Source organism: Carcharhinus amblyrhynchos, chromosome 12 (genome assembly GCF_965287045.1).
Source record: "Carcharhinus amblyrhynchos chromosome 12, sCarAmb.v2.hapA, whole genome shotgun sequence".
NCBI lineage: Eukaryota > Metazoa > Chordata > Chondrichthyes > Carcharhiniformes > Carcharhinidae > Carcharhinus > Carcharhinus amblyrhynchos.
The window spans coordinates 50,869,005-51,377,563 of NC_137335.1; the positions used below are offsets into that span (position 1 = coordinate 50,869,005).

The following is a 508,559-nucleotide window of genomic DNA, read 5'->3' on the forward strand; positions in this document are numbered from 1 at the left end:
AAATCTTTTTTTCTCTCTATATGTGTACAATGAAAGGATATTGTCTCCAAAGCCAAAGTTGCCAATTGCTGAGGGAAAGGCGGGAGGCGCGCGGCTGGCGGGGGGTGCCACGTGACTCTTCCCCCCCCCCCCCCCGGGCCGCGCGCCCATTGGCTGCAGGAAGGATACTTTTTGAAGGCGGGCGCCAAGTCGCTCCCCATTGGCCGGCGGCGATTGGCTGGGCGGCGGGACGGGTGACGTCACAAAGGGTATGACGCGCGTTCTTCCTGTTTCCTTCCTCGCGTCTTGAAGTGTATCTTCAGCGGCTGGGCGCACAATTAACCATCAGAGAGAGAAGAGAGCGGCGCCCAAAGCCCTGCCTCCTGGAGGACTCCACTCTCCTCAGCAGCCTCCTCTCTCTCTCTCTCTCTCACACACACACACACACACACACTCTCACCCTCTCCTTACTGCAAGCAGCACAGCTTTCCCTCCTCCTTCCTCCTCGCTGGCTCCTACTAATACTGCACAGTAAGTAACCTTGTTTCCCCCCTCCCCTCCTCCTTTTACTTACCTTTCTCTGCGCCCTTCAGAAACTTTAAACGCTTTTAGTTCCTGTACCTTTCTGAAGGAGATTTCTTTTGTGTGTGTATTCAAATCTTTTTTTTTAGGAAGGGTTGGAGGGTTAGAGAAGAGGGATAAGAGAAAAGTGTTTCTTTAACCCCCCAAACACATTTTTTGTTGTTTTGTACACAATGCCCTGCTTGTTTTCCAAATATTGTATTGTACTCTTTTGTCCCATCATCTGCTGCCTCTTTGTCTTTTGTCAAGTGTATCCTAGGTATTTGGTGTCTCGTCGGGCAACGGATTTGCTTGTAATTTGCATGGATACTTCCTTTCTTTCCCCCCTCCTCCTCCCCCTCTCCAGACCTGGTGCAGATGTGTTAGTTTCGGTTTGCTTTTTTTGGGATATTATTTATTTTGCAAATGAGCTATTGTGCTGTTGGATTCGCTGTTGCTAGTGTTCACCGCCTGTTTTTTTTTATTAAAACTTTGGGGCAGTGATTAAATTAAGGCGTTTCAAAGTGCACGGAGGGTCAAACTGGTTCCAGTCTTCTCTCTTCTCCCACAGTCCTCCCCCCCCCCCCCCACCCCGGCTGTATTGATGGTCAGATAGGGACAAAGAATTGTCGTCACAAGGTGTCCTTTGTCAACATCCCACCCCCTCCCCTTGTACCCATTTCCAATTCTGCTGTTAATATTCACCGAATCGCAATGTGTTCGTCTTGCTCGGTGTGCGATCCTAGCAATAATGTAGGGAACTCCGGCGCTGCTCTCAATGTGTTACGCGTGGAGGTGTGCTGTCAGATCGAATAGACGGGTTCGCGTTGACAAGGAGTGATTAACAGCAAAGCAACACTGCAACCGCTGCGTTCGAACAGTCGGAGAAAATAGTATTTGCGGGAAGGACGCATTTTGATTTAAGGCGAGCGCGTTTTGTAGCTGACTTCACTCCGAGTCAGGGAACAGAAGTGGCCTTAAGTGTGATCAACTTTTAGAAGGTGGATTCTGCAGTATCGTCAATCTGGGAAAACGCAGTGTTGTGGCCTGATCAAATGAAGTGTGTCTCCCTCCCCCCCCCCCCTCTAAAAAAGACAATAGTTCTTGTTAATTCTGTAAACTGATCCAAAAAGGAACTGTCTGCTAACTTGTCACCTCCTCGTATTTGCGTACTGCCCGCCTTCAATTTGAGGCTGGAAGAGATCTGGATTATTTTCTGCTCGCCTGCGACCTCTTTAGAATTGCCTTTAATTGTTTACAGACAATTCAAAGAGGCTGGCATCCCTGCTAGTCTTGTACATTGTTCCCAATATTGATGTTTATCCAGCCAGCTGCTGGGTGCCCCGTAACTCAGACATACACAGCGACGGAAGGATCGCTTTAGTAATGTTTTGGTGAAGTGCGCCCCCCCCCCACCCCCTCCGTCCCCTCCCCCTCCCCCCGGCTGAAAGTGAGCTGGTAAGCACTTAAACAGGGATTGTTTTGAAAAGGGGAAGGTTGCTGCTGGTGAAAGGTGTTTGAATGGTGTTGGTTTCAGGCAGAAACTGCGCATGGGCACTATCAGACAGGTGCGTTGTGTCAAACCGGCAGGTGCAGTTTCATGTTAGGTGGGAGCAGCAACGTTAACTGTCCTTTATATATTTATATACGAGTTGAGTCTGCGATCAAATCTTAAGCAAACTCACATTAAGATCCCGGCCGCCGCTAGTAAGCCTTAAAGACTATTTATTGCCTTTCGTCGGTTGAATGTCTTTGCATTTTTTAAACAAAATAAGACACTGTATGATGAAACAGTTAGCAAGTCTACACGTTCAACCGATCTTTTGACGAAACGCCCGTTTAAATGCATTGGGATGTTCTGTCAATTGTGCTGTGCATAAACCGGGTCAGGTAACCACAAGTCTCCAGAAACAGGTTTTATTGCTTTTCAACTGCCACACAAAAAAAGCCCACAGAGAACTTCAGGAAAATTTGTTGACTGTAAATATTTTGAAGATACATTGGTTCTCTTGAAATGGTTCGAAGTAGCAGCTGTGTTGTAACAATAGAGTTCTAGGTAACCGCATTTTTTTCCACATCAATCCGCCTGCATAAAGTGTAGCTTTAATTTGTTTAAATGTTCTGTTGTATCAGCTAGACTTTTCACCGTTCTTTAAAGTGAATGGCATTTATTTAATCCTTCACATATTTATAGCCTCTGTATACACCAGCAAAAGCAGAACTGGATTGTTATTGGCATAGATGAGGAACCCATATTTATAGTGGCCGTAAAGTTTTCACAAATGTAATGCTGTGAAACGTCTGTGATTATTTAAATTAATTCCCCAGGCATAGCATCTTTAGCACAGAATTGTATATCCTTGGTTAGATATCTTGCTGTTTGTTACAAGGCAGGTGTGCGGGATATTGTGTATGTACTTAGTTCAGCTTTCCAGAGGAAAACTGAAAGGGCAGCACATCCTTGCTGTCACAGGTTTAGCTTCAATAAGTCTGTTTTGATTTAGGAAGTTTCAGTGGAAAGGTCTTGTGAATAATTGGATACCTAAAGTGTCCAGTTATTAACACTATCCCTTTCGTAGGTCTCAGAAAATTATCAAACTGGGAATGTGTTCATATCTTTAACCCAAAACCACACTTTTAGGAAGTGCTTATATGTTCCCATGATTAAATTGAGACTTTGTGGACTCAAAAGTTAGTGTTGCCATACTTCAATTTTTTTCCAGCCACAAACCATCTTGTTAATCAACTTACAACCTGAAACAGTTGTATTTTTCCCCTCCAGGATAAAGCTAAATAAACAACTGTGTTTTGTCAGAACAGAGGCTTAAACACATTGCTGATTTATTAAATTTTATTCCTTTAATCTATAAGTGAATATGACCAAAGTAGTGAAATTCTGTGCTTGCTTTATGTAAACACTTTATTCCCAAGGAATAGAATTGTTGAGGATGCATCTTCTTCCAGGGACTAATGAGCTAAAGACAGTGCATCAATTTTTATTTGTCTACCAAGAGAATAATTAAAAGCCATTCATGTTTAAATGCATGCAACACATCAGCTCAGTGCTGCTCCTACCAGATCATCCGCTGCCCCTACTCAATGACTTTTTTTTTAAGAAAAGGGGTTGTTTAATACTTCAGGAGAACAAGTTGAATATTTCTGTATTGGCCCATCTGAAATATTTAAGATTTAAAATTAATTCTGCACCTTTAACTACTAAAGAAATTATGTTCTTCTAGAGAATTGATGGAATCTGAAAATTGTTCTGAAGTAATTTTTTTTGTTAAGGTCTTTAAAACTTAATTTTAAGGTCCACTGGAAAGGAGTCCATTTAAGCAATGCGGCGTATTACTGTTTGTGATACGGTAACATTGGAAACATGCGTAGCTGGTTAAATGGTTAATAGTTTCAGCCGTCAGCAACTTTCACCAGATGCAAATTAACCAGCAGTGGTAAGTTCTGATGGCTGTTTTCTATAATTATGTACAATAGACTGAGGAGACAGAAATTGCAAGATGATGTGTAATTTTTCTCAACGGTAAGTGTGCTGATTTTTTTAAAAGTCTTGATATAGGCCTGTTACAAATGTATTTTGCACTGAAAACAAACAGTTGCTTAGGTAGACTGTGATTCTCACAGTTGTGGTCTTGGGGAACATGTAGATGTTTTTACAGGTGAACTGAAGGGGATGGGAGCAATTCCAAAATGTCCGCATGCTGCCTTTGGCAAGCAGCTATGCTATTGTGGAGATGTCATCTGTTCAGCTGATGTAAAAGTTTCACATAAGAGAAATCTAGCATGAAAAATATATTTTGATTTGCTGTTTACATAGGTTATAAACCTAAACCCTATATTCAATAGAACCAGTACTTGAAACTTCCATGGGGTTATTTTTGTGCTTGTTAACCAGGCATGGATTGTATCTAGATTGTCTTTGTGAGAAATACTGCAAAAATATTAGCTGTATTGCTGTTCTTGGGAATTCAGGGGCTCTGACATAAAAGACATTCGTTCCCTTCCTTTCCCACGCTTTTGTTTGACATTTTCTTGCTTTGTTGCTGAACATTTTATATCATTTTCTGAAGAGATTTGTGGACGCATTGGAATTCTCACCTATTTGATGTCCAAAAATTATTTCAGTTAATTATAAAGCAAATAAATATCTTTGATCAATAGATAAGTTTTTTGTATATATCTTTTATTCAGCTATGTCCTTTAATAAGATAAATATTGCCATAAGATTTGCAAATTGATGTAAATGTTTAGTCATGCTATTGTCACTTCTGTTTTTTTTTGTAGGGCATGAAACAGGAAGCTATATCTTACTACCCCAGTGATAGATAACCTTTCACCAGCAGTTACCTATATATAGGTTTACAAAAGAATGGATGTATGGCCTAAACCTATATTTAGGTTTGTTCTGCTGTCTTTCATGTTGTGCAGTCAGTAATGCCATATCATCTTGGCATTCTAGGAATGAAGTGTGGAAGGAATAGATGTAATTTAGCAATTTCATTCGCTGAGAATCCATTGAAAAGAAATGTTAAATCTGAACAAAATAAAGTTAAATTTTACATTGTCAATAAACTATCTTTTTCAATGAAAGATGGAAATGGATGTGATAAATGAAACCTGTAACAGCACTGAGTTATGATATAATAGACCAATGTTTTTGTAATCAGACCTATTTATTTGATTGGAATTTTTTAATAATTTGAGGTCTCGTTCAACCAAATACAATAACCTACTGATTAATTTCTTCCCTCAAGATAAAGGGAATCATTTGAGATATTTGTACAGGTGCATCATGTTACTGGTACTTAAGCAATTTTTTTTGCTTTTGGATATCTTAATCCATCTTAAAGTATTAGAGCAGAAATGTTTAAAAATGTTTCATTTCAAATGGAATTCACAGTGAATTGCAATAAATGTGATATGCCATATATCCCATTACCAGCACATTTCTACTTTATGCAGAATTGAGGTCAGGAAATTTGGAGAAATTAAAGAAAATGATTCATCACGTCCTTTTGTTCTATTGGCTAGGGTCCCGGGATTCTCGAACTGTGCCCAGCTGACAAGCTTTTGAAGATGGCACAATAACAGTCCAGTGATGCCTGACCATGACAGCATAGCCCTCTTAACTAGACATACGAAAAGACGCAGGGTCGATATTGGAGTGAAGAGAACTGTAGGGACAACTACGGTGTTTACTAAAGCGAAAGTGAAGCTATTCAGTGCCATGAATCCCCACGGTTCAGATCAGGACATTGAGTGCTCAGTGGTTCAACATACAGATGGGGACAAATCAAATGTGCTCCGCAAGCTGTTGAAGAGGGCAAACTCGTATGAAGATGCCATGATGCCTTTTCCTGGAGCTACCATCATTTCCCAACTGTTAAAAAATAATGCCACCAAGAATGGAAGCTCAGAGCTCAATTTGCAAGCCAGTGGTCTTTCTAGCGCAGGCTCAGAAGCAAACCAGGAGGATGCCTGTAGCAATTCTTCAAGGGAAAGTGCCCAAGAATGTGTGTCGCCATTTAGCAGACCAAGCATGAGCCAGTTTGATGTTGATCGGCTTTGCGATGAGCATCTGCGCGCTAAACGTGCCCGGGTTGAGAACATAATTCGTGGCATGAGTCATTCACCAAATGTGGCATTGCGAGGTGGAGATAATGACCGAGATGGGGTGCAGCAGCCTGTGAGTCCCAGAGACAGCTACAGGGAAAACAAACGTAAGCAGAAGCTTCCCCAACAACAGCAACAGAGTTTTCAACAATTGGTTACAGCCCGGAAAGAGCAAAAGAGAGAAGAACGACGCCAACTGAAGCAACAGCTGGAAGATATGCAGAAGCAACTGCGGCAGCTCCAGGAAAAATTCTACCAAATATACGATAGTACAGATTCTGAGAATGATGAAGACGGCAACCTATCTGAAGACAGCATGCAGTCAGAAACTGCTGATACTAGGGCACATGACAGGTCTGACAATGAGATGTCGGATCTCGATCCAGGACACTTCCTTGATCGGGCTCGTGCTCTTATTAGGGAACAAGAAATGGCGGCAGAAAATGAAAAATTAAAGAGGGATGGTCACTCAAGAAAAAACCAAGGCCCATCCAACTTGCATGCTGAAGGAAAACAGCTAGCTGACACTCTTAAACAGGAACTTAATTCCACCATGTCACAAGTAGTGGACTCTGTAGTCAAAATGTTCTCTAAGTCGTCCCACCAGCTTCCTCAGGTCTTCCCACCTATCCAGATTCCACAGGCACGATTTGCTGTGAATGGAGAGAACCACAACTTCCATACTACTAATCAGCGGCTCCAGTGCTTTGGTGATGTCATCATTTCCAATCCGTTGAACACTTTTGCCAACATGCATGTATCCAATTCTTCAGACCAGACAGAAGCACTGCCTCTAGTGGTACGCAAAAACTCATCGGAGCAGTCTGCCTCCACCCCTTCTCTAGGTGGCCACCACAGCTCTCTTCATCAGTCCCCACTATCAGCTGCGGCAGGATTTTCATCCCCCGCATTCCGCCACCCACTGCCTCTCCCTCTTATGGCCTATTCCTTTCAGAGCTCTCTAGGTAATGCTTCCAGCACAGTTTCTGGGAAAGATAGGTCATCTCCTGAGTCCTTGGACTTGACCAGGGAAACTGCCTGCCTGCGGACCAAAGTGTCATCACACCACATGAACCATCGTCCGTGCTCACCGATGCATCCATCCAACACAGCTGAAGGTCTCTCTTTGTCTCTCATTAAATCTGAGTGTGGTGACTTGCAGGATATGGCAGACATTTCACCATATTCTGGAAATACGATATCCTTTTCTGATAAGGTCTTCAGTGTTTAATATAGGTGTATGCAGTTAGAGTACAATTTTTTTTCACCTAATTAGTGTCATTGGTATCCCATCAGAAAAATGAGTTGAACTTTCAGCAGGCAATCTCCATCTCCTGGGGCATTCATTTTATGCACCATCATTACCTGCTTTTGCATAACCCAAACATGTTAGAAGATGCAACAAGTGCATCACCCCCACCCTCCAATGTTCTGCAAGTTCAGTGCAGCTGCCTGCTATGCATGATTAACCTCTGTTCAGCTGTACACAGAAATCTTTTGTTCTTGTATATACAAAGCAAATGATTTTAAAAGCTTGTGAGCACAATCAGAGTGGGCTCAGCTAAACTGAACTTCTTTCACAAGAATTACTTGCTTTTTTCTATATTTTAGGTAAACGAGTATACTATTTCTTTTTAGCAGAATTTTTGTAATAATAAAAATGATGCTGGATTATCTGCCGCCAATTGCCCTCTGTCAAAGTGCCAGTTCTCTGTATGGCTTTTCATTTTTCCTTTATCATATCACTTGGTCAAAGTAATAGAGCTTCTATTTTTATTCTTAAGTTTTGTTGACAGGAGTCAGTAACATACTGTGTTTTTTGTCTGTGGCACGCTGTGATATTTTGTGAATAGCTAGTTGCATATTTTACAGTAGCAAAAATGTCTATTTAAGATTGTTATGCTGAACTATATATGATAGATTTTGGATGTAACTTGGTGTTAATTAATGGTCTCCTCCTTTCTTTATTGCTCTAGCCCATCAGTTACCTGCCAATGTTGTAGGAATTAGGAGGTGATTTCCCTATTTAGGTAATTTAGAGAGAACATAAGAACATAAGAAATAGGAGCAGGAGTAGGCCATCTAGCCCTTCGAGCCTGCCCCGCCATTCAATAAGATCATGGCTGATCTGTCGCTGCTCAGTTCCACTTTCCCGCCCTCTCCCCATAACCCTTAATCCCCTCTCTTATCAAAAACCCATCAACCCGCGTCTTAAAAATATTTAGCGAGGCGGCCTCCACCACTTCAATGGGCAGAGAATTCCAGAGATTCACCACCCTTTGAGTGAAGAAGTTCCTCCTCAACTCCGTTCTAAACCGCCCCCCTTTTATCTTGAGGCTGTGCCCCCTAGTCCTACTGTCTTTTTTGAGCGGGAAGAGTCTCTCCACCTCTATCCTATCCATCCCATTCATCATCTTATACGTCTCAATGAGATCTCCCCTCATTCTTCTAAACTCTAACGAGTACAAGCCCAGTTTATTCAGCCTCTCCTCATAGCTCAACCCCCTCAACTCCGGTATCAGCCTAGTAAACCTCCTCTGCACTCCCTCCAAGGCCAAAATATCTTTGCGCAGGTGCGGCGCCCAAAACTGCACACACTACTCCAGCTGCGGCCTCACCAATGCCCTATACAGCTGCAGCAAGACCTCCCTACTTTTATATTCAATCCCCCTCGCTATGAAGGCCAGCATCCCATTCGCCTTCCTGACCACCTGCTGCACCTGCAAGCTGGGTTTTTGCGACTCATGCACAAGGACCCCGAGGTCCCTCTGCACCGTCGCCTGCTGCAGTTTTTCGCCCCGTAAGTAATAGTCCTTCCTACCATTCTTCCTACCAAAGTGGACCACCTCACACTTGCCAACATTAAATTCCATTTGCCATTTCCTGGCCCATTCGCCCAGCCTATCTAGATCCTTCTGCAGACTCTCCACACCCTCCGCACAATTTGCCGTTCCCCCAATCTTGGTGTCATCAGCAAATTTCGACACCCTACACTCGGTTCCCTCCTCCAGATCATCTATATAAATGGTAAAAAGCTGAGGCCCCAGCACCGACCCCTGGGGCACTCCACTAGTCACCATCCGCCAATCCGAATAGCACCCGTTGACCCCCACTCTCTGCCTCCTATTTGACAACCAATCCTCTATCCACGCTAACACCCTACCCCCAACTCCATGTCCCTCGACCTTCTGCAATAACCTCTTGTGAGGTACTTTGTCAAACGCCTTCTGAAAATCTAGAAAGACCACATTCACCGGCTCTCCTCTATCCACCGCCCTAGACACATCCTCATAGAACTCCAGTAAATTTGTCAGACAAATTTGACAGACAGAGTGCCCAACTATGTTTCCTTCCTATAATAGTTGCATTGTCTTCTTGTATAACAAGCAAATATTGGGAACAGCTTACAAAAGCAAAATACCTTGGATGCTGGAAACCTGAAATAAAACAGAAAATTATGGAAATACTCAGCAGATCAAGCAGCGTTTGTGAAGAGAAAAACAGTTAGAATTTCAGGTCTTTGCTCTTTCACCAATTGACCTGAAATGCAAACTTTTATTTTTCTCCTTGAGATGCTGCCTAACCTGCTGAGCGTTTCCCATATTTTCTGTTTTCATTAATGGTAACCCCCTTCTTTGTTAACAATATGGCTCAGTCCTTTTAATGAAACAGAAGAAAAGAATGCAAACCTGGAACAAAGATGTACATTCTAGACAGCTATGTCAGACTATATCCCATAAAACAAATTTACATTTTATTGTTAGTTATGTTTATTTATTGGGCATAAATTTTATTCCAATGATTAAAGGCAGCTGTTGAGTTATTCCCAAGATTTCAGGCGTTATCTTTCATCTCACGAACACACTCTGCATCTTAAGAAAATAGCCTTGAATACAGAAGGATACAGAATTTGCATATAACAAATTGGAATAGTGCTACAGCATCATGCAGGCGAAGATAGCTGAACTTGCAGGCCGGGATTTTACAGCCTCACCCGCCCCAGAATCGAGGCAGGCAAGGCTCGCAGAATGGCATTCTCTGTTGGCCTTGGGCAGGCGAGGCAGTAAAATTCCGGCAACAATCTCCATGGAATTATTGCAGAATATGATTAAGAAATAGAAATTTGAGTTATGGCAAGTAACAAAACAGGATGGGCAGAAAAGAATAGATTTGCAATGGTGTTCTAATGAAGTTTGATAATTGCTGCAGTGCCAGTGTATTTAATTGAGGGCAATCTAGTAACTAAGATTAAACTTGAAATGAGACAAACGAAAACAAACCCAGATTTAGAAATTATACCTGCGACATAGCAATTATCTTTTTTGATCACAAAATTTTGCAGTGCTAATTTCCTGGTAGCAAGAATCATAATAAACATACTTGTAGTAACATTTGTAAAGCATATACAGCTTTAGATTTTTTAAAGAAACTCTATGTCAAACAAAGTGTGAATTAAAATGTCTTTAACTTCCTATACTGAATTGAAAGTGGTAATTGGTATTCTAGTTGCACCGCTGCAGTCTTTGATCTAACTGTATAGTTCCATATTGTACTCCACTGACATAACGACTCATCTGCCTCTCAGGTAATACTACATATTTGCCTTGTAAAAACTCTGTATGCAGACTACACACAAACTCATGTGGTGTTTGAATACTGCTTTAGGTTCAGCTGCAGCACAGTACTGCTCTGATCTTTTATTTTCCTGAGCAGATGTCTTTCATTAATTTATGGATTTATCATCTTTTCTTTTTTTACACCTGGCAGCTGGCTCAAGTTTCAGCAGTTATTGTCTATTTTGCATCTCATGTAGAATTGAATGTCATCTGTCTTAACAAAGCTGAAGCTGAAAGAATGAGGTGAGCCACATGAGCTGCTGGGACAGAGCTGTACGTTTTCTTACCTCCTTAATATTTATTTGTGCTCATTTCTTCTGGCCTTGAATGGGCTGTGCTTGCATTCTGTGCAGCTGTATGTTTACCAAATCTATTCCAACATGAGTCATTGTGCGTGTGTAAGTATCCTAGAAACAGCTAGCGCTTTCTTGGGAGAACAGTTGCTTTCAACGTAAGCTTAAAAGGGAAATTAGCCAATTGGTCAGTCCTGGTTTAGAATATTTTAAGAAGCTGTGGCATCTTTCAGCTGTACTTCAAATTTAGGATAATATTTGTGGTTATTGTTGTTTCAAAATGCATGTTACCTAACAACATTGTTTGAATGATGCGCTTGATTTTAACAATGTATTAATGATAGGACTTTTAACAACTGCTAATAAAAGATGCTACAATAGTATTTCCTTGCATCCAGCTTAGTATAATTGGAGAAAAATGCATAAATACAAATTTACGAAATGGTTAAAAGATGAACCTACTGATTTTTGTCGTGTTTCATTTTATAAACCAAAGTATTTTATATTCAACCTTTTGTGTTTTTAAAAATCTACTAAGTAAATTGGAATTAATGCATGTAAGTAATATTTCAGTGATCATTCATGCTTTAATTTTCAATGCTTTATATTTTCTCAATTTTTCCTGTTTCCACCTTTCCTTCCTAAATGTAATGATTAATACTGAGGTACTGTGTTGTAGGCACTGACAACCATTCAGTAACTGACCTTTCCTCTTGTGGAAGCTTAGTGCATATTGGCAGGTTGCTTAACAATCATGAGAAGGAATTATTGTAGAACACAACTTGTCTTCACTGACTAGTCATGCACGTACATTCTAGCAAGAGTCATTGTGAAGTAATAAAGAGGGGGGGCAGCTATTTGGTTTGTTTACTCCTTCTTAGCCTAGAACACAGAAAATAAAGATAAATTGTATTTAAGTGGAACTTTTCATGACCATGTGCATTCCCAAAGTGCTTTATAGCCTACGGAGCACTTTTTCAGTGTAGTCACGTTGTAATGTAGGAAATGCAGCTGCCAATTTGTGCACAGCAACTTCCCACAAACAATAAAATGATAATAACCAGATAAACTGTTTATTGCTGATGGGGGATAACTTCCTTGCTCTTCAAAGTAATGCCATGAAATCTTATGTTCACCTGAACACGCAGATGAGGCCTCTGCAGTGCTTCACCTGAAATTCCAACATCTGCTTTGGCAAAGACCAGTTAAGTTTAGGAGACACTTAGGATTAAATGAGGCCTCCCTACTCCCAAACCTCAACTGTAAGGCTCAGCACCAGACTTGAGCACGTTTGCTGACAGAGTCATTGAGAGATTTCACTTGGTGCAGTTGGGTTTAGTCTTTGAATTCTTACAATAAGATATGTAAGGTGATCTTGCCGATTCACATAATCTGATGTAGCCAGCTGGTGTGAGCTTAATACAGTATTAAGACATGCTTAATGTTAAAGTGTTGGACGCATGTTGTGCAGCTTTCTGCTGCATTATTTTAGACAATATATAAATTATGGTATATGTAGACATCCTGTAGAAATAAGCACCAAGTATGCATAAAAGAAAAAGCTCCTCTCTACCAGAAGTGATAATTGGAACACATTTTTCCACTCCAGATTTAATTACTGAAATAAAATATTTTGTAAACATTTGTGGCAAAGTAAATATTAAATTATGGAGTGGGGCAATGCTTGCAAGTGCTTATAATTAGAGTTGTCAGGATTTATTAATACAGCCGTAGACTGATTGACTTCAGTTTTTATTTTCTCCCTCTTGTGTCCCATTAAAACAAAAGACTTTAAAATTCAAATGACTGTGCTGTGAGGTGATTGCATCCTCCCAGCAGTGCTCCCAGGAAATGCAGGTTGAAAAAGGATCTAAAATTGTGTTCCTAGTTCTTCAACTGCACTTTCAGCAAGCCCAGCTGCCCGGCATGAATGAGTATCCACAGAATACTCTTTAAATTATTTGGTGCTCATTGACCACATTAATGAAAAATTAGCGCACACAATACTTGCTATTATTCAGATTTTCCTATGATTCACTTTCTAAATGACTGTAAAAGTGAGAAACAGCAATATAATAGATATTTTAAGAATAGCAGAAAATTACACTCGGGGATACATTGTTGCAAGAGGACACTGGAATGGGGAAAGGGGATACACGTCCATTGTAAGAACTTGCAAACAACTTAGTAAGAACTCTGTTCAGAAATGTTGCTGCCTTTTATTTAATCTTGTCTTGCGAAGTACTTTTCATTGTAATTTTCCTTATCTATGGCAAGAAGATATAAATGTATTTCCCCTTTGCATCATAGTTACACAAATTAGTCAGTACCTTCTAGGGGATAATGATTTTCAAAGGATAGAAAATAAGCACATCTACCTAAAGCAGGGCTTCCCAAACTGGGGTCACGAGATGAGATTTCGGGATGCGAGCTGCAAGGCAACAATTGCTGGTGTGAAGCTTGAACTGATTCCTGACAGCTGCGAGGTCCCTTTTTAAATGTGTGTTTTATTGGTGATCGTGGCCTAATTGACTGCTCTTTGAGGTTCTATTTGCCATTGCATAAAAGCCATGATTAAATAGATTTTTTTTTGGATAAACCTTTCCTCTTCATGAACTATCCCCTCCTCACCTAGCCTCCTGTTCCATCCCCACCCCCTGACAAAGAACCAAAGCCACCCTTTAGGCTTCCCTCCAAATTCCACTCAACAACTGAAGGTCCATCTACCAGCTCTCATACCTGCCAAATCTCTGTTAACCTCTCCCCTCCTTTTCCTCTCCCTCTCTTTACTACTGTGCCACATGACACATCAAAATGGGATTACATGAGGAAAAGATTTAGAAGCCATGGTTTAATTTAAAGGGTAAGGAATATAAAACTTAATCGCATGTTGAATATTTTCTAATACTGAATAAACCTGCACAGTACTTAGCTTTATTCAAGCATAACCTATAGATAAGACTATTTAAATTAATGATTCTTATTTAGGAGAGTTGAATAATAGTGCAGTCTCTTCTTTCAGGTATTATCCTTTTAGAAGCTCAAATAAAATAAGTATGATTGTAACCGGTTTTGATATATTCTGCATCGTCCATAAAAACTGAATGTCAAGTTTTTCAAAGCACACTTTGATTTGTCACACTAACATGATATCTGCTGAATAAGCATGCATATAAGAACTAAATTCTTATAAAAATAATTGGATAAAATTTCTTCCTTATTCTTTGTTATTTTGATGTTTTTATGCAAATTCTTTTGTGTAATTATTGTCTTCCCTTGGGGCTTTCCATCATCCGTCAGTTAAAACATTCCATCCTCCCATCAATATAAAACTTTCCAACAATGGACAGTAGTAGAGCAGGATAGGTCAGTGATTGCAAACAAGCAAATGTTGACCATCTCTGAATGTCACACTGTCAGTCATTTTAAAAATTCAGAGGATTGCACATATAAGAAATAAGCGGTTTGCCTGCTACCTTGATTATTTTCTTTTGCTAAGGATGATAGCATTTAGACCCCATGAATCTAAGTTACAAGTTTTTGGGATGCACAGATGTTTGACATTTGTCGTGTATTTTAAGCACAACATATTGCTGTTGAGGTAAATTGAATCGCTTTATTATGCCAAACTCTGGGTGTGTGGCGCAAGAGAAAACCCACAGGAATGGTTTTTGGTGAGATGCCAAAGTTTGTGGGTGGGAGCAAAAATCGTGTTGGAAGACTATGAAAGCGGGAGATGGAGACTCAAAGGAACATTCCCTAGAATAGAATTAGCGTAAGGCAATGACTGGGACACTGGCACTGAGAAGGGGCGACAAATACCTGGATTGTGCCAAGGACTCTTGGGGCCTTTGGGAGCACTCCTACTCTTTGCCCATAAGGATTTCAAGGGTAAGTGATTTTTCTACACTTGTATCTGTTTCTTCTTGCTGCTCCATTCTTCCTTCTAGTGTTCTGCAGTCAGGGTGTCTGACCCCATGTAGACATCCCTAGTTCAGAAGTTATAAAGCAGTTGTGAAAACCCTCATTGCCCATTCAGGATGCAGAGGGTGAGTGATTTTTCTAAATGTATCTGCTGCCTTGCCACCCCATCCACGCCACCTTCTAGTGCTGGGGGAGGGTGCTGTATCATTGTTGTTTGCAGTGGGGAATTTATGCAACAGCTTGAGAACTTGGCACTCAACCCACCATCTTACTATACCCTTGCTTGCACCATTCCTATCAGGATGTGGGGAGGGGTTGAAATGAATTTGATTATCTTCAGCATTGTTTCTCATCCAACAAGGTCCTGATACTCTTGATGCCACATTGGTATTTCTTCTTTTGATATTTCTGAACTTGGTGACATAGTGCACAAAAAAGTGTTTAGCATTATTTAAAGACTGATTTAATGGGGATCTTCACATGAAACTATTTGCAGGCACCTAATCTGTTGTATTTTGTGGTTTTCAGCAGTATCAGGCTTGGGTGTAAATGGTGCTTTGAAATAGCTGAATTTTGTAATAAATTTTGCCAAAATATAATGTTGAATTTCTAGAAACTTTGGAGGTTTGCACCGTATCTCTATCGAAAATCGATTATGCCACTTAACTCCATGCAGAGTAAATTTGATTGAGATTGTTTTATTTCAAACTAGTGCATTATAAAGCCTCAAATGGTATTTCCCATGATGGAAGTTGCTGACGTACAATTTGCCTAATTTATTTCGGCTTGGACCAAGTTAGTTAGTAAATATTCCTATACAATCAAATAACATTTAAATATTAAATTTATCATTAGATTAATCATTATGGAACTTCACTATCAAAATGATATGCTTGCATGAATTTACTATTTATAAACCAAATTTATTTGTCTCAAAATTTGATATGGCATAAATATAAATGAACTATTCTTACTTAACAAATAGGGGTGGGTAATAAATACTGCTTTGCCAGTGTTACATCCTCAGAACAAAATTTTAAATTGTGCCAGGAAAGTATTGCAGTAATTGCATGTTTCTTTGCAAAGAAGCAAGATCAAGCCTGAACTTAAAAATATTCCTTTCCTTATAATCAAATTTTCAAAATGAACAACTGCAATTTTCATAAATTATTCATGATTTCATATTTGAACAGTAACTTTATTTTTTTATGATGACCTTTACAGCAATAATGCTCCTTAAAGCACCTGAACCATAATATGATGTAAAGTGTGTCCTCCTGAATCAATCAATACACAATGAGTTACTTGATGAAAACCAAAATATTTATTGAAAGTTACTCCATGGTTTGCAGATTATTAGTAATTTCTCACGTGTTTTAATTTTGGCATTTAATAGCAGTAAGCACATTGCCTTGGAATATATTTAAATAATGTTTTACAATGTCATTATCCTGAATCATGTGAAATCCATAAGTATTGTTTTCAGTTTTTGAGACATCTACTGAGGCTTGGATTTCTTTTCGGAATAAAAGTACAGTAGTTTTCTTAACCTGGTTATTGTCTTTTAAATTTTCATTATTTGCATCTTCAAGGGGCTTTCAACATGATGGATCCAATATAATCTTGTTTGCCAAAGTGCCTCTGGCACAACAGATGCAAGCCTGTAAGATTGCTTTGTGTAACTCATAATCTTGTGGGATTTCACCATTTTGGCAAATCTGAAATAGTCATTTCCACGTTAATGATGTTGAAGTTATTTTCCACCAGTAGAGATTTATGAGCTTCTGTTTTACCAGTTACTGACTTTTTGTTTTGGATGCGCTATATTTGATCTTAAAAAAATCTGTGTAACCTGATAACATCAATAGGGCATTGGATTCACTACCAAAAGGTCAGACATTATGCCCTGAAACTTCTTGCAATAATGGGTATCCACTAGTTTACCAACAGATCAAAGAAGGACCCTATTCAGATTTTTGTTCAGTCAGGTGAATTGACCAAGAATATCATTGGCATAAGTGAAGATCCTTCAACTGAAAAAGTTGCACTCTTCCAAACCAAAGGGAATAGTAAAAGACACAATGTAATTCTAAATGAATTAATGTGCTTCTACAAAGTGCACTATATATAAACAATTATTTGATTCTTCCAACCGTGTTCTAAATCTGAGTATGTTCTGAAATTGATAATTTCATAATTTTTGGAGATATTAAAATAGACTTAGCAATATTCTGTAACAGATCTGGCCTACACGGATCAACTTTCCACTGAATCTCCAAGTTTATAGTAAAATTTTAAAATTATATCAATAGTTTAACACTTGTATCTTTACAAACTAATATTTGTCAGTTGGCTTGTATCCTAGTCTCTTTTGTTTCTATGGTTTTGCTTCAGTCATCTGGACTGAGCACAGCAGAAATCACAAGTAGGTTTTAATTTATGAATTTCAACTGAAATTGATGAATAGATTGTAAGAGAGAGCAGTCATAAGCACAAATCTTAAGTTGATATAGTTCAGAATCTCCAAAGTAAAATCCCATGAGGTCAATAATTTTTCACATGAAAATGTCTACTGTTGTGACACTTAGCTCACACTTCTGTAAACATTTTTGAGGGTCTTGTTTATTTCTGGTTTTTCTGTTATACTGTGCAATGCAAGCAGGCATTGATTCTTTTAATACTCTGCATTTCATGTGCCATTGCAGAACAGCTTGCTGCACTTCCTTTCATTTGCCATCGTTATTTCACTTATGCATTATGACAGATGGCAGTGGAGAGTGTAATGCTCTTTTAGTCTTCCCTATCAGTCTAATGGAGGTCACAGAAGGTTTTTCAACTCTTTCCCTCTTGGTACAAGAAGCATGTCAATCATGAGTTATCAACTCTGCCATCATTAAGCTTTGGAAACACAAAGGACCAGCTTGATCGAGTTGCTAAAGAGTTTGTTCACTCTGATAAGATCTCCTTTACAATAGCTTCACCGTTGAAATAAATTTGTAGATCCTTTTATAATAACTTGCGTAGCTTTGGAAGTTAGCAGCATTTTTGCTCTTAAACATACTCTTCCAAAAAAAAACACTCTTTGGAATAACTTCTGGAAAGGGCCCCTTAATTAACCTTTCAGGGTCCAGATTGATTTGCTCCACATGTATCTTCATTTCTGATGAATTATAAAGCCATTAATTTGTGGAGGAAATGGTAGGCGATCTGCAGCACAGATGTGTCAACACCATACTAACGCACAAAACACAAAAGAGTGCCAAGGAAGCTGAATGAAAATCAGAATTGCTAGATTGTTACACTTAGCCTCACATTAAACTTTCTCCTGGGAACTATTTTAGGAAGCTTCTGTCTACAGAGCTAAAGGGTAATAATATTTGCAGATAAATAGGATTCTTTATCATTGTAAGAGAGAATTTATTGATCAGCTATCCCCTGGGGACTTTTTGACAGTCAGAAAATGAACCTTTGATACATCTTGGTTCAGTACCCTTGTGCAGGTCAGATATCTCCAGATCTACCCAGTGACCTCTCTTTGTAAGGTTCCTAGGCATACAATGTTCTCTGCTATGAGTCAAGATGTTTAATTTTTAACTTTATAATAATACCCTTTTTGTTTTGTGAATTTTTTTGCATTTTGAACTTTCTTGTTAAATTTTAATTCAGATTGTGAATTATTCTGTTACAACATATTCGTTGTTTTCATGTTGTGTTGGAGCTGATGAATAGCTTTATTTGTGGATTAATGACAATTTATGGCTCTTGATTGTAAACATTCTTATATTCATCATTACAATTCATTGCGTGGTACAATATTACTCTCTACGTAATACTGAAGAAACACATTTCTTAAAAGCATTTTTTTTCAAATAAGCAAACTTTTATTGGATAAACCTAATGTTGAATGAATGCATATCATCAGATGATTGAATATCAGCAGCTCATGTTCATTTTGGTTTGTTCACTCATTTGCCTAGTCATTAAGGGGTTGTTCTGAAAGCTCTATCCTCTCCAAATAGCCTTGTTTCTGTAATTGCTTTGTATATTTTCCTTGACAAACAGCATCTCACATACAGGAAGGACTGTCACCTAATCACCTGAAAAAGGCCAAGTTGATGTTCTTCTACACCCGGTACCCTAGTTCCAACATGCTGAAGATGTTCTTCTCTGATGTGAAGGTAAGCAAGCGAAGACGAGTTGTGGCCTCTTTCTTGCCTCAGCCATTGCAACAAAAAAAACAATGGTGGTTATTGTTTTCTATTTACTACTTAATTTGTTTTTGGTGTAGCATAGACTGAGCATAAGGAGGATGAATAAACTGACAGATTCAGGCCACATTATTCAAATGAGGATGTGAAGGCTGTCTAGTTGCAGCTGCACCCTCCCTCTGTTAATACATTTAACCCTAATTTGTACTTTTACTTACATGGTTTGAATAGTTTGTCTTTTCCCCACAAAGCCTTTTAAGATTGTTATAAAAACTTAAGATTATTTCATGTACATAAATGCATTAACGTTTTAACAAAAACATTCTAAAGCAGCTTGTATTATTGCTTTTGGTAGTTGTGCTTATCATATTAGCAAAGGCTTTCCACATCAGAGTTCAAATTTGCTTTTGTTGCTTGTCATTGCAAGCAAATCATACAGTCCAGTGAGGTATCTTTTTACTTTAAGAAATATCAGCGAAAATATTATAGTCCTAGGAAGGTGCCTGGATGGTATTAGTTCAGGTAATGGGTTTGTTTGTCTCTCCATCTGAAGTAAAGCTTCCTTCTGATTTTAAAATGTTGCAAAGTTAACAGAAACAATATTGAATTATTACAATAATTCCTGGGCACTTGCTGGCTGCTTTGTCAGCGTTCTGCTGCTGTCAGTATTTTCCAATCGCTAAATATATTGTAGGATGCAAATTGATATATGTGGTAATGACTCTCTCGTTTGCATATAGCTTTTTAAAATTAGGAAAAAACAGTTTTTTGTTTTCCTAGTTAAGCTAGAACTGTCAGGTAGGAGCAATATCCTAATTTTAAAAAACACAGCTTGACTTGTAGAATTGCAGATCAATCTGCTAACGTTTTGAGATCTGCAGAGCATTTCTGCATCAAAATGCAATGTGCCCAAGATGATAATTATAAATGCTTTATTCTTAACAATCATAAAATCCCTACAGTGCAGAAGGAGCCCATTCGACCCATCAAATCTGCACTGACGACAATCCCACCCAGGCCTATTCCCATAAACCCACATATTTAGTGTGCTAACCTCCCTGACACTTCGGTCAATTTAGCATGATCAATCAACCTAACCCGCACACCTTTTGGATTGCAAGAGGAAACCAGAACACCCGGAGGAAACCCGTACAGATATGGGGAGGATGTGCAAACTCCATACAGACAGTGACCTGAGGCCAGAATTGAACCCAGGTCCCTGGCGTTGAGGCAGCAGTGCTAACCACCCTGCTAACAATGAGAATTTGCAAATGATTACTAACAGTTACGTCACCTTATTTCTGGGGGTTCCTTATTTAGGAGAAAAAAATTCTTATTATGTTTTTCCAGATGTCCCATACTTTGAAAATTGCCAAACTGTTATCAAATGATTAATATCAAGATTTATGGAGGAAATAATTGTTACTACCCGTGTTGGCTATTAATGCAAATAAATATTTTCTGGCAGCACAATTGTTGGTCAGTTTAAATATCGTGGGTTTTTATTATCTTCCTCGTCCAGAAAATTTGTAGTAATGACTAAGTTCTTGTTCAATTTTAAGATATACACAGCACGTTGAGGAATAAATTTTCCTTCCCTGAACAATTAAGTGCTAATTGATCTAAAGGGTGTCCCTTTTTGACAGTTTGCCCACAAGGGCTCCCTAAACAATCAGATTAAATGGATAGGTTAGGTTAAACAATGCACATGCAGTAGATCAGCATCACACATGTACTCCAGAAAACAGGATTACCTGTGGGATTAACTGGAACGAAAGTACTTGCATTTACGTAGTGCCTTTCGCACCGTCGGGGAAATCCCAAAGCACATTGTAGCCAATCAATGTACTTTTGAAGAGACATTGCCAATAATCCAGCACTACTTTTTACTGCATCGCAGTGTTAGTCAAGATTGTGCTCAAGTCCTAGGAAAGGGCTTTAGCCCACAGCCTGCTGACTCAGAGGCGATAGTGCTACAACTGAGCCAATCTGACTTTTTACATGCAGACCCTGTCATGTCCCTGTAATCACTCATGTACTGCCTTGTCCATTTCTGCATGCTAAAGAAAGGAACATGATTCTCAAATTTTCAGCCAATCTCAAGTTGGATTGTTCAGCAGGTAGCATGTTTACTCTCCTATTTTTTTTTAGTGGTTTGATCTGCTGGTCTTGCCTGACGGTGAGAACATTTTAGTGCAGTTGCCAATACAGGTGGAATGGATATTAGTCCATTTAGGTTGAACTAAGTAATTCAGGTGGTGGAATTGCAGCTCTGTACTTTTTCTTTGTAAACAAAATAATTTCTGCTCATTTAGGGAATTGAAATTGTGCTCCAATTTGCCATTGGCAGCTACTCCAAGCAAAACAGTTCATCTAGTTCATACTTTGCCACTACACCTGAAACCTTTTCATTTCTAGAGTCATAGTCATAGAGGTTAACAGCATGGAAACAGGCTCTTCAGCCCAACTTGTCTGTGCTGCCCTTTTAAACCCCTCTAATCCCAATTGCCCGCATTTGGCCCATATCCCTCTAAATACATCTTACCCATGTAACTATCTAAATGGTTTTTAAAAGACAAAATTGTACCAGCCATTACTCCTACCTCTGGCAGCTTGTTCCAGACACTCACCACCCTCTATGTGGAAAAAAAAAATTGCCCCTCTGGACACTTTATATTTCTCCCTCTCACCTTAAACCGATGCCCACTAGTTTTAGACTCCCTTACTTTTGGGGAAAGATATTGACTATCTAGCTGATCTGTGCCCCTCATTATTTTATAGACCTCTACAAGATCACTCCTCAGCCTCCTACGCTTCAGAGAAAAAAGTTCCAATCTATCCAGCGTTGCCTTATAACTCAACCCATCAAGTCCCGGTAGCATCCTTCTGCATTCTTTTCAGTTTAATAATATCCTTTCTATAATAGGGTGACCAGAACTGTACACAGTATTCCAAGCGTGGCCTTACCAATGTCTTGCTCAATTTCAACAAGACGTCCCAACTCCTGTATTCAATGTTCTGATCGGTGAAACCAAGCATGCCAAATGCCGCCTTCACCACTGTCCACTGTGACTCCACTTTCAAGGAGCTATGAACATGTAACCGTAGAACACTTTGTTCTGTAATTCTCCCCAGTGCCCTACCATTAACTGAATAAGTCCTGCCCTGGTACAGTGTAATCACCTGCATCACCTCACATTTGTCTAAATTAAACTCCAACTGCCATTCGTCAGCCCACTGGTCCAATTAATCAAGATCCCATTGCAATTGGAGATAACTTTCTTCACTGTCCTCTTCTATAAGCTTTAGTTGTTAATGATAGAATATGACTAGTAAAGCGATTACATACTTTACTATTGGCAAGCCTATATTTTATGATAAATATTGCACTTGGGGATTTGCAAGATCAAGCCTTAAATTCCATATACTGACTTGTAGCCTTATTTACAATTTCAAACTTTTTTAGTGCATCTGTTCACGGGCATTGCTGGCTAGACCAGCATTTATTGCCCATTCCTAATTGCCCTTGAGTAGGTAGTGGTGAGCTGCCTTCTTCAGCCACTACAAGTGTAGATTCACCCACAGTGATGTTAGGGAGGGAATTCCAGGATTTTGAGCCAACAATAGTGAAGGAACGGAATATTTCAAAGTCAAGATGGTTAATGGCTTGGAGGAAGTTGCCTGTGTTCCTGTTCCTGGGCGGCATAGTGGTAAGCACTGCTGCGTCACAGCTCCAGGGGGCTGGGTTTGATTCCCAGCTTGGGTTACTGTCTGTGGAGTTTGCGCATTCTTCCCTTGTCAGTGTGGGTTTTTGTCGGGTACCTGGTTTCCTCCCACAGTCCAGAGTTGTGCGGGTTGTATTGGCCATGCTCAATTGCACCTTAGTGTCATGGGATGCGTAGTTTAGAGGGATTGGCGGGGTAAATGTGTGCAACTATGGGGATATTCCTGGGTGAGATTGTTGTCAGTTCAGACCCAATAGGCTGAATGGCCACGTTCTGCACTGTTGGGTTTCTATGATTCGACACCTACTTCTCTTGTCCTTCTAGATGGTCAGGGTTGCAGGTTTGAAAGGTGCTTTTAAGAGATTTGCTGAGTTGTTACATTGCATCTTGTATCTGGTACATACTGCTGCCACTATGGTCTGTGGTGGAGGGAGAAGTTGTTGAAGATGGTGGATGGGGTGTCAGTCAAGCGAGCTGCTTTGTCCTGGATGGTGCCAAGCTTCTTGAATGTTGTTGGAGCTGCACTCGTCCAGTCAAGAGTATTCCATTCCATCACACTTCTGACTTGTGCCTTCTAGATGATGAACAGACTTTGGGAAGTCATTAGGTGAGTTACACTCCCAACGTCTGACCTGCTATGGTAACCACATATTTGGCTGGTTCTGTTCACTTTCTGGTCGATGATAACCCTCCAGCATGTTGTTAATGGGGTGATGGGTGTTGAGGAGGGTGGTGAATAGAGTCATAGAGGTTTACATAAGAACATAAGAAATAGGAGCAGGAGTAGGCCATCCAGCCCTTCGAGCCTGCCCCGCCATTCAATAAGATCATGGCTGATCTGTCGCTGCTCAGTTCCACTTTCCCGCCCTCTCCCCATAACCCTTAATCCCCTCTCCTATCAAAAACCCATCAACCCGCGTCTTAAAAATATTTAGCGAGGCAGCCTCCACCACTTCAACGGGCAGAGAATTCCAGAGATTCACCACCCTTTGAGTGAAGAAGTTCCTCCTCAACTCCGTTCTAAACCGCCCCCCTTTTATCTTGAGGCTGTGCCCCCTAGTCCTATTGTCTTTTTTGAGCGGGAAGAGTCTTTCCACCTCTATCCTATCCATCCCATTCATCATCTTATACGTCTCAATGAGATCTCCTCTCATTCTTCTAAACTCTAACGAGTACAAGCCTAGTTTATTCAGCCTCTCCTCATAGCTCAACCCCCTCAACTCCGGTATCAGCCTAGTAAACCTCCTCTGCGCTCCCTCCAAGGCCAAAATATCTTTACGCAGGTGCGGCGCCCAAAAATGCACACAGTACTCCAGTTGCGGCCTCACCAATGCCCTATACAGCTGCAGCAAGACCTCCCTACTTTTATATTCAATCCCCTTCGCTATGAAGGCCAGCATCCCATTCGCCTTCCTGACCACCTGCTGCACCTGCAAGCTGGGTTTTTGCGACTCATGCACAAGGACCCCGAGGTCCCTCTACACCGTCGCCTGCTGCAGTTTTTCGCCCCATAAGTAATAGTCCTTCCTACCATTATTCCTACCAAAGTGGACCACCTCACACTTGCCAACATTAAATTCCATTTGCCATTTCCTGGCCCATTCGCCCAGCCTATCTAGATCCTTCTGTAGACTCTCCACACTCTCCGCACAATTTGCCGTTCCCCCAATCTTGGTGTCATCAGCAAATTTCGACACTCTACACTCGGTTCCCTCCTCCAGATCATCTATATAAATGGTAAAAAGCTGAGGCCCCAGCACCGACCCCTGGAAATACCTCATGGAAATAGGCCCTTCGGCACAACTCATCCACGCTGCCCTTTTTTTTTTAAACCCAATTGCCCGCATTTGGCCTATATCCATCTATACCCATCTCACCCATGTAATTGTCAAAACACATTTTAAAAGACAAAACTGTACCTGCCTCTACTACTATCTCTGGCAGCTTGTTCCAGACACTCATCACCCTCTATGTGAAAAAAATTGCCCCCCTGGACCCTTTTGTATCTCTCCTCTCTCACCTTAAACCAATGCCTTCTAGTTTTAGACTTCCCTACCTTTGGGAAAAGATATTGACTATGCCCTGGTTCAGTAATGTTAATGCCATTGAATGGCAAAGAGGACATTATTAAGTCCTTGCGTGTTGGAGATGGTTGTTGTCTGGCACTCCTATGGCACACGTACTGCTTTTCACTTACCAGCCCAACTTGAATGTTGTTTGGCACTTGCTGCGTAGTGGCACAGATTGCCAAATTAAAGCATTACCTTAATTTCAGTTTGTCAACTTAAGTTGAAATGTTTGTGCTTTCAACTGAACAATGACGATGCTGCTCAATGTTCTGCCTTTAGATTGATGCCATTGTTAACTTCAATACAGTTGAACTAATGGTGACTAGAAATTCACCAACGTATGTTGGTAACATTCTTCCATTCTCTTTATATGACTTGCAAAGTAGTTTAACCATTATTTATACCATTTTTTTCTAGAAATTAAGAAAATTCTAGCCCAAAAAATCCATGGGGGTGCTGAATCTCGAGTCCCAAAGATAGGTGGGTGGGTTGATATCATGATGGAAATCTGGAACAGTGAACCCACCCACATCCAGTTTTAATGAAGTGGGGTAACAAGGGGTCTATGACCCACATGCTTGTGGGGAATGAGTTGCTCATTTAAATATAATGAGGCTGGATGCCTTCATTTAAACATTCATTCTATTTTTCACCGCAGGAAGGGTGGTTTCCTGGGCCCCTGGGAATTCAGCAGTTTGAAGGAAGTGAGGGGTCCACGTGCCTTTTATAGTACTGTTTGTGAGCCAGAAAGAGTAGAAGTGTTTCCTTCCAGGCCCAACAAGGTAACTCTTTAGAATTACCGCTCCACCCTCCCCCAACATTCTCTCAATTTCTCTCACTTCCAGAATATGGCTTCCTATGCTTCTAACTTTGACCCTGTGAAGCAAGCTTCCAGGCTGAAAGATCTCCAGTTTGCCATCAGTAGGTGGAAACCCTTCTTAAAAGAATCCCCACTATTAAATTCTTCAGTACATTTACAAAATGCACTTCACCAGATTTCCCAACTGCAAAATAGCCTTCCTGCACAGAATTTGCCTCCTACTCCAAACCGGAAATGTGCAGGAAGGTTTGTTTTTCCCCTGTTACTGGGGAAAGCTCTGTACGCAGGTGACAAGAAGGTTATTTGGTTTTGCCATTGAAGGAAGCATTCCATGATCCCAATCCTAATGCCAAGATAAGTTCTGAGTCAGCAACCTGGAGTTGATGGCAGGATCCTGGAAGTGATTTTTTGAGGTGACCAATTATGCAGGAGTCTCATGCAATGAAAGACAGTGGGAAGTCTCCTGAGGCTGGTGAGCCAGCACGAGACCTTCAGCCCCACCACCAGGGGTATAACTGCTGTTGTAGCTCAGAGAAAGAGTAGGCAGCTCAGTCTTGATGTGTAAATACAAAGAGGGCACAGCTGCAAAGCTGTTATCATGGAAGGGCAAGCTCACCATTGAACAGCAAGTAGCTCCATCTATGGCCCTCTGCCTTTAGCAGATGCGGGGTAATGGGGGTGGGTGGTCTTGCCTTGCACTATGGCCCTTGGTCTGACACAGGGAGGTCTCCTCTATCCCTCAACCATGTTTTGGCCTCATGCTGATGAGAAAATTCCAGTCTACATCAGTAGAGTGGCCTTCACACTCCCGATCCAAGCTGAGCCAGAGACTGGAATATGCCAGCCTGGTGTTTGATGCATGAAGTTGTAGCCATTGCCCACATCTGGTTCTGCAGTTCAGTCCTGTTGATGGGCTGGTTTTACCAAAACAGCAAAATCAAGTTACTTCTACCAGTGGCTATATCCTATTAAAACAAAACCATTTCAAATGTTTTTATAATGATGGAAGGTGATGTCCCTTTCTTCTTTACTGCGCTACCTGTTCACTGCTGCTCCCCCTAAAAAGACAAATAAGAACATCTGTTTTCTTTTTGTACTTTTGACAGGCACTCTTGAGACCCATGGAAGTGCGATGCACTAAGTTCACTTCATTTATATTCTGTGTGCACCATCAGTGGTGACGGGCACACGGGACTGCCAGCAATGGAACATTATTAATATAAAAGTGCCTTTTGATTGCATGGTTTAAGGTCCATTAAATGTGCCTGAGGTCATTTTTTATTGAAAACAACTTTTTTTCTGTTATAAAATGCAACCAAGGCCTATATATGGAAGCTTTTGATGATGTTTTGTCCTTTTTATCAGCTGGTGGAAAATGGGTTCCAAGATTCACGGGAAAAGTTATTATTTATGAATACTGTATAATGTACCATGCTTCTGTTACTGCACATTTAGTAACACTACAGAATATTAATGGTAATTCTAAAAGTAAAATTTTGCCAAAACATATTTTTTAAAAGAAAGAACATAAAAGTGGAGCAAAGCATTGTTTTCAATAGTTATATTTAAACACGTTTAGTAATAATTGAAATTGACCTGATACATCAAAGCAATTTTGATAAAAGGTAGACATAATTCCAGAAAACTAACATTTGCATCTTGTAGTGAATTCTGAGCACAAATATGATGCACCTAAATAACCGACGGGTCTTGCACAATAGACGTAGTTGCAAAATGTGTTTCCTCAGTTTTTTTTAAAAATTGCATTTTTGCTTTATTTTTCACTCAGCCATTTATTCATCTCTTTCCTCTTCCTCTTAAACTTGATTCAAACTGGCTTTATCTTCGGATGTAGTAATATACAGTATGATTGGGGGTGAAAGTTTACATCCATGGCCTGAGTGGTATTTATTCATCAGTTAATATGCTTGATATGATCATCATATTGTGCAATATGTTGCACAGAAATTGACAAAGCAGATCATTTTTTAATGATAAGTAAACTTATTACACTCGGATCCCAACAGTTTTAAGGTTCAAAGGTCTTGTGTTTTAATTAATGACGTTATGCCATTACACCAGTATTTGATGTAATGCCAAAATTTCTTTCAGTCATGTTAATGTCAGAGGTTTTACTACAGGACAACTATTAAAGTAGCCCATAAGCTTTCTAGCTGTATGGAAACTTTGTCAGTTGTTGCATTTTAACATGGTTTACTGCACCCAATTATTCTTGGACTAGCTGAAGATCACCTCAAATAAAAAGAAAATTCTGAGTTTTAACAGCTGTGTATCTAATATTAAATGACTTTGTTCTACTAGCACAGGTGCTTTTATGGTGTCTGTGCTTTGCTAATGGCTAACAATGCACACAATAATATATTGAACATTCTGCAAAATGACTTTTTAAGACCATAATTGTAGAAGAGAGGAAATATGATTAATGTAGTGCTTGAAGAGCCACTGACATTTTGTTTTAGGATGCATCATGCAGACTGAGAACAAGGTTCTCATCTATTTTTTTTTAAAAAGAATTTACTTTTTTCTTTTCTGTCGACTGCTTCCCTGCTCAACCCTGTCAACTTGAGCCAATCATTGCCTGGCTAGATTAAGGTGTCAAATCGATTTTGTTTTATGTGTCTTTTGACTGTGTTCGCTGAATATTTAGGAAGTTTCTTCGACAAACACTGGGATTGTCCCATGTCCCATGGGAAGTATTAATCCATCATAGGGACAACCAGGCTACAGAAAGAAGAGGTCTTCTCTTGTGCTATTCACTTGTTTGTGATGCACCAGTAAAGACCTTAAAGATCAAGATTATTATGTTTGTTTAAAAAAAACTGTAATTCAGGAACTGTTGATGTTTGATAAGCAAAAAGTGACACAAGTCTTAAATGCTGAGCCCTCGTGTTTGAGTGGCTCTGTTGTTGTGGCCAGTACATCTCTGGTATTTCAATTCTGCAACAATAGATTTTAAATCTCCCTTTATACCCTTCTGCCAAACACTGTCATGTGGACTTACTTTTTTTTTGTAGTCCCATTAGGTCAGCTACAGGCCATTCTAGAAAAAAATACCCTTTCTTTTTCTCTATTCTTGTATGTAGGAGACAATGTCTTGTAACAATACTGAAGCTTAATCTCCATGTCAAAGCAATTTTCATTCCCGGGTGCGCAGGCTGCTATCGTTTTGTTATGTTTTGTTTCTTATACTAAAAGAATTAAAAAGGAACAGTAGTCGTCATGGGGCCTGTAGTTCTTATCTCAGTGTCTGGAAATTTGGACAGTGTATTTTGCTGCAGAGATAACATGGAAAGAACTCTGAGTTCAGCAAATAGTAATGGGTTTAAGTTCTATTGAAATCAGCAGCAAATCAGATAACGGGGTCCTTCAGTTGTCTTTTTAATCAGGTCCCCGCAAGGCTGAATGGAGACAGAGCAGACACACAGAGTGAAAATATAATTCTTGGATAGGTTAAGTACATGTTTGAACTCTTGCAGTCAGAGTGATTTGATGATGACTTAATCATTTTCTGGTCAATTATCTGTGAGGACCCTTGCAACTGGAAGGCAATTATAATGCAAGCTGGCCTTTGGGAGCCGCAACAGCCTCCACTCCTGTTTCCGTGTTCCTTAGCCTTCACTGCCATGAATTTTCATTCACTTCATTATCTTAAATTCACTGGAATAGAAACAACTTTCTGCATTGTAATTACACACCCATTAGCTGTCAGCTTGATAGAAGCAGGCAGCCCTCTTCATGGCCAGAGCAAATGCTTGATAAGTGCTCACTGTGATTTTTGATTAATGCACACCCTTTGCTGTAAAGGGGAAAAAATGATAGATGTATCAGGCTTTCTCATGTACAGGCGGTTTAAATTTATTGGTTTTAACTTGACTAATAAAGATTTAGCTGACCTTGTGCACATATGACCCTGTTGGAGACAAGGACAACATTTGTTGTAGTCAAGTGGTCCCCATAAAAGTTCAGGGTCAGCAAGCTACCACGTCTCAAACCAGCCACCACGAGCAATCTAGCTTCCAAATAGCTTGACAATAGATATGTCTGGAAGACTGTCTATGACCTTAACAGCCTTTATGAAGAGGGAGGGGATAGAAGAACTAGCCTGAAATCATCCTCTTTGGTCACTTCAGTTCCCAGCTGTGGTTAGTGCAGACTATAATTCTGAAGCCTTGAACTTTGACTTTTCCATGAGGTCAGGATGTGTTGGTGGGCGGGAGGAGGGTGGCAGGGCAAAAAAAAAGTTGAAGATTATTAGCTAGCCAACATTTGCCAGGCTTTTCCTGTGCAATTGATATACTTTTTTAAAAAAAAATAATGTTTTGAACATTTTGGTTTGCAGAATAAATGAGATAGAACATAGTCTGGCGCTAAATTTACATGGGCAGTTTGCCCAGCACTTAGTGGGATTGTACCTCGAGTGCAAGAGTGTTGGCATGGGGCCAGCAAGTCTTCATCAGTATGGGTGCATTTTTGTTGTCTGTCAGCATGGGGATGCGGTGTTGGAGTAGCCCCAGCGCACTCTACCCTGCTATTGTGAAGTTACTTTCGTGTACCTTAGCCCCCTTTTATAAAGATACAGATAGTTAAACAAAAAATAAACATTCTGTTAGGGACCCAGGTCAATTCTCTAGCTTAAGCCCCAATAGCACTTGTGTTCTTATGAAAGCCAGTGTGCTTCATCTCACTGAACAGAATCATAGAAGTTTACAGCATACAAACAGACCCTTCAGCCCAACTTGTCCATGCTGCCCAGTTTTTACCATTCAGCTAGTCCTAATTGCCTGTGTTTTACCCATATCCTTCTGTACAAATCTTGCCCCATATAACTGTCTAAATGCTTTTTAAAAAAACAAAATTGTACTTATCTCTACTACTACCTTTGGCAGTTTGTTCCAGACACACACTACCTTCTGTGGAAAAAAATTGCCCTCTGGACCCTTCTGTATCTTTCCCCCATGCCCACTAGTTTTACACTCCCCTACCCTTGGGAAAAGATGTAGACTACTTGATCTATGCCCCTCATTGTTTTAGACTACTATAATCATCACTAAACCTCTTACGCTCAAAGAAAAAGTCCTAGTCTATCCAGCCTCTCCTTATAATTCAAACCATCAAGTCCCAGTAGCATCCTAGTAAATCTTTTCTGCACTCTTTCTAGTTTAATAATATCCATTCTATAATAGGGTGACCAGAACTGTACATGGTTTTCGAAGTGTGGCCTTGCTAAAGTTTTACACAACTTCAACAAGATGACTCAACTCCTGTATTCAGTGTTCTGATCAATGAAACCAAGACTGCCGAATGCTGCCTTCACCACCCTGTTTGACTGTTACTCCACTTTCAAAGAGCTATGAACCTGTACCTCTAGATCTTTGTTCTATAACTCTCCCCAAGGCCCTGCCATTAACTGAGTAATCCTGCCCTGGTTCAGTCTACCAAAATGCGTTACCTCTCAAAATCAACTCCATCTGCCATTCATCAGCCCATTGGCCCAATTGATCAAAATCCCATTGCAATTCTAGTTAAGCTTCTTCAGTGTCCACTGCGCCACGAATCTTGGTGGTCATCTGCAAACTTACTAACTATACCTCCTAAATTCCTATTCAAGTGGTTAATATAAATGACAAATAATAGTGGACCCAGCACAGAGCCCTGAGGCACACCGCTGGTCACAGGCCTCCACTTTGAAAACCAACCTTCTGTAACCACCCTCTGTCTTCTGTCATCAAGCCAATTTTGTATTCATTTGGCTACGTCACCCTGGATCCCATGATGATCAACCTTTGGCAAGCACCGCATGGTAGGTTGTTGCATATGTCCATGTAGACAACTTTAACTGCACTGCCCTCATCTACCTTCTTGGCTACCTTTTCAAAAAACTCAATCAAATTTATGAGACACAATCTTCCACACAAAGCCATGCTGACTGCCCCTAATCAATCTTTACCCCTCTAAATGCCTGTAGATCCTGACTCAGAATACCTTCTAACAATTTATCCACTACAGACGTTAGGCTCACTGGCCTGTAGTTCCCAGGCTTTTCCCTGCAGTCCTTCTTAAACAAAGGCACAACATTTGCCCCCCTCCAAAAATCAGGCACCTCACCTGTGGCTGTCGATGGTTCAAATATTTTCCTCCCTAGCCTCCAACAATATCCTGGGATATATTTCATCTATCTTGAAAATCTTAGCAGGTCTGGCAGCATCTGTAAGGAGAGAAAAGAGCTGACAAAGGGTCATCTGGACCTGAAACATCAGCTGTTTTGTCTCCTTACAACTCTTGCCAGATCTGCTGAGATTTTCCAGCATTTTCTTTTTTGGTTTCAGATTCCAGCATCTGCAGTACTTTGCTTTTTGCCTTCATCTACTTCAATGTGCTTTAAGACTTCCAGTACCACCACTTCTGTAATATATACACTCTTTATTTCCCCAAGTTCCTTAATATACATGCCTTTCTCAACAGTAAATACTGATGAGAAACATTAACTTATGATCTCGCCCATCTTTTGTGGATCTGCACATAGATGACCTTGTTGATCCTTAAGAGGTTATGTTCTTTCCCTAGTTACTCTTTTGCCCTTTATGTGCTTGTAGAAGCTCTTTGGATTCTCCTTTTCCTTATTTGCCGTAGCAATCTTGTGTCCCCTCTTTACCGTCCTGATTTCTCTCTTAACTCTACTCCGACGCCCTCTTTATTCTTCAAAGGAACCAATTGGGTGGCACAGTGGTTAGCACTGCTGCCTCACAGCATAAGGGATTCGGGTTCAATTTCTGCCATTGTCTGTGTGGAATGTGATCTTTTGCTTAAAGGAGGAGAGAGGGAGGGGAAATACTGAAGTAGTTGTTTGAGGTTTAAATGTCCCTTGAAAACGTACTGTCCTCAGACCTAATGTTGGGTCTGACTGAGGTTGGTGAAGCAAAGACTTTGTGTGACTCTTAACATGGAGGACCATGTTTAAGGCATTTGAAGATTCCACCCAAGTCATGGCCCTGTATTAAATCCTGGGTCCTAACCATTTTCTGAAGGCTTCTGTTGTACTTCTGCTGAAGATAAAAGGCAATGTAAATTTGGGTTCATATCTTAATGGGCTAAAAGGCCTTTTACAGTGCTGCAATGAGTGTGTGATTTAAAACATATGTTCATGTTTGACCATATAATTTAACCAAAAAAGATTTTCTCAAAAAATGCATGCTACTCGGTGCACTGGTAAATAGAGGTGCAAAATTAAGCTATTGGGAATATTTAGATTAAATGTTATATTAAATTAAGATTGTCAAAGCATATATTTAGCAATAACATTTGGCCAAACATCCTTCTTCAGCTGCAATTATTTTGTGATCATGACAATAAGAATATTATTGAATATTGATATCTGTAAATTGCTTTAGTTTGTTCGTATTATGTTTCCCCCTGAATGGTAGCCTGCATCATGCACCAATCAAAGGGTGAACAGGCAATCGACTTCCAGGCTTTTCCCCATGTAGGCCAGATGGAGGAGGTGCATAAAAACACCCTGGCGAGATAATACCCTGTGTCCCATCCTTCTGGGGATGCACCTGGTCCCATCTCCATGCTTCATGGTGTTGTTTTTTCTCCTGAACAGATGTTTGGGAAAGGGAAAATAGAATACACAAATATAGGATCTTTTTATCATTCAACCTAAACTATTTTATAAGATCACAAAATGTGATAAATCTGGAAAATATTGAAATTTGTCACAGCTACTTGGGCTAATCTTGCTACGATTAAGCAGTTGTCAGTTCTTGCACTGTTGGTTTCTGTATGATATGCATGCAAACTTGGGAGAATAAATATGTCTGCAATTTGTTTTTAAATGTACTTCAATGATGGATTCAATTCATAGATTAAATAAGATTTCAGTTGAGCATCAAATCAATTGAATGATCTCTAATGATTTAGTTTGTTTTTGCAGTGACCTATTTATTGAACTAACCATGTAGACAGTGAGACAAAACTGCTTCATTAGGAATTCTGAACAAGACACCGTTCTGATTTTACAAAATATCCCAAATGGATATATTGCATACATTTTTAAATAACGTCACTTAAGGTGGTTTTTAAAAAAAAACCTTTCTGAACATATTTGATTTCATTTAGAATTTTAGTGACCAAAGTGTATTGTGAGATTGACATTTTAAACTGCTCATCCTGTTATGTTTTCCTATTGACAGTTTAATAGGTGCATCACCTCGCAGCTTATCAAGTGGTTCAGCAATTTCCGAGAATTTTACTACATACAGATGGAGAAGTTCGCTCGTCAGTCCATTAATGATGGAGTAACAAGCACCGAGGAGTTAACTGTCTCCCGTGACTCTGAACTCTTCAGAGCCTTGAATATGCACTACAACAAAGCAAACGATTTTGAGGTACAGACTAATTTGTTTCTTTTTTAAAGTGGCTGATCAGGAGCAATTGTGAAGGCTGATTTTTTTTGTGTTTTAATTGTATTTGTGAATATACCTTAGCCTCATGGAACTAATTTGTCTGTCTTTGTAGAAAAAGAGTAGGATCATGAGCCCAGGACTTTGTTTTAATGCTTATAGATTGACAAGTATGTGTTGTAAGTAATTGTTGATGGAAGCTTACTCATTATGATATTGAATGCGAAAGAAATGCATCCTAATAATTTGTGCCGGCTAAAATAATTTTGGTTTGCCAAGCAAAAGGAATTAAAATCATAGCTTGAGGTCCTAATGTTGCAATTTTACAGATCTTGCTTTGTTGTCTGCTAATTTTGTGTTTTGACCTTGGGTGTTCTCAGCAGTTAGTCTTTGATGTCAGTGAAATTTAAATTCCACTGTGTCACAAAACTCTTGGTATGATGCAATCTGCTTTATAGAGGTCACCCAGAAGAAGCCACCATAAAATATTTAAACAGAGGTACTGACCACTGTCACAGGAAAGAAGGAAGTAGAACTGAGTTTTTAAAAAATTGTAAAATATTGACCAATATTTTACAATAGTCTTTCTCCATTCACATACATTTTCTAAGTTATCCCATAGACCATAATGGTTGATATAAAGTTAGGTAGTGAAGTAGGTTTTACTCACTTCATTCTGTATTTGGTTTTTTGGGAAAAATGTGCTTTAGGAAGGAAGTAAAAGGGTATATTGCCACTAGAGGATGAGAATTAACTTCCATACAGCTGAGTGTGAAATGTTTAGAAGAGATATGGAAAGTTTTTTTTGAAAGGGGAAATTTAGCTCTTACAGATCCAATTCAGCTTGGATAGAAATGTTGGCATACAAGAGAGAAAGAAAGTAATAATTTGGAATTATTGTGGGCAACCAGGACGCCAAGAGGACATTGGCTTATTTCAACAAATAAAAACTGGATCAGGAAAAGAAGAGAGAGATGGTTATGAGGGATTGTATCTGACTTAAAGTAGAATAGGGAGGGAAATATCTTAAATGTCAATTTGAGGACTCAGTGTAGGTCTGTCATTTGATCTTGTTTAAGTCGAGAACTAGGAATTTATATACTTTAATATTAGATTTAATGAGCTAGAGATGGTGAAAAACATCTAAGGTAAAGAAAGTAACATTAAATTTGATGATGTGGCGCACTTAGGAGTAAGTGAATCAATAAAATGCAGTAAAGTTAATTTTAAGGTCAAAATGGTTAGGATGAACTAAGGGAAAGAGTAGTCTGTTCCCAATTAAAAATTAAATGTTATGTGCATTCTGTAATGAAAAAGAATTCTATCTTATAAGAAGTAAGAGGTTGTTGCTGAAATTTAAGCCTAGAGTTTAAATTTCAGCAACCAGCTAGCCTGTATCCATTTTGGTTTTAATCTGTAATTGGGATATTAGCAATATCGATGATGCAGTATTTTGTCGCCCATCTTAAATTACCCTGAGGGCATTGAGTTGACCACAGATTGTGGGATTGGAGTCCGTAGGTGGCCAAACCACATTAGGGTGGCAGATTTTCTTCCTCAAAATACATTAGTGAGCTAGTTGAGTTTTGAGATCAAGAATTTATGGTGTTAATGCACACATTATCAGATTTATTTAACTCAAGTTAGCAGTTTTTCATGTTGGGCTTCTTGAGTTGTAGTACATAACTATCAGCCTATTGCCTTGGTAACAGCTGCACAACCAAATTGATGGTTAGCAGCAGGAAAATGGACAGATGTTGGAATTCTACTTTAACAGCTATCTTGTGTTCTGGTGGATTTTTGATTGCCCATGGAAAGTGCCCGTTCATTTTTGGATGCACAAATTAAACATGAATTATTGTGATATACAAGCCATTTTCTATTTTGTCTAAGTTCATTCATATTCCTACCAATGCAGATTAGGATCTACAGTTATTAGCCACCAAAGAAGGAAAGTTCTACGTTCACTACTAACAGCTACTTTTCACTTGCCATCTGTATCATTTAACATTTGTTTATTTATTAATGTCAAAAGTAGGCTCACATTATTAACACTGCAATGAAGTTACTGTGAAAATCTCCTAGTCACCACACTCCAGTGTCTATTCGGGTACACTGAGGGAGAATTTAGCCTGGCCAGACCACCTAACCAGCACATCATTTGGAGTGTGGGAGGAAACCAGAGCACCCGAAGGAAACCCACACAGACACAGGGAATGTGCAGACTCTGCATAGACAGTGATCCAAGCTGGGAATCGAACCATGGTCCTTGGCACTGCAAAGCAGCAGTGCTAACCGCTGTGCCATACGATTTACTATTTAATGCTCTCCTAGTTGGTTGTTTTTCCCCTCCTTCTCCCCTCAACCCCCATTTCTAATCAGAGGGAAAAAAGATATGCAACAGCATGCGACCAGGCTAGTGAGGCTATTCTGCTTAAACTCCACACGTCAAAGTAGAATTATACCAATGGTCATTAAGGTTGCCATGTTACTGTTTAATTTCCATGTCACTCAGCACAGCTTTAACATTAGCTAAACAGCTATGTACAATTGCATTAGACAACAGATTCATCATTCTTGTTGATTGGTGCAGGCTCAAGGGGCTGAATGGCCTACTTCTCCTATTTTGTATGTTCATATGGATTCATTATTCCCTAAATATATCTACTCTATTGACAGCCAGTCAGAAAATGACAAAGCAGCAATTTTACAAAATGATCAGCTTCCCTCCTGTCCAAAGGGACAGATATCAATTGTCTTTTGCTCAAGACCTTTACTGACATTAACAAGAACTGATTTTCTTAACAAGTAGTTTGGGATGGGCAGCCCAGCATAATACTTTTGCTTCCCTGGAATTGTGACAATTCCTTCATATTAAAGCTTTCTTTGACCTTTTAAAGCACAATGCTGCATAACTGCTGGGAGATCAAGGTTATCCTCTGCACCCCTGGTTAATGGTGCATGTACTGTCCCAGGACACCAGATGAGAACCACTTTAATGAGATTCATTCATTACTATCATTGAGCACATCACCAGCATGTTGAAGGTGCACTACGAGTGTTTGAATCAATCTATAAAGGAGATTCAAAATTGATATGGAGGAGAAAGAGGAAGGGGACTGGGAGGAGTATGGAGATGAAGGAGTTATGGCTGAAATTTCTGTATTTTGTTTTGGAATCCAATCATAATCCCAGAAATAGATGACCTGTTGGTTTGACATCTATAAGCAGAAAAATGTTGAACGTAAATCTGACTTGGTAGGGTTTACAATGTTTGTTTGCCACCAGATTCCCTCTGCATCCTTCAGCGCAAAAATTTGGGCTACGTTAATGATATCTTAAATTAAGTACAGAAAGAGCAATGGAGAGGGGAGGAATATTGAAATGAGAGGGGGAAAAAGAGAAAGGAAGGAAAGTGTTTTTAAAAAAGGCTTGCATTTAAAAAAAAATTAAAACCTGAAGGAATGAGAGTCCACATACATGATAGTTAATGTTCATTGTTAGACGGATTATTTGGCAAAAATTAGCATTTATCATATCTTCAAAAAGATACTTGCGTTTGTCATATCAAGACTTTTTTTATGTACTTCAAACCATTCTTCTTTTAATAGGCAAATTTCTACAAAAATGGAGGCTAAGGGTGAGAAGTTATTTTCATAAAGCTAACAGTGGAGTAGTGTAACTAGTACTGCAACTTTTGGGCATTCGCATTTAACTTCTCATCTGTTCCCAACCTGAAGTGACTACCATTTTCCCAATGATAACAGTGAGCACCATTTAGCCCAGCAAATTCTCACCTGATCGATTTAGAAGGAGCAGCTAATGGGGAAAAAAAACACTGCACCCATGAATTTATGAATAGCAGATGACTCTTATTACTGAAGGATGGCATACAACTTGTGGAAAAATGTAGTGTGGTGGATGTTATTTTGTTTGATGTTCAGTCTGAAAGTATCCTTAACATCAAACTTGTGGCTAAACAGAGAGCTTTTGAAATGGAGGGTGTTTCTAAATGGTTACTAATAGGAGATAAATAATTACTTCAGTCAATGGCAGAATTTCAAATTGGCCAGCCATGGGTAATGGAATACCACACAGATCAGTCAGGAACAGCCAGATCTCTGATTTTTGTTAGTCTCTGTCTTAATCTCAATTGTCCTTCTCTTTGTACCCTTAGATTGGCAGCCAAAATTAAATGTATGGAAAATAAAGTTACTATTGGGTTGAAAAATATCTAAGCATGACCTAAAAAATAAAAGTTGTGGTGGTCTTGTTGTTCAGCAGCCTGTCCCCCAGGTCTCCCACCCACCATATGGTCAGCAAGGGCTCGAAGGCCACATTAGCTTTTCTGTGTGCCTTCGCATTGAGGATATCCAGCAAATAAAAGAACAGGAGCCAGAAAGCCTTAAGTGATTCAGTTTACTCCCTCCCTCAACACATTTCAATGGTGGTGTCTGTCCTGTGCATTCTGCATACTCGGGGTATGTCAACCCACCACTTGCCACTACAGAAAGTTCCAGAAATCCAAAAATAGCATATTTTTTAAAAAAAAACAGAAAACCAATAATCTGAGTTTGGCTCCTTTCCCTGAATCTTGTGTCAATGGAATGTTCAGTTCCCCCCAGTGTAAGGAAAATTAGCCCTCGTAAAGATGAAATTTGGTGTCATTGTACTTATAAAAGTATTATGTAGAATCACTTGTCACTGCATGTGTCCTTGAGTTTGGAAGTCCTCTTGTGTCTGAACCATATCAGAAGTACTTGGCCTTCATCTTAATGCATGCTTGCACATTCTCCAGCTTCAAAGCTGATATTGGAGATGCACTCGGATACTTGGAGATTTTTCTTTTGATTTGCAGTGATTAGAAGAATCTTCACAATCCATTACCAAACATGTATGGTGGGGGTCGAAGAGAAAAATATATTGAATTATTCTTAGAACTGCCATAGGAAGAAAATCTATTGCTGACTAAGTGCAGTACAAAGTAACAGCAGAACCAAATGAAAATGTTTCATTGATTTCTACAAGCAATGTTTGATACGCAACTATCACTCCATGAAATAGACAAGTAAATGCAGTTGTTTTTTTCCAATAAATGCTCGTCTCTTTTTGAGAGTAATGAACCTAATTGAATTGAAATAAATTACTCATGTAAATGACACTTGGAACATAGAACAGTACAGCACAGTACAGGCCTTTCAGCCCTTGATGTTGTGCCAAGCTATGTCCAAACCCAATATCAAGTTATCCCACTTCCTATCATTCTCGTGTGTTCCATGTACCTATCCAAAAACCACTCAAGTTCCTAAAGTGTCTGACTCCACTATCACAGCAGGCAGTGCATTCCACATCCCAACCACTCTGAGTAAAGAAACTACCTCTGACATCCCTCTTATATCTCCCACCATTAACCTTTCTAGTTATGCCCCCGAGTAGAAGCCACATTCACTTGGTGGGAATATTTTGAATATTCGATTCAGTGAACCTTGTATTCAAATATCTTACGTAAATGATGTTAATTCATTACACAAGTCACCCCATAGTGTAGTCGCATGCTGTATTGCCAGATTTGAGTTTTTGACAGTGGGATAATATATCAATTTGGAGCACCAATTCCAGAGACACAGGTTGGTGCACAGACACCAACTAACAATCTCCTTATTCCCCATAGGAAGCAAGGGAAATTTGGGCATATTAATCCATGAGCTGCTGTTCCATGCCATTTCAGCTAATAATAGCTATCCTACTTGACCGACCTTCTTTGTTGCCTATAGGGGGCTGCTTGGGGTGAATGTGGGGGTGGGCACATGGAGAAATTTTGAAAATCAAGGGTGAACATCATCTAGCAAAGCCTCAGGATTATGAAAACCACTCTGTTCCTGCATGCATGCTTTCTTGGAAAATGAGAGAGCACGCGAATTGCAGATAGCCTCACATTTCCAGTATTTAGAGTTGATATCTAACAATTTGACTTATGCCGTGCCAATAATTGCCATGAAGTACCAAGTCAGCACCCCTCTTGCACTGTCATGGTGGTTGTGAAGCTACTTGCAAACACATGTATAACCAGGTTTGAGATTGTTGCATGCTGTGCGTACTGTTGGTGCAAAGTGATTCCAAGGAAGTCAGTCCAGGATACATGGTCAATACCCGGACTACTATTTAAAAAGTGCATCATTGTAGTTAACAGGCAGCACTTGATTTGTGCTAGTAAGTAAGTGGAAACATTGATGTGCATAGGATCCTGAAGAATTGTACTGGGATTTTTCTCCTTTTGAGAAGAGAAAGTTGAGAAGATTTGATCGAGGTGTTTGAGAGGGCTGGACAGAATTGTATTAAACTGGAGTTGGACAGGGCTACTCTACAAAACACGCGAATGTGCATTTTGCCTTGTGTTTACAATCGAGTCATCTGAATGCAGCACCACAATTGGAGTATCCTGCAAATAAAGCACCCAAACCCCCAAATAACTCCATACAAATATTAGAATGCAACTTTTCTGTTTGCCTTATACAACCTAGCACGTTTTCCACTTGTCGATGGTCTTCATTATTGTCTGAAATCTTCAACCTTTACTTTTCAGTCTTAATGGAATTGGACTTGAATTTTCACTTCTCAGTCGGGAACTCACTGCAAAAGCACCTTGGGAGAAAATGCCTCAAATAGTCTGATTTTTATTTGGGGGGTTGCGGGGTGGGAGGTGGGGGACACTTGTTAACGAGAATTGTGCATACTGCTATGGGAGTAATTCAAAGGCACCCACTGGGACTGCCAGGTTCAGAGGCGGCCTGCGTGAAAGGCCAGGATCCGCACTTCAGCATTTGTCACAGCTGTAAAAAAAAATCACAGAATAGTTCCCCTTCCCAACACTCCCCATGCCATCTCACCCACCCCATAGTCCCTTATACCATTCATATTAATCTATGCCCCTCTACCAAACCATCATGACCTCTTGTATCCCAGTGTCCTTCCATGCCCTTCTGTGGCCTCTATGCTAACTTGGTGCAACTCATACAATCCATGCCACAGCACCCTTTGCCTTTTATACCCTCAAGACAACTTGCTCATTATTCACAATTGGCAGACCTCAAAACCCATGTGGAGATGAAACAAATTTAATTTCTATTAAATATCTATTGATGACTCCACTATCTTAAAAAAAACTCAGTAATTGATAAGCCATTCATAACATTTAAATTAATTGAACTATTAAATCTCTTAAAACAAGCATTTGTATTCATACCCTGTATAACCACTTTGAACTGACAAACATCTCACTATGATAGATTGTGGAATCAGTCATGTAGAATAAATCCTATAATGAGACCTCGGGCTTATGCCAACAGAGTGAAAGGCTGTATGTGTTTTTAAAATGACAGACATCTTTTACATTTAAAAGGCAGGATATTGAAATACCTTGATAATTCCCAGGGAATTTAAATGCCTTGCCAGTTTGATAGGTCCATTGTGTTTACTTGCTTTTTACGCATGTTCGTTTCTACGTTTAACAATTCCAAAGAATGCCTGATAGCTCTCAAAGATGTCTCTGCACCCCTCCAAAAGGATATCCTACTCCCCAAAGAACTCTAATACGTTTAAATCTTCTCTTGAAACATGTAATGCCCACAAATCATGATTTGGACAACCAGTAATGAAAATTGGATCTGTTTGGCACCTGCACTTTTACACATATCTCCATGAACCGCAGATGTGCAAACTACAACCTGCTCCTGTTCCACCACGGTGAAAATCGCGGGTGGATTTCTGGCACCGTTTTGACTAAGCTGGAGATCCTTTCTGTCATTGCAAAATATTTGACTCTTGGAGTTCAGCAAGTAAATTGCAGAGGTGCTGGCCATAATCTTCAAATCCTAGTAGATTAGGAAATTGCAAATGCTACACCCTGGTTCACAAAAGGTACAACCATAAAGTAGGCAGCTACAGCCAGTTAGTTTAACCTCCAGTGGGAAAGTTTATACAAAAAGTAATCTCAGCAAAAAGAACAGTCACTTTGGACAAGGGTGGATTAAGGAAACACAGAATGGATTTGTTAAAGGCTACTCATGCTTAACTAACTTGACTGATTTTTTTTTTACATATACAACAGGGAATTGAAGATTTTGCTTCTGATGCAATGTATATGGACTTGAAATAGGTGTTTGATGAAGTGTCACATCCTTGCCAGCAACGTCAAAGCCCACAGAATAAAAAAGGACAGTGATGGCATGAATATAAAATCGGTTAAAGCGCAGTGACATAGTTGTTTTTTGGAACTGGAGGAACGTATGCAATGGTGAGGGAAGTACAAAATTGCTGCTTTTCTGATCTATTTTAACGACCTAATTTTGGGTGTAAGAATAACACTAGACTTGGAAGTATTGTAAACTGTGAGGACAGTGATATACTTCCGGACAACGTAGGATGGTGGAATGGGTGGACTCTTGGCAGGTGATATATAATGCAAAGAAGTGTGAAATGATAATTTTGGTAGGGAGAATGAGGAAAGGCAACATAAATGAAAGGATAGAATTCTCAAGGGGATAAAGGAACAGAGACATCTGGTTGCAAACACACAAATCATTGAAAGTGACAAAATAGGTTGAGAAAGTGGTTAACAACAGGATATGGGATCCTTGGCTTTGTAAATAGGGTATAGAGTTCAAAACTAGGGAACTCTGAGGGGTTTTGATAAAACATTGGTTTGGCAACAAGTGGAATATTATGTCCAACTCTGGACAATAGGTTTTAGAAAGGTTTTTATGAAAATATTTTCAGCAATTAGGAACTGTTACATGGATAGATTGGAGAAGCTGGGGTTATTCTCCTTTTGAGAGGAGGTTTGATAAGAGGTGTTCGTGATGTCAATGGGAACAATTTCCCTCCTAAAGACGAGTCAAGAATGAGAGGATGGAGATCTGAATTGATTATTGAAATAACCCATTTTTATACAGCAAATGATTGCAACCTGGAATGCACTGCCTGAGATTTTGATGGAGTCTGATTCAGTCATGTTCTTTGGAAGTGATTTGAATAAACACATGATGAGACAATTTGTAGGGTTACAAGGAAAGGACAGGGGAGTGGCATAGCTAAATTGCTCTTGCAGACAGTCAGCAGATACTTGACAGACCAATGGCAGTAAATACTCCATGAATCAAACTTTGGTGGTAGGTTGTTCAATTTTAAATAATCAATAGGATTCCCTTCATGACCTCACTGTTTGGAGAAGTGGAAGTCTTATGATCCAGGTCTTCCAGTTACCAGCCTACCACTGACTTATTTCGTTTGTTCAGTTAGCATTTATGCTGGAACCTTTGCAGTTTCTGATGCTGCTTCGGCAAGGTTATAGTGACAAACAAAACTGGGAGACAAGTGAAGGAAACCCCCTTTTTTATCATGAATTAAAGATATGCCCCATTAAGAATTGTCTTCAGTTCTTCGACTTGCAAAGTTTTAAATGGATTTGTCACTCCTAACACTGCACAGCCTCTCTCTCACCAATAATGCTCACCCATCACAATGCTTACCCCGCTTCCCCCTCCCCATCCCTCTCAATGCTTATCCTCATCTCCAATAGTGCTCACCCTCCCTCACCCTTCCACTCCCTGATGATGACTCTTCTGACATCAACTGTTTAGGAGCCAGGGAAACTGAATATTGGCTTGACATGCTAGCTGGTTTATTTAGTTACACCTGCTCCAAAAAGCTCTAAGTAAATCTTTGTAAAAAGCAATGCAAGTCTAGGGCAAACAGCCCAAGCCACCATTGTTCTGACCATCTCATCCACTGTCATAGTCTATCAATTCAGACAGGATAAAACTGACAACTTGATGATTATACATCCTGCAGATGTGTGCTTCAGGACTTTCTTAGGGTTCTCAGGCACATCAGCAACTTCGGTTGAGTCATTTGCTGCTCCACATCCTGGAAGACTCAGGCCATCATGCTAAACCAGCTTCCTTCTGAGTTACTGTAGAATTTGACTTTATACAAGGAAGTTTATAGCTACTGTCCTTTTAAGAGGTGTTCTACTATGTAATATAGCTGTAAAAATGCTCATTCACCAATTTAGAGAAAACACAAGTTAAAACTATACTGGCAGCCTTGTGGCTACAGTCAGCACCCAAGATGCTGAGTACAGAATCTGAGCTGACCGCCCCCCCCCCACACACACACACACACACACACACACACACACACACACACAGACTGCTTCTTGATTGATTCTCTGCATCACATGACCCCATTCTCTGCAAGCTAATCATTTCAAGAACAGAACCGGCTGTAAAATGCCCAATTCTTTCAATTGCTTCAATTCACTATCCACTTTCTCTTGTAAAACATAGTACTGAGCTCACCCTAAAGAACTGAGGTGTGATCCTGTAGATCTTCACTTGTAGGCCTTTTTACTTTGCCTAATTCATCCTTGAAGACACTCATTTTTTTTCATCAATTCAAGCAGTCCTCCTCATATTTGGAAAATCTCCAGACCAATTTAACTTGATTTCCTTAAACCAACCACAGTCGAGAATTCTTGGTTCATCACCTGTCACTATGATCACTGGGAATTGGGCAGACTGTTGCCATAGCTTACAGGTACCATTGCAGTGCTTATTATTTTTATTGCTTCTCCAGTATAATTTGTTAACTTGGCTGCGGTACTCTTCAAATCCAATGGCTGGACTTCTCAAGTATATGTATGCTCACCTATCACAGTAACTGATGCCTCCGTTTTGACTTACATCTTAAGTGATTATCCATTTATTGAGAACATTACAGTAATAGACGCTATCTTGCCCAATTTTATACTGAACAGTGAGTGAATATTTAAATAGATGGTGACTATTTAATCAGCCATTCAGTAGACTTGACTTGACTCTACATCTGTGTTGTAAGTGGCCTCTCCTATGACAAAAAACACTCAGCTTCCTTATACCTGCAGGATTCAGGGTAGTGGTTACCTCCGTATCGGCAACATTCTGCTTCAAACTTTTCTGATTGCCTGTTCTAAATCATCTTGTTGTATTTGTGGCTGAATTCATTTCCTGCCTCATGGCTACTACTTTGGTTCTGGCACAACTGCTGATTGCATGTTCTCACCCTAATTGGTGAACAGTGCCATTTTGTGCATTCTTCCTCTTGTGCGCCCTTTTCAGCACTTTCCATAGTCTGTACTATCTCCATTGCTCATGTAAAATTTATATCAACCACCAAGTAATCTCCATTGAATCACCTCATTATTCACCCCACAGACAAATCTGTCCCATAACACATTCAACACAGCTTCAAGTTCACAATACTCCAATATCTATTTCAATTTAGTGATATAAGTCGCAATTGTTTCACCTGGGACTCTCCCCTTGAATTAAACTTGAATCGCTGGAGTACAACTGGTTTAGGTTGGAAATATGATTTTACCAATTCACAGTCTATTCATTCAAACTCCTACAACTTTTTTTTAAGAGTTTTCCAATTGAAATCATTGTGGGCAGCACAGTGGCTAGCAATGCTGTAAAAGGGTCACTGGCTTGGGTCACTGTGGAGTCTGCACATTCTCCCTGTGTCTATGTTGGTTTCCTCTGGGTGCTTCAGTTTCCTCCCACAGTCTGAAAGACATGGTTAAGTGCATTGGCCATGCTAAATTCTCTTTCAATGTATCCAAACAGGTGCCAAAGTGTGGCGACGAGGGAGACTTTCACAGTAACTTCATTGCAGTGTTAATGTGAGCCTACTTGTAATACTAATAAATAAACTTCGATTTTTCTATTTTACAGCCATTATTGCTGTCAACCTTTCAACACAGAAGGGGATAGACAACAGTTGCCAAGCTAACTGATTCAGTGCACTCTCAATAAGAACATAAGAAATAGGAGCAGGAGTAGGCCAACTAGCCCTTCGAGCCTGCCCCGCCATTCAATAAGATCATGGCTGATCTGTCTTGGCTCAGTTCCACATTCCCGCCCTCTCCCCATAACCCTTAATCCCCTCTCTTATCAAAAACCCATCAACCCGCATCTTAAAAATATTTAGCGAGGTAGCCTTCACCACTTCAACGGGCAGAGAATTCCAGAGATTCACCACCCTTTGAGTGAAGAAGTTCCTCCTCAACTCCGTTCTAAACCTCCCCCCCTTTATCTTGAGGCTGTGCCCCCTAGTCCTACTATCCTTTCTGAGCGGGAAGAGTCTCTCCACCTCTATCCTATCCATCCCATTCATCATCTTATACGTCTCAATGAGATCTCCCCTCATTCTTCTAAACTCTAACGAGTACAAGCCTAATTTATTCAGCCTCTCCTCATAGCTCAACCCCCTCAACTCCGGCATCAGTCTAGTAAACCTCTTCTGCACTCCCTCCAAGGCCAAAATATCCTTGCGTAAGTACGGCGCCCAAAATGGCACACAGTACTCCAGCTGCGGCCTCACCAATGCCCTATACAGCCGCAGCAAGACCTCCCTACTTTTATATTCAATCCCCCTCGCTATGAAGGCCAGCATCCCATTCGCCTTCCTGACCACCTGCTGCACCTGCAAGCTGGGTTTTTGCGACTCATGCACAAGGACCCCGAGGTCCCTCTGCACCGTCGCCTGCTGCAGTTTTTCTCCACATAAGTAATAATTCTTCCTACCATTATTCCTACCAAAGTGGACCACCTCGCACTTGCCAACATTAAATTCCATTTGCCATTTCCTGGCCCATTCACCCAGCCTATCTAGATCCTTCTGTAGACTCTCCCCACCCTCCGCACAATTTGCCTTTCCACCAATTTTGGTGTCATCAGCAAATTTCGACACCCTACACTCGGTTCCCTCCTCCAGATCATCTATATAAATGGTAAAAAGCTGAGGCCCCAGCACCGACCCCTGGGGCACTCCACTAGTCACCATCTGCCAATCTGAATAGCACCCATTGACCCCCACTTTCTGCCTCCAATTTGACAACCAGTCCTCTATCCACACTAACACCCTACCCCCAACTCCATGCCCCCTGACCTTCTGCAATAACCTCTTGTGAGGTACCTTGTCAAACGCCTTCTGAAAATCAAGAAAGACCACATCCACCGGCTCTCCTCTATCCACCGCCCTAGACACATCCTCATAGAACTCCAGTAAATTTGTCAGACACGACTTCCCTTTAACGAAACCGTGCTGCGTCTGCTCTATCAAGCAGTTCCCCTCAAGATGCCTCGCTATTTCCTCCTTGATGATGGATTCTAACGTTTTACCTACCACAGACGTTAAACTAACCGGCCTATAATTCCCTGCCTTTTGCCTGGCACCCTTCTTAAACAACGGCGTAACATTAGCCGTTTTCCAATCTTCCGGCACTTCCCCGGAATCCAGCGACGTCTGGAAAATAACCACCAAGGCATCCACTATCACCTCCGCCATTTCTTTCAGGACCCTCGGATGCATTCCATCCGGTCCTGGGGACTTGTCCACAATCAGCCCCTCCAGTCTGTCGAGCACCACCTCTCTAGTAACAGTAATGTCATCGAGACCCTCCAGTCCTACCACCTTTCCATCTCTAATATCCGGCAAATTATTCACGTCCTCCTCCGTGAAGACCGAAACAAAAAAGTTATTCAAGACCTCAGCCATAAAATTGTCTATTCTTGTTTATAATGCAAGGTACATTTCAGTGCACGTTACACAGGTGGATAGTGGTTTGAATAAGCATTCCCACCCGCTAGCAAACATTTAATATTCTGACACTTGGATCCATACTGTGAAGCTCACCAAGGGGTGAGGGTGATTGGGGTTGAGAAATGACTGCTCACCCATAAATCCAAGCCAACATTATACAATTAAAATAGAGAAAGGAGAAATACCGGGATCAAGGTTTCAAGGATTGGACATCAACCCGTTGGCTGAAATTTTCTTTTCCAACCCCTGGCATTGGCAGGATTTTACCAGTCCTGCCAGTGAAAATTGAGACTTAAATGGCCTCCATGCCATTTCTAGCCCTCGGTACTGGAAAATTGCCATGGCAATTTTCGCATTATATGATGAGACCCATGCTTGTTTTCAGTAGAGTTTTAGCTATTAGCCAAATGCCAGAGACAATGAGCTGGTAAGTTCTGTGCTCTCACCCACTTCCAGCTGAAAATGGGGATGAAAATCAGGGTTGGGCTCTTATTGCAGAGCAGGAAAGTAGTAGTTAAACTTCAGTTTTATGAAGTTACCTAAATTGTTAGATGAAAATTACAACCTTGAAATTGCCCCCATACACTAAAATGTTTAAATGTGTGGATTTTATGTGTACATATGTAAAGTATTTTACATAAAATAACTGGGGTAATTGAATTTAATATTTTATGTTGGTACTGGCATTTTTAGGGATATTTAGTCTATTACCTGCTTCCGTTGAAAAATCATGTTTGTGATCTCACTGCAAGCTTATCGAGTGATAATCAATATTTAGCAGGATGATGTAGCAGTTTGCATATACAGTATGACCACGCTTTCACCACAAACTAGTAACTCTATTCTGAAAGTGCTTCCTTTGCATTTCTATGAATAAGTATAATACGTACATCAAATATTCGCAACAGTTTGGATTGTAGCATTTACTAGATTCTACCATCTCTCATTTGATCTGCTCGGATGTCAAGATGAAATGAAATTTCATTCATCCTCTGATGGCTGATCCACAAAGTCATGATGATATCCAAGTCCATAACCTACCTGTTCTAAGAAGGAGAAAGCAAGCGTGCCTTTAAAATTTTCAAAGGTTTTTCAGTATTGCATGTTCAGAAAGCATGGGAATGTATTTCATGGGAACTCCTTTCATAAAAATGTTTTGCTTAAAAGTACCCCTCACCTAAATTAACTTCTGTTTATTGTAAACTCTTGAGGTTTGTGCCCATGACTGTTTAACCAGTTATAACGTTTTTTTTCTTGTTTATCTTAGACGCATTTTACAAGTGGCAGTATTCCTTTGTTTGTAATTTTAATATTTTATTTTTCCTTTCAACTTATCTTTGCTATGTGCTGCTCACATAATATCATCCCAGTTCTGAAGATCAATTTTTGTTCTTTTCACAGAAATTGCCTGAACATGAACATCTCTAGCATTTTCTGTTTGTCAGATTTCCAGCTTCTGCAGCTTTTTGTTGCTTTTTGTTCGCATGATTTCTAGATTTTACTCCTGTTTTACAGTTCTAAAAATCTCCAAAGCTAGAATGTCACAGAAGAGCAAAGGAATATCTTATTCTTACCAAAATCAATCAGTTTTTAAAACATTGGCTGGAATATTACCACGTTCATGTCTGCAGGATTTCCCCATCCCACTGCAGTGAATGGAGATTTGGCTGGTCTGTAACCTCACTGCAGCGGGAGAGCGTGGTGTGAACGCCCAGTAAGAAAGTGCCCAATAGTCAGAATTCTGAATTCTTTTTGGAAAATATAATCCTGAGATGGTTAGAAAGACTAGCGTTTTCTCCATTTTTGTGCTCAGTTATACCTGTAATCTGGGTGTAAACCTTTCCCGTGTGTGAATTATATCTTAACTATAACACAGCCAAGTCTCCTATGTCTATCTGTCAGCCTATTATCCCAGTAGGTTGCCATCTCCAATCCTTAAATATGAGTATTGCCCAAATGCACATGTTTTGGGTTGAGTGAAATCTCTCAGTAGACACATGGGAAAACAATTTTTCTGCTCCTAATTTTTGCAAATGTTATAAACATCTTTCCTTTTGAAAATATTGAGCAGAACCCAAAATGCTCTATTTTCTGCTTGTTTTAAAAACTATTTATTTTTATGGTGTAAGAATGTCACATAAAATTAAAGCTTCCCTGATTGCATGTTCTTATGCATACTGTGACCTGAATGAACAATGTTTTACATGAGTTAAAATCTAAATTTTTAAGATGTCTTTAGTCTAGTTTGATATAAATTCTTACTGATTTTATGCCCATTTCCATTTGGGCATATTCTAATGAGACTGGGAAGATTTTTGAATGCAACATTGGGTGCATTTTTGGGTTTAACTTCCAGATTACATCTAGGGAGAAAATTAGGTATCACAGTCACTAAACCTTCAGATTCAGCAACATTGAATGCATTGACAGTTGATGCTGGCATGAACAACTGCTGCCAGCAGAAAATAGAATAAAGTTCCACTTAAAATTAAAACTGTATATATTTTAAAAAGTGATTACAGGGCTGTAATCTAATCTAGGGATTCAGATGCCTGTTATAAACCACTCAGGTTTTGTTCTCGCAGTTTATGATGCCATGTCAAGCCTTCGATCAAATTACTGCTTTGTAATCATTGCCAGGTATCCATTATTATCCATAAAAAGAAGTGACTCTTATAGAGTTGTCTGGTTTGTGTAATTTATTCATGCAATATTCTTCAATTTTAAAAAGATGTTAGAAAGGATTTTTGTTTTGAAACAAGGGAAGAGTAAGAAAAGCTAGGTTTTGGATATTGCCATTGTTGGCAGGCACAGAAGGACTCAATGGAAATACACAGTTTACACTTAATTTTCCAAGGTCAGCATAGTACAGGCATGGATGCAGCTTGTATACTAATGATTGAAGTAAGGAATTATGTAAGTAAAATTTAAAGGATTATGTCCATGAAAGGACAGGAAGAAAAGTTTTTAAACTTTTGAGAAGCTTGTAAAAGGCATTAAGATCCTTCAACAGCCTTTATCAAGACAGGAAACTAAGAAGAATAAGCAAATGTGAAAGAAAATACAACCCAAGCACCTGACCCTTTATTTAGTGTCTGCTTTTAAAGCGTTTCAGTAAATGATTGCAAGAAGGGCTGCCCACTGTGTTACTCCATGGCATTGTTTCCATTTCAACACACCTACTTGTATTTAGCCCTGTGCTAATGGAAAGCACAGGTGTCCAAGTAGTAGATGATACAATCCTGCGTCTGCCCTTCCAACCCATAAGTTGCCAGGTGGATATATTGAGATCTACAGAAAGGTGGGCATCGTGGTGGATGTGGCAAGTCGGGCTTTACAGGCTCCTGGCATACCTCCTTCTATGCAGTGCTGCTGAAAGTATGACATGCTATGATTCGGGTGTGTTCAACGTTGCAATTTGTGCATTTATCACATAGCTCAATGTTATCACTTTCTGCTGCCTGGTTTCTTTTGGAAAGAGGAACCTCCACCTGGACTTAACATCTACCAAAGTGAGATATTTTCACTATATCTACAGGCACAAGTACCCTCCTCTCTGCAGATTTTCCTCTTCCAAATGCATCAGATAGGAATTCCCATTGCCAGTAATGATGCTGATAAGAGGAGTTTAGTTATAATGCCTAAAATGAATGGGACCATTAATCGTTCCATGATTTCCAGTATATTTAATGCTGCAAAGCAAACCCAGATTGCATTTTAGATGCACGTTCCTTGCATCTGGCAACCTGCAACATCAGAATGGTGGTAAATGCTGTGCATCCACAAAATCCAAGGTAGTAATTGGCCGGTTTAATATTTCCACCGGCTGGTGTACTGCCTGTCAGAAATTGTGCGACTACAAGATTGACATGTTTGAGAGACTGGGACTGTAACCCACCCAATTTCTACTGCAACAATTGCAATTTGCAATTGCAAGTTCAGCCTATAAATTCTATTTATTCAAACTCTTCCCTCCCATGCAATATCAGCCTATTGTAATTTGAACAACTGAAAAATATTTTGTTTCCACTAAGCTACAAGGCAGGTAGTTCCAAAGATTTACTTCTATGAACTAGTTCCTCTTGATATATATTTATAAAAATTTAAATTTATTTAAGAGGAAAATGCAGTTCAATGTTTAACTCCCACTTCCTTATTCTATCTGAAAGTAAGTAACAAATGTATCTTATCAACCATATGATCATTTTGGATCTTTAACTCTGTGCATCAGTCATTTTAGAACTTTGTTACATATGTGTCTTAGAGCTGTTTCATTCACTGCGATGGTAATAATCATGCATATTGTATTTCACCACACAAAGGTGAGCAGTTACATTTGATTCCAATACCTATTCAATGTGCTGCTCACCACTCGCACCCCTTCCCACCCCTTACCCAACCACACTAAAGGCAATATAAAGAGCCAGTCTGGAGCTCGGCACTTGTGTGTAAAAGGTGAGGCTAAAACCTTCTTACCTACAGCCAGAAGTACCAAGTGGCTGATGTACCTTGGCTTCTTCATTAGGTCCCCACCATCACAGGAGTAAATCTCTAGCCATGCAGCAACACCACTTGTAAGTTCCCTTCTCAAGACACTCGCCCTCCTGACTTGGAAATGTTGCTGTTCCTTCACTGGGTCAAAATTCTAGAACTTGCTCCCCAATAGCACTGTGGGTGTACCCACACCACAGGGACTGCAGTGGTTCAAGAAGACAGCTTACCACAACCTTCTCAAGGGTGATTAGGGATGGCCAGTAGATGATGAACTGGCCAGTAGATGATGAACTAGCCAGCAGTGCCTCACCACATATTTTTTAAAAAAAGCACTTTACTCATTGATACTCAATGTAGGTTCTTCCAGGACCACTCGACTTCAGGACTTATTAGAGCCTTGGTGCAGATACAGAATTAGACAACAGAAATATAGAATGGTTACAGCACAGAAGGAGGCCTTTTGGCTATCATGTCTGTGCAGGCCTTCTGAAAGAGTAAAAGATCTAAAGCTGCTTCCCTGCTTTTTCCTTGTAGCCCTAAAGTTTTTTTTCCCCCTTTTCTGATAAATTCCCTTTTGAAAGAATTATCCCAATTTCTCCAACCAATCCACATAAATGAAATTCTTCATCCCTGCAACCATTCTGTAGAATTTTTTTCTACATCCTCTCTGATGCCTTTACATCATTCCCACAGTGTGATGCTCAACTTGATGCAGCACTCCAGTTGGGCCCAACCAGTGTTTTTATACAAGTTTATCATGACTTACTTGCCTTTGTACTCTATGCCTCTTAATAAAGGCCAGGATGATCTATATCTTTAACTGCTCTCTCAACTTATCTTGCCACCTTCAATATATACACGTATTTATAGGTTCCTCTACTCCTGAACCTCCTTTAGAATTGTACCCTTTATTTTATATTGTCTCTATGTTCCTTTTATCAAGATGAATCACTTCAGACTTTCTGCATTAAGTTTCATCTTCCAAATGTGCACCCATTTCACCAATCTGATTATGTCTTTTTTAAAGTTCGATACAATCCTCATCATGATTCACCACGCTTCCAAATTTTGTATCATCTGCATGTTTTGAAATTGTGCTCTTTATATCAGGAGCTATGTCACAATATCAGGAAGGACAAAACAGCTAAATTTCAGAGGCGATGAGAGTGTGACTGCGCTTGACATCGAAGCAGCAATTGACTAAATGTAGCAAAATTGAAATCTGAGAATCAGCTCTCCATTGGCTGGAGCCATACTTCACATATAGGAGGATGGTTGTGGAAACCAATTATCTCAGTCCCAGAATCTCGCTGCAGGAGTTCCTCATGGCAATGTTCTAGTAGCTTTATCAATAACGATCCCTCAAGAACTGAAAATATTTGTTGATAGTTATGCAGTTTTCAGCTCCATTCATATTGCCTCAGATAATGAAAGCAGTCTGTGCCTGCATGCCGCAAGTAAAGCTTGGACTAGTGAGTGTCCAGTAGCATTCATGTCACAACTGCCAGGCACTGACCATCTCCATCAAGGAAAAATCTTCATACCTCCCTGGTCATTCAATGGACAGGCCTCTTATAATCAAAATCCTGGGAATTGCCAATTTATTCATTCGTAGGTTATGGGCATCGCTGGCTGGCCAGCATTTATTGCCCATCCTTTGAACAGAGTGGCTTGCTAGGCCATTTTAGAGGGCAGTTGAGTCAACCATATTGCTGTGGCTTTGATGTCACATGTAGGCCAGACCAGGTAAGGACAGCAGATTTCCTCCCCTAAAGGATATTAGTGAATCAGATGGGATTTTCTGATAGTCGACAATGGTTTCATGGTCAATTCCAGATATTTTTTACTAAATTCACATTCCGCAACCTGCCGTGGTGGATTCAAACCCAGGTCTCCAGAACATTAGTTCAGTTTCTGGATTAATAGTCTAGTGATAATGCCACAAGGCCATCGCCTCCCCCTAATCCTTAACCAGATAGCCAGAGTGGCGACACAGACAGGCCAGAAAGTGGGTATTTTATGGCAAGTGACTCATTTCATTAGTCCATAAAGCCTTTCCACCATCTAAAAGCCACAAGCCAAGAAAGCGATGGAATACTCTCCACTTACTAGAAACTCAACGCAACCCAAGATAAAGCAGCCCACTTGATTGGCATTTCAACCAACATGCAAAATGTTTATTCCCTCCTAAACTGCCCATTGTAAATGCAGAGTGTACCATCTACAAAATGACAATACCTCCAAACCTGCAGTTTCCACTACCCAGGAAGCTCAAGGACAGCAGGTGTGTGGGAATAATAGAATGTGCAAGTCACCCTCCAGGTCACATACCATGCTGACTTGGAACCATATTGATGGTCTTTCATTTCTTTTGGATCAAAACAGTGAAACTCCCTCCCTAACAGCACTGAGTATCCCTTCATGTAACAAACTGTAGTGGTTCAAGAAGTGAGCTCTTTGAGGCAGTTAGGAATGGACATTAAATGCTTGTTTTGCCAGCAATGCATACATCTAAGAATGAATAACAAAAAAAAATTCTCCTTAAATGAAGGAATCTTTGTAAGCAAAGGAAATTTGAGTGCATGCAAGGAGTTAAATGTCACAGAAGTCAGGATCCTGGCATCATCCAGGTTTCAGTCAGGTGGATTTGAAGTTGAACAAGGAAGGCAGTTAAATATTCAAATCTGTAACTGAGTGCTGTTTTAACCAAGCCTCCTGGCTTTAATATTCAGCTCATTTATTTACGAGTTGTCAGCAACTTGCCAGGATCAACCATGCAGATGTAAAACGGGGCGTACTACTTTTGGTGAAACTCAGCTGGGAAGCCTTCGAACGGTGAAAATCTGAAGAGCTGCAGCCATGTCCAGGTGAAAAAGGGTTGCTCATGCTTACCTTCTCGGAGTACTTTCACAGCTCCATAGGTGATTGCCAATTTCTTGAAAGACCTTTTTGGTTGTCTTGCACTTTACTCAATTTCAGCTGCACTATCCTGCTGCTAATCTGCATCATCGTTTATTTGGCTCTATCTTGCATCTCTTATGTCAGTAGCAGCACCAGCTGTCTTTGCCTCAGCTACATGTCTTTCCACAGGGCAGAGGGGATGGAAATAGAGAACAGGCTCCTATGAGGCAAGACCTCAACATAGGATCTACCAGCAAAGGATCAACTGTATCAAAGTGTCTGAACCTCAGTGTCTCAGGCAGTTCAGGCTTCCACAGCATGTCATTGATGATATTTACACCTCCTGGAATAAGACCATCTTTCCAGTGGGCCTGGTTGAGTGTCCATCAAGGTGCCTGTTACTTGCTGCCATCTGTATAAGATCATTCACTGCATTCCTCCATATCTCTTAGCCGAACTCCAGCTAAGAGACCCAGGGAGCAGCCTTCCCAAATCTGATCTCCATTCCTGCCTTTGCTGCAGGTGAGCCATTCTAGCTCTGGCTGTGGTCCCTTTAATTACGAATTCTTGCTCTCTCAGATCTGGCTAATGCCCCAGCTCTGGTAAAGAGCCAAGGCAAAGCCCATTGATGATTCTGGCGCATTTCTGATCTGCCGGTTTTCCGGTGCTGGCAGCAATGGTTGAAAAATCAGGCCACTTTGTGCCTGGTGGAGCAGAGGAGAGCAAATGGCCCAGTATGATGTGAATGTTTTTAGGACCATTCACAACTCCATTTGCTAATTCAGATATTGGACCATGGAGTTCTTCAAATAGAAAAGACACTCTAGCCTTTTCTTCACCTTGTGTCTTGGGTGCACTTTATTTCAGACAAAATGCAGCTTTATAATTGAATGAGTGAACTGCTGCTTGCAATGGGTTATGCTGGATTGCTACCGTCCATAAATGAAATATGTGGGAAATCGGAAATATAAATGACTTATTTATTCTTGCTCATATGTTTGCTTGTTATTAAACAGGAGATGTTTGGTCAGTCTTCTGTTTGAAAAGCCTTTAAAGTTTAGGATAATTGACACTTTTATTGTGCTGCAGTAAAAAATAGTTTTTTAGAAACTAAGTGGAAAGATATCAATTAAAAACTTTTTTAAAGCTTTTCTTGTCGCAATAGGATTCATACATTTGCAGTGAATAGTGCATGAATAGTCACCAAAGCCATAGCTTGGTATGGTGACATAAGGGTTCCATATATTACCATATGTCTGTGGGGCATACCTTAGCATGGGGATCAATAGGAGCCATAGTGTATAGGCGTTGGGTGTAGCTTGGCAAGAGGAGGCATAGGGAATGTGTGGGGGATATATCTTGGCATAGAGTGTATGAGACGCCATGGGTGGGTGGATAGAGGACATGGTGTGACATAGATGGTGGTATGGGAGTGTGAGAGGACTGGAAAACATTTCTGTTTTTATTATAAATGGGACAAGTTCCACAGCACCAGAGCAGGCCTTTTGAACAACCTGCCTCAGCATCCGAACTTGTTTGCAGGTCGACTGCCTGTCTGCACACCCACTTGCCCCTGTCCTAGAGAATGAAATTCCCTTCTTTGCAAGAACTTTCTTCTGAGGTAGCTAGGCAAAGCTGGGAATATTCCCTTCCCCTGCTACCTGGCCCTGAAAATCCAGTGACTTGAGATGCTTAGTGGCCCTGCATTGACAGTAATTTGCATTGTGGTGCTTGTGGCCTTAAGGAACAACTGCTTCCAAATGTTATGAATCAACAGCCTCCCTGACGTCCATTGGCAACGTTTCAACTGTGTGCCACTTTGCCATGTATTACTGTAGCAATGCAGCTCTATCACCAGGTACCAGAGAAAAACAGTAGTGAATTAATCTCATTTAGCTTGCAAAACCATCTTGTACATCATGATCTTCTCCATATTATTTTGACATCTTTTAATATTAAGTACTTCCCTAATTGGCGAAGCAGCATTGATGTCTGGTTGCAGAGGGTAAAAAAGACATGTACATGTGACCAACCCTAATACAACCACAGGGGCCAGCAATCTCTGGAGCTGTAGTTGTTCTTGGAATGGTTTTAAGAAAGTTTATGTATTATTCACAAGTAGGCTTACATTAACACTGTAATGAAGTTACTGTGAAAATCCCCTAGATGCCACATTTCAGCGCCTGTTTAGGTACTCAGAGAGAATTTAGCATGGCCAATGCGTGCACTCTGTATTTCTTCAGCAAGTTCGTTCCTTCCACATTACCTGACCCTAGTTATGATTTGCTTTACCACATGTCTTCAGTTGGAAATTTGGCCACACAAATTTCTCTTACCACTGAGGAAATTCTCTTGTGCATTGAGCTGTGGTCTTTGTGACATAACTCCACTGCTGATGTTTCCAGGTGCTCAGTGGAGACGCAACAAAAACTTGCTTCCTGGTGTCTAATGCTGGTGGTATGTAACTAGGCACTGGGTTCTTTTGGACTGTCCAGCCATCTTGTGATGTAGTCTGTAAGGGACAATTGTATTTTTTTGCCTCTTTAATAGCTGACCCATTAATACCTCAAAAATATTGCAAGTGGAAAATAGCATATTGAGCTTTATTGTTGCTGCTACCCCTACCACCACTATACCTTTCTTTACTAATAGTTAGTGCCTCAGTTTTTATGTTTCCTAATCCATATGCACTGTGTATATACCTGCTGGTTCCCTTCTGTAGATACTTTGCCATTTTGATGTTGAGTGGTTTTCCAGCCTCTTGTCAAATGAATCCACCATTCTCCAGATATGAGAACCCATCTCCGATATTTGCTACCCACTGCTGTCCTAGTCTGAGAATTTTGTGCACAAGCCTAAGAGTAGCAAGATTTGACATAAACAATTCCTTCTTGCAATTCATAACCTCTCCTCCATCCAGACATATGAAGTACAATGTTTCATCACTTCTGACGTCTTACTTGGTGCAACCTCATTAACATTTCTTCTGTATGTTTGTAACATTCTGTGTGGATGTATCTTTACATAAACCTTCCCTTGTGCATCTATTTCTCCTGCTCCAACATGACAATAATGTTGATCTGTGTGCTGCTCTATAAACACCTTTTCCAAATCTCCAGCCAGAAAGAGGACGCAGTGACATGCTACTGTATTGATCACTTTCCTGAATATTATATGAAAGCAGGATAAATTCCATCCTCCACCTAAGGTGATTCTGCATCTCTACATTCACCTAACATCTAGGCCCAGATATTCACTCCCAAGGTGGGTGCAGGGTTGGGAAAATTCCTGGAATTGCACATCCACTTCAGAAAAAACAACCCTAAATTGCTGGATTTTAATTCCAGTGGTCCAATGTGTGCTAGAGTTGGGCTCATTGCTCTCCAGAAGCAGTCTGGAAGTAGGAACAGGGGCAGCTGAGTGTTGTGGTGAATTGCTTAAAATGCCACCTTAGTGTTGTGGAACTTGGTCCCTATTATTTAAAAATGTGGTAAGGCCCTCCAGACCTCTCACCCCCCTCACCCACTCTCCATGACATCACTATGTCCACACATGCCCACCGTGACAACTCATGCCTCCACCAAGATCACTCATACTCTCCATGCCAGCCTATGCCCCTCTACTGACCCCATGCTAATTCATGCCAATCCAGGACCTCACCCTTTGCACTTAGTTTCCATATCAATCCACCCAGTATCCAATGTGAAGTGACCTCGGAGGCCGTGCTGAGATAAAATAAAGTTCTAAGCATTGATTACAGACTTTATAGAAAATAAATTCCAATTCATTATAATTAAATCCCTCCCAGTACTTAATTCCTTATAAAAGCAATCATTGTATTCATAGCCCCACATCAAAGACAGCTAATCCTTTAGTAACCTCTTGGAGCTGTCAGTCAAACGGTGATCTTGGAAGGCCCCACCGTGATAGGTTGTGGAAGCAATCAAGCAGTAATAATACTATAGTTAATGCTTTCAGGCTGTTAACAAACAGCTGTCGAAATTGAAAATGTCATCTTTTATAAAAACTCTTGAGATAAAGCAAGCTGTTTCTCTTCAAAATTTAAAGAGCAGGGAATTTAAATAACTTGACAGTTTGGTAGTTCCACAGACCTTAGCCCACTTTTATGCACATTCACATCTGCTCTTAAAAATCATAAATCTCTCTCTCTGCAGAAAACTGACCTCACTCCAGCAAGAAATTAGCTCTATCTGAACTCAGCGCCAAGTTCAAATGACCCTGTTGAGTTTGGGGTTCCTATAAGTGTCAATTGCATCTCGTCCCCTTTCCCACCTCTTCAGCAAAAATAGATCTGCTAGAAATGAGGTGATACTTCCAGATCTAGGGACTCAGTGCCATATTGGTTGAGGTTAAGTCTACATGAAAATTTGGCTCTAGACTTTTGCTGAAATAGTTTTTATGCGACTTTTGTTCTTTCTTTTTGTTGACAACTATTATCTTGCACTGCAAAGCCAGAGGTTTAGATCTGTTAAAATTAAAAGTGATTAGGTATCTCATTAGCTGCTTCAGAAGCATGGAAAACCCATATTACTAGTGCCATGAGCTGTGATTGCCTATCCTTTGTTACTAGTTGGACTTGACACTTAGAGTAATTTTGTTTGCTGATCCTTTCGTCACAGCAAAAGTATTTTATGTCTGTTTTTAATAAATTGAGGAACATCTCTTTATTAATAGCCATTCTGCATTTTACTGCCAGAAGAAGCATAAGAGAGAAACTTCCAAATTTCAGTTGCTGCTGCCAGGAATAAACTAGCTATAATGATCTGGTAATAAAAGACTATACACATTCTCCAAAGCTGTTAATGACTAATAAAGGTGGAAAACATCCAAATTGAAACTGGCTTTGTATCTATATATGTTAAATTAAAAATGTTACATTCACACGCATATCCTGTTAACTCAACTTGGCCTGAAAATTGGGCTGCATAAAGCGTCAAGTTTTCAGGTGCCGTGAAGCCTCCAGTCCACAAAATGCAGGCAGGAAGCAGGCACACATTTTCGGCCATTTTAGATAAACTTAATAAAGAGACATCCTTGACCAAAGCTTAACACTTGCTTGAGGGTCGCACTGCGGGACTGTTTAACATCTGAAGCAGCTCCTCACCTCCCCCCACCATCCCAGCAATATGGCAGACTGCGCTCAGAAACCAGCCTTGCAAATGCCTGCAACGAATATGTGTGGCTGGGCTGGTGATTGCACATTAAAACAACATTTCTCCTCCTTTCCAACCACAAGGTCCCCAACATCTAGGCTCCCTGTGCCCAGGATTCTCAGCCCTCAAGCCTAAATGTTGTGGGTTGCTATTGCTTCCTTCTGCACATCCAGGCTGTGAGTTGTCCCAACTAACGATCAGTCACCCTTCCTCCCCCTCCCAACCCTGACGTGCATTATCTCTACCCCTTGAGTCTATGGTCTTTCTCTGAGAACATAAAATAACTGTGGTCCACAACCACACTTTCAATAATCCAGTCTTCCTCAACTTGCCTTCTTGGACTCCTCCCACAGAGCTGTTCCTATTCGAATGAGGTCCAAGGTCCAATACCTGAAGTTGCTCGGACCTCTTCCATGCATGTGCAGGTAAGTACCTGTTTCAATGGAATGCCCAAAATGAATTCTGTGAAATGTCTCCGCTCTTGATGCCTTGTCACTTTTTACTGTTATAAGTTGCTGGTTCACGTTTCTAGTGGACTTAGTACAGGTGAAAGTTATCCCCATATTTTCAGTATATATATTTGAAATGGAAGAACATAAAATATTACTGTGAAGGGAGAAAGAAACAGGATTAGAGTAGATAGAATAGAACTGGCACGTACATGGGTATGATAGCCTAATTAGTTTCTTTCTATCCTATAATTTCTATGAATCATAACAGTGTTATGGAACACCAACAGATGTCCATGGTTTATGTAACCACAGTGCATCTCCTCTTCTATCCTCGCAATGAAGTGAAAAATGTACAGGACTCCAAACAGGAACCAGGATTTAGTGATCTTTGTCTCTGGCGAGGCCTGGGCTTTTCACTCCCCAGTTGTTTAGGGTGCATCTCTGCCAGACAGGACGTCTGTCCACACATTTGATTTTCAGCCTCAATGACAATTTGCATACTGGAGGCAGTTTCTCTAGTTTCTGCCAGAGGATAGATTTCTTGCACAGGAGGCCTTGAATATTTTTAGGAAAACCTTTTTGATCCCTGTCTTGGGTCCACTGCACGCACAACTCAAGTCACAAGCTGTGGCTGCCAGGAAAATATTTCATCTCCCTTCCATCAATCGTTTAGTGCCAACGGCCTGGATCAAACAGGGTAGACCTTTCCTCCAGCAGCATTGGAAATGGTGAGAACCATAAATGGTGTTGATGTTCCCATCATTTGCATAGAGTTTACATAAACTTGCCTACACATGCATCACTATATTCTCTGGCAGTGAGATTAGTCTTCCAGAAAAGTAGTGGAGCTATGACAGGGTATGCTCCTGATCACCTTTCCCTCCTATTGCCCCAGGTGTGCCGGTAAAAATAACCAGCAGTGGAAAGCCAATGCCACTTTGTAAACAAAACCCATGCTATGGGCTGAGTTTAGCTTCACTGTGCAGCTTCTGACTGAAGGAGCTGATCTGTTGGGAAGTAAATTGACAAGTAAGGCAAATAGTGGCTCCTGTCTCTGTGAGAATGCAATGTGTTGTGCAGTGTCCCACATCTGTAGCACTGCTTTGTCATTTCCATCTTGGGTTGCAGATCTGGAGGTGAGGCATCCTAAACTGGAAGAGGAGAAAAACCTCCTCGGAATGCAAAGTGCATGTCAGGGTGCAATCCCTTTAAGAACCAGCAGTGTTATTGTCTGAATTATCTTTACTTCTCACAGGCAAGTCAGTTTGAGATTTTCCCAAGGTGAAAGTTTTACAATTGGTGACCTCATGTTCCTCCTTCTGACTTGCATGCAAACTGGTTGCAGAGACCAAGGAAAAGAGGTAAAACAAGAAAGAGGAAGTGAAAAGTGGAGAGAGAGAGAAATGTAAATGAGCACATAGTGTAATAAAAAGAGGGGGAGGACTTGGAAACTGGGTGTGCAATGAGTTCAAAATGTGCAGAACATTTGGAGGTTGGATACAGTGTTTCATCATGAAGATGTGATCCACTCGCTAGCTATTATGCAAAGATCTAGTCCATTACGCCAAAGGTTCAATTCCTATCTTTAAATTAAGCAAAGTTTAAGGCGGGGGAACTTGGGGTGGGATTTTTTGGCCACGCTCACCCCAAAAGTGGAAAATACCACCCAAAGTCAGCAAACTTTTGCATGATCTGACCACCACCAACTCCCCCACCCGCGACGGTTTCCACGGCTGGCGGGATGGGTAAATTCCACTCTTGGAGCCTTGACAGGATTGATGCATATATTCAGCATTCTAAATGGATATCAGATTTGGCAAAATTAGCATGCAGATGTAACCTCTGTTTGCTGCACTGCACCAAAGTTTTTTTTCTGATGTTGGGATATAGTGAATGTGGATCAGAATTTGATTGTGGGATTTGTTTTGTTGCCTGATTTATAGATTTTCTTGTCTTAGCCCTCCCTTCCTAAAGATGGTGCAAGATTATTAGAATCAACAACAATGATCCTACAGACACTGTAAATATAATGAAATGTGCCCTCTACTTATTATAGTACTTACATTCTTCTTATAGTATTGACCAAAGGTAGAGACCAAGTCCCAGAGTTGTCATGTCTCTTTTCAAATCTCATTTTGCACCAAATACTTAACATTGGAGCATGAACGTATCATTCTCCTCCTTCTCCGCCGCCCTGGCCACCCTCCCCCCTGCCACCCGCCAATCCCACTGCACTCACCCTTGGGCCAGTTGAGGCCACTGGGTGGCCAATTTATGGCATCCTGCCACCACCTTGCAGATTTTACTTGTGATGGGCAGGTGAGCAGCAGGTGTCCAGCCCACAATGTTACACCTGGACCAGTAGATGGGCAAAGGTGGGAGTGTCTCCTTTTCAGGAACCATTGTGTCCATCGGAGGCCACCCCCCCCCCCCCCCCCACCCCCCGCCTCCCCACCTCGTGCAACCATGGTAATCTTTGCCCACGTTCCCACATATACCTTAAAAGTGCAGGTTCCGTCTCCTCTTTGGGGCTGCAGTGGCCACCACTCTTGTGGGTGCTACTGAGACAAGGTAGTTGTTGGCTCTCTGGCCAGCTCTTGGAGGCGGGACTATTCTTGGAAGGAGTAGAATGCCTGCCTTTAGCTGATTAAAGCCCAAGAGCCATTAAATCAGTGGTAGGTGAGCCAATCCTGCACAAGTGGGCTTGCCACCAACCTTGGTGATGGGAAGGGGGGAACCACTCCCAGTGTAAAGTCCAGCCCACAATTTAGTAGTGGTTAACTTGATATTCAACCTGGCCATTTAGCAGCAACAGAAAACTGCATTGATAGAGCACTCCTCACATCAGTCTTTAAACAGATAAATGCATTCTGAATGAGCTGCAATTCATAGGGAGCGAAAGCAGATAAATTGATCCGGAAAGCATTTGCGAAGCTGACCTTCAAGCGATTTGCAATCTCCCATTGTGGCAGAAACATGAGGAAGCAGAGTTGTTTTTACCTTGGTCTTGACGACCAAACAGAAGAAAATCAACTTGGGGTCAAACCACAGTCACCACTCGATCTCCGTTGACCTGTGATGACAGTCAGGAAAGTTAATGGAATTGAACAGAGGCACATGGAAGCAAAACAATGCCTCCTGTTTTACTTACATTGTTAGAAAAAGTTTTGATTTGTTCAAGACTTGATATTGGTTAGGTAAATTTGGAAATAAAGTCCTGAAGTCGCACAGGTATCTTCAAATTTCGATCACCTGAAATGAAAGAGAGGGATAAAGGTAAGCTATCAGTCAGAAGATAGAGCAATGAATGATGAATGGCTGGTGAAAGAAGTAAAAAAGGAGAAAGAGGATACATGTGCAATGTCTCCTCCAGTGTTGCCACTTGCCATGTCCATGTCTCTTCACCCTGCCCAACAGCCAATGAGTGGCGTTGTCCACGGCGGCTGCATGCTGAACCATCCTAATAGGTTCCCAGCAAGAATTTAAATGCTGCCATAGGCCACGTGCACAAGTGTGTGCACCACTTGCCCAGTCTCTTACCTACTCATTTTTGGAGGTGGTTCAATTCTTGAGCCATAATGTCTGACATTTTGCAAAGGAAGCTCATTTAAAAAGTACTTGGATCTTTATCTGAAATGCTGTAATCCGCAAGGCTACAGACCAGGTGCTGGAAAATGGGATTAAAATGAGCGGCTAGTGTTCTTTCCTTTCAGCTGGCACAGACAGTGGACTGAATGGCCTCTTTCTACACCATGGTTCTAACCCATGTTGCCATTTGCACTCGTTGCAGAGTAGTTTGTTCAGAGCTGACCACTTGTTTTTACTGGGAAGGGGTTAAAGTGCGGATTGACTCCAGCTAGATTCTAATCCTAATTGCAGGTTAGTGGTTTTAAATTGGTGTATCTCATTCACTTTCATGGGCTCTGCCAGCTTAAGACAGCTGAGCACTGAGCATAATCGAGCTCCCGGACATCCAGTATTATTTAAAGTGGCAACACAAAGCTTTAATCAGGAAACCATACAATCAGCAGCAAATTTAATGTCCCTTGTATTTCTGACCAAAGCGTATAAAAGTTGTGCAGTATTTCAAAATGTAAAGATTACTTCAAGATACTTTTGAAATATTTTCCTTACAGTTATCACCACTGCTGTTTTTTGTAGATTTTATGCAATATTTTGAACTTGGTACCCACATAGGTCATGGAAATTATATCCTACCACCTTTCAAAGGAACAAAAACCTACTTAATCGTTCACATCCTAGTAGTTAGTTCAGTTTTGAGACAATTTGCAGTCTACTTGTGTTTTCTATGTACTCTCTCTTCACATTTCATTGTGGATGTATACCAGTAAATGAGAAGTGAATGCACTGTGGAGAAACCAGTCGAGGGATATTGTGGCTTTGCTGTGGGCAATATTATAGGCACTATATTACTGATGAGCTTTCTCTCTGGTGCATACTTAACTCTTTATTTGCATCATCCTGAATTGCTCTGCACAGAATAATGTGAATTGTTGCTATTGTAATCCAGTAAAGAGAAATGGTTTTGCTTCTTTTAAAGAAGTCTGCAGGATTGCCTCAATTCATGTGCAGCTGCCAATTGGTTAGCATATGTTTAAGCTAGTCTTTGCTTATTGGTAATAAAAAAGCAAAAATGCTGGGAAAACTTAGCAAGTCAGGCAGCGTTTGTGGAGAGAAACATTAATGTTTCAGGTAGAATGACCTTTTCATCAGAGCTGAAGAATGATAGAAATTTAAGAGTTGCCATTGCATCATGAAATCTTTTGTTATTTAATCACCGCTGCCCTCAGCGCCAGGGATCGGGGTTCGATTCCCGGTTTGGATCACTGTCTATGCAGAAGTCTGCACGTTCTTCCTATGTCTGCGTGGGTTTCCTCTGGGTGCTCCAGTTTCCTTCCACAGTCCAAAAGATGTGCTGCTTAGGTGCATTGGCCATGCTAAATTCTACCCTCAATGTACCCGAACAGATGCCGGAGTGTGGCAACTGGGAGATTTTCACAGTAACTTCATTGGAGAGTGTCAATGTAAGCCTACTTGTAATACTAATGAATAAACTTAACAGTCACAGAGATTCATGGGTTTAAAAACTCAGTTCTATCGCTCTTTCGTTCTAATGGAAGGTCAGTTGACCTGAAATGTTAATTCTGTTTCTCTCTGCTGATGCTGTCTGACCTGCTGAGTTTTTCCAGCATTTTTTTGATTCTATTTCAGTTTTCCTGCTATCCGCAGTATTTGCTTTTGTGCGTTTTGCTTATTATTATTTCTGGCAGATACTTGAGTCACTTCAGAATCTTGCTGCACAGCAATCAATTGAATGAAATAAAAATAATGCTTTCCAGGCAGCTCCGTACTGCCCCTCGAGCTAGTGCCATGCAAATCGGAGTTGCCAAACAATGGCACACTCGTAGCTCCCAGCCACTTGAGTATAGTCCATGTGGTGCGCTATGTTGGTAAGAGCACTAGCATGGTCTGGGCACTTCCAAACTGGGCAGATTGTGATACCAAACAGCCTCTTGGAATTGATTTGATGCACGCATTGCCAATTTGAACCTCATAGATCCAGTTAGCGCCATGTCCTGAACATTCCCAGCTGAAGATGCTTTCAGCTTTGAGGCCTCCCTCATGAATGTTGTTTAAAGGGCTCACCATCCGAGCTACAGATGAGGTACTTCTGACTTGGTGCTTCCACTAATTTTGCAAATACAAATATAACGTTCTCTTGGAGTGTTTTGGTGACTTGTTGGACTATTGTTGCTGCATCGTGAAAAGGAGACCAGTGCAGTTTTGGGCCCTGGACACAAAAAGCCTGCTGGAGTTATGAGGGCTGTGGGGGGAGGGGGGATTTTCTGGCAGCACTTTCTTATCTCCATCATAACCAGGGGCTATATTAGAGATGCCTATGATTCAACAAGGAAATAAGTGGTGCTACTTCCTGCAATAGGGCAAGGATGGCACTGCCAGCGGTCATCAGGGACATCTTTGTGCTGAGCTTCTGTGGAAGTAGATCCCCCCAGCTACGAACAGGTGACAGCCAACATTTCCCTGTTTGCTGTACACTATTGAATAGGTGGGGGGGGGAGGTGACAGGTGCACTGTATACCAAAAAAGGAGACTTCATGATCTTTTCTCTTACCATATGGACGTAAGATAAGTGGATGCTTGATTTTACCAGGATGGCAAGATGCCCAATAATGCAGGGAGCCATCTGTTGCACTGGCTCTATCCAAATGCATTTGGTGAGAAACCATGTGAAATTTGGAACGAAACTCTTCCCTGATTCTTGACTGAAACAAGAGACTGCCAGCAGGCCTTACAAAGTGCCCAGCATCTGGTCTGCATGCTATTCAGTCCTCTCCTATACACCACCCCATCAAAGTCCTCATCTGAGTCCCCTCTAGCAGAATTCATTTGCAACCTGGTCTTCTGGCAACTGCGCCATCAGTTCCCCCTGGCTTGGCTGCATCTCATTTGTGCCTGGTGATTGACTGCTTACAGAATCTGACTCTGTAAGATGAGTTGTACAAATATTTGAGCTGGGGACTGCAATCATCATATCAAGTACTTCTTCCTGAGTGGTCTTAAGCAGATTTCATACTTCCTCATGAGGCTGTAGTGGATGGCCAAGTGCTGCTACTTGAGTATCTGAAAGTATAAATGCAGAAGGGAAGAGAAAGAGGAATGGGTGGAATGTGAGAAACCCATGATCACGCCATCTCCAGTTTTCAATTCATGCCAGGTAGCAGAATGAGGATGAGAGTTGAAAGGAAGGAATAAGGCAGAATGTTCTTGGTGATGCTGTGTTCTCTACAGCCATCCCGATGGTGCTGAGCACTGCCTCACTTAGAGGGCTCGGGTAATACAGCCTCCCTCGAGTCCTTTCTATGAGCCACCTTGTTCTGTAAAAGAGAAGGAAGAATATCAGAGATTCTGTTTGGGTAGTGTTCCTATCATGGCTGAAGAGTTGGAGCTATTTGGAAGCAGTGAGGTAGGTATGAGACTGGCAAAATTGGAAAATGCGTAAGGGCGAAGTAGAGCTTCTGCTTAAGTGATTGGATGTGGTGCATTGAGCAGTGTGAGAGGTTGGTACAGTGGATAGGATCTGTCCTTTGAAGGTGCAATCACTGATTTTGATCACGTGTGAGGTCTTTGAACTCCATGTGGTACTCCTTTTTATGTTCATTCAAGGGATGTGGGTATCATTGGCTAGGCCAGCATTTATTGCCCATCCCTATATGCTCTTGAGAAGTTGGTGGTGAGCTGTCTTCAAGAACCTCAGCAGTCCCAGAGCTCTAGATATACCCACAGTGCTGTCATAGAGAGAATTCCAGGACTTTGACCCAGTAACACTGAAGGAATGGTAATATATTTTCAAGTCAGGATGGTGTGTGGCTTGGAAGAGAATTTGCAGATGGTGGTATTCCCAGGTACTGCTTCAGTATTTGAGGAGTTGCAAATGGTGCTGAACAACGCGTAAAGTTACCTGTTACGAGGTTCTCGGGAATTCAGCTACCTCGCCAACTGCTCCCTCCTTTCTCAGGGTTTGCCTTCAATGCCTTCTGACACTCTGCAAACATTATCTCTGGCTGATCATCAAATTAAATACTATGATGCCACCTGCCACCTACCACCACCTCCTCCACCCCCCCGCTTTCTCCCTCCCCTCTATCCTTAAAAGCTTTTTCTAATTCCTTCTTGAAATCACATCACGTTTTGGCCTCAACTACTTTCTGTGATAGTGAATTCTACAGATTCACCACTTGCTGGATGAAGGAATTTCTTCTTACCTTGGTCCTGAAAGATTTACCCCTTATCCTCAAACTATGACCCCTAGTTTTGGATTCCCCCACCACTGGGAGCACTCTTTCTGAATCTACCCTGTCTAATCCTGTTAGAATTTTATGTTTGTATGAGATCCCGTCACCCTCTTCTAAACTCCAATGAATATAATCCTAACCGACTTGGTCTGTCATGTAACTACCCTGCCGTTCCAGGAATCAGTCCAGTAAACCTTCGCTGCACTCCCTAAACAACAAGAACATCCATTCTCAGATAAAACCTCATATTAATGCCTTCTGTGCTGTATCAGAAAACCTGGGAGTCCTCAGTCTTGCCTGGTGTTTCATTTGGTCTTGCAGGTCATTCCTGCACAATCAACAGCAACTTCCTTATAATGAACGTAGCTCTCCATTAAAGAGGTGCAGGGTAACTGAAACATGTGCTCGCCATGTTGTCACCTTGACCAGTGTTGAACGCTGAAGCAGCCAGCAACATGTGTTGCCTCATCTGAATGTTATAATCGTTCAAATGGGAAAGCACCATAAAATTTATGCATCGCTTATCTCAACATGACCGGGTCATAGAGTAAGAGAAAGTAGTAACTCCAGAGCCCAAAAATAGAAGCAACTGAGTTCTTCTCTCTCTGGGTTGTATCAGTGGGTGAATGCCACCTAACATTGAATTTACTGTAAGGATTTAATCCTAAACTTTTACACATTTTTATGTGGTATTGTGATGGTTCCTTTATGGGCAACATAGCAGAAGAGGGTCATCTGACTTGAGGGAGCAATTGGACAAGAATGGGTAAATCACCCAAGGAGGTGAAGTCTTCACTTGGTAGGGGCATCTAGAAGACACTAAGTGACGTGGGCTGCTCCAGGGTAGCTGTAGTGGGAGGAGTGGGGTGCGGCTGCCAGCCTCTGCACAGTTTGCCCATATGAATATATCTTTTGTATTTTTGACAAAGTCAGTGAATGTGCATCATTACACTGGCAATGAGGATAAAATAAATTGTTGATGACACTGCCTGTGGCCTAACACCTATGAGTATCCTATTTTAATCAAAGTCTGAAGAAAAGAAATATTCACCCTAATATCCGTGTTTGGGTGAATAGACCCATTTGGGATGTTGCGATATTGCCAGACCCTGAGGGACAAAAGCAGAGCAAACCTGAATTAGCCGGTGCACAGAAGTTTAGAAATGTATAGAAAGAAAGAACAGAAAACAACCCTCAGAAGCTAGAGTTGTGATTTTGAGTTTAAGAAAAATAGAACTTGTGTTGAGGAAAAAGAGTTGCTACAAAGTTGTTTAAAAAGAGAACGCATAAAGCAGTGTCGTAAGTAAAGAAGAAATACCCCCGGACTGTAACCTAGCAATGATAGCCTGGGGGGGGGGGGGGGGGGTCTCTTCTGTTTAAAGTAACAGCGCAGAAGGAACTGTTCAGCCTATCTTGTCCATGCCAGCCCAAGGTCACACCTTGCCACACCCAGGCATCCTTTCCAAGTTCCCCTTCCTGCACCCGGCCCAGAGCTATGCAGCTGAAAGCATGATCAAGATCCACGTACTCCATACCAGGATTGTGACTCTGTGGACTACTAAACAGTCTTAAAACTGTAATACGCTTTAAGCAGTAATGTGCTTAAAGCAGCAACCACAAGAAGAGATAAAGGACATTGTACAGGAAAATTGAAGAAGACCCCAGATAGGGGGCAACTCAAAAAAGAAGTCCATAAACAATTACGTCCTAAAAGAGGCATCAAAGATCCCCAAACGGAGGGCATTGACAGACCCTAGACAGTGGGCACTGAAAGACAATGATGCACCTCATGGACTTTGTCGTGATGTTTATTAGTAAGGAAAAATCATAGAAGCTATCAGCCCCCAGCCCCAGCCACCCCAAGAGATCCAATAGTGCATCCTCCAGAGTGCGTCCAGTCTCCGAACGTCTGGAGACTGGAAGATCTGGACCTATGTGCTGAAGGTGAGATCTATTTAGAATAAACGTGAACACACTGTTGTGGAAGATGTAAATTTTATATTTGTAACTGATGTCTGCAATTTTTTCATTTGATTTTGAACATTCAGTTACTAAAATCTTTTGGCATGGTTCTAGACCGGATTTTAAAATAATGATAAACCCTAGAACTATGGTTAAATCAATGTGCACACATTAAGAATGCTCTGCGAAGAAAAATAATTTACAATCGTTACTCAGTCACCTCTGTCATTTAATTGTAATGCTGAAATGAAGTGACCAGAGGGGGAGGGAAGGTAAGGGTCTGAATCAAAAATTAGGGCATAATGTGATATTCTCCTGTCTAAAAGCAGAGTCCAGCTTGTAAAATAGTTGCAAATATAAGCTTGTATTTATTTAAGAGACTCGATTGTTGGGCTTTGACTCCGTTTTTTGGGCCTCTTCCCTGGGTATGGTGGTGTTGTTGTTATACTTAAGCATTAATCTATCGCAGTGAGCAATCCAAATAAAGTGTTTTTTCAGAAAAATCTCATGTTAAATTATTGTTAAAAACATGTTCAGAAGAACATTTTACTTTTTAATTGGCCTCAACATTTAATGTTGGAAATATAATGCAGTTTTCTAATGTGTTTTATTTGAACTGGAAACTTAAATGAAGTTGGCAGAAGATCACCATAGCCATTTAGCCTCATCAGTGCTTATATGTAAGTAAATTATTGGTTGCTATGGTAGCATGGAGCACCTGTTCTGACTTATTAATCTCAGAGTTTACCAGGCTAACCCGGTGTGTTTTATTGTGTTATGGAAGCATTCTACGTGGGAAAGGGGAGAACGTGCAAATCGAGAATAGCTGCGGTTTTCTTAATTGCTGCCACTTTCCAAAAGCAGTGAGGAAACTCAAGACATTATGAGATGCATGGCCCCAGCCCATAGATTTGACTTTGCTTTCGGTCCTTAAGAAGTTTCTGCGATTTTATTAGGTTGGCGTTTATGTTGATTTTTGCTGTGGATTCCAGCAACTTAATTCATCATATGTGAGCACAGTCTAAGCCTTGGCAGGTTGATCAACTGATATATTTTCCTCATCTGGCAGCCACACGCGTGCACTCTGCAGGATGGATTGTTCAATCACAATCAGGGGTAGGACAATGACCGAGATTTTGAATGACAAAGAAATTTCTATTTTTTTCAAGGGATGCTAAGGATGTGGCAAGCTTCCCAATCCTTAAAGACCTACCTTTGATCCCTCTGTACTCACCAACTGCTTTCCAACCTCCCCCTTCTTTGATCTCCCAAACCCTTGAATGTACTCCATGTCAATCTCTCCTGCAACTTTGTCTGCATCCCTCCAGTCAGCTTCCTGCCATTCCCATAGCATTATCAATGCTCATAATTGAATTCATATCTTCAGTGGTATGGCAACGATGCATTATCCCTCCTTTCCCTCTGACAGCTGCAACCTTCAACGCAGTTACATCCTTCTACAATTTCTTTTTCACGGGATAATCCCAACAGGTTGGCCAACATGCTTACTTTTGTTTGTATTTGTTTTTGGGAAGTGGACCCTCTGTCTGAGGTCAGCTTTCTGATTACCTTTGCTGATCTTTCAACTCCCTCTACTGCCTCGATGCTACCTGATGCCTGGTGACCATTCTTCAATGAGCCTTAATTCCTATGGCTGAGCCACAGAAGATCAAAGCCACCACCTTTAGGCACGGTGGCACAGTGGTTAACACTGCTGCCTCACAGCACCAGGGACCCGGGTTTGATTCCTGGCTTGGGTCACTCTGTGTGGAATCTGCATGTTCTCCCCGTGTCTCTGTGGGTTTCCTCCCACAGCCCCAAAGACATGCTGGTTGGATGCATTGGCCATGCTAAATTCTCCCTCCTGTGTACCCGAACAGCCACTGGAGAGTGGCGAGTAGGGGATTTCATTGCCTACTTTTGACACAAATAAATGTTTAAAATAAACAGTTTAAGAACATAAGAAATAGGAGCAGGAGTAGGCCATCTAGCCCTTCAAGCCTGCCCCGCCATTCAATAAGATCATATTCAGCCCCACCTTGAACTCCATTATTCTCCATTCTATCCCAGGCCCAACTCCATTCCCTTCCCAAACAGTCTGAAACAGAGAGCTGACATGCTGTTTGACCCTGAATTTAGTTTTCCACACTTACATCCTCTCAATTAGAAAAGCTCCCTGGTTGCAGCTCTGTCTGTTGGGTACTGAGGCCCTCATTCTTGCCTTCGGTCACCTCCAGATTTGCTCACTTCACTGCTCTCCTGGCCAGCTTGCCATCCTCCAAAATCTGTAGACTTCAACTCAGCCATAACCTGCTGCTCCATATCGTATCATGACTTCTCCCAACACTTCAAATTCTTAAATTCTTACCCTTGATCACCCCTCCTAATAAAGGGAACATCTATTTATCCTGGTCTCTCTACAAAGCGCTTGAAGTCCTTATCTCTATTAGAAGTGCTTCATATGTGCAAGATTTTGGTGTTGATTCTTCAAAGAACCATTTCTTTGTGGTTTAAAAACACCCACCCTGATTCAACGAATAATGAAAACTCGAGTCTTCTAATGTATTATCGCTGTCACACCGCACATTCTATTTCCTGTACAATAATAGGTTAGATTCCTGGCTTGGGTCACTGTGTGTGTGGAGTTTGCACGTTCTCCCAGTGTCTGCATGGGTTTCCTCCCACAGTCCAAAAGACGTGCCAATTAGGTACCATGCTGAATTATCCCTCAGTGTACCCAACAGCTGCTGGAATGTGGTGACTAGGGGACTTTCACAGGAACTTTATTGCAGTGTTAATGTAAGCCTATTTGTGACACTAATAAATAAACTTTACAAGTGACTGGAAGTTTCTGTAGTGACTTTGCTATGTGTATCCATTTTCAATGTGCAGTTCAGTGTTGCTGTTCAGTTCAAATTGGGCTAGCCACACATTGTACCTTCATTGGGCGCATGGCCTAATCCAGAGAATGATGGCTTAAACCCCTTTATACATTTTAGCTTGACTTGTAGTTAACATTGTATCCCTTTCACTACACCCTCAATTATATTTATTTGCACTTTTGAATAAACCTACTTTTGGTAAATGGACTTCTGGGGATGGTTGTTGGGGGAATTACATAGTGAATAGACTGAAACTGATTAATTGCATCCTCTTGTTTTTAATCATTTATGACGTGCAGGAGATGTACTAATTTTAATTGACTATTTGGAGTGTCTTCTTTTAGTTATTCTGACATTAGAATTTAAAGGAATTGCTGATGCTGTTGAAATGAATGTACGTGTAACAAAATGTGCTTTTGTGAGTGACAAGTAATAGTCGCACAAAGAGCATATGAAATATTAAACGGAGCAGATTCAGCAAATTGTACATTTGCCAAATTTAGAAACATCAAAGATTTTTTTTTTCACCTTGTACTGCATTCTGGAAATGAATAAGATTTCCCTTATGATCTTTTTGATGTTGATTTGTTCTGTCAGTGCTTTCCTAAAATCTTTCATTCGCTGATGAGCGCACTCTCTCACACTCGCTCTTTTCTCTTCTCTCCATTCCCCCTCCTCCTCTCCCTCTTAATTCTTCTGAAAATCTGGTTCTCCCTCTTTCCTCCACCGCCAAATAGGCTCAGCCCTATCCCTCTTCCCTCCGAACCAAATCTCACTCTCCCCCTTTCACTCTCCACATTATCACTCCTCCACAAATCTTGCTTTCCATTTCTGCCAATTCCTACTCTCACACCTCCCCCATTCACACTTGGTCTCCCTCCTGTTTTCTTCCTTCCACACCCTTCTCCCAAATGGTTTTCTCCCTTCCTCTCTGCACATGCTCTCTCCCTCCCCTCCCCTTCCCCACGATTTCACCCTCCCCCACCCTGCCCTCCCCCGTGATCTCTCTCTCTCTCACCCCCCCCTCCCCGTGATCTCTCTCTCTCTCTCTCACCCCCCCTCCCCGTGATCTCTCTCACCCCCCCTCCCCGTGATCTCTCTCACCCCCCCCTCCCCGTGATCTCTCTCACCCCCCCTCCCCGTGATCTCTCTCACCCCCCCTCCCCGTGATCTCTCTCACCCCCCCTCCCCGTGATCTCTCTCACCCCCCCTCCCCGTGATCTCTCTCACCCCCCCTCCCCGTGATCTCTCTCACCCCCCCCTCCCCGTGATCTCTCTCACCCCCCCTCCCCGTGATCTCTCTCACCCCCCCTCCCCGTGATCTCTCTCACCCCCCCTCCCCGTGATCTCTCTCACCCCCCCTCCCCGTGATCTCTCTCACCCCCCCCTCCCCGTGATCTCTCTCACCCCCCCCTCCCCGTGATCTCTCTCACCCCCCCTCCCCGTGATCTCTCTCACCCCCCCTCCCCGTGATCTCTCTCACCCCCCCTCCCCGTGATCTCTCTCACCCCCCCTCCCTGTGATCTCTCTCACCCCCCCTCCCCGTGATCTCTCTCTCTCACCCCCCCCCCGTGATCTCTCTCTCTCTCTCTCTCTCACCCCCCCGTGATCTCTCTCTCTCACCCCCCCGTGATCTCTCTCTCTCACCCCCCCGTGATCTCTCTCTCTCACCCCCCCGTGATCTCTCTCTCTCACCCCCCCGTGATCTCTCTCTCTCACCCCCCCGTGATCTCTCTCTCTCACCCCCCCGTGATCTCTCTCTCTCACCCCCCCGTGATCTCTCTCTCTCACCCCCCCGTGATCTCTCTCTCTCACCCCCCCGTGATCTCTCTCTCTCACCCCCCCGTGATCTCTCTCTCTCACCCCCCCCGTGATCTCTCTCTCTCACCCCCCCGTGATCTCTCTCTCTCACCCCCCCGTGATCTCTCTCTCTCACCCCCCCGTGATCTCTCTCTCTCACCCCCCCGTGATCTCTCTCTCTCACCCCCCCGTGATCTCTCTCTCTCACCCCCCCGTGATCTCTCTCTCTCACCCCCCCGTGATCTCTCTCTCTCACCCCCCCGTGATCTCTCTCTCTCACCCCCCCGTGATCTCTCTCTCTCACCCCCCCGTGATCTCTCTCTCACCCCCCCCCTGTGATCTCTCTCTCACCCCCCCCCCCCCCGTGATCTCTCTCTCACCCCCCCCCCGTGATCTCTCTCTCACCCCCCCCCGTGATCTCTCTCTCACCCCGCCCCCGTGATCTCTCTCTCACCCCGCCCCCGTGATCTCTCTCTCTCACCCCCCCCCCGTGATCTCTCTCTCTCTCTCTCTCCCCCCCCCCCCGTGATCTCTCTCTCTCACCCCCCCCCGTGATCTCTCTCTCTCTCTCTCCCCCCCCCCGTGATCTCTCTCTCTCACCCCCCCGTGATCTCTCTCTCTCACCCCCCCCCCCGTGATCTCTCTCTCACCCCCCCCCGTGATCTCTCTCTCACCCCCCCCCCGTGATCTCTCTCTCACCCCCCCCGTGATCTCTCTCTCACCCCCCCCGTGATCTCTCTCTCACCCCCCCCGTGATCTCTCTCTCACCCCCCCCCGTGATCTCTCTCTCACCCCGCCCCCGTGATCTCTCTCTCTCACCCCCCCCCCCCCGTGATCTCTCTCTCTCTCACCCCCCCCCCCCCCCGTGATCTCTCTCTCTCACCCCCCCCCCCCGTGATCTCTCTCTCTCACCCCCCCCCCCCCGTGATCTCTCTCTCTCACCCCCCCCCCCCGTGATCTCTCTCTCTCACCCCCCCCCCCCGTGATCTCTCTCTCTCTCACCCCCCCCCCCCGTGATCTCTCTCTCTCACCCCCCCCCCCGTGATCTCTCTCTCTCACCCCCCCCCCCCCGTGATCTCTCTCTCTCTCACCCCCCCTCCCCGTGATCTCTCTCTCACCCCCCCCCCTCCCCGTGATCTCTCTCTCACCCCCCCCCCCTCCCCGTGATCTCTCTCTCACCCCCCCCCTCCCCGTGATCTCTCTCTCACCCCCCCCCTCCCCGTGATCTCTCTCTCACCCCCCCCCTCCCCGTGATCTCTCTCTCACCCCCCCCCTCCCCGTGATTTCTCTCTCACCCCCTCTCCCCCTTTGCCTGGCCTTCTATCTCTATCTCTCTCTTTCTCTCTATCTCTCTTCCCCCCTGCCCCCCTCAACATTTGCCCCAATCAGTGACTTCTGACCTGGGACCTCATCCTAACTCAGATGGTTATGGAAGAGACAGCAGCTTCCATCTCCTCAGTGATGCTGCCATTCAAAAGAGCTGCTTGGTACAGGTTGACCAGCAGCTCCTGGCTGGCATGACATCGACTCCCTGGGTCTTTGATCCTGGGGGAAAACCCGCAGCCTGGCTGTCCATTGCCTTAGTGGAATAAGATGCCTTATCCAAAAGATGCAGCACGGGATACTCACCTGCCTCGTAGCTGATGCCCCATCACCTCCAAGTTTCTGGCTACAGATTTGCTTGATTTCTAAGCCTTACTTATACTAAAGCGGAACATAATTTGTAATAAGTTACTTTCTGTATGCAATTTACTGCTCCTTTCTTCTGTACTTTTCTGTATGAGACTTGATGACATTGCAGATGCTTACTTGGGCCAAGTGATTGATAGTGGTGAGCATAAGATGTAGTGTAAGAGGTTGCTTTCTTTTTGGTGTTTGGTCTTTGTCAGTATGAATACAGCTTTAATGCTGGAGTATAGCGCATAATTGTTCTTGCTTTCAATAGCCATGTCTTCGAATGTATCAGAGTTCAGAGGAACCTCTGGGAAATAAGTTTTTTTTTTATTGGCCTGGATGAGTCTCATCTTTCCTTCAGAAAGCTCTTCTGTCATCTTTACCACTTGCAGCATTTTTCCCCTACTTCATAAAGTTTGAGGGGCTTGTTTGGAATGCTATGATCTTTGTGCTTTGAAAGATCCTCCCTGTGCAGTATTAGCATAGAAGCCTCCTTTCAATTGCAAGTTTGGGATTTGTGTCTTTTAGGGTATCGTATGTCTGACCTTATCTGTTACTCCATTTAACGTTTTGAGAAAAAGGTCTCAAGTCTTTGTGTTTATCTGTTTTACCTCCCTCAATTGCTGTGGTGAAAAGAGTGTCCCTTTTAGTACGGCACTGAAAGGCCATCTCCACTCTGACCTACCCTGTGGCTCTTCTGAAAATTGTTCTCAAGTGAGTGGATGATTTCACAGTGAGAATGGAATTACGCAGGGGCAGTCGCATATCAAAAAAATTCTTTCACTTCCTTTTAAATGATCTATTGGTTATTTTGGTTGCTGCTGTCGCGGTCCCCCCGAAAGGCACAGCCATTTAACAGACATGAATACCAGCAGGAGAGCTCAACCAGCAGTAGCTTCTCCCTTGCTTTGACCTACCCCAAAGGCCTTCATAATTAATCGCCCTTCAGAGATAGGGAGAAGTTCAAAGACTGAATGTGGTGATATCTATTGTCTGACATTCAGTTCTCCTTACCCACAGCTCTGTCAGCTCAGTTCTTTCTTCATTCCGGAGAGGATTATCAATTGGAGCAAAGACTTGGTTCTTCAAACAGCTGCTGGGGGTCACAGCCTACAGTGAAGCATGTATTTCTACTCACAATAAAGTTAAAATGCAGGAGCCAATAGTTCAAACGCAAAGGTGTGAGGGAATTCAGTGAGCAAACTGAGTAAAAAGGAAGACTACATTGACAGAGCACAAATTATTCTCTGAATAACCTTTTGCGTTTTTTTATGCTTGCTTACCTTGTCACAGGGCTTTCAAATTCTACATGACATTGATTATTTGTGTGACATTTAGGAAGCAATCGTCTATCAAAGGGAACTTCATAAGATATTTTCAATATTCTTTTAAATGTTTTACGTAAGGTTACCAGAATTATTTTGGGTTGCAGTTATACTGCAGCTATTGACCTGAGACTGCTCTCTGTCAGCTGCAGTGCGCAGTCAGCAGACGTAGTTGCATCGGACTTAATGCAGTGTGACCACGATCAAGGTGCAGCAATAACAGAGCTGTGCAGCGAGCAGACTTCACTTTTTTTGTCACTAACCTTTAATATTGGAAAAGTGAAGCAGGACTGGCTACTGGTCCCTGTTACTATTAATCCTTTCAAAAGGGAATTAGATTAATACTTGAAGGGGGAAAGATGCAAGGCTGTGGGGAAAGTGCAGCAGAATAGGACTAAATGAGTAGCTCCTTAAAAGGGTCGACACAGGCACTTCGGGCTAAATGATCTCCTTCTGTGCTGTATGATTCTGTGATACTGCCACCACCACTGCTGTTTATGCTATAAAAGACACATGCAAAACATTCAATTTGAAAAAATAACTACAACTGTATTAGATCTTTTCAAAATCATTCATGCTTTAAGAACCTGGTCCATGCGGTATTCATCTTTCAGTGTCCTCTGGTTACAAATACTTTGACCATCTTCATAGCTGCCCTTTCCATTTTCAAAATGAACATTTTTTATGCATAGTATGAACCTATGATGAATTCTAGAAACACAGAGATCATACTTCTATTTTTAGAATGTCTATTTTCTATACAAATTTCTATTTTTACCTTGCATCCCTGTGAATCAGCTTGGAACTTTTTCTATACTGAAAAGCCATTGTTAGTGCAAGTTGATCTTGTAGATTTTGCCCCTTATATTGGAGTCCTCAATTCCTGGTGAGCCTGCCACTTTTGAAAATGTAGCTTTGTATAGGGTGAAAGGTGGATTGCAGCCGGCGCAAACTCTTAAAGGCATGAAATGGAGATATTTGCACTATGCCTAGGCATCAGATTTGTACTTCACATCTGAGTTGTGTTGCCATCTTTTGCAATGGTGCACACCAGCACAAAAATGTGAGTTATGAGTACAACTTTAGAAATGTCCTTTTGTTTTATTATTTATTGTACCCAATAACCACTTCTGTTCAATTTTTTTAAAAAATCACTTAATAATTCCTAATGTTTGTAGTGCGGGGATTTCTAAATTTCTGAAGTTGCATATCAAAATAATGCAACACCCTAGTTACTTCTGGTATGGCAAATAATTCAGAGATGGGAATTCCGATTTCTTGAAAGTGAGGTCAAGGCTGCAGTTTACAAATGCCACTAAAGCTAAATTCATACCACAGCAATGCATTGTACAGAAAACATTTATGGAGTCATTTATTTAAAATAAAAATGGCAGAGTATTGATACTGCAAGGTACTGTGCCAGATATGTTCACACCCAAGGTTGCTCACAACTGTGGCATTGAGCAAAGGGAAAATAAATGAGTTACTCTGGCCTATCAGAACATTGTGAAAGGCCTGGGAACATTTCACCTCGCTACTACGCTTTATGGTGATTTGTGCGAGGTATCAGAATGTGTTTTTTAAAAAAAATCGAATTTATAACTGGAGAAAGCATACGTTACTTATAGTGCTGCAGTGGGTGCACAGAGTGCATTTGCACTGTAAAGTTAGCATGATATAGATCTGCAAGGTAATAAAAGTGAAGTGGAATATTTCAACCCAAAGGAATAACACGTGACTTGACCAGAACTGTTACAACTTTTAAACACTGTTCAAGATTTTATAACTTGTTCATAATGTGCAAGCTCAAAACATACTTAAGTGGCTATTTCGTTAACATACTGACCCTGTTGGAATTTCTCTCTCTTGTCTTTTCAAACAGCAATATTTTGGCATGTAAATATCAAATTATAATAAACTGTAGACAAATAAATTACTTATCCATTATGTCCGCTGAATAAACTTTGCGAAATATTTCTACATCGCTGCTGAAGTAAAAATATTTAACTGTGTTATATTTTCGCTGGTCTTTGCAAATCTCAGTTTTACTAGTATCTCTTGGGTGAAGTATGAAATTTATGTTTGTATTGTTCATTGATGAAAATTCCCTTGGAGAATATTGTCTGCATTAGGCATAAGATCCTCATGAATGATCTGTAACAATTTCCACCTAATCTATAGCAGTTGGTGCTGTGCTGTACTCTTCTGGGGTGAACCAGCGTGTGTACTGAAACTTTATTGTGCTCTCTTTAATAATGAACCCACAGCTGGTAAAAAACACTTGTTGTGCTAGATTTCCTGAGGCAGTCTACATAGAATAAATACAAAGTTATCAATCAAGTGACATATTTTTCATTTTGGGTTTGATCATATATTCATACATACATGTGTGTGTATTTAGTATATATGCACAAAAACTTAAAGCGAAATTAGAAGTAGATGCTGTTGATATGGTAATGCAAAAGGACTCATAAAAAATTGAAACTGTTCTTATGAATCTTTAATTAGAAGCAATGAAAGGGGCACTACTGGAGCCAAATGCTTTGTTACAATCTTTTCTCATTGGTTACTTGCCACTATTCTTCCATCTTCACAAGCAGACATTCACTTAAAGCTGACAAAAGTCACTTGAAGCCCAGACAGCTGTAGTCACACAAACACCTCCACCGCACAGAAAGCCTGTTCACACTTAATTAGCGACACTTTAAAAGAAGCTTCTTTAATTTTTGTTTGTGTTTGGTCCACAGGCTAACACTTGAACCTGAAGTTTCATCCTAATTTCTCTTGTACATAAGTATCTCTGTTTGGGAGAGAGTAGAGAAGAGGGAGGTTGAATCAATCTGCAGTATGTATTCAGAGCCTCTGAAGGATTCACTTTCATTTTTTTGTCTCCCATGTCACCTTGTGTGCAGTCTGGTCTGTGACACTGATGGTGATTATGTCATTATTTTGCTCTAGGGGGCTTTGACACATCTGCAAAGCTGATGCACATCTTCTTCCAGTGCTGGCATACGGCCCACATCCCCAATGCTTCATTAGTCACCACTGCCTAGCCATCGCCAGACAAAACGCCCAGCTTCGAGCTGCCTCCCCACTGCATTGTCCGTGCTGTGCTCCTTGTCAGTGTTTGTGATTGGTTTATTCAAGCACCTCCTTTTCTTGTTCTCACTCCATGCTCCAGATGTCCTGATTTCTGCCTGTATAAGCAGAAAGCTACATAATAAAAACAAGGTGACTTGTTAACCCTTTCATTCTGCTGTGCCAAATAAGACCCCTCATTTTCTGAACAAGGGCCTAAAACTCTTCCAAATTCAGCGGCTGTCAGTGTCATACACAAATTTGCATGGCTGTGGAAGTCAGTAAACCTCTTCAATACCCAAGTCAGAGAAATGTTGCAAGTTATATGAAATGCAGATTATTCTGTGTGTCTGCATTTGCCTGTGTGTCGTTTGTGTGTGGGGATTTGTGTGTGTAATTCTCAGTATACGGTTCAATATTTACTGCAGCTGTACTAATGTTGGAGCCAAACATTTGATCTTGAGATGTCTGCTCGAATATGTGATTTGTTGTGGTCCAAGTTGCATGTGCTTTTATGACATTGAAATGTTTCTCCCACCAGCTCCTCCCACCTATTCCACCTCTCTCCTGTGCGCGCCACCCCCCCTCCCCCCCCCAGTGTAATTTTCCTTCGGACATTGATGAAATATGTATGCATGTTGGTGCATTAGTTAAGAGAATACGCAGAAATGAAATAATGTGGGGAAATGTTGTTGTCTAAGTTATGTGCCAGAAATGCAATTTCTACTGTTTCATGTATACATTCCATTTTTTTCTGGATCAAATGCTTTTTGAAAATTATTCCTTTCTCCCTCCTCACTAGAAGTGTTCCTTTGATGGGCTCTGATCGCCCAAGTGAAGGAAGGCTACTCAATTACCAATTTTTTTGCTATGAGGTACATGTTCAGTTCGGTACTGGCTTAAAGTGCATCAGTTTCTGAGCTGGGTCTAATTGCTATGATGGTCATTTTGTACAAACAAAACTTTGGTTCGTTACTGGATGTCTCGAATTTTTACTTTTGAGTTTGACTGCCAGATTCTTGTAATATTGAATCCTATATTTTATTTCACGAGAAATCCAAGCACAAATAGGATTGTTTCACTCTTGGGAATGCAGAGCAGAAATTCCAACAGATCCTTTTTTGAGAGTGAACTTCAAAGTTATTTGAGCATTTTTTTTGTTTTTAAGCAAAGCCTGACACCCTAAAATTGATGTAAATACTGGCAGTATTTCAGCATGAGAATGGTTCCCTTTTTATTGTAAAACGGTCTTAATATATTTTAATTTTTATTAATGGAGTTGTTCTGAACCAACTAAATGTGCGGCTCACCTGATGCAAGGCTGGTGCGTTTCTGAGTGTAGTACGAGGGTGGGCAACAATTAGATGGTTAATCAGGAAACTAAATTATGAAGAAGGATAAAAAGGTTAAGAAAATTTTAGTTCTTTGGAGGGGGGAGGAGGCTTTTTTGGTTAACAACTTGCAAAATTATGAAGGTATTGATGTCAATCCATTGCCATGTTTAAAATTGGAATATAAATTTTTCTATTTTTGTTTTGAAAACTGTAAGAATGGGTATGTATGTAGCTGAGTACTATGGGGAACCTTGTCTTTCCTAGTGAACATAATCAAATCTGATCTATTATAGTTAATCAAGTTGTGAACTTTTAAGAAATTATACTGAAATAATACTTAATAATAGTAAAAGAGCTTTCTCTATGGGGGACACAGTAGTCAGCACTGCTGCAACAGTGCTAGGGACCCAGGTTTGGTTCCCAGTTGGGTAACTGTGGAGTTTGCATGTTCTCCCCATGTTCACGTGGGTTTCCTTCTCACTGTCCGAAGAAGTGCAGATTAGGTGGATTGCCCCTTCGTGTCAGGGGGATTAGCTAGGGATTAGCATGGGATTATGGGGATAGGGCCATGGGAGAGGGGGGATTGTGGTCAGTGTAGACTCGATGGGCCAAATGACCTCCTTCTGCACTGTAGGGATTCTATGATGACTATCTGTATGGAGTTTGTACGTTCTGCCCTTGTCTGCATGGGTTTCCTCCGGGTGCTGCGATTTGCTCCCACAGTCTGAAAGACGTGCTGGTTAGGTACATTGACCATGCTAAATTCCCCCTCAGTGTACCTGAACAGGTGCCCGAGGGTGACAACTTGTGGATTTTCATAATAACTTCATTGCAGTGTCAGTGTAATAAATAAATTTGTATGAAAATAGAAATGATACGTGTGTAGTCTTTTTACTCTTGTCTTGGCAAATTGATTGATTATATCTGAGATTACTGATGTGGCACCTATTAATCAACTGTCTCCTCCCAGCATCCATATTTTATTTATTTTCCTTGAAAGATTTTCTGCAAAGAAAGATCTCATATAGTTGTACTTATGTTGTGAAAAATAATTTATCACAGAGCGATTGGTCTGTATTATCTGAAAACAACCCTCCAGATCGAATTCATCCAAAAATGGCAGCCTTCCCATGCAACATATGGAAATTTCTGGGTGGGAAAAGATTGTACGTAAAAGATCCGTTCCAGTTCCTTTTGAAAAATCATTGCTGCCAAAATAGTATTTGAAGATTTTTCTTCTAGTGAGTTTCCTACTACTGAGTTTCATTAATGGAACAAGAGACAAAATGCAGACACAAAGACATCCACCTAATGACACTTAAACATTTTGTAACGATGTTGGTTCTGAGACTCGGGTGAAAACTTTGCTGGATTTGCATTGTACAAGCTTTTTTTGTACAAAATGCAGCCATTCGTGTCTTAGACTTCCGAAATGGTACAGAATAGTTAAGTGAACTCCACAGGTTCTTGCAATCAGATTAAATGGCCTGCTTTGCAAAGAAAAACTGTTAAATTGCTGCACGTTTATGCATATTATAAAATATGATCATTTGATATATTTCTGAGTACAGCAAATATCTAGTAGAAAGGTATTCAGTGGAAGCCTCCAATCATAATGGCACTATTTGGGAGAATAGAATGTCCAAAAGGAATTATATTTTGGGGATCACTAACAAGGTAGACTAATTGTTGAATTTAAATCCCCTCAATAGACAGTCAAAGTGAAGGCTACAGGATGCAAATACAATATGTTTACATAAGGTGCCTTGTAAATGAGGAAAAGCAGAAATGGAGAGGTATAAATGTGAAAAATGGCTTAAAAATAATTCCCCCTCCCTTGTAATTTAAGAATTCAATTGAGTTCCAAATGACATTTCAGTCAACTGTTGCATATAGCTTGTTTTCATAATATAATTTTAATCAAAATCACTTGGGACTTCCATCTCCTGAACATACCTACATAATTGCATATCAGCAGCTCCAGAGACACCAATGCTATTAAACAGATTATGCAATTAAGCAGTCCCACATGAAGATCCTTTAGTACAAACATTTCAAACAAGTTGTTTTGAAGCTCAGTTGACTTTAATAATCCTTTGGCATATTGCTTACTGTCAATGGTTCTGCCTGTATCAGGAGGGGTTTTAGTTTGTGCTGGTTAGACCAGGAGACAGAATTGTAAGGAAAATACATAATTGGTTGGGCAGGTCTCCATACAAGAGCTGAAAAAACCCAGGCAAATAAATGGGTTGTTCTTATGCTAATGTACTGAATTGAGCTGAAAATATTGAAGGGAGGAAGAATATCTTTTGGGACTCTGAATGCTTATCTGATTGAACACTTTATGAAATTAACTGGAAGGTAATAAAGTTGAAGGAAATGCGTGGAAACCCTTTTCAGTGTGCAGAATTTGTTGCAGAGAGGCACGCTTATTTCTGCAGTTCATACTAATACAATAATGCAATTCCATGTACTATGGCCAAAAAATCTGTTTGGCAGAATAGTGCGTGGTTTCATTCTGCCAAGTTAATCTTCATTAGCTACTTTTAAATGTCCTTTCGCATTGCAGTGGTGGAATTGCATCTGCGTAACAGGAAGGAAATAGCTTCCCTTGGCACAGGAAGTTTAAAGAGTCTATTTCCTTCTTGCTCACAAAGCAGCTGCCTCGAGGCTGCTGGGAACTCCCAACACCACTTTTACTCCAACTTTTTTTTAATGTGATGCAGAATGGACACCATTAAGGTGAAACAGTGCAACTACCTAAAATATAAATAAATGCACTAGTGCACCGTAACACAATACTGTGCTTCGCCTTTTTCATGCAGATTGGCCAAATCATCTCCTGTACTAATTGGGAATCCATGTAGCTCTTGGTTTAGCTGACACATATTTGTATTTGCGTCGCTGTCCCCAAGATAAATAATTGCACAGTGGAGTGGCTTATATTGCAGATTATTTGTCAACGTTTTATTCATCCCCATCCTTTTCCTTTCCCCCAACACAAATACAGTTAGCAAGTTTATAAGACCTATTGTCTTGCTTATAATTTGTTTTTGGGTGGAAGGAACAGAATTAAGTCAACTTTAATCATTGTGCTCCTTGAGAACTCTAGGAGCAATTTCCACCAAAAACTTGAGGCGTAAAAGAGGTAGAGCTGGCAAGGTGTCTTTAGCTGAAATATCCATTTAGCCTGCATTTAGGCCAAAACAACATTTTTGTAAAGTTGTTGAAGGGAACCCTAAGGATGGCTGTGCAGAGACTTGGTAAACAGATGTTTGCAATTTGAAATATCTGCTGGTGCTTATCAAAATCGTTACAAAGCATTTTGGTGGCTCGTGCTTCAGCTATTTGAGACTATAGAGTCGCCAGGATTCTCTGGCCCTTCCCATGGTATTTTTCTTGGTGGTGGGAGGTGACACACTGTTGGCCAGCAGCGGGAGCTTCTGGGCCTGCCGCTGTCAATGGGGGTTTCCCATTCATTCCACTCCACACTGCTGGGAAACATATGGCAAGGTCCAGAAGGTCCCACCAGCATGAAGAGCCAGAAGATTGCACCCAGTAGTAATGCCGATTTCAAGTGCTGCTTTCAAGAATACAGATCATTCCATTTCATGATCGTTAAAAGGGACCTCTGAAAGCAGACTTTCTGGATAACTTTGTCAATATTTCACCAATACTTGAGCAATATTTATTCTGGAATTTCGTTGAGGATATTACCTGAAAATAGCACATGCTGTGCTCCTTCATCTTACTGGATGCTTTGGAGGAAGGGACTGCTTGTTCTTGGGTACCTTGCTTACAGGTCTCCTGTGTTCTGGACAGGGAATGGGAGGAGGGTAAAAGGCCAGGCAGAGTGGCACCAGAATCTGCAATGATAGGAAGGCAAAATCATGTCCTTTCCCCCACTGTGAGCACAGCACATCCCTCCTTCTCTGAACCATTACATTGTTACTGCATTCTTTTTTTTTTTACTGACATTAGACAGGAGCTGCACATTTCTCAACTGGATTCCCAATGCAGAAATGTGCAGCATTGCTACTTCAGGAGCCCTTTCCCTATAGTGCAGCCACATCCACTTCTTATGGCACTATCTGCCATTAACGGCTTAGTTTAAAGATCGCAGCCACTGTGACAGGAGAGAAGCTAAGTGTGTAAGGAAGTGAGTAGTGGGTAGAATGGGTTGGGGCAGGGAGTGAGGGGGTGGGGACAGTAATAGGGTGGGGAGTAGTTGAGGGGCAAGGGTAGGGTTCTCGGGGTGGGGGAGGATAGTCAAGAGCGTGGGTCAGGTAATCGAGAGGTGTGTGTTGAGGAGTCCAGTGGAGTCTCAGGGAATCATTACCCTAGTTATCCAGGATTTAGAAGTGGTTTGAATGCCTCTAAGGCCTCTGGTGCTACATTGGAGAACTAGTGCTGAACCCTAACCCTAATGCACCCTCTCTGTTGATCCCTGATGCTGCATGTGCCAGCCGGAAAGCTCCGCACACAGTAGCTTAATCAGCAGTTGAGTGCAAAAGCCACGGATGTCTTCGGGAGCCCTGGGAAAGTTTAAATTATGGTGATTGGCAATTAGGATAAAAGTTGCACATTAAATCCAGACTTCCAAACAAGTTAAATGCGGCACTGACTTAGTGCCTATTTTCACCCATTAAGCAAAATAGCTTTCCATGTTTACACCCACTCATTTCTAATAGACACCCACTCATTTCTAATAAAGTAATCAGAGATTTTGTACAGAGAGGGTAGTCCTTTTAGCACCTGATGTTCTAGTTCTTTCGAGCTGAATGTCAGGTTAGATAAATTGATAACTTGTTCCATATGACTAGCAGAATGAATTATCCTTTCTGCGAATGCAGGTGCATTCACCCAGGATCATCGCCTTCGGTAGGGTTTATTCCAGCTCATTTTAAACTGAACCCTTTACACAGTATTATTCGACTATCCGACCCATGCTCTTGACTATTCGCCCCCACCTCAAGAACCCTACCCTTGCCCCTCAACTCTTCCCCACCCTATTACTGTCCTCCCCTCTCACTCCCTGCCCCAACCCATTCTATCCACTACTCACTTCCTTACACACTTAGCTTTTCTCCTGTCACAGTGGCTGCGATCTTTAAACTTAGCCGTTAATGGCAGATAGTGCCATAAGAAGTGGATGTGGCTGCACTATAGGGAAAGGGCTCCTGAAGTAGCAATGCTGCACATTTCTGCATTGGGAATCCAGTTGAGAAATGTGCAGCTCCTGTCTAATATCAGTAAAAAAAATGCAGTAACAACGTTATGATTATTGCCACTCCAGGAAAGATTCAGCCCAAAGTATTAGGAGGTTGACTGTTCTGCTGTACTACATGGGATTAAGATTTATGAATGCCGGCTCACTAGTTTGCATTAAGAGATTGACCTTTATTGGGCCAGAATCTATTTCACTAAGAAAAGCATTGTTAGCTTCAAATATGCAATCTTTCAAGACATTTCCGTGACCTTTAGTACTATATTTGCCTGCTAAGAACAGGCAGTTCTGCAAAGGTGTCTTTGTGATGCTTGGAGTCTATGATCAAGTCTCCTTGAGTGGCGCTGCTTGAGGAACGATCCAAAAGATAAGCAGAGAATTCCAAACGGAGTAAATAATTTACTCTCCATGTACAATAACCCTCTGTCCTCGAAGTAAGATTGTTTGCAATTGTCATGTTTCCAGCTGACCACCCTTCAACTGCCAGGACCTTGACAGAGTTTGGGAACAGGTGCATGCCATTCAATCCTTCAAACCTCTTCCTTATCAGGTCCCCTTTTCATTTCAAACAGTGCAATTAAATCACCTCCCAACCCTCAAAGCAAGGGAATATGAACCAAACTTATACGATAAATTTAAGAAAGTTAATTTATCCCTTAATTCTCACCCAAATGCCAATCGTGTCATAAAATGATATCCGATTCTATGTGTCATTAAGGTTTGCTTAAGTTGGGTTAAGTTGGATTAAGCAGATATAACCCATTTTCACAAATCCATGCTGTCTCTGATTGCAGATAAGTACACGGTCACGCCTGACCTTGATGATTTCAGTAACTTCCTCAGAAGTGATTTCAACTAACATCGATAACTTTTGTCAAATTCTTCCCATCCCACCACAGTGGCTGGGACAGAGAATTTGATGGACAGGCAAAAGGTTCATTCATCTCAGGTGGGAGTTTATCTGGTCCGGGATGGGTGGGACTGGAAAATTTCAAAGTTTGTACTTCTCAAACTCTCTTATTAAATAATTGGGTGACATTTATGGTTTTTCAATATATAGGCACAGTTCTTAAATCTGGAGAGCTTTGGAATTTTTCTGACTCATTTAGAATGTTCTCACCTATTTGGGCCATGTGGTTGGCACTGCTGCCTTGCAGCGCCAGGGACCCAGGTCAATTACAACCTTGGGTAATTATGTCTGTGTGGAGTTTTCACATTCTCCTCATGGATTTTCCTCCCACACTCCAAAGAGGTGCAGATTAGGTGGATTGGCCACATTAAATTGCCCCTTAGTGTCCCAGGGGGCACAAAGTTAGATGGATTAGCCAAGGTAAATGTGTGGGGTTAGAGGGATAGGGTGGGGGGGAGAGTCCAAGTAAGGTACTTTGTCAAAGAGTCGCTGCTGATTCGATGGGCCAAATGGCCTCCTCCTGTGCTGTAGGGATTTTATGCTTTATTTTAATATCCCAGGAGTCTGTTTTTCAATCTCTAGTATAAGATTAATGGCATTGATCAAATGTTATCCGAAATTGGCTTACTGAGAATCATGTTTCACAAAATTGTTTCCCTTACTGTTGCTAATTGTAATTGACTTTGCAAGTGCTAACATATTTGGCAACCACATGCCTGCACTAAAATGAAGAGAAAGTTCTGCTTTTTATGAAAAATAAAATGGATCATAGCTTTATACTGTTCTACTTGAAGATTACAGTGGTTACATGGTGGAAAGGTGTTTTTTTTTAATAAGACGTGTATAAGATGGAGAAATCACATAGGTTTCAACCACCAATGTCTCTTAAACAGAGGCAACTCTTTTTGATTTATTAGTTACATATCGTACTCTATGGATGAGGGCTTAACTTCATTTCAAGGATAAGATGCAACCTCAAAGGGAGTAATCTACCTTTCCTGTGTGAGCCATTGTTGTAAAGAATTGATGCTATAATGTGCAGGGAGAGGCGATAACACATAATGCAAGATGCAATTGTGATTTATTATACATCCAACATTTTATTAGTCCATTTTCTCCTGTTTGTCAGTGTTGTAAATTAAAATTGTCCGTAAGGTTCACCATTCCTTTAACTTGTCTGTTGAGTGATTGACTTAAAAGCATATGAATCAAATTTTGTTTTAAAAGTGCTAGAAAGAGATCAATGTACCAGCTATCTTATCATTTTTAAGTATGTTTATCCAGCTTTGTGCTCGAAGACTGGTGGCTGCTTCAAGGCCAAATAACATTTGAACCTTGGTTGCAACACGTCAGCCCATTTTGAAACCATCTTTATCTAACTGAGAAACCTGAAATCTGTTTGACAAAGTGACACTAGAGCCAGCTTATCTTGGAACAGAGTTGTATCTCACATAGGTCATTGATTCTGTGAAATTAATGTTTACATGTTGGTCTGTTTTTGTAAGCAAATTTTACTTTGAGATTGTATGTATCAGGTTTGGAAACATGGCTGAAGACTTAAGGGGGTCATTTTGCATTTGTGAATTTTACCTTTTTTTTCCCCCAAACTTACTTATATCCTTAAATAAAATTGTTTTATTGTGAAAATCGAGCTGACAATTACAACTTCTTGCCAGTCGAGATCGATTGTTTATTTTAATCTTTCTGTACCAGAAAATAGAACTGCGTAAGTAGGCTGTAAACTAATAACACAATTATGTTTGCAATGTCTCTCTTCCTGAATCCATGTAGATTTTTCTTGACATCTCATAGCGTTGTAGAACATATTCATAGAATGTTGTAGTGCTGAAAGAGGCCATTTGGCCCATCAAGCAGGTCCTCTCCTGCCCTTTTTTGGAAAGCCTGTACACTTCTTCCCTTCAGGTGCTTATCCAATTCCATTTCGAAAGCTGAAATTCAGTTTGCTCCACCACCCTCTGGCAGCATAAGTTTTATCTCATGTCGCCTTTGCTGCTTTTGCCAATTGCCAACAGCAGTTGCCCCACTTTGGCATCACAATTAGGGAAAAAGTTTGCATTGGAAAAAATGGGGTATATTAAAATGGCTGTATTGCATCTTTCCAACTTTTCAACTATTCATTACAAAACCATATAAAACAATGCTTACTTGAGAATAGTGAAATGTCTGTTGATGAGTTGGTTAAAAGCTTGATCAACCCAGCAAAAATTATATGTTAGACTTGTTCCCTGTAATATAATTTAAACTTCCTTCGCATCACTGAGTCTTTCTTTGTCCCTTTTTACTTTGGGTATTTTTTGACCTTTGTATCTCTAGATTGGTTGTGTAGGTTACTCCCATCTTTGAAACTAATTCTTAGTGTGCCCAGGATCACACATGAAAACCCTTTAAGTTTGGTTTGTCTGTTGAACCCATCTTAGTTCTCTGCAGGAGTTTCCTCACATCTTTAAGAAATGGCAGAACATTGCTGTACCAAGTTTAGGCATTAGATGCCAAATTAATTTATTGGACAATAAATGGCAAAAGCCAATAAATAACTAAACCAAAACACTTATACGTGTTATAATAGATTATAATAACTTGGACAATAAAGAAAATAAATAAATTGATTATTGCTGAAAAAGAAGCATGCTGTTGAAGCTTTTCATCTGCACTCAGCAGACAATGCAAGAATGCCTAATTTAAAAGGGAGCAACAATTTGTACTGCATGCAAAAAGGGTGCTGAGTATTTAGCAAGTTGACTCTGGTCAAGGCACTGCATGGAGATTGCACCAAACAACTATTGCCCACCATGCTTTTGTGTGTTTCAAAAGAGATGCAACGTCTCATCCTGTACCTTCTGTTTGCAGAGGGCACGTCCCTGTGTATGAACATATGTGGCTCCTAGCAAGTGAAAGTGAGTCACATGTGAGCCTGACTGATCGCCTTACATTGGTTATTATTGTAATTCATAGCACACACAAAGACGGTATGGTGGCACAGTGATTAGCACTGTTTTCTCAGTGCCAGCAACTCAGGTTCGATTCCCGGTTTCGGCCACTGTCTGTGTGGAGTCTGCATGTTCTCCCTGTGTCTGTGTAGGTTTCTCACGGTACTCTGGTTTCTCCCATTGTCTGAAAGACGTGCTGGTTGGGTGTATTAGCCATGCTAAATTCTCCCCCACTGTACCCGAACCGTCGCCGAAGTGTGACAACTAGTGGATTTTCACAGTAAATTTTTATTGCAGTGTTGAGCAATGTAAGCCTACTTGTGACATCAATAAATAAACTTTAAAACACACTCAGTAAGTGCTGTCCAATTGGCAAATCATGGCTGAGATTCTCCATTCTAGTTCACCCCATTGGTGCTGCCAACAAAAACAGAATTTGGAGTTCAGCCAAAGCTCCACTCACCGCAGTGGGGTCAGAAAATCCCAGCCATGGACGAGGTTGGAGAATTCCAGCCCACATCTAATGTTAGACATTATGGCTGGAATCTTCCGTTCTAGAATGATCTAAGTTTGGTCTAATTGGAAATGGTTTCTGGTGGCAGTAAGATGGTTGACCAAAAGTGATCTTGTGCCATTCAGCTTATTAAAAATGTATCCACAAGAACCTTGCTGCTTCTCACAGCAGTGACAGACCGCATAGTGTAAAATTCCGACTGCCATATTTAAAAGGCACCCGGGCAGCCTGCATTTCCCCTCTACCACCTCATCTATAAATGTAGCCCATGCACAAGGTGTTCCCAAAGAGGACAACATAGCACCAACTCACCGTTAATCATAATAAAAGTATACCTCATCTACCTGTGTTGGTGAAATTATTTTGGAGGGGAACTTAGTTCCACTGAATTGGCCTTTTAATGAGCATACATAACATGCGAATGCATGTCAAAGGGATTCCCAACATTGTTTGTCAGGAAGAACTTTGGTGAGGTCACAGTTGGAGTATTGTGTTCAGTTCTGGTTGCCAAACTATCATAGAATCCTTATAGTGCAGAAGGAGGCCATTTGGCCCATTATGTCTGAATCAACTCTTTAACATCATTAAGAGGCCTGCTCACCGCCATGCTCCAATCACACATATGAGGTGGGCAAACTTTCTGCAGCTTGCTTATCGTGCCAGATAGTAGAATGAAGGTGTCCCTTGAGAAGGGGCATGAAGTAGGAAAATACTGCCGTCCTGCCACCCAAAAAAGATAAGGCCATCCAATTTCAATCCAACACACCCTAAAATTCAAATAAAAATATTTTGTACAATGATGCTTCCTGTGCCACAAAAGTTTAAATCCAACTTCCAGTTTCCTGACCTCAGTCCTATTACTGTGTTGAGGTTCTGAATAGGTTCCCAACACAGTGGAATGAACAATCATAGGGCAAGTTGTATGTAGGCCACTCCTGAGCAGACCCTGAAAGTAAACATTGGTGCACATTTGGAAGCCGAGTATTCAAACAGTGAGGTGACTCTGTTGATTTCATAACATGTCCAAAAAGGAGTATTAGTGAAGACAAAACAGGGATCAATACTCCCTCATTAGGTTTAGCCCATTTGGATAACTACATTTCCAAATATGTTAGTAAAAAAATTGAGGAACCATCGATTCCTTGTACTTTCCATAAACACACGCGCGCACACACATTTTGTTCATTATTGCCTAACTCATGGCATGTGCTTGGCTCAATCGCTTTGTGGGATTTGGCTAGAGTGAATCATTACTTACAGTTCAAACTCCGTGTCATAGTTTCATCTGGAGATCTGGGTGAAGTTTTTTTTTTGTACAACTTGCAGGGGTAGTATGCCCTGCTTTGGCATACATGGTGTCCACCACCTCTCTAATGAATTTATTGGGGTAGATGGTTACAATGTGAAGCTGAGCCTCAAATCCTACATGATGAGCTGACATCTCAGGACAGCTAGGCAGCAGGTTCTGTTGTGTCAAGCACAAACTTGTGCAGCAAAGAGTTGACCAAAGTTTTATTTAGAGATCTCACAATAGGATTGTCTGTGAAGGCACATAATCATGTACAAAGAAATGAAAATCCCTGTTTTTGCGGAATGCCAATATAATCCTGTCATTTGCTGTGGAAATACAACCCTTTAGATAAATAAAACTTGGTAGTGGTGGTTTTAATCCATTTTCTATTTATTTCTGTCTGGTTGTTTACAATTGCATAAAATATAGCTGCACTTAATACCCGAGGATTGTGGGCATTTATCATGTTCAATGCTAAAAATTAAATTATTGAATTCAAGACAGGGCTTTAAATAAATTGAAGTGGGGGAGAAGGCTGATTGAGTAAATCACTGTGGAAAATAGTTGATATCTGATGAGTGTCCCTTACCAAACAACATAAAAAGTTGCAAGAGTGTCATTGTTTGAAGCAGCTACTGGATTAAATTCTTTCTAATCAGTCCGGATCTTCGTCTTGTTATGCAGTGATTTCTGTTGGTGAATATAATTCTTTAGTTTGTTTTATTCAAACATTCACGTTCAGATGTATTACCTTCAAAGCAGAGTGCAATGCTGTGAAACAACAGCTCTGTCCTAGGCAGAAGTGTTGCATCCCCCGCTTCCCCAGTGGCAGTTGTTCTCTATTCTACCCCAATGTTTTAAGTGAATGGGATTTTAAAGGCCTATCTTAAATTAACTTCTGAATGACTTTAGAAACTTGCTTGTCAAAGTATATGTGAAGACAGAAGTGGACAAAAGTGTTGTCAGCCCAACCATAACGTTTACTGAGTTTGATATTGTGATGGTGCAATGATCCATGAAAATACTGGGGCGAAATATTTTGAGTAATGCACTGAACCTTTGTGCTGCACTATTCCATGTCAATATTTTTTTCTGCTCTCATAGCAGTCTGACTGTAAAAGCAGCTCTAAAATTGAAATAAAATGTTGGGGTTCGTGGGTGTACAACTCTTCACAGTCTTAAAAAGAGCAAGGCCCTCTAGGAAGTGGGAGCATGCAGAATATTAGTGCTGGCATATAATACTCAAGAAGTAGGAGCTCACAGATCAACTTAAGTCTGCCAGCGTTGTTGGTGACGTGGCAGTGCCGGCGTTGTTGGTGACGTGGCAGTGCCGGCGTTGTTGGTGACGTGGCAGTGCCGGCGTTGTTGGTGACGTGGCAGTGCCGGCGTTGTTGGTGACGTGGCAGTGCCGGCGTTGTTGGTGATTTGCACTGAAAATCTGAATCTCTGAATGGACATTTTGTCCAATGAGAAATTAGTATTCGTAGTAACCTCACATTCTGAACTACATACCTTGCATCATGTCATTTCCTTCAAATCTTATGACAAAACATAACCACTTAGATCACGTTTGTGTGTCAGAAAAGAAATTGGGATACAGTATGCTGGTTAGGATCTTTGACAGTTCACTTAAATCGGCATAATGATAGCATTGCCACATACAGTATCAAAGTAGAAAATCACATTAAGCACATGTTACTGTAAAGTTTATGGGCTCATACCATGCCATAAATCTGGCTTTTTAAGTACCTTAGTGGGAAGGCATTAAGTTCTGCAGAATAGAGCCTTTTTCTCTTTGCACCTGTTTATTCCACTAACCACACTTTAACCGCTCTGCAACCCTTTTCCAAGTTAGGCAAAGTAATCTTGTAATCTTAATCACTAATCACAAATTAAGTCTAATAAAATCTCCCTTTTAGTTTTAAATACAGTTTCTTTGTTGGTCTCTTAGCTTGGTCTCTGTGCCTACAACTCGGTTTGAAGCTGCAAGAATTTCTTTTTTTTGTAAGTTGCTGACCAAACCAGAATGTTTTCACTCCGAGCCACAATTAGCGATGTGTATGTGTCCATTTCTTACCTAATGGGATCATCCCACTACCAAGAGGTATTAAGAATTGATTATTGTCTGTAAAGTGGCCAGACCAAGCTGTTAGCCTACTCGAGTGAACAGACATGCATTTTTAATCTACTGACTAATGAGAAAGAATTTTAAACCTGGAATTACTGTGCTCTGCTTCCCTCAAATTTGAAAATATTGGAAGTAAGAGAACTATAGATCATGTTTCCTCATTTCACTGAAAACCTCTTGAATGGAATGAAATGGAACACTTTGAGAGTCCTCCCAGATGAGCTGCTGTTTCTCCACTTGATTTTTATTTTCAGAATTTCTCAGTGACACTGTCTTTATATTTTATGACCATTTTCTTAATGTTTAAATTTCATTTTAAGGAATGAATCTCTGAGTCTGCAGAAATGTTTAACATAATGTTGTAGTTGCACAAACCATCCACAGTTAAAAGCGTGCGTGATGGGCAAAATGTCCTTCATTCTTTAGACATGGAATTGACTGTGTCTGCAGAGTAGAACAAGTCCCCAGCTTATGTCACTGCTATCAGGAGATGCAATTCTCCTTGATCAATATTTGCTTAACAAACAGCAGGGAACGGTGAGTTTGTTCAGAGAAGTCATGTGCATGCAAGGGTGAATGAATGTTCGGTGAAGTACTTTGACTATTTGCCTCCTGCTGTTTTTTTTGCCCCCTCTTGTGTCCTGCTTTGTTCCAAACCAGGGGGACATGCATCTACACAAATTCCCCAAACAAAATAACAATTGGAATGTCTGCGGCGTAAAGTACTGATGACAAATAAGCGTCACCCAGGTTCCTTTTATTAGACTCAGCAATTCCTAGAACTTAAGAACATAATAACCCACTGCACCTCCTCAGCATCAGGTGGCAGCAGTCAATCAAGTCGCCGTGAGCTTGTCAGGACAAAAGAGCGCGTAGTTTGTACAATGTAAATGGAGTCACTTTGTTCCAAAGAATCACCTCATTTCTAAGTTGCTGTGCCTTCGGGGGTCATTTGTTTGATCTTCTGACTGTCCCCAGACTCGGCAGCACATTATAAAAGCCTGACATAGCAGCCTGCCTGCCTTCTGTGTCCTGCGGATACTCATCATAAGTGTCAGTACATACCAAGGTTAGCAGTCACTGAAACCGTGCTTGTTTGCCCTGCCTTCACAAAACACTTACAAGTGAACCAATGTCACTTGTATTGGGAGGGGGAATTTTACAAAGATGAAAGAGGCGAGAGCCTGGCTTTTGCTATTTTCCCCCAAAAAACAAACTGATTTGCAAAACCTTTCTAAAAGGGAAATTAATCAGACCCAGTAAGTCCCGAAAGATATTTAGTTCCCAAAAAGTTCAATTTCTGTCATTTAATTACTTCAAGGGTTAACAAATGCTGCTGTGGTACCGTCTCATTTTTTGACTGTAAAAGGGAATCGTGCGCTTACTATTATAAGAAGATAACAGTAGGGAGGAGGGCAAGGAGAAAAGGGTTATTGGTATTTTGGATTCTCGACTCCTCGCCTTGGAGAGAGGGTTATTCTTGTCACTGCCTTTTGTCTACATCTGCTGACTGCTTGCCTGAAGCCAGCAGCATGCTTTAACTGTTCAGTCACCTCCTAACATCACATGCATCAGCTGTTGTTCTTTTGTTAGAGGTTTTGTACGTCTAATCCACTGTGACCATACTGCTGCACAGTAAATCAAATGTAGATTGTTTCTGGGATGACTTCCTCATAAATATTTTAGACAACCTTTACTGCCTTTATTCTTAAAAATTGAAAAACAGATTAAACTTAAATGCTTATCTGCTGAGTATATTGATGATCTCTAGATACTTCCTGCTGCTAATTGTAATTTAGAAATGGTAAGGACATGACATTAACCCTTTGATGACCAAAAGACTTTTTTTTTTAATTCCCCCTTTCAACCTTGACATTTTGGAAATGAAGAACAAAATAACCTTTGAGAAAACTCTCTCAATGCAAGTGAAATGTATGTGAATGCACTTTTAGCATAAAGGCTTTTTCAAAATTCCTATTTACTACCCATTTTGTTTCAAATAAATTAGAATGTAATTAAAACAGTAATTTTACATGAGCACACACTAACCAGTGTCTTAAAAATAGCAGTTGGGGACTTTAAGCCAAATTTGTTGCATTCTTGGAACTAAAACTGAATCTGTGTGTGTTTCAGCTGATGACAAATGGGTATTTATGATCATGTGATTGATTCCTGCAGGATACTTAACCCGATTCCATAGAGGAAACCTGGAAGTTTGATTATGTTTCCACTCCCTTTATCGGAGTCAAGAATGGGCTAAAACTCTATTCCGTAGATGCTGCTGATTAGTAACAGCGCAGATGATATTAAATTTACAGAAAGCTGCTGTAGAGACACTAGTGAAGAATGGTAAAGTGCACAGCCTCTATTAAAGTTAACTTTGTTCCAGCTTTGCATAAATGGCCTGGCATAAGAAGCCTGCTGCAACAAATAAGGATTCAAAAATGCACTTTACATGACACTAAAAACTATTGGTGTCACAAATAATATCTGTATTAATATTGATTGGGTTAGCAGGGAAGACGAGGACTAACATTTGCAGCCTTTTGTTTCTGAATTATTATTGTGTATACAGAGGATGTATATATGCAGTTGAGCAATATATGTTCTATCTCCTTGATTTCATAATTAAGCTGGGTATCTTGTAAATGGGACTTTGACCTTTTACTTGACTTGTTTGTTGATAAGGATGTCCATTATCGTGCATCCTGTTTATGTCACACATTGAGTTGACAAAAGTAGTTAGATGTAATATTACATGGGAAATTGATCGATGCACAGAGTCATACATACAACATGCAACTCCTGCAGTGCAGAAGAGGCTGTTCAGCCCGTCGACTCTGCACCGACTCTCTGACTGGTTATCTTGCCCAGCTCTCTTCCCCACCCTAATCCATCTAACCCACACATCTTGGGAAATTAAGGGACAATTTACCATGGCCAGCCCACCTAATCCCCATGTCTTTGGACTGTGGGAGGAAACTGGAGCACCCAGAAGAAACCCACGCAGACATGGGAAGAACATGCAAGCTCCACACGGACAGTCACCCAAGACTGGAATTGAACCCAGGTCTCTGGATCCGTGAAGCAGCAGTGCTAACCACTGTGCCATCGTGCCACTCTGATTGCTGAATAACTGTGCTGATATCACTGAGAGTCCTTTCCCCTTGTACCACCTGTTATCCTTTGCAATAGACTTTCCATGAGATCAAAATATTCTGTGGTAACAACGTTGCCTCACGTGATGCAATGTCTCAAAACTGGCAACCACAGGACTGAGTCCATGCCAGATTTAGGGTTGGGTAGTTGGGGCCTTGAGTGGTAGGATCACAGGTCCTTTGGATCATGGAAACAGACCGGTACTCAAACAGTGAAGCAGATAAATAATCCAATAACAAACGTACCACGCCAATATAGTGCCTAGCTAAATGCTCCAATGTGTTTTTTTTCCAATTAAAATTGACGCACGGCACACCGCAAAAAATCCGTATTCACACAACTCTGGCTTCTGGACAGCCGGATTTGAGACACTGAATGTATAACTTTTTCTAACTTAGAAATGCTGAATGTTGACCATCACTGATTTGGCATCAGTAGCATTTTTCTCCCTTAAATTTGGGAGCATATACGTCATTAATTTTTCTTTAAGTTTAAACTTTTGGCACTTTTTAAGTTACTTGACATTGCTAATGATATGGATTGCATTGAGTTGACTAGAAAGATAGGGAATGCAACCAACTTGATCAGTCCCCTGTTCTTTCTTTGTATTTTTTTTTAGTTGTGTTGTACCCACTCCTTACACAAGTGGACTGTGTCAGTTCCCGATGCTACCAATATCTATGTCTTCCATCAACTTTCCCTTTCACTTAATATATTGTCATCAACCTTTCCTAACTGCAACATCCCGAAAAATAATTCTTAAGTCCTAAATAATGTGGACATACTACTCAGTTTTCTCATCATGATGAATTTTTGTAACTTCTCTTTCATGCTTCTTCTGGGACCCCCTCCTGGATAAAAATCTTGTCAAACTTGTTTTAGGGTTTTGCTTCAAATTATTTGGCGTTCTAATAAGTATTTCAAAAATGGAAATCAGCATTTTCATAAAGCAAAAGAGATCCATGAACAAGCTCTATAACCCCTGAAATTTAGAAGAATGAGAGGTGGTCTTATTGAAATTTGTAAAATTCTCAAGGGGCTAGATAGGCTGAATGCTGGTAGAATGTTTCTCCTGCCTGGGGAGTCAGGACCTGGAATCACACACTCAGAATAAAAGGGTGGCTATTTAGGGTTGAGTTAAGAAAGTGCTGTAGTGATATTTTACTGGGCCAGTAATCCAGAGACTCAGAGTAATGCTCTGGGTAGTCCAAAGGTAATGTTCCAATCCAAGTTTGAATTTAATCAATAAAAATCTGGAATTAAAAGTCTAATGATGACCATGTTGTTGTCAATTGAAGTAAAAATCCATTTGATTTGCCAATGCCTTTTAGAGAACAAAATCTACTATCCTTACTACTACTGGCCTAGTTGTCACTCTAGATCAATTGCAATGTGGTTGACTCCTAATTACCCTCTGAAATTGCATAACAAGTCAGTTGATTATATCCAACCAATAAGGTATTGTAACATTGACCCAGGCACCAGAAAGGACAGTGGCAAACTCAGTCCAATCAACCCTGAAAAACCCTCCTTACTAACATCTGGAGGCTAGTGCTAAAGCCTGACATAGTCATTCTCATGGAATACTTTATGGACAGTGTCCCATACAACACCATCACCATCCTGGATATGTCCTGTCCCACCAGCAGGACAGACCCAGTAGAGTTGGCAGCAGAGTTAGGAGCGAGTTGTCTTGGGAGTCCTCAACAATACCGACGTCTCATGGCATCAGGTAAAACATGGGCAAGGAAACTTCCTGCTCGTTACCATGTACTGGCCTACCTACCCCTTAGCTGATGAATCAATACCCCTCCATTGTTGAACACTAGTTGGAGGAAGCACTGAGGGTGGCAAGGGCCAGAGTGTGGTAGTACCACCAGAGACTGAGCTGGTCAAGTCCTGAAGAACATAACTACTACACTGGGTCTGTCAGGTGGTGCAGGAACCAACAAGAGGAAAAACAAATACTTGACTTCATCCTCACCAACCTGCCTGCCACTGGCGCATCTGTCCATGACAGTATCAGTAGGAATGACCGCTGCACAATCTCTGTGGAGACAAAGTCCCACCTTCACAGAGCAGATGCCCTCCATTATGTTGTGTGGCACCACCACCATGCTAAGTGGAATAGACTTTGAACAAGTCCAGCAAATCAAGACTGGGCATCTAAGTTTTAAGTTTAAATTTATTTGTTCTCACTGGAATGATGGATACAAGTCCACAAGACTATGAGGGACATGGACAGAGTGGATAGTCAGAAGCTTTCTCCCAGACTGGAAGAGTCAGTTACTAGGAGGCATAAGTTTAAAGTGTGAGGGTAGATGCAAGGTGCAAGGTTTAAAGGAGATATACAAGGCAAGTTTTTTACACAGAGGGTGGTAGGCACTGTGGACCTTGCTGCCATGGGAGCTAGTGGAAGCAGAGACAATAGTGATTTTAAGGGGCATCTTGGCAAATATATGACTAGGATGGGAATGGAGGGATATGGTCCCTGGGAGGATAGGGGGTTTTAGTTCAGTCGCTGCAGGCTTGGAGGTCCGAAGGGCCTGTTCCTGTGCTGTTAATTTCTTTGTTCTTTATTTATTTGTGTCACAAGTAGGCTTACATTAACACTGCAATGAGGTTACTGTGAAATTCTCCTAGCCACCACAGCCCAGCACCTGTTTGGGTACACAGACAGAATTTAGCATGGACAGTGCACCTAACCAGCACATCTTTTGGACTGGGAGGGGAAACTGGCACACCCAGTGGAAACCCAAGCAGACACAGGGATGGTGGACGTGGGGAGAACGTGCTGACTGTGCACAAACAGTGACCCAAGCTGGGAATCAAACCTGGATTCCTGGCGCTATGAGATAGCAATACTAACCACTGTCACCGTGCCGCTCTATGTGGAACTATGGACCATCAGCAGAATTGTACTCGACCACAATCTGTAACCTCATGACCTTGGGTAGTCCCCAAATTATCATTATCAACAAGCCAGGGGATCAACTTTGGTTCAGTGAAGAATGCAGCAGGGCATCTAGGGACAACGCCGGACATACCTAAAAATCAGGTGACAATGTGATGAAGCTACAACCCTGCTGCTTGCGTGCCAACAGAAAACACATCAAGCAATCGCGATTTCCCCAACCAACAGATCAAATTTAAACTCTGCCATCCTACTGCATCCAGCAGGTAGTGGACAGTTCAACAACTCACTGGAGGAGGAGGAGGCTCCACAAATATCCCCATCCTCAATGATGCAGGAACCCAGCACATCATTTTCAGAGAAAAGGCTGCTGCACATCAATGCAAGACATAAGGCTGTAAGGGGAGGTAGAGGTGTAGTGGTATTGTCGCTGAATTAATAACCCAGAGACCCAGGGCAATGCTGTAGGATCCCACATTTGAATCCCACTATGGCAGATGGTGAAATTTTATTTCAATAAATTTCTGGAATTAAAAGTCAGATGTTGACTGTGAAACTATTGTCGATTGTTGCAAAAACCCATCAAACTCATTAATGGGAAGGAAATCTATCATCCTTACCTGGTCCGGCCTACATGTGACTCCAGACCCACATTAAATATGGTTGACTCTTAAATGGACAATAAATGCTGGCTCAGCCAGCGATGCCCATATCCCATGAATAAATTTTTAAAAATCTTCAGCCAGAAGTACCAAACAGATGATCCATCTCAATTTTCCCAGTGTTAGAGATTCTAGTCTTCAGCCAATTCAATTCACTCCATTTCAAGAAATAGCTGAATACTTGGATCCTGCAGAAGCTAATATTCTGGCAATAGCACTGAAGACTTGTGCTCCAGAGTTTGCTGTGCCCACAGGCAACAACCCAGAAATGTGAAAAATTGCCCAGATATGTCCTGTGCACAAAAAGCAGGACAAATCCAACCTGCCAATTACCACCCCATCAGTCTACTCTCAAATCATCAGTAAAGTGATGGAGAGGATCATCAACAGTGCTAACAAACAGCACTTGCTTAGCAATAACCTGCACACCAACTTTCATGAGTTCTGCAAGGGCCACTCAGCTCCTGACTTCATTACAAACATGGTTCAAGCATGGACAGAAGAGCTGAACTCCAGAGCTGAGGTGAGAGTGACTGCCCTTGACATCAAGGCAGCATTTGTTATAGCACCAAAGAACCCCAGCAAAATTGGAATCAATGGGAATATGGCTGGTTGGAGCCATAGCCAGTACAAATAGTTATGGTTGTGACTGTGGGAAGCCAATCATCTCCGTTCCAGCACATCATTGCAGGATTTTCAAGATAATGTCGTAAGCCAAACCATCTTCAGCTTCATCAAATGGCCTTCCTTTTGTCATAAAATTGAAATGGGGATATTCACAGATGTGTGCCTTGAAGGAGGAAAAAGAGGCAGAAAAGTTTAGTGAGGGAGGGATTTGAAAAGAAGGATGAGAATTTTAAAAATCAAGGTGTTAGAAGCATAGAAAATAGAAGCTGTAGGCCATTTGGCCAATCAAGCTTGCTCCACCATTCATTATGATTATGGCTGATCATCTAACTCAGTGACCTATTCCCAGTTTCTCCCCACATCCTTTGATCCCTTTAGTCCCAAGTGCTATACTGTATTTTAGCCTCAACTGCTTTCTGTGATAAAGAATTCCACAAGCTCACTACTCTCTAGGTGAAGAAATTTCTCCTCGTATCAGTTCTATCTTGTTTACCCTGTATCCTCAGACTGTGACCTCTGGTCCTGGACTCCATCACCATCAGGAACATCCTTCCTGCACCTACTCTGTCCAGTCCTGTTAGAACTTTATAGGTTTCTATGCAATTCCCCCCTCATTCTTCTAAACTCCAGCAAATATAACGAACTCAATCTCTCCTCATACATCTGTCCAACCATGCCAGGAATCCGTCTGGTAAGCCTTGGCTGCTTTCCCTCCATAGCAAAATGGGGAGTTGCTAGGCGTTGGACTGGGGTAGGCACAGTAAGTAGTTTCATAACACCAGGTTGAAGTCCAACAGGTTTATTTGGTAGCACAAGCTTTCGGAGTGTTGCCTCTTCATCGGGTGAATGAAGAGTTTGGCTCACAAACAGAGCATGTATAGACACAAACTCGATTACAAGATAATGTTTGGAATGTGAGTCTTAACAGCATTCAGCATTAGGTGAGTCAGGTCACTCACCTGGCAAAGGGGCAAATTCCAAAAGCTAGTGGCATTTACTACCAAATAAACTTGTTGAACTTTAACCTGGTGTTGCCAGACTTCTTACTGTGTTTACCCCAGTCCAACGCCAGCACCTCCACATCATAACTGCAGCAAAACATCCCTATTCTCATTCTGTAATTTTTAAGGGTAGAACAACAAGGATGGAAGTGAAGGGTGAAAGGGATTTAGTGCGAATTAATCTCTTAAACAACTCCTGAATTTTAATTCCAGGGATCTTCAGTCCTGGCAGCTGCCATTGACGTGCTTTTGGTGTTGCCAGGATTGATGCAGCTTATGGCTCATCAGATTGGCCAGCAGCTCCTGAGGGTGGAGCCTTCATTCCCCAGTGAAGGGTGGAGTCGTACTTAGCCCTTGTTTAGCCAACTCGCCATGCCTTCAGGTTGTGGGATGGGTCGGCATGAAGCACGTTAGTTTCATGCTGACTTTGCTTCCACCCTCCCCCATCCTGCGTATTATTCACCCCTAGAGTGGCATCTTGGTCGTCAAATTTTTTGCACTTAATATCTAAATAAAATAACTTAAGTATTTAATAAAGATATGTCCAGAAGGAAAAACTGGGATCTTTATATGTCTGTGCATACCCTTGTATCAACCAATTAATTCTATCAGATGTTTCTTATCAATCAAAATACTCCAACAAATCAGCATGCAACAAAAAGCATTTTGAGCTGCTATAAATTACAGTTAACATGTTATAGCGTACAACCCAAGCTCCAACATTTTAAATATCAATGGCTTCAACCACTTGGCCAGTTCCATCTATTCATTTTTGCAACAACGGGTCATGAGGATAAATTCAATGCAGAAATAACAGTAATGGTTTTAGCACTGATAGGAGTCTATTAGAGAAAAGTTAACCCCCCACCCCTGCCCCCAACACTTCACTAACCTGTGTCCTAGGATCCAACATTGACCCTGAGACTGGATCTTGTTGCATTACCAACAGCCACTGTTGTGGTGCCACTGTCTGCCATGGAGAGCTGACAGCCTCTGATCAGCCAGCAACTCTCGAGGACAAGATTTTGTCCTCATCGTGTAGAAGGCCCGATGCTGTCTGGTCAGTTGCCTGTTGGGAACTCAATTGCAGCAGACCCTTTGGAAGTAGTGAGGATTCGCGTCGGTTCTCATGGTGGGGGATTTGTGTCATTGAGAGAAAATCCAGTCTACTATTTTTCAGAGAATTGATACTCCACTGACAAACCAGTTTGCATTTAATTAGAAATATTGTCTGAGTGAGTGATGCAATGAACTTTATGTACAACCAAGAAGACCATGTTCACTAACTCAAATGAGTAGCTGTGCGGCATCCTTCAAGGACGTTTCTAGCCATGATCTTCATGGCTTGCACTTTTGTAGTCAGCAGTGACGTGATGTTGCCTGCAGCTGACCTTGATGAAAGCTGTCTGCAAAGATCTAGCAATCTCTGTGGCTTAGAATTCCTTTTCCTGACTTTAGTTTGAATCTGGCGTCAAGCCAAGAGGATTTCCATATCTAGCAACTGTCATTATTAATTAATTAGTCACAAGTAGGCTTACATTAACACTGCAATGAAGTTACTGTGAAGGTCCCCTAATCGCCACACTCCAGCATCTGTTCAGGTACACAGAGGGAGAATTTAGCATGGTCAGTGCAATTCTTTTGGACTGTGGGAGGAAACCCATGCAGACACGGAGAATGTGCAAACTGCACACAGATAGTGACCCAAGTCAGGAATCGAATTCAGGTTGCTGGCGCTGTGAGACAGCAGTGCTAACAACTGTGCCACCATGCAGCCCAAACACGGTGGCACAGTGGTCACAGTGTCAACCAGTAAGGTAAGCAGCCAACCATCCTCACAGACAACAAACCAGGAAGTAAAATGTGCTGATTAACCTTCACTTTTAATTAAATTTTAGAATGCAAAATAAATGCTGGGGACAAACACATTATATCAGTAACTCAATATCAGTAACTGCAATATCAGTAACTCTTCAAAAAAAATTTATTAACAATTTTTAAAATCAGAATGGAAAAATGTGGCTTTGCACAAATATAAGATTAGTCTTCCAGGACCAGAGATGTTCTTCAGCAGTATTTATGAATTAATATATCACTAAAACCCAATTGCATTTCATTAACTAGGCCTAACATTTTTGGGGCACTTTAACAGCAATATTACTGCTTCAGAGTGCAGGTTTTTCTCAGTCTACTGATTCCTAATTGATTACAGTCTGTGGGGACTGCAACAGTGGAGAAGCCTAGAATTACTGACAGCACCTTCTGAATTTCAGTGTTTAACTGCACATGTACAGATTCAATGGTTGCTGTAGATTCCAGAGGAGGACTTAAGGCAGTTTCACTGTCATACTACTGCTGAATCTGGGCCAATATACCACAAGTAGATTAAAATGAAAACATTAATATTTGTCATAAAACATCATTTCATGATATCAAGCTTAATGGGTAAAATGATATCTCAAGGCTTTACGATGAACACAAGTGCATTAATGTCCATATAATGCACTAAAACTAATGGAATTCAGTCTTGCATTCCTTTTGAAAATAGGTATTTTAAAGTGTACTTATTCTCCCTTTAAACCTCCAGGAAATGAGATGTCACTTTAACTTAATAATTTATTCCAAAATATTAAAATTAAATATCCGGGAAGTATGCTGGGTAAATGTTAAAAATATGGTTGTAGAGTTGAGTGCTGAATTAAAGTAAAACACAGTCTGAAGGCAATTGCCTTTACATTTTAATCTCATTGTTGTATTCTTATTGAGTCAAATTGTTGACCTTTTTTCATTTGCAAACTGCAGAAGCAGTGCTGCTTCTGTGCATCAAAATTATAGAAGATGTTGAAAGCTTGCACAATGCATTTGAGCCTTCGAGTGTGGAGGTAGATAAGTCTGATTGCTGGAATGAAAGAGGATAAAATGTAAAGATCATCTTTCTAGAAATAGCTTTCCTGGAATAAACTGGAAACTGTTAACTTTGCCATATATAGGGACTGGCTGCACAGAGCTGCAGCAGACCTCAGGGAGGTTGATGAAAGCTCAGCCTTCCTCCCCTCCCCTTTTAATGAATCAGAGACTTTGGATTGAAATTGAAAACTCTACTAATGTCATTGTCTCCTTCTGTATCAGCAGGTTCCGGAGAGGTTCTTGGAAGTGGCTCAGATCACATTACGAGAGTTTTTCAATGCCATTGTTGCAGGCAAAGACGTTGATCCTTCCTGGAAGAAGGCCATCTACAAGGTCATTTGCAAGCTGGACAGCGAGGTCCCGGAGGTTTTCAAATCTCCAAACTGCCTACAAGAGCTACTACATGAGTAAAGATGCCGAGAGCCATCTGAATGTATCAGATGTAATATACCCCTTCTGTTCTGATGTCCAATCCTTGTATTGTTGCTTTTCTCAGCTCTGATCTGTTAATTTCCCCTAATGTTTTAGCCTTTTACATTTGACCTTGTAAGAAGATTATTCACCACAGCCTTGAACCCACAAAAACTGATACCTGAACCCGTCTGTTTTGAAGATTAGATTTGATTTGATTTGGTTTATTGAAGGAAAAAACTGAAGTGTGAGAGTGTACTTTTTATTTTTTTATTTCAAGGTAGGGTATTATACCTAAAGTAATCTGCTCTGTCAGACCGAAGGATTTATTAATGATTACTTGTGGCAAATGGCAAATAACTATGACATCATTTGGACAATAAAGTAGCTGTCATGGGATACAACACTACACACTAGGAGATTTCAGCCAGCTATTATCATTATAAGAAATGTCTAAACCTGCTATTGTTTTGATCTCAGGCATATTACCAGTTGATCTTTGCCCCCAGACTAAAACACACCATATAGTCAGACCTTACCTGGAGGCCTTTCTAAATCTACATTACCACCACCTTGCAAGTGGCAAATGTTTGATTCTTCAATCTTTAACAAATATTAGTCTTGTTGTGCTGACCCCTATATTACGATACTGCTTTCCCACTGAAATTAATTATTCCTGCCAAGATTCAGTACTTTTTTTTTCACCAAAAGCGGCCACTTCACGTGAAAGTGGACTTTCTGGGACTGGACAGTTCTGCTTTCCTGCAGTGTCAGAGAATCAGGTTTCAGTGCACCTCAAATGATTCCAAATTAATTCTGTAAAGGTTCATAGCTGGCCAGATCACCAGAGATAGGTTTTACCCTCCTGGGAGAGTGACAGAAGAAAACGCTGTTACGTTTTTACTGAATTCTGATAAAAATAACAAATCTCTTAAATGTTTCTATTTGGCTCTCCAGCCAGCCTGAAGTTCATTAGCAGCAGTCTGCATTGAACTGACAGCTGAGATTTTCTTTTAATGGAATCATTGATGTGCTCCGTTAATATCACTTTTATTTACTGAAGCAATTGTACTGTATCCAGTTCTCGAGCACCCCTGTAAACTGACAGATTTTCAAACCAAGAAATGTGCTGTGAACTTTATTGGAGGCTTTTTTCTGGCTCTGCTGCTTAAAGTAATACTAATGTAACGGTTTGCATTGCATCGTATCGCTGAAGGAAAAAGAACTTGAAAATTGAATTGAATTAATGAGAATGTGTCAGTTTACCACTTCTGAAACCATGAAAAAGACATCAGCTTGTTATTGTTTAAATTAGAGGGAATCCATTCAGGTACAAGAGGAAAAAAAACTCAAATGCAAAAAAAAGACAAATGTGCTTTAAAGTGCAAAACATTATATGAGTACTGTTGAGTGCATTATTGTAATTAGAATACAGATTATTTGTGAAAATGGTTGCCTGTACATAGTGTGCAAACATTCTATTGACACGGAAAATTGCATGTTCATAAACATGCCATACTGTTAGCATCAGTTTTAAACTAAATTGCTCACCACAGGGAATTTGAAGCTGTGACAAGATTTAATCTGATTTCTTGTTAACTGCAACTATATGAAAGAAATTACATTCTGTTTTAAATCATTTGCAAGGACATGTATAGTATTAAATCTGATTTGATGCCACTTCACAAACAGCAAGATTTCTCCCCCTCATCCCATTATCTCCTGTAGCAGTTCGGTTTTTATGTTGACGGTGACTGCTGAAAGCGTCTTGAGTCACGAGATGGAGAGAACATGCTGAACCGTGTACAATCTTTAAAATTTATATATAATATATATACATATTTACGCAGTCGTACTGCAAATGCCCTCATTAGCCTGATTTAATTGTTATTGGAGTGTGACCTTTAATAGTAGTGTATTTATTTTATTTGCCAACATAATTACTACTGAGAGCAAACTTCTATATATGACATTGTGATCTATAGCTGTAACTGTGCCAGTTTATTTGACTTTAAACCAATCCATTTTGATCGCACACATTTTGAATCAATCGGATCCACCAGCCAAGATATTTTAAAATGAATATACTGAGGTGTAATGAACTGTTAGAACTGGATTTGAATATAGCCACTCTGCCTTTAATTGCAGTTTCTGATGAAATGATGAAGCATGCAAGTGTGCACTTTCTGAAAACACAATTTAAGATATTATATTAAAGGATTGGCATAATTATTGCACCTTTTTGTAAAATGTCTAGATAGAATGATTTTTTTTTCGACTTGCTAGCTCACCGTAATCCAGTGATTCACTTGGTACAAGAGACAACTAAGCTGATCTCTTATTACATCAACAGAACCCCGCAACCCGGAGGGTAAAAATGGATCTGTTTCAGTTTCTGTCTTAGTTAAAACTAATTCATGTCAAACCTACTGGTGTGTGGTGTGTTACGGATTTCTTTTTGCCTAATTGGGAAATCAAGCTTACACAACTAGGTGTTAAATGGGTTGTGTCATCAGGAACTTCTAGTGTGCAAGCTGGAAATTCCTGATTGTAAGCAGTGATTCACTCAACAGTTTCCAGGCTGCAGAAAGGCTGATACTGCATTACAATTTTGTTCAATAAGTATTATCGGAAAAAAAATTCCAGTAAGTTCCCAATCCACTACCTTAGACAATGCTAAACTGAAGTACAGTAAGAATGGCTTAGACCGTTCTAAACTGTTAACCACAATTGGTCACTACCTGACTCTTCTCGGCAAAATGACCTTGTCACTTTATGATGCATCCATAATTGTTTTTTATCCTTTCACTGGCATTGATCTATATTTAGGGTTGAAATAAAACCACTCCAGGATATACAAAGCTAAATTTAGGATTTCTGTGTTATTTTTCCCTCTATTTTACATAAATCATTCATGAATTCATCATGCAGTTCAAGAATACTGAATTTCATTTTCTACTTGTGAATCTGTTGGTTAAATGGCATCTGCAGGACTGTATTTTCACTGAAAACATCTGCACTGAGTATTCGGGATTAGAATTGGACAAATGTGCATCACTGCAGAATTTCAGTATAATTGGAATAAATTAAGACTGAGTTAGTTGTAACTGGGTACAAAAGCTGGTCAGGCTGTGGAGCATTGCATGTTGAATTTCAGCATTGCAAACCCTGAAGAATATACAAATACATCAACACTTTATGGAACGTGTTTGGAAAAAGTTGTACAGTAAATTTTTAGACTTCAAATCAGAAAGTAATCCCAGTTTTTGTTGTAATGTTTTATAATTTTATTAGGTAGAGATTTTGTTGGAAAGCTACCGTACTTTGGTGAACATAGAAGGATAAAAACCTCTGATTTATATAGTAAAAGTTTAGCAGTTGTTAGCAACCAAAAGGCAAACGTGGTACAATAGAGTAAATTAACCAGTCATATCGATAATGATGTATCACTTGCATTCGTGGAATTCATTATTTTTTATTTATTTTGCACAGACATGTTGCTTACAGCCTCAAGAGGTTATAAAATCAGAATTTGTCAAAAAAAGAAAATTTCAGTAGCAGAAACACTGAGCCCATGCAAGGTTTAAATTTTTTTTATTAAAATTCTACGCTAAATTTCCCATCATGTGGAGCAGATAGTAACTGGCATCGAGAGGCCTGTCAACTTAATAATTCAAGCTTCACGAGAACGACAAAATTGTGTTTTGGCTGATGTAAAATTTTCATGATTCAATTCAATCTGAAAAATACAGTCCTCTGAAGATGGGCAGTGCACTTAAAATCTTAAATGCACACATTTTTACATATTTTCTACATTTGCAATTTAAAAACTATAAGAGTGAGATTTGTAACGATGTGAAGTACCCCCAATACTATGGTTTAAACTAGTTGTAAGTGTAGTTGATGGATAGAAACGCAGGGAAGCAATTAATGTCAGCAAATAGCCTTAAAACCTGCTGACTTCAAATTAACAGCACAATGCCTGCAATGCCCTGTCATTATTATAAAGCACTTGCAGTATCTGCAGACTTTAGGCAATGCAGACAATAGCAATGGAGTGCCAATGTATTCACTATGCATCTAAACCAAGTCTGTCTTTTTAATTTTGGTGTGCCCCAAAGTGCTGAATGTTTATTTTGGTTGCATTCTACACTCTTCCTCAGCCCTTCCTGACCGAATTGCGTACCAGTCACTCAGTCCGAATTAGTACTGATATGTTGTGACTATGAAATTTGAAATCAAACTTGTCTAATGAAATTAGTCATGAGTATTGGTGGTCCTATTATAGGACTGACCTTGAAGAATACAAGCTAACAGTTCTCTGCTGACATTACAATGTGGTCTCAATTAGAGGGGCAATGATTATCATTAACAGAGTAAAGGGTCCTACTACCTTGTTTAATTGTTTGGAGATTAGAAGATAATGTGTGTGAGATCTGTCAAATAATTAAATTGTGCACAAGAGTACAAAGTTTATCATAAACCCTGGCATTTTGTAAAACAAAAACAAAACAATTGGATTCTAAAGAATTTCAGTACCTCTATTCTGTATTGATGGCACCACTGGTCTAATAGGAGAGTTTTGTAATATGATTTTAATAAAGACGCATTCAACAGTCTAATTGTAATTCCATTTAAACTAATTTCTCTTTGTGCAGTATATAAAGAATGTTCTGGAAATTTTATTTGAACTGGAATGCTTTTATGAGAGCCATAATGCCTTTGTGCCTCCAGCTACATTTTCCTTACAAACCTGAGATTATCTCGATTGCTTCACAAGGTTTTCTGTCATTATACTGGCATACACTTTACGTATTCATGATGTAACAGCTACAAGAGGCAGGAGATCAGATGTTTTAAGAGTGGAAATTTATATAGTTTATTATGAGCTCATGATGAATGCTATATCTGTAAATTAATTCCCATTTTCTGTACTCTTATTGCTAATAGAAATTTAACATTGCATATAAACCTGAGGTGATATCCTGTGCCTAGACCTTAAATGCACCAGCTTGAAGGATACTGACACCTTCGATTTACCAATTTCCCACATATACAATTGTTCTTGTGCCTTCTGTGGCTGAACATTTCTTGTTTTGGAATTCTTGAGGTTTTCCTTTTTATTCACAGCCCACTGCAATAAATGCCAGATTTTTTTTCCTGCAGTTTACCATGATGGTAATAGCTATGCACATATTGTATCTTTATAAAAAAAATTAAACAGCTGGAAAAAATTTTTGAAGAGAATTTTTAGAACAGTTTGATAAAGCAAATTATTTTTTCCTCTTCGACTGTTTGCTCAGCATTCGAGTTTGGGAAATCTTGTAGAAGCCAATTTTTTGTAACTGTGGTGCAGATTTTGTGTTTTCATAGATTATAAAAAGTAGTATAGAAGCAATATTTCATATGATGTGTTTTACGTGTGAAGTGAAAGCTGATTTTTCCCTTTAGATGGACAACTTTTCTATTTTAGACATGCTGAAAATATGTTTTGTGAAGAGAATGTTTTATTGTGACCTCTGCGACACTTATATTTATGACTATTGCAGGATTTGTCGCAGAGAATGTTCACAGTAGTGAAAAATTTACATGGCAGATATTGAGTTGTAGTATTTAAATAGTATGAGGTATTTACTCACATATTTTGTTACAGTTAGATTGTGCCTCAGAATATCAAAAGCTGGTAATCGCTTTAAGTTTCTGAATTAATATTTTTGATTTTTTCAAACATGCTGTTGTAAAGTAACTGCATTAAAATATGTGGGCAAATACAAAGAAGTTTAAAAAGGGAGCCCTCGAGAAATGCTAACCTTAAATTACCATTTTTCACTTAATTTGTTTTGCATACTCTTTTCTTCCTCCTTTTATATTTTTCCACTAATCACCTTTCACATCCAATTTGTGTTGCGAAACATATTGCTATCACAGGAAATACAATGCATGTTGTGATACTGATCAAAAAGTATGTATTTAATTTCCTTTGAAAAATACCTATTGCCATTTTTCCCCACAAATGTAAGTTCATTATCCCTTGGAATTCTTATTATATTTTTTTAAAAATCTTTGACGTTCACTTCATGGTTTATTGTATTCAAAATCCACAAATTCTGCGCTCATTACTCATTATGACTTCTGTATCTTGTAAAATATTTACAGAATGTATATTGCATCTACCCAGTAAATAAATGAGTAACTGGATGAATCCTGAGACCTTCCTTGTGGTGATGTCAGTGGCACAGAAATCAACAGCTGCAGCAAAAGCACATGCACTTGTAAATTATGTAATTTACCCAAATCCTGACCACGTATAATCTTTTTTTTAAGTGGTAGTTTAATGTTGACCTGTTTTTTGAGAACTCCCTTCAAATTGAATGATAAGGGAGACGGCTATTTTGGAAATGGTTACTGTGTATTGCACTTCTATTGCAGAATGTGAAGTTGAATGAAACACGCTCATCTTGTCATAGAGAACTGTGGGATATGAACTGCCTGCGATGAAAACGCTTGTATGTATATGGTTGCAGAAAAGTGACAAAAACACTGCCTTTATATTATTTAGCAATATGTTGTACATAACATTATGCTCCTTTTTGTATTAAATACCTGTTAATTTGAAAATAGTGCAGTAATTGAAACTGACCTAGTCAGTGTTTTTGATTTTATTTTCTAGCTAGAAAACATTTTGATTGTGGAATTTTGTTGTTGTTGTCAATTGTTCTGAAACTTTACATAATTTATTGGTTTTAATTTATCCTAATTTATTTGAAGGTGTACAATTTTGTATTACCAGGGATGTACTGTAATAATTGATCATATAATGAAATGATAAGCCCTGTCCCATGTTATAGGGGTGCAGTAGCCAACTGACTTGAGCAATCCTTATTAAATTCTGCTTGGCAGCTACTAAATTTTGAAGATGAAACCTTTTGTTGAATAACTGATTTTACTTTGTGTGTTTTAAGCTTTTTTTGTATGGTATCCAGACTTTTACCTTTGCTTTGTACCACCTACAGACTACAGTAGTTCAATTGCCTTGTGTGCCTTCCATTCTTCTCTAAACTGAATGTATGTGCAGTATATATGCAAGCTTGTGCAGAATAAATATAATTCCAAATATATGTTTGCCCTTTATTTTGTGTTTGCTTTCTGCAAGTTTTTTAAGTTTTTGTGGTTAAAAGCTTTCATTCACACTTAACAACTGAAATGTTTTCATATAGGGAGCTAAACCTGGGCAATTTATGTCTTAATGTCCTTATACCACTGAGCCTTTATCTGTTCCTTCATTTTCTTGTTTATACAATTGCATGTTAACATGGAGAAAACCATCAGTCAACAAGTAGGCCCTGTTTCTAAAAGAAATCTTAAAACTGGTCTAGGCTGGGAATTTCCTTGGAGATTGCTTTTCACTTCAACTTCACTGGGAGTGCAGGAGAACCCCCATTTGCGTGCATTAATTGCTACAGAGCAGGACCGGCTCCAGGGAAATTCTAGACACTGTGTTTAAAAAAAAAATTGGCTTATTCTGGAAGCACCACACACGGCTCTAGAGTGGATATGGGCAATTGATTAAAAACCTTCAGATCTCCCATGGCATTGCTCAGGGTAAAGATGAAAGAGAATTGTGCTATGTAATGTAACACTTCTGCCTCTGAGGTGAAGTTATGTTTAAGTTAATCTGTAATTTAAGGCCACAAAATTTAATGATGAGTAAGTCGGCATATCCTGAGGTCAATGGAAGCTAATTGCTTTTTTTTATTACAATTTTTAAGACACTTCATTGATGGGTCCCTTCACTTTTCAATTGTGATTAGTTAATGTTTACTTAATATGCCATTTACCCCTTGAAATATGGCAGTCTTTTAAAGGGGACCCATTCAGCAATGCTACACGTGTGCTCTGTTCAAAACCGGAGAAATAGAGCACAAGCGTGACATTTGACAATTTTTTGATCATCTCTTCAGAAAGGATTGGAAATGCATTTCAACTATGCATTGGCTTAAAATTCTCTTTATACACGTATGATGCTGCAGTTTAGATAAACTCGAGTTTGTGGTAATCAGGTATTGAATGTGTTTACAAGATTACATGGACAATAATTCAGACTCCTAGACCTACTCATAAATCAAACCATGTCTGGGATGTCAGTTAAGAAACCATTCTGGGGGAATATAGATGTTTTAAAAAATACCTGAACATGGAAGCAGTGAAGGGACACCCCCCACCCCCAACTTCTGGTGGTCAGAAGTAACTGAATGAGAACAAACTATGTTTCAAGTCAGTTACGGTACTTGGGATATTTGCTCAACTCAACAAAGGAAAGTTCACTTCAAAATTTATCAAAACCAAAGGTTGACCAAGAGAAGTTTTAGTGATATTGGAATCCCAATACACTGGCTAAGAAGAGAAAAGTGCTTATTGTTTTTCCCCTTCATAAGGAGGGATTTTAAGTTAGGTGAAGTGAGTTTTGATCATAACTGCTACCCTGTAACTTCCCATGCCCACAAAATCAGCATAATGGTTCATAATGATTTGTCTTCTCAATATTTTCAATCCACCTACTGAAAGATTGGAAGGGCAGATACGAGGGTATGACTGAATCGAAATGGTGGGCTGGATTTTGTGTAGTACTATCATTCCCGACCACTGCATTCCCCTGCCCCCCAAACCCTGACTAATTTGTTAGCACTTGGGATGGCAGCCCTCCCATCAATCAAATAGCCAGTTGGGGATAGGACGCTCCAGCCCAGAGCTTTCAGTCAATCAGAAGCTGGCAGCTCTCCCATACCAGGGGCAACACCACATGTGGCCACTACTGAAATTGCACTCTGCCCTTGGCATTCAGGACTTGGTATTTGGGGGTTGTGGCATGGGGTGGGGGAGTGAGGACTTGAGAGGCAATGGGGCACAGGAACTCTGGGAGAGATAGCTTCTTGTGGAGCCATCTGATCGTCCAACTCATTAAGGAGGCAATCCTCTCCCTCCCTCTCCAGCAGCCTAAACAGAGAAACAAGCTGACCTGGGTACTCTGTTAAATCCCGGCAGCCCCCCCAACCCGCAGTGATTCCCTTGATCAGGCACTAAATGCCATTCAACAAGCATTCCATGAGAGCCTGCAAGTAACCCCACATGGGTTTGCTCGTCATGTTCCCTGCATGGTGAGTCCCCTGTCCACTGCTGGGTTATTACTAGTGACAGGAGATTAGGCTCTTAAATGGATATTAATTGTCCACTTAAGGGCTTCAAGAGGCTGGAAGACAGTCCATAGGCCTAATCAGGGTGAAGGCAAGAAATGAGTGGGTCTCCGACTACTAACCCTCTGCCCAATTAATTGGCCTCACTACCGTCAAACTCAGAAGAAAGCACAAGTTACCACCCATGGGACAGAATCTTCCATTTTCATCAGGTATGTCACTGCCTAGATGAGCAGTGAGATGCCTTCACTGATTCTTAAAGGGCCAGTTGACAATATCTTCTACCAGCACTTTCTACTAAAGGAGCCAGGAAGGCACCAGGTATCAGTCCTAGTGCCAACCCAACTAATTTTCAGACCCTCCAACCTCCTCCTTCATCTCTTGCAGGGGCAGAAGATTCCACCCCTAATGTGGAGCATGGTCACAAGTGGCACTCACAAACAAGAACAAGAATTTTAAGTCTGGTGACCCAAATAACTGGCCACAAGTTAGATTTATTTTCCCTCATCCTTCATCCCTAATGATTTTTGCATTGCATACTGCTGGAAGTGTGAGTTGATAATGTAGCAAGGACAATGGCCACTTAGAACCTTGGTGAACAATGAGATCAACAATCTATCTCCTTATCCAATATAATTTAGGATGGGGAAAGAAGCTGAAGGAACAGCAGAGAAAGGAAGTGGGTGAGTAAGAGTAATATTGTATAAAGACCCAGAAAGAGAGAGAAAGATTAAATTAAGAGAGAGAGGCAAGCAAAAGAAGAAAATTTAGGAGATCTCTAAGAACAATTTACTATCTGTACAATTGACATCTTACAGTTTCAATTGTTTATTTGCAAAATCTGAGTAACATTTCAGTACTATTAATTGTCCCATGAACAAGGTTCTTATACCTTGAAATAGCAACCCGATGTGTTCTGTAAGGATTCGGCCATTAATGGGATAGATTCAGAGAGATGTAGCAGCTCAAGAATAGGCTTCCATAAGGTCTGTAAATGATCAGCAACAGCACAATTTTATCCCACCACAATCTGTAACCTTGCGTCCAGGCAAGTTACTCACTCTACCACTGTTATCAAGCTAACAGGCCAATCCGGGGTCAATGAGGAGTGCAAGAGAGCATGCTACAATCAGCGCGTGGTACACCTAAAAATTAGTCATCAATTGTGAAGCACAATGCAGGATTCCATAAATGCCAAACAATGGGACTAGCATGTTGTAGATTTTGCCAAACGATCCCAGAAACAACCAAGCAGATCAAAGCTCTGCAGCCCTGCTACATCTAGTTAGGGATGCCAGTGGGCAATTAAGTTACCAACACGAGGAGGAGGTTCCACAGACATTCATTTCTAAATACTGATAGCGCTCAGAATATCAGTACAAAAGACTGGGCTGAAACCTTTGAAATCATTTTCAGCCAAAGGTGCAGACTGGATTATCCATCTTGTCCTTATCATGAGATCCCCAGAGATACCAATCTTCAACCAATTTGATTCACTCCACGTGATATGAAGAAACAGCTAAGCTTATGGGACAGAGATTAGTCTATGGGCCCTGGGAACACCCTAGGTGTAGTGCTGATGATGTGCCCTATAATTAACTACACCCTAACTGATCTGATCCTGTACAGCATAAACACTGGCATCTAGTGACAATGTGGAAAACTGCCCACACAAAGTGAGACAAATTTAATCCAGGCAATCGCCATCCCATCATTCTGCTATCACATAATGATAGAATGTGTTGTCAACAATGTTATTATGTTTTAAAGTTTACTTATTAGTGTCACAAGTAGGCTTGCATTAACATGTGAAAATCCCCTAGTCGCCACACTCTGGCGCCTGTTCAGGGACACTGAGGGGGAATTTAGCATGGCCAATGCACCTAACCAGCACATCCTTCAGACTGTGGGAGGAAACCAGAACACCCGGAGAAAATTCACACAGACACAGGGAAAACACGCAGATTCTGCACAGACAGCGACCCAAGTTGGGAATCGAACCTCGGTCCCTGACACTGTGAGGCAGCAGTGTTAACCACTGTGACACTGTTATGTGGCCCTTATTCAGCAATAACATGCTCACAGATGATCAGTTTGAGTTCCATTATGACTACTCAGCTCCTAGATCTCATTATGACCTTGACCCAAACTTGGACAAAAGAGCTGAATTCCAGTGACAACTGCCCTTGACACCAAGGCAACAAGGAACCTTAATATGAGGCATCAAGGAACCTTAATGAAATTGGAAAAAACTCTCCGCTGACCAGGGTCTTATCCAGCACAAAGAAAGATGATTGTGATAGTGAAAGGACTGTCCTGTCAGCCTCAGAACAATATGCAGGATTTTTCAGGGCATTTCATAGACCCAATCATCTTTAGCTGCCTCATCAATGACCTTCCCTTTATCATAAGATTAGAAGTGAGATGTTCACTGATGATCGTGTAGTGTTCAATTCCACTCATAGCTATTCAGATGATAAAGAAGTAGTGCTAAAAAAGGCCAAGACCTGGACAACATTTAGGTTTAGACTGATAATCGGCAAATAATATTCTCGCGATACAAGCACAGGCAATGAATATCTCCAACAAGAGAGAATCTAACTATATCACTTTCAATGATATTATCATTGCTGGAACTTCACTACTAATATCCTAGAGGTTACCTCTGACCAATAACCAGCCCCATAAATACTATGGCTACAAGACTTAGTTAGAGTCTAGAAATTTTGTGGTAAGCAACTGCCTCCCTGACTCCCCAGAGTCTTTCTGCCATCTTCAGATGGACACAAGTCGGAAGTGTAATGGAATACTCTGCACTTGCCTGGATCAATACAGTTCCAATAACACTCAAGAAGCTTGACAACCTCCAAGACAAATCAGCCTACTTGATCGATATCCCATTCACCACCTTAAACATTCACTCTCTCCACCACCTGTGCACATTGGGAGCAATGTGTACCATCTACAAGATAATCGAACCAAGGCTCATTTAACTTCACCTTCCAAACCCCAAACCTGTATCAACTAGAAATACAAGGACAGCATCTACAAGTTCCCCTCCAAATCACTCACTATCCTGTCTTGGAAATATATCCTTCACTTTTGCTGGGTCAAAAACCTGGAACTCTCTTGCTAACAGCGCTGTTGGTGTACCTACATTACATGGACTGCAGTGCTTCAAGTAGGTGATTCATCACCATCTTCTCCAAGATTAGGATATGGCAATAAATGCTGACTTTGCCAGTGAGCCCATGTCCAATAAACAAATAATAATAAAATAACACTTATCTTGACTTATGCTCAGTCACTAGTAGGAAGGAAAAATATTTCTGTATTTAACTCTATAAATTCTCACTACATTTGCAATTATCTTTGTCTTCAGATAGTTGTGCTTGAACAAGCGATAATGGTTAAGAGTTCAGAGAGAGACTAAAACAACACAAAAACTTATGAAAATGTTATGTGGGTATAATGAGGTTAGAGTTCATTAGCTATTTTGGAGGAAAAGCTGATTTGAAATTTTAGATAATAAATGTTGTCATTTTGATAAATTATAAGGAAAGACTGAGGATATTAGTAACACTAAATAGTTTGATTTGGTGCACAGTTTATATTCGTTATTGCAAACAATGTCATTGACCTGAGGAGATAAGGTACAAAGGTTTTGTAAAGTTTGTGACCTAAGATAGATTTTTTAATGACCTCAACAATAAAGATCTAATGACATCAAAAGGAACATCTTCACCAGAACTCATTAGTAAGATCTTGGTATATAGGTGTTTTATTTCAGACAGATCCCTTCATATAATGATGTCTCTGGTGCATGTTTTGTCCTGGCTCATAATTGAAGTATAGCCATGTTGATTAATGGTCACTAGAAAAGAGAAACCATATACTGATTAATAAGCAAATAACTCCATCTAACGTGTCCAAACCTTAAATTAATACTTCATTATTTTGTGTACTAATGTTCAAACATTAAGGGTGGCACAGTGGCACAATGGTTAGCATTGATGCCTCACAGTGCCAGGGACCCAGGTTCAATTTCAGCCTCGGATCACTGTGAGGAGCGCCTGGGCTTGCAAAATCTCACTTACTGTCCTGTCTGGAGACAATGCACATCTCTTTAACCTATGCTTAATGCTATCTCCACTCACATTGCCTGCACGTTGAAGACTTGATTAGCTGTAAAAACTTGCATTCCAATCAGTATTCTGTAAACTGAGTGTGTGTCTTTACATCCCCTGTTTGTGATCAGAACTCTCCACTCACCTGACGAAGGGCCAGAGGCCTGAAAGCTAGTGGCTTTTGCTACCAAATCAACCTGTTGGATTTTAACCTGGTATTGTGAGACTTTTTACTGTGCGGAGCTAACACATTCTCCCCCTGTTTGCGTGGGTTTCCTCCGGTTGCTCCGGTTTCCTCTCACAATCTGGAAGATGTGCGTATTAGGTTGATTGGCCATGCTAAATTGTCTCTTGGTGTCGGGGGACTTGCAGGGTAAATACGTAGGGTTACGGGGATAGGGCCTGGGTGAGACTATGGTTGGTGCAGTCTCGATGGGCCAAATGGCTTCTTTCTGTACTGAAGGGATTCTATGATTCCATGTTTCATATGAGGCAACACCTTCATAAAAAGCAGCAAAACAGAAAATGGTTAATGTAATTCAATCAACTATTTTAAAAAATGTTAATTTATTTTGCATATATTAAAAATGCAGTACATGAAAATTAAACAAAAAATAAGATAATGTCCTTTCACCTAGAAATGTGTGTACATGATGATGTATGATTTAAATTTAAAATGCTCTGCAGATAATGTAGAATGAAATAAAAATGATGTATACATAGAGCTGATACATAGAGAAAGAATACAAGTTGTTAAAAAAAACAGGAGGTATAACGAGTGAGTACCACAGACAACTTGAAAATATTGCCGAGGACACTTTAGACTAATTTAAATGATTGGTATTGTAGGATCTCAGAACTGCATTTAAAATGTAAATGTAATACAGCTGCTGTCAAGCGCATAGAAATTCTTCAGTACTCAGAAACAAAGCTAAGCCTTTCCTATTTCCAAAATACTCAAACTTTCTCTTTTTACAAGGCGATGGTCAAGGAATAATTTTGACTGTTCGATCAAACACCAGGCAGAGTACAAATCTGAAAATGAAACAGGAGTGATCACATTCGCATGTTGCCCAATGAAAACCATCAGCAGACCAGTCCCTCAAAAGATACTTTTATTAACAGTCCTTATTAACGGTAGTTTCCTTGCTCTGTTTTTTTTTGGGGAGAGCCAGAGGGAGTAAATTTTTTGAACAGTTGCAATTCAAAGTGTGACTGCTTCTTTTAAGCAGAAAAATTCACTTTTTTGCTTTGCTAAAGAGCAAAATTGCAAATCTGTTTTTCTTTTATTTAAAACACAAATCGCAGCAAAATAAATACTGGTAAAATTCCAAAGATATTAAAAATATCAATGCGACAGCCACTAATAGTGTATGAAAAGAAAAGGTGCCGAACGTGATTCATTGTACGAAGCTTTATATTGTCTGTGAGATAATTGTGTTGCAATTCGGTAATATGCCAGAGTTGTGTCATGATGTTGGGCAGTCATGTGGCACTATTCCTCCTGTTTCATTTGTCTACTGATGTAAAAAGCAGTTACATAAACCAAATGACATAAAAACAGGCATGTACCAATGAATGGACCTTCTTCTTGTACTGAAATTAAAAATTATATATATCGTGGTATAATTTTTAAACTCAGGAGCGCTGATGTCGAGCAAATAGAAAGATTTATTTTTTTATAATCGCAAGCACTGTTAAAAACTCACTCCAATTAAAACTTTAATCTGCTGCTATAATAATGCCAGCACAATTAATATAATATCTGAATCCAGTCCAGTCCTGTTATTCAAGGATTATGAGATCTCCTCATTCCCTGGAGAAGACAAACATCCCACTGCTGCCTAACAGATAGAAAATATATATAATAGATTCTTATCTGTATGAATACACATTATGATAATGTATGATTGAAATCTGCAGAAAGGCCATTCTGGAGTTCTATCCAACCTGCTGCCATCTCAATTACCAGTAGCCCTTTCCACTCCAAATTCAAATTTAAATCTAAATTGGAAAAGTACCTTGTAAACAGGGCTATTGACGCCATGGGTGAATTTAGTGCCACTGTCAAACACGCCAGCCAGAAGCAGGCAGTCTGAAACAACACCACCACTGGAACCACCTGCTTTCTAAATTTCCCTGAAATCTTTTCCACTGCCACTATCTGCAGTGCCTCGCGTATGGCTGAAGCGGCATCTTTGTATTATACGAACAGTCTGCTCCATAATCAAATACCATCTGTCGCTACATCTGAACCTAGTTTTAACATCTGTGCTTTCTGGTTTTAACAAAGCCTTAAAAACCAATTCACAAGTTTCACAGTCCACTGCCTGGATACAAAATTACAAACTCAAAATGTGTGTTTTCAACAAAAAAAATTGTTAATGTATTCTTACACCAGAGTTTGCAAATCGTCGAGGTGTTCCCTCTCTGAGGTATTTGTGAGATTAAATACTATTCGCCTCAGCTTGGGCAGCCAAGTGTAAAGGAACAACACTTGTTCCTGGGAGCTGCGGCAACCTTTGCCTGTGCCAATGGAATCTGCACATGCCAATTGAGAAACGGCAAGTCGCTCAGCACTGCAACCCTCTCATTTTGAATGAGACTATGAATGCAGTCATGATGAAGCAGCACTAATTGGTGCAACTACTTTACAGGACGGTACCGCAGAGAGAAAATGGTAACGTAAAATCAACGGACAATTCTCTAGAGGTTGCTGCAAGTGAAAACCATTGGCTTTGGTAGCTGGTGATTTATTTCTTCTTTATTTCCCTTGATCTCCAAATCAGGGATTTTTCCATTTCCAGCAGATTCGTCTGACTGTCACTTGACCAACAGGAGGCAGAGAATAATAAAGTGGAAGAAAAAACATTTGCTGCAAAATTTGATTGTATAGTGTCCGACTCAAGAACAGCTTCTTCCCTGCTGCTATCAGACTTTTGAGTGGAGCTACTTCCAATTAAGCTGATATTTCTCTACGCCTTAGCTATGATTGTAACACTACATTCTGCACTCTCTCCTCTCTCCTTTCCTTCTCTATGTGTGGTATGTTTTGTCTGTATAGCAGGCAAGAAACAATACTTTTCACTGTATACTAATACATGTGATAATAATAAATTAAATTGAATGTGTGGTTTCAGGTCCAATATAGTGCCCGTGCCACACAGGCACACCTCTGTTGTGAGTGGCAACGGACAGAAGTTTGGGTACATCGTTAATGCAGACTCTGGGACTGTCAACCGTTAAATGTAGACGCTAGTTGATGCTAGTCAGAGTATAATGCTCATTTAACCTTGGAGGTGAGATTTTAACTCATTCAAAATCCACCCACTTCACAGAGGTGAAATCAGGGCCCAGCGGTGCAATATTTGACCTCAACACTCCAGCTAATGCTCTCTGTTAATCTTATGCGGCTGAACACACATACAGCACCAGGAAGGGTCCCCCACCAGTACTGTTTAAAGGAATTATCAGCTGAGTTGATGCTGGATTCCTACTGCCAGATGCTCAGTTAGTAGGCATTTGGAAGTTTTTGTGCTAATTCAACTTGCTGGTGTCTACATGGAACGGTGAGGCACCTGTTGAGGGTTCTCACTTCAAAGGTTCTACTCAATCCACACACTCCCAGATAGGGCGCAGTAGTTTCTATCCTTCTTGTCCTACCACATCACAGGGACAATGAACAGAGGTGTCACAGAGGAGGAAGAGGAGAGGAAAGGATCTTAGGAGGAAGCCACCCTGGGTCTTCAGGAAGTAATTCTCCTAACTCAAAGGTGTGCAATATCTCCACTTCACGGATGAGGTGCTTTGTGAAATCTCTCAATTGTTTTTTTTTAAACTGCTATAGTGCAGACGAGGCCATTCAGCCCATCAAGTCTGCTCCAACTCTCTGACAGAGTATCTTACCCAGGCCCTCTCCCCATCCTATCCCTGTAACCTCACACATTTACCATGGCTAATCCATATAATCTATACATCTTTGGATGCTAAGAGGCAATTTAGCATGGTTAATCCACCTAATCTGCACATTTTTGGATTTGTGGAAGGAAACTGGAACACCTGGAGACACAGTAAGAGCATGCAAACTCCATGCAGACAATCATCCAAGGTTGGAATTGAACCCAGGTCCCTGGAGCTGTGAGGCCACAGTACTAACCACTGCCACCGTGCCACGTTGTTGCAGTCAGCACTACAGCCTTAGGGGCAGATATTGTCAGTAGCTGTGACTACTACCTTGATGCTTTTCACACCACACTCCTTTCAAGGTGGAGCAGGTGATGTTTCCAATATCTCACCATCCAGTGTCATATAAAGTTGAGTATGCAAAGAAAATTAAGTACAATTCGTTCCCTCTTGCCAAAGGGAAGCACGAGTAGGCATGGGGCATGTAGCTTTGCTAAGAAAGCAGGCTTCACTATGGTGTGGGGTGCAATGTGACTGTACACATATTTGTGAGCACCACATTCAAAGAAGTACCACAAATGGGAAGTGTTCTACAGCCTCAATGTCTGTCTGGTATATGACGATATTCAATGGATCTTATATGTTAGTATCTGGTATCCTGGCAGCAATCACGATTCCTTTGTTCAGCAGCAGCCCACCATATCAGCAACATTTCAGCCAGCATGAAAAGAGATTGCCCACTGAGCAACAAGTGCTATCCTGCCTCATGAATCCAGAGTGCTACACTACAGACGCACGGACAAGTGCACAGCATTCATATAATGAGAAACATGCTGCCACACAAAATGTTGTTGCCCAGTCCACTGGTGTCTTTCCGATTCTGGGACCACTCTGGAGGAATTGTGTGGTACAATAGCTCTCACAGTTTGTCATGGTCTGATGCACCCTTTACCACAGCACAGAAATAGCCCTTCAACTTGACTCATCCATAAATGCTGGACTCCAAGTTCTTAAAAAAGCCCTGTACCCACAGGTTTTCAGGCAAGCCTGCTTCTGCATTGAACATTTATTTGTGTGTACACCCATGAGCCTTTTTCTGCACGACATTGTGTCAATGTCCTACTCTGAGCCCTTTGCAGCTGAACGAAATTGCAACTTTGTTCTCCAGTAAGCTGGCACTTGTGTTACTCTTTCTTTCTTTGGCATTATACCAAATGTTTCACTCCGTGTAAATCCCACCACTGTGTGAAGTTGTACGAATGAAGTAGTGGCATGATGGAAAAACTGTTCAAGTATTTGGTACAAAATAAGGAAAGCTGATCAAGCTATTCCAAAATGCCAGACCCCTGTAGGACTGATTCCGCATAACCTAAGACATGAATAAGACCAGAGAAGGTCAAGTTATGCCTGACCTCTGTAAGACCTGATAAGGCTGAATCCTCATAACCTAGGGCTGAAGGAGTGAGGCAAGATAAGGTCAGAAATGACAAAGTCATCAGCCTTCTTCTATTCTATCAAAGGGACAAGATAAAGGTATGAATGATGAGACAAAGAGTTTTAGGATGTCAGTAGGTTGTACCATTATTTATGACATTACTTATGATGCCACTATTTGATCATCTTCCTGAATAAGCTCGGGTTATGCAAACTAATAATGATTATGTATAAATACTGAACTGATTCTTTATGTTAGCGCGGACTTGAGGAAGAATCAACAAGTTGTAACGACGGCTCTCTGAACTCAACTTTTTGCCAATACTGCATGCAGTCTTTCGTAAATAAAGACAAGCTATTTTGTTGGAACGGACTTTGTTGAGTCTTTCTACCACAGTCAAGAAGCAGGAAAATTTCCACTTCAACAACTGTGCTAGCCTCTAAAGTACCTAAAGGGTCAATAACTGAGCAGATGGTTGTGAGTGTGAGATTGAACGAATTGTGTTTTACTTTCACTTTTTTGTCCCCGACATACTGCCGATCGAGGCTGCAGCTTTTGGGGATCTCAAGGGGAAAGTGCGCAGAGAGTTGTAGGGGGTGGGGAGGCGAAGAAGGAGATCCATGCTTACATGATCTTCAGCTTGGTTGTGGGATGAGGAGGAAATGGAATGTGAGAAAGTCTTAGGCATGAGCTCACTGCCATCTTTACCACAGCCTTAGTGGCAGCCGCACCAGTAATGGCCAGCACTATCTCCTCCATCAGGGTGAGAACACACAGCCATGCCTGTCCCTGCCAGTTAAGTGTTGTTCCCTGCAGTTTGTGTGTCACCTTGTCCTGCAGGAGAAAGGAAAGTCTGTCAGTGGGCTGGTGAAATATGTTTGGATGATGAATCTCTCACAGCAGAATATCTGGCAATGTCTATAAGGTGTAAACCATAGATGAAGGGTTCACAAAAAGACAGAATGTGTGAGAGCAAGGTGATGAAGCTATTTTGAAATATGAGTATTGTTGGTGGAAATTGTTGGTAGGAAAATGATGGGAGAGTGATGCATTGAGAAGTGGTGCAGTTGTACGATATGGCACTTGAAAATACATTCCTTGACCTTGATCAGTCATATGAGTCCAATGGATTTCTTCTAGCACTATGTCCAAATTCTCAGGCCTATACTGTGGCCATTGAGCCCCACAGCTGCCTGTCTGGAGGGCTTCCTAGTTCTTTGTGGTTGCTGATCATATGGCAGCGAGACTGTAACGTGATGGTGATGTCACTGGCTTAGCCACCCAAAGGCCCAGGCCAATGCTCTGTTTTTATGAATAATGGAATAGCATGAAGTGTGGAGCATGGGGCCTGAGTGCTGACAATGTAAAATCAAAAATCCCTACACAAATGAGAAAAAAGGTCCTAAAGAGTAAATGACATTAAAGCAAAATGATTTTAAGCAAAGCAACTTAAAGTGAGGGCCAACTGTATCAATGATTAGGTAGCACAAAATTTGCGTGCTAGTTGCATAGGAAGGAACAGTCATAAGTTAATCGGGCATTGTGTTTCTTAAGCCCATTTTCTCCATTGTTTGGTGGTAAGTGCCAAGATTAAACATCAACTACAAAAGGTCCAAGGTGAGCCAAGTTCAGTGACTCCTCTTGGTCACAGCTAAAGCACACCTTAGTTATTCCTAAACCAACTTCTTGTCAGTTTCTTCTCATTAGTTGTGTACTGTGAAACCTGCCCTTGGTTTCAGGTCACCCTGGTTACATAGAAACAGAAGGATTTCTAATTTGATTAAATGAAACCTATATGAGGATTAAGCCGTCGTATGCTAATGCAAAAACAGTCGCTGGTAAAATTTAGCAGTTAAAAGAAAATAGAATACGTAACTAAATTTAAGTTGCTCTGTTTAAATTAAGTTAAGCTGATTATTTAATTTGCTCTTGTTAGGTTTAAGTCATCATTTCAATATCTTTAGTTTGCAATGAACAAAGACCTTTCTTATTGTAACAGTTCAATTTAGTTGGTCTTATGGTCGCATTTTCGTAACATAGTTTTAGATGGAGAAATTATTTTGTCCTTTCAATCTCATGCTTTGAGGATACCAGTTCTACCATTTTCTAATTATTGTATCTAGCTGTTGTTTAGCCTCCTAGTCTCTGGTGTAATATGCCTTTAAGGTAGAACAGCACGCCATTACTAGATGGGAAATGTATTATGTGATCCAGTCTCAGTTCTCCTTTGGCCTGTGAGCAGAACACAGCACACATAGCTCTGCAGCAAATGTCTTCAAAAATCATATCCAGGTATAGATGTTCTCATGTGCCTAGTTCCAATAAATAAACTCACAACATCTCTACAAATCATTTATGAATGATTGTTCATTTTATTCATTTATGGGAGCTGGGCATTACTGACTGGGCCAGCATTTAATGCGTATCCTCAATTGCCCTAGTTCAGAGGGCATTTAAGAGTCAATCATGTTGCTATGGGTCAGACCAGTTGAGGGCCGCAGATTTTCTGCCCGAGAGAATATTAGTGAATCAGATGGTCCTTTTTACCATAATTGGCCAAGGATTCATAGTTATCATTAGACTTTTAAGCACAGGTTTGTTTTTATTCAATTAAAATTCCACAACCTGCCATGGTGGGATTTGAACCTGTGACTCCAGAGCATTTCTCCGGGTTACCGGCCAAGTGACAATACCACTATCCCATTGTCTCCCTTATTATAAAAACACAACATTGTATTGTGTATTGGTCAAACAGCCAAGCAGCGTGATTAAATACAGGTACAACATAGTGAACAGCCTTAGATCATGCTACATGGCATTAAATGACCTTTGACCATTTGGTCAGACAGCAACAAAGGCCACAGAAAGTATTGAATTTGCAGCTCAGTGACTGCACAGAAAAGCATTGAAGACATCAGTAGCAGAGCTGTGTGTGCTGTGTTCTGCTCACAGGCAGGCCCTTTGCTATTGGACATGCTCCATCCAAACTGATTCTCTTCTTACCTGATGGCCAAACATGCACATTTTAAATTGGTGATGGCTGGGTAACAATCAGAAGTGGGAATGTTACTGATTTATTTGCCCCTCCTAGTTCAGAACTTAGAGTAAGATTGACTAACTTGGCACGGAACGCTGATTGAGCGGTAAAACGACGATAGTTAATATTTGGTCCAGTCTGTACACCTCTGAGGATAAATCGCTTCTTTGTTTTTGGTGCCAGTAGTGTCGTTATTACTCAGGATCTATACTCAGACAAGGGATCAAGAAAGAGTGAAAATTTGATGAGACTAAAGGAGGAAAAAGATTTGCAAAACATCTGCTGGGAGCACTCCAGGGCCAAAGAGTCCTAGTATGGATTTGCTCCTGAGGCCCAAACACTGTTACCTTTAGTTATTCTGCACTGTTCTGCATTACTAGGAAGTTTAGACCATTCTGTAAAAGAGAAAAGTTGTAATATAACAACATCTAACCACTAACAGTCACCTCAATGTAGTGAACAGCTACAATGATTCAAATGGTCACAGTCACTTTTATATAACCAAAGGAATTCTTGCTAGAAAATATGTATTGGAAGAATGCTTTGCCTTTTAAATACATTGTCTAAAGTCCGGTTTTCCTTCAGTCTGGTAACACGTGGTTTCAGAAGATGCAACAGCTGCCTCAGAATTGAATCAGACCTTGTGAACATCCATTGAATGAGACCATGGAAGGCGGGGGAGGGGGGGAAATTAATACACAACGAGCTTTTTAAAAAGACATTCTTCAAACCTGACAGCAAAAGGACAGACTAACTGACAGTTAGAAAAGGAGCAGATTGAGAGCCAAGTAAAACAAAGAGCAATGAGTCACAAAAGGGGATGCAAAATTAAATACCTTATGAAACTTAGAACGCTGTTATTTCAAGACTGAAGGAAAAGTGTTTCTGCAATTAGGCAGTATGTTACAAATAAAAAACTGATATCGACAGTGACAAGTGAAAAAGGTTTCATCACTAAAAGTCTCCCTTTGTGCTGACTGTGGTTAATGTCCGATTATTCATAAACAGCAGCAGCAATTTGACTTGTTCCAGTCATCATAATTAGTTTCAACTGAAAAACCACATGCAGATAAGCTACCTTATTTTAGATGACAGTGCACAAGTTGGGTATATGTAATAGGTGACAGTTTAGTTTCTAGCTACAAGTGCAATTCTTAATAGTCTTGTTCATCCTTTGTTTAACTTTTTTAACACTGGGGTGTTTGAGGGGTATTTTAATCCCAAAAAATTATTTACAATTTAGTCTGATCTTGTATTTTCTACCTCCGCAGGAGAGTTATAACCTGGGAGTGAAAGAGAAGCGGTTTTTTGTGGAATAGATCCTTCTAGCCATCCTTGATTTCTGTTTAAAGAACAAGTATAATTGTTCTTGTGTGTTTCATGGATAACCATAATCATCTTATTTAATAATGCCAAATTTCTTAGTATGTCCACAACTTCAATGTGATTAAAAATGCCTTAATTAAAGCTTACCATCTTCAATATTAGCATATTGTTCATGTGCAATATCCTCTATTCTAAATCAGCTCGTCCCTCCATTACATTAGTGAAAATTAGTCAAACAAACATGTTATGAGTATGCACATTAATAAAACAAACATTAATCTGCAAGCTAAAAAGAACTGCAGGCAAGAATTTTGGATCATTTGCACCTGTTTTTTAGGCATTACGAGTACCTGTAGAATTGCAAAATGCATCTGCAGTTTGAGCATACAATTGTGGTGCAAATCGTGTAAGACACGATAATGGTGTGGGTGTTAGCATACACTGTGAACGCCTGCCGGAACTCAGCAGATCATGACATCAATCAGAATTGACACTAGCAGTGCCATTTTGGAATTTGGATGCCCCAGCTAATACCTACTCTTAATCTTGTACAACAAACATGTTCAAAAGCAAGACAAACACCCCACCACTGTGATTTGAAAAGACCAGTGACTATTCAAAGATTAGTTACGGCTTGAATTTTCTCCGGCTGTTGCTTCAATTTTACAACTGTTTTTGGTGCTTTGTATCGTTATTTAAAGTTGCAAGAGTCTACAGCGAGTGGTGAGGCAGGTGCTGAAGGAGTTTTACTGACAATAAGGTGCACAGATCAGTTGCTTCCAGGCATGGGTACACTACTAGACATTGCTCTTAGAATGCAGCAAGTCTTGGAGAATCAATAGAGGTTCACTGACACTCTCTATTCATTGAGAAGCAATTGCGTTTCATTCACTTTTGCCAGGCAAAGTGAACACATGGCTTTGCTAGGATTGCAGACATCCCTGTGGTGCAAAATGCAATTGACTGCTCAGACATCACTTTGTGGGCATGACCTGACAGTTCTGCCCTATACTGGAACCAAAAGAGATTCCATTTCCTCAAGTCCAGCTGGTGCCTGACCATACACAGAGAATCATACAGGTCAGTGCCCATCATTGTGACCTCAGTCAATGGCTCACTTATCTTAGCGAGCTACCAGTGAATGGAACCCCAAATTTCCATTCGCTGGAATGGGACCATCCCACTGACAATGACCATCACCATAGCTGCTTGGCTACAACACAAAGACAGAAACAACCACAAAACAAATATTCCAAACCAATTCTATCAATCAAACATTTCCATATGGCCTACAAAGTTTAACTAATCCTCCTGGTGTATTCCATTTGTGCCTGATTTTCTGTATGCGCCTTCACCCTCCTTGCCCACTGCCCTGGTACAAACCACTCGTACCTGGTGCCTCACCACGTGCAGGTTCCATTTCAATGCTATCTAAATTACATGCAATGTCAGTATCTGATCTGGTTGCTGGGAGCATGAAATTGAGTAATGTTGTGTCTCCTTCATCATCCTCCACTGTTTGGACAGGTGCATTCTTTGGGTCACTAAAAGTGGAAAGATAGAAGGGCTGTGGTACAGGGTGGGGGGCAAGTAAGAGGTGCATGCTCACACCATCTTCAGTTTGGAAGGCAAACCATTATTTGCAAACAGCTAAATCAAGGGAAAGAAATAGCTTTGGTTTCAATCAGTTCAAAACCTTCTGACTAAACTCAGAACCAAAGTATCAAAGAGCAACTCTCCCTTTTGCCAATCCTTAATGTCCTGGAGTAAGTTATTTTATTTGATTGATTGGCATGGGAAATTGAGAATCAAATTAATTTTTCATGTCCGTTTGTGATACTGGTCAAACAAAGTGGCATATTAGTTAAGCCAAAGCATTGTTTTCAGGGGAAAGAATATATCAAACCAAGAGCCTGTGAGTAAGGGTGAAAATGAACAATACTGAGGCCTTATTCTTCATTCAGAAATTACAGCTTTCTCAAGTGAAACACTTGAAAAGAAATTGGCAAAAGAAATCTATATAATTCAATGCTAAAATGAGACCGCCTCAACACAAAACATGTTCACTTTATAAATTGTAGCCAATATTGAAATCAGCTGACAGGATGTTAATAAACAAGGCGAAATATTCCAGCATCTATTCTTCATTTGTGGAATGATTTCACAGGTTACATTAACTAATTTCACAGTGTGCTGCAGAACTCCATTATCTCAGCAATTTAGAGAAAGGGGATTGTTCAAAGATTTGTACTAATCATGAGTCTCCATTATGATGAGAATGTTTTCCCTTTACTGTTCAGGACCTTTCAGCATCTTTACTTGCAGTGCGCTGTTGAGGGCAATAATAAAATCCAATCTGGTGTATGAAGCGCAGCCACAGTGAATGCGGAAAGCAACCCTTTTTGTTTTTATAGGTCAGGAAACATAGATAGTGGTGCCACATCTTGCATGAATTCCAATTTGAGACAGATGTTGGCTCCTTAAAGATATATAGGTGACAATGTGACAGTGCTGGTAGAGTGAACATGTTGTTAGTCAGACAACAGATGTTTCTCAGTTTCTGCATCAGAGCCACAGACCTGACTTTGTCACAACCTTATGCCTGGGTATAAAAGTCTAGTGTTGTGTCAAATTGCTGCCTAATTTTACATTATGCAGTATTAAATGCAGACAATAACAAATTTTCCTTACAAGGTGGCATGGTGGCACAGTGGTTAGCACTGTTGTCTCACAGTGCCAAGGATGTGGGTTTGATTCTCAACTTGGGTCACTGTCTGTGTAGAGTCTGCACGTTCTTCCTGTGTCTGTGTGGGTTTCCTCCCACAGTCCGAAAAATGTGCTGGTTAGGTGCATTCTCCCTCAGTGTACTTGAACAGGTGCCAGAGTGTAGCAACTAGGGATTTTCACAATAACTTCATTACAGTGCTAATGTAAGCCTACATGTGACACTAATAAACTTTTTAAAGTTCAATTTACGATGCAGCACATGTCTGAAGTATAGGTCTGTTCATTTTTGATCAGAGAAAGAAAAACTTCCTCTGGTATAAAGACTTTTCTGATTCCAGGATGCCCCAAAAATGCAATCACTGAGATGAAAATGCAATTTAAATGAACCTTAGTCATTCAAACAAAGACAGATATTTGCTTACCCTCGAGTTCTGACACACAGGTAAGCTTTCAGAGGATGGGCTTTAGGACCTTTGACTTCTACAATAGTTTCCCTACTTTACAACAGTAACTAGATTTCAAAAGTATTCAAATAAGCACACCTATATGATCAGAACCCCGCTACAAAGTAAACTGAACTGCAACAGAAACTCTTGTATCTTCAAGATGCCAGCTTCTATAAAGGACATTTAAGTCATCACAGTATCTGTTTATTGTCACCATTCTAACACTTTTATTTGTGTGTGCTGGCATTTTGTGTTGTCCTGAAGTCATTCTTTATATAAAAGCACATTCGTTTTTAATATTCGATAATGAATGCCTACATTTCAAAAATGTGCAGAGAAATAAACTGATTGGTTAAAAACTGATCCCACCAGAAATCATTTGAGCAGCAACAGCTGAATGGCAGCATTCAGTTTCAATAATCAACAGGTAACATTTCACCAACATAAGAACATACGAACTAGGAATAGGAGTAGGCCATCTGGCCCCTCATGCCTGCTCCACCATTCAATAAGATCATGGCTGATCTTCCCATGGACTCAGCTCCACTTATCCGCCCGCTCATCATAACCCTTAATTCTGAAGTTCTGAAGTATTGTTCTGAAGTAATTTGAAATATTTTATATTAATATTGAAGTTCAGCAATGTGCTTTTATGAAAGCAACCCCACTTTCTGCCAATTAATGAACAGAATGTCTAACACAATGTCATTAAGATAATATTAAGTCATTGGGACTCCTGTGGGGTTCCAAATCCTATTAATGTGATCACCAGTTTTTCCATTGATTATCTCACAGGGAGTCAGACAGTGGAATTCCCACCCACCCCTCCTCTCCGTGGCGGGTTTAATGTTGGGTATTAATGGGAGTAGAATGCAGCGGGAGTCAAAAATTCAGTTTTCCGCCAGCATAAAATGACAGCATCTCTTGGAAGGCTGATTCAGACTTAAATCTCACAGATACCTCCTCCCCAGTACTCCTGTGAGTGCCGATGAGCTTGGCTGACCCTGCATCCTCTCATGTAGATACTTGCCTGTGCATCCTCAACACCGGTGCCCCACAAGGCTGTGTTCTCAGCCCCCTACTATACTCCTTATACACCTATGGCTGTGTGTCCAAATTCCCCTCCAATTTGATTTTCAAGTTTGCTTTCCACCCCAACGTAGTGGGTCGGATCTCAAACAATGACAAGACAGAGTACAAGAACAGGACGGAGAATCTGGTGAACTGGTGCAACGACAATAATCTCTCCCTCAATGTCGACAAAATGGGAGATTGTCAGCAACTTCAGGAAGCGTAAAGGAGAACATGCCCCTGTCTACATCAATGGGAATGAAGTAGAAGGGTCGAAAGCTTCAAGATTTTAGGTGTCTAGATCAACCTGTCCTGGTCCGCCCAAGTCTGACACTATTGTTAAAAATCTCCACCAACGCCGCTACTTTTTCAGAAAACTAATGAAATTTGGCATGTCAGCTACAACTATCACCAACTTTTACAGATGCACAATAGAAAGTATTCTTTCTGATTGTTTCACAGCTTGGTATGGCTCCTGCTCTGCCCAAGACCACAAGGAACTACAAAAGGTCGTGAATGTAGCCCAACCCATCACGCAAACCAGCCTCCCGTTCATTGACTGCATCTACACTTCCCGCTGCCTCGGCAAAGCAGCCAGCATAATTAAGGACTTCACGCACATTCTCTCTGCCATGTTCTTCCTTCAGAACAAGATACAAAAGTCTGAGGTCACGTACCAACTGACTCAAGAACACTTCTTTCCTGCTGCTGTCAGACTTTTGAATGGATTTACCTTGCATTAAGTTTGTCTTTCACCACTTCCTAGCTATGACTGTAACACTACATTCTGCACTCTCTTGCTTCCTTTTCTATGAACGTTATGCTGTGTCTATAAAGTGCACAAGAAACAATATTTTTCACTGTACATTAATACATGTGACAATAATAAATCAAATCAAATCAAATTAATGACCACCAGACTGTGAGCCCTTTACCAAACTAGATTCAGTACCCATCAATTATACGGCAACAGGCCAGTACACTCCAGTACTATACTCAGGAATATACAGCAACAGGCCAGTTCACTCCAGTACTGTAACCCCGCCATGGTCAATGGATCATCATCTGTCATTTCCACCCCCTTTAGCTTGATGCCATCACCAAAGATACCTTTTCGTTCAGAGGAACAATTCTCTGAGTAACACCCTGGTGCACTCCTCATTCAACCCCATCACCATTTTCCACAGCAACTTCCTTAGTCATAATACCTGCACTTTTACCTCACCCTTCCCATCATCCCAAGACTCCAAACACATCTTCCATGTAAAATGGTGATTTATTTGTGCTTCTTTTGCACTGTGCCCACTTCTCCCAATGCTGTCTCCTCTGCACTGTGTTTCTGGTTGTCCAACATTTTAATTCTCCACCTCGCTCCATTCTGACCTCTCTGTCCACGGTCTGCTACAATGTCCCAATGAAGCGCATTGTAAGCTCAGGGAGCAGCACCTCAATTTTCAATTAGCCATATTACACACTACTGGTCTCAACATTGGGGGTCAGAGGTCAGGCATGAGGAATTGGGGGTCAGAGATTGGGGCACTGGGTGGGGTTGGAGGTGAGAGATGTGCAGAAAAGGTTAGGGTGAGGTGGGGTGAGATAGTCCGTTGGCTGGGGTGGGCCCACAGGGGTGGAACCCTTGGTTGGTGGAGAAAACCATGGGGTGGGGGTACTTAGGAGTATCCCTGTGGTCTTGGGTGTGTGGGGGGAACCTTTGGTGGGGTCACCCTGGGGTGTTTATAATCATTAACCAGAAGTTAGAAAAGGTTGTACAGTGGTTAGCACTGATGCTTCACAGCTCCAGGGACCTGGGTTTGATTCCCAGCTGGGGTCACTGTCTGTGTGGAGTTTGCACGTTCTCCCCGTGTCTGCGCGGGTTTCCTCCAGGTGCTCTGGTTTCCTCCCACAGTCCAAAGGTATGTGGGTTAGGTTGATTGGCCATGCGAAAATTGCCCCTTAGTGTACTAGGATGCTTAGGTAGAGGGGTTAGTGGGTAACATATGTAGGGACATGGGGATAGGGCCTGGGTGGGAATGTGGTCGGTGCAGACTCGATGGGCCAAATGGCCTCTTTCTTCACTGTAGGATTCTATGTTCTATGTTGTATTTCTTCTAACTTTTACAGAGTAACTACTGGTATAGCTTTGACAGAACTATCCAAAGTTAATGATCCAAATTGCATTTTCAGATGGTTCACGGGTCAGGGAAATTGCCCAAAGGATGTTAGCACTTCTGGGCAATTGCTGTACAAATCTGCGCCTTTAAAACTCTGAGAGGAATTCCTCAAATCTGACACTGGGGATCTTGGAAGTTATAGACGATTGAATTCAACAATTCCAGACCGAAATCTCTGTCTCCGTTTTGGTGGATGGTGGCTGTTAGTGATTCTACCATTTCCCATTTATAACTCCTCTGGAAAGCCTGTTTGTTTCTTGACTTATTGCCACTTGCTTTGGCCCATCACATAGTCAGGTAGCCACAGAAAGGATCACGTTGTGTTCAGCCAGCCTGGCAGCAGCTGGAGAGAGAAACAGAGTTAAAATTTCTGCTCTGTGAGAGATTTCTTTCTCCATAAATGTTGCCAGATCTGCTGCGTGCTTCTACTTTATTTCGTTTTCCAGCATCCACCAGTGTTTTGCTCTTGTGTTGCTCTGGTTCTGAATGGGTCTGTCAGTGAACGGAAACACATAACATCTTTAAGTTTCAATTTTACACAGCAGATTGTGTTCTCAGGAACTATCTCTGGAAACTCCTTTTACTTTCAAATGAGAAGTGATAATTCCTAATTTTTGACAGCAACTTCTCATCCAAATCAATTGTAGACTTGTAACAACTCGCAGGAAGCAGTTTTCCAGTGCTTTATTAACTTAATTTGGTAACAGGCTGAGTTAGAAATACATAGAAGTTCCAGGTTTGCTCATGGCCTGTGCTAACTTTGCTTTTTTCAGCTGGGGTGTGATGTAGGATGTCATCATTGGTCTCAGTTGCTGGGCAAAAAACAATTGACTGGGGTTTCTGCTCCATATCTATTGGATGTATGAGGGCATGTCTGGACATGATCACTTCCAAGTGGGAATAGTCAGCCTACATATAATGCCAAGGTTCATGCATAAATAATGGTCAATTTGTAGAGACACCAGAAGGCATCAGACATACATGGAATCATGTCCAAGGAAAAGTAAATGCTTCCCAAGGTCAGGAAGGAAGAACATTGACAGAAAAATAATACAGTGGGTGAGACTCACATAATTTACACTGCTTTCCATGGAATTACTGTCTATGAGATTTCTGCTGAGTTTTTGTGAAGTAGTATGAAGGGTACATTAGTATTGGTTATAAACAAGAACCCCCTCGATGAAAAATACTGAGATTAGAATGCTATTTGTAAAGGATTTTTGTGTTCAAGATGAAGAGTATGACAAGCCATTTGTGGTTCAGTAAGGCAAGATATGACATACACCATTTTCATATAGATGGCACTATTTTCATCTAGATGATGGTGCAATGTTCAGTAATTATGCAACTCCTTGGGTACAGAAGCTATCTGTACCCATATGCAGCAAGATCTGGACAACATTCAGCCTTGCGCTGAATATGTGGCAAGGAACATTTGCATCACACAAGTGCCAGGCAATGACCATCCCCAGCTAGAGATAATTTAACCATTTCCCCTTGATAATCAATGGCGTTATCATCACTGAATCCCTCATTGTCAACATCCAGACATTACCATTGACCAGAAATACAATTGAACCAGTTGTATAAATACTGTGGCTATAGGAGCAGCTCTAAAGTTGGTAGGTTGAATTGGTAATTCTGCAGAAAGTGCCTTACCTCCTAACTTCCCAAATTCTGTCCACCATCTACAAAATACAAGACAGGATTGTGATGAAATTCTCTTCAGTTAACTGGATGTGTGCAGTTCCAACAACACTCATGAAGCTCAACTCCATACAGAGCAAAGTAGTCTGCTTGATTGGCATCCCATACACCCCAATAAACATTCAACCCCACCACCACCGACTCAATGGCAGAAGTGTGAACCTACAAGATGCGTCCAACAAGACTCGTTTGGCAACACCTTTCAAACCCGCAACCCTTACCACCTAGAAGGGCAAGGGCAGCAAATGCATGAAAACACTACCACCTACAAGTTCCCCTCCAAGCCATGCAGTCCTGACTTGGAACTATATTGCTATTCCTTTACTGTCCTTGAACTCCTTTTGTAACAGGGTGTCCCTACACCTCATGGGACTTCAGCTGTTCAAGAATACAACACAGCACCACTTTCTTAGAAAAGGGCAATAGGTACTGGCCTAGCCGGCAACACCCACATGAAAGTAAAAAGGAAAAAATGCATAGTAAGTCAACCATGAGGACAAATCGAACTGAGGTGAGGAACTTACTGATGGGTAAAAGTACAAGTCAATTGAACTTCTGAACTTCTAAAGAGTGGAAGGGAGGTGGACTGTTTCAATCCAGTTGGGTGTGAGTCCATATGGGAACACCAGTCACACTGCAATATTACTCTTCATAACATTTGCCCTCTCATCAAAAGAGGTTGTAAAGTCCATACTAATCTGGTGAGCATTGCTGTTATGAAATTGAGATTAGGGCAGAGGGAGGTTTAATTTACCTGAGAGTGTTTGCTGCTGGCCTTATTTGCCCAATGTAAGTATCAGTTAGGGTGCATCAGCTGCAGCTTTATTCATGGAAGAAATATTTGGCACCCCTTCTTCACAGCCAGTTCCAAGATACTTAGGTTTGTTCAGAGAGACTGTGATCTGGAAACACTGAACTCAGTGTGGTGCAGATCAGCTCATTGCAAAGGCAGCCTGATCAGCTTAGGGAGGTCAGCAGGGCCCGGGAGTTGCGGGGGAGGGTGGGGGGGGCGGGGGTGCTGCTGGTGGAGGGGGGGGGGAGCGGGTGGTGCAGGGTAAATCTCCACAGAGTTTTCTCCTGCATCCGCTGCATAACCTCTGCAGAAATCCAGCAGAAACCTTGCTCTGCTTTGTTTTGATTTATTATTGTCACATGTATTGGGATACACTGAACAGTATTGTTTCTTGCGCGCTACACAGACAAATTCATAGATTACATAGAGAAGAAGGAAAGGAAAGTGCAGAATGTAGTGTTGCAGTCATAGCTACCTTAATATAAGGTAGATCTTTTCAAAAGTCTGATGGCAGCAGGGAAGAAGCTGTTCTTGAGTCGGTTGGAACGTAATCACAGACTTTTGGATCTTTTTCCAGATGGAAGAATGTGGAAGAAAGAATGTCCAGTGTATGTGGGGTTCTTAGTTATAATGGCTGCTTTTCAAGGCAATGGGAATTGTAGGCAGAGTCAATGGATGGGAGGCTGGTTTGAGTGATGGACTGGGCTACGTTTACAATTCTTTGAAGTTTCTTGCGGTCTTAGTGGGAGCAGGAGCCGTACCAAGCTGTGGTACATCCGGAAAGGATGCAAATGGGGTTTTGACCCGAATGTATCAGCAGAGAATCGGAAGGCCAAAGGAAATCATCACCTTGGTCTTGAGCTGCTGCAATGTAAGAACAAAGAACAACACAGCATGGGAAACAGGCCCTTCGGCCCAACGAGCCCACGCCGCCATTTCAACATTGTGAGTCTCCTCTCCACCCCTGACCCTTGTCTATGCTTATGGCACTCCACATTGGAAACCAGATTGAGGGGAGACTAATTTAGGGACAATTTGTTACACCAATCAGCCTAAGAGCACATCTTTGGGGTGTGGGAGGAAACTGGAGCACCCAGAGAAAACCCACGTAAGCACGGGGAAAATGCGCAAACTCCCACAGACACTGGCCCAAATCCATGTATCTGCACAGCAAACAGTGATAGTCACTAAGCTGTCATGTTGCCTGTCAGCTGGTCCAGTTTAAGTGTACACTAATGATGTGAAGCACCAGGCAACTCTCGAAACATCCAAGAGCAGCCCTCGCACGACCCACCGCGTGTATGCCCCTTGTTGGACAACAAGGCGGACCGAAGCACCTGTGGATTAAAAGACAAAAATGCACCAAAAAGAATAATTTAGAAATATTTTTACAGTGTGAGGGAGATATTTCATTACATTTTTATTGAAGGTCTACATGCTGGGAAAAAAAACATTGGTCACGCAGCTACTGGGGGTGAAGTTTTCTGTGTATTTTGCACCTTCTCAGGGTCACATATAATCAGGACGCAAAACAAATGCTTGGGTAAAGATAGAGGAAACTTAATTAGGCCTGTGTATAATGCAGGTAATAATGTGACGCCCAGATTTCCTCATTTTTTTTACGCCTGTCCATTGATCCCTTCGCCTGAATGCACTTGAACTTATTAAAATGACTACTCCAGAGCTAAAGAGCCATACGCGTTAATTTCCTGCAATTACACAGCTTCAAAACAGATGGAAAATCACACCCAGAATTTTTGACACAGCAGGAAACAAAATGACATTTCTGGCGTCCTGGTGGGACTTTTTAAAAATGTTTTTTTTCAGGTTTCTTCACTGCACTTTATTTTCTGTTTCTTTGAATACACTTTTGGCTTCAAAATGAGTCACATTTAAAGCATTCCAAGCTTCCATGATTGCAATCTTCTTGAACACGCTGTGCTTAATGTGCACGACTGATGGTTAAACAGGCTTGAAACTTTAATTCGCACACTTAAAGAACGAATGTGAGTTCTGCACTTTCCCCCAACCCCAATTCTAACACTGATTTCCTCTAGTTTACTCTAAGTTTTACCTTGCAATGTGTGCTCATGGGATGGGGACATTTAGCCACAAGTTTGTTGATAGTGGCAAAATGAGCACAAGAATGGGTGCAATCTTGTGCGTAATTTCTCAATTACTCTCCCGTAGGAAATTCCGTCCCTAGAGACTGAAACTCACAAGCACTTTTCAAGGAAAGCTTGCAACGTTACATAGATAAACAAGCAGGGCAATGGGGTCAATGACAACAGTGACGCCAGCCCAGATGTAGACACTACTACCAGTCTCAGGGTTGAGGATTACTGATGTTGGCAACAATGCTCTTTCCGAGGTGCACGCAGCAAGTTTGTGCATACAGCGCAGTAGGGTAAAGCAGTGGTGTGCTACAAGGAAAAGTTAGAGAGGTCATCAACGGTAATACTGTTGCAAGACATTATGATCTAGCAGACTGTTTGCTCATGGTGCAATTCCCCAGACATTGAGTTCAGCTGTGCTCCAGGGAGAAACGCCACTCACTCTAAGGGGAGTAGAGTGAGTCACTCTGGGATGGGCTCTCCTGGCAGCTGGCTCACAACTAGCATCAGTGGAGGCCAAGGGTAGCATCACCTGCACAACAGCTCAGTCTAAAGGTGGAAGGTACAGGCATAGACAATTGGGCAAAACATTTTATACCAGCCACTGACTGCATGTAAAATGCTTTAATTGGAGATAGGAAATTCCACATGCAGACATCAGCTAACTGCAAAATGCCATAGATAAAGGCAAAACTCTGCGGATGCTGGAATCTGAAACAAAAACAGAAAATGCTGGAAAATCTCAGCACGTCTGACAGCATCTTGGAGAGAGAATAGAGCCAATGTTTCAAGCCAGGATGACCCTTCCTCAGAGTTGATTTTGCAAAATACCATGCTGGTGAGGAAAGCAATTGATAGCTTGAATCATCCACCCTTTCAGAATAAAGGAGACTGCAAGGAAACAGCAACCCTTGTGAAAAGATCATGGGAAACTGAAGCAAGAAATGATATCATTATTATTATGTCACTATCTAAACAAAATGGGAACATTCACACTGACCTCTATCTACTGTCATTAAACATCCTTCATTATAGAATCCCTACAGGAGGCCATTCGGCCCACCTGCACCAACCCCCAACAAAGCATCTTACCCAGGCCAATCGTCCTATCCTATCCCCGTATCCCTGCACATTCACCATGGGTAATCCCCCAAACCTACACATGTTGGGACACTAAGCGGCAATTTAGCATGGCCAATCCACCTAACCTGCACATCTTTGGACTGTGGGAGGAAACTGGAGCACCCAGAGGAAACCCGAGCAGACACGGGGAGAACGTGCAAAATTCACACAGACGTGACTCAAGGCTGGAATTGAGCCTGGGTCCCTGGTGCTGTGAGGCCATGATGTGGAGACGCTGGCATTGGACTGGGGTAAGGCACAGCTGTGAGGCAGCAGTGCTAACCACTGTGCCACCATGCCACCCTAAATTGGCTAGGTTTAAACATTCATTTCAACAACGTTGAAAAAGCTTTCACTTAGAGCGAAAATGTTCTGCTTACAGCAATGCAACATCCCCAAATCTCTATTATCAGACCAAAACTCTCTCCTAACTTTTTACTGCCATCATGTGGTCAGTCAGAGGAATTATAATGATCTTATCAGGCAGTAATTCAGCTGTTAAAATGTAGCTTGCTTTCTGTCTCTTAAAAGTTTTCTGCTTTTGTTTTGATCTCTGAAATGATCTCTGGCTGTCTGCGCTAACAAGGTTTTGGATTGCTCGAAACATTTCAGGAGCAGTACCCTTTCTTCTGCCTGTCCACTCAGTTCTGGTAGTGCAGTTAGCGTCCTGTCAATCAGCCCAAGCAAGAACAAGAGAGGAGAAGCTGATCCTAATAGGATTAGACCATCATGTCTTCCGATATGATGTACAAGCGCAGTGTCAAGGACAATCAGAAAATTTATCAGTAACTTCTCAAGAGTGTTTGAGAAATCAAATCACGACATTTTTTTTTGAAGTCGTGTCCCAGGAGAGACAAGGAAGGTGACCTTTAATTTCAGCTGGCAGTCCATCTTCATGCTGATAAAGATTTGCCAACAAGGAAAGCATTTATGTTAGAGAATGCCTATCAGGTTTAATCTTCCTTAGCTCCACGAGCACCAATTGCTTCCACACAGGACATTCAAAAGTAACAAGCCGCAGACTAAGAAGTGGTTTGACTGATTGCATTTTGGTAATCACCATTGATCTTGTGTGCTGTTGCCCGCAGTGAGTTGGAAGAAAGGCTGATTTGTATCCCTCTCACTCCCAACTGAGCCACACACCTCATGGGGGTGTGGGGAGGGGCGGGTGGGGGGGGGGGGTAGTTTTCTCTCAATCTCCTCTACCCATATCCCCCAAACCATCCTCCTCAGCTGGGTTTCTTTTTAAGTTTTATTTATTAGGGTCACAAGAGGGCTTACATTAACACTGCAATGAAGTTACTGTGAAAATCTCCTAGTCGCTACACTCCGGCAGGCTGTTTGGGCACACTGAGGGAGAATTTAGCATGGCCAATGCAGCCAACCAGCATGTCTTTCGAACTGTGGGAGGAAACCAGAGCATCCAGAGGAATCCCACACAGAATGTGCAGACTCCACAGAGTCAGTGACCCAAGCCAGGAATCGAACTCGGGTCCCTGGCACTGTGAGGCAGCAGTACTAACCACTGTGCCATCCTAGTGTCTATGATGGAGGGAGAGGGAGAATTCCACTTTCCTTGCTGCCATCTCTCAGTGTTTTCCTCCTCCCTAGATCATCTCACGCAACTCCTCCACAGCCAAGTAATGTGATTGATGATGTACTGCCCTTCAGCTGTCAGCCAGCGTGCTGTACCTATTCAACATGTGGCGACCGATGCTAAAAATTCACAAATGCTTGAGCCACTTCAGTTTTGTTCAATTTCATTCTTCCTTGTTGCTCCACCAGCATTCAAGCCGGATGCACCTGGAGCCTTTCACCTCTCTGTAGGTGCATTGAGCTGCACAGAGGTAATGGTCAACTAAGAGGCAGATTTAACACTGACGCTCTCCAGCTACTCCTCCCCCCACAGAGGAGCTGGTCACTGTGCCACTGGCATTGACAGTGTTTACTGATGAATTAATGGTATTATTGTGGTCAGCAGCCCTTACCCTGATTATAAGAATATGAAATAGAAATAGTGAATTGTTTTATCTTTATGAGTGTGTATTTGTCTATAAAGATATTGCTGGGATAAAATGAATTGTGCAAGTTGAATCATTTTCTTGCGTCTGTTTTGAGATCTTTCCAATCTTTTTATCTGGTGTAACATTGTTCAATTTTTGCTTATTAAATATTAACTTCTGTGAATTTGTTAAGTAACCTTTCTGCACATGTAAGGATCTATCAAACCAGGGTTTATTCTGCCATCAGACTTGTCCAGTATCATCTTTATCTAGTAACATGTTCATCACCCATATGACTGCTTCCTCCATATTGAGGCAATACCTGCTGGACTTTTCGGAGAGCATGACAGCGCAGTTGGTGCTGAGCACAAGCTGTTGCTGTCCAAGAGTCTCCAAGCTGTTGGTGGCACTTTGCTCCCGACTAACTGTTCCTCCTTCTGTTCCCAAGCTGCCGACCTCCTCAGTTGGCATGTTGGCACCCATATCTTCATATAGGGAGGGTTCAATGTGACAGATCCCAATTTCTGGATCAATTTTTTGTGCCAAAACTAAATGCAGAATTCAAGTACAAGAAAATAATAATCTACGATATTAAAAATAGTCAAAACAATGCAAGATAATCTCTACAGAAAGCCCTATTGTATGGGAATCACAGATGTCAAAAATGTTGCAGAAATTAAGGGTAAGGATGATACAAAGATTTAAATAAAATTAGTGCTGATAATTTAGGTATCACAGTTGTATGAGAAACTATTGGAGTTAAGCACGTATGGTGGGTGTTGTAGGGCTAGTTTACATATGTAAATCCTATCTATATGTCATATCTATAAAACTAACATATCATTCTCCAAATCTCTGCTCATTAAGAAGTATCTTATAAACTATCATCATTGAAACAAACATAAGCAGAAGATAAATTAACATGTGAACGAACTGGAACTTAGAGGGCAATATTAGCCCTCTCCCATCAAGCTGCCAGAAACCAAACGGGTGACTGGTTCAACTTGCCCAGGTCACGTATACCCACCCTGGAGCTACTGGGAACAGATGTTTCCATTTTGTACCCACTTGGCTGAACATGCCCAGAGCAGGTGGCTAATTTCCTGTGAGTGCACATTGAGTCCTGGTGACCATGAGCTGGAAGCTGCATTGACAAGTACTTGAGATGAAGGAAGAGGGCATGAAAGAGCATGGAGGTCCAAACACACAGGTCCAAATGGAAACCATTTTGTAACTTCCCTTTGTGAAACCAGGAACACTTTTCTGGGCCCCAACAGACAACATTGCCTGCCGCAGATTTGCGCACCCCCCCAAAAACCTCCTGTTCATGAGATGCCATCGAGATGACCCATGAACCCAGCCTGGTGGTCATGACAGCCTTGCTATACAAAGCAGGCAGAAGAAATGTTGTTGTAAACATGTCATACATTTCACCCTGATGTCTCTTTGAAGAAGGGAAATAAATGATGGAATAGTTTGGCTGCCTTCAATATTTGCCTTAGAATGATAGGGATATTGCCTGCATGGCTTAGGGTAATAAAATTATTTTGTGACACAGTCAAATGGGAGTTATTGAATGTAAGCTAAATATTTAATAGGTCGCGCTATATATCAATAGTCAAGAATTCTGACAATGTCAGTGGAAAACATACTCTGCAGCAATGATCCTGACCGTGTGCATATGTCAGGTTGTTTTTACCCATGTCAATGATTATTTTGGCAAGACTTGATGCTCAATGTTTAATCAAATGAGAATGGTACAAATCCCATTCTATACATCCTTTCAAATTCGCCTAGATAACACTGTGCATTTCAAAGAAAGAATTAATGGACTAAAGCATTTTGAGAATGTTAAAGGCACTATGTAAGCGGAAGTATTATTAAATTCATTTTTGTTTCTCAAGCCCTCCATTTGCAATCAGTTATTACTTTGCAATCAGAATTTTAATAACTGTCAACACCTAACTACACTTCAAAGGGTTTTCAAATGAATTTTAAACTAATGGCTCCTCACATTAGCCATGAGCAGAATCTTTATCCAGAAGTCTGTTTAAAGCTCAGCATAATTAGCACTTACTTATTATAAGTTATTTTCTCCCCTCCATGCCCCCCCCAACACCCCACACTTCTCACGTTCCTCCCTATGTGATCCAAGGACCTACCCTTGGCCTTCTGCTATTTCTCGCCTACATGCTGCCCCTCAGTGATGCCATTCAAAAACATTGCATCAATTTCCACAGGAACACTGGCAAAACCCAACTCTACCTCACCACCATCTCTTTCAACCCTCCACCGTCCCGATACTTGGGGCACTGTCTCGGTCTGGCACAGTGGTTAGCACTGCTGCCTCACAGAACCAGGGATCCGGATTTGATTCTGGCCTTATGTAACTGTGTGGAGTTTGCACTTTCTCCCCGTGTCTGTGGGGGTTTCCTCCGGGTGCTTCAATTTCCACCCAGTCCAAAATGTGCAGGTTGGTTCGATTGGCCATGCTAAATTGTCCCTTAGTGTCCCAAGATGTGGGGATTATTGGGGTAAATATGTGGAGTTACAGGGATTGGGCCTGGGTAAGATGGTCTGCTGGAGAGTTGGTGCGGACTCGATAGGCCAAATGGCCTCCTTCTACACTGTAGGGATGCTATGATTCTGCTATGATTCTGTGGTACTGTCAGGCTGCTTGTCTGACATCCAATATCGACTGAGCAGAAATGTTTTCCATTTAAATAATTGGGAAGGCCAAAGTTACTGGCCTAAATTGTCCAGTCCTGCCCACGGCAGGGTGGAAGATTTGACAGACCAACCAAAAGTCCATTGACTTTGGGTGGGAATTTCCAGACTCGTGGTGTTCGGGATTGGAAAATTCCTTCCATTGTTTTCTGTTCCTGCCACATAATTTGCTCCTAGACCCCTGTTCCATTTCTCAGCCTGGACAATTAGCTGAAGCTGAAGCAGGCTCTTTACAACCTTGGTGTTATATATGAAGCTAAGGTGAGTTCCTGACCACATACTCCACCTGACTAATACTGCCTACTTCCACCTCTATAATGATGCCCATTCCTGCCCATCAATGCCTTAGTTTATATGATGCCCATTCCTGCCCATCAATGCCTCAGTTTATCTGCTGCTGAATCCATCCTTTCCTCAGTTGTCTGTAGATTTAATTATTCCAAAGCACCCCTGGTCAGTCTGCCACCTTCCACCCTCTTTAAACATGAGATCATCGTAAACGTTGCTGCACATTTCCTAACTCTCCCACAGTCCAAAGATGTACAGGTTAGATTGATTGCCCATGCTAAATTGACCCTGGTGTCAGGAGGATTAGCGGGGTAAATAGATGGGGTTACAGGAATAGGGCCTGGGTGGGATTGTGGTCAGTAGAGATTCGATGGGCCAAATGGCCTCTTTCTGTACTGTAGGAATTCTATGATTCTATCAAGTCTCATAAGGCTCATTTACCTCTCACCCCTGTGCTCTTTAATCTATATTGACTTCTGGTTAAACAACCACCCTGATTTTCAAAATATTACTCTTGTTTTCAAAGTCCACCCTTGCTTTTGCCCCTCCCTCTCATGCCATATGGCTTCATAATGAAGGCAGGGTGGGTCAGACTAGAATTCACAGAGAGGTTGACCCTGACTCTGTGAAGGCCATGAGAGAGGCATAGCAGGTAACCAGCTTCTTAACTGCCCCTCACTCATCTGGGTGGATACCAAACTCTGCTTAGTGGCTCCCCCTGTGACAACCACAATGTGAGATCAAACAGATTATTCAAATCCTAATTTTCCATGGTAGCTCTCTGTCACTGGACACGAGGATACTGATTTTGTGTTGTACCGCCTGGACATTGTGGTACAATGGTTAGCACTGCTATCTCACAGTGCCAGAGACGCGGGTTCGATTCCTGGGTTGGATCACTGTCTGTGTAGAGTTTGTACGTTCTATCCATGTCTACTCTGATTTCCTCCCACAGTCTGAAAGACGTGCTGGTTAGATGCAATGACCCGAACAGCCGCTGGAGTGAGATGACTACGGGAATTTCACAATAATTTCATTGCGGTGTTAATGTAAGCTTTACTTGTGACTGATAAATAAGCTTGTCTTGACATTAGACCCCACCTTGCACTTTGCAGAGAAGTGTATCATTCAAAGAAGATTGCACTTCTTTATAATGAAGCATGCCATCCTTGCAACGCTTCTGTCTGGGAAGTGTTAAATGCCCAGGTGATATTTTGAAAGGAATATTTCTATGGCTTCTATGATTCAATGATTTCTATGAATAGTCATGTGTCCTGTCTGATATCTGTGTGCAAATGAGCTAAGGTCATTTTAGTGAAAACCTGAAATAAAAACTTAATGTTCTAATTACGTCACCTGACTGGATTTGTGGTTGTGTCTTAATCAACTACCTACCCTGCTTCAGGTTTGAAATGGTGAATGGGAGGCTGCAATTCTTTAAGTCAGTAAGTGATGGCAGGCGTTGAAGAAGCAGTAATGTGTACGTGTAGCCGCATCACATCTCCTATTGTGATGGCCTTGTCAGTGAACGCTAGTGCAAACAAAAATAATGAGTGGAATCTTCCAGTCCTGAAAGGCAAGCATGAAGGCAGGAAAGGGGGGAGTGGTGTTTCACACGCGGAGGCATCAGGTCAGTGGGCTAACATATCCCAATACCTGGGAACTCTTGCCTGAGGTGAGTCACCACCAGTTACCCATTCGGCTTTGGCAGGTAACCAATTTGAATAATTAACTGCCCATTTTTTGATTGGGGATGCTGCTAGCATCTACCTCCAGAGTGAGAGGAGGCCAATTATCATAGAATCCCTACAGTGCAGAAGGAGGCCACTCGGCCCATCGAGCCTGCACCGACTGTCTGACACAGCATCTTTCTTAGGCCCTATTTCCATAACCCCAAATATTTACCTCGTTAAGGGGCACTAAGGGACAGTTTAGCATGGCCTATCCACCTAACCTTCATGTCTTTGGATTGTGGGAGGAAATCCATGCAGATGTGGGGAGATAGTCACCCAAGGCTGGAATTGAACCTGAGTCCCTGGCGTTGTGAAGCAGTAGTGTTAACCATTGTTAGGTTAGAGGAGGCTGTTCTAAGGAGTCTGCTTCCCAATCAAATGGGATGCTGGCTTTCATAGCGAGGGGGATTGAATATAAAAGTAGGGAGGTCTTGCTGCAGCTGTATAGGGCATTGGTGAGGCCGCAGCTGGAGTACTGTGTGCAGTTTTGGGCGCCGCACCTGCGCAAAGATATTTTGGCCTTGGAGGGAGTGCAGAGGAGGTTTACTAGGCTGATACCAGAGTTGAGGGGGTTGAGCTATGAGGAGAGGCTGAATAAACTGGGCTTGTACTCGTTGGAGTTTAGAAGAATGAGGGGAGATCTCATTGAGACGTATAAGATGATGAATGGGATGGATAGGATAGAGGTGGAGAGACTCTTCCCGCTCAGAAAGGATAGTAGGACTAGGGGGCACAGCGTCAGGATAAAGGGGGGGAGGTTTAGAACGGAGTTGAGGAGGAACTTCTTCACTCAAAGGGTGGTGAATATCTGGAATTCTCTGCCCGTTGAAGTGGTGGAGGCTGCCTCGCTAAATATTTTTAAGACGCGGGTTGATGGGTTTTTGATAAGAGAGGGGATTAAGGGTTATGGGGAGAGGGCGGGAAAGTGGAACGGAGCCACGACAGATCAGCCATGATCTTATTGAATGGCGGGGCAGGCTCAAAGGGCTAGATGGCCTACTCCTGCTCCTATTTCTTATGTTCTTATGTTCAATCCTGGGTACTTTTAAATGTGGAGTCAGGACTTAGAAATGATCCTCCCTGTAATACCTTAAAGGGACAAGATTCCACTCGTTGATTCCCTGGAACAGTTCCGCCTCTTGACACAAAAATATCTAGTGAAATATAATATTAGCAAGGAATTCTCCCTAAAAAAAATCCGAGTGTCAAATTTGCGTGAAAGCTGAAGTAAATCACATTGATTTTGTCAGCGCGTTTCCTGAAATGAATCTCCAGCACTCTGCGCACTGCAGCAGCCACTTGTGTGATTGTCATTAAATCTATGGAGCGGGGCCTATTCCCACTGAAGAGGCTGAAATTGGCGTCATGAGTAGGACCCCGAGCAAGCGCACATCTCTGGGGGATTGCTAAAAATACCTCCCAGCATCGCGATCACTGGCTTCAACCTCACTCAGATGTTGCCAGCCTCATTGCTGACCTCTCACTAGCCCCTCCCCCCCCCCGCAACCAATCCCACAATGACCCGGGCATCCTGGACTCCCCAAGCACCAAGTAACTCATTATTCCCCATGGACATTGCTGACCTCTAATCCCACCCACCTCCATGGACATCGCTGGCCTCTCATCCAGTTCCCCACCCTCCCAGTGACACAGACATCACTGGACTCCCCAGTCCCCCCAGTGACCCAGGCATTGCTGGACTCCCCAATCCCCCCAGTGACCCGGACATCGCTGGACTCCCCAATCCCCCCAGTGACCCGGACATCGCTGGACTCCCCATCCCTTTCCCCCCTCCCCAATACATGCTGGCCTCACTGTTGCCTTGGATTCCAATAGTTCTGTGCTGCCATACACATTCCCTACCTGCGAGCATCCCCTCTTGTTGAGTGCCAGCCCTGAGCATTGCACCCCTGGACACAGTACCTTGTCGTATGAGAGCCAATCAGCACCCTGGGAGATGCCTCGCCCTCAATTGAAGCCAAGTTCCCTTTACATTTCTCACAAGGAATTCTTATTAATGGGCCGATGATTGGCCCAAACTGACTGCACCTGGACTCCCCTAACAAGCTGGAGCTGTAAATAACCTGCAAAAATGGATACACAGCCAGTCACGCCAGGAAGATAGCTGGAGAGACCTGAGGTTTTAGCAGGCTGAGCAGGCCAGGAGAGGTGCCAGAGGCTGTTCCCCACTCAGGGCCATCGCCCAAGGGGTCACACAGCTAAGGCATTGTGGGGGGAGGTGGCAGCTGCAGTTAAGGCCAGGACAGCTCAGCCTGGGGAACAGTATCTGAAGAAACCGAACAATCTTCTTCGAGCAGCAAGAATGAGTTGATGTCCCACTCTGAAACCTACACATGTGCTTGACTAACAATACCAAAATGGGTGGCACAGTAGCACAGTGGTTAGCACTGCTGCTTCACAGCTCCAGGGACCTGGGTTTGATTCCTGGCTTGGGTCACTGTCTGTGTGGAGTTTGCACATTCTCCTTGTGTTTGCCTGGGTTTCCTTTGGGTGCTCTGGTTTCTTCTCACCGTCCAAAGATGTGTGGGGTAGGTTCATTGGCCATGCTAAAATTGACCCTTAGTGTCCTGAGATGTGTAGGTTAGAGGGATTAGTGGGTAAATATGTAGGGATATAGGGGTTGGGCCTGGGTAGGATCGTGGCTGGTGCAGACTCAATGGGCCAAATGGCCTCTTTCTGCACTGCAGAGTTTGTATGATTTCTATGATCAAACCATGCTCAGACACGTGAAGGACATTCAATAATAGCTCCTACCCCCAAGAACTGCATCCAACCCCTTCCCCTCCACACTCAAGCAGCACCCCCAGGGTGACCCTTTTCCCCGAAATGGCCAACACAAGGTCCAAAACTCAGATACACATTGCACTCTGTGCACTTCAACATATCCATGTTTTCAATTCCCCACAACTTAGCCCACAAGAGAAAAACACACACAATCAATGAGAGAGGGAACAGACTCATGTTCCTGAGCTGCGGCACCTGATGGTGTGCAAGCAGCTTGCCCTGGAGCTGGCAGGGGGAGAATCAGTGCCTAGAATGGTAACCAACAGCCAGGTCGGCATCCAGCACAGAGGTGAGCATCAGCTTAACCCTCTTCCTAAGTTTTCTTTGAAGGAAGTGCTATGCTGCGTTGGCTGCCTTCCCTCCCTTCCCCTAATGTGTGTTCTTTGTTACAGTCCTGGACCCTGAGGAACCAGGCCCTTCCAGTGTTGGTGTCCCCCCTTTTCCTTATGAAGGAACTCCTGAGGGCACCTCGGACAATACCTCGGAGAGAGACCCTGAAGATTTCTCCAAGGACAGCACGGGTGATTCAGCACAGGCCTCAACCACACAGCCCACCAACACAGAGGCTGCCTCAACGGTGGGTCATTTTAGTGATGAAGATTCTGGGTCACTTACTGTGAGTACCTAACAGCTGCTGATGCACATCGGGGTGGAGGCGGGCACAACCGAGGGCTCGGGCACACGGAGGTACGCTGGAGGCGAGGATTCAACTATCCCCAAGGCAGGTGCCAGGCCTCAGGGTTTATTTGTCCCAAAACTGGTGGAGATGCATCAGGAAACACAGGGAGTTGTGGATGGGCTGTCAGCGACTGCAAGGCTATTTACAGGAATCGAACAAAGTGCTGTCTCAGGAGATGGTGCCGGCACAGTGTGCAAACCGGGCCAACACTGCAAGGGTGGCAATCGCAGTGGAAAGCCTGGGTCAGGGAGACATTCAGGGGACACAGTGGCTGTGGGCCTCAATAACTTAGTCCAGTCTCAGAGGTCTAATGATGAGGGGTTCCAGAGCCTGGCTTGCTCACAGAATGCCGTAGCGGAGGGGATCCAGTGTTTTGCCCAGTCTCAGAGGCCAGGGCTGAGGGATCACAGACCATGGGGCAGATACTAATGTTTTTCTATGATACTAATGTTTTTCTCTTTTAATTCACAGGTTTTAAGTCAGTCCGCCTTGTTGTCCAACGAGGGGCATACACGCGGTGGGTCGTACTAGGGCTGCTCTTGGATGTTCGAGAATAGCCTAGTGCTTCATGTCATTAGTGGCTGCTTAAACTGGACCAGATACTGGGCAACACGACAGCTCAGTGACTATCACTGATTGCTGTGCAGACACATGGATTTGGGCCAGTGTCTGTGGGAGTTTGCGCATTCTCCCCGTGCTTGCGTGGGTTTTCTCCGGGTGCTCCGGTTTCCTCCCACACCCCAAAGATGTGATATTAGGCTGATTGGAGGTAATAAATTGTCCCTAAATTAGTTTCCCTCAATGTGGAATGCCATAAGCATAGATAAAGGTCATGGGTGGAGGGGGGACTGGTAATGTTAAAATGGCGGCGTGGGCTCGTTGGGCCAAAGGGCCTGTTTCCTGGGCTATTTTTGTTCTTTGTTCTTTGCATCTGGGCCTTCAGGACAAAGTCGGGTGACACTGAAGCTTCTGGAACTCAGTCCACCTACCTTGGCATCCCATGGAGTGTCCCCGGGATCTCTGGGCACCGTAAGGGAGGAGGGCCTTCCACCCAGGAGACTCCGCACTTCCCAAGACCTTCCGATTCCCGCCTTCCTCACAACGGGGCATTCCAGGGCCAGCTGGATGAACAGGGCGGCACAGAAACAGTGTCATCCATAAGGCCCTCCAGGACTTGGCCACCTAGGGGATGTCCGCCAAGGACATCGCAGACAACGGGGCGTGGATTACAGCTGGACACCTCCACCTCTGATGTGCATCCTGGGGGGGTTACCTAGAAGAAGCAGTAGGCCACACAAAGTTAGAAAGTTATAGGTTCACTAAGAGGCACCAGTGAAAGGCAGCAATATTCAGGGTTAAATTTTATTAAGAGTACAATAAATTGCTCCCCCGCAGCTGTGACCAGTTTGTCTCTGGTTCTCCCCCCCATTGGAGTTGAGTGTTCCCTATTCCCATGCATTGAGGCATTGGCTGCTGTGCTGCGCAAAACTCAGCCAAATGTTATAGACTGCCTGCCTACTTTCCCCACCATCCACAGCACCCCCTGTTCTGCCCACCCTGGTGGCCCCCTTGACCCATTGCCCCGCACGCTGGTGTTCCCAACACTCACTGCTATGTGGGCCCAGGTGGCAGTGTGGATTCGGAGAACAGGTAGGAGTCAGGATTAAATCAGGAGCAGGATCCCAATGTGCCTTACAATGAGTTTTATCATCCTCCACCGGGGCATCAAAGACTCGCTACCATTGCCAGCCGAGGCCCCAGGCGAACGTATCTGTAGACAGGGGCCTGGGAGATTCCACAGAAGTCACCAATGGATGCCTGAAATGACCCTGTTGCATAGAAGTTAAGGGCCACCGTCACCTTAACTCTCCAAAGGTAGGTGATTCGAAAACTAGAGGGCATGTGTTTAAGGTGAGAGGGGAGAGAGACAAAAGTGTCCAGAGGAGCAATTTTTTCCTAAAGAGGGTGATGAGTGTCTGCAAAAAGCTGCCAGAGGTAGTAGTAGAGGTGGGTACAATTTTATCTTTTAAAAAGCATTTAGGTAGTTACATGGGTACGATGGGTATAAAGGATATGGGCCAAATGCGGGCAATTGGGATTAGCTTAGGGGTTTTAAAAGGGGGTAGCATGGACAAGTTGGGCCGAAGGGCCTGTTTCCATGTTGTAAACCTCTATGACTCTATGACCTTGACCTCTACTGGGAATGGTGTGACCACCCCTCCCCTCAGGTGCCAGATGTATGAGCACTTCACACAAGTGCCGGACCGTATCCTGAGATAGGGGGAGCCAGCGACAGCACATAACCTCCAACAGCCCTCGAATGAATGCCTGGTCTGGTACTGCATTTACCTCTACATCCTCCTTGTTCTGGCCACCCTTTTGGGAGACTGCTGTCCCACCTCTTGGCCATCAGCGGCAGTCCCCTCCCCTCCCCTCCTCCCTGAGGGCCTGTCGAAGGCTGCTCCAGTGGTGGCCTCCGCACACCCTCCACCTCCTGAGCTACTGCCAAAGCCTCCTCCTTCTCAGGGACAGGGACAGACTCCTAATTATTACAAGATAGGATCCCATTCACTGTAGAGTACTTGCAATATGAATGTCTATGTTAACCAGAGCACCCCTACTTGGAGCACCAGCTGCCTGAAGTGATGAGCCCTCAAGCAGTGCATGGTACAACCACCTATCCCTCTTCCACCCCTGCTGCTAAAATCCCAGCACTCAGTCCAGTCCCTCACCATAGCCCGAACAACGGAACAGCACAGTGGCTGCAGAGAGCAACTTGATAAGCTCTCCTTTAATGGCCTCATAGGGCCAGGACACAACACCTGAAAATCTCCAGGAAGCTTCCTACAGCGAGCAGCAAATCTCCAGGCCCTGCCTCCAACCTCCCCAGCACTCCATGGCTGCAGCTCCATAAAATTTACCCCCTTACTGTTGTTCAATGCTACCATACCAACTCCTGACTTTTATATATCGGTTGTAAACGACGCCAGGTAACATCATGTCAGAAAGGTGGGAGACACTAACAGGGCAGAAATTGGTGTTGCGCACCCGTTAATCAGGTGGTAAGATATGTAAACGCATGCAAATGTCCGTTACGCTGATTTTCAGTGTGGTTCCATTGGCATCGTTGTGTTGGGAGATGCTATCGGGGTAGGAACACACGCGTGAATCCCACAAATCAGCCAACATGAGAATCTTACGGCCCACTGCGCTAAAAAATTCACATGACATGATGGGAGAACGGCCCCCAGATCTCAATTCTGGGATTGGCCCAGAATTGGGGTGGGCGAGGCTCGCAGAACGGCATTCTCTGTTGGCCTCGGACGGAATCTTAGCAGCCTGGAAGGGGTTGGGGGCGGGGGGGTGCTAAAATTCCAGTAAGTATGTCCGGTCTGAGGAAATAATCAAATGAAATAAAGAAGTGCATTTTGTAGTTTCCATCAAATGTATGGTAAATGGGGAAGAATCTACTCAGTCACCTGGCTTCTGAGCTAGAAGATCAGTCTGCAAAAAGAGGGAGAAAGCTGTAATAGTGAATGCTGTAATGGCAAGTTAAGGACAGAATTAATTAATAAACAAGTGCGCTGTAACATAAGATCCATTTCAAGAAATACAGTCTAACTGAAACAGTCTGACCCCACAACATTGGCAGAGCACATTCTAATCACAGGAGATGTACTCTACTAAACCCAACCCTCATCAGCTGTGCAGACCCATTGTAATGAATATGAAAATTAAATCCTTTTCAGCTTTGAAACCAAGAATATTTTCATCTTTGCCCTGAAGGAAAAGCTTCATACAGCGGCAGGATTACAAGGTGAACCCACAGGTCACAAGGAAACCTTTCCTTTTCTCATCAAGGAAATCAATTTCAGAGCCCAAGTCTTTTAAAATAATACATTCTTGCAACTCAGGCACAGCTTTTATTCATATCTGCTATGGAAAAAAAAAATAAGCTTGCAGAAGACGTAAAGAGGATCAGAGGTGGGGATGGAATATTATTATAATCTGCCACACTCACACATCAGCCTTTTACTGAGTAATCACAGATAAATTGAGGATTTACATATTTAAGAGGGGAAGAGAAATGCTGTATGAAAATTTTAATTCAAAGATCAGTTTCCAAGACTTTAACTCTTGCAATCCCACCTCATCTCCAGCCTTTTCTTTATATTAATGTGACAATGGCCAGCATCCCTCATGGGTTTTGGGTAAAATATCTCACCCCAGTTTTAAGTAAAAAGATGAATTTTGCCTTTCTCATTTTCTTAATTGATCTGATTCATTCGAGCTGTGTCGTTGATCAATGATTGTGGGTTTGTCCTTTCGAGGTGCAACGTCCCATATATTAGAATCTGCTTGTCAATTGCAGGCCAATACAATAAATTTAGACTCGAATGGGCAGTAGCCCCCATGCCCTGTGATGTTGTATGAGGCTAAACAGCAGCTGGGCTGCTGCTGAAAAGTAGCTACAAATACAGCAAGGTAATTAGTTGGAATGAAATACTGGTGGAACAGATGATGCAGGGCTCGCACATAATCAAAGATGAATATGAAGAATATGATACACTGCCACTGGAGTTAATACAACGCTCAAAAGTAATAGTGGATCAATAACTTATTTTTATTCCATTTATGATTACAAATTACAGCATTTTTTAACACTCCTTATGTCACAACCATTAGAAATCATTTAAATTTTTTTATTAGTCACAAGTAAGCTTGCATTAACACTGCAATGAAGTTACTGTGAAAATCCCCTTGTCGCCATACTCCACACCTGTCCAGGTACACTAAAGGAGAATTTAGCATTGCCAATGCACCTTACCAGCACGTCTTTCGGGCTGTGGGAGGAAACCGGAGCACCCGGAGGAAACCCACGCAGACATGGGGAGAATGTGCAGACTCTGCACAGACAGTGACCCAAGGCGGGAATCGAGCCTAGGTCCCTGGTGCTATAAAGCAGCAGTGCTAACCACTGTGCTACCATACCGCATTGGTGTTTAATACAACATGGCCAATATTTTCTGAGAATTTAGCTGTGTAAAGTAAGTGGAAATCAGTATATTCTTTTGGGACCTTGAGGAGAGCAAGGATCACAAACCACGTTCCTTCTTTCGGTGGCCCCTAATAACATAATGAAAATTAAAATCGGAAGCCATCATTTATGCATATTAAGCACAAGATGTAGAAGAAAAGGCTTCACTGTGTTAAGGTAACAAATGTTAATGCTTTTTTTATTCTTTCATAGGATGTGAGTGTCTTTAGCTGGGCCAGCATTTATTGCCCATCCCTGAGGACATTTAAGAATCAACCACGTTGCCATGGATCTGGAGCCACATATAGGCCAAATCAGGTAAGATTTCCTCCCCGAAATACATTAGTGAACCAAATGGGTTTGTATAACAATCGACAATTGTTTCGTGGTCATCAACAGACTTTTCATTCTCGATTTTTATTGAATTCAATTGTCACCATTTGCCGTAGTGGGATTCGAACCCGGGCATCACCATGAGTTTCTGGATTCCTAGTCCAGTGACAAAATCACTACGCAACTGCCTCCCCAGTAAGAGACTACACTGATCTGAGTAAGGAGGAATAAAGATATCACTATTAAACACCAGGAATCATTTCTTAAGGTTCAACTGTCTAAACTTTCCTGGCATGTCAACCGACCTGCCACCCTATCCATCTGCTACATCACCCATGTACCAACTTCATCCATCCTACCCACTGACACATTTCTTCACCCACCTACCCAGACAACAATCCTACCCATTCATCCGAACACCCATTTATTAATATTTACAACAGATATTTATACTTTCCATACTGTCGCTTGTTCTGTAAAGTGGGCATATACATCTCCAACTCCACGGTCCTGATTTTACCAGCATGCCCGCTCTGAAATTGGGGCAGGTGAGGATCACAGAGTGCTATTCTCCGTTGGCCTCGGGCCTTAGGTGGGTGAGGTGGTAAAATTCCAGCCTTTAGCACTGCAACAAAACTCTGGGAGAGGTGCTGTGCTCTGCATTTTTGGTAAAGTTGAGTTTGGAAGACATAGAAAGACATGTGTAACAGCGTCGAGGTAGGGGAAAGTTCAAGCATGAGGTAACCTGAAGATGATTGTCGTTCCATGGAAAGCCTGGGCCTTATCTCAGAAACAGAACAACCTTAGTTTCTTGAAGGCCTGTGTCTTGGGTATGAGTATCCTAGATAAGGCTAAATGATTATTCCGCTGAAGAAGAACGTTCAAGTGAAGGAGAATGCATCCATTGTATAGGGGAAGAAGGAATGCAATTAAAACATTACGGTGTAGATTAATAGATTGCATAGATGAAGGAATTGATGTCCATGTTTCCTTCCAGTACCTCAACAAAGTGGCTATTGCTCTTGTGTAATCAATTATTGTTGACGGGCAGTTTGATCATGAGCGATTTCACGGTCAAATCCAACTCAGTCTTCACCCAAGATCTGCATTTCCAAAACAGTTGCCAGACAGGACTTTGTCTGATTTCCCTTTCCCTAACCTAGTGCACTGGAATCTGTTGCCATGCCCTTCCCATAGCTGAGGTCAGCTAACCAGGCACAGACCAGTGATTGAATTGGGAATCCTCCTACTCTGCTTGGCTTCACTCTCACCAATAAGGGAGAGTTGAATTTTGCAGGATGGAGGCGGGGGTACGGGGGGCAGTATTGCTCATCACCACCCCAATCCCCCACTCGCTCTTACAGTAACCGGTTTCAAACTAATAGGCTTAAAGAAAAGGGCTATCCTGGAGCGATTACATGAGCAGGGAGTGGGACTCCCACCCTTCTGTCCTCAGCTCCTGCTGGTCAATCCAATCGTCTGGCATCTCTAACAGTCCCAGCAGTGTCAGATCTCAATCTTGGGCATTGCTGCAATTGCGAGTAGGACTGAAGAAAGAGCAATGGATCCTGGACATGAACAGACTGGGAATAGAAGGATACAAACGGATGGTCTAGCTAGGAACACATGATGGTGCAGGCTCGGAGGGCTAAACAGCCTGTTCCTGTGCTGTATTGTTCTTTGTTCTTTGTTCAATCCCGAGTGTGTCGGGGGGAAGGGATTGGGCTTCGGGAGGTGAGGGAGAAGTGTTAGGAGATGGGAGGGGACAGATTTTAGAGGCCTGAAGGGGAGGAACAAAGGGGAATAACAACTTGAGTGGGGGTACCCTTGATACACACACTCCACCTCTAAAAGATATCTCCCATCTCTTTCCTGCTTGCTTTTTAACCCCGGATGGTGAAGAAGCAGATTTCCCACTTTCACCAGCCTGCCCACTCCAACCGCATTATAGCATGGGCAATGTAATATTTGGGTCAGTTGACTTGTTAACAAGCTCAACAACCTGTTAATGATTTTGGTTGAAATGGAGAGGGAGAGGCGCCGCTGATTTCAACCCTTCCCTGCCCATCATATAATGGGGACTGGGTTAAGGTGAGCAGGTATCAGGTGGGCTAACCACCCATCATACTTTATGTGCCCCCCCCCCCCAGCCAAAAACATGCCACAGTTGGGGGGCGGGGGATAAAATCCAGCCAATTGGGCCAGTCAAACCAACCTAGAAGGGTTCCGCAGTTGACCTCAGCTACCATTTTATGCTGTGTACACCCCCAACAGAAAAGTTATAGTTAAAGGTGTCATTTATAAATCAAAAAATAAAAAGTTCTGAATGAAACGTTTTTTATTATAGAGTTGATTGAGTGATATTTTAAATTTCTGGAAATGTTTCCTCGGTGACACTTATTCCTGGCTTGGATTTCTGAGAATCAGTATCCAGCTGTGGTCACGTTTCCCGTCACCATTGTAACCACAGTTGTTTTATCTTGCTGGTGCAACTCTACCATGGTTAGTCCTGGTGTTATCAGCAGAGCCACAGAAACTTTTAATGCTTCTGTGTACCTGCCGCCAAAATTATTTCACCACCCGGTTCTTTCAATCCTTTAAGCACCCACTCCGCAGTACTAAGTCCACACTCTCAACACAGTACTGACAGATCTTCTAACCACCCGTCACTGCCCCTCGCACCCCCTCCCACCCCATTTCCTCATGGCCAAATTTTGGGACTATCTTCCCCACTATTGTCAAACCCCAGGAAGTCCACCTTCTCTCCCTGGTAGACAAGGACTTCAATTCTCCTCAGCACTGCCTCATTTTCTCCCTCTTCGCCCCCAAGTATCAAACATCAGACTGCCCCACTCAAAACTCCAGTCCCCCAGTGTTGCCAGACTACAAGACATCCCATCCATTGTCACCTCATCTGTATTTTCACACCTCAGTACATGGCTCCCACCAAAACACTCTCAAGATTCATCGCCCGACTCAACTATCCTACTCCATGCCCAACAAATGCCAGCACACTCCCTTCCTGCCTTCTACTCCACCACCAATGTAGTGACCTCAATGAAGCCCCCGAGGTGGGTCCTTTTGAGTATGAGCTCCCTGATTGAGCTAACAGTTGCCTGTCCCATCGGGGAATCGCACCTGTTTTATATAAAATGAGTGTCAGGTCTACCAATATTCCAGATTCTGACTTTGTACCTAAAGCACCCTTAGGAATGGAGATAAGTTTGAAAATAAAGGGAAAGGAACATCAACACCTGAGAGCTTATTTTAACAACCTACTGTCTGCAATTACAGGGTGGAATTGCCTGGTTCCACCACCCAATAGGAACCACTTCCAAAGCCACTACTAAACTGACTTTGGAATGTAATATTGTGCCCTAAACACAAACTGCATCTGTACTGCAAGACCCGAGGCTTTCCCATGGTGCACCTCTGTCTTAACAGTGCTACAAAATGCTCCTCTATTTCCTCAGGAATATTTTTGTAATTTTTTTCAGCAGTTGGAGACGGTGGTGGGGGTGGGGGCTGGGGGGGGCAACTAAAAAGTACTACTTTGGTTTCACAGCCAAAACAACTTCCTAAGCTGGGTAGGCAATGAGATTAATTTCTAAAAGGGGCCCTTTTAGAAGCTCAGCTGATGCTCTGGGGACCTGGGTTCAAATCTCGTCATGGCAGGTGGTGGAATTTGAATTAAATAAAAAATATCTGAAATTAAGAAGCTGCTGATGACCACGAAACCATTGTCAATTGTTGGGAAAACTCATCGGGTTCGCTGATGTCTTTTAGGGAAGGAAATCTGCTGTTCTTACCTGGTCTGGCCTACATGTGATGTCAGAGCCACAGCACTGTGACTGACTCTCAGCTGCCTTCGAACAATTAGGGATGGGCAATTAATTCTGGTCAGCCAGCGACGCCCATTTCCCATGAATGAATACAAGAAATAACAAGTATTAGTCCCCACATTGACATATTCAAGGTAACTAAAAACAAGCTCCATGAACTTATGAGTGGGACAAACCCCTCTGCATATTGTGCGCTGGAAGTCTCATTGCCAAATCAATAATATGTTTAGGGGGTGGAAGATAGGAGCAACTTTGCACATAAAGTTCCTCCCAGCATTTGTGAAAATGTGATAAAGAGCAATAAAAATGAAAATATTCACCATGTTTTCCTCAGCATCCACGTGGTGTAAGAATATAGGAAGTTTCTGGAAAGACAAAATATAAATTACACACATGACACACAAATGAAAGCTTGTTTCTAACCTCACAGCATGAGTTTACATAAAGCCCCAGCAGTGGTTTGTAAAATGGTTCATTGGTGTCGTGTTTTGGAATAGGGAAATGAGCTCTGAAGGAGGCCACATTTTGGAGAGAATTATTGGGAACAAATTTAGCTTTAATTAAATATATATAACCCCATTGTTAAAAGGGCGTTAGTTCACTTTCCCTGGAATTATCAAATCTGTTCGGGAAACCTTCATTATGATATTAAACAAGACTTAATAAGTGAAAGTGACTTGTAGTGATAATCATGAGAATTAATCAAGCGAGCTTCTGTCTCTCCCTCTCCAATATGTTCAGTGCTTAGTGTAAAGCTCTTTTATGTTAGGATTTCTTAAAGTGAAATCTTTAGGAAGTATGTGAAGAAAAGATAGTTATTTTAAAATGATTTAGTTTTCAGTTTTTTGAACATAATACTACTCCTGACATAACCTGGTTTCTCAATAAAGTGGAATTTAAGCTCCACAAAGCTGCATCTGTTGCTCAGGCATGAAATGGATGAAATATTAACAAGTAGAGCAGTGCTATGGCTCAGGGCCTATGCTAAGTAACTGATTCTCATATGTTTTGGGCAGTCCTGATAGCTGTCTGCAAGGAACATTGGTTTAAATATTACCTCCTGGTCCTGAGCCTGAAAAAGGACTCATATGCTAAATACGTGCACGAAACCATAGAATCCCTACAGTGCAGAAGGAAGCTATATGGCCCATCGAGTCTGCACTGATCACAATCCCACCCATGCCCTATTCCCATAACCCCTGCTAATCCCCCTGACACCAGGGTCATCTTTGGACTGCGTGAAGAAACCGGAGCATCCGGAAGAAACCTACACGGACACAGGGAGGATGTGCAGACTCCACACAGGTAGTCACCTGAGGCCAGACCTGAACCCGGATCCCTGGCACAGTGAGGCAGCAGTGCTAACCATTGTGCCACTGTGCTACCACCTGAATCATTGACCAACTTACAGCACTGCCTCTCTAGGGAGTAGCATCATGCCTGAATGTTACATTGAAGGCTGACACCACTGAGACATTTAGATGTGCACTTGTCTCCCATGTCACTGCAAGAAAATGGCTGCTGCAAGCTGGTCCCTCTGGTCCTGTCATTTCCCTGACATGAGGGTCACCTCAAATTCTTAAGGCTCTGGGGAGGGGTTTTGTGAAGGTGTGCAGAGAAGATATGAAATTACTTTGTCTGCTTAGTCAATTTTATACACTGTAACTCATCTTCTCTTTTCTTTGGTGACTGGTTATTCAGTCCCAAGTCTCCTGTTTTCTACATATTCTCCTCTTGCCATGGATATGGAATCACTTGGTCCTTTCTTTGAACATCATCACCTTCAGTGTCCAGCTATGCACCTTTCTTCATTGCAACATTATGTCATATACAACAAGCCATTTTGTATATAGAGTAAAAAGTTTAAATTTATTCATTAGTGTCACAAATAGGCTTGCATTAACACTGCAATGAAGTTACTGTGAAAATCCACTAGTCACCACACTCTGGTGCCTGTTCACGCACACTGAGGGAGAATTTAGCATGGTCAATGCACTTAACCACACATCTTTCGGACTGTGGGAGGAAACCGGAGCACCTGGAGGAAACCCACGCAGACACGGGGAGAACATGCGAACTCCACACAGTGACCCAAGCTGGGAACTGAACCCGGCATTGTGAGGCAGCAGTGCTAGCCACTGTGCCACCATGTCACCCACAAGTGATATGGATCATGTCTGTTTGCCAACCTTTTAGCAATGGGATTTTCTGTGACTACTCTTCAATTGGTTCCAATACTATATCCAGGCCAATTTTTAGATGAACCAAGTGTGTGCCTGAAATATTTGTTGGTACCCTCAACTGTGTAAATTAAGAAATCTGTTGTTGATGAGGGAGGCAGGCATCAGGCCTAGCAGATCAAGATTCTGCATATCCCACAGGAATTGTGGTTCTCACTGCACATACCCACCCATGAAACCGCTCCATCACCTCCCTCTAACTCCTGTGCTCTACCCTAAGGGTTTATTGAGTGGTTTTGTTGGCTGTAGCTAGGCTTTCAGTAGCCCTGAAGGTATGCCCTGCCTAAAAATGTAAGTAACACTGAAGGAGCTATCCTTGACAGGATGAGCAGTAAATGTGCAAAACATTGACAGGTTACTCAAAACATAGGACTGTTGTTTAGTCTTACCTTAATATGTATTGTGCACTCCAGTACCAGCTCCCATTTACTGCAGCAAGTATCTGTATCATTCAGGTTGGTTTTCATCTGCTACTCGGCATTATTTGGAGCCTGGTAGGGATGAATCCATAATCAGGTAAGGAACAAAGTTAACCCATTGCACTTCGAATGTGCTGGCACCTGCGAACATGGCTTGCCTAAGCTAGGGTAGAGTAAAAGATCAAGGTAGCCAGTGATGTAAAACTGAGACTTTACCTGATGCAATCTGTTTAAGACATCGCGGCCTTCTGGCTAAGATGAAGCTTAGATCAAACCCATGATGGGTTCAATGCCTTGTCTACTTGGATCTTGTTTGATCGAGCCAAAGGTGGGATGTATATCCTCGTCTTGTCAGCTTGGATCCCACTTGTCTCTCATGTGGGGACCATGATTGGATTTAATTTGAATAGCCTTTTTAATTAGAATTAAAGTACCAAAACATATCTATAAATAAATAAGGCATTATTTGAAGCCCTTTTGGCTAAGATGTGTCAGATCAAACCAAGATGGGGTGCAATGCCTGTTCTTGTCAGCTTGTATGTCTCTCTTGTGGGGAATTGGATTTAATTTGGATTTGTTTTTTGGAGCAAGCAAGGAAATGGATTCTGCACATTGGCTTTGTAACTTTAAGAATGGAGTAAAACAGTTGAAAACATATATTTGGGGAGGATGCCCTGAAATGTGAAATAGAACAATTTGGTTCGTACCCATCCCACATAGCAGCTCTTTCAGCATTAAGCAGTAAAACATTTCACAACACCAGGTTAAAGTCCAACAGGTTTATTTGGTATCACGAGCTTTCAGAGCATCACTCACCTGATGAAGGAGCAGTGCTCCAAAAGCTGGTAATACCAAATAAACTTGTTGGACTTTAGCCTGGTGTTGTGAGATGTCTTACTGTGCTTACCCCAGTCCACAGCCGGCATCTCCACATCATAGCTTTAAGCAGGATGTTGAATGCTGCCTCTCTCTCTACCACTTGCCCACAGATTCAACATCATATTTCTTTTCAGTCCTTTTTTCAATGTACTGCCTGGTTAACCAGATCAGTGGCAGCAACTAAACACTCAAGCCTGCATTTAGTCCTGCTCACAAATACAATCCTTATTTCTATATCCATTATTTAATAGTCATGAAATAACACACGCTAGTAACCAAATATTCAGAATCTTCATACTGTTGCTAACAAAACAAAATCCCAGAATAGCACTTGTGATGGATATGACATTACAAAATTATTGTTTAGATATTCCCAGAAATAATTATTCAATAGCAATAACTTATTTGCTCCTTCAGATCTTCAAGTAATTTTGCTCTAATTTTCTCATATAATTTTGCACGTGATGATATATGCACATGATAGGTTTAAAATGGGTCAATCAATCCTGTGACAGATGCAAGACATTTTGGCTTCCAAAGCCTTACAACTGGCAGCCAGCCTAGATGTAGCATTTAATTTAATGACGTTTATGAATGTCTGAATATTTTGGTAATTTCTTGTTGAAGGTCAAGTGACAATGGCCCAATAACGCTGCTGATTTTCTCTGCAAAGTTACAGGAGGAACAAACGATGTATTGAGAGCAGTAACACAATTCTCGATGTTCCTAGTTGCTATGAGAACTCAAAGGAATTAAAATGTTACTAAAAGAAATATGAGGTAAGGAACTGAATTTCATTTCTTTAGGCATTTTGATCAACAGTGATGAACTCTTTCAGCCTTTCTTAGCTGCACAGTAAAAGTAAAAGTGATGATTTTGTTCCAAATAAGAACTTGTGTTAGTGTGATCTCAAGTAATAATCACTGGAAAAAGGAGGCAAAATAGTTGGCTTATTCCAATTTTATCATAAATAATCATAGAATCCCTATATTGCAGGAGGCCATTCGGCCCATCGAGTCTGCACCGAACACAATCCCACCCAGGCCCTGTTCCCACAGCCCCTCACATCTACCCTGCAGATCCCCCGAACACTAGTTAATTTAGCATGGTCGATGAACATAACCTGCACACCTTTGGACTGTGGGAGGAAACCAGAGCACCCAGAGGAAATCCATACAGACACGGGGAGAACATGCAAACTCCACACAGACAGAGACCTGAGGCCAGAATTGAATTTGGGTCCCTGGCGTTGTGAGGCAGCAGTTCTAACTACTGTGCCATCGTGCTGCCCATTTCTCATGATGCTATGTGCCTTTATTTGTGAAAATATGATTTTCCAAATGTCAGCTGACTGGAAATTTTGCGATTGGAACAAAGACAGAACAGATGAAAGGTCTCATTCTGATATGAAGTGGAGAAACAAACAAATCACCCTCAGGGGAATGCGAAGAGAGAGAGAATTCCTATAATCCAGACATCCATTGAAATTCATGGCTATCTAAAGAAGAGAAAGTAAAAATGAAAAGTGTTGGATATTGAAGCAATGGCTGTCACAGTCAGACAAAACCAAAACCTCTTGGAAGTGCACAATGGTTGAACTATTTCAAGGCAGAACTACCCAGCCACTAGAGAGAGACTGCAAGTGACACGGGCCGTGTCAAGAAAGTCTTCAGCAGAGGAAACTGGCTGAAGGCTGCTCGCTCTTTTGGAATAAGTGTGTCACCCTTTTCTAGAAGCCAACTGTACCAAAAGCCGACCAGTGGACCAAGTTTTCATAATAATTGCAACATCTTCGACATCTGATTGCATCCAAGAAAATAAATAAACTTGCTCTTTCTTTGATTCAAAAGAAATCTAGTTTGACTGGCTCCTTCACAAACAGAAACAGAAAATGCTGGAAAATGTCAGCAGGTCTGACAGCATCTGTAGTGAGAGAATAGAGCCAATGTTTTGAGTCTAGTTGACTCTTCATCAGAGCATCATCAGAGATCATCCAGACTCGAAACATTGGCTCTATTCTCTCCCCACAGATGCTGTCAGACCTGCTGAGATTTTTCAGCATTTTCTGTTTTGTTTCAGATTCCAACATTTGTAGTATTTTGCCTTTATCTTGATTGGCTCCTTATTGTTCACAGTTCAAATTCTGTTTTTGAAAAGACATAGCCTCGTTAAAAATAAACTTAAACCTTTGCTCTGACCAACTAAGGATTAAAGGGGACTAGGTTCAGCACTTTTCAGCTGGATATAACAAATTGCATACCTGTTCATTGGAGCCAAACACTCATGCTTGTTTAACATAAAATCAGCGAGTTACCACCACAATTTGTTAGCAGTTTGCCTAAACCAGGTGGGTTGGGAGGTAGAAAGTTGAGTGTTAGTGCAATGTATTGAAAATAACATTGAGAATTTTGTCTACTTAAGGTTACCATATGCCCATGAACCAGCAGAGAGAGTCTAGAGGAAATAAAGGATTGATGCCTTAACAGTTCAGTCCAGATTCCGAGCGCTTCCAAAAGCTTTGCAATGGTAATGAGGGTGGTGAGAAATAAGAACCATTGTTTTCAGAAGTGAAACTTTTGGAAAATGTTCACCCACATTCTGCAGACAGCACACATTAGAAGTCAGAGATTTAGGGAACACTGTTTTGGCTGCGTTGGACCCACACAAGAGGCACTCCAGTTTGTAATTAGCCAATGAACCAAATTGAACAATGTACATGCATATATCCCACCACTCCTCATGCTCTCTCTCTCACACACACACACACAGACACACAGACACACACACACACACACACACACACGCACAGATCTCGCCAAAACAATCATCTGATCCAAAAAAAATAATTGATCATTGATCATTACAGAGAAGAATTTCTTTGAAAGGAACACAATCCCAATACTTGATCATGGACTATCATTGCATTGCTGAACTACATGGCATTGTCTATGCCGAACCATCACATTTCAATGTGCTTTCAGAGCCATCATCTACATTCCCAAGTTGGCAAAAGTGGTTCCATTTTTTGAAAGCAGATGATGGCAAGGTTTGCAATCATGGGGAGGCACAGTGGCACGGTGGTTAGCACTGCTGCCTCACAGCGCCAGGAATCTGGGTTCAATTCCGACCTTGGGTCACTGTCTGTGTGGGATTTGCACGTTCTCCCCTTGCCTGCCTGTGTTTCCTCCAAGTGCTCTGGTTTGCTCCCACAGTCCAAAGATGTGCAGGTTAGGTGCATTGGCCATGCTAAATTGCCCCTTAGTGTCCCAAGATGTGTAGGTTACATGGATTAGCCATGGGAAATGTGTGTGGTTATGGGGATAGGGTGGGAGGAGGCCTGGGTAAGATATTCTGTCAGTCAGTGTAGACTTGGGCCAAAAATTGCCTCCTTCTACACTATAAGGATTGTATGATCTATGAATCACAGACGATGGAGGAGAAAAGGTCATGCTTCCCCAGAATGGAGTTGGAGAATTGGAAGATATTCTTGACACACTTACGCATGATTAAGTCAGCAAAAATTGCGCTAACAACCCTATTTCACACTCAGGAAAATGCAATACCTGAAATAATTGTCTTCTAACTAAACAAGAAGTAACTGAGACAATTGATCAATATCATACACAGGGGAGGAAACTAGCAATCAGATGTGACTTTGGTGATATATAAGCTGTCAAACGCACGATCGAAGGTTGTCTGTCTGGTTAATTATGCCAGAAAGTAGTTGAGAAAGACAGAAAGCTGGCAGAGCTATTGGAGTTAGCAAGATCACAATCGCATCCAGAGCTAGTGAAGTTGAAGCTGCTAACAGTAACTGCCACACTCCAAATTTAACTCCTCTGAACACTGTCCATTGCTTACTGCCAGGACACCACCTCTGTCTGCAAAGCAACAAAGCAGTCTTACAAACAGGCTTACAACTCTGTTTCAATGTTTCCCCTATGGCATCCTCACTGGCTGGACAGAATGTCCTGATACTGGCAAAGAGTGTAGAGCTTGCAGAAAACTTGACCACTTTGCTTGTGTTTGTTACTCATCGACAAAGTCAATTACTAAGCCAGAAGCAGATAGAAGGGTGTCATGTATGTGTACCGTACAGAGGTGGATCTACAATGAAACACATTTTATCTACACACAGGGTCCTGACCAACGGGAGTGGGAGGAGTGGTGGTGGTCGGGTTATGCCAGGCCCAGTAAGTGTACGCTCGACATGGAATCCAATTGGAGGTCGACCACTCTGCATTTACTGCTGATAAGCTCACTCTGGAATCAGTCTCAAAGAGACGGAAAGTAAGGGATGTTGATAGCAAGGGCCAGGATGCGCAGCCAAGAGGTGAGGGAGAGACGCTGCAGCCTGCCATGATGAGGGAAGCCGCTGAGGTTTGGTGTGTCAGCAGAGCAGACCCACCTCCCCTCATCCCCAACCTCACCCCCCTCCACCAGGCCAGCAACAGACACACAATGCCCCAAAACCAAGCGGAAAAGCCAAAAGCTAGAGCAGATTTGCAGTGGGAGCAGCGTGGAGCGGGCCGCTGCTCCCCTCTCCCCCACACCAGCAACAGGTGCACGACGATGCCCCGAGGTGAGGGAGAGCAGCCATAATAAAGACACAGTGTGTGCCTTGCGGACCCCAGGCGAGTAAGTGAGAGTGAGAAAGTGAGAGGAGTGGGGGGAAACGGTGAGGGGATAGAGAGTTGGGGGGGGGGAAGAGTGCAAGGGTATGGGGAGGTTGGGTTGCAGACTTGCAGGGAGGGAGAGTGTCTGAGGCCTGGGGTGCGCAGAGGGACAGTTTGTGATGGGGTTGCAGGGTCCACGGAGACGGGGAGTTTGTGAATTTGTGAGGGAGGAATAGGCAGGAACAGGAGTAGAGTAAGTGTTGTTTGAAGTCCATGATCAGAATCACAGCTTCATAGCTGAAAGATGAATCCCATTCTTGCAGAGGCTAAACCTGGTGAAACTATGAGATTAACTGTGCAAACGCCTGCTCTTTCAGATAGTTTATGAGCTGTCTAAAATCAAGAGCAGCTTCTTTAGCAAGTGACAATATCAATCTGGCAGTCAAAAGCACGGAAAAATAAAGATGAGACAAGAGGACAAAGCTACTTTAAAAGGTTTGAAGTATTGAACAGTGCACAAACATTCATCCTCATCCAAAAGTATAGGTGGATTATCTGATTTCCAGAGATACTACATCAACTGAAAAAGTTGAACAAGAAGTGGACTCTGAAATGACAATGGAACTCCAAGATATTGTTGATTCTGCTGAAGTGAGGGAAGAAACTTAACCTGAAGACATTGCTTTATGGCCAAAATCTGTTCCATTGGGTATGATAGAATATTTCTTATTACCTGGCTTGTTTAATACGGAAAATTTGAGAAAAGAGATTGAGGTTGGTGGCTGAAAGCAGGTTAGAAGTCTTAAGTCATAAATGGGACTTCGTAAGTCCCACTTTCTGAGAGTGAGGAGAAATGAGATGGTGGAAATTAGATATTGGTTGAATTTTTAGAAATCTCTAAGGCAGTCTACTGTTGTGTTTGCAAATTATTCTCTGACCCCAGTAAAAGGAAGGAAGCATTCGCCAATGAGTACTGTAACTGGACAAATGTTGGAAGAGATATTGGTGATCATGAAACTTCAGAAGTACACATTTAGGCTTTGTGTGCACCTGTTCAAAGATATAAATTATCTGGAAGAATTGATTCTACATTATCAGCTCAGTTAGAAAAGGAATGTTCTTGCTGGAGTAAAGTGCCGAGATGTGTTGCTCCCAAAGCCAAACTGCTGTCTATTTTGGGACTGTTAGAATGTAACCAACAATAATATTGGATCTGTTGTAGTGTTACCAATGGTAACATGCTGTAAGCATCAGCTGACCCAATAAACTATGTAACCAATAACAAAATGATGTGGTTGTCAGCTGACCAGCTGACTCAGTATAAATAAGAAGCTACTGAGGTTTGTGGGAGCTTGGAATGGCCCAGGGTGAGGCCTCAAGTGTTGGAGTAATGAAGTTTCTTTATTAATTTTGTTTGATTTATAATTGGAATAAATTTTGTTTTGTTTTGTTACCTGCAACAGAAGAGTTCCTTCTAATGGATCAGCAGAGACTTGTGTTAAGAGAACATGATGAGTCATTATTTACAAATTAGAGTCATAGAAGCCCTACAATGCAGAAGGAGGCTACTCAGCCTCTCAAGCCTGAACCAACAACAACCCCACCCAGGCCCTACCTGATGCATCTGCCTTGCCAGTCCCCATGAGAAGGGCATGAGTTTGGGACAAGGGCAGAAATGAAGGTGAATGCAGGGCACAATGAGCTGTGAATCTGCCCCATTACCACAGCAAAAGGGAGAGAGAATGTAAAGGCAGATTTGATGCTGAATGTAGTTTTATGCTCCCTGTTTAATTCAGCATCCAACCATTTGTGACAGTGACCACTGACTGCTTGCACGTAGATGTTCTGATAGATAGAGAAACATCGTCAACATCATAAAGTCAACAAACTTTAGAATTGTTCCATTCACTGTAAACCAGAGATTATGAAAAGCTTCCCTCACAACAGTGACAAGCTACTGAATGCTCTAAGGACATGTGAAACACCAAACTCTCTCAAAAACACTGGGACAAATGTTGTATTTTATGTCATACTTGGAAAATGTGACTCCTTATCAATTTCCACACAGCAACAGATCTGCAGTCACATGATTACAGTCACATGCACAATTCCTACACATTCTCCAATTGTATGCTACCTGCTTCACAGCAATCAGCAAACTGAAAGGTGTTATGACAATTTGGGTGTCGTACACCCAAATGTGCCTCCAGCTAGGCATCTACAATGAATGTTAGGAAACAGAGAGGGAAAGAAGAACTTCACAGTCAGTGACATCAGTTAAAGGCATCAGCAGCTCATTAAAGGGGAGGGGCACTGATCCCGCAACCAGCTTCATTCTGAATACTACTGAAATGGGAGATGGAAGCTAAGCTGGAAGGTCTCCGTGTTTTTCTAACAACTTCAGTCAGGCCATTGAGATTGGCCTATTGGAGTATGAACTCCCTGATTAAGGATCCAATTGATGGGCCATTCATGGAGTCTTTGCCTTGTACTTAACTGGGAGTGTCAGTTCCTCTGACATCCCAGAGGTAGACTGCTAACTGCTAACATTCTGTGTACTGCTGTTAGAGGTTGTAAATAAAGGGATTTTGGTGAAGGGACTTCTGCCTCTGAAGACTTATTACAGTTTCCGATACAGTTCTGGAACTGCAGGTGATGCGGGGGAAGGCATCACAACTTTTTACCTGGAGGAAACTCCTGACTGCAATGCAGAAAACAATTTACTGCAGACTCTTAACTCATCTTTCATTACACTCTGTCTAACCCTGCATCACCTGTAGATTTGGCTTAACATCACACATGAGACAATATCGACCTAGGCTGCAAACAGTCTTGTTTCCCTTTCGTTCTTACACAACACTCATCCATTGCACTGACAGGAGTCGCCTTTCCTGTGGCTGCAAGCACGTACATCCTTCTCTGCTTCCCATCATTCCCCTCCCAGCACTCTTATATATTTCACTCCGGCTCCTTTCGCAGCCACTGATATATTTCTTCACCAGCCACTGCCCTGGTTATCACTTCCTCACGTATCTGCCTTTTTTCACATCTTGACATACACATCCTCAAAACATCTCATAAGGTTCACGCTAGCATACTCCCTTCACTTTTGCAGGAGAAACTACACAGAAAACAGGATGCACTATGCTGGGGAAGCTCAGCATTCTCATATACTCTGCTTTTCCAGAGAAGCTATTATAGACATTATAGGGTGTAACTGAACTAGGGCTTCTGTCCAGAACATGCAGTCTCACTGAAAATTACCAGAGCAAGTGCCAGGAGACAGACTGGCACTCGGTGTAGTTAATGAGCTACAGTGAGTGGTGGAAGTGTCACCAATCATATATGGGACATGTGGATAGGACATTCCAGGAAACATGTTGCCAGAGGGTGAGTTTGCATCCTTATCCCTTCTGCAGAGGGTTGTGATGAAGACCATGATGGACCCAGCCTACAGAAAAGAACTGTTGACCATAGAGCAAGCACTGGGCAGTCTGTCAGGGAGCATCTGCACATTGCCAAAAAGCATGGAAGGAGTCGAATTTCAATTTGTGTAGGGTATTCACATCAGCGCCCAGGCCAGCAGTCAACCATGATGTGGGGGGGGCGGTGAGATCTGTAAGTACTACATTGAGACCCACAACTATGCAACTTCTGGTAATAGGTCTGACAGAGTCTGTGAAAACTCAGACTGACGTCATTTGTCTCTGAACTCCAGAATATCCTCTGGCTTACAAAGCATGAAGGATATTGTCAGTAAGACTTTGATAGGATAGTGTTAGTCCTGCACTCTTCTTGGGCAGAGTAGAGAAAGTGTTGAGGGGCAACCCTATGAGAGTGACATTGACTCCATGGCAGAGAGTGATGCCCTCTCTCAATGCTCACTGTACTATGTAAACATAAATGAGCAGATATTTACAATGTTATCGAATTGTAACATCAGATTTCATGACAGATGCTCCAGTTATACTTTTGACATCTGTAACTGCGGTCACTTTTAACAATGTCAATGACATTGCCCTTACTTACGACATAAGTCATGATCTCATTGAATGGCAGAGGAGACTCAATGGGCCGAATGACCTACATCTGTTCCTACGTCTTATGGTCTATTCTTAATGGCAAATAGTAAAGCAAATAACCCAGTGCAATGTTATTTATAATGGCTGGAGTGGGCCTGTTCAGCTTTAATCACAGCACCTCCAATTATTATGAATTAGCCCGTTTCTGCCAGCCTATAATGGGAAAGACTTGGAACGGCAAGTAGCAGATAACATTTACACTCTACAAATGTTGGGAAATGACTACATCCAACAAGAGCAGGCCCAGCCCAGAGATTGTTATCAAAATGAATGTGCATGGAATTAAAGATAGCTTTAATGATTGATACATGGCAGGAGTGAAACAAGATGTGGTCTTGATGAGGACATGAAGAGAGGTATTCAAATCTGGCTTGTGAGAGAGCAATGAATGAAACAGCAAAGAATCCATCTTTTAAAATCCTGCCTTGTTTAGGTAAGCTTCTATTATAGGGTTTCTTGGAGTTAACTCTTTTTTTATACACTTTATTCCAATTCAATCCAATCAAATCAAATCCAATTCAGAGTCCCAACAAGTTGGGACATTCCTGATCCAAGCTGACAAGACAGGGCTCTCACCTTCTGTCTTGGGCTTGATCTACACGATCCAAGCTGGTGGGGTAGATATAGCTCCTCCTCCAAGGCTTGATCTCATTTGCATCTTAGCCAAAAGGCCGAGATGCTGCTTGAAAAAATTGCTTCACATGAAGCTAAAATGTAACCTAATGACTTCAACCAAGTACAGCATGTCGATACTACACTTGATCTTAGCCAAAAGGCCGAGAAGTTTGCCAGGACACCCCATGACTTGCCTGGACTTGCAAAATCTCGCTAACTGTCCTGTCTAGAGACAATACATATCTCTTTAACCCTGTGCTTAACCTCTCTCCACTCACATTGTCTGCATCTTTAAGACTTGATTACCTGTAAAAACTCGCATTCCAACCATTATTCTGTAAATTGAGTTTGTGTCTTTATATGCCTTGTTTGTGAACAGAATTCCCACTTACCTGGCGAAGGAGCAGTGCTCTGAAAGCTTGTGGCTTTTGCTACCAAATAAACCTGTTGGACTTTAACCTGATGTTGTGAGACTTCTTATAGTGTTTACCTCAGTCCAACACTGGTATTTTCACATCACACCCTTATAACAGAGCTTTGTGTTGTAACAATGGGGTTAATTTTGCATAAGAAAGTATATGAATAACAACAAAAACAATTTGCATTTGTATAGCACATTTATTGTAGTAAAGTGGCCAAGGTACTTCACAGCAGCATTATCAAACAACATTTGTCACCGGACAACCCAAAGGAAATATTAGGTCAAAAGATCTAAAGTTTGGTCAAAGAGGCAGATTTTAAACAGTAAGTTAAAGAAGGAATATGAGGAGAAAAGGATTAAAGAACCATTCTCAGAGCTCAGGGCCCAGGTATCCAAATAGAGTGATTAATTGGGTGGCACAATGGTTAACACTGTTGCCTCATGGCACCGGGGATCCGGGTTCAATTCCAGCCTTGGGTGACTGTCTGTGCGGAATTTGCATGTTCCGTCCTTGTCTGTGTGGGTCTCCTCCGGGTACTCCCATAATCCAAAGATGTGCAGGTTAGGCAAATTGGCCATGCTAAATTGTCCTTTAGTATCCCAAGATGTGTGGATCAGATGGATTAGCCATGGTAAATGTGTGAGGTTATGGAGATAGGGTGGGGGAGAGAGCCTAGGTAAGAAACTCTGTCAGAGAGTCAGTGCAGACTCCATGGGCCGAATGGTCTCCTTTGGCTGTGTAGGGATTCTATGATCATGACTTCAGTAGTATGAAATGAAAGAAGGCCTAAGCTAATAATAGGCAGCCTGGCCTGTCAATACCCACGAAGATGCGACTAACTATATCAGCAGGCATTGTTGTACCTATCTGGAAATAACTGTGGGAAAATGTTTTGACAAGCTACAGTCAACAGAGAGGCCAATACAGAAAATGCCATCTGCTGCAAGGACATCTGCAATAAAATACTGCAAAATAAGTGACAGTAACAATCAGCTGTGGCTCCCCATCTGTTTCCAACTCTTGCTAAGCCTGTTGCAATGGAAATGTGGTACTCGGCTAACCGATCGGTCCACTCTCTTCACAACCACCTCCTGCAGGGCACCACCAACCACTTCAGCAGCCATCACCCATGGAGAGGGGGGTTTGCTGTTTGGCTGCTCCTTCGCTTGCCTGCAAACTCATGCCTGCGCATCGGGCTTCCTTCTATTTTATATTTCCCCTGTCACTTCCCCCCTTCCTCAGCCAACACAAAGGCTGCCAGCGGGTTGAGGTACTTTCTGAGTCTTTCCAAAGGCCTTTAAGAATTTATATCCCTCTCTTCTATAATTTCCCTCTAATTATCCATATCCTTTTAAATTGCAGCTGCTTACAATTTTCCACCCTCGCTGCAACTGTGCTCCTTCACCCATCTAAATCTGTACATGGAGCTGTGAATAATTTTGAAACTGTAACGACCCATGAAAATTGAGATATTTAAACACATTATCATTCTGCCAAGATGTGTGCCCGTTCTTAACTATGAAACACAAAAAACAGCTTCATCATGGCCTGTGGAGTGTTTTGCCTCCTTTGTGCCCACTTATCTCTGCTGCTCTCTTTTTGAAGCAGTTAATTTACAATATGGACTGTTTGTCCTGATTTTTTCTTCCCCCCTGCGTTTCCATCACCTGTAATCAGTATCGGAACTAACCTGTTTACTTCTTTTCCCAGTGACCTAACACAAAAAGTTACATCAAGCGCAGCAGACGCCACCTTATTAGCATCCGCGTTGATAAGTAACCATAAGGTCTGCAGATAAAGTGACTCTCAGGCAGCTGTTTTATACTGTTCTGATTCGAGAGTTACAGCAGCATGAAGCCTACAGCTGGAGAATCAACTTTCTGTGCCAGTACAGCTCCTAAGGGAATACTCTGGCGGAGCTTATATTAGGACTCTGGAATTGGCTCTCTACTTTATACCAAGGTCGGTGTTTACAGGTAATTGTAATAAAAATGAATTGTGGCAAGTGCAGGTTTGTTGGTATTGTGAACAGATCAATAAACAACATTTATAGGCTGCTATGATAAAATATGCACTGATTTGCATTGGAGTTTGATGCAGGAAAATGGATCCCGCACTACAGTGAGAATCAATAACAGTGTCCTGTATAACATGACTGGTATAAAGAAATGTACCGAGGTACTTCACAGATTCCACCAGGCATTACCATTAATGGTAATTCACCCTCATAAGGATAAGGAGGAAGTTTAGCAGGATCAGAGTGGGGTCATGATGGTTGTCACAATCCCACACCAATGGACTTCAGGTCAGAACAGCGCTGAATCTAAGTAGTCCAGGCCTTGACATCAGCACCCAAGCAGCAGGGAGATGGCCAAAGGGTTGACTATGAAGGGGGAGAGTTGGGTGTAATAAAAAATGAAAAATGCTGGATAAATTCAGCAGCATCTGTCGAGAGAGAAACACGGTTAATGTTTCAAGTCCCTTCAGCAGAACTGCAGAGTTGGGTGCTATCCTCATGATAAGGAAGCTGATCCTGTGAGGGTGGATGAGGGCAGCAAAAAGGGACAATGGTGTTAGATTCTTTGACGAGTCTGGAAATGACCGTGCAGGGAAGGGATGAGAAACCAGTGTTGGAGATTCACTGTTTGTTTAACTAAGTGAAACAGAAGCCATAGAAGTGCAGTCCTATGCAACCTGATGACAGAGGACAGCATTAGACGATGATGGCTCAATCATTCACATCAAAGATGCTAGTAGATTGAGGAGGACAAGCTGGAATAATATATTATTGTGTGATGTATAAAAATGTGGCAGACACCATTCTAAAACCTTTCCTGAATAACTGAGTGGCAGCATGGTGGCACAGTAGTTAGCACTACTGCCTCACAGCATCTGGGACTCAGGTCCGATTCCCGGCTTGGGTCACTCTCGGTGTGAAGTTTGCACATTCTTCCCATGTCTGCATGGGTTTCCTCCGGCTGCTCCAGTTTCCTCCCACAGTCCAAAAGATGTGCTGGTTAGGTGGATTGGCCAAGCTAAATGTTCCCTCAGTGTACCCAAACAGGTGTTAGAGTGTGGCGACTAGGGGATTTTCACAGGAACTTCATTGCAGTGTTAATGCAAGCCTACTTGTGACACTAATTTGTAAACTTTTTAAAAAATGTACTGAGCAGAACCAAAACATATTCACCCAGACCCATTTAAATTGTGAAGTGGTTTAGGAAAAAGAAGCAAAAATCTAAATTTTAGGACTTTTCACTCTGGTTTTCAAGCAATTTTGATTAAGATGTTGGCCATGATTCTCCCATCCCGCTAATTCCTTGAAGCAGCGGGCCAGGAGATTGTCGCATTGGCTGATTTGTGGGATTCACAGTGTGTCTGCACCCTGCTAGTGTCTCCCAGCACCGGATTTCCGGCAGTGTCAGATCCATGCTGGAAATCAGAGGGGAGGCGCAAAGACCATTAACATGGTTATTTTAACACAATTTGAATATGATTAGTGGTTCACTCCAGCAGGAATTACAAAAGCCCCCCCACTTTCGGGGAGCTAGCGGCCCGACTACAGGTGTGATGCCCCTGGACATTGGCATCTTGGCAGTGCCAGCTTGTGCCCCTGGCACTGCCCAAGGGGCACCTTGGCATGGCCCATTGGTCATGGGGCAGTCAAGGGGTGGGGCATATGGGGCGGGATCAAGGGAGATGGTTGGTGGGGATCCAGCTGCCGTTCTGCCTGGGAATGGTGGGGGAAGGAGGGAGATCAGCAGCCAGGGCGGGTTGGGGGACTGTCGGGGATCAGCCTTCTGGGGGATTGGCACTACAAAGTTGGGGGGGAACTGTGGGAGGAGAGTAACTGTCAGTGGGGGTATTGGTGGAGGGTGGGGGCGAGGGGGCTGGAAATCAGAGTGGGCCAGGAGGGGAGGGATCAAGTCAGCCAGCAATCAGGAGGCCATTCTCGGCACTGACAGATTGGCACATACGCAGTGGCTCACTTAGTGCACTGATTTCAGCCCCTCCAACATGGATAAGCCCCTGCCCCTTGGCACTGCCCCATGCCCATCTTCAAAAAATATTAATTTATAATATTCATGCTGGCGGCCACCACTTTGCACAGAGATTCTTCTCTGAACTCCCACTGAAAAGAACCAACATGAATTACTCCAGTTTTCATGCAAACTCAACACTTAGAATTTTTTTGGGAGAATTCAGCCTCTCGGTTAGGTTTGCTTCACGAGGCGTTGTGTCAGACATGGCTCAGTGGTAGTGCTCTTCCTTCTTAATCATCAAATTGTGTTCTAGTGACTTGAACACATAATCCAGGCCGACATTGCAATGCATTATGAAGGCAATGCTGAACTGATGGCATTGCCACTTTCAAATGAGACCTTAATGAGACTGTATACTGCCCTCACTGGTGGATGTAATAGATGGAAGTGCTTTAAGGAACAGCAGGGTGTTCAGCTAATATTTATCAACAAAGATGAAAATTGAGAAAAGTATATAGCAAATGGGTGATCAGATAACATCTAAACCCACCCCAATATTGTACTTTGTCCATTATTTATTTATCAGTGTTGGGAGTAGGCTTACATTAACACTGCAATGAAGTTATAGTGAAAATCTCCTAGTCACCACACACAAGCACCTCTTCGGGTACACTGAGGGAGAATTTAGCATGACCAATCCTCCTAATGTGCACATCTTTGGACTGTGGGAGGAAACTGGAGCACCCGAAGGAAACCCATGCAGACATGGACAGAACATACAGATTCTGCATACAGAGTGACCCAAACCGGAAATCGAACCTGCCGCCCTGGCACTGTGATGCAGCAGAAGAGTTATTAATAGATTCAATAAATACACTCAACTGTGGAAAATGGGTTTCAAAGTAGGCCAATGTGAGGTCATCCAATTTGGGCTGAAGAATGGATACTTTCTAAATGGTGTACAGCTAGAACTAATTAAAATCCCATGACCATGTAGAGAAAATAATCAAACAGGTTAATGGGATGCTAGCCTTTCCATTGACAGGACTAGAATACAAGAGGGTTAAAGCTATACTTCAGCTATACAGAATCCTGGTACGGCCATATCTCGAGTATGGCAAAGAATTCTGTTCACCGCAACTTCGGAAGAATATATTGGCTTTGGAGGGATTGTAGCAAATATATACTAGAATTTAAAGGGTTAAATTAGGAAATGAGATTACACAGATAGGGATGGCTGTAATTCAGAAGGTTAATGGATGATTTGATTGAAGCTTTCAAGAAACTAAGTGGAGCAGATGGGAGAGATGAAAATAATTATTTCTGCTGGTTGGGGAGTGTAGCACTTAGGTGGGGTGTGCAGTGGTGAGGGGCATCACTAAAAAATAAGGACATCCTTCCAGAAGTGAAAAAAGAAACATATTTACATACAGAGGGTGACAGACGTTTGGAACTCTTCAACAGCAGTAATTGATGCTAGATCAGTGTACTGGACAGAATAGATAGGGAGAAACTGTTCCCCTTCATAAAAGGATCAAGAATGAGAGAGCACACATTTAAGCTGATTTGTAAAAGAAGTAAATGTGATCACACAATGAGTAGTTCAGGTCTGGAATGCACTACCTGGAAGTGTGGCGTGTTAGAAATGGGTAAACTGCAACCTTCCATTTAGATCTAATTTGTATTTTAATTGTTTAATAGTACTCACCGGAATATATAAATGGGTTACAGGCAACACTGCGTGCTGGGAAATGTGTGTGAATGTGGAGTTATAAAAGGGAATAAAGTGAGTTAGTGAAGAAGCTGGGCTTGTATCATCTTTTATTACTGGACTACAACTGAGAGACTTAATATGATGGAGGCAGGTACAACTGATGATTACTTGAATAGGCACAATGTGCAGGGGAATGAGGGAAGGGCAGTGGAATGGCACTAAGTCATGATGCTTGTTTGGAGAGACAGCGCAGGCAAAATAATGGGCCAAATGGCCTCCTTCTGCTCCTTAACAATTCTGTGACTCTATGGTTGGAATTTTACTGTCCCGCCCACCATGGGAATTGGAGCAGGCGAGGGGTGAAGCATGGAAAGGTCAGTTGACCTCGGGTGGGATTTTATGGTTCAAGGACAAGTGAGGCTGTAAAATCCCGCCTTATGATTCTGAGTTGTTACATTTTAAATCTGAGATTTTTTTAAAGAGACATTAGGGCAAAGACAGGGTTTTGGAATTAGATCACAAATCAGCCATTATCTCATTGAACAAGGAACAAGTTTGAGAGGCTAAATGGCCTTCTCCCGTTCCAGTGTTGCTAAGATCACCTTCAGAAGATACAAGGATTCATCTTCAAGCCCCTATAAGATCATAACATCCAGTCTGCATAATAAGGGGATTCATGATTTAGACCCTGGACCATTTTATCACATGATTAGGTATTTGGCAGCAATGCCAGATGGAGATTGTGAAAAATATTGACAGGGCCGAAGGGCCTGTTCTGCGCTGTTATGTTCTATGTTCTATGTTCTATATATCTAAAGTCTCCAGTCTGACAATGAGAAGATTTCCTTGTTCATTCTGCCAATAACCAGCAGATGGCAGTGACTGAGCATTAATGTTAGTTTGATGTACAGCACTGTTAACTCCCAACTAAACCTTCCAACCAACTAAGGATCTTCAGCTAGTTACAGAAGAACATTTAACTCCTTGATATGAAAACAAAATGATTTATATACAGTTTGCAATGTATTAACATGTAGTAAAGTCTGAATAAAATGTGCTGACAATATTACAGGACCGCTGTCTGCTGTGAGAGAGATTTCTGATCAGCCATGCTTGATGCGGTGCAGTGCTCATCAAGCTACCATCTTCTGGGGATTCTCGAAAACAGGCTAAGTTTAAGCTTATTTATTAGTGTCACAAGTAGGCTTACGTTAACACTGCAATGAAGTTACTGTGAAAATCCCCTAGTCGCCACATTCCAGCTCCTGTTTGGTTACACTGAGGGAGAATTTAGCATGGCCAATGCACTATCCATCACATCTTTCAGACTGTGGGAGGAAACCAGAGCACCGAACAAAACCCATGCAGACACGGGGAGAATGTGACAACTCTGCACAGACAGTGACCCAAACTGGGATTTGAGCCTGAGTCCTTGGCGCTGTGAGGTAGCAGTGCTAACCACTCTGACATCGTGCTGTCCCAGATTAGTGACCTGTTCCAGGTAAAAATTCTCTGTGGAAATAGATGAAAGTCTACCTTGTGCATCACTCGGTGCAGGGAGACAAACAACAGGGATGACAACAGCTGCCCACTGCAATATAACAAGGTAGTCCAGTGCATTTCAGGAGACACTTTTGCCCCTTGATCCAAGTGAGAGGTGGTCCAGTTGGTGGCACATTCGCCTCTGAATCAGATGACTCCAAGCTGAAGTCCCACTCAATGCTTGAGAGTAAAGATCAGGGTTGATACTCCAGTGTAGTGCTGACGGAGAATTGCACTGTTGGAGGTGCACTGCTTCTGAGGAGACATTAATCCAACTTGGGTGGATGTAAAAGACCCTACAGAACTATTTCAAAATGAGCAAGGGAGTTGTCCCAGTGTCCTAATCAATATTTGTTCCTCAATCAATATCACCAAAAACAGATTGGGGTGATCTTAACAAAAAAATACCAAGTGCAAAACGAGTGTGAAAGCATGAGAGATTCGCGCCCTTTTTTGGGTAAGGTCCCAAATGCAATTGTGTGGCACTTAGGGAAAAAAAAGGAGGTGAAGTGTGACTCTCGCCAGCAGGGGGAGTGGACGGAGCCGAGCCACACTGGGAAGTCGGTTGCTGAGTTGTGGGAGCGCCACTGCACCAGTGCCCCAATCTCCCAGTGCACTGTGTTCCTTCCACCACTCCCCTGACATTGCCATCCCTGATTGTTCCCCCAGATGTGCCCCCTGATCACCACCCTGGACGTACCCCCATTGGTCATAGCCCCCTCTGAATGCTCGGGGACATTGCCACAACCCCTGCCCTGCGTGCACCCCAGACATGCAACCCTCTCAATCAATTCCCATGACACCCCTCCAATTGCCCCCCACTCCTGATCGTTGCCCTAGATGATCACTGTTGCGGATTCCACCCCTACCTCCCCCTCCCTGGCCGATTACCATCCAGGTCGATCCCCACCACTCCCCAATACAGAGTATGCCTTCCCACTGTGCTCCCTCTGCTGCCTCTCCCCCAGGGGCTGGCTTCTTCAGGCCCTTCAACCTTCCCTTAGGCCCTGTCCCCTTGGCACTGCCTGGCCTGATGTGCAGTATTAGGGTGCCAGGCTGGTACTGCCCAAGGAGCACTGCCTGGCCATGTCTCATCCACCCGAATGAGCCCCAATGTCCTCCAGCCCCACTGGCAAGGCCATCACATCAGGTCCCCATTGGTGGGGATCCTACATGATCCTCACCTGTGAAGACCTTCACCAATGAGCAGGAAAGGACAAGTGAGCCTGACGATAGCATCCGGGACTCACTAATTATATTTAAATTAACTTATCAATATTTAATTGCCTCTCGCCTGATCTTACCAGTTCGCCATGCTAATCAACTAATGTGAGGAGCCAGCAAGTTCACCCTCCCTTATCTTTCACTTGCTGCCTCAAGGAGTTAGCTGAGCACAAATTAGTGGTGGCAATTCTTCCATTATGACAATTGCAGCATCTCAGAAAGTATTTCATTGATCCTAAAGCACTTTGAGATGTCTGGTGATCATGGACAGTGCTATGTAAATGCAAAGTCTTTTTTCTTTTAGCTTTAGGGTGGCATAATGGCACAGTGGTTAGCACTGCTGCCTCACAGCGCCAGGGACCCAGGTTTGAGTCCCGGCTTGGATCACTGACTGTGTGGAATTTGCACATTCTCCCCACGTCTGCATGAGTTTCCTCCCACAGTCCAAAGATGTGTGGGTTCGGTGGATTGGCCATGCTAAGTTACCCTTTAGTGTCAGGGGGACTAGCTAGAGTAAATGCATGGGGTTATGGGGATAGGACCTGTGCAGGATTATGATCAGCACAGACTCGATCGACTAAGTGGCCTCTTTCTGCACTGTAGGATTCAATGATTTTAGATGGCAGAACTCATCATGTTTTCCATCTGCAATATTGCCTGTCACCATATTGTCTGGCTGTGGGCTGCTTCTTTACAACTTTACCTTCTGTGGATCTTTTTCCAATACTGAAGGTCATGCCCTGAAACTGCAAGTTGTCACCATCATTAGCTGCTGATGTGTGTTTTGTGGAATAACAGTAGCCTGCCCACATACAGGCCTCCTGCATTTTCCACCTCAATTGCAGGGGTGGACACTTCAAAATCCTTCCGCTATTGTGACTAATCTGACTCACCCAATCTATATCTAGATTAAAGTCACCCATAAACACAGATGTTCCTTTATCACATTTATCCTTTCTCGGGTAGATAGTCAACATCTTTTCCCAAAGGTAGGGGAGTCTAAAACTAGAGGGCATAGGTTTGAGGTGAGAAGGGAGAGATACAAAAGGGTCCAGAGGGGCAATTTTTTCACATAGAGAGTGGTGAGTATCTGGAACGAGCTGCCAGAGGGAGTAGTAGAGGTGGGTACAATTTTGTCATTTAAAAAGTATTTAGACAGTTACATGGGTAAGATGGGTATAGAGGGATATGGGCCAAATGCAGGCAATTGGGACTAGCTTAATGGTGAAAAAAAGGTGGCATGAACAAGTTGGGCTGAAAGACCTGTTTCCATGCTGTAAACCTGTATGATTTTATGACATATATCTCTGATTTCCAACAATACTACTACATTTTCGTCTTCTAAACTTCCTAGCTTCCTATTGTTCATTATGCATACCCTTACCTTGTTATTCCTCCCAAAGCGCACGCACTAGAACACCCAAACCACTGAATGCGCCAAGGGAATGCTCAGCTTTTCATCAATGCTGCAAAGGCATGTGGCAGAAAGGGCAGTAGCGGTACTGATACAGCAGCAAAGAGCTGTGCACCGATCCCAGCAGACCATACACAATTGATAGCTTCAAGCAATAAGAATAACCATCTTGAATCCCATCAGAAACATATACATGAGGTGACAGTAAAAAGATGTGTAGTTTAGGTGGATTGGTCACTGCAAATTTCACCTTAGTCAGGGGGATTAGCAGGGTTAAAATACGTGGAGTAATGGAGATGGGGCCTGGGTTGTTGGTGCAGGTTCAATGTGCTGAATGGCCTCCTTCTGCACTGTAGGGATTCTATGATTGTAATATTCTATGACTAACAAACCAGAAAATTACGATGATGTACCTGATGGGACAAAGAGCGATGAAGACATGGTTCACACCGTAAATCTCCTAGAAAACATGAATGCTGTCACTCTGTCCAAAGTGATTGCAAGGGTTCAAATTATCTATCCTAAGGATAGCTGTTTATTGGCCAAGATTGACACAGGGTAAGTGCCAACATACTCCCCTTCGAAATTTTAGAAGATGTCTCCGCAGACGTGGAAGGCCATGGTGAAACCTATCACTGTGAAACTTTCATCATACAACAGTTCACTAATTCCATGTGCACGATCCATAGTCCTGGAGTGCAAGTACAATCAATCCTCCTGCGTGTCACAAATGCTCTACATCATGGAAGCTGAAGGCCTAGTGATTACAGGTACATCGGTATGTTGTGACACCACACTAGTAACAGTCTATGGAATGAATCAGACACAACAAGGTAGAACAACCACTATCACCTCAATTCACCAGCTAATACTGAAAGAGCCAGCATTTTTCAACAAAATTGGCAATTCTAAGGGAGCTGAAACATTACATTTGCAGGAGAGTGCAAGTACGTCAATTGATCCACCACATAAGTGCTGCATACACATTCAAGGCAAATTGAAGGTGGAACTGGACAAAATGAGGAAAGGTGCAATTATTAGAATTGTACATTGTGCCCCAATCAGATGATACTGTTTTCAATTCAGTGCAGCAGATAATTTATTTGGTTCTATTTATACCAGTACTTGCCTAAGTCCTGATCCAAATAAAATATAAGATACTAAGGCCATGCCAAACCTTAAAGTAAGGTGATGGTAAAGATATCTAAGTCTCTTTAATTTCATGTCACCATACATTCCCAATTTTGTTCAAAAGTCTCCATTGCTAAGAGAATTGTTGAGAAAGGGTTTGCCTTTTCTGTGGCAAGAAGACCACCAATACCTCGCCTCTTTTTTAAATCAGGAAACTAAGGAAATTTGACATGTACATTGCAATTCTCACCTACTTCTACAGATGCACCATGGAAAACATTCTTTCTGGTTGTATCACAGCTTGGTATGGCTCCTACTCTGTCCGAGACCGCAAGAAACTACAAGGGGTCATGAATGAAGCCCAGTCCATCACTCAAATTAGCCTCCCATCCATTGACACTGTCTGCACTTCCTTGGAAAAGTAGCCAGCACAATCAAAGACTCCACACACTCCGGACATCATCTTCCATTGGGAAAAAAGATACAAAAGTCTGAGATCACCTACTAACGAGCACAAAAATTGCCACCAGATTCTTGAATGGACCTACTGTGCATTAAGTTGATCTTTCTCTAACTCCCTAGCTATGACTGTAACACTACATTCTCCACTCCTTTCTTTCTCTATGAATGGTATGTTTTGTCTGTATAGTATGCAAGAAACAATACTTTTCACTAGCAATACATGTGACAATAATAAATCAAATCAAAAGGTTTGGCAGAGCAGTGCAGATCAATCTACGTACACTTGCCCCTTCTACTTTCTCAGACACTGGAGAGCAACTTCTAAAACCACAAGAGGAGATGTACTATACAAATGGAGGAACAAAATTGCCAAGTTTACAACTGGGACAATCCAGGATCCCACAGAAGGCCACCAGCTGAGGTGACAAGGATTTATTCAGAGTCAAGTTCCCATGATGTCATTATATACAAAGGCACAATGGCTGTACATAACCGAGGACAAACCAAATCCATTCTAGCTTCTCAATCACCAGACAATCCAACTGCATCTAGGACAAGATCCCATATTGCAACCAAGAACAACATCCAAGAATGACAATCCCACAAATCACTGTGAGCAATTAAAGAAGATTCCAGACAAGGTTAGCATTTCAAAAACTGGGTGTACCTGCAAATTACCTTACACTTTAGAGACTCATAGATTAACCTGTTCTATACACTTATGTAATGGTAATTAAAAGTGAACAAGTATTGTGAATAGTTATATTTCTTTGGAAGGGGGTGGGGGAGTGGGTATCATGTTGCAATATGCTTTTAAGGTATATAGATATGACATTGCCAGAAGAGAAATATGTTGTGATCCAGTCTTGATTTCACTTTTGCTTTGAACAGAGCACTCAAACACAATTCTGATGTCTTCAAGCTTTATATTTGGGCGACACGGTGGCACAGCGGTTAGCACTGCTGTTTCATAGTGTCAGCGACCGGGTTCGATTCCTGGCTCAGGTCACGGTCTATGCGGAGTTTGCACATTCTCCCCGTGTCTGCGTGGGTTTCCTCTGGGTGTTCTGGTTTCCTCCTACTGTCCAAAGATGTACAGGTTAGGTGGATTGGCAATGCTAAATTTCCCCTTAGTGTCAGGGGGGCTGGCTATGGGGATGGGGCATGGTTGGGACTGTGGTTGGTGCAGACTTGATGGCCCGAATGGATCTATGAATCTATGATCTATGATTCTAACTGTTCGTGTGTGATTATTCTTCATAACTGAACACACAACATGTTTATCCAATCCCTTATAAGCAATTGAGGTCTTGTGTCACGTAGGAGTAAATAAGCCCAAGGTATAATAATAACACAACATTTAGTTGTCCAAGGTTGTCTTTTTTGACAGGTAGGACTCTTGCCTTTTAGGGGTGTAAGCTGTTTCTGTAAAACACTGAAGTGTTTTTGATACCTTTGGCAGATCATTTTAACAGATTTGCCCAATTCACTGTGAAGAGTCTCTGTCTCATCGCATTGAAGTCAACCTTGCCAAAATCAAAAATCATTAGTATTTGTTTCATGTTTCTCCCTTTCAAACACAACAATGAACTGAATTATATTATTGTTACTGGATAAATATTCATGCATCATTAATTGACCGCTATGTAAATCTGGCTTATTATTAAATCTAATATGGCCTTTATGGGTTAGAGTCATAGAGTCACGGAGTCGTAGTGGTTTACAGCATGGAAACAGGCCCTTTGGCCCAACTTGTCCATGCCATTCTGGAACATACTGGAAAGGACTTTCCTGTGAGCTTTGGGACCCCGACATCAGGACCAAATTACAATCCTGTAGCCACATGCTGGGACTCTGGCCTCCTCTGCACTCAACTTCCTATTAGTAAGATCAGGCATGCTCCTGATATTGCCAACACAATCACAAGGCTGGCAACTCAGACACCGTCTAGCCAAATTGGGAGCTAGAAGAAATCTTGAGGGCACCTTCAAATTGTAGCTGCTCTCAGAGGCATGAATTTAAAGTAAAAACATTCAGCAGGATTGAGCAAGCTGGCCCCTTAGAACAGTGGGGAACCCGTCTCACAACCGTAATTTGGGCTGCTAGTACGACCTTCCTGTCAGGAGCACCCTCTTTGGTGGATGGCAGACTAGGTTAAGCTGGCACCCTCCGCACTTGGCATGGAATGATCTACTGATGGTTAAAATGCTGGCAAGCTTTCTAAATCACCCCAAATTGGAGCTTGGTTATTAAAACTGCCTGCTCACTTCTGTGGAGTGGACGGTATATCCACATTCTTGCCCCCCACTCCCCCGCCAGGAAAGCCAGGGAAGCTCAATCCTATTTTCCTGGAACCCTCTGTTTTGGTACTGATATGTTTTAATCTGCTTTCTCCAACCCAATTCAAAGTTAAAACCCCACATTAAAACCATTCTGCACGTTACATACTTGTCTAATCCCTGTATTTATACAAGTTGCACAGGGGACATAAATACAACTCCCACTACCTTCTGAAATCCTTTTTTGTTTCTTAATTCTGTCCATAATGTCTCACTGCCCATTTACCTCCCATTGCCTCTTCACATATCACTGAAGTGATTTCATCTTAAATAATTAAGGCTACTCCTCCATCTGCACCATTTCTCCTACGTTTCCTGAAGATCCTGTGAAGGATTACCCAGATAACGCATGGTATGTACTCAAACCTTTTAAGCTTTTATTACCTGCTAGAAAGGAAAGTAGACAGAGTGAATTTCACAATGGTGTTCTATCGATTCATACAGAAAATGTAACAGTTATAATTTAGCATATCTTGCTCTTTGGAACTTTGTTATTGAAAGGGTCAGTCTCACTCTGTGGCCAAGACTGGCAACACAGTGCTTATGAAACTAACTCAAAACCTCGCAGAAAATGCAGAGAAAAACTGAGATGCTGGAAGACTAAGAAAAAATTTAGCAAAGCAGTCTGCAAAGAAGTTTGAGAAGCGGAGGCACAGAGGAAAAATTGCCAGGAAAAAGATGCTAAGAAAAGTTTGGAAGCTCTAGGCAGAGATTTTAAATTTGTTACTGCATGAGGAACAGTTGACTGGCTTGGTCATATACTCACTGGAGTTCAGGAGAATGAGGGAGAATCTGATTGCAGTATATAAAATACTAAAGGGGTTTGATAAGGTGGACATTGAACAGATGTTTCCCCTCGTGAAACAATCTAGAAGAAGCGGTCATAGATATAAATTGGGAGGAGGTAGGTTCAAAATTGAGGTGAAGAGAAACTACTCTGTTTCTGATCTGTGGAACTCACTGCCCCAGAGTGCAGTGGAGGAAGAATCAAACAACAGATTAAAGATAGAGATAGGTATGTTTCTGATGACAAGCAGGATAAAGAGCGATGGGGAGTAGGCAGGAAAGTGGAGTTGGGACCAAGATAAGATCAACCATGATCATGTTAAATGGTGGAGTGGGCTCAAAGGGCTAAATTGCCTACTTCTGCTCCTAATTCCTATGTAAAATCCCACAGTCCAAAGATGTGTAGGTTAGATGGATCTATCATGCTAAATTCACCTTCAGTGTACCCGAACAGGCGCTGGAGTGTGGTGACTAGGGGATTTTCACAGTAACTTCATTGCAGTGTTAATGTAAGCCTACTTGTGTCATAAATAAACTTTAACTTTTTAATCTTGACATGGATCTGGCATCATAACCTTTGGATTCATGGCTGTGGAGAGCAGTATCTACTCTTCTGACTCTATTGTCCCCAACTACTACAACATTCCTTTCAACTTGAATGGCCTCCTTTACCAGATGTCATAGTCTGTTTGCCCATTCACTCAGCTCATCCAAGCTGCAGCTCATCAACACCATTATTACTACAAAACTCTGTGGCCTGGGGGTTGCCTCCTCCCCCTGCAACTAGATCATAGACTTCCTAACCCACAGACTGCAATCAGTAAGGATAGGCGACAGCACCTCCTCCACAATCACCCTCGGGACACCCTTTCCTGTCCCAAGGCATGGTACATCGATGAGACCATGCAGATGCTACAACAATGGATGAATAGACACTGTGCAACAATCGCCAGGCAGGTTCTTTGGGTAAGCATTCTCCAAGGCGCCTTCAAGACATACTACAACGCAGAATCGCCGAGCAGAAACTGATAACCAAGTTCTACCCATTAGGATGGCCTCATCGGGATCTTGAGTTCATACCACCCTACATGTAACCCCCACCATTTGACCTGGGCTTGCAAATTCCTATGAACTGTCCTGGCTTGAGACAATTCACATTTCCTTAACCAGTGATTATCCCTTTCTCCACTCGCAGTGTCTGTGCCTCTAAGGAGTTGATTACCTGAAAAGATTTGCATTCCAATTATTATCTTGCAATTGTGTCTTTGTCCGTATATGCCATGTTTATGAAACCTACCTCTCCACTCATCTGATGAAGGAGCAGTGCTCTGAAAGTTCATGATTCCAAATAAACCTGTTGGATTTTAATCTAGTGTTGTGAGACCTTTTGCTGCTCCCACCTATTGGATAAGAGTAATGATGGAGACTCCTCTATCACTACACCTGGTTTCTCCTAAACTGTTTGACTCACAGTCACATCCAGATCATTAACCAAACCTGAGCTATTACCTACCCTAATGAATGTTAGTGCCTCCTGGATCCATCTATCCAGGTAACTCTTTAACTCCATGGTGTCCTGTGTTATGACTGGTAGATGGTAATCCAAATCGCAAAGATAATTTGACCCCTGTATCATAAGTTTTTTTTTTGGAAATTGACATGAAAATGTAGGTTTACTGAAGCCAAAAATTCCAGTAACACTTTTAAACATTAGCTAAAAACATTTATTTTTAAGAAAAGAAAACTTAAACACACAAGATTAATTTTACATAATTAAAATTAGCCTTACAGAACATTCCTCCCAAAAAGGTTCCTCTCCTGGTCAGACTTACAAGTAAATGTCTTTTAGGCAACAATCCCGTAGAGACATTTCACTATAAAAATTCAGTCATATTAACCCCAAGGCAAAACTATTGTCAGTTTAGTAAAGCATACCACATGATTTCCCACTCCTCACTTCTGCTATGGAATTTGAAAATTTTATCTGAGTGGCTGATTTAAAACTGCATTTCCTTCAGCTTAACAACTCTTTCAGACATCTAATACCCAGGAGGTCTCACATAGGCACCCCTAAGCACAGCTCTCAACATCTCTCTTTAACTAGCCTTTTTCTCCTTCATTTTTTTCCATTGTCCTTGGAACCTCTTCGAAACTTACCTTTCCCAGAATATAAAAATCTTCCATGTTCTCCCTTCTCCCCCACATGTTCGTTCAAATAACATTTAATGACCTTGTCTTGTTTATTTATGAAATCTTTGTAATTTGTAAACCCTTTAACTCCCCTTTGAAATTTAACAGCTAAAAATCCAGCCCTCACTTATCTCTGATTGCAAATTTATTTTGGTTAAAATTAAGTTGCCATCTTGCTGTGAATTGTATGCTTTTAACACCAATATTCCTTTGATGTACTAAACCTTGTAAACAATCAGTGGGCAAGCTTAATTAGACAATGTTCATACATAGACACACACACAAAGATACAAGCCTGTCTCGCAGAATAACACAATAAACCCCCCAACATATTAAATATGAGACCATATTTCATCACACCTGGGAGTCTCTCCTCAGATCTCAGCTCAATAATTTTTAGCTGAAGTTCCTTAAAATGCAGACACTCATTCCAGATTTGGGCCAGGCGGTGTCTCAAGCGCGTTTTTTTTTAGTGCAATCAGCTTTGCACCAGAAATAAATGAGCCTAGGATGGTATTCTCCAAGCCCACTAGTGTCTCCCAGGCCCCTACCCCCACTGGGAGTGGATCCCTCCAGCGGCATTTACGGCTGCTCTCTACTAACTGGGAATATGCTGAAGGAACATCCTGGCATTGCCAGCCTGGCACTCTGGTACCGCTCAAGGAGAAAACTGGCTCTGCCTACTGGGCACCTTGACACTGTCTGCTGGGCACCAGGCACTGCCAAAGGGGGCAGGGCCATTGGGGGGCAGCCTACTGGTGGCCGAGCCTATTGTGTGAGGTGATTGGTGGGGCGGTGGATTCCCACTGCCACTCTGCAAGCAGGGTTGGTGGGGAAAGAAAGGAGGAGGTGATTGGAACTGGCCATCGGGATGGAGGGGGAATTGGGGAGGGGTTGGCCTGGTCATTGGGGTGGGGAGGTGTTCAGGGCTGTCGGGGGAGGTGGTGTCACGGCAGGCTCATGAAACCTTGTTTTGCTTATTTAACTAAAACTAAATTAAAATTAAGGATAGCTCTTTTACTACTTTTTTGTTTTTTTGGACTATTAATCCAGAAATTTAGCTAATGCTCTGGGAACCTGGATTTAAATCTCACCATGGCAGATGGTGGAATTTGAAGTCAATAAAAAATACCTGGAATTAAGAATCTAAAAATGATCATGAAATCATTGTCAATTGTCGGAAAAACCCATCTGGTTCACTAATTCACTTGGTTCACTTTTACGGTACATTGGCACAGTGGTTAACACTGCTGCCTCACAGTGCCACAGACCCGGATTCGATTCCCAGCGCTGGTCACTGCCAGTGTAGAGGCTACACATTCGCCCCATGTCTGCATGGGTTTCCTCCAGGTGCTGTGGTTTGCTCCCACATGAGGAAAAGATGAGCTGGTTAGGTGCATCGGCCATGCTAAGTTCTCCCTCAGTGTACCCAAACAGCTGCCGGAGTGTGGGATTTTCATAGTAACTTCATTGCAGTGTTAATGTAAGACTACTTGTGACATTTATAAATAAACTAATGTCTTTTAGGGAAAGAAATCTGCTGCTCTTACTTGGTCTGGCCTACATGTGAATCTAGAGACTCAGCAATGTGGTTGACTTTCAACTGCCCTCTGAATTGGCTCAACACTCGACTCAGTTGTATCCATCGCTCAAGAAGGCAGCTCACTATCACCTTTTCAAAGGCAACTCAGGATGGCCAATAAATGCTGGCCAGTCAGCGACACCCATGCCCCACAAATAAATTAAAAAATAACATTGACGATACTGGCATTGGTGACCTGCTTTATGCGTTAATCATCATAGAATCATAGAACCTTTCAGTGCAGAAAGAGGCCCTTTGGCCCATCGAGTCTGCACCGAACACAATCCCACCCAGGCCCTACCCCCATATCCCTACATATTACACCCACTAATCGCTCTAATCTACGCATCCCAGCCTATGTGAAGCCAATCACAAGATTCTCAATGGGGCAGAATTCTACAGCCTTGCTCGACCCAAAACTGGAAAATCCCACCCGAGGTCAACAGACACTCCTATTGTCCACCCCTTGCCCAGTTTGATTCCTGTGGCGGGTGGGGTGGTAGAATTCCAGTGAATATGTCTTCAATAATGCTCTGGAAGTACAGAGACATAAAAATAGTGAGGTCATTTACACAGCCACTAGTAAAATATGGTCACTAGGCCCATTTGGCAATAGGCCTCTATATCGTCACCCCTCATCTTCCTAAATTCCAGGAAAAAAGTCCCAGCCTATCCGGCCTCCCCTTTCAACTCAAACCTTCCAGACCTGGTAACATCCATGTAAATCTTGTTTCATGCTTTCCGCTTTAATAACATCCTTCTTACAGCAGGGTGATCAGAATTGTATACTGTTATGCAAATGTGGCCTTACCAATGTCTCCTACAGTTGTAACATAACATCCCAACTCCTCTACTCAATGCTCTGACTGATAAAGGCAAATGTGCCAATTGCTTTCTTCACCACCCTGTCTAACTGTGACACCGCTTTCAAGGGACTATGTACCTGCACCCCTAAGTCTCTCTGTTCAACAACACTCCCCAGGGTCCTACCATACATTTTGTTACTCCTGCCCTAGTTTGTCTTACCAAAATGCAACACCTTATATTTATCTGAATTAAACTCCATCTGCCATTCCTTGCCCACTGGCCCAGTTGATCAAGATCACCTTGTAGTCTTAGATAACCTTCCTCACTGCCCACTACACCACCAATTTTGGTGTCATCCATAAACTTACTAACTATGCCACTTCTAGTCTTGTCCAAATCATTTATATAAATGACAAACAACAGTGGACCCAGCATCAAACCCTACGGCACACTGATAGTCACAGGCCTCCAGTCTGAAAAATAAACCTCTATCACTACCATCTGTCTCCTACTAGCAAGTCAATCTTGTATTCAATTGGTTAGTTCTCCCTGGATCCCATGTGATCTAACTTTACTAACTAATCTATCATGCAGTGCCTTGTCAAAAGCATTGCTAAAGTCCATGTAGACAATGTCTACTTCACTCCCCTCATCTATTTTCTTGATCATCCTTCAATAAACTCTATCAAACTTATACCAAATCTCCTCTCAAATTTCTGTTCTTTAAGGTAAAGTTCCTAACTTCTCCAGTCCATTTAGTTACCTGAAGTTACTCAGCCCAAAATAATTCTTGTGAATCTTTTCTGCACTCTCTTTAACATTTTCACATCTTTTCAGAACTGGACTCCAGTTGAGGCCAGATCAGTGTTTAATATAAGTTTAACATAGTGTTCTTGTACTCTATGCCCTTGTTAATAAAGTCTAATGTACAGAATACTTTCTTAACCGCTCTCTCAACCTCTCCTCCCACCTTCAATGACTTATGCACATATATGTCCTTCTGCCCTCAACCCCCTTTAGAATTGTACCCTTTATTTCATTTGCCAATCCATGTTCTTCCTACCAAAATGAATCACTTCACACTTCTCTGCATTGAAATTCATCCGCCACTTGTCCACCCTTCCCACCAACTTGTCTACGTGCTTTTGAAGTTTGGTAAGAAGTCTCACAACACCAGGTTAGAGTCCAACAGGTTTATTTGGTAGCAAACACCACTGTGTTTACCCCAGTTCAACACCAGCATCTCTACATCATGACTACTTTTGAAGTTTCACAGTATTCTCCTCACTGTTCACAATGCTTCCATGTTTTGCATCATCCACAAATTTTGAAATAGTTTCCAGCACACCAAGGCTTAGGTCATTAATATAGCAGGGAAAACAAGGGTTCCAACATTGACTCCTAGGGAACTCCACTACAAACTTTCCTCCAGTCCATAAAACATTAAGTAATATTCTCTGATTCCTGTCACTCATTCAATTTTCTACCCATATTGCTACTGTCCCTTTTATTCTTCTTTACTCATAATTCTGTTGGGCAGGCGAGGCTTGCAGAACAGCATTCTCGGGCACAATCTCAAGAGCCTCGGATGGGCGAGGTGATAAAATTCTGCTCATTGGTTCTAGAAGCTTCCCCCTTGAAGTTAAATTGGCCTGCAGTTGCTTGCTTATCTTTACATGCTTTTTCTTTGAACAAGGGTGTAAACAAGGGCCTGTTTCTGCACTGCAGGGTTCTACGTTCAAACTTTTGCAATTCTTCAGTCCTCTGGCATTAGGAGGATTGGAAAATAATAACTAGTGCCTCAACAATTTCTGCACTTACTTCCTTGAGTAACCTTAGATGCATGGTCCTGGTGCCTTATCAACTTTACATACAGACAGCCTATCCAATATCTCATCAGTTTTGAACCCCTAAAGTGTCTGAATTACCTCCTCTTTCACCAAGACTTCAACAGCATCTTCTTCCTTGGTGAAGACAGATGCAAAGTATTCATTTAATACATCAACTATGATCCCTGCATCTTGTTTAAATTCTAATTGGCTCCAGCCTTTACTATTTATAAGATTATAGAAGATTTGGAGATTTCCTTCCATGTCAGCTCTGATCTCTTTTCATATTCCCTTACGTTCTCTGATTTGCTTTTTCAATTCCCCTGCTACTTCACTCAGCTTGGTTCTCAGTTGGATTATCCAACGGACATCTGTCATACACACACTTTTGCTTCTTCATCTTAATCTCTCCCTCTTTCAGCCTCCAAGGAGCTCTGGATTGTTTTGCCTTACTTTCCGATTCATGGGAATATACTTTGACTGTGCCTGTCCCAACTTTTCTTTAAAGTTAGTCCAGTTACTTTAAAGTTAGTTCAGTTACTGTTTTCCCCGCAAAACTCTTGATTCCAATTTATCTGCTCCAGATCCCCTTTTATCCCATAGAAGTTGGCTTTGCCCCTGTTATCCAACTGGAACACTTAAACCTTTTCCCCAGATATTTTCCCCTTGTGACTAACAAAAGATGGAGAGTCAACTCAGATTTCACTTAAATACAACCCTTCTCTTTATTTAACACTTCAGGTACCAATATTCAACATAAATCTACATAAGTTGCTTCACTTACTCAACTTAATTCATTTAACTTCAACCTTAATGTTAACTCATTTAATTCTAACCCTTTTAACTTGAGTTTAACTTTAACTCTAACAGATTTAATTTTAAGTTTTGACTGAAAACAAATACTATCCTTAGGTATGGATCTTCCTTGTGCTCTTTTATTCTTCTCTGAAGATGATCTTCAGGGCAAATTTTGTGAAAGTGATTCTTGAGTTCCTGCTGAGGAAAAAGACTGGAAGTGCCTCTTTTATCATAAACTTTGTACGGGCGTCAGAGAGATCTTTAGCACTCAGCCAATGATACCACCGGAAACTGATTGCAATGTTCAATTATAGCCAGTGGAGTTGCTCGTAAACAACTCCCAGTTTTTATACCAAGTTGTATGTCTCGTTAGAGTTTAGAAGAATGAGGGGAGATCTCATTGAGACATATAAGATGATGAATGGGATAGATAGGATAGAGGTGGAAAGACTCTTCCCGCTCAGAAAGGACAGTAGGACTAGGGGGCACAGCCTCAAGATAAAGGGGGGGGCGGTTTAGAACGGAGTTGAGGAGGAACTTCTTCACTCAAAGGGTGGTGAGTCTCTGGAATTCTCTGCCCATTGAGGTGGTGGAGGCTGCCTCGCTAAATATTTTTAAGACGCGGGTTGATGGGTTTTTGATAAGCGAGGGGATTAAGGGTTATGGGGAGAGGGTGGGAATGTGGAACTGAGCCACGACAGATCAGCCATGATCTTATTGAATGGCGGGGCAGGCTCGAAGGGCTAGATGGCCTACTCCTGCTCCTATTTCTTATGTTCTTATGTAAGTCACATAGCCTCACAGTATATGGAATAAGGTGGGAATAAATGGTGTGTGACGCCTGGCACTCGTCCAAACGACCATCCTTATTTGGTCAATACAGGAAGCTTCAGGTCACATCTGCCAGCACAGGTCATGATTTGCTGCACCGCCTTCTCTGACCTGCATCTGTGCTTGTTCTTGTTGTCATCGCTGTTGCTGTTGTCATCGGCCATCCAGCAGCACCCCAGGTAATTATTCAGTTCTTCACTGTCCTTTTCCATAGCCAACTTTTTAAAGGTGAGAGGGGAGAGATACGAAAGGGTCCAGAGGGGCAATTTTTTCACACAATGGGTGGAGAGTGTCTGGAACAAGCTGCCGGAAGTAATAGTGGAGGTGGGCACAATATTGTTTTTTAAGAAGTGTTTTAACGGTTACATAGGTACGATAGGTATAGAGGGATATGGGCCAAATGCGAGCAATTGGGACCAGCTTAGGGGTTAAAAAAAACGGTGGCATGGACAAGTTGGGCCAAGGGGCTGTTTCCACGCTGTAAACCTCTATGACTCCAAAGTGAAGTTAAAGTTTATCGATTAGTCACAAGTAAGGCTTACATTAACACTGCAATGAAGTTACTGTGAAATTCCCCTAGTCACCACAGTTTGGTGCCTGTTTGGGTCAATGCACCTAACCAGCAAGTCTTTCAAACTGTGGGAGGAAACCGGAGGACCCAGAGGAAAGCCACAGGGAGAACGTGCAAACTCCGCACAGACTGTGACCCAAGCCAGGAATCGAAGCCAGGTCCCTGGCGCTGTGAGGCAACAGTGCCAACCACCATGCTACCTGCTGCCCATAACTTAAGCATTGTGTTACAATGATCAGTATGCTCTAAATGTTTTCCTGCTACCCTTTAGCCCACCACGTTATCAACAGCCAGGTCTAGCATTGACCCCTTCCAACTTGGAGGTCAGCAACTTCTGATCATAATGTCCAACTCCATCTTGTTCTCTGGTTTCTTTTGTTTTTGTTTCACTGGGTCGGTCTTCATCTTGTTTCTTTCTGTAATCCTTCACGTTGCATTCAATTTTTTAATGTAACAATTCACACCAAATTTGGACACAACCTTTGTTTCCTTTATTCATTATAAACCATTCTTTCCTGACTATACCCATTATCATTCTCTTTAGCTGATGCATCACAAAAAATCTTTTATTATTTAATCTCCCCTGGCCTTCACCCCATCATACACCCACTCCTTTGTTTTTCCTGAACCATCCCTCCTTCCACTGGCTTAAAAACTCTTACAATTCCAGCTTTCTCCAGTTGTGATGAAAGGTTATTGACCTGGAACATTAACTCTGGTGGGCGATGTTACCATCGAGTTGTGCCTGTTTTCGTAAAGACAGGCATGAGACAAGTGGTGCGATCCGCGCCTGCCTCCACGCCGATTCCCACTTTACCGAGGCTTGAAAATGACCACAACTGGGAACCCACCCGTAACGTCCATTTAAACATATTTGCATCGATTTCAATGCACTTAATGGACTGCACGCCCCACTTTACTAGCGTGAATGCCTTTACCACCACATTCGTCAATCCGGAATCGCCCTGGAACAGACATGCTCCACAAAAGTCCAATTTGGGCGGCTCCACCAGTGAGGGTTAGTGAGGAGGTAAGCATCTACTGTCGGACGGCTCCCTGTGTGGTGGCCATTTTGGTTTTCAGGTCAGGGGGCTCGGCGAGTGCATGGAATTGCTGGGGTCTCCGCTCCCTCCTTTTCCTGCACCCACTCCCCACCCCTCCCACATGAATGGCAGCCACCTCCTGCCTCTGGTGGTCGTCTCCCTCTACTCCTGCAAGTGGTGAGGCCCGGGTCTCCTGTGCCTGCAATTCTTACTCCAGTTCTTCCTCGTCAGCTCAGCCGGGTGTCCAATGTCCGATTTGCATGGACCCGGGTCTCAGCACTGACCTCAGGTCTGATGGATGCTGCTGAATCCTAATGTACTCAGTGATCTTCCAGTTGAAAGATGTGCAGAAAGCCTTTGGAAACTGCACTGCTGAAGCCTCAGAACTTTTCAAGGAGCTGTGTTGCTGAGGGGCATGTGGGTGGAGTGAATGGGCAGTATGGCAATGTATGTTGCTGGACTACGGGCAGACAGAGTGCCTTAATTCCTCCATGGGTTTCTCTCCTTCTCCAACTACCCCTCCCCACCCCCTTCAGAGTGATGAGATGGCTTTTGTGATGCAACCAAATGATCTTGCTATTCTTCAAAAAGGAGACAGCGTAACCCCTGTGAGACTTGTTTTTAGGACCTGGCACCTCAGGGTGGGGCAGGGGGTGGCACCCACTCTTGGTGGCTGTCAAATTGATGGCTGCTCTGATGCCACTGTCTCCTTCCAGAGGAGATGTATGTGACATTTCACAATCAGCTGTCCACACCTTTGTCAATGTCATCATGGATGCCCTGTTTGCCCAGGCTGGGCAGTACCTCAAGTTTAACCTGGACCAGGCCCATCAGGAAGACTGGGCTGCAGTGTGGGGATGCCGAATGTGCTGGGGGGCCATCGGCTGCACCCACGTCATCCTCAAAGCCTCGCTGTGAAGATTCGTCAATAGAAAGGGGTTCCACTCCCTAAATGCCCAGTTAGTTTGTGATGAACATTATGAATGTCTGAGCGAGACACCCTGGCAGCGTACTTGGCAGCTTCGTTCTCTGGAATTCAGACATACCAGAGGCATTCGAGGAGGAACCCAGACTGCGGGGGTGGCTCGGGGGTGACATGGGTCACCCACTTCGGAGATGGCTGATGGCGCCTTTGCGGAGGCCTGAGACCGAGGCAGAGACACAGTATGATGTGGCCCACGTAGCCACTCACTTGATAGAGGAGAGGTGCATAAATGTGATTCCGGTGCCTCGACCACTCTGGCAGGGCCCAACAATACAGCCCCCAGATCTTTCCCATATAGTGGTGGTGTGCTGTGCCCCGAGCAACCTGGTACATCAGAGAGGTGACCTTTTGGAGGAGGAGGAGGATGTGAGGCCGATCTGCTGACCTGGGGAAGAGGCCACCCAGCAGGGAAAAGGAAGAATAGGAGAAGGACCATGCCAAGCAACACCACCCAGGCACTGGAAGGTTGGCAGCTGGAATGAAGCATGCGAGGGCTGCTGGGGAGGCCCTGATCACTAACTAAGGGCCTGTGTCTGTACACGTGGGTTCCATTCCCCCAAAGTCCTTCTATCACCATTGTTACACCAGTGGTGGGCCTGACTGTCTTTGACAGGCAGGAGGGTGATGATGACTCACTAAGCACCGTTATGTTGATGCGCTGGTGCCAGCTAGTCTGCTTTCTACCTGAGCTCGGCATACATGCAGGCACCTGGCCCATGTCTGTGTAGTGGGTAAGAGATCTGTAAGCCCCCATACAGGGCCCCGGGGTGGGTGAGGTGGGGGAAGGGAGGGAATCGCCCATGAGTTCTGGGGAACCACTGATCTAATTTTTTCAGTGACAGAGCATTGAGGAGCCTCCCCAACTGACATTAAGATGAAGAATCCCTCCAGTGACCGTCAAAGGAAAAGGATTTCTGTTTGAGACAAATTAGTCACAGGTGAGTGGCGAAGAAAACATCTAATGATTACAATAAAGGTGTTTAAATAATAAGTTCTAACAGAAAAACATGTGAATTGCAAACATTAAGATGCTTAAAAATCTATCTAACTAGTGCAGCCCTTCACTTGTGCCATCTTAGTACAACCACAACATCCTAACTTTACGTGACCTACCACTCTGTCTCAGTGACTCCCCAGAACGTACATCAGAGATGGAGGGAGCCAGCTGTCTACCACACCTCATTACCTGCGATGCACTTGGCGAGTGTCCTCTGGAGGCCCTGGCCAGCTTCCAGGTGTCTGGGATGTTTCTATGATACCCTCTTCATCCTGCTGCCCCGAGATGCCCCAGTATCAGGAAGGGGGGAGCCAGAAGGCATAGCCACAGCCATAGTCTCCTGGCTGGAAGGCCCTGGCATGGGCTCAAGCCCCTCCTCTTCCTCTGAGGTTGCCGTTGGCCCCTCAGTCAATCCATGGGATGGCAGTGCTACTGCACTGAGCTCCACCATCACCTGGACCTGCCTGTCCTGGAGGACCATCTGCATCCTAATGATGGTAATGGTGCCCTTAGCTGTCAATGGCTGCAGCAAGTGCCCTCTGAGACTAGATCAGGCTCTGCAGCCCCGCAGCCAATCCCTCTGTGACGGGGTAGCTGCCATAGCCCGCTGTGTCTCAAGGCTGTCCCACTAGGTCTCCTGCAAGCTCTCAGCTATGAGCCGCAGAATCTTGAGAAGCCTGTTGAGTCTCTTAGCTGTGGCCCGCTGAGACTCCGCTGTGACCTGCTGTGACTCGGCCATCGCTTAGACCCTGCCACACATAGCGAGGATCCCCTGCCCCAGGCTTTCCACTGCAGATGCCAATGTTGCAGTGTTGGTCTGGGACACATGCAAGACAAGCAATAGCTGGTCCACTTAAAAGTTTTGGGGCTCCTCCCAGCAGCCTCGCAGTTGGTCCAGTGTGGCCGTTACCTCCTTCTGCATTCTCTGGCTCTGTTGCTGCATCCCAGCAGCTGAGGGAGAAGTGATCTCAGAAGCCCAGCATATAACCTGGGGCCAGCTGAGTCCTTGCCTCCAGTAGACTCCCATGTGCCAAAGACCTCAGGCATTCCCTCCTCCACCCAATGTACATCAGCAGATATGTCACGCTCACGAGAGAGTAACCCAGAAGCCTCACCACTAACTGGACCCCCGATACATCAGTATTTGGGATGGTGAACTGCGAAGTGGAAGCTGATGCAAAACAGTGTCACTCTTGGAGATCTCTTCACCCATATTCTTCAAGGAGTCATCCGAGCTGTCTGGGGCAGGATGGACAGCAGCCACAGTGAGGTCCATGATACCCAATAGCCCCAGGAGTGCGGATCTGTTCTGTAACACAGGACAGGTTAAGTGCAAGGGAGGGAGAGGAACCTGGGATGCAAAAAAAAACTTGATTCACAATTCTCCAGTGAACATAGAATAAAGACCAGAGAGGATCACATCACAGGAAGAGGCCCTTTGAACCTCCAAGCCTGCAGTAACCAGGCTACCCATCTGAATTGTAACCCCCTACTCTTCCAGGGACCATATGTCTCTACTCATATCCCATTCACGTAGCTGTAGAGATGTCCCTTTAAGATTAGCGTTGTATCTGCCTGCATGACCTCCTCCAGCAGCGAGTTCCAGGCTCCCACCGCCCTCTCTGTAAATAAACATGCCTCATACATCTCCTTTAAACCTTACCCCTTGCGTTTTAAACCCATGCTCCCTGGTAATTGCCTTAAATTGAGTGGAGGATTGACAGGTGCTCACTTCTTGACTCCAGCCGACCATGGTATTGCTGACAGCCTGCATCTCCCCTCCCTGGAGAGCTCCAGCACCCGCTGAGGATGAGGACCCGAAAGTCTGGTTCACCACCTCCTGTCTTTGCCCTCTCTCACATGTTATGGTCAGTCTTCTCCTGTGGGGACAGAAGGAGCCGTGAAAGAAACGATGGCGCGATTCCTGCAGCGTATCAGGTGGTGACCCTCAGAGCGCAGTGGGGCTCTTGGGGGGAGCAGGTAGGAAGGAGGTACTGGGGGTCAGGAGCTGGAAGCATGCAGGGTGCTGGGGATGGGAGGATCAGGGGGCAATTTGGGGGAAGATGCTAGATGGGGTTAAGCACTCACCCTTGCTGCTCGGATAAGGCCATAGACCTTCTTGCGGCACTGCTTCCCTGCTCTGGAGGCCAGTGCCATGGCACTGACCAAGGCAGCAACAGCTTCCCAGGCCACATTTCCATCAGTCCCCCTGGAACTGCATCCTGCCTCACCTTTGCCTCGTCCAGCAGCCTCCTGAAGTCATCTTCAGTGAATCTCAGGGCTGGGAATTGGGTCATTTTACCCTGCACTGCCTGCCTGTCCGTTTTTGAGTTTTGAATGGAGCTGCTCCTTGTTAGGGCAGAACAGCTGCAGGCAGTTTGGCAGAACATTCCAGCAAATTACATACAGTTTGCTTGTTAACATTGAGGGGAAGCCAAGTGAGCACTTGCAGGGGTGCTGATAGGAGGGGGCTGCTGTGGAGAATCAGTACCTCAATGATTGGGGCAGGGGACAGAGAGAGGGGGGCGTCACACAGCCATCGGAGTCAGGGGAAGATGGGGGCCTTGTGCAGGTAGGTTGAGGGTGGGGGCGAGGAGGGTGCGGGATCCCTCTGCCTGAGGTGGATGGGGGGAGGGGTGATCACTCTGCTTGCGATCGCTGGGGGGGAAGGGGGTGCCACTGCCACATTGCCTGTAATCACTGGGGGGCTCGGGGGGAGGGGGCTGTGATCAGTCTAGGTGGCAGGGAGCGGGGGGATAAGGGTGTCAGTAATGTTGGGGGGGGCAATGTCTGAGGAGGAGGGTATTATCTGGCCCCAGAGGGATGTGGCAGGGAAGCAGCGTTTTTTTTTTGCTGCGCATGAGTAGTTGGAGGTTCTGATCGGATCTGCAGGGTTTCAGGCACATTAAGCCCCACCCACAGGCTTCTGTAGCATAAATCGGAATCGCTGATATTTTCACAGGCAGAGTGCGTATGGGGGTGCCTCGGAACAAGCCCAGAAAACAGATCTGAAACACTCCAGTTTCAAGTCTGCCCAGTACTTGGTATGAAAATGGTAGAATAGTGGCCCCTGTCTCTGTCTTTCTCAGGCTTTTGGCTAAGATCAAGGGTCAGATCAAGCACAAGATCAGATGTAATACATTTTTCTTGTCAGCTTGGACCTTGTTTGTTTCTCTTGTGGGAACCATGAATTGGATTTAATTTGATTTTGAATTGGTTTTTGAAGCAAGCAAGGAAACAGATTAAAGGCTGTCCCGTCTGCTCCGCAGATTGGCTTTGTAACTTTAAGAAAGGAATATATATATGTGTATTAACTCTGTTTCTCTCCACAGATGTTGCCTGCCCTGCTGAGTTTTTCCAGCCTTTTTTGTTCTTACTTCAGATTTCCCGCATCCGCAATATTGTTTGTCACTGAGCTGGAAACATACTGCTGTGGAAAATTTTCCTGAACGCACTCTATGAAATATTGTCTCTCTCTGCCTTTACACTACTATTATCACCGTCTATATTCAGATAATTAAAGTCCCCCTTATAACTACTCTATAATTATTGCACCTCTCTGTAATTTCCTTGCAAACGTGTTCCTTCTTCACCTTTTCCTCTAATTGATGGCCTGCAGACTACACCGAGCAATGTAATTGCACACTTTTTGTTACTTAGCTCAAAGCAAATAGATTCTGTCAGTTACCTCTTTAGGATATCCTTTCTCTCCAACACTGCAATGCTCTCCTTAATCAATATCGCCACCCCTCCCCCTTTTCTTCCTTAGATTACATGACATGACAACCGTAGACTCCAGGAGTATTGCTCCTCTCAGAGCTGAATGGAATCAAACCTCTGCCTGTACATTCCGTTATGTGGTTGTGTCTCCTGCAATCTTGCCTATTACAGGATCTGAATCCCCTCCAACCGGACTTTTCTTTAAAAAAAACCCTAAAGGCTTCACAGACATAAACACTACAAACAAACAGGCTAAACCTCAACACTCAGGGGCAGGCTGTCCTGTCAGAGGCAAATCATCAAAGCATGTCAGTACCAAAACTAAGTCAATTCTATTTAAAGACACTGGGACATCATCATCTCAAAGACACAAATTAGTGCCATCAGAAGACCCAATTTCAGCCTCCCAGACTGCCTGGATCCATTCCAGTTCACCTACTGCCGCAACAGGTCCACAGAGATGCCATCTCCTTGGCTCTGCGCTCAACCCTGAAACACCTAGATAGCAGAGACACTATGTCAGACTCCTATTTATTGAGTACAGCTCAGCCTTCAACACCATTATTCTGATGAAACTCATCTCCAAATTCCGTGGCCTCAGCCTCAGCTCCTTCCTCTGCGACTGGATCCTGAACTTCCTAACTCACAAACCACAATCAGTGAGGAAAGGTGACAACATCTCCTCCACAATCATCCTCAACACCAGTGTATCACAAGGCTGTGTCCTCAGCCCCCTACTATAATCCTTATATGCTTATGATGGTGTGGCCAAATTCCCTTCCAACTCGATTTTCAAGTTTGCTGATGACACCACCGTAGTGGGTCAGATCTCAAACAATGATGAGATAGAGTACAGGAATGATATAGAGAATCTGGTGAATTGATGTGACAACAATAATCTCTCCCTCGATGTCAACAAAACAAAGGAGATAGTCATCAACTTCAGGAAGTGTGGTGGAGAACATGCTCCTGTCTACATCAATGGAGAAAAAGTAGAAATGATTGAGAGCTTCAGGTTTTTAGGCGTCCAGATCGCCAACAACTTGCCCTGGTCCCTCCATGCTGATACTATAGTTAAGAAAGTCCACCAATGCTTCTACTTTCTGAGCAGACTAAGGAAATTTGGCATGTTAGTTACGACTCTCACCAACTTTTAAAGATGCATCAGAGAAAGCATTCTTGCTGGTTGTATCACAGCTTGGTATGGCTCCTGCTCTGCCCAAAATTGCAAGAGACTACAAAATCTTGTGAACGTAGCCCAGTCCATCAAGCAAACCAGCCTCCCATCCATTGACTTTATCTACACTTCCTGCTGCCTCAGAAAAGTAGCCAGCATAATTAAAGACTCCATGCACCCCGGACATTCTCTCTTCCACCTTCTTCCATCGGGAAAAGAATACAAATGTCTGAGGTCACGTGCCAATCAACTCAAGAACAGCTTCTTCCCTGCTGCTGTCAGACTTCTGAATGGACCTACCTTGTATTAAGTTGATCTTTCTCTACACGCTATAATACTACGTTCTTCACTCTTTCTTTTCCTTCTCTATGAACGGTATGCTTTGTCTGTATAGCGCGCAAGAAACAATACTTTTTGCTGTATACTAATACATGTGACAATAATAAATCAAATCAAGAATTTAAAAAACTGGAGACCATCATAGCAGATGGACCCAGACAATGGCCATCATACAAAGAACATCGACAAATGTTAAGGAGAATGTATTTTATCACATGAGAGCCAGAGACATCACACCTGAGTGGGGTCCATTGCTTCAGTGGAAACAACGTCACAATAAATGGGTTTGTCTGGGCCTAAGCAGGAACCGGCTAAAGAGACTAAAGAAGGTCCAGACCATTTGGCCTAGCACTGCACTCAGAAGGAGTGTCAGGACTGATTATCTTGACTCAGGCTTACTTTCATCACCAGATAAGTGTTTTCAGCCATATCCTGTTGATCTTGGCTGAAGGTTTGGGACTGGAGTTGCTAAGAAGAGTCGTGAAGGATCATCCTGATTCATGGACCTACTGCTTGCAGCAGAACAACCAGTTATGTGAGTAGTTGTAAGTATTAGCCAATTCTGAGGGATATTGGGACTGATAGGAGTTTAAGGATAGCTTAAGGGTAACAACTAAATCTGAAGAGGGCTTAAGTTGTACCAAGTAAGATTTGGGGCAAGAACGTATGGTTTTGAATTTTTTTTCTGAGGAGACTTTTTTAAAAAATAAATTATGGTTTCAAGTGCTATGTAGCATCATTACACTAGTTTAGAGCTCTTGTCTTGGGGTATTAGGAATGTTTTTGTTAATAAACAAATTTGTGGTTGAGCCTAAAGCCCAGTGTCCATGTAAGTTTGTCCTTTATAAAATCCTAAAGGCAAGAACTAACATTACGGGTAAATAGGGACCTCACAGTTACTGCCACCATTTTCTACTGAGATCACCTTACTTCTCATCTGAGGCCCAATAAAAGACAGCCATCCTGATCTTGAGTCTTGATACTCCTAAAGTTAATCTTTCAACACAAGGATTTTTATCAAATCCTTTCCCAATGGGAAATAAGAAAGAACTCCTGTTTAGAGTTTTGACTGGAGTGTGCTTGTTTTTTCAATGCAGTTCATCCAAAATCAGTCAAACAGATGCAAATAATGATTAAGGAATTCCAAGTGTAAATTATGTCTAGCGCTTTTCACTAGCTTTTTACTCCAATTTTAAAAATGACATTTCACTGGAAGCCAGCCCCCCCCATAAAACCGACCACATACCCAGATCACATCAGTTACCACTAATTGCCCTCATGAGTGGGCCCTCTTTGAGGTTCTAATATGAAGCTAAATTTTGGCAGAGGAATAGTAATAAGCATCTTTGTAAAAAGGCTTAAATATTTTTAAAATGTAATTTATTAAGGAATTGCCATCTTCACATCTATGTAACTAATAAAAATGGCTCATTGAGTTGGGAAGTTGTGGGTTCAGTTCCCATTGTAGGACTTCAGCACAAGGCCCGGTGCAGTATTCAGGAAGTGCTGGACTGTTGGTAAATGCTGTCTTGGGATGAAAGGTTCAACTAAGGTCCCATCTGAGCTCTCAGGTGGCTGTATTCCACGGCCTTATTTTGAAGGAGAGCTGAGGAATTATCTCCGGTGTTCTGGAAAATATTTATCCTTCAACCAACATCCCAAAAAGAGCTTGCTGCTTGTAGGGGTGGCTGTGCACAACTTGGCTGCTGCATTTCCTACTTTAGGAATTCTTGTGATGCAGTGGGTGGTATCTCTTCCTCTGAGCCAGAAGCTCTGGGTTCGAGTTCCACCCGAGCTCCTGGTGACCAATGAAGGTGTGTTCATATCACGGTCAAACAGGCTGAGTGTGTCAATCTGCAAAATCTTGCAAACAAGCCAATGGCTCGAGGTAAGAGAGGGAAAGACTCCTGGTCAACCATGCTTGATGCGGAGTGGTGCTCCTCAAGATGTAAGCCCTTGGAGATAGACTAGGGACCTGTTTCATAAGAACATAAGAACTAGGAGCAGGGGTAGGCCATTTGGCCCTTGGCGCCTACTCCGCCATTCAATAAGATCATGGCTGATCTTTTTGTGAACTCAGCTCCTCTTACTCACCCGCTCACCATATTTTTTAATTCCTTTACTGTTCATAAATCTATCTATCTTTGCCTTAAAAACATTCAGCGAGGTAGCCTCAACTGCTTCACTGGACAGGAATTCCACAGATTCACAACCCTCAACTCAGTCCTAAATCTGTTCCCCCTTATTTTGCGATTATGCCCCCTAGTTCTAGCCAGTAAAAAAACCTCCCTGCTTCTATCTTATTAATTCCCTTCATAATTTTATGTTTTGATAAGATCCCCCCTCATTCTTCTGAAATCCAATGGGTATAGCTCCAGTCTACTCAGTCTCTCCTCATAAGCCAACCCTCTCAACTCTAGAATCAATCTAATGAATCTCTCTGCACCCCCTCCAGTGCCAGTACATCCTTTCTCAAGTAAGGAGTACTCCAGGTGTGGCCTCACCAGCACCTTATACAGCTGCAACATAACCTCCCTGCTTTTAAACTCCATCCCTCTAGCGATGAAGGACAAAATTCCATTTGCCTTCTTAATTACCTGCTGCACCATGTCCCTCTGCACAGCAGCATGTTGTAATCTTTTACCATTTAAATAATAGTCCAATTTGCTGTTATTCTTATCAAAATGGATGATATCATATTTACTAAAATTGTACTCCATCTGCCAGACCCTTGCTCACTCACTTAAACTATCTATATAAGAACATAAGAAATAGGAGCAGGAGTAGGCCATCTAGCCCTTCGAGCCTGCCCCACCATTCAATAAGATCATGGCTGATCTGAAGTGGATTAGTTCCACTCACCCGCCTACTCCCCTTAGCCCTTAATTCCCTTATCTATCAGAAATCTATCTACCCGTGACTTAAACATATTAAACGACGTAGCCTCCGCCACTTCAATGGGCAGAGAATTCCAGAGATTCACCACCCTGAGAGAAGAAGTTCCTCCTCAACTCTGTTCTAAACTGCCCCCACCTTATTTTGTGGCTGTGCCCTCTAGTTCTGGTTTCCTTTCTAAGTGGATCCTCTGCAGACTTTTAGTTTCCTTTGTACACTTTGCTCTACCACTCATCTTCGTGTCATCTGCAACTTGACACACTAACCTTTGTCCCCAACTCCAAATCATCTGTGTAAATTGTAAACAATTGCGGTCCCAACAATGATCCCTGAGGCACCCGCTAGTCACTGATCGCTGATCAGAAAAACACCCATTTACCCCCCACTCTTTGCTTTCTGTTAGTTAACCAATCCTTTATCCATGCTAATACATTACCCATAACACCGTGCACCTTTATCTTATGCCCTTTTGTACATCATCGTGTCGAACGCCTTCTGAAAATCCAGATACACCACATCCACCAGTTCCCCAGTAAATTATTTAAACATGACCTGCCTTTCTGTGTCTGCCCAATGTGACAATTTCTATCCAGATGTCTCACTATTTCTTCTTTGATAATAGAGTCAAGCATTTTCCCCACTACAGAAGTTAAGCTAACCAGCCTATAATTACCCGCCTTTTGTCTACCTTCTTTTTTAAACAATTGTGTCACATTTGCCGTTTTCCAGTCTGCTGGAACCACCCCAGAGTCCAGTGAATTTTGATAAGTTACCACAAGCACGTTTGTTATTTCCCCCGCCATCTCTTTTAGTTCCCTGGGATTCATTCATCAGGACCAGGAGATTTGTCTACCTTTAGCTCCATTAGCTTGCCAACATTACCTCTTTCGTGATAATGATTGTTTCTAGGTCCTCAACTGCCATAGCCTTCCTGTCATCAATTTTTGGCATGTTATTTGTGTTATCACTGTGAAGACTGACACAAAATACCTGTTCAATGCCTGAACCATTTCCTCATTTCCTACTATTAAATCCCCCTTCTCATCCTCTAAAGGACCAATGTTTACCACTCTTTTTTGTTTTACATGTTTGTAGAAACTTTTGCTATCTCTTTTTATATTCTGAGCCAGCTTATTCTCATAATCCACCTTACTTTTCTTTCTAGCTTTTCTCATGGCTTTCTGTTGACCTTTAAAGATTTTCCAGTCCTCTAGTTTCCCACTATTCTTTGCCATTTTGTATGCATTTTCTTTCAATTTGATACCTTCCTTTATTTCCTTAGATAACAATGGCTGATTATCCCTTTTCCCACAGTCCTTCTTTATCGCTGGTATATACTTTTGCTAAGCACTGTGAAAAAATTGTTTTGAAAGTCCTCCACTGCTCCTCAGTTGTCCCATCATAAAGTTTTTGCTCCCAGTCTACCTTAGCCAATGCCTCCCCCATCCCTTTGTAGTCTCCTTTGTTTAAGCACAAGGCATGGTATTGGATTTTATCTTCTCACGCTTCCCCTGTATTTTAGCTTCTTCCGAGAGGGTCCTCAACTGTGAGATCATTAATTATTCCTGTCTCAATATACAGGACCACATCTAGGTAGGTTCCATTACATACTGTTTGGGAAAAATTTGTAGATATATTCTATGAACTCCCCCTCAAGGCTGCCTTGACTGACCTGTTTAACCAATCGACATGTAGGTTAAAATCCCCCATGATAATTGCTGTACCGTTTTTACATGCATCAGTTATCTCTTTGTTTATTGCCCACTCCATCATGATGTTTTATTCGGTGGCCTATAGACCAAGCCTATCAGTGACTAATCAGTGACAAGAATTACTAACTATGGAAACAGATGAAAGTCTGTCTTAGTGCACCACTTGATGCAGAAAGAGAATTGGAATTTCCTCCTTTACAATAGAGTCAATTCCCATTGTTCATGACTTGCTGTTATCATGAATTTGTTTACCCATGTGAATGTAGTCTCACACAAAATCGTGGCCCCAAAACTTCACTTATCCACGATTTAAAATGTTGAACTCAGTTTTCCCATGCCGTCTCACAGAGAAACCATACACTGTGCATAAGCTGCACATGCGCAAGATCCCCCTTCACAATTTCACACTTTGAAAGAGCCCAGCAAACAACTTGCATTGACTGTACTTCAAAAATACTTCATTGGCTGTAAAGTGCTTTGGGACATCTCGTGGTTGTTGAAGGCACTATACGAATGCAAGATTTTTATTCCTTCAAATCTGTCTCACAATGTGAACAGGACAAACTTGAAAAAGAACTTGCAGAACCTGCTATTTTGGAAGCAACACAGACAGGTAAATGCTAATAGTTTTTTAAAAAATATGATAAATACATACATAGCTAATGTTAACAAACCTCAATTTTGCCCTTTTAAAAACCAACAAAATAAGGCTATATAGCTTATACACTGAAAAACCCAAAACCTAATTTTTGAACAGAATAAAGTTATACAGCTTACGCACTGAAAAATCCAAAACCTATTTTTTAAAAACAGAATAAAGTTATATAGTTTATACATTGAAAAATCACAAACTTCCTCCTTCCCTATGTATTCTATGAATAATATGCTTTGTCTGTACAGTGCATAAGAATCAGTGGCTGATGAGTTTGACTGGTGATTAGCACTGCTGCCTCACAGTGCTAGAGACCTGGGTTCAATTCTGGCCTTGGGTCACTGTGTGGGTTTGTTCTGGGTGTTCTAGTTTCCTCCCACTGTACAAAGATGTGCAGGTTAGGTGGACTGGCCATGCTCAATTGCCCCTTAGTGTCAGGGAGATTAGAAGGGTAAATATGTGGGTTACATATAATCCCTACAGTACAGAAGGAGGTCATTTGGCCCTTTGGGTCTGTACTGACCACAATCCCACCAGGCCCTACTCCTGCAACCCCACACATTTACCCTGCTAATCCCCCTGACACTAGGGAGAATTTAGCATGGCCTATCAACCTAACATTTAGACTGTGGGAGGAAACCGGAGCACCTGGAGGAAGTCCAGGCAGACACAGGGAGAAAGTGCAAACTCCACACAGACAGTGACCCGAAGCTGGAATTGAACCTGGGATCCTGGCACTGGGAGGCAGCAGTACTAACCACTGTGCCAGCCAAATATTGGGATAGGCCCTATACACTTAAAAACCCATACTTTTTTTTAAAACAGAATAAAGTTATATAACTTATATACTGAAAAACCCCAAACATGTCATTTTAACATATTAAGGTTATATAATTTATACACCGAAAAACAAATACCTAATTTTAACAGAATAAGGCTATAAATTTGAAAACCCCCCAAACTATTTTTTTAACAGATTAAGGTTATATCGTTTATACACTGAAATACACCAAACCTATTATTTTAAACAGAAAAAGGTAATACAGTTTACACACACTGAAAAAAAAAACATATTTTCTAAGATTGTGTTTTGAAAACTAGGTTTTGTGTTTTTCACTGAGATTGCGAGAGAGAAAGAGATAAACGAGTGTGAGAAGGTTTTGTCTCAGTTCCCCTCTGGTCTACAGCAGATGTTTGAGGAAGGCGAGCGAGCACTTGGACCTGGGGGGTGCAGGGAAGCGAGCTGACTGCAGCAATGAGCGCTGAGCCGCTTCCATTTAAGTAGCTGGAGCTGGGCGGCCGCGGAGTGTGTGAGAGAGTGAGGGAGGAGAAGAGGGGTTCTGGAGCGGCAGCAATGGAGTCTGATCGCTGAGGAGAAAAACAAAGTGAAGAGGCGGCGAGAGGCTGGGCCACCCGGGACCTAGTGTGTGTGTGTGTGTGTGTGTGTGGGGGGGAGTAGGGAAGGAGCAGTGAGTGCATCCAGCCGGCCCTGGCTTCACCCAGCGCCCCGGGGCCATGGAGAGATTCCTGAGCCAGGGCAAAGGACGGGGGCTGCAGGCTCGCAAAAACTTCGGCATAGGAGAGCTGGTCTTCACCTGCCCGGCTTACACCCATGTCCTGACTGTCAATGAGCGGGGGAATCACTGTGAATTCTGCTTTGCTCGGTAAGTGGATTGCAGTGTATGTGTGTGTGAGCTGTTTGTTCCAGCTTGCCTCATTGCTTCAGTCTGAATAATGACTGGAATCCCACAGTGTATAGCTCTCTCACACCGGCTCCTAGTTATGTACAGTTGAGCTCACGTGGGTTGCAGTGTACCCGAAGCGTTTTAGTGTAATCTTCTCAACTGTTCTTCATGGGCATGTGTGGTTAAAGATCTAATAGTTATTCAGATGCTTAAGTTTGTTTATTCATTAGTGTCACAAGTGGGCTTACATTAACACTGCAATGAAGTTGCTGCAAAAATCCCCTGGTTGCCACACTGTGGTGCCTGTTTGGGTACACTAAGGGAGAATTTAGCATAGCCAATGCACCTAAGCAGCACATGTTTTGGACTGTGGGAGGAAACTGGAGCACCTAGAGGAAACCCATGCAGACACGGGGAGAATGTATGGACTCTGCACAGGCTGTGACCCATTGGGAATCAAACCTGGGTCTCTGGTGCAGTGAGGCAGCACTGTGCTGCCCAATATAGCTTCATTTGTATCATTATTCTTGGGGGGGGGGGGGGTAACTACTTTTGAGCTCTTGAGTTTTCCAAATGTCATCCTTATTCCTTAGTGCTTGCATTTTTGTTTTACTGAGTTAACGTTCTTAAATAGAGTGGGAATGGGTTTAACCATGAATTCTATCATTGGTATGGAATCTGAAGGTTCTCTAAGATTGAATAATGGAAATGAGAGGCTGTAAGACCTTTTTTAACAACCTTAATGTCCCTATATGTTCTGCAGCTAATGAAACACTACTTTTTTCTTTGAAGCATAGTCACTGTTGTAATTCCAGACATTGAGAAATGAGAATCATGTACTAAAATGATTCTAGGGATGGGGAGAGATTTGAGAGAGACTGGGATTCTTTTTGGAATCAGGAAGGCTAAGGGGAGATTCATTTGAATTTCCAAAATTATGAAGGATTTTGATAAGTGGAACATGTTTTAACTCTTATGTAACCAGATTCAAATATAAGATAACCAGAGAGTAGATGAGAACATTTTTGAGCAGGGAGTTGTGATGGCCTGGAATTCACTATCTTTAAATGGTGATAGATATTGATTCAATAGTAATTTTCAAAAGAGAATTGGATAAATACTTGAAGTAGGAAAATTTGCAGGATGAAGGGAAAGAGCAGGGGAGTGGGCCTAGGCATGATGGGCTGAATGGCCTGGCTTTAGTGCTCAATTGCTGCTGTAGATGTCAAATGGATAAAAGCAATTGTTTTCTTTGCCTTATGTTATCGCCCTCTGGTGGTTGGGAGCCTGATCATATATGTATGTGTTCAGCCATTTTGTATTGCTTATTGTCTTGCTTGAGTTTGTGGCTGTATTAAAACGTGGGGTGGGATTTTATGTCCTTGCTCGAGTGAGACCATAAATTCCCACCCAAAGTCATTGGAGATTTCCATTGTTGGACCCTGGCCCATTACGGAATCAAAGTGGGTGAGGTGGTAAAGTTCCGGCCATGATGTTTTCATCTAAATGCTGTTGATATTGTGATCCAATTTATGTGCCAGCCTGAAAGTAAACACAGCCTACTGGTACGTAATGTCAGAAAATATGGAATTGTCCATTTTGGCAGGAAGAATATGAAAACTTATTTAAATGGTGAGCGATTTCAAAGCTGTAAGGTGCAGAGGGATCTAGATGTCCTAGTACATGAATCACAAATTACGGTACAGCTACAGCAAATAATAAAGAAAGTGTTATTGTTTATTGTGAGGGGAATTGATTATAAAAGTAGAGAGGCTGTACTTTATTTGTACAGGACATTGGTGAGACCACATTGAGAGTGCTGTGTATAGTATTGCTCTCCTTATTTAATGAAACATCTAAATATGTTAGAAGCAGTTCAGAGAAGGTCTTCTGGACAATTACCAGGATTGGGCAGATTATCTTATGAGGAAAGATTGGAGTGGTATCTGGGTAGCTACAGGACGGATGTCAGGGGTAGGTTCTTTACCCAGCGGGTGGTGAGGGATTGGAATGCCCTGCCTGCTGCAGTTGTAAATGCGTCTAGTTTGGGGGCGTTTAAGAGATCTCTGGATAGGTTTATGGACGAAAAGGGATTGGTATAGGCTAGTGGGTCATTGTTTTTGTAACTGGTCGGCGCAACATCGTGGGCCGAAGGGCCTGTTCTGCGCTGTAATGTTCTATGTACTAGAGTTGAGAAGAGTAAGAGGTGATTGGATTGAAACTTTTAAGATCTTGAGGAGTATTAGGTGGATGTGGAGTGGATATTTCCTCTTGTTGGGAGAATCTAGAACTGAGGGCCACTTTTTAAAATTAGAATTGCTTATTTGAGACGGAGATGAGGAGAAATGTTTTCTGAGGATTGAGAGTCTCTGGAGCAGTCTTCCTCAAAAGGTAGAATTTTTGAATATTTTAAGGCAAATCCACATTGACTCTTGATTAACAAGAGGGTGAAAGATTATTTGTGGGGGGGGGGGAGGTAGGAATGTGGGATTGAGGTTCCAGTCAGATCAGCCATGATCTTATTGAATGGAGGAGCAGGCTCAAGGGGCTCGTGGCTACTCCTAATTCCTAGTTCATATGTAGGCTCACTGAATACAGAGGAAGTCATCTGTCCCATCATGCTGTTCCCATTCCCCTGCTCTTTCTTCATAACCCGGCAATATTGTCCTTTTAATATTTATCTAATGTTCTTTCGGAAAGAATCTGAATCTGCCTCCTCCACCCTTTCAAGCATGCAGAATATTCCAGGGCAGACTAATTTAAACAAAAATGCTGCTCATCTTACCTCTGAAGTCAGTTAACTTTATCCTCTACTTATTGACACTTCTATCTCTGGAAACTATTTATTTGCTTTTCTTTAAAAAAACCTTATGATTTTGAACATTTCCTGTTCGTACTCCCCCTGAAATTCTCTGCTCTAAGATGCTGGGACTGTTCCCTGTCTGCCTATATAACTGAGTTTTCAACTCCCCGGTACCATTCTAGTAAAGCTCCTGTACCACCTCGCCAAGACATTGGCATCTTTCCTGAAGGTTGGTCACAAGTGGGTCTACCCAGTGATTTTATTTAAGCACAATTCTATTGCTTTTGTGAATTATAGTTCTGTTTATAAAGCTGAAGACTCTGTATTCCTTTTTTTAAACAACTTGCTCAACATTCCTGCCAATATCAATGATTTATGCATCGTCTTCTTCCTCTGTCCCACTGTTGCTGCAGTGCCTTTAAATTGTACCATTTAGTTGATATTGTCTCCTCTCGTTCTTCCTACTAGTAGGTATCACTTTACAATTCTTTGTTAAATTGTATCTGTCGTGTGTTTTCCTATTTCACCAGTCTGTCTCCTGAAGCTCTGCTAGTAATTGCCTCACTGTTTCTAAGTTTCAATTTATTAGCAAACTTTGAAATTGAGCCCTGTGTGCATGAGTCCATGTATGTAAATCAAATGTAATAGTGATGCTAACATCAAGCCTTGGATGACACCGCTTTTTATACTTCCGTCCGGCCTGGAAAATAATGGTTCATCAGCACTGACTGCCAATTTTGTATCTGTGCTGTCACTACCACTTTGATTTCATGGGTTTCAATTTTGCTAGCAAGGTCTATTATGTGCATTTTGAAAGCTCGATTGCACAAATGTTCACTTGTCACTTAAGGATGGAATCTGCCGCCTTTACCTGGCCAAGTCTACATGTGACTCCAGAACCACAGCAATGTGGTTGACTCTTAACTGGCCTTTGAAATGACCTAACAAGCCACTTAGTCCAACTAGGGCTGGGTAATAAATGCTGGCCAGCCAGTGACACCCATGTCCCACGAATGAATAAAAAAAAATCCACTGCACTATCTCCATCAACACTCAGTTCTTTCAGCAAAGAACCGAAACCCTTTGATTACCTTAATTGCTTTTAACAGATCCTTGCTGGCTGACATTTTTCTTATTCATTTGTGGGACATGGGTGTTGCTGGCTGGCCATTAGCCTATTGACCATCCCCAGTTGCCCAAGTGCAGTTGAATCAACCATGTTGCTGTGACTCTGGAATCACCTGTAGACCAGAGCAGGTAAGGACAGCAGATTTCCTTCCCTAAAGGGCATTAGTGAACCAGATGGGATTTTTCCAACAATTGGCAATGGTTTTATGGTCATCAGTAGATTCTTAGTCCCAGTTTTTTTTATTGAATTCAAATTCCACCAGCTGCTGTGGCAGGATTTAAGCCCAGATCCTCAAGGCATTAGCTGAGTTTCAGGATTAATAGTCCAGCAATAATACCACTAGGCCACCACCTCTCATATTCTTCCAAATGACAATTAGTTTTGTGGTTGAGTATTCTCTTGAATAGATTCCCTGCTGCTAATGCTAGATTGACTGTCCTGTATTGGGTTTGCCCCTCTTTCTGTTTGAAGAAGAGAGCACCATGTACAATAGTTCTCTGGCCCTCTTCCCTTATCTAAGGAGGTGTGGAACTCGCTGGCCAGAGCTGCCTCTATCTCCACCCATTCACCCCTTACTAATCTTGTGCTGCCCATCCAGTGAGGTGACTTTTTGACTTTGAATGCTGCTGACATGTTGAGTACGTGCAATTTTATCCCACCCAATTTCTGTCTCTTCCTTTTATTATGGCATTGGCAAGATCCTCTTCAGTCAGGACTGATAGAGATTCATTTAATGTCTCAGCCCTGCCCACTCCTGCTAAATCTATAAATGGTAAAACCCTAGTCAGACTTTTCAGCTGCTTTTTCATGGTGCCCCTCATTCATTTTCCCGCACCCCCATCCCCATATTTCCATGTTTACTTCTCCTTTATACTTTATGCATTCGGTTTGGTTCTCTATTGAATAATGCATCTAACATTTTTAGTCAGCTTCTTTCTTTTCAAGCTCTGCATTTAGTCATGCAGGGAACTAGTTCTTCCTTTCCAGTTTCAGCATTTTCATGTTTTCTTGTCCTTTTTCATATCTTCACCAAACATAGCCTCAACTGGGGAGTTGATGTATTGCTGTCTGAACTGTCAATGCTCCGATTTCGTTTCACACGTTAAAAGTTTATTTATTAGTGTCACAGTAGGCTTACATTAACACTGCAATGAAGTTACTGCGAAAATCCTCTAATTGCCACAGTCCGGCGTCTGTTCAGATGCACTGAGGGAGAATTTAGCACGGCCAATGCACCTAACTAGCGTGTCTTTTGGACTGTGGGAGGAAACCGGAGCACCCAGGGGAAACCCGCGGAGAACGTGCAAAGTCCGCACAGTGACCCAAGCTGGGAATTGAACCTGGGTCCCTGGTGCTGTGAGGCAGCAGTGTTTACCACTGTGCTGATACAGCAGTTTCCACAATTGGGTCACGCTGCAGGGAGGTAGCATAATGCACAAATGCAGTGGTGATTCTTATTGCGAAAGAAAGGAAAATAAATGCTTGTTTTCTAAATCATTCCCTTCCCTGTTTGGTTTTTGAAATGTTGTCAGGTTTGATCATGAATGCAACCATCCCCTTGACAGGAAAGGCCCAAAGCCATGAGCAAGCATTTTATGCTGTTTTAAAAGTTGAGAGAGAGAGAAATGTGAATTGTGCACTCAAGGATGTGTGATCAATCAAAATATTTGTTGAGATGTTTCCAGATGTGTTTCAGTGCATCAGTGGTGCTGTTTGAAATATGCAAAGTTAAAATTACATTTTTGGAAAGACTTGGGTCTGCCATGGAATCTTCAGTCTATTTTTAATGTTAGTGTATGTGTTCATACGGGAACTAGTTCTGAAAAGACAAATCAATTTTAGTGGGTGCGGAGTTACTGTTTGAGCACCTGAGATGTAATTTTGGTTGAGATGTGAGTGACTGTTGAGAGGAGTCATAATAAAGTTGTCAACCTCTTTAGTATAACAAAAAAAACTACTTGTGATTATGGCAAACCAAACCTTTTTAATATAATCAATGCCCAAGCGTGCACTCGCACAACCTTAACTCCTGGTACTCTACAGGTGCATAATTAGACCACCGTTGACACTGAACCAAGAAGGAATGTTTTTGGGCAAGTGACTAAAAACGTGGCCATACAGTGAGGGGTTTTTTAGACTGTCTTTTAAAGGAGGAGTCAGAGGTTTAAGGAGGAACGTCTGAAGCTTGGGGCCTAATGTGGAGATAAAAAAGGGATTGGAGGGGCGCAGTGCAGAAAAGGCTCGAGTTGGAGGGCAGTGCAAAGTTGCAGGGAGGGTTGTGGGGCTGGAGGAGGTTACACAGAGAGGGGCAAGGCTGGGATAGGTGTTATTAAATCCTGGCACCTCAGCATCCTGAGGTAGTGATTGGTCAATGAGCAACAGAGTTTTAGATGAGCTTCCGTTTTAGACTGTGGAAAGTGGGAGGCTGGCAATGGAGCCCAGGGATAAAAAAAATTGAACAGAGACAGAGGAGAGCCTGATGTGGTTTTTTGCATATTTTAATCAGTGTATTTGATTTCACCAGAATTTTAAAGTACATTTTAAATTAATTAAAAAGATAAAACAGCAACAAAATGTAGGTGTGAGAGGCACTCAGTGAGCTATTAGAAATCAGTGAGATGATGAGAGAGAAATCCCATCAATCACAGCCGTAATATTCTATTGGAGAGATGCTTGTCAGTGTGACTCACCACCAGTGTCACATTACCACCACCACCACCACCACCATCTCATTGCAAACTGGAGTTAGGGATGGTCTTGCACAGCTTTTGGTTATAATTCACAACTTTGTGTTGAATGTGTTGCCAAACGCTTTGAAGGATGGGGCAGCTGCAACATCACAGTTGTGCACCTTCTTACCACATTTTAAATTTGTCAGCCAGTTATTAGAGCATTTGGAGCTCTTGTTTTTGCAGCTTGTTGTGTGCATTGTTAGCTTCAGGTGGCATCCCATTTTATCGACTTCACCGTAACAGTTATCGTGCACTTGACAACATCAGTAACCCACCAGATGTGGGAGTTGGAGAGAATCGGGAGTGGGAAGCTCCACTTCTGGTAACTAGACCAGACACATTGCTAATAATCTAGGTCAGCTTGAGACAGTAACCAGGACAGAGCAGAGAAATGGTGGCAAGAGAACAGCCTGTGCTGGTTGAGGCTGTAGACAATGACCTTTGTCTTCCCAATAAGTGGAAACCTTGGCTCATTCAGAACTGAATGTCGGAGATAGATAGTTATGCATCTGAGGTTGTTCTGGCTATGCTGCCACGTTTGAAAGAATTCCTATGGGATTGTAGAATTTTAAATCTTGCAGCATATGAAAGCTGTGATGATTTACACGTTTTCCAGGTCAGTGCAGAGTTTCAACTGATTAGCTGCAGAGCAACAGAACAAGACAGGTTGGCCCCTCAAGCAGATCCTGCCACTCAGTGATATCACTCCTGATCTGTGACCTAGCTCTGTATAGCTATATTTGCAGTGAAAAGTCTGACAACACCAGGTTTTAGTCCAACCAGGTTGGACTAAAACCTGGTGTTGTCAGACTTTTCACTGTGTTTACGCCAGTCCAACGCCAGCATACCCATATCATGACAGCTATATTTGCCCCATATAGAATTATCAAGTGGTTACAGCACAGGAGACCATTCAGCCAACTGTTTCCATTCTAGCTCTCTGCAAGAGCGTCCTGCCTAATATTACCCTGCCTTTTGTTTGTAGTCCTGCAGAGCTTTTCTCTCAGAGACAATTGTCTTAGTGATGCTGGTTAAAGGGTAAATATTGTCTGGGGCACAGGAGAAACTCCCTTATGCTCCTTTGGATTGTGCCATGGGATCTTTTGTAGCCACCTGTTTACTATCCTTCAGTAACAGATTAGAACATTGGTCTAAATTCACTGCTCAAGTCTCAAAAGTGCAATGTGAACAGACAACCTTCTGACTGTGACAGGAATGTTACTACTCAAAGAACAATGCATCACGGGAGCAGGCCCTACGGCTCACCAAGCCCGTACCGATTCACTGTTTCTATCACTGTTTCCTTGCTGTTCATGTGTCTATCTTGATGTACCTTGAATGTTGCTAATATGCCTGCTTCCACTACCTCCAGTGGCAGTGGATTCCAGGCACCCACCACCATCTGTGTGATAAAGTTTCCCCACATGTCTCCCCTAAACTTGCCACCTCTCTCCTTAAACCTGTGCCCTCTTTTATAGTCAACTCTTCCACCCTGGGGGAGAAAGCCTCCGACTATCCACTCTATCTATGTCTCTCATAATGTTGTTGGCTTCTATTAGGTTGCCCCCTCAGCCTATGTCTTTGAAAACTATCTGAGTTTATTCAACTTCTCCTTATACCTGAAACTCTCCAGACTCATCTGTGACTGACTCTATTATTGAATATAAGAAGAGGAGGAGGAAGCTCAAGCACTGCATTATTTTGAATCACTCACTTTGAAATTTTAGATTTGTAAACTACGGCATTCGAGCCAGAAGCCCTTGAAGTTGTTTTTTGACGACTGTCATTTCCAGGTTTGCAAACTTCCCTTTTTGGATTGACCTACTTAAATTGGGTCAGGTTTCCTCTATGTATGGGACGAGATGCTGTACAAAGTCAATAGTCTTTAATGTTTTCTGGTATGTGATGGGATAAATGTGCTGTTCAGCAATGGACATTTTCACTGCATCCAGAACATTTTATGCACAATTCTGGTACCTTTGCTACATACTGTATCTGGAGAGTTAGTAACGCACACTGCAGGTTTCCTATTTAAGCTACTCCTGCAAAACCTGTGACCCAGATGATGGTTTAGACTACCTCGTTAACTTGTTTTCTTTTTATCCTTGCAGTAAAGAAGGTTTGGCAAAGTGTGGTCGTTGTAAACTAGCATTCTACTGCAATGTAACCTGCCAGGTAAGATTCCACACTTGTGATCTGCAGTATTCATCAAAACATTTCTGTAATGCAGTGAACGGCATAGTAGCACAGTAGTTAGCATGGCTGCCTCAGTGACAGGGACCCGGGTTCAATTCCAGCATTGGGTCACCATCTGTGTGGAGTCTATGTTCTTCCCATGTCTACGTGGGTGTCCTCTGGGTGCTCCGGTTTCTTCACCCAGTCCAAAGGTCTGGGTTAGGTTGACTGGCCGTGCTAAATTGACCTAGTGTCAGGTGCTGAACAGGTTAAATTTGTGAGGTTACAAAAAGAGTGCCAGGTTGAGATTGTGATCGGTGCAGACTCGATGGGCCAAATGGCCTCCTTCTGTACTGTAGGGATTCGACGATATGCCAGTGACCGATCAGCAGTAACTGAGCTCACAGCATTAAAACTTTGGTATGCAAGTGCTGTTCCTCTGATGGCCCAAGTAGGAGCACTAGGCTGCATTGATGAGGAATATCCCAGGATAAGTGAGCTACCCTGCCACAAAGATCACAGTGACAAATTGGTTTTCATGTTTCCTGAAAGGAAGTACAAAATGAACCTTGGATTCTTCTCTTGATTGCTAAGAAGCAAGTTTTGTGTAAAATGGGGATACTGAGCGAGCATACCATTGGACTTGGTTTTGGAGTCATTATCTTTTTGATAGGATAAACCTAAAGGAACTTTTAATCATTAAGAATATTGGAACACAATAGGAACAGGAGTAGACTGTATGGCCCATCAACTCTGTTCCTCCATTCGATATGTTCATAGCCTATCTTGGGTTTCAACTCATTTTCCCACCTGTTCCCATAAATCTTAATTTCCTGAGAGCAAAACTCTATCAATGCCAGCCTTAAATGTACACAAGAAACTACAAAAGGTCGTGAATGTAGCCCAGTCCATCACTCAAACCAGCCTTCCATCCACTGACACTGTGTACATTCCTCGTTGCCTTGGAAAAACGGCCAACATAATTAAGAACCCCACACGCCCTGGACATACTCTCTTCCACCTTCTTCCATCGGGGGAAAGAAATACAAAAATCTGATGATACGCATCAACCGACTCGAGCAGCTTCTTCCCTGCTGTCATCAGACTTTTGAATGGACCTACTTTACATTAAGTTGATTTTTCTCTCCACCCTAACTATGACTATAACACTGCATTCTGCACTCTCTCCTTTTCTGTGAACGGTATGCTTTACGTAGCATGCAAGAAACAATACTTTTCACTGTATACTTAGACATGTGACAATAGTAAATCAAATCAATGGAGCATCCACAATGCTCTGGGATAGAGAATTCCAAAGATTTGCAACCATTTGAGTGAAATAATTTCTGCTCATCTCCGTCCCAAATTATTGACTTCTTAGCCTGTGACCTTGTGTTTTCAACTCCGGGTGACAGAAACAATCTCTCAACATCCACCCTTTCAAATCCCCTCAGAATTTTGTAGATTTCAATGAGGCCACTTCTCATTTTTCTAGACTCCAGAGAGTAGAAGACCAATTTACTCGGCCTTTCAACATAGAGCATTCCTCCTTCGCAGGGGCCAATCCAATGAACCTTCACTGTACTGAATAAATATATCCTTTTTTAAATGTGGAGGCCAAAACGTCTCACAGTATTCCAGATGTGGTCTGAAGAAAACCTGTACAGCTGTTGTAAGACTTGTACTCGAATCTTCTTGCAAAAAAGGCCAACGTGCTATTTACCTTTCTAACTGATTGCTGTACCTGCGTACTAAGTTTCCTGTGTTCCTTGCGTAAGTACATCCAAGTCTCTTAATCAACACTTACAAGTCTCATACCTTTTAAAAAGTATTCTGCTTTTCTATTCTCCTGACCAAAGTGAATAACTTCACACTTCCCTACACTGTAGGGAAATAATAAAGCATTGGCAAGACTTGGACTTGGACAGAGAGGTTGCATCTCTTTGCAACCTCAGCTGCCTCACAGCGCAAGGGACCTGAGTTCGATTCCCAGTTTGGGTCACTGTCTATGTGGAGTTTGCACATTCTCCCCATGTCTGCGTGGGTTTCCTCCAGGTGCTCCAGTTTCCTTCTACTATCCAAAGATGTGTGGGTTAGGTGGATTGGTCATGCTAAATTGCTCCTTAGTGTCAGAGGAACTAGCTCGGGTAAATGCATGGGGTTATGGGGATAGGGCCTGGATGGCATTGTGGTTGGTGCAAAATCAGTGGGCCAAATGGCCTCCTTCTGCACTGTAATATTCTATGATTTTAGCTTGTGGGTTGTGGTCTATTGGTGGTATGAAACTTGTGTGAAGGCAGGCACAAAACATTCAGTAAACTTTCGCTTGAGATCAGATTTTGGAACAAAAGAGTATATTCACTGCTTTCAGTGTGTTTCTTCTACATTTGAGAGACCAAGCTCAGACTGGGTTACTGTTTTGTAGAATACCCCTGTTCAGTTTGTGAGTTCCTGTCGCTTATTTGAATTCTGCATCTTCTTCCCAGTCTGACCTTTCTGTCCTTGACCTGCTAGTGTTCCACTGCAGGCTCAAGGACAGCACAATATTCAGCAATGTTAGATCGCCATGTCTGCTTTCATTTTGTTTTCATTTGTGAATTTTGCAATCCAGCCATTCACACCTCACCTGGATACACCTTTTGGTTCTCTTAATTTGCCTGTTACCGCAAAATCTTCTTTTGCTTGAATCTCTCCAGCCCTCCATCCATGCACAGACTTTCTCTTTTGTTTTTCAACTCCCCTTCACTTACTTAAAATCAGTTGCTTTTCTATCTTTCCTCTATGATGAAGTGCTGACATTAACCTGTAACACTGAACGTTGTCCATCTAATTGATGTGAGTCTTCTGTTGTGTTGAGTCGTACATTGGTCTAGTTTTGAGAATATTGATTTGCTGCATGCTGCAGTTATGTATTTTCCTTCCTCTGCCAGCCCTACCCTCCAGCAATCTATATGTCACTGGCCCATCTTTAAACTGAGAATGAAAGTAAGATAGTGGAAATCTGAAATAAAACCAGAATGTGCTGGAAATACTCGAGAGGCTAGGGAAGATCCATGGAGATCAGATGAAAGGCCATCAGTCTTTTTCTCTGGCTTCTCTGACTTCTCTGACCTGCTGAGTATTTCCAGCATTTTCTGTTTTTATCTCAAACTGAGGGTGATCTCTGTTGCGACATTACCACCCTGCTAGATAGGATAGCTTCAGAACTGTTCTAGAAGCTGAAAAGTGGTTATCCATAAGGCACTGTGGATGATCAGGAGCAACAGAATTGTATTCAATCACTGTCATCTCCTGGACCAGCAGCTCCCCCTCAATGCCTAAAGCACCCGATGTATCTCAAAATGAGGTGCCAACCTTGTGAAGTTTGAGCACAGTCTTATGCATGTTAATGATGTAGACAGAGGTAAATGATTCCATGACCAGTGAATCAGACCAAAGATCTACAACCCTACTGCAATCGGTATTGAATGGTGGAGGACAACTAAACAACAAACAGGAAGAGGAGATTCCACTGGTATTTCCATCCTCAGTGATGATGGGGCCTAGCACCTGATTGCAAGAGACAAGGTTGAGGTGGCAAGCCACCTATTTGAATCCATGTGCCACAGGAACACCCAGAGTGTCCTTCAGGAAAAGTTCCAGGATTTTGACTCGGCGACAGTGAAGAAACAGTGATATGGTTCCATGTTCAGATGATGAATGATTTGGAGGGGAACTTGCAGCGGGTAGTGTTCCTATACATTTGTTGCCTTGTCCTTTATAGATGGTAAGTATTATAGGTTTGGAGGGTGCTTTTGAAGGCTTGGTGAGTTATTGCAGTGCACCATGTAAATAGTGCGCAATGGCATTAATACCTACTGGTCGTGGGTAGGATGTTAATCAAGTGGGCTCCTTTGTCCTGAGTGGTGTCTAGCTTCTTGAGTGTTGTTGGAGCTGTACTCATCCAGGCACATGGAAAATATTGTATCACACTTCTTTTTGTAGATGGTGGACAGGATCAGAAGGCAAGAGAGTAAGTTATTCCCCACAGAATTCCCAGTCTCTGACCTGCTCTTGTGGCCAGAGTATTTGGCTGGCCAGTGATAACTCCCCAGGATGTGGATTGTTGCTGATTCAGTGTTGGTAATGCCATTGAAGGCCAAGCAGAGGTAGTTAGATTCTCTCTTATAGAACATGGTCGTTGTCTGGCACTAATGCGCTACAAATGTTACTACCTATCAGTCCAAGTATGAATGTCATCAAAGTGTTGCTGCCTGAGGGTACATACTACCGCAGTACCTTGAATCTTGAATGATACTGAATACAGATGGATCAAAGCCCAATTCACTCCCTTTTCACAATCTTTCTGCTCTCCACATTCTTATCCAGGGCTCATCCCAAAATTAGGCAGAGTTACTGTTCTTGATAATCCAGTGATTTACAGTACATCTGACCTCGTGGGCAGTTATTACAGTGGCAGCTATCATCATCAAAATGCCCTCTGTTCAGGTTGTCTGAGGAGAGTGGCCACTCCAGTCTTGTGCACTGGAGAACTGGGAGTACTTCCCTCAAAGCTCATGCAAGCTTCCCAAGGATAGATAAAGGAAAAACAATTGAAGGGAAACAGAATGCTGCCCAAACAGAAAGATGGAATAGGTTGAGTTATCCCATGCAGTAAATGTTCTGTGCTGAATTCCAATGCGGCTGAATATTTTGATGGCTTTTTAATTAATTGCTACAAAGTCTGAGATTCTTGTGAATTTGAATGGAATAACATGATCTCTGCTGACACCTCCAGAATATTTAGATCACATTTTGGGAATAGGATTAAGGCAGATTCATCCCACCCATTCCTCTTGGCGTGCGATTAAGAAAGATAAGTGAATTTGTTGGACATTTCTGATTTCTGTTTGTGGATTGGATTGGAAACTCCTGTAGTAAAAATTAATTGAGTCCATTTGCTGTGTTAGAATTCAGTTTAAATTAGAGCAGTGTGCTGAGGTTCTTCATTAAAATGTTTGGAATCTTAACTTTGAAATGTATAATCTCTTTTCTTTGCAGAAAGCTGACTGGCCAATGCACAAACTGGAATGTTCTTCCCTGAGTAAATTCGGACAAAACTGGAACCCCTCAGAGACAGTCCGGCTGGTGGCAAGAATTCTGGTCAAACAGGTGAGATGGAAGAACCGACAAAATGGTATTACTGACGTTGTCAGTTGGGAGGGCAGCAACAGCTGTGGTGTCAAAATACTGACTAGACAGTTAATTATCTCTGCTGAGTTAGCCCCTCTTGATGTGGAATGGTTGTGACGTGAGGTTAGAAATTGGCTGAAATTCCAGCTTGTGACTATTACTCGATGACTCACTTGTGCTGGAAGTGTTTGTGCTCGATATCTAATGAGGTTAGGATTATGTATGTTTCTCCTCCCTCTCCTTCCCTACAATGATAACAGTATAGCTCACTGAAATTAGTTGTCTAGACAATGCACAGTACGAGTCTCCATATTACAAAAAATGTATAGTGGAAAGAGAAAAGGTACAAAAAACATTCTACAAGGATGAACTGAGAGATTATACTTATCAGCAATAAGTGAAGAGGCTTTGAGGGTTGACTAGGGAGAGAATGGGCTAGATTTTAGCAGTCAGTACCATTCGCTTTTGATATTGGCCAAAAAGATCTAGCAATCTCTGAAGGGAATTTTCCACTGTTCTGACAAATATTCCAGGAGTCCCAGCTTTGGAAGATATTTTTCATTTCACTAATTTGCTTGGGGATTTGCCTACTTAATCCCCCTTAGTGTCAGGGGGATTATCTAGCATAAATGCATGGGTTATGGGAATAGGGCATGAGTGGGATTGTGGTCAGTGCAGACTTGATGGGCTGGATGACCTTCACTGTAGGAATTCTAAGATTCTCTGTGGTGGTGACTTCAACAGTGCACCCTCTGGGGCCAGCCTAGAGTCACTGATAGCAAATTCTATATTACCATGTTATTACAGAAAAGCTACAGTGCAGGAGGAAGCCATTTGGCTCATTGAGACTGCACTGACTCTATGACAAGGCATCTTACACAGACCCTATTCCTGTAACCCCATGTATATACTCTGCTAATCCTCCAAACTTGCACACCTTTGGGCACTAGGTGGCAATTTGGCATGGCCAACCTATCTAACCTGCACGTCTTTGGACTGTGGGAAGAAACAGAGACAATTGGAGGAAATCCACACAGACACAGGGAGAACGTGCAGACTCCACACAGATGGCCATCCAAGGCCAAAATTGAATCTGGACCCCTGGCGCTATGAGACAGCAGTGCTTGCCACTGTGCTGCTCTCTTATTGTACATATTAGACTTCCAAATTGCTAGTGTTTCAGTAGAGTACCAGTGGTGAATGTTGATGGTTTCCCCATTACCGCAGTGCAATCTGACCTGTTAAAGAATACGATCATGCTTTGGAAGCCTGCAGGATGCGACAAGGGAGATTGGTGTGCCTAACATTTTCCAGCATCAACCGGCAGGGAGATATGCCACCATCTTCCCACTAAATGCCTAAATTTTTAAGGAGGCAGTTCAGGAGTAACGGCTACTTGATCAATTGCAGTGAACAGATTGTTAACGTAATTGGAAGATTCCTTAATGATCAGAGGCTGACTAGAATTTTTTAGCCAGCCGTGGCTGGAAGCAAATTGCGGGCAATCCTCCAGAACCAGTTTAAGGTTCTGTTACCCTGCAGCCACCCTAACTGCATTGCCACAATTGTGATCACCGGCTGCCATGTGGATGGGTATCCTCTCCTCCTGTGGTGATCTGGCAGGTGTGGCTGCTTCTCTTTAAAAGTTTGTAGAAACAAAAAAGGAAAATATAATCTTCTGAAAGGTGAAAATATAATCTTTTGAGGTACCCTCTATCTCCCTCACTTGTATGGGCAAGCTGCAACTTCTTCATTCTTCACTGACCCAGAAATGAAAATCCAGTCTTGTTTCCATCTACCATGGATCGGAGCCATAAAGACAAGATAGTTACCAGCTAATTCAAATGGAGATTCAGGAGAAACTTTGCCAGGGAGTTGTTGGAATGTGAACTTGGTTACTAAGAACTGAATAATATAGATGTATTCAAGGGGGAAAGCTAGACAAACGTGTGAGGGTGAAAAGAACAGGTTATGTTGTTAGGACGGGAGGATCCCCACATGGGGCCTAAACCAGTTGGATTGAATGGCCTGCTCAGTGCTGCATATTCCAGGTGAGATACTGGAAGGCTGAAACTATCGCTGTCCCAGTTTGAGTCATAAGATTTGACCCACTGTCTTTGAGACAAAGGGTGAACTGAGAAAATAGAGAAACAAAGAAGTTATTAAAAGTCCCCTGCTTGATTCATTGTATGTTTTGACCTCTTTTGGTATGTTTAGTTTTTAATCTGTGTGGTCGCTGGCATGGTGGAGTGAATAGTCTCATTCTGTGATTCTTTTCGATGACCAAAGAATTTAAAGCGGGGCCCTTGATGTGCATATTTATAAACAAAATATTAATTGCGCTGATGAGTTCCAACAATTCAGGCATTCCATCGGACTATAGTAATGTTTCAGTTAACTAAAGGATACTTGTCAGTTAGTCATGCAAGTGGCCTCATTAATCTTTATTCAGAACGTCAAAATAGTATTTTGAAACAGTGACATCTCAGTTTTAAGGTGCTCCAATGGATAGCAAGATTTTAAATTTAAAAATGACATTAAATGTTGAATCTAGAATACACTGTATTTTAAATAACAGCTGTTGAACCTGTTTGGAAACAACTGTAGGATCAATCCCAATTTTGCATTGTGACGTATCTAGAGCTGGTTTCCCCAATATGGGGGCTGATTTTTCCCATCAGGCTGGTAAATATTGCAGAAGGCCAATTATTAATTTGCGCCAACTCGTATGTGGTCAAAGTTGTAAAGGGTTTATTTGATTGAATCCCAGTTAACCCTCTTCAGCTTCCATTTGCTGTCCCTTTTGATGTGAAAATTGAACTTTCAGATTTATTATGCCGCCACTGCTTTAGTTTTTTTTTTGAAATACCAAGCCTTGTAAATATAAGGAGTGCAGTGCTCAAACTAAACTGTGGGCAGCTGGATGACATACTGGAGGTTGGGTAGCGTCATAGAGCTGCGCCTTGGCAAAGTGGTTTTTATAGAAAAGTAATTTTGCTTTTCAAGGGAACGGATGTTTGGGCATGCTGTCAATATGTAGTTTCAAGAACTTGATGTGAAGCTCTGCCCACAATCTATTATTACCTGCGATTTCTTTATTTCTCAACTTACTGGGCATGTGTACAGTATTTAGAAAAATGCTGTAAGTTGTGAAATTTGAACAATGTACAGAAAATATTAATGCAGTAAACTATCTCTGAGGACAGGAGACTATAATTGGTCTCTGACTGATCTTAATATGAAGCATCTTGCAGTTTTAAGAACAAGAGGGATCTAGAAAACTGCAGTTGCCAAGGGCATTAATTGGCTCCTCCTTCAAGCTCTCTATTCCAATGATTTTTATATAATGAGTAACTCAGCTTTGACATGAATATTAATGTTATTAGATTGGTCTTTTAAACAACATCACTCTGACTCTTGCCAAATTAAACCCTTGCTGTAATAAATACACTTCTAAATGTTGTTGCACTTTGTTCTGTTATCTAGAAAATGCACCCAGAGAAAACGCCTTCAGAGGAATTACTGAGTGTTAGTGAGTTTGAGTCACGTAAGTATTTCTTGCAGTGTGAAGCCAAAACTGGATTACTGTGATTTTTTTTAAAATGTTTTTTGAATCAAAATTAATAAAAGAAAATAATCTGCCATGTTCCCTTCAACATGATGCTGTTAATACTTTGAGGAGGGTATTAGCTATAAGGAGAGGTTGAAATAAACTGGAATTGTTCTCCCTGGAAAGATGGAGGCCGAGGGGGTGACATGATAGAATTTTATAAAATTATGTGGGGAATAGATGGGATGAACTGTTGGAAGCTTTTCTGCCCTGGGGAAAATGACAATTACAAAGAGGGAAAGGTACAGTGGAGATGTGCGAAGGAAATTTTTTGTGCAGAGGGCAGTGGGGGCCTGGAATGCACTGCCAGCTGAGGTGGTTGAGGCAGATACATTAGTGACATTTTAAGACTTACCTGGATAGACACATGAGCAGACAGGGAATAGAGGGATACAAGCAGTTGGTCTAGATAGGACAACATGGCTGACCCAGACTTGGAGGGCTGAAGAGCTGTTCCTGTGCAGTACTGTTCTTTGTTCTTTTGAGATCAGGTTGTCTGCATAACTCAGTTCTTCACACCCCACATCCTGTAAGGACTCCATCCTTTTCTCTTAGTTCCTTCGTCTCCATTGCATTTGTTCTGATTATGCCACTTTCCAAAGTGTTGCTTCTAAGCTTTTATCTCAGTGGGACTGTCTGTTTCTCTGTGTTTACCTTTTACTGAAGCTTGACCATACCTCATAAATAATAAGGGAAAGGTTTGCAGCCTTAATGTTTCATACTTTGGGGTCTAGGATTTTTCTCTGAACTGTGTCCTGTTTTGAGGTAGACTTATGATGGGAAAGTGTAATCTTGAAGGCTAGTGCCTCACCTGTTACCTTCTGAGGGGAAAAAAACACAAGTCACTTTTAAAGGAAATTAGACCACAATGCATTTTGAATCAGAGGCCAAGGGAGTTGCACTAGCTCCTCAATATTTCCTTTGGGGATCCGTAGGGAATTTATTCAAGATAATTGCTGCTGGTTTTGCACTGCTCAAAGTTTTGATTCACCAAAGACAATCTCTCTCATATGTCTTGGCGATGAGGATATTGAAATGGTTAGATTAGACCTCATGGAAGGCTTCTCCTCTATACAGTGAAGCCTATTCACCATACGTAATCTTGTTGGGGCTTTTCTATCACTGCCTCAACAGGATGCGCTTTCTCTTGGAGAAATAGCTCAGCTACTGGCAACCCCAGAGCCTTAATAGAGCTTGCACATGGGCAAAACCACGTCCATTCACTGTAAAATTGAGTTCAGAATGGAAATGGTCCATTCAGTCCCGTTCAGTTCTCCCTCCTTGACAGTTGCATATTTGATCTTCATATATTGGACTACAGAATTGACTCCAGTATCGTCCAATACAATAGATTTAACAGCCCCATTAATATTTCTGAGAAGTCTTAGTTTCACTCCAGCCTCTTTTTAATTAACTTTATTTCTGTTTGATTCAGACCTAGATAAATTGGATAATGAGAAAAGAGAGTTGATTGAGAGCGATATTGCTGCCCTTCATCATTTCTACTCTAAGCACTTTGATTTTCCTGAAAGAGCTGCCTTGATTGAACTGTTTGCTAAGGTTTGTACCAGATTTAAAATGTTACTTTTTTAAAAAAGTGTTCTGTAACCGTGTGACTTCAGGAGCCCTGAGCTGAATATTATGCATGCAGATGTGTGATTTGTCACATAGAACCTTCACAAGTCTAATAATATTTTAACAGCACTGAGATGCACAGCTATAGATTGAACTGAAAATTCCCAGTGGACACAGAACACTTTATAAGTCCTGGTGAGGACCTATTTCTGGTGTGTCACATGGAGGAGGGAAATGCTTAACTCTCTATTCTGTTTGTACTTGATCTGAATTTCTAGTTGATGCCAGAAACATAGCACCTGCAATTGATTTTGAATTTAAAAGTGCAGGAAATTATGTCACTTTAAACCAAAGGGTTGTTCCCTCCCCTGAAGCTGGTTGCAGGTTTGACACTAATTGCACCCATGTACTCTGGGCATTTTCAACTTCAAGGCTTTGTCTAAAATCTGTTGGTATTTAGAGACAGGCACCAGCTTGGATTGTGATTGGAAATTTAGCCTTTGAACAAGGAGACCATAATTTCGAGACTTGTTGCAGCTATAAGGAAAACCGGTGCATTGCAAAGTCCTCTGCTTTTGCCATCCTCGTTCACACAGTGGGAATTCAAAATGTGACTCAATCATACATGCGCTACTCTCAGGAATATAAAAAAAACACATTTTTTGAATGCTACAATATTGGAGGAGGAAGGCTTCTACCTACCATGATCCTGCAAAGCTTGTAGAGGGACAGTGCTTTTAAAAGGCTGTGTCTTACCACAACCTTGTAACAGAATTGTGCAAGGACTTGCTGGAAAACTTAGTGCGGGCATGATGCTGCTGGTGGATCTTGCACCAGAAATGAGATGGCTGACTCTGGCGGTTTGCAGGGAATGGGTGAGGCCCCCAGCAATATCAGATTGTGAGACATCACTGCAAAAAAGCAAGCAGCTCCTCCCTTATTCGATGAAGCAAGTGACCATGTCACCTTTAGCAATAACAGAAGAAAATGCTAGTTCTGCTTTTTAAACAGCATTTTCCTCAAAAGCATGGAATGTCTTTGGTGCTCCCACAGCCCTCTCAACTGGTGCAAACGATAATGTCCCATTGAAGAATTGCAACGGCTTTAATAATTTATCAATTTGTGTGACCATCTGCACCAGTTACTATTGGTGAATGCCAGATTCCCTGGCAACAACCACGATGCATTCATTTTGCAGCAGTCCGCTCTGCCATTCTCTTTCATTACCCATTTTCGCTTTTGACTCCATTGTTCCATCCCCACACACCATACGATGAGGTGTATACCTCCAACAGATCCATGTTGAACACACCATTGGATTGCTTCCACAAGCAGCGCACTTAGTATCTTGGCAATTTTCCGGAGCACTCTTCAGTGTAACTGAGTCCAAATTCCCAAGATCACTAAGGATTGCAGCATTTTTAAAGTTACTTTATTAGTGTCACAAGTTGGCTTACGTTAACACTGCAACAAAGTTACTGTGAAAATCCCCTAGCCGCCACTTCCAGCACCTGTTCAGGTACACTGAGGGAGAATTTAACGTGGGCAATTTCACCTAACCAGTATGTCTCTTGGAGGAACCCCATGTAGACACAGGGAGAACATGCAAACACCGCACAGTCACCCAAGCCAGGAATCGAACCTGGGTCCCTGGCGCTGTGAGGCAGCAGTGCAAACCATTGTCCATAGCTTTACAACTTGTAGGTTATTCTTTAAAAAGAGCCTTTTGATGAACAGGGGAAAGTGCTGCTGTGGCGCTGGAAAAGCGAAACATCAGTAGGCACATCATCAGCTCTTGCAGCTGCCCATTCAGCAGACTATTATGTAGGGCACTTTTATCATAGAAACATATTTGTGTTAGAGGCCAGTGGGCCTATTGAGCCTGCACTGACACCCAGCCTCTCTCCCTGTAACCCCACGTATTTACCCTGCTAATCCCCTTACACTAAGGGGCAGTTTTAGCATGGCTAATCCACCTAACCTGTACATCTTTTGGAGTGTGGAAGGAAACAGGAGCACTTGGAGCAAAACAATGTGGACACATGCAAACACCACCCAGAACCCCAAGGTTGGAATTGAATCTGGGTCCCTAGTGCTGTGAGGCAGCAGTGCCAACCACTGTACTGCCAAGCAGCCGGAGACCCCTGGGTCCTCTTTGGATTTTCTCTATTTTCAGTCGTTTGGGTATGTTTAATGAGGAACACCCAGTACACACAAGTCAGACAATCTGTAGAGGAGCAGAGCTGATGGCCAAAGTGACCAAACAGAAAGCTGGAGCAACTCTCTAAATTTCTGATCTGCCTAAAAGGCAACTGTGAAGGATGTATAATAATTGAGTTATCTTTGGAAAGGTCTAGGCAAGAGTTTACAGAAGCTGTTTTTTTTTATTTTTAGGGTGTAAATTAATTTTGCAACAGAAGCGGATTGTACATTGTTACAATTCCCACAGAGACCATTAACTTGACGTGAGTTTTCCAGCGGCTGATGGAAAGAATCACATGACACAATTTACATTCAAGTTTTTATGAGAATAAACTAAAATCAACTTTCTCAGCTAATGCACTAACCTGTAGAGAAGGTACTTTCCCCATTAACTAATTAACACAAACTGAAGCCCCTATGTCTTGTTGATATGTGACATCACACGCTCAGCAGATATGTAGTCTTGTGGATAAAGACCCAGATTCCTCCCAGTTACAACAAGCTATCTTTTCCTTGCCAAACCAGGACAAGTTTCCGGTGTCTCCTTTGAAAGTCCCCTCAGCCTCCTGAACAATGTTGAACTGATTCCCAGTAGCGGGCATCCTGTCCTTCATCTTTCAATCACTACAATCTATCCACTCTTACTAGCAGTCTGCTTGGTTGTCAACACAGTCCCTCAGCTTGACACAGTAACTGTTTACAGCTTTCATCTGTAGGTCTCTGTCATAGTCTGTGTCAAGCAAAACCAGTTTGCCCCTCTTGTGACAAGGTGTGAAAATTGATATTTTAAGTTTCTGTGGGTTTTGATCTAGGGCTGTGTCCCCATGGCAGCCTGATCACAGGGGCCAGTCTCCAGGCAGAGTTCAAGCTAATTGCCACCCCCTCTTCAGATCAGCCTCTTTTATCTTGGGTTAAAGGAAACATTTAAACATATGATAATGTTATAAATCTCATGTTCACAACAACATGCTCAGTAGAAAGAATGAACTTTGTGTGCATTTATTTCACATGCCTGTGTTCAGCCCTGAAACACAGCAATGCTGTAAAATCTCTAATAATTGTAGAGTGAAGAATCCATCTGGACTACGAGCTGCCTGACTTTATATGTATTTCACAAAAACAATCTATTTAGTAATTTGATTTGTCTTTAGGGAATACCAGTGGGACTAGGAATCCAAATTATATTTAGGAACTACTACATAATGTGCGTCATTTTGTCTCTTAATGGGACATAAGTCTATTCCAGTCCTTTTAATGTAAAGTGATTCCTAACTGGCATAGCCTCAGCTAACCAGATCATTAGCTTTTGTATCGATCTGTGGATGAATTAAAATTAATGAGCGCAATTCAGCTATCTTAAAGCAATTAGTGAAACTTGTGTGCCTGCCTAGTGACTGCTAGATGTTAGCCTGGCATTAATAGATTGGCAGCAATTGTTTCTGGCATTCCAGATCTAGGGTAGCCACATTGTATTGTGGAGTCATTGTTTCCTTCATAGCCATAAGGTCCTAGTATGGCCTAACTTGTGCTGAAGAGTGCTAGTTGCGTGTCTTATCCTGGATACCGTGAAAGGAGAATTAACCTTTTCAACGTTAATCTAGCTGTTACTTCCTCCTTTAGAATGAGAGATTCAGATCCTGGAGTAGGGAATAGCTATACCGATGAAAACAGTCATTAATTTTGAGATAACTTTTCCTATAAACCATCATCCTTTTTGCACTTGTTGATTGGAAATGCTGTTAGAATGTAGTGAGAAACTGCATGGCCTGAATTTTTCACTTGTAGGGTGTGGGGAAGCAGATGCAGAACTCTTTCCCATTGCTGTCGCCCCAGACTGCTCTTTCATGCTGACTGGCCAATTATCGGCCATCCAGAGTGAAACGCTTTATTTGGCTGACTGCTGCCGGGGAGGACACGAAATGGGAGGGTGCAGGCTGGTGCTTCTAATCCCATACGTTTGTTTTCTTCTGTTAATCCCTCAAAAAAGTACATATTTTTAATTCATTGATGGGACGTGGCTGTCATTGGCTGGCCAGCATTTATTGCCCATCCCTAGCTGCCCTTGAGAAGGTGGTGGTGAGCTGCCTTCTTGATTTACTGCAGTCCGTGTGCTATGGATTGACCCACAATACCATTAGGGAGGGAATTCCAGGATTTTGACCTGGCGATTGCTAAGGAACGATGATCTATTTCCAAGTCAGGATGGTGAGTGGGTTATAGGGGAAGTTGCAGGTGATGGTGTTCCCATTATTTGCTGCCCTTCTCCCTCTAGATGGAAGTGATCGTGGGTTTGGCAGGTACTGTCGAAAGATCTTTGGTGAATTGCTGCAGTGCATCTTTTAGATGGTCCGCACTGTTGCTACTGAGCGTCGATGGTGGAGAAAGTTACAATTCAAACTTGCTCCATGATACTTTTGCCCGGTGTGGAAATTTTCTTCTGACAGACTGAAAAATGACCTTGAGCTTTCCTGGATGACAAGCCTCAAAGTCTCCAGTCATCATTATTTATCCTAATGCACTGCTTCTACTGTAAATTCTGTACCATGGTCTACACAACTGACTGATTCGTTCCTGTTCTGCCTATTTCATTGTGGGAATTCCAACACTCCTGGAGAGGTGAATTATCCAGCATTGGTTTCACCTCAACAATCTCTGAATGAATACCTCATTGGAGTTTAATTCTGGACTCTAGAAGCTACATGAAATGATATTTCTTCTCACTGTGGTCTCTGCACTGTCAATCTTTCTTTTCTCTGCTTCTTTTGCTGCATTGTGTGGAAATAAACTAACCCTGTGAGTTCATCCTATACTGAGTTAGCTGTGGGGTTATTCATAGAAATTAAAGCACACCGAAACTGAAGGGTCAGGAAATGTGTCACTGCTTATAAAGGGGGAACCGATCGGAATCACCTTTCTGTTCACAGACTGGTGCTATGAGGAGAAATTAGTGGTGTTTAAATTAACCCCCAACCTGTCCATGACAAAAGCAGCAGGAAAATAAACAAAGATGTTTTGGCCGGGTTATGGTACATATGTAACTGGGTGTATGTTTCTGAAACACGTCCGTGAACAGCTTTTGTGTGAGGAATGAACCTTGTCATGTCTTGTGTTAGCCTTTGCTCCCAAGCAAGAAGAGAACGGCAAAGGGAGGACTATTACCCTAAATTATACTTTGGGCAGCTGTTCCTGCCAGTGGGTTCTTCATGGTTCACACCTTGGTGGCAAAAACTGACCAATGCCTGAGAGAGCTTTTTACCAGCCTTCCTGGGGTGGTATCAAGGAGGGGGCGGGTGGGGCACAAATGGTGAGCAAGGCAGGTGGTGAAATGTGAGCTCAGCCATAATTTCATCTTAATGGAGTGGGGAAGGTAGAGGACAGTCCTCCCACTGATTGAGGGGCCTCATTGAGCTTCTTAAATGGCCAATTGAAGACCTCATCTATCCTTACTGATATTTTGTCTGTGGTGGGTGATCCCTCCATTGCGTTGGGTAGCTGCAAAATAAAGTTCTGATGGCCTCCTAGCAGGCTTTTCCTATTTTGACATGTTTTGGCTCAAAACATGGCCACCCTCCATTGGCATTGACACCCTTTGCTTCAGCCCCACTTGCGGTAGCCTGTCTGGGCCTGGCACCTTCCAACCCCACTTACCTGGTTGGGAGGGCATTGTCTTTCTGTGCTGTCCTCTTCTTCCAGGTGTAATCCCAGCAGTGGCCACCACTTCTGCAATGCTGTGGAGTTGCCAGCCTTCCAGTAGATGGGTGGGGGGGGATTGAACAGCCACCCTCAATGGGGATGGGCACCCCAAGAGCATTCAGTTCGTTGGTCGCTGCCCATAGAATGGGGTCCCAGAGCCCATGACCACCAAAGAGAGGACTTCCTCCAATGTCAGGTGTGTCAACAGCACTATTGTCACAAGTTCAGCCCTGTTTCTGATCAACACTCAGGTTCTCTACACAAAGTGTGTGTCATATGGGAACTAAGTAGGACTTAGCATTGATGGCTAAAGAGCTGAACAATCCACTAAATGTTCACTAGCCAGACTCGTGTGTAAAGAATTGACACTTCAGTTAGATACGAGGTAACTGCTGGAACTGTGTCCCTGTGCACATTTGAATGGGGGAAAAGGTAAAAAGAGGAAAGTGGCAGTTTTTTAAAAATCTGTGTTCTGTAACCCAAAATATATGTAACATGGCTTCTTAAAGTAAAAATGTCTTTCCTGGAGCTGCCATTTCCAGCCAGATTGGATATATTACTGCAGACATTTTTGAGAGGAGGTGGGATCATGCCATTTAAAATCAGAGCCCTTGTAGCTTTAAGTGTTAATGAATTTGCACTTCGTGTATTCAGTTGCAGTAGCAGAAGTGACTATTGAGATTGCAGACTATAATCATCAGCACTGCTAGTTATTTTGCTGTACCTTCATCTTAATCTTAAGAGACCTACTGGAATTACAGGGCCATAAGCTTCCTAGGTCATGAAATCAGCCCACACAACAACAATTTTGTACATTTGTGTACGTTTGCAGTTCTGATTGTCACCTATTTTCCTCCCTGTAGTCTTTATAAGCTTGAACCTGAAGCAGCACTAACCTAAATCTGAGAAGAACAGTGATCAGAGAATAACTGAGGAAGCGACGGTTTTTGCAAAGTGTTTAATTTTTATCATCTCTTCTTCTCTTAAGGTCAACTGCAATGGATTCACAATTGAAGATGAAGAACTGTCTCACTTGGGTTCTGCTATCTTTCCCAGGTTAGGGCTGCAATGCAAAATGCTGTTTCATGTTGTCAGTCAGTAAGCTTTTTGTGCAAGATTAACCAGAAAACTGGACACTTCCCCAATGTGCTGTTAGCAGGTATTACTCAAGGACCACTTCCTGCTAACACCTAGCTGAGTGTTAGACTTCAGAGGCTGGCAATCTTAACACATCTACAGTATATTTCATAACAAAAAGCACGTTTGATCAGACATCAGATCTGTGCAGATAACCAAAGGATCAGTGACCACCTTTGACCATGATAGTGCATTTCAGCTGAGGAAGCAAACCCTATTTGATTTGAGTCACCCTGTAGGGCAAAGGAAGCAGTGGATCAAACAAATTTAACACCAGACTTGACTTTAAAATGGAGCATTTCAAAGATCTATGTGGGTGGCACAGTAGCACAGTGGTTAGCACTGCTGCTTCACAGCTCCAGGCTCCTGGGTTCGATTCTTGGCTCGGGTCACTGTCTGTGTGGAGTTTGCACATTCTCCTCGTGTCTGCGTGGGTTTCCTCCGGGTGCTCCGGTTTCCTCCCACAGTCCAAAGATGTGCCGGTTAGGTTGATTGGTCATGCTAAGAAATTGCCCCTTAGTATCCAGGGATGTGTAGGTTAGAGGGATTAGTGGGTATAATATGGGGGTAGGGCCTGGGTGGGATTATGGTCAGTGCAGACTCGATGGGCCAAAGGGCCTCCTTCTGCACCATAGGGTTCTATGATTCTATGTATTTTGCTGGTTTCATGCAGGTGATTTCTCTTCATTAATACCACTGAGCAAATACAAAGAACTCGGAGACAGTAATTCTGGTGTGAAGACGTACTTTATTGCCCAGGCTTGGTTTCCACCATGGAGGGAGGGCATTTGGAGACAGCTCAAAGTACTTTAAAATATCAAAACTTTCTGTAATTATATTTCTTCAAAAAACCACCTGCCCACCTATTCTGTCCATTTTAATGTGATGGACCAATCATGTTAATATGGATTATTTACCTTGGCCAATTACATCCTACTCTCTGGCAGCATGCACGATTCATAGGTCCTTAGAACCTGGAAGCTCCCACCCACTTGTCTCTTAGCAACTTCAATTACATTGGTAATAGAGTTCAGGGGAACCTGCCCCACTGTCTCTCAATTACGTAGGTCGTGGAGTTCAAGAGTTCCCCTTCTCACTGTCTGCTAAGCATTTCTTGTCAGAATTTCTTGCCCCGTTCATTTAGTGTCTAAAAACTACACTGATTTAAAAACTGTGCTCTGTGGCCCTATTGTTCTTCAAAGAAAGTGGTTCATTTCATTTAGCTTTATTCCATTATCTCTTGGGGCTGTCTGTATTTGGCCAAGGTGTACAAAATACTTTCAAAATTACATACTTAAAGTCTTTAACAGTGGTTATTAGAGGCTTCTATGCAACTAACTTTGTAATCTCAGGTACATTACACTTTTGTGTGCTATATTCATTTCTAAATTAGTGTATCCTAATTTAATAATCTTAATTTCCTCTAACAGACACTAAGGTGAGCAGGTTGATGACATTTTTAAAGGTTCGCTCCATGCGCACAACCTCAACTTTTCTATGATTGTCCATCTTTCCAATGATGGTTCATATCTTGCTTCTTAGATTTCTTCATCTGAGTGCTCCTTGCAGTGTTGTTCAGATGAGAGGCAATATTTATTCCATCCAAAAAACAAAATTAAAGTTGAATCCAGCTCATTGTCCCCATGAGAGGGACAAACGAGATCTAAGCTGGCAAGATGAGCATTGCACCCCCTTTCCAGGTGTGATCTGATGCTTCAGCTTAATGAAAGTCTGAGATTGCTTTGAAAAATTGCAACAAGTGATGCCTTGGTTTATTCTCATCTGCTACCCTGATCTTTTACTCTACCCTGGCTTGGGCAAACCATCATCGCAGGTGCCAGTACACCCCCAGTGTAATGGGCTCACTTTGTCCCTTGCTTGATCATGGTTTCACTCCTGCTAGGCAGTTAACCTGGCAATAGGGGTGCATCAGAATAATCAGTGCTTGCTGTTGCTCACTGGTAGATCATTGCCACAGAACGATTTACAAGTTGGAGTAACCACCTTGAGGGCAAGAGGCATAGAGGAAAAATTCAAAGAATAAGTTAAAATCCTGTCAGTTTGATGTAAGTTGTTTGTAAATTGGAAATGCAAAGATCGATGGTTGGGAATTTTCTATCCAAAAATATGAAAACAATTAACTCAAAGTTAATTGATTAACCCCTGCTTTTGGTGAGTGAGATTTTCCTACTTTAATCTGTGTAGGTTAACAAAGGGAGAATTGATTCAGTGAGTCCAGACGGCACAATATTTCTGCGCCTCCCTTCATCAACATTAGAGGCCGGGAGCATAAATGATCATGGATTAGCAGATGGCTTTTCATAGAATCATAGAACCCTACAGTGTAGAAAGAGGCCATTCGGCCCATCGAGTCTGCGCTGAACACAATCCCACCCAGGCCCCACCCCCATATCCCTACATATTATGCCCACTAATCCCTCCAACCTACGCATCCCTGGAAACTAAGGGACAATTTCTTAGCATGGCCAATCAGCCTAACCTGTGCATCTTTGGACTGTGGGAGGAAACCAGAGTACCTGGAGGAAACCCACGCAAACACGAGAATGTGCAAACTTCACACAGATAGTGACCTGAGCCGGGAATCGAACCCAGGTCCCCGAAGCTGTGAAGCAGCAGTGCTAACCACTGTGCTACCATGCCGCTTTTGCTGGTGTAAAGGTTTCAATCTATCCATCGTGAGACATTAGTGCTTTCGCTTTGTGTGATGGATGGGAGCTGAACTCCCACTTTACTCTGCCCTGATGTAGGGTCATCTCGACTTGAAATGTTGGCTTTATTCTCTCCACAGGTGCTGTCAGACTTAGAGATTTTCCAGCATTTTTTTGTTTTTATTTGAGATTCCAGCATCTGCAGTATTTTGCCTTTATCCACCTTTGTTCTGCTGTGAGCTGTGTTGAATGTAGATGGTGGCATTTCTAACCAATGGATTATGAAAAGTTTGAAAGGGAGATAAAAGGTTTATCCAACCTTGATACTCCCAATTGCTATTTTAAGTTTTTTTTTCAAAAAAAACTAAAACCGCAAGTTGCGGATGGTGTCTTAGGATACCTGCCTTGGGGTTAGCAAGCTTGATGATGTTAGAGCACTGTAATTACAGACACAGTTGGACTGACCTAATTGCTGAGGCTCTCTGCATTAATGCCTGCTAAGTATTTATTTAGTTCCATTATTCTGTCGGATTTAGTAACTCCTCCAGGATTGTTAGCTCAGTGATGTGGGCTGCACTGTCATGTTTGCAAAACCATCAAAATCTTTACATACTTTTGTTTCTCGTGTGTTAACTATTTGTTAAATATTTGTAACTTTTTTTATTCTGGTTTTCTTGCTGATGCTGAGGCACTCAGCTGAAGAAGTGTTTTCTACTAGGACAGAGAGGGTAGTTTAAGATGGTAGCCTCTCCTGGTACTGGGGACTATTCAAGTACCATGCTGTATCACAGGTTATGTCACACAAGCAAATGCCACGGCTGCTTAATGATTGACTGGCTTTTGTTTTTGTGCTTGCTAAGAATTATTAGATGGCAATAGAATAGAATCTACAGGGCAGAAGGAGGCCATTTGGCTCATCAAGTCTGCACCGATAACAATCCCAGTCAGGCCCCATCCCCGTAACGCCACCCTGCCAGTCCCCATGACACTAAGGGACAATTTAGCACGGCCCATCATCCTAACTGGCACATCTTTGGACTGCGGGGGGAAGCCGGAGCACCTGGAGGAAACACGCGCAGACATGGGGAGAATGTGCAGATTCCACCTAGTCACCCAAGGCCAGAATTGAACCGTGGCACTGAGGCAGCAGTTTGAAGACCTGCTTGATAAATCATAGGGCGCTATTTTCTGAACCCGAGTTGAATGAACTGGGATATTTTAGTGAGTCCTCTGTTCCACTGAAACTTCACACACTGGGGGGAAGGTGACCTTAATGTCCCTCAAAGCAAGTACACACACCTTGTTAACCAAGTAACTCCCATGGCTATCCTGATACACCACCATCCAACCCACTAGGTGACAAACAAATCACCAACTTTTGTCATAACGTATATTTGCAAATTCATTTGTCTTGCTGCCTTTGGACATTGGATATGAATTCAATATATTGTATATATCCAGCTAGTGTATGGAGTTGTGCTGCTTTTTAAGACTGACCTGCTGACCTTGCTGTGTTTTTATCATTCCTCATCCATAGCGTTGCCCTGATGAATCACAGCTGTTGCCCGAATGTGATCGTGACTTACAAGGGGACAACTGCAGAGGTCCGAGCTGTGAAGGAGATTACCTCTGGAGAAGAGGTTAGTAAGAATGGTGACAGAGCTTGATATTTTTTTTAAAGAGTGTTATAATAATTCTATGTAAAAGGTTTGATTTATTATTGTCACATGTATTAGCATACAGTGAAAACTATTGTTTCTTGCATGCTGTACAGACAAAGCATATTGTTCATAGAGAAGGAAAGGAGTGACTGCAGAACATAGTGTTACAGTCATAGCTAAGGTATAGAGAAAGATCAATTTACCGTGAGGTAGGTCCATTCAAAGTCTGATGGCAGCAGGGAAGAAGCTGTTCGAGTCAGTTGCTACATGACCTCAGACATTTGTATCATTTTCCTGATGGAAGGTGGAAGAGAGCATGTCCGGGGTGCATGGGGTCCTTAATTAAGTTGGCTGCTTTTCTGAGGCAACAGGAAGTGTAGAAATGTCAATGGATGGGAGGCTGGTTTGCATGATGGATTGGTCTATATTCGCGACCAAAATATTGTATATTCTGAAGTAGCGTGTTATGACTATATAAATAAGCATTGCAAGGATCCCTTGTAGTCTTGTACCCCCGTTTGTTTGCTTCCAAATGACAAGTTTGCAGGAATAAATGTAATTTTTGGAAGTTAGAAATAAAAGAAGTTTACAATATTACAATGTGACTGATACCAACTTGCACATTAGATATTAGAACAACCCTCATGCACTGTTTAGCAACAAGTTTGATGTTACGAATTGTAAGAAACATGTTCTTGAAGTTTAATTCTTCATGTCTTTGTTTCATTTGACTGGCCGGTATTGTGTAGTGAACGGTTTGGGTTGATGTGGATTCAGAAGGGGGAACCCACCAGTCAGTGTGCATGCATGTATAGAGCTACAAAGTACACCACTAATAACATTTTCAGAATGCTACTTTTATAATGCAAAGGTTTCTTGCCTGCAAGTTTATAGAATCTGTATTGTTTTTAGTTCTGTTGCTAGTTTTGAAATGAAAATCACACTTGTGTGCACGTTTTGGTTTGGTCCACTCCACTCCAGATTTTCACGAGCTATATTGACCTGCTGTATCCGACTGAAGACAGGCAGGATCGACTGAGGGATTCCTATTTCTTTACATGCGACTGTCGAGAATGTTCGACAAAAGCGAAGGTAACATACTTCTAAATTTTGTTTGGCCTCCTTCCCTTTTCCTGTCCCACCTGGCACCTTTCCCGCCACCTACCCACCCATTCACTTGCGTGCCAGGGTGTGTGGTGCATCTTGCAGGCAGAGAGATCTGGGTGCTAGATTTTGTGCTGGGAAGAGAATCCATTTGTAAAGAGACTCTGGTAGTGATTGGCTAATTAAGAGTGGAACAAAGCAGTGATGATCTCCCCAAGGTTGATGGTTGAAGATTAGGACGATGGTGTGATTGATTAAGCAAAAGTCCTTTATTTCGGCCATCACTTTGGTGCTTTATCATTAATGGTGCTTCCTCTTCCTGTTCTTCTCTGCAGGATAAAGAAAAGTTGGAGATTACAAAATATGGTGAACCGCCAAAGCCAGAGGTCGTCAAGGAGATGATTAAATATGCTCGGAATATAATTGAAGAGTTCAGGAGAGCAAAGCACTACAAAAATATCCTTTTCCTATGAATTGGTCATAAGGCTGCACACCTCTTTTTAAAAAAAACAAACTACTGCATGCTTGATTAGGGCAGCACAGTGGTTGGTACTGCTGCCTCACAGCTCCACGGACCCAGGTTCAATTCCAGCCTTCGGTGACAGTGTGGAGTTTGCACATTCTCCCTGTGCATGAGTTTCGTCCAGGTGCTCCGGTTTCCTCCCACAGTCCAAAAGTAGTGCCGGTTAAGTGGTTCAGCCATGGTAAATTGCCTCATAGTGTCCCAAAATGTGTGGTTAGAGGTATTAGTGGGGTAAAATATGAGGTTACAGGGATAGGGCTTTGGTAAGATGCTCTGTCAGAAAGTCACTATTCTCCCCTGAATCTGGCTAAGTCAGGGGTTCTATTTGTAGATACGCAGGGTAGAATAGGTGTAGGGTGATGCGGCAGCGTGGGCTTGTTGGGCCGAAGGGCCTGTTTCCCGTGCTGGGTTGTTCTTTGTTCTTTTGTTCTTTGTCAGTGCGGACTCAATGGGCTGAATGCCCTCCTGCTCAGTAGGGCTTCTGTAAATGCTGCTATTTTGTATTAATTAATGAATGTGCTCTCTATTCATTCTGATGCTCTTCATCCTATACTATACTTATTGACAGTAGGTTAGCCATTCACTTGTTCGTGACACACACACAAATTATTTGGCCTTGGGAATAAGGAAATGTGCTAATGGCCAAAGGTAAAAGACTTGGTCAAAAATTCAAAGAGAAATGCAAAAGATCTGAGGCAGATATTGGTGGAATAAGGAACTGGCAGATATGATTTAATTGTGGAGAAGTGTAAGGTGAAAAATTTTGGAGGGTAAACAGTGAGTGGGAGTATAAACTGAATAGGAAGATGGGAAAAGGGATGGAGAAACGTATAATTAAAACACACAATTCCTTGCAAGTGCAAGCTTTTTTTTTTGTTCAAAGCATTTTGGGTTTTATAAATAGGGTCGTAAGGGTTCAGGAGCAAAAAGATGACAGGCCACAATTAATACTGTTTGCAGTTTTGAGTATATGATTATACTAAAGGATATTAAAGCCACAGAGTGTAGATTTAATTTGTGATAGGAAATTCAAACTCATTGGTGACACTGACGCTATCAGATGAGCCGATTATATGCAGTGCCTGCTGTTTTTCAGTTGACTAATGAACTAAAACATCAGGTACTGTGTTTTGTTTATTGGAAGTGGCACAGTGGTTAGCACTGCTGCCTCAGTGTCAGGGACCCAGGTTCAATTCCCGGCTTGGGTCACTGTCTGTGTGGAGTTTGCACATTCTCCCTGTGTCTATGTGGATTACCTCCAGATGCTCTGGTTTCTTCTCTCAGGCAAAAATATGCAGGTTGGGTTGATTCGGCCATGCTAAATTGCCCCTAGTTTCGGGGGGGGGGGGGGGGCGTGGTTTGCAAGGTAAATATGTGGGAATTATGGGGATAGGATGAATTTGTTGTCAGTGCAGCCTTGATGGGCTGAATGGCCTCATGAACTGTAGGGATTCTTTGGCAGGGGAATGGGGTTTAAATATTGGGACATTGTGCTACAGTTTGAGACCACATCTGGAATACTCTTCATAGTTATAGTCTCCTAATTTAAGAAAGGATGTATATGATTTAGAATCAGTTTAGGGAAGGCTCAGTCAACTAATACCTGGGATGATTGGGAAAAGGGGTGGCTATCAGAAGGTTGGGCCTGTCTCAATTGCAGCTCAGGAGAATGTGAGGTGACCTGACTGAGACATCAGATCCTGAGAGGGCTTGACAGGGTGGATGCTGAGAGGATGTTTTCCCCCTCGTGGGAGAGGCCAGAACTAGGAGACAGGTTTAAAAATAAGGGGTCTCCCATTTAAGACGGAGATGAGTAGAAATGTTTTCCCTGACAGTTGCAAATCTTTGGAACTCTCCCTTCCACAGACAGCAGTGAAGAACAGAATTATTGAATATTATTCAGGCAGAAGTAGATTTGGGGGTAGGCAGAAAAGTGGAATTGGGGCCACAATGATTGTATTGAATGGTGGCACAGGCTTGAGGGGCCAAATGGCCTTCTACTCCTAATTCGTATCAGTCATCCAATCTGATTTTTGCCTGTTTGTACCATCGCACAAGAGTCATTTTACTCCTAGGTAAGAGGAATAATTTTCAGACACTGGGAATTATTACCACTGGAATATTGTAATTTTAAGTTTTGATATCCAGAAGGACAATCTCCTCTGGTTACATAACTTTGTCAAGGTGAATCATCAGTTTCATGTCCTCCGCTGGAAAGGGAGAAGTCCCTATGCTGAGGGTACAATTTGTGCAAAGGTGTAGAGTTGGAGGGATACAGGAAAAGTTAACGATGGCATGGGGGGTAGCAGGGGGGTGGGTGCGGGTGGTGGCGAAGAGCATAGTTTTTAAAATCTCCTATTGCGTTCAAGCTTCCTGGCATTCTCTGTACAATTCTTAACTATCTGGCACCCCCTAGTGAGCTGCTGGAGATTTGCGAGTTAAGTCTGGATAAGATGGGCTCGATATTTGAGGATAATAATGTCTACATGCTGCACATGATGTACCAAGCCATGGGAGTCTGCCTGTATATGCAAGACTGGGATGGAGCCCTACGCTATGGTCAAAAAATAATCAAACCTTACAGGTGATGAATAGGATATGTAACTGCTGGTACAGAATTTGGTGGAGCTTTGACACAAGATGAATCCTGGAAGGAGCTTGTATTTGCTTTTTTCCAGCTTTTAGAACAGTACTATTTACGTACACTGTAAAATCTCACTACTGCAGGAGTCACACTTGAGCCTTGTACAATGGTGTACAGCTACAACCACTCTTTAAAAAATGTGTGCTAATAGTTTTGGGCAGATTTGAAATAGTGCTGGATAAATTTATTTTCTTTAGCTTATTTACATCCAATGGCAAACAATTTCTGTGAGAGGACCCTACATGCTGTGGATGTCTCCAAGGGGCTTCATAAGCAATGGCCTTCTCGTGCTAAGAAGTTCTGTATTTTGTTTTGTACTTGGAAGCATACCAGAAAATACCAGGTCATTTCAGCCAAGTTTTTCACTGAGTTGTGAAAATTAGAGAATGGAGCTTGGTGTGATTCCCTGTGTAGTAGGGTGGCACTGTCGTTAGCACTGCTGCCTCACAGCGCCAGGGACTCTGGTTCAATTCCTGGCCTTGGGACACTGTCTGTGTGCAGTCAGTACGTTCTCCCTGTGTCTGCGTGGGTTTCCTCCCACACTCCAAAGATGTGCGGGTTAAGTTGATTGGCTATGCTAAATTGCCCCTTAAGTGTTGGGGGATTAGTAGGGTAAATGAGCAGGGTTATGGGGGCAGTGCCTGGGTGAGATTGTGATCAATGCAGACTCAATAGGCTGAATGGACTCCTGCACAGTAGGATTTTATGATTCTGTGAACGTGATTAATAAGTTAGATGTGGGAAAGAGCTTGTACAGAACTGAGTGATAAGAGACTCATGTTCTCATGATGGTGCTGCAGCCCATCTGTACCATGGACTGAGTAGAGGTGGTTTAGTGTTTGCAGTCCTCCACATGGCAATCTCAACTGTAGTGATAGTGTTGAACAAGACTCTGCATGCCCCCCGCCGCACCCCCACCCCACTCCAACATGTGTGGGTGGGGAGGGGGAGATTTTTTTTCTGGGCCTAATTTAATATTCTCACAGTTGCCTGCCTGCCTTTTTGATCACAATTGATGCTCAGTTCGAGACCATGGAAACCAAATAAACCTATCAAACATTCACCCTAAGTATTTCCTCTTTGTCTACCTCCGTATGCGAATGAGAAGCCTTGTCACATAGCAGTGCCTGTCAAGGGATGCTTCAGGGTCTGTATTGCACTCTGGGTTTAATGGAATTTGATTTGTAGTTTTGTCTTCTGCAATCGAGTGTACTGATATTTAAAACTTTCTAGACCAGCATTTAAAACTGGATCCGATCTTTCGCCTTGGTCTGTACTTGGTATGGTCACATTTTAACCCTGTTCTGATTCTGACTGCCTGGATGCTGTTGCTTTGTGCAGGAAGTTATGGGTGCCATGATGTGGCAGAGAACTCCCTGGGGAGGCACTGTGACAGTGATGTCTGCAGAAGGCAGTATCCTTCTGCAGGAACTGGAGTCACATATAGGCCAAACCAGGTAAGGACAGCAGGTTTCCTTCCCTAAAGAATCTTCCTTTCCTTCTCTGCTGCTAATTTACATTTGAAGCAATATGTATCATTCGGACCGGTGGGGTAGAGTGGAAAGTTTATCATACTTCTGCTCAAAAAATGGAAAAAAAGGACCGAGAGACAGTGAAATAGATCTGGGGGGATAGAGCAAAATGGCTGGAGAATCAGTTTTTGTCTTGCACCTGCTTCAGTTTAAAATGGGGCAAGGTGCAAAATGGAATGCAAATCGCCCGGAACAAATGTCGGTCCTCAAGTGTTAGAAACAAGTTAAATCAGATTAAAGGAAGGAAACAAAAGTTATTTTGAATTGCATCATACTAGAGAGATGCAGGTATGTTGCAGCAAACTTTAAATCCTATAATCTGTTGCCTCTTTAATTGCAAAAGATGCTTTTGGATAACCTTGGCAGCATTTTGCACATCAAATCAACCACTTTCTCCAGCAATTGAGAAATATATTGGGCAATTAGTTCTTCCTGTGGCCTGAATGGAGTTTCTTCCTATGACTTCCCATATCCTAAGTGAACACACGTTGACTTTGCCTATACAGATCTAAAATCACAAAGTCAGGAGAGCTAGTGAAACTTTGCATCTCTTTTTTTTTGTTTTTAGCCAAGGAGTTGTAAAATATAAATATTACAATTTAGTGGCACCTGCCTTATTAATTATGGTTGAAGTTTAATGTGTATTTTAATAAAAGTTTGGATAATTGATTATAGACATAACTACTCAATTTACTAGAATGATGATTACCCAGTTCTTTCCCTCCCCAGTAATGAGGGTCTTTGTTTCTGAAGAATGCATTTTCATAAGGAAGGCCACACTTTCCTTCATTGTGAGCAAGCACTGACTTCCAGGCCTGGTCCTTGATGCTGAACAAAACCAGTCATAAACATTACTGAGTTCGGGGAGTAGATACAGTGATTCAAAATGAGTGTCAATTCAGTGGCACTGAGCTGGATCAGTTTCTGCTGGAATATTTATTTTGCACTGTAAAGGATTTCCCTGGTGGGGGGGATTCACCATCTTTCCCATCCTAATGCCAAAGGACCAATTTACTGATTCCCAATATGGGAGCTCAGGTATTGGAAACACTCGTCAGGGAAGTCACAAGTGAGCTAATCCAGCTTTTGTTTCGGTTAAACCAAAAGCACGGCTGGCCAAGAGAGGTATGCCGATGATCTCCTGACATGCATTGCTGGCATGAGGTTTCTCATTGGGAGAGCAGTTCCATAAAGTCGGCATTTCAGCCCAGTGTTCAATCAGAGGTGATATTCGGGGTAACGCCTCCTCCACTATATACAGATTTCCAAGAAAAGTAAAGATGCCTGCAATACCACTGAACATCTGGATTTTCCACTTCAACTCTTCTCTCAGAGGAAAAATTCTTAATTTAGTTCCAGATTAAAGATAGATTTGTGATTTGGACACATGATTCATTAAGAACTAAATTAGGGTGGCACAAATATACAGCTGGCAAAGACCAGACTTTCATCCAGTCATTGATTTAATCTGTCTGAATTTTAATTCAATTTGAAGTTGTGTCCATGGCAGCAAAAGGATTGTGCTTTTATCCACTGCAATGTCTAATCACTAGCAGTGCCTTTGTATTTCTTTTAAAAGAGAAATGTATTCAATAAACATCGGTTTGTCAGCAACAACTTGCATTTAATGCTGAAAACCATCTGCAGGCATTGAATTAAAAGGAGATATTAAGGGTACTAATTAAAAGCTTTGTCATAAAAGCGGATTTCAAGAAAGGTCTTAAGAGGAGAGGTTGAGGGAGTGTAGGGCCTAGACAGCTGAAGGCTTGGCCAATAGAGGGATGAAGACAATGGGCTAATGTACAGAATCGGATGGACTGTCCAGGGATAACAGAGGTCAAAGAGGGAGAGGTACTTCTATTTCAATCAAAAAACCCATTTCAAATTGAATCCAGTTGATGGTCCCCACATAAGGGACAAACAAGATCCAGGTTGATAAGATGAGACATTGCACCCATCTTGAGTTTGATCAAACAAGATCCAAGCTGAGGCTATGGAGGAATTTGAATGCTTGGATGAACTTTATTTTTAATTTGAGGCTTTGTGGGACTTGGGAACAATCTAGGTTAGTGAGTACAGTGGGAGCTAAGAGAGCAGGATTTTAGATAATGCTGATTTTTGGGGAGATTGAAATTCATGGAAGCTGAGAAGCCAGCAAGGGAGCAACAGAATATTCAAATGTGGGGGTGTTGGACATCAGTGTAAGTTTAGGGAATAGATGGGGAGTGGGGGGAATGAAGAAGCAGAGGGGATAATGTTGTGAGGAGGAAGTAGGTGCTCTTTTTTGAGATGGAGAGAATATGGGGACTGGAAGCTTATTTTACAGTAAAAAGTTACAAGCAGGCAAAATCCTTGGGATTATTCTACTCAATACAGAATACCATTGTCCTGGAGGTTGGACTCCAGTACTTCCATGCAGTCACTGTCTCCGTTTACTTGAGTGGTGGGAGTAACAGTCGGTCCCATTCTGTGATGGGTTACTCTTTATTTGGCCTCGCACTGGTGTCCTGGGTCACACAGTGAACCTTTTCCCACTCACTTATGTGCAGTTCTACAGTCAGGAAGAAAATGAATTAAAGGGAGGCAGGACAAAGTTAGAATCTTACTTGTTTTTTTTTAAAGAATAAAATTAAATGTCATTTTGCTTTTTTTAAAAAAGCACCAAACACTATCCAGCATATTCACTGAACGTTGCTTCGATGTGGCTGAAACTGGGTCGACTGTACATGGGCTTGGAACACCATTCTGCTGGAGCCAAGGCACTGAGAAAGGTAATAAATTCACCTTGAACTTTACTCTTTTTATAGTCACAAAGTATTGTGCTTAAAATAAACAAGGCTCATTTTGATTGCTTGAAGTTAAAGGAAGGACTGTTGGGTGCCTTATCAGTTATGTAAGAGATTAGGTTCGGACCTATTCCTACCTCAGTTTTATTAAATCATACACATTAGGGTTATTAGAATCAGTAGGTTGTTCCCATACTTGTTTTCAAAGTGCTAGATGGAGATATTTCCAAGGAGTGCAATGTTAATACTGCACATCCATTTCTTCATTTCTAATGCATCTAGGCACTCCAATTTGGATAAGTACATGGATGGGAAAGGATTAGAGAGATATGGGCAATTGGGACAAGCTGAGAGGGCACCATGGTCAACATAAACTGGTTGGACCAAAGGGCCTGTTTCCGTGCTGTATTGCACTATGATTCTATCAGGGAATTTTCCTATCTTGCCCGCCGCCAGAATCCTAGCAGGCAGGGGAAGACCATGCTATGGACTGTTGACCTTGAGTGGGATCTTCTGGTTTTGGGGCGAGCACAGTTGGAAAGTTCTGTCCTATGTCTAAAAGCACATCCATTTTCTGTATTTCAACTATTATTTATCCACTTAAAGTAACTCTAAATAAAAAGTATCTTGAAGGTTTCTGCCAGAGTGCTTGAGATTGATGGATTTGTGGATATTTTAATTAATCCAACAATTTAAGATGCATAGATTTAATTCAACGAGCACAGTTGGAAAGTTCTGTCCTATGTCTAAAAGCACATCCATCTAGGAGAAAAATGCTTCTGTGCAACATGGGTAAATGTCCTTCGAAAGTATAATAAGCATCTACATAACTAGTGTGAAAGACTGCAGTCTTTCTCCTTCCCCAATCTTAGGGTTTTCTCATATAAAGTGTTCAGCAACAGCACATCTTAAAGGTTCTGGGTTTTTGTCCAGCGGTTGCGAGTGGTACTTTTGACTTCAGCAGGGGCGATTGCTGAGAATGTTGACTTGCACTGCTCCACCATCTGGAATACAGTAGATTGGTACAAGTCCTTTGCCTCAACCTGTTTGGGATGTTTCATTACAATTTAGACTTTCTTTCCTCCTTTGCCTTGGAGTAGTTATCCCAAATATCATCCTGATTCCATAGCGGGATGAAGGGTCATTCAGTGAATTTAATCTGCCAAATCACTAGTGCTGACAAAATTACAGGAACATTGGAACCTTAAGTGAGACCTTTTTTGCTGCTTTTTAAAAAGAAAAGCTATTTTAAGCTCGGCTCTCTGGTGTGTAGCAGGCAGTCTATGTTACACAAAAGGAGAACAGAAATAAATGAGTTCAGAAAACTTCCCATTTTTAGCATTAGTCAGAATTATTCATTTCAGTGCCATGTGATGGGAGTAGCTTGTAAAAATTTGCATATTTTAAGTCACATTTTGGGATGGATCTTGAGAGATGCTAACTGACCCAGTTTTGTGCATTTTCTTCCACAGGCATTGGCCATTATGGAAGTAGCACACGGCAAGGATCATCCATATGTTCTTGAAATTCAAAAAGAGCTGGAGGGAAAATGAATGTTTTCCTTTTTAAATCGCTTCAATTCTTTAACAGGCAAAATGTGAGGCTGTATGCTGGTCGTGTCTGTCATCAAACCGATCATTTGTAACATTTTGTTCATATCTGCAATGACCAGTCTTGAAATAATGGCACGATGGTCAAAGGAATGCTGTTTTTATTTTTGTTCTGTTTTTAATATTTAAATGCATATTACAATAAAAGTATTGTAAAAGCTTTGAAATTTGTGTTCACAGTAGCAAAGGATGTGTCAGCCTCCCACAATCAAAGCTAGGTTAGAATTGAAAGAAGGGAGTGAGGCTTTTTAAAATCTGTCCTGAATCTAAGAGTAAAGCGTGCAGTTCTGGATGTAGAGCAATGGATATTCACTCAAAATAGCAAGGGTCAATTATTGTGGTGAAAAATTTAGATTAGGCCACATGAAATTTAGCAGGGAATTCTGAATAAACTTCCTTAAAGTTACTGCATTTGAGAGAAAGCCAGACAAGAAGGGGATAGAGTGAGGAAAGATGGGAGAAGCCTCCACTGGGGGCTTAAGCCCAGCATTGCTGGTTGAACTAAATGGTCTGTGATCCAATGAGCTTCCAGTTCCATAGGAATTCTGGGTTCCTGAGGTTCATTGGCTTTCCCCCATTCTACCAAAATGTGTTCAATTGCCAGAAAGGCATCCTCATCGCTCTGCACACATGTTAATAGCAAAGATTTTTCTAACTGTTGGCACTGAAAGCCAGGAATTTGCTTCAATCCAGATGCTCTTGACATGTGAAAGTTGGCTTATTAGGACTCACTCTATTAATGGCACCAGTATTAAATGTTACATTTCTTAAATTAGATTTTATTCATTATCTTGACCTCTACACGTTTTGTAGGATAAATCCCTTGAGGTTCAGAAGTTAATTATTTTTAAGACTTGTGGTCATAGCAATTATGCAGTTCTTTGTGCACATTTTCATTTGAAGAATTTCAGGATGAAAGATCTATTTGCCTCCTGGTTATTTTATACAGCAGCCACCATGTGAAAAATATAGGCATTTTAATCTGGTCCCAGCTTGATCATGGGTGCTTTTCAATTCAATCACAGCACATTTAAGGGGTTGAAAGCAAAGGATGCCCCAGCCTAAATCAATACAAATGTTGCAATTATTACTTGTCATCAGGTGTGAAATTGGGCCTGGATACCACTTGAGGATTGAAATAATGTCTCAGCACACTTGCTCGCTCTGCCATGAATTACCCTGGACTTTATATTAGTGAAGGTAATAGCTCATCTAGTGAACATCCACCAGAAGTATGCAGAGCAGGTGGAACTTGATGTCTGTCACCATGCAATGCTGATAGTTTGAGAGCGGGTGTCAGCTGGAGCACTGAGCTCCAATCTCTCACAGCTGCGTATGTTAAACTGCAGGAAAGGCCACCTGTCCCTCCAGTGCAGTTGAAAGGGATCATTTGAGAAACAAGTTAGCTTACCGCTTGATTTTCTTCCAACTCTTGGCAGGATTCTACAGATGGTTAGTCTTTTGGTTGTTTAAAATTGTACGTGTTTTCAGGGTATGGCAGATGCAGAAGGATTCTTTGCTGACTTCAAGATTTCAGTGCAAACTGTTTACTCCCAGACATGGGTGCATTGGTAAGTATTCCCTTTGGAATACGGGTGATGTTTAGTGGAGGAAATGACATATCTTTGGTGGACAGCCTAGAGAACACTGGTCTGCTTTTTGGACTGCACCAGCTTTGCATAGGCACTGATAGACAGCTAACAGTAAGGCACTGATGGAGTGGCACTCTTGGCAGGATGGATGCTCAATCCTGAGGTTGTGCTCCATGGAGACATAGCTAGTGTGCAGGCTGTGAGGTCTGAATGTGAGGCTTGCAGCAATGATGAGTGTAAAAGGGGAAGGAAAGGCATATAGATATTAGGTATGGGCACCATGATGGCACAGTGGTTAGCACTGCTGCCTCACAGTGCCAGGAACTAGAGTTCAATTCCCAGCTTGGGTTTGTAAGTTCTGTGTCCATGGGTTTCCTCCCACAGTCCATGCATGTTAGATGGATTGGCCATACCAAATTGCTACTTATTGATAAGGGGATTAGCTAGGAGAAATGTATGAGGTTATGGGGGTTGGGCCTGAGTGGGATTGTGGTCAGTGCAGACTCAATAGACCAAAAGGCCTCTCCTGCACTGTAGGGATTCTGAATCCTAACTGAAAGCAATTTAGGTGGTTAAGTGGTGTACACGTGATGTTTTAGCAATGAATATCATATGCCATCAACTTTAAACAAAGATGCATTGACAGATCATGACCATCAGTATATCTCAGACATAAGGCAAAAATAGTTAGAGGTGAGGGTTCATATGAAAGGAGATTCGGAATAAAGTCAAGACAGAGTAGCTAAGTGGGTAATCAAAACCAGTGACATGAACGGTCAATCAAAGATGGTCAGAGGAGGGAAAAATGGTATGACAGAATTAAAGCCTCTTTATCTGAATGCATGCAGATCAGTAACAAGGTGTGCGAATTGTTAGTATAAATGAGAATATGATAGCTTTAAACTGAGTTGCAAGGTGATCAAAGCTGAGACCAAAATATTCATGGATTTTCAATATTTTGAAAGGATGGAAAGGTGGAGTAGCTCTTTTATTAAAGGATGAGCTTGGTACAGTATTGAGAAATGATTTGGGCTCGGAAGATAAGAAATAGCAAAGGAAATAAACCACCAGTGGGAATAGTTTATAGCTCCCCACAATAGCCACACTATTTAAATGATGTGGGCTTTAAGACAGGTATTTATAATCGTATTGGGTGAATCAAATTGCAGGGATAGCCTGGAGGATGAGGTCACAGGGTATATTCAAGACAATTAATTAGAACAAGTTCTAGAACCAAACAGGGGGACACGCTATTTTAAAACTCAAATGAGGCAAGATTAATTAATGACCCAAAGTAAAGGACCTTTGAGGCAAGGTGATCATAACATGCTAAATTTTAACATTGTTTTGAGGTTGAGAAACTTGGATCTGAAACTTGTTTCTTAAATAAAGACATACAAGAGTATGAAGACAGTTGGATAAAGTCAAGGGGGACAATAGGTTAAACTTTAGTCACTTCCTCTCTCATTTCTTAAAAAAAAGTGGAAAAATTAGAGTGAGTAAATTAGCAGGAAGAATAGAAAGGAACAGTTTAAAAACTTCTCCAGGTCAAAAAAAAGGGAAGGGTAGGTAACATGTCAGTCCCTTGGAGAATGTGACTGGAAACAAATAGCAGGGACTATGAACAAGTATCTTGTATCTGTCTTCACAGTAGAAGATACAAAAAGCATTCCAAGAATTGTAGAAAATCAAGATCAAATGGGAGGAACTTAACCATTACCAGTAGCAAAAAATGAAGAAAACTAATGACAGGTTGACAAGTCCCCTGGACCTGATGACCTGCTTCTCAGTGGACCACAAGATTAAAATTAGGCTTGTTCACTAATCATGACCCTGTGAATTAGCTTAAGTATATTTTATACACACTGAATATTTCATGAGTTCTAAAATGATTAAGCACATTCATGTATTGACAGAACTATCAATGTCAAATAGTAAAAACAAATACTTACACTTTGACTGTGAGAGCTGTGCACTCCCTCTGTGTACAATGTTGTGTTCAGTCAGTATGTACTACACTTCAATTATCTCTGCTTTACATACATATCACTTCAGTCATACTGTAAGGGGGAAAAAAAGCTATGCAGATGGAACTCAGCAGCATGTGGCAATCCTGTCTGTGGGCAACAGTGAACAAAATGCCTTGTGGGCACCCAGAACACAGATGGGCTGCATGTGGCCTCTGAGCCAAAGGATAGCCACCACTGATCTAATCTTTTCAATTATTAGTCTGTACTGGGAACAATGTGAACTTTTCCCCAGGACCACATGAACAAGATTAGAATTCATGTGGATTCTAGTGAATCTGAAGCTAACTGAGGAAACAAGGGCATCCAAATTATAATGTCTTTCCTGTCTACAGCTGTGGGTAGATTCTGATCTGTAACCAGAGATCCAAGGGTGACTGGAAATGGAGTCTTTGGCCACATAAGCATAGTCAGTATCATGAGCTTCTGCTACTGATCATGTCTTCAGAGACAGTGCCAGACGATCAGTAACCCTGGGGTAAGTCTGGTGCAGCTGAAGCAAGAGCTACTGACAAACACAGCCTGGGCATCATGGTGGTACAGTGGTTAGCACTGCTGCCTCATGGTGACAGGAGCCCAGGTTCGATTCCCAGCTTGGAATCACTGTGAAGTTTGCACGTACTTCCCATGTCTGCAACTAGGGGATTTTCACAGTAACTTCACTGCAGTGTTAATGTAAGCCTACTTAACACTAATAAACTTAAGGCACTAGCTAAGCATTAGTTCCCCTAAATATGTATATCAAGGGCCCCAACACCTAAGCAGGGGGGTAGGGTGGAGGGTGGGGGAGGATTCCAACAAATTTAAGCAATGGAATCAAAACTTGGATACTTTGGACAAGTTGCTCTCAGGATTCAGTTCATTTGTAGCATATCGGACATCAATGTAACAATTCTGCCAAATAGCTGGAGAGATTTAAAAATAAACTAATCAAAATGTAGCGAGGTCTCCAAACATGATGTGCTGTGGAGAAATTTGTAGGGTGGCTCTTCACAACAAATGGTACGCCCTAAAGGTTAATGCAGTATAGTTGTACTTAGTTTGCTTTGCATGGAAGCAATTGATACAGATCAAACAAAAAAAACCTTTCGATCTAAAACTTTAGATCTTAGATTAAAAAATATGAACCAGATAATCTTGCGACTGAATGCCTTAATTCCAGCAATGTTGAATTGTCAGTATTGCCTCTGGCACTCATAACCTAATCACATGCCTATACATGTTGGGAAAAAGATTCAAAAGTCTGACATAACGTACCAACCAACTCAAGAACAACTTCTTACCTGCTGCCATCAGACTTTTGAATGGAGCTACTCACGTTAAATTGATCTTTCTCTACACCTGAACTATGACCAACACTGCATTCTGCACTCACTCGTGTACAGTATGCTTTTAGTATATTGTTTCTTGCAGTCTATATGTGACAATAATAAATCAAATCAAAAATATAATTGAGTGACACTTTAGAAACAATCCTTTGAATCTAAATTGCACCCAATTAACAAAATCACCTCAAGTGGGATTCTCTGTAGTGTAACTTGAAATTTATCTATATTCATCTGAAAGCTAGTTGCAAGGGTTTGGTGTGGAGATGCTGATGTTGGACTGGGGCAAACACTAAGAAGTCTCACAACACCAGGTTAAAGTCCAATAGGTTTATTTGGTAGCAAAAGCCACTAGCTTTCGGAGCTCTCGCTGCTCCTTTCTCAGGTGAGTGGGAGTTCTGTTCATAAACAGGGCATATAAAGACACAAACCCAATTTACAAAATAATGGTTGGATTGTGAGTCTTTACAGGTACTCAAGTCTTAGAGGTACAGACAATGTGAACAGAGAGAGCGTTAAGCACAGGTTGAAGAGATGTGTATTGTCTCTGGACAGGACAGTTAGTGAGATTTTGCAAGCCCAGGCAAGTTGTGGGGGTTACAGAGTGTGACATGAACCCAAAATCCCAGTTGAGGCCATCCTTATGTGTGTGGAACTTGGTTATCACTCTCTGCTCAGCGACTGCATTGTCATGTGTCATGAAGGCCACCTTGGCAAATACTTACCTGAAGATCAGAGGCCAAATGCCAGTGACCAGGCAAGAATGTTCTCTTCCTGTTGGGGAACACTTCTGCGGTTCAGGTTCTCCAAGGCAACCTTCACGACACACGACAACAGAGTTGCTGAGCAGAAACTGATAGCCAAGTTCTGCACACGAGGACGGCCTCAACCAGGATCTTGGGTTCATGTCACACTACCTGTAAACCCCACAAATTGCCTGGATTTGCAAAATCTCACTAACTGTCCTGTCTGGAGACAATTCACATCTCTTTAGCCTGTGCTTAATGCTCTCTCCACTCATATTGTTTGTACCTTTAAGGCTTGATTATCTGTAAAGACTCGCATTCCAACCATTATTCTGTAAATTGAGTTTGTCTTTATATGCCCTGTTTGTGAACAGAAATCCCGCTCACCTGACGAAGGAGCAGCGAATGCTCTGAAAGCTAGTGGCTTTTGCTACCAAATAAACCTGTTTGACTTTAACCTTGTGTTCTGAGACATCTTACTGTGCAAGGGTTTGCCCAGATCCAAGCATTGTCACGTGCAAAGCCCTAATAGCATAAGTTAGTATAAACGGCACAATGGTTAGCACTGCTGCCTCTCAGTGCCAAGGACCCAGGTAACTGTGTGGATTTGCATGTTCTCCCAGCATCTGCATGGGTATCCTCCAGGTCTTTGGGTTTCCTCCCACAGTGCAAAAATGTGCAGGTTAGGTTGATTGGTCACAGGAGGGGATCAGTGGGGTAAATACATGGGGTTATGGGGATAGGGCCTGGATGGGATTGTTGTCAATGCAGGCTCAGTGGACCGAATGGCCTCTGTCTGCACTGTAGAGGTTCCATGACATATCCTTGCAAATATAGTGTTGGTAATACATCAGTGCCTGTTCTGCTCTACAAGAATAATGTTACACTTTGTTCTACTGCACTACAGTTCTGCTATTGTCTGATATGGTTTGGTCGATAAATCATAGACTACACATGGAAGCTATCAACAGCATTCTGATACATGCGGGTTATTGTTCTTGCTTTTCTACATTACGTCAAAGATGGAAAGGCAACAGTGGGATTTTTGGAAAAAATGCTTTATTGTGTATACGAATGATAGACAATTATCTTTTACAAAACGTTCAGTACATTCATAAGGAAAAATTGTTGCTGAAAAGCATATACAAAATAATTATTTACACAAGACAGAGAAAGGAACAAATAATAATTTTGTTCTGACCAGTCATGTGAAGCAATGCTGAATGGTATCAGTATCCACAGAGAGAAAGGCAGCAAGACTGAATGCAAAATACTGTCATGTAGTATCACAGTTGTATACCGGAAAACTGGAAAAGAAAGCTTATACACTGTACATACACCTGATGTAATAAGCATGCATAGTTAGTTTTTAAGCAGAAGGAACTATCAACAGAACATTTTAAACCCATTTGTTTACACAGAATATTCCATTCATTGTAATTAAAACCATTACATTCTGCTGTAAGACAAATAAGGTGTGGACTTAAACTTCCTGTTACAAAGTTATAATTTTTCCAGACATATAAACACTATAGGGTACAAGTCCATTCACTGAATTAGTATAACACATAATTGTAGGGTTTTTTTTTGTTTCTTAAGGCTTTTTAAAAATGAGATGCAGAGCAGTGGTTTTGAACAGGTACAAATACCAACTGAATCCAGTATCAGCACATCGATGCCAAGACATTAGCTGCAGATATATAATGGCGGGTATTGAACTACCAAGCTGTCCAGTTGGAATCTGGGGAATCCACAAGAATTAAGCAAGAATCTTTTTGTAGAAAGACACTTGCACATTGGCAAAATAGATCACAAATGGAAATCAAAAAAAAAATTGTTAATTGTGTGCTTTTGGACTTTAATACTTTCAAAGACAACTTTCCAACAGAAATTATACCGCATTGTTTGTCGTCTAAATAAATGTGCATCTCTAGTTTTGGACTTGGTGTGGTTTCATGAGTAATGAGCGTGATTGCTGAATTTAGCAACTGATGATACGATTCTACATGTTAAAGTTTAGTAAAGTACCAATATAATTGCTCTCGTTAACCATGGTTCATTTAACTATCAACATGCATCAAACAACGTCACAAATCATTTTCTACAAGCATTGTTCATTAATCGGCCGTCTAACAAAGCAGAACATGTGGAACACGGGCTTAGAAAACAGATTTAGTAAAGTTACTAGATACAACCCAGAGAGCAGTGATGAAAATTGTCTGTCAATGTTTAAGTGAAATAAGTTTGGAAGTTTCAGAACAACTTTCTGGTGGACTCAAGCATCCAACAAGAAGCTCTCCTCCCATTTTTACACACACAAAAGTGTGTCTTGATACGTTAAAGGTAACACAAACAAGTTGAGGCATAATTACAAAAAAACAAATTCAGCAAGAAGTTCAACACTCTTCCTATAGTATGCTTCAATTTTAGTTCTTGTTTCATAGCAATGCAGCAAAAGTTGTTGCTGTGACCTTAGGAGAAACTTAGTCATGACTTAAGACAAATTTGATTTAATGTTGGTTTGCATAGTTTTTTTTAAGTTGCTATTTTAAAGAAAACTAATTCCACAGCTTTGTATCCTGACATTTTGGCAATTTTACACAGCTAACTGTGCAGTACATGGATATCCAATTGGGCTCAAGTAACCTTGAATATGATGGCTGGTTAAGTCACCTATCTGAATATATAACTGGAAAGGATTCCATTTGCACCTCAAACCTACAGTGATAAATGCATTTTTATATATATAAAAAAAACTTATACTTATATGGCACCTTTAACACAATAAAAAAGTCCCAAGGCGCATTGCAAAGACTTAAGAAAAAATGTGTACATTCAAAAGCATTTTAACAAAAAAAGGGTTGTGGTACTTGATTACTGATTGTAACAGATATTAAATCAGGAATCAGAACAATGTTAAAAATTGGTCAACAACCAACCATTCAGCATTTCCAAACATCAAACGCAATGTCGTGATAGGCATTGCAGCAAACGTGTTGCAATTTCAGATATGGCAATCATTTGGCATTAATATAGAACATTGTTCAACAGCACAAATGTGACCCAACAATTCATATTTTAGCAATATTGAAAAGCCAAAAAATACTGAGACAATACAGATATTAGCATATTAAAAACTCAGATTGGACTTTATCCCAACCTGTTAAATTATATAAATACACAAATTAAGATCAGTCAACAGCATTAGTCAGTGGAAGGAGCTTGCAAAGTCGCAGTTTTCAGCGAGGGTTTTATTAAATCCAAGAAGTATAAATTTATCAACAAGATTATTTCCTTTTCACTGAACCATTGCCTGCTGTGAGCATCTAAACCAGCTAAAGGTCTGCCATTTCTCCTTATTTGTTCTCTCACTATACAGCACACTTGGTGATTTTGTGACGCTGGGACGTGAGCTTGCAGATTTGATTACATCTGTCAGTTACTGGTAACTAATGTACAATTTATGCTAATATAAACCAACTCTGTGCAGAGCTCCAGCCCTGAAATTCCTTGGGGATTCTGTCCATTTCCTGTCATTCCAGTGAGTCGCCATTGCTTTTGGCAGTTTCCTAAACAACATGTCTTGTATGGGGAGGAATCTTACAATCTTAAGTCATCTACCACCCACAACATTCATTTCTGTTTACTAAGAAAGATCTGTGTAAATACTGATTAATGTGTTTTGCTTGGATTGCACCGACTCTTACCAGTTCAGGAATCAGTTAAAATCTTCCCACAACCGATCAAACTACGACAAGCTCAGAGTAAAACCAACCCATTTGAAACAATTAATTAAAGCAGGCCCATCACCTCTGTAAAGTTCCTTGCTTTGTGTCCCCACCATCATATCAAAAAAAGCAACATTTGGGCTGTCATTTGCAGATTAAAAATGTCATTATTAACTTGTGTACAATACAGTCATGCTGAAATAATGCACAATCCTCTGTACGGTAACCAAAGCTGGTGATATATTCCATAAACAGGAAGACATAAATACCAAGTCACTCATACCACAAAAGGTCACAAACAAGCACACGAAGATTCCCTTTGGCCTGTCTGCCTTGCTTTACTCAATCTCCCTTTCTCTGCTGCTGCCACCTTTATTAGTTTGGTGCCATATTTTGCCAGACATAAAAATTAAATAGAAATAAATCCATTCTAGGAACCTTTTGATGCGAGAAGTGAGATGCTTTGTATTTTTCTCTAAATCTGTAGTGTAATGCCCAATATTAATGATATGCTAGAAAAAATTTGCATAATTACTGTTTGTGAAAGAGCGGAAGAAAAGTTTACTTAATCCTTGTTAAGGTACAACAGAAGTGGAAAGAAAATCAACTTTTTCCCATGACAATTTAAAAATATCTGCCCGGAGATTGAAATAACTTGTTCTAATATTTGTAGGACTGACCATGTTAAAAGTTAAGACAAAGACCAATTTTAAAATGGAACTTGACCGCAGCTGCCTTTTTTCAGCAGTGTGTCAGAGCTAAATGCCATTGATGCAAAAAGAACAAGTCAAACCTAAAAAAGATAGCAATGACAAATGTCCTTCTAATGTCTTGTACCTGGCACTCTGTTTAAAGATAATAGATTTCATAAATAAAATAGAACATTTAACGTCATCTCTGGTTTAATGCTCTTAATATAGCTTTCAAGAGAGTTTGGTAATTTAAATTATTTAACCGGACAAATATAAAAAATAAATTATACTTTACTGCTCAACACTGAGGGGTCTTTTTTGATCATTTACATTGGCACAGACTAAAATCTTACTTATACACAACGTGCTCTAATTTACACTGTTAATCAGATGCAATTATTGAAGAAAGAAATACAGCAGATGAAATAAAAACTGGAAATACTCAGTAGCTCAGGTAGCATCTGTAGAGTAAGTAACATAGGGGCAATGTTTCAAAACTCAGAACTGCAACTTTAACTCTATTTTTGCGAGCATTATTGACAAAGACGGCATTTATAACCAATCCCTAATTCACAGAATCAGAGAATCATAAATCCCTATAGGGCAGAAGGAGGCCGTTCGGCCTATTGAACTTGCACCGACAATAATCTAACAACCTAACCCTAACCCAGGCCCTAGCTCCATAATCCTATGTATTTACCCTGCTGGTCCCCATAATATCAAGTGGCAATTTGCCCAGCCAACCAACCTAACCTGCACATCTTTGGTGTGTGGGAGAAAACCAGAGCACCTGGAGGAAACCCATGCACACACAGGGAGGATGTGCAAACTCCACACAGTCACCCAAGGCTGAAATTAAACTTGGGTCTCTGGCACTGTAAGGTAGCAGTGCTAACCATTGTGCCACCCAATTACTTTTGAGAAGATGGTGGTGAGTCACTTTCCTGAAGCACTGCAGTCTCTGGGGTGTAGGTACACCCATAATTCTGTTTCGGAGGGAGTTCCAGGATTTTGAGCCAGCAACAATGAAGGAGTGGCAACATATTTCCATATCAGGATGGTATGTGAATTGGAGGTGAATTTGCAGGTGGCGGTATTCCCATTCATTTGTCATCCCTATGCTATTGGGTGTTAAAAGTTGTGGGTCTGGAAAGTGCTGTTAAAGGAGGCTTAGCAAGTTTCTGCACTGCATCTTATAAATGGTACACACCACTGCCATTCTGTGTTAGTGATGGACATTATGTATGTTGAGTGCAGTTGATGGTGCGTCAATCAAGTCTGCTTTATTCTGAATGGTGTTGAGTTTGAGTGTCATTGGACCTACAGAAACCCAGCAAGAGCAGAAAATTCCACCACATTCATGACTTGTGTTTTGTGGATGGTGACTAGGCTTTGGGGAGTCTAGGGATTAGTTACTCATTCGCTGTAGTGTTTCCAGCCTCCAAAACTAATCTTGCAGCTGCAGTGTCTATATAACTGATCCAATTATACTTCTGGCCGCATCTGGAGTACTGCGTCCAGTTCTGGTCGCCTTACTACCGGAAGGATGTGGAGACCCTGGAGAGAGCGCAGAGGTGGTTTACCAGGATGTTGCCTGGTATGGAAGGACAGGGATATGAGGGAAAATTGAGCAAATTGGGGCTGTTTTCCCTTGAAAGACGGCGACTGAGGGGGGATCTAATAGAGGTATAAGATTATGAAGGGTATAGATAAACAGTGGTAAGCTATTTCTTATGTTAGAAACGCATAGTACGAGGGGCCATGGGCTTAGGGTGAGCGGGGTGGGGGGGCGGCGGGGAAAGAGGTATAACACAGATATTAGAGGGAGGTTTTTCACACAGGGTAGTGGGGGTATGGAATGCTCTGCCAAGCAAGGTGGTGGAGGCAGGCATGCTGGAGTTGTTTAAGAGTTACTCAGACAGGCACATGAGTGGGTTGGAGTGGAAGGATATAGGAGATTGTTTTAAATAAGGTTCATTAGCATTGGGACATCCCTGGTAATGTATAAGGATGTGGAATGATACTAATGTTTTTCTCTTTTAATTCACAGGTTTTAAGTCAGTCCGCCTGGTTGTCCAATGAGGGGCATACATGCAATGGGTCGTACAAGGGCTGCTCTTGGATGTTCGAGAGTAGCCTAGTGCATCACGTCGTTAGTGTACGCTTAAACTGGACCAGATACTGGGCAAGACGACAGCTCAGTGACTATCGCTGATTGCTGTGCAGACACATGGATTTGGGCCAGTGTCTGTGGGAGTTTGCGCATTCTCCCCGTGCTTGCGTGGGTTTTCTCCGGGTGCTCCGGTTTCCTCCCACACCCCAAAGATGTGCAATATTGGTAATAAATTGTCCCTAAATTAGTTATCCCTCATCGTGAAATGCCACAAGCATAGATATGGGTGGAGGGGGGACTGGTAATGTTAAAATGGCGGCACAGGCTCATTAGACCGAAGGGCCTGTTTCCCGGGCTGTTTTTGTTCTTTGGTCAATGGTAATCCCCTGGATGTTAATGGTGGGGGATTCAGTGGTAATAACGCTGTTGAACATTAAGGTGAGATACTAGATTTTCTCTTGTTGGAGAGAACTTGGTCATTGCCTGGTAGTTATAAGCTGCAATTAGAATTTGCACCATAAAAAGTTCAAGTCCTAACATTGTCCCAAATATTGTCCAGGTCTTGCTGCAGGCAGGCACAGACTGTTTCAATAATGATTCATGAATGGTACTAAACACTATGCAATCATAAGGGAACAATGCCTCTCTGTTGGAGGGAAGGCAATAGATGAAACAGCTGACGATGGCTGGGTCTAGCGCATGATGCTGAACTACTGAGTGTTTCCAACATTTCCTGTAGTTAATGAAGTTACTCGATTCTTTGAGTGAAGTCTGTGTAACACACCACTGAGTGTGAATTCTGGTGCTTGGAGGTAGCATAAAGACTGCAAATCAGTTTAGCAATAAATACAAAAATAGAGGAAATTTTGGAAACAATCAGCAGTTCAGCATCATGTGCTAGACCCAGCCATTGTCAGCTGTTTCATCTATTGCCTTTCCTCTAACACAAACACAATAGCCTGGCATCCCAGTTGTAGAAGAATAATAAGGGACTCAAAATTAGGGGATCAAACCTCTACTGCCAGTTTCAACTGAACCTACAGACAAAAAAAGAATTATGGTCAACCTGTTATTTCCTTGAAGTGATTTTTCTGTTCCTGCTGTGTCACCAGACCCCACACTACTGGACAAATAACAACATGACTCCAGGCTGCTATTTTGCTTGGATATGTGTAAACATCCTTGAATGACCCTAACTTTTTGTCACTCCTGCAAGAGAGCACGCCACAACATTGATGTTGATGGGCAAGACCAAAATTGCTTTCACAGGAATATACCTATGCCACCCTATTTAGATACACTCAATCTTAGATACCAATCATAGGATCACTACAGTGCAGAAGGAGACCATTCAGCCCATCGAGCCTGCACTGACAACAATCCCAGCCAAGCCCTATCCCCGTAACCCCACGTTTACCTGCGATCCCCCTGACATTAAGGGGCAACTTACCATGGTCAATCTATCTAACCTGCACATCTATGAAGTGTGCAAACTTCACACAGTCACCAAGGCCGGAATTGACCTTGGGTTCTTGGCACTGTGAATAGCAGCAATAACCACTGTGCTACCATATCAATATTTCTGATGCTTGCTTCACATCTCTGCAACAAGGCTGCAGGTCCTTATCCAGGGCTCTGGATTCAGGTAGAGTAAAACCTATCATTGTCTTTTCTGGCAAGGAATCCAACTGTCAATTATTATAATAGAAACAATCGCGAACACTGACCCTGTTCTATGCACCCTCTAAGATTAATTTGCCAATTAAGTCATTGAAAGTAGTCTCAGATTTGAATAAGTTAAGAGTTTCATCTCTTGGCCCTGATAACAATTTGCAATGTTTCTGCAGAGTGGCTGACCTAGATGATTATAAAGCTAAATAGTGTGAGCCTGATATTTCTCATCTGATTACTTCCCACCACACAAGCACTTCTCTTCCTCAGCTACATACCTACAAATCACCCCCACTGCTGAATGTCTAATTCTCCAAGCATTCCCAACATATTGTGATATGGAAGATTCTGGCATCCTTAAAAGCATCAAACTGACATTTCACTTCAATGTTAATACTGTGCTGAGGGGACCAATGTCAGATGTTGCGACCTCTGTCCCCAAGTGTTCCACTCCAAGTGTCCTGCTGTTTGTGGGAAAATATACCTCTATTCCAATTCTGTCACTAATCACCAATGAAACCGCCAGAAACTACGAGAACATCCATACAATTTCAACTGATTCATAACAAGTCATTGCAGATATAAAATTGTCCTGGACTTGCACAAACTTTGCCTCCTCTGCTAGTGGTATATAACTCTATCAAAAGATCTGAAATCATGCTAAGAAGCACAAAAGGAGAACACAGTCAAAAAGATGAAGGTATCTGTTGTTGTTAGTTTAATTATTTAATATAAAAATAATTTATGCAGACCATCAAGTGCGTTTTTATTGTCTATTTCAACAGTGTAATAATAATTAGCTCATCCTTGCTGGTTTGACCATCAGACCAGACTTTTTAATGATTAGAATTTTTTTTTTAAATTGCTTATTAGATGTTTATGAACTCACTGGATCATCAGCAGATTGCAATCAAACGGATCAAAACCCCCAATATCTTTTGGTCTTCTAATGATGAGAACAAAGGCAATGATAAAAAAATTATGCTCATATGTAAAAAAAGCTGTGTTTTCAACATTCTTTTAGCTCTAAGCCTTCTTTACAAATCTGCAAGTTTGGACAGTGCTTCATTTTGTTTGGTTGGAAAACATCACTCTGGCACATCACTGTGCCATTAAAAGCACAGCAACTGCAAAAGAACACCCAACATTCACTCATGCAAAGTGTGCGTGCAGAATGTTCTCTTTCTTGCCACTATGTTCAGTACTTTGGGATTCTATGGAAGGATTCAACAGCAGCCTTTAAAGCCAACAAGGCTCACAACAGTATAAAGGGCAGGGTTCCAAAAATCAAAGCATCTTTTGACAAACTGCTTGCTGTACTGAGCTATGCTCTTTTCTGAAAAGGCTAGCTCCATTTCCACTGCTAAATGTTAAGGTGGTTCAAATACACAGTTTATGAAGTCACATCTAAATCAACCGGGAGTTCTTCAGGAACTGAATGAGGACCTGATAGACAAACTTGTATTGGGCTATTGTCTGTACCATTAACATCCGCTGTTGTCGGAGAAATCCCAGCATAACCGGCACTTCCAGCTTCTGAAAAAGAACAACAGTAAAGATGTGTCAATACACAAACTGATACAGTAGATTGTATGAAAACTGATACATTGGATTTTTCAAACAATCTACCATGCAAAAACTAAAAACTAAGATACTTTGATATAGTAATAGTGGTTAGCAACTGCTGCTGCCTCACAGCACCAGGGACCCGGGTTCAATTCCGGTCTTAGGTAACTGCCTTGTGGAGTTTGTATGTTCCCTCCGTGTCTGCATGGATTTCCTCGGGGTGCTCTGGTTTCCTCCCATAGTCCAAAAATGTGCAGGTTAGGTGGATTGGGCATACTTAATTGCCCCTTGGTATCAGGGGGAATTAACGGATTAAATACATGGGGTTAGGGGATAGGGCTTGGGTGAGATTGTTGGTGGTGTCGGTTTCATGGGCCAAATAGCCTCTTTCTGCACTGCAGGTATTCTATGATTCCAGGTCATTAAACTAATAAACCATACAACCTAGCACAACGCCCTGGGGTTCCACACTCAAATCAAATCCATGGTAGATGGTTGATAGTCCTGTGGCAGACATGGGTGAGCTGGAAAATGATCACTTCTCAGCCTTTTGGCTGAGATCAAGCATTCTATCAAGCCCAGGATGGGGTGCAATGCCTTATCTTGTTAGCTTAGATACTCTTGGTTACCTCTATTGTGGGGACCATGAATTGGAATTTGGTTTTTTGTGCAAACAAGGAATGGATTAGGGTTTGCCCAGTCCGCTCTGAGAATTGGCTTTGTAACTTCAAGAATGGAGTAAAAAAAAACCTTAGAAAAAATCCAATAGCTTCAATAATAAACAGGGCTGAAATAATAATTTTAATACTAATACCACAGCATCATGACAATGCTATGGTAGCACAGGGAACTGATAATGACTAATAGGCAAGATGTATTGAAAGCGGAAAGATTTTCTTATTCGTTCATTGGATATAAGCATCACTAGGAAGGTCAGTATTCACTGCCCATTCGTAATTGCTCATCAGAAAGTGCACTCATTAAAATACTGACTTAAAAAAATGTGTATTCAATGAATTCTTTTGTTCATCAAAAAGGACATCAGTGCTGAGGAACATGGGTAAACAAAATAACTAATCAAACAGCACAAAGAATCAAGGCCAGCAAGAAACAAGATTGTTTGATATTCTTCATTCCCCCATGGTCAATCTATTTTGTTTTGTTGCCTGCTCAATTATAAATAGAAGTCAATAATGTTATGCTAATTGGGGAGATAATTGGGAACTGCTATTTTAGATTTGGTGAAGACCGTTGAAGTTTCCATTTGACAAACTGAACTGCCAGCTAGCACGTCATGGATTAAAAGTCCATCAAAAAAAAACATGCATTGCACTCGCCTCGTTATGCTCCAAGCAACCGACCATGACTTCTGTTAGAATGACCACCCCTGTTCTTCCAGCTCCTGCACTGCAATGCACAACTATCGGTGGGTTGCAGCTCTTGGTGGAATCCAGCATGCTATTGGTGTGTCGACGGACTGACTGAATTTCTTCTAAATAAGCTGAGAAATTGAACAGAAAACATGAGTGAGAACAAACCAACCTGGTGCTAGAGGTTGCAACACCTTTCTTGCTCACCTTCAGCATGGCAAAAAATACCCTCGAGCAGGATGATGTAGCTGGCTGCGATTGAGATTCCAAAATGCTGATTATTATTTCATTTGCTTTCATCCAAATATTTTTTCCTTTAAGCTCCCAATCACTGTACCGCCCCACCTCACATATCCTTTAAAGAGTCACCTTCTCAATAATTGAAAACAGCTTGTGACATTTATAAGACCCTTGTCAGGCCTCATTTAGAGTATTGTGCGCAGTTCTGGTCGCCTCACTATAGGAAAGATGTAGAAGCTATTGAGAGGGTACAGAGGAGATTTACAAGGATGTTGCCTGGACTGGGAGGCATGCCTTATGAAGTTAGGTTGAGGGAGCTGGGACTCTTTTCCCTGGAGAGACGAAGGTTGAGAGGCGACCCGATAGAAGTTTACAAAATGTTGAGAGGAATAGATAGGGTGGACTCTCAGAGGCTATTTCCCCGGGTTGAAATGGTTGCTACGAGAGGACACAGATTTAAGGTGCAAGGAGGGAAGTTCAGAAGTGATGTTAGGGGTAAGTTTTTCACTCAGAGGGTGGTGAGTGAATGGAATCGGCTGCCGTCAGTGGTGGTGGAGGCGAACTCGCTGGGGTCTTTTAAAAGACTTCTGGATGAGTATATGGGGTTTAATGAGATTGAGGGTTATAGATAGGTCTGTAGGTTGGTAGGTGTTGATGTGATCGGCGCAACTCGTGGGCCAAAGGGCCTGTTTGTGCTGTAGTGTTCTATGTTCTATTCCAAAGATATCCAAAGGGTTAGGTTGCAATTGGGATTGATAAGGCTCAATGGGCTGAATGGCCTTATTCTGCACTGTAAGGATTCTGTAATTCTATTACTGACAGAAAGCCTTAGTAATAGCATTCAATAGAGTAAAAATGAGTGCCGATCATTTTACTTCAACAGTTATTTTCATCCTAATGATAATGATCCTGTAATGCAAAAGGAAACACATTTTAAAAAATATTTCTTCTACTCTGATTAGGATATAAAAAACCTATAAATGATTCATATTAATATTTTAGATGTAATTTTTTGCCCTGGGAAAATTAAAATTAATTGTAGAAAATGGGGAATATGCAACTGAAGGAGCTTGAAGACTTAAAAGGTCATGGCCATGTTGACTTAAGGGGTTAAGAGCTAGAAAGATAAAATCATAAAACTGCCATTTGGGGTTATTGAGCTGACAGCCCACGGAGTGGTTCTGTTTGGGGAGTTAAAGCAAAATTCATTTAAAAAACATTAATGAGCCTTCGAAGGCTACCTGGTTAGGGAGACAGGTAGAGCTTAATAAAGCTCCAGGGTTTCAATCTATCTGTCTGTTTGCTGGAGGAGTGAGTGTTTTGCAGCACTGAAAAAGGTCATATAACTGCTGTTAGCTGGCTTTGCACAGTCAGGGGCTCAGTGAAGTCCCAGGAGCTGTTTGATAGCTTCCTGCAATTAGAGCTCAAGAGAATTCCTGGGGAGCTGAGAAGGCGACTGGAGGTTTCATGTATCAAATGGTTAGGGCTCAGAAGCAGCGCTGGGCGCCATTTATAGCTTGGTATCTCTGGGGAGATTGGAACTTGGTGAAATCCAGGGTCAGTGCCACCCCAGGGAAGCTATCAATCTTTTAAGGAGCTGAAATTGCAGCAGGAAGTAGAAGCTGGATTGCAGAATCAGAAATCCAGGGAACAGACTCTCAAGAAATGAGATTTAAACCTTGGAAGGTGTGCAGTTGTTGAAGCATTCTGAGTTGGGCTAGTTTTTAAGAGAATTCAGAAGTTGAGGTCTTTGAAGTAAAAAGCATGGAGTCCCTCATGAAGGAGGCACAGTTTTAACGAGTTTGGTTAACTCAGCTTTCACTGACATCGGGTGGGTTACTAAGAAATCCATGGGATGCTTCTTGGTCGCATTTGTGTTTGCTCACAGTATGCTTGTTATTTCATATCTACCTCATGTTACTCCTTAATGTTAGAGTCTAAAATATTTATTGTAAATTGTTTTATTTTTCACATTTTGTATAGCAAAGTTTTTTTTTTGTTCAAAACCCATGGAATATTGTGGTTTTGTTCTCTTAGTCAGTGACTTGAATCTCAAACTTCGTATACTTTAAAAAGAACATTATCGATCTCTAACTAGATGTTAAGATAAATCTGCGGGGGAATCACGGTCCAGTCTGGTATCATAACACTGTGCACAGTCAAATCTAAAGTTTGTGGGGCAAAAAGTCGTTGGTCTTCTTGTCAGAAAAAGAACAAGGGGATTCTAAATCAGATCTTGTGGAAAGTTCAGGTTTTTTGGTCACTGGAGAGCTTACACAAAAGCAATGTTTACTTCAGTTGTGTGAAGTTACTGATCTTGGGGTACATATGGACTTGGACTTATCCTTATCCATAAATACGTGCAATATTTGACAGCTGGTTTTGATCTGATCTTACAAAGATAAAACCCTGACTAGAACTCTGGCCGCGCCTGCACTTGGGATTTTCTGGCCCCACTGCCGAACAGAAATTAGGCCAAGCTCCAAATTCTTCTTTCTCAACGGTTCTGATAACCTTATTGCCCACTTACATTCAGGGTTAAGGCTTTAAGAATGAACTTGAAGTAAATAATTAGCTGTTCTCCTTGATGTGCAAATTAATGGTTCTGCATATGGATTCCATGCCAGTTTCAGATTTTCACAGTAACTTCATTGCAGTGTTAATGTAAGCCTACTTATGACTAATAAATAAACTTAATCTTTTGTTCTGTCAGGTGAACTGCAGTGAAAGTAGTCACACTCTGCACTTCTTTATCATGTCAAGATAACTGCTCATCTCACAGCAGTCTTTTCAGGTTGTAACAGCATATTCAGTAATTTCATTCTTTCAAAATATTTTAATTTGGGTAAACTACGGGGTGAGTGGCTGATTGTTCGAAAGGTTCCATATATGGTATTTGTAAAATGCCATCATCTAGAAAAACAGATGTTATGGTCATCTGTTCTAACTGCTTTTGTGGATACAGATACTAGATGACCTCATTATGAATGCTTGGTTGAGCTCCAAAAATACCAATTCACGTAGCTCAGCATGCAGTTTTTGACACAGCGGCAAACTATTTGTTATGAGCATCTTTAGTACCTTGCAATAATTTATTATTTTTTGTAACAGCTTTTCCGTGTGTGCTTATTTACGCAAGATTAAGAAGTGAAGTGAATAAAAGCTTTTTGTCATTAATCCTATGGATAGCTGTGGTTGATTAACAATTTCCTGAATATATAAATTTAGTAGTTTTCATTTCAAAGCAGGTTTTTAATTATCTTTTGCTTAGTGTGTCAGTTTTATGAGCATTTCAGAGAATTACAAAACTTAAAAAGCTCAATGGTTCTGTGCAAAGTGGACGCTGGCAGAGTGAATATGAAGGATGGAAGTGGTATTGAAAAAACATGGGAGATAATGAAGGCATGAAGATATGAGGGGGCATGGAGGGTGACTGGGATGATTGACAAGAGACCACGTCCCAGTAAACAGAGGTGGGCTTTCTAGCCTGTCAGTCTTGCCATCCACCCACCTCTGTTGTCACCTTGGACATATCTCCAGAGACTGCGGGCCAGACTATATCCTCACTTCGCAAAATGAAAATATGGAGGCCAGGATTCTTTAATGGAGATGTGTATGCAGAGCCAGGAACTCAATGAAAATCCAGTCCAGTATGTCTAAAGGAAGATGATGCTGATAGGTCAATGCACTTGGAACAGGAGAAAGGAATTCAGTGGTCAGGCAAAATGATTGTAAGGAAAAGTAATTGACAGAATACTTTAGCTTCGGGTTTTGTTTATTACTTTTCCTTAGAAAGTGGACGACATGGCAAGGGCTGTATTTATTGGCCACTTCCTAAGGACCTTGTTGTTTAGTTTGTAAATACTTCCTTGTACTATGTCTGAAAATAGGCATTGAAAACCACAAATGTCACATGAAATGGATACCTAAAAAAGTATCTATTTCTACTGCTGGTTTAAATACACTGCATAATTAGGCAATATCACTCGATTCAAACCACCTGTTTCACAATCTTGGCACTAAATTGCACAAAACCATCCTTCCTCACTGTATGGCCTTTAATTTTAAAACGTTTTAATGCAGCTTTTCAATTATATAATGCATATATAAAAGGAATTGCCATTTTAAAAAAAGGCAGTCTATCATGTTAAAAGTGTTCTTTGGACAGTCATTGTGATTGTACACACATCACATCGGAATGAAACTGAGTGAGAATCCTCAGGAATGAAGCATTAGGCTGCTTTACCCTGGAGCCTTGGTGAGTCCTCACTCCAGAATTACACCAATGTAAGCCAGTACGAAGGAACGCTGCTACGCCCCATCGATACAGTTGTGAAATAAGTGCAGCCTCTGACTTGGCAGATTTCACCACCGAATCACCATCTAAACCATGAACTGAAACAGGGCACTCAACGACAGGTAGCAGAAATCTGAAGGACACACCTGTCCCTGTATAGTAAGGAATTGTAACCCAGGTGGTTGCATCTTGAAGCTTAAACCATGGGTGCTGTAGGTTGATTTTGTCTTTGTGACCACATAGGTGCTTACCATGATACATTATATAAAGTTTAGAGCCATGCTCCTATGATTTATTAATGCCACAAGTAGGCTTACCCTAACACTTCAATGAAGTTATTGTGAAAATGCCCTAGTTGCCACACTCCAGCACCTGTTTGGTACACAGACGGAAAACTTAGCATGGCCAATGCACCCAACCAGCACGTCTTTCGGATTTGTGGGGGAAACCAGAGATTTTGAATTTATCCACCAATAAGGTAATTCTAAGACCACACCATTCCAAAGTTCCAGCCATATAAAATTTATGTGGGTTTGCCAGTAATAGGCAATATAAAAGTAAGTAAAACGGCATTGTGACAGCTTCTTAAAGTTAGATCAGATTGCCATCTGCATCTGTTCTATAGGCCACGGTTTAAAACTGCTGCTTTAAAAGAAACGTGGTGATTATCATATGAATGTTTCATACTAGCTTTGACTCAAGATTCCTTTTTTCAAAAAAACATTGACTGTAATGATAAAATTAATGTTTTGTTCTGTTTGGCAATTTGTATAAAATATTATGATCTGTATCATGGTACTTACACAAAAAACCCTGAACATCTTCTGGACAGCCATGGTCTGGCCAGTCTGTGTATTGCAAGTGCCACACGGTTCTCTCCTGTCCAGACAAAAGATGCTTGACCTTTAAACCCGTAGTTGCATAGCAACCAGAATCCGTGCGGAACTTGGTTGTCACCTTAAACTTTCCGTAAGTTGCTGAACTATGTTTCGAGCCCAGTTTGGGCCAGTATCGATGGGTCTTTGGTTTTCCTCCTTCCTGCATGATAAAAGGGCAAATTCAGAAATGTTAAAAGGATATAATTGATGAATTTCCTTCAAGCATGGTTCCTTTGTATGTCACAAATCAATAACCATGTAGAAATAATAAATTAATAATAATAATTGATAATGCTATAATTACAACTGAAGAATTATGGAGGATTCATTGGAGGTACAAGTGTAATGTGGTGGTAAACCCTTCTATTGCATTGTTCACTGCTTTGCATTTATTATTGGGTGGCATAGTGGTTAGCACTACTACCTCACAGCACCAGGGACCTGGGTTTGATTCCTGGCTTGGGTGACCGTCTGTGGGGTCTGCATGTTCTCCCCGTGTCTGTGTGGGTTTCCTCCAGATGATCCAGTTTCCACCCATGGTCCAAAAGACGTGCTGATTAGGTACATTGATCATAGTAAGTTCTCCCTCAGTGTACTCAAACAGGTGCAAGAATGTGGAGATGATGGGATTTTCATGCAACTTCGTTGTAGTGTTAATGTAAGCCTACTCGGGATACAAATAAACTTCAAACTAAACACAAGTTTTATCAATGATATCTTTTATTCCGCTAATCAGAGTTCTTTATACATTGACTTATTTAAACCACCTGGATTGCATGGCTCCTTTCTTCTTACTAAAAGATTACAGGAAAATTATGCATATTAGCTCATTTAAATTCTGTTTCCTAAGATGGTTTTACTTATTACATGCAAGGGATGGGTTATTATTTTATTCTTTGAAGAATGAGCTCATGTGACATGCTAAGTGATTAACAGGAAACCAAAAACACGTCAGAGCGGCAATATAGGTCGCCTACAAAAAAAAACAAGAGGAATAGCTTAAACATTTAAAGGGAAAGATGTGTCATTAACTCACTGAAAGAAATCATTTTACCATCTGTTTCCTGCTTTTCCAGAACTTGCATGGTGTTATTATTGGCCACATGCATTTGCGGAGGATTTAACGTGGTTCAGATTTATGGAGAGATTGTAACAAGAGATCATTTATTTACATTCTAATCAGTCCATTGTTGCTACAATCTTCATAAGTTCCCCCTGAGTCTTCTCTATGAGACCTCATGGCCAAAAGCAACATTATGTGATAGAGAATATTACACAGGTCCTGGCTTAAAACCACATTTACACAGTGAGTGGATCCGGTTTCAGAATTCAGAGGCAACAACACATTACTGTGTTATGTCCTTTAGATTCACAAGTTGATTTGGCCCACATGATGTACATGTACCTCTACTCATAAGTGTTTGAGTAGAAATACAGTAGAAAGGCACTAACATTATGTAATTTACCCAAACTTGATACGGGAACCTGGCTTGTTTCTCCTTTCTTTTTAAATACTTTGGATAGTTTATCTTGATATTTTCAAATATTCAAATGGACTTAATTATCTCAATTTTCGTGACTTTATTCCCCAAAATGAAATTATTTTCTTTACCTTAATCCTGAATTTGAAGTAACATATTGTTACTTGAGATATTGTTATTGTTTATTCAGAGTGGAACTGATCACAAAAGGAGGAAGGTTATGCATTAGTTAAACAGGGCATCTCGAGAGATCACATTGTGAATAGTGCTGGTCTCCTTATCTAAGGAAGGATGTAAATACTTTGGGAACAGTTGAGAGAAAGTTTACTAGACCAATGCCAAAAATGAGCAGATTGTCTTATGAGGAACGACTGGAGAGGTAAGTTTTGAATCCACTAAAGTTTCGAAGAGTAAGGGGCGATTTGATCAAAACCTTTCAGATATTGAGGGGTATTGACAGGGTGAATGTGGAAAGAATGCGTCCTCCTGTGGGAGAATCTAGAAAAAAGGGTCACTGTTTAAAAATAAGAGGTCATTCATTTAAGACAGATGAAAATTATTTTCTCTCAGAGGGCCATTCTCTGGAACCATCTTCCTCAAAAGGCAGTGGAAGCAGAGTCTTTGAATATTTTTAAGGCAGAGCTATATAGATTCTTGATAAGTAAGGTGGGGTAAAAGGTTGCTGGAGGTAGGCAGTAATACGGAGTTGTGGTTATAATCAGATCAGCAATGATCTTATTGAACAGTAAAGCAAGCTTGAGGGGCCGAGTGGCCTACTCCTGCTCCTAATGTTTGTATGACAGCATCAGTGTGATACCAGTCCATGTGCTCTCAGTACAAATTTGATATTGTACTACTGCAGTCCACTCCATCCATTAGTTTTCTCATGTATGTGGGATAAGGAACTGTTTTCCTGTACTTGAGATAATACTACAAAAATTACTTTGTTGCAAACCATGGAAATTTGAATACATTCAAATCATTATGTGCTTACTACACTCATCAACAGGAAGTGCAGTAGTCTTAACAGAAACACGAACATTGGGCGCAACAATCTCCCTTATGTTTGAAACATTGCTCGGTTTAATTCAGTATAAAAATGAACAGAACACTCACCTCTTCTGCTGTAACCATGACAATAACATTCACTCCTTGCTCCCACACCATTTGCCAGAAGTCATGGCAAGTATGTGGCAGGGGTCCCTGTGTGGCAATATAATGCCAATCCTCTCCAGCAACTGTAACCTGCCAAGTGAATGCAATACCATCAATGAATAGTCTGCATTACATGCTTCAAAGAGATCACCCCCATTTCAACTGTGAAAAAAAACCTCTCCATTAAATTTTAAAAGTCTTACACTTGAAAGATAAGTTAGAGCATTGACTCGTTGGCCTAGGTGCTGAAGTTAATTCAGACTGATGAAATATCTGTTCCCAGCTTGTTGGCTGCACTGGTCCTTTGTATGGACTTGACTTTTGGCCATTAAGTCCTCTTCTTGCAGGATTAAGAACCTTAGCATAAAGTGGACTGTAGTTTGATACTGGGCAGTTGTGCTCAGAAAGATCACATGGTGAATGATACTGAAATATAACAACAATGCAACAAACTGGTATTGAGTTTGCTGGATGTGGAAGAGCAAGTCTTGCTCTGCATCTCACACCTAAATGGACAAAACAGGCAAAATTTAGTGTTGGCAATGGGGCAGCATGCCCACCATCTGGAACTCTGCATCACTTTACCTCGTCTGGTAACTGCACAGGCCTTCCAATCAAGATTGCATGGGGACCCATCACTGCAATCCCCTAGTAAGGCAGAGTCAGAGACCAGTGGCTCCTCCTGTGCTGGCAGCATCGCCAGGACTGGTGGCTGCTGTCAGTAGAACACTTGGGTAGACTTTGAGAATTGCTGCTGGACCCCCAACTAGAAATGAATGAGGGCTGGGTGGAGGGGGAAGGTTGGTAGGGGGTCAGAAGCAATGGCAGGCAAGTGGCTTTTGGTGGGCTCATTCTTCCCAATACAAGCCCCTCGATTGGGCACAGAGTGTCTGAGAATGAGGGATGCTCTCCTCCACACACACACAACCACCTTCCTCCCCAAGACCCCATCAAGTAAGTTGGGCAATGTCCCCACATAGTAAGACCTTGCCCGACAATACTTAATATACTGGATACTTAAGTACCTCAACTGGGCAGGAAGATGAACCTCCACCCTTCCTGCCTTGTGCTTGGAGGGAAGCAGGAAGGCAGCAGGGTTCCTGTCCTACACTCTCCAGATCAAGAGCCCTATCTTTGAACACATCCTGGCTGTATTAAACATTAAGTACTAATTTACAACAGACACTTGAGAGGAAACAAAATCTGCTTTTGCACGATCAAGTACTCAAGCTGCACAACATCATTATTGACATTCTGCCAGTCTCTTTGTGCTCAAATACTTCAAAGTCCATTACAGGATGCCTTGCAGATATAGGTGGCGGAAAGGCTCAAGACCATCCAAACAGGAATGACTCCGGTTTTACCGAAAAAAAGAGAGTTAGTGGTACAGTAAGAGATTTTGGGTGCTTAATAGTGAAGACTGATGCATATTCTTGACTGAAGCCAGTCCTGTGGGCTCTTAACTAACAAACAGCTGAAGATCCACTTCATGCTTTACAAGTCAAACAACATAAAACAAACTACAAAAGTTACTTGAAGTTGAGAACATGACAATAAGTTTTGATTTGCTTCACCTGTTAATAGTCATTGTGGCAAACATGAAGTTAAGTATTTTCAACGGCAGTATGTGCTACTGCACCCCTCTTGAACAAAGTACATTCAATGTTGTGGATAACTTGAGAGCAGAAAAGTGATCACAATATCAGAAAATTAATCAACTTTGTGCCAGATGAGGAACTGCTCAGCTATTCAGACGCAAAACTTGGTAAAATGAATATAAAGCATAAAAAACTCTAGATGGATTCATACAAGGCATTTTTAACTTGTTGCATCAGGTTCAGGAGAGTTGGATGTATGATGTCAGGCAGAAGTGTAGGCAAAAAGTTCACGAGACCCCTAAAATGTAGTTTGCTGCTACTGCTGGAACAATGATAGGTGGGTCAGTTATAATTAGTTATAGTGCTAAACATTGCCAGTGAGAGAATTGTGGAAGAGCTCTTAGTTACAGTCTAGAATGCAAAGTGTGATATAAATATAAGGTGTGAGGCTTTGCTTTAACATGCCATGCACTGCTACGTGGAATCTCATTGCTTTGATAACATTTGGGAGAACAATGAACTCAATGTCTTGCTCCCTTCAGCTGGTATGATTGTTCTAATGAAGATCCAATTTTGGCTGCTCCTGTTGCTAAAAGGAAAACGTGGTCCAGTTCATGGGCTTGGTTTTAATTAGAAACTCAATAAATAGCATATATTGCTAGAGCTACAAAAACAAGGGGATCCATTGGATTTCCATGGGTAGGATCCTTTACAAAGTGTTATCGTCTACAGTGTAAATGTCTTTTCGTTGCAGTCATACAAGGACTGTTGTCTCCTGGGCTTTTGATAGAAGAACCAATAGTGAGTAAACACTTCCACATATATAGGGAAGATGAGGGAGGCAGAAACAACTTGTGTCTGGGGTCAAAGTTCTTTTGACAAACCACTCTACTGCTGATTTTAGGTTTATTCCTGGGCAAGACAGCCCTTCCAGAGGGTAAGGTTCTTTAAGAAATTTCTAATAATTAAGGTATTTTATTATTGAAGATGAAAAACTTTTTTTTAGGTAATAAAAACTTCACGTATTCAATACAAATAAAGAGACCTCAGAGGGTGTAATTTCAATCAATCCATAAAGTAAAATAGTAATAACACATTATTGGAACTGACAGAGTATTTAACAGAACATTATGCATTTAGGTTGCTTAGGGAAAAGAGCCTCTGATGAATCTGAAAAGATCCTAATCCATCAAACTTTGAAACAATTATCACCTCTAGTATGAGGTTGTGAGATAATGATTCAACTCATCCTTAAAACAATTTAATAAAACTAGAGAGCATAGGTTTAAGGTGAGAGGGGAGAGATACCAAAGGGTTCAGAGAGGCAATTTTTTTCTCTCACAGGGTGGTGAGTGTCTGGAACAAGCTGCCAGAGGTAGTAGTAGAGCAGGGTACAATTTTGTCTTTTAAAAAGCATTTAGACAGTTACATGTGTAAGATGAGTATAGAGGGATATGGGCCGAAAGCAGGCAATTGGGACTAGCTTAGTGGTTAAAAAAGGGGCAGCATGGACAAGTTGGGTCAAAGGGTCTGTTTCCATGCTGTAAACCTCTATGACTCTATGAGCAAACAGATCCATTATTAAAGGTCATTCTACAAATTGGCCAGAATTCTCCGGCCTTGCATGCCCCTCTACCGCTGCCAGCAAGAATGGAGAATTTGGTTCAGTCAAATCTCTGTTCACAGCAATGGAACCAGATAATCCCAGCGATGGGCGAGGTCAGAGAACTCTGGCTATTATTTCATTATTATTCAAAACCTTACGTGAACAACAATGGGGTAAACATTTGCGAATATCCTGCAAATCTTGGGGCTCTTGTGTGATCTGAATATATGGGAGTTCTAACGCAATATGGATAATAATGTATGAAATTGTACAATGGCATAGCTAATAATTATGGGGAAAGTATTCTCACCTTAATGTGAGAGGCATTGACATAGCCCGTGTTGTTTTCTTTGGTTGGCACAAGCTCCACCCTGTTCTCCTCATATGGAACAACATCCCTGAAGCGATTCCGTTCTGCATTTTCTGGAAGAGTCGCTGTGGTGAAAACACCATCAACCATCTTCTTTGGGATCTGTTCATATTCTGTAAACACCATATCTTCTTCCAGCTTTCTTTCCAGCATCTTACACTGCATTTTCAGCGAAATGAAGATGATATTATTAGTTTCATTCAGTGCCTTGGAATAAAATGGCAACTGCATTTCCTGTAGTCACAGATAGTTTATTCTATTTGCTACTAATGACATTGTTGCAAGGAAATAGAGGCAATTACAAGCTACAGGGTTAGTCCTGCACAAATCTTTTAAGGTAACTTAGCACCATAGATTATCCCAATGAATAGCACTGTGTTGTGCCATGTCAAAGTGAATTGGTTTGGTTAGGTTTTTGATGAGGACATTTTCCTGTTAATCTTGTCATAGAATCATGAAATTCCCTACAGTGTAGAAGAGGCCATTCGGCCCACTGAGTCTGCACTGACTCTGTGGCCAAGTGCTTTTTTTACCCAGACCCTCTTCTCTGCCCTTCCCTGTAACCCCACACATTTACCATGGCTGATTCATCTAACCTACACATTTTGGGCCACTAAGGGGCAATTCATCATGGTCAACACACCCAATCGGCACATCTTTAGACTATGGAAGAAAAGCAGAGCACCCAGAGAAACACATATAGGGAGAATGTGGTAGACAGACAGATAGACAAGACTGGAATTGAACCCGGGTTCCTGGGGCTGTGAGGCAGCAGTGCCTGTCTGTTGTACTTTCTATATTGCCTTCAATCTTAGGTGCACTACGGAATACACATGTGGGTTACAATGTTGATTTCAATCCCATCCATCTTGACATCTTAGTGTTCCTCAGATTAATTTCAGCAAAGGTGAAGCCATGGATTGCGCCAATGTGGCTGCCAGCTACTTTACACAATATATTGTATTCAATAAGAATTTTGCAAATGGATGAGTTTTTTTAAAAAGATGTTAAAAAACACAAAATTTCTAACAAAGCATTCACATTAGTTTTGTTGAAGAGTTGAAGGATTCTGGGGTGAATCTGGTCCACCACAGCAGTGTGAAATGGACTCGTACTGAATCAGCAGTTGACCTTTTCACCAAGTCTTATCTCTTCCCAAAGTTCACAGGACATAGTGCAAAATCTTTTTGGGAGCCTGTTTTATGGTCTCACTGTTGCTTTTACTTGTTTTAAAATCAAAATTTTCAACAATATTTTCTAAACCAATAGAATATAGAAACTGGTGCAATTTGTAACAGGCTGCCACCTCCAAATAAGCCCATCTCACACTGTTGGGACTGGCCAATTTCAGCCTCCAGTGTTTGACTATGGTGGAATTCATGTAAAGATCCACTAGATGGTGCCAGGACATACATTTATTAATTCATATACAATACCAGGCTCACCAATTGACAAGGCATTTTAACCCGTGTTTCAATCCTGTTTTCCATTAAAATTGAAAGTCAATAACAAATCTGTGAATATCAAGTATTCACTGATAGAGGCTAGAATTCCCTGGTCTCGTAGGCCCCTGCTATCACTGCCAGTGAGAATGGAGAATGATTCTCAGCCAAATCTCCATTCACGGCAGCGGGACTGGAAAATCCCAGCTGCAGGCAAGGTTGGAGAATTCCAGCCATGGTTTACTTTCGCTAATACTTTTAATGGCTAGGTGATCAAACCACGAAATAACACTTTTCAAATCTGTTCTTTTTCAATTCCTTTCGAGAATCACACTTCACAAAAAAAAAGCTAGTACTGTGTTGTTTACTCTTGAATGCAATAGCCAGTGTAAACACAATTGAACAAAGATTGTTGCCTGTCAGAGAGTTAAAAGCTTAAGGCCGACACAGGAGGATGGGATTATTCAGCATTATACCTGTAAAGAGTGGTAATGTGAGATGTTTAATGGTGTCCTCTAGGAAAAGGATGAGTGTCTTGAGTTTTTTAACATTACTTATTGCTATAACTTGTCCAGCAACAGATGTGCATTAATAATTTATGCATCTTCCATCATCCAATTATAAAGAAATTGATCAAATGCAACACCACGAATCGAGCTATTGAAACCTTTTAATACTCTGCTCACCTTTGAGGCTCTGCTGCTTGCAATATGTCAAATCATTCACTATCAATTTAGGTTCTGATCAAAATATAGATACGTTTTTATTAATTTGGCCGAAGTGATATGAGCCAAATACTTAGCAAGGGGCCATAAGCTGTGAACTGGCCACATGACTTAAAAACGACCAGGTTGAAAGCAAGTTAGCTGGCCGGGTTTCATCACGTAGCCTTCATTTCTGCTGAAGCCAACTACACTTCCTGTGGAGTAGACATTAACATTTAAACAATAATGTCCAATTAACTGTGACTTTTTCCAGATGGAAGCATATGGACTGCCCACCAATAATTATTCATTTAGATAGATTGATGTGTGATCTGTCAATGAAGCCAAGTGTTTAATACTGTGCAATATTAATCCAAGCACAGAACTGATCTACATTTCACTACAAAATGTATCACTAGAATTTCAGTACCTCCCCCCAACACCTCCACTGCAATCGTATAACTCTATCACTTTGAAGATTCATGCTTCCAAAGTTATTTTACATAAGCTTTCTTCAATTACAAGCGTTCACATCAGAGGTGATCAACACTGATTTAAATGAAGTAGGAAGGGTAAGCTGCTAAAGTTTGATGTTTGGGATAAGGAGATCCAGGAGGGTGGCACAGTGACTAGCACTGCCTTCTCACAGCGCCAGAGGCCTGGGTTCAATTCTGTCCTCGGGTGGCTGTGTGGAGTTTGCACATTCTCTCCTTGTCTGCATGTTTTTACCCCAACACTCCAAAGGTGTGCAAGTTAGGTTGACTGGCAATGCAGAATTGCCCCCCAGTGTCAGGAGGACTAGAAGGGTAAATACATGGGGTTACGGGGATAGGCTCTGGGTGGGATTATTGTCAGTGCAGGCTCAATGGGCCAAATGACCTTCCTCTGCACTGTAGGGATTCTATGGTTCTATCTCCAATAGTAACTTGTGCGTTCAATAAATCCAAAGCTCTTCAGTGCTGTAATGCTACAGCCCTGTTTGTCCAGCTTGAAGGGAAAACCCATTTGTCCTCCCAGGAGTTACAGTACTTCATTGTCACATTACCAACAAGGCAAGGAGATGCCATCCCATGTTAGACTGTATTGTCTACAGCCACATAAGTGGACCTGATATGTGAAATTAATGACTTATCATGGTACAAAACTGGCATAAAAAGTTGCTAGCACGAATCAACTTCATTAATTCTGCCAGGAAAATAAGGATTGTAGAAGTTGCACCTTAATGCTCTACATTAAATCTAATAAATTTTTTCTACCCATGGAACTCTTCCCAACAATGAAACTTAATTTCTTGTATGTATAAGTTTGTATGTAGCTATCCTTTGCTTGCTGAATCAGGTTTGAATGTCAGTTGCTTCAGTCCCTGCCTCAGCCTATTTGCCATTGAAAGTCTCATCACCTCAAGATTCAACTATTTCAATATTCTCCTGGTTGACTTCCCATTCTGCACGCTGTATAAATATCAACTCAACCAAATGTTCTGCTGCCTATATCCTGTAAATAAAACATCCTATATAACACCTTTTTCCAACAGTGAGCAGTTGAGTGAAGAATGACAAAAGGAAGTGATGCCAAGCAGAGCATCATCACTTTTTATGGAGAGGGGGACATAAGAGCAAGATGGACTCCACCCCTCTCTGTACCGCATTCAGCCAGACCTCCAATGTTAAAGGTGAGAATCTCTCACCTGGTGGCTCAGCCATCCTGAAACCTGCCAGAGTCCATCAGCCAGAACATTCCACACCTTCAGTGGAAGCCGATGAGTGGAGTCCATGAACACTGGGTTTAATCAAAGCTCGAGTGCTAAACCTGCCTTTATCTTAACATCTTCAGGCAAATTCAAATTATGGATAATTAGAACTAAAACCGCATGCTGAAACAAACATTAAAATGGGTGTGTCTTGTTAGAACTGCATCTATTTAGCACCTGTTTTAATTCTTCCACCAAAATAACATCCTGTTGCCATTCATCCATACACAAAATAACAGGATAGGATGTAGATTACAGTAATGCATGGTTCCAACTCTATTAGCCCTCCTTCTAACTCCTTTCTCCAGTATTCTGAGAATAGTCCTTGGCAGAAAAAAGAACGAGCTGAATTTTATCAGCCCCCTATGACGAGGAGGGAATCAGGAGGGCTGTAAGTGTGGCAGGAAAGGGTGGGGGGAGGGGGGGATCCGGAATTCTCTCTGATGCTGTGAGGTACTATCAGCAGCAGGAACCTCAGCAGTGCAGTTGTCCACTCTGGGTAGCCAATTAAACCACTTAAATGCCCACTTAAAAACCATTTCCCACACCCACCAACCCATCAAGGGCAGCATGGTAGTCATGTATTTAGCACTGCTGCCTAACAGCACCAGGGACCCGGGTTTTATTCTGGTCTTGTGTGGAGTTGGAATATTCTCCCTGTATCAGTGTGGGGATTTTTCTGGGTGCTCCAGTTTCCTCCCAAGGATGTGCAAGTTAGGTGGGTTAGCCATGCTAAATTGCCCCTTAGTGTCCAAAGATATCCTTCATCACTCCGAAAGCTCGTGCTACCAAATAAATCTGTTGGACTTTAACCTGGTGTTGTGAGACTTCTTACTGTGCCCACCCCAGTCCAACGCCAGCAACTCCACATCAAAGATGTGTAGGTTAGGGGGATTAGTGATTTAAATGTGTGGTGTTATGGGTAGACGGCACGGGGTGGGTCTGGGTAAAGATGCTTTGTCGGAGAGTCAGTGCAGGCTCGCTGGGCCAAAAGGCCTGCCTCCTTCTGCACTGTATGGATCCTATGATCCTATCTGCGACAGGAGGGCCTGCCACCACTGGAATATGATCCCTGCACTTTTCACCCTCGTGACCAACAGGGTTTACTGCCAAGCCCCAGACTGCTGAAGCAAACTTATCTAATTAACTGGTATCTCACCCCTTCATCCTGTAGCCTTGCCAGTGGCCACTGCTAGTAGTGGCATTGCTGGCCTATTGACTGTGCCAGTGGCACTGGGAGGCAGGGTGCCATTCCCAATTGGATGGCAGCTCTGGTGATAATCTGTTAATTGGCCAGTGCCAGCAGAAATCTGCCCTCAGGACCCATTGCAAACCAGCATGGGGTTTAGCGCTCTCTTTTTGGTACTGGTGGTGATGCCTCAAAAAAATCAAATTCATCCCAACGTGTGTAAAATTGGGAAAAGGAGAAAGCAGATAATGCATCGACAAGTATCCTGTGCCCATGAATGATCATTTGTGTGATATCTTAGCTTTTGTTATATGGAACTATCAGTAATTCACACCTTCTTTTGCTTTATTCCATTTGAAAGCAAGCAAGACACAGCAGTTAATGTTGAGCTCGGATGCATTTGCTAATGATTTTCTGTCAGTACTTGGTCTATAACAAAAAAATTTCATTTTTTTTAAATCCCATTATGTCTGGACAAGCCTGGACTCATTTTAATTGCAGATCAAATGGTACAGGGAGAGGAGATATAGCAATTATTTTCACTAATAGATATGTCTTTTTGAGCAAAGGAATCTGGCTGTTACAGATCTGAAACACTGCCTAAAAAGGAATAAAAAGGAAAACATGTTTTGAAGTACTCGAGTTGGCTTTGGCATGACATGTCTCTCATACCAACACTTATCCAAAAGATAATTTTAAAAAAAGTAATTTGTTCAAGGCTACAAGATACTCCTTCGGACCAAGCTTTCATTTGTCAGTGTTTTCTTAAGGATTCAAAATAAAGATAAAACAGGATGCCAACCATTCTGCACACAATACACTCGACACTTGTTACCCAGTAAGGGCCCATTATTCAAAATTACATCCAAAATAACTACAATTCAAAGCCATGTGCTGTAAAATTTTTGATTTGATTATTATTGCCACATGTTTTGGGATACAGCCAAAAGTATTGTTTCTTACACCCTATACAGACAAAACATACCATTCGTAGAGTACACAGGGGAGAAGGAAAGGAAAGGGTGCAAAATATAGTGGTACATTTACAGATAGGGCAAAGAGAAAGATCAACTTAATATATGATAGGACCATTCAAAAGTCTGATAGCAGCAGGGAAGAAGCTGCTCTTGAATCGGTTGGTACGTGATCTCAGACTTTTTATTTCTTCCTAACAGAAAAAGGTGGAAGAGGGATGTGGGTCCTTAATTATGCTGGCTTCTTTTTCGAAGCAGTGGGAAACAGACACAGTCAATTTTGGACATGTCATCTACTTTTGCATCCTTGCAGAATGATAGGTACCAACGTGACTACAGTAATCATAGACTGTATCATATGGGTAGCTGTTTGGAAGAAGAGGGCAGGATAGAAAATACCAATCTGCAACAATTTATTACTTGCAACATTAATTGGAGCTCTTCAACCTGTAAGCCTACCACATCTTTCTGAAGAAACAGGTCTACCAGTGATTTCAACCCTGCAGATGCAGAGTTAAACTTCAGACAGAGAAGGACCTAACAGTTCTATTCTTAAAGAACAACTTGCCCTTTGATAGCACTTGTAAAAGTAATAGTGTCCCCAAGTGCTTCACACAGGCAAACAAAAACGGACAGCAAGCAGTGGGAGGCAAAGGATTAACAATCATGATCCAGGAAATAATCAAAGTAGCAGTCAAGGAGACTTTTTAAAAGTTACAGCAAGGTTGCAAACAAGAGCGGGCCGAACAGTGGTTTGCAGTGGATAGGTCCAGCGATAGCTAAAATCACTGTTACAGCGAAGGAGATGAGCTACAAAGGAGAGTCAAGAGCGAGAGGAACATGCCGGAACATACAATTAGCACAGGGAGGAATATATAAATGAGATCAAAGATTTTGAAACATGCCATGGAGGATGAGAAGCCAATGAAGGTTAGTGAGTTCACAAATGATTGGGTAGTAGGGCTTAACATGGCGTAGGATAATGTTAAATGAGTTACAATTTATAAATGGTGGAAGTTAGGAGTTGGCAAGAAGAACACCCAAGTATCAAACTTTGTGATAACAAATGCATGGGATATCTTTCAGTGTCAACAACATTCAAACAAAACAGACTTAGGCCATGTTTTGGAGGTAAAAGTAAGTGGTCTTGATAGCTTGAAGCTCAACTCAGGAGAAAACAGTATAACAAAATTGTGCATCAGCAGACTTACTCTGACTGAGTTAACAGGGAGAGGAAGATACAATAGAGCTCCAGATAATGGGTGGAATTGTCCTATAAATGCACACTGTTGGCTCAGGCGAGGAAACCAAATGTGAAGCTCGCAGGCGGCAGAGCCGGCTTTTCTGGCCTGTGTAATTTCAAAGGGGAAGCGAGATTCACACAGTCAGCTGGAGGGGCGGAGCCTAAGAAGGCAGCTATGTTGGGAATCTCAAGATTGGGGAACCATTTTAAAAGGACACCCCAAACTCTAATTTAAATAAAAGGCAGCCCTCCCCAGACACCAAAACCTCCCTCAGAAATGGGGAAATCTCTCCTCACAAATATGGAGGCTGCACATGCAGGCAACCCACCTCCCCACAGATAAGGGGAGCCCCACACACATGCAAAAAGGAAACCGCCCCCCCTTCCCAATGGAGACCCTGCAGCAGAGTTCCCCAGAGGCTCCTTAACAGATTTCCAAAGGGCACTGTCAGAGTGTCAAGGGGCAAAGTGTAGGCATGTCTCAGCACCCAGGGGCTATACTTACCCACGCACCCCCAGAATGGTCACCTTGACTGGTTGTACTTTTTGAAAACCAGTAGTGATTTGTGCTGGTGTGGTGTCACATCAGCTGGGTGGGTAGTTAGGATTAGGGCGGATGTAGTGGCATCAAGCCCACTAATGTAATGTTCATTTATACAAATCAACCTCATGCCCTTCCTAGAGTTTGTGCCCGCAGTCATCAGGGCCATTAGATCGTGGCCATGCGTACGGTGAAATTTTGACACTGACATGCTGTTACTTAAATGGTGGAACTGCAAGGCCGTGCGTACTCCCGCTCTCATGCCTTTGTCAGCTTCCGAAATGCTTACAATTTAAATCGAAGGTGCCTGAGTGAACAGGGAACAATTGCAATCCCGTGGTGGGGGATGTTTTTCAGTGGCGAGTCCCACTGTCAGTCAATGCTGCAGCTACAGGTGGGCTATAGTAAACTTCCTGACTAAAACATGACTTTGCATCATGGCTAACACTTTCCTGCCCAACTCCATTTCCATTAACATAAGACTTAGTGAGAGCACAAAGATTTTTTTCAAATTAAAATTTCTCTTGTAAATAATTCACATTGCATTGGTTTCATTCTGTTGATGTATGGATCATTGTTGAGATTAGCTTAGTCAGAGAGTTAACTGTACTGGCATGCCTCATGGTTGATACAGTGATAGTTACAGGAGAGTTGGGGGCATTTATTTTTATTTCCAGAGCCTACTTCCATTTGGAGTAAAATCAGTTTTGTTTTCAACTAAAATACTGTAAAGTTTATTTTTTTCATTCTATTTGGGGATTTTATTGTTGCTGATAGTCTGTGCTCCATGTTGTTACTGTCTAATAATTTCACATTGAAGGATTGATGGTTGGGAAATAAGCACCGAAATGTTTATCAAATGACAAAGAAATTGATTCCAAGGAACATGGTTGAGCGATTGGGTGCGATCATTTCTGCTCTGTCTCAAGAAATGGGTAAAATAATATCCACTCTCGAGTCAATGAATTATCAAACACTTTGAACTGAGCAACACAAATAATGTAGCAAAGAGGAAGGTTAGTATTCTGCACATTGGAGATTTTTCTCAGTGCTAGAAATATTGCTCACCCTTTCATCCATCGGGATCTTTGAACTGTCATCCTGGCTGTCCTCGAGCACTGGAACCCTGACCATTGATAGGCCATTAAGCGCAGCCCACTTCAACGGCCCTATCTTTTGGGCTTCGGCTGCAGCTAGTTTCTGCTTTTCTAAATTCTTGGGACAGAGAAAAGACACACTCGTGTCACAGGGGCTGATACTCAAAGAGTAAAACGTTTCAGAAGTATTATATTTTAACCAGGACTATTACAAATAACATTCTTTTGAATACAGAGTTTTGTAAAAAAAATTGTTCTGCTACAAACTTTAGCAAATGATGTGTTTTCACTTTCTCAGGAAATAAATACCAGCAGGAGTAGGAACAATACAGGTTTCTGAGTCAGACAGTGGGTTGGTCTATATGTATTAGAGTAAATAATTGAATTATATCATTTATGGGAACATTGAAATTATTTTTTTTTAATGGAAAGACAAAAGCAAGTTTTGAAAAAAAGTTGGGTTCAAACACAAGAACACAACACGAGAAGTGGATTTGATATTAATTTTGTTTAGACAAATAAGTCACAACTAACTATAATGTGGCCACTTTATGTTTTTTTTCAGTCTAAAATATTTAATGTGTTGGACTTTAATCAAAAACCTCTCCATATATAAAAAACTGTTTACCACTGTGGTTATGCAATATAGATACAAGTCAAAGCTTCTTTAACCCTTTGTTAATCAAATGTAAATTTTATATTCTATCAAATTTTCTAAACCAGCTTTTTTCCCCAGTTGCATAAATGCATATCAGTGATACTAAAAATAAGCTAGAATTACCCTCAACATGATTTCCCTTTCCACAATGCTGTCTTCAGTAGAAAACAGTTCAGATACAGGTCTTTCTTTGACTGGTTCCTTTTTGACACGCTCTTTCACACTGGTGAGATCAGGCTCAGAAATGGATGGCCCAAGTGAGGACCCATTAAGTGTCATTTGTTCATTTCGTGTGAAGGTATCTAGTTCAGGACCTGGCAGTTTGGTTCTGATAATAGACTCTGACATTCTCGCTTGTTCTTGTCGTAATGCTCCATTACTTATACTCTTTTTGTTCCCTGGATATTCAGGAGGGGGCTTGTTTGGTATTTTTGCCAATGCTGCCTGCAGCTGGGCTCTGTAGTCCATATTGTCATTAAATGCTGGTATTTGAACATCATAGTCAGGGGTCTCCTCTTCATCTTCACTTTCACTGCTATGAATTAGCATTGTGGCATCTGACAGTGTCTTCTTGTGATGGTATGACGGTTGCTGTTGAAGCTCATGGACCTGCTCCTCTTGGCGTCGTTGATCACGCATGGTGTTCCTACGCTGGGGGACTGAAGCACTTAATGTTTTCAGTGCCATGGCCTCCATGCCACGTACCATGCTGCTGATTACCTCTAGACTGTGACGTTTGTTAACAGCTGCATGATGTTTGGCTGCTGTGAGGGGCTCGCTGACCTCCTGCAAGGACTGGTGCACAACGGGTGAACTGTCCTCTTGGAATGTCTTCACAAAGAGCTGGACTCTCCGACTGACTAAATCAGGGCTGCTGCCACTAACATATTTATGACGGTGACTGGCAAGGTCCGGTGTACTGGTGGCAGGCCGAGGACGTGGATACGGAGGCGGTGGTCTACAAAAATGATTTCTCAACATATGGGTAGTACTGTAATTCTGAGTACCCTGTAATTGCATATTGGCAAGTTCTGGTGTACTGACTGTATGTGAGATTGCACTGTTTGCTGTCCGGGTAGGTGCAGGATGACTGGCATTGTGCTGGGCTGAAGTGGCCACGGGCTTGTTGTAACTGTGCTTTGACCCATAACGAGAAGGATATTGGGATCGGTCCCTGATCTCTGGCTGACTGTAAACCATGGGTTCCGGCTGGTTGTATGCATGAGTGTTTCCAATATTAAGATTTCTCAATGACTGGCTTTGACAATCCATATGAATGACGCCTCGCTTCATTTGCCTCATTACAGTTTCATAGTCAGGTGTAGGTCTATATGAGGGCACAATGATAGCGCTGTGCCTGTGGCTGGGGATGTAATCTGCACGCATGATGTCACTTCCAGGGATGCTGAGATTAGAGGACACCGGAGATGCCTGGATGAAGTTTTGTGAATGATTCAATGAGTTCATGCTAGAAGCACTATACACACTGCCATTTGGCACAGTTCCATTCATGTAATTATACTCCATTGGACATCTGTCCAAGCTAGACTGAGACCTGCAATAGAACCCTTCCTCGTTGCCATGGTAAATGCTATCTGTTTGAAACAAAGAACAGGCAATCAAAATGATGATTAAAAGAGAGTCATAAAAACTTCAGTAATTCAAAGATTAGAGTTCACATTACAGTCTACACTGAAATGGCTAGGTTTATATACATGAAAAATACGCTGATTTGTGCAGCAAATAACTTATGGGAAGACTTGTGTCCATACCAATATGAAGAAAGCACAGTCTCATCATATTCTACACTAAATGAATTTGCTCAATGCACTCATTGTAGAATCCCACTGAATCAATAGTATACATTTAGAACTCAAATAAAAAGAAAAGTGAATACAATAAAAATGTACTTGACTCAAATATGTCTCCCACCAGCAACCACTGCCATAATGAACAAGGGGACCAGTCTTTCAATTCAATTCACCCAAATGAATTCCTCACACTGTCTGAATTTATAGAATCCTCTTTTACATTTACAGAAAGAGGCCATTCAGCCCATTCCAAATAACAATCCCACCCAGGCCCTAACCCCACATATTTACCCAGCCAATTGCCCTGACACGAAGCAGCAATTTTAGCATGGCCAATCTACCCAACCTGCACATCTTTGGAGCATGGGGGCAAACTGGAGCACCTGGAGGAAACCCACGCAAACACAGGGAGAACATGTAAACTCCACACAGACAGCCACCCGAGGCCAGAATTGAACTCTGGTCCCTGTGCTGTGATGCAGCAGTGCTAACTACTGTGTTGCCGTGTTGCGCAAATTTATTGTACATTTTACATTATACTATTCACATTGGACAGAGCCTCACAAAAGTGATGACCATTCTTCTTAGTTATTTTGGGAGCGGGTGTTGGTAGGTCATTGAATTGCGGAAGCTTTCATAATAAGCTTGGTTTGGGTCATGACCGGACATTCACGTAAGCATTCTTGCAACAGAAATGCTGCCACTAGATAGACCAGAAACAAAATAAGAGAAATACCTTGTGAGGTGTTTGTTTCAGTATAATGCTCTCCATACTGAACGTGCATTGGTGGCAGTATAAATGGCTGTTGCCTTGGCTAAAATCAAGCAGCAAGAATTACATGAATATGAGAAGCAGCACAATTTTAACTTAAGTAAATCAGTGCAGCTATTAATTTCATACAGCAACACTGAAAGTTGCAAGTAACACCTTTTTTGAAGGTGAAGTCGATTATACTATCACAATATCAAAGCGATCCATTGACCCGCTCTTTTTCCCCCCTTGCTTTGATGATATTAATGTTTCGAATTTCATTCGCATGTTGGTTGCGGTTCAATAAATTATCAGGCAGGTTTTGCTGAGGTGGCAGTAGCTCCAAGGTAAGGAAGGGTAAAAACAGCCATTGTCCACACACCTGGTTTTCTATCCAGTTACTTGGGAAGTGAAGTACATGTTTATGGACTAGAATAAGAATACAAATCACCCCTGACTTGTGATGCCCTTGCAGAGCCTCCCAGTACTAATTCGGAGACGGAGACGGAAACGGAGGAGGAGGAGGAGGAGGAGGAGGAGGAGGAGGAGGAGTGCTCAGACGAGTTACCAGAAGATATCCTGTGCTCCCAGAACTGTATTTTGTCTCTCTTCTTTCCTTCATAGGATCCTACAGTGCAGGAGGCGGCCATTCAGCCCATCGGGTCTGCACCAATCACAATCCCACCCAGGCCCTATCCCCATAACCCCATGCATTTACCCTAGCTAGTCCCCCTGATATTAAGGGGCAATTTAGCATGGCCAATCCACCTAACCCGCACATGTTTGGACTCCACTTCTGCATTCCAGAGTGGAAGAAGGGATAAAAGGGTAGGATGGGGGTGAATGGTATCAGAAAATATTAGCACAAACTGAAGTTAGGCTAATGAAAGTATTTATAAAGTGGTCCTAAACAAGTTAGTACCATTTTGATTCTGTTACTTCTAGCATTCTTAACAATTAAATACCATATCTCAACAAAGCACAGTAATTATTGCACTAGCTTTATCTCTATTTCATTTGAGCAACACAAGAATCATTGATGGAACAGATCCTTTCTGCTATAGTGAACTACATCCAAAATGCATCAGGAGACAAACTAACTACAACATAAAGCACTTTGAAAGCCCGCCTTTTAATGTAGGAAAAACATTTCTGAACATTTATAAAGTATTTATGTTCAGAGAAAAAGAAATAAAAACAAATCAATACAACTTGACGACATCGAGACTCCTGATTCTTAAAGATAATTATCCACAGAACTGTTATTCACACGAAAGGCTTCATAAGATGTAATTTAGAAGATTATTGCAAAGTTGCTAATGTAAATAAGTCCCTGTTTTTATCCATTATTGCTATCCAATGCCGTATGTTGCACTGGGGACAGGAAGCATACCAAAGATGATCTGCTCCACGTGGGTCGTCTCCTGATTGGCGTTGGGGAACATGACTGTGTCTGTCTGTGAGAAAATACAGCAAAATGTTAATCTTTCAAAAATGTGATTTGAATAATTCTTTTGTTTGAGGAGCCTACTGCTCTGTTAACTTACAAGCACATGCTTCATAGATCACAAACTTCCAGGGAACGAAGGCACTACTTCACACACGTTCTTGTGCCCAAGATAAGTGGAAGAGCTTGCAGAAGGTAGCTTTGCTATGTAACGTGTTTAAAAATTCATCCATAGGGTGTGTGTGTCAGTGGTAAGTACTGTTCATCCCTATTAGTGTAACCTAGTGGCTTACTGGAATATTTCAGAGGGTAGTTTATGAGTCAAACATACTGCAGTAGGTCTGGAATTGCACATAGGCCAGACAGAGCAAGGAAGGCAGATTTCCTTCCTTAGAAAGGCATCAGTGAACTAGATAGGTTTTTATGACAGTCAGGTAGTTACACAATCACCATTACTGAAACTAGTCCCAGATTTCTATAATCAATTAAATTTAACTTTTCCAGCTGTCTTTGTAAGATTTAACCTCATTAGAGCAGCTCTCTGCATTAGTAGCTTAGTAACATAACCACTACGCTACTGTACCCTTGTGTTAAATTACATTAAGTATAATCTTCAAACATCACACTCCACTGTCCTTTCTCAACCAGTTTGTGCAGAATAACCCTTGTATTGGTGAACAATTCTTTTTTTTAAAAGCAACAAAGCAGCCACTATGGACAAAACAATCATTTCCACATTGTTCCTATTCTATAGGTCCTTTCCTTGTGGTAAACATCTTGACAGATTAATGGGGAGTTGTTTCAACAGGTCATGGCAAATGTTATAAATGCATGATCATACAGCTTTAGATACGCCAATACCATGTGTAACCAGCTTTGAGGACAGGTTATTCAAGTAAGCTGCTCCAAAATAAATCTGGGCCTACATTCAAGGATTTTACAAAAATGATTGAAATAGAAACTATATGACCCAAGCATCCCTGGAAGTGCCACTGGGTAACTGTAGTTAACCTTGTACAGAAACTAAGGCACTGAACCATTATCACCCATGGATAAAACAAAAATGCAAAAAATCAATGCATTGAGGAAGGGTCACGGCAAAGTTTAGTAGAATAGGGACTGTTTGAATCTCAAAAGTTATGCTTATATTAAATAGGACCTTGCTTTACTGCTCTGAAGTGCTGAGGAACTGACTGAAGTCAGAACCTGCAGCCCCGATTTTAATCAGAACTGCCCAGCAAGGAGGAGGAGATTTAGGGTGAACATCAAATGTACAGCCATCTGATTCTGCGCTCCTTTTGGTTCGAATCTCGCTCTCGATTGACTTTCTAGCTTCTTTAGTTAAGGATATATACTTGATACATCAGTCCAAGGAAAAAAAACTAAAAAAAACATGCTTTTAGTGGTGTTAAGCCTGAACACAAGAAGCAGTTAAATGAAGGGGAAGTTAGGAATGTGGAAGGAATGCTTACATGTAGGCAGAGAGAGTGGGGAATTTCTTCTTATCAGCATATTGAATATTAGAACCAGAACTGAAAGCAAGAATACTTTCTGATTAAATGTGTCCTTTTGGGTTCTTTCTCAGTAACCAGAAATAATTAAGATAAATGTGAAAGGGATACAGAACAATGAATCAAGTGAAGTACAGTTCAGATACATGCAGTCACAGAAAACCTGGCTTGTGATATCAGTCCGAAACATAAAATCCATGTTAGTCAGCTGAAATAGATTTTTAAAATCACCTGTTCAATGAGAGTGATTCTTTAAAGAATTAGAATCACAGATAACACATGGGCATTTAACAATGAATGAGCAATTCATTTCCAGGGTAGGCTGCCACCTTCAATGTCAGAAACAGAACTGAGAAATTCCCAGCTTGGTCTATCCTGCCCTCAAATACAGGATCTTTCCTTCCCAGTGGGGAAGTGGCACAGGTGCAGTCTGCAATTAGGTCAGCTGACCCTGGAAAAAGTCCAGAGGCAGCCACAAGAGCTATCAGGCGCAGGGGCAGGCTGTTTAAAAAGCCCAACTCCGTGCCTTGGGACTTTGTTGCAGTTATAATGAAACGTGAAAGACCCTACAGCCCTCAGCTCCCCCACCCATACTCTCTCTATTCATGCCAGCTCATGTTCTCCACACCCATTGCCTCTTATATCCTCCACGTCGAGCTATGCCACTTACATGCCCATTCACTCACTTAGCACCATAACCAACCAATAAATGCTACAGTAACAATTGGATGTGCAAAATAAGCTTTTAAAAAAAGTAATTAATACTTTCCACATACTTAAAAAAGCTCCTTTCTGCTACAGGCCAATATAAGTATCAGCCAACAAGACCAGTAAAAGTATCAATAGCAGAATTGCTAGCACCTGAAGCCTCTATCTTGTGTAAACATTGTGCAACTAACAACATAAATCGAAAGGCCAGAGCTGTCAAATAAGCATCGTTCTCCAAAGGGTTCTGGTGTTTCAGTACTTAAATGGACTTTGGGGTTCTCAGCCAGTACTGTGACATCTCATTCCAGGGAAAACACTGCTCGATTGACTCTCTGATCTATGCTGTCAATTGCACAATGCTTATTTCTACTGGTTTCAACTGTTTGCCATTTCTGCCATTTGATACTTTACAGGGTCCGGTGATTGACACTTACATTTGCTGTAGTAGAAAGGAGTTTTTTTAAAGTGGAAAGTTATCAATGAATGATATTGTTTTCAAGTGGGGACCATGAAGGATCATTAGAGGTGGACGGAGGGCAAACCTTGGCATGGGGCATGAAAAGGAACTTTTGAATTTACCATTTGAAGGGTCCTCTCATACAGACTATGGTTCACCACACCTCGAAGTGCGATAAACCATGACTCTTTGTAAAGCTGGCCTAAATCCACAAAAATTGCAGAGAACTAGCCTATCCCCATGACAGAACCAACCAGGTTGGGAGTGAAGGGTATGGGTTCATGACCTGAACCAGCCCATAAACCTAAAAGGCACTGTTGAAAATTGAAAGCCCAGGAATGGAGTTGAGAATCCTGGAATACAGTCCCCCCAACTAACATTTTTTTTTAAACAGGTCTACCGAAACCTTCCACCAAATTGGTGAAAATCAGCTGTTTGTTAGATGGTTCCTTGGCCCTGTTGCCCTAATTCAAATTCCTGACCATATCTACTTTCTCTCTCATCCCCTCTGTTCCATCTCCAAGCTCATTCTGTGACACTTGGGGCCCTATTTTACCATTTTGATTCGAAGTGCTGGGTGGACTTGAAATTCGGAGTGTTTCAAATCTGACCTTTTGAACCATTCTCAGGTGCCCCCATACGCACTCTGCCTGCAAGAATATCAGCGATTCTGAATCAAACTGCAGGGCTTAATGCCCCCAAAACACAAAGGAAAAAGTGCCAGTAAGGTTGGGCGTGCAGCTCATCAAGTCAATTTAAATGCATCACGCTACTTGCCTCACGCCCGACCTTACTACATTTTTGCATCTGAAAATGGAAGCAATGAGATGGTAAAATCGGGCCCCTGGGCTAAAGTGTGCAGTTTTGGTGTCCTTATCTGAGGAAGGATGTTCCTGCTATAGAGGGAGTGCGGTGAAGGTTCATTAGGCTGATTGCTGGGATGGCAGTACTGTCATATGAGGAGAGTCTAAGTCAGTTAGGATTATGTTCATTGGCGTTTAGAAGAGTGAGAGGGGATCTCATAGAAACTTATTAGCAGATTCAGAAAATGTTCTCATTGGTGGGGGAGTCCAGAACTAGGGTCAGTGTTTGAGGATAAGGGGTAAACATTTTAGGACTGAGGTGAGGAGAAATTTCTTCACCCAGCGTGTGATGAATTTGTGGAATTCACTACCACAGAAAGTAGTTGAGGCCAAAACATGTGATTTCAAGAAGGAATTAGATACAATTCTTGGGGCTAAAAGGATCAAGAGATATTGAGGAGAAAAGTGAAATCAGGGTATTGAATTTGATGATCTGCCATGATCATAATGAATGGCAGTGCAGGCTTGAAGGGCCAAATGGTCTACTCTTGCTTCTATTTTCTATCCATGTTTCTATGTATGGCACTCACCTCTTACTTCCTTGACCTAAATGATCAATGCCTGAAAATTAAAATTCTCATCCTGGTGTTCAGTTTCTCCAAGGTTTTGCCCTTCCCTACCTCTGTAGCTTTCTTCCACCCCCATAAATACTCCCCTCAAGTTCCTTGTTTCTGACTTTGGCCTCACGTACTTCCTTCAACCTCCCTTTGCCCTATCATTGGGATTCCTTTCCTAAATTCTTGCGCTTCTGCCTCACTTTACAGAAGATCCCCCCCTTAAAAACCCACCCCTTGCTTGTCTCATTTCTTTCTTTATCTTGGCATCCAATTTTAGACATGCCTTTGTGAAATGTTCTTCAATGTTCCTTCTATATTACAAAGATGTACACACACACACACACACACACACTTGAATGGTAAATAGGGTATTGCGATTCCAACATAAACCAGCTACTGCGGCAAATTGTGCAAAGGTGCTAATTATCACAGATATCGGCTCATAGTGCCTTTGTAATCATATTACTTTGTTCAGCTTAGTCATGTAATGCTGCTCTAAGGTACAAACATGGAGTGCAGGGATGCAGGACAATTATCTGTACAAAATTAGGTTCCTGACCTAGCAAAATCTGTAGAGAAATCGCCATCAAGCTGCTTTCAAATTGGCTCTGGATAGTGTGTGACCTGAGGCATACTTCTCAGCTGTCATGTTTTAATCAAGATGTCAAACCCTAAGCATTACTTCTGAGAAAAACAGCAGTCTTGTACAAAGATATCCAAGCTTGCAAAATCAATTGATGTTTCTTTCTTTATCTGGCAAGCTAAGGAGAGGGAACATATTCCTGCAACGATTGCCGAGACAAATTAAATTCTTTGAACAGATTGCAGGTTTAATTCTGTCAAGGAGGACTGTTTAGTCTCTCACTCTGCAGAGCTCCAGAATGTCATACTGCAGCTACTTTTCCCCACAGGTATTCATTATTTCAAGAATAACAGTCGAAATCTACAAAATGTATAACAAAGTGAGCAAATTGTTGTCTCCTTTAACCGTTTAACTACTAAATAAGTGAATGATCCCTGATCAATAAGAGTGGTTAAAATGTAATTTGCCAAACTGGAGTTAATGCTTCGTTTCTAAAATGTAATTCTCTCCTTCTTTAATTCCAATTCCAATTTCATTTCAATAATAACTTAACATCTGTCATGTCACTTACTTGAGGCACAGCTGTTTTTAAACAATCCCGCTTTCTTCAATCTGCCATGCTCAAATAAAGACAAGGAACAGAATTCTCACCTTCACATGGTGGTAAGTATGGACGTGGGTGGGCACAAAATTTCTGTTTACCGTATCTTGCCTCCCCCCTCCCCAGTATGGGGTTGGAGCTGGAAAGTTACCCACCCATAAATGGTGGATAGCCAATCTATGCAATATTTGGCTGCCTGAAATTTTCAGTTGGCTTGGGCCCCAGGCTTTAGGAACTAGGCAACCCAGTTAGAGGTGGTCTGGCCTCCCAGTAGCAGCCTGGGAGGGGCGAGAGCTCCAGGCAGATTTTAAGGCCCTCCCCACCAACTTGGCCACAGCTACTCCCCCTCTACAATGGTGGTCCAGCAGCTGAGGTTTTTTTTTATTTAAGAGTTTCATGGAGAGGGAGGTGCTCTCTTTTTTGCTTTCATACATGAATTGCAGGCTCAGGTTCCTTCCAAGCTGAAGGGCCAACACAGTGGGCCTTCCAGCTTCGAAGGCCTGGCCACCATTGTAATTAGACAGTAAGTTTGCCCTTTGGCTATCAATTGGCCAATTTAGGGAAAATCACGGCCAGGTGACTGTATCCCACACAAACTGTTTTCCAACCTGAAATCCTGTCCCAAGGAATCCCTCAATAAGCTTTTAAATGTCATTGTACCTCAGAATTTTGAAGGTGGTGAACACTCAGGGAATTTTAAATCCTTTCCCCTATACTACACATTCTATCCAATAACTTTAACCCTCTCTTTCTTTGGTCATACGTTTTAGGGCATAATAACAGTTCTTGTCAAGTTAATTGAAAAGGCAGTCAAGTTCAATCCTGAGAGTGTGAAAGTTGAGAAAATTATACACATGGGTAGAGAGATCTCTATTAACCAAGGAAACTGTTTGGTTTGTACAAAAACAATAGTCATAATCACAGATGTGATCCCCAAAGTATGAGTACAACGTCAAGGAAATTTGACATGTCAACTATGACTCTCACCAACTTTTGCAGTTGCACCATAAAAAGTATTATTTCTGGTTGTATCACAGCTTGGTATGGCTCCTACCTGCCCAAGACTGCAAGAAACTAAAAAGGTCATATATGTAGCCTAATCCATCACACAAACCAGCCTCCCATCTACTGACTCTGTCTACACTTCCTATTGCTTCAGCAAAGCAGCCAGAATAATTTAGAACCCCATACACCTTGGGCATTCTCTCTTGCACTTTCTTCCATTGGGAAAAAGATACAAAAGTCTGAGGTCACGTACCAACCAACTCGAGAACAGTTTCTTCCCTGCTGCCATCAGACTTTTGAATGGACCTACCTTCTTGCATTAAGTTGATCTTTCTCTACACCCTAGCTTTGACTAACACTACATCTGCCCTCTCTCGCTTCCTTCTCTATGAACGGTATCCTTGGCCTGTATAGCACGCAAGAAACAATACTTTTCACTGTGCATTAATACATGTAACAACAATAGATGATATCAAAATCAATACAATGTAATGATGGATTGGTCATTGTCAATCAATAGCTTGGTCCAAAGTCTAACATACTCTGCATCAATGAATATTTGCACCATCATGCATTCCACATTTCATCATATCAATAATATGAAAAGATCAACTTACAGTAGAAAATTAATCAGGAAAACACCACATGTTCATCCTTAATTGTCAGTAGTTTGGGATTGATAGTAACCTCAAATCTGTTTCCTGCCTACATCCAATAACCTATCACTCCCTTGTACACCAAGAATCAGCTTCTGATAGTACTTTGTGATTCTTTTTAAAAAACTCAATGTGGCAACTCAAATTTGTTTGAAATAATTAAAATTTGAACGACAGTAGAAAAACAGTCAAATGGGGAGAAGTATTTAAAAGAAAAAAATCAACACTGAGATGTCCTTTACAAAGAAAAGGCCGAGGGACAATTCGTAAAATTCCTCATAGGTTTCTCTGACCTTTGATTCTGCCACCTTTTCCGGAGAACAATCTAACTGAAAGCAATTCCACTGTCAGACAAATAATCCATGGGTAGGTTGGTGTACATGGAATAAAGTGTAATGCTCAGAATACTCACTCTGTGCAAATTTTATTCTGTTTATAGAATTTGTGTCTTGCTGTGAATAACCGTGAAATGTATTTTGCCATTTCCATATCGTCCTAAAGAGGAATAAAAAGAGATTCACATGTGCATATACTGTATAATACCTGTAATAGTTGATTTAATAACTGAAATGGTGAACATTAGTACTTTTCATCGTTCTTTTCATCATACAGTTTTATATATACACATTACTGCAACAATCAGTGAGCTTGTTAGGCAGGGTGGTGTTGCACACTCTGTTACATTTATCTCTTCACAATTCAGGGGCAAGGATCTTTTACAGTCTACCACCTAAAAATCTATCCTTAGAACAATTGTTTTTCCCCTCTCTCAGCAGAGATTTTGGCCAACGAATTTTTAAATTACCCCCTGGACAGGCTTGGGAATCCACAGGCACCCTGCCTTTCCGCTTCCAAATAAAGTCAGATGATGGTACTTACTCAGGAGGGAGGTGAGACGGAAGGGGCTTTGTGAATCTTGTTGCTGACCATCCACCTTTTTGATGGAGAAGACTTAGAAATAGCCACCTCTCCCATTCTGTGCTCCACCCCACAGCTACATCAACAATCCCAGCAGTTTATTCAAAGCCATCACAGAAATTATAAATACAATCTTTTTTGTGCCTCTGCTCCCTTCTGTGCCTCCCCTTCCCCCTTCTGACGATGTACTCGTTGGAGTTTAGAAGGATGAGGGGGGATCTTATAGAGACGTATAAGATAACAAAAGGGATGGGTAGGGTACAGGTAGAGAGATTCTTCCTGCTCAGAAAGGACAGCAGGACTAGAGGGCACAGCCTCAAGATAAGTGGGGGGGGATTTTAGAACGGAGTTGAGGAGGAACTTCTTCACTCAAAGGGTGGTGAATCTCTGGAATTCTCTGCCCGTTGAAGTGGTGGAGGCTACCTCACTAAATATATTTAAGTCACGGGAAAATAGGTTTTTGACAGACAAGGGAATTAAGGGTTATGGGGAGAAAGTGGGAAAGTGGCCACTTCAGATCAGCCATAATCTTATTGAATGGCGGAGCAGGCTCGAAGGGCTAGGTGGCCTATTCCTGCTCCTATTTCTTATGTTATGCTCTTGTTCTTATGATGTGACAGGTTTTCCTTGTTGGCAATGGTAAATTCCCTATTGCATGGCAGCGATCCTGCTGAGAATTTGCCCTGCATCCACAATGAAATCCAATGCATCCATATTGATACTTGACTCTGGAAAATGGATTGGGTTCACTGCAAAAAGTGAAGGCAACGGGCACACCTGCCCCAGAAGGAAATTTCAGCCCTTAAGGCGCTGTAACACACCTTATAGATACAGCATATGATCCTTCACAGGACAGGTGTGTCGGCCCCAGGTACCCACAAATAGCTATGGCAGATATGCTCAAGATAGAGCTAGTGCTAGTGGATTCTTGGGTGAGGGTGGAATTTTACCATCCCACCTGTCACAGGTATTGTCGCAGGCGGGACATGGAAAATGCAACGGTCTGTTGACCTTAGGCAGGATTGTTCAGCCTTGGGGTGAACGGGGCCAGAAAATCCAACCCTTAGTCTTTTATTTCTTCAGGTTTGCATATGGGAATGAAAAAACGCCAAAGAGGCATTTTCACTCAAAATATTCAACTCCACACACATCCAAGCTCGACTCGAACTTTTTTCACCCGATCCAGAAGCCAAAAGTAGTGCTTTCTAACTTTAGAAAAGACAACTTTGCAATCAAAAACAAAATATATGCCAAAGAACACAAATGAGAATAAAGTTATATTGTACCTGCCAGTGCAGCAAACACTATAATCTATAATGTATAGTATTATAAAATTAAAACTGTTGAGGTGTCAAATTAGATGTGATGTTCTCAGAGGTGCAGCCATATTTTCACAAGAACTAAATAGTGATACAAAGTAACCCAAATATATTGCCTAACAATGTGTTTAATTATAGATGCTGCCTTCTTAACATCATTGCATAAAATATCAGACACATCAGTAATACAACCAGCTTTCTTTAAAAAAAAAGCTTTCCTCATTAGAAAGGAATTTGAAAACCTATGATTGGGAGAGATGAAAGATTAATCAATGTAATGGGTTCTTCAAGAGAAGTTACAAGATAACTTGGGTTATTTGAAATTACATCGATCTGCTACGCTACCCATTCAAAACGCATTTTGATGGATCAGCTTGGTTATTGTGATTTAAAGGAAGCAAAGCTCTCCAATGAAAGCTGTTCTAAGTTGCTATCCGAGACCTCAGAATCAGCCATATCATCAGTTTAAATATATAAACCCTTCTCCTGTAATCTAGCACATACCAAGCATTAAAAGGGCTAAATGCTAATTTTGTGTTGGTGAGACTTTTTGGAACAAAGGAAGAGCAAAAAGCAGTCATATTTAATTTTTAATACAAAAAATTGAAAATGCTGGAAAATCTCAGCAGGTCTGACAGCATCTATGGGGAGAGAGAACAGCCAACGTTGCAAGTCTTGATGACCCTTTGTCAGAGTAGCAGCTTCAGTCATGATAACTTAATGTCCTACCGCAATTTCTATGCGACTAATTATTGTACATCATGTTTTGCGAGATCTCAGCTTTTTTTAAAGCTGTTTTATATGTTGTCAAGTACATTGCTGAAAGCAATGCAGCTTTGCCAGGCCCGAGTTGTTCTGCCAGCTCTATATTGGCCAGGGACAAGTGATGTTTCACTCTGCATATAAATGGAATTGGCTTCGCGCGAGTACAAAAGCCTATAGTTTCAAATTGCCTGTGTTTTAATGCCAGCATTAACATGTTTAGAAAGAGCGGATGAAAATAATACAGATTAGAAAATCTAGACTAAACTATTTTTCATAATTGATCTCAATGGGCACTCATGTGTTAGGTAAACGAGTTTATATGCACTAACTGGCCATCATCTGATGTTTCAATGAATGTTACAGACATTTCAATTCTTCGAGTTGTAAAAGGGTTGTCTTTGTTTTGGATGCCATGCTTAAAATTGTCACCCTCTAGAACAGCCTGTTAAAAGTTAATAGTTTAAACAGCCTTTAAACGGCAGCATAGTGGCACAATGATTAGCACTACTGCCTCACAGCACCAGGGACCCAGGTTTGATTCCTAGCTTGGGTCACTATCTGTATGGAGTCTGCACATTCTACCCGTATCTGTGTGGTTTCCTCCAGGTGCTCCGGTTTCCTCCCAACGTCCAAAAGATGTGCTGGTTAGATGCACTGGCCAAGCTAAATCTCCCTGTGTACTCAAACAAGCACTAATGATGACTAGGGGATTCTCACAGTAAGCCTACTTGTGACATTAATAAATCAACTTTAAAAAAAAACTTTTCTTGTCGCATTGTTCTTGTACCATTTGCAAATGATTTAAAGCTTTCTCTTCAACTTTTTAAAAATTGCCTTCCTGCAAAACAGCCATTAGTAATGTCCAATCATAATGCAGCACCAATGCCAATTTGTGAGCCAGACCACACAATGAAAGTTCAGCTGCTTCCCTGATGTAAACTTTCATCAGAACAACGTACAATCTCTTGGTTTATAAATAGTGATAGGCCAGAACCTGAAACACATCTGGTGATACAAATACACAATTAATTAATATCTTAGATCATAGAATCATAGGATCCTAGAATCCCTGCAGTGAAAGAGGGCATTTAGTCCATTGAGCCCACACTGACAAAAATCCCACCTAGACCCTATCCCCGTAACCCCAAGTATTTGCCCTAAGGGGCAATATAGCATAGCCAATCAATAGCTAACCCACACATCTTTGGAGCGTGAGGGAAAACTGGAGCACGTGGAAGAAATTCACGGTATAAATTAATTAATTAATATAAACATCTACAGAGGATGAGGGGGGGCTTGGGCCTGGGTGGATTGCTGTTTTGGACAGTCGGTGCAGACTTGATGAGCTGAATGGCCTCCTTCTGCACTGTAGGGATTTTACAGCAGGGAGCCAGCCATCTTTGGAGGGACCAGCAGATCCTAATAGTGGGGACGGCTAGAAAATCTGCCCATTGTCTTCAGATCCCACTCCAAAAAAAATACAAAAATTCAACTGGGTATGAGTTAATCCTTGCGTTATCTACAACATACTTTAAATAAACACAAAAAAGAACGTTGTCCTGATACTTGTATTCTATTGTGAACTTCAGTTATGCAAGCAGTGAAGGAAGGTTTGGATGAAAAAAGCAAAATGAGGACTTGCTTCAAAAAACTGCAGGTATTTGAAATTTGAAAATGATGAAACAAGTAGCAACATATTGCAATGAATCAAGTAGACTAGGTGCACAAAGAACTATTTGAATCTCGCTTTAGTCTACAGCCTCAAGCATGGCCCTAAGTTTAATCAGGCAACCTGTGAGGGAGCACTAACCTCTAATGGTGGCTTTCCTCACACTGCTCAGGTGCAGTCACATTTGCTGGTTGCAGGTGGACTGTACAATCCCTTTGAAGAGGCCTTCTGTTTACATTCTCATGTTAGTGTTGGTAAGAAAAGTTAAAGAAAACACACACATCATTTTGAAAGGTACAGAGCTTAAAAAAAAGGCAGCTCCTGGCAAGGAATGGAGATTTCAAAATATTGTTTCAGATTGAGCAGCGAGAAACAGAGATTTCAGTCAGACACCCTTTAGTATGAGAAAATATCTGGCGTTCTGGAAATTGTTCCATTAATAATAGCATGCAAATAGTAATTATCAATTTAATGAAAGAAGTGGAATGCCAAAAATGGTTGAGGATTAATAATCAGGAACGAAAGCCCAAAACCACACACACACTGCTTGAGAGTGGGCAAGTCACCAAATAGTATCATATAATAGTATCATTGTATCATAAAACAATCCAAAACAAAATTAATTGTGGCCTGGAAAAATTTGGTTTATAAATGAGTGCCAAAACTAGCAAACTGCGTTTGACTAAGTTGACTAATTTATTTGATGAACAAACGGAGAGGGTCCACCTTAACTTCAGAAGTGGAATATTCCACTGTGATTGCAGTTTTCAATTCCATTTGCAACTCTACAGCTGCTGAAGCAGTCTATACCTACATGCAGCAATACCTGAAAAAATGTCTGGCTTGGATAAGTAATGTACACACCATACAAGTGTCAGGTCATGTCTGCAACAAAAGAGAATCTAACCGCCTCCCCTTGATGTTCAACAGCATTACCATCACTAAAATCAACAATCATAAACAACCTCGGGGTCAGCATTGACCTGAAACTTGACTGGCCAGCCATATAAATAAATATGTGGGGGTAGGGCCTAGGTGGAACTGTGGTCGGTGCAGGCTCAATGGGCCAAATGGCCTCTTTCTGCACTGCAGGGTTTCTCTGGTTTCTATAAATGCTGTCAGAACAGGTTAGAAGCTAGGTATTCTGAGGAGTGTAACCGGCCTTCTTACTCCCCAAAACCTAACATGTGCAAGTTACAATTCAGGACTATTAAGGAATACTCTCCATTTTCCCAGACGAGTGCAGCTCCTACAATGCCCATGAAGCTCAAGCCTGCACAGAACAAAACCCACATAATTGACAACCCATCAAACATCTTTAACACTTAGAAGAGCAAGGATAGCTGGCATGTGGGAACACCAGCTATTGCGAGTTCACACATTTGGAAATGCATGGCTATTCTTTCATCATTGCTGAATCAAAACTCTAACTCTCTTATCAAACAGCACTGTCATACTTAGAACACAGAATTAAGCAGTGGAAGAAGGCAGTTCATCACAACCTTCTCACAAGCAATTAGTGATGGACAGTGTATTAGAGACATTTTGTGATTAAATAAAAAGCTGGAGCAATTCTCTGGCCCCATGTGCTCATGTGTAGATCACACTAGTCATGATGTGGATATGCCAGTGTTGGACTGGGGTAAACACAGTAAAAAGTCTGACAACACCAGGTTTAAGTCCAACCGATTTATGTGATAGTGAGTTTACTATCAAATAAATTGGTTGGACTTAAACCTGGTGTTGTCAGACTTTTTACTAGATCACACTAGGGCAGGACAACTGTGCGGCAAGGACCAAAACGCGTTTACTGCTGGGGAGAAGTCACTTTGGGATTCATTTTGCCCCCAAGCACCAACATAATCTGGTTCCCATCCATTTAAATATGCCAGCGGGGATTCTCCAAGCCCTTATTTGCAGGGGGCACAAATCATAATGCTTCCAGCTGGCCCCACTTGGGTTCCCGTCTGATGCCAGCAAGCGGGAGGGATTGTTGTAGCCACGCAGGGGGATGGGGGGGTGCGTGCTGGTGGTGCTGTGTTATCGGGAGATCTGGGGCACTATGATTTCCAAGGAGGCATCTTCAGGTGCCTACTGCAAAAGCAAATCTAATTGTGGGAGGATTCAGGCTCCAAAAAAAAACAGATCCTAACTGTGGTTGAATTATGAACAGAATCATACCGATTCTGGGTGGCACAATGGTTAGTACTGCTGCCTCACAGTGCCAGGGAGCTGGATTTAATTCCAGCCTTGGGTGAGTGTGTGGAGTTTGCACATTCTCCCTGTGTCTGCACAGGTTTCCTCCCAAGTCAAAGGATATGCTGGTTAGGTTGTGTGGCCTTGTTAAATTGCCCCTTAGTGTGCAAGGATGTGGAGATTATGGGAATTAGCAGGGTAAATACATGAGGTTGGGGGCGGGGGGGGGGGGGGGGGGGGGGAGTTGGGGGGAATACAGCCTGGGTAAGCTGCTCTGCCGGAGAGTCAGTGCAAAAACAATGGCTGAATGGCCTTCTTCTGCACTGTAGGGATTGTATGGTCCTCCTAGCAGGGATCTCACCACTCTTCCTGCTGGGAACATCACTGGAGTTTCTGGGAGTATTCCATCCACTATTTTTTGCTGGAAGAACTGGGAAAGGCAATGGAAACTAAATGGTACAAAATTTTAGTAGGGGTACAAGAACAGAGGAGGAATAATTCAGGAAGAGAAGGGGCCACAACGGTATTACAACTGGACTAGCAATCCAGAGGCTTTTTATTTTGATACTCATTTAGTATGTCCACATGCACAGCATGGATGAATAAGGGGTCATTTGGTTTTGTATAGATTAGCTAGAGAGAGTATTTTTGCAACTGGGTCCTAGGAAAGATGATAGAGGAATGAGAATTGAGATGATTAATTAGATTTTCTAAAGTAATGCCCTAACCTTGATCAGTTCAATAAGTTCAAAAGAAGGTTTTGCCTTGGATTTCAAAAGGAGGAGAAAATTGAAGAAGTTTGTAGATGGAGGCAATGCCACTTGAATAGCAGAGTATGCTCAAATTTAATTAAGCGGTCAATTTAATAGTTAATATGATGGCTTCTGTTATTATCTGCAACAGTACAATCTAACAGGCAATTCAATCAATGCAGTTAGGAAATGTCTAAAAAAAAGTAGCATTACAGTATACGTACGTACAAAGCATTTGCAAGAAGAATAAAATCACAAAAGATTTGCAAAGAAGGAGTATTATAGACAACTTGCTGAAGATTTATCACAGAGACCATCTCCAGTGTAACAATTAGGATAAAACAATTTCTAAATTAGTACGAAATCAGAGGTTTAAATTCTAGCCCATTATACTTACTGTGTGAAATGGAACTGTTTCTTCTTTGCTTATTAGCTCCACGTTAATTGAAGACCTGTTGTGCGTAATATTTCCAATTTCATTCCATCTGTAGGTATAAAGGTGCCTAGTATTATTGATCATGCTTAGGTTTTATTATTTTGAATCACATTTTGTCAACTCTCTTGGGCTGAGAATCCAAAAACACTCGCACAAATCTATTAAATGATTCATTGTCATGAAGTGATGGATTCCCTGCAGGAGCAAAGAAGAACTACAACTGATTGATTTGGCAGGGGTGGGGGGGGGGGGGGGGCCGTGGTGGTGGTGGTGGTGGTGGTGTGTGTGTGTGTGTGTGTGTGTGTGTGTGTGAGAGAGAGTGAGAGAGAGAGTGAGAGAGAGAGTGAGAGAGTGAGTGAGAGAGTGAGAGAGTGAGAGAGTGAGAGAGTGAGAGAGTGAGTGAGTGAGTGAGTGAGTGAGTGTGAGTGAGTGAGACAGAGAGAGAGAAATTATACACAAGGTGACTCAGTGTAGGCTGCTCTTGCACATATTTTTCAGTTCTCAGGAAGAATTAACTCACACACCCTTCTACCAGAATAAGGAGCAAAATTGTACAAGGATATCAAGGAAAAAGAATCAATCATATCTTTAGGAAGGAGGAGAATGAAGGGTGTTGCACTCAGGAGACAGAGGTGCAACATCGCCTCAGAGCTCAAAAAATTTAATTCAGATAAACAATCGTCTGTCTAAGCCTTTGGTCCAATGCCATTTAGTTGCTTACCTGTACGTTACGGTTGGTCGTCCATTCCTGTGCTTTACGAATATTCCCATAAAAGAAATGCCAATGACAGCGTCATTTCCGAGATTATCCTGTTGAGGCGGAGCATCCAGTTACAAGGAGAAACTTATACTACACTCTCCATATACTCAAGTTGCCTTAGCATGCCTCCCAATACTGCCATTAACTGTCTTTATCCAGTAACTTGTTCACTAAAATCAATACACTTGTTACAAATTTAGGTCTGCCTTCGATATTCTCTCAGATACACACCTGCAAGCAGCTTGTTTTATATTTAGGAGTTTGCTCTCATTGTAAGTCAACCATCTGATTTTGCAACAAAGTCTCCTAACATTACTACACTGATCAAAGTTGGATAGTCTTGTCTTTTGCATGTGTCCCTACCTGCCAATCTTGAGGAGTGGACTGAGAAAACATGATATTATTCAATGATTTAAGCTGCCTCCTGTTACAAGAGGGTTTGGTGGTAGGCCATTGCAACCATCTTCCTCTTTGCTTCCTCGAGACCTGGCTGAAGAAGAAAAGTCCTGTGCACTCAGTTCTGCTAGCACTTTAGAGCACATTCTTTGCCTTTCAGGCACCAGCCAAGAAGAATGTTTTTAGAAGAATGAGCAAAGGCACTGGGATTTGCATCTTCTGATGCTCTGCAGCAGGTGACAGTTTTACTAGAGGTAACCAATCGACACACACACAGTGTCTTCATAGATAACTTTAAGGCACTGTAGTCTTTTGGCAACAATGAAGGGCCCCATGGCAGAAACCATCAGTGCATTCTGCTTCATCCACTGGCACGTAAAACTTGGCTCATTGAGACTTTCAAAGATGCTGGATTACAGAAAACTTCTGTTCCAACCTCCAAGCAATTAGGACTAAGCTGTTGATAGAATCACAAGTGGTTTTAAGATCTTTGAACAGATCAGTGGCTATGCTAGCCAATACTTAGTGCTAGGGTTATGATGGTGATGTAACTCTATTCAGACCTATTGACAGGCACAAGCCTCATGCACTCTGCCACTCAGGTACCATCTAGGAGCATAAGATTACATCTAAGGAGGAAAATATCATAGCAAAAACAATCCCAAAATATTTAGGTTACATTAAGTGGCGTTCAGGTATTGCTTTTTCAAGCTTTGAGAGCTGTATGATCTGCAGTTCGCAGAGAAGCTTCTATAGCTGATGACATGTTAGTGTGGAAAAGAGAGAATATATACACAATACTCTTCATACAGTGGGCAAATTTGGTAGGCTAGTAGAAATCTTCTGTATCATTTAATATCAACATGCCTTGAAGCCAGAAAAAGGTCATCCTTTGCAATCTCTTCAATACCTGCTTCTCTGGCAAAATATGAGTAACAGGATGTCTGCTTACATCCTCCAGTGTATGGATACCACAACTGGATGTCATGTATCTGTTACAGCTTAATCAGCCAGGCCTCCCTCAATTGATCCTTGCCCTTTTCTAAGAGGTAGAGGCCAGGAGGGATTTCCACAAGGAAACCAGCCACAGCCTGTCTTAAGGGAGGAGGCAGCTATCACAGTAAATGGCAGAAAGACAATTGGTAAGGAAATGAGGAGCCAAAATAAAACCTAAAGTGGGTAAAAAGAAATAAAGAGCCTAAAAGCTATGTGCCAGGTTCTTAATATTTGCTTCTGTTTTCCCCTAATAGCTAGCTGCCCTAGATGCCTGGTGTGTATGGCATGATAAAAGCTGAACTTAACTTGGGCAGTAATGACTGAATATAGACTAACAGATCACAATGCTCTTGTTGTCTCAAATACATTGTTCATCTCAAGATGTCCAAAAGAAATGATGGCAGAAAATCTGCATGTTCAGGAAAATCAGTGTAATAAGGGATCTGGTATAATCCAGGCTATTCTGCATAACCACATCCAACCTAATAAAAAAGTGCAGGTTTTGAAATTATAGATAGTGTTCATTTTCTTGAAAAAAACTAATTAGAAAAACAGATTCCTAAAGAGAAAGAAACATACAAGACCATAAGACACAAGAGCAGAAGTAAGTCAATCAGCCCATCAAGTCTGCTCCGCCATTCAACATCATGACTGATCTGATAATGATAACCCTCAACTCACTTTCCTGCCTTATCCCCTTAACCTGTTGAACGTGTTGATGTTAGTAGCCACAAAGAAGTAAATTGAATCGTAATGCTAAATTTCTTGAAATGACTTTCCAGAACAAGGTTCTCAAATGCTTGCCTATGACTCTTTAGCTTTGCAACTGATTTAGAAAGAGGGATGCAGGACAAATGTGGGCAATTGGGACTAGCTTAGCGGTAAAAACGGGGCGATATGGACAAGTTGTGTCGAAGGGCCTATCTCCATGCTATAAACCGCTATGACTCTATATTTTTGAAGCTGGTGTGAATCTCATAATTTGACTTCTGACTTTTGTTTTTTATTGTCCCACTGAAAAAAATAAACAGTAGGTGAGTTGGCTAGTGGTTGGTTAGAGACCAAAGGCCCGATTTTATCATTTTCATTCTAAGCATTGAATCTGGGTGCAATTCAGATCCAACTTGGAAATCTGCCCCCAGGTGCCCCCACACACACTTAGCCTGAAAAAAAAATCACGGAGTGTGAATTGTGCTGTGGCAGGGCTCATCGCGCCCAAATCGACTGGAGCTCTGAACTGTGTATGCGCAGTGAGAAAAAAAGTTTGAAGAACACATTATTGCCACATCGCTCCTGAGCCGCAAAAAAAAAACCGGATAAAACGGCCTGGAAGCAAAAAGCGTGACCGATAGCCCCCACAGACATCGCCCAGCCCTCGCAATATAATTGCCCCCTTATCCAACCCTCCCACTCCCCAGACCAAGCGCAACCCCCTGCCCCCTACCAATTGCTCACAGAGTGGCAGTGGGACCCCACTCCCTGTCTCCTCCCCCAACAGAGAATGATCGGGCTCCCTTCTCCTGTTCTCCCCCCCACCAGAGAATGATCTGATCTGCCTCTCCCACCATCGATCCGGGTCAGAGAACTGTTAGAAGCTCTGAACTTACCTCTTCTAAAGCTGGAGCCCCCAAACAGCTTTGCCCAGCGTGTCTGTTTCATGCCGAACCTGGACATGTGTATGCGATGGTCAAGGGAGAAATGTCGGTAAAGTTGGATGAGCATCCCATTAATTCAATTTAAATGCGTGCAAATGCATTTAAATCACCGTTGTGCCTGTTTCGTGCGCGAATCGCAGGCCTTGGTAAAGTGGGCACATGTGCGGGCATAGATTGCGTTAATGGCCTCATGCCTGACTTTACCAAGTTTTCATGCCCAAAAATGGGCACGACACAATGGTAAAAATCGGGCCCTAAGTGTTAAAGCTTGCTATAGTTCCTTCAACTTAGCAGCACTGCGGTTACACACATCAAAATGTATCAACATTAAAAGAAAATTGCCACCTCATTTAAATTCTAACTCCATTTTCTTTTTAAACAACCAGTGTTCAGGCAGACCAATACCACTTTAAAAACACTGAATATATTCAAAAACAAGCTTACAGTGCATTGGTGAAGGTCTAAAATATCCAAAAAGATACCTTTCAAACTTAAGGTGATCATTTCTAATGTACCTTAGCAGGAAAGCTTTCTTGTCCAAAGCCTTCAAGTTGTTCCACCTCTTTTATATATAGTAACTCAGCCTCTGCAGGTGGCATCCCACTGCGAAGAAAATAATAATAATAATAATAATAATACATTTGCACTGCTTAAAGATAACATTTCCCCCATCCAAATACAGCACCACCTGCATTTTTAAAAATTCATTCATGGGGTTGGGCATCACTGGCTGGGTCAGCATTTATTATACCATTATTCCCACAAAACTCATCTCCAAAATCTGTGGCCTGGGCTTTGGCACCTTCCTCTGTGACTGGATTCTGAACTTCCTAACTCATAGATCACAATCAGCAAGGATAGGCAACAACACTTCCTCCATGATCGTGCTCAACACTGGTGCCCCACAAGGCTGTGTTCTCAGCTCCCTACAAAAAGCATTAATCCTTAAACCGAAGATACCAGCAAATGTTCTCAATTCCTAGGTTTGACGCTAAATGGGAAAAGGATTGCAAGCCTGTTCGTCAACCAGTTCCTCCCAGACAAAGAATGGGAAGGAGGAATAGGAAAAAGCAGGAAAAATAAAAACCAATTAAATTAGAAGAACAAATCTTTGGCAGAACAAATGCAATTAATATCAGGGCACAGATACAACGTGCCATTATGCAGCCAGTGTCTTTCAGGACATACCAAATTGCGTCAAATTCCAAGCATCATTTTTGAATTGAGTCGCTATAGTTATGTGGGATAATGTGAGAACTGATCTACACACAGCAAAGTCCCATTAACAGTAAGTGAGGTGCTTGAGAAGATATTCAGTTTTTGGTGGTATTGATAAAGGGAGCCACATTAGATGAAGCTTTGGAAAATGCTAAGCTTGTACAAGATTGTGCCATGGAAGTTTTCCTGGCCAGCTGAGACACAGGAACAGGAAGACAGAATCACTGTTTAACTTTTCATCCAAAGGTCTAAGGATGGTGGTACTAATTGAGAAACAGGCATAAAGGAGGGAGATAATCAAGATAATAAGCAGCTAAACGGAGTAAGTGGCAACAACACCTGTAGAAGCAGTAACTAGGCGGGTGAACCAGCAAATTAGTGTGCTGTACCATTGGCTGCCTATCACTGCCAGCCTACCTGCTGAGGGCCAAATGAGGCACTTAAGTGGGCAACTAATTCCTAATTAGGAGACACATTCCAACATTGTTTTGCTTTATTAGACAGTGGGAGAGCACTACGCCTAATTTAACTTTGTATGCTGCGGGTCAGTGAAAATAGTGGTGGGTGGGAGGGGCTCCTTCCACCTGTGCCAATTAGAGGCACCCACTGTAGTTTTGCACTCCTGAAGTCATTCAACTCCCTTGCCCTGTCCAACACATATCTCCTTAATCCCATCTGATCCCCTTCGTCAGTGCCTGCCAATCCAGCCCTGGCAAGATCATAGACAGTTGGTTTTGGAGGTGGCTTTCTTCATGATTCCTCTTCCTCCCAGACCCGCTGCAATTTCAGCAGTGCACACTCGTTCTGAGGTGACACAGGGGTGCTGGCCTCCAATTAGACAGCAACTCCATCAGTTAAAACTTCGTCCTGGAGTTGGACCAAAGTCCCATCTCTTAATAAGTAGAGAGCCATTGCCCAAAAAGTTTAACCAGCTGGACTCATCCTGAAATTATGATAGGGTTCATGGAGCCTGCCCTCAGCACATAATCCAAGCCATGGGGTTGGTACATTAAGCAACGATTACAGCAGTGAACATTTCAACTCACTACACTCAACTCCTTGAATGTTCCATAATTGACCATTTCCGCTTAAGCGGAACACAACTTCTGAAATGCTAACTCATTAGATGGTGACAGAATCTAGATTTCAGGCCTGAAAAATGCTGAAGATAGGAAATAAGGAAGGACAGGTGACAGAAATGTTCGTGAGGGATCAGTTTGGGACCAGTGACCATAATTCCATTTGTTTTAAGATAGCTGTGGAGAACAATGGGTCTGGCCCAAAAGTTAGAATTCTAAATTGGGGCAAGGCTAATTTTGATGTTACTTTCCAATGATAATTGCGGGGGGAGGGGGTGTTCTGTGGGAAGGCAAAGGGATGTCTGGCAAGTGGGAGACTTTCAAGAGTGTGTTAATCAGTGTTCAGGGTAAGCACATTCCTCTTAGAGTGAAGGGCAAGGCTGGTAGAAGTAGGGAACCCTGGATGACTTGAAATATTGAGGCCCTGATCAAGAAGAAGGAGGCACATAACATTCATAGGCAGCTGGGATCAAGTGAATCCCTTGAAGACTACAGTGGGAGCAGGAGTAAGAAATCAGGAGGGCAAAAAGAGGGTAAGATGAGGTGCCTGAAGACTGGAAGGTAACAAATGTTGTGTCTTTGTTTAAAAAAGACTGCAGGGAAAAGCATGGGAACCAAAGGCCACTGAATCTCACAGCTGTAATGGGTAAGTTGTTAGAAAACATTCTAAGACAGGATATACAGGCATTTAGAGAGGCAAGGACTGATTAGGTGCAGTCAACATGGCTTTATGTATCAAAAATCATGTCTCAAAAATTTGATTGAGATTTTTTGAAGGGATAACCAAGAAGTAGATGAGGACAGTGCAGTTGATGTAGGCTACATGGATTTTAGTAAGGCCTTTGACAAGGTACCACATGGTAGGTTATTGCATAAAATTAAATCTCACAGGATCCAGAGTGAGGTGGCCAAATGGATACAAGATTGGCTTGATGACAAAAGACAGATGGTAGTTGTTGAGGGTTGCTTTTCAAACTGGAGGCCTGTGACCAGAGGTGTGCCTCGGGGATCAGTGTTGGGTCTACTGTTTTGTCATTTATATTAATGATTTGGATGAGAATTTATGAGGCATGGTTAGTAAATTTGCAGATAACACCAAGATTGGTGGCATAGTGGAACAGTGACCAAGGTTATCTCGGATTGCTATGGGATCTTGATCAATTGGGCCAGTGGGCTGACGAATTGCAGACCGACTTCAATTTAGATAAACGCGACGTGATGCATTTTGGTAGACTGAAACAGGGCAGGACTTAGTTAATGTTAGGGCGCTGGGGAGAGTTATAGAATGGACAGGTCTAGGAGTACGTGTTCGTAGCTCATTTGAAAGTGGAGTCACAGATGGAGAGGGTGGTGAAGCAGGCATTCGGCATGCTTGGTTTTACATTGGTGAGAACACGGAATACAGGAGTTGGGACATCTTGTCAAAGTTGTACAAGACATTGGTAAAATCACACTTGGACTACTGTGTACAGTTCTGGTCATCCTATTATAGAAAGGATATTATTAAACTAGAACGAGTGCAGAAAAAATTTAGTAGGATGCTAACAGAACTTGATGGTTTGAGTTATAAGGAGAGGCTGGATCAGCTGGGACTTTTTCCTCTGGAGCGTAGAAGGCTTAGGGGTTATAGGTTAGGCTTAAAGAGATCTATAGAATAATGAGGGGCATAGATCAGCCAGGTGATCAGTATCTTTTCCCAAAGGTAGGGGAGTCTAAAACTAGAGGGCACACGTTTAAGGTGAGAGGGAAGAGATACAAAAAGTGTCCAGACAGGAAATTTTTTCACAGAGGGCAGTGAATGTCTGGAACAAGCTGCCAGAGATAGTAGTAGAGGCAAGTACAATTTTGTGTTTTAAAAAGCGTTTAGACAGTTACATGAGTAAGAAGGCTATCAAGGGATATGGGCCAAATGCGGGCAACAGGGGCTAGTTTAGTTGTGAAAAAAAAGGGTGGCATGGACAAGTTGGGCCAAAGGACCTGTTTCCATACTGTAAACTGCTATGACTCTGAGGAGGAGCTGTCTCATTCACACACAGAGCAAGCATTATAATTTGGATTGTGTACACAGAAATACTGAGGCAAGTCCTTTACATAAATTGGGCTTTATATAATAAGAAATTAAGGCTCACAAAGTTGCCACATTCAATATGAGGTGCCATGCTTGGTGAAAGGATTTGCTACCAATGACCCAGGTGCATTTGCTCTGTATGAGCATTAAGAATTGGGTGAACCAGCTAACACATCTGATGCTGGATTAGTTGGACTATTATCAGCTTGAGAGACAATCTGTTCAACAAAGTACAACCGTAATATGACATAGAACCAGGATGTAGATCTTTACATGGTTTGCAGATCCTGTTGACATCATTAACATGACAAATCTCAACTGTGCTTCTGAGTTTCTACTCGAGATTAGATATCCCAAGATGTACTACTCTAAATGGCCACCCAGAACTAAATCCTGTCATTCTCATTAATACCTACTGTTCATTTTTTAGAAAATGCAGAGACTAACACAAGGAACATTTTACAGCACCCTTTAAGTGAAAGCTGAGATTCTGTTTGTAGCAGTATAGTGAACAGCTACAACCAGGCTTAGAAAAATGTATAAACCGATGTGCGAATGTATCTTGGCATCAATTCTCAGGAAACTGTTCTCACAAGAACGAAGGAATAGATCAAAGGAACATCTGTAAGAAACCAAACTCTTGTAAAATGTAATTACGTGCTCCCGTGTTCCAGTCTGAGTTCTACTACACTAGAGGCCTTGCTTACCTGTAGGCCTGGTGTTGCACTGCTACTTTGTGTGTCATTTCTTCCAGCATCCGTTCATCTTGAGCCCAGTCCTGCAAGCAGATCACAAACATCATTCGAATTTACCAGTTAATTGACACTGTTATGCTACAAATCATTTACCAGTCAATCAATACACTTTTACTATCCTAACAGAATTTTGCTATGGGTACAACTGCATATGCATAACCAAATAAAATAGAATCATTTCAGTCATATCACTACAGTGCAGCACCAACATAATAGTTGAAGAGTAGAATAAGGAAAGGGGAAAATAGAGAAGAGTCATATAGCCTTATAAAATTGTCATCCAAGCACAGAAATCAGTTAGGGTCATGAGTTTATTAGCCACAAAACCATTGTTTTCTATGCTCTTGTCGAATGAGGTTTAATGCTAAAAAATTCTGCCTACAATAAACCCATTACTTCCTCTTGGCTGGGAGGGGAAAAATAAATCACCTTGCTTTCCCACCCAATTCTTATTCAGGGATTCTTAATAGATTAAGTCACTACATAAATACATCTCGCTGTTATGTGTGCTGTTGAAAATTCAGGCAATATTGCAACTGAATTCCACTTCTATTTCTCCCATTGTTTGCCCAATGCAATTATTCCCTCTACACTCCCACCTCCTCCACTGTGCTTAAAAATTCCCACAAAATACAAGTATTTCTTCTGTGAAACATCAGTTATGCAATTAAGCATTATTTATATATAGGCGCGCGCGCGCACACACACACACACAATATTTCTCAATTCTCACACCAAGATCTACTATCACCTGAGTTGTTTCCCCAATTAAAGGTACTTTTAAAAACAGCTAAAAATACTAATTTGGAACTCTGCCACAGAAGGCTGTGGAAGTGAGGTCAGTGAGTGTCCTTAAGACAGAGATAGATAGGTTCTAGATTACTAAGGGGATCAGGGTTATGGCAGGAGCATGGACATGAGAAAAATATCAGCCATGATTGAATGACGGAGCAGACTTGATGGGCTGAGTGGTCTAATTCTGTTCCTATGTCTTATGGACTTATGATCTAATGCTGAATTAACAATTCACAATCTGGCTATAATCTGTACCAATCAGATCTGTTAACTTTTTCCAAACCAAACTCCCCTGTACACTAGGCTGTCACCTTGGGTCACAGACAGCTCTAGGAATCTACGTCAGATAACTGATGCTCTCACAACAGAACCTTCCTTTCCTCCACCCTAGCTGATTAGTCTGCTGCCAACCTCCAGCCTGCTGTACTTGTGTTAAGACATAAATATGTTTAACAATATTAAATGCCTTTTTGTGTTGCCTAGATTTCTCAATTGTTATCGGAATGCCGTAACCCTACAAGGGCAAACTAACTTTGGCAAATGTAAGCCTTTTCATGGGAGTAGCAAGCAGTTAATTCAACAGTACTGGTTGTATGGAGAATGCCAGTTGAGAACCTCTGCCATGGGTTGGCCTAAATTCGAGGAACTATACTTTAATTAAAAGTAGCACCTTCTAGATACTGGGAACATATTACTGAAGGAATACACTGTCAAAATGCCAAATCAATATGAAACGTTACCCTCTGTTTCCCTACACACAGCTGGTGACAAATGTGTGACAACAGATTAGGAACTGAAGCAGGAACTGACACTGTGCTTCATCCTTTTAATCTAAAAGAATGAAGATAAAAATGTAATGAGCTGAAATGATACGTGGGATGAAATTATTTTGAACCAGCTGCTTTTTGCGGCTCGGGAGTAATGTGACACGGGCGCGCTTTTTCAAATTTTTTTCTAACTATGCATGCGCAGTTCAGAGTACTGATCATTTCGGGCGCAACAAGCTCTGCCCACAGCACGATTTGGACTCGTGCTTTTTTTTTCAGGCTGTGGGCGTATGGGGGCACCTGAAAGCAGATTTCCAAGTCGGATATGAATTGCGCCCAAATTCAGTACTTAGAATGAAAATGGTAAAATCAGGCCCCAAATTGCTTTATGCATCAGGGACCAACTGCTTTAATGCTAATAAGTTTGCGAAAAATATTATCTATTGGTTAAAACAAAAGTCCAGCAGCACTAGACATTTTATTGTGACCATAGTGAAAAGGTTACAGCCACATTCATCTAATTATGGAATAAAATGAGCTCACATCCTCATCTTCGTAACCTTTGTATAACTGTTCACGGACTATGAAGTCAGCTAACAGTAACCTACAGTACTGATAGTTATCCTCAAATATATTTGACATCAATGGCAGGCTCACGATTCAGATTTATAAATAACTTTGGAATGCTTCCCTCATACTTAAGTATAAGCAACACTTCAAGCAGAATTTCTGGTCTGCTGGTAGATGTGGGGAAAATTGTCTAATAAACTAATCTGAGATGGGGCTTTGGATTGTTTAGATCAGGTGCACCTGCAAAGTCAAAAAGATTTTATTTTAAAAAAATGCCCTGAAAGGAATCAAGTGTGTTTGATCTTCACACAAAAAAAGCTTCAAATGAGCAGTCCTGCCTTGGCATGGAAACCAGGAACAAAAGATAGCACCCTACAGGTGTGAGGCTGCCTGCAGGCATAGTGTTGCTTTGTTTCATTATTTCTGATCAAGTTCTTGCATATTTCACTGACAGAAACAAGTATTAAAAGGGAGGATCTTGGGTATAAGGGTAAGGGGAATCAGCTGTAGTACTTTGAGAGCTTTTGCTGGTCTATATGGCTTCTCGCAGAGATTTTGGCTGACTGCAATTAAAGCATTGCAGTATCTCAAAGAACAAGATGGTCAGCAGCTTTTAATCTAATGTCAAAGAAATAGTACTGGAGGAATTAATGAGACTGAAAGTTGATAAATTCCCTAGGCATGAAGGCATTCATCCTAGGATTTAAGAGGTCTCCATAGACATAGTGCATGCATTAGATTTAATCTTCCAGAATTCCTAGGTTTAGATTCGTTCCTCTGCACTGGAATTAAAATTAACATCAATGATTAAAGGCCCAATTCTAAAAATGTGACGTCATTCCTGCACGTCACCAATTTCATCCGCCCTGTGCAGGTGAAAGTGTGGCAGATTGCATCTTGTACGCATGCAAACTGACTGACGCAAGATTGCCATATTGCTGCCTACCTCGAAATTGTATTTCATCGAGTTTGAGATTTTTAGTGAGGCAGGTGCGCTTCTGAAGCTTATTGAGCCACATTATGGCAGAGGGGTAATGAATCATGGGAAAAGCCAGTTCTGGTATCAGGAAACTTCTGACAGCTACGTTTAAAAGTTACTGTCAACATTACATGTTGTAAATTATCATGCAGCATCTAATTAAATGCATTTCTAACGTAATGATTGATGATAAGGTTTTGTTCTTAAAACATAAGGACCATTACATTGACCAACATTGTGAAAGCATTCAAATATGTTAGGGTACATTTTTTTCCCCACAATCTTTTTTTTTTTAAACAGTGCATAAAGTGCTCTTCTGCATTCAACGGTATTGAGATTCAGATCTTAGTGTCAATTGGACCCTTACATTGATCTTTACACGAACTGACAGAACAGCCATATACTGAGCCTTTGAAGTGGTGGAACAGATGACTGAGTTATTTGATTGAAAGCTCAGCTATCTGTTCAACCTTTGATGCAAATAACCATCCATAACATTACTTTAAAAGCTTTAATGTATTAAGTTTGAGATTTTGTTGACATGGTTGTGCACTAGGATCTCATTCTGAATGCTTGTCTGAGTTCCAAATCCCATTAATGGATTCAGTTGAGCAAAGTTTGTTGATATAGTTGTCAAGGGTGAGCTTGATTAACAGTTTAATGAGTACTGAAGAAGCTTATGTTTCTCTGAAGCAGATTGGGAATGGCTGTTTGTTTATTTAAGATCATTTGAGAAGATTAGGTTGTTTTTTTCCCAAATGGCACTTGAATGGCTGTATGTTTGATAGTTTTATGAGCTCCCAAGAGGAGTAATTTTTTTAAGATGATTCTGAATGGCTGTTGGTTCATTTATTTTAATGAATATCTCAAAAACATATGTGTTCTGCCATAATTAACGCTGGGTTTATCGGTATGGGAGGTATGGAGAAGGCATGGAGACAAGGAATTGGGTGGAGAGTGAAGCCTTGGAAGGATTGCCTCGAGGAAAGGAAGGAGCGAGGAAACAGTGAACTGTAAGCCAAGTAGCCTGACATCAATTATTGACAAAATGCTAGAATTTATTATGAGACAAGTGGTAACAAGGAACTTGTAATATGACTGGACAGACTCAAAATGGAATAGTGACGGGAAATAGTATTTTACAAGGCTGTTAGAATATTTTCAATGTTGTAGCTGTCAGGATAGATAAAAGAAAACCAGTGGACATATTTGGATTTTCAAAAAGCACTTGATAAGCGAGAAGACACTTTGACTTTGCAGATTACAACAGTTAGATAGGAGAGTGAGATGGTGTTGAGTAGAAAAGATGCATCCCGCTACTAACCAAGGATTTCAAGAGATTCATCCTGATATGGCCAGGGAGAAGGAGAATCACTGGAACAAGCTTTACTATTGCTGGTGGATTTAAGGAACTCAGAAAGCAGCTGGAGATGTTCACTCAACATTACTATTTGGCAACATAGAAACCCACGGGAAGCTGAGAGCAAAGGTTAACAGTTTGCTAAAAGGGCTGCAATTTGTGGGGAATGTGAGAGGTAATGTGTATTAAAGGGTAGAATATAGGAGATCAACCAGGAGTGCATGCAGAGGAATGAGTGAGGGTTTCAGCTGCCTTGCCAATAACGTCCACATCCCAAAAGAAATTAAGATAAGCTGAAGGGGCAAAATCAAGCAATGTTACGGAGGTAGAAATAGGCAGTCTTAGCAATGGCCCAAAATGTGTGTTTTGGAAACTCATCTTGTGGTTAATGTGACACTAAGGTTGCATATACAGTCAGGTTTAGTCTCAAGACACTTGCCAGAGAAGGGGATGAAGTTGGTAGCTAGGAAACGGAGTTTGAATTGGATGCCGAAAACAACAGTGTCAGTCATCCCAAAATTTAATTGGAGGGCATTTCTGCTCCTCCAGTATTGGATAATTAACATAGATTCATTAACAGTGGAGAAGTCAAGAGAGATGGCAGTGAGGAAGAGTTGGATGTCGTCAGCCTATTTTTGAAAATAAATGCCATGCTTTTGAATGATATTGCTGAGCAACTGCTTGTAGCTGAGAAAAAGGAGAGGGCTGCGAGTAGATCCTCGGGAGATAACAGAGATAATGATGTTGGAGCAGGAAGAGAAGTGAGCTTAATGCAATTAGATAGCTAAGAGTTAAACCAGACAAGAGCAGTCGACTCAGATGGACAACAGTGGAGAGGTGTTGGAGGGTGGTGGTGTGGTCAACTGTGTCAAAGGTTGCACACAGGTCGAGAAGGATGAGGGGGTATAGTTTACCATTGTCAGTCACATTTTCTTCCTCCTCACAGCCCTTTTTCAGTCACAACTATTTTCAAACTTGGTCTCATATTTCACCCAACCACATGTCCATGTCATTAGTGAGATCACTTACTTCCATCTCCAGCGCATCAGTCTACTCCTCCCTGCCTAAGTGAATCTGCTGCTGAAAACCTCATTCATGGTTTTAGTAGTAGCTAGACTTGACTATTCCAAAGTCCTACCCTCTAAGCTTGAAGTCATCTAAAGTTCTGTTCCTGTATTCCAAATCGTACCAAGTATCAGCTTATCAGCCCAGCACATGCTAACCTATACCTGCTTCCAACTAAGTAACACCTCAATTTTAAAATCGTTATTCTTGTTTTCAAATGCTTCCATGGCCTCACCTTCCCTAGCTTTGGAATCTCCTCAGAGATATCGATGTTTTGTTCATTTTGATCTCTTGAGCACTGGTGACCATGTCTTCGTCTGTCAAGGCCTTAAGCTCTAGACTCCTCTCCCTAAAACTTCTCCGCCTGTACTTCTGTCTCATCTTTTAAGATACTCCTTAAAAATGGTCTCTCTTTGACCAAGCTTTTGGTTATCTGTATTCACACTGGCTTGATGTCATAGTTTATTCCATAACCCTACTGTGAAGCATTTTGGTTCAATTTGTGTTAAAGGTGCTAAAAAATGCATGTTATTGTTGAAAGCCCAAGCCCTGATCAGAATGGAATTAGAAAACTTAGGTTTCCTTATGTGGTGAATTGCATATTCTTCTTTTGCCTTGGGATCTCAGTTTGTACCCAGACTATAAGAACAGAATTAAAGTTTGGTTCTTTGTGCTGATAATAAGGGTCTTACATAAAAGTAGTCTGGGCAGCTCCTGTAAAGGCTCACAACTTGATACAAATTAGCAATACTTTCAACTGCACCCTGATCAGAGGGATGTTGATCCTATTCCCAGAGCCCAACATCCCTCTATGATAAAATGGGAGGGCTGCTGCTAAGCAAGGAGAATTGGCAGGCAAGCTTGAAAATAATTATGGGGCTACAACAGAGGAATCCCAGTGCTGAACAAACTACGGCAAAACGTAATCCTGACATTAGTTCAGGGTTGCTAACTCTTCAGAAATACCCTGGAGCTACATCATTAAGAATTAAAAACTGATTCTTCCAGAGAGCATAGCAAACGTCCTAGCAGAGTGTTTTTTGTCTCCATATCCTATGAAAACCTTCCATTTATAATTCATAATGGGCAGCACACTGGCTAGCACTACTGCCTCACAGCGCCAGGGAGCCGGGTTCAACTCTGGCCTCGGGTAACTGTGCGGAGTATGTACTTTCTCCCTGTGTCTGCATGGGTTTCCTCTGGGAGCTCCAGTTTTCTCCCACAGTCCAAAGATGCGCGAGTTAGGTTGACTGGCTATGCTAAATTGCCCCTTAGCATCAGGGGGATTAGACACATAAATACGGGGGGCTACGGTGATAGGGCCAGGGTGGGACTGTTGTCGGTGCAGGCTTGATGGGCTGAATGGCCTCCTTCTACACTGTTGTGATTCTGTGATTCTACAACAATACTCATCATGGGAAAGAGAGACCTTTTGAGTAGGCAAAGTGGTTGGAGATCATGTGATGAAATTCCAGGAGTACGTCCAACCAGCAGTGAGTCTGTGGACCCTTACTGTGTTCTCTAATTTTATAATAAGTCGGGGGGGGGGGGGGCGCACGGCGACAGCGGCGGCTACACTCTGTACATATAAAAATATTTGTTGTAATAGAATCCATAAATTTTGACCAATACAATCTACCAGCAATCTATTTCAAATGCCTTATCATTTCACTTACCATTGGGAACAAAACATATTCCCTGAGGAAATCCTGGGATTCATACTGTCCATAATCTCCAAAATCAGCTGTAACAAAAAAGAGAACAGGTTAGTAATAATTATTCTTATTGAATTAACCCTTTGTTATTGAATTAACATTTAGGCAAAACATATCTCAACCAAGTTATAGTGGGTGTAAGCACAACTAATAAAAATTTTATAAATATTACAAAGGATTGGAAAGTGCAAGCCATTTTGTAATGGACAATGATAAGATACGAAATCAGAAATTGTTCGGATTCAAAGTGATGACTCCACTGTGCTATCAATTCAAGTTCTCCTATTGTCTGCTTGGTAAACCCAGTATCTAATCAAATTCAGTAGCTCTGAAAACTCCTTGGGTTTATTTCAATGCTCTGCACTGACCTCACTGATTGCAGCTGGGATGGCAGTAAATCTAAAATTGACTGAACTGTCCCTGGGCTCGGGGGAATTACCAATTTCTCTCTAAACTGCATGCGTGTCAATGTCTTCCATATTTAATAATGACCATTGTAACATACCAAAGTGCTGTCCTGGATTTTCAGCACAAGTTTCACTTTGCCTCCAAACTGGCACCCGTGGTGGGCATGCGTACGTTTGGGGTTAGCTGTACTAGATGTCGTCATTCTGGTCAGAGAATTGGCATGTGTGAAGGGAGCATGTGGCAGAAATATGCAGAGGAGGATAACTGTGATATCTGTCAATGTGATTTGGCGCCAGCACAACAAATTTGAGTTCAATGCTCTGGCTAACATACTATCGTAGCACTACAGTCAGCAGCAGGAATGACCCCCAACCTGCACTATTTAAACAGAATGAACTACTTTGAGTTGCTGATTGGTTTTTACTGGCTCTTGCTGCAATTGTGACTGTAGAAGTAGTATTTGGTGGTTTTCACGTTTTTTTTAAGCTATGCAAGGAGTGGAATGGGATACGCTGAAGGACTATATTCTGATAGTCTAAGGGTTTTGCATAAACTATTTGCTTCCAGACCTGGGTGCTGTGGAATGCTTTTGTATTATTGTAGAAGTATGCATCTCCCTTGGGCTACAGCATTACAGTGGGAATAAGGAGAGGCAACACAGAGCAGGGAGGAGGAAGAGGAGGCAGCAGCAAAGAGTTTTCAGCAGGAAGCCACATCAGCCCAGGGTGTTTGGGGAACAATTCTCACACTAGAATAGTGTACCAATAGCTCTGCTTCATTAAAGTCATCCTCACTGAAACTTGTCACTTGCTGCAGCCACAATTGCCTCAGAGCAGGACAACATGACACTGTCAGTAGCTATGAAGGTAATGGTGGCCATGAACCTTTGCTGACTCCCTCCAGGCTGCTGCAGATGACAATTTAAAAAAAATCATTTTATGGGATGGGCATTGCTGGCTAGGCCAGCATTTATTGTCCATCCCTAATTGCCCTCGAAAATGTGGTGATGAGCTGCCTTCTTGAACTGCTGTAGTCCATGTTTAATATGAGAAGTCACCCTGGCTCTATATTCTAAGAGAACTGAATACATTTCATGTGCTCTTGCCACAATGCAGCAGCAAGGGGAGCGGGCACATGATTTTCTGCAGATTGAAGACTTCCCCATAGTGCTGGGTGTCATTCATTGCACGTATATTGTACTGTCTGTACATGTCAATCCTGAGATACACCACAACTGAAAGGAATGCCACTCCCTCATATTCAGCTGGCATGTGGCCATAACACATCATACAGGTCAAAACCAAATATCATGAAATAGTCATGATGTCTTAATTCTGTTATTTACAATTGAGCTAACTTATCAAATCAGAGGATGGCTACAGGGCTATTCTTTGACCACCTGGCTCGTGATAGGTGTACGCATATAGGCTGCATGCATCACGGAGGAGGACGTGAATAATTTGCCGGGTGTTAGTGATGGAAAGATGGTAGGACTGGAGGGTCTCAATGACATTATTATTACTAGAGAGGCAGTGCTCGACAGACTGGAGGGACTGATTGTGGACAAGTCCCCAGGACCGGATGGAATGCATCCAACGGTTCTGAAAGAAATGGCGGAGGTGGTAGTGGATGCCCTGGTGGTTATTTTCTAAACGTCGCTGGATTCCGGGGAAGTGCCGGAAGATTGGAAAATGGCTAATGTTACGCCGTTGTTTAAGAAGGGTGGCAGGCAAAAGGCAGGGAATTATAGGCTGGTTAGTTTAACGTCTGTTGTAGGTAAAATGTTAGAATCCGTCATCAAGGAGGAAATAGCGAGGCATCTTGAGGGGAATTGCTTGATAGAGCAGACGCAGCATGGTTTCGTTAAAGGGAAGTCGTGTCTGACAAATTTATTGGAGTTCTATGAGGATGTGTCTAGGGCGGTGGATAGAAGAGAGCCAGTGGATGTGGTCTTTCTTGATTTTCAGAAGGCGTTTGACAAGATACCTCACAAGAGGTTATTGCAGAAGGTAAGGGGGCATGGAGTTGGGGGTAGGGTGTTAGCGTGGATAGAGGATTGGTTGTCAAATAGGAGGCAGAGAGTGGGGGTTAATGGGTGCTATTCGGATTGGCGGTTGGTGACTAGTGGAGTGCCCCGGGGTCGGTGCTGGGGCCTCAGCTATTTACCATTTATATAGATGATCTGGAGGAGGGAACCGAGTGTATGGTGTCGAAATTTGCTGATGACACCAAGATTGGTGGAACGGCAAATTGCGCGGAGGGTGTGGAGAGTCTGCAGAAGGATCTAGATAGGCTGGGTGAATGGGCCAGGAAATGGCAAATGGAATTTAATGTTGGTAAGTGCGAGGTGGTCCACTTTGGTAGGAATAATGGTAGGAAGGACTATTACTTACATGGCGAAAAACTGCAGCAGGCGACGGTGCAGAGGGACCTCGGGGTCCTTGTGCATGAGTCGCAAAAACCCAGCCTGCAGGTGCGGCAGATGGTCAGGAAGGCTAATGGGATGCTGGCCTTCATAGCGAGGGGGATTGAATATAAAAGTAGGGAGGTCTTGCTGCGGCTGTATAGGGCACTGGTGAGGCCGCAGCTGGAATACTGTGTGCAGTTTTGGTCGCTGTACTTACGCAAGGATATTTTGGCCTTGGAGGGAGTGCAGAGGAGGTTTACTAGGCTGATGCCGGAGTTGAGGGGGTTGAGCTATGAGGAGAGGCTGAATAAACTAGGCTTGTACTCGTTAGAGTTTAGAAGAATGAGGGGAGATCTCATTGAGACGTATAAGATGATGAATGGGATGGATAGGATAGAGGTGGAGAGACTCTTCCTGCTCAGAAAGGACAGTAGGACTAGGGGGCACAGCCTCAAGATAAAGGGGGGGCGGTTTAGAACGGAGTTGAGGAGGAACTTCTTCACTCAAAGGGTGGTGAATCTCTGGAATTCTCTGCCCGTTGAAGTGGTGGAGGCTGCCTCGCTAAATATTTTTAAGACGCGGGTTGATGGGTTTTTGATAAGCGAGGGGATTAAGGGTTATGGGGAGAGGGCGGGAATGTGGAACTGAGCCACGACAGATCAGCCATGATCTTATTGAATGGCGGGGCAGGCTCGAAAGGCTAGATGGCCTACTCCTGCTCCTATTTCTTATGTTCATAGATTGAAAGTCATGCTGCCACACAAAATGTAACAAAGGAGGCTATCAGTTGTTGACCGACAGTTTTGAACTAATGTTTCTGCTGCCCAGATTGTGTATTAAAATCCAGAATGGTCTACTACACACTGCATAACTTCGCTGTGATGAGGGAACATCCCTTTGTTACCAACTGTGGAGGAGGAGGAGGAAAGGAGGAAGGTGGTGGGGATGCAAGGACCCAATTCAGCCCATTGTACCTGGGTTGTCCAATTCTGTGTTCTCCAACAATCCCACATCTTCCCTTCCTCCATTATAGTACCCATTCAGCCATAAAGCAAAGGTAAAATTCATCACAAATTAAATTGTCCAAACCAAATTTATAAATCAAACCATGACATGTCTGTGCAATATGGCAATTAATCACCCATGTGCATCCCCTTAATCCTAAAATCATTGAATCCCTACAGTACGGAAATCATTCAACCCATTGAGCTTGCACTGACAACAATCCTACCCATGCCCTATGCCCATAACCCCACATATTTACATTGCTAGTTCCCCTGACACTAAGGGGCAAAGCAGCATGGCCAATCAACCTCACCCACACATCTTTGGACTGTAGGAGGAAGCTGGAGCACCTCGAGGAAATCCACGCAGACACGGAAAAAAATGTGCAAACTCCACACAGCCAGCAGAAGCAGGATCTTTCACCTCTGTCAATTTCACAACGGCCAGTGATGCAAGTTGAATGGATTCAAATGCCTGTTACTTGTAATTGGAGCTTCAAAAGGGCCTGAAGGATTGACACTTTTATTAGCTTTTGGTTGAGACCTTCATTTATCTCAGAAATTTATGAATGGAATACATTTTTTTAAAAGCACATCCCAATTTATACTGTGATGTTCATTGTTTCTAGAATACTTTTCAGTGGGTATGTTTATACATCCCACTTTACACAGTGGTGTTTATTGCTTCCAAATGATGTGCAGCAGGTTAATGAGCATGCAAGAGCAGCATAGGTGGCATGAGGATACTTTGGGGTGGATGGAAGGAGAGGGTTTGCCATATGGGACATGGAGGTACAAAGAGGGTGGGTGGAAAGGCATAGCCTGGCACAGAGGGCATGAGGTAGCATGAATGGGGCATGGGAAGTACTTGGAAGGTTTAGGAAGTCTGAGGGCTAGAGGGACTGTGTGTTACTTTTTGCACTGGGATAAAACCCCAAGACATCAAGGCAGACATTTCAAACAGCCCGGCTCTGCACCCGATAGCCCCTGTGGTTCCTTCCGTACTTTCTCCTGGGTCACACAGCCTGGCTGCAGCCTCCACCAGGCTCCTTCCATTGAAGATCTTGCCTTGACGGGCACTTTCTCCCAAGATGGATGGGCAAGACGAGAGTTTTCCATGACGCTTTCCCCTGCACACCCGCCTGCCCGCCCCTCAACCAATCTTAATTTCTGAGCAGGAGGCAAGGGAGGAATGTCTTGATATATTTCCCCAACTTTCATTACAATATAAATAACAAAAAGTTGCATAAAGGTTTAATAAACAGCCAGGTCTATTAAAATATTGAAATTTTCAATTAGTTCTTTCTTAGGCTTGGACATAGTATCAAAATTCACAAAGGGATGTCAACTTTTAATTGTTGGGAAGTTTACACCTAACGGTGTGAACAGGGTATTGCTGGAGGTCCAGAAGTGGGATACCGTAGGCAACTTTAGTGAGGAATGTTACTGATTCATTTCTTACCAAAAAACACATCTTATACAAATGTCCAAAGAAAGAAAGCAGTAAATGCTGGAAATTCTGAAATAAAATACTTGGGAAATCTCTAGGAAGTTAAATAATAGTTGAAAAGTGAAAAAGCAGGTTCATGTTTTACATGTGGATGCATTATCAGGGCCCAATTATACAAATTCAACTTCAGCATGGGGGTTATTAATATTGTAAACTAATACTGCCCAACATCCCAGGCATTTGTAACACAGGGTTGACTGGAAATCCAAATAATGCAAATCACACTTTTGATTATCAAAAGGAAAATGAGTAACAGATATGGCTGTTAGGCAAATGATCTCCATTATCACAGTTTCATGGTACGTGCATTTAATGTTGTGTATTTGCCAACGTGTAGCATGATAATTGTGCAAGCTGTATTTCCTGGGTTATGGTTTATTGGCTGGCTGTTACAATGGTGTGCAAGACAGGTAAAAGCGCACTATGGAAATACCTGTAACATTGTTTAGCGAGGACAGCAATTATCAGGGTCAGTTCAACCAAATGGAATAGCCTTGCTGAGTCCTGCTGCTCCAAATGGGCAGCTCCAAAAATCAAGGCAAAGGACTCCGTGTATCCTACTGCATTCTGGATGCAGGAATAGGGATGGATCTAGTGTGATTCATGTAAGTCAGCACGCTAAGCACTCACTTTGATTAAGTCAAACTGGTGCTCGCAACTGCTGGATAAAAACTTAGAAGCTTGATTAAGATGCACTGAGCCTGACAAATTCATGCTACAATTCCAAACTTTGGTGAAAAAGGCTACAAGGATTTGCACTGAATGATGGTAGGTGCTTGTTAAGTGAGCAAATGCCTGAAGTACATTTACCCTAAGATATTTGCTATTGAGATTAGTGCTTTCCGCTAAGCTTAACGCATGGAGCAAAAATGCAATCATTTTCCAGCATGGAAAATGCTATTCCAGTAACTTGTCCATCAACTTAATAGGACAACGCTGTTGTAAGCTTTAAAAGTTTAAACATGTTGAACCTAAAACTGGTATTTACTGTTCATCAACATTACAACTTACCACATCTTCAAATCTTTCTTGTAAAATAGTCTCATATAAACTGTCTTAACAAACACAGCTCTTGTTCCGTATCCAATAAACCAAATCCTTAAATTCCCTGAGACTCAACACAGCTGCAGTACACATTCCTGAGTCTGTTCACACCTATATAACAGTTTCACACTTTGTAGTTGCCAGGAATCCCATTCACTGCAATTGGACCTCATGCCACAAAAAGTAGGGCACTTATAAATACAAAAGGTTCAAATTCTTTGTGGTGGTCAAGATAAAAAAAATACAAATGTGTAAACACTGTTCTGTGGATTCTACATGTCCCTGTTCACTAGCTTGGAATAACAGTTACTGTTTTTGCTGAATGTAACTCACTAATCCAGTTCAGTTTCTGGTCAATGGTGACCCCCAGGATATGGATTGGAGGGGATTCAGCAATGGTAATGATGGAATGTCATAGTGTGATGGTTACATTACTTCTTGTTAGAGATGGTCATTCATGCCACGCAAGGGCAAGGCAATGTTAACTGCCATTTGTAGGTCAAAGCTTGGATATTGTCCATGTCTTGCTTCATTTGGACATGGGTTTCTTCAGTATCTGAGGGGTCATAACGTTGCTGAACTAATCATCAGTGAACAGACCCACTTCTGACTTTATGATGGAAGGAGGGTCACTGACAAAACAGCTGATGATGACTGAGTCAAGAACACGCCCTGAGGGACTCAGACAGTGATGTCCCAAAGCTGAGATAATTGACTTTCAACAATTTTCCTTTGCACCAGGTATGAATCCAACTAGAAGAGTTTTATCTCTGATTCCCACTGACTCAGTCAAATGTGGCCTTGATGTCAAGAGCAGTTACTCTCACCTCACCTCTGAAGTTCAGCTCTTTTGTCTATGTTTGAACAAAGGCTGTAATGAAGTCAGGAGCTGGGTGACCCTGGCAGAACCCAAATTGAGCATCAGTGAGCAGATTATTGCGAAGCAAATGCCGCTTGACAGCAACAGAGATGGTAATTGGCTGGGTTGGATTTGTCCTGTTTCTTTTGTGTGTAGAGTATATCTGAGCAATGTTCCACGTTGCAGCTGTACTAGGGATGTGGAAGTTTTGGAGACATGATGTGGGTATGCCGGCGTTGGACTGGCGTAAACACAGTAAAAAGTCTGACACCACCAGGTTTTAGTCCAACCTATTTATTTGATAATATACTCACAAGCTTTCGGGGTTAGCCCCTTCGTCAGGTCACCTGACAAATAAATAGGTTGGACTAAAACCTGGTGGTGTCAGACTTTTTACGAAGTTTTGGAGCACAAGTCTTCAGTATAATTGCTGGATTATTGTCAGGGTCCATTGACTTTGCAGTATCCAATGCCTTCAGCCATTTCTTGATATTACATGAGCTGAAGACTGGCATCTGTGATGATGGGGACCTCCAGAGGAGGCCGAGATGGATCATCCACTTGGCACGTCTGGCTGATGACTGCTGTAAATGCTTCAGTCTGATCTATTGAATTGATGTGCTGGACTCCTCCAACAGTGAGGATGGGGATATTTGTGGAGCCTCCTCCTCCAATGAGCTGTTTAATTGCCCACCAGCATTCTGGCCAGATGTGGTGGCATTTCACAGCTTAGATCTGATTTCTTTGTTGTGGAATCGCTTAGCTCTGTCTATTACTTGCTGCTGGAAACAGGCAGTAGCTCTGCCTCGTAATTACTAGGCTGTTGTCTGGAAAAATGGAAGTAGGACAAGCTGGCTAAGTGTAGGTGCTCTCAACCATGAAATTTACACTGAAGGTTGGGGAGCCCACCCTCAGCATATAATCTAGCTCATGTAGTTAGTAATATCCTGTTACTGGTTACGTGCCCAGGGAATGATCTCATTCCAACAGGCAGGAACAGAAAAATTGCAACAGTATACAATGGTGGGTGCAAGATTGTGAACATTGTGTCAGTTCCAGCTATTATAAGGGACTGACAGCTATTCCACCGTCAGGTCACCACCTGAATGGGTTTCGGAGATGATGCAGCTGAATGAGAGAGGATTTCAGCAGCTACATTCCAAAGTGTTCAAGTTGAACTTATGTTGCTGCAAATGTAAAATTTAGAATAAAAACAAAGGCAATAGCTTCTGAGAGCAACATAAACAGAAAGGCAAAGATCCTGCAATTACACCCTTACCTTGCACCGCTAAACCAGCTAGCCTGATGCCTTGTTCCAATGTACAAGGAAGCCGTCCATCAAGCACATCTTTCTTTACTTGAAGATAATACTGATACCTGAAACGAGTACAGAAGAGCATTGTCAAGTGGTGCCAATCCATTTTATTTAACCAACAAATCAGTAAACAAAAGGGCAAAGTAACAGCAAGGGATAAGGTAGGCTAACTGCTGGTAAGACTTTCCCTATGGAACCATGAAGATACTTTTGATCTCCAAGTTATTCTGTGAAACTGGATGTAATTAGCCTCAATGCCACTGGCCTAGGAAAGGAGGGCAAAGAGAAGCAGACAGGGCTCCTGAACTCCTCAGGCCCTGCCGAAAAATGTGTGCATTAGGGGCATTCCCTAGTGAAGAAACAAAGTGTTGGAAAAAAGTCTACTCGTCTGGCAGCATCTGTGGCGAGGGAACGGAGTTAACTTTGAGTCAATATGATTCTTATTCAGAACTGAAGGGAAGTAGAAAAGTGATGGACTGTTAAGCTGTTGATAAAGCGGGGAAGAGTCAAGTGGATCAAAAGGAAGTTCAGAGACAGAGGATGGGAGAGTTTAAATGATAAATTTGCCACGGAACAAAAAAACAAGGGGGTGCAAGTGGCAGTGGTAAAGAAATAAGACATTGGCCTAGAGTAGGTGTTAATAATGGAATAAAGCAAAAACATAGGAACATGATGCAGACTGGCAGTTTTTTGGTGGGGGGGGGGGGGGGGCGGGTGGGGACCAAAATGGAGGACAAGGTACATGGCCTGAACTTGTAGAACTTAATATTGAGTCCAGGAGGCTGTAAAAGTGTCTCATCAGACGCCAAGGAGCTGTTCCTGCAGGTTATCTCAGGCCTCACTGGAACATGGCAGTGGGCAGAGGACAGAAATGTGATCGTGGGCGGAAGATGCTGAAACGACAAGCAACAAAAGTTGGGATCATGCTTGATATTTCACAAAGCAGTCCCACATTAGCAAAGTGCATCTTGATAGACAAGTGAACAGGAGGCAGAGGGATACATACCGATAGTATTGGTACAGGTTTAGTGGGCTGAAGGACCTATTCCTGTTCTCTACTGTTCTCTGTTGTTCTTTGTAAGAGTGGGGCGAGGGGTGTAAGGACTCACATAAACCAGATTTGTAAGAATGGAACATGTCAGCAGGGAAGGGCTGAAAAGTTAGAGAGGGGCTTGACAATGGAGTGGAGTGACTTGAGAATGTGAATGAGGATTTCAAATCCAAACATGTGAATGAACAGACTCAGATGACCACAGTTTTCTGCAGCAGGGATGAGAATATGAGTTTCAGATACTTTGCTTCTAGATCATTCAGCTAAAAGACATACTTTTCATCATAATACCGGCAGAACGTTAACAGCAAAAAGTCAGTACTCACTTTTTCAAAAGCAATTCAGTGACTGTAGGAGACAATGTTGAAGAAATAACAATGGGTGTAAATCAGCACACAGAAAGCAGCTGTGCGCATAGACTTTAACATCGATAATTCTGTTGTGAAGTTATATTGTGGTTTGGAATTTCTCACAATTTAAATGGGAATTTTTGAGGAGTTATTTATTCACTACTGAGCAAATATTGTACCACTGATCCAATGCACCTGCATTGTTAGACCTTTTTTAAAAACCAGAAAACAGAGCATTTCTTACATTTTTCAGACCGAACAACAATTCCACCTTTCAACAAAGTCAAGCAAACAACTTTTCCTCCAGGTTTGGAGGCTAGTCTGTTAGAATCAACTGCTGAGATATGGGATGCATTTTTAATTTACACACATTTCTCTGCAACAAGAACAATGAAAATGTCTGCATTAGAGAGGAACAATCCAGAATTAAAATGCACAATTGAGGGTGCAGCAGGATCAGCTGAGCAAAAGCAAAGCACTATGGATGATGGAAATCTGAAATTAAAACAAAAAATGCTGCAAATATTCAGCACCTGTGGAGAGTATAAGTAGAGTTAACATTTCAGGTTGATATGACCTTTCATCAGGATTGACTGATGCAAATAATCTGATGTTTGTTTTTGTCTCAGTCTTTCATAGGATGTGGACAATGCTGGTGAGGCCAGCATTTTTGTTGTCCATCCTGAATAGTCCTCGAGAAGGTGGTGGTGAGCTGCCTTCTTGAACCGAGGCAGCTATGTGGTACACACACAGTCCTGTTAGGGAGAGAATGCCAGAACATAAGAACATAAGAAATAGGAGCAGGAGTAGGCCATCTAGCCCTTCGAGCCTGCCCCACCATTCAATAAGATCATGGCTGATCTGTCGTGGCTCAGTTCCACATTCCCGCCCTCTCCCCATAACCCTTAATCCCCTTACCTATCAAAAACCTATCAACCCACGTCTTAAATATATTTAACGAGGCAGCCTCCACCACTTCAACGGGCAGAGAATTCCAGAGATTCACCACCCTTTGAGTGAAGAAGTTCCTCCTCAACTCTGTTCTAAACCGCCCCCCCTTTATCTTGAGGCTGTGCCCTCTAGTCCTACTATCCTTTCTGAGCAGGAAGAGTCTCTCCACCTCTATCCTATCCATCCCATTCATCATCTTATACGTCTCAATGAGATCTCCCCTCATTCTTCTAAACTCTAACGAGTACAAGCCTAGTTTATTCAGCCTCTCCTCATAGCTCAACCCCCTCAACTCCGGTATCAGCCTAGTAAACCTCCTCTGCACTCCCTCCAAGGCCAAAATATCCTTGCGTAAGTACGGCGACCAAAACTGCACACAGTACTCCAGCTGCGGCCTCACCAGTGCCCTGTACAGTTGCAGCAAGACCTCCCTACTTTGAAATTCAATCCCCCTCACTATGAAGGCCAGCATCCCATTAGCCTTCCTGACCACCTGCTGCACCTGCAGGCTGGGTTTTTGCGACTCATGCACAAGGACCCCGAGGTCCCTCTGCACCGTCGCATGCTGCAGTTTTTCGCCACGTAAGTAATAGTCCTTCCTACCATTATTCCTACCAAAGTGGACAACTTCACACTTGCCAACATTAAATTCCATTTGCCAGTTCCTGGCCCATTCGCCCAGCCTATCTCGATCCTTCTGCAGACTCTCCACACCCTCCGCACAATTTGCCGTTCCACCAATCTTGGTGTCATCTGCAAATTTCGACACCATACACTTTGTTCCCTCCTCCAGATCATCTATATAAATGGTAAATAGCTGAGGCCCCAGCACCGATGCCTGGGGCACTCCACTAGTCACCATCCGCCAATCTGAATAGCACCCATTGACCCCCATTCTCTGCCTCCTATTTGACAGCCAATCCCCTATCCATGCTAACACCCTACCCCCAACTCCATGCCCCCTGACCTTCTGTAATAACCTCTTGTGCGGCACCTTATCAAACACCTTCTGAAAATCAAGAAACACCACATCTACCGGCTCTCCTCTATCCACCGCCCTAGACACATCCTCATAGAACTCCAATAAATTCGTCAGACACGACTTCCCCTTAACAAAACCGTGCTGCGTTTGCTCTATCAAACAATTCTCAAGATGCCTCGCTATTTTCTCCTTGATCACGGATTCTAACATTTTACCTACAACAGACGTTAAACTAACCGGCCTATAATTCCCTGCCTTTTGCCTGCCACCCTCCTTAAACAACGGCATAACATTAGCCGTTTTCCAATCTTCCGGCACTTCCCCGGAATCCAGCGAGGTTTGGAAAATATTTGATCCAGCAATTTAGTTCCAAATTAAGATAATTAGTTACATTAATTAAGATTTCATAAAATCACATATTAGCTACCAATAAGGAAGCCAGTTGTCCCATCTGAGTTCATCCATCCAGTGTGAATTTGTATTTCCCTCACTGGATTATTTAAGTAGTTGGTTGCCTCAAAGTTTTCACTTCAATTGTTCTACCTGGAGTTTATGGATAACTATGTATGAACCACTTTACATTAAGCACAGATTTGTATTGCATCTGTTTGAATAAATGCATCTTTATCCTCCCTCCAAAGTAATTTTCTGGTACAACCTTTTCCATGCTGTTCACCATCCAAAATGCCTCCATAAAATCATTTCTTAGTTACCTGAATTCACTGCTGACCTGTCATTTTGCACATGTTTTTTCCTCATGCTCAGACATTAGGAATTTGCACTGTGGCTCTCTGGACTGCTTCCAGTGCAAGAATGTCTACATCTTGCCTTGGGGACCAGAGCTGAATGCTATAACTAGAGGATTATTCTGTTTGAACATCATTTTCTCTAACGAGTATCTCTGAAGTTTGCTTACAGACTTCGACATTATATTTGTTTGATTGATTGCTGCTCTGTGGCAATTTAGAGGGTCGAGTCTATTAAGACCCCAGGTCACTTTTTTAAAAGTTCACTATTATACAGCACTTACGCCACAGGCATGGCAAAGTTCCACCGACTTGTTTACTCATTGAATCGTCTGAGGAATGTGATATTTGAGTTGAATTATAGTGTATAAATTATTGATAAATTTCAACTTTCAAGGATCTCAACAGTGTATCCAGTTGGGGAGCAGGGAATCACCGACAGCAATTTCTGGGTTTCTGTAGTTCACTGTGCAAAATAGTATGCTAGAAATTGCTGTCAGTTTCACAGAGTAATGATGGCATTCATTGACAATTTTGCCATTATTATAATTACAAAATCTGGGGTGATAACCTTTTGAAACAGATTGTAATCTGTTAGCAAGGATAACTCCCTTAAACACAAAAGTCAAAAAGACCTCATAAAAGTGGTATGAAGCTGTCACAACATACTGAATGCAAAGTATTCAAAAAGTACACAAGACATTCCCCAAACAAAGCCCTGGTGTTTTAGCTGCTAATCAGAATCTTGGTTTAAGGATGATGTCCTTGGTTAATATTTACATACATGACTGACAGGGTCCTGATAACATGCCTGAACAAAGCTGTAATTACTAAACTCTCATCCTCCTCCTCCTCACATGGCAAACAGAGGGGGTGAGGTCCATGGCTGGGAGGCTTCTCCACTCTTATACTGCAGGATAATATACTTTGCAGTTTTCATTAGTCTGCTGATACCAGCTCTTTAACTTTATAACTTTAATATCACATTAAGCTGTTAACTGGGCATATTCAAACTTTCAAAAGAACACAACCATTTCTGCACAAGTATTCTCTTTAACTAAATTAATTTATTTTTAAAATTTGATTTAGTAGCCGCCACAAAGCACTTTTTCAAAACAAAGTTATCATGCAGTATGTTAGAGGAGGAAAAACAGAAATTGTATCCCTGGCTTACACTCACTTATCTCTAAGTTTCTGGATCAGAGTAGCAAAAAGAAAAAAAGCAAAAAACTGACATGAGGTACAGGGGAGCAGGTTAGCATCCAATAATCTGACATGCATTTTAGCACGCAGATCAGAAAGGTAACTGGGGATCCCGTGGTCAATAGTAGCGGGAGAGGGAGTCAACTAAGAGGAAATCGCAATACTGTACAAGAAAAGCAAATATGTTCAGCAAAAGTTAAAAAAGTCAACATGGCAGATTGTTCATTATATCAAAAGAAGCAATTTTCTTTTCCATTCGTCTTGGGTCGAGGAAGGAAAAGAAGGTACTTCAAAACATTCTATTACCAAGTTCCCCTTCACTACTAACATGTACATCATATAGTGCCGTAAATGTTCAAGTTAAACAGTACGTAGAACACTACAGCACAAACAGGCCCTTTGGCCCACAAGTTGCGCCGATCACATCTATACCTACCAGGCCATAGAACTATCTGTAACTCCCAATCCCATTAAATCCCATGTACTCATCCAGAAGCCTTTTAAAAGACCCCAGCAAGTTTGCCTCTACCACCACCGACGGCAGCCGATTCCACTCACTCACCACCCTCTGAGTGAAAAACTTACCCCTAACATCTCCTCTGTACTTGCTCCCCAGCACCTTAAACCTGTGTCCTCTCGTAGCGACCATTTCAGCCCTGCGAAATAGCCTCCGACAATCCACCCTATCTATTCCTCTCAACATTTTATAAACCTCTATCAGGTCGCCTCTCAACCTTCGTCTCTCCAGGGAGAAAAGACCTAGTACATCTTTTGTTATTCCAAGTAATGCTGTCTTGCTCAGCATGATAGCCAGGTAACAGAAAACATTAAACAGCCAATTCAAGGCATTAGTTCAACCCTAGACGTTTATAGATGTTCTAATTTTCAGTCTTATGGTTTAAAATGTCACAAAGAGCAATGGTTAAATGGCAGCATTTTAACAATCAGCTATCCACAATTGTGTATTAAATTTAACTTTAGACGATGGATTTAACCACGACAGGGCAGAACAGAATATATATCATACAATAACTGTATAATGTGTTAAAATGTGCATTCCTGATGTTAAGAAGCTTCGTGCTGAGTGTAAATTATATTTCCTCTTGTATCAATTTCCTGCCCAAATTATGCATTGCAGAGCATTCTCTCCTCCCTGCCTTCTTGTGGTGTTTTGAAAGATTGTAGCATCAATACTAACTGCTCCATTTGAAATTGGCAGTGCCAATTTTGAAAATATAATGGGCGGAGTAACTCAATTTCCATACATATCATGAAGAATGCATCTTTTACTATTATTCTATTGCTGGGTGCCAATTGTCACGTTTTGAAGTTTGAGAAGTTTTCAAAACCTAATTTGGAACAATTTGATTTGCTACAAATGCTTTTGATATTGTGTCCTAGCTTAGCCCAGTGAGAACTTTATAGGCTGTTCATTGAAGCATGGGTTTTGCAATTTTAATGATTGCATTAAAACGGACTCATTTAACATTCTTCGTTATTCGATGCATTTGTGATCAGTTTCCCCCCCCCGTCTGCACCAAGCGCTGGCACTGCAGATTTCAGCTGACGCAATTTACATTGCCTTGTGCTTTGAAAGATTATACCACTAATATGAGGAAGGGAATACTGCACCACACGCATTCTGGAAAGCAAACTAATACATGAAGAAAGTTTATGGATTTATATTCCCAGCAGGAAGCTTCCCGACACCAGAAAGGCACACTTGAAATTTCATTTGTTGCCCTCAAACCCAAGCCATTCCAACATTAAAATAATTCTCATGGTAAATCACGGTACCATTACTGAAGTGGTGCTGTTTTCAAATTTATTTCTAATCTGCTTCTGCACCTTGAGTGCCTGAGTTGGCTTTCAACATCTGATGTATTGATCAGCTATACTCTGGGCCGGATGAGGGGTGGGGGGCAGCAATGTCATTACTTTTTAAGCTGAGTGCCTGGTATTCCTGCCTAATCAATATTCCACCCAATAGTTTTTGATGCTCACTGAGTCTTTCTCCAATCCCAGCCGCATGCATCAATTCGCTGACAAGAAGTGTTGCTTTTTGCTGCCTTCGGCCTCCCAAGGCTGTTCTAGGATGTCTTGTAATTTGGGGAATTCTGCACTTAAGCACACATTCTCAGTTTCCGCTTATGTGTGGATACATGGACTCTTAATTTTTATTTTACACTGCTGGGCACCAATTCTGAACCAAAGTCTTTCTGATGTGTAGGGTAATTTTGAGCTTCTTCACACGCTATATTCACCAACACAACGCAAGGTCTCTAATGGGAACATGTGACAACGGTGGACATCAACACACCAGCTGGCCCACTGAAATATCCCCACATGTTTCTGATGCCATAAGCATCTCTCATCCATAAACAGTTTGATATCTGTAAATTATTCGCTAGCCCCCTTTATACATTGGTCATGATTTATATAATGAAATTAGAGATGCATGTGAGAAGGGAATATCAGTGACCATGGGCAATTTTAATCTGCACATCAATTGGGCAAATCAAATTAACCACAATACCATAGAGGAGAAATTCTTAGATATAGGATAGTTTTCTTGTTTAATCTGAGGAAGGAACCAACTGGACAGCAGGCCATCTTAGAATGGGTACTGTGTAATGAGAAGGGTATCATTGCCAATCTAGCTGTATGAGACCCCTTTGGGATGAGCGACCATAACATGATAGAATTTTTTATAAAGATGGAGAGAGAACTAGCTGATTCGGCGACTAGAGTGCTGAATCTTAATACAGGAAACTACGAGCACAGGAGGCGTGAGTTGGCCTTGATAGATTAGGGAGAATTACTTAAAGGGATGACAGTAGATAGACAATGGCAAACATTCAAGGAATGCATGGGGGAACTGCAGCAACTGTTTACTCCTGTTTGGCACAAAAGCAAAATGGGTAAGAGGGCCAATCCATGGCTTACAAAGGAAATGACAGAGAGCATCTAATCTAAGGAAGAAGCATACAGATCGGCCAAGAAAAATAATAGGTCTGAGGGTTGGGAGCAGTTTAGAATTCAGAAGGAATAAGGGATTAAGAAGGGAAAATACAGTATGAAAATAAGCTTGCAGGGAACAAAAAGACTGAACTTAAGTTTTTATAGATACGTGACGAGAAAAAGGTTGGTGAAGACAAATGTAGGTCCCCTACAGACAGAAACGGGGGAAGGTCGAATAGGGAACAAAGAAATGGCCGAACAACTGAATACATACATTGGTGTCCTCTTTTGTATAGACAGAATCAATGAGATGCCAGAAATGTTGGAGAATGCAAGATTTAGAGAGAACTGAGGGAGATCAATATTAGTAGAGAAATGGTACTGGGAAAGTTGATGGGATTGAAGGCGGATAAATCCCCAGTGTCTGATAACCTACATCCCAGATACTTAAGGAAATAGCTCTAGAAATAGTGAATGCATTGGTGTTCATCTTCCAGGATTCAATAGACTCGAACAGTCCCTGCAGATTGGAGGGTAGTTAATGTCACTCCAATATTCAAAAAGGAAGGTAGAGAGAAAACAGAGAATTATAGGGCCAGTAAACTTAACATCAGTAGTGGGGAAAATTCTCAAATCCATTACCAAGGACTTTATAGCAGAGCATTTAGAAAGCAGTGACAGGATCAGGCAGAGTCAACATGGATTTATGAAGGGGAAATCATGCTTGACAAAACTGTTGGAATTCTTTTAAGATGTAACCAGTAGAGTTGACAATGGGGAACCAGTAGATGTGGTACGTTTGGACTTTCAGAAAGCGTTTGACAAAGTCCCGCACAAGAAATTATCATGCAAGATTAAAGTGCATGACACTGGAGGAAGTGTATTGAGATGGATAGAAAACTGGTTAATGGAGAGGAAACAAAGAGTTGGAATTGAAGAATGCTTTTCAAATTGGCAGGCAGTAACTAGTAGGATGCCATAGGGATCAGTGCTCACAATATATATATAAATGATTTGGATGAGGGAACAAAATGTAACATCTCAAAGTTTGCAGATGATACCAAGTTGGGTGGGAGGATGAACTGTGATGAGGATGCAGGGTATCTTCAGAATGATCTAGACAGGTTGGGTGAGTGGGCTAATCAATTGCAGTTGCAGCATAATTTGGATAAGTGTGAGGTTATTCACTTTGGAAGCAAAATCAAGGCAGCAGCTTACTACCTGAATGGCTGCAGATTGGGAGAGGGGAGTGTGCACTGGGACCTGTGTGTCCTTGCTCACTAGTTACTGTAGGCAAGAATGTAGGTGCAGCAGGTAGTAAAGGCAGCAAATGGCATGTTGGCCTTCACTGTGAGCGATTTTGAGTACAGGAGCAGGGATGTGTTGTTGCAAGTATACAGGGTCTTGGTGAGGTCACACCTAGAGTATTGTGTGCAGTTTGATCTCCTTTTCTGAGGAAAGATGTTCTTGCTCTCAAGGGAGTGCAGCAAAGGTTTACCAGACTGATTCTGGGGATGGCAGGACTGATGAGGAAAGATTGACTAGGTTAGGATTGTTTTCGTTGTAGTTCAGACGAATGATGGTGGGAAGCTCAGAGACTTATAAAATTCTAACAGGTCTCGACAGGATAGATGCAGGGAGGATGTTCCTGAAGATGGGGGAGTCCAGAACCAGGGGTCACAGTCTGAGGATTCAGAGTAGACCATTCAGGACTGGGGTGAGGAGACATTTCTTCACCCAAAGCGTGATGAGCTTGTGGAATTCATTACCACAGGAAGCAGTTGATATCAAAACATTAAATGCATTCAAGAGGTGGCTGGATGTAGCACATGGGGCAAATGGGATTAAAGGTTATGGGGAGGAAGCAGGATTACGCTCTTGAGTTGGATGATCAGCCATGATCTTAATGAATGGCAGAGCAGGCTCAAAAGGGCCAAATGATCTCCTCCTGCTCCTATGTTCTATATTTCCATGTTTCTATAATTTTGTGTGACCCACTATGAAATGTCGTATCCCTTTGTCTCTTCCCCATCAGGGAACTGGTTAGCAGTTTTCTGAAGGTATAGAACAAATATAACTTCATTACATGAAATGGAAACTTGCTCCATTGATCTATTTATTGTTCCCCCTGGGAAAAAACTGGCACTTAATCTAGTTCTACCCTTGAGTAACATATGTGCAAGCTTCAATGACCTCCATAATATCAAACTGAAATAATCTGTCATCACGAACATACCTTTACGCTGGAACCTTGCCACTTCTGAATTCCTTCACATTTTTACTTCACTTCCACGATATGTTTGCCTAATTCTCTCGGCCATTTATATAGCTCTGCACCCCACCCAGGCAAAAGTGCAGTTTACAAGTGTTTGCATTTATGCCAGTAATTAGTGAGCACAAATACACACCCATATATTAAGTGCAGTGCAGTATGTAACTGAAAGTTTAATAATTACTTTCTTCACAATATTTTATGGTGTTGATGTTTTGTCACTGAAATTTGCACTTTTTTTTAAAACTGAAAAACCCACACCTGAATTTTTTCCCTGGTGTCCATCTTTCCCACACTTTGAGAAGGACTAAACAGCTGGAATGCCTTTCTGATGGACATATTTCTGTTCTACATAACAATGAAAAAGAGAAAGGATAGCAGAGACGAAAGGCTCCGAGGGCAAGCTGCCATGAGAGATGACATGACGCGACGCTTACCTCTACTTGCGACACTGCAGCTGTACTTGTTTTGGAGTAATTTTTGGCGGGAATCCTCCAATCTCATTCACCCTGCCAATGAGAATGGAGAATTTGGCCCTCAGCCAAAACTCCATTCACTGCAGTGGGATTAGAGAATCCTAGCCATGGGCGAGGTCAGAGAATTCAAGCCTTTGTTTTTTCATAATGAAATAAATTCTGCAGGAAATTTAAGCAAAGGTTTCCTTTGGCAAGATCAGTGTAAATTTCAGCATTAATTTGATCAGGAAAACTTTGGGCTATGTGGTTTCCTTGTGCTTTAATATGATTTCTGTAAAAATATTCAAATTATAGTAAGGTATTTGTATTATCCCAACCAATGGCAATGATCTGATTCAAGTCTTCCACTATTTTAGTAAAGTTAACATTTTTGGAGTGCAGAACCATCAATGGATTTTCAGTCTCTTTAGTTTTACTGTTAACTGACATCTAATATTATGGTTACTATTGCCCAGTTGTTCATCAGATTTGCTTTCAAAGTCCAACTGCAGCATAATGTTATTGATCTGGATTTTTTTCCTTTCAACAGGCTACTGCCAGATAAGGGCAGCACTCATCCAGCATTTTCTGTTCCTAGGATTTTCATTTGCTCCATCGAGCAGGCCTGGAGTGGCAATGCCATGCCTCATAGGTTTACTGCTATTGTATGGGATGGAAATTTAGTACCTCAGCACTTAACATGCTGCAACTGTTTTAAGAGCTGAAATCAGAGTGTCAGCAGTGCAAGATTTCTTTCTGCCCTACACATTTCCAATTATATCTGCGGAAATCCCTTTGAAAGAAATAAGGACTGGAAGAGTGACTGTTGGAGACTGATGACAAGAAAGCACGTAAATGTACATTTGGACAGTATGGAGGGAGCTGGAAGAGGAGGAGTGAAATCTCTATCACGCAAAGAACTGCTAAGTATTGAAGCAACATCATAATGTTAAAACATTGTTTGTGAAGGTTTGGGAACAGAAAAAGACAAGAGTGACGTTACTCTATGGTGAACAGGAAAATGAATGCTTCCAATGAGGTGCTTTGGGTCCAAGGTTTTAGGATTCCAGGCTTCAGAACGAACGACAATAAAGGGTTCATCAGTATCATGGCAACAGTGGCAAAGAGTTCCTATGTATATGATTGGGAATATAGGCGCAGAGGAGAAATCAACCACCTAAATCTGCAACACAAAGTCTCTCATCATTTGCTGAACAGCCTGGAGGTGTCAGTCTGGAGAATAGTGCAGCACCAAGAAACCAGAAACAGCCTTGATAGTGGTGACTCAAAATGGCAGACCAACATTAGTTGCTTTGAATTGGACACTTTCACAAGATATCCAAAGACTTGATTGGGTCTGATACCTCAAAGCTTGTGCTCAGCAACAGCAAGCTGTGACAAATGGTCACAGACATTGTTTCTTAAGACCTCTTTAGATTCCTATGCATACTTGAGCTTAAAAACATTTGTCTGGCATCCTTTGCTGATGCAAGAGAAAGGACAGAAGCTGGTTCCCAACTGTGACCATTGCTTTACTTATATACGAGTCCCCTCAAGTTCAAAATCTCCAAAGAACATTTCAGCACCTATCAATTAACCTCATCTCACTCAGGGTGCATCTTATAGTAGTAGTTGATTAGGCATTTAAGAAAGTCATTTAGCAGACACAAAAGGGACACACTATTAGGTAGCGGTTATAAATAGTGAACAATTCTGATGGTACCTTTTGTTTATTACTTTTGTGCATAACATACACTGGTTGAACACACAGATCTTGGAGTTTATTTTGTGCGCGCTTTTTTGGATCTTGGCAGTAAGGAACAGAAATATTCTGCCTTAAGGAAACAATTGAAATCTTTGACAGTAAAGGACTGGAGTGAGTTTTTTTGATGCGTCAATTTTATTCATGGACCTCACTGGACAATAAGTTGTTGCACATTTTCCCTAAATGCTAACTGTTTTATTCCATGTCATTTTGGTAATACAGAACTTGAACCAAAAAACTCTCACCTTCTGAAAGGAACAAGTCTTTCTCCCCTTTGCAATGATAGAGTGCAACGAGTTACAAGTTCTTGGAAACTCCAGCTGTGCTGTATTGCAGAGCTTCAGCAGACATGTTCAGTTCTTTAAAACAGAACTTCAGGATGTCCACCAACCTCCTCCATCATAATTGTGAGAGTTGCATTGGCCTTCTTATGGCTGTTTCCCCATGCTGTCTGCAAAAGACTTACTGGAATCATGAACTATTATTATGACTAGCGGGAGACAGCCATGTTGATCAATCAATCATTCTGATGGATGACTGAGCATTTGGAGCTGGTACGTAGACAGATTCTGATGGAGATTCCTTGGCCCGTTTTTTTGTTGCAAAATTGAAGAAAAACAGCAACAAGCTTCCTAAGCACCAAACAGTTCAACATGTAGGCAAAGTCCTACCAATTCTCAGCTGCAGTAAACAAGATAGGGATATGGTCTGTAAGGTAGGACTTTGTGGGCTGAAGGGCCTGTATTGTGCTGTAGCCTTTTCTATGTTTCTGTGTTTCTAAGATGATCATTTCAATGCAATATCCACCTTAGGGAGGTCTTAATGCTCAATTTGCCACTTACTGTCTGACCGTGATAGTAATAATCAGTACGAAGTCTCACAACACCAGATTAAAGTCCAATTGGTTTATTTTGTAACACAAGCTTTTGGAGCACTGCTCCTTCATCAGGTGAGTGGAGAGTTGGGTTCACAAACACGCATACATAGACACAGATTCAACTGCATGGTAATGGTTGGAATGCAAGTCTTAATCAAATCTTTACAAGTACTGACAGTGCAAATGGAGAGAAGGTTAAGCACAGGTTAAAAAGGTGTGAATTGTTTCAAGCCAGGATAGTTAGTAATATTTTTCAAATCCAGGCCAATTGTGGGAGTTACAGGTAGCGTGACATGAACCCAAGATCCCAGTTGAGGCCATCCTCCTGTGCGGAAATATCAGTTTCTGCTCAGTGATTCTGTATTGTTGTGTGTCTTGAAGAACGCTTACCCAAAGATCAAAGGCTGAATTGTCCTGGACAGCTGAAGTGTTCCCCGACAGGAAGAGAACACTCCTGCCCAATGATTGCCGTGGGGTGCCCATTCATTTGTTGTCGTAGTGTCTGTATAGTCTTGCCGATGTACCATGCCTCGGGACATCCTTTCCTGCAGCGTATCAGGTAGACAACATTGGCCAAGTCACATCACAAGTATGTACCGTGTACCTGGTGTTCTCACGTGAGCTGATGGCATCCATGTCAATGATCCAGCATGTCTTGCAGAGGTTGCTGTGGCAGAGTTGAGTGGTGCCACTGTTGCTGTTCTCCTGATAGCTGGGTAGTTTGCTGTGAACATTGGTCTGCTTGAGCTTGCGTGATTGTTTAAAGGCAAGTAGTGGGGATGTGGGGATGGCTTTGGTGAGATATTTGTCTTCGTCAATGATACGTTGAAGGCTCCAAAGAAAATGTTGCAACTCCTCTACCACGGGGAAGTATTGGACAATGAAGGGTACTTTGTTGGCTAGGTCTCGTATTTGTCTTGAGGAGGTCAGTGCGGTTTTTCACTATGGCGCATCAATGAGTTGAGTGCCATATCCTGTTCTTATGAGGGCCCCTGAGCAGAGAAGCTATGACATCATCTTCGGAGCCTTCAACGTGTCATTGATGAAGACGACCAGCTCACCAAGACCATCCCCACGGCCCCACGACTTGCCTTCAAAACAACGATGCAACCTCAAACAGACCATTGTATGCAGCAAGCTACCCAGCCTTCTGGAGAATAGTGACCATGACGCCACACAACCCTGCCACAGCAACCTCTGCAAGATGTGCTGGATCATCAATACAGATGCCATCAACTCACATGAGAACACTATCCACCAAATAAACGGTACATACTCATGCGACTCAGCCAATGTCCTATCTCATACACTGCAGGAAAGGATGTCCTGGCCATAGTGCATCGAGACTACGCAGACACTATGACAACGGATGAATGGACATCCCAGGACAATCACCAGGTGGGATGTTCCCTTCCTGGTCGGGGGCACTTCAGTAGTCAAGGACATTCAGCCTCTGTTCTTTGGGTAAGCACTCCCCAAAGCAACCTTCAAGATGCATGACAACGCAGAATCGCCAAGCAGAAACTAATAGCCAATTTCCGCACATGAGGATGGCCTCAACCAGGATTTTGGGTTCATGTCACACCACCTGTAACCCCTACAATTTGCCTGGACTTGCAAAATCTTACAAACTGCCCTCGCTTCAGACAATTCACACCTCTTTAACCTGTGCTTAACCCTCTCTCCACTCTCACACCTGTAAAGACTTGATTACCTGCTAAGACTTGCATTTCAACCATTATCTTGCAATTGAGTCTGTGCCTAAATATGCCCTGTCTGTGAACCCAACTCTTCACTCACCTAATGACGCAGCAGTGCTCCGAAAGCTTGTGCTACCAAATAAACCTACTGGACTTTAAGCTGGTGTTGTGGGACTTCTTACTGTGTCCACGTCAGTCCAACGCCAGCATCTCCACATCAATATTAATCAGGGTAGGTTTGGACTAGAAATCGGGGTGGTGAGGAGATGGAGAAATGAGCCATGTCCATGCGTTTGAAGGCAATGAGGTGGATTCCTATTGAGTCCTTAAGGCGACAGCCAATGTTTCTGGGTATCACCAGTACACATTTAAGCTTTTGTGGAGGTAAGCCTGTTTTATTTCATTTACAGCCCTTAATGGCCAGAAAATTAAAACCAACTGAAAACCCAGCCCATTATATGTTCCTTTCAATGGTTCAAGAATCAAGGGTTTACCTTAACTCGTAACAGCCACATCGGGGATTATCTTTCACTTCAGGAGAAGAGTTACTGCGTCAAAAGATCTGAAAAAAAATTCTTGGAGAAGACCAAACCTCCAGGAAAAGATATTTTTATACTCAGTTTTCACAGTCACCTGCTTTGGAAACCTTTAAATTTTCCACGTGGAAAAACATTTTTTCTTTGTTCCTGTAATGCAAGTGGTGGATGTATTTTGATACACATGGAATTAAGTCAGAATAAGAATGTCCCACTCACTCCATTCATTACTGTGTCAGTACTTGCTCCTGCGTGCCATACACATGCCTCTGGGTCTGGGATTTCAACTTCAAATAACACCAAAAGTTAATTCTAAGGTGCAGCAAACACTTTTTTTAAAACATTCTTTTTCTGTTCATTCATGGGCTGTGGTGTTGCTGACAAGGCCATCATTTATTGCCCAGGTTCACCTGCCCTTGAGGGGGTGAGATGCCTTCTCATGTCACTGCAGCCCATGTGGATTATACTTTTTTGGTAGCAATCTCATAATAACTGAGTAATTTACTGGAATATTTCACAGGGCAGTTGAGACTCAACTGGTTCAGGAGTTACATTAAAAACCAGATGAATATGGAAGGTAGGTTTCCTTCCCTAATGGATATTAGTGTCTCAAACGGGTGTTTATGAAAATTGCTCACTTCATATTCAGTGAGATTGATTTTTTTTATTCCTGATAGAATTAATTAACTAAATTTAAATTCTCTAACTACTCTGTTAGAATTCAAACTCAGGGCCCTGAATTATTAATCCAGGCTTCTGTCTAGTTTACTAGTTCAGTAGCATCCACTACTCAAACACTTTTTTGAAATATGATCTCCAAAACACTCGTTAAGAATCTTGGAATTCCTTGTAATAAAAACAGAATTGAACATGATCAGCCACCTGTAATGCAGTGACCTTGGGCAGAGGCCTGCATTCATGTTTATTTTTTAATTGGCGGGTGGGTGGGGGGAGGTTGGGGGAGTCACTAGCTTGTTTCTTTCCACTGCACCAGCTTCCTGAAAGTTGCTTTTCAGTGTTTGCAACTTTTCCGTGCACATGTATTGCTGATTCCAGGGAGTGACTGGTAAAGCCCCTCTATCAATGACGTTTTGCCTCCTGTTAACAATCCACTGAAATGCTCAAGGTCCATACGTGCTTTAGCTCCTGTACCATCAGCACCTTGAAAAGTAGCAGGCTCATAAATGGAGACATCTGCCAACAAACCAGCTAGTGGCACCCATGTCCCACGAATGAAAAAAAAACATGGTGGGTGCTTTAACAAATTAGAATCATGATGAGGGTTAACTTCCCATGGTGGCCAGCAATGATGATTGCATTGCACGTGTCTACACCAGGTATGGACACTGAATTGAAAATTGGCAATACATAATGCAAGTATAAAATCCTTAATGTTTGCTACTTAACTGCTCACTATATTTTTCATATCATATTTAAAAATATTGTGCCAAATCTTCCACTCTCCAAATGGCCAGGGACTGGATGCATAATTGAGTTGTGCATTGGGACCTTGTGGAAGTACCGACATGCTAACCTACATGGAAATTGCCTGGGAAGCATCAACTTCCATTGGGCAATTCCCCTGCTTCCATGGATCCTCTGCAAACGTCTCCATTCTGGAGATAGAACTGGAGACTTTGGACAGTTTCATGGGTTATTACTTAAATAATTATCCAGGAAATGTTAAACAGATTAAAACCTGGTCTAACATCTGAGTAACTACAAAACCAATGCCCCACCGGAGGCCCTCCGCCAACCACCTGAACACGCCCCGACCATCTGAATTCGCCCCGCAATCTGAGCACTCTCCCAATCTGACTAATCTCCCCAACTCACTTATCTCATCCATTCACCTATCCCCTAACATTCAAACTGGACATTTAAATATACCAATAAACAACTAATGCCATTAGAAGTGGGTGTGTTCTTTGCACAGATTCTCTTCACAGACCTCTGCACCGATTCCTGCGCTCGGAATTTTTCAGGATGCTGCGTCAGAAGTTGGATCCTTTTAAACATAACCAGGTAAGTAAGCTCTTTCCTGACTAATTAGTGTCGGAAACAACAGTTCCGACTCAGATCAGAAGATTTGGAGCACTAATCTTGAGTACGTTCTTTTACAAGCGTACTATGATGACAGCAAGGTGAGTAGCATGAAAGCTGATGAGGTTTTCCCAAATGAAAGCTTTTAATGATCAGAGTGCAACAAATTATCTGCGCTTTTTGTTTAATGGATTAGGCCATCTTGCTCTCTCCAAGACTCAGACTGTTAACTGGGAAAGTATTTTGACCTCCAACGCTAGGCAGACACAAAAAAAACTGTGGAAACAAAGTAGCCCTTTCTCTGACAGAAACCCTCGACCATGTGTTTCTGCACACCTGTCTCTCCCTCACCCACTGCAAGTTAGTACAAATGTCAGACCCCTGCTGAGGCCTGTCCAAAACACAACATTCCTTCCACAAAGGGAACCCTAGAGATTCTATCTTCACTTCCCCATCAGTCATTCCAAATAAATGAACCTCTTGTACTCAAACACAGAACATCTGCTGCCTTCTCACTCAGTCTCTATTGGGGGGAACGGATTAAAAAACATGCAAGCGACTGACATGAAGTGCAAAGGATTGCTTTTCCTTAAACCATTCCAATTGTAATGCAGCTCCCACATACTTTGAGAGTGCCAGCAGCAGCAGCACATTTGGTGGGATAGGTGAACTGCAAAGCATAACCTGATGCATTTGTGTGTTCACCTTTTAATAACACCAACTCACACAACATATGTCTTATGAATAACTATGACAGAAGCTGGGTCCTTGCTTGACACCAGGGCAATGGACTCTTGGCCGGTGTGCTGCATCCCCTGCAGCGTTTGCTGGAATTTTCCAGCCATTCCCACTGATAGGATTTTCTGGTCTCACCAAAAGTGACCCCCCCCCCCCCACCCCCCAATTTCCCGACAGCGGAGGGTGTGAATGACAAGAAAACCGACTGACGTTGACAGCCAGTGGGACTGGAAGATCCCACTGCTGGCGACCGGTGGGCTGTTGCTGCAAAGCATACCATGGGGGGTGGGAGATTGTCAATATAAAATATCTGGGGTCAAATGTTCTGAGAAAAAAGGAATATTCAGTCTGTGAGCAAGACTGAACTGAACTTTAAATCATTACTGCTAAACCCACGGGCTGCACTCTGCTGCAGCAAGGACCAACAAATCCTCCCAGTAATTGGCAAGAACTTTATCAAAAATCAGCTGTACTAGCCAAAACACAACATGTTTTCAGCAATAATTTCAACACTAACCTCAACAGTAGTAGCAGGAACAATGCTCTTCTGATCAACACTGTACATGCAATGCCAAGTTAGTCCAAATATTTAGATATGTATATACAAACTCCTGGCAGAATGAGACAAAAATACATAGTTTCATCTGCTTACATAATGTTTTCAACCACATACTTTCATCTGCTTAACTTAACAGAGTCGCAGCTGCTTTTAATTAACACGATGTGCAAAATCTCTGCTCTATTCCTGTACATTCACTGGCTTGGTATGCTGAAGAGGAGAAAAGACTGGGTTTTGCTATGAGTGCCAAGACCCAACATTGGGAACATTTCCTGGTCCCAATATCACTCGTTTCATTAGCACGTCTACTTGTTTTATGGGTCAGCCATGTTAGCTGCCCAACTAGTGACAGCGGGCAAGCTGTGAAAGCAGGAGGCCCCAAGTGCCTGAAGTGAAGGACAGCCAGCAGCCCCAGTGTGAAAGATATGTGTGGACTATTGGTCTGGATGGATGGGGGAAGCAACACAAGCTGGAGGTGCAATAATAATGCTGTGACTGGCCGAGAACCTCAGGGGACCAGGAAAGTTGAGAGACCCAGCAATTTCAGGCATCCATCCACACACACTTGACTTTCTCAGCATTCTTTTGCACAACAGTCCTCAGAACTACACACCTTATAGCTCCAGTCCTTCCTTCCATGAACAGGGCAACACTTGTACCTCATCCTTATGCTCGGTCAGTCACAGCATCATTATTGCACTCATAGCAAAAGCCAGTCTGAGGTTTTTCCTCAAATCCCCCCAAAACCTCCCACCTCTCACTTTTAACTTGTATCCCCTTGTAACTGACCCTTCAACTAAGGGGAACAGCTGCTCTCTGTCCACCCGCTCCATACCCCTCAATCTTGGGTTTAATCAGGTCAATCCTCAGTCTTCTCAACTCTACCCATACTATGCACCAAATTGAACACATTCACTTCACTACCTGATCCAGTGCCATTACAGTAAGCCAGTAGGTAAATTTGGTTCTTGCACATACGGGGTGAGGACATACACAAATAGCACTTCCCCCCAACCAAATATTGAATAGCGTAATTGTTTTACCATTACAATTCCTAAACTCTATTATAATACTTTGAGGAAGTGTTTTGTGCAGAATTTAAATCCTGAATGGACAAAGGGCCAGAACTTCCTCAGAGTTGCAATCATGCATCAGATTGCCACTTTGTAGCCACTTACCTGCACCAAATATCTTCCGTGCCTCTCTTGACCTTCCTGACTCAGGCTGGACGAGATCCAGCTGTCACTGAGGCCCAGCATCGAAGTATTAAAAGGGTTGGAGTGAAGGAGGACACGCTCCCTTTTTTACCACACTCTCTACCATTAGGAAGCTATGCTCAATGGTCTGATTGACAGGCCAGGAAGACGACAAATGGATAGGATTTGGGGGGTGGGAAGGGGGGTCCGGTAGGGGGGGGTTTGCCCCCCCAAATCCAATGCTTGACAGGCCAGAAGCCATGGCCCAATATTTATGGGGAGCATTTAAAGTGAAAGAAAATGTGTTAAACACTTCTTTTCCACTGAAAAACTCTTTGTAAATGTAGCCTGTATAGGATTTAAATACTGCTCTCACATTTATACATATTTTAATAGCACCCTTATTGCACTTCTGGACACGATACAAAGCATGTTTCTTATTTGATACATGATTGCTTTCCCCTTGTCCTTGCAACCATTCTTTATTCAGTCTCTATTCAGGTGACAGTAACTCTTTGTTCTTCTCTTGTTCTCAGTTTAGAAGGAACATGCTTTCCTACAGCCTCCCCACTTGTTAAATTCAAGATTCATTGCCTCCTACTCTATCTTATTGTTTCTGCAACTTTGATGATTTAAAGTCAATGTCTCCCACAATCCTCTGTCCAACAACCTGCATCCTTTCCCTGGGATTGGAAAGCATCCCTTAAATCACTTCTTGCCATTATAGTTTCTCCTTTTTTTTTACTTTTCTCAACCTTGTGTACCAGTGGGTTTCACTGGCTAGGCCAACATTTTTATTGCCCAGGTTTAATTGCCCTCAAGGTGGTGGTGGTGGTAAGCCACCTTCTTGAATCACTGCAGTCCATGCAAAATAGGTATACCCACAGTGTTGTTAGGGAGGGAGTTCCAAGATTTTGACCCAGCAACAGTGAAGAATTGGAAATATTTCCAAATCAGGATGGTGAGCAATTTGGAGAGGAATTTGCAGGTGGTTGTTTCCCACGCATCTGTTGCTCTTCTAGGTCCTTCTAACGTGGTGGTGGTTGGGGGTTTGGAAGTTGTTTTCGAAGAAGCTTCAGTGAGTTGCAGCAGGGCATCTTGTACATGGTATATACCATGGAATGGCTTAGCACAAAAAGGTGGAGTTATTTTACGGAGCTCCTCTCCACCTCAAGATATCTCATTTCACATTGAATTCAGTGCTTGGCATGCATTTCTTTGAAGCTTCATTCTAAGCATTTTTTATTGCTCCTGAAAGCAGTGCTGTGGTGAGCATTTTCAATGTGAAAAGTAACCCATGTAACAAAACTGCCATTTTATAGTGAAGATACACGTCATCCTCTTGATGCAAAATCTGATGATTAAGTTCATGCACCACGGGCAGAATGTTACATTTCCCTGCCGGTGTGTTTGCAGGAAGAGGGTCTCGTAAAATCCCCATGAATCCTTTCCGTCACACTCCTACCTCGCCCCGTTGGCAATTTTGCAGAGTGGCAGGTGAGGCCTAGAGTGGTCTGCCCACTCGCCCTAACTCAGAGACTTAAGTAGCCAATTATTGGCCTCGATTATGCGGCTGACGGGAGGGGTTCATGGGCAGGGCTAATCAGACTAGCCGGCTGTTCTTAGATGCAGGACTACCATCCAAGTGAGGGGCAAAGACCTGTCACCAGGCTATACACTCCTTGGTGTTAAATGACTTTGGGGCTGCTGTGATCAAAGGACTGCATTCTCCTTTGATTCTTTGAGTCGTAACAAAGATAAAAAAATTCAAAATCGGACACTGCACAGGTACTGAGGTAAGTGTGTCAACTGAATTTTGTTTTATGTATTTTAATCCACTTATTAAATGCTTTGCTCGAAGACCCCAGCCTCAAGATAGTTTGGGGTGTTTCCTTTTTTAAAGGGAGCCGATGTATATAACAGTAAGTAAAGGAGCGTATCAGAGGAGTTGATGTTCCCATACTCACATCACCGCTACAACACCATATCTCAATCACTGCAGATTAACTATTCAACTATGACAGAAGCTCACTAAACACCGCGGAAGTAGTCTGAGCCTACATGCAAGCACTTTGATATTGGCCATCATGGGCATAGTCAAAAGTCTGACAACACCAGGTTTTAGTCCAACCGATTTATTTGATAGTAAACTCACAAGCTTTCGAGATGACTCCCTCTTCGTCAGGTGAATGGAGAGTTTTACCCCAGTCCAACGCCAGCACATCCACATCATGGGCATGCCAGAGGAATCATAGAATCTCCACAGTGCAGGAGGCCATTCAGCCCATCAAAAGTGCACTGAACCGCTTTAAAAAAAAATCTTACCCAGGCCCTATCCCGATAACCCCATGTATGTACCCCAGCACATTTTAGCTTGGCCAATCCCACCTAACCTGTACATCTTTGGAGAGTGGGAGGAAACTAGGGCACCTGGAGGAAACCCATGCAGAACATGAAAACTCCACACCATCACCCAAGGCCGGAATCGAACCCAGGCTCCTGACACTGAGGCAGCAGTGCTAACCATTGTGTCGGAGTTGTAGCAAAGGGCTTCTTCAGACCTTATCATCTTATTCCTTCCCTTCTTACTTCAGTTCCACCCTACACTTTGCATGACAGAGAATTTCCTCAAGCACATGTTTCTTTGCACTGTCTTCACAGTACAAGCCAACCCTTGATCTTGTCTTGCATTTAAGGTGCAGAGAATGTGGAAGCAGCTGTGCCACTTCAGGAAAAAAAAATGAAGTCAGCATTACAGAAGATGCAGAGTTATTTAATCTCTCCCATTCAAGTATCAGCTCAAAAACTGGCACCACACATCCTTTCGAAGCTAGACTAGAGGAAGGATCTTCACGTGATGAATCAGTAAAGATGACAGTATAAGGCTCGGCTTACTGAAAGTCAAACATTAGCTCTTCTTCATATCCAAAGGCACCGGATAGACATACATCAGGAAATGTAAGGCCCACTGAGCAGATTATCACTGAGCACTGAAGGGAACACAAGTGAATTGATGTTTCACCTAGATATGTATTTAGAGCCCTGCACTGTTCTGAAGGAGGTGGTGAATGGTTAAGAGTTATAGGTTCTGCACATATATGGGAAAGAGTCAGATAAAGGGTCGGTGATAAGATGATGGAAAAATGGATGAAGTTGTTACAAAGTGCGAAAGGGGAGGAGTGGATTATTTAGTGATGGGATCATGTTGGAGGTGGCAGAAATTGTTGCGCTGCAGGAGGATGAGGATGACAGGAATTTGAACACAGTTCAGAGCCCTGAGGTGCCATGCCTCAGGGTAGGTATCTTTTACTTTTGAGTAACAACAACAAAAGAAACATCTCCAACACTCAGCAAGATCATGGCTTCTCAACTCCACCTTCCTACCCAATCCCCATTTCCCTTCACTGACTTCATGTCCAAAAATATATTGATTCTAGTCTTGAATGCATTAATTAATTGAACAACCACATCCTCTGGGCTAGAGAATTCCAAAGACCCACAACCCTCTAAGTAAAGAAATTTCTCAGTTCAATCCTAAATAGTCAATCCCTTATCGCAAGTCTTTGACCTACCATTCTAGACCCTTAAGTCAGAGCTAACAGCCTCCTCGAACCCATCCTATCAAGTCCTCTAGGAATTTTATATGTTTGAATGCACATTCTTCTAGACTCCAGAGAATATAGGCCCATTCTCCATAATCCCCTCCATAGAGCAACTCTCTCTCAAATCGATGAATCAATCTAGTGTTCCTTTGTTGCAAGTCCCAAGGCAAGTATATCCTCCTTTGATCAAATCTATACACAGCACTCCAAGTGCAGTCTCACCAAAGTCTTCATCTATTGAGAATAATGAATTTTTTAAGTGACTATCATTGTTCACCCCCTTACCTCCATAATTTGTTCAAAATCAAATCCTAATTTATATTTAATCATATTATCCTTAAACACAACATGAAATTACATGTTTTGATCCTTCTTCCCTTGAGAATCCTTTGTCATTTTGTTTCCAGTTAAGCCAGTAACATTTATCTTTAAAGTATTTCCGTTGCCCAGTTAGTTCCTCAATACATTTTTTGAGAAAACTGTCTCAAATGCATTTCATGAACTTGTCCTCCAAACTACATTTGCCAATTTATAAGTTAAGAAATGCAAGTTAAAAAAAACTGCAATTTTGAACTCATACAAGTTATTTATTGTTATAAGGCAAGCTAAATATTACTTTTAAAGAGATTATATTTTAAAATAGTCATTTATCACTGATGCAGTGAATTGATACTCCAAGATCTTGCATCCTATGGTGCTAAGGCATGAATTTATGCATACAATTCCCCAACTGACAAAATTCCAATCCCAGCAATGTTATCCAAGTTAGACCCATCGACATTAAAATACTATCAGCAATAAACAGGAAAGAGGGCAGAAACACAAAAACTTGAGGGTATCAGAGGAATTTTTGGCTTTAGGACAGAAAGGGATTTAACCCAAGTCAATAAAAATTAGTGTTTTGGGGCAGAGGTAGAAAAAAAAATGATAAAAATCTCCTTCGTCCATTTTCTGCTCATGTCTGTAAGAGGAAGAGCAGGAATCAGGCTCCTCCTGCCTGCCAAATCATTGGTATTGCTAGTGGAACCCATTTAATCTAGACTACAATACCGACGGATGCGAGAAAAGAAAAACTGGTTTCACCAAGAAAATGGTAACCATTTGGATTAGATATTGGAAATACTTTATTCTGGACATTCTTCTTGTTGAAGCTAATAATAACCAGTTTTAGTGCTTGTCTTGAATACTACATACTGAAAATATCTTCAAGGTGAGCATGGTAGTTTCGTTGATTTTACTGCAGTCAGTTCTGAAGCAGACTTCTATCATTTCAGAATGGGAACGTATTATTTAGTGAGCACACTGTGATAGATTATCACAGACGGTTCGACTGAGGCATTGCAACCAATCCAGACTTCAGTTCATGGTCTACATCATCACACCCAGCAACACTTGGCAGAAAACATCCAAAAGATATACTTTGATGGTTTTCCACTCTTTCCCCCCACAAAACCGTTACTGCTAACTCTGCACAGACACTTTCCTCGTCTGTGTGGCTCACTTACTCAATGAATAAAATCAACAATTTGTAGGAGTAGCCTCTGTGCTTTTTTTTGAAATGAAGAAAGTTTTCTGCCATTACCTCTCTCTCACTGAAATTACTGAATTATGTCCTGTGAAATAACTCTTTAAAACACTCAAATTAGTTTAAGTCAAGGTTACCATCAGTCCATATGAAGCCTGGACACTTCCTTTACATATTATACGTTAATGAAGGTAACAAAGTGATGAGGTATTGTAAGCCTTCTATTACAAGCAACAAAGTCAAATTTCTCTTCAAACTACTTGAATAATGGTTCCTCAATCTTTTAATCCATTGTCGTCCAACAGAAGTTACTGATGACACATATGTTGCTACATCAGCTTAGCTGCATGCACTAATTTTAGTAGAAAATGCATACATACTTATGAAATGAGCCACATCTAGATTCCCAATTCCTCACATGACAATCATGGATGACGTATGGAACAACACAGATCTAACTGACAAATGATTAAAATGAATTTAAAATTTAAGATGTATTCATTAGTGTCACAAGTAGGCTTACAGTAACATTGCAATGAAGTTACTGTGAAAATCCCTGGTCGTCACATTTCTGCACCTGTTCGGGTACACTGAACATAGCCGATGCACCTAACAGCTAGTTTTTCGGACAGTGGGAAGAAACAGGAACAGCTGGAGGAAATCCATGTAGACGCAGGGAGAATGTGCAAATTCCACAGTGATCCAAGCTGGGAATCAAACCTGGATCCCTGGCGCTGTGAGGTAGCAATGCTAGCTTGAAATTTAAGAACTCGTTATTATAACCATATGTTATAGTCATCCTTTTTAATCATATACTCTTGTGAAGCCAAAACATTGTCAAGTAATTGGCTGCAGACAGGATCATTAAACATAATGGGTGGCACAGTGGTTATGGCAGCAAGATGGCACAGTGATTGGCACTGCTTCTCAGTGCCAGGGACACAAATTCAGTTCCGGCCTCGGGTCACTGTTTGCATGGAGTTTTCACCTTATCCTCGTATCTGCGTGGGTTTCCTCTGGATGCCCTAGTTTCCTCCCACATTCCAAAAATGAGAGTTAGGTTGATTCGCCATGCAAAATTGCTTCTTAATCTCAGGGGGACTAGCAGAGTAAAATATGTGGGGTTACGGGGAAAGGGCCTGGGTGGGACTGCTGTTGGTGCAGACTCAATGGCCTCCTTCTGTATGGATTCTATGACTAATTCGTCAAAGGTGAAACCCTGGTCATCAGATATTAATAATTCACGAGACCACACAAAGAACAGACCTTCCCCCAAGTGATACACATCATAAATCAAAATTCTTCCCTCAGCAGAACTGGTTACTCATCTGATGACAACTTTTGGACCTCAAGTGTGCAAAATGGCAGTTGCATTTACCAGTTTAGCAGACATAAAAATTTAATGTGAAGCGATTCATTAAAAATTTGAAGGTGCATGTCAACCTTTGGGTTCATTTTCAGTTTTGGGCCCAATCTAAATGCTGCCGGGAAGTTAACGGTGACAAATTTTACGTTTGGTGAGCACTTTTGTTTCTCTGGCTCCATGAGAATTTCAACAGAATCCTCTTCAATTGTATTTCAAGCGGCCAACTGAAAGGCTGCTGGTTATGCTTTTAAATGCTTCATGCAATTGGGCAAAATCAAGCTAAGCCCTGTGGCAGACAGGTAGGTGGTCCAGGTAGTCACACACTTGCACTCCACCTCAAAATGGCAATAGCGGTGCCTTGGGCATCAACAGGACAACTAACCCCACCTAATTTTTAAATTCCGCTCACTTATTTGTCTGGTGGTAAGTGTGTGCCAACAGTTGAAAATCACCCTCTTGGCAAGACACCAAACAATTATGTTTTTCAAGTATGTTCCCACAGGTAAATTAATAACACAGCTGCATATTCAGAACATTGACTATAACATTCTTTTTACCTTTAAGAAGAAAAAAAAAATCAGTAACAACCACGAGAAGCCGCATACCAAGAACAGTAATCATCAAAATCAACATCACTACCATTAACACTACCTAATTCTGAAGAACATACCAACCAAACAGATAGTTCTCTCAAGGCTATTTTGAAGGCTAAACTTGAAGTGATTAAAAACCTGAATAAAAGAATAGGGTTTCAATAGATTAATGCACCGTATATATTCATATCAGGGTTTTAGCTGAGGGTGCAGAATGACATTCAGTTAGCTCCAGTGGAGATTGCTTAATGCTCATTAAAGAAAGATGGAGAATTAATAGGGGTAAGTTGGAGTAGTTTCTGGGTGATGAGGCTTGTTTATTCAGTATTGTTTGCCTAAAATCAGTACAAAAATGGCTACGTAAATGTAAGTTGTTATTTCTAAGTACAGCCTATTAAAATTTGAAGTTTATCTCTCATCTTCTGTCGTACATAAAGGCGTTGGCCTTTGGTGTGGCACCAGTAGGTTAGAAGATAGAACATTACAGCGCAGTACACCGACCCGTGAAACCAATCTAAAGCTAGTTTACAACTATCCTGATGAACCTCAGCTACAGAGACCCATGGCTTATCTCTTCCATGACGGTAACTTGCCCTGCCTCATTATAAGGATAAAGAAAACCATGGTGCTGTGTCAGGTATTACATTTCTGCCCTTTGTCACTCAATTTGTAGGTTGGGTGGATTAGCAATGGTAAATGTGCAAGGTTACGGGAAAAGGTGGAGGGGACCTGGGTGGGATACGCTTCTGCAGAGTCGGTGCAGATGCGATGGGCCAAACGGTCTCCTTCTGCACTGTAGGGATTCTATGGATAAATAACTCCCAACTTGAAGAGGCTAGAGAATTCTGCTACATTAGTTCCATGATGACAATCTTGACGCAGAACTTGATACACATGTAGGGGTGGCAGCGTTTGGTTGACTCATGAAAAGTTAATGGAATAAAATCAGGCTGACTCACAGGCGCAAGATGCTGGTTTATAAGACCTGTTACATGTGACTGTGAAACAGTGACAACTTTACAGCTATGAAGAAAGTCAGCTCTGTGGCTTTCATCTTCACAGTTTATACCGTATTCTGAGTAGCACAAGGAAAGGAGGAGGGATTTCTCCAGGCTCCCAGCTGGTGTTTCTCAGCAGCAGGAGATGGTGTGTCATCCGCTAATGGTAGGATTCTTTGGTCCTGCTGCTGTCAGTGGGATTTCCCATTGCTATCACCCCATGCCGCTGCAAAATCTGCAGGTGGGGGTGCATTGCCAGCGTGACTGGAGAATCACGCCAGCGTGAATGACCAGAGAATTTCCATCAAAATCACAAAGGTCCTCTGAAAGGCAAAAGTATATTGGAATCAAGCAGAGACAAGTTTGTTGGCTTGGGCATGTTCATGGTACGGAATCATTGAATCCCTACAGTGCAGAAGGAGGCCAGTTGGCCCATTGAGCCTGCACCCATCCAGGCCTCATCCCCACAACCCTATACATCTACCCTATCTAGGCCCCCAACACTAAGGGGCAATTTAGCATGACTAATCCACCTATCCTGCACATCTTTGGGGAGAAAACTGCAGCGCCCAGAGGAAACCCACGCAGACACAGGGAGAACATACAACTCCACCCAACCTGGGTCCCTGGCACTGAGAGGCAGCAGTGCTAGCCAATATGCCACTGTGCCACCCTCACATATGGTGAAGTAGCTGGAGCCAGAAGATCAGTAGAACACCCGAACCTCTGCCAAGGATGCTTGCATGATATGAGCTTCTAAACATTGACTTTTACACATGGGAGACATTAGCCAGCCACAGAAGAAAATGGCAGCATCTACGGCCAAAAGGTCAGCATCAGGATGATCAGTGGCCACAGGTACTAACACCAAAAACAATAATCCTCAACGGCATCTGAATCACTTCTCATGAGGCAATGTCAGAGCATAAATACTGTTGTGTGCAATGAGTCCCAATTTATGTATGATTGGAGGCTTCCACTACCAAACTCAATTTAACATTTTGAGATGGGCTGTTCAGGGATTAGTTGTTAATGCACTTCTGAAGATTAGAACTTGAAATCATTTTCTGTTCTTCCTAGAGGCACTACTAAATATTAGTTTTTCAGAAGGAGTGTTATGAATGTATTAGAAAGTGAAGAGCTCGTGTCTTTAAGTTGAGGTTTTATTTTCTGAGAAAATTGAAAATTAGGAATATATTCTTAACAGGAGTGAAAGAGATTGCACCTCTCAAAACATGCTGTGATGTTATTAAATCTCAGCTCCAAGAATGTGAGAGAGAGAGAGAGAGAGAGTATGGATCATCACACTCGCCACAAGACGTGCAGAATGCTTCTGAGGTGTCTCCATTCTGATCCAATTTACTTTGTCTTTACAGTTTTTGCCTTGCTGGTTCTTGCAATACCATGTTGTAGATCACAGTAATGATGTGGAGTTGCTAGTGTTGGACTGGAGTAGGCACAGTAAGTAGTCTCTCACACCAGGTTAAAGTCCAACAGGTTTATTTGGTGGCACGAGCTTTCAGAGCACTGTTCCTTCATCAGGTGAGGGCAATCAGTGCTCCGAAACTTGTGTTTCCAAATAAACCTGTTGGACTTTAACCTGGTGTTGTGAGACTACTTACTAGATTACAGTAAAGCAGCAATTAAATGTGAAGAGGAATGACCAACTGCATTGTTCACATTAAACCAAGAGGATGTGAAGGGTAGAGGTTTGCCTTTGTTACTGTGTGAGAGAGACTGCTGTGATGATATAATTATAATAAATATTTCATTATAATTGTTTCTACAGCATTTACAGTAAGTACCCCATAAAAATTCCATGTTGCAGTGATCCTCCAATCAAAATGTTTGCCTTTCCTACATGTTTACCATCTGCATTGTATACAGCGAATAAACCAAATTAAAATTTAACTGTCTATATTTAACCAAACGTTTCTGTAAACTAGTCCAACAAACCAGTCCCACTCTAGCTGGGTATTCCTGCTTTAATATGCAACGTTATCTGATAACACAACTTGACATCTGCAGAAGCAGTGAAACGTGTTATCTCTTCTGCATGTTTCCACTGAGTTAAGACTAGAGCAGTAACACCTCATAACCCAAGCATTTCACATACCGCTCTGCTAAACTTAATGCCAAATTCTCCCAAGATTTTCAGCCACATAAGGGCCCCCACACAAATGCTTCTCTTAAAACTCCTGCACAGCACTCATGATTGTGTTGACATCCAGCTATAGACTTTAAGTTTACAGTCTGGCAACAGGAGGAATTCTTGAGATGTTTAGCTATCTTTAACTGGAGCCCTTCTTGGTTTTGCCTCATCATGATCAGAACAGTGTATTTGATACTAGGGCCTAGACAGCGACAAAGAAGGAACAGCACAACGTTCAAAAGTCATTCTCTTTCGTACTAAGCAGCTCAGAATCAAAAGAAAATATGTCTACAATGCTTTTGCCTGTGCCATACAATTTTGTGTAAACTTCTTTGTGAACAACAGCTAACTTTTTTTTAAACTGTAATTTTTGTAAGGATATGCATAATATTCTCCAATCAAAACAAACCTCACATTACTATCACGTAAAGTAAGTGTGTTTACAGGCATTTCTAACGAATAGAAGATTGTGTTTAACATGCACAGCACTCTAACTCTGCAGACGTATAGGTCGGAATTCTCCGGCCGTTCACAATGGTGGGATTCTTTGGTCCCACCAGCAGTACAAACCCTGCTGCGAGTTTCCCGGTGGCATGGAGTGACTTCAAACTGAATTCCCATTGACAGTAGTGGGACCAAAAGATCCTACCACCAGCAAGTGGTGCACAAGCTCTTGCCAACAAGAGAAACAGCCAGTACACATTGGTAGCCTCACAGCACCAGGGATCCAGGTTCGATTTCTGGCTTGGGTCACTGTCTCTGCCGAGCCTGCGACGGTCTCCTCCAGGTGTTCCAATTTCTTCCCACAGTCCGAAAGATGTGGTTAGGTGCATTGGCCATGCTAAATTCTCCCTCAGCGTACCCAAACAGGCACCAGAATATGGCGACTAGGGGGTTTTCACAGTAACTTCATTGCAGTGTTAATGTAAGCCTACTTGTGATACTAATAAAAAACAAAAATTATAACTTAAAACACTGAGGCAAGGCCAGAGAATCTCACCCATGACAAATGCAAATATGATAGAATTCTAGGAAAGTTCACAAATTTCAAAACTTCTTTTTTGGCAACACCCTTTAATTTATCAGTAGACTACCTTACCCAAAGGGATGTTCAATATCTTGGCCTTTAATTGGAAGTTGGTGCTGAATGTCAAGTTGCTTTTCCACAGCAGTTAGCTTAATAGAAAAATGGATGTATTTCTAGATTAAAGGCTGAATAAGAGACCATTAATCTCTGGACGGACATTTGGGGCAAACGTTTCAATCAGTAGTACTTCTGGCTTTAGAAGAATTACACCAAACTTTCCTCTCCCCCCCACATTATAATACCATTTATGGGAGGTTCATCTCTGGAAAAGACTTAAAATAGACTGGTCTGAGGGGGAAATCAGGAAACGTGACACATTCATTCCAGGTATAGTGGGCTTTTGACAACACATTCATTACTTTGAGACTTGTGTTAATGATAATTGCAAGGTGTGAAGAACAATGCAGATTGGGAATCATTATTAATAAAGCTTTGTGGAATGCATTACTTTACTGGAAAAATGCACTGCTGAGCTTTCAGTGAATTAGTGTAGCCCTCCTGTTGTATAATCCATCCTCGAGTGCTGCATTACACACTCCGACTGAGCAGATCTCTTGTGAGGTGAATTCAAAATAGGCAAGAAGAATATAGCATGCTTTCCTCCTGCCTGAAAATAATTATCCTGGGTTCATCAAAATTCTACCTTCATACCTTCAACAAGGAATTATGTTAAAACATTCTGATGCCTCCGAGCATCCTTGAGTTGTTTGTACATGCCACTAAAGTCCCTTTCGTCAATGTGGTAGCACAGTAACTAGATGCCAATCAGTCACAACAGTAATGCAAGTTAGTGACTATGGGATAGCAAGATGAAGACCACACATCCTGCATTCCAAAAAAAGCAGCTAAAAAAAAAACAGAATGCAAAGATTCCTGTGGATGAGACGTTTTACTCAACTGTTGTTTTTGAATGAACTAAAAAAAGTACAATATTTAACTATTTTTCCCCCAGAGCTTGTTGAACAGCTTGTGTTGGTAAGAAGCAAATTCCTTTTGGAATATTTTCTGCAGTGGTTAGGAAACTAGAACTGGCAGAACAATCTTGCTCTTCAAGGGACACACTTGAGATAGGAAGGAGGCAAGCACAGCAGGACGGAATGATTTTAGTGCATTTCAATGCTATGTTGGAGGAAAGGATGTACATTCCATGTAAAAACATTCCTGCTGGTAAGACTACTTCCTGGGTCTCTTTGCCAAGGGGACGTATCCTGACCTGTGTCCACAGACAGGATTCCTTTTGGATCATTGTTACCCTGGTCCTCCTAACTGGATGAAATGCTTTGCATGTTAATTTTGAGGATGTGGATAACTGTATAATCCTATTAGAGTCAACATCTCCTTCAAAACTTAGTGAAATGAATTCATTGTATTGACATTATATTTTTAATGCGAAATTTGCTTTTCTTCAACTGACACAAGTCAATGCTGAGGATTGGAATATTTTCATCTTAAATCACCAGTATCAGCAGAATGCAGGCAGACATGGGTTAATGCAAAGCTCCATCTGCTCTCCCTACACTGTGCCTCATCCTCTGGACAGTAACCACTGTAAGGGTGTGACCTTTTCCCATTTCCTATCAGCAGCACAGTTCTATTGGGCCTCCCATATGGAAAGCAGTGTATTTACAGGTCCTGGTGACTAAATTTGAATAAAGAGCACGTGGGTGTCCCAGATGATCTGTACCTCTTGGTAATTGCCTACTAATGTTGATGGTTTCAGTCCATTTTGAGCAACCTCAGTTCTTCCCTTTGATCATCTTCCTCAAGATGAAGGGACACGACAAGAAAAAGACATCTTTGTTGCACAGCAAAGCTGCCAGATTTCAAAATTAAAGGTCTCAACCTGGGCACAATGCTTCAGCTTTCTGTGATTTTGAATTTGAAGAAGTTACAGTTCTAATAACTTGAACAGAAATACTGCTCAGAACTTTGCCAAAATGGCCACTTTGCAACACTTCCATTTTTCTACCCAACTAGCAACATTATTTCTTTATTCGCTTTGCTTTTGATGGAGGGAAACAGTGTTTCACATCAGACACTCAAAACATTATCATTCACTCAGTATTATTTACTGCAAGCAATATCAGAAAAACTTCAATATACTGCCCCTTCCTCCCAAAAAATCTGAGGGAATACCTAACACAAATTGCCCAAGTTGCAATGATTCAGCAAAACATAGGCATATGACAACTAATAAATGAATACAACATTACAATCATTAGCAGTTCAGTGAACTGATTCACAAACCAACACAATGTGCTGGTAGCTGTCTCTACACTAACTTTGGAATAAATCTGTTTTCTTAAGCTAAAAATGTTAACCTTTTGACACCAGAGACCTAAAAGGAACACTGTGGGTCTTTCAGTGAAAGACATGGCAGACCATGTTCTGATAAGGTTGGAATTTAAAAATCTTCTTTTCACGAAAATCTTTGAGTTACTGAACAATGAACATTCAATTCAGCTGTACAATGCAATGTACTCTCAAACTTTTTTTTAGAACAAATTCCATTGTTCTGATGAAAACCATTTATAAACGTTTTGAATTTACTGTTTCTATGTCCTTCTATCAAACATCTGAAAATATATTTTGGAATGTGCTGACCGCTATAACTACTACATATGGGAGGTTCTCTGAGAAAACAATATTCGGAAATATATTTGCAAAATATATTTAACTAGATTGGTACTAGTCGGGAAGATATACACCCTGCTGAGTTTTCAGTCATTCCAAGAAAGTCATTGGCTTACACTTTGGAATGGAAGCATTTAAATATATTTGTTTGCAGTGTTGTAAAATCCCCTATCCATAGCTGGACAAGGTCCTGGGCACTGAAACACTGGGGAGGCATAACTATGTGGAAAGTGAGGACAATCCAGAAACAAGTTGCAAAACAAGCAGTATGACTTTACTAAAACCACAAAGCATTCTGCCAGAGACCTGACAGTTTTATGACTCTTTGTTTCAGACACCTATTTCATTTGAAAATCCTAATCAGCTTAAAATAATTGTCAGGTTTGATAGCATCTGCAGTATTTTGCTTTTATGTCAGCTTTGATGGCATGACATGGTTTGATGGCTTGAGTCACACATTATGCAAATTCTTCTCTGGCATTCTCATTATACAAGTAGATTCCTGGCTTGGATTTGGAGTGGCAAAAAGGAAATTATTACAATTTCTTCTTCCGTGTGGGGAAACGGAGAAAACAGTCCATCTAGCAGGAACCTAGTCATACCTGAAAGTAAAACCACTTAGGATACTTTCCTACACTAACGCTGCCATACAAATGAAAGTTGTTGTGACTATTGAATAGAATTAGGTCCCCAATTTAGGAATATAGGAATTAGAAACAGAAGTAGGCAAATTCAGCCCATTGAGCCTGCTCTGTCATTCAATCAGATCACAGCTGATCTCTCCCTGGTCTCAAATCCACCTTCCCATCCGTTCCCCACATCCCCTTATCTCTTTTTTTTGTTCTCTCATCCTTGAAACCATTCAATGATTCACATTCCACCGCACTATGAGGCAGCTAGTTCCACAAATTCGTCACCCACTGCGAGAAGTGGTTCCTACTCATCTCGGTCTTAAATCTACTGCCTCCCTACCTATACCTGTGACCTGGTGTTCAAGATTGCCCCACAAGATGAAACAATTGGTTTACATTATCAATCCCTTGTAAACTTAAATACACCTCAATCAAATCCTCTCTCAAGCTTCTAAACTACAGCGAGTATAAGCCCAAATCTTTTAATCTCTCCTCATACATTAATTGTTTTATTTCCAGAATCTCTCTCATGAACAGATTGGAAGACCTGTTAGGATTTCAGGCTCGCACAAACATCCAGTGGAAACTGTTTGATTGTTTATGGATGAATCAACCTGGCAAGTGAGTCAAATATCTTCTTCTGCACGTGAATGAGGTTGCAAGGCAACACAAGTTTATCAGAATCATTTTCACTCCATTTGCTCGGATCTTATAGCCTGTCCCAAGATTAAGGGAATTGGAGGAGTGAAAAATAAATGTCTCCAGAACAGGGGGCAACTTTCCAGCTCATCCACAGTCCATGAGCAGAAATCCAAAAGCACAACGACGTCTATCCTGGAAAGTGCTCGTTTAACCATCAAAACTTGAAGGGCCTTATCTGCCAATTACAGCAGTTACCACAGACATTAACTTGGCTCTGTAGTCACACTCCTACATTCTTAGTTGGCAGATGATAAGTTCAAGCCCAACTTCAGCATTTAATTACAAACCAAGCCAGCGCAATTGACCTAGTTGTATCCAGAGGATGAAATCGAGGTAGGTTCTCCATTTTGGTTCAAACATCCCAGATAGTCTGCTGGAACAATTAGAAATTATATAGTGTTCCAGGTGAGACTTTCAGACGATCCACTGATTCACTGGGACAGGTAAATGAGGAAGTTGGATATCAAAAGCTCTTATGGGACTATGGGCAGAAGTGCATAGAGCTCTCCCTGTATCCCTCCAACAATGCCTTCAACTTATATCACCAAAAACTGATAAAACAGTTGCGAGATAAATGACGATTTAATGAGATGCTGCCTTTTTTTTTAAACGATATATAGTAGTCACTGCATGTCAATTCATTTATACGTGAAGTGTTTTGATGCATTTAAATATGATAAAGGGACTATTTGACTACAAGTCTTTCTCACGCGTGTTTCTATTTTCCTGCTGCAATCAGAATGGTTTCTAGGGCAGTTACCTCGAATGGACCCATAAAGATGATTAGGGCCATAGCAACTACACTTGCTGCAAGATGCCAGGTAGAGGAAATGATGAAACATCTATTTCAAATCAGGTGGGGGCACCAAAAAGGAACAGTGACCTTCCTGAGGAGTCTGTATCCTCAGCCTGCAAATATCCAAATGCCTCGAGTGAAGGAGATGCCACTATAGCACACCAGAGAGAAATTGGGATTACTCCCAGAATAACAGTACTCATGCTGATAAATTTCATGAGGGGAATATGATCCATAATGATAGTCTCAGAACATGATCAATGCATGGTTAAACTCCAGTTCTGCACAGAGAATACTGGAAGAAAAACTGCATGAACTCATCATCAAAAAAACTAACTTCATTTATCTCAGTCTGGTAGTTCTTTTAAAGTTAAGAGATTATGCCAGAATTTTACTAGTTCTCTGAAGACAAGCTGGGTGGCAAGAGAGCCTGAAAAACGGTCGTGCAAGGGAGGAATTGCCCAACATATTCCCATTGCCATGAGATATTCTAAGTGGGCGTGGCAGCAGCACAGTTGTCTGCTAACTGGTGGTGGATGGCCAATTAATTCAATTAAGTGAACAATTTGCTGCACTTTAAACCCCATCAGCATTTTACCAGCATCAATAGGGATCCTTGCTGTGTGGGAACACTGTCAGGCAGCATTGACCACCTTCACAGCTCTGATACCCCTACTGAATGCATCACTCCTCCAACTGCTGGCCGACCAATGGAACTTTAAAACAAAATCTCCTGGACCTTTCAGAGTGGACTATAATGGAGGCACCTTTTCCTTCTCCTTGCAGCCTCAGCTGCGGCTATCTCCGTCATAGCATTGCTGAGGTTGGAGAGTTGCCAGCTTTCAGCTTTGAGAGACAGCTGCTGAGCTAAATTGGTCAGCAGCCCTGTTCAACTCTTGTAAAAATTCCAGCCACTATAACACAATAGCTATAAAATGGCCTATAAACAATAACATGGATGGACAATGTCTCAAACTTCAAAGTCCATTACTTGAAATTAATTCAAAATCAGTCCTAATCTCCTTGCTGGCCTATTAAGGAGTCTGCAGACAAACTATCCCATCAAAATGTTAAACATTCCACTCAAATCAGCACTTGTGATCTGTGACACAGAGCAGTACTCTGTATCTGAAGAATTACCCAAGGCTAGTTCAAAATCAAATCTCTTGTTCATTATTTTGGCCTTTTAAGTGAGTTTCCTCTCATTACTCTGCCTGCTGAAGACGGTAAATGAAATCTCTATGACAAGTGCCTTAGGTACTGACTTTAAAGGCAGTCAGGGTTGGTAATTAAAATATAAGCAGTGATGGGATTGCATTTATTTATAATGAACAGTTCAGCTGGCAAGTGATTTAGTTTGTCATGCCATTCACTGCAATCTTAAAGCTCATGAAACACTTAAGACTAGCCTACAAGCTCATTTTTAGAAGCAATGCAGAAGGTCCCAGACAGAGGAGTTACAAGCTATCAGGAAAGTCAGAACTCGTTGGGGATCATTTCTTTAGAAAATGAAAGGTGAAGGGGCAACCTAATGGATGTCTTTTAAATTATGGCAGGACATGACAGGGGTGGGGTAAACATGGAGAAAATGTTCCACTCATGGGCCAATCCAACATTAGGAACCCTAAATATAAGATAGTTATGAATAAGTAAAAGAAATTTAGAAGAAACTTCTTTACTCTGCAGGTGGTTGAAGTGTAGAACTTGCTACTCACGGAGTAGGTGGGACGAATATCAAAGTATTAAAAGGAAGCTAAATGATACACTTGAGAAAAAGGAATTTGAAGTAATGATTCAAAAGGCTAGGTGAAGTAAGGTGGGAGGCGGCTTATGCGAACCGATCCAAAATGGCAATCATTTGTTTTCATTGGTTGCCAGCCTTTGCAAGTTTACATTTCAGACTTCCAGCATTTACTGTTTTCCTTTCACCACAACAATTGTATATGCGTGCCCAGAGAACAGAGCTCTCCTTCTGAAGACTATTTCCATGACAATTTACTAAAAAGATAAATACTAGTTGGCTTTCTGTACCTTGTGACCTCTTGCTGTAGTTTTGAGACGCAGGGTACATAAAACATCACTCCAAAGAAAAGGAGTGGCTCATTGGCAAATTTGTCCAGTTGTTTTTTCAGAGCTTTTTCTAGTTCTACCCATCGTCCCTGCTGCGTTTTGCTGAGGAACCAAAGTCCAAAATAATGGGTCTGTTGGAAGAAACAAGGCAGAGTTAATTGACTAATATGTACATTCTCAGATTCCTACAGTTCTAAGTACCGATAAAATTTCACAACATACATTTTACTCCTGATAATGAAAAGTCCTTTTCTCAAGGAAGATGAATACTATAACTTAAATTAAACATGCAACAACATAGGAGGGAAAAACTGGTTGAAAAAAATGGATCATTAAATGAAGGGATTCTGAATTAATAGTAGATTACATTCATGGTTTCCTTTACTCTCCAAGGCACAGAATGATTTCCTAGAAACCGAATGATTCCCAAGAAACCAAATGATTTCCAATGCATGATTATTAAGGGATTAATTCTTCACGCAATGTTATGTGAGTGCTGGCAGCTCTAGAACTTCCTTCAGAAGTGTATAACTCACAAAATCTTACACAGTATTTCACAAAAATTTCTGTTATCTCATTTTATTTAACTGTTGAGCAGAATTTCAAAGAAAATATAAATGCAATTTTGTGATACTCTTGTAACATTCTTCTGCACTTTCATGCACTTTATAACCATATCCAGGTTGTGCCAAATCTTGATAAGGATTTGGCCGAGAAGTGGATTAATATTCTGCGTGACCTGGAGAACTTGTGCAACTTTATTATATCGTTCTGGGTGCAATTCTCTCGCTGGGTTATCCTGACACGGTCACATTCAATGATATTTGACTTTCTTTTTTAAATACGAGTTTTCAAGTTGCACTGCTGCAAGGACAATTGAACATCAGATACCATGTTAGTGAAAAGATTTCATTATGTGCACAGCAAAGAAAAGCCAGAATTTGCATTTCAATTTACTGCAAGTACATCCAGCCTAAATTTGAAGTTCCAGTTCTGGCGAACAGTGACCTGCAGGGGTAAGACACAAACTAGACGCTACAGCAGAGATGAACTAGGGTGAAAAACAGCAGTGATTCCAAAATAATCACACTAAGGTCAGAGTAATGAAAGCTACAAGGGGTGGAATTTTTCATTTTGTGCTGAGGCGAGAGAACCAGCGTGCTGTTGGCTTTCCTTGCCATATTATGCAGCACTCTTATGTAGAAAAGATGTGGAGTGGCATACCCAGTGGGTTCCTCCACTTGGTTCATATTGATAAACCTGTGGTAAATCTCACTGATGTGACATTATCATGACAAGGGGGAATTCCTGACATGGGGGAGATCATACCATGGGAAAACCCTTTAATGAGATGTTATTTTATTGAAAACAAGGTTCCCAACCCTGTACACTGTGTACGTAGTCTATTGGGAGATCAGGGCTCCTGCACAATGGCGCCCCTGGAACTCAGCAGCCAGATTCTCAGGTGAGCTGAGGCTCCACCCTCCCCCTACTGGCAAGATTTGCATTACAGTTGCTATTTTGCATAGAGTGCCGTAAATTCGCAATACTTACCTCACTGAAAACAACGGCAAAAAAAGAAAGAGTTTTGAATTTTTCTGAAAGAAATTGCACCCTTAATCTCTGCAAAAGAGAGAGTGGGTTAACACTAATTGAACTGAAGAAGATTTTGAGCAGTAAATAGCTTTATTCTACAGGAAGATGAAATAGAGTAATATAATTGCTATAACTTACATTTATCTAATAACAAAAATGAAGAATGTGCACTGCGACCCCTCCAACCAGTGGGCCATCTTACTAAACTTAAACATAATGGATGGAATTTTGCCATCCCACCTACCATGGGAATCGTAGCAGATGGGACAGAAAAATTGTTGGGCCATTTAAAGGCCTGTTGACCTCAGGTAGGAATTTTCAGTCTTCGGGCATGCGCAACCAGAAAAATCCCACCATCACTTCCACTACATTCTCTCCTGTTGCTGGACACCCCCTTCACAACTCAACATGGGGCTGTTCTGAGAAACAAATACTTGTAAAGCAGCCCAGCTTAAAACACAGCTTAACCCAATCAATGTTTAAGTATGTTTTAAAGGCCATAGCATCTCAAAATTGGTCATTATCTGTCAGGCCTTTTAACCTAGGTTTACATGTTTGGATAACATTGTGCGCAAACAAGTCAGTGGCTCCAGATCTGCAAATCACAGTAATGTGGGATGGTTGTCCTTGACGGGGTTGTTGCGTAGGTGGAGTTTCAATGCTAGGCCTCTCCATGTTCTGGATAAATTGGGTGACTGAAGATGACCAAGTCAAACAGCTCTTTAACAATGCGCCCAAGTTCCTATGATTCCCTTAAATCGATTTATAGACTTTTCAGACTGGTCTATATTTTGCTGAGCTTCAATTCCACAATTTACCAATATTTTAAGACGCTCGTCTCATTATAAGATCGTATAAAGGAGGCTGGGCTATTGCAGTCACTCTGCTGTTATAATGAAGGGACCGTCATCGCTTGGCACCTTTAATTACACCACCATGTCACCTAATTATCTATTTCGTTCTCCCTACTGGAATGAGCAATGCAAGAATATCGGCACTTAGAACCACTTCAATATTAGAAGTCAGTGTTACCACCTCCTGGCGGTCAGATATAATGCCACCAAATCAAAGATAAACACAACCCAACCAGCGAAGTAAACCTTCTGAATATAAAAAAAGGCAAAAATATCTGTTAGAAAAGACAAAACGTATTTTAAAAAAGATATCTACATCTACATGACTCAACTTCCTGTTGTCAATTTTTGTGGCAACTTTTTCTCATTATGTATCCCTGAATGGACTGTTGCCAAACCTCCCCACTGTTATGTCCCTGCAGCTTGTCTCCACTCGTCACCAAGTGGTGGCACTGTCGGGGCTGTGTTCTGTATTTAGCTGTTTTTCTGCATCTGTTTCTGCTCCTGCTCGGCCAAGATCCAACATCAGTCCACTCGAAACAAAGCTTTTTCTTTGTAAAAATGACCTGCTTTTCCTGATACAGGAAGGGACAGAACGTGAGCTAGTGTTACCAGAGAATGTAGAGAAAGAAACAAAAAGCTGAAAGACCAGCACAAATCCAATCTTATTTAGATAAAATTCTGCTTTTTTTTTCTCCCTGGGGAGAAAGTTTCCTGGCAAGTTTATTTTTTATAAAAAAAACCCCACCTTTCTACAGGAAATCAGAGGTCATTAAGAGCTGCTTTTTATGTGACAAATCAATCCTACTGGGGCTCAGTTATATTCCAGGGCCAATCTAGTGATAGTTTCCAGTTTAAGAGAAAGGAATATAGGGTGACACAGTAGCAGAGTGGTTAGCACTGCTGTCTCACAGCACCAGGGACCCAGGTTCGATTCCTGGCTTGAGTCACTGTCTGTGCAGAATCTGCATGTTCTCCCCATGTCTGCATGGGGGTGCTTCAATTTCTTCCCACATGCTGGTTAGGTGCATTGGCCATGCTAAATTTTCCTTCTGTGTACCCAAACAGGTCATGATGTGGGTATGCCGGCGTTGGACTGGCGTAAACACAGTAAAAAGTCTGACAACACCAGGTTTTAGTCCAACCGATTTATTTGATAATAGACTCAAAGCTTGTGAGTCTATTATCAAATACATCAGTTGGACTAAAACCTGGTGTTGTCAGACTTTTTACTGTGTTTACCCAAACAGGTGCCAGAGTATGGCAATTTTCACAGCAACTTCATTGCAGTATTAACTTAAGTCTACTTGCTACACTAATAAACAAACAAAAAACTAAAAAGGTTTAAAGGCAAGAGGGGAGAGATACAGAAGTGTCCAGAGGGGCAAATATTTCATACAGTGGGTGGTGAGTGCCTGGAATGAGCTGCCAGAGGTAGTAGTAGAGGCAGGTACAATTTTGTCTTTTAAAAAGCATTTAGACAGTTACGTGGGTAAAGTGAGTTTGGAGGGATATGGGCCAAAATGCAGGCAATTGGGACTAGCTTAGTGGTTAAAAAAAGGCAGACAAGTTTTGCTGAAGGGCCTGTTTCCATGCTGTAAATTTCTATGGCTCAATGACTCTAAGACAAGGTGGTCACTTGATAGCAAATAGGTTGAACAAGAGGCTTTCAAATAATCATACTCACTTAATTTCCATAAGGATTATTCTGAACAATTTGCAGTATTCACCCTGTTTTTTTCTCCCCAAAGGGAAATCCACTGAGCTTCATGACTACTGAAAAGTTTGGGTGCCTGAATCAACTGACATGTTGGATTTTCCTTTACAGGACAAAATATTGTTTTAAAAATTATGCTGAAAACAGCTGAATAATTTTAACATGTAAAAGATCTAGTTATTGAGTCACTGTGCCTGCTTACTCTAGTGGGAAAGCCTCGAGGTCCGATTAACTAGGTGCAGTTTATTATTCAGTTGCTTTCTTTGGAGGGGAATTCTTAAAGATATTAAGAACATAGGAAATAGGTGCAGGAATACTCCACACAATTTCTTCACAGAACCACAGAATTGTTACAGCACAGAAGGAGGATTTCATGTCTGCGCCAGTTCTCCAAATGAGCATTACAACTTAGGTGTCATTCTCCTGCCTTTTTCCCATATCCTTGCACATTATTTGAATTGAAACAATCATGCAAAGCCCTCCTGGATGCCTCAATTGAACCTGCCTCCGCTACACTTCCAGGTAGTGCATTCCAGACCCAAACTATTCACGGTGTGAAAAATATTTTGCTCACATCACATTTGCTTCTTTTGCAAATTACTTGAAATCTACGCCTTCTCATGTTTGATCTGAGTGGGAACAGTTTCTCCCCTTCGACACTGCCCTCGTGATTTTGATCATCTGTATCCAAACTCCCTTTATCTGCCTTCTCTCCAAGGAAAGCAGTCCCAGCTTCTCCAATCTATCCTCATAACTCAAGTTTTTCATCACTGGAACAATTCAGTAAAAACTTCTATGCAAGTGTACCCTTCCTTAAATATGGTGACCAAAACAATTCCAGATTTGGTCTCACCAAGGCATAAGTTAGTTCCAAAGAAATTAGTTAAGTTTTACACTCAATAAATTAGAGCTCACCATTACAAATTACATCCCAAAATTAGAGGATGAGCAATGGTGTAAGAAGAGCAAGGAATATAAAGCAGCAAACATCAGAGCAGGAAAAACATTTGAGAGAAACTTAAAACACAAACTCCGACAACCTTCTAGGGCCTTATACACTCTAGGGTTCTAAAAGAGATAGCTGCAGAAATAGTGGATACACTGGTTAAGATTTTCTAAAATTCCCTAAATTTTAGAATGATCCTAGCGAATTGGAAGTTAGCAATTGTAACACAGCTATTCAAGAAAAGAGGGAGGGAGAGAGAAAACCAAGAATTACAAGCCAGTTAGTCTGACATCAGTTATTGGGGAAATATTGTAACCTGTTAAGGGCATCTTAAATATGCACTTTGTCTAATCATGCAATGATTTCCCAAGTCAACATGGTTTTATTGAAGGGAAATCACATTAAACAAATTTGTTAAAAAGATTTTTCAGCATACAACTAGCAAAGCAGATAACAGGAAACTTGTAGGTGCAATGTATTTGGATTTTCAAAAGACATTCATAAACATACCATACAAAAGGTTAGAGCACAGGAAAGAGCTCCTGAAATTGGTGTTGATTTATTAGCTTCGATAAAGCACTGGTTAACAAACTGGAAGCAAAGAGCATGGATAAACAGGCCATTTTTAAGTTGTTAGGCTATAACTGTTGGAGTTGGAGTGTGACAAATGTTAGTGATCGTCAGTCACTGAGGCCCAATCTATATATTACTAACTTAGATGGGAGACCAAGACTATTATATCTAGGTTTCCTGACAGTACAAAAATACATGGGATGTAAATTGTGAGAAGGACACAAAGAACAACTTCAGGAAGGGGAACACGCCCCTGTCTACATCAATGAGGACAAAGTAGAAAGAGGCAAGTGCTTCTACTTTCTCAGAAGATTGAAGAAATTTGGCATGTTAGCTATGACTCTCACCAACTTTTACAGATGCACCACAGAAAGCATTCTTTCTGGTTGTAATGCAGCTTGGTATGGCTTCTACTCTGGCCAACACCGAAAGGAACTACAAAAGGTCGTGAATGTAGCCCAATCCATCACGCAAACCAGCCTCTCATCTACTGTCTATATTTGCCGCTGCCTCAGCAAAGCAGCCAGCATTCTTAAGAATCCAATACACCCCAGACATTCTCTCTTCTACCTTCTTCTGTCACGAAAAAGATACAGAAGTCTGAGGTCACATACCAATCACCTCAAGAACAGCTTCTTCCCTGCTGCTGTCAGACTTTTGAATGGACTTGCTTTGCATTTAGTGGCTCTTTCTCTACACTCTAGCCATGACTAACATTCTGCATTCTCTCACTTCCTTCTCCATAAATGGTATGTTTTATCTGTATAGCGTGCAAGAAACAATACTTTTCACTTTATGTTAATACATGCAACAATAATAAATCAAATCAAAGCAGCTGCAAAGAAATACAGAGAGAGTTGCTTAAATTCTCCATCCTCATTAGTCCCATGCTCATCCTCTTATTCTGGTATGCAATTTGTAATGGTGAACTAAAATTTGTTGATTGTAGAACTTAATTAATTTGTTTGGAACTAATTTGTTTGTTGTAATCTGGGGGTTTTTAACCCACAATTAAATAATAGCCTTGTGAAAACAGATTCCGAACCCAAAATGTTAACTTTGCTATTTCCTCAACAGATGCTATTTGGTCTGTTATTTATTACAGCACTGGGACATTTTTGTTTCAAGTCTTCACCTTATACTACTTTGCATTTTAGCCTTTAACTGGGGTTAGTAAATTGTAGTCTGACTATAATGCACAGCATATTTCCTTTGCGCCAGGTTGGGTAAGGGAGGGTATCTCAAAAAGGTGAAGGACAATCCCTAATTACAAATTATTTATGCTTCCTTGCTGCTTATTTGCTTTTTTAGGAAGAGGAATTGGGAATGGAACACTTTGCTCACTTAATCTTTAGCAAATCTTTTCTAGTCGGCAACAGCACATGTCATATAGCTTAAAGTCCAAAATCCAGCCCTGCTACTCCAGTGAGAGATTGGTGGACTGTTATGATGAAAATTACGAGAAGAATTGAGTTATCTGAGCACTTCTATTACTGTTTACTCCTCTTTCCTTTTTAAGATATCCCCAAATTCAAGATAGATCAGCATGGCATTGTAACTAATTATAATTATTAATGGTAATACAACTTCCTGTCCTACACCATCCCCTCACTGATTTATTTAGCTCTCCCTCACTGGTCCAAAAACCAGCCCTGCTTCCTTGCGGACAATGTTCCTCTTTCAGCTGCCAGTACTTCCCACCCATTTCCTGTTGCCACCTCCTCAGATCTCTGGAAGAAGAATTAGCATCAATGCTCTTTAATCTGCCTTCCCGCTCTTGCTGACCAACCAAAAAAGACGACACCGTCTTGAAAAGCCAACAACTCTATTTCTCCCGGACTTCTTGCCCAGTGAAAGCTGGATAGCTGGACATAACATTGTTAAAATATTGGTTTTATCGTCAAGTTGTCTCATACAAAGAACTAGACAAAATAAAACTAGCTCAGGATAAGTGAGTCATTGGAAACCTGGCGAGTTCATTTCATTGGGCATGTCAAATCCACTGCACTTCATGACATTGGAAACTACTTTTGTCAAGATCTACAATTAGGCTTGCAAAATCCATTATTGGACCATATTTACCTTAAAAGTGCAAAATGAAGCTAATCAGCATTATGACAAAGCCAGTTAATGAGCTTACAAATCATTTCCTCTCAGCCAGGATTTTACCTGCACTGATGGAAGAATGGTTATAAGCACCAGTTTTATGGGTGATGTAATAATCAGCTCCTGAATGCCAAAGGATATTTTCCTTCTGGTCAAATACCCGAAATCAGGGCTGGACCGACCAGCAGAAGCTTTGACACAGCACAAGTGCACCTTTTCATCAGGTTGGTAAGTGCAGGCTAGAAGTTGGCTCAAGTTGCACATTGCTGCTGGCTTTTGCCAGAAGGCTCATAGAACATAACTCCCTTCAGATACACATGGCATCAGTAAGCCTACATTGACTTTGTTTTCCTGATCTTAAGTAAGCCACAACAGTGCCATACTCGATCTTGATTGGGAACAAACTGTTGCTCTATTCAAAATGTTCCATTGTGATTTAGTCAGCGGTCTATTGAAGTATTTCTTACTCATTCTCCAGGAATTCTTAAATAATCTTACTCCTTTATCCAAATGCATCAATAGATAGCAGTCACTCCCTGCCAATTTATTTTCATAGGATGTGGATTATCAGCCTGAGATTCTTGTTAACTGGAGCAACAACAGTTGAATGTAATAAATGTCATTATACTTAAAAAGGTGAAGCATTTAAATGTAGTACTGGGCCAATTTTCAGCTGCATGTAGATACGCAGTAAAGTCCACCTGTGTTTGGTCAACTACGTTCTTGGTATACAGAGGCCAGTGCTTGGGCTTCACTTTAATGTGTGAATTGGATATTTCACCTATGACTTCCAAACCATCTCCACAGTATTCTCTTTTTTCCCCCCTCACTCCTGGGGCCAGATTTTATGGCCTTGTTCATCCTAAAACTGTAAAATCATGCCTGGAAGGCCATTGTCTGCCGCTTACCCGCTCCAATTCCCATGGTGGGCTGGGCAATAAAATTCCAGCCCTGGGTCTTTTACTTTTTCTTACTTTGGCTCTTCGAATTTGTCCTTTCATATGTTTGTTATATATTATCTTGTTGTTTTTTGTGTTCCCCCAGCTCAAACGTTGCTGCTTGAAAACCTGAAACTCTGACTAAGTTCCAATGTTTCCTTCTAACTCCTGTGTTCAGTATTTCCATTTTTAAACCACAGCTGTTACTCATTTCACACTCTAGTGTTTCTTTTCTTAGAGTCAATCCAATTATTTTTTCCCCCCAAACCCATCATTCCAAAATCTGGAATTTTTTAAAAATGGTATTGCTAGGTTTATTTTTCAAATACTTCTCAACCCCTGCTTTATTCACACCACTTGTCTGATGTTCAATTTTAGATGGGGAGAGATTTTCTCCAATTAACTGTGGAGAAAACAATAGCTACAATTCCTTAGCATACTACTCCATCCCTCACTCTGGCCGCTGTTTGTGACTGAACCAAACTGCTTGAAAGCTTACCCTATGTAACCCTGAGTTCAGCTTCCGATCCTATTCTCTCTCCAACACCATGACTGCCTGCTTTCCACCTCCACGAATGTGACACAGTGGTTAACACTGTTGCCTCACAGTGCCAGGGACTAAGTTTGATTCCCAGCTTGGGTCCCTGTCTGTGCATATTCTGCACATGCTCCCCGTGTCTATGTGAGTTTCCCCCAGGTACTCTGGTTTCCTGATACAGCCCAAAAGATATGCTGGTTAAGTGCAGTGGCCATGCTAAATTCTCCCTCAGTGTACCCAAACAGATGCCAGAGTGTGGTGATTGAGGGATTTTCACAATAACTTCACGGCAGTGTTAATGTAAGCCTACTTGTGAAACTAGTAAATAAACATTTAAAAAAACTTTAAAACTATTTCTGCCCTTCCCTCAACTCATCAACTTCTGAAACTCTCAACCATTCCTTTGTTACTTCCAGACCTGATTCTTCCAGTGCTCTGTTTGGTCACCAACCTTCCATAAAAATGAACTCATCTAAAGCTGCTGAGTCCCAGCTTTCTCCAAATCCCATTCACCAATTACTGCTATTCCCCAGCTATCCCTCAATGTTAAAATCCTGATTCTTGTGTTCAGATTTCGCTATGACCACCACCCACTTCCCCACCCTGCCCACCCCCAATCCCTGTAGCCTCCTGCATCAAGTTGAATCCATAACATCCTGACTCAGAGGCAAGACTGCTCCCAACTGATAGTTAACATGGTGTCAAACATTCCCAGATTCCCACTCCATCATTCTAACTATATATGATTTTTAAAACTTTCTCACCATTTTCTTCAGCATAATGACCAAACCTCCTCCTTACACACTTGTATCTCATTCCAGAATCATCTTTACACAGAACTCACCAGCACTAAATTCTCTGGAGAACCTTTTCCTGTTGAAACCTCTCAATATTTCTGCTCAATGACCCCCTCCACCCAATCACCATTACCACTTTCTTCCATTCATTACCCTGCACTTCTCCGGAGTTCAATTTTTTTTTCTCTCAATGTTTCCTACCTCCTTCTTACAAGGACATTATTTTCCAATTCACCCATACAAAGTCCGATTTCACAGAAGTAATGAAAACAAAGAAACCAACACTCGCAAAAGTGATATTCTCAGATTTATTCCAACCGCACATTTACAAAATATCTTAGGGCTTCTATTTAATACTTCTCTACAAATGTCTTTCCTTAACACAAGGACATCAATAAATACATTGTACTGGAGAATTTATTTATGCCACATTCATTTTTCATGTCCTTTCTCTAAAAGCTGTACCATGCATTTTTAATTCAGACATCTAATCTGACAAAGGGTGTATATTTGAAACCTTATTATTGGTCTTATGTATTTTCAGCTTCTCATTTCCCCGTTCATGCTTTTTCTCTCTCCCCCTCCCCCCCAATTCCAATCCTACATTTAAAAAGATCTCTGTTCTAAACACATTTCTGTTCTTCCATCCACTGAGCATTTTTAACCAACGGTATATTTCCTTAAGTTTTCCCAAAATGTACTGAACTATATTTGTTATATAAGTGACTACTTGGTCTTCACACAATCTCCCACATCCTTCCTCAGTTTGTCATATTTAGCAATCTGGTCTTCTCAGCAAACGTTCTTTCTAAGCTCATACGAAAATCATTCATGTACGAACTGATTTCCTGCGACAATGCTGACAGATAGACCAAAGACTGCAGCCTGACAAAGATTTAAACTCAAGATACAGCAGTGTTTCAACTTAACTTGCATAAAGCCAAAGCTTAGGTGTCCTAGTCAGAGACATGCCTCAAATGAGCAATCAATGCTGTAGTCAATTAAAGGAAATGGCTTGTAAATCTCAGGCTCCTGCTGTGGGCAGAGGCCAGGCTACCAAGATCACTTTGAAGTGCGACATTTGAAGTGTGACGTACGGAGGCTACATGCGAAACATAAGATAGAGAGGACAGGGCATGGCCCTCAGGCATGTTACTAACTACCAATTGAAGAGACAAACTTTTATTCCTATTCTCAAAACTTTATGAATCCACCTATGCTCCCCACAACTTTAACACTATAGTCCTTGTATCTTTAAGAGAAAAGGGGAGGATTTGCAATTACATAGCCCTTTCCATGACCACCAGACATCTCTAAGCACTTTACAGCCTATTTTTTGGAGTTTAGTCATAGTTATAATGTAGGAAATGCAGTAACCAATTTGCAAACTCTCACAAACAAACGATAATTGTGATGTTGATTGAGGAAAAAGATTAGCCGGAGCATCCTAGAAAACTCCACTGCTCTTCTTCAAATAGTGTCATGGGATCTTTCACATCTACTTAAGCGAGTAGATGGGACATCAGTTTAAATATCTCATCACAAAGTCAGCACGTCTGGCAGTGCAATGCTCCCTCTGTACTGCAGTGGAATGTCAATCTTGATGAGTAATCGTTTACATCACACTTATCAAGTATCTTTTGAGACCTAAGTACCTCAAATCCAAAACATTTGCTTTGGCTATGCCCACACAGATGCATGCTCCAGAAGACTTGTTCACCAAACATGCATTTCCCTTACACGAAGGATGGAACTTGACATCATAGCGGGGACATTAATTGAATGACACCTTCTGCATAAATACCTCAAATGGCCAGGTGCTACATCACATAACCTTGGAAGGCCTCAGATTCAATTCCATTTCTTGGCTGAGTTTAATTGGGGGCAATTGTTTTGATGCTACAACCAGCCTGAACATTCCTGCATCATGTAAAGGGAGAACAAATACGGAGCGAGCATTCCTGTGCTGTCCGATAATTATCCAATGACCTGGTGCTAGAAATTTTGCCTGCGTTAAATGTTGAGCAAGAACAAGATTAGGCCTTTAAATTATGCTATTATCCCTTCCAACACTCTGTCAAGGCCAGTGGTTCTCTCATATTCAAAAGATCCATCTGTCTTACTTACAAACCTAAGATACAGATAGGGTATTATCTCCATTCTATTTACTTTCAAACTCGTCAACAGAAATTCTGCTTTACTGCCCCCAAGGATGAAACTGACCCCATTTCTCTCCCCATTTATGGCTGTGATAGGGCACTTTCCTCTCCAATCCTCTCCCCTCTCTAGCCATGCTACTCTGTAATAATCCCTGTTTGCTCTTCCCTCTGAGCCCACTGCTCTGCTTCATTATCCGTAACTCCTGTTCTGACCAAGACTACAAGAAACTACAAAGGGTTTGAATGTAACTCAGTCCATCACACAAACCAACCTCCCATCCACTGACTCCGTCTAACTTCCCGCTACCTCAGAAAAGCGGCCAGCATAATTAAGGACCCCGTGCACCCTAGACATACTCTCTTCCACCTTCATCCGTTGGGAAAAAGACATGTGCCAACTGACTCAAGAACGGCTTCTTCCCTGTTACCTTCTGACATTTGAATGGACCTACCATATATTAAAGCTGCTCTTTCTCGACACCCCATCTGTAACTGCAACACTACATTCTGCACCCTCTCCTTTCCTTCCCCCAACCCATGTATTCTATGAATAGTAGGTTTTGTCTGTATCACAAACAATATTTTTCACTGTATTCTAATACATGGGACAATAGTAAAATCAAACTTATATTGCTTCTCCCTCTCTGTTACTGGAAGCATTCTTCTCACTACACACTATGCTCTGATACCAGTTAAAATGGCTTTGCAGTCTGAACTGCACCCTATGTGTTTTGAAACTCTTGGTTTAGGAAATTATAAAGAATAATCATTTGGGTGAGATACCAGGGCAAGAAAGCAGAGGAAGAACCAAAAGAAAATTAGTTTAAAAGTGAATCAGGAGACGCTTTTAGCAATATTTTAACATAAAAGATGGTCATTCATAAGACATCAATCTACATGCAAAACAGTTGTGTAACAATTATATTTTGAAATTGCTGAGATATTGTCAGCACCGTAGAGAATGTCACACAGTCAGCATCACTACAGTAACAATTTAAGCAGTTGTAAACATCAACAAACATTGTGCTATCCCTCCTTCCCCCAAGTTCTTTCGGGAATACATGTTAAAATGAAATAGATCACATTTGAACTGCCCAATTTTCTTCAAAGCAGAGGTTTCAACCATAAAAAAAATAAATTTTTGGCATTGGTTCAAAGAGCAATTTGGGATGATACTTTTATTAAAATGACAAGTTGGTCAATACACCAACACTGAGGTCAACTTCAGACAGAAATTTGGTGATAATAAGTTATCTACCCACAAAGAATCTGTACAATCTCTGCCCATGTTACAGCAAAACCTTCAAATCATTAATTAGTAACATTTCAGACAAGCTGTTTACATCTTCAAGAGAAGCTGAATTAGTTGCACATTGCAACGTGCATCTGTCAGACAACATTGTGTGGAGTGCAAAGGTACAACAAATACACACTTTAAACATGTTGGAAGCAGGATTGGATAAGATATTAGCCATAGTTCACAAATGGATCATAGGCATTCCTCTACATTAGGGACAGGCATTAGGCCATCTATGGGGGCACCAGTCTGCAGGCATTGGGCAAGGCAATGAGGCAGGCAGTGCAGCACAGAGGGAGCATTGCACTAACTTTAGGTCAATGCACTGACAAATTGATGGATCAAGGCAGAAGATACAGGAGATAAGTGAAAAATGCAGAAAGAGGTACCAACTTGGCTTAAACATCTATGATAAAAAAATTACAAGCTCACTTTCTCTTAAAAGATGTCATAGCTACTCTGACACCAAATGAAATGGTGACATATAGAATCAACCCTTGACAGACAAGTCTTTTGTTTTAAAACTGCCACAACAACGATCTGATGTTAGTGAGTAGAAATTACCTGCAATTATTTTCCCTTTAAGTAACAATGATTTGACTTACCTCCAACGATTGAAAAGATTTTTTTTGATTTGACATATTATTATAGTATCCAGTGAAAAGTATTGTTTCTTGCACCCTATACAAAGTATACCATTCAGAGAAGGAAAGGAAAGAACGTACTGCTACAGTCATAGCTAAGGTGTCGGGAAAGATCAACTTAATTTGAGATAGATCCATTCAATAGCCTGATGGTAGCAGGGAAGCTGTTCAGAAATTGAAGAAATGTACAAAATGACTACGCTTAGCTCTCAGGTTTTCTGCTGTTCTGCCTTTCTCTGATGGTTGCATCTTCCAGTGAGGTTAGGAAGAATGTTATCATAATGCTCTTGATGTGTTGGGTTTGGGGTGGATTTGTTGGATTAGCTGGTCTTTCCTAATCAAATCTTTTTTTTTTGAAGATTTTGAGGAATATGATCATTATATTTCAAACTTCACCATAAGCCCTTGTCAGGTGGTGATGCATTTTTCAAAATCAAATCCAGTTATTTTTAAGAGCTACGACCAGCCACATTAAGTATACCATGAGTAGGATAACATGCCACAGACCTAACAGATATCTTCCATTTACAGTCTGGTGAGATGATGTGGGATGTTCATCATACTCAACTGTCCCTTCTGAAAGATAGCAAAGGCCACAAGTTTACATAATTGCATTCAAGTGGAATTGAGAGCTATACTAAACCGTGCTGGAGTGAACCACTGAACCACTCCTGGTGGGGGTAAACTTTAGTCCTGGATCCACTAATGAGATTTGAGAGAGATGGAGGTGCGCATCTACATAAATTATGCAACTCCACACCAGAAATCAGCATGGAATTGATGGTGTCGGAAATCCAGCTGCTGGAAACACCTGTGACGCTCACTGAGGAGCCCGTGAAACAGCCTCTGCTCGAATCTCCCTGCCCGCAGGATGGAAGAATTGCCCCATTATTTTTTTGACACAGGATAAAAACATACAAAAAAAAGGTTGCCTGCCATGTGCTGGTAAGTAAATTGTTTCTTTTTTTTAAAAAGGCATGGTAGAGCTCTTTATAAGGTCAGTCATAAAAGTTACATAAATGAAGGAAATTCACTTTCATATGATCAGTGTCCAGGTTATACTGACAGAACCACTGCGGTAATCTTTCCTTCAAGGGAACGCATGCTCCTTTTGATAAGCATCACAGAAAATTCATCAAACACCTCAGTAGGTAGAGGTCAAAGTCTTTAAGGCACCAACTTGCCAAATCATTTACATGATTGTTTTCAGACTACTGTTGGCTTCATTCCCATTCTAATTTTCATTTTTATGCCAGAAGCTACTCATTGTATCCATGCTATTGTCTTTGGTCAGAATAGTTGGGACACTGTTGCCAATCTCTACTCCAGTGGGATCTTTTGGAACTCTGCACAACTGCAAGCACTCTCTATTTTATCTTAAGGTTGTCTTTGGTTAACAATCCATTCTTACTCTCTCAGCAAACAATTTAACACTAAATGGGGGTGGGATTTTTTTCTGTACTGTTGATGTGTTTCAAAAAAAAGTGTGCTAAACAGAAATGTATTGAGCGAAAATCATTTTCTCATAATAAAGCAGGCAATAAAGCAGGTTACATTCCTGTAATTTTTGCATTAAAAACCTACTAGCTGCCATCAACCAAACTGTCACAAAAGTCCTCTTTCTACTTACTGCTAAACCTTTTCTAATTTCCTCCCACTCACTCCTGTTCACCGCTTTCCTCTCCCAAACCCCTTGCTCGCTGCTTCCCACTCCCACCCCTTCCTGCTTGTAGCTTTCTTCTCCATCCCACTCGCTGTTTCTCCCTGACTTCTTGACGCTCATTGTTTCCTTCTCCCTCCCCGTTTTCCTCTCCTTTCTTACTCCTGCCGCTTCCCTCTCTTTATCCCTTGCTCCCTCTTCCTTCTTCCATCCTGCTCGCTTTCTCCCACTCCTGCCCGTTGAAGTGTATATATGTGGAGATTGATGGATTGATAAGTTTTCCCTCAGAAACGCACACAGGGTGGGAGCTTCTGGCCCTCACACTGGTGAGCATTGTCGTGGGAGGAATGGGAAAATTTGGAGGTCACTGACTCTTAACATCATTGGTTCAAAAAGCAATTTGGAATTTTTTTTGTTACAATGACAGATTATTCAATACATAAACACTGAGGTCAACTTCAGGCAGGAATCTGGTGATGATAGGTTGTCTACACTGAAAGAACCTGTGCCCATGATGCGGCAAAGCTTTCAAATGATCAATTAGTAGCATATCAGACAAGCTGTTTACATCTTCTCAAGAGAAGCTGAATTACTTGCATGTTGCAACTTGTACCTGTTGGACAGCAGTGTGGAGTGCAAACATGTGCCAGGGGCTGTTCCTCCCACGACAATGCTTCCCCTTCTCCCCAGGGTTATACTTACCATGGCACCCCAGAAGGTTCCTCTTGACTGATTCCCAATCATATATACTTAGCGTAAACCCTGCCTATGTGACAGTACATCGGCAAGGTATGATTATTTAGTGAGGCCAGATCATGCAGCTGAGAAGCTCTTTCATAAGATTTACATCTATTAAAATAATGAGGTTACTGCCCTTTGTGGGCAGAATCTTGTTAAGTCACCACTGCGGGGGACAACACCTGACCGATGAGAATCTCATTTCTCAACGTTCCCAGGATTTCACCCATTGCCATTTGCGCTCAGGACGAATGCGAGCGCAAATCCTGCAGTATCCATAACAGGGCTGAGAGTTTCACTGACAAGATCTACTCTCATCTCTTTCTCTCCTGCCTAAATAAAGCAAGCCTGCAGCAATTACCTCAAATGCCACAAGACAGATGTAGAAGAACAGAACAGCAGCTAAACAGAATGATTACTATAATTTAATCATTGCAAAAAAGACCATTAATCAGGAACTGGATAGCTCATTCAGTTAAATATTGAAAAGACCAGAGCAAGAATCAGTGATTGCTCAATCAATTAGCCATTGGAGAAGACAACTCTTACCAACTCCTTTGGGAAAGATGTAGAGAAACTCAAGAATGTTTGTAGGCTGAAAATAGTTCCTCTCTTGGCAATCATTGTAAATTAAATCACTTAGAGTTTGCAGCTACATAGCTCCCAATTCTAATCTTTCATAATCACATGTCCATCATTTGCTACTGGTCTGACCACTAGTAGCAAACGATGAGTAAATCCAATTAAAGCTAGCCCAAATTCAAAATTTTTAAATTGACTAAAATACTTGGTAATCTCCGAGTAGTAATAATCATACAGTTCAAATGATAAACTCATCGTACTATTTGTGACTTTATGACTATTATCTGACACCGTTGACAGTGTAACAATTACGACTAGTTTTCTGGTGGGGTGAGGGAAGAGAAAAGACAGAAGTTGTATGAGAGTTTTAATGTCACTTTTCACCTATTAAACAGATGCTGTCATCACCATACCAATGGGATCATAAACAGTTCTCCCACCAATTTAAGGATTCACTAGGCCTCTTCTTTACATATACAAACTCAGCAAACTAGTGATATCAATGCAGTATACAGTAACTAAAACGCTACCCAAATCAAAACAAATAATATCAGCATCAGATGGCTTGTAAACTTAGCGCTAATAATTGCTGGCAGTCAAAGATTTCTGGAACTTACACTGAATTTAACTCCATGGATAAAACCTATGAGCCAATACATTAAAGAGAAGTTTTTTAAAAGATACAGATTGAAATAGATGAGTATGCATTTCATACAGGTAACACAAATGTCCACTGAACAAAACCAGCTACTGACGATAGGAACATAAGAAACTGGATGTGATATGGAACTATATTGAGTCAACTGAGAGAGTGTTCAACACACAATTACTAACCATATTTGTTGCGTAGAAAGCAAACAAGATGGACGATGGACTTTTTTCTAATCTAACAATTTTTATGTTTCACTTTATGGCAACAATGAGGCCTTGGGACTTGAGGTACTTAATATTAGAGAGTGAAATTATCCATGTAAATTTTCTCCCAGAGATGCATGTAACCAGTGAATTCAGGTGGCTGGGGTTTGATTAAAGGAAGTATTTGGTTTAACCGAGCAATCAAATTCAGCCGCTAATGCATCATACCTGTAATTACATTTTAGTCAAGATTTGCCCCAGTGATTCGTGACCATCCACGTGTGAACACAGCACAGCTCAGTATAATAGTTTCATCCCCTTACTAAGAGCTGTGAATATCATTCAACAGTGCAGGTTCAATAGGAATGTGAAATTAAGTCCAGAACTTTAGACATAGCAAAAAGTGTAATTTTTCTGGTATTATAAATGCATTTTCACCAAGACCTGCACTGTATTTTCTGCTTCTTCAAATGATTTGTATTGAAGCCATAAGGAAACAACTAACAAGAAAAGCAAGCTTCCATGAATGTCTGCGCATGAAGAATGGCTGGATGACTTCAAACTTTTTCTTTTACTTAAACTTGGAATTTAAATATCTGATGCAACCTGAAAGCTTCAGTTGTTTATGTCATTATGATGTTCCAACGTACGCTAATAGGATTGCAGGAAATTCAACAGTAAAGTGACACTGACAAAAGAATCAGGTATATTTTCCCCAATTACTTCCCCACAGAACTTCTATCCTAAAGGGTATTGGCCGATTTCACTTTCTCCTGCTTTGAAGCTGGATTGAGTACTGCACAGAGACGATGCACCCTAGGGTTGCATATTGGAAAGAAAGAAAAATCTCCTTATTGATTCCTGAACACTTAGTTGATCACAGAACGATAACTGCAAGAAGTCTGGCATTGATCATCTAACTCTTTCAACACAAGTGTTGGAGGGGACTGTGTGACTGGGGAGAGCAGCACACAAGAGTAATGATGGATATGGAAGGAAAAGACAAAATACCATACTTATAAATAGCAAGATGGCATGTTAGGCATAAGACCTGTCCTTGACTCTCTGCACAGGAGTAGTTTTTAGATACTTTGTAACTGGCAATACAGAAATCAATGGGCGTTATTCAGTAGTGTCGATGAATTCACTCAGTAGGACTTTAATGCAGGTTTCAGGACCCTACACTAGAAATAAATTGTGCTCAGAGACCTAATTTGCCAGAATCTAGTTGAAAGTTACAACTTAAATTAGTCATCTCTGAACTGTTCATCAGCCTTAACTTAATGGGCCAACAGCTCAAGCCTGGTCAGCCCCACCAAGAGAGGATGGAATGCTAGATCAGCTGGAAAAATTGAGGAATAAGCTAGAATTTAAAATTTCAGCAGGATCTCACAGTATGCTCCTCGAATTAGAAAGTAAACTTCTCTGTCGGCAGTGTTTGGGCTGGGGATGTGGTCTTTCGTGCCGGGGAAGACCCTTGGAAGGTGTGGAGTCACTGGCTCCCTTGGGCCCCACAGTCTTATGTAAGGGGGTGCCTGAAGTGGCAGCCTCTCTATGCAACATGAGCCAATTGGCCACAGAATATTCATCCCTAATTTGGACTTCAGTTTGTTTCCTGCTTCCATCGAGTAGGCAGCTATTCTGAATGTTGGCCTCTGCCCGGGATGCATTCTCAGCAGCAGTAATGCCTGCGGTTTGCCTACCACATGGACATGGTCACTGGTTTCCTGTCCTTCAAACTGCTTGGGCTCGGTGCCTGTCCTGTGCTGCCCCCCCTGAGCTCGTTGCCTAGCCCTTGCTGCCTCCTGGGTTCAGTGCTTGACTCTCTTCTCTGGCCTGACTGCTCCTTGGCCTTGCATACCATTCCCTGTCCCCTGTTGCTCTCTAGCCAACCTTGCTGGCACTGGCCCTTTACCCACTCACCCGCCCCAGTTCCCACTGGTGCCTTTTATTGGGTTCCCTGCCACTACTCCCCATTGTCATTTACTGGAGCCTGGAAATGGCGTAGAAGGGCAGTCAGCAGCATGGGAGGATGGGCAGGGCAGGTCAGCATGGCTAGGAAGGGCATGGGTAGAAGGTGATGGCATGGGCAGGAATAGGGGAAAGCCTGGGAGGTGTGGAAAGGGTGATGGGGGTAGGCTAGTATGGGATTTAAAAATAGTACCGTTACACCGAAGCTACTAATTTTGTCATATATTTTACAGATTACGCTAGTTAAACATTAAAACAGACAGTGACTTCCCGCATCCGCATGGTTATAGTTAAATGCAGAACTCAGGAAATTGCTGTCTGAGTTGTCGTACTTCTCAAGAACCTGTACAGCACTCGTAACATTTCTGTAACTCAAACAGTCATGGACTCAACCCATCCTTGGTCTTGAGTAGATGATATGGACACTTTAGTGAAATACAGGGGGTGGGAAATGCTGCATTGTCAGAAGTTTAATCTTTCCGATCATTTATTAAACCATGATCCTGCCTGTCTGCTTGTATAATATCCCATAGCACAGTTCAAAAGAAAAAGGGGATCTCCCCATTTGCTCGCTACCATTCTTCTCTGAATTAACACCACTACAATTAACCGATCACTCATTCTTTTATTCTTTGTGGGGTACACAAATTGGCTGCTGCTCTTGCCTCCAAAACAGTGTTACACTCCAGAAAGTAATTCAATATATGTGAAATGCTTTGCAATGTCTGGAGGCCATGAAGAGGCACTAAAACAGATGCGAGTTACATCTTTCTCTGCATTAAACATGAGATCCAAGTCCAACCACTAAAATGTCACTTGATTAAATGTGCTAGGGTATCATTAGTATGAGACAATTTAAATGCAGGTTTATAGTCACTTACTACTTTGGTTTCCTCCCATCTTCTCCTGAAGATGCAGATTTCAACAGATCCTAGCAACCCCTCTGTGCACCCCCCAACTCACCCCACCTGCCAATACATCCAATAGCTATTTTAAATCTCAAAAATGGAGTAGCTGAAGCCTAGTCCCTGTCTGAGGGCATCAAAGCCATATCAACCCTGACATCCACTTCTACATGTGCCATTCACTGGTGGTCATTAGGATCTTGATGAGCTTTTCTCATTTCCTTAGCTGGCGATACTGGATCTAGCTGTACTGAAACCAGGCAGTAGTGAGCTAACTCAGCACAGCTAGGGCTTAAATGTGGGCATTTCCTCATTAGATACAAGTCCTGCACAATCAGTGCACCTACCAACTGATATGCTCAATGAACCATTGGGGAATCCAATGGATAAACTTTGATGAGGGATGGGATTTTCCAGCCTTCACCCCTGTATGGCACACTGGCCGTGATGTGGAGATGCCAGCGTTGGACTGGGGTGAACACAGCAAGAAGTCTCAACACCAGGTTAAAGTCCAATTTTGTTGCGAGACTTATGGCACATTGGCTACCATCTTTCAGTCCCGATGGCTGCAGTGTTTGGCATACCTCACCTATCCTGCCACTGGGAAATCCACCGTGTTGGTGGCGGGGGGGGGAAAATAATCAATATGCACCTAGCAACGCAATGACAAGACATTCTCCCAAAACGCAAAGGATAACCACTTCAGATCAGCCATGATCTTATTGAATGGCGGGGCAGGCTCGAAGGGCTAGATGGCCTACTCCTGCTCTTATTTCTTATGTTCTTAACTGTCATGCAAAAGCCAGACTGATTATATATAATAATTCTATTTTAGTTTGTCTATATTAGCTGGTGGGAAGGAAGTAGATACAGTTCAGCCAAATAGAAGCTTGAAAGTAATGGCTGCGTTTGATAGTAAAAGCACCAGTAAGGATATTGGCACTCTGTTGTTGAAGTCTAAATCAGACAGCAACTTCTGACAGTCACATACATGCAATTAAACACAGAAATCAGGAAACTGTTATCTTGAGCGCCCCTGTTTCTCCAGAAGCTTTGCTACACTGGTAACTCAATGAGACCTGGCACTAAAACAGTGAGAAATTGCAGTACTTACCCACTCAATTTGCCGCAAAAGGATAGGACTTATCCATTCCAACATAAGTAAATATTTAACAGCACAATAAGACACAATTTTTGCCAAACAATCTCTCTGGCACTGAAAATTAGAGTCTTGTTTTGTCAGATCTTATGGACAGGGAGGCCTTGAACTAAAGACACCAGGCTGAGATGTCATAAGTCGGAGCTGATTTTTCCAAAAGAGCAATGTTAAAAATAGGGGATTGGTTCTTGAACCAAGCTGGAAATCACTCATGATGGAGCACCTAGCAGCGTTAAATCCTCTCAACCAGTCGCTGAGATGACTGTTGATGCCAGCACACCTTCATTCAAGTTCCTCAGTTAGTGTGGGGGATATAATTATAGAATCAAATCAAACAAATCCCTATAGTGCAGGAGGCCATTCAGCCCATCGAGTCTGCACTGACCACAATCCCACCCAGCTCCCTTTTCCCTCAACACCACACATTTACCCTCTAATCTCCTTGACACTAAGGGGCAATTTAGCACTGCCAATCAACCTAAGCTGCACATCTTTGGACTGTGGGAGGTAATCAGAGTACCTGGAGGAAACCCACACAAACATGAGGAGAATGTGCAAACTCCACATAGACGGTGACCTGAGGCCAGCATTGAACCCATGTCCCTGGCGCTGTGAGGCAGCAGTGTTAATCACAGTGTCACCTCACCGCCAATCACTGTCAGTTGCCTGTTTAACCTTTTACATCTGCAAGTCTGAGCACAAATTAAATATTTAATGTGTTAAAATTGTGATGGTTGTGAAAATAAATTCAGAATAAAACACTCATTTCCAACCTAATGATGACAGTTCAATTTGACCAGTCATAGAGATGGACAGTGCCAATCGTCAGTATGCATGTATGAATGTGTTGGCATGCCAGCATAAAGTCAAAATTGATGTGGTAGAGCTGAATTGTTCATTGTACCTCAAACGTCAAAGTCAAGGACCGCCTGTAAAACAATTTCAATTTCTGCTAGGGATTTTAAAATTAGTAAATTTAAGTACACTTTATTTGCAAACAATCCTCCTTTCCATCTCTTGGCAATGAATTAACCATTTTAGTTCACAGTTTTGACTGCATGTATCCATAAGGATTCATCAGTCTGATTGGTTCAGGAGACACAATTGCTCGCCCCGTTTGTACTGGTACCAGATACCCTGTAGAGGATGTTGTGCTAAAATTGCATTTCAGTCACTAAGTTCCAGTCCCAAAAAAAGCCCAGGGGAAGTCTGAGCAAGTATAGTAATGAATGGTTGACATCATCTGTTGGCGTCTGACTACAAAACTTGGGTTGTTGTATCATATAGTCACCGTTTGTCGAGCGCATTTTGAATGGAATGTGGGTGTAACTGGCTAGACTAGCATTTATTGCCCAATACTAATCACCCACAAAAAGATGGAAGTGAACGTCAAAGATAGTATCTGGGCTACCTATCAAGCAGTCTGCTTTGTCCTGGATAGTGTTGAGCTTCCCAAGTATTCATCCAGGTGAGGAATTTCATCATGCTCTTGATTGCACCTGGTAGACCGCAGACAAGCAACGGGGAGTCAGGAAGGGAGTTGTTTGCCGCAGGATTCCAAAGCTCTGACCCGGCTCATCCAGTTCAGTTTCTGGTCAGTGGTGACTCCCAGAAAGCTGATAATGGGGGATTCAGTGATGGCAAAACCAATGAGTGTCAAGGGGTGATGGTTAGATTCTCTCTTATTGGAGACACTCATTGCTCAGCACTTATATGGAGCGAATGCTACATACCACTTGTCAGGGTGCATTTGGACACAGACTGCAAGAGTCATCAGTGGACATCCCCACTTCTCACCTTATAGTGGAAGGGAAGTCATTGATAAAGCAGCTGAAGATGGCTGGGCCTCGGACACCAAATTAAAGTTTATTCATCACTCATATGCAGGCAATTAATACTGCAATGAAATTACTGTGAAATTCCCCTAATCGCCTGTTGGGCTCAATGCACCTAACCAGTAATTCAGACTGTGGGAGGAAACCAGAGAACCCGAAGGAAAGCCACACAGACATGGGGAGAACATGCAAACTCCACAGTGATCCAAGCTGGGAATCGAATCCGGGTCCCTGGCACTGAGGCGCAGCAGTGCTAACCACTGTGCACCCTGATTTGCTGGGCCATTTCAGTGGGCGTTTAAGAGACAACCTCATTGCTGTGGGTCTGAAGTCATATGTAGGCTGGACCAGGCAAGGGCAGCAGATATTCATTACTATTAATGAACCAGATGGGTTTTTACAACAAATCAAGAATGGTTTCATGCTCACCATTACTAGACTAGCTTTTAATTTCAGATTTAGTAATTGAATTTAAATTCCACCATCTGACCTGGTGGGATCTGCACTCATGTTGCCAGAGTATTAGCATCGGTTTATAAGAAATGAATTTTCAACAAAATTTGGGTTATGCATAAAATTTCTAAAATGCATCTTCACTACAGTAAATCATTTTTCCACCAAAGAAACTATATGAATGAATGTGGTCAATGACAATACCATCATCTCAAATAGTATCTTTAATATTTTGCATTATTGTAATAATATCAAATCCTGCCACCATTGTTAGTGATGTTAGGCAGATTGAATGGAGTTGGTCAAACCCCCATAAAATCTCTCTTTAGGAGTGACCTCGAGTCAATGAAATCCCATTAATAGAAAGTGGAATGGTGACTGCGGATTTGTACAAAGACAGCTTTAAGCAAAAGGGAATCATAACCACTCTCCAGCCAAAAACATCTGCAAAATGTTACAATGTGTTGTTAGTGAAGCAGTTTTTTGTGCAGTAGAAATCATTAGCAGGTCCATTACTGAAACGTTGACACAATGCACTTCTTGTGTACGAGTGCACAAGATACTGAAGATGCACAATTACTGGCTGTATAAAGTAAACTCTTGTGATTAGAGGGGAAAACTAAATAAAAATATACAATGAGATTTTCAAAAAAAATTCAAGAAGTCCATTAGAGCAGAATGTGTAGACATGATAATCTAAAACAGGAAATTTTATTTGCTGACAAGAAACTCAGCACAAATCAAAAGTCAAACACAGAGCACTAGCAGTGGGATGTGAAAAATGCCAGACTCAGAATTTGCAAGCACGGCTAATTTAGTGTAGAAAATTAGCATTTTGAGTTGGAAGAATATTTGCATTTATGCTCATGCCATTCCCCATTTTAATTCTCCAGTCTTTTACCCTGCTCTTGATGTCAAAGCTGCAATGGTCAGTCATGAACAACATCTTGTGTAATAAGGGATGTAGCTTGCTGACAGTTTTGTGACCGCTCTACTCTCTTGAGCATGGAAAACAATTAGTATTCACAGAGCATCTTTAACCTGTTAACGTAAGAAACTGTCCAAGGGAACTTCAAAGTTTTATGGGGCAACATCTGACACTAATCAGCACGCCTAAGACGACATTAGGCCATCTGACCAAAAGCTTGATTGAAGAGGTAGGCTTTAAAGGAATGTAGTGAAGCAGGAAAGCAAGGTAGAAAGCTAGAAAGATTTAGTTTGGGGGGTGGTTCCAGAGTTTAGGGCCATGGCAGCTGAAAGTCTGGCCACCAAAAGGACACTTTGGGCTTGTTATATGAGAGAACAATATGGAAGTGCAAGTTTTTGCTATTCAATGTGAAATAGTTTAATAGCCTTGTTTACAGGAAGAATACAGCTGTTCTCGAGAATGGTAGTAAATTAGCATCCAGCACAAATCTAGTAGGTCAGCAGTAACTCTAAATGTGACAAAACGAATCCAAGTGATCTTGTAATTTTTCTAAAATGCGAAGTAAAATCATTCCCGAATGAAAAAAAAATAGATTAGCAGATGGGAGAGTATGGATATTGTGACACATTCCAAAGCTTATTTTGAACTGAATTTGAGTGGCACAGTTCAGAAGCAGCTCCCAGCAGGCCTCGAGACTCCTGCTGATACACCAGTCACGAAATGGCTACACGTGCATAGTTTGTTTCCACGTCTTCAAGTCGGGAACAGGCCCTGCACGCAAAGACAGCAGAAAAGTAGCAAAGAGGTGAAACGGTGCAAAAGTCAGGTGACGTGGAACTGGAGCATCATTAGAGAGAAGGTGACCCAAAGAGCAGGGGACAGGGAAATGGAAAGGGAGAAGGACCCAAACCAATAAGATGATCCAAAACTAGAAAGGTGAGACAGAAAGAGGTCCCACAAGAAGGTCCCAGGCAGGGGTCATGGGTAGTCCTCAATGAGTCAAGATAAACAATAGCAGCAGAAAAAAAAGGCTAAGATAATAAAAAGCTGTGAGGAGCAGATTTCATACAAAGTAGGCTCATTAAAGATGAGCCCAGAATATCAATGCGTGCAGCTAAAGGTTGGTGATTCCGTGATACAGGCTATGAGAGGCACAGGTACCCATTTGGAGCAGCGGTGTTCTGCGTAGTATGACTGAAGATCTGAAACTGTGCTTGGAAGATGAAACTTGAGTGTAGTTGGAGATCCAGAGGAAAGAAATCTCAGAAGATGAGGGAAACATTGGAGATGCATCTTGATTGTAGTTGTCAGTGGGGTGATGTTTGGAGAGAATTTCAAAGTGAGCTTTGCAAATGTGAAGATTGAAAACCTTTGTGAGAAAGACAATGATTCAGTGAGACTGAGAGACAAGCATCTAGCTGGGTTGTTGAGAAATCCCCAGAAACTGCTCGAGTCAAATCTGTCATTCAATTTGGAGTGTGATGTGTCTGACCACAGTTTACAAACTATTTCACATGTATTGCATACTTACCCTGAATATTAGAGTGTAAGGTAGATATGGCAAACTGATTTATGTCTTGGAATTTTCTTTGTGTGTGTAAAGATATAGCTAAGGTGAAAGAATAATGAGTATTTGAATCATTTTGTATTTGTATTGAGATCTTTCCAGCACCTTTTTCTCTGGTGTAATACACAAAAGAACATTAAACAAGTAAAATGAAGTGTATTAAAAAATTCATCAGCAGACTCCTGTGAATTTGTTCTGGGACATGTTTTGGAAACTGGAAGAAAAAGATAGGACCCATCAAGCTAGGTTTGACTCTGGAATCTGCTTTGTCCAGTAGTGTCAGCTGGAATGGTAACAATATAAGACTTGTAATGGTCATATTCACTTGGCCTCTGTCTCTCCCAACTCTTTTAGTCAAGTATTTTTCACCTTAAAAGCAAAATCTCTTCCTGTAAATATGTTGATGCAAAGAAATTATTGTGCTATCTTGCAAAAACAACTCAAATGTCTGTTAGCTAACATTTTATCAGCAGTTCTAAAAAAACATTTTCATTCACTTGTGGAAAACAAAGTCATGTCTTACTCTACGTCTTCCTTAGAAGATTTGCATATTAGATTGGCCTACCTCACGCAGCTCCAATCGCTGAGCCACAGCTTCCAGGCATTCCTGTCCTGTGCTCTCCACCGACAATGTACACTCAATGACATTGTTATCCAGCAATCGGATGCGTGTCACAAAGCAGTTTTTGCTCAGAACGTTGTACCGTCTGGTCCTCCTCAGTTTGAGTCTGAAAGGCATGGCTCTCTAGCCTTGAAAGCAGCCTCTTTCAGAAGTGAATCCTTCAAGCAGTTTGCCTGTTATCTTCCAGCACCTTTTTCTACTGAGGGTGAAACCAGCTATCCCTTTCCTGGTGACATTTAAGTACTTGAGACTTCCTATGAACAATGACATTGAAATTAGTTAGAAATACTTCTGAAAGAAAAGCCTTGACAGTTTGTACCAATATTTTGAACATAAAATTAAGGCTTGAGGCACAGATCAGTCAAACATTTAGTAGGCTTATCTTAATATAGAGCAGTTAGATTCCTGCAATGAAAATGTATAATTTTTTGCAAAATATGTAAAAAGTAACATTTTTTCATAAGATAATTTGCTCACAAGTATCGCTCTTTTAATATTTTCAGAAATGATAATCAATTCCCAATTATTTTGAACCATGTTTATGTATGTAATGATGCAAAGTTAGTTTGATGAGATGACAGTTTCAAGATCTTTATGTCTCACCTCAATCTCTCTCACAATTCAGTACAAATTGGCAATGTCAATGTCAATCAGGGAAATCATTAAAGTAGAGCCTTACAGAGAAATAAAATGTCACCAATATTGTACATACAATACTGAGGTTGCGGTTAAGACACAATCTTGGCACAGAGCAAAAAGGAGCTTTGCAATACCCCATCAATACAGGGTCAAAACTGATACTGATACAGGGGTGAATTTCTAAATTCACCCACTTCCACAACGTTAAAGTTGGAACCTGGGTGTAGAGGTGATCCATTCTTAACCAACAACTTTCGCCTTGATTATAACCAAAATATATCAACAGTATTTCACAAAGTTATGTGCCACTTTAGGCTGAGATGATTTAACAATCCTTGGATAGTTTTGTAATGTACTGTTGAGTATTTAATTTATTCAAAGCAGGCTAATAATTGAGTAAATGATTTAGCAGAAATTATTTTTCACATGTAAACCTCTAACTGCTATTCAATAATGATATAATACTAGTTGGTTTACTGTAGACAGAATTAGTTACTTCATGCAGAGATGGCTAGGAGGATGGAAATGACACACAATCAATAAATTCTTTGCCTTCTTTCAGCCTTCAAAATTAACACTAGTTCTCTAGGAGAGCATCACATCCATCAGCAGCTGAGCGAAAGGTATGAGCGTGACTCAAGAGAGAGAAGGGCCAGTAAATACGTGTTAACAGCAATGAAAATACACTCTCTATTTGACATGCAGGAAGATTCCTGTTCAGTGTTCCTATAAATCATTTTAAAGAAGGTATGAAAAAAACATCTTTTAAATTGGCAAAATATCAAAGGGCCAGTCACTTATCAGTTTCCAGTATGAGAATTTACACATTGATCAGCATTTCTTGTTGCGAGCGCAACAAACATTAAAAGCTGGCGATTATGGCTAAAACAGGTTTAGCATATTAAAAGAAATTGGTTTGGAAACAATGCTATTTGATCAAAAAGTCTTTGTGGTGGGTTTAATGATGCATTTTCCTCAAACTTACTGCAAATTGAAAAATGTTAGATTTTTATAAGTTTCAGAAAGATTTTGATTTGATTTATTATTGTTACATGTATTAGTATAGTGAAAAGTATTGTTGCTTGTGTGCTATACAGGCAAAGCATACTGTTCATACAGAAGGAAATGCGAGCGCAGACTGTAGTGTTACAGTCATAGCTAGGATGTAGAGAAGGATCAACTTAGTGTGAGGTAGGTAAAGGTAAAGGTGAGGTAAAGAGGAGATAATATAAATATTTTTGATAACTGATGCCTGGTAATATCTAAGTATCTAAAGCATTCCCAACTACAAGTGAGATTGTGGGACAAGTCAAGTCAGTAGACTTACTGCCTTCAAATTCTGCAATAGGGACACACATACCTATGTCACTTTTCTCTCCACAGCTTTCCTTGGCCACATCACCACATTGTTGAACAAGGTGTATTCAACCTGATAGTGTCAATGTAAAATGAGGGCAAAAAAAACTTGTCAAAATGTTATGTGACGTTGCCAATTGTTTTGGCAACTAAAACGAGTGACAGACTTGTAACTATCAATGCTTTAACCTAATGTTAAACAGCACAAATTTGGTTGATTAACAACATTTTCACAGAAGAAGTTAAAAAAATACTCATTCATTTCTGAATTTTTTGATTGTGATTTTTGTAAGGTGATGCTGGGTTCATTAAAGTCACATAACTTAGGAACCCACTCCTAATCAGATTCGCGAACATACGGAAACCAGATTTTGCATGATGTTTTCTTGAAGAACATGTCAATAGTTTCTTTATTCATTCATGGGATGTGAATGGTACAGGCAAGGTTAGCTTTATCGCTCATGCCTAATAACCCTCAAGTAGGTGATGGTGAGCCAGATTCTTGAATTGTTGTAACCGACCTGGTGCAGAAGCATGCTCAGTGCTGTTAGTCAGTGAGTTCTCCAAGAGCTTTAAAAGGTTATATATTTCCAAATCAAATTGTTGTATGATTTGGAGGGTAACTTGCAGGTAGTGCAATTCTTATGCGCCAGCTGCCCTTGGTCATCCAGGTAGCAAAGATTGCACATTTGGATGACGTTTCACAGAAAAGCCTCAATGTGTTACTGCAGTGCATCTTATACGAGATACACATTGCAACCGCAATGTGCTGGTGGGGTGGTGGTGAATTTTGATGATGACAGATTTTAGGGAGAAAGGGTCACAACCTGGAGAGACAGAATTGTTAACAACTTCAGCTACATAGGAGTCATGGGACATGCGTCTTGGAGATGTTGGAAAGATTCTGGGGAGTAAAGAGCAGAGGTACTTGGCAGAGAACCAAGATTCTGATTATAACATTCACATGACTTGTCAGTTAAGTTTCAGGTCAATGGTAACCACCAGGATTTTGATAGTGAGAGACTTTAACGATGGTAATGCCATTGGAAATCAAGGCAAGATGGTTAGATTCTCTCTTATTGGAGATGGCCATTGACTGGCATTTGCATGGCACACGTTATTCATCCCCTAACAGCCAAAATCAGAATATTCTGAATGAGAGCCTCGGACACTACCCTGAGGAACTCCTGCAATAATGTCCTAGGACTGCGATGATTAACCTCCAATAATTATAACTATCATCCTTAATGCTAGATATGACTCCAACCTGAAGAGCCATTTTCTCCTGCCAGGTCCCGATCGATTTTAACTTTACAAGGCCTCCTTGAATCCACTCTTACCTCATCTATGAATTCAGTTCTTTCGGCAATGTTTGGACAAAAGCTGTATCACAGTCTTGAACCCAGAGACTGAAGTAGTCATTGGTGAGCAAGTTATGAATGAGTAAATGGCATTTAACAGGACTGTTGATGATCCCTTCCATTACTTACTAATAATTGAGAGCAAACTAATGGGGTGGGAATTGGTCAATATGGTTTTGTTCTGCTTTCTAGGAAGAGGTCTATGGCCTTATGGGTAACTGTGGCTCAATGGCTAACTGTAAAGCTTGACAAACTTCATGGGAGATTATGCCAATGTTACAAAAAACATTAGGACAGTTTGCTATGAAAGGGAGGGATGAAACTAGACTGCTGACCGAGCATATCTGGTATTAAGGGTCACTCAACTTTAGTAGCCGCAATTGTCACAAAATAAGACTGGTAAGAAGAACAATGGAAACAGGTGTCTTCTGTTTACATAACCCTTAGACAAATGAGCTCAGAATCGTGAGGGTCTTGAACAAATGTTCTTGAAGGTTGGAGAAAACATATAAAAAAGGGCTAATCGGAGATGTCAGCAGCGAAGACTAGAGGCCCACCATCATGACAAGAGAATCTCAAGTTCGGAACTTAGGAAAGACACCCACAGGCCATCGAGCACAGGTAGTTTTTTCTTTAGTATTTGAGATATGGGTGTCGCTGGCTGGCCAGCATTTATTGCCCATCCCTAGTTCCCCTTGAGAAGGTGGTGGAGAGCTGCCATCTTGGACAATTGAGTGACTTGTCAGGCCATTTCAGAGAACAGTTGAGAATCAACCATATTTCTTTAGCTCTGGAGTCACATGAAGGCCAAACCCGATAAGGACAGAAGAAGATTTCTTTCCCTAAAAGGCATTAATGAACCAACAATCAAAAATAGTTGAATGATCATCAGTAGATTCTTAACTCCCTATTTTTTCTTAAATCAAATTCAAATTCCACCACCTGCCGTGATAGGATTCGAATCCTGGTTGCCAGAACATTAGTTGGGTTTCTGAACGAATAGTCTAGCGATAATACCACTAGACCATTGCCTTCCTTAGATTCTAGTCATAAGGTTATATTATAATGGAAACTAAATGAGAGTAATGTGTTAATTTTGTGCTTATCAAAAAATTAAAGATTACAAAAAAAAATTAAGACTTCAGTTTGAGTATCTGTCCTTTATCCAATATGCAAGTTGATGCCTTAGTATAAAAGGGTCAACAGGTCATAACTAGACGATTTTTACTTTGTCGGGTAAATGCTAGGGTTGCAGTTGTATTGGAAAAACTTGACTAGACATGCCGCTAGTTCTGTCACACAACTTTTCAACCAGGATGTTGTTAGGAGGTACAGCCTTTTCTCTATTCATTGTGATCACATGGAGTGAATCAAAGAAATGTGGTTGATTCTTAACTGCTCTCTGAAATAGCCTGACAAGTCATTCAGTTGTCCAAGGCAGTTCACCACCACCTTCTCAAGGACAACTAGGAATGGGCAATAAATGCTGGCTAGCCAGTGACACAGTAAGAAGCCTGACAACAGCAGGTTTCAGTCCAACCGATTTATTTGATAGTAAACTCACTAGCTTTCGGGTTAGCCCCTTTGTCAGGTGAATGGAGAGTTCTGGCCTCAAATAGAGCGTATAAAGCACAGACAGTTTACACACTGCTGATTAGAATGCGAATATTTACACCTATGTTGTGCTTTATATGCTCTGTCTGAGGCCAGAGCTCTCCATTCACCTGACGAAGGGGCTAACCCAAAAGCTAGTGAGTTTACTATCAAATAAATCGGTTGGACTGAACCTGGTGTTGTCAGACTTTTTACTGTGTTTACCCCAGTCCAACGCTGGCATATCCACATCAAACCAGCAACACCCATATCCCACAAATATATTTTAAAAAACTTCCCGTGCACGATGAACTGGCTAGTGGATATCTTCCGAGTTTTGAACTTGGGGTCCTCTTGTCATGATGGTGGGTCTCTCGTCTTTGCTGCTGATGTCTCCAATTAGCCCTTTTTTTTTTACATATGTTTTCTCCAACCTTCAAGAACATTTGTTAAAGACCCTCATGATTCTGAGCTTATTTGTTCAAGGGTTGTGTAGACAGAAGACATCTGTTTCTATTGTTGTTCTTATCAGTCTTATTTTGTGACAATTGTGGCCACCAAGGTTGACTAACCCTTAATACCAGACATGCTCAGTCAGCAGTCTAGTTTCATCTGCAAAGACTGGCATCTCTGATACTAAACACCTCTGGAGGAGGCCAAGATGGTTCATTAACTTGACACTTCTTGCTAAAGAAATGCTTCAGCCTCATCTTTTGTGCAGACTCCCTTATGTTGAGGGTGGCCATATTTGTGGAATTTCCTGCTCCAGTTGTTCACTTTCTGGTTGTGCCAGGACTGTAAAGCTTTGATCAGATTCAATGATTGCGTGATTGCTTAGCCCTGTCTATAACATGCTGCTTTTGAAATTTACCATGAACGTGGTTCAGTTTTGTAGTCTCATCCGGTTGAGCTGCATTTTTAGTAACATACAGTGCTGCTCGTGGACTCCAACACACTTTGTTGAATGAGTGATGGACCTCTAACTTGATGGAAATAGTAGAGTGAGACATATGCCAGGCCAGAGGGTTGCAGATTGTAATTCACTATAATTCTGCTGCTAATGGTCCACAGCACCTCGTGAATGCATCATTTTGAGCTGCTGGATCTGTTCAAAGTCTTTATTCCATTTTTCACAGCTGACAGTGTCACACAACACTGTACTCAGATGTGAAGATTGGACTTCATCTGGTCCTGAGCCAGTGTCAGGCTATGTAGCTTCCCACCCAGAATGCATTCTGTGCCCTTCCTATCCTCGGTGTTACTTTCAATTTGTGTTTAACACAGCAGAGCAATGGTTCATGGGTTGAGGGGTGGTGTGTGGTAATTAACAAAGGTTGCTTGCTTACATTTGGCCCGATGTCATGCGATTTTCTGGGGTTCAGAGTCAATGTTGAGTACACCCAAAGCCACTTCCTGGAGTGAAAACCACTTCAGCACCACCTCTGTTGGATCTATTCTGCTAGTAGAACAGGACATAATCAGGGAGTATGTTGAAAGAGTCGAGCAACTTGGTTGAAATGTATGACAGCGTGTATGACTGTGTGGGACAACTCTCCCATTGTTGGCAGAAGACTCCAGTCATTACTGAGGGGGACTTTGCAAGGTGAACGTGTGTGTGTGTGTGTGTGTCTCATTGTCCAGTGTAGTGCTTTGGTCCTTGCCAGGTGGTTGTTCAAGCTTTATTTTTATGAAAATACTTTTTTTGTAAGACCTTATATCTTACCATCTGTGCTTCGCAACCAATGCTGGAATTTGACCCTTCTGCCCACCAGGGAAGAGGGGCAAGCGGCAGACAATGGAAATGTCCATTGACCACGGGTGGGATTTTCTGGTCCCACTCAAGCGAGACTATAAAATCCCACGCCAAGAGTCTCAGGTTGGCAATTTTGTATATGAGAAATCTATTTATATTTTAATATATTAAAGTGGAAGGACAGAACATTAGGAAATCTTACTTCAGGTAGCACACTTCATTACGGATAAAAGCAGTTTTAAGATACAAGGCGCAATCTGAAACTGACAATCCCATTTCAAACAGCAATAACCGTTTGACCAGACAACAAGCAATATACCAAGCCTCAGGCTATGTTTACTTTCAGCAATTAAATTTACTAGTTTAAAGATCTTGTACACTGCTCCAGACTGGTAGCATCGTGCATTACTTAGAGTGATACTCCTATTGCACTTCATATGATTTGATTTATTACTACCCAAGATGCTAGTTATATTAAATAGTATGTCAACACATTTTGGCACACTTCACGGTCATATTTTTATGTGCAATTTCTTTATTTGCAGTGATTATCTTCAATCTTATTTCGCAAAATAATAACAAATCACAGCTGGCTATGCAGGCTGTACATCAATAAGCAGTAAGGAAGGAAAACTTATAACCACCTTTTTTTAAAAAAGAGCAAAATGGGCATCAACTGGTGACGTAACCTTTGCACAAAATATGCTGCAAATATTTTTATTCCCCCCTTTGCTCTCTCCAGACAAATGACTACACACCAGTAAAAATGCTGAGAATAAGCTTAAATGCACACTTGTCCACTGTGTTGTGCATTCCTTAAGTACTGCCACAGGAATCGGATAGGGCAAGGGGCAAAACATATAAAGGTCTGTTGACCTCGGGCGGGATTTTACAGTTGAGACAAGTGAGGCTATAAAATCCAGCCCCTTGTATTTGCTGAGATTCTTCTATTATCTAGATGGAAAGGGTAAAAACTACATCTGCACAATCTGAGCACACACACTACACAGAATATTCCAGGGAGTCTTGGTAAAATTGTGCAATAACTCAAACGCATATCTTTCTCTGGGCTAAGCTTGTAATTTATACATTTATCAACACCCTAGAAAACTCCAGCTTCACTCTTTCAACCATCCCACAAAGCCTCACAATGTTTTCCAGCAAAACATATGACAGAAAACCCTCAGCTCAACAACGCTGTCATTACCCCAAGGAACAATTTTCCATCCTACCTCTCAAAATGTAAGGATCCTCTGATTAAATGTACATACTTTAACAAAAAAAATGCATAACCAACCCCACTGAACTCTGCAAAATGCTACCATTTCAAAAGATTCTCATGAACAGAATGCCTATTGGTTGGCATGCACCTAATAACTAACATGAGCTCTAATAAGCATCTGTACATATTGTATAACTACATTTAACTAAGGCATGATGCGACAAATACTAAGGTGCATTTTGCCGAATTGCTTCAGAATTCTAATCAGTGCAACAAGAAAAGATTTTTCATTCACTGCCATCAAAACATATTTTGATCTTTAACATTTCACATTTATTTGTCTAAGAGTCATTCAAATATGAGGCAAGGTTTGGTTTTAACATGCCCAGAACAGGTTTTCTTTTTCATTGCCGTTGGCAGATGAATGCCTAGGAATTCCAAGCTTGGAACCAAGCACTTTGTAGTGCATTACGCAAAACTGTTATCAATTGAGGGCTGAAACACCATAAACATGAACGCCTGCACTTATTATAAATATGTAGATGGAAAATATAAGACCTGTCCAAAGAAACCAGGATAAGGAAGAGAGGGCAATACTAGGTGGATATCAGTCATGCTCTTCATGGACATGGTAAAAGAGAAAAAAAGAGAAAAATATTTAGCCTAACTACCTTCCTCATCGCTGACTTGGAGAGATGCCCAGAATTGCATGTTGCACCTTCCCCAAGGAGATTTCTAACTGGAATAGAAATTGGGTAGACAGATGAGGTGATTCCTCTAAAAGCATCAGCGTGAGGACCAAGCAACTATTTGAGTAAGCTTGACAGAATTCCCCCAGTGACTGCATCAGGAAATGGACTGCCCACCCATTTCAACGTGCAATTTCAGGTGAGTCACCCAAGGCCTATTTAAAGTGGTAACGTACCACATAAAAGAAGGCTGTGATCCCAGTTGCCTCATTTCTTTGTTAGTGTGTACAAAATTCTATAGGCAGTCGTGGGTTAGTTTGCTGTCCATAAGCTTTTTGTGATGCCATTTGAGAGGAGGATATATAACCAGCAGGTTTAATTGGTTAAAAGTGGTTAGGAGAGTCAGTACCAACAGCATGATCCCCAGCACTTGCCTTCAAATGTAGAAAGAGGATCAATGACCTCACAAGAGTAGAGAAGTACGGTAAATTGCTCTTGTTATGACCCACTGTAGGTTACATTCCCCAAAGTTACTGATCCAAGCGAGAGCCCTCAATTTATCACCTGCCTAGGATATCCCCAAATGGTTACAATCCTGGATGAAGAGGGATGAACTAGTTTTCTGATGAAGTTCAGTCCTTCCGTTGATCACAGTAGGATTTATTTTAGAAAGGATCCCTTTTTCGCGGATATTTTTCTCAAACCCAATAATTATGTTACTTTAGTTTTGAAAAAAAACATAGGTCTTATTTAAAGCCCAATGAGAGATCTTTCTCGACACTAGCAATGAGGTGGCATAGTGGTTAACACCGCTGCCTCACAGCGCCAGGGACCCTGATTGGGTCACTTTTTGTGTGGAGTTTGCACATTCTCTTCTGTGTGGGTTTCCTTTGGGTGCTCCCGTTTCCTCCCATACTCCACAGATGTGCAGGTTAGGTTGATTGCCCATGCTAAATTACCCCTAAGTGTCAGGGTAAATAAGTATGGTTATGGGGATAGGGCCCGAGTGGGATTGTGTCAGTGCAGACTCAATGACCAAATGGCCTCCTTCTGCATTGCAGGGATTTTATGAATCTGTGATGACTAACACTACTTTCTGCACTCTCTCCATTCCTTCTCTCCTGTATACTTTATGAATGGTATGTTTTGTCTGTATAGGTGTAAGAAACAATACTTCTCACCTGTACCCCAATACATGTGATAATAATACATCACAATGTTTCAGGGTGCCACTTGGCTTTTTTTTCTTCATTATTATGATACACTTCATCATTCCAGTTCTCTCATAAATCCTCCCAACACTCCTTTTAGCCTCAACAACAAAAACAGAAAATGCTGAAAAATCTCAGCAAGTCTAAGAGCATCTGTGGGGAGAATAGAGCTAACAGTTTGAGTCTTTATGACCTTGAATGATTGAGATGCAAAATGTTAGCTCTATTCTCTCTCCATAGATGCTGCCAGACCTGTTGAGTTTATCCAGCATTTTCCTCCCACAGTCCAAAGATACGCGGGTTAGGTTGATTGGCCATGCTAAATTGCCCCTTAGTGTCCTGAGATGCGTAGGTTAGAGGGATTAGTGGGTGAATATGGGAGCAGGGCCTGGTGGGATTGTGGTTGGTGCAGACTTGATGGGCCGAGTGGTCTCTTTCTGCACTGTAGGGTTTCTATGATTCCAGTTTCTGCTATAATTTGGTTTTACTCTCTTTAGCCTCTCCCTCAGACAATTCTCCCTCTTTCATCACCAGGACACTTCCACTGCTGTGTTTACCGCACATACCAACAGCACTCTCGTCACATCCTAGCACTTCCACTCTCACTAATTCCTCCCAATATTCCAACTTCATTACATTTTACACACTTGACTTTTCATTCATCACCAGTTCCTTGTTCCATCTTCCTTCTTCTCCAACTCTCAGCAGATACATGATACACAGATGTCCTACAAGACTCCATGCTGGTAGGTTTTATTAGTGGATTGCTCACTGGACAGAGCCTCCGCTATCACATACTAAGATATCATCTTGACCAAAATGAGATCATGGAATTAAAATTTGTATGCAATTATGAGGTCCCTGACTGGGTCTGGAGTGAGCCAACTATGGGAACCACCTATGAAACAACAGTTGTTGGGGAAAGCCACATGAACCAAGTTGGAAGCACTCCAGAAAGATCTTCAATATCTTGCACTTTTATTGGCCAGCATCTTAGTTGTTCTAGAGACTGAGCTGATCTTTTTAAAGAGAAGTCTCATGCCACGTAATAAGATCTAAAACTGTTCACCATGTCGTACCTGTACTTGCTGTCAGGTCAAACACTGTCATTTAGAAGGAGCCACTGCTGCACACCATGTTGTGTGTGTTAGAATGATACAAAAAAGGCACCAATCACTCAAGTAATTGTGCAAACATGTCGTGGGTTCATGTATTAATTCATCAGCTCTGACAAAGGGTCATCCTGACTCAAAATGTTAGCTCTATTCCCTCTCCCAGGTGCTGTCAGACCTGCTGAGATTTTCCAACACTTTCTGTCTTCGTATTACTTCTAGACATATGGTAGTTACATGGGCAGAAAACTGGAGGACACTTGTGTGCTCTGCTCTAAACGGTGAAACAGAGGTTGGATCACATGACATACTTCTCAAAGTGATGGCATGCTGCTATTCCTTAAAGTCACACAACTAATCTCATTTAAACCATTAACAGCTTTGAACAGGGTTGCCTCTTTTCATACAGGGATGCAAATTCTACTTGAATAACACTTCTGACCAAAAGAACCACATAGTTCGTGGAGCAGTTCAGTCCTTCAGTGGCAGGTTTAAAATCAACATATGCTGGAAAACACTTAAATACAAACCTCATTATCAGTTTGGATTTTGATCACCTGAATATCACAAATCACACAACACAAAAAACTGAAAATGCTGGAAAATCTCAGCAGGTCTGACAGCACCTGCAGAGAGAGAACAGAACCAATGTTGAGAGTCAAGAAGGGTCACCCTGACTTGAAATATTGGCTCTATTCTCCCTCCAGATGCTGTCAGACCTGCTGAGATTTTCCAGCATTTTCTGTTTTTGTTTCAAATCCCAGCATTTGCAGTATTTTGCCTTTATCTTGGTATCTCAATACTCATTGCTTTTTTCATGCAAGGTTTTGTGACATCTTTAATTTACCACAAATCTATTATTTATTTGATTTGAAGGAAACATAATTCATGTAATACAGACAAGACATTAGGCTACAGGTGCTTGAACTATACAAAGGCTTCTAAGTGGCAACTGCTTTCCGATGTTCATGGGCAAATTCATTCAAAGCCTGCATTTTGCAGGTTTATATTAAAAACTGAATCCAAGATCAGTGAGAAATGTTTAATAATTCTTTTCTCAGACATCTTTAAGTTCAGAGCAGCTGAAGCTACAGAGAATTCGGATGACTGTTGGAGACTTAAATAAATCAACATCCTAAATTAGCAGCTGACAATTTTTTCAGAACCAGAGATCAGCGAATGGATATGCACATTAAATGGCTGTGATAAAGTAAATTCCATTCGAGAAACATTTCAACCAGTTTTCATATCCAAAACTCAATTTGTTTTCCATTAGCCAAATAAAATAGATTAAGTTTAGTAAAAAGACATCTTTGTTGAAGGGAAAGTGAACTTAGAATACAAATCATCCCACTGCCAGGTGATCATTCTATTTCAAACTAAGCGGCAATCAAAGCAATTAATAGGCTAGAGGCCTAGATTTTTGGTCCCCGGAGGAGTAAAGGGTTTTAGTTCAGTTGGGCAGCATGGTCAGTGCAAGCTTCGAGGGCCAAAGGGCCTGTTCCTGTGCTTTTCTTTGTTAACAAACTGGAAAATATGAGTTCAAGTTCCACCATGATAGCTTGAGAATTTGCATTCAGTTAAAAAAAAGTGGCAATCAAACGGTATCAGATTAAATATAAAAACTCAGTTAACTAATGTCCAGAAGGAGAAGTAACCTAGCATGCTTACCCAGCTTGCATTATGTGTGACTCCAGTCCCACAATCATACCACTAGCTCACAAATGCCCTCACACTTGTCTCAAGCTTGCCAGTGACATCCCAAGAATTGCAAGTAAATCCAGCAAATTGGGCATTAAATTTCTCAGGAGGCAAGCTGTGAAAAACAAATTCTCAAATTTCGACAAGGTTCATGGCAGAGCTATGGGGAGGGTGCCAGGAAATATTGGTGTTGTGTAAATAATGGTCTGAATCACCTGCACATAACAATTTCTTGGAATGTCTGTGCTGAACGCAGTTGATGCACCATTACTGTATGGCAGGCATTTTATGCAAATTCTGTACCAACACATCTTAAAAAATGGAAGACCCCAGCATCAAAAGGAATGTTCAAAATGGCATCTGCTATAATTCTCAGATTTCTCTAAACTAATGGATAGGTCTGATTGGAATCTGCAAGTAATTTTAGGACTTACTTTCTGCCATTCAGGCTTTTGACTAACACAAGGAAGATTCTCTACCATTTTTACAAAGGCTTTACATTACAGTAAGACTTTGCAAAGGTGAATATATGTAACATTCATAAGGCAACGGCAACATACATGATTCTCTTAATTTGCATAGTGCATTTTTGTTACTGTACTCTAATTCCTATCTGCATAAAGCACTTGTTACTTCAAAAATAAATTCTGTTCATATGCTAAACATAAATCAGAAGTAAAATGGGGGCCATGCCAAATAAATCAACAATTTAGTTCATGCACTTGGACCTCAGATGATGTAGCAGATCAGAAATGCGAGAACCTGATGCCAAGACAGATCTGTAGCAAACAATATCAATACCTTCTTGGGGTGTGGACTGGTCTCTCGTCTTGTGAGCAACTGCCTGAGCAATGCAATTATGTTATTCCACAGCACGAACCTCCTCAGCAAGCATCAGCAAGGCTGGTTCCTTAAAACCTGAACATTGGGGTGTGCAGTGCCAGCAAGAAGCAGCAGTCCAACCAAATAATGCCAGTGCCTTGCTTTTATCCTTGGCCCAACTGCAGTTTAACCTCTTTGTTACTGTATTTCTTTGCAAGAAGCAGTTGTACAATTTCTCTTTCCTAAGGGGGGAAAAACAATCCAGTTTCAGATATCATGCCTGTTCTTGTTATTCCTTCTGCTAATGGAATGCTGCTCTGGATACAGTCCAGCATTCCACTTAAGGCAAAACAAATAGAACCAGCCACGGAAGGTAATGTGTAATCCTGAACCAAACAATTTAGAAAGGCAACCTGTGAGACCAAATGTAAACAGTTGGAGCAATATTTGGGCTGAGTGCCTGTTTCACTCACGTGACACAGTAACGAGCATGGACATCCATTTGTCAGATGTTCCAGTCATCTGGAGGAAAACAGTTCCTGGAGGTTCAGCAGGATTTGAAGGCATTTCAATTTCCTATTCTGCACAACATATTTCAGAGGTTACATTCTCCAAAAGTTATCCCAGTCCAAAATGAACATTCCTCACACAATTCCGCCCCCTGCAAGAACTACATCTCTCCTGCCATGACGATGAATTACCAATCACAACACAAAACTTGGCTATTATAATAGCATATAAAAAGTACAACTCTATCTCATCCCTTCCCCCTCTTTTTCACCAGTGCTGCTGATTTGCCTTTCATTTGATGGGGAATGAACATTTTAGGCTAAGTACAACAATGGAATCGATTTCTCTGTTGCACCACATCTTTCAAAATAGATGTCACTAAGGCCACGTTGATGCTAATTTCATGGAATATTGCAAATTCATTTGAAGGAATGGGACAAAATGCAATGTTCCTTTCTCCAATTATAAACGGCCTTTCTAGAAAAAAAGGCAAAGCAAAGAATAATTGCTGAAAAACTCGACATGCCATCAAAGCTTCAAGTTGCTGTCATCTGGACAGATGCAATGTCAAATTTCAAAGAGAACGATTTATATTGCACGGGAAAAAGAATGCAGTTTGATTGGCTAGTCAGATCTGATTGGTTGAGATGTCCGTATCTTTAAGACTTGATTACCTCTAAAGACTCACATTCCAATGATTATTTTGTAAATTGAGTTTGTATCTTTATATGCCCTGTTTGTGAACAGAACTCCCACTCACCTGATGAAGGAACAGCACTCTGAAAGCTTGTGCTACCAAGTAAACCTGTTGGACTTTAACCCGGTGCTGAGAGACTTCTTACTGTGCTTACCCCAGTCTAATGCCGGCATCTCCACATCATGGTTGAGATGTTGCCATAGCGACTGCACCGGGGGTATGGTGTGGGGGCGGGGAGGGGTGTATAGTTCCCAGTGCCTCGTTTAAGCAAAAATGATGCATTGTCTGGACATATTCCTTTTGCCTACAGAGGATAGATTCCTGCATATGAATATGTGTAGCTTAAGTGAGCTATATTGTCAACCCAGCTGATAATCTTAAACTGGTTGTTACTGAATTCTTGGCACAAATCAGAATTGTTCAGCAAATGCAGAAGTGTTTGGAGCGGCACAACAGCATGGTGGTTGGCACTGTTAACTCACCAGCGTCAGGAACCAGGTTCAATTCCAACCTTGGGTAACTGTGTAGAATTTGCACGTTCTCCCTGTGTCTGCGTGGATTTCCTCCGTGTGCTCCAGTTTCCTCCCACAGTTCAAAGACGTGCAAGTTAGGAGGATTGGCCACGCTAAATTTCCCCAAAGACGTATAGGTTAGGGGAATTAGCGGGATGTGGGGATGAGATGGGGGTGTGGTGGTTAAGGGGCTAGGGTAGGCCTGGGTGAGATGTTCTTTTGGATAGTAAGTGCAGACACGATGGGCCATACGGGCTTCTTCTGCACTGTAGGGTTTCTATGATTCTCTGAATTATGGAAATCAGATGTGACACTATGTTTCGAAGGATAGGTTGGTTGAATATGGTCATTACTCTGCCTACTGACAACCACCAAAAAAGGACATGCTGCTTGACAGTATCTACTGATCATTGAGATACAAGGGACCCTGTACCTGGCATTGCGACAGCATAGAAATTCATTTACTACATCACTCACTTGTGTTGTACAGAATGTCTTTTGGCTTGACAGCAACTTCCTGTTAGAGGAAAATACTGCTCATGTTGCCACTGCCCAGTAGCAACGTGAAATGGCCAGCTTCATCTGTTGTTTTAAATCTTTTGGGATACTTCACCCTTCCAGGGTAATTCAAGGGACTTTTCCGTTCCAAAAGTGGCAGACTTAGATTCATTTGTGACTACGCATGATGCACGGTGAGCTGTTTGGGATAGCCATTATCCTGCAGGATAGCTTTGATGCACCCTATTTTGCCATCAAGCTTACACAGTGAGAAAATGGGCTCAGGCCCTATCTAAGACATTGCCAATAAGGCCAATCTTGTACCATGTGGAGCTGTAGTAAACCGAATGCATATATTGACAAGTGAGGGCAGGCTTCCACTGGACAGTAGTAGAGGATCCATGAGCAGATTTCTCAATTAGTACACTGAGTAAATGGAGCTTCTCAGACTGTTCCATTTCAAAGGTAAATTTAAGCACAGAAAAAAAAGTTTATTATGGAGTATAAGGAAATTCTTACATTTGCTATATTTAAATCTAACTGTATCAGAAATATGCAGTGGACAAGGAGGTCTTATGGAAACTAACAAAAATGTTAGAAAACTTGCCCTTAGAAGACAGCATATCCACTTGGGTGTACATTGTGTCATTAAAGCAGAGTTCAACTCTGCAAGTTGCTAAGATCATAAGTTTAATAACTAAAGATTCAGAACATGGTGGCATATAAAGATTTCCATGAAGTGTCACAAATTTGTGAACAAGTTTCAAATTGATACGATGCAGTGGTAACACAAGTGGTGCCATCAAGCCAAAGAGGAATTCTGTTGAGCACGCAAATGAGGTATATAGATTTCAGAGGCAATGTGATACCAGGTACATAGGCTGTACATCCCAATGACTAGCAGATCATCTCAAACACTTCCTTTCTGCTACTCACAGAAGGCAGAGTACTCATTCAGCCAACCCATCTTTGCAAAACCCAAAACATATTGTTGCGTATGTGTGTGCAAAGAATTGTTACCAATTAACGATAAGGTTAGGTAAGGCTCACAATGTAGCTCACTGACATGCTAGAAACTATATTCATATGCAGAGTCCTGTTCTCTGTACACAAAAGCAATTTGTTCAGACGTTACATCATAAAACAAAAGCCCAGGAGACAATGGCTCCCTGGTGCAGTCATCATAAGAACATAAGAACATAAGAAATAGGAGCAGGAGTAGGCCATCTAGCCCTTCGAGCCTGCCCCGCCATTCAATAAGATCATGGCTGAGCTGTTGTGGCTCAGTTCCACTTTCCCGCCCTCTCCCCATAACCCTTAATCCCCTCTCTTATCAAGAACCCATCAACCCGCGTCTTAAAAATATTTAGCGAGGCAGCCTCCACCACTTCAACGGGCAGAGAATTCCAGAGATTCACCACCCTTTGAGTGAAGAAGTTCCTCCTCAACTCCGTTCTAAACCGCCTCCCCTTTATCTTGAGGCTGTGCCCCCTAGTCCTACTGTCTTTTTTGAGCGGGAAGAGTCTCTCCACCTCTATCCTATCCATCCCATTCATCATCTTATACGTCTCAATGAGATCTCCCCTCATTCTTCTAAACTCTAACGAGTACAAGCCTTGTTTATTCAGCCTCTCCTCATAGCTCAATCCCCTCAACTCCGGTATCAGCCTAGTAAACCTCCTCTGCACTCCCTCCAGGGCCAAAATATCCTTGCGCAGGTGTGGCGCCCAAAACTGCACACAGTACTCCAGCTGCGGCCTCACCAATGCCCTATACAGCTGCAGCAAGACCTCCCTACTTTTATATTCAATCCCCCTCGCTATGAAGGCCAGCATCCCATTTGCCTTCCTGACCACCTGCTGCACCTGCAAGCTGGGTTTTTGCGACTCATGCACAAGGACCCCGAGGTCCCTCTGCACCGTCGCCTGCTGCAGTTTTTCGCCACGTAAGTAATAGTCCTTCCTACCATTCTTCCTACCAAAGTGGACCACCTCACACTTGCCAACATTAAATTCCATTTGCCATTTCCTGGCCCATTCGCCCAGCCTATCTAGATCCTTCTGCAGACTCTCCACACCCTCCGCACAATTTGCCTTTCCCCCAATCTTGGTGTCATCAGCAAATTTCGACACCCTGCACTCGGTTCCCTCCTCCAGATCATCTATATAAATGGTAAATAGCTGAGGCCCCAGCACCGACCCCTGGGGCACCCCACTAGTCACCAACCGCCAATCCGAATAGCACCCATTGACCCCCACTCTCTGCCTCCTATTTGACAACCAATCCTCTATCCACGCTAACACCCTACCCCCAACTCCATGTCCCCTGACCTTCTGCAATAACCTCTTGTGAGGTACCTTGTCAAACGCCTTCTGAAAATCCAGAAAGACCACATCCACCGGCTCTCCTCTATCCACTGCCCTAGACACATCCTCATAGAACTCCAGTAAATTTGTCAGACACGACTTCCCTTTAATGAAACCGTGTTGCGTCCGCCCTATCAAGCAATTCCCTTCAAGATGCCTCGCAATTTCCTCCTTAATGACGGATTCTAACATTTTACCTACCACAGACGTTAAACTAACCGGCCTATAATTCCCCGCCTTTTGCCTGGCACCCTTCTTAAACAACGGCGTAACATTAGCCGTTTTCCAATCTTCCGGCACTTCCCCGGAATCCAGCGACGTCTGGAAAATAACCACCAAGGCATCCACTATAACCTCCGCCATTTCTTTCAGAACCCTCGGATGCATTCCATCCGGTCCTGGGGACTTGTCCACAATCAGCCCCTCCAGTCTGTCGAGCACCACCTCTCTAGTAACAGTAATGTCATTAAGACCCTCCAGTCCTACCACCTTTCCATCGCTAACACCCGGCAAATTATTCACGTCCTCCTCCGTGAAGACAGAAACAAAAAAGTTATTCAAGACCTTAGCCATATCCCCATCCCCTACCACTAGCTCCCCTTTCTCATCCTCTAAAGGACCAACGTTCACCCTAGCCAGCCTCTTCCTTTTTATATATTTATAAAAACTCTTGCTATCCTTTTTTATATTAAGTGCTAGCCCAGCCTCATAGCTTCTCCTACCCTCCTTTATCAACTTCTTTGTCAATCTTTGTTGACATTTAAACCTTTCCCAATCCTCTTCTCGCCCACTACTCTTAGCTACTCTAAATTCCTCCGCTTTTAATTTAACACTTTCCTTCACCTCCTTCGTTATCCACGGCTTATTACCTCTCTTCCTACTGTCCTTTTTAACCATCGGAATAAATTTCTGCTGAGCACCAAGAAAGATCTCCTTAAAGATCCTCCACTGCTCCTCAGCAGACCTACCTTCCAACGCACTCCCCCAGTCCACATTCGCCAATTCTTCTCTCATCCTACCATACTCCCCTCTATTCAAACAAAGGACGCGTGTCCGGGAACCCACTTTCTCCTCCTCCATCTGCACCAGAAACTCCACCATACAATGATCACTCTCTCCAAGAGGATCCTTCACCGCAAGGTCCCTAATTCTACCCGCCTCATTACATAGCACCAGATCCAAGATAGCTCGCTCCCTCGTCGGCTCCAACACACACTGTTCAAGGAAATTATCCCGGCAGCATTCCAAGAACTCCTCCTCGAGCCCACCTCGTCCAACATGGGTCGACCAATCAATATGCAGATTGAAATCTCCCATAACTACTGCCGTCCCATTCCTGCACGCCACACTTATTTGCGTGTTAACAGCCCGCCCCACCTCCAGATCATTATTCGGGGGCCTATAGACGACACCCACCAGCGTCTTCCTCCCTTTGCTGTTCCTAATCTCCACCCACAACGATTCCACGTTCTGCTCTTTGGCTCCGATATCATCCCTTGCTACCACCTTGATACTATCCTTAATCAGCAGAGCTACGCCACCCCCTCTTTCCTCCTGCCTATCCTTCCTAAACACTTGATAGCCCTGTACATTCATCTCCCAGTCCCTGTCACCTTGCAGCCACGTCTCTGTAATGGCCACCAGATCGTATCTATTTGTGTCGATCTGCGCCACCAGCTCATCCACTTTATTCCGAATGCTTCGTGCATTCAGATAAAGCGCTTTCATCCCAGCCTTCACCTGGACCCTATTTGCCGTAACGCCACCAATTGGGACATCCTCGGCCTCTTCTCTTACCTGTACCCTATCCTTAACTTTAGACCTCATAGCGTCACCTACCCTCGCACCCTCCCCCCCCCTAATTAGTTTAAAGCCCTGTCTACAGTCCTCTTTACTCGATTCGCCAACACTCTGGTCCCAGCACGATTCAGACCAACCCCATCCCGCCCGAACAAGTCCCACCTACCCCAATACTGGTGCCAATGCCCCATAAATTCGAACCCATTCCTCCCACACCAATCCCTGAGCCACCCATTCACTTCCTTTATCCTGTCAACCCTACGCCCGTCTGCACTCAGTTCAGGCAGTAGCCCAGAGACGACCACCTTGTCGGTTCTACTTTTTAATTCCATTCCCAGCTTCTCATACTCCCTCCCCAGATCCTCAGTCTGCACTTTGCCTACGTCGCCGGCACCCACATGTACTACAACGACCGGGTTCTCACCCTCCCACTCCAGGTTCCTCTGCAGCCCAGCTGTGACATCCTGTACCCGAGCACCAGGCAGACAACACACCCTTCTGTGCACTTTGTCATTGTGACAAAGGACAGTGTCAATACCCTTCACCCCACTATCTCCAATCACTACTACGTTCCTTTTCCCCTTCTCTTTGCCTATGTCCTGCTGCATCACTGTACCGTGTGCAGTTTGCTCACCAACCTCACCTGCCTCGTCCTCTTCCAGACTGGAAGCAAGAACCTCAAACCTGTTATGCAGATTAAGAGGCTGAGGCCTCCGCTTCTCACCCCCCTTCCTCCTCCTCCCAGCAGCCCCCTTTTGTCCCTGACCCTTAGATTTAGCCAGTCTAGGGGCACCCTCTCTCCCCCTGATGAGCCTCAGTGTCTGTAGCTCAGAGGCCAGCTCATCCACCTTGAGCTGGAGCTCCTCCAGCAACCTGCACTTACTGCAGACATGGTCACTGGGAAGGACCCTGGGGTCCACCAGTTCCCACATCATACAGAAACCACACATCACATGCCCCTCCATTATTCACTGTAATTTTTTATGGGGAAAAAAATTTTTTTCCTTGTTTCTTGCTGTAGCAGTTTTGAAAAAATTTTTTTTTTTTCTTGTTTTTTTTTGTTTTTTTTCATACAAACTCACCTGGCCTTTTTTCTTTCAAGCCCTTTTTGATATTAAGCCCTATTAACTCACTCTGCTTCCCACTCACTCCGCTGCCCGCTCAGACGCTGCCCGCTGTCTACACCAGGCCTCCTTTTTAAACCTGGCGCTGATTTAAAGCAGGCTGGTCCACAAATGCCTTTTCACCACACCCTCAGAATTCTTAAAGCAGTAAATACAATAAATAATTGCTTTAAACAGTTCTACAAAGAGTAAAGTGCTTTAAACTTATTTTAAACAGGTTTTTAACAGGTAAAATCTTAGCTCTCTCTCTCTCTCAGCTCCAGCAAACAATGGAAGGCTTCACCGTGTGGCCCCTTGATAATTAAAGCAGGCTGGTCCACAAAATGGCAACATCTCACCAACAGCCAACATGCTAACCAATTAGCAACCCTTTTTTGCCTGAAATACAAACTATTGTTCCCTTTGAAATTTGATATTCTTGCATTGGTCCTGATGAGTGCAAGACAAAAAAAAACTTCGATAGCATATCTCTTTCTTCAACAATAATCAAAGAATAATTCCTTCATGACACGTTGCCAAACAAGTCAATGCAGGTAGTAACTTTCAACTTAATATCTGCCATGTTACATAGGACCCAGAAAAAATGTTCCCTCTTCTCTTGAGAAAATGGACTCCACTTCCAAGATAAATGGGTGGCATGGTAGTACAGTGGTTAGCACTAATGCCTCACAGGGCCAGGGTTACTGTGTATGTGGAGTTTGCATGTTCTCCTTGTGAATGTGAGAGTTTCCTCCCACATTCTGAAAGAGCTGATCAGGTGCATTGACCCAAACAGGCACTAGACTGTAGCAACGAGGGGAATTTCAGAGTAACTTCATTGCAGTGTTAATATAAACCTTATTTGTGACAAATAAATAAATAAACTCAAAATCTGTTTACAAGGCTATTCCTCAACCTGTTATTCCATAATTTCCATTCTTCTGTATAAAGCTTGTATCGAATCAGGGAATGTTTTGGAATTTTTATTACTGAGCCAAGTTTAGGATAAGTGCCCCAAACACCAATCCCATTGTGCCGTCTGTTTGGTTATCAGCCTGTATTTATATGCGACAGCCAAACACAGACCATACTAAGGCAGCAAGTTCAGAGTTCAGCTTCACACACAGCCTAAATCTAAACCAGAGTCCCAAGACAAAGCTAGAGATTCAGCCCATTAAATATGACATTGACAAGAAAGCCTGCATGTGTTTTGTGTAAAGCAAAGAGATCTGGCAGTAGTTATAGGGTAAATATTAGTGGGTTGCAGTATAGGAATAACAGGTAGAAAGAACATTGTGCTATTGCACCTATTGCTATCAGTTTCATTTGATTATCCTAAAGCTACTTTAATACTGTCAAGAAAATCTAAGCATTATCAATATTACTATTAGTTAGCAGTTTAATTATAGTGCATTAATATTAATTTTATTTGCTCTTAGAATGTGGGCATTGTAGAAAAGACCAGCATTTGCCCTTGAGAAGGTGGTGATGAACCACATTCTTCAAACCGCTGTTGACTGCATTGCATAGGTACATGAACTATGCTGCTAGGGAGGGAATTGAAGGATTTTGATCTCAGAACAATGAAGGAACTTTATGTTCCATGTCAGGATGGTATGTGACCTGGAGAGAAACATGGTATCCATGAGCATTTACTGCCCTTATTCTTCTCGATGTTGTAGGTTGCAGTTTCAGGAGCTCCTGCTGGAAAAACTGATATGATGAAAGGATGAATCTATTACTTGTACATTGCAGAAGGAGGCCATTCAGACCATCAAGTCTGCACACACCCTCCGACAGAGCATCTTAACCAGGTTTACCTGCCTGTCTTATCCCTGTAACCCCACACATTTACCCCACTAATTCCTCTAACCTACACATCTTGGTACACTAACTGGCAATTTAATATGGCCAATCCACCTAATCTGCACATCTTTGGACTGTGGGAGGAAACTGGAGCACCTGAAAGAAACACATGCAGAGACAGAGAAAACATGCAAACTCCATACAGATTGTCACCCAAGACTGGAATCAAAGCCAGGTCCCTGTCGCTGTGGTAGCAGTGCTAATCACTATTCCACTATGCGATCCCTTTGGTTCTATCTTTGCCTGCTTCCTGGTTCTTGGAGTTTCTCACACAACAGTGAGTACTGCAAAGCCACAAGCAAAGATATTCAACCGTAGGAGACCTAATCTTCATACAGTAAATCCAGTAACACTTTGCAGAAGTCACATGGTCAGAATGTGAAATGTTTGAACCTCCACCAAGACGTGCAACCTAAACTGGAAACCCTCCAGATGGCAAACGTGGAGAATATCCCTGGTGATCCTCAAATCTACACACCTTTTGCAGAGTGGTTACTGCACAACCATCAAGGGAGGAACTGAGATTTTCCCTTCAACCGATTGAGATTGACCTCATTCAGAGATCCAACTTGGGCCATTGTTGATGTTTCAGGTGCAACATGACTCCAGTTCCAAGAGTCACATTAGACTCAAAATATTGACTGGAATGTTACGGCCATTCATGCCAGCAAAATTTTCCCAGCCCGCTGCAGCAAATGGAGATTTAGCTGAGCGCCAAATTCTCTGACCTCACTGCAGCAAGAACGTGGCGTGAATAAACAGTAATATCACGTCCATTAAGTCGGTTTCTCGCTCCACTGAAGCTGCCTGACCTGCTGAGCTTTTTTTCTAGCACTTTGTTTTTATTTTGGTATTTAGCGTTTACTGGGGCATTGTTGGTCTAACAGGCTCTGTTACATGACACCTATACTTTCACCAGGCAAGCTATTGGGGGAGTTCAGGACATGTAAAGGAATTGAAGCCCTAAGGAGCATTGTAGTTGACCATAACATCCCATATGGTAGTTGAATGTAGATTCAAATATGCAATTTCCCACAGGATACATCTCTGCTTTGCTTTGCCAAAAAGTGAGGGGGCTGGGGGGACACCAGAGGTTCACATTTCCTTCTGACTCAATAGGAAGTGATATGGCCACAGAACAGACCACATGGCCAACCTTTTGTTACATGGAGAATGAAAGCAGGAGATGGCAAAAGAATGTAAAATTGTGTATGGACATTGCCACTTTAAAACAGCACTGACAAATCTTCACAACTGATGTGTAGTACACTCAGAAAAAAAGTAATGAAAGGGTTCTACTTTTACAGCTTTTCTTTGCAAAACACCCCACATTCTTGGCACTTCAACAGCCTACACATAACTCAAGTCTATCAATGGCCTCACTGACTCACACAGGGGGAAAAAACTTCAAGTAAGTTATACTCTCCTAAATAAAAGGCACCAAATACAACTTGAAATCCTGCTCGTTTCTCAGTTGAAACTGGTCATTATTTTAAACACAGATTGTAATTATGGCTCAGTTTTAATGCTTGCAAAATTCAGACACAGTTACAATACCAGGCAATGAAACCTTTCGGTGATACAAAATGTCTTCAACTGCATCTGGCTAATGAGACTTTTTTTTAGGAAAATCATATCACAAAGTGCTTTGATACATTTCAAATTTGGGAAGAACACCTTTTCCACACCTGAGCTCCTGTAAATGTAATAAACATCATCAGCATTTGCTTACAGCACTGAGTACACCATGTGAAACCCAATAGTTGCAGATGCTAACAAGTCGTCAAACTACTTAATCACTTCACATAACCATCAGATTAGCCTTTGCATTTCTCCTTGTGTTATTCTGGTATAAATGATATACGGCTTCTAAAATAAATAAGGATTGGGTGGTGCAAGAAACCAAAAGGGCTAAGTTTATAAATAAACTGGCAATCTTTTCAAGTACTTAATCCCTACAAAGGTCAACAATGACACACCCTATTAACATTAGAACAGAAGGTGTCCGTTGTTTGCCAATTTGAGCAAAATTGAAAGTAGACGTTTTTAAAACGCACTGAAGTTTTGTTACATTTGAAAAGGGAGATTTTCTCCCCGGATCAAGTTTATGAAAAGTTAGTCAAATCAAAGGCTTATTATTTTATGTCATTTCTATGCATTCAGTCTAAATTCCATTGACCCAAGAATAACTCAATAGAGAAACTGGCATTAAGCCACACTTTGAAATTAAGTTTTTCACCATATTTGAGTTGAGTTATTAATCCATGCACTAGTGCTCTTGCTTTGAAACTCTGACAGAAACCCTGAAACATCATTAGTGTGACAAAGATAACAGATTGCACAGAATAACTAAAGTTATTAATTTAGGAGACCCACTTGAGAGCAGTTTTCAGATTCAAGATAATGGGCAAAAGGAGTAGAAGTGACCTGAGGAAAAATCTTTTCCACCCAAAGGGTGGTTGGAGCTTGGATCAAAATTTCAAGAGGGTGGTGGAAGCAGGTTTAATCAAGGTGTTCAAAAGGGAATTGGATTGCCATCTGCAAGAAAGAATGCACAAGGTTACGGAAATGTGGCAGGGGAGTAGGATGAGATACAATGCTTTTTCAGAGAGCCACTGCAAACTCGATGGGCCAAATGGCCTCCTTCTGCATTGGAAAGATACTGCAAAGATTCTGGGACTAAGGAAGAATTTCAAACAATAAAAACACTTTCCTCATGTGGAGGGCATTAGAAGGCATTTTAATTGAGCCTCACCATTACTATCACAATCATGATATATATGCAGCACATGATATACATCTGCACTGTCAGTATATGACAACCATGCTTATTTAAAGACTTCGCTTAAATGAAAACAAAAAGATAAGATCTAAAGTACAACAAACCGAGAGAAACAAAATGTAAACAAATCAAAACTATTCTATCAGCAAACATGGTTACAAAAAAAATTAACCCAATCAATTACAAAAGGTGACCTTACTTAACCCTTAACAGCTCCTTCACAGTAATGTTCTTCCAAATAGATTTCTACCCCCCATTGCCTGGAATTTCCTGGAGATTAGAAGATGTAGAAGAGATCAAAATGAATTTTTCAAAATGATAAAAAGGGATTGGAAGGTCAGGTACAGATAAATGGGCCGGAATTCTCAGACCTTGTCTGCAGTTGGGATTATCTGGCCACGCTTATAGAGTAAGGAGTCTTACAACACCAGGTTAAAGTCCAACAGGTCCGACCCACTTATAGATTCACTGCTGTGAACGGAGTTTTACTGAGCACCAAATTCTTCGTTCTTGCTGGCAGCAGTGGTGGGATGTCCGACATCAGAGAATTCCAGCCATGAATTCCTCTGGTAGAAGAGGCCAGAACAAGAGGAACAATCTTAAAATGAAGCTCACCCATTTAGTAATGAAACCAGGAATCATTTTTTCCACACAAGCTGGTGGAAATCTGGAAGTCATTTCTTCCCAGTAGAGTATGAATGCTGAGTCAATTGAATTTGTTAAGACTGCAATTGATAGACTTTTCATTAGATAGAGACACCAAAGGATATAGAATGAAAAGATAAGAACTGAATGCTCAAATAGGCTCAAGGAGCTGAGTAGCCTATTCCTGCTCCACTCCATGTCTTCACTGTTCTTCAACTAAAGGGGGCAAGTAAAGATACTGTGAAGCAGTAATGGGCTATTGAATGGGCCACGAGATTGAAATTGGGCATGTTCACCATGTATGACATTTGAATAAGATTGAATACATTTAAAACACTGAATATTTCATAACAAGTTATAGAAAATGCTTAATCATTCATGTATTAACAGAACTGTTATCAACTTAAAGTGGTAAAAACAAAATAATTTATGTTTAAAGGCAAAATATTGTGGATGCTGGAATTTGAAACAAAAACTGAAAACGCTGGAAAATCTCAGCAGGTCTGACAACATCTGTGGAGACAGAATACACCCAACATTGATGAAGGGTCATCTAGACTCAGAGGAAATCGGGGGAATCCCGCCCCATGTTGTTGTCCGTGACAGATTGACACAGATGGAAATAACACCTTGTTGTAAGCCAGTATGCACATATTTGCTGCCTTGTGCGAAATACACAGACACAGTCCTGCCCCACTCCGAGTTTCTTCACAAAAAAAGGGCACTGACAGCCACCTTTGCATTAAATTAATTTCATGCAGCAAAGAAGCGGATGGAAACATGAACACTCATCCAAAAGGAGGAGAGATGCTCAAGACATTGATATTAAGAAAAAGGATCTTAAAGATTGAAGGAGATAAGTTCCAAGAGGGTGGTGTGTGGGAGGCTGTGGCAGGGTTGCCAATGACAAGATGAAAAGTGTACTGGGAGATACACAAGATCCTGGATTCAGACGAATGCAAGGTTAGGGATAAAGTGAATTTCTGTAGGTGTTTAACAAATGAAGCAGCAGTCAATAGGCATGGGGTGATCTTGTGACAAGGGAATAAAGTGTCTCATCTCAGTTGTGTACAACTGCCAGATAATTTGCCTGTTTCAGCAGAAATGTAATATGGTTGTAGAGATTTAATTTTTTTTTTTACAAACTACATGGAATGAACAGCTTTTATGTGTATTCTTAAGAAATCAGTGTTAATACAGTGATTTTACTTTGCAATTGTATGGTATTGGGATTATCGAATGAAAAGCATTATAAATTATTTCAGTTTATGGCCCTCAGTTGCACCCAAGAGAGAAATCTTTGGGAAATATGAATACAAAAATTCCACAGGAAACTTGTGCAAAATGTAAACCACACTGAACAACTGAGGCACTTTATTATAAAAATACGGAAAAATTGAGTACCATTTCTGAACTTGGAAAAGAGCTAATTTAAAAAAAAAGGGCCATGCTACATTATCCTCCCACATATTGTTTTCTCTCCTTCTAAAGTTTACCACTAAAACTTGAGGTCACAGCAGCATTCCTCTCACCGACTAGCTCCATTTTGTTTCCGGATATGGCATATGTTCTCTGGCTGCAACTCACGCTTAAAATTAAAAGCTGCATCCTCAATTTCTCCCGAAAAGTATCTACAGGCAACTGAAGGCAGACAGGAAGACTTGCATTTACATTTGTGCTGTTTATGACTACCGGATGTCTCAAAGCACTTTACAGCCAACAAAGTACTTTCACAGTGCAGTCCCTGTTGCAATAAAGAAAAAAAAGTAGCAGCCAACCTTTGCACACTGCAAACTCCCACAAACAACAATGCGGTGACGATCAGATTATCTGTTTTTGTAATGTTGATTTGGGGGATAAATTTTGGTTGGGACACCAGGATAGCGCTCCTACTCATAGAAATAGTGCCGTGGGATTGTTCCTTTTAAACGGGACGTATCAGATATAAAAATATGATACATTTAGTACTTTTCCAGATTCATGCGCCAAGACCCCCATGCCCTTCTGCAACATCATTTAAATTACAGATTGTTTTTCTATTCTTCCTGCCAAAATGGACAAATTCACATTTTCCCACATTATACCCCCCCGCCAAATTTTTTACCCACTCATGCAATCTAACCATGGCCCTCTTTAGACTTACTTTCCTACCCATCTCTGTCATCAGCAAAGTTAACAACCACAGATTCAGTCCCTTCATTCAAGTCATTTCTACAAATTGCAAGTAGTGAGGCCTGAGCACCACTCTCTGCAGCACTCCAATCACATCCTGCTAACCCTGAAACATGTTCATGATGGATATTTATCCCTACTGCCTCCTGTTAGCTAACCAATCCTCTATCCATGCTAAAATGTTACCCCCTACACCATGAGCTCTTATTTTGCATTATAACCTTTGATGTGGGACCTTATCAAATGCCATCTGGAAATCTAAGTGCAGCACATCCACAGGCTCCCCTTTACTTCTCAAACAACTCCAATAAATTGGTCAAATAGGATTTCCCTTTCACAAAATCATGTTGACTTTGCATGATTGCACTGAGATTAGATACCTCCTTGCCCTTCTTGTTCTGAAGATATTGACTGATGTGGTTCAATTCCAGGTGGGGCAGCACAAAAGATGCATGTTGGCATTCCTAAAATGGTGGGCATCATTAAATGATAACTACAGAAACATAAAAGTTTTGCATTCCAAAGCAAACACCAAGGCCAAAATTCTCTGGCCAGTCACATCGGCAAGATTCTCTGGATCCACCAGCAGCGCAGGGTGGCTTCAATAGGAATTCCTATTGGACCAGAGGAACACCCCCACCTCCTGCTGCCAAGAAAAACAGAGGGAGTGCCAGTGAATTTCACCCAAATCTCCATATTTCCTTCTGTTTGCTCTGACTTATTCACTTATGAAAACCTCACATAAAATAAATGTGAATACTACCCAATCCACAATACAAAGGATGGGAATCATCCCTGTTATATCAAGATCAGACTTTTTGTTATGGGTCTTTCTAATTTACATTTAACACCAGCATCAGCTGAAACATAATGGATGAAATAATATAATTGTCAGTAGCAGCAAATGGAGTGTTTGAATATCACAGAAGAAAAATTAATTTTATTGTGATAAGCCCTGCTGCTAGCTATATTACCCTGCCCAGTAAGAGATGTAGATTTGTATAGGTTTACAAAGTAAGAAGTCTCACAACACCAGGTTAAAGTCCAACCAGTTTATTTGATAGTAAACCCATAAACTTTCGGAAATGCTGTTCCTTCATCAGGTGTGTGGAAGGTTCCTGGTGTTGCGAGACTTCTTACTGTGTTTACCCCAGTCCAACACCAGAATCTCCACATTTAGGTTTACAAAGCCAAAGAGACCACTTGACTCCTTTCACCTACACCAGCTCTTTACTTATGCGATCTAAAACAAATTGATTTACCTTGTTCTCTCCCCATGACACTGTATATTGTTTTGCTTTAACTATGTAGCCAATTTTTCTTTAAAAGATTCAATCATCTTCTTTTGTGAGGTGTTCCCTGGTCCAAGTAGCGTTCCCTGGCCCCTGAGCAGTGGGCATCAAAGGGTGTTGGCTGGATGAGCACTTATCTTGAAAATCCTCCTCAACAGGGGAAGGATCCAACTTTAGATGAGGGAACCTCCTGAGTTAAGACTAGTAGTTTACTCCTCAGTTCAAATTAAATACGGTTCCCTTATCCTCAAGGCAGGAATATTGACCCATGAAAATTGGGTATTCAATTCTATACCTGCATAAGGAAGCTGGGTTTAGTAATGGGAACTTGTGGGGCGTGGGGGCAGAGGTGTTGACAAGTAGTTCTGACCCAAGTATCTGAGTAAAAATTTGCTATGGTGCTATGGAGAAGCTTCTTAAAGATGAGCAGTCACATTTGGTTTACACTATAAAAATGTGAACTTCAGTTACGTGACCCAAAGGCTAAATGATCGGGAAATCGCAACGGTCTTCGTCCTTTTAGGGAGGAAATAGAGGGACATGCGCCGAGTAAGGGCAGGTTTTTTTTAGTTAAGGCATTGCGATCGGCACAGGCTTGGAGGGCCGAAGGGTCTGTTCCTGTGGGGTACTTTTCTTTGTTCTTCTAATAGGTGGGCCACAGCATATAGAGCATTGAAATCTGTTATTCAGCAGTTGTTACTGGCCATTTTAACGAAATGCATTTGAATACAGAAATTGCCAATGTGGAAATATTTATTTTCAATCGTTTTCAAAGTTGTATTTTCTGTTGAGTTTTTGTGCTGAATATTATAAAACACAAATTAAAACTCACAGGAACCAATGATCTTAAAATTCACAAATTGGTGGATCTCTGGTGTTGTTAGAGGACTGATGCTGAAGTGCATCAAGCAAGGGTAATCAATGTAGCTGCCACAGCACTGCAATGTGTTAAAGGGAATCAGCTTGTGTAACACAAATATGCACATACAAAAAGACAGTTACTTCTAAAGAACCCCATCACAAACCTACCAACTTTCACTCAACTGGAATGTCAAATTTGATTTCAAAATCTAGCCTACCTTAATTTATAAAATAAAAGTTCCATGTGTTCCAATTTTGAATAATATTGTAGTGATTAATAAGAATTCTAATTTCTCATTTAGTGACTAATAGTTTGGCAAAATAGTCAATCAAAATCAGGGAAATGCACAAAAATGCTCACTGTACTAAAAAAGTGGACAATGCATGTCCAATTCAGAAGGGTTCTTATTAATTTCCAATATAATCAGGTGTTGATCAGGACTTGACTGCACTTTTGCGCTTGGATTACACCAAACAAGGACATAACTTCCCTTTGTCAAGGCAACCATAGACTCAAAGCAAAAAATTGCAATGACTTATCAAGAATTTTTTTATATATGCACACCATTGTTAGAGAGTTTTCAATTTAAAAATTCAAAAAATTTGGGAGAGCAACAGATTTTCCCCATTTATTTGCTCAACTTTGTGCTAAAACACATATTCCAGAAAAATTAATGGAATTCCTATATGCAAAATATTTGTCCTGAAGACATGAGAATTCATTTTTTCCCCCACTGGCAGTATCTGGGATAAAGGTATCATGGTCAGAAGAGGCACTGCACACTTGGATTTATTTTCTCTTGAATCTTCAAATGACTTTTTCCTGCACCTTTAAGTGGCTTGAATGTCTTGACCTCAGGCACTTTCCAACGGGGTTGACTTCACCAATGTATAAATGGAAGCATTGTGCGCCCGCCCCCTCACTGGAACCACTCCTTAGCAGATGTTCTCTGAGCTGCCACCGTTTCACTTGCGCCACCCATCAAATACAGAAGCACAGAATAGTGCCAGAATTTCCCAACAACAAGCTGCAATACTTCATTCCCAACAGGCCTCTTCACTAATTCCAGTTGCAACTGATCAATTCTCTATAAAACTTCATCAATGTTTTTGCTCCTTGTTAAAATCCTGAGGGGCATAAACTTAAATCACAGATCAAGTGTGACAGAAAAACGTGTGAAAACGTCAAAGGAACCCTGTTCGATCCGGTGCTAAATTCTGGTGCTGCTAACATTTCAGAAACAATTTGCATTTATTTGGAGCATTTAATGTACTAAAATGCCCAGAGGTAATTCACAGATGCTCTCAGACAAGATTTAATGTCAAGCCATGAAAAGAGGACAAAAACAAAACTTGCTCAATTAGGTTGGCTTTAAGGAAAATGTAAAAGGAGGTGAGAAAGGATGGTGAAGAGCCAAGGAAGTTTAGAGAGGGAATTCCAAGTCTTAGGACTAAAGTAGTTGGAAGCATGGCAACACTGACAGAGCAACGAAAATCAGTGATATATTGGAGGCGAATTGGAGGAGCACAAATACCTTAAGGGTGTTTGGTGGTGGTGGTGGGGGGGGGGGGGCACTATTTCTATGGCTTCAAAGGGCAACATAATGGAAACAGGGAGGTCGAAGTAGCAAAATTGAGGCGTTGTTAAACCAAGCAAATAACAATACTTGTTCAGATTGGCATTCCTTCCAGTGGAACAACAACTTTCTTCTAAAAAGGCCAACTATCACACATAAGCAACACTGGCTTACTGACCCACTAAACTACATTTAAAGGTTCCAATAATCACCAAGAATCCAAACTTTCCATCATAAAATTGAGAGGAAAACAGAGTAAAACCTTTCAATACGGGCCCAGTAGTTTCCAAAGTCAAATCCATATTTTTGGCTGACATGCACTCAGAGCCAGTAGACAACGTTCAGTCATCCAAAGCTGCTCATTGGTGCACACTGATTCTGGAGAATTGGCCCAATCTCCGTGTGGATAATGTGCCAGCTGGCATAATGGTAGCACTCTCATGCAAGCCAGAAGAACATGGGCTTAAACCCCATTCCAATTCTACAGCATATCTAATTACAAAATGGTCACACATCACAGGAACAAGCTATTCAGCTGTGCCAGCCCTCTGCAACAGCAACTCAGCTAATCCCACTTCCTCGCCTTTTCCCACAGCCCTATGATATTTCTCTCATCAGATAATTATCCAATTCCTAGTAGAAAGACATGATTGAATCTGACGCTATCACTCTTTCCTACATCACATTCATGTTACACGGATTCTTTTGTCTCAGTTTAAATCCATGTCACCTTGCTCTCAACCCTTTGACCAATGGGAACTGTTTTTCCCGACTATTTTGTCCTGACCCCTCGTAATTTTGAGCACTGCTCTCAGATCTACTCTCAACCATTCCTCCACACCACCACCACCAGCCCCCACCCGCAACAAAATATATTCACAGGAATGTGAGGCACAATGGTTAGCACAGGGTCCCAGGTTCACTTCCAATTTTGAATTTGCAATTTCTCCCAGCGACGTTGAGGGTTTTCTCCCATGGTCCATAAATATGCAGGGTAGGTTGACTGGCCATGCTAAGTTGTCCTTTAGTGTCCCAAGATTAGGAGGTAGAGTGGCATGAATGCAGAGAGTTCTGGGCATAGGGTCTGGGTTAGATGCTCCATCAGAGAGTGCCGTCATGTACCAAATGGGCTGAATGGCCTGCTTCTGCATTAGGAATTCAATGATATTCTAGGTTGACAGTTCAGTGCAGTACTGAAGAAATGCTGCATTGTCAGATGGGATATTGAACGCAAGCACAGAGGGTGTTCATTTAGACAGATGCAAAAAGAGTCAGCAGTTTTCTGGTATCCCGATGAACATTTCTTTCTTAAACAACCCTCAACACCAAAACAGATTAGCTGTTCATTTAAATTTTTTTCTGATCTGTGGGATCTTGCTGTGCAGAAAAGCTGCTGCATTTGTTTACCATCATTTATTATACTTTAAAGTAACTAATTGACTGTGGAGCTATTCCCCTAAGCTGAAGGGTCATTCATGAGGGACACAAGTTCAAGGCGAGGGGCAGGTTTAGGGAGGGTGAGAGGGAAAACGTTTCTACTCAGAGAATGGTGACAGTCTGGAATGCGCTGCCTGGGAGGGTGGTAAAGATGAATTGCCCCATGTCCTTTAAAAAATACCTGGATAAGCACTTGGCAGCTCAAAACATTCAAAGCTGTGGGCCAAGTGCTGATAAATGGGATTAAGTGGGAGGTCAGCTGTTTTGTGCATTTCAGTGCGGGCTTGATGGGCCAAAGGGCCTCTCTTACATTGTATGATCTTATGATTCTAGCAGCATTCGACATTATAGTACGATGCATTACTGTACGAATGTTCTGTGGCACTGCACCATTCCAGAGGGTTTTAAATGAAGGTGGAAAGTTGGTTACTTAGCAGGATATGTATTAGAGTGCCACAGTGATGAAATCAAATCACAAAGAAGACCACAGCTGGAAGAATGACAGTCAACAATGCCTTACACTGTTGAACTAACTGAACATTAATAAGACATTCATATGGAACAATGTGGTTTTGGAGGTAAATGCTGTAGATTTTCAACTGGAACTGAGAAAAGACCAGGAAAGCAGGTGTTGCAATTTTAATACAAGCTATTAACCACAGATGCTGTTTTATATTCAGTTATATTTCCTGGAACTAATTTGCTGCAGTAGGAATAGTTGTGAAATATGAAAAAACAAATACTACACTTAAATCAAAATAAGGAAAAAAAATGTATATAAAAAAGTTACATTACAGCAATTCTGACAGAATGTGATCATTTTTGTTCTAGCTCTCAAATAGCTTCAGAAACATCATAGGAGCTAAATCAGATAGCCCTTGGGATTGCAATGTGATTAAGCTGCATCTGTTGACTGAAATGCAGGCAGCATGCCAACTTTGTGCTACCTGCTTATTACCATTTTTGCATGCAGCCAAATGTTAATTGCGTGCTATTTATTGGCTGCACACAACTGCAAAGGGCCCCAAAATTGCAACTTCCTAGCACCACTTAAAACTATAGCCTACATTGCAGGATAGGACATTGTGGTTGGAGCAGCTGATGGGATCTATGGAAGAATGAATCTGTCCTGGAAACATGCAAAGTGGTTTCAAGGCTTTGGTGTACCACACAGGATTTGGGGAAGAAGTTGGTAAGTGGGAGAGGGGAGTTGTATGCGATGCTGATGGAAGCATCAAACCAGCCTTTAATCCATTTCCTTGAATTTGTGCTTGCTGTCATCAATTTCAGGAAGCGCAAAGGAGAACATGCCCTGACTATCTACATCAGCGAAGTAGAAAGGGTCGAGAGCTTCAAGTTTTTAGATGTTCAGATCACCAACCTGTCCTGATTCCCCGCAAGTTGACACCATAGTTAAGAAAGCCCACCAATGCTTCTACTTTCTCAGAAGACGAAGGAAATTTGGCATGTCAACTACAACCATATGCACCACAGAAGGCATTCTTTTCTGGCTGTATCACAGCTTACTATGGCTCCTGCTCTGCCCACAATGGCAAGAAACTACAAAAGATCATGAATGTAACCCAAAACATTGTAGCTACAACTAACACTACATCCTGCACTCTCTCCTTCTCTATGAATGGCTCGCTTTCTCTGTAAAGCGTGCAAGAAACAATACTTTTCACTGTACGCTAATACACGGGACAATAATAAATCAAAACAAACATTTCTCAATCTCACTAAAACATTATCAACAGGCTCACCTGGTCCCTGCCTCAAGCTTTGAAATTCATATCAGTTGATCCAATGGTTTGATTTGAATGGGTATACATGCTGAATTTCTCAATGATTTTGTCTGCATTTTTGCTGTCATGCTCATCAACTACCAACTATTAAACAAATCTAAACCTTTCTCTCCTGTCCACAAAAAGCCAATCCTTTCCTCTTCACTCCTGTCTTCTAGAAAGCCACCAAATGTTAATCCACATTTGTGTAACTTCTCAAATACCTCTATCATCATCACTGGTCTCCCAATTCATCCTGATCATTGCTGTAACAGTGGCCATTTTGTTTTCACAGAAGTCACTCAGTTTTTTTCTGGCAGTGATTGGGGTAGATTTTCTCAATTTAATTCAGCATTTATATCATTGGTATTGCTTGGGTTTTACGCACGCACACTTGCAGTCGTCAGGTTACGTCTTGCAGTCCCCAGAAGTCTGAAGTAATCACGCTTTTAGACTGGAGCTTCATTTAATATTTCTCCAATTGCACCAAATACTACAGACTGATATGTTAGTTAAATAGCATATTGAGACTGTAGAGTAGTAATGTGACGCAGAAGTCTGGTTGCTTAGGGGCAGCGCTGTGACACAGTGATTAGCACTGCTGCCTCTCAGCACCAGGAGCCTGGGTTTGATTCTTGGCTTGGGTCAATGTCTGTGTGGAGTCTGCACATTCTCCCCATGTCCACATGGGTTTCCTCTGAGTGCTCCAGTTTCCCCTCTCAGTCCGAATGATGTGCAGGTTAGGCGCATTGGCTAAATTATCTGTGCGCCAGGGTGTGGCAACTAGGGGATTTTCACAGTAACTTCATTGCACTATGAATGTAAGCTTATTTGTGACATTAATAAATAAACTTTAAACTTACACATGAACATAATATTCCAAAATGATTTCAGAATTATATGGGAGAAAGCATTGGAAAGCAAGAGAAGGGTCATAGAATGGCAAAACAAGATGTCGAGAGAGCACAAGAGGAGCATATGGTGTTACGTTACAAGGTGGTTATATTTTAAAATGTCTCTTTAAAGTTACTGTAAAACTGAATGGAGAGGGAGTTGGGGAATGATGATCAGATTAATTCTGCCTGTGGACAGGTCTATTTGACCGAAGAAAAAGAAGTGACAGTTTTCACACCTAGACGTAGAAAAAGGGACAGCTTCTTTTTGGACACAGGGGCAGAAAAAAAGACAAAGACAAAAGGGGAAGGGTGAGGGCAAGGAATTACTGCTTTGGAGAGATGTAGCAGATTTTGCTGTGAAGAGTATGGTGAACTGCCTTCATGTTAACAGCTAAGCAGAAAGTTGGTTTTCTGTTCAAATAGAAGGAAAGAGAGCTGATTGAGATTAAAGAAACAAGGAGTCACCAAGGTGGGTCTTGCTGGTGGAAGTCTGTTGTGGAATATTCAATCCAAGTGGAACAATTTTTAAAGTACATCAAAAGAATTGATCTGGTGTGGCAAGAAGACATGCGCCTGCTGGAAGATAGGGATGGCTCAAGACTTAATCCTGCATCTGCCAGAAGCGTGACATGAAGTAAAAACATGTTATAAATGAGAAAGTATCTTTTCTTTAAGTTGGTGTGTTAGTTGCCAAATAGTATTTGATCTTTGTTGTCCTTAGTTACTTTATTACAGTAAATGCTTAAAGATATAAAACCTTGTCCTTCAGTTATTTCTGTCAGTCGCTGAAAAATTCATCTCCTTTTCAAAAAAAAGAGATGAGTCTCAACGGGAATAAAACACGGAAACTAAAGGCAATGGAGCATGGAGACTGATCTCTTCAAACGGGGAATGAAGGGAAGAGTAACTGAAAACAAAATGGGCAATTTTCCTGCAAAGCCATAAGAAAGTCTTGACTACATTATATTGAATGATTAATTGTACTAAAACCCAAATTAATAATTTCTTGCACATATAATCCAACATCAACAATGTAGGGTCTTTATGTTTTGCACTCAATTTAGTGCCTACCAGCTTCATTCCAAATATACATACACGCTGGTAAAATATATTTTTCTATCAGCACCTGTTTAGTTCAAATCATGACAGAACCGTTTGAAAGCCAGCTCCATACACCAATATCCTTCCCACTCTGACAATTAAATTGCAAACTTACATTTTCCACTCGCATTATCCAAACTAGACAAGGTTGCTGTAAAGCCAATCATTGGCATCCCTTGACTACAGCTGATTCCAAATCCATTTATTTCAAAAAACCTTTTTTGAAACGATTAGACTTAAACAATGCCATGCCCCAGCGCATCGCTGCGATTCCAACTCAATGAATAAAAAACACAGGTCAGTATATAGCATATTATCATGGTGGTACTAATCACCAACTAGAAGTGCTCTTTCCTATTAGAGCTAACACTCAAGTTCGCACTCATCTTGTATTTTCTCTTTTTCTACTCCCTACCTCCTGTCGTGAACCAGACATCACTATTCCAGTTCCTGAAAAATACACATCTTGCGTCTTAACTGCCACTGGAACGATCAGATAACCAGGACCATCACAATTAACAGCCTTCAAGTGTATTTATTATCATCTTAACAGGTGTTCTGCAATGTGCGGTTGGATACATTAATGGCTCTTACAAGTCTCAGCAAATCCTACCAAGTTAGCAGCTACAATTAGTACAGGTTTCAAGAAAGCCAAGAACTTATTTAAACTTGCATTGCACATAAAAGAGTACATTTACATCATGGGAGTGGCACAAACCTGCAAATAGAAATGCTACTCCCTCAGGCAACCAGTCTGTGGAAAGCATGTGCAAAATGGAGCCCCTCTCAAAGACGGAAGCTCACTTTTATTTACCTTGTTTGCTTGTGTAAAAGTAGACCTTTTGAGACAAAAATCTTAAAGAAAACTGTCACTTTTTATATTGCTACGGCCAAGCGAGAGGTGAACTGCTTCCCCTCTACACAATCTCTTTAGTTGGTCACAATAAAGGTTTAAATTTCTTTTTTAGTGAGGATATTCCTTTTCCAAATAAGAATGCATTAATTATTTAAGCTGTGGGCAATAAGGAGCCAAACAAGATTTTCTTGAGTTGGAGAGAACAAATTTATTAACCCCTAAACCAGAGAAAAATAATAAAAACATGACATCAAGCATTCATCTCTCATGCAGTCGTTACCATGCCAGCACATGCACGCACAAATGCATATCAGAAATAAGGGGAGTCCAACAAAATAGGGTAAAAGAATGAGGCATAGATTTGAAATGCTGTAGTCAATTTTGTTTAGCTGGTCTCTTGGATATGGTCTGCTGTAGAAGGTGCAATTATGAGCACTCAGTTCACTGGTGGGTTTCTGATGAAGATGCCTCTTGAACTGGGAGACACATTTATCCCAAAAGAAAGAGGAAGAGAAGGCAGCCCTCAGCTTGTTGCGTCTGCTGAAGCCTTTTTGGACACTGCCTGTGTCATGTGCAATCTCTCTCTGATGACTGACAACCCTGATTTGAAATACTCCCCATCACAAAGGTACAGAAGCTCAAATTGAAAATAAATACATTCACTTCCATTCACTCTCTTACCATTGATGTGGAGTTGCCGGCGTTGGACTGAGGTAGGCACAGCAAGCAGTCTCTCAACACCAGGTTAAAATCCAACAGGTTTATTTGGTAGCAAGAGCTTTCAGAGCACTGGTCCTTCATCAGGTAAGTGCAGGATTTGTTTCACAAACAGGGCATATATAGACACAAACTCAATTACAAGATAATGGTTGGAATGCAAATCTTGAGGTAATCAAGTCTTTACAGGTTCAGACAATGTGAGTGGAGAGAGGGTTAAGCACAGGTTAAAAAGTTGTGAATTGTCTCAAGCCAGGACAGTTAATGAGATTTTGCAAGCCCAGGCAAGTTGTTGGCATTACAGATAGTGTGACATAAACCCAAGATCCTGATTGAGGCTGTCCTCATGTTTGTAGAGCTTGCTATCAGTTTCTGCCCAGCAATTCTGCTTTGTCATGTGTCGTGAAGGCCACCTTTGAGAATGTTACCCAAAGATCAGAGGCCCTTGACTTCTGAAGTGTTCCTCGACAGGAAGAGAACACTCCTGCCTGGTGATTGTCGAGCGTGTCCATTCACCTGTTGTCGTAGCATCTGCATGATCTCACCAATGTGCCATGCTTTCCTGCAGCTTATCAGGTAGATAACATTGGCCAAGTCACAAGAGTATACTTGGTGTACCTGATGAGTGGTGTTCTCATCTGAGATGATGGCATCCGTGTCGATGATCCGACACAGCTTGCAGAGGTCACTGTAACAGGGTTGTGTGGTGTCGTTGTCACCGTTCTCCTGAAGATTGGGTAGTTTGCTGCAAACAATGGTCTGTTCAAGGTTGCACAGTAGTCTGAAAGCAAGTAGTGGGGTTGTGGGGATGGTCTTGGTGAGATGTTCATCTTCACTGATACATGTTGAAGGTTCCGGAAAAGGTGTCATAGCTGCTCCGCTGCAGGGAAGTACTGGACGACGAAGGGTACTCTGTCTGCCATGTCCCATATCGTCTTCTGAGGAGGTCGTTGCAGTTTTCGCAGTGGCACATTGGACACACGATAACTCAGAATTGCCGAGCAGAAACTGAAAGCCAAGTTTGCACACGATAATGGCCTCAACCAGGATCTTGGGTTCACATTACACTATTAGTAACCCCCCCCGACTTGCCTGGGCTTGCAAAATCTCTAACTATCCTAGTTTGAGACAATTCACACGCTTTAACCTGTGTTTAACTCTCTCTCCACTCAATATGTATGCCTGCAAAGACTTGATTACCTGTTAAGACTCGCATTCCAACCATTATCTTGTAATTGAGTTTGTGTCTATATATGCCCTGTTTGTGAACTGAACTCTTCACTCACCTGAAGGAGCAGTGCTCCAAAAGCTCATGCTACCAAATAAACATGTTAGACTTTAACCTGGTGTTGTGAGACTACTTACTCTCGGCCTGGATTAATCCATCAGTTCAAACTGGGTCTCTAAATTCTAGACAAGGTGTCCAAAATCACATTTGATTTCTCTGAAGCGTGGGTAATTTTTAGGTGATATGGTTGGAGAAAAACTCTCAGCAGAATAACCTTGCATTCTGAGTTTTGAATTTCTCCACAAAGGCCAAAGGATTGTTGTCAGTATAGACTGTGACCTCTGCATCCATGTCAGACATAGGCTTGTACTCGTTAGAGTTTAGAAGAATGAGGGGAGATCTCATTGAGACGTATAAGATGATGAATGGGATGGATAGGATAGAGGTGGAGAGACTCTTCCCGCTCAAAAAGGACAGTAGGACTAGGGGGCACAGCCTCAAGATAAAGGGGGGGTGGTTTAGAACGGAGTTGAGGAAGAACTTCTTCACTCAAAGGGTGGTGAATCTCTGGAATTCTCTGCCCGTTGACGTGGTGGGGGCTACCTCGCTAAACATTTTTAAGACACGGGTTGATGGGTTTTTGATAAGCGAGGGGATTAAGGGTTATGGGGAGAGGGCGGGAATGTGGAACTGAGCCACGACAGATCAGCCACGACCTTATTGAATGGCAGGGCAGGCTCGAAGGGCTAGATGGCCTACTCCTGCTCCTATTTCTTATGTTCTTATGTTCTTATATATCTCAAAAGTGTTTGCGTGTTAGTTAGTAATAAAGTCAGGGTTTCCTTTTCTGCTGTGGAATACCGTTTGATATTTGTTCAAACTATCCTGTTGGTCTCTCCATTCTTGATTTGCCCTCCTGGAGGAGAACAGCCCAACCCCAAGTTCACCAACGTCACTAGCTACTTTAAATGCTTGGTTAACATTTGGGGCTGCACGCACAGATTCATTTATCAAAAAGGCTTTCAGGTTCTCAAAAGCTGTCTGACATTTCTTGGTCCTTACTACTTTTACTTTTTCCTGTGGTAGGTGTATCAACGACAGTGCTGATGTTTGGGGCGAACCAACTATTGAATGCACACATCCCTAAAAATTGCACGATTTCCCACCTTGCTGTGGGAATGGGAAACTGTACTTTTGCTTATTCACTTGCAGTACTGGGTAGTATTTATCCGAGTCACCGTGTCACCTAGGCCTCAAGAGAATTTACTTTGAGACTGATCACAAGGTCAGCTGACTGTAATTTCTGGAACAGAGTTTCCAGTTGCTCCAAGTGATTTTCCCACATCACTGTGCATTTGGTCATCTAGGTACTCTACACAGTTGGATAAGCCCACCACTACTTAGCTATCTGCATGGCTCTGCAGACTTGTTTGGGCCCAAATGGAGAATGCCAGCTCCTGTTGTTAGGTTCAATTTTTGGTTTTTTTATATATAAATCCCTACAGTGCAGGAGGCCAATATATCGAGTCTGCACCAACAAACCCACCCCAAGCCTTATCCCCACAACCCCACACATTTACCCCACTAATCCCTCTAACCTACACATCCCAGGACACTAAGGGGTAATTTGGCATTGTGAATCAACCTAACCCACACATCTTTGGACTGAGAGGGGAAATCAGAGCACTCGGAGGAAACCCATATAGGCATGGGGAGAACATGCAAACTCCACACAGTGACCCAAGCTGGGAAATCGAATCCAGGTCCCTGGAGTTGTGAGGCAGCACTGCTAACCACTGTGCCACCATGCCAGTTAGTTGGTGTTCCAGCATGTCGTTCCTCTCCTGAAATGGTCTAGCTTCTCTGGATCTAGACAGTAGGAATGAGATGTTGCCTTAAGGGAGAGGCCTCTCCCACATCCATATATCATTGAGTGCTATTTGGTGCAGCCTGAGTCATCCCTACAGACGATTTTAATGTAATAAGCAATCTGATCTAGTCTCCTCACTGTTCTGCATTTAGATGGGTGAATATAGTGTCTAAATTCCTTCAAATTTCTGTGTTTGCTAGCTAGATAATAGGGGGCTCAATATGGACCTCACCCATGTTGCCCTCCAATTCTTCTTTACTGTTCCTCTCGCTCTGCACATCTGTTGTTATTGGATAGATAATTAATTATGTGCTTGTCCCTTCTTGGCTTTTTGTCATGTTGACATGAGAGTCTTTGTTTTTTCCTGCAGTCCAAGGTGTCAGTTAGGTACTTTATTTCTCTGAGCTTCTTTGATATTCTGTACAGATCACTGAACCAGGCCTTTTGGGGTTCACCCTGTCTTAATAGGGGCACTAGCGTGTCGTCTCCTAGAATGGCGGGTTCGGACCGTGGCATGTTTCTCTCCCTTTATTTTCCATAGGTGTTTGGGGGATTTTTTTTACTTGTTCTCGAGCCACATCATTGTTTGTTGCGAGTTGCTTGCAGAACATGGCTTTAGTAAAACAGAGTTCCTCCTTCTGTTCTAAAACAAATCTGATTATTTTCAGAGGATCTCTCACTTGGTGCTCATTAACCAATTCAAACAGAGTAAAACTGCTGGATTCATTGAATGAGCACAAGGAAGCCTCATTATTCATCCCAGCCATGGGGGTCCTCATAGCTGTATGTCCTGATCATTGTTTTTTGGGTCCCTTTGTGACTGCAGGAATTGTGGGTTGTGGCAATGGGGTTTTGAGGTTTGTGGCCACGGACATCGAGAAATATTATTACAGAATCTCATGGAATCCCTAAAGTGCAGGAGGCGGCAATTAAGCCCATCGAGTCTGCAGCAACACCCCAACAGAGCCCTGCCCCAGCCCCGTAACCACAAATATTTATCCTGCTAATCCCCCTAAGCCTACACATCTTGGGATATTAAGGGAACATTAACCATGGTCAATCCACCTAAGCAGCACATCTTTGGCATGTAGGTGGAATCCGGAGCACCTGGGAGGAAACTCACACAGGCACTGGGGACAACATGCAAACTCTACACAGTCACCCAAGGGCAAAATCAACCCCGAGTCTATGGTGCTGTAAGGCAGAAGTGCAAATCACTGTGCTGTCTGTTACGATTGCTTTCACTCTGCTTAAACCAAATCAAACTGTCATCCTGGCCTTAGTTTAGAAACGTTCACAAACTCTATAAAAGAATTAAATAACTACCTTTGTTGGCTTGCAGAAATTAACTCTAAAACCACACATTTTAGTAGGTTTTAGTTTTTTTTCATAAAATGTTAAAAGTAATGCAAGTAATTCCACAAGAACAGCCACAATTGTAGGGATGAGTGAGCAGTTTGGGTCTGGCTTGCAAGTCTTTTGAAGCTCTTTCTTTGAAGTTTTTGGCCCTCCTTTTAATGGTGAGCACTAACTTTACTGAGACGCCACCATCTTTGCTTTCCAAAATAAACCACTGAAAACATCAAAAGGGAGAGCATCAAAAGAATAACACCCTTGAAGAAGCAATGTACCTTAGGCCTAAGGGAAGATCTGATGCAGTAGAATTGCCAATTTGAACTGGTTGTAAAAGAAAAAAAAATCAGCTAATTACGCTGGTTAAAGAAGCCATGGTTTTCAATGAAATTTGAAGAACGATCCAAATACCTACCATCTACTACTGTGATTTTCATTCCTGTCTGTTCCTTATTTATCTCAGAACCTCTATACTACAGCTTTGAACAACACACTCAATGTCAAGATTGCAAAAGCTGAAGATGCTCAACTATCTTATTTGTGGCGGGAAAAAGTCTACATATTCTTATTTTCAAGCAACTATAGCAATTCCTAATGGCTCTCAAAATTATGCTGACTTTCTATTGCTGTATTCAGGACATTGAAATAAGAGCAGTTTTTTAACCTAGTAATTTTAGTACTTTACATCTGAAAAGCAAAATAGTAAGTGCTGCCACATGAAGAGGCAAAGTAAATCCTTGTGCCTGCATTTTCCATGAATGATTTAGTTTTAATGTAATTAATGTAAGGTGTCAAACCATAAGCTTCCTCATAAAGCATATGTTTTTTTTAAATAAAGCATCAGAGATCCCGTTCTCTCACATCTCTTAATAACAGCAATCTTGTAAGGCAGATAATTTTTTTCAAGCTGTATTTTCAATTTTAGTAATTTAATCCCTATGAGTAATTCATGTAAGATAATGGAACAATATTAATAATCCACCACAAAAGCTATGGCATGGCAAAATACATTGTGCATGTTGGAGAAGTACTCCAGATGCCTGAGCTAATAATTCAGAGAATGTGTTCAGAACTCAACATAGTGCAAGAATTTAAATTCAGTTGAAAATAGAATTAAGAAATGAAGAGCTGGAGTAAGAGTGCCAGTGAAACTGTTGGATTGTCACAAAAACCTAAATAATTCATTAAATGTCCTGTCATCCTTACCCTGTCTGACAAATTTATGAGCCCAGTGGCATGGCACTGTGCCACTGAAATGATGCAGCATGCCAAGGCAATTTGGGATGGGCTGTATGTGATAGCATGACCCCTTTAAGGGGGCATTCCATGAGGGCCATATAATTGTGCCACATCCTATAGGGTGTCAAAGATGGAAGCTGCACCAATGGGAGCAAGGGCGCGTATCCTGGGTCGAGGAATTCCTGCAGTTGGAGCCTGGGAGGAGAGTCGATTCACATAGTTGATTCTGTCTGATCTTTTGTTGTAAATACTAATTTCTCATTGACAATAAATGCCTTGATACATTCAGTCACCTTTGATTTATTACTATACATGTCAGATCTTTCCACATCCAGGGAATACGATTATAGAAACTGCACACTTGCAATGCCGTACAGAAAATCTTTGTTCTCCAGCACCCTACCCGGAAAGGCACATAAAAAAAGTGCTGATTTGATTCCTGCAAACGCAGAGACCAAAAACACTGGTCTGACTACCCTTGCATGGCAGGTGTCAGAACTGGAAAAGAAAAAGGGAAAATATTCTTTTTTAAAAAATCCAAATGGTTTCACATATTATGGTTTAACAGCCACATTTGCAAACAGTTTCACCATAACTTAGTTCAGAATTGTGCAAAAACTTGCAGCAGTATTTGGAGAGAAGAAAATATTGGCTAATATTAGCCTAACTGAAAAATAGTGAGTGAGTGAGAAATGCTTGTATGCTTTAAACATGAAAGATCAGTCTGGATAGCACACAGCTACAATTGGACTTCAGGACAAGGCAAGTACAAGTGAAAGACGACCAAACTTAACCTCAGAAAGCAAGAGCAGTCCCCTTTGATGTGACAGAACTGCCTTTCATTGTGCCAGAAACCCATTTCAAACAGCACTCATACGTCAACTTCTTTTATTTCCTTTCTTTTTTATAAAAAAAATTGTGGTTTGAAGATTGGACAAAGTACCTTTTATCAGAAAAAAATTTACATTTTTAGGCAGAGATTTACAGTGGACTACTTTTTGCATTCCCAGCCCCTCACCCACCCAATATTTGGTTATATCATGTCCTGAAGCCTTTGTAAATTCTGCAGACCATTTCTTTGTGAACAGTGTTACATGCTGTCCTATATACTGAGCAGTTACACAAGTGCATGGCGGTATACAGTTGGCTGGACTTAACCCTGATAATGTTCAGCATCAACAGTGGACCCCATGAAGTATCATGGCTTGTCAACCAAAGTCAAGAAACCTCCTGATGATCATACACACCATTTAGCAGTATTTCATTTTTTGGAAGCATTGTGGAAAACAGGAGCATAGGGGATGAATCAGGGACTTCAATGTTCACTGTCAAGAATGGTGTACCACCACTAGCTAAATTTGTCTAAGCCTTAAAGAACATACCTGCTTGACTGGATCTGTATTAGGTTGAGAAGGAACCAAAATAAGAGAACACCTATTTGACATCATCCTCATCACTTTCCTATTGTTGATCATAGAATCTCCAATAACATTAGTAGCAATGATCTCTACATGGATCTTTGAAGTCAAAGCACTGTGACACTACTACCATGCTATGTGAGACAGTCTAAGAACAGAACTAGTAATTCAACATCCATGGGGCACTGTAAGTTATCAGTTGTAACAGAATTGGATGCAAGCACAATTCTTTAACATCATACTCCAACATTTTCTCCAGTCCTCTATTGTCAGTAGCCTAGACAATAGCCCAGGATGTTGGGAGACCAAACATCACAGTTCTCGAATTTCACAACACAAGTTCTTCAAATAATTCTCCACACCCAATTATTTTCAACTAGCTCATCAATGATCTTCCGTCAATCATAATGTCAGGGTGGGGCTGCTAATTAAGGAGGCTCCATTCACAACTTCTTCTATTAGGCAAATTTTAGAAATAAAATCAGAGTACAAATCAAAAGGCTTGTTGCAGTAATTCAACTACAGCAGACAGAATATATGCAACAGTGTAAGATTTCACAGGCCATCAATCTAGGGGCTATGAAGCAACGTTTGTGTACAGGCCATTTCAGAACCAAATTCTGCTCAAAAACGTACTACGGTCACAACTTTATAATCCTGGGATTCTCATACTTAAGCTGTTCTTTCATTGCGCAAGACCCATTTTTTGAGAATCAGCAGTACTAACTGAAGTTTCATACACTCAATATAAAAATGTTAGGGTTCCCCTTTTAAGCAATATCATGCATTACTGGCTTTAGTAAACTCTGTAAAAAGTCTGACAACACCAGGTTTTAGTCCAACCTATTTATTTGATAATATACCTTAGTAAACTCCAGCAGCTTTACGTTCAACAAAAGCAAAATATCAGGAATGGTGGAAGTCTGAAATAACAAAAGTACTTGAAACACTTAGCACATCTAGCAGCACCTGTGGGGAGAGAAACAAGAGTTAACGTTTCAGACCAAGAACCTTACTTACCAGACCTGCTGAGTATTTCTAGCATTTCCAGACTAATGTTTAACTTGCTCCAAGAACCAGGAGCACAAACATGAATTCTGCAAAGTATAAAAACAGCTTTGCATTTAACCTCAGCACATGGTGCAGACAAAACTGCATACCACATAGTAACCTTCATTGCTATGACAGAGGTATTTTATTTTGTTGACACCCCACAGTGAAACTATTACTATTGGGTAATCAGGATTAGAACACAAAAACATGCCAACACATTTTTAGTTACTCAAAAATATAACAAGCCAAATCCCATTCAATCCATTTTTGAATTAACAGCATTTATTTAGTTTCATACTGTCAATAACGTAAACAAGATACAAGAAACTACGCCAAGACTATGCCAAATTCCAACACTAGAAACTAGCTTTTTGTTCATGCCAAGAGATCAGAGTGTCAATCAGCTATGATACCTCAATTTACACTGAAATTCTCTCTGTTCCTTCCAATGACCCTACTGGTTCTGATGGTCCTATGGACCAGAACGAACCAACTTTGTTAGATTAGTCAATCTTAGCTAGGGCATTATAATTTACCTCAAACTGATGTGAGGAAAGGGAGGAAAAGAGGAATAAATCCATAATTTTTAACTGCTATTCAACAATTCCTGTTTTAATGTTTTGTCATCAGGGGAGGACTGATTTGGAGTTGGCTGTTACCCTTTACAGTGAATGGTCTGCCAACACTCTCAGTCTAGGATCACACATGAAGAATGGCCATTTGGGCACTATCAACTGGCTGCTTGGAGTATCTTAGGAGCCATACACTCATGGTGGTACAGTGATTAGCACTGCTGCCTCATAGCGCCAGGGGTCTGGATTCAATTCTGTGGGTAACTGTTTATGTGGAGTTTGCAGATTCTTCCCAGGTCTGCGTGGGTTTCCTCAGGGTGCTCCAGTTTGTTCTTACACTCCAAAAATCATCAGGTTAGGTTGATTGGCCATGCTAGATTGGCCATTAGTGTCAGGGAGATTAGCAGGTAAATACATGGCGTTACAGAGATAGGGCCTTGAATGGGATTGTTGTCAGTGCAGTTTCAGTGGGCTAAATGGCTCTTTTCTGCACTGTGGGAATTCTATGAACTAATGTCTGCAGGTGGTGAAAGGGAATATGTTGGGTGTATTCTGGCACAATATTCCAAATGACTATTCCTTGGATCCACATGACATTTGACCGTTCGAATGTCAGAGTCAGAAACACGATAGTCGTCTGCACATATGTCCATTGTGCTGATTCTATCTAATCAATTTATGTTAACATTTATTCAGATTGCAAGACAGTACTTTCAAAAATAATCCCAAAAGAGAATACCACCAAAAACCCTCATCAGTAAAATTAGTCTCTGAATTCAGCGTACCAGACAAACTCCTGAAACTAAATACAATTTATGCTGGCAAGTAGTTGTTAAATAGTGAGGTATTAATCAAATCCATTTATAGATACAAGAAGCACTCTTGACTTTTTGCTATGTTAGCTGGGGATCTGTAAAAAGGAGATTTGCTGCTGTACTGTGCATTGTTTTTGACCTACAATTCTAGCTACTGCATAGATAACCAAAAGCATGTTTTTTTTAAATGGTTTTGCAGCCATGGTAGTAGCATTGGCTCCCTTAGAGGCAGGTCTCACACAGCGTCTGGCAATAATTCCAAAATAAGATAAGGCTATCTACTGTGAAAATAGAGTTTAAAAAAATATAGTTACTCCCAGCTTCAGATTTACTGAATCCAGCAAGTTAATTTTGAGGTCATCACTGAGTGCACTAGACTCATGTTGCAATCTAACAACTTTCAATACAAAAGCAGCTCCACAGGAAAAGGGTGGAGAGTATGGGAAAAAAAAATTTGGGTTTAAGGAAACACAAAATGATCTAAGTATTTAATGCAGTACATTATGATTTCAGTATTTTTGAATACCCAGCAAATAAATGATCTCCCAATGTTGCATACAGGCAGCACGGTGGCACAGTGGTTAGCACTGCTGCCTCACAGCACCAGGACCCAGGTTCAATTCCCAGCTTGGGTCACTGTCTGTGTGGAGTCTGAGTGTTCCAGTTTCCTCCCACAGTCTGAAAGACATACTGGTTAGATACACTGACCATGCTAAATTCACCCTCAGTGTACCCAAACAGGCGCCGGAGTGTGGCGACTAGGGGATTTTCACAGTAGCTTCATTGCGGTGTTAATGTAAGCCTACTTTTGACACTAATAAACAAACTTAAAACTTTAGGAGGAATGAAGGAGAGAGCATGGACCAGAGGGAAGATTTAAATCAGGGAAAAGCAGAAGCAGTGAGTCTTGGAAAGTAACAAGGGCTAAATAGTAGAGAAACCTGAAGCTTACAGGAAACAGCACAAGGCTGGGGAGAAAGCAAACGATGCTCTGGGGACAAGGGGAAAAGGAAAGAAGTAAAGTAGTCAGATGCCAGCCACTTCAGGAGACAAAAACTTTGCAGTAATCTGTTGATGTTATTTTCCTTGCAGGATACATAAGACAGCCAGTTAAAAAAGGAAGGAATAAAAGAAGTCTGGCACACACACACATTCTCTAGTCAGGCCCATGCCATAAGCCAACAGCAAATGGTGCAAGAGTTCAGAACGTAGCAGATTTCACTCCTAATGCACATGAATGTTTTCGTGCACATTCCCCACGAAGTACTCTCTACATAATGTTTTGTTCGTGCAGATGTTTTCCGTCATAAAATAGACTTACAGATGACAATTACTGGGATATGCTGATGCATGAAACCATTCTTCACATGATGTTTATCATATTTTACAACATGCAAAATACTGGTTACAGGGAGGGATAGAATACAGCTTCCTATTATTTGGGTTGAAAGCATACTGGCAAGGTCAACTGCAGTGTAACCAACCACTGGAAGCCAAACAAAAATCTCTGACTGATGAAACAAAAAAACCACTGGAACCTGAAAGAACATCAAAACAATTTGGCAAATCTGTACCCACATGGGCAGGCAGAAAAAGAAATGCAGGAGTGCCATCTGGTTTGAATCACGCTTGCTTAGGACTTCTGCAGCTATACTGCTGAAAATACAGGTCATGTTTGTGAAAGCAGAAGGTTAAACTTGCAGACGTTAACATTTGTAGTCAAAGGTGAAGTCTAATTGCCACAAACACAATTTTAGGTGGCTTAAAAATTGGGACATTGAAAACTTAGACAAGAAGGCCAAGATGTAACACTCCTGCAGCTGAAAAAGCAGGTCACAATTCTGCTAACAGCACAGCACTGCCTAGAAAAATATCAACCAAGTTTCCAGGTTCAATCCTTGACCAGTACTCAGTTCGCTGAAGTTGACCAAGTGCTAAATGTAATTGGCCCCAATATCCATAGGTTTGGTAGGAGAGTGAAGAAAATTGGCTGGGTTTTTCTTCCGAGGAGGACTACATAATAACTACCATGCTTGCAGATTAATACAATTCAATTTGTATTTGGGAATCTTTCTTTCCTCTTTTCTGGAGACCTGGAATGTTTAGCAACAGCTCTGGTGATCATTGAGTCATCAAATTGGTGCTGGTTTTTTCTCCATGAGTCATCAAGCCTAGTTCCATTCTAAGACTTACTTTCACAAGCAACTATCTAACTCAATTTTGAAAGTGTCCCATTTGAATAAATTTGTGGTAGAGAAAACTACACAATAACCACTTTAAATACAAATAATTTTGCTTAATCACCTCTTTTGTATTTTTTCTGATCAATATAAACTTGCATCCAGTTGTTTATCCACCTCCCTAACCAATGGCAATATAATATCACCACTGATTCTGAGAACATTGCATGGATTTAAGGATGTTAATCATCCACCCTAACACCAGCAAAAAAAGTCAACACCTTCATAAGGCTAACTGAAACAAGACCAACAGCTCAAGCTCTCTCAGTCTCCCTTTTTTGATCTATTATGTTGGAAAACGTGTTTGTGAATGTGGCTGAAGACAACTGGTTTCACCATGTTGATGATGATCATGGTTAAGGAGCCCGCCACATAAATTATAGAAACCCTACAGTGCAGGAGGCGGCCACTGGGCCCATCGAGTCTGCACTGACAATAATCCTACCTAGGCCCTATCTCTAACCCCATGCATTTACCCTGCTAATTCCTCTAACCTGCGCATCCTGGAACACTATGGGACAATTTACCATAGCCAATGCACCAAACCTGTACATCTTTGGACAATCAATGGTTACTACAGTGCCTTAATCGTGAACAGCGGCCTATTTTTAGTGGCCCTTACACTACAGAAGACCTACACAACAATAACTAGTTTCCTATGCAACGGTCTTGATCAGCTTAAAGTAAAACTACTAAGATGCTTTGAAATGAACTGATGACCCAAACCTGGAGGCATAATGAACTGCAAGGAGGATGGCGTTAATACTTCAAAAAGGATACAGGTAGAATAGTAGACATTTGGCAGATTAAATTTAAGGCAGAGAAGTGTAAAATGTTTAGGGTATAACTTTAAAGAGTGCAGGAACAGACAGTCCTTGGGGGTACATGTGCACAAATTGTTGAAGGTGATATGGCATGTTGAGAAAGTGGTTTAAAAAACATAAGAGATCTTGGGCTTTATAAACAGAGGCACAGAAGTACAGAAGCAAGTTACTTGAACATTTGTATATCACCATAACCAGAGAACTGTGTTCAATTCTGGGCACTACTTTTTACAAAGGATGTGCAGGTTTCAGAAACGGCAAAGTAAAGATTTGTGAAGCTGGTTCCAGAGATGAGGATCGATTGGCAAAGCTGGGTTGTTCTCCTTAAAGATGAAAAGGTTGACAGGAGGTTTGAATTAAGAGACCAAAATCACGAAGAATCCCAACAGAATCAGGATAGAAACGTCCCCATTGGTGGAAGAGTCAAGAACCAGAAGGCATAGGTTTAAACTGAATCAGCAACAGGAGGAAAATCATTTTATGCAGTGTGTGGTTATGATCAGGAATGCACTGTTTTGTAGGATGCTAGAGGCAGGTTCAGTCATAGCCTTCGAAGGGAATTGGCTAAGCACCTGAAGGGAAAAAAAAAAGACTGCAAGACTACAAGAAAAGGGTGAGGGATTGGAACTAACTAAATTATAGAAAGCTGGCACAGGCTCGAAGGACTGAATGGCCTCCTCTGTGCTATAACCATTCTACGGTTTTAACACTGTAAAGGTCACTGCCCCAATATTTTTCCCCTGCCTGCCACTATGGATGATTCGGTGGCTCTGATAAATATCCAGAGAGTTCCAGGAATGATTCCTGGCTTAAAGAAACTCTGCAACTCAGAAGGGCTCGTTGATCATTGTCTATTTACTTTAGAGCAGTGACGTTTAGAGGAGATCTGATAATATCTACAAAATAATTAAAGACTGGAGAGCATCCCCAGTAATAAGATTATTCCAATTTATTAGATTAGATAGGACCAGGGGTTCAAGTTTAAACCAGGCAAGATTAGAATAGGCTGGAAACTAGGTGATCTTTCTTTTTCGAGTGAATTGAGAACATCTTGCATTCATTGCCAGTTGGTGCAGTCGATACCTTCAAAAAGTGAGAGCTGGATTGGTTCCTGACTGAGGCAGAGATCATATCACAGAGAAGGCAAGTTTCTTTTTAACTAATGCTTGGCCCATGTAAGCTACTGGACTGGTTTGATTGTCAAATTCCTTCCAACCTTCTCAGACAGAATATATTTTCCATTATTGGCCTGGATTTTTTCCTGTGTTTTTGCGTCTCCCTGGAGATGACATGATTTGGAGAGAGCAGGCAGGAGAATATGGGACAGGGATAAAGCATTTAGCCATGATGGTCTAGGCATCATGGTGTGGGGCAGGCTTGCTGTGCCAGCTGATCCTTCCTGTCATTTTGCACGTTGAGATACTTTTGATGATTCTGGCAATAAGATTGGGCTTGATTAAAATGCTCTGCAAAGTTTAGTGATCTGCTCGTATTCTCCAAGTAAACTCCAGCAAAGAATTAACATTTGAGTAAGGTGCTGGAAGATGTGGAGTTACACCCCGTTGATGATCACTGCCCTTAGGAATAAGGGGTTAAAGCTCAAAAGAAAAAGAAGCCAGTCTTTGACACACCAACACTTCCAATTAGCACTGTGTTGACAAACGTTGATTCCAGTGGAGAAAGTGTACAGCTACAACACACCTAAAACGACATGGTACTTCACCAGAACCCCCATAGCTACCCTTAGACAGCTAAACATAAACTTGCATAATTAGCTTGTAATCAATTTGGAAACAGTGGCTCATCCTTGAAACAAAAGAGAAAGATGAGGTGCTCTGCCACGTTATACAAATCTGGACTCATGTTTATTTCTAATCAAGTAGTCACCTGATTTCCAAGCAGCCAAAACCCGCACTCCTTATTTTCATTCTTGACCAAAGTAACCTGGTTTTAAATCTCCTTTGTATCAAAACAGATGATGTATATTCAGCCTCTTCTCCAAAGGTTTCTACGCAGACACGTCTTTATAGATTTTTAATGATGGGATATATTGCCAATGAGTAAAACACGTTGCTTAAATGAAGCTACTTTAAACCACCCATATGTAGTAGCTAAAAGCAAGCTGTGAGTACACTTGAAAATGGCCACGTTCACACAAGTTGAATATGAACAGCAGTCAAGAAACTTACTGCATTTGGAATTTGTGTGTGTTTTATGCACAAAGCATTGCAGCGCAGGTCATGATTGGCATCTAGACATTTATTCCACAGAAGTTACTGTTAGTATGTTCACCATATGATCCAGTTTAAGCTACAGGATAAGGGTCAATAGTCTGGGCACTATGTTTATTTGTCACAACCTGCTGGGCAAGAGAATTTTCCCAGCCTAGGGTTTAGGAAACCCTGCATTATAACTACTTTAACTATGTCTTTAATTGGTAATGTCTAGCCAGTTACATAAACCAGACATGGGTTTGATTTTGATTTGTTTCACTCGGTAAATCATGCCTAACCACACAATAAAGCTATTCAGTCTCCAAAAGCATTATACACTTCTTAAAATACACAGATAAGACAGCCCCTATGATTCCCTGCAGATTAGCATTGTGCAGAAGAAGCACATTAATAATAATGATGTGCTAAGTAGTGCAACTCATTTGTCAACAGGGAAAACCTGCGACCAAGAGAAGCTATGCTTGCTGCACTGTTTCATATGCACAAACATAATTATACTTTATGATAGTAAATCTTAATTCTGACGCTGCAATCCAGATATAAAAGCACATAATGCTTTTTCTCAGTTGGTAAATGTAAATACAAGTGCTTTCCACTTTATAAGTGGAGTTTGGAGCAACAGTGTCTGAACTTTCTCAACTGTTCCATGCAAATAAAAGTCTGATTTAAGTTAAGCCAAAGCTCAAGTCCTGCTTGAAAATTTAGGAACTTCATCCAGAAGCACTTTCCAAATGGAAACCATTACCATTTATAAGGACAAGGGGAGCAGACACATGGGAACACCACCAGCTCCCAGCCAGATCAAAGTCCAGTTACTTCCCTGATGCATCAATTTCCTAGGAAAATGACTGGAATACTATTTTCATCAATCCTTTACACCTTTGAACATTATTTGCCCAAATCAAATAAGTTACCTCACAAATAGTCTCCACTTTTTATTTGAAAAATTCACAGTATCAGCCTTATGGACATAATGGTGAAAAGCTTTACTAAAGTGTCCCTCTATGTTTGGCTGTAAAAGCAAATGGCTTCACCCTATTGGAATACAGGAACACAGCAAACATTTGTAATCATATTCAGAAAGCACATAAAAATGATGAGCTTGAGAAGGCAAAAAATTTTTAAACATCAATAATTTTACCAGAAAAGTCCACGTTCAAAGCCAAGCTCAAAAAGCATTGCTGGGATATTGATGGCTTTGATCTGCATGTGGTAATTGCCATACCTGCCCAGAGCAGGTCAATATTAGTTCTGGGTCTTCTTAAGTGGCTAAGATAAATGAACTTGTATGTAAATAGCTTATCTACAAAATGGCCCAAAGTGCTCAACATCCAATGAAGTACTTTTGAACCATTTACCAGACCTTTCTGGCTATTCACACCAGTGGGCTTTCTGGTCCTACTGACAGTCAATAAGAAACTCCACTGACAACAGTCGGACCAGAAGATCTCGCCACAGGCCAAGGGCACATCGCCACTGAAAGACAACGCGGGGAAGCCAGAGAATCCCACCCACAGTCACTGCTATTTTGTTGTCAAATGTGGCAGCTAATTTGCACACAACAATGCCTGACAGGTTATGTGATTAAAGACCAGATCATCTACTAAATATTAGACAAGGCTCCAGCAGGGCTGGCCTTCTTCAAATCATGCTTTGGAACCTCTTGCATATGACAGAGGACACACAAACTTTGGTTTTAAACCCCTTATCTGAAAAATAGCCCCTCAAATGGTGCAGCACTCCCTGACTGACGCACTGAAATGCCAGTACTCAGATCTCTAGAGTTGAGTTTATACCCACAATATGCTTAATTGGAGGTGAAAATAGCAACATTAAGCCAACCATACATCATACTCCACACTCTCACTTCAATACATCATGTAGTTGCCAAAAATTAACCTACAAGAGAAAAGAAAACACCAGAAAGGAAATCAAAGCACAATAATTTTCACTGTTAGCCAAGAGATTTTGGTCTGCAGAAGAATAGCTTCGCTCTTTAATATGGTAACACTAATTTCACACAAGCACCATAAATCAACTCCTCTTTCCTCAGGAAGGCTGAATGGATTATTGCCTCCATTTTATATTTTCTGATTTTATCCTTGCTATTAGCCACACTCAGTAGAGTGCAGGCTGATGATGGAATGACAGTTATTCAGAATGTTGTTTTGTGTTTATCCAGATTTTGATTCAGAGTTATCTTACCATCTGCTTCCCACATGCCAACAAGTTATTACAGTTCAGCTTATCTACAGAAAAGGGGGGAATCCACATTTCTCTGACTTGTATTCTACTGTTTTTAACTATGTAGTACAACAATCTATTAGCTTTATTTTCTGCTCTTTGTTTAGACCCAAGGAAGCAAGACTTTTGGTATTGTGGCCAAACTCAAATCGTAAGCAAAGACTGTGTCATGGAACAAGATTGGTAGTTCGGAAGCTGCATCTTTCCAATGATAAATATTGAAATTATAACAGGCAGATTTCAAGGAAATATTGTTTTGTGGATCACCAGAACTTTGTTGTTGATGATTTTTGTCTGAAGTATCTGTCACTTTCCATGTAGCTAAGCATGCCATAGAGGAAAACAGGGTATTATTTTTGTGACCACTATAGATGCTGCTTACATCTTGTGTGTCTAAAAACAAAGAGTGGCACTGCTGCCTTGGGTTCAATTCCTGGCTTGAGTCACTGTTTGTGCAGACTCTGCACATTCTACCCATCGGTTTCCTCCCACAGTCTGAAAGACATGTTGGTTAGGGGCATTGGCCATGCTAAATTATCCCTCAGTGTACCCGAACAGGCACCAGAATGTGATGACTAAGGAATTTTCACGTTAACTTCATTGCAGTGTTAACTTAAGTCTACTTGCTACATTAATAAATAAACTTTAAAAACTTCAAAAGGCTTTCTGAACATTTTTGCTGGGTTAAATAAAAATGCTATTACTGCACCATGTGCAGTCTTAAAAGTTTGACAAGAAGTTAGCACTTAAAAATCCATGCAGTGTTATAAAGAAACTTTTGGGATCCCATCAGGAATCCATTCACGAAGCAAAAAAATTATTCCATTAAATTTTGTGTAATTACCCTTGGTGAAAGTGGGCCAAGACTAGCATGGTAAAACAATCTTGCCAGACAATATTTGCTGTTCCTTTGAACTATTTAATGTGACAAATGAAAAACAAAGAGCAAGGGGCAGCTATGTCAGGTCGTGAACTACTGATGTAATTTAAAGTACCTCCCAGCTATGCTTTTAGAACATGAAATACTGTAATTTGAAGATACCAGTGAAAGGGATATTGATATGGTTTAAAAATAACCGTAGCTTAACAAAGTGTTAAGAGTTGAGTACACTGGATAACGAGAAAGGAAACAGCTGGAAAAAAAGGCAAGGAAAGTGAGAAAAAGAGGGAAAGAATAAATAAAAACAGGAAAGACCAAGGGACAAGTTAGCCAAATATGGACAAGTTTTAGGAAAGTTTGAAGCATGCTGTTAAAGGACTGTTTTCTTGTTATAACACAACATAATCTGCTTTGTCCCTTTTAAAATTTATTATTCCATATTACACATACATTAACCTAAAAAAGTCTGTCCTACGGATTTTGGACACTTCTTCCTCATGAATAACAAAAAAAGACAAGACTACAGCAATTTTGTTAATGCAAATGTTTAAAAATTGTACGATAATAGTACATGGCCATTAATCCAACTTCCTTCACTTATTTCACTGTCTCCTTCTTTGACTTGGTGTCAGTTTTGGTCTGGTCCGATTATGCTTCCATGAAACGATTTGGGACTTCTACTCTGCAGAAGATGCTATATAAATCCAAGCTGTAATTGTTGCTTCACATCACTACTGGAGTATGTAAATAATGCCATGCATGCACCACTCAGTAATAGTTTGAAATAGTCCTGTGCAATAGTTGAGTCAGCTGTAATTAGCAATAAGATTCATTCTGAGCATGTGATAAGAGTATTTTCTCAAACAACCGGCCACCTGTCAGGACACTGAAATGCTGTAAATAGCCTCTTGTACAAGTGTGTAATATTAAAATGCACCTCCATGGATATGTTGCAAGTGTATCTTCCAAATGTAAACTATTACAAATTGCAGCCCTTCCCTCATGTATGGCGTTGGTAAAGTCAGGCATACTTCTTTTCTTGAGGAACCACAACTATTTACTATTTCAAGCTAACTCTGCACAGATGCAGTTGCATAAGCCTACCTCAGGCCACAATAACCTGCCAATTCTCAGGACTAAACAAAGAATGCCATGCCCACAGACTGCTCTCCTCCTGCCATTGCCCTCATATCCCCACAAATCCCCTTATTCATTACATCATGATCACATTCTACTATTATACTACTGAATGTCCAGCACTCCCTGGGCTGGTATAGATTATTCAAAATCCTTCTTAGTCCAATTATGGGTTCCAGCAAGAATTTTTTTTATTAAACAGGTAATAAGTTTGCTTTCAACATAGGAAACACGCATCACATAACAAAGGAGCAAAATACAGAATTGTGGAAATAAGCTGTAATACTACCAGGACATTCCTTGCACTTCTATATAAATCCAGCAACTTTCCTAGTTGCTTAAAAACCCATCTAAACTGTTAAATTTGCTCATCACTGTTTTACAGAGTTCCCAACTTCTTGAAAGAGGAGACGCCCAGAAATAATAATGGCTTCATGCACAGCTGGGATTCTCTGGTCCCGCTGTAGTGAACGCAGATTTGGCTGAGGGCCAAATTTTCCGTTCTCGCTGGCAGTGGCAGCGGGGTGTGAATAGTCGGAGAATTATGGCCAATATTTTTAATTTATAAAATGGACATCGGCGCCCCAGCCCTGTATTTTTTTCCCTATTTCGTGGCTGGCCTACGTTTTACTACTGCTGACAGGAAAGGGGGAAAAATAATCAGCATATTTCTGGGCACATTAGTTGGAAGTTTAAACTTATGACATTGGTGAAGCAAGCAATAATAACAATTACATCTCATTTCTACAAGCAAGTCAATGGAACTGCCTTACTGTACAAAATTCCAATGTTTGGCTCTGTAACCAGCATAAAAAGTCTGCTTAGCATTCATCGAAATGCTTAGGGAAGTTTTTTTGGAGCTGAACAAAACCTGATTTAACAGTTTAGTTGTAGTTTACATTTTCAAAGTTTACAATGCAAGTCTAAAACAAAAGCTGTGCATGCTAAATAAACAATATTAAATGTTACATAAGTAGTTCTTGGCATTTTAACATATGCAAGAATACAAAATTTGCTTGCATTTTTAAATGATGGGGTAGTGGGGTTGAAGAGCAAACATTAAAGAATTCTACTTGACATGTTACTGCTCAGGAGGCATAAAACTGAATGCAAAGCAAAACAAAAGCAAGCATTCAGCAAGTGACTTTTGCAAAATCTTCTGACATCAGAAAGCCTTATGTTAACACAGTTTCTGTGTTAAAATCTGAACCGTTTGAAGGACAAAAAGAAAGCCTGTATTGTTCTTATGCTGTGCTTAAGTGCAGAAAAGGCCTTTGGCAGGGAGTGATTTGGGAAGTGGGGTGGGGTGAAGGACTGCAAACTTTAAAATGGTATACTTCAAGGGGCTAAGCCACCACCAGAGAGTTTGATCTTTTGTCTTTACTGAAAGTTGTTACAATTGTCCTCAGTATCCCATGGAAATGGAAGCTAGAGGGAGAGAATTAGAGTTCCTGGGGAAATTAATGACCTTCTCCATGGTGAGTTTAGTGACGGCGCCATTTAAATCAGGTGTGAGGATGACAGTTGGGGACCTTGCCACTATTCAACCTCCACCTCAATTAAGACTGTGGCTGGAAGGGACCCCCACCCCCACCCCGTAGCACCTACTCTGCCACCACTCATCTGATGATCTGGCGACAACCCTTGGATGGGTGTTGTCCCAGCAGGTAGCTGATACTTTCCCGGTGGTGCTGCCATTCAATAGAGTTCCTGGCCTCTGACTGTACTGGTTTCAAAAGTTCATCCAAGAACCAGCCTCCTCGTTATAGAATGTCAGAAACCTCACAACTTGCTGTGAACCCTTTGCTTTACAAGGCCCTCACTTCAACTATCATCATCAAATCCATTCAAAAAAACCACGGGCCTGACACATGAGAGACTAGAAATCATAAATCAGAGACTGAAGTAATTGGAATCTGTAAAGTGCACAAGGAGGCTTAATAAAATTAACTGGGAACATTAACTCTTTCTCTCTCTACATATGCTGCCAGAGCTGCAGAGTTTTTCCAGCATTTTGTTTTATTTCAGAGCTCCAGCACATGCAGCATTTTCCTTTTACCAGAGTTTGCCAGCATGGCTGAAGTGAACATCATGTACATTACAATCATTAGTTTTGTTTTATGATGGTCACTACTTTGTGACTTCTCCAGGTACAAAGTAGTTATGCCTAAAATACTTAAAACTGCCACTTCCAGAATAGTATTCATTAGAATTTCTGCTGGCCATGTCAAGTTGACCTATATGTATATCCATGTGTGATATATTATGTATTGTATGTTCATATATATGTGTACATATACAAACCTATCAACATGGTCTTACAATAAAAATATTTCCAATTCCAATTAATTTCCCACATCTAGTGGTTCACTAAGGCAGACTTTAGTCTGTTTCCATAGCTAGTAATTCCTGGAACAGGTCATTAGTCCATCGCCAGGTTCTTATCACTTGAGGGGCACCACTCCACATCAAGCGTGGGTGACCAGCTGTCTCTCTTGCTTTTACTGCCAGACATTGGCGTGTATGGAAGAATTTTGCAGATTGACACAACATGTTTGACTGCGTTATGGACACACCACCCTTGGCCATCAAATCTGAGGTAGGGCTCAATCCCGGAGCATCTTGCCTCAGAGGTAGGGACGCTACCCATTGCGCCACACGATCTCCTACAATAAGAAAACAATTTTCTCCAAATGTTGCAAACAACATGGGTCTTTGACAATAACAACTACACAGCAATATGGAATTTGCAGCAGTTTCCAGTTATGCTGACAAACTCACAGTATGTCTTGTACAGACATTAGTAGCACTTTAACATCTTGCCCATGTGTCAATCCTTTCTGCAAGAACCTGGAATTGAAAGGCAGCGCGGCTAAAATAATTTCTGTTCCCACCCAACATTTGCACCCATGTAAGCAGATCGGTACCAGCAATAAAATAAGATCATAAGAAACAGGAAGAACAGTGGGACCTCTCGAGCTTGCTGTACCATTTGAAAAGATCATGGCTGATCTGTGACTCTAACTCCACTCATCCTACAGTAATAATACCCTTCCGAGATCAGAAGACCAAAACAGCACATACTTCAGATGCAATCTAACCAAGGTTCTTTAAAAATGAAGCAGGACTTTGCTATTTGTCAAGTCAAATCCTCTTGCAATAAAGGCTAATGTGCCATTATTCTTTCTAATTGCTTGCTATATCTGCACGTTAGCTTTCATTGAATTATGACAATGACAGCTAGATCCCCTTTGCACATTTACACTTTCTAACCTCTATCAATTAAGAAATATGCTGCACATGATCCTCCTACCAAAGTGGATAACCTCACATTTTTCCACACCATATTCCATCTGCCAAGTTCATCCCCACTCACTAAACCTTTTCATATCCTCTTGAAACCACTTTGCATCCTCCTAGTTGGGAACATGTGTTCCCAACTAGCTTTATGTCACCCACAAATTTGGAAATATTGATCAAAATCTTACCAAAATGGCTGTGTTTTGTTCCTGGTGAGAACACTTTTTTTCCCCACATCATACGACACTCTGTCAAAAGAAATCAAGGGTGTGTGTTCATGCCATCATTCAGGGGAGGTGGGGCCTCAACAAGCCAGCAAAACCCAGCTACACAGGAGGGTGGGGGGGAGTCCATCTTTGAAAGGTGACTTGATCAGAACCTGACTGATCCTCCCCATTCAGTCCACCACAAGGGTTGCAAGGGCCGAAATCCCCACTCCCAATTGGAGTGGGCAATTCTCTAACTCACCCCTACCTTCCTGATCACGGGCCTTTTCCTTACCTTGCCCTGATCATTGGCCTTTTCTCCCCACCCCCATCCCACCCCATCAGGCTCCCTCTAAGGCCTGTCCCCTGCCACAGTTTGACACTGCCAGTTTTGCAAAATAGGGAAAAAAATGGCATTATTAAAATTTAGAGATGCGAGTTGACAGTTGAAACATTTGGGTTTAATTTTTAACATGGTGAAGGGATAAAGCCCATATTGCAGGGGTCTCAAGTTAGAAAACAAAACAAATTAATGATTATGAGGTGTCAAGCTTGATATGGGGCAAGGATTTCCACAATTGAGACCCTGAAAATGAATTCATATTGAGATGGTGTGATGAGTCTTGGGTTTTTTCACTGAGAATATGGAGGAGGAAGTGTGTCGGAACAAGTAGGATACTGAAAAGTTTAGATGAATTAGGCTAGACCTTCAGACGAGCATTAACTGTGGCAGTGAAATGCAAGGGGAAATTGAAAGCTAGAGGTAAGAGCGCCTACCCAACAGGCTTGTAATTTGCTGAGGAATTCAAGAATGGTGTTCAGCAGCCAGAGTCGCAGTTGAAAGGAAACTGATGTTAACATTACTAATAAATAGTCTTGCCCATTGACAGGGGATGCGCTTGAAAAGCAAGGAAGAGGTTCACAGGAAAATTCAGAATGAGCAGCTCAGATCTATGCATTCAGCATTCATAAAAAGTAGAATGTTTTTGTTTAATGAAATGCTGTTTATGGTGACTAGGGAGATCAAGGATCAGGAAAGTTGCTTTGTAATTCTCAAGCGTGGAGAGCAATTCTAATGCTATTACAAACAAATTATGACCCAGGTAAGGGCACTGATTGGCTCCTACATTTGTAGGGATGCTCATTTAAACTCTGGGTGAAAACGGCCAGGGTGCGCAACTCAGACTGGCTCACTTATCCTTGCTACAAAATTGTTGATTTAGTTTTTCATAGATAAGGGAGGAAAAGCTGGTAAATACCAGGAGCTATGATAGGGACATTAATAGCTGAATCTAACTTAATAATTGTGCAAGTCAGAGCAGGGGCATCTTGCAAATGCTGCATGCTCTTGTGCCAAGCATGAGAGTGATCTTGTAGAATTCTATAACTATTTGAGAAGAGATAGTTTCTTGCACAAATTCTAGCCTGCATCTCGAATATTGTGAAGACAGTAATGCCTTTATTATTTGCAGGACTTTCCAAATTTGGACCATTTTGAAATACATCTTGTGTTGATCCAAATTGTACCTGTTGCTCCAAAAATATGACACTGCTGGACTGGACTTCAGTATAGTTGCATAACATGATGTGTTAGAATGTATGAGAATACTGGGATAAAATGTTGTAATTCCCCAAATGCCAACTCAAGTGTGATAATTAGAAAGAACTGTTGCTAAGCAGGAAAGTATTTTCCAAATGTTTTCTTGGGCAGAACACAGGGAAACGGGGAGTGTGGAATACAATTTGAGAGCAATCCGCTTCCCTGCTCACGAGTAAAAAGGGAATTACAAAACGGAAAGTATACAAAGTAAAGGAATGAATTGTGGCATCTAAAATAAATGAGAAAGCAGTCTTTGTGATGGAGAATATATGGAAACAGAAGCTCAGCTTGGGGTTGAATAAGGTGGTAACATTGAAAACTAACTGTTTTAGGTTGAGATAATGGTTAGGGCAGATAATGGATAAGGGTAGAGAGTTTGCAGCAGTTACCATAAGATCATGGGTGGGGTTTTCCAGTCCTGCTGATGGTGACACCCCCTGCCCCACCCAAGAGGCTTTCCCAGTGGTGGACGGTGCAAACAAAGGGAACCCCTGTTGACAGCGGCGGGACCGTCAGATCCAATTGCAGCCAATGGTAGGGTGCCTCTGCTGGGATTTTGTGGGGGGGGTGGGGGGGGGGGGGAAGGAAGGAAGGAAGGAGGGGTTTGGTTGTTTGGAAAATCCCACCCCACTCTTTAGTCTCTCAATGCTTAACTGGAGAGACCTGAGCTAATTCATGACTACTTATTGGAGAAACAGTATGATAGCACAGAGGCAATGGAGAGGTCAAGAGAGGTAGTGGAGAGATACAGCTGGATTTCATCAACCAAACTGATCCTATGCCTTGGATGATGCTGTTAAAAGGGCATCATATAGAAGAGGAAAAGAAAATAGGCCCTTAGGGTAGTCTGAAGGCAATGGTACAGAGGGATGAGAAGCCATTGCTCGAGATCCTCTGGCTACTATTGGATAGGTAATGATCAAACTAAGCAAGAACAAGCAAGACAATGAAGAAAAGGTATGGAGGATTTTGGTATTGAAGACTGCAGGGAGGTGGAGGAAGGATAACAAAGTCAGTCAAAGCCATTGAGAATTTCATTTGTGATTTTAGTTCAGCTGTTTCGGTGACATGACAGCGAACTCCATCTAGTGAAATTGGGGTGGGATTCTCCGGTGTCACCTGCACCCACCCCGCTGCTGGTGAGAATAGAGGATTTAGCGTTCCAGTCAAAACTCCATTCACTGCAGCCGCAATGGAAAATCTGAGCCACAGGCAAGGTTAGAGGTCTTCGCCGCAAATTTCGAAGTTGCTTTGAAGGGTGTAGAAGATTCAACACATGAGAATTTTGGAGAAAAAGAGGATGGATGGATGGATGTTGGGTAGTAGTTTTCAAGGATAGAGATAGAGGGTGTCTTTTTGAATTAGAAGAGTTTATGTAATGGGCAAGGTTTCAAAAATGCTCTTAGAGTATACTTGTGTGTGTGAAATACATAAAATACAGCAAAAAGGACACTCAAAATCTTCTACAGCTTAAAAGTGCTCAAAACAACAGACCCAGCTTTTGCCCAGTTTGGCCAAAGTGCTTTGTAATTTTTCCAGGTGAGATAGGAGGAGGGATGGTTGCGAGAATGAACACAGAGAATGTGACAAAGGAAATATGAAAGATAGGAATGGTGGAGATAGAAGGAGAGGCAGAGAATTAGAATGACAGAGCAAAAAATGGAGCTCAAAGCACAAACAAAAGAAATTAGAGACGAAAGGTAAACGTGACAGAGAAATGGCACAAGACAGAACATCCACTTTTAAAGTTAGCTTGAAACAAAACATGTCAGAAGTCACACTGATGAGCTAAAATTGCATAATTTAAATGGTAGGTGAATTCTTTACAAACAAAAGGGTGAAACTTTATGGGGGTAGATGGGAATGTGGAGTTGAGGTTACAGTCAGATCAGCTGTGAAGGCCATTAAGTGATGCAGCAGGCTTGGAGAGCTGAGTAGCCTACTTCTAGTCCTAACTTGGATGTAAATTAGTCAGAATATCAATGAATAGTATTAAAAAAATCTTGGCTCTTTGTCATCAGACAATTTGTTTATAACTCTTAAGCTTTTGTTGGGCATCTTGTCCTAAGGGTACTGACTAGAGAGTAGTATTCAGCTCTAACTTTATGGCACTAATCCATAAACAAGAAAGAAGACCTGCAAGGAGATCACCAGCTGGGCCAATGTTATGTCCACCAATGCAGAAGGTGAAAAGTATGCAAATTCTAGCTTTCAAATTGCGAAGCATTCTGCAGCAGACTGAAGATCAAAATGCTACTAACAATTAAAATAACTAGATTTGGCACCAGTTTCCAAAAAAAAAATTCAAAGTTCCCAATAGACAAAACTCAACCTAGCAAACTTTTGGGGACTCTGCTGCAAATATTTTCAACACGTGGCATATCACTTCCCCAGTACAAGACCTTGATTTCATAACAGTGCTTGTAAATAGCTGTTTAATATGACATCTCCTCTTATCTTTCCTGTCATAAACGTTTGAAAATATTTTGGTTATTATCTCTGAATTTCACAAGTTGAAATCAGACTAGCAACAGTCCACATGCAGTATTAAATTTCAACCTCACTGACTCCCTGAATTTCACCACACTTGACAGAATGTTAATTACTCGTTTTATGTTTCAAGCAATGTTTATTTTAATCCACTTAGTAAAGTTAAGCACTACAAACTATAATTACTATTGGACACCAAATGCTGATTAATAGCAAATGCCTGTCTCCCAAAAAAGAACAAAACTAGGCCTGCCATTCTTTTCGGTAAATATCAACTAAGTAGCCAAAAGACAAGCACTGAGTCAAAAGAATCAGCTGGACGGTGCACGAGCACATCGAGGTAAGCCCAACCTAACTGTAAAGCACTCAAAACATGCATCTACCTTGTTATCGGGCATGATATTTCATAACAAGCAGGAAAACAAGCAAGCTATCTCAAAAAAAATCTACACACAAAGAATTAACATCAAAGTAGTATGACACCATTAAAGTGGTAGGCCAAAAATAGCAACTAGGAACTTTGATTTTTACTTCTACACCTTGTTCAAAGTCAGTCTAATGCCAGCTTGGAAGATCAAATTTCAGAAGAATTGAAATTCATACATACAAAACTTCAAGTATCATAAATAACAAAATACTTTTTAGAAAATAAAGAACTAAAACCCCAGCTCAAAGTTAAATTCTGGTTACTGATATACAATTATTGTTAAATATGTCTATTTACAAAAATAGATGAACTGCTTACACTGATTAAGTTACATATAAACACGTATGCACATTTTTCCCCCCACAAGTATCCCAGTGGAAACGTATATAGTAAAACATTTAAAATTTATATAAACAGATGCACACAATGAAATAAGGAGGAAGAATCGGGTCTTTTGGCACAACCTGTTTTGAGAGGAACTAACACAACCATATTGCAAACACCTTTTAACATAAATACCTTGCAAGATTCATAACAGGATAAATCTGCAACTATGCAATTACTTGGCTGTGGAAGAGATTTAACAAGTAGATCACACAATTTAGACTAAAATAATCTAATCTATAGACCAGGAACACATACACTAATATTTACAAAGGGGATCAGGGAAGAAAGGAGTGGTGGAGAGGGCAGAGAGCAAGGCAAAGCGTGGGGAGGATGCAAAGTGTGGCAAGGGAGACAAGGGAAAGAACAGGGAAAGTCTGCTGGGGTATGGAAAAGTATCTTAGTTGATGGGATTGAAAAATACCTCAGCAGAGTGGTTGATAAAAGTTGTTAAAAAGTAGTTAATTCATTTGGGAGTGGGGGAGACATCCCAACCTTCCAACAATTAAACAAGCCAATTATTTTTTGAAGATTAAAAAAGTTACAAAATTTTTTAAAAACTAAATATATCCCAATTTTAACACTTTTACTTCCAAATAGCAATTGGGTTTTAATATTTCAAGTTTGAAGAGGCTGGATTTTTGTTTTTACAATTATATAAATTCAATTTTATAAATTCAATTTTATAACTCAAATCATTCCACTGAAGAGGTCTTTGCCAAAGTTTATACTCCAAAAGCCTCCTCGAATGCTAATTAGCACTTTTGTACCTGTTCCCTTATTCCTCAAATCTGCATTAAGTACACCAACACTATCTGCTTTGACCATACATATCACATCCTCACAATCTCCTTGTCTGCTTGGGTTCCTCCAGGTACTCCTGTTTCCTCCCATAGTTAAAAGATGTTGCAGGTTAGGCGGACTGGCCACAGTAAATTGTCCCTTGTGTCCCAAAATGTATAGATTAGCAGGGCAAATACATGGGGTTATGAGATACAGCACCTTACCAAGGTCCTCTATCAGAGAGTCAGTACAGACTAAACGGCCTTCTGTGTGTCTTGTATTAAAATATGGATGTATTTAGTTTTAAAAAATTGTATATTCTTTACTCTTCAAAAAAAAACAGCTTGTTTAATTGCTGGATTCTAGGATTCTCTAAATTACATCCACTGATACCAGTGGTAAACGAGTTAATTTAACATAAACCTTGATTCTCTTCACCTGGATGGATCAGTTTCATGCTAGGCCAGGCATGTGCCAGCAGACCTGAAATTGGGAATCCCGATGACAAATTTCACATAATCAGGTATGTTTTATTTATCTGCTGGAAAAAAAAATGCACTTCAGTTCACAGCCTACTAAAGAGCAAATCGCACCAACTGAGAAAACAATTTGAAACGACTGTTGTGTAGGTAAAATCCTACTCAGGATATAATTAATCCAAATCCTTAAGACCATAAAAGCATTCATTGTTCTCGAGAAAAAGTTCACATCTTTTTAGCATAAAAACTACTACTCATTGAAGTAACTTGAGCTAATTAGGAACATAAATATTGAAGTTCTTGGCTTTTCAGTATTTAGATCAATAGACTCTTTGAGAATCAAATGCTGATGACTTTCAAATGACCTGTAGAGTTTATAAAGCAACACTGTCAAAGATCAAAGATCTTATCTAATTTCCCATGTAAATTCTTGAGTTTCAAAGTAATGCTGAATGATGAAAGTAGAAGAGCAGCAGTCACTTGTGATGTCATGACTGTTGGTTTTCAAGCTTGTCTGTGTGGAGGACCTCCTACAAAACATTCATACATGTGTAGATCCCCAATTCCAACATCCAAAAGACACGTCTTGGCAATCCAAAACAAAATTATCAATGCTTTTCTTCACTTTGCAGGCCTCCAAGAAAGAAAGTGGCTTAAAAATAAATAATTTGCATTAATTTAATGGGAAATTATATGCCCCATATGGCTTTTAAAGTTTTCAAATTGTGATTACAACACAGTAAGTAGTTCTCTGCCAATAACATTCAACTCGACACAACCTCCCTGCCTCAACCTTTTATTTGTCACTCATTTGCTCAAGACATCATTTACCAAGGGTCCATCACAGGACACTACAGATATATTTCAAGTAGGAGACACAGGGTGAGAATCAACAATTGAGATTTTACACCAAAGTGATCCAAATGTGATGAGCAAAGAATGAATCAGGGCTTGAACTTAAAGATCCCACATCACAAAGCGCATCAATTCATCAAGTCATTAAAGAAATCCAGATTCTTCACCCAGACATATGTCATGCATGACAATTTAAGAATCTGAGGTAAGCTCCTGAAAAATATCTGATGCAGAATGCAGGTTCATTCTCAAATGGGCACACCAAACTTGCAAATGTCCAGAGAGATTAGGTTTGGATTGGCAGAACCAAGGCTTAAAGATCAGTCAGGTATGTGAATGGGAACTGAAGTTTAATATCATGCATCTTGTAAGTATCAATCACTGTACAAGCTTGCTCATGGAAGACCATCAGGGTACTGACCAGCAGCATTGTGTACAGTAAGAAGTCTCACAACACCAGGTTAAAATCCAACTGAAGCCTCAAGCTCCTTCTTCAGGTGAGTGAGGACTTGTATTCACAAATGGGGCATTTAAAGACAAAAATTCAACTTACAGGATAATGGTTGGAATGCAAGTCCTTACAGATAATCAAATCTTAAAGGACAGACAGTGTGAGTGGAGAGAGGATTAAGCACAGATTAGAGATGTGTATTGTCTCCAGACAGGACAGTTAGTGAAATTTTGCAAGTCCAGACAAGTCATGGGGGTTACAGATAGTGTGACATGAACCCAAGATCCCGGTTGAGGCCGTCCTCACATGCGCAGAACTTGGCTATCAGTTTCTGTGTTATGTATAGCCAGATGGGATGAATTTCAGCCTTTAGTACAGTCCGGATGAATAGGTCAAGCCACGTCCCAGCATACCGTGGATCTTCCTTGATAGGTATCAAGTTAGAGTCTGCCTCAAATCGTTGACTCAAGTCTGAACTTCCATGGAGCAGCTAGCTCACCTTACAGCCATCGCCCAAAGAGCTCAGAGTCTGAAAAATTCACTTCCAGAGTTCATGATTGAGTCACAGCTATGTCAAAATTGAAGATTAGATTGAATAGGAAGATTAAGGCAAGAGGTTGCAGGAATACATAAACAGGCAAATGCAATTCAGTTATTTCCTTGCCTGTAGGTTAAATGGTGATATTGAATGCCTGGGCCAAATGAGTTGTCACTATGTTGTAACCGTTCTCTATTTATTCCGGTCTGCTAAGTAGTTATTAAAGTGTAACAAATCAAATTATTCAACCATCTATACATTTATTCACTACTACACACATCCTATACTTCTAAAGCTTTTGAATCCAGCTCAACCTTACTTTTTAACTACAATGTCAAATCATAGAAATCAGATTAACTATCAAAGTTGTGATAGGGCTGAACCGTGCCATTCTCTTCATGTTATTATTGATAACACTGTACTGAGTATACAGTGAAATGGATGTTTCTCGATGTGGAATATAGCTCTTCACATAGTTACGTCAATACCACGTAGCAAGGTCATGTAAATGATCTAGCAAGCCAATTTTCTCACTAAAATGCTTTGAAAGTAACCTGCCTGAAATAGTACTTATCAAAAATGCACTTGCCCATCCGCGGAGATTCTTAATTTTTAATAGTCTCCTTCGTTAGCTGATTGTTGCCAATCCCTAATTGTCCTTGAGGTGGTGGTAGATAGTGAGCCACCTTCTTGGATTACTGCAACCCATCAGGCGTCAGTATATCCAGAGTGCTGTTGGGGAGAAATTTCCAGGACTTTTGACCCAGTGACAGTGAAGGAACATTGATATAGTTCCAAGTCAGGATGGTGGTGCGGCTTGGAGGGGAACTAAACGTGATGGTGGTCCAAGGTGTCTCCTTCCCTTGCCCTCTTAAGTGGTAGGGTTGCGGGTTTGGAAAGTGGTGTCAAAAGAGCTTTGGTTAGTTGCTATAGTGCATGTTGTGGATGGTGCACAATGCTGCTACGATGCACCGGTGGTGTAATAATGTAAGGCATGGTTCTCCTTTTTTTTATGCTCCATGACTACTAGAGACGCAGTGGCCAGCACTGCTGCAGCACAGAGCCAAGATCCAAGTTTGTGTGGAGTTTGTATGTTTCCCTCTGTGTATGCGTGGTTTCCTCTGGGCGCTCCAGTTTCTTCCTACGCTCCAAAGATGTGTAAGTTTGGTTGACTGGCCATACTAAATTGCCTTTGGTGGGGACCAGCAGGGTAAATACGTGTAAAGGTTAACCGTAACCCAGAAAATTGGGAAATTTTTAGTCCTAACAAAAGATGACTAAAAAAATTAATGAGCAAAGAGATTTTGGACTTTGAGAGAAAACTAACAAGAACCATAAAGACAGTAGAAGTATATAAAAAGGGGGCAAATAACTGAGTATTGGCCCCTTAAAGGATGATACAGGAGGATTAATAATGGGAAACAATGAAATGGCAGAGACTTTGAACAAGTATTTTGTATCTGGCTTCACAGCAGAAGATAGAAAAAGACTAAATAAATCAAGAGGCAAATGGGAGGGAGGAACTGAAAACAATCACTGTAGAAGAAGCATTAGGAAAATTGATGGGACTGACAAATCCGCTGGCCTGCGTCTTATGGTCTAAAAAGGTGGCTGCTTTGGTTGTAATCTTCCAAAATGTCCAAGATTCTGGACCAGTCTTAGTAAACTGGAAATCTGGAATGGTCCCAGCGAATTGGAAAACCGCAAAATATCACTATTCAGAAAAAAATTAGTAGGCCTGTTAGTCCATCATCTATTAAGAAAATAATAAAATCCAATCTTAAAGTGGTAGTAGTAGGACATTTAGAAAATCAAAATACAATTGGGTAGAGTTAACAGTTTTTGTAAAGGGAAGCTGTATTTATCAATTTTACTAGAGTACTTTGAGGATCTAACAAGCTGAGTGAATAATGGGGAACCTGTAGATGTAGTGAGTTTTGATTTACAAAAGACATCTGATAAAATGCCACAAGATAGAAGCTCATGTTATTGGGGGTGATAGCTTGGATAGAAGATTGACTAAAGAACAAGAAACAAAGTTTGGATAAATGGATCACTTTCAGGTAGGCAAACTGTATAGTGTAATGCCACAGGGATCACTGCTGGGTTCTCAACAATTTACGATCTATATTAATGGCTAAGATTAAGGAACCCACCTGTGGCCAAATTTGCTGATGATATAGAAATAGGAGGAAAGCAAGTTGTGACAAGGATATAAACAGCCTGCAAAGGGATATAGATAAAGGTTAAGTACATGGACAAAAAATTGGCAGGAAGAATATAAAGGTGAGGTTGTCTACTTTGGCAAGAAAACAAAATATAATTTAAATGGAAAGAGATGTGTATGGAGGAATTTGAGTCTTTTTGTACATAAATCATAAAAAAAATTAGCATGCAGATTCAGCAAGTAATTAGAAAAGCAAACAGAATGTTGACCTTTATTGCCAAGGGGAGGGAGTATAGATGTAGGGAAGAGTTGCCACAACTACATCGGGCATATGTGAGGCCATACCTAAAGTACTGTGCACAGTTTTGAACTCCTTACTGACGGAAGGATATGCCTGCACTGGAAGCAGTTCAAAGTAGGTTCACTAGGTGATTCCTACAACGAAGGGTCTGTCTTATGAGAAAAGTGTAGGTACGCATTGAAATTTAGAAGACTGAGAGGTGACCTTATCGAAACGTGGAAGGTGAGGGGGCTTGATAGGGTAGACATATAGGAGGAGGTTTCCTCTCATGGGAGAATCTCAAACTAGGGGCCTCAGCTTAAAAATAAGGGGTTTCCCATTTAAAATGGAGATAAGCAAGAATTTCTTCTTTCATAGAATTCTAAGTCTTTGGAACTCTCTTACACATCCAGAGAACAGTGAAGGCTAGGTCATTAAAATCTAAATTACATAGAATTGAATCTTAAGGGGGAGGAAGTGATCATGGATTATGGGGACGCAGGTAGGAAGGTGGAGTTAAGACTAAATTCAGATCAGCCAGTTATCTTATTGAATCACAAAGCAGACTCAATGGACGGCTGTTCCTGTTCCTTATGATCTTGTAGTCATTGCCAAAACATTCTGAGCTGCAGTTCATTCCAGAAGCCTTGAAAATTAAGACATATCCAATCGACTACAGACACTGGGGACTTTTACCATTTTGACATGACACAGTATTTGTGCTTTCAATTAGTGGCACAATTTGCATTCCACAAATATTAAAATATCAAATGCTGATTGAGATTTGAGTTGCAACTATTTAGATTCAACTCTGACAGCAGGTGGATAATCAAAATTCAGATTATTAACTAAATTTCAGTGCTGATTGCCCTTCTGTATTCTGAGGGTCCAGATTCTTTCTATCTCAGGTCTCACCTGCAGCTCTCCTTCAATACAGGATATCAACTTGCACTAAAACAGCTAAAGTAATAATTGATATTGCTGCTTCTCCCAGAAACACACACAGCTGCAATTAGCACACCTGCCAGTGGTCCAAGAGAACAATAAAAAAATTTACTAGAATGCCAACCTTTGGTTACAGATATTAAAGTCAGCATAGCTTCACCCCTAGAAGAACAACAGTGCAGATTTCCAATTTCAAAATCAATTAAGACCTAGACTTATCCGCTGATGAACAAAGCAAATGCTGAACGTAGCACCAACTGGTTACTGTACCTGTTAAAACAAGTAAGCGCTGTATTAATTTCAAATCAGCAATTTACTTAGATCAACACTGCAGAGGCTGCCAATAGGCTGAGAGCATGCGGCATTTAGTTATCATTATGGGAGAACAGTGGTTGGCTTGTTTGAGGAGCATTCTTTGACCATTACTCTTATGTCTGCCATTGAAGTTGTACAAGGGCGTTTGGCAGACCAGCGAATCAGGTGATTGATCGGCTATTCCACAATGTGGTAATATTGATTGCAGAAGCATCACAGAGGCAAACGAAAGAAAACAAAACCCTCAACAACTGAACGCCCATCTGTCCTTCATTATGCTTAAAAGGTCTCACCAATAACTGAGAATGAACAGTGCAAGTTTTATAATTCATATCCAAGTCCATCTTTGCTGCAGCTATTTTAAAAAAAAGATTAGTCTCAGCTGCCTCCCAATTTAGTACTTATATGGTTTGCCTACTCTATTTCTGAGCATGGTTATTAGGAAAGACATATTTCTAGTCTATTCACATTGTATCTGGGTGTAATTCCAAATTATAAAATCTGGAATTTTGCATACTGACCAGTAATTTAATAGTGAATCACTAACATTTGGTTTTGAAATTAATACATTAAAATTAATCTATACTCCAGGTTACAACAAATACAAAGTGTAATTATTATGACATTGTGAAAGGACTAAATGGAATTGGTTCAGATTCCCAATGGCTAAACATGGGATTTAACTTCATGCAACTAAAAACAGCAAAAGCTTGCCAAAGCAGTGCTGCTAAAACATAGAACACTACAGCACAAACAGGCCCTTCGGCCCACGAGTTGCGCCGATCACATCAACACCTATCTATAACCCCCAATCCCATAAAACCCCATATACTCATCCAGAAGTCTTTTAAAAGACCCCAGCGAGTTCGCCTCCACCACCACTGACGGCAGCCGATTCCACTCACTCACCACCCTCTGAGTGAAAAACTTACCCCTAACTTCACTTCTGTACTTTCCTCCCTGCACCTTAAATCTGTGTCCTCTCGTAGCGACCATTTCAACCCGGGGAAATAGCCTCTGAGAATCCACCCTATCCATTCCTCTCAACATTTTATAAACCTCTATCAGGTCGCCTCTCAACCTTCGTCTCTCCAGGGAAAAGAGACCCAGCTCCCTCAACCTAACTTCATAAGGCATGCCTCCCAGTCCAGGCAACATCCTTGTAAATCTCCTCTGTACCCTTTCAATAGCTTCTACGTCTTTCCTATAGTGAGGTGACCAGAACTGCGCACAGTACTCCAAATGAGGCCTGACAAGGGTTTTATAAAGTTGCAGCATTACCTCCTGACTCCTAAACTCAATCCCTCGATTAATGAAGGCCAGTACACCATACGCCTTCTTGACCACCTCTTCCACCTGCGAGGCCGATTTAAGAGTCCTGTGGACCCGGACCCCAAGATCCTTCTGCTCTTCAACACTACTAAGACTCCTGCCCTTGATAGTGTACTCGTTCATCCCGTTGGTTCTGCCAAAATGGACGACTACGCATTTATCCGCGTTGAAGTCCATCTGCCACTTCTCCGCCCAGTCCTGCATCCTATTTATGTCCTGTTGCAACTTTTGACATCCTTCCAGGCCATCCACAACACCACCGACCTTCGTGTCATCAGCGAACTTACTTACCCATCCCTCCACTTCCTCATCCAGGTCATTTATGAAAATGACAAACAGCAAGGGTCCTAGAACAGATCCCTGGGGCACTCCACTGGTGACTGACCTCCATTCAGAAAAAGACCCATCCACAACCACTCTCTGCCTTCTGCAGGCAAGCCATTTCTGGGTCCACAAGGCCAAAGGCCCTTGGATCCCATGCCCTCTCACCTTCTCAAGAAGTCTTGCATGGGGGACCTTATCAAACGCCTTGCTGAAGTCCATGTACACCACGTCCACAGCACTTCCTTCGTCAATGTGTTCAGTCACATTATTGAAGAACTCAACTAGGCTCGTAAGGCACGACCTGCCCTTGACAAATCCATGCTGACTATTCCTGATCATGTCAAACCTCTCCAAATGCTCGTAAATCTTGTCCCTCAGAAGCAAACTGCTTGTCAACATAGCCAAACATATCCCCAGCCAAATGTATCCCCAGGAAAACAAACAATTTTTGGAATCCATAAGTAGATGTTCGGGTGCAATCTTTCTGGCTCACCGCACCGGACGATTGGGGTGGCTAGCCAGGAAGATAGCATGAGATGCCAAAAAATCCAATCCATGCCAGGTGCAAACTGGATTATTTTCAGGGCCCCTCTTTACTGGTGAGAACAGCATTGTGCCCAAAAAGGGGGAAAAGCCTATTAACATAGGATTGCCCACATTAACACCCACCTACTGGTTTGGCACGGCTGCTTCTCCTTGCCCAGATGCTTCCCCCCTTGACAGTGAGGCCTCACACCGGCCCCCAGGTAGTCGATGACTGGGTAGTGCCCATCAGGCAATGGCAGCTGCAGTGCCCACCTGGCACAAGTTGCCAGGGCAGTGCCCAGGATGAGGCCTAATGGGAGTGGGGCCCATTGGGAGGGTCCTGATGCCAGCAGCCTGTGTTGGTGTAGGTTAGCAATGCTGCTGATGATGGGTGGGGGGCAGGTGAAGGTCTCCTGGTTCACTGTCAGACCCGAGTGCCCTGCACAGTGTAAAACACTGTAACTCACGTTATTCCACTGGCACAAACACCTGAAAATTCAACTTGCAAAGCAATTACTTCCTTCAAATGAAAGGCAAAGTCTGTAACGCCATTCTGCACTAAAATGTTCATCAGATACTTAAATTGGCCATTTTTTCAAATCAGGGTGGTATGGTTTGGAGCTTACTTATCAGGCATTTGATTTAGGAAAGTTGGTGTTACGATGGCACGAAGGATTGTCAATAGATCTCCCTGTAGGCTTCATGGAGTATAAGCTCCCTTATTGAGCAGGCAGAAGCTTGTCCAAAAGAAAGAATTAAGCAGGGGCTTTTAAACTTGTTACTTCACCCAAACCATTGTTGTAGTGAACTGTGGGAACAGTCTCTTCCTTGGTACAGAATAAAAAGGTGTTTAGTTACGGGAAGCTGGCATTTGGCTGAATTACAGAATGGTTAGCACTGCTGCCTCACAGCACCAGGTATCCTGGTTCAATTTGGCATCAGGTAACCATCTGTGTGTGGGTTTGCATGTTCTCCCCATGTCTGTGTGGATTTCCTCCAGGTATTCTGGTTTCCTCCCACACTACAAAGATGTGCAGGTTAGCAGGATTTGTAATGCTAAATCGCCCCTTAAGTGTCAGGGGATGAGCAGGGTAAATACAAGGATTATGGGTGGGACTGTTGCTAGTGCAATCTCGATAGACTAAATAGCCTGCTTCTGTACTACAGAGATGCTATGATACTACACTGGCAACAAGGAATTTTTTTTTCCCTCTCCCTCTTCCAGACAACCTCCGTCGGTCAAGAATCTTCTTCAGTAGGTAAAAGTCATTGTGGCTCTTTTTGTGAAAAATGAACCACATAACACCAGCAGGGATATACGCCAGTAAACTGAGTGCATGCATACGTTACGTCTTCTGTACTAACAGCATTAAAGAAGAAGAATGACTTTAATGTGAAGAAGTCTGACCTATCTGGATGCCCCATCTCAAAATCTTTTAATGAACTCGTAGACCTGGTAAAAATCATTGCTACTCAAAGCCCTTGGTGACCCTCCAGTGGCACTGTTTCAATATGGCTGGGAGAACTCTTGGGGTACCTGTTGCTGAGGTCTTGGCTTAGTTGTGGAAATTGGCCAAATATTGGGAATTTGGACCGCCTCTTATGAGATGTTACAAGAGGGATTGATATTTGGCATAAATGATCTAACCACTTGAGAATGCAAAGGGGCTCAGGAATGACAGGATGCATCAGGCAGTAACGTCTTTCAACTAGGGGGAAGAGATCTCATATAGTCAGTCCTCGTGGAGAATGCTTGTGTAAACCACGTATTAAAGGGTCCCTTTGTCATTACCTGTCAGTCAAGGAAAGGTAGTGACAACCCTTAGAGTATTAGGCAACATACTAGAGAAAGGTACAATTACCAGACAACAATATGACAAGTCAAATGACACAGCCAAGGTGAAGTTTCAGGAACAGGCAAAATACATTCTGTCAAGAGAGAAAGCAGAGGCCAGTACCTGTCTGTACCATACAGGTATTCATAAGAACATAAGAAATAGGAGCAGGAGTAGACCATCTCCCTCCTTCAGAGACAGGGATACTACAACTGAATCATCAAATTTATCCCAATAATGGTAGAATTACTAGTGAATGGTCATCCCTTGAAGTTGAAGGTGGACACAGGAGTTGCAGTCCCTGTTACTGGAGAATAAGCATCTCCAATTTGGCATCCAACTCCTGAGATTGAAGGTAGTAAGGCCAGATTAGCCATCCACATGGGGAAATGTTTACAGCTAAAAGGTATCACAATGGCTCCAAAAACTTACAGGCAGCAATGAGCTCACCTCCCACTCATGGTTGTATGGCAGCATGGACCAAGCCTTTTGAGGAGATTGGCTCCACAGAGCCAACTGAACTGGTTGGAGATCTTCAGGCTAGGTGTAGGGAGACTGTTATTAATAGATATTCTGGAGGCTTCCAAGAAGACTTGGGAAAAATAAAAGTAGCCAAGGCCAAGATCTATGTTGACCCCAAAGCTACATCTAGGTATATCCAGTCCCATATTCCATACCGGAGAAGGTGGAAACTGAATGAGGGCACCTTACAAATCTAGAATAAGGCCTGTGCAATTTGTGGAATGAGCTGCCCCCTTAGTCCTTGTTCTCAAGTCCAGCAAATCAGCTCATCTCTATGGGGACTAAAAACTAACATTCAATTGGGTCTCCAAACGCAATAAGTACCCCCTGCCCTGAATTAAAGATTGTCTTGCCACCTACTAATGTGGCACACCATTCTCCAAGTTAAACATGAGGCATGCCTATCTTCAGTTTGAATTGAATGACTGCCCCTGGAAATATATAACCATCAATCCAAAGGGACTCCCATAACCTGCTTGCCTTTTTGCTCGTCAGCATGTGCCATTTTCCAAAGAGTTTTGGAGAACATCCTCCAAGGTCTTGCCCAATAAGAAGTGTTCAGTAAGGGCTTTCAAATCTGTTAATTCACCTGGACCATTGTTGTACATCCCGATGTGTGGTACTATCTAGCTGTGTGCCATGGGAGCAGTCCCTTCCTTGGTACCAAGGGTGCTTGGTTACAGGAAAGTGGCATTTGGCTGAATTATAATTCAATAGCTCAGTTCAGTAGTAGCTCCTCTACCTCCATGCCAATGTTTCAATTATGCAGCCTTTTTTCACCCACAATGAATCTACATTGCTGCCTGGAAGGAAATGTGCTCAAAGATGCAAATATTTGAAATACAAAAATTTGAAAATTACTTTTGGCAGAAGTTTAACAACAATTATTTATACATCAACTTCAAGGTAATAAAATGTCCCAAGGCTGTTCATAGAAGCATTATAAATTTTGACATCCAAACACAAAGGTACATGGGGCAGATGACCAAAACGTGGCCAAGTGGTAGGTTTTAAAGAACATCTGAAAGGAAGGAGGTAACAAGATGAACAACTTTAGGGGTGGACTTTAGGGTTCAGGGCCTTTGCAACTGAAGACACATCTACCAATGTTGGGTGAGTTAAAATCAGGAAAACTCAAGAGGCCAGAATTACAGAAGTGTAGATATCTCAAGAGGGTTGAGTGCCCAGTGTTACAGGGAGGGGCGGGGCAAGGAATTCTATTTCAATGGTGGTTCATTCCCATTCTATCTGGTTATTTCCACATTACTGCCTGTGGAAATTTGCTAGCTACAAATTGCCTGCAAAATTTGCCACATTACAAGTTTAATGGCACTTCAGAAATACTTTGCTGATTATAAAACTTTTTAGGATGCCCTGAAGTCATGAAAGGCGCTGATATAAATAAAATTATTTCATTCTTCAGTTGCATTGAGCTCTGACGAAGGGTCATCCAGACTCGAAATATTAGCTCTATTTTCTCTCCACAGATACCATCAAACCTGCTGAGCTTTTCCAGCATTCTGTTTTTGTTTCAGATTCCAGGGCCTGCAGTTATTTGCTTTTATCTTAGAAAGACCTGGCTTCATTGCAGGAGCAACATTTTGACAAAGATGCAGTAATTTACAAAAAGTCCACTAACACATTATCAAGGCCACCTTGGATTCAGTGTAGACTGGCTAGCATCACCTGAACTCCATGATCATGCACTTTTATCACACATTTTAAGTCCTCAGGATATCCCAAACACTGTACCACCAAATATGTACCTTTAACGTATAATCACTATTGTAATGTGGGAAACGCAGCAATTTGCAGACATTATCTTCTTCGAATAATGCCATTGAACTCTTTCTATCTGCTAGACAGGGTAAATGGAGCATCAGTCTATATGTCATCAAAAGGACATCATATCCAAATACTACTTTATCTGAGTCTAATTTTCAGGGCCAGCATTTATTATCCATCCCAATTGCCCTTGAAGGTGATAGTGAGTCACCTTGATAAGCCATTGAAGTCTGTGTGTTGTTGATATACCCACAGTGCTATTAGAGAAGGAGCTCCAGGATCTTGACCAGCAAATGACAAAAGAACAGCAATACAGTTCCACTGCAGGATGGTGTGTGACATGGGAGGTGAACTTGCAGGCAGTGTGTTCCTATGAGTCTGCTGCTCTTGTTCTTCTAGGTGGAAGTGGAAGGAACTGTCCCAGTGTTAATCTAGATTGTGTTCAACTCTCTGGGATAGGGGATGAACCCAACACCATCCAACTCAAGAGGCAAGAGTGCTGCCACTGAGCACTTGATGATCTCCAAGTTCTAGGTTCCGTGTCTGAGATGCACTGACCAAGTAGTTGCTAACTAGATATTTGAGCATCCAAGTAAGGGAGAGTCCACTTGGCGACTCATACTTGGGTGGTCTCTAATGCCTACTGGAGGCTGAACTGGTGATGGCCCAGGAACAGGTTTTGCATATATCCTTGGGTTTCAGGCATGAGGTTAGGTAAGTGAAAATCTGAAAAGGGAAAACTTATCCAAATAGACCTATAAATTTGTTTAAAAAGATATTGAATATTTATTTCTAAAAAAAAAGTGTTTTTCATGACCACCACTATGTGCTTTTATAGCCAATGAAGTTCTTTTGAAATGCAGTCACTGTTGTAACGTAGCCAACTATGCTTTGGATCCCTTAGATTTCACAAGAAAGCCAAGAAAACAAAAAACATTGTATTATAATTTTAAACAATGAACCTTTAACAGAAACTATCAAAGCATAAGATCATCCAACAGAATAGCAAACATTAAAGTAAACCTGTAGTGCAAAGAGGCAAAGTTATCACAAACACTTCTGAAATACAATTCCAATACACATAACGATCAGATTGCCCACTGCTCTTGATCTTTGTTTCGGTCCAATGGCCAATTGTTTTTTTCATAATAAAAGGGTTACCATCTTGCAAGCCAAGGATTCCTCGATCCACTGGACCTGCTTTGAAGATGTGACAGCATTAACCCAAGGTTAATTTAGTCTGATGTTTACATCACAAATTTCCCCTGAATTTGAACTCGGGCATACCCACGGGTCATATGTTTCAAATTGCAAGTCCATTACAGTTGATCACTACATAAAGTGGATCAGGGGACAAGTGGCAATTCGGATCAGATTGCATATACTATCGTGACTGAATGCACCGAATGTCTCAGACTTTTTTTTAAAACATTTTAATCCATTTAAAAAGGCATGTTGAAAAAATGCAAAGTTGTAGCTACAGTATAAAAGTGTGAAATTATAGTCAGAGGTTTCACTTCACGCATAAAACACGTTTAAAACGTGCTGGGATATTTATAAGGTGTTAAAACTCCCAAGTTCTGTGACAAGAAGTGCTAGCTCAGTCAGCATGATCCTTTGTTTCCAATACTTCCACCAGGAAAACAACCCCGTTTGCAACGGCACAGAAGCCAACTTGAAACAAAAAGCCATCGTTTTATGAAACAACCCAATCTCTGAAATCAGGCACCAGATACCAAACCTACATCCCCATTTCAAATCTTGCTTTCAGGGTTTGGGATATCATCTGAACCCTTCGTCCGGAACAATTCCTTATAATTAGGTCATCCCCGTCCTGCACAAAGAGTCGTCACCTTTTTATCACTCAGCTCAGTTTAAAGTGTTAAAGAAAATCAGCTTGGTAACATTTCCAGACAAAAAAAATGCCCATCCCGGCCCCCAGTAAAGAATTAAGTTTTAAAAGTGGCGCTTCAGAAGACAAGGCATTTTCACATTTGCTCTAGATTTGACCCATCCAAACGCGAGACGGTCACTTTAAATACTGCAACAAAGCCCGGACTGAAGTCAGCTTTCTCTTTTGCACGCGGGCCAGAGATTCCAGGCATTGTGGAGAGTTAAATATAAATGTGTTAAAGTCAAAGGCTGTCTTACCTTGGCTTGTAGCCCCTCTCCCCTCACCTCTCCTCCCTTCCCTTCCAGGAAAGGCTGAAAGAGAAAGAAAGGAGCTGCCGAGGAGTTAAACAGACAGCCTCCCTTTAATCGGCATGTCTGACTTGCTCTTTCAAACCGCTCCAGGACGGGTGCAAAACTTGGGATCGAATAAAAGGGTGACTTTTCCTCCCTCTGGTGTGTACCTATCTCTCCCCTTCACCCACCCCAAAAACTCCAGCACACTCAGACAGACAAGACAAACTCATGGAGCTAACCTTACCTGTTTACATGTCTTTACAGTGTCTACTTAGTCCATTCATAAGCACACCCCGTCAAACTTTCCAAATGTGTTTCTCTTTTTTTCCCCCGAAAAAAAAGTTTCCAAGTGGAGAAGACTGGCACTGTAAAAAAAAATCCCGCTCTGGATTAAAGGATCCACTCGTCTAAATGGAGCTGGGCTGCTCAACCACCCCACACCAGAAAAAAGTCTTTGAAGTTATACAGCCTTACCTCATCCGCTCAAGAACTACTTTTGTTTGGTGAAACTTTCTTCTTTTCCTCCTCCTTCTCCTAACCTTGCTTCCTTTTGCTGCTTGTTTGTTTGTTGTGCTCCAGCAGCTGCCAGAGAGCGGCAGCCCCCTCTGTCGCCAACTTGCTTCTTTCCTTCCCCCCGCAACTTTCCACTCAATTCTTTTCTGTTTTTTTTCTCTTTCCCCCCCACCCCCTACCCAGTTTGTAAACCGAGACTACTTATTTTCGATGAAATAACTTTGGGTCAGATTTAGTTGCGGGGGGGGGGGGGGGGGGCTGCTGCAAAGAGAAAAAAAATCTGTGCCTCGTGACATCAGAAATGTGGAATGTGAAGAATGTGAGCTGATGAAGGGCTGAGATGTCGCTTCTTAATGGTCACACAAGGAAAACACACCCAGCCAATTTAAAGCTGCATTGCAGAGCCGCTGTCTGCAGCCATGCAGTTATTATGATTATTTTTTTCTTGTCTTTCCCCCTCACCCCCTCCCCAAATATTTTAATTGGAATTTAATTTGGAGCTCTCCTCCAAAGCTCCCTTCTGGCCAGATCAAAGTCACCCATCAGAGTACTTTGGACTGAACACCTGGAAAAGAATGACTTGAGAGGCATTTTCTTCCCTACTTTTGGAGGAATTGCTCATCGTTCCGTCAATCGGGATTGTTAGGTTATGGGGGCATAACGCTGTGGAATGATGACACTGCCTCCTGCTCACGGATGACACCATGTGGGCTTTAAAGGGCTTTCAGCTAGTTGCAATCATTCAGTCCCTTACAGTGCAGGCATAGGTGGATTAGCCATGCCAAAATTGTCCCCCAGTGTCCAAAGATGTGCAGCTTAGATGGATTTAGTCATGGGAAACTGTGTGAGGTTACGGGGAGAGGGTGGGGGGAAGAAGGCCTGGGTAGGATACTCTATTAAAGAGTCCGTGCAAACACAATGGGCCACTGTGAGATTCTCTGAACAGAAGAGGCCATTCAACCCATCAAGCCTGCACAACAACAATTCCACCCCGGCCCTTTCTCCCGTAACCCCATGTATATACTATGCTAATCCCACAGATGCTAAGGGTTAATTTAGCATGGCCAATCCACCCAACCTGCACATCTGAAGAAGAAACCAGAGCACCCTCAGCAAACCCACACAGACTTGGGGGCAAACATGCCAACTCCACACAGACAGTCACCCAAGGCTGGAATTGAACCTGGATCCCTGCGCTGTGAGACAGCAGTGCTAGCCACCTTGCCACCCTGTTGATATGTAAAAATTATTTGCATTCATGTGGCACCTCCCAGGATGTTCCCATAGCACTCCACAGCCAAGGAAGTCAGCTCTGACGAAGGGTCATTCAGACTCAAAACATTGGTTCTATTCTCTTTTCACAGATGCTGTCAGATGTACTGAGTTTCTCCAGCATTGTCCATTTTCGTTTCAGATTCCAGCACCTGCAGTATTTTGGCTTTATCAAGATATAACTGTGCGTTTCATTTGTTTTTGGCCCAATTCTCCTGCCCATAATATATAAAACCTGCAATATTTCTGTTCACACTTAATTTCTCGACTGTTGCTTCTCTTCAGTTTGAATGTCTATTTTATACTCCATCCCCCAGCTCCACTCTACACAGATTTCAGCTTCATCCCAATTTCTGATGAAAGGTATTCAAAGTGTAATGTTGACAACAACACCTTGTATTTATATAGCTCTTTTAATGTAATCCTAATTGTTTAACTGGAGTATTAGCATACAAAATTTGGCACTGAGCCACATATGGAGACATTAAGACAAGTGGCCAAAACCTTGTTCCAAGGTTAGGTTAGATTAGGTGGATTGGCCATGCTAAAATTGTCCCTTAGTGTCCAAAGATGGATCCTTAGATGGATTTAATCATGAGAAACTATGTGAGGTTATGGGGAGAGGGTGGGGGAAGAAGGCCTGGGTAGGATACTCTATCAAAGAGTCCATGTAAACTCAATGGGCCAAATGATCTCTTTTTGCACTGTAGGGATTCTATGAACAGAGGAGGCCATTCAGTCCATCAAGCCTGCACAACAACAATTCCATCCAGGCCCTTTCTCCCATAACCCCACATATTTACTATGCTAATCCCATAGATGCTAAATGTGAGATTTTAAGGCATGCTGGTGGGGGGGCACAGGTCTTAAATAACGAGAGAAGCAAAGACTCTTAATGAGGAGATTCAAGAGGTTAAGGCCAATGCAACTGTGATTTGTACACCAATGAAAGTTGGGGATGTGCAAGAGGCCCAAATTGGAGACGTATAGAGATCTGCAGAAGCCCAAATGCAAACCCCAGTGAAGGATTTTTTTTGTATCAAAGTTGCAGGAGATGACCAGTAGAATCCTCACAGAAATTCAACCTCTAAGTTCTTTTTAATGCTCTTTTGGCTGAACTGTCATGGTAATGGTCCACCTCAAAGCACTGGATAGCATGCAAAATATAAAATACATCTCATATTATTTTACAAGTTACATATCGTGCAAGTCATTGTAGGAACCCTGATAATCACTTGAAAGAGTCATTTATTTTCTTAAAGAAAGGTAACAGAAACATTTATGAAATAGTAAACATAAGTGATAAATTTGATCATGTTGCAGTTCATAGCCATGACAAATGAGTAAACTGATGACAATTATTGAAATTAACAACCTCTCTTTACTTTGAGTGTTCTTTTTACATTGCATTTCTGTGTTTTTAAAATCTGCAGGAATCTCCACCCCACCCATCTGAAATAAAGTGTATTGGCTTGCTCAGTGGCACAATCAGAAACCAGCAGAAGTATTCAGAACACAGAAGCAAATAACTTGGATCCTATTTGTAGGGCACCAAAGCAGGATTTCATGGTCGCTTTTGGCAGGCAGATACTTAAGGTGTACCTGAAGTGGCACAGCTGCTGGTTGGCCCATACTAATTAGGTGCCCTCTCCTTGACTGCATACTCCAACAAAGTTAGAGTCAATGAATATTTGCAGGTACAGTTCTGAAGTAAATGCCAAGATCACAGTTTATGGCATTTTGGAGCTGCCCATGTTAAGTTCTGGAGAACTAAGACTCTATCTACTCAATTCCCAGACTTCAATCACAGTGATATCGAAGCTTGATTCACTGTTTTATCATTCACGTCAATTTTAGCTTCTGAATCTAACTTTCTTGTTTTTTTCCCACATTCCTCAATAGTCTTACTTCCAAAATAAATATCTATCTACTTTTTACACAGTTAAATTATACAAAAGGTCATCTGAGACAGTTGGTTGACATTATGTCACAGCTTCTGACATGGAAGCAGTAATAGTAAAGGCCAATTTATAAAGTGAACAAATATAATTTACCATGCAAATTTGTTAAACAATTGAATTTCTCAAAACTTCCAAACAATCCCTGCACTGAAAGGAAAATATTGACTATATATACTGTTAAATATAGAAATAATACTATATTGCATCTCTTTAATGCAGTCCAAAAATTCAATCCATGCATAAGAACAATAATGTTTTATTCTAAGTGAATGCATCATTATGGAACCATAAAATGAATCATTCCTGTTATAGCAGATTGTTTAAGAGGTGTGATAAACATGGAGCATTGCTGCTGTGATGGTATGGCATTGGTATAATGTTAAACATGAAAGAAGATTGACTTAGGCATACCATCATCACCTCTGACTTATGTTCATTTCTCACAATCATGAATCAAAAGCAATGATACACGATAATCAGGGTGATACTCTTACTACATAGTTTTGATCTGCAAAGCCCTTTTGACCTTTCTATAGTTGTATTAAGATTCCACACCATGTATAACCTTTGAAGCTGTTAGCAAAACAATTGGCACATTTTGATTTGACTGAAGAATGTGTTATGCAATAGTGACAGTAATGTGATAGCTACCTGCCATATGTTGGTGTTTTTCTAGTTACTGTAGGAAACTATCACATTCTTGAAGAGCGACAGTAACAGTTTCTACTCAGCTTTAAAAATAATTCAACAGAACGTGAGTTAATGGAGGAAGGGACAGAATGAGATAAGAGTGATTTGTGTCTCGCTGAAGAGGCGTAAGATATTTTACTAATTGTTTTGTAATTGGTCTGCTTTACAAACTGAAGCTTATAAGCAGTCACTGGTTAACTGACTTATTAAACAGTTTCAAAGGAATCAAAGCAATAATTGTCACAAAATTAGGATAGTTGAATCTTGTTATAATGAATGTGATACAGTAGTTTATAATCAAACAAAACAGTCCTCTGTACAGTTTCAAACCTGGTGGTTATTTGAACACTGTTTACTAAACTTTTAGAATTTTAGTAAACAACGTAGAGGCTTTAATGAAGTGAACAGATGTACAGAGCAAGCTTGTGATCTGTAATTACAACTTCTATCAATCATAGTATAACAATTTTAATCAGGCAATTGAGGTTGGCCTGCTTGAAAATTAAGTCCCCGATTAAGGGCCAAATTGATGGTCCAATCAGGGAGCCCCATGCTCCGTACTTAAAAAAGTGTCAGTGCCTCTGGTGCTCTGGATGTAGACTGACAGTATTCAATATAGTGATGTTGGATCTTGTAAATAAAGGAATTTTGGTGAAGAAACTTCAAGGACTTATTGCACATAGGTATCTCCAACATCAGTTCAAAAGTATGAATTGGAGATTTGGTACATGGACTGGTGAGGGGCACAAATTAGCTCAAAATAAATGTAATTTATTCCATCTATATAGTCAATTGCAACTTTTCTTCATGCTTCTTGCAAATTCAATCAGCAGCTATCATTTTTTACCTTTAGCAGGTCTATCCTGGTTTATTAATATCCTTGGCTTTATTTCCTCTGCTGTCATTGGAACTTCCAGATCGTCTTCATAGCTTTAATCTTTAGTGTAAACTCCTATTTCCTGTCAACAGTTCATAAATGTCCTTTTAAACCCAGGTTTGCCCAAAGTTCAGATACTGCTTATATATTTGGAAAAGCTCCTCTTACACCTCTCTTGTGCTTCTGGACAAGATACAAAAAATGGGGGCAGGGCAGGAGGGTAAAATCTGATGTTCAGTTTCTCTCTTATTATTAGCTTACCTAATTGTGTTGTATCATTATTATGATAGTGGAGTTTCTTGAAATTTCCTCTTTAATGCCACTTGTTGCTAATGTCTTCCTATGTTTCCTTATGCCTTTATTGGGCTGAAATCAAGGCCCATTTCAGAGTCGCCTATTTTAACTCATTCTTTCATAGAACCTGAAAACTGTGGAACTCTTCATTGTTTGCAGTTTTTCCCTCACCTTACAATCCTCAGGCTTCTAAAATCCATGCTTAGCATCATGTGATTTACTCCATCTTTTCATTTACTTACATATAAATTCATGAATTATAAATTATGCAATCTATTTCCCCATCTAACATACGCTCCACCTGACCCAGATAAACACAGCCACTAACTGCCCTGACCTGCTCTACAATAAGGGCCAACAAACTAAGAACACTCACATTACTCTTAGACACTAACTACCCTTCTCTGTAAGTACAAAATAAGACCCTCCCAGGCTTAGTAATCAATGCAATTCAATCCATTGCCCCTCATCAGAGAAACCGTAACAACCAGAGAATATGCCCACATGCATTCCATGGGCCAAATAATCAAATGACTGTCACTGCCCAAGCAGTTAAATCAAAATAAAAGACAACCTAACAAGGCTAAATATGCAACGATTAGTCAGCTACACCTGTGCATGCACAAAACACAGTTTCTCCCACTCCAGCATCACCAGGGACACCAACGACAGAGAGAAAAGGACCCAATCTTTTCCAGAATGCATGATATGTCTGTACTTTCTCAGGAAACAAGCAAGGATTCCTTAGTCCCATAATAATCAAAATACAAAAGAAGAATGTGGCCCCAATAGTTCTAACAGAGGACTTTCCTCAGTCATATTTTGCAGTTCCTCAAAATGAGCACTAAAACCCTGTGCCAGGGAGCCAAGATTATTGTCCACAACTTCATCCATTATAGTGGTCATCATCTCGACGCCAACTGCATCACCAAAGCATAGACCCAAACACCGGCAAACTGGATCCTACCCCAGCCATCTCCAAACGCTTTGATTAAAACGAGGATTTTTCTGACTTAACTCGGCACCCCTTCACCAAAATCTAGCCAAGCTCTCCCACAAACAAAACACAGATTATACAGGTCAAGATCGGAAAGCCATGGGTTGTGTATTAAGATAAAAAACATTAAAAGATGAATAGCAAAAATACGGCTTACACCACATAACCCCAGGGGGATTATTTTAAACAGCTCTGATTTCTCCTCTTACTACCCATTCATAAACAGAAAAATGTTTTTGATTTCTAATTTACAAGTGGTGGCAGTTTTTCTAAAACCCTTTTGGTTTGCTGTGGTGCAATCCTGTTTGAGATCCAAAGTTTTCCCCAGAAATCTTGTGTTAAGGCAAAAAAGAGAATTGATTTATTTTATACAAACAACAAACGTGGAAAGGAGTTTTGCAATTTCTACTCCTTTCTGCACTCACACAATAAAAGAGGGATAAGGGAGTGAAAGGAACACAGAACAAGACCACAATAAAAAATGAATTATGTTTCATAAGTCCAGATTCTAGGCTCAAATGTCCATTGGTGTATTCTTTCAGAGGGTATCAGGTTGACTGTTGCAGGATGGTCCATCTTTTCGGTAACAAGGACTTTCACGATGAGGGAAGGCACAAAGAGATTAATTAGTCTTGAAGGCATAGATACAGAAATTCCAATGTTCCAGTAATTCACAGTGAGGACGAGAGATCTCTTTTTGCTGCAACTTGTTAGGTGGTAAAATGGTAGACATAGGAAGGCTGCTTGCCCAGAGATCTGTATCTCTTCTAAGTTTAAACAGTGACTGAGGATAAAATCCAAAAGCCACGTAATTAAAACATGTCAAACAGCTCAAGTCTCAGTCATGTGACATTGTGGTTTTTCACATGAGCTATTCAGCTAATGAGGACCCTGTTAAAACTCATTTTGTTTTGAGCAGGTGTCTAACTATAGGACCATTAGCACAGGGTTGGAGACAAGAGGTGGATTTTACTGGCTCACCCTGCCCATCGATGGACAGAACGAGCCAGTAAATTGCACGAGAGCCGAGAAATCAAGTTCACACCCATTTCTTGGCTCTTACGAGAGCCAGATTTCTGATGCGGTCAGCCTCTCACCAGAAATGGATGAAAGGGAGAGTAATTTATTCAAATATATTTAAATGTGAATTTGCATTTGTTTGCTGAGCCGATGCTCAATCATCCAGGCTCACTTACCTTTATGGCCTTGCCAGGGGAGATTCTCTCCAACAAGGAAAACATCTGCTCCATGTAAAAGGGGAACAGTCCTGTTGGCCTCACCGGTGGAGCTGGAGGCTATTGAGGCCCCCCTAGGGAGGATGAATCAAGGGGGTGTGCCCCTTGGACAGTGCCAGCCTAGCTGTGCCAGCCTGGCGCATGGTCAATGCCCAGTGGGCACCTTGGCACTGAGGCAGAAAGTATGGGGGGCATATTGGGGCAGAGCTTATGGGGTGGGATTTATGGGCGCATGGCATAAAGGAGCAGCCTGATCAGGTGGAGGGGGCTCACTGCACATTCTGCAACATGTTCAGATTGTGGGGGAGGAAGTGGGGTGGCGGCAGCCGCTCTGCAGTTGCAATCAGGTCAGGGAAGTGGGGGCCTGATTGGTCAGGGCAGCGAGGGTGTTGATGGAGGCTAGAATCCCATGTGTTGTGGGACACGCGATCAGTCATGAGCTCCAATGATTGTGGGAGAGGGCTGTGTTCATGCTGCCTGCAGTAGCAGGATCCTGACAGCTCTCTCTCTCTCTCCCTGTCAGATCCATGTAGTTGCTATTGAGCATGTGCAGAATCAGAGGTCTGTACCTGCACAATGGCTCCCTCTACAAGCTAGCTGGTGAATTAAGCCCAGCCCACTGCTTGCAGCAGCTAGGTCTAGGCCATTTTTTCAATGACTAGGTGCATAAGCTTGAGTGTGAAAACTTGTTCAAAAACTGAATCAGGAACTCTCCCGTTTTCACATTAGCTGGACACTTGGAAGCAATCTCCTAAAATTCTGCCAAGGAGTCACAAATAGCTACCTTTCTCCTTTGGTGGCTGGGGCAGACGTCTCATCTGTTAATCCATGTCATGGCACACATCAGTTCCTGTCTCTCACATTGTCTCAATCCACTACAGTTCACCTATCGCCATCTTCCTGGCCCTATACTCAACTGTTGAACACCTGGATAACAAGGACACTTATGTCAGACACCTGTTCGTTGACTACAGCTCAGCCTTTGACACTATTATCCCAACAAAACTCATCTCCAAACTCAGAGGCCTAGGGCTTGGCTTCTCCTTCTGCAACTGGGTCCTAGACTTCTTAACCCACAAAACACAATCAGTAAGGATAGGCAACCACACATCCTCCACAATATCCTCAACACTATGTCCCACAAGGCTGTGTCATGTCCTCAACATTTTAATATACACTTGTGACTATGTGGCCAAATTCCACTCCAACTCTGTTTTTAAGTTTGCTGATGACACCACCATAGTGCGCCAGATCTCAAACAATGATGAGACAGAGTGTTGGAAAAATTTAGAGAATCTGGTGAAATTGTGCAACAACAACAGTCTCTCCCTTAATGTCAGTAAAACAAAGGAGGTCTTCATCGACTTCAGGAAGCATAGTGGAGGACATATTCCTGTCTATATCAACGGTGATGAAATGGAAATGGTTGAGTGTTTCAAGTTTCTAGGTGTCCAGATCACCAAGATCTTGTCCTAGTCCCCCCACGCTGACACTACAGTTAAGAAAGCCCACCAATATTCTACTTTCTCAGGAGGCTAAGGAAATTCTGCATGCCAGCTATGACTTTCACCAACTTCTACAGATGCACCATAGAAAGCTTCCTTTCCGGATGTATCACAGCTTAGTATAGGCTCCTGCTCTGACCAAGATAGTATGAAACTACAAAGGGTTGTGAACATAACCCAGTCCACCACGCAAATCAGCCTCCCATCCAATGACTCCATTTACACTTCCCGCTGCCTCAGAAAAGCAGCCAGCAAGGACACCACACAACATATTTTCTTCCACTTTCTTCCATCAGGGAAAAGATACAAAAGCCTAAGATCACATACCAATTGACTCAAGAACAGCTTTTTCCCTGCTGCCACCAGACTTTTGAATGGACCTACCTTATATTAAGCTGATATTTCTCTACACCCTAGCTATGACTGTAACACTTTCTGCACCCTCTCCTCTCCTCCCCTGTGTGCTCTATGAATGCTTGCAAGAAACAATATTTTTCACTTTATCGCAATACATGTAACAATAATAAATCAAATCAGACCATTGTCTTGGCTTTGCTGGAATGTTTGTAGTATGCAAGGAATGTTACATTCCAGGGGTTTGATTATCTGTTCTTTATCTGTGTTTGAACTGTTCAAACTTCCAGAACTACTATCAAGTGATCAGCTGCAACAATTTTATCTGTTCAGCCATTTGTCCATTAAAGAAAATATGAAATAACCAGGGTGACATAGATATAGCTACTTTCCTGTCTCCTGGGTAGGGCAGCAGAAGAGAATTCTGGAAAATTAAAACAAATGATCAATTCTCTCAATAGCCACTTTCTTAAAGATAAAAGCAGAATACTGTGGATGCTGGAATCTGAAACAAAAACAGAAAATACTGGAAAATCTCAGTAGGTCTAACAACATCTGTGGTGAGAAAATGGAGCCAAAATTTTGAGCCTAGATGACCCTTCATCAGAGCTTGATATAGAATCATCTAGACTCAAAATGTTGGCTCTATTCTCTCCCTACTTTTAAGACACTAGAATGAAGTCTATCAAGATCTGGTGATTTGTCAATGCGTAGCTCCTGCAGTTTGCTCAGTACCACTTCCTTGGTGATTGTAATTTTCTTGAGTTCCTCCGCCCTTCCAATTCCTGATTTACAGCCAATTCTGGAATTTACTTGTATCCTCTATAGTAGGAGTGGGGCACCCATGGCCTGTGGGCCAAATCCAGCCAATTGTGCAATTTCATCTGCCCCACGAGATTTATAATGATATATATCCCATCCCTATGACACAATTTCTTTTCATCTGATCATTTTGCAGCTCTCAGGAAGCAGCTCCTGCTCACCAGACACAATGAAGCTGAGCTCTGTGAGAAGTGAGCACAATTGTGATCCTCTTACTCTCAGCGAATTGTGGAAAGCAGTAACTAACTATGTTGGGACGGCACGGTGGCACAGTGGTTAGCACTGGTATCAGGGACCTGGGTTTGACCAGGGACCAGCTTGGGTCACTGTCTGTGTGGAGTTTGCACATTTTCCTAGTGCCTGCGTGAATATCCTTCGGGTGTTCCAGTTTCCTCCCACAGTCCAAGGATGTGCAGGTTGGGTGAATTGGCCACGCTAAGTTTTCCCTCGGTGTACCTGAACAAGCGCCGGAGTGTGGCCAGTAGGAGATTTTCACTATTAACTTCATTGCAGTGCAAACGTAAGCCTACTTATGATGAATAAATAAACTTATATTCCCATTTGAAGGAACAGCAGCTTAGTTGGTAGACCTGTTTGGCGCCAATCCCTTGGGGAATCTGAGAGTAGACAGCAGGATTTCAGCAGAAATATTGAGCAATCCTCATTACATCAGCAAAGGGAGGATTTATTCAATATCCCTTCAAGCTTCCTTCCAGCTAATTGGAGAAAAACATAAATAACATTTGATATTTTGTCCAGAATCATCTTTTCCCACATAATACACAGGCTTGGAATTTTGTTTCACATGTTATGCTCAGTTTTTTTTCAAAAAATGGCTGCAGTAAACAAAAGAAGAGTGTTGCATTTTGAGTGAAAATTGGGCAAATTGTATGGAGGAGGTGAAATGCAAATCCATGTTTTGATATTTGTGGACGAACAGTTTCTGTTGTGAAAAATGTCAACATGAAAAGCATATCAAATACAAAGGATTTCAAGGACAAGTGCAAGCAGACAGAATTAAAGCACTTAAAAAGAATGTGAAAGCGCAGCAAGCAATTTTCATAAGTCCGAAAAAGGTGATGGACAGCTATGTGTTGAGTGAACTTACTGCAAATAAATTATGGGCAGTTTTACCGGCCATTCGCTGATGCAGCGAGGACGGAGAATTTGGTGCCCAGCCAAACTCTGTTCAGTACAGTGGGATGGGAAAACCCTGCCGGCATGAATAGTCATTAGATTCTAGCCTTTGTCTTCATTTAGAAGGAGCGTTTGTAAAGGAGTGCATCATTGTGACCACAGCTTTACTGGCTCTAGGGAAAATTAAATTATTTGAGAATGTGAGCTTATCTCGTAAGAACATGTCAGATCGAATTAACTATATGGCTCAAGATATTGAAAAGACTCTGAAAGATCATACAGCTGATTTTGATTTTTACTCTCGCTATTGATGAGACAACAGACACAATTGCCAACTAGCAATTTTTCTGCATGGAATCATTCCAGATGTGAGAGGACTTCCTTACTTTAGTAGTAATGCCTGATACCACCAAAGGTGAAGGTTTGTTTGAGAAGGTTACATTGACAGCATCTTACTACTGCTGGTGCTTAGGCCATGGTTGGATCTCAAAAGGGATTAGTTGCTCTAATCAAGATAGAAATGAATTACCTCAACCTTGACCCAAATAAGTTGATTGTATGTCACTGCATCATTTACCAGGGGAATCTATGTGCACAGTCTGCGCGACTGAGAAATCCAATGTTGACAGAAGTATTGAGTATTAACTTTATTAAAAGTAGAGGGGTAAACAGCTGACTGTTTAAGGAGTTATTGGAAGACCTTGAATCAGAGTACGGCCTATTGTGAAGTGTGATTGCTCAGCCGGGGGAGAATGCTGATGCAATTTTATGACCTGAGCAATGAAGTGAAACTTTTCATGGAAACAAAGGGAGAACCTGTGGCTGTGCTGAGTGACAAGTGGCATGATGCCACCACTAAACACATGTTCCCTCACCCCCGCCATCAGCATTCCATTCCATGACACCCTGTTCCACTCCACCATCACCCCCAACACTTCATCTCTTTCCCACAGCATCTTCCCTTGCTATCGCAGAAGGTGCAACACCTGTCCCTTTACCCCCTCCCTCCTCACTGTCCAAGGGCCTGAATACTTCTTTCAGATGATGCAGCATTTCACTTGCACCGCCTTCAATTTGGTCCACTGTATTCGCTGCTCCCAATGTGGTCTTCTCTATACTGGGGAGATTAAACACAGACTAGATGACCACTTTGTGGAACACATCTGCTTTGTCCGCAAGCAGAATCCTAACTTTCTGGTTGCTTGCCATTTCAACTCAGCATCTTGTTCTCACGCTCACATGTCTACCCTAGGCTTGCTGCAATGTTCTGCAAGGAAGCCCAACTGGAAAATCAACACCACGTCTTCCGATTAGGCACATAACAGCCTTCTGGACTCAGCACTGTGTTCAACAACTTTAGACTGTGAATTTATCCTCCATCTTGACCCTTTTAGTGTTTTGTTTTTCGGTTTGCCCCAACACAACTCTATCCCTCCCCAACATGGCCACTTGTTATTTTAATCTATTTTTAATATAATTAAAATAAGAACATAAGAACATAAGAAATAGGAGCAGGAGTAGGCCATCTGGCCCTTCGAGCCTGCCCCGCCATTCAATAAGATCGTGGCTGATCTGTCGTGGCTCAGTTCCACCTTCCGGCCCTCTCCCCATAACCCTTAATCCCCTCTCTTATCAAAAACCCATCAACCCGCTTCTTAAAAATATTTAGCGAGGCAGCCTCCACCACTTCAACGGGCAAAGAATTCCAGAGATTCACCACCCTTTGAGTGAAGAAGTTCTTCCTCAATTCCGTTCTAAAACGCCCCCCCTTTATCTTGAGGCTGTGCCCCCTAGTCCTAGTGTCTTTTTTGAGCGGGAAGAGTCTCTCCACCTCTATCCTATCCATCCCATTCATCATCTTATACGTCTCAATGAGATCTCCCCTCATTCTTCTAAACTCCAACGAGTACAAGCCTAGTTTATTCAGCCTCTCCTCATAGCTCAACCCCCTCAACTCCGGTATCAGCCTAGTAAACCTCCTCTGCACTCCCTCCAAGGCCAAAATATCTTTGCGCAGGTGCGGCGCCCAAAACTGCACACAGTACTCCAGCTGCGGCCTCACCAATGCCCTATACAGCTGCAGCAAGACCTCCCTACTTTTATATTCAATCCCCTTCGCTATGAAGGCCAGCATCCCATTTGCCTTCCTGACCACCTGCTGCACCTGCAAGCTGGGTTTTTGCGACTCATGCACAAGGACCCCGAGGTCCCTCTGCACCGTCGCCTGCTGCAGTTTTTCGCCACGTAAGTAATAGTCCTTCCTACCATTATTCCTACCAAAGTGGACCACCTCACACTTGCCAACATTAAATTCCATTTGCCATTTCCTGGCCCATTCACCCATCCTATCTAGATCCTTCTGCAGACTCTCCACACCCTCCGCACAATTTGCCGTTCCCCCAATCTTGGTGTCATCAGCAAATTTCGACACCCTACACTCGGTTCCCTCCTCCAGATCATCTATATAAATGGTAAAAAGCTGAGGCCCCAGCACCGACCCCTGGGGCACTCCACTAGTCACCATCCGCCAATCCGAATAGCACCCGTTGACCCCCACTCTCTGCCTCCTATTTGACAACCAATCCTCTATCCGCGTTAACACCCTATCCCCAACTCCAAGTCCCCTGACCTTCTGCAATAACCTCTTGTGAGGTACTTTGTCAAACGCAAAATGTATTTAGCGGGCTCGGAATTGAATTCTCTCGGCCTGCTAGCTTCTCCGGGGGTTATGGTAGATCCCCACTTTTGGAGAAATAGCGGGACAACCCTGCTGAAGTAAGGGGGGGGGGCAATCAGAGCTCCCCAGGGGGTTGGAAGGTGGAAGGAGTGGTGACCCCTGGGCACGGGCACCAAAAGCCACTAGCTTTCGGATCGCTGCCTCTTTGTCAGGTGAGTGGGAGTTCTATTCACGAAAAGGGCATATAAAGACACAAACTCAATTTACAAAATTATGATTGGAATGCAAGTCTTTACAAGTAATCAAGTCTTAAAGGTACAGACAATGTGAGTGGAGAAAGGATTAAGCACAGGTTAAAGAGATGCGCATTGTCTCCAGACAGAATAGTTAGTGAGATTTTGCAAGTCCAGGCAAGTCGTGGGGGTTACAGATAGTGTGACATGAACCCAAGATCCTGGCTGAGGCCGTCCTCATGTGTGTGGAACTTCGTTATCAGTCTCTGCTCAGCGACTCTGCACTGTCGTGTGTCGTGAAGGCCGCCTTGGCGAACGCTTACCCGAAGATCAGAGGCCGATTGTCCGTGACTGCTGAAGTGTTCCCCAACAGGAAGACAACACTCTTGCCTGGTGATTATCGAGCGGTGTTGTTGTAGTGTCTGCATGGTCTCCCCAGTGTACCATGCCTCAGGACATCCTTTCCTGCAACGTATCAGGTAGACAATGTTGGCCAAGTCGCAAGAGTATGTACCGTGTACCTGGTGGATATGATGGCATCCATGTCGATGATCCGGCACGTCTTGCAGAGGTTGCTGCGGGAGAGTTGTGTGATGTAGTGGTCACTGTTCTCCTGAAGGCTGAGTAGTTTGTTGCAGACAATGGTCTGTTTTAGGTTGGGCAGTTGTTTGAAGGCAAGAAGTGGGGGTGTGAGGATAGCCTCGGCAAGATGTTCGTCTTCATCAATGACATGCTGAAGTCTCCGGAGAAGATGTCGTAGCTCCTCCATTCTGGGGAAGTACTGGACGATGAAGGGTACTCTGTTCAACATGTCCCAAGTTTGTCTTCTGAGGAAGTTGGTGTGGTTTTTCGCTGTGACGTGTTGGAACTGTTGATCGATGAGTTGAGCGCCATATCCTGTTCTTATGAGGGCATCTTTCAGCAGCAGGAGGTGTTTGTTGCAATCCTCCTCATCTGAGCAGATCCTGTGTATACGAACGGCTTGTCCTTAAGGGATGGCTTCTTTATCGTGTTTAGGGTGGAAGCTGGAGAAGTGGAGCATCATGAGGTTATGCATGGGCTTGCAGTACAGTGAAGTGCAGAGGTGACCATCCTTAATGGAGATGCATGTGTCCAAGAATGCAACTGATTCTGGAGAGTAGTCTATGGTGAGTCTGATGGTGGGATGGAACTTGTTGATGTCATCATATAGTTGTTTCAGTGATTGTTCACCATGAGTCCAAAGGAAGAAAATATCATCGATGTATCTAGTGTATAGCATCGGTTGAAGGTTCTGTGAAGTGAAGAAGTCTTTGAACCTGTGCATGAAGATGTTGACATATTGAGGTGCGAATTTGGTCCCCATGGCTGTTCTGCGTATCTGGATGAAGAACTGGTTGTTGAAGGTGAAGACATTGTGGTCCAGGATAAAGCAGATGAGTTATAAAATTGCATCTGGAGACTGGCGGTTGTCGGTGTTGTGTTCTGAGGCAGTTGCAGCAATGCCATCATCTTGGGGGATGTTGGTGTAGAGCACTGAGACATCCATTGTGATGAGGAGTGCTCTTGGTTCAACTGCTCCATGTGTGCTTAGTTTCTGTAGGAAGTCCGTAGTGTCACGATAAAAGATGGGGGTTCTTTGTACAATGGGTTTCAGGATGCCCTCAACATAGCTGGAGAGGTTCTCGCACAGGGTCCCATTGCCCGATACGATGGGACGGCCAGGTGTGTTTGCCTTGTGTATCTTCGGGAGGCAGTAGAGATCTCCAACATGGGGAGTATGTGGGATGAGAGCACGAAGGGCGCTCTGAAGGTCCAGATCAAAGGTCTTAATCAGTCTGTTGAGTTGACGGGTGTGTTCTTTGGTCATATCTGCGGGTAACCATCTGTAGTGTTCCCCGTTGTTCAGTTGTCGGTATACTTCTTTGCAGTAATCTGTTCTGTTCAGTATGACGATGGCCCCTCTTTGTCTGCTGGTTTGATGACAATGCTGCAGTTGGTCTTGAGAGCATGGATGGCATTGCGTTGTGCTTGGGTGATGTTCAGAGCTGTCTTGTGAGTGCGGCTGATGAATCTGGTGTTAACGCACCTCCTGATGGCTTGGACATACACGTCAAGTCGAGGGCAGCGGTCTTTCAGAGGCGTCCAATTCAATTCTTTCCTCTTCGGTTGCTGCACTGCGGATCTCTCTGTTAGCTGTTCCGGTTCATTGACTGTCTCATTGTGTTCGCTGTTGGCCTTTTGGGGTTTTGGAAGAACAACTGCACAACCTCAAACAGATCATTGTCTGCAGCAAACTACCCAGCCTTCCGGAGAACAGTGATCACGGCACCACACAATCCTGCCACAGCAGTAAGACATGCCAGATTATTGACACAGATGCCATCATCTCACGTGAAAACACCATCCACCAGGTTCACGGTACATACTTTTGCAACTCGGCCAATGTTGTCTACCTGATACGCTGCAGGAAAGGATGTCCCGAGGCATGGTACATTAGGGAGACCATGCAGATGCCACGATTACGGATGAATGAACACCGCTCGACAATCACCAGGCAAAAGTGTTCTCTTCCTGTTGGGGAACATTTCAGCGGTCATGGGCATTCAGCCTCTGATCTTCAGGTAAGCGTTCTCCAAGGCAGCCTTCACGCCATATGACAGCGCAGAGTCACTGAGCAGGGACTGATGGCCAAGTTCCACACACATGAGGACGGTCTCAACCGGGATTTTGGGATCATGTCACACTATCTGTAATCCCCGCGACTTGCCTGGACTTGCAAAAGACTAGCTGTCTTTTCTGGAGACAATACACATCTCTTTAACCTGTGCTTAGCCCTCTCTTCACTCGCATTGTCTAAATCTTTAAAACTTTATTACCTGTAAAGACTCGCATTCCAATCATAATTTTGTAAATTGAGTTTGTGCCTTTTATGTGCCCTGTTTGCGAATAGGACTCCCACTCACCTGACGAAGAGACAACGCTCCAAAAGCTAGTGGCTTTTGCTATCAAATAAACCTGTTGGACTTTAACCTGGTGTTGTGAAGCTTCTTACTGTGTTTATCCCAGTCCAATGCCGGCATCTGCACATCATGGGCACCTTGTCAATGCCAGCTCATTGGGCATGGGACAGTGCCATGGGGTGGGGCCTATAGGGTCAGGGCCTGGGGGCAATCAGTGGGGATGGGTGGGTCCTGCCGGGGGGTGGTGGGGTGAAGGGGTGGTCGGGACTGCTGGGGGGAGGGGGTACTGTCTGGCTTGGGGGGGCAGGGCAGTTGATGTTGGCCCAGGCGAGGTTGGGGGTGCCACAATCAGGCCAATGGGGATTGGGGAAGCAGCACTCAGGGGTCGGAGGGTCGACCAGCAATCAAGCTGTCCAGCAAATGGGAGGCTGACAGTTCGGGACTACTGTGCATGCACAGAGGCTCACTGGTTTCAGCCTCCTGCATGGGAATAGGCCCAGCCCCCTGAAATCTAATGATATTCATGCTGGTGGCCCCTGCAGTGCATAGAGCATGGGAGATTCTAGTGTGAACTCCCACTGAAAAAAAACAGTGTGAATTACTCCAGTTTTCCCGCAAAGTTGACACTTAGAATTATTTTGGGAGAATTTCAGCCATAATTCTTTATATTTCTATCACCCTTCAGGTCATAGGAACTCAAAATGTTAACTCTGTTTCTCTCCCCACAAATGCTGCCAGGCCTGTTGAATTTATCTAGCTTTCTCTGTTTTTATTTAGATTTCCAGCATCTGCAGTATTTTGCTTTTATGTAAGTGGCTGCATGAGGGGGCTTTCATCGTCGACATTATGCCGTATCTATCTGAGCTCTTGTCAAATTGCAAGGGCCTCACCTGATTCTTACTTCCCTTCTTTCAAATGTGAAATAATTTGGAGCCAATTAAAGCTGTGGAAAATGTCTTTTCCTACCTTTCAGGAGCAAAAACCTGCTACAATTGGATTATGTCAGAGTGTGTGCAAATTTATTTCAGAAATATTGTGAGCAATTTCAAGACCTAAAACTGAAATTAAACATTTTAGCCACACCATTCAATATTGAAGCAGTCAATGCACCTGAAAACCTTCAACTTGAAGCTATAAACCTACAAAGTGAACATTAAGCTAAGACTAAATGCAGTGACCTGCTTCTGTTGGAATTTTACAGACTCCATGTAGGTGCCGATGAATTTCCAAACTTGAGTAGACATGTGCTGAAAATTGCATCGCTGTTTGGAACTACATACTGCTGTGAGCAGCTTTTTTTTCAAAACTTTCTGTCGCAAAGAACCATCTGTGTGCCAGATTAACAGATGTGAATTTGGAAAACCAGTTGAGAGTAGCAACCTCATCAATGCCAGCAGGCATAAAAAGGCTCATTAAGGAAACGCAAACTCAGACATTGCCTTAAAACAGTGGGTGAGTTGAACGTTTCTGTATTCTCTTCTTTTTTAATAAATTAAGTCATTTTTTACGTGTGTAGCCCACACTGATTTTGGACTTGGAGGGTATCCATTTAGCAAAGCAAGATGTTCACCATAGAAAGACTGATATAGCAAATGGTTAGGGCTTTGACCTTCTCAATCTGTTTTCCTGTGAATCTTGGCCTTTGGGAGTTGTGGTGATGCAACGGGAGCAGTGCACTTTTCCCTCTCTCAGCAGACAGTTCTCTCACCACCCCCTCAAGCAGTACCTATCATAATACCATCACGTGAGCTGTTCTAGACTGTCCTGATGGTAGCTGAGGTACAATATTGTCCAGCGGCCCTCAAAGACTGGAAAACTGGAAGTCACCAGCCAACAGTATCAAGGCTCCCAACAAGCAATAGCAACCTGTCAGTAGCTTTCCTGAGACCTTGCAGAAGTGGCAGTTAGTAAATCTCTTTTAAAGCGAGATTCCATGGGTTGACTTGAGTTTGTGGGTGGATGTTCAATTATGTCCTGTTTCTCTGCAAAGTTTAGTTTTGTAAAATTACTTCTCAATTCTTTATTTAACCTCCTTGATCGATGGCAACAAGATTCATTTAAAATTATCCCTTTTCTTGCAGACACCTTGTCCCCATTCTAAATGTAATTATGTTTTAAAAGGAACTAATTTAGCCAGGCTTTCTTCAGTTAAAGAATGAGTGAGTTTATCAGTTATTAAAACATAAGAGTAAAAATAACAAAGAGCAATATACATACAGATTAGAAACGAGAATGAGTTCAAAAATAAAAATTTAAAAAAAGACATTCGAATCAGGCTTTGGCACATTTTGAAGAGTGAATGGTGAAACATTGCAGCCATTAATTTGGGTGATTCCAGTAGTGCTAACTTTGGCAGCTCAGCAGTTGGTTTGGAGTTTTTTGATTCTGTGGGCTAGTTGACGAATTTGTCCTGTTTCCTTTTCAACTGTGGCTTTCTTAACTTAACTTGCTTTTAGCAATCAGAGAGACAGTAACATTACCTGTCAGGAGCAGGGATGCATGGTTGATGTTCTTCAGCTGTGACCTACACAGCATACATGAGAACAGTGGAATAATAACACCAGACTAGCTCACAGAAACCAGAATTACAGCTGGTTTTTAACCTCTTTACTTTTATATTCCTGGAAAGGAAAAAAATACAAATATGTCTGGGATATAACTTACATGTTGAGAAGGTAATCAGTTTCCATTATCTCCAAAGGAGATTGCAGTTCAATTTGCAATGTATCTCTTACTTTGAAATGTCTCGGTCTGAACGAGGGTGTGACATTATCCAGAATGAGTATAATTCAAATAGGAACTCTAGCAAGTGGTTGCTTTGTAGTTCCAGCCAGTTTTTTCTTGTGTTTTTTTAAAAAACTCATGTCCTATTTAAAAGTTCAATATATCAGTGAATAATTTGGAGCTATGATTCATTGTCATGACAGGTAATAAAAAAATGATTGGCACTGATATTTGAACGGATCATTTGCTAAATGATCTTGAACGAGTTGAAGTTTGTTTTAAAGTTAACAATGAAGAAAAACTGTAGCACAAGAGCTGAGAACTAAACAGCAATTAAACTGTTTTTCATTCAATTGTTTGTCATTCTGAAAATCAATTTTAAAAATGCCAATTGTACAGCTAATGCGGGAAATGTGACAGTTGATGCAACAACTGCTGAAGCCAAATATGAGATTGCTTGCTCATAAATCGAGTGCTTATTGCTATTGAGTTAATAGTATAATCTTGACTCATTTGGAAGCTCTCTGTCCTCCTCACCCAAAGTTTCAAGCTCTATCTCAGGACCTGTGCATATGAGCTAGATTGATTCTTCAATGCAGTCACCCAGATCAGATGTGAAATGAGGCCCATCTGCTTGGTTGGATGAATATGAACAAAACCGTAGCAATATCCAAGGAAAGACAGGGTTTTTTCCAGTGTCCTGGTCAACATTCCACAATTGAGGATATAATAAGGCACCTTACGCTACACGCTGCCCCTCAGCAACATTAACTCAAAACACAGAGTTAGTTTCCACACATAAGCTGACAAGATCCAGCTCTACATCACCATCACTTCTTTCAACTCTTCTTCCTTCCTTTAAATAGTCTGACTGCTTGACCAATATCTTGTGTTGAATGAGAAGAAATTTTCTCCAACTAGGCATTGGAAAGACCAAAGGTTTTGGTCCCCATAATAAACTCTGTCACATAGCCATTGATTCCAGCCCTCGCTGGCAATTGTCTGATGATGAATCAGACTGTTTGAAACTTTGATGTCATAATTGACTGAGGATGAGTCTTCAATCCCCTGTCTGCACTATCACTAAGACTGCCTATTCACAACTTCATAACATCACTTGACATCACACAACAGCTTGTGAGTTGCATTTTTTTGCTATTTCATATGGTGTGGGTTTTGTTGGCCACAGTAGCATTTGTTGTCCATTCCAACGTGCGCTTGAGAAGGTTGTGGTAAACCACCTACCTGAGCTTCTGCAATCATCTGGTGAAGGTAACCCACAGTGCTGTTAGGGAAGGAAGTTCCGAGGTCAATGCCAGGTGGTCCATGAGTTTTAATTCTCTTTGACATTTCTGTATTGGTGTGCTAGGCCATTACATAAGTACTGCAACTAGAATTACATTTAGGTCAGAACAAGTAAGGACAGCAGATTTCCTTCCATAAAGGACATGAGTAACCAATGGTTTTTTTTTAATTACAATTAAGGATGATTTCATGATCACCATTACTGAGATTAACTTTCAATTCCAGATTTATTAATTAATGGAATCTAAGTTCCACCAACTGCCATGATGGTATTTGAACTCATGATCCAATTGACCTGTGCCCTCAGATTACTACTTCAGTGACATTCCAAACTATGCCACCATCTTCCCATCATTCATGTCTTTGCTTCCTCTAGATTTGACTATTCCTATGCATTCCTAACCAGGCTCACATCTCCACTCTCCATACATTTGAGGCAATCCAAAACTCTGCTATTGTGTCCTAATGCGCACCAAGTTCTATTCATCTGTCACTACTTTGTTTGCTTTGGTGATCTGATATCTCTTTGTGTGGCCTGGTGTCAAATATTGTTTGATGATGGCTAGAATTCTCCAGTCTCACATGCCCTGCTACTGGAGCCAGCAAGAACAGAAAATTTGGTGTTCAGTCAAATCTTCATTCACTGCAGCGGGACTCAAGAATCACAGATGCGGGTGAGATCGGAGAAATTCTGGTCAATAGTCCTATGAAATGCCAAGAGATGCTTTACTACTTTAAAGGCACCACGAGTTGATCTTGTGCTGCAGTGATAGCACCTTTGCCTTGAGTCCAGAAGTGCTGGATTCAAGTAAGTGGATCAGTAAATGGGTACACAAGCACTGGGAGAGACATCTCCTGAGTGCAACACAGTTCGAGTGAGTATCTTGATATTTTCCTCACTCTGAAATTAAAACCATGTGCAAATATTCTAGCCTGATTTCAAACCGGGGACTCTTTGCATGTTAGGTGAACGTGACACCCACTACACTACAGAAATAGTATTCAAAATTTTCAGCTCATCCTGGTGGGATTCGTGCCTGGAACCCTAGAGCAACTCTGGGTTTGCAGTTCACCAGCTTACACCATGAAGCCACAGGAAGAATCTAAAACCTACAAATTTGGGAATTTGGAGCAAAGTGGGAAATGAACTGCAAATCTTTTTTAAGTAGCCCTCGCAGCCTAGTTAAAAAATATCTGTAAGAGCAGATGCTGCCAGAGCTGCTGAGATTTTCCAACATTTTCTCTTTTGGTTTCAGATTCCAGCATCCTCAGTAATTCGCTTTTATTTAGTTAAAAAGGTAGCTGACTGAGTGACCTTTAACTGTCAATCACCCGAAAGCCCTTTGCCTGAATAGGGCCTCAATAGGTGTTGATTAACAGGAAGCTAAGCTATAGAGTGACTCACCTTGGCCCTGTATAAGAAAGGGCTTGTTTCATGTGTATGAGCACTGGGTGAAAACTTTTGGGAAGCCTGAGCTCTTTCACTGGTTTTGTATCTCCAGAAAATGGTCTTGTCTTGCTGCAGGAATAAAGACTAGTTATTTAGTTAGTATTTCAACTGTTGTAGGTAAAACAAAACTGTGACGTTACAGGGAATTGATAAGTGGATTGAGTGGCCAGGGTTCAGTGTAAGTTTTTTTAGAAGTTTATTTGTTGGTGTCACAAGTAGGCTTACATTAACACTACAATGAGATTACTGTGAAAATCTCTTAGTTGCCACACTCTGGCCCTGTTTGGATACACTGAGGGAGAATTTAGCATAGGCCAATGCACCCAGTCAGCATATCTTTTGGACTTTGGGAGGAAACTGAAGCACCGGGAGGAAACCCATGGTGACATGGGGAAAACATGCAACTTGGGTTCATGTCACTCTCTATACCCCCCACAACTTGCTTGGGCTTGCAAAATCTTACTAACTGTCCTGGCTGGAGACAATTCACACATCTTTAACCTATGCTTATCCCTCTTTCCACTCATATTGTCTGCACCTGTAAAGACTCCTCAGAAGATTACCTGTTAAGGCTTGCATTCCAACCATTAGCCTGTAATTGAGTTTGTATTTATGTGTGCCCTGTTTGTGAACCAAACTCTTCACTCACCTGATGAAGGAGCAACATTCTGAAAGCTCATGCTACTAAATAAACCTGTTGGACTTTAATCTGGTGTTGTGAGACGACTTACTGTGCCTATCCCAGTCTGACATTGGCAACTCCACATCATATTTTAATACAATTGCATCAGAGTCTCTCAGCCAGATGTGGTTCTATACCATGTGCCTCTGTAATATTTCTGCAATATATTCAAGGTAGGGTCACAGTCTGAGGGGTGGGTTCTATACCATTCCCCTCTATATAATATTCACTATATACATTCGGAATCTCTCAGCCAGACGGGGTTCTATACCATTCCTTTGTATATACAATTTACCATACTTGTTCAAAGTCACGCAGCTTGAGGAAGGCACCACACCACTCCCCTCTATGTAATATTTCTGTAACACATTCAGTGTGGGTCACACAGCCTGAGGGGTGCGTACTATACCATTCCCCTCTATGTAATATTGACTGTATACATTCAGAGTCACACAGCTTGAGGAGGGCACCATACCACTCCCCTCTCTATGTAATATTTCTGTAATACATTTAATGTGGGTCACACAGCTTGAGGGGTGGGTTCTATACCATTCCCCTCTATATACAATTCATTGTATGCATTCAGAGTCACACAGCTTGGAGACATGCTATACCACTCTCCTCTCTATACAATTCATTGTATGCATTCAGAGTCACACAGCTTGGAGAGGTGCTATACCACTCTCCTCTCTATGTAATATTTTTGTAATACATTCAATGTATGTCACACAGTCCAATAATGAGCGACTCCATTCCTATCTGATTCAATGCCCCCCTCCTAGGGGCACTGTAGCAGACAG

At 41.7% G+C, this 508,559-nt stretch overlaps 3 protein-coding genes and 1 non-coding gene across 9 annotated transcripts; 2 read left to right on the forward strand and 2 right to left on the reverse strand.

Annotated features, from left to right (window-relative positions):
- Positions 1-317: 317 nt before the first annotated feature.
- On the forward strand, positions 318-114,609 carry prox1a (prospero homeobox 1a). Of its 3 annotated transcripts, XM_080200516.1 has the most exons (6): positions 1,275-1,541; positions 5,587-7,366; positions 19,072-19,179; positions 34,037-34,231; positions 60,813-60,884; positions 107,315-114,609. In XM_080200516.1, the coding sequence occupies exons 2-6, from the start codon at positions 5,654-5,656 to the stop codon at positions 107,498-107,500; spliced, it is 2,274 nt and encodes a 757-aa protein (XP_080056642.1). In that variant the 5' UTR covers positions 1,275-1,541; positions 5,587-5,653; the 3' UTR covers positions 107,501-114,609. The 3 variants fall into 3 exon arrangements, with proteins under 3 accessions (XP_080056643.1, XP_080056644.1, XP_080056642.1); XM_080200517.1 differs by lacking the exons at positions 1,275-1,541; positions 60,813-60,884 and adding an exon at positions 318-510 and having other exon boundaries at positions 107,312-114,609; XM_080200518.1 differs by lacking the exons at positions 1,275-1,541; positions 60,813-60,884 and adding an exon at positions 318-510.
- Positions 114,610-174,944: 60,335 nt separating this feature from the next.
- Positions 174,945-175,142, reverse strand: LOC145351218 (U2 spliceosomal RNA). Its single transcript, XR_013888345.1, has one exon. It is a non-coding gene; the product is annotated as a U2 spliceosomal RNA (small nuclear RNA).
- A 38,209-nt stretch (positions 175,143-213,351) lies between these two features.
- On the forward strand, positions 213,352-259,806 carry LOC145350971 (N-lysine methyltransferase SMYD2-like). The gene is made up of 12 exons (XM_080200519.1): positions 213,352-213,778; positions 222,575-222,638; positions 227,679-227,789; positions 231,297-231,357; positions 232,856-232,980; positions 239,879-239,946; positions 244,234-244,336; positions 245,339-245,449; positions 245,797-245,917; positions 248,394-248,568; positions 252,820-252,931; positions 254,419-259,806. Exons 1-12 carry the CDS (start codon positions 213,630-213,632, stop codon positions 254,497-254,499), a joined length of 1,281 nt encoding a protein of 426 aa, XP_080056645.1. The 5' UTR covers positions 213,352-213,629; the 3' UTR covers positions 254,500-259,806.
- Positions 259,807-267,687: 7,881 nt separating this feature from the next.
- On the reverse strand, positions 267,688-484,756 carry LOC145350972 (tyrosine-protein phosphatase non-receptor type 14-like). 4 transcript variants are annotated; one of them, XM_080200520.1, is made up of 21 exons: positions 484,564-484,756; positions 484,334-484,454; positions 402,265-402,575; positions 374,843-375,012; positions 336,304-336,401; positions 327,754-327,821; positions 320,494-320,564; positions 315,937-316,024; positions 312,336-312,424; positions 311,576-311,663; positions 303,972-304,054; positions 298,091-298,150; positions 296,565-296,628; positions 295,157-295,235; positions 292,733-294,204; positions 291,923-292,069; positions 282,952-283,170; positions 279,399-279,527; positions 276,727-276,961; positions 271,354-271,517; positions 267,688-269,986 (listed from the first exon to the last, which is right to left on the reverse strand). In XM_080200520.1, the coding sequence occupies exons 3-21, from the start codon at positions 402,436-402,438 to the stop codon at positions 269,858-269,860; spliced, it is 3,627 nt and encodes a 1,208-aa protein (XP_080056646.1). In that variant the 5' UTR covers positions 402,439-402,575; positions 484,334-484,454; positions 484,564-484,756; the 3' UTR covers positions 267,688-269,857. The 4 variants fall into 4 exon arrangements, with proteins under 4 accessions (XP_080056646.1, XP_080056647.1, XP_080056649.1 ...); XM_080200521.1 differs by lacking the exon at positions 484,334-484,454; XM_080200523.1 differs by lacking the exon at positions 298,091-298,150.
- Positions 484,757-508,559: the final 23,803 nt, after the last annotated feature.

What these genes read in the sequence shown, in the direction of transcription:
- prox1a (XM_080200516.1), top strand. Translation starts at nt 5,654, where the DNA reads ATGCCTGACCATGACAGCATAGCCCTCTTAACTAGACATACGAAAAGA. An exon ending in CACCATATTCTGGAAATACG is followed by an intron (nt 7,367 to 19,071) that starts ATATCCTTTTCT and finishes ACAGCATCTCAC; the next exon opens with ATACAGGAAGGACTGTCACC. An exon ending in CCTCTTCCATGCATGTGCAG is followed by an intron (nt 60,885 to 107,314) that starts GTAAGTACCTGT and finishes CTGTATCAGCAG; the next exon opens with GTTCCGGAGAGGTTCTTGGA.
- LOC145350971 (XM_080200519.1), top strand. Translation starts at nt 213,630, where the DNA reads ATGGAGAGATTCCTGAGCCAGGGCAAAGGACGGGGGCTGCAGGCTCGC. An exon ending in TGTGAATTCTGCTTTGCTCG is followed by an intron (nt 213,779 to 222,574) that starts GTAAGTGGATTG and finishes TTATCCTTGCAG; the next exon opens with TAAAGAAGGTTTGGCAAAGT. An exon ending in TGTTAGTGAGTTTGAGTCAC is followed by an intron (nt 231,358 to 232,855) that starts GTAAGTATTTCT and finishes TGTTTGATTCAG; the next exon opens with ACCTAGATAAATTGGATAAT.
- LOC145350972 (XM_080200521.1), bottom strand. Translation starts at nt 402,438, where the DNA reads ATGCCTTTCAGACTCAAACTGAGGAGGACCAGACGGTACAACGTTCTG. An exon ending in TCAATGCCTCTCACATTAAG is followed by an intron (nt 279,528 to 282,951) that starts GTGAGAATACTT and finishes TTCACTTGGCAG; the next exon opens with GTTACAGTTGCTGGAGAGGA. An exon ending in AGATGTTCAGGGTTTTTTGT is followed by an intron (nt 271,518 to 276,726) that starts GTAAGTACCATG and finishes TCAATTTCTCAG; the next exon opens with CTTATTTAGAAGAAATTCAG.